A 487,587-nucleotide genomic window follows, 5' to 3' on the forward strand; every position below is an offset into this window, starting at 1 on the left:
GCATCCAATTAGCATGCAATTGATTCTTTTCGCATGCCTCTAAAAATTTACAGCTTAAGCTCCCCATTGGGCCATTAATGCATGTTGTTAGTAATTAGATCTCATTGCATAAAATGGGATGTATGGAAAAATAATGCACGTTAGTACTCAGGGGAAAATTCTGTAAATGGTGTCTAAAAAGATAAGTACTTATAATATAGGCACTTAACTCTTGTCAATCATACTTAGGGCTCCTTTCACTAAGATGCGTTAGCATTTTTTTAGCACACACTGCATTGCTGCACGCGCTAACCCCGCGCTACAGGCCAAGAACTAATACCAGCATAATGCTGGCGTTAGCATCTAGCAAGTGCGCTAAAACTGCTAGCGCAGCTTAGTAAAAGGAGCCCTTAGGCTCCTATTACAGAATTGCGCCTAACTGAAAACTTACTTGGTAATCCAAATTTACTAATATCTTGGGGTTATTACAACTAGTAAATAGCTTCAAATTTTTTAAAAAATTATATTTACAAAAAGAAGCTATTATTACCACTATTCAATTCAATTTCAATAGCAATATATTTATTTAGTATTGATCTATGTGCAAATATACATCATAAATTAATCCATAAATACACACATCCTTAACACAATTGCAGATCAACCCCATAAGCTATAACCCAATGTTCATAATATTAAATGTCCATTTTTCAAATATCACAGATTCATCCAATCGTACAACTGTTTGGATTTAGTAGTCAGTGAATCACATTCTCCAACTCACAAGCAACCTTTTCATAATCAGTGGACCATCATTTCCAGGCTCAAAAATCAGTCTCTTCTAGCTGCTAAGGATGATATGCAGCCTAACTCGACACAAAGCGGTGTTTCGCTATAAAAGTGTCTTCAGGAGCTGAAGCTGAAAGGGGTTTCCCAAATCTTCTAAACACACATAAATAATATATTATAACCTCATATTATTTTCATACATATATATTAAAGACTTTATAAACTCTTAATACATTCATCACCATACCTTGTTATAAATGCTCTTAATTCTTAGACAACACCATGAGGGAACTAAACAGCATTCATAATGCACCAATTCACCGTATGATATGATTCAACAACCTTTTGTTAGTCGGCATTAATGATAGCAGCAGTTCACCACTTCCCCTGATGAAGCCAGTGCAGGGTGAAACAGATTTGGCCTCCATCAGGATCAAAAGATAAGTACCTCGTTCTCTGCTTTTTGTTGAAATTGGCCAGGTGCAGATCCTCCTGGAATTACAAGAGAGTTAATCAACATTTAAAATAAAGAAAGTACAAGAAAAAATAGAAAGTGATTTTGGAAAAACACAATTAAAAATAATATTTATATCCAACAGAGGTTTTTGACCAGTGATAGTACCCTTAATGGTGCTTTTCAATTGACTCAGCACCAGGGCTTCTTTGAGGTCTTTTTTCCTCTGTTGGGATTTAAATTGTACATCATTTGCCACAATTAGTGTTCATCATTTATACATTACCTAGGGATTAACACTTGAACACTAATCAGAGCATCATATTTGATACAAGGTAGTTCACACTATATATTTGAAAAATGGACATTTGATATTATGACCATTGAGTTATAGCTTATGGGGTTGACCTGCAATTCTATTTAAGATGTGTGTATGAATGGCTTAATTTATGATGAATATTTGCACCTAGATCAATAATACATAAATATATTGCTACTGGAATTGAGTTGAATAGTGGTAATATATATATATATATATACTAGTCTTTAAGCCCGTTACATTAATGGGTGCTAGAATATATGTCTGTCTGTCTCTCTTTCTTTCTTTCTGTCTCTCTCTCTCTCTCCTGATGTCTCTCTCTCTCTCTCTCCATGACTCCCTTTTTCTGTCTATCTTTCTGTCACTCTCCCTGCCCCTGTGTCTTTCTTCCTTTCTGTCTGTCTCCCTCCCTCCTGCTGTCTGTCTGTCATTCTTTCCCTCCATTTCCCTGTGCAGTAGTATTTCCACCCCGCTTCCCTGCAACAGCATTTTCCTCCCCCTCCCCCCCCCGACCCTCCCTGTGCAGCAGCAGCGGTATTTGTCTTCCCCTCCAGGTCCCTGTGCAGCAGTTGCAGCATTTCCCCCACCCCTTCCCTTCTCTTACCGCGATCTTGTCTACTCCGTTCGGCCCCTCTCCCGCTTTCTGGCCTGCTGTGATCTGGCTGCTCCGTTCGGCTCCTCGCGGCTGGAGTCCTCTTCTTTGTCGGCCCCCCCTTCCCTTCCCTTCCCGCAGTCTTGAGCTTCGGTCTGGTCTGGCCTGCTCGCCTTACCGTATTTTTTTTTTAGTTGAAAGACGCGGCGGTGGCTCCTCTCATGATCCCCACCTGCGTCGGAAGTCCGACGCAAGCGGGGATCGTGAGAGGAGCCACCGCTGCCTCTTTCAACTAAAAAATGCAATATGGCAGGGAGCAGGCCAGACCGATAAACAGAACCGTAAGCCGCGCATGCGCACTTCCTATGGGTCGCTACAGCTTACGGAAAAGCGGCGCACGCATAGGAAGTGAGCATGCGTGGCTTACCATTTTATTATATTAGATAAGAAGCTATTACCACTATTCAAAAACTTAAAACTCAGGTGCACTTAGGGCTCCTTTTACTAAGCTGCGATAGCGGTTTTAGCATGCGATAAATTGCCAGACACGCTAGACATTAATGCCAGCATTGAGCTGGTGTTAGTTCTAGCCACGTAGCACGGGTTTAGCGCGCGCTAAAATTATTATTATTTTTTTTATTTATTTATTTTCCAATATGAACAGTGCAATACAAAAAAATACATCTGAAAACATATCATACCAAAAGAGAAGCACCTTCAAAATACAGAATTTTAAAGTCATCATTTTCCCCCATCCCTTTACACCTCAGAGATGTAAACATATTCCACTTGCAAGGAAATAACCCCCCCCCCCCTCCCTGGACGTGTATGGGAATCAAACCTATTTTTAAAAAGAGACATAAATTAATACTATAACTAATAAATTAAATAGCTGCAACGAAAGTTGCTAACGGGCCCCACACTAATTTAAATACCTTGTTATTCCCTAATACTTCAGCATTCAATTTTTTCAAATTTGTAACTAGAACACAAGTTTGCCCACCAAAACAGGAAATTAAGTCGATCAGAACTCTTCCAGTTCCTCGTTATCTTTTGAATGGCTATCCCTGTCATTATCATGAAAAGTCGGCCTTTATAGCGATTTAATGGGGGCTTAACATACAATAAGGTACCGCATATGACCATCTCATAAGTCAATGGAAATGTTGAATCAGTTATTTCATTGATCTGTCCCCATATCGATTTCCAGAAGCTGAGTATTAAAAGGCAAAAAAACAGCAAGTGATCCAATGTCTGAATGACAATGCCAGCATCTAGAACTATCTATTTTTTGTAAATGCACAGGGGTCCAGAAACTTCTATGTAACAGAGAAAACCAAGTTTGTCTCATAGATGCTGACATTGTACATTTCATCCTCCAAGTCCAAATCCATGGCCATTGAGCTGCAGAAATATGCTGCTTAATCTCAATGCTCCAAATGTCTTTTAGACTCGTCTTTGGTTTTTTATTCAATAGGTCAGATACTAATTTATACCACCGGGAGGCCTGATGTCCTAGGGAATCTGTCTGAAAGCATAGGATCTGCAAGCTAAAGTAATTTTTGAAATTTCACCATTCAGGGAACCCTTTCTGAATAGCTTGCTTCAACTGCAACCGTTTATAAATTTAAGTCTTAGAGATATCAAAGGACTGTTGCAGTTGTGAAAACTCAAGCAATATTGTTGTCCTTAGCATAAGTTGGTAACTTAATACTCAATACATTACGATTCAGCTAAAATTCTGCGCACGCTAAAAACGCTATCGCAGCTTAGCAAAAGGAGCCCTTAAGGTAGATCAGGATTTTAAAGGTCTACATAGGCGCCTAAGTTATTTAAGTTTCAAGTTTCTTTATTTTTGATATACCGTCTATCAAATCAAATGTCTAGATGGTGTACAATGTAAAAAGATTGTAAGGGACAATTAAAATAGATAAATAAAAACAATGTTTTATCAAATATTAAATACTAGACGAATTTGACATAATGTACATGAAACAGAAGGAGGTTAGGGGAGGGAAAGGTTGTTCAAAATACATCAAAGTAAAAATTAATAAAATTAATAAAAAAGGATGGTAAATGGGGAGTGGTGAAAAAAATTAGGAGGGGAATCATCTTAAAAGAGATTAATATCATATGGTGCCTAACTCCAAAGTAGGCATGTTTAGGGGTGAAGGACTTAGATGCCACAAATCCATTTTTTCAGTCACCACCCCCTCTCTGTGGAATGCCCTTCTTTTAGATGTTCGATTAGAGAATTCCCTGGAAAAATTTAAAGCCAAACTTAAAACTTTCATTTTTAAAGACACCTTTTCTCCCTAATACTATATTCAGCCACTTAACCCCTTGATTCATGTGAAGCTTTACAATATCTAATATGAATCAAGGGGTTAAGTGGCTGAATATAGTATTAGGGAGAAAAGGTGTCTTTAAAAATGAAAGTTTTAAGTTTGGCTTTAAATTTTTCCAGGGAATTCTCTAATCGAACATCTAAAAGAAGGGCATTCCACAGAGAGGGGGTGGTGACTGAAAAAATGGATTTGTGGCATCTAAGTCCTTCACCCCTAAACATGCCTACTTTGGAGTTAGGCACCATATGATAGGCGCCTATATTTTGTAGAATCGAACCTAAAAAAAATAGGCACCTATTATCCAATTAATTGTGTTTTTCAATTATGAGCTTGATAAAGCTCATAATTAAAGCCAGTTTACTAATTAATCCCCCCCTTTTTTTTATGAAGCTGCACTAGAGGTTTTTAGTGTGGGCCAGAGAGGTAAGTGCTCCTACATTCAAACCTGTAGTGCAGCCTGATAAAAAGGGCTTAAGTTAGACACCTAACTTTAGGTGCCTCTTATAAAATTTCCCCCTTAGGCCCCGGTTCTTTGGATGGCGCCTAACTTGTAGGTGCTACTGAGCACAATTGTCCATCATCCTCTAGGCGCCGTTTATAGAATTGTGTCTAGTGGCACCTAAGCGGTCTTAGGTACCTAAGATGTACTTCTATTTATGCCAGGGTTATCTTGCATAAATGAGTGCACCTACCAGCACCTAAGTCAAACCATGCTCTAAATCCACCCCTAACCATGCCTACTTTCAGTAAGTGCCTCAGAGTAAATGTCTACTGAATTAGGTGCCTACTAGCTAATTAATTTTTTTAAATGATTATTACTTTTAATGGTGTTTTTCAATTAATGGTACTGATTAAACTTAATTGAATAATTAAATTAGGTGCCTAAATTGGTAGGGGGTACCAGATTTTATGTATGTAAAATCTGGACCCCATTAGCCCCGCCCTCAGGCCCACCCAGTTCCACCCATCCCTGCCCCATTATACCTATGCCACACCCTGGCCTTGCCCCTAACCACACCCGCTTAACCTTAATGCCTTAAAAGTAGTTCTACTTGTGTGCACAATATCAATTTAACTCATGTTAGCCTATGAATTAAAGCACAGTTAGTCAGCACGCGTTAAAGAAAAATTCTAATGCATGTTAGAAGGTTGCTGTTATTTTGGGTTTTTATTTTTTTTTAATATGTTCAAAATGACCTGAAATAACTTTCAAAAACTGGACAAAAAAAATCTAAAAAAAAAACCCAAATCATTTTTTAGGCTGTGCATTTCCTAATTCAATTCTATTAGAAATAAACAAATCTTTAAATGGGACCATGACAGATAGTCAACCCCAGATCTACGCATTTCTGTATCAAACTTGTCAAGAAATTATTTTAAATTGAAAACATGCTAGAAGAAAGCTGTAAAACATTTTCAGAATTAGTACTACTGCAGAGATGCAGTGCAAACTGAGGGGAAACCTCTTTACCAAGTCCCTGAGGGACTGGCAGCACTCCTGAGAGTTGATGTGTCAGACTGCGGCAGAAAAAGCTATACTGGCACTTCTGGATCTTCTGGAATTCTTCAGGGGATCCCAATTAAGTGCTGCAAAAACTGCAACCTTTCATTAGACTCACCCATACTGTATATCACTTCCTAGTGGGAGTGCTGTCTGGATTCATAGTTGACAGAATACAGGTCTGATTTTTCTTTAATAAGCTTGTTTTTCATGCCCCTCGTGTGTTTTAAAAGCTTCCATGAAGTCCAGATCCTAACAAGTACCAGGTATGCTGTCATGCTATTCTCTCAAGAGTGTATAGTATATTTCTTATATATTAAGGTGTAAATTGCAATGACATACAGAATAGATATAATGCTATGTAAATACAAATGATTACCATTGTACATTTTTTTAATTCTACAAATATTATATTACTTTATTTATAAATATCTAGGCTTTATACTATGAGAGAAGTGTCAGAATACCTGATTTCAGGTAAGGAACCCATCTATTACAGATCCCCAAGCTATGCACAGATTGACTAATCAAACTGATACTGCCTGTAAGACGCAGCTGATAAGCTCATGGAATGCAGATCATATTTATCTATGAGGTAAAATGTCATGCACTTGGCTAAAAATAGGATTAAAGACAGAGGGAGTCTGTCAACAGGAAGGGAATATTAGAAAATATTCACACAAATATGATAATGTCAACTAGTACTGTTAGAAACTTGGGACCTGATTTTGGAAGGATTTATGCTCCTAACATTGGGGTCATTTTACTAACCTGCAGTAAAAATAGGCCTTTGCACATCCTTATGTGGATCTTTCCCACACGTTAAAGTTCACTTATACCTTGGCCATAAAAAAATACCAATTGTCTATTTTTTTGCATTAATGGCCATGAGCTAATGCCCTTAATACCCAAAAATTTGGGAGGGGGGGGGACCACTCTGATTCCAACACAAGACTAATGTTTATTATACATCCACTAAAAGAGATTAGTCACAGAATTGCATTTTGGTGCAAAGTGTCTGCCTCAGGAGTCAGAGTCAATTTTGATAGAACTATTCATAAACGTATACAAGAAAGTATAACAAGCATCACCCACAATATCTTGAAGGGAAGATTATGTACCTGCTTGTTAATCTTTCTAGGAGATAGGAACATTAGTCTTGAACTAATGGGTTTATGCACCTCCACCTGCGGGGGGAGGGGGGAGGGGTGTAGAGAGCCTCATTTGTATTTTACGCTCTGCCTCCCTTCTACCTGGGCTGTCCTGTATGCCTCAGTTCATATCAAAGCAGCTGGTCAGCCTTAGAGAATAAACATAAGAAGGAGGGGAATGGGGACTCTACCTGAGAAACAAATCTGTTCTGCTCATAGCACAACAAATAATAAACAAATGTTGAACATTTTATAACCCTTAACGATGTGGAACACAGGCCACCTACTTGAGTGCAGCCAGCACTAATAGGCATAAGGTTACATAAGGACATAAGAATAGCCTTACTGGATCAGACCAATGATCTATCAAGCCCAGTAGCCCATTCTCACGGAGGCCAATCCAGGCCACTAGTACCTGGCCAAAACTCAAGGAGTAGCAATATTCCATGCTACCGATACAGGGCAAGCAGAGGCTTCCCTCATGTCTTTCTTTAGGATATCCCCTGGTTTCTTGAGATAGGTGAGCTTCTCTTAACACTTGGTAGAGGCCAAGGGAAAAAGCAAACTGTCCAGAGCTACAGACAAGTCCAAGACAAAATGTCAGGCCAAGAATCATCTGACAGGAAAGGCTTCAAAGAAGTCCCTGGAATCTAGGGTGGGACAGATAAGCCTGTGACAACACTGAGGCTCCAAAAGTGGTATCCAATTTTGCTGCTACATACAACCTGCAAAAGTTTGTAAAAGTATGGAGAGAGGACCAAATGGCCACTCTACAAATCTCTTCCATTCACACTGCTTTTGACTCTGTCCAATAGGAAATTATGCTCCTATTGGAGTAGGCCTTCAGGAATGTCAGACGTATCTTACTGCTCCCAATTTAAGCTGCCAAATGGCCTTTTGAATCCAACTGGAAAAGGTCACTTTTGAAGCCAGCTGTCCCACTAATACAAAGAGATGATCCAACAGCCGAAACTCATTATTTACTTCTAGGTAGTGTAACAACACTTTAAGCAAATCTAGCAATTTCATGGCCCTATCCGTGTTTTTAAATCCCAAAGGCATACACACCAGAAACTGGACCTTCTCGTTGACATGGAAGTTAAACACTACTTTCAGCAGTACAATTCCCATCTTCGATATTCTGAGGAAAGTTTCCTTGCAGGATAGAGCCTGCAGTTCTGATACTCATCGTGCAGATATGATAACCACCAAAAATGCTGCTTTCACAGTGACGTCCATTCTTATTGCCTCAACCAATTGCTCATATTTAGCTCTGGCTAGAGCTCACAGAACTAGATTGAATCTTCCATGTTGGAAAAGGGTGCTGTATTGGTGGATACAGATGTAATGGTCCCTTCAAAAATCTGGATACATCTGGATGAGAGGCCAATGTTCTTTTGCTGATCCAAGGCCTGAAGCACAAGAGACCCATGAATTATACTTTGAGAGAGCCCATTGCTGGGCTTTTTCCAAGCCCTTCTTGAAGAAATGCTAGTACTACTGCAATCTGGGGGATCCTCATTCTGTGGTGTTCACCATCTTTGGAAATTCTTCCAGGGCCTTCATGAAGGCTGACAGTGTTGTGTGCTTCTTGGACCTCAGGAAAGTGTCAATGACCACTTCCAAATAGTCTTTGGGCACTAATGCTGCGCACCCCAAAACCATGCCGTTAGGCCAAAGCACTCCGGATGTTCCAGGGTCCTGTGTTAGCAATCCCAGATGACAAGGTAGCCTGAGTCCCTGGTTCTACTTTATACAGACCAGATCTGCATACAACGGCCACCTCAGCAAGTCTGGTGTCATCAGGACTACCAGTCCCTGATAGTCCTTTATTCTTCACAGGACTCTGCCTATCATAGGCCATGGAGGGAAGGCATACAGCAGGCCCCCTCAGGGCCATGGCTGTACTATAGCATCCAAGCCATTACTTCCTGGCTATTATCTTTGGCTAAAGAACTGAATTGCTTTCTTATTGGATGCCAATGCCATGTTGATTGTTAGATGTCCCCAGTGACTTGCAATGATGTTGAATGACTCCTGAAATAGAGCCCATTTTTTGGGACCTAGGGTCTAGCGCTGAGAAAATCCACTTGTACATTGTCTACTCCCACTACATGTGCTGCTGAGATTGCCAACAGATTGCTCTCCAGCCAATGAAACAGCATGTAGGCCAGCCAATGAAACAGCATGTAGGCCTCCAAGCGCAGATGAACATTCTTGGTGCCTTCCTCCAATTGACATACGCTACTGCTATTGCATTGTCCAAGAATACTTGTACTGCTTTGCCCTCTAGGAAGTTCCATAGTGCCTGCAGCACCAGGCAGATAGCTCTCAGTTCCAACCTGTTGATCGACCACTTCATCTGTATGGGGTTCCAATACCCCTGTACCGGGTGCCCCCAGCTCCCCAACTGAAAAGGCTCACCCAGGTGGAAATACAGAGGGGCATTTTTTGGGCCAGAGACTTTAGCTGTAGCCACCAGTTCAAAATGTAATGTGTCTGTGATGTCCAAGGAAGTGCTATCTGCAACACATCCATTTGCGAGAACCAGCAGGATACAGAGCACCTCCTGTTGGGGCTATAAATGTGCCCTGATCCAAGGGGCCACATCTATCACTGCTACCATTGAGCTTTCTCCATTCTTCCTGCATGTGAGTGTACAAACAGGTCTGGGAGAGGATGGAAGAACTTGAGCTTGTACCCCTTCTGAATAATGTCCAGTACCCAGCGGTCTGTGGTAATCTTTGCCCATTCTTCCCAATAAGCTGTTAACTTTCCTCCTATCTCAGAGGTTACAGCTACCATATTGGCATCATAACTGGTTTTTGGGGGCCCCTGTGGCATGGGCTTCAAAAGACTAGGGACTTTAGCTCCCCTAAATATCTGCCTCAGGTTCTAGAAGGATCTCTGGGCCGAAGATCCCGTTGAATACTGACAAAAGTGCCTATAGTCACAAATATTACCTCAACCAGTCCCTCTAAGGGCCTTAGTGTAACCATGGGTTACAAAATAAATATGTTGTAGTTGAACCAGGGCAGGAGAGACCTGACAAAGGTGTGTTTTTTTTCTCTAATATTTTAAAGTTAAGGTTTTTTGTTGTTGTTGTTGTCCAGCAAAGATAATGCTGTGTTTGCATGACTGACTGTTGAAATTCTAGACTGCTGATGTCTGCAACAGTTCTAATGACCTCATGTAGAAGTCAGTAGTGCTGGGGAGGATTCTAAAACTGCCAGGGAGAGCAGTTGGGTGGTTATCAGTCTGGAAAACAGGTTGGTCTTGGTTTCCTGAGAATAGAAAAATATTTTTTAAAAAATTTTATAGTGGATTTTTGGCTAATGTTAATTAAGTTCAAGTCTGTCCTATTTTTGTGGCAAGGGCTGTGTTTGGTTATGTCATACAGTGATTTTCTGTCACTTTTGTGCTGATGTAGAGCTCTTGTATTTAAATGGAACATAGTAGCAGTTAAATTAATTTTGTCCTGGTTAACATTAAAAAAACAGGATAGAAAGTATCTTTTTGACATTGTAAGAAGTAGTGCTGAGGAAACATTTATTAATGAGTACTGGTTATTTATAAAAACCAGTTGTGAATTGGAGTAAATTCTGTCACTAAAATATTATGGTTTAGATAACCATTTGATTTATAACCTTGGAGATAAGCCTATAGATTAAGATACATTGTGGATGGAAAAAAGTTTAGGGAAATTTTAATTATCCATTTTTTTTCTCTGGGTAGCAAGTCAAAAGTAAAGAAACAAATATAAATTTCAGGGTGTCATAGGGTTTTGCTTCCTTTGATTTTTTTTTAGTTAGGGAGTAGGTACTCCATTTATTGAAGCTGAATCTCCAGAGAGGAAGAAGAAGTGCTGGTACCCAACGGCTCTGCAGAAAAAAGAACACCTGGACCCTGTGAGGAAAAAATTATTTCAAAGAATTAAATTCTTTGAGAAATATTTTATATGGAATCTTATTCTAAAGTTATATAGATATATACATTTTGTTAGATTTTTAAAAATAAACTAACAAAAACTTTTAAAACCAGTATTTGTTTAAAAGATTTCATTTATTGTTCACCCAGTATCTTTTATTTAGGGTAAATTTTATATTTTATGCTAACTTTTTCCTTTTTTTGAAACATTCTCACTTTGACTTGTAAGGTAACCTGACTATAGAAGGTGAAGACAGTGAGAATTGATAATTAAAGAGTGGGGGGTTACATTTTGTCTGCTATCTAGAAGAGACTTGAGTTTGTGATCCTGTATGCTAACCATCAGTGTCCAGCCCCTTACCAAAACTGAAAGAATGCACCTGCTCACAAGATTGGCTCCATCTGACTATTTTCTGTTTCCAAACCTTAAAAAGAGTTTGAAAGGGCAACAGTTTTTGAGTGATTTGGAGGTGATTGCAGCAGCAAAGCAGTATTTCAGTGATCAGAGTATTTTTTGAAAAGATTACAGAAACTTCAGACAAGATGTGCCAAGTGTATTGAACATAGGGGTGAATATGTGAAATAACTTGTAAGTTTCATGTCTCCATGTCATTCCGTTCTTGGGCTAATTTTTCATAAACAAGGTTTTAAAATGAGGAAAAAAAGGCTCCCTATAAGCCACAGCACCGTTTAACAGCCCTGTAAGTACTGCACTTCCCTCCTGTAGTCTGCATATGGAAAAGGAGAGCAAAGAGTGAAAAACACAGAGGACTTTAATAGATGGCTCAGAGCCTGGTGTCATCAAGAAGGCTTCAGGTACATAGGAGGATGGGGAAATACATGGAAGGACAAGAAGCTATATTGCACTGATGGGCTACATATTACTACAGCAGGAAAAAGAAACCTTGCAGAGAAATTTAGACAATATTTTTCTAGGTATTTAAACTAGAAGGTGAGGGTGGTGTATGTACGAAGGACAATTATAGAGACCACCCCCGGCAAAAGAAAAGATGTGATAGTAGTAAAGGCTGCAACATAAGCAATATCAGCAACTCATTTCTTAGTATTGCAACGGAAAGTGAAACGACACAAAAATCCATACGAAAAAGGAGATTATCGCTGAAAAATAGCTGGAAAGCGATGACCACAAATGCTCGCAGTCTAAGCAACAAAGTTCACGATCTGCAAGCCCTGATATTAGAGGCAGATCTAGATATTGTTGCTATCACAGAGACATGGTTCAGTGAATCACATGGATGGGATGCAAACATACCGGGATATAATCTTTTTAGGAAGGACAGAGATGGTCATAAAGGTGGAGGAGTAGCTCTCTATGTAAAGATCAATATCCAAGCGACCGAAATGCAAGGGACCTGGGGAGAGGAAGAAGCGATATGGATTGCTCTGAAAAGAGAAGATGGAACTTCTATCTACGTAGGTGTAGTCTACAGACCTCCGACTCAATCGCAGCAAATTGATAAGGATCTGATTGTGGATATCCAAAAGTTTGGAAGGAAAGAGGAGGTTCTGTTGTTGGGAGATTTCAACCTGCCGGATGTGGACTGGAATGTTCCGTCTGCGGAATCGGAAAGAAGTAGGGAGATTGTGGATGCCTTTCAAGAGGCTCTGCTCAGACAAATGGTGACGGAACCCACAAGGGAAAAAGCGATATTGGATCTGGTCCTCACAAATGGAGAGAGTATCTCTAATGTTCGAGTGGGTGCTCACCTGGGTAGTAGCGATCATCAAACGGTTTGGTTTGATATAACGGCTAAAGTGGAGAGCGGCCGCGCGATACTTAAAGTCCTAGATTTCAAACGTACGGACTTTAATGCAATGGGAAAGTACCTGAAGAAAGAGCTGTTAGGATGGGAGGACATAAGAGAAGTGGAAAGACAGTGGTCTAAGCTGAAAGGAGTGATAAAAATGGCTACGGACCTTTATGTGAAGAAAATCAATAAAAACAAGAGAAAAAGGAAGCCGATATGGTTCTCCAACCTAGTAGCTGAGAAAATAAAGGCGAAAGAGTTGGCGTTCATGAAATATAAAAAAACCCAAGAAGAGGAGAGCAGAAAGGACTACAGGGTGAAACTGAAAGAAGCCAAGAGAGAGATACGTTTGGCGAAGGCACAGGCGGAAGAACAAATGGCTAAAAATGTAAAAAAGGGAGATAAAAATTTTTTCAGATATATTAGTGAAAGGAGGAAGATAAAAAATGGAATTGCTAGGCTAAAAGATGCTGGGAACAAATATGTGGAGAGTGATGAGGAGAAAGCAAATGTGCTAAACAAATACTTCTGTTCTGTGTTCACAGAAGAAAATCCTGGAGAAGGACCGAGATTGTCTGGCAAAGTTACACGAGAAAATGGAGTAGATTCTGCGCCGTTCACGGAGGAGGGTGTTTATGAGCAACTTGAAAAACTGAAGGTGGACAAAGCGATGGGACCAGACGGGATCCATCCCAGGATACTAAGGGAGCTCAGAGAGGTTCTGGCGAGTCCTATTAAAGACTTGTTCAACAAATCTCTGGAGACGGGAGTGATTCCTGGGGATTGGAGGAGAGCGGATGTGGTCCCTATTCATAAAGATGGTCACAGGGATGAAGCGGGAAACTACAGGCCGGTGAGCCTCACTTCAGTTGTTGGAAAAATAATGGAAGTGTTGCTGAAAGAAAGGATAGTGTATTTCCTTGAGTCTAGTGGGTTACAGGATCCGAGGCAACATGGCTTTACAAAAGGTAAATCGTGCCAAACGAACCTGATTGAATTTTTTGATTGGGTGACCAGAGAGCTGGATCGAGGACATATGCTAGATGTAGTTTACTTGGATTTCAGCAAAGCCTTTGATACAGTTCCTCATAGGAGGCTGTTGAACAAACTTGAAGGGCTGAAGTTAGGACCCAAAGTGGTGAACTGGGTCAGAAACTGGCTGTCGGACAGACGCCAGAGGGTGGTGGTTAATGGAAGTCACTCGAAGGAAGGAAAGGTGACTAGTGGAGTCCCTCAGGGTTCGGTGCTGGGGCCAATCCTGTTCAATATGTATGTAAGTGATATTGCTGAAGGGTTAGAAGGAAAAGTGTGCCTTTTTGCAGATGATACCAAGATTTGTAACAGAGTAGACACCGAAGAGGGAGTGGAAAATATGAAAAAGGATCTGCAAAAGTTAGAGGAATGGTCTAATGCCTGGCAACTAAAATCCAATGCAAAGAAATGCAGAGTAATGCATTTGGGGATTAATAATAGGAAGGAACCGTATATGCTGGGAGGAGAGAAGCTGATATGCACGGACGGGGAGAGGGACCTTGGGGTGATAGTGTCCGAAGATCTAAAGGCGAAAAAACAGTGTGACAAGGCAGTGGCTGCTGCCAGAAGGATTCTGGGCTGTATAAAGAGAGGCGTAGTCAGTAGAAGGAAGAAGGTGTTGATGCCCCTGTACAAGTCATTGGTGAGGCCCCACTTAGAGTATTGTGTTCAGTTTTGGAGACCGTATCTGACGAAAGACGTAAGAAGACTTGAGGCGGTCCAGAGGAGGGCGACGAAAATGATAGGAGGCTTTCGCCAGAAGACGTATGAGGAGAGACTGGAAGCCCTGAATATGTATACCCTAGAGGAAAGGAGAGACAGGGGAGATATGATTCAGACGTTCAAATACTTAAAGGGTATTAACGTAGAACAAAATCTTTTTCAGAGAAAGGAAAATGGTAAAACCAGAGGACATAATTTGAGGTTGAGGGGTGGTAGATTCAAGGGCAATGTTAGGAAATTCTACTTTACGGAGAGGGTGGTGGATGCCTGGAATGCGCTCCCGAGAGAGGTGGTGGAGAGTAAAACTGTGACTGAGTTCAAAGAAGCATGGGATGAACACAGAAGATTTAGAATCAGAAAATAATATTAAAGATTGAACTAGGCCAGTTACTGGGCAGACTTGTACGGTCTGCGTCTATGTATGGCCGTTTGGAGGAGGATGGGCAGGGGAGGGCTTCAATGGCTGGGAGGGTGTAGATGGGCTGGAGTAAGTCTTAACAGAGATTTCGGCAGTTGGATCCCAAGCACAGTACCGGGTAAAGCTTTGGATTCTCGCCCAGAAATAGCTAAGAAGAAAAAAAAAATTTAAATTGAATCAGGTTGGGCAGACTGGATGGACCATTCGGGTCTTTATCTGCCGTCATCTACTATGTTACTATGTTACTATGTTAGTCAAACTCAGAAGGACCTGTGGTTCGCTGCAGACTAGTTCTCCTGCTACAGTGCCAAAACCAAGACAACAAAAAGCCTAACTCCCTCTCCCCACCTCCCTAACCCCTCCAGCAGCCCCCAAGCTAAGGGAGGCCCATGCCTGGGGTCAATCTGCCCATCTGGTGTCATCAGCGATGTTCTTCATGAATAGGGATGTGTTGGGGGCCCACAGGTACCAGAACATGACCACCGATGACTCCATGGGAGCTGAGGGACAGGCAATTGGCTACCATTGTAGTGAGGAGCAGTGCTTGGGAAACCTTATTTCTTTCCATTTTTGTCATGCCTCCTGAGGTCCTCCGGTAACTGTCAGTGCCCAGTGGTCAGTGTAGATGGGGTGGGAGGATAGAGAGATAGTGAAAGGCAGGCAAAGCAGGTGCAGTAGATGTGTAGACATGCAGTCCTCGAGGCAGGCATGGTGACAACTGGAGTAAAGCCTTCACGAGCCCATCATGGGCAGCATGCTCTGTCCCCTTACTACACTGCCACAAGTACACCACAAAAATATGCAAGGTGAAAGGGAAACTAGACACTCATGCTGCACACACTTGCTGGGATTCAGAGCCTGGAGTGAATCCTCAAAGGTATTTTGTTTTAATTTGATTGGTTAGGTTGGCAGAACTTCTCAGCCTGTCCAATCAATCAAATTAAAACAAAACACCTTTGAGAATTCAGTCATGGCTTTGAATCCCCAATGCTCCTGTGCTGGAGGATGGCAGGATGCTATGGAGAAGCCCTAATACTGTGCTGGCTTTTGATTGGTCAGCCATCAGCCTGAGAGAATTCAGTGTCTAGGAGAGAATCCCCTGATGTCACAACGTCACAGACTGGACTAGAAAAAATCGCCCTGACTGTGCAACACTGGCAAGACGCTCAGGACTGCATTGGCCAACACGGAGGAGAAGCCAGGAGGTAAGAAAAAGCTGTAGCATCTTGGAGCTGGCATTCGCAGTCAGGACCTTTAATGAATCCCCTGAAGACATAAAAACATAATGGCAGATAAAGGCCAAATAGCCCATCCAGTCTGACTATCCGCATTAACCATTATCTCTTCCTCTCTCCAAGAGATCCCACGTGCCTATCCCAAAAAAGTAGATGTCTTTCGGTGCATAACCCATTCCATGCTCAAACTCTGTCGCTAGGACAAAACAAAGAAGAATCCAGTAGAAGTCAAACAGCAAGACCAAAAAAAAGACTACAGAAATGATGTATTAGATTCACGATCTTTATTTAAGACAATAAACCGTTGCTTTCCAAAACATGGTTCAGATTGGTTGGAAACTGGAACCCAACACAGTCTGTTTTTCGAATCACACTTCTTCCTCATGGGTCCAGGATGTTAATTATCCGGTGTACCAAGAACCCTATGGAGTATAGCGGTTACACATAAAATTTGTTATAAACAGGGCGGCGGGATGTTCCTGTCATAAAACACTTCTCAGTTACAAAAGGAAGGACTCCAGCAAAGGAAAAGCCCAAGAGCAGACCTGTGCAGAGCGGAAGTGAGAGCTGAGAAGTGAACTTGAAGGTATGTGCTACTTCTGTCATGAGATTCGAAGGGTGAGGGGGACTGCCTCCACCAATGCTGTTGTCAGACTCGGATTCACGTGGGGGAGGGTTTGCTGAGGCCATTGGACTTGGGGAGGGGGGAGAGCTGGAAGCTAGAAGGAAGACCTGGAAAAGAGAGAGGATGCTGGACCTGCAGGGGGATTTGACTGGCCGAGGCTGGAGTTGGTGGGAAGGGAAGAGAGGATGATGACCACGTGGGGTAAAGGGGCTGGAGGAAACTGAAGAGAGAGAGGGTGCTGGCCACATAGGGTGTAGGGAAGGGAGAGAGACACTGGATAGGGAGCTGGAGGGGAAAGGAAAGAAGGCGCTGGACCCTTGGAGGGGGGGTATTGGACCTTCAGAGAGGAGGAGGGAAAAGTGAAAGGAAGGTACAGAGATGGAAGATGGATGGTTAGCACAGAGAAAGAAGAAAATGTCAAATGGACAGGAGACCCTAGCGAGCCAGTTAACAGAAAACAAGCAGAAACCAGAGCCTGGGACCAATGTGATTTGAATAATAACCAGACAACAAAAGGTAGAAAAAAATATTTTATTTTCTATTTTGTGATTACAATACATCAGAGTTGAAATGTATATTCTGCTAGAGCTGGTATTAGCGAGCGTGAGTTAGGACCTAACAGAGAGAGGAAAAGTATTTGCATTTTGTTTTGTTTACATCTGACAGCATCAGCATGGGGTTGGAAAGGGCAAAAGGGGGTGGGTGAAGAAGCTGCAAAATGAACCCGTAAGGATGGAGAAAGCACACAGCTGACAAGGGATAGCTGGGAGTAGAGGAGGATATGATGTAATTCATATCTATTTTTCTAGCTACTTTTAAAGCTATGTCACAGAAAGCGAATTAAATTATAAAAAATCAAATTGAATCAAATTTTTTTACTGACTCGGACAGCTCTAATACCTAGTAGTGTCTATCTAGGCATTGTCTTTAGAATCAGGCTCATAGACAATAGGCACACAGAGGAAAAATTTGAAAAAATAAGATAGATAAGAACATAAGAAGTTGCCTCCGCTGAGGCAGACCAGAGGTCCATCTCGCCCAGCGGTCCGCTCCCGCGGCAGCCCATCAGGCCCACTGCCTGAACAGTGGTCTCTGACTAATTTTATAAATTACCGCTAATCCTATCCCTATAATCTTACCTCTACTCTTATCTGTACCCCTCAATCCCTTTGTCCTCCAGGTACCTGTCCAGCCCTTCTTTGAAGCCCTGTAGCGTGCTTCTGCTTATCACATCCTCCGGTAGCACGTTCCATGTATCAACCACCCTCTGGGTGAAAAAGAACTTCCTGGTGTTTGTTCTAAACCTTTCCCCTTTCAATTTCTCTGAGTGCCCCCTTGTATTTGTGGTTCCCCATAGTTTGAAAAATCTGTCCCTGTCCACTTTTTCTATGCCCTTCATGATCTTGAAGGTTTCTATCATGTCTCCTCTAAGTCGTCGCTTTTCCAGCGAGAAAAGCCCTAGCTTTTTCAGTCTGTCAGTATATGAGAGGTTCCCCATACCCTTTATTAGCTTAGTTGCTCTTCTCTGGACTCTCTCAAGTACCGCCATGTCCTTCTTGAGGTACGGCGACCAGTACTGGACACAGTACTCCAGGTGCGGGCGCACCTTTGCACGATACAGTGGCAGGATGACTTCCTTCGTCCTGGTCGTGATACCTTTCTTAATGATACCCAACATTTTTTGCAGTTTTGATGTTTTGCAGTTTTGAAAATGGGCATGTTCGCTACTGGATTTTTGTGCGTCTTCTGCAAATCGTCTAAACTCAGATATCAAAAATGCCCCGTCTTAGTGTTCTGTTTAAACATGGGTGCCATTTTAGAATTCTGTGGCTTGACAGAGTAGGGCAGCTTGAAGCTGTGAGTTGTATTCCAGAGAATGAACATTTTTGGTAGAGGACAAGCATGGCATTTCTTGCATTTGGAAGTAAGGTCAGGTACTGATCTTGTATTTCTCTTCTTTATAGAAAGTGGGAATGAGTAAAGACCTGGCAAACCCTGTGAGACACTAATTAAGAGGTTTGCAAGCACTGTTGTACTTAATGGGGGACTGAGCTACAGTGACAAATTTCATACCCCTGATGGAAGCTACTGTATGAAACATGTAGCCTCTGCCAGTTGCAGATAAGTTTATTTTCCTTTATGCTCTGCTTCAATATGATGTAAGACTGTCAGTCTTATTAGTTTGCAAGTGTTAAAAGTACAGGTGCTGATAAAGAAATGGTCACTAAATCATTCTATAGTTTTTAGATTCACAATGCTGAACTAATTTAAAAAAAAGTGGTTAAGGTTAAAATAAAAATAAGGAGGTTTTTGCCCAATGAAAGAGATTTACAGCCATAAAGATGACACAATCTATAAAGTCTTTTACTCCTGCAAAACATTCTTGACTATTTTTGTTGTGTTGCAGGTACCAGCTCAGGAGATGGTATAAATATATTCATGATTAGTACATTACATTACATTAGTATTTGAGGCTCGCTAATATTCCTCATGAGGAGTTCTATGCGATTTATAAGTAATATATAACTCTTTTTTAGGATGACATGAAAATTCCTTTCCCCATGTTTCTACCTGTCATGTTTCTTTCCTTATTCATATTGCAGTTCTTACCCTTTTGCCTCTTGTATCTGTGAGTCTGTTTGACTAAATTGTGGTCTAGAATATATTGTTTTGTAAATACGATACTTATTATTTTTTTAATTGAACTCCTCCTAGAAACCCTGTATAGGCAATTAAACAAATTTTATAAAACTTGAAACGTAAGAAGAAACTGGCCACTTCCAGAAGTTATAGTATTACATTCTGTACATATAAAGGGATTACAATCGTAAGTAGGAATCAAGACATCAAGATATGGGTGAGCGAGATATTTTATATTTATATTAAATGTACATTGGGTGGTATGTCTTTTTTGAGGATGTAGTTGCGTCCTTCACTATTTATTTATTTAATTTGTTTTCTATCCTATCCTTCCCAAAGAGCTCAGGATGGGTTACAGGTTAACATATATAGGGGCTCATAATTGAAACAAAAATGTGGCTAAAATCCCACCCATATCGGCACTTGGATGACCTTAAAGACAGGCCATCCAAGTGCCGATAATCAAAACAGGTTTTAGACGTATCTAAAAACAGCTTAGGCCTTTACAGTGCCGCTGTACGCCCAGCGCTCAAAGGGGCGTTTTAGGAAGAGTAGTGAGGGTGGGATGTGGACTGACCTAGACTTAGTCGTACTGCCCCATCCCACCATCCCCCTTCACCGCCCCGTCACCGCCATCCCCTTCACCGCCGCGTCACCATCACTGTCATCCCCTTCATCGCCCCATCACCATTACTGCCATCCAATTCACCGCCCCATCACTGTCCCCGCAGCATCCATACAAACCTCAGTACTGTAATATTTAGCTTATTCCTTTCTTATAAATCAAAGTTCTGGCTTCTGAACTGGAGAAAGAAATGTTCAGCTGGCAGGGCTTTGTTTATAAATTTTTATCAGCACAACTAATATACTTAGAATTTTTTTTTCTACCTTTGTTGTCTGGTTTCTGCTTTCCTCATCTTCTCATTCAATTCCTTCCATCCACTGTCTCTCTTCTCTCTGCGTCTTCCATTTGCTTTGTTACTGTGCCTCTCCCTTTCTTCCCTCCCTCCTCCAAATTGGTCTGGCACCCCTCTTCTTCCCTCCGATCCCCCCATAGTCTGGCATCTCTGTCTACCCTGCCAGCATCTTCTCCCCACTCTCTCTTCCCCATTTCCCTTCAGCATCTTCTCCCCACTCTGTCTTCCCCATGTCCTTTCAGCGTCTTCTCCCCACTCTGTCTTCCCCATGTCCCTTCAGCGTCTTCTCCCCACACTGTTTTACCCATTTCCCTTTGTCTGTTCCTCTCCACCCCACCTTTCCTCCCTCCCTGCCCCTTACCTTCATGGCGCTTTCACCCCCCCCCCTGCAGCAAGAACACCTTTTAGCCGCTTCTGCCACCACCCCCCCCCCCCCCCAGACAACAAGCCCGGTCCGACAACTGTGCCAAAAAACCTCACTGCCCGGCGATTTCTAAACTGCCTTCTTACAGCAGCCGGAGCATTGAAGTTGCATATGGCTGCTGGAAAAGTTGTCTCTGATTTCTTTTTGCTTATATAATCGGTGGATTTTCTTGTAGTTTTGTTATCTTTGTATGTAACAAATAATTAAATAAATTATTTTTTTTAAAAAAGGTTTGGCGTGGGGGCGGATTAGTTTTTTGTTTCGGATAATTTAATCCAACGGGTTACAAAGGCCAGCATAGATCTAATTCTTTTGTCGGATCATGCTGGAATTTGGATAGAATATCAGTTTACTGAAAAAGATTCTAATAGACCTGTGTAGAGGTTTAATAATTAATTGCATGCAGATTCAAACTTTCTAGAGGAAATTCAATTAAAAATGAATGAATATTTTCAGTTCAACTCCTCAGAGGAAATCTCTATGGAAACTATTTGAGATGATTTTAAAGCTACAACGAGAGGGCAAATAATTTCGTATTCGGCACATATTAGGAAACTGCTAAAATTAGAATTTTCCAAATTAGAACAAAGAGTTTTGACTTTAGAGTCATAACAGTAGCATTCGCATTCCCGTCACCTGCAACTGAAAGCTAATCACCATCAATCAATAATCACACAACTCAGTTTTATTGGAATAAATATTTGGCCGCAGCTTTATTATCTGTCTGAATATTATCTTCACTTACAATACAATCTGTGTCCAAAAACCAACAAACCCCCAATGCATATTTCACACATCCCCAGGGAGCTATTCGGTGTCGAAACTAGCTCCCGTTAAGTCTTTAAATTTATAACATTCCCCCAAATATGGCCCACGGTGACGCAAGGCCATGCTTCCCCTCCCCTCCCCTCCCAAACATGACCCACGGTGACGCAAGGTCATGCTTCCCCTCCCCCCAAACATGACCCACCTTGACGCAAGGTCATGCTTCCCCTCCCCCCAAACATGACCCACAGTGACGCAAGGTCATGCTTCCCCTCCCCCCAAACATGATCCACGGTGACGCAAGGCCATGCTTCCCCTCGCAGCGGTATCGCATACGAGTGTTACATTTATTTATTTATTAACTGCTCATCTCCCAGATCCAACTGGGCCAAACCCCATTTTCTGCCCCACCCAAAGCTGCGACCACCTCCCCCCAACCCCATAAGCTCCACCAAATCCACCCAAGTCGACATATAACATGTACATCCCCCACCCCACCCCACCCCACAACACTAACACAAAACATAACACCAGCACAAATGGGAGGGAGGGAGGGATAATCTTTTCCTGAAGAGACTACCGTATTTTCGCGGATATAACGCGCACCATTGTAAAACGCGCACAGGGGTATAGCGCGCAGAAATCACGATGATATGTACAAAAACTTTTCTATACCGCGCTCAGTCATATAACGCGCATGCTGCCCGACTCTCCTCTGGCCACCCCGACTCTCCTTTCGCTCTCCCCGACTCTCCTCTGGCCACCCCGACTCTCCTTTCGCCCTCCCCGACTCTCCTCTGGTTGCCCCGACTCACCCTGACTTTCGGTGCACTGCCCCGACTCTCCTCTGGTTGCCCCGACTCACCGTTCACCTGCCCTGACTTTCGGTGCACTGCCCCGCCTCTCCGTGCCTGTCCCCCTTGAAGTCCTGTCCCCCCTTGAAGGTCTGCCTGTCCCCCCTTGAAGGTCTGCCTGTCCCCCCTTGAAGTCCTGTCCCCCTTGAAGGTCTGCCTGTCCCCCTTGAAGATCTGCCTGTCCCCCCTTGAAGTCCTGTCCCCATCCTGAAAGCCTGATGCCCCCCCTCGACGTCCGATTCTTCTCCCCCCTCGGCAGGACCACTCGCACCCCCACCCCGAAGGACCGCCGACTCCCCGACAATATTGGGCCAGGAGGGAGCCCAAATCCTCCTGGCCACGGCGACCCCCTAACCCCACCCCGCACTACATTACGGGCAGGAGGGATCCCAGGCCCTCCTGCCCTCGACGCAAACCCCCTCCCCCCAACGACCGCCCCCCCCCCCAAGAACCTCCGCCCGTCCCCCAGCCGACCCGCGACCCCCCTGGCCGACCCCCACCCGCCTTCCCCGTACTTTGTGTAGTTGGGCCAGAAGGGAGCCCAAACCCTCCTGGCCACGGCGACCCCCTAACCCCACCCCGCACTACATTACGGGCAGGAGGGATCCCAGGCCCTCCTGCCCTCGACGCAAACCCCCCTCCCTCCAACGACCGCCCCCCCCCAAGAACCTCCGACCGACCCGCGACCCCCCTGGCCGACCCCCCCACCCCCCTTCCCCGTACCTTTGGAAGTTGGCCGGACAGACGGGAGCCAAACCCGCCTGTCCGGCAGGCAGCCAACGAAGGAATGAGGCCGGATTGGCCCATCCGTCCTAAAGCTCCGCCTACTGGTGGGGCCTAAGGCGCGTGGGCCAATCAGAATAGGCCCTGGAGCCTTAGGTCCCACCTGGGGGCGCGGCCTGAGACACATGGTCGGGTTTGGCCCATGTGCCTCAGGCCGCGCCCCCAGGTGGGACCTAAGGCTCCAGGGCCTATTCTGATTGGCCCACGCGCCTTAGGCCCCACCAGTAGGCGGAGCTTTAGGACGGATGGGCCAATCCGGCCTCATTCCTTCGTTGGCTGCCTGCCGGACAGGCGGGTTTGGCTCCCGTCTGTCCGGCCAACTTCCAAAGGTACGGGGAAGGGGGGTGGGGGGGTCGGCCAGGGGGGTCGCGGGTCGGTCGGAGGTTCTTGGGGGGGGGGCGGTCGTTGGAGGGAGGGGGGTTTGCGTCGAGGGCAGGAGGGCCTGGGATCCCTCCTGCCCGTAATGTAGTGCGGGGTGGGGTTAGGGGGTCGCCGTGGCCAGGAGGGTTTGGGCTCCCTCCTGGCCCGATATTGTTGGGGAGTCGGCGGTCCTTCGGGGTGAGGGTGCGAGTGGTCCTGCCGGGGGGGGGATGTATCGGACGTCGGGGAGTCGGCCGGGCAAGAGGGCTTGGGCTCCCTCTTGCTCCGATCGTGGATGCGGGTGCGGGTGGGAGCGCGTGCGAGCGGTCGTTCGGGGTGGGGGTGCGAGCGGTCCTGCTGGGGGGGTGAATCGGGCGTCGGGCGGGGTGGGAACTATGTTTAAAAACTTTTGTATACCGCGCTCAGGCATATAACGCGCGAGGGGTATGCGCGGTACGTAAAATCACGTATAACGCGCGCGTTATATCCGCGAAAATACGGTACTCTACTGTTCCCCTTGCCTCACAGAGTTTCAAGTTTCAAGTTTATTAGGATTTTATATACCGCCTATCAAGGTTGTCTAAGCGGTTTTTACAATCAGGTACTCAAGCATTTTCCCTCTCTGTCCCGGTGGGCTCACAATCTATCTAACGTACTTTTATGTACTCCCAAAGGAAAAAAGTCACAAACAGTAATATCTGGTGATCTCGGGGGGCCACTTGAGAAACACCTGGTAATTTTGTCGTATTGCATTGTCTGAAGGATGTAACTTCTGTACCAATTGCAGCTTATAAGGGTGAAAGTGCAAGCGATTGTGTAAGATCTTGCTAACCGTGCTTATTGGGACTTGTATTTGCTGTCATCTTATTTATAAACATATTCCAATAAGTTTTGATTTTGTAACCATTTAAAATCAAGGAGTGTTTTTGTTGGCACCCTGTACTTTAAAAATAAGGAAGCCAAATTTTGTAGAGAAAAAGTACTTATATTCCCAGATGTGGCCAAAGCTACACAGTTGAGAAGGAAAGTACTTCTTTCATTAAAGTCTAGAGTAGAGAGTTGCGCGGGGACAGAAATCCCACCCGTCCCCGCCAAAGTCCCACCCGTCCCCACCCGTCCCCGTGAGGACTCCCACCCGTCCCCACCCGTCCCCACCCGTCCCCGCGAGGAATCCCTCCGTCCCCACCCGTCCCCGCGAGGAATCCCCTCCGTCCCCACCCGTCCCCGCGAGGAATCCCCTACGTCCCCGCCTGTCCCTATAAACTACAGAAATAGTTATTTCATTTAATTATGCTACTGAATTAAAGGCTCTGGTAGAAACCCATTTAAAAATAAGCAAAAAGACTTTATTAATTTGGAAATATTAATTGGGAAGAATACATACTTTGTAAACGGGTTTCTACCAGAGCCTCTAATGTTTATAAATTTTTATCAACACAACTAATATACTACTTTATCCTTAAGCAAAAAAAAAAAATAATAATTTTTTTCCTACCTTTATTGCCTGGTTTCTGCTTTCTTCATGTTCTCATTCAATTCCTTCCATCCACTGCCTCTCTTCTCTCTGTGTCTTCCATTTGTTACTGTGCCTCTCCCTTTCTCCCCCCTCCCAAATTGGTCTGGCACCCATCTTTTTCCCTCCGCTCCCCCCATAGTCTGGCACCTCTGTCTTCTTCTCTGCCAGCGTCTTCTTCCCATTCCCTCTTCCCCATTTCCTTTCAGTGTCCTTCTCCCCCACCATCTTTCCCATGTCCTGTCAGGCAGCATCCTTCTCCCCTCTCTGCCTTCCCCATGTCCTTTCAGCGGCCTTCTCCCCCCTCTGTCTTCCCCATGTCCTTTCAGTGGCATTCTCCACCCCTTTGTCTTCCCCAGTGCTTTCAGGGTCCTTCCCCCCCCCCCCTTCCTCTCGTTTACCCCATGTCCTTTCAGCGTTCTTTTCCACCCATTTGTCTTCCCCAGTACTTTCAGCGGCCTTCTCCCCCCTTAAGCGTCTTTTCTTCTCCACTCCACCTTTCCTCCCTCCCTGCCTCCACCTTTGTGGCGCTTTTGCACCCGACCGACAACAGAACAGGCCCGGTCGGACAAATCTCCCTGTCCTGTAGCCGCGAATCTAAATTACCTTCTTACAGCAGCTGGAGTAGTGAAGCTGCTGTAAGAGGTAATTTAGATTCGCGGCTACAGGGCAGGGAGATTTGTCGGCCGGGCCTGTTGTCGGTCGATCGGGGGACCTGACCGGCTGTGCACATTCTCCGGGGCGGACCGCCCCCTCCCCCCTCTTTCGTACGCCATTGCCTTCTTCCTACCTGCCCTGCCGCACACAGCCGACCGGAAGTCTTCCTGATGTCAGCGCTGACGTCGGAGGAAGGGAGGGCTTTGCTTAAGCCCTCCCTCCGACGTCAGCGCTGACATCGGGAAGATTTCTGGTCGGATGTGTGCTGCGACAGGGCAGGTAAGGAGAAGGAGACTACCCTCGCGGCTCGACCAACCCCGCTGCGATCCAACCCCGCAGGAACCCCGCGACCCTCGGAGGCGTCCCCACGGGATCCCCGCGACCCTAGGGGGCGTCCCCACGGGATCCCCGTGACCCAAAGGGGGAACCCGCGGGATCCCCGCGGGTCCCGCGGGATTCCCGTCATCCCCGTTCCCGTGCAGCTCTCTAGTCTAGAGTATTAGCTTTGGAAGTCACTTTTTTAAAATTATTTCCCTGTAAATGTCTGTTGAAATTGCAAGATAAGGAATACATTTTGGGGAATCCTTTACAATTAGAACAATTTCTCAATTTACATGAATCAAAAAGTAATAACTGATAACTGATTTGCTGGGGAGTCTTAGGACCTGTTTTACAAAGCCACCCTAGGGGCTGCAACACGGTAACGGTCCCAAAGCCCATAGAGATTTAAAGGGCTTCGGGGCTTTTCATGATTCACGAGGGTTCCTGAAATGGAACCCCTGTGAATATCGGGGGAGTACTGTACTCAGAAAATGTGAACCTCATGACCTGGACATCTTGTTTTCTCCATGGATTACCTGTGCAAAATTGGGCTTCACATGGAACAGTGCACAATAACTGCATTGGGAATGAGATATTCAGCAAAGTACCAGATGCTGTTCTGACAGAAGAGGTTTTCTATGTTAAACAACTTCTGGAAAAGAAGGAAACCTGACACTGTTGAACTTCAGTGCTCTACAACACATTTAAATATAATTGAAATGACTCACAACAGATTTCCCTAGGCAAGAAATTCAATGCATTGTGCTAATGAAATCTCTAACAAGTAGAAAACAGCAAAGATATTTGTTCTTGGCTGGCAACATTTTCCCAGGAATTTGCAGATCAACTTGGTCTCTGTCTTTAGAGTGTATTCACTAAATGGTATTAACGCTAACGCTAAACATCTGTATTATTATTTAACTTATTCAATATGGCATTAACATTAATGTAGAGTTAGCCTAATAAATATAAATTCATATACAAACAGCTCATTTACGAACTGCAATGCAGTTTGTGTTACGGCATGCATCTACGCAAAAAGTATCGATAAAACTTTTGGATGAATGGCGTTGGCTGCACTGAGCAAGGTGGCTGGAGGAAAGATGCAGGAAAGGCAGTGGTCTATTCTAAACAGGACTGAAGGAAAGCTAATCTGACCTTTGGGAGAAGAACAGCTTAAGTGAGCACCATAACTGGCACCCTTCTTCCCTTCACAATACATCTTTCTCCCACTCTCCTTTCTTTTTTTTTTTTTTTAACTTTATTTAGTTTTTAATGCCAACAAAAAGTGCAATACAATTTACATGCAAATAATAATAATCAAATAAGCACTTATAAACAATCAGAATCTATACAAAAAATAAAATTTCCTCTCCCATCCAACATTACCATCAGGAATAATACCAAAACAAAAGATATACCCCTGGATGTGTGGGTGCAAAACAACGGAAAATAAAGATAAAGATAAAAGGCAACTATAACAAATCTACAAAAGATGTCAATGGACCCCAAACCAATTTGAATATCTTATTATGCCCCAGCAAGTCAGCATTCATTTTCTCATACTTATAATTAAGCATAAGCTCACCCACCAGAAAGGAAAACTAAAATGCTCCCAATTCTTTCAATTGCGAGTAATCATTTGCATGACTATCCCGGTCATAATTAGGAAAAGCCGGCATTTATAGCAGTCCATGGGGGGCTTAATAAGCAATAACATTCTGCACATAACTACCTCATATGTCAATGGAATTGATGCCTCCATTATGGTAATCTGTCCCCATATTGACTTCCAAAAGTTAAGTCTCCTTTCTTCTTTTTGATTAAAAATATTGAAAGCATCAATCAGATATTTTGACCAATACTGGCCTTTAAAATTGCAACATATATTTTTGGGAGCACTTCTCAGATGTGTGCCTATTGTAAATGGATTGAGAGTAAAAGTAGGGAAATATATTTCATAGTCCAAACCCTCTTTTAACCTAGCCAGTGAGCTCCATGCTTTAGGAAAGCAGTAGAGCTAGGACCAGATCCCAGTTAGTGATATTCTTGGTCAAGTGTCAGGAACACCATCCTCTAATCAATGATTTCCTGTCTTTGAGAGCATAGCAGACATACATATTCAAACAATGCCAAAATCAAGATTTGATGGTTTAAACATACTTTTTCTGAGGACAAGCAGGCATAATATTCCCACATGTGAGTGAGGTCATCCACACAACCTGGTATAGACACTGCCAAGTGCACTGTCACTTTAAATTTTTTAGACAGTGTCCATACCACACACATGCTGGTGCCTTCCTGCCCGATATCGGCTCGCAGGACCTTCAGTTCAGTAACAAAGCTAAGAAGCCAACTAGGGGAGGTGAACGGGTTGTGAAGATATACGTATGCCTGCTGTTTACAGAGAACACCTGCTACAGATAAGTATCTTTGCTTTCTCTGAGGACAAGCAAACATAGGGCTCCTTTTACTAAGGTGCGCTAGCGTTTTTAGTGCACGCAGGATATTAACGCTCGCTACACGTGCGCTACACGGCTAGAACTAATGCCAGCTCAATTCTGGCGTTATGGTCTAGCGTGCACGACAATTCAGTGCGCACTATTCAGTACATTAATGCCCTAATGCAGCTTAGTAAAAGGAGCCCATAATATTTTCACATGTGGGACTCCCAAGCTGTTGGGATCATGACTCTGAACAAGGATTATGGAGAGATTTTTTTTCTGAAAAGAATGCAGCAATCTTGTGGACTTATACCTAGCAAGTTTTTTTGACAAATACTTAGGTTGATTCAAAACTAAAGCCTTAAAAACAAGGCAAGCAACTTCAAATCAGTCCATTTGAAAATTGGTAGCCAGTGCAATTGATATACTATAGAAGTAATATGATTGATTTGGGTTTGTTTGTTGTTGGGTTTTTTTGAGGGGGGGGTTCTTTGCTAATAAATCCAACAGTAGTGTTTTGCACAAGCTGCAAATTGGCCTTACTAGATCCTAAAAAGAGAGAGTTACAGTAATCCAATCTACTAGTAATGAAAGCATGAACCAAGTTTGCAAGATTTTCTCTGATAAATATAAAATTCAAGTGTCTTAACATATGCAAATAATAAAACCATGTTTAAACTACACAACTGATCATTTGTAGTGATCATTTGAAGGAGAGACAGCGTTTAACTTAGAATTATGTGATAAGGCACTTTACATGATAAGGCACTTATACAAAGGCACACAGCCAAGTGCTGGGTGGCAAATGCTCCAAAGCAAATTCAATCCCTATGGGTGTTGGATCATCTACTGTGCCAGCCCACGCTGCAGGCTTTAGTAAAAGAGTGGGTTAGATTTACGTGGTAAGGCACTTAGATTTACGTGATACCACATCTACTGGATTTGTTACTAAAGCATGGCTAAGTTGTCTTGATTCCATTCTCTTTCCATATAGAAATTATTTGTGCTTATCCCACGTATTTTTGAATTTCATTACTGTTTTCAGTTAAGGGTTGTAAAGTAAGAAACATCATGGGCATTGACTTTCCTATCAAGCAGCTTATTACGATAAAGATTTCCGTCCATTATTGACTAAATCCGCATCTTATAAGCATTTCAGAAAACTTTTGAAGATTTTTCTTTTCTCCAAATTCTTGGTTAACTAAATTTCTGTGTCTCACATTATTCTTGTAATTTCCCATAGCATAATTTTTTGTTAATCGCATTGAACTAAGGGTTATTCGGTCTAGAAATTCACAATTATGTTATGTTATGTTATCTCTGGCACCACTTGCAGGAGGCATTCCAGGTCCACCATCCTCTCTGTGAAAAAGTGCTTCCTATACTTGTAACAACAGGGAGCGTATTTGCTAGAATTCTGTGGCAGGTGATAAATCCCCATGAGACAAGGGGTCTCAGATTCATAGCAAATCAGGGACCCTGTTTCATTTATCCAAAGGAGGAACACATGTACCCAATCTCTTCTGAGAATGTGTATAGCAACAGCAGGACAAGAAAAACACTAATATTGAATAAATTAAATTAATGGAATTATAATAACATTAGCATTCACATTCCCGTCATCTGCAACTGAAAGCTAATCACCATCAATCAATAATCACACAACTCAGTTTTATTGGAATAAATATTTGGCCGCAGCTTTATTATCTATCTGAATATTATCTTCACTTACAATACAATCTGTGTCCAAAAACCAACAAACCCCCAATGCATATTTCACACATCCCCAGGGAGCTATTCGGTGTTGAAACTAGCTCCCGTTAAGTCTTTAAATTTATAACATTCCCCCAAATATGGCCCACGGTGACGCAAGGCCATGCTTCCCCTCCTCTCCCCCCAAACATGACCCACGGTGACGCCAGGTCATGCTTCCCCTCCCCCCAAACATGACCCACGGTGACGCCAGGTCATGCTTCCCCTCCCCCCAAACATGATCCACGGTGACGCAAGGCCATGCTTCCCCTCGCAGCGGTATCGCATATGAATGTTATATTTATTTATTTATTTATTAACTGCTCATCTCCCAGATCCAACTGGGCCAAACCCCCCATTTTCCGCCCCACCCAAAGCTGCGACCACCTCCCCCCAACCCCATAAGCTCCACCAAATCCACCCAAGTCGACATATAACATGTACATCCCCCACCCCACCCCACAACACTAACACAAAACATAACACCAGCACAAATGGGAGGGAGGGAGGGATAATCTTTTCCTGAAGAGACTACTCTACTGTTCCCCTTTCCTCACAGAGTTCACTCCAGCCTGCCACAACATCCAACCAATCACGTGACTGCTCCACCCCATCACCTTAGCAACCTCCCTAATCATTTTTCTTTCTTACAAGCTCTGTCTATTAACCCTTTCTTACTTCCTCTTATAAAACTGTCAATCCTTATTCTACAGACCCTTGATAATACTTCATATATTCCCCTTACCCTCTGTCCCCCCTCCCCCCATCATTCAATAAATATTACCAGCCGGTGACATCAGCTCAGCTAATGTTATATCACACCAGATGAATCTGGTGTTCTTCTCAATTGGCCTTGAAATGGAAACAAAATACTTTGAATGCTCTGTTGAAAGCTAAATATAAATATAATGAGATTTCCTCACAATTGGCTAGGAAAGATTTGTTTTCTCAGCAGGCTCTGTATTATGGAAACTCAAATAAAGCAGGAAGATTATTGGCTAATTATCTTAAAGCAAAAAAGAGGAAAGTTAACATTGTGGCCATTAAAGATGAAAAAGGTAAAATCCATAATTCTGTTGGAGATGTTTTTAAGATACTTTCTGGATTATTATCAAGCTTTATATTCTTCTGAGCTCTATTCAAATAAAGAAATTGAAGGAAGAGATTTAAGCTTAATTAATGGGCCCAAAATTCCCGAGCATATAAAAAGAAATCTTGAAGCGCCCTTTAGGGAACTCCAGGCAGCATTGAAGTCTCTCAGAGCTGGATCCACTCCAGGTAGTGATGTGTTCACTATGGAGTTTTTCAAAATTTACTATTACCTCATCTTTTAAATTTTTATCAATCACAACTGACTAGGGGTTGTATATCAGGTACTATGGCGGAATCTTTAACCATTGTTTTGCCGAAGCCAAATAGAGTTCCCATGTTGGTTTCGAATTACAGGCCTATTTCTTTAATTAATGTAAATGGAAAACTCCTGGCTAAGTTATTGGCTTTAAGATTAGCCAAGACTCTGCCTTATATGATCGGTATGCAACAAATGGGTTTCGTTGCTCAAAGACATTCTTCAAATAATACCAGATTAGCATTTCATATGTTAAAGTTAACAAAAACAATGGATGATCCGGCCTTCTCTGTTTCTTTGGATGCAGAGAAGGCCTTTGATCATGTAGAATGGACTAAGACTCGAGATATTCAATATGTGGCAAACCAAGAACCAATAGACATTTCAGCAGTATTAGAATCATCAGATAGGGAAATGTCTGTTCCAGCTACTTTATTGTTGACACTTGCACTTATCCCCGATAAGAGTTGGCTCATGAGAATATATAAATATATAAAATCAAAGGTATGTATGTGTGTATGTATGTATGTGCCGCGATCACGCAAAAACGGCTTGACCGATTTGAACGAAACTTGGTATGCTGATCCCTCACTACCTGGGATGATATGTTCTGGGGGTCTCGCGGCCCACCTGCACACGTGGGAGGAGCTACAAACAGAAAATCAGATTTCACCCATTCATGTCAATGGAAAAAATGTAAAAAGCTGCCAACACAAAAACGGCTTGCCCGATTTGAACGAAACTTGGTATGCTGATCCCTCACTACCTGGGATGATATGTTCTGGGGGTCTCGCGGCCCACCTGCACACGTGGGAGGAGCTACAAACAGAAAATCAGATTTCACCCATTCATGTCAATGGAAAAAATGTAAAAAGCTGCCAACACAAAAACGGCTTGCCCGATTTGAACGAAACTTGGTATGCTGATCCCTCACTACCTGGGGTGATATGTTCTGGGGGTCTCGCGGCCCACCTGCACACTTGGGCGGAGCTACAAACTGAAAATCAGATTTCAACCATTCATGTCAATGGCAAAAATGTAAAAAGCTGCCATTCTCACAGTAATTCCAACTATAAAACACTTTCTATGACACTATAACCACTAGGGACATCGTTTCTATTCTACCATGGACACCATACATATAGAGTTTGTATGTTCTAACTGTGTTTGTAACTGTTTCCTTCATGCACCCCAGTTCATAATGTTATTACATTACATGAGTACTCACATATCCTGAACTAGGAACACAGGTTCCATTCTGAACCGGGAACAAACTGCATGGAGTTTCTTTTCAACCTGAGTTTCCACATATTGAGTTGTTTAAATCAATACTGAAACTTTTGGATGCCACTTATTCCAACAGATCTTCCTTTTCAGTTTAAGAGATTTCAAATTCCAGTGAGACTTGCATTCTCTATCACAATCAACAAATCACAGGGACAGACTATTACATACTGTGGAGTGGATTTAAGATCCCCCTGTTTTTCCCATGGACAACTCTATGTTGCTTGATCAAGGGTGGGTTCACCCAAGAATTTATATGTTCTTGCTCCTGGAGGTGAAACTAAAATTGTTGTTTATAATCAAGTTTTGTGTTAGTTGTATTGTATTCATTTTGTCAAATATTTCACATTATAATTTGAATATTGTACTTTTTATAAAGCTGTAAAAACATAATTTCATTCACCACTATAAAGTATCTTTATTTCAATCCATTTACTGTGTTATTGCTATAATTAAATATCCGTGCAACGCCGGAGCATCAGCTAGTGTTTTATAAACATAGGCAAAAAGAATTTCTAGGTTACAAGGTACAAATGTTTCCAGATTTGGCAAGGGAGACCCAAAGGCGTAGAAAATAATTTCTTTTGTTGAAATCTGGTATTTTGGCATTGGGGGCAACTTTTTTTCTTAGACATCCTTGTAAATATGTAATCTATATATATAAAATCGGAGGTATGTATGTGTGTGTATGTATGTGCCGCGATCATGCAAAAACGGCTTGACCGATTTGAACGAAAGTTGGTATGCAGATCCCTCACTACCTGGGGTGATATGTTCTGGGGGGTCTCGCGGCCTACCTGCACACGTGGGCGGAGCTACAAAGAGAACATCAGATTTCACCCATTCATGTCAATGGAAAAAAATGTAAAAAGCTGCCATTCTCACAGTAATTCAAAAACAGCTTGACCGATTTGAACGAAACTTGGTATGCAGATCCCTCACTACCTGGGGTGATATGTTCTGGGGGTCTCGCGGCCCACCTGCACACGTGGGCGGAACTACAAACAGAAACTCTGATTTCTCCCATTCATGTCAATGGAAAAAATGTAAAAAGCTGCCTTTCTCACAGTAATTCCAACTACCTGGGGGTGATATGTTCTGGGGGTCTCGCAGCCCACCTGTACACATGGGCGGAGCTACAAAGAGAACATCAGATTTCACCCATTCATGTCAATGGAAAAAATGTAAAAAGCTGCCATTCTCACAGTAATTCCAACTACCTGGGGTGATATGTTCTGGGGGTCTCGCGGCCCACCTGCACACGTGGGCGGAGCTACAAACATAACATCAGATTTCACCCATTCATATCAATGGAAAAAATGTAAAAAGCTGCCATTCTCTCAGTAATTCAAAAACGGCTTGACCGATTTGAACGCAACTTGGTATGCAGATCCCTCACTACCTGGGGTGATATGTTCTGGGGGTCTCGCTGCCCACCTGCACACGTGGGTGGAGCTGCTAACAGAAAATCAGATTTCATCCATTCATGTCAATGGAAAGGATGTAAAAAGCTGCCATTCTCACCGTAATTCCAACTATAAAACACTTTCTATGACACTATAATCACTAGGGACATCGTTTCTATTCTACCACGGACACCATACATATAGAGTTTGTATGTTCTAACTGTGTTTGTAACTGTTTCCTTCATGCACCCCAGTTCATAATGTTATTACATTACATGAGTACTCACATATGCTGAACTAGGATCACAGGTTCCATTCTGAACCGGGAAACAACTGCATGGAGTTTCTATTCAACCTGAGTTTCCACATATTGAGTTGTTTAAATCAATACTGGAACTTTTGGATGCCACTTATTCCAACAGATCTTCCTTTTCAGTTTAAGAGATTGCAAATTCCACTGAGACTTGCATTCTCTATCACAATCAACAAATCACAGGGACAGACTATTATATACTGTGGAGTGGATTTAAGATCCCCCTGTTTTTCCCATGGACAACTCTATGTTGCTTGCTCAAGGGTGGGTTCACCCAAGAATTTATATGTTCTTGCTCCTGGAGGTGAAACTAAAAATGTTGTTTATAATCAAGTTTTGTGTTAGTTGTATTGTATTCATTTTGTCAAATATTTCACATTATAATTTGAATATTGTACTTTTTATAAAGCTGTAAAAAAATACTTTCATTCACCACTATAAAGTATCTTTATTTGAATCCATTTACAGTGTTATTGCTATAATTAAATACCCGTGCAACGCCGGGGCATCAACTAGTTCACTATAAAACTCAGAGGTATGTTTTCTTTGAACCTCATCAGCTGACGACTTTCCTGTCCCTGTCCCGATTGGAGAAGGAGAGTGCTCAATAGAATAAATGTCCTTACTCTCTGATAGCTTATGATTTCATAAAGAATATTTTTCTTAGTTAACTCGCTTTTGAATTACATTTTGGATCAATTTGAGGACTTGAGAAGATTTATGTTAACATATTAAAGCTTTAGTTTTGGTATTATAGTTAATTTTCTTGTCATGAATCTTCTTTCTGTACATGTTTATCTTGATTGTATAATTGAAAACTTATAAATAAATAAATAAAGTATAAATGATTGTATTATATGTTACACTTATTTTGAGTTTTAAAAATGAATAAAGATTAACAAAAAAAAGAGAGTTCATTAAAATTCATTAATAATTTAACATCTATTCCAATGCAACAATCCACGTGTCAATCCCTATGGTTGAACTCCAAGATTCAAATTGGCGAGTCTAAGGGGTCCTTTTAGGAAGCTGTGGTAGGGGGTTTAACATGCATAATACCGCACGTTAAACCGCCTGCCGTACTAGCCGTCAACGCCTGCAATGAGCAGGTGTTAGTTTTTTAGTTGGCCGTGGAGGTTAGTGCGTGATGAAATGTCCAACGTGCTAACCCCACTAGCGCGGCTTGATAATAGGTCCCCTAAGAGCCTGTGGAAACATTGGCTGCAGGCAGGTATACGTACTTTGGATGATGTGATTTCCAATGGGAAAATGCTAAATTTATTACAACTGCAACAATCATTCGGCATCTCATAATCTCAAGGTTATAAATGGTTGCAGTTGAAACAGGCCATTCAGAAAGGGTTCCTTGACTGGCGAAATTTAAAAAATCAGTATAGTTTGCTGAGCCTGTTTCCAGACAGATTTCCTAGGGCATCAGGCCACCAAGTGGTATAAATTAATATCTGAATATTTTAATAAAAAGCCTAAAACTAGTCTAAAAGACATTTGGAGCATTGAGATAAAGCAGCAAATTTCTGCTACTCAATGGCCATGGATTTGGACTTGGAGGATGAAATGTACAGCGTCAGCGTCTATGAGATAAACTTGTTTTTTTCTGTTGTATAGAATATTTTGGACCCCTGTTCGTTTGCAATAGTTAGATAGTTCAAAGTCTAATAGATGCTGGCACTGTCATCTTGAAGTAGGGACACTGGATCACTTGTTGTTCTATTGTCCCTTGATACTCAATTTCTGGAAGTCTATCTGGGGGAGAATTAATAGGATACCGGTATCTTCTATCCCGTTGTCATATGACACTGTTTTATTCGGAACCTTATTACAAACTAAGGGCTCCTTTTACTAAGCTGCGCTAGCGGTTGTAGCACACGCTAAATGCTAATGCCAGCATTGAGCTGGCGTTAGTTCTTGGCGCATAGCACGGGGTTAGCACATGCAGCAATGCAGCGTGCGTTAAAAATGCTAGCGCACCTTAGTAAAAGGAGCCCTAAGAGTCCAATTAGTGCAAGTCAAAACAGATTACTTCTCATTATGACAGGGATAGCGATGCAATTAATTACAAAAAGCTAGAAAAATTAGGATAGACTGCATTTTACCTTCTGATGGGAAATCTTGTGGCAAGTTTATAGATAGGAACAAATGAACTCAGAACAGCTGGGCCATTACAAAAAATTTAATGAGACTTGGGAGCCATTGGCGACATTTGTAAAAAAACTGATCACTAGTATAAGTTATTGATTTCTAATAAGAGATTCACACATATCCAGGGAAGGCGGAAAGGGGGAAGGGGGGAAAATACTTATATAATTTTTGTTAGATAAAAGTGCTGTTTTATTGTACCGTTTGTTTGTATGTTCTATTGCACTTTGCATTTATTTTAAAAAATTAATAAATAATTGTAAAAAAAAATAAAAAAGGTTTGGCATTTACCATTCAGACAAAAGATTTATATGCCGATGATGTAGTTGTTGGATGGTAGGGCTCATATATGCTCATTCAGGCTTTTTCTTTCGTCTAGAATGGTAACTCAGCAGATCTGTCCATTACGACAGTTTCTCTAGTGGAAAGTTTAGTGATACAGATTGTTATAATCTTGTCACTATGCATACTTCTGGGTGCAGAGTAATTTTATAATTGGTGTTTTTATGCACCTGTACTGTCATGTATAAGTCTTTTATGTACTTAATTTATGAGCAATAAGCCTTTAAGTACACCCTTGTATTGCATTAGTAGAACTGTGTACTCAGTCCTTCTCCCAGTCACATGGAAGGTTTGCCTTTAGGGTCCCTTTTATTAGCCATGGTAGCGATGCTGCCAATAGCAACTGAATGGGCTTTGGTACATTTACCATGGCAGCATCGCTACTGTGGCTTTGTGAAAGGGGCCCATAGATAGCCAGCATTTCGGCTAAGTTTATTGCTATCCCTGCCATTGAGAATATCCAATCCTTGGGCATGCTAATCGATGGGCAGGAAAGAATATTCTGTTTTGTCTTGGTCAGATCTGGCTAGGCTTCAGATTTGTTTGGAATGTATTAAATATCAGCAAGTCTATGGTGATGTTCTCAAAGTGGGATGCAAGGTTCTGTCACAGAAATCGATGCAGGGATCTCAGTTGCCGTGGAAAGATGTTGCTTTCTGTTACTTATTGTTGTAACTATTGTCTGTGTCAAAGATGATTCATGGGCACCTAGAGGGAACCGACTGAGAAAAACAGGAGAAAGTGCTCGTTAACAGGGTGCTGTTCATGTTGCTTAATGTTATAAATGGACATTCGTTTAAAAAACATGAGAAATATCAATGACATTTCTTATGTTGTTTTGTCTCATTTTTAACCTGAAACATTAAGAAAAACAATTACATTTCTGATGTTTTCCTGTGTTATAGATAGGGTTACCAGATGTCCAGAAAAACCCAAACACGTCTTCTTTTTAGAGGACTATTTGGGCTTCCGGATGGACTTTCCAAAATCCAGCAATTTGTTAGGGTTTTGGAAAGCCTCGACAAGCTCTGGCCGCATCTGTAGTGCTGCTGAGCATGCGCAGATGACATCATACACATCCACACGTGTTCCAGGCCCTCCAGATGCAGCCAGAGCTCAATTGGAAAGAGAGGATGCTTTGTGAGGGTAGGGATGAGGTTCAAGAGGGTGCACTATTGCTCAAATAGTGCATCCCTTCTTCTCAAATTCCATATAAGGACAAATGGGAGGATGAGTCCTAGCTGTAGTTCTGTAAGACTACTGCTAGAAGTTGTGGCTGACTTTTGATACCCAGCCAGCTTAGGCAGAAGTGATTGGGGTTTTGTTCTATCTGTCTTATTTCATTAGACTATGGGGGTACTGGGGTGCTTTTCAAGGAAAGAAGGGGAAGGGAGAGGTCTGAAAGTAGAGCTTCTCTTAGAGGTACCAGGAGTGGGCTCCTTACTTTTATTTTTTTTGGGGGGACGAGCAGTTCTCTTGGGAGGAGGGGGTTCTGGGATGGCATCAGGCTTTTCGATCAGGGATCAAGGAGGTTTTATGACCTTGTTGGAGGGGTCATGAAGTGACCATTTCTCTTGGATGGGTTAGAAGGGGGACCAAAGTCAGGAGCAGGGGAACAGACAGATCTCCTTATGCAGGTTTCAGACAGGACCTACACAAGTGTCTTATGCACATTCTGGGTGACTATCAACCAGAACCTGCATAAGTGCCGATGGCCAACACAAGTTTGGTCATATCCAGATATTCAGTACTGGCATCTAGGTATTGAATACCCTGGTCTAAATTAGCCAGGGACAGTGAGCACTTAAGAAAACCTGACCACCACAAGCTGAATATTGACCAGTTTCTGTTTAGCAATTTAAATGGCCTGTTATTGTCCATATAATTTTTAATAATCTTCAAATAAGCAAGGTATTCATTAACTGGTGGCCAGTGAAGGCATAACTCCTTTTGAATACTGGCCTGTTTCATTTTAGGATTCTAGTGAAACTAGGGGTCAAAATTTAGGAACTCAGTCCTAGTGGCTTTTCAATGAAACCAATTTAGACTTGAGTCCCAAAATCAACCCTATACTGTATACTTGTATTTCTCTGCACAGCCAGAAACATGAAAAAGAGCCTTTTAAATAATTCTGAAGAGAGATGTCAGATCTTACTGAAGGATTAGATAATATGGAGATCAGTTTTTTAAGGCAGGAAGATGTAAATGGAAGAAAAAATAGCCGACATGGTAAAACGGGGGAGACAAGACATTTTTTAGATATATTAGTGATAGGAAGATGTTTAAAAGTGGCATTGTGAAACTCAAAAGTGAAGGGGAGAAATATGTAGAAGGCTGAATTGCTTAACAAATATTTCTGTTCTGTGTTCATGGCTGAAGCACCGGGAGCAGGACCACAGGAGACAAACATGAATAGGGATGGAGGAGTGGTAGACCCTGATTGATTTTCAGAAGGTTGTATTCATGAGGAGCTATCTAAAATAAAAGTAGACGAAGTGATGGTGCCAGATGATGTACATCTGAGGATGCTGAAGGAACTAAAGAAGTTCTGGTGGCTCCGCTGACTGGCCTGTTTAATGAGTCTCTAGAGTCAGGAGTGGTACCGGAGGACTGGAGAAGGATGGATGTGGTCCCTCTCCACAAAAGTGGAAGTAAAGAAGCAGTAGGGAATTACAGGCCAATAAGTCTGACTTCTGTGGTAAGCAGATTAATGGAAACGCTTTTAAAACAGAGAATGGTGAAGTTTCTGGAATCCTGTGGATTACAGGACCCGAGGTAACATGGATTCACTAGAGGTAGGTCTTGTCAAACAAATCTGATCAATTTCTTGGCTGGGTGACCAGAGAATTCGATAGAGGGAGTGCACTAGATGTGGTGTATTTAGATTTTAGCAAAGCTTTCAATAATATTCCACAAACATTTAATAAATAAACTGAGTGCCCACAGGATGGGTCCCAAAGTGAAGGGCTGGGCCAAGAACTGGTTGAGTGGAAGGCGACAGAGGGTAGTGATCAATGGAGATTACTCTGAGGAAAGGGATGTTACCAGTGGTGTGCCTCAAAGTTCTGTTCTTGGGCCGAGAGGAAGTGCTTTCCTTTCTGGCACAGAGATGGGGAGCAGCCGCTCTGAAATCTTATATTACCTGGCTGTTTTGTGACTGGAGAGCTCCTACTAACACCGAAGTGCCACAGAACCATCAGGCACTGTGGAGGACCTACTTTGACCATTGGGTCCTCAGCCTGGGAGTGAAGAACGCGCCCAACCCAGCCCATGTGCCTAAGGTCCCGCCCACAGGAGGAGCCTAAGGCTACTGGGCTGATTCCAGTTGGTCCAGGCACCTCAGGCCCCACCTGTGGGTGCGATTTGAGGCACCTGGGCCAATCAGGCCCTAAGGCCAGCCATTCAACAGATGGCAGGCCTGATGGATGGGTTCAGGACCCGTCCATCTGGCCAACTGTTTTTAGGTATAGGGGGGTGTCGAGGATGAGGGTGGTGTTGAGGGGTCAGCCGGGGGGGGGGGGTCACGGGATCAATGGGTGGAAGTGCTTTGAGGGTAGGAGGGCCTGGGATCTCTCCTGCCCATATCTTAGTGGGGGTGGGGGATAGGGGGTTTCACTGGGGCAGGTGGGCTTGGGCTCCCTCCTGCCCCGATTGAGTCAGGGGGGTTGGGTTGTCACCGTGGCAGGAGGACTTGGGCTCCCTTCTGCCCCAATCGTGTCGGGCGGGTGGGGTTTCTGCGGGGCAGGAGGGCTTGGGCTCCCTCCTGCCCAATCCGATTGGGGGGGTGGTGGATCGCAGCAGTAGAGATGGCTCATCTCTCCTGCTGCGAAAGCAATCGAAAGTGCCGCGTTTGGCAACATTTGTTGGTATCACTATTGCAGCAGGGTAGATGAGCCATCTCTCCTGCCACGATTGTTGCTGGTGGGGGAGGGGGTGAATTCTGTGGATTTTTTGACAGACACCGGTTATAGAATCCAGCTTTTAGGTGAAGGACTGGCTTCTCCTTCGCCTAAAAGGTCTGGCTTTGGTCATTTGGGACTTAGGCTTTTTTTTGGTTTATTATAAGTCTTAAGTGTAGACATAGTGGTGGTCTGGGCGTTTAAACAGCTGAACGTAGAGGCAGGCAATTATTTTTGTAAAAAACCTCCTTTTGGACTTTTTTTTTTTTTTTTTTAATGGACATTTTCCCTGCATCTACTTTCAACGTTTAGGGCCTTAGGCCATAAGGGGACTTAGACTTTTTTTAAAATTATTATGATGCCCCTCCACGATTTTTTTCAAATTTGTACTATATTCCCAAAATGAAGAAATCTACCACAGAACAGGGAATGGATCAGCTTGTGAATGTAGATTTAAATTTAACTGATTTCCTGGAAAATTCACAGGACTTGATCCAAACGAGGGCTACATTGTTGGTTACCTGTTTAAATGAAATTGATAAAATTTTGATAATGAAGCTCTACTTTAAAAGTAAAGATTTAAAGTTTTGTGGAGAAAAAATTTTAATTTTTCCTGACGTAGCCAAAGCTACACAGCTCAGGAGAAACGCCTTTTTTGGCTTTAAGATCCAGAGTTGTGCAGTTAGGGGCTACTTTTTTCTTAAAATTCCCATGTAAGTGTCTTGCTCATTTGCATGATAAAGATTATGTTTTTTGGGACCCAATACAGCTAGAGTCATTTCTTCAAGTAAATCAAAAGTAAATGTGCACCCGTATAGATTTTGGGCTCCTTTTATCAAGCCACGCTAGCGGGGTTAGCGCGGACATTTCATCACGCGCTAACCCCCGCAGCCGGCTAAAAAACTAATGTCTGCTCAATGCAGGCGTTAGCGGCTAGCACAGCAGGTGGTTTAACATGCGGTATTCCGTGCATTAAACCCCTACCACAGCTTGATAAAAAGACCCCTTTGTTTCTGAAGGGTGATTTTAGGTAAAATATTGTTAATTTGAGTTATAATAGTAGGGGGGGTTATATGTCTCCTTCCCCCAGAAATTACTTGTAAACATTTCCTGAAAATAAAGCACTTTCTCTCAATATGGTGGCCTAGATGGATTGACCTAAGATATAGGGCTCCTTTTACGAAGGTGCGCAAGGGCTTTAATGCGCGGAATAGCGTGCACTAAATTGCTGTGCATACTAGCCGCTACTGCCTCCTTTTGAGCAGGCGGTAGATTTCCGGCTCCGGTGCGTGCGCTAAAACCACTAGCGCACCTTCATAAAAGGAACCCATAATGCAAGCATATAATTATATTATATGAAAAATTGTTTCCTTGACTTTGTTTAAAAAATTTCAAATTTTTTTTTTTTTTTTTTTAAGTTCTGTTCTTGGGCCTGTTCTTTTTAACATTTTTATAAATGATATTGCTGAAGGGCTGTCAGGTAAGATTTGCTTCTTTTCAGATGATACAAAAATCTGCAATAGAGTAGACATCCAGGATAGTGTGAATAATATGAAGACAGACCTGGTGAAGCTTGAAGAATGATCTGAAATTTTGAAGCTAAAATTTAATGCTAAGAAATGCAAGGTCATGCATTTGGGCTGCAGAAACCCGAGGGTACGGCTAAAAACGCTAACACACCTTAGTAAAAGGAGCCCTAAGTACAGACATTATGAACCACATTATGCTTCAAATACATAATGAGTACTATACTTCATTACTCTCAAGTATATTATAATTAACTCTATAAATAGGAGAAATGCAAATTTTTCTATTTTTTTAATTGAAATTTATAAATGTATCCAAACAAGTATACAGGATTTCAGAATTTATACAAAGAATATAGAAATATCAATATTCCTAATCCAACTTAAATCAGTTGTAGAAAATCAGAAATCCCATCAAGCTCACATCATTGAGGAGAAATAATTGCATTACATAAAAAACTAAAATTTTTGGTAATCAATAAGGGATAACCATACCCTTAATTTTTATAGAGGCATTTAACTATTTAAACTCCTTTTTTTATTGAAATTATCATAACCTAGAAAGGAAAATTCCACCCCAACTTATAAAAAGAAGGTTACTAAGGATGTTCAAGAAAATGCTCTAATTGAATAGGATCAAAAAAATACATAATCCTTATCATGAAAAGTTACCAAGCACTTACATGGAAATTTCAGAAAAAAATGTGGTGCCTGATTCCACTACCTTAGATTTCAAAGCTGAAAAGGCTTTTCGTCTAAATTGGGTTACTCTTGCCACATCTGGAAATATTTGGATTCTAGCCCCAAAAAACATTGCTTTTTTATTTTTAAAATATAGTTTCATTATCAACCTTATCACTCTCATTTATACATGAAACTAAAAGGGTAGACCTGGTTTGTATTGTATCTTGTGGGTCTTCGAGAAATTCCGTCAAATTCATATCAATTGAAGCCAATTGGTCTAGTCCTTGTTCCACAGTAATTTTTTGTTTCTTAGGTATATTTAATAGAGTGTTGAAATAAGTATTGATACAGAATTAGTTAACCCCAATACCTCTCTGAGATACTTACAAAAAAGAATCTCAGGAGAGATCAAACGTGTTTCAGGAAAATTAATCAATCGCAAGTTTCTTGCCCTTGTAGCATTTTCTATTATTTTTAGTTTAACATGTATAAAATGTGAGTAAACTTTTCTATATTTAACAAAATGAACTCTTAACACCCATAAATTACTTCTAACGTTCTTTTCTCCAACGTCTGCAGAACAGTGTGTGACAAATCAGCCTAACAGCACAGAACAGCTTTGCTCCATGGGATATATTTATAGGTGCTATCTGCCAGCATTTAAAAACATTTTAAAACTGTATAACATTCTCGGATTGTTTCAAAAAGTCAAAAACTCAAAAATGTCAGTTCTTAAAAAGTTATTCTAAACCCTTAAATTGTTGTTGGAATGCAAAATGGGAATGGGGACTTATATACTGCCCTTTTGTGGTTTTGGCATTCAAGGCTGATGTTCAGTGTGGTGGGCACTGGAGAATTAAGTGGCTTGTTTAGGGTCACAAGGAGAAGCACTTGGGTTTGATCGCACAACCTCTGGGTCAAGAGGCAACAGCTCTACCAGTGAACCACATCCAATGTGTTCTATAAGAACATAAGAGCATAAGAATAGCCTTAATGGGTCAGACCACTGGCCCATCAAGCCCAGTAGCCTGTTCTCATGGTGGCCAATCCAGGTCACTAGTGCCTGGCCCAAACCCAAAAAGAGTAGCAACATTCCATGCTACCGATCCAGGGTAACGATGTCATCATCTCGTACAAAGTGTTTATAAATTTCAGTCATGCTGATACTTGAAACAAATTAAAAGGACCATCAATAATGAAATTTGTAAACAAAAATCACTAAAATAAAATTCAAAAAGCATATAATACAAATCAAATTAATCCTAAAACATTAAAAATCACCTTTGGAATGCAAAATGCATTTCAATGATGTCATGAGACTGTCAACCCAATTGGAACAATATAAAATTGGCAAGAATTATATCACTGTCATATACAAACATGAAAAATATAACAACTTGATTAAAAAATAAATGCTGGGTTTTACTAAACTGCAGTAGAGGTTTCTGTGATACGAGTGTGAAACGGATGTTATGAAAGAATTATTAATATTGAATGACACTGCCTAGGATCCATGAAAGCTGTCACAAGGATGAGAACGAGCCAGGCCAGAAATTTTTCAGCACCTACTGATAAACTGCCTATTGTCACTGCCAGCACACGAGCAGAGCCAGGAGTTTTCAGCACCTGATGATAGGTGCTTAACAGAAACACACTCTCACCACATGAGATAAGCACGTGCTTGTACATCCAATCTGGCTAAAGGGGGTAGGGGAAAAAGTATCCAATCCATAAAGAGGGGCTGGGTATACAACCCACGAGCTACCCCACAAGCTAAGCCAGATGTTTTCAAGACATACTGATTGGAGATTACATTCTCAACATGAGATAAGCACGCGTTTGTACCTCCAATCTGGCTAAAGGGGGTAGGGGAAAAGTACAATAAAAAGTGCTTGCCAAGAAAGGTAAGCAGGGACATTTTTTCCATTGCTGAAGAGCTATGTGATGACAATCTGAATAAGCCTCCTAATCGTGGTCCCTCCGATGGAGTGATGATAACCGGTAATGTATTGATTCAAACTCTGTACTTAATCAATGATTATGGCTAGAAATATTGTATATATGTAATAAAACTTAATTTGTATACTATTTTAATTTCCTGGCATTCTGTCCAGTGCGGAAAGTGACTGAAGGTCTTAAGTGAAGCCTTTTTAAATAGTAATACAGTTTCTACCGCGGGCCAGTGAGTTAAATGGTCATAGAATTCCTATGAGCGTTTGAGAATTTAACTTGCTGGCCCATGGTACAAACAGATATATAAAGTATGATTCAAAGGTAAAATTAAATATAAATAAATATATACAAATGTTAGCAATCATAATATAACAAAAATATGAACATAAATAATCATACACAGCCTCAATATATAAGGGATTACAAATCTTATATACTTAAACCTTTTTCAATTGCAAAATCTCTCAAGACACATGATCCTCAGCGAGGCCACCTCCCCACTCAATAAATCTTCATAGTAGGTGGCTTTACACCTCCTCTCGTTATCGGATCCTTATATTTCCTTAATTTTCTTAAACTTTTTATACTTTTATTCTTTAATAATTTTGTACTTAAATAATTAAATAGTTCATAAATACTAGCTAAAATAAGTTTACTTAGCTTTAAATCAGCTCAATTTCAGGTCTCAGTTCTTAGAACGGGGGATAACCGACATGTTTCACCCATGTGTTCTGATATGGTTTTTTCAAGGTTATCTCTCCCAATAACTATCGCTCCAATCTGAACAGACCATTTTCCTCTCCTCTCTCTGGAGGTTATCCCCCGTTCTATGAACTGAGACCAGAAATTGAGCTGATTTAAAGCTAAGTAAACTTATTTTAGCTAGTATTTATGAACTATTTAATTATTTAAGTACAAAATTATTAAAGAATAAAAGTATAATAAGTTTAAGAAAATTAAGGAAATATAAGGATCCGATAACGAGAGGAGGTGTAAAGCCACCTACTATGAAGATTTATTGAGTGGGGAGGTGGCCTCACTGAGGATCATGTGTCTTGAGAGATTTTGCAATTGAAAAAGGTTTAAGTATATAAGGTTTGTAATCCCTTATATATTGAGGCTGTGAATTATTATTGCCTTTTTCTCTAAGAAGTTATATGAGTTTGATGCCTCGAGTCTAATTTGCATAAATAATCATATGCATATAGCAAAACATAACTGTAAGTCTTGATAAAACATACACACAAAATATACGCCCCCTTTTACAAACCACGCAAGAGGTTTTTAGTGCCAGCCAGTGTGCTGAATGCTCTGTGCTGTTCCGACACTCATAGGAACTCTCTGACCATTAGAGCAGTGCAGAGCATTCAATGTGCTAGCCGGCGCTAAAAACCTCTTGTGCAGTTTTATAAAAGGGGGGGAGGATAATATTTAACAAAATGTACCAAATCCCATGTGCAATATCATTTGCACACTGTCAATTCTAATTCCCTATTTTAAAAATAATAATATATCAGAATATGTTATGAAAAATTTTCCACACAAAAAGCACAACATATTTATTAAATGGCATATATACAATTAATTCCAATTCTGTATTCAAACCCAAAGGAGAAACCATCTGAAAGTGAAAAATCATCTTTGTTCATTATTATGATAGCATCTTATCTATTTTTAGCATATATATATACACCTCTTATGACATAAGTGGTATACATTAAGGTACTCAAGCATTTTTCCCTATCTCTACTGGCAGGCTCATGCTCTATCTAATGTACCTAGGGCAATGGAGGATTGGGTGACTTGCCTAAGGTCATGGGGATCAGCTTGGAATTTGAACCCACAGCCTCAGGATGCCACTGCCATGCACTCTATGTCTGCCCCTCTCCATGAAATATTAGGCTTACATACATAAAACAAAGGGCTCCTTTTACAAAAAGTGTGCTAACATTTTTAGCTCACGCACTGGATTAGCGCGCGCTAGCTGAAAAACTACCACCTGCTTAAGAGGAGGCGGTAGCGGCTAGCACACGCGGCATTTTAGCGCGTGCTATTCTGCGCATTAAGGCCCTAACGCACCTTGGTAAAAGGAGTCCAAAAACTTGTACTCATCAAATTCATGGCTTGTTTTTTCTTAAAAAAAATTGTTCAATCAGAGGTTTATTTTAAATATTCTAATTAATAGCACTTCAGTGCTCCAAATATCCTTTTATTATGAGTAAAGCTCTCTTTGTTTTTCCAATATACATCAATCCACATAGACACCAACAAGCATATACTACTTTATCTGTTTTACAATTACTAAAATGTCTCAAAAATAATACATTGCCATTCACAAGACTGTTGAAACGTTTGATGGTAATGTTGGCACAACAAACTGAACAATGACTGCAAGGGAAATGTCCAAATGTTTTTCTGAATAAAGTTAGGACTGCCAAATGCCTATGGTTATATGGGTACAAGTCTTAAGATGGGCTATTTGGCCTTTATCTGCCGTCATGTTTCTATGTTTTTCTAAATCCAGATAACTGCCTGCATCCAGTGGATATTCATCATCAGCTAGTGTTCAGATGCTGGCAGCGAATACCTGGATGTAAATTATTGCAACAGCCAGCATTTAATTCAAATGCTGAAGCTGAATATTAGAAGTATTGTGTGTGTGGTAGGTGGGGTGGGGTGTTGTTCTCTCTCTCTCTCCTCCAAGTTATTCTTATAGACTTAAAATACTGGACAGGACACATTCTTCAATGGTATTATTGCTTAAAACGATTTTGCTCATATCATCTAGTTTACAGATGGAGAGATTTATGAAATGTAATTTTAATTTGATGATATAGATATGTTGCTATTGCTTTCCACTGCATACATATGGCCAAAAAGAGATGACAGCAGTGCTTTTTTTTTTTTTTTTTTTTAATCAAAAGCACTGTCAATGTTTCTGAAAGTGGGAGCTAGCAATTTATGCTTTTCTAATAAAAAGGGGCACAGGAAAATGAAATTCAGTAACCGGGCTGTTAAAGCCTCCTTAGTCCTACAAAATTTTACAACACACAGCTGCCTGAGGGACATGTTTTCTCTCTTGGAGAAATTTGGAACGATTCAACATTACAGTTATAAGCGATGGGCTTTCAATGGAACGGATGTGCTTTCTGATAATGTGCCTAAGGGCTACTTTTATCAAGCCAAGCTAGCGGGGTTAGCGCGAGCAACTTTTCATCACGCGCTAACCCCTGCGCTGGCCAAAAACTACCGCCTGCTCAAGAGGCGTTAAACCGCTAGCGCGGCTTGATAAAAGGAGCCCTAAATCTTTTCTTCATGAACTTCTGTTCCACCTCTATTAATATTTTGGTCCTTCACTAAAGATTTTCATTTCTGTAGTTTCTCCGCCATATTTACCTATTCATACACTTTAGGACCTTAGAAAATTCAGATTAAAGATTTTCAACATATTCAAATGCAAAACATAATCTTCTTAGTGTGTTTTATGAAATAAAAGAAGTACTTTGTATTTTGCCTGTGATGGGCACAGGGACTAGAGGTGTTTTGTCTTGTTTTGTTCATTTTTGGAGGGAGGGAAATTTAGCTCTTCTTCGTTTTGTTTAATGATTCTGCTTTGATTTCTAGGGTGGTCTATTGGCTAATATTGCGCAGTATTGAATTCAAGTGGAATGGGAAAACAATCTGAATTGTTCTTTTTGTTTCCAATTGTGGTGAAACAATGCGGTTTTATTACTTGTTTCATTGCATTTGAAAATGACTGCGCATTTCTAAAGTTGAATTAAGAGGAAGGAGGAAAAAGGCACAAACATCTCCAGCAGCCTGAGAATTGAGGCTGACAGAAAGTTCAGGACCGGTCTTGCCCACCTACCAGCCAAGAAACCATCTCTCTTCATGTAGTCCAGACAAAGTTCAGCAGCACTAATTGTTCCCCACACTCCTGTCTCTTAACCTATATAATCTATCTTTTCAAGTCACTAGATTGGCTCCCTATTTGCTTCACACAGGCCATTTTGAGAGCAGCACGTTTGAATCAAGGAGAAGTTTTGTTCCGCACTGTTTGGCATTTCCTCTGACGAAGCTGGTACAGGTGAAATGGTGGCCCCATCGGGTCTCAAGTGCAGTGCCAAATTTCAATAAGATAAGTGCCGATTATTAGTTCATGCACTATTGTTGAATGTTTGATATTTTGATTACCTTATATTTTCAAACATTTTCTATTTAATATTTATTTGAAAAACATATTTTAAAATATTTAAAGCACGTATATGTTTGTGCCACAAGCCAATGATTGAGATTCTGACCTGATTATGCATCTTGCAGCACACTGCTTGAATTCAAGGTCTCTGAGGCTTGTGATCAATTAGCTGTACATTACATCAGTGGCTAGTTCTAGAGGTGATTTTGGCTAAGACACATTTCAGTACACCTCTTTGGTATTTGATTTTTTGATTCTACTTTTCTCCCCAACATTCCTCTGTATCCACGATGGGCTGTTCCTGCTACTCATCATGCAAGGTATACTAAATGAATGATCTTCTCTTCCACTGCGACCTCTCGTCATGGCACATTCCGTCTTGTGGCACCTTATACTTCCAATAGACTGTCTCAATAGGTGCATCATACTCTCTCTCACTGCCCTTACTCAAAACTAGTCTAAAGTCTCAACTTTTTAAGGCTAGTTTTAAATTTTAACCTTTCATTCTTTAATCTACATACTGCTTAGTATAATTATTTTCTTAATAAATGGGATTCCAAAAGTGTTTCTTCATATGTTTGTCTCGAGGTGGGGACAATTTCTCCAAATGGATTAGTATTGCACATAATACTATATACAAACACTACTTATAATTTCATTCTGTACTTAATAACAAAAACAGATGACTGACTTCCCAAAAATGTGGAGAAAAGACCTCAGTGTTGCTAATAAGTAGCATGTCTCTTAAATACATATGAAAGAAATAAGAGGTAAAATACATCCCAGATCATAAAAACTCCACTTTCTTACATAATTTCTAGGCAACCTAAAAATCTAACACAAAAAAACAATGTATATATACGAAACCAAATTCACTTATCTTGAGAGGAAGTCCATCCAACATGTGGTAAAAAGCCAATTGCTCCATAGCTTCTTCTGAGCTGCTACATACTGTAATCTTCACAGCTTACTTAAAAAAAAGCCACTTTTTCTCCAATTCATAAATCTTCAGTCAAATTTAAGTTTTATGCAATAGAAATGATTTACTGAAAGATATTTAGGTTGCCTGAAAAATATATAAGAAATCTAAGAAAGTGGAGTCTTTCTGACCCAGGATGTTTACCTCTTATTTTTTTCCTATGTATTTAAGAGAGATGCTAATTATTAGCAACATTGAGGTCTTTTCCCCACATTTTTTGGAAGTCAGTCATCCATTTTTGTTATTGAATACAGAATGAAATTATGGGTAGTGTTAGCATTGCACGTGCCATGACAGTAAAATTTGCATTGTTCCAAAGAGAACCTCTCTTTGAGGTTCATAAGATGTATAATGTATAAGCAACACATCCAGATGTGACTGAAAATTATTTTATCAAGTCTGTAGCATGCAAAATGATGGGAAATATTTCTGTTTCTTTCTGCCACATTATCTTGATCTTGGACAGCATTTCTTAGTATCTGAGGATCTTGTCTCTCTCCATTAGATTCATATTGTAATCACTCAAGAATGACACATCTATGATCAATGCTATTCCGGTGCTTTTCTCTTTTACCATTACGTCTGATTTTCTCTCATCTAGCTTTTTATGAGTTAAGATGGGGATGTGTAAGGTTATCCTAACCTCATTTTCCACAATTCTCAGGGTCATGATTCTAAAGTTTTTCTGGTGCAGTGATGTTATTATGTTTACAGAGTTTCCGGTGAATGAGATTTGTCACCTTCTTGTGCTTTTCCGTATAAACATTTTCTGCATTCAGCATTTCGCAGCCAGCGAGATAAGTAACCATTTCCAGCTCTTTCTTATAGAATCTACAGATGTCTATTGTACCATTTTTTTCTATGATGTAATCCACTGTCTTGGGTTGTAATTATCAGCCTCTCATCACTTAAGTTTAAGTTCTCCTGTTCACAACAATTCATGTGTCCAGGCCAGTGGTGGATTGACAGTGATATGGGCCCCTGAACAAAAAGGGCTATGGGCCCCTAACCACCTATTAAAAGGGATTAAACTAGATGGAAACTAGGGGAGAATGGGTCCCCTACTGCTGGGGCCCCCCCAAGACACTGTCCTATTGTTTCAATGGTCAGTCTGCCTGTGGTCCAGGCTTGATCTATGTATAGTTCTTCTTCACCCAGAGAGTGGTGGAAAACTGGAACGCTCTTCCGGTGTCTGTCATAGGAGAAAACACCCTCCAAGGATTCAAGACAAAATTATAAAAGTTCCTGCTGAACAAGGACGTACATTGGTAGGGCTAGTCTCAGTTAGGGCGCTGGTCTTTGACCAGAGGGCCGCCGCATGAGCGGACTGCTGGACATGATGGACCACTGGTCTGACCCAGCAGCGGCAATTCTTATATTCACTGTATTTGTGCCTGTCACCACTTGTTTGCTGATCCACTTTTTTAAAAGAGCTTTTTCTTCTGTTTTGAATATTCTGTTGGTTCCATTCCTGCATTTACAGATGGATTCTCATTCATTCCTTCTGTTTGTTGGATTGCCTGTCCAATTAGCGATGGAACTAGATTCTCGCTCTTGTTGTTCACCACTCTTTGTGCATTTGGATCTATCGATGCAATTAAATCAGCCTGGTGGCCTATAAGAGGGGGAGAATGTGGCACAGTGGTTAAAGCTAAAACCTCAGCACCCTGAGGTTGTGGATTCAAACCCACGCTACTCCTTGTGACCTTGGGCAATCTAATCTAATCTAATATTTCCCCCCCACCCCCACCCCCACCCCGCCCATCGCCCCAGGTACATTAGATAGATTGTGAACCCATCAGGACAGATAGGGAAAAATGCTCAAGTACCTGAATAAGTTCATGTAAACCATTCTGAGCTCCTCTGGAAGAACAGTATATAAAACTGAATATATAAATAATGATAGCTGCTTATGTATGGGGGACCACTGGAGATCCTAGACCAGTAATGGCTAATCTTTTTGAGCCCGAGTGCCCAAACTGCCGCACAAAACCAAAGAATTTCCTCAAAGTGCCAGCACGTCAATTAAACCTTAATAACAAGATTTTAGTATCTAAAAACTCTTTATAAAGTTGCCTGAACTATGTAACATCATTTTTAAAGGTTGGAATCTTTGTATTGTCAGAGAATCAATTTGATTCACAATCCTTTGGTTTTCATTTCAATTTATTGGCAATTTATAATGTTTTAGTGATTTCATTCAATTTAATGAATTTAGGAAGAATTTGATTCAGTTACACAATATATTTTAAATGTATTATTCACATAACATGTCAAATGTATCCTGAGTAAAAAAAAAAGATAAACTTCTTAAAACTGTTAACTGTGTCAAGACTCGGTGTGCATTCCCAAAGAGTTTATACATGTTTTCTTTGTAAAATTTACAATCAAATTAGAAAATAGTTAAATCATTACATTTCTAATAATATGATGTAAAGAAAACAAAAGAGCTTTCAATTAAACCAACCGTTTTTATTGGAAATTCAAGATTGGAATACAACAGGGCCATGTAAAGTCTCTTTTTTAAATAACATCTTTAAATAATATTTAAATAACTTAGAAAGTGTCTTAACTGCAAACTGAAAACACTGCTTCATGTAAACAAATGCATTGGGCATGCTCTGAAAAAATTAATGTGATTTTTGTTGTTGCATGTATGCTGATAACTTGTCAATCCTTGGCTCATAGTGCGTTAATTTCAGAGCAACACATGCAGCACTCATGTCATCCGTTAATCTGTTTCTAGCATCAGATTTTATATGATTCAAAGCCGAAAACAGCTGCTCACAAGCATAGGATGACCCAAACAAAGTAAGAAGAGCAATTCCAAGTGCTTTCATGGACTTAAAATTGTCTGGCAGAGAATTCCACGCTTTTAGGATTTAATTTTCAGAACTGCTAGCAGTGATTTCATTTGTCACCCTTTCACACTCAATACGTTCAAGAGCCGCACGCAGGTCATTGAATTTACTTTTCCAGATAGAGCTTTCTTGAAATTCCAGTAGCTCCATTTCCAAATTTTGAATATCCAACCACTGTAAGCAGGAAAGATCAAGATCTTCAAATGTGGACTTTTCTGGGGAAGTTATAAATGAAAGGGTTGTCTCCATCTTATGGAACTGAGAAAATCTTTTACTAAAATTCTCCTTTGCTTCGGCTACAATGGTGGAATATGCTTTGTGGATTTCCTGGTGTTTTTTATGACTGTCCACAAATGTTGTAGAATTATCCAAATGTATTTTTAGGTTGGGAAAATATTTTAGCTGTCCACTCTCAAGGTCTTTTTCAAAAACATGCAATTTTCTCTCAAAAGCTTTGATGTCACTAAACATGCTTTCTGCTGTTTTTCCCATGCCTTGTAATTTTTTGTTTAGTACATTAAAGTGGTTAGTAAAATCTGTAAAGAACATGAGGTTGGTAAGCCAGGCCATGTTGGTGAGTTGAGGATAGTCTTCCCCCTTTTCGTTCATAAATAGCCTAACTTCTTCCAAGCAGGCCACAAATCTCTCTAACACTCGTCCTCTGCTCAGCCACCGGACATTATTGTACATCAGTAAAGTGTTATATTGTGCCTGAACCTCATCAAGAAGGGCTTGAAATTGTCAAAAATTAAGAGCACGCGCCATGATGAAGTTCACCATTTTTGTTACATCTTTAGGACATCATCAAGTTTTTTGCTGCTTTCTTTGGCGCAGAGAGCCTCTTGATGTATTATGCAGTGAAATTGAATCAGTGGATGTTTTGCTTCCTTAGCAAAGAAATGAATGAATCCTGATGTTGTCCCCACCATGCTAGGTGCTCCATCGCTAGTAACTGAAACCACTTTTTCTGAGCCTCCATCACAGCATTGTGGATATCTATCCCTTGTGTTCTTCCAGGCAAAGACAGCAGTTTTACCAGCTCTTCTCTCATGATGTCACCAGTAGCATAATGCAAAATGAGCGCTAGTCTTGCATGGTTAGTAATATCTGTACTTTCATCCAAGCCCATGGAGTATAAGGGTGCTTTTTGTAAGTCGCAAGTAAGCTGTTGACTAACATCAGCAGCCATTCGCAGAACCCTATCTTTTGCAGTATTTCTGCTTAGCGGCATCTCAGAGATGTGCTTCACAATTTTATCCTTGTTTTGGAAATCATGGAAGAGTGAATTACTCCCAGCCAAAATTGCCTTTTTGATAAAATCTCCATCAGAGAGGGGCTTACCATGTTTTGCCATGCCTAGTGAAATTTGAAAGCTGGCAACTGTAAGATGATTAGTTTTTGAAAGATAGTTGCTAAAACTAAGAGACTGGGAGTGATATTTCTTTAATTTTCCTACAAGGAACTCTTTTCTTTGAGCTAAACCAAGTTCAGCAACACTGTTATGGTTGGTCTCAAAGTGATGTTTGACACTTGATGTGCGAGACACAACACTTTCATTACACATAATACACAATGCTTTCCCACTGCGTTCAATCACTCCATATGTCTCTGTCCAGGCCTCTTGGAATGGTCTTCCACTATCTGTTTTTGCTTTTTTTGCTGTACTCATTTTCTTTGTTCAAGACTTCAAGTCTACAAAAAGATTAAATTTGTATAATAAAAAAAATCTAATGAAGTGCTGTATACAAATCTGTCCCCATAAAAAAATATGTGATTGGGGAATTTTACTAATTGTAGACATCCGTTTTGGTCAAAAAATATACTGTCTGGGTGAAAACCGGACTTGTGCAACCCTAACCTGGACACCTAGACAAATAGCCAGATAATTTAATAGGTTTTTAAAAAGGAGCCCAGGTAAGTTTATAATTAACATTAGTATTATTGGTCCAATTAAACTTAGGCAGCACAGGTAGGGCAAAGTAGAAGTTTACCTAATAATAAATGATGTAGAATGCAGATTGCGTCTCCTGTTCTCCTCAAGTCTCCCGCCAGGGTGGGAGGACGTGAAAGAAGAACGCTCGGTGCTGTAGGCGTGTACCTGGGCGGGTTCAGAGGCAGAGGCGGGGAGTGAGACTTTGCTTCTTACAGCCCCGCGGCGGTTCAGGCAGCCGCGAGGAACACATTGCCAGGCAGGGCCGGACTGGGACAAAATATAGGCCCGGGCATTTTAGGTTGAGCAGCCCAATCACATGACCTCACGCAGGCCCCGCCCATTGAAGTCCAGGGGCAGGGCTAAAATGCAGAAGCACAATGTAATTTAAAGGAAGATGCACAGGAAAGATAATCGTGCGATATGTTCAAACTTTAATGTTCTATAAAAGCAATAACAGACTCTCACCTTTGAAACAAAAATGACAAGCGCTTATCAATAAAACCAAACCATGGGGTCCGCGCTTTTTACAATGAAACATCCGGATAACAAGAGGCAGCTCAGCAATGTCCAACCTTAGTGAGCTGGAGGTTTATGTGACAGCAGAGGACTAAGAAGAGATGTTTTATTTGTAGTCTTGATGTATTGGAGAAGTGACTGCGATTCCCCAAATAAAATGACCTGCAAACTGGATTAATCGCATTAATGACTATACAACATTGGATTCATCACAATAACAACTAATTAAGAGGTGACCTGAGTGTATGGGAAAAGGACTTTTATTTTTCATTATTGGAGCCTTTGTTATTTTATTATGATGTTTAAAAAAGCACTGTGAAGGGCCACATATACACTTTACTGTTTTTTGCTATATTGAGTTTTCCATAAGGTACAGCGCAGAGGATTAGTGTGTTGGTTGTTCACAGAGAGCCCAGCCCTCCTTTCAGCTTACTGAACTTCTCTATGCAATCATCATAAGTAGCTTTTTTATTTCCTCGAATTTAGCATGTCCCCCATGGAAGATACAGAGATTTTTACAGAGGAGCACATTATTAGACACATTAACATCCCCCCATATCCTCACCTCTCTAGCATGGGAGCACTAGGAACTGTTCCTGATTACAGATGTCACATGTGGAGTCACACTACAGCCTCACTGAGTTCCTGTGACAGACTCAGTGTGAAGCTTCTCTTCCTCCCCCCACTTCCCCCTCACACACTGCCTGGCTCATAGGATACTAAGGGGAAGACAGGCAGGCTAAACATCCACTCACAGGACTGCAGCCAGCACAGGAGGATGGGCCGCGGCCCACCGGGACAATGCCCGGTCCTCCCAATGGCCAGTCTGGCCCTGTTGCCAGGTGATCTGCAAAGCAGACAACAGCACACTCGCCTCCCGCCGCACCGCATATCTTAATTGCGGACCTTCCCGCGTGCCAGCTGCAAGGTCTTCGCGTGCCACAGCTGGCACGCGTGCCATAGGTTCGCCATCGCTGTCCTAGACCCTCTCAACTGCAAAAAAAGGAACTGACAATTATTGAAATATCCAATCTCTGGCAAAAGTGTATAAGGTAAGCTATTTTTTTCTTAGAAAAAGAAAAAATGATTTCAAAAATGTATTTTAAGAAAGCAACTTCGCAAACCAAAGAACATATGTAAACTGCTGATATGTATGTAATATAATATATTACGCCAATATTCAAAAAGCATTTGGAAATTTGGTACCATATTGATCATCTAACTCCCTCTTTTATGAACACATAGTGCGGGATTTAGCACCAGTAAAGGTGGTAACTGATCTGATGTACATATGAGTGTCGGAGCAGTTACTGCTGCTAAAACCCGCACTAAGAGCTCCTTTTATTAAGATATGCTAGCGTTTTTAGCGCATGCAGCAGATTAGTGCACGCTAACCCTGTTCTACATGGCTAGAACTAATGCCAGCTCAATGCTGGCGTTAGCATCTAGCATGCGCTGCATTGTAATGTGCCCTATTTTGTGTGTTAAAGCCCTAACGCAGCTTAGTAAAAGGAACCCTATGTGTTCGTAAAAGAGGGAGTATGTGCTTTCTGTTTTAAAATGCAACATAATCCCCCCCTCAATCCGGACTGCTTGGAGAGTGGGTCAGTCTAGATTTTCCAAATTCTCAGGCAATACTTTTAAAATTCAATGTTTACTGAAGCTTATGTATCATTATAACATCATTATAGATGCTCATGCAAACTGCTCTGATTTGACTACCCCAGTAGCGTACCAAGGGGGGGGGAGGTCCACCCCGGGTGTAACCCCTAAGGGGGTGCACAGCCGGCCACCCTCCCTATTCTGCCGCTGCTGCCTTTCCTTAACCAGCAGCAACGGCAGTAAACAGGGGTGTCTGCGGGTGCTCACCAGCATTGCTCAGCTTCTGGCCGGCTCCCCTGCTGAAAGCTGCAGGCATCAGCTCTTCGCGCGATCTGCGGCTGCGTCGGAAGCATTCTCTCTGACATCATGAAATCAGAGAGAAGGCTTCCAACGCAGCAATGGATCGGTGAGGTGTAGACGCCCGCGGCTTTCAGCAGGGGAAACGGCCAGACATGCTGGGTAGGGAAGGGGGGAGGGTAGACATGCTGGGCAGGGAAGGCAGGGAGGGTAGAAATGCAGGGCAGGGAAGGCAGGGAGGGTAGAAATACTGCACAGGCAAGGGGGGAGAAATGCTGCAAAGGCAAGGGGGGAGAAATGCTGCACAGGGAAGGGGGGAGAAATGCTGCTGCTGCTGCAACACCCAATTGGGGAGAGAGGGAAGGAGGGAGAAGGAAGACAAGGGAGAGGAACCAGAGATGCCAAGTCCACGGGAGGGAGGGAAAGGAAAAAAGGAAAGGAGATACCAGACCATGGAGGGGGAGGAAGAGATGCCATGGCATGAGGGAAGGGAAGGAGCTAGAGATACTACACCATGGTGTGGAGTGGGAAGGAAGGAAGGAAAGGAGAAGAGAAAGAGAGAAATGCCAAAGCATAGGGGAGGGGGTGGAGACAGAAAAATGGAGAGGGGGTGAAGCTGAAATGAATCATGTGCAAAGGAGAGAAGTGACCCCAGATATACAGTTTACTGAAGGGACATAGAAAGAGGGAAGATGCCATATGGAAAAGAGAGAGGGTGGACAGTAGATGGAAGGGGTAGAGAGAGTGTGGGCAATAGATGGAAGGGGTAGAGAGAGAGGGCAGAAGCTGGGTGGAAGGGGCAAAGAGAGGGCAGATGTTGCATGGAAGGGAGAGAGGACAAATGCTGTATAGAAAGAAGAGAACAAAGAGAAGATGATTAAAGCAGAAACGACGAAAGGTAGAAAGATTTTTTTGTTGCTTTACTTAGAATCAAGTAGTATTGTAACTGTATTGATAAAAGTTTATAAATAGGAAATGGAAATAAGGCAATTTTTGGAACTAAACCCCTTTCCTCAGGACAGGATATCATAACAGCAGTATACTGTACTATTCTGAGGAAAGATTTGGCCTCTGAAAGCTAATTGAAAAATGGATTAGTCCAATAAAATGGTATTTTCTTATTTCTCATTATTTGTTTTATTTTTATTTGTTTTGTAAAGTGATGATTGTTATGTATCAGTTTTTTCAAATTTACATCTACTGTCTTTATATTTTGCACAGCATTAGGAGACATGTCACTGTTTTTGTGGTGTTGCAGTGTTGCATTGTATGCAGAGTCTGGTTTCTTGGAGGTTCAGTTTAACTTTTGTCTACATATTTCTATTTTTAGTTTGTGATTATTCCATATTGAGCGAGGATGTATCTCTGTTCTGTGGGTATGAGAAGGACATAGTTTTCAGTTGGCATTGGCTACAGGCTCAATTGACTGTGTGGGATCTGGTTTGTTTAATTTTACAATGTATGTGTTGGTGTTCTAGTTCTCACTGCAGTATTTAAGATGCTGCCTTTTCCTAGGTACACTCTTGTGCGATATGTGGATTGTTACTAAAAATCATATTTTTGATATAGATGGGGGGTGTCAAAAAATGATGGGCCCCGGGTGTCACATTTGCTACCCAGTCATTAACAATAAAGAAACAATAAAGAAAAGATGAGCAAGCCAATTTTGTTGATTTATTTACTAAAATATGGAATGTTTCATTTATCAAAATCAGTATATTTACAGGAAAACATACAAAGAAACTTAAATATTGTTTCATTGAATTGGACCATATTAGGAGAGTTATAGAAAACATACCCCCTCTTTTACGAATGCAGAGGGTGGGTTTTAGCGCCGGCAGCAGCAGTAACTGCTCTGGCACTCATATAAGCTGCCGGTGCTAAAATCCACGCTATGCATTCATAAAAGAGGGGAAATAGGTATTTAACTGAAAGTTTTGTCTTTGAATGTTCATTTTACCCATATCTAACATTTTCTCTCTCTCCCTTTCCAAGAGTCTGGATTCTCGTGTGGTTCAGGTGGTCTGGATTATAAATTTTCCTTTTATAATTTTCTTTTAGAATTCAATATAATATTCAAGCATATACAGTACTTGAAAAATAAATCAAAAAAGATAAAAATACAGGGAAATCCCTTAATACAGGAAACATACATATAAAAAAAGGAAAAAAGAAAAAAAGTAACTACAAAGCAGATGAATCCGATCCAGTGACAGCTAGGCTGCATGCTAACCAAAGGAAATTACCATGGCAGTTGGGCCTCCCTCCCAAGACAACAAAAATTCCAACAATTACTTGGGTTCAAGAAATAACAAATTGTCACCATTAAATTTTACATGACATATAGCTGGAAAATTTTAATAAATAAGACATCCCCATTGCCAAGACCCTTGGTGGAAACTCCAAAACATCCTTACAGCACCTTGGAGTCATCAAATAAAAATCAGGAAAAAATACAAACATTAGAACCCAGAAATTGTTCGTACATAAACCTGAAGTAATTACATAACCTCAGATTTCAGCCCAGTTCCAGGGCAAAGTAAGTCTAAACTCCCTGACAATACCTTCACAGTTTAATATAGGAACAAGTCCAGTATAACATCTTAATGGCTTCCTATTGTGAACGGGTGCGGCCAAGCTGGACTCAGCAAGTGGCCTTACCCAGTGCATATAAACCTCAGCCGAGCGGTTATGCAAGGTTCTAATGGTAGCTTGATATTTGAATAAAGGAAAAGCAACCAGTTCAGAGTCAGAGGTGCAATTTCTCAAGAATACTTTATTGAACAAAAAACCAAAACAAAACCTTCAATAGGCTCCTTCAGGTTTGTATCATCTGGTATCCTGGCAGCATTTAGAACACAAACAATAGTCAGTTCCCAGCTTACTGTATCCAAAAGAGAAAACCCCCAAAAAAACCTGGTTCTTAATGTAGAGCTTTCTTTAAACACAAAACTTTTCAGCTTTGGCTTAAGGTAGGAATAGAGTACACATTCCACATTTTCTCCCAGTTGCCATAACAGGAAAAGATCAGCTTGTTTCCATACTTTAAATAATGGGCTGCTCTGGTTCCTCTATCTCCATATCATGTGCAAAAGTCTTCATCAGCTAACTCAATGTCCTGCCCAAACACAGTTTCACCACTCTCTGTGACTTCTGTATCACTCACCTCTGGTCTGGTAGCCAAGAAGTAGACTGTGGCTTCTTAATTCCTTGGGCTGGCAATCTGTAACTTGCAACCGGCTTACTGGCTCTAGTTTGCTGGAATGGGAGCTGGTGTGTACTCTGAGGCTGGTGCTCCCACTTTTTCTGGAGCTGGCTCCCCTGCTTTGAGACAGTTACTCCCTTTTCTCTCATTGCAGGAAGCTGATTAAGCCTTCCTCATAGAGCTTCTTACCTGGCATAAACCATTTAGGACTGATTGGAAGTGGCTTGTATTCCAGCCATGCTCTTTCCTGCCCCTGGCTCTAGGCCTGTTGGGAAATGTAGTCTTTCCACTTGTTTCTTTATACCTGGCTTAGTTAAAGCTAAACTTACTCGACTACTGTAACATCATTTACCTGGGGTCTTTAAAAAAAAAAACCATCCAAAAACTCCGAATCATACAAAATTCGGCAATCGACTGATCTTTGGGCTAAAAAAAATGGGAACACATAACTCCCTATTACCAAACACTCTACTGGCTGCCCTTGGAAGCAAGAGTGCAGTTCAAGTTTGCCTGTCTCTGTTTCAAATCTGTTCTTGGCTTGGTCCCCTTATACTTGGTTCTCCATTTTATCTTAGTTTGTTCATCCAGACCCACACGCAGAGTTCATCTGTTTAACCATCCAACACTAAAGGCCTGCCGTTACAAAAGATACCTGAACTGAACACTTGCCTTCCAAGCAGGCCAACTAAATGATTGGCTGGGCAATATTATCTCGCGCTCCTCATCCTACCTAAATTTCAGAAAATTATTAAAAACAAACCTATTTAACCGATTTGTATCCTAAGACCTCTTATACCCAACCTCTTGTATCCCAAGATCTCTTATGCCTTCCTCTGTTATCCTGCTCACCTTTATATATTGTACCTGTATCCTGCTTACCTATATAAATTGTATCTATATTCACTGATTGTCCAGCCCTTCTTTGTTGTAAACCGCCTCGAACTACTACGGCTTTGGCGGTATATAAGAATAAAATTATTATTATTATTATTAAACCACATCTGCCCGCTTTAGGAAGTTTCAGTGTTGAAAGGCTTGGCTTATAAGTGCTCCTATGGGCTGCTTTGGGACTCTCCCTAGCCAGTTTAGGAATACTTGCAAGGGTTTTAATCCTATTTCCCTTCTCTGGCAAGGCTTCCTCACTAGGAACAGAGGCGACCTTGTGACACTATATAGTGTCACAGTCGACTACTGCTAGTTTCTAAACTCTACTAAGGGTGGTGCCATGTTGAATCAACTCGGCAGCGCCAGAAGTTGTTGCAGTATCAAATCTTGATTCCTGCTATCCTCTCCGCTGGCCAACTTGCGGGACAATGGGGAATTCCACACACTGGCTCTCTGCTCAATGAGGCTGACTACTTTTTCTGCCCCTTAGCAGACAGTGCAGAAGGCCAACAAACTGCTTCCTATCTTGGAGGAGCCAGTCTACCTTTAGGGCTCAACGACACCCACTATGCACAAAGGCCCAAATCATTAAATGTTGGGTCCTTTGAAGGCACTGTAGTGGATCCATAGGTCATGATGCTAGCAACCTAGAGGACAGCCTGAATCAGCTCAAGAACAGAACCTTGCACCTGTGGGTAGGTACATACAGTATGTTACCAGCACAAACAGGGAGAAAATGGCTTACAACAGATGCGCTTCTGCTTTAAACACTGTCTTGACTTCCCCAGGGCTGGGGCACTCTTTTTCCAAGAGGATATACATTAGTCCACATTATACAGGTGGGCAGGTCATGGCCAGAGCATAGATGAGACTCCCACTTACTTGCCTATCTTACAATGCCACAGTTAAGCATGTGCCTTTGTGCCTGCTATTGATATTGCATAATATCAACAGCCACATAGCGGGAGGAAGACAGGATTGGCTGGTAACCTGCCTACCAGGAGCCAAGATAGAAGACATAGTGAGCCGCATCAACAGGATCATTGACAGCATGGAAGAGGAAGATACAACGGTGATGATCCATGTGGGGACAAACAACGTGAGCAACAGGAACTACTACAGGGAAGGACAGAAGGACCAGTTCCGGATGCTAGGAAGGAAGCTGAAGACCAAAACCCCGAGGGTAGCATTCTCAGAAATCCTGCCGATAACCAGGGCCGATGAGACGAGACAAATGGAGCTGCAAGCAGTCAACGCGTGGATGAGGCGCTGGTGTGAGGAAGAAGGATTCCACTTGGTGTGCAACTGGACGACGTTCTGGGGAAAGAGCAAGCTATTCAGGAAGAATAGACTCCACCTCAGCGGAGACAGAACGAGGCTACTTGCAAGTAACATCAAGAGAGAAATTGAGAAGTTTTTAAACTAGGAAGAAGGGGAAAGCCGACAGTCGACCAAGAGTTGATGGTTCAGGAACTGGAATACTCAGAGGATACCATGCAGGAAGATAGCGGGGAAGACTCACCAGATCATAGGCAAAACAGAAATCCTGATGGATCAAAAGGGACACAAGAGGGAAGGAAATGCAAGAGAGTAACAGGCCGCAAACTCAAGTGTATGTACACGAACGCAAGGAGCCTAAGGAAAAAGATGGGGGAACTGGAAACTATGGCACAAAAAGATAACCTTGACATCATCGGCATCATGGAAACATGGTGCAACGAGAAAAACATCTGGTACACTGTGCTACCAGGATACAAGCTATTACGCAGAGACAGAATGGGTCAAAAAGGTGGGGGTATAGCCCTATATGTCAAAAAAGGAATTGAGTCTACCAGAGAGAACACGCCAGAAACGAAGGATAAGTTAGAATCCCTATGGGTCAAAATTCTGGGAACAAATGGAACGGAAACAAAGATCGGCATCTACTATCGACCCCCAGGGCAGTCCGAAGAAATTTATGGAGAAATGATGGACGAGATTAAACGCAACTGCAAGGGAGGCAATGCAGTTATCGTGGGTGTCTTCAATTATCTGGAACCTAGGCTGGAACCTAGGCACCTCCGGCTGCATTAAGGAGACCAAGTTCCTGGATGCTGTAGGCGATTGCTTCCTGGAACAACTTGTCAAGGAAAATACGAGCGGAAATGCAATTCTGGACAATTCTAAATGGACTACAAGGACTGGCGCAAGGTGTAGCTGTAGAAGGGATGCTGGGAACCAGTGATCACAATATGATCCGCTTCAACCTGGACACAGGAGCAAAACATTGATCCAAAATGACAGTCATGGCACTGAACTTCTGAAAAGGGAATTACGAAGGGATGAGACTCATGGTGGAAAAGAAGATTAAGAAGAGGATAAGCACTGTAAGAATGTTAGAGCAAGCACGGTCCCTTTTTAAGGACACAGTCACTGAGGTGCAAAATCTATATATACCACGTATCAACAAGGGATCCAAGAGGAAAAAGAACGAGGAACCAGCGTGGCTCACTGTAGCGGTGAAGGAAGCAATCAGAGACATGAAGACTTCGTTTAAGGAATGAAAAGGTCAAAAATGGATGAAAACTGGAAAAAGCACAAACAACATCAAAGCAGGTGCCATAAGGCGGTAAGAGGGGCCAAAAGAGACTATGAGGAAAAAATAGCCAAGGAGGCGAAAAACTTCAAGCCATTCTTTCAATATATTAAGGAAGGGTGGGTCCGTTGGATGACTATGGAATAAAGGGAGTACTAAAGGAGGACAAAGCCATAGCTGACAAACTGAACACATTTTTTGCGTCTGTATTTACCTAAGAGGATATACACAACATACCGGAACCCGACAGGCTATACACAGGAAACAAAGACGGGAAACTGACAGGGTTGACAGTCAGTCTAGAAGAGGTATGGAGGCAGATTGATAGGCTTAAAAATGACAAATCTCCGGGACTGGATGGCATACATCTGAGGGTAATCAAGGAACTGAAAGGGGCTACATAGCTGAACTGCTTCAACTAATAGCCAATCTGTCGATCAAATCGGGAAGGATTCTGGAATACTGGAAGGTGGCGAATGTTACGCCAATCTTCAAGAAAGATTTGAGAGGAGATCTGGGAAACTACAGACCGGTAAGTTTGACCTCAGTACCGGGAAAGATGGTAGAGGTGCTGATAAAGGACTGCATCATTGATCACCTTGACAGACACAATCTGATGAGGACCAGCCAGCACGGCTTCAGCAAAAGAAGATCTTGCTTGACGAACTTGCAGCACTTCTTCGAGGGAGTAAACAGGCAGATAGACAAGGGTGACCCGGTCGACATTGTATATCTGGATTTTCAGAAGGCGTTCAACAAGTTCCGCATGAACAACTACTTCGAAAAATTGCGAGCCCTGTAATCGAGGGTGAAATACTCACGTGGATTAAAAACTGGCTGGCGGATAGGAAACAGAGAGTTGGGATAAATGGACAATACTCAGACTGGAAAAGTGTCATGAGTGGAGTGCCGCAGGGTTCAGTGCTTGGACCCGTGCTCTTCAACATATTTATAAACGATCTGGAAATTGGTACAATGAGTGAGATGATTACATTTGCAGACGACACAAAGTTATTCAGAGTAGTGAAGATGCAGAAGGATTGCAAAGACCTGCAACGTGACATAAACATGCTCGAGAAATGGGCTGCGACATGGCACATGAGGTTTAACGTGGATAAGTTTAAGGTGATGCATGTCGGTAACAAAAATCTTTTACACGAATACAGGATGTCCTGTGCGGTACTTAGAGAGATCCCCCTAGGAAAGAGAGACTTGGGAGTACTGGTCGCCAAGTCGATGAAGCCATCTGCGCAATGTGTGGCGGCGGCGAAAAGGGCAAACAGAATGCTAGGATTGATTAAGAAGGGGATCACGAACTGATCGGAGAAGGTTATCATGCCACTGTGATGAGCTGTGGTATGCCCTCACCTGGAATACTGCATCCTGCACTGGTCATCGTACATGAAGAAGGACACAGTACTACTCGATAGGGTCCAGAGAAGAGCGACAAAAATGGTTAAGGGACTGGAGGAGTTGCCGTATAGTGAGAGGCTAGAGAAACTGGGCCTCTTCTCCCTTGAAAAGAAGAGACTCAGAGGGGACATGATCGAAGCATTCAAGATAATGAAGGGAATAGACTTAGTAGATAAAGACAGGTTGTTCACCCTCTCCAAGGTAGGGAGAACGAGAGGGCACTCTCTAAAGTTAAAAGGGGATAGATTCCGTACAAACATAAGGAAGTTCTTCTTCACCCAGAAAGTGGTAGAAAACTGGAACACTCTTCCGGAGGCTGTTATAGGGGAACACACCCTCCAGGGATTCAAGACAAAGTTAGACAAGTTCATGCTGAGCCAGAACGTACGCAGGTAAGGCTAGACTCAGTTAGGGCACTGGTCTTTGATCTAACAGCCGCCGCGTGAGCGGACTGCTGGGCACGATGGACCACTGGTCTGACCCAGCAGCGGCAATTCTTATGTTGTTATGTTCTTCTTCCTTTCACAAATATACCTGAACAAGTCATGTCATCTCGCTATACAATTTAGCTATCTATTCTTCTACTTGCTGTTTTGCCAATGTGATTTCTTCCCCCCTCCCCCCTTTTCATTTTTACCTAATCCTTTTCTGCAGTTTGAATACTGTCTCTTTTTTTTTTTTTTTCTTTAGTCAGATCTCCCTTCTGAAAAGCATTTTTGCCCATTTGTTTCTTTTTTTAGTATAAAAATGTATTCTTTCTCTAGCTCCTTTTAGCCAGTCCGCTATTCTTTCACTTATATTTTCTCACCCTGCCAATGTCTCATTAACTTGCTCTGCTGGTAAAAGTCTTCCGCTCTTGTACATTTTTCATATTCTGCTATGTAAAAATATAGGTCAGAAAGCCTGCACATAACGGAGGAGAGTGTGGTGTAGTGGTTAGAGCTATAGCCTCAGCCTCCTGAAGTTCTGGGTTCAAACCCTGTGCTGCTTCTCATGAATCAGTTGCATTAGGTAGACAGTGAGTCCACTAGGGCAAATGCTTAGAGTACTTCTTCTTGCATAGCAACTCCATTGATGTTTTTGAATTGTGTTTTGACAGGCGATCTATTGAAGGGTGGAGAGGTTTTCCTTTATGACCAACCTGTATTTTGCACCGCCCATCTTTTTCTGTACAGATGGAATGGTAGAGGTGGAAGCTTTAATGCACAATAAGAACAATGTCCAATGTGGCCATATTTCAGCTATAAGGCTGTGCCAAAGGCAGCTTTTGACCAGATATAAACCACATTAGTAGATCAAAATACAATTAAATAGATAATGCAATTAAAAAAAAAGAGAAATCAATTAAAGTCATATCAAAAACAAGTACAGTAATTGAAATCAAACACTTACAAACATAAATGAGTTCTTAATCAGCAAGATATTCCCAGGAACAAGAAGATATGAAAAAACCACAATAGCAAAAGTAAAAAAGGTGTGTAATGCCTAATAAGATAAAATGATTACAGTTGCTGCGAAGGTCACAGTTCTTGGGTGTCAGAGGATTCTCCTACAGTATTAATGTGAGTGAAGAAACAAGTTAAAAAATGTGACAGGTGAGCTATAATATCCAAACAGCATTACAGTTACTTCAGGTGAGAAAAACAAGTGAAGACTGGCAGGTGCCTGGCTGGGCATAAATGTTTGTGCCTTACGGTGGGGTCCTTTTACTAAGGCGCACTAGCCGTTTTAGCGCGCACTAAGTGCTAACACGTCCATAGAATATAATGGACTCAGTATTTAGCGCATGCTAAAACAACTAGTGCGCCATAGTAAAAGGACCCCCATCTTTTAGAGCTTACAGAACAGAAGAGACCGCAGTTGCGGCTGCGTCACGCGCTGTTTTTTCAGTGCAGGGGACTTTTGAAAGAGCTACATCAACGTGCGCAGGAACCCTGTTTTTCTGACGCAAAGACTTTTTGGGGTTTCCCTGAAGCAGAAAATAAAACATGGTCTAAGTCGGGACCCCACAAATGACAAGTTGCACTTTTGGAGTTTATTTTGACGGTTATGACTGCACATTATGTTTCAACTAAAATTCAAAATATGCAATGACTGGTCGGTGAGGCTTTAAAATGCGAGATAAATCTCCCACACAGTCTCCGGGTCTCTGAGCATATTTTAACACACTGACGCAATAGTTAATTTTTGTAGTTACAACAGTTCATATGCTGTTTTACATTCTTGCACAACAAGGGTATTGATATATTAGATACGCATCCCCTTACCCTGCTATTACTAAAATTTACTTTTTCCCTTCAGTTTTATGACTGTGCCTCTGTAGGTGTGTAACTGCGAGTTTTCTATGACCCATCTGCATAAGTGCTAAGGATATCCCTGACCAATCCTTTACATTTCCACTGGGAGAGTGTGGTGCAGTGGTTAAAGCTATAGCCTCAGCACCCTGAGGCTGTGGGTTCAAACCCATGCTGCTCCTTATGACCCTGGACAAGTCACATAATCCCCCTTTCCCCAGGTACATTAGGTAGATTGTGAGCCTGCTGGGACAGATAGGAGAAAATGTTTGAGAACCTGAATCAATTCATGTAAACTGCTCCTCTGAGAGAAAATAATTTTTTAGAACACCATCTAGAAGTAGTAATATATGTAACCTATAATTAGCACCAAATAACAGCAATTGTAGCCGATTTTTACTTGTGAACATCAATACACAGCTCACTGAAATAAGTTATATGTGTAACTACCTCTATTCTATAATATGAATGTCCAATTTTGTGCACAAAGCATAAATATTAAAATCCCCTTAATGTCTTCAAGTTGTGTGTGCCAAAGGTAATTGTTATATTATGTGATAACCAGAACAGAGCTAGCAAAATGCAATATATGTACTTGTACATTGCCTGTTGGATAGTTCATCCACGCACAGTGCAGCAAGTCAAGTTTTCAAGTTTTATTTTGGTTTGATGAATCGCTTATTTAATTTACTAAGCAAAATATAACTTATGCATAATGCATAATGACTTTGGATACAGGAAAGTCTGCGCACCATGGGTTCCCAAACAGCTTACTGATCTGCACATGCAACAGCGTGTGAAGGTTGCGACCCAGTTCCTGAGATGGTATGAAGAAGATTCGAGTATTCTGGAGAGAATTGTCACTGATGACAAGACATCAGTACATCACTGCGACCAGGAGAGCAAATGACAAAGCATGATGAGTTAAAGGAAGTGGTGCTCATCTAGCTTCGAGAGCAGCCAAAAAAAAAACAACTTCTCTGCAGGAATGCAGAAGCTTCAAGGTTCTATCAGAGGTGCATCAGAGTTTGTATGGTTTTGTTCCTTTGAATTTTCAAACTCAATGGGAGGTATACCAACCGAGGAGATGCTTAAAAGTCTGAAGGCATAGCAATATTAAATTCGAGGAAGGAGAATACTGTCCAGTATGAAAGATCAAGAATAGCACTGATGTCTTTGGCAGGAGTAAAACAATGGAATCTCCTCCCTGGCATCCTGAGGACCTGTTCGGATCGATTACAGTTTAAGCGAATGCTAAAAACTCAATTGTATGTAGATGCCTTCCTCTGATGCTATGTGGAAGGGAGATGTTTAAAAAGGAATCAGAACTATTATAGCCAGATAGTCCTCTTCTGAAATGGGGATTATACATATACTGTTTGGCGATTCCCTAATCTTGCCCAAATCCCACACAAACCCTACATCAAATAAACTAACTGTAACTATTTAGGATGAGGAGAATGGATTTGGGACATTCCATGGTGGAGCTTTACAAATAACTCCTATATAGATAGGTGGCAATTCTATATCAGGACATCTCTATTTAGGTGGCCTAATAACATGGATACTGAGCCTATTCTAGCTGTGCTTATAGAATGCTAGTATAAACCAGGCATAAATATGCTGAAATGTGGGAAAACTTGAGAGACAACAGGAGAAACTGCCTTCACACCAGTGAACAGCAAGCAAAACAGCAAAGGTGACCAATTGATGCTCAATCTCTTTGATTGTTATAGATTCGACATGATCGTGTTTCAGGTCACGAGGGCCTGCCTCAGGAGTCGTGTAGTCAAAACATGATACTAAAAACGTACATAATCCACAAAATCTTTCCAATTATCCTATGAAAGCACTGCTGCTCGAAGAACCAGCCACAAACGCTGGTTCTTCGAGCTGCTCTAGAGGTTATTAGCATGAGTCGGTGTGGTAAATGCTCCGATGCTCATAGAATTCCTATGAGCGTCAGAGCACATACCTCACTGGCCTGCACTAAGAAAACTCTAGCGTAGCTTGATAAAAAGGAGGGATATGTGTACATCCTGGTATTTACACATATATATCTAATTAAAAAACTGCAAAACAATTTTAGAGAGCCAATATTTACATGTTCAAATATGCAAGGGGTAGGGTTTGTTTGCGATTTGGGCAAGATTAGGGAATCGCCAAACACCACATGTATATTCCCCCATTTTAGAAGAGGACTATCTGGTTATAATCTCACATAATGTCAGGATTTATATCTGCTCTCTGGTGCATATAGGTTTTGAAAAAGTGTTGGTTTTGGGCAGCGCTCTACAGAAGACATTAGGGAAGATCACCCCCTAATCTCTCAATGTTCCCCACCCCCCAAAAAAACCCAATTATGCTGAATGGTTACGGGCACTGCATATAATTGGACATATTTAGCTATGTAGGATTCCAAAATCGCACCCCTACATGTCCATATGTCAATACTCCCTCATCTAGATTTTGAAATAATAACTTGCATATGTAAGTGATAACACTTAGGGCTCCTTTTACTAAGCCACGTTAGGGCTTTAATGCGCACTACATTGCCACGCACGCTAGACCTTAACACCAGCATTGAGCTGGCGTTAGTTCTAGTAGCTTAGCGCGCGATAATTTCCTGTATGCGCTAAAATCGCTAGCGCACCTTAGTAAAAGGAACCCTTAGATGAGTATATATATAAGATATAGTGGAATTAGAAAAGGTACAAAGAATGGCAACAAAAATGGAAAAAAGGGATGGGACAACTTCCTTAAGAAGAGAGGCTAAAGCATCTAGGGCTCTTTAGCTTGGAGAAGAGACGGCTCAGGGGTGATATGATAGTGGTCTATAAAATACTGAATAGAGTGGAAAGGGTAGATGTGCATTGCTTGTTTACTCTTTCCAAAAATACTAGGACTAGGGGGCATGCGATGAAGCTACTAAGTAGTAGATTTAAACCAAACCAGAGAAAATATTTCTTCACACAACGTGTAATTAAACTTGAATTTGTTGTCGGAGAATGTAGTGAAATCAGTTAGCTTAGCAGGGTTTTTAAAAAACTTTGGATAATTTCGTAAAAGGGAAGTCCATAGACCATTATTGAGATGGCTTGGGGAAATCCACTGCTTATTCCTAGGATAAGCAGCATAAAATCTGATTTACTACTTGGGATCTAGCTAGGTACTTGGGACCTGCGTTAGCCACTGTTGGAAACAGGATACTGGGTTTGGTCTGTCCCAGTATGGCAATTCTTATGTTCTTATGTTGCCAAGTTGCTCTTGATGTTTTAGATATTGATGCTTGCAAAATGGTTGTTCCTATTTCATGTATCTGGTGCATACATGTGCATTCCTACATGTATTTTAGAAAAGGCTCTGTCAGTTTAGGATTTGGTGTAAATATAGAGAGCTCAACTATTCTCACCCAAACTCATCCCTCAATCATGCCTATACCCCGGAAACATACAAGTATGTCTCCACCTGTCATTATATGTGCTTGCATGTATGGGCTAATTTTACAAGAAAAGTGTTATGCACATATACTGGGATATACATTCAAAAAAAATCCCTTTGTAAAATTCTCTTTTAGTGTAAACATGTAGTGTTACATAGTAGATGATTGAAGAAATGTACCATTTGGCCACCTAGTCTGCTTGGTTATTCTCATACTTGCAGAAAATTTTGTTGATCATGAAGTAGACATTTTCTAAGTAAACCCAAAATGAGAAAGGACCTTTATTTTTATTTCCAACTGGGTAATGACACATACCTCCAAATTCTGTGCATGGCACCTTAAGTTGTGCACACAAATTGATGGGCATAACCGATTTGCACACACAAAATGGCTTAGCAAGCCTAAACAGTGCTGATCATGTTCAATTAACACCTCATAATTGGCACTAATTAGAAGTTATGTGCACGATTTGATAGGCGTGTTCTGTAAAGTACTGTGTGTCAATTCTAGTGTGAAAATCAGAAAAGGGAGCATGGCCAGGGGAGAAGAATTTAGCGGAATGTAGGGGTTCCTAAAAGTTTGGCACATAGAATACACCCGATCTGTGTGCAAGTTAGGCACTGGTATTTAGGCCTGGTTTTCCTTGGCCTAAATGGGTGCACCTAAAAGTTATGAGGCACACTGGTGCTTATCGTGATTCTATTAAAAATGCATACCTTTTACAGAATCAAGTTTCAAGTTTTTTTAAATTTCATATACCGCCCAATCAGCCTACTAGGCGGTGTACACTGTATATATATGAGATAACATATATGAGATATCTCATATATATACAACATATATTGTTGTATATATATGAGATGTATATACAACATATATTGTTGTATATATATGAGATGTATATACAACATATATATATATGAGATATATATACAACATATATTGTTGTATATATATGAGATGTATATACAACATATATATATATGAGATATATATACAACATATATTGTTGTATATATATGAGATGTATATACAACATATATATATATAAGATATATACAACATATATTGTATATATATGAGATGTATATACAACATATATATATATATATATGAGATATATATACAACATATATTGTTGTATATATATGAGATGTATATACAACATATATATATATATATATATATGAGATATATATACAACATATATTGTTGTATATATATGAGATGTATATACAACATATATATATATGAGATATATATACAACATATTGTTGTATATATATATGAGATGCATATACAACATATATATATATGAGATATATATACAACATATATTGTTGTATATATATGAGATGTATATACAACATATATATATATATGAGATATATATACAACATATATTGTTGTATATATATGAGATGTATATACAACATATATATATATGAGATATATATACAACATATATTGTTGTATATATATGAGATGTATATACAACATATATATATATGAGATATATATACAACATATATGAGATAACAATACATCATTTAAAACAATAATAGTTATTAAAAACTATTTAAAAACAAACAGAAACAAAAAGGGAAACAGGGTAGAACTACAATTATCAAGGAAAATGAAAGAACATATAGGGAAAAAACCAAAAGGAGGGGTGTCAAAAGGTAGAATAAAATTATGTAGCCCCAAAAAGTACCGTTCTAGTCAGCGCTGACTTTTTGGGGTGCCATATACTGTATAGAATTAGGCCTATAATGCATAAGAAAAACAAATGCTAAGTTGAATCAATCAAAGCTAAAACCTTAATCAATTTACAAGAACATTACTGGGAAAATATTACGGTTACTACAGATAGACAAATATTCAGAGATGTTCATGGTTTCTGCATGACATGATTTATTCAGTTTGTCTGCAGGAGATAGTTATCAAGCCCTGCATCGTTATTTGGCATCCTACGTGGGTTTTTTTAAAGTGCTCAATTCAGTCATGTTTGTGTTTGAAAAAGTCTGCAGGGAGGTCGTACATGTAAAACAGACATTCATTTTAGGCCTAATCTATTGTACTGTGAGCAAAATATTTTCAGTTTCATTATAATATACATCTAGCTCATTACTCATTTTAATACATGAGTTGCTCTGTTTATCACCAGCAAAATCTGGAATAGAGTTGATTAAATACATAGAAGTAATAATATTCCTTATACAGTTTACAGTTTATTAAGAACTTGATATACTGCCTAGCCTACTAGAATTCAGGCAGTGTACAATAAAACAAGATATAAAATCATATATAAAAAGAAAGGAACAATATAACACCCCAACCCCTTTTACAAAGTCATGTTAGGCTTTTTTTTTTATCACTGGAAAAGGCAGTATTAGATCCGATGCTGATAGGAATTCTATGAGCGTCAGAGCTAATACCACTGCAGCTGGCAATAAAAAAGCCTAACGCAGCTTCGTAAAAAGGGAGGAGGGGAGGAATCAGTTAGGAAAGACCTAAGCCGTCCACTCCTAGAACGTCTGAATACGCCAGTAAATTTTCCATTCCACACTGGATTAGATTCCGTACGAACATAAGGAAGTTCTTCTTCACCCAGAGAGTGGTGGAAAACTGGAACGCTCTTCCGGAGTCTGTCATAGGGGAAAACACCCTCCAGGGATTCAAACCAAAGTCAGACAAGTTCCTGCTGAACTGGAACGTATGCAGGTAGGGCTAGTCTCAGTTAGGACGCTGATCTTTGACCAGAGGGCCGCCACGTGAGCGGACTGCTGAGCATGATGGACCACTAGTCTGACCCAGCAGCAGCAATTCTTACGTTCTTAAAGAAATATGTCTTCAATAAGGGAGTTTAAAGATAAGTGTGCTTCTGTTTACCTTTTGGTTTGCCAATTGGATTTGTTATTTTGTTCTTCTCGCTTGTAGGTTAATTCAATTGTCAGCATTTTTTATACACCACATGTTCATTCAATAGCCTGTTTACATCCACTTCATTTTCAGCGCTGTTACAATCAGTTTTGAATCATATCTTATCCTCCTGCTTTTTAGCGTTGTTGAGACAGAGTTTGACAAATGAGACAATAAATAATTAAAATTATATACAAGAAAAAATAATTTTTTTTTACAAAAAAAGGGAAGTTTAGCACAAGATTAGAAAATTTTAATTGCATGTACTGGTGCTATAATGAGGTTTTTGACCTATGATAATACTCATCAACCCATGTGAATGTCTTCAAAACTTCATTTTTTTTACACAGGGGCATTTGAGTTATTTTTTTCCTCATTATACCACTTGATATCATTCACATAACTGTGTTAACTTTTCAAGTTCACCTGTTGTTTATAATGACATGGGTGTAACAGGAAGAAAAAAAAATAAATTTAAAGCACTTACAGAGAAATTGGTGAGCAAATGCTGAAGGCTTCTCAGAGGATGGCAGAGCAGGAAGCATAGGGGAAGCTGCACAATAGCAGCTGTCTCATTAAGAGCTCCATAAGAACATAAGCAGTGCCTCTGCAAGGTCAGACAAGAGATCCATCATGCCCAGCAGTCCGCTCACACGGCCATCAGGTCCAGACCTGTATGTAACCCTCTATCTATACCGTTCTATCCCCTTTTCCTTCAGAAAGTTGTCCAATCCCTTCTTGAACTCCAATATCGTACCCTGTCCTATCACACCCTCTGGAAGTGCATTCCAGGTGTCCACCACCCATTGGGTGAAGAAGAACTTCCTAGCATTGGTTCTGAATCTGTCCCCTTTCAGCTTTTCCGAATGCCCTCTCGTTCTTGTAGTTTTTGAAAGTTTGAAGAACCTGTCCCTCTCCACTTTCTCTATGCCCTTCATGATCTTATAAGTCTCAATCATATCCCCTCTAAGTCTCCGCTTCTCCATGGAAAAGAGCCCCAGTTTCTCCAGTCTTTCAGCGTATGAAAGGTTTTCCATACCTTTAATCAAACTTGTCGCTCTCTTCTGAACTCTCTCGAGTATCGCCATATCCTTCTTTAGGTACGGCGACCAATATTGGACGCAATACTCCAGATGCGGGCACACCATCACCCGATACAACGACAGGATAATTTCTTTCGTTCTGGTTGTAATACCCTTCTTGATTATACCTAGCATTCTATTTGCTTTCTTAGCAGCCGCTGCGCACTGTGCTGACGGCTTCATTGTCTTGTCCACTAAAAAGTCCCTTTCTTAGGTACTCTCACTCAATAACAGCCCTCCCATCGTGTAGCTGTACCTCAGGTTTCTGTTTCCCACGTGCAAGACCTTACATTTCTGTACATTGAACTTCATCTGCCATCTCGTTGCCCATTCCCCTAGTTTGTTCAGGTCGCTTTGTAAATCTTTGAGTTCCTCTTTAGTCCTAGCCCCATTAAATAGTTTGGTATCATCTGTGAATTTTATTATTTCGCACTTCGTCCCTGTTTCTAGATCATTTATGAATACATTGAATAGCAGCGGTCCAAGCACCGACCCCTGCGGAACACCACTCGTGACCCTCCTCCATTCTGAGTAGTGGCCCTTCACTCCTACCCGCCAACCAATTCCTGATCCATCTGTGTACATTTCCTTCCACCCCATGGTTCTTCGGTTTTCGAAGTAGGCATTCATGGGGTACCTTGTCAAAGGCTTTTTGGAAGTCTAAGTATACGAGAGGAGAGAGTTTAAGGCATACAAGAACAGAGAGTTTAAGGCAACATATAGAATTGGTGAGGAAATGGTGCATTGCTGCTGGGTGAAAATTTATATATCTGCTTTGGAATTTGTATGTGTGTGGAAGGAGTGGATATTTTTGAAATAATATTTCCCGTAAATGTTTGATTTAATGATAAATTGAGCAAATAAACTTATGTGCTGTTGAACAGAGTGTGTACTGAGAAGGCTGTAAAGCAGGATACTGCTGAGGTTGTGTGAGTTGTAAATCAAGAACTTATTTGATACCTGCTGGCTCTCATGATTTATTGAGATTTCTAAATTGATTAGAACTTTTATAGTGTGTTTCAGAATTTAAACTGGATTTTTGTGACTCCTGTTGCTTAAAAGAAGTATTTAGTACTGGGAAATAGAGAGTTTTAATCCCTTCACTATGTAAGACCACTGATTCAACTCAGATTACCTAATATTATTGGTGTTTATAGCAAATGTTTTATATTTAATATACCATGTTTCCCCAAAAATAAACAGGGTCTTATATTAATTTGTGCTCCAAAAAACGCACTAGAGCTTATTTTCGGGTAATGTCTTATTTTGATGTGGCAGAGAGAAAGCCCCAGTGGAGAAGACTGTGAATTAGCCCATTCAGAGCTGCTGCCGCCACCGCTATTTTGGAGGCTTCGTAGATGGAGGTATGTCAGGCTCACAGTGGGAGGTTTGGTGGGGTTCTGCTGCACAGAGGGATGGGAGGGAGGGATAGAAAGATGCTGCAGAGGGAAGGGCTGTTCAAAGTGCTGCCACTCATTTGGAGGCCTCGGAGTTGCTGCAAAAGGGGATGGGTGAGTGGGGAGGAAAGATGCTGCACATGAGGGGGGAGAGAAAGGAAAGAGGAAGAATTGGGGTGGAGGAGAGGAAGGGAGAGATGATTGGCAAATCGAGCAGTGTCGGGGTAGCTTCGAGGGTCACTATTAACTAGGGTTTATTTTTGGGGTAGGGCTTATAATAGAACCATATTTAAAAATCATGCTAGGACTTATTTTGGGGAAACACGGTAGTATTTAGCTGGTTTTCTGCTGGAGTGCATTCCTGCAGTCTTTTTTGATTACTAATCTGCTGAACCCTTAACCAGTATACACCATTGGAGAATCTGAAACTATTTTATGAAAGCTAAATGTTCTTCTGTGAAATGGAAGTCTAAAACTTTAAGAGTGATCTCATGTCTTGGAATTCTGAGAGGATCTGTGGTGAAGAGCTATTTCCAGTTAGTATGCTGGATAAACTGCCAGGTTCTGTGGGACTGTGAAAATAATTACAGAGGAGTTTCTTTATTTCTGAATCAAAAATACTTGGATATGCAGATAAAGCTGAGGTTGTTCATATATTGTGTAAATGTGTGTGTTGAAACTCTATGAGCTGATTTCATTTCAGAAGCTTTTTTTTTTTGGGGGGGGTCAATTTAGGGATAAAATAATTATCTATTCTTTTATATATGTAATTAGAAATACATGGCTTTAGCCTAAGATAACACTGACTTTAGCCTGTATTCATCTAGGGAGGTTAGGGTTTTGCTTCCTTTCATTTGTTTAAAGATACAATAGTAGCAAACATTCAGATCTTCAAAGGAATTGCTGGTTGCAGACAGGTAACACCTCAGTAGTACCCAGCACAAGAAAGCAGTGATACTGGTGAATACAGGATTTTTTAATACTTTATTTTTGTGTACACACAGATATATTTTTTTGTATTTTATTGAACTTTGGAACTGAGGAACACTGGTTTTAAAAGAGTCACCTAGTCAAATGCTTACCTATGGTTCTGGATATCCTGGAACAAAGTTGATATTAAGCTGAAAGGCATGTCATGTTTGTTTGAGGTTTGAATATTATCACTAATCATAATGGTATAATCAAAGTAAATTTGATCACATAGAATACAAAAATGATCCATCAGGTGGTATAAGAAGGGGTACCATGGTATTTGACTCCGATTATAGAAACATACACCCACATGTATTTTACTATCTCAGAGGTGAAATTGTACATGAAAACAGTGGCTGGGTCATGCAACATGAAGATGTGCACATCAGCAATTTCTGTGGCTGGTCCACGTATGTAGAATGCTCTGCCTAGTATCTTGAGGTTATGCAGTAATAAGATGAGTTTTAGGAAGATGCTAAATTTGCATGTGCCCCTAACTGGTGATAGCGATTGGCAAATACTGTCACAAACCCAGCACTGAAGTTAGGTTTGTGCCAGGAAAAAGACAAAAACCCCTAAACTTTAAGAGAGCTGATCAATGTGGCAGCACTTCCAGCAGCAGACAGCAAGACTCTAGCCCTTATGAGAGTGCCCAAGAGCAGGAGCCCTGGGGGGAGGTGAAGCAGGATGAGTTTAGTAACTTCCCTAAGTCTAAAGCAGCCCCTAGCAAAATGCACCCTAGCAGACAGGCTCCTAGTCATGCTGGCACTCAGCTGCTGAGGCTAATTGAGCAGCAACAGAAGGCTCAGCAGAAGCCAGCCCATCCCCCACTCAGGTTAGGGCGTGGCTGTCTCAGATCTGGTAAAAGCCAGCAGAGCAAGCTTGGAAGAGTCAGTCTGGATCCAGCAGTGGAAGAAGACTCTTGGCCAACAAATGAGATTGAGATGGAAGACTTGGAAGCTGTCCCCTTGGTGAACCAGCCGGTCTGCTCTCAGTCTGAGGAAGAGATGGACACTTACCTGGAACCTGAGGAAGCGCCCATGGAACTAAGCTAAGTTTGATTTTGGCTTTTTGGATTACTGACTGTGTTTTGTTTTTGAATGCTGAGACTTGTGCTGGGAGAGTGAGCATTACCAAGCTCACTACTGAGGGACTGTGCAATCTTTCAGAGGAAGTATGTTTTGTTTTTCTTTCCTCTGTTTGGAGAACTGTGCCACTGAATGTTAGTGGGAATTGAGGGGAGAATCCACAGAAGATCCTTGGGCTGGGATTGTGGGGCCAGTATTGGCAGCATTTAATTGTGGATTCAGCAATTCCCCATCTCCACCAGTTAATTGAAGCTGGTTGGAGAGGCCTGATTGAAGCTAGGCAACTACAGTGTGCTTTATTGAAGGCAATGAACTTTTATGATTGACTGTGCTAGTCTATGTGCTCCTGTTTTTGCAGTTGTTCTTTTCTTTTGTGAACAAGCTGATTAAGGACTGTAATACTTACCTGAGGAAAGGTTGAGTGCAGCCTCATATAGGACTAAGTCCTCCTTGTATTTGTTTCTTTTGTTTTTGCCTTTACCTTTGAAGCATTAGCCACCTGGCTGAAGGAAGCTGGGCTAGGCATTAAAGACTTATTATTCTGAGGAGAACCAGGCTGTTCTGAACTTTATTTTTGCTCCTCACATTAGCACCAGCAGGACCTTCAACCCTTGAAGGCACGCCAGGGATTGTGTTTTTGCGCACCACCCGGTAGCCATTCTGACTACCCGGTACCGGGGGTGTGACAATACACAGAATAAATGCACAAATAAGAACCAAATAAACCCAAATTGAAGATTGGCAGGAGGGATGACTATTCCCTCCCGCTGCCAGTCAAGCCCTACCTTCCCCCATTGTAGCAGGAGAGATGCCCAATTCCTCCCATCATTGAAGTCAAGCAACCCCCTTATGGCAGTGGGAGAGATGCCCACTCTTCCCCGTCATTGCCCAACCCCCGTGCCACCAACTCTACACACACACACACGCAGCAGGAGAGATGCCCACTTTCTCCCATCACACAACCCCAACAACAACTTCCCCCGCGCCCCCGACAATCCCCCCGCCCCTCCCTACCTTATTCAGGAAGCCCAGCTGGAGGTACACCTACCCTCCGGCTGGCAGGCCTGCCTCTTACAAAATGGCAGGCCTTCCTCTTCCCAGTGCATCCTGGGATGCAATGGGGAGGGGCTTAAGGCTCTGATTGGCCCCAGGTTGCTTAAGGCCCCTTCCCATATACTAGAAAACTTGGAAAAGACCCCAGTAAGCCATTTTAATAATCTGCTGCTAAAATACATGCACACTAAACTGACTGGAACCAGTTTAGCAAGCATGTTAAAGGTAACCTTAAATTTGGAGATTCTGGACATAAGTGACTTGCCCACGGTCACAAGGAGCAGTGTGGGTTTGAACCTGCAACCATGGGGGGCATCGTTGAGGGCATGGGGGGGCGTTGTTGGGGAGGTTAGGTGACAATAGGCTGTGGGGGGGGTATATGTGTAGAGTCAGGGGCACGGGGTGGGGGCGACCACTGTGTCACACTCTCCCCTTAACCACTGTGCCATACTCTCAATGTTGCTTGCCAGATATAGCCCAACATTGAATTTCTGGGTTCACTGCCAACTGTGGAAGATAGTTGGGTTGCCTCCTGCAGCCTCGGTATAGATGCCTCTAGTGTCTTTAGCTGTTACTATTACTGTTTGCTGTGTTCTGTCTGATGGTGGTGCATTTGCCTGCTGTTTGGCGTGACCAGTTGTCCCGCTGCTCTTTGACCCCCTTTTACTAAGCCGTACAGCTCAGTGCTGTGCATTAAATGCTCCGAAACCCATTCAATTCTTATGGGCGTCAAAACATTTATTGCGCCGCTCTGTGCTGTCGGGCTTGATAAATGGCAGGGCTTGCTTTTATTGAGTTGTTTTGTTCATTATGTCTGGGGTGTTGTTAGCTTGATTATAATGATTGTTCTATTTAATGCTGAAATTCTGAGTTGGGGGAGGGAGGGTCTATAGGCCTGAAACTTAATTGACAGGGCCATAAAACTAAAGATTTGCCAAGGGTAACAAATGCCTTTGCACAAACCCTACTTAAATAGCTAATACAAAAACTTCTTGTCTATCAAATTTGAAAACCAGAACTATTTCCATGCAGTTATTCTAATCTCATTAGCTGCTTAATAGCTTTTCTGTCAAAAAGGAGGCAGCAGTGGTTGCTCAGCTGGTGAAGGACTTCTGCCTCATACCCTGACGATTCTGCCTGCTACTTTTAATACATTCACAACTGAATTATTTAGATAAATTGAGGACAAGGGTAAAGTAATAGGAAATGCAGGTTCATCTGCCCTACACAAGGAAAAACCTACGAGAAGTCATTAATAATAGAAAACCAGAGATTTTGCTGACATTCTGCAAAAATATAAATAACGTGCAAACAGCAAGCATTTTCCTTTGGAACTGAAGATAGAGAAGAGAAGGGTATGCTACGAATCTCAAAGGAGGAGGTAGAAAGGAAGGCTTGTAACCACTTGGAAGAGGTTCACTGTAAAGACAGTAAGGCAAACTGTGAGAAGATAGGAAAGTAATTCATAAGCACAGAAGATCCTACTTGTGAGGAAATGACGTTATATTTAGATATTAAGGATAGTTTATAATATTTCGGTATGAATAAAAGTGGTTCAGCTCTATTGGCCTGACATTCCTTAGCTGATGTCACAATGAGAGGAATTTTGTATCCAGGCATCTACTTAGGAATAATCTTAAAAAGACACTTAGGAGGCCTTTAACACCAGGGCAGGATTAATTCTTCGAGGGCTCCTAGGCACATAAGTATACTGGGCCCCCTAGCCCCTATACTTGGAAGCTGTCCCCTTGGTGAACCAGCCGGTCTGCTCTCAGTCTGAGGAAGAGATGGACACTTACCTGGAACCTGAGGAAGCGCCCATGGAACTAAGCTAAGTTTGATTTTGGCTTTTTGGAATACTGACTGTGTTTTGTTTTTGAATGCTGAGACTTGTGCTGGGAGAGTGAGCATTACCCACCCACAAACTAAACCCCTTTTTTTACAAAAGCACAGAAGAGGTTTTTAGCGCTGGCTGGCGGGCTGAATGTTCTGCGCTGTTCTGACAATCATAAAAATTCTATGACCATCGGAGCAGTGCAGAGCATTCAGCATGTTAGCTTGTGCTACAAACCGAAGGAACTGTATAGTTTAGGGAGTGAAGAAACATTGGTGCATATCCCTCAATACTGAACAAAATATAAAGATAGCAGATGTAAATTTGAAAAAAGAGAAATAACAAATCACTTTACAAATTAACAAATAAAAATAAAACAAAAAAATGGAAAACAAGTGATACCATTTTATTGAACTAATACATTTTTAAAAATTAGCTTTCAGAGGTCAAGACCTCTTTCCTTAGGTCAGTAAAGTATACTGCTGTTACAGTATCCTGTCCTGACTTGAGGAAGAATTTGGTCTCTGAAAGTTAATCAAAAATGTATAAAAATTAGTCCAATAAAAGGATCACTATTTCTATTTCTAAACATATCAACACAGCTACAATACTACTTTATCCTAAAGCAATAAAATAAAAGTTATAATTTTTTTCTACCTTTGTCATGTGGTTTCTGCTTTCATCATCTTCTTGTCATTCACTTCCTTCCATCCATTGTCTGCCCCTTCCAGAAAATGTCTGTCTCCCTCTGCCATCTCTGCTCCTGACCCCTCCCCCCCTTGGGCTGGCATCCATCACCTTTCCTCTTTTCCCCTCATAGTCTGGCATCTCTCTCCTTCCATCCCTTCTTTCCTTCCTCCCCCTGTGTTTTTTAGCATATCTCTCTCTTCTCATTTCCTTCACTCCTTCTCTATTTTCTGCCTCTGTCTAAATTAAATTCTTTCTTACTATTCAGCCCTCAGTTTCCCTCTTTTCACTGTGTCTACTCACAGCTTGCCACCCCTTTCCTTCACCCCTCCACTATTTCACTAATTATCTTCTTCCTCCCCTCCCCCCATCCAGCATGTGGGAAAGCAGCAGCAGTGGTGAGGAGATGAGGGCTGGGCACAAGTTCTCCCCACTTCCATCATCTGCCCTGCCCTGCCTCTTTCTTCCCACATCTATCATCTGCCCTGCTCCCTTCTGTCTCCCTTCTCCCCACTTCCATCATCTGCCCTGCCCTGCCTCTTTCTTTCCACATACATCATCTGCCCTGCCCCCTTCTTTCTCTCCCTCCACCCCAGGCCCATCTCACCACTCACCTTTCACTCCGATTTTTTTTTTTTTTTTTTAGAACGGCGACGCCCCCCTAAGCATCAATCGGCAACGTGGGCTCTCCCCCCCAATGATGGACTGATAGGCGACGGACCTCCACCCCCCCATCGACAGAAAGTATGACAAGCAAGCAACATGGGTAAGAAAGGCAACAGGAACTCTAATTTTGCAAGCGGTGCTGCTTGCCCAAAGCTTCCCTCTGACGCACCCAGGCAGACACAGGAAGCTGCTTCAGAGGGAAGCTTTAGGCAAGCAGCACTGCTTGCTGAATTACAGTTCCCGTTGCCTTTCTTACCCGTGTTGCTTGCTTGTCATATTTTCTGTCGATGGGGGGAGCCGCATTGCCAATGGGGGGGGGGATTCGTATTGCCGACCAATGCTTTAAAAGTTTTGCACATTTCTCTCTGTCTGTTCTAAGTGTTGAAATGAACTGTGTGGTCTTTTAATGATAAGTCCCAACCATGCAATACTCATGAAATGAAAAGGTTTTTAAGAAGTATAGATTCATTAATTTAAATATGAAGGAATTAAGTGAAATGAACATTGAATAAATATTGAACATTTAAAAGAAGATTAGGAAAAGGAGATATAGTTAGAAGATATAATATAATTTTTTATAAAGTAATATTAGAATAATTAATATTAAATTAATGTTTTTAGTTATGGTAGGGAGGAGGGGTTCATGCCAGGGATGTAAACAGGAGTAAGAGAAAATAATTTCTTTCTCTTGGAAGAAATCCCAAAATGGGAAAATTACTCCATAATCTGAGGCTTGTCCCCATTTAATTAACAATTAACAATAAAATTAAAACCACAATCAGAGTCATTTTGACTATTAGGAATGGTTACTTTTTTGTATTTAATTAATAGATAACCATTAAGTCTAGTATACTTTATTTGAGATGTTTTATGTGGCATCCTTTTTGTGACGTTCACAGCAGTGCCCTGTAAGGTGCCCACTACTGTGTTGCCATGCCTGGGTGACCAGTCCATCACTTAGCTGACCCCTCCCATGTCCAAAAGGTCTTGTTCTAGGTGTTTAGGACTTGGATGATTTTTTGGACAAGAATGTAGTATAAAGATAGACGTACTTGCGGTCTGGGTGATCAATCGGCTGGACATAGAAGTAGACAATTTTCGGAAAAAAACATTTTTGGACCTATTTTTTGAGAATTTTGGCTGCTGCCAACTTTGGGCAATTAGCACCCTAGGCCCAAAACAGACTTGGAATCATATCGCCACCATTATATATAAAGCTAGGCCTGATGAAACAATTTGTAGACTTTGAATAAAGACCATTCATGCATTGAATACATAAGAGGGGCATAATCAAAACAAACATCTATCTCATGCTAGCAAAGGTTCATTTATTAAATTTTGTCCTCCAACCACCATATTTTCAACCAATAAAAAGAAATAAACAATTTAAGAGTTTGGCATCAAACGCTTATGACACCTAGTGACACCTAAGAGTGTTGGAGCATTTACCACACCAGCTCGTTTTAAAAACATCTAGCGCAGCTTGATAAAAAAGGGGTATCTCTTCTATACCTGAATATTTCAGAAGTTTAAGGTTGGCTTTTCATGTGGCTTTTTTCTAAGGCTGGATATGTTAGGATTTAGAGGCTGAAAGACTTAAAGTTAATGCCATGAAAAAAAAATCTGTTTATCAGAATAGTTTCAATCATCCTTGACAAAATTGTACTTGGGCTGATAGGAAAAAGAAAGCAGCAAGAATGATCATTGTAATGCAGGCTTGAACTGCAGTGTACAAGTGCGATAGACTCTTTTCGAGTCTGAAATAGTGAACCCTGCAGAGATTGAGTGCTGCATGCATCGTCCTTTCTTCAGGGCACCCTGAATATCATACTAACCAACCTTCAGGTAGTGCACAGAGACATGAAATGTCCTACCGAGCCTCTTAGTAACATTTGGGAAAAACAGAGACATAATCAAAACTTGAGTGCTTCAGGCAGAAAAACATTTCTGTTTATTCAGGAATGGAAAGAGGCAGGCATAATAAAGCCTTATTTAATGTGCTAAAGGAAATACAAGTTTTCTGAGATAAGAAGATGGTCTTGAAGTCCACATCCAAAATCTGCATGAGTAACTTCCAAGGTTGAAAGATAATACATCGTATGTGTGAGGAATTAATTTTTTACAACATCAGGCAAAGGAAAATGCCTTATAAAATTAGATGGCAGAAGTCAGGAAAAAAAAAAAATCCAGGTGATCAACATTTATTAAGCAAAGGTGTCATCTTTTTGCTAAAGTGTGTTATGCATGCAATAAGAAAATTAGCCTTATCTGTTAGAACCAGGCCATATTAACATGCTATGACTTTACACTTATGATGTGCTAATACCGTACTTGGATTCATAGCATAGAGTGGGGTGGGGGATGTGCAGGGAATGGGTCTGGACAGTGCCTTGCAGTTAATGCATTGTAACTTGCAGCAGATTTACTGTCACCAGAGCTGACAATGCGGATCACTTAAAGCGACAACAGTAGGTGGCATTAGGGGCTAATTTTATAAGGAGGGTGCCAATATTTAGGCACCAAGAACGTGCATAAATGACTAGAATACTGACATATGTGCATATCTGTGCACAGTTTAGGGTGGAATTGTCCTAATCGGAGTGATGTCCGCACAAAAGAATGTCCTTTGGCTCATCTGGCGGTCCGAATGACATTATTCATCCAATAACTCAATGACTCAACATGCACATGTTTTGGCCAAACAGGATGGCAGGCCTGCCAGGTGGACGGGCTTGGGACCTGTCCGTCCAGCCAACTTACCGTAAGTCAAGGGGGGGTGTCAGGGGTGGGGGTGGTCGGGAGGTCACGGGGCTTGCACATCGGCAGGAGGTGTTGGGATCCCTCCTGCTAGTATTGTGTTGGGCGGGGTTCGGGGGGCTCACACCTCGGCAGGAGGAGTTGGGCTCAGGACTGGCCCCTCCTTTGCCTAAAAGGTTTTGTTTTGGGCGTTTGGGACTTAGGCTATTTTTGGGTTGATAATGTATTGTAAGTTTAGATGTAGTGGTGGTCTGTTCGTTTAAACTGCTGAACGTAGAGGTAGGCCATTATCCAAAAAAAAAATCTCATTTTGGACAATTTTTTTTTGAGAATGGACATTTTCCCTGCGGCTACTTTCAGTTTTTAGGGCCTTAGGCCAAAAGGGGACTTAGACTTTTTTTTAATTATGTCCCTCCAGGTCATTAATAAGCAATCATAAAATATAAATATAATCAAAAAACAGTTTGTGTCCAAAAGAATTGATGAACTCGGACCTGACATACTCATGCACATCAATTCTCCCTTTCTATTCCCTCCCTTCTGTGTCCCATGTTCATGCCCCTTCCCTTCGTTCTGTGTCATGTCTGTGCCCCCTCCCTCTCCCTGCCTTCCAGCTTTGTCCCAAAATTAAGTTGCACGCCGGGGATCTCTGCCTGCCCCGCTTGCCCGCTCACACCCACCTCCCCCAAAGCCGACCTGTCCACATAAGCCGAAGATGCCGCCAGGGATCCCTGCCTACCCGCCCCCTGCTGAAACCACTGCTGAGGATCCCTCCCTGCCTGCTTGTCTGCCTGCCAGCCACACCATCCCCACCCATGAAGCTCTACTTTGCTAGAGCCGGACTCGCTCTATCCTTCCCCAGCAGCGATTCACATTCACGTGGCTGTTAACAAGCCTTCCCTCTGACATCAATTCCAGGTCATCTATGCAGCATATGAGTCGCTGCCTGCATCCTTGCACAGAGTGCTGTTGGGGGAGGAGGGAGCCAGTCTGGCTCCAACGAAGTAACAGGGTGAGCGAGCGGGTGGGGGTGTTGCAGCGAGCGGGCAGACAGGCAGGCAGGGAGGGATCCCCAGTGGAGGCCAGGCCGCATAACCCCCAACAAGTGGCCCCCATACCCCTAAGGGTATGCGTATCGCATGTTGAAAAACACTGCCCTAGCTGATTCCTCATAAAAGGATGAACAGGGCTGAATTGAGGAAACCCTTTTCCTTCCTACCTGATCTGGCTTCAGTCGCCCTGTACTGTAAACTCAGGGGCTAACTATGGGCTTGGGGTTTTTTTTTTATAAATTTTTATTTTGAAATAGGTATACAAGATAAAAGGTAGAATACTCTGGGAACAAACACAACCATAAACCAAAAAACAAAACACACGATGAAAGAGTCTACTGCGTGATGCCTGTGCGAAGACAAATGGATGGACTTGTTAAGCTTTAGTATTTCCTTAGTGACAAGGGCTGTTTCTCTAGAAACCTGGTCAGAATTAGTGATTTCTCTATCTTCAAGATTTACCCTGTCACAAAACATTTTGTATTTACTGTGGAATAATGATATTAGATACCAGTCATCACTGAACATTGAACAGAGTATGTATCTTAACTTCTTTCCATAATGCTCATAATTCAAGTTTAGATGGAAAACTAATATAAATTCTGCACTTGTATTTTAAGTATTAAATTAAGAATCGTTCAGCGACCACTAAGGGCTCCTTTTAATAAGCCATGTTAGGGCATTAACGCTTGGAATAGCATATGCTAAATTGCTGTGCATGCTAGATGCTAATGTCAGCATTGAGCTGGCATTAGTTCTAGCCGCTTAGCGTAGGTTTAGCGCACGTTAAAATGCTACGTGCGCTAAAAACGCTAACGTGGCTTAGTAAAAGGAGCCCTAAATGTTCACAAAAGGCTTATAATTTAGCACAGCAGTGGCCAGACAGAACAAAAATAGACCTTTGGAGATCATGTCCCAAGAACTTGATTTTTTGGACCACCCTAATGTACACATGCCATCTGCCTTTTTAAAATAACCTCTAAGTATATAATCTGTACACAATAGGATTTAAACTACAGATTTTATTTGATAACATTGTAAGATCCATATTTTAGAGCATGAATAATCCTGATGTATGAAGAACTCTTTCATTTTAAAAGGGATAGTGAAACATCTGTGATCATTAAACAGGATACCTTAAAGAACAGGCGAAAAAAGTCTAGAAAATATTCAAAGGAAAGGTAATCCTTGACTAATTAAACTTCATAATTAAAATACAGCTATTATAATATTTAGATGTCAGCAAGTAGGATGGCCAATATATTTTTCAGAGGGTCAGATTTTATGTAAATGATAGTGGAAGTGAGCATCATTTAGCACAACCACAGAAAGCTGGAAACAATTGTAAAAGTAGTTCTGATTCAAAACTAAAAATGTAAAAAAAAAGGAAGAAAGGTATTTAAACATTAATAACGCAGAAAGGAGTGGAAGTGTACAGAGGCACAAAAACAGTGCAGCAATTTCAGCAGTATTATACAGCCTTATGTACCTCAGAGATAACATGTCTGGAAAATTACATTAAAAGCTTGCGGGAAAATATGCAACATCTTACTGTTTCATTAGAAGATAAGATTTGGTTGGTTGCTGACATTACTGATGCAGAAAAAACAACAACCGTTCCTGCTTTACTACTTCATGTGAGTCACAAGGACAAGAAGCCATTCTCGAGTTTTATGAAACTTTTTTGATTATGGTCTGAATTTAGCTCACACGTTTCTCACAAGTGCAATCTGAGCTCACAAACATGAACAGTGAGATCTGAACCTGTATCCACTGGCTCACAACTCACTGTTTTAACCTTTTGGATTAATAAACTTTACCCAGCCAAATTGCCAGATATAATTTCTCTATCTAGTCAGCAAATCTTGGTGGTAGTGGGGAGAGGGGGAGAGGGAAGGGGGGTTGGAGAGGATTTTCATAAACAAAGATTTGCCAAGGAAACTCTTGAAATTATCGGGACAACTTAAGTCTTAAGAATATCGATGTCTAAAATGGCAGCAGATTTTGAGATGTGTCTATGAGCATGATATTCAAAGGGGGTGGAGGTTATCAAATCGGGTTAGGGCCTTTAAACCTTAATGTGACTTAAAGGGCTTTAATGCAGCTTGTCTTGCCCTACCACAGTGATATTTACGGTTATTATGGGTTACATAGTAATGAGATACCTTATGATTGCAGAATATTGGCATTTATGCACATGTATGTGCTAGGCACATGCTGAGCAATATTCTATACGTGTACAAACTGCACAGCACATAAATGCAAGGGGGCATGAACAGGGGAAGGCACAAGGGTGGGACAAAGGCATGTTAAACAGTTACATGCATACTGTAGAATACTTGCATTTATGCCCTGAAGTGTTACATTTAGGTGCATATATTGATACCTACTTTTGGCATGGATTAAATCTTAGCTTGTATATTACATTAGTGACTTTTATTCCGCCATTACCTTGCGGTTCAATGCAGATTACATAAGAGGTTATCTGGACATTTCCAGAAGTGTTACTTCGGGGGATTGAAATGCTTCCTGCGGTGTTGGTTTGTCTTGATGGATTTCGTCAATAACAGGGTTATTATTACTTTCCTGAAAGTTTTATAGTCTGGTGTCATGATCAGTAGTTGGTGGTCTAGTTTCGCTGCCTGCGTGGCCAGTAGGCCATCGTACATTTTTTTTAATTTGATGCTTCTGACTGGGGAGTGCATGAATGGTGTCTGGGTTCTCCTTTGCCTGGTTGTGATAGTTCAGATAAGGCGGTTGTTCAAGTAGGCTGGGCTGTCTCCATTCATGGCTTTAATTAGTAGACAGTAAAATTTGAATAGTATTCTTGCTTGTATTGGGAGCCAGTGTGAGTTCTGGTATGTGGCGGTGATGTGGTTGTATTTCTTCAGCGATTAGATCAGTCTCAGAACTGTGTTTTGTACTGTTTATAGTTGTTTTATCATTGTAGCATGATCTGCAAATACCACTTTATACTATCTACCACACTCCGTACACAAATTTGTCTCTCTTTATACTATCTACAACACTCCGTACACAAATTGTCTCTCTCCCCCCCCCCCCCTTTTTCTTTCAAGGTTTAATAAGTATTTTATATATAGTATGTGCATCCTTAGTAGACTGTGCTTTTATTTCCAATTATTATATGTAGTGTTGGAGGTAAATCATTTAAGTGCTTGAAATTATGGACTTAAAGTAAAAATGATTTCTAACTGAAACTGAAGGACTAACTGGATTCTGAAAGGACTGAGCCATTTTGCATTCAGACAGTGTTAAGTACAGAAAAAGACAGGCCAGATGCAAGAATACACAAAGCATGGCTGGATATGTCAGCTCCCCTGCCATGCACAGTCTGCAAGAAAATCTAATCATGACATCACCAAGATAAAGACTGTGATGCACTACTGTATGATTGGATGTGAGATAGAGACTGCCCCTGAGTTTTGATGCATCCTGGGAATCCTCCCCACATCTCTAAAGCATAGATACCATGTGGGGTTTGCTTTTTTTCCTCTCGCTTGTCAACTTCCTTTGGACAAGTGCTGGACCAAGTTGCAACCTCTGCAAACATGTGCTTCTAAACATGAGCTTTTTTGGGCCTATCCTGCAGCCTTCTAAGGACTTTTCAACACACATGTGTGAGTAATTTTGAACTTAGAGAAATTTTGTCTGTGTATGTCTATTAATTCTTGCTTAAAGATCCCATCTGTAAACTGTTTTTACCGGCTTAGTTGTAATTTTATACCTGCTCTAAAAAGAATTAAATTTTCAGTTTATTTGTAAATGTTCTGGGTCTTGGTCCTTGATTCATATATATTTAATTACAAAGCTGAGTGTTAATCAAGTGAGCTAACTCCCCTCTCCCCCCCCCCATTAATATTTCTTTATAAAATATATTCTTCTCTATGAGAGTGATATATTTTATTGGTGGAGATAATATAATTTTTCTAACATCATGACTGCGGGGCAGGGAAGATAGAGGAAGTTAGAGTAGTCTAGAAGTCCTAGGACTAGGGATTGGTCCATGAGCTGAATGATGCTAGTATTCCATAATGGAATCTGGTTGCTTATATGCCATTATAGAATTTGCACTCAATCCACTGTATTTTGACACCTATATATTGACACATTTTATAGAATTGACCTCTAGGATCTACTCAGAATGAAGTGTCGGAATGGTTCTCAAAAATTTTAGCTACTTTTTGAAACCTAGATCAAAAGAAGTTTCATCTCATACACAGGATGCTTCTCAGATTTCAAATATTATGAATTCATTTAAATTACCCTCTCATGACATATTGCTGGCATTTATAGATAGTGCTTATTACTGTATATATGCGGATCCCTCAAGCGAAAGCTTCAGACTTAATGTCTTCTCTTTTTCATCGATGGGCTAATCATAGAATTAAGCAGCTAGGACAGAGAGAATCAGCAACAAAGATGAGAAATTGCAAAAACAAGTGCAGTGGTCCCCAGGTGGGAGGAAGGAGATAAGCATTAAGTTGAGGAAGTAGTATCAGTGGCATGGTAAGGGGAGGGGCAGACCACCCCGGGTGCCATCTTCACAGGGGCACCTGCACCTCTTCTCTCCACCCCTTGCATAGCTCTTGAAATGGTCACTGATGCGAGCAGCATCTTCCACCCGCTGCTCGCACTGACCTTGGCTCCCTTTTCACGTCACTTCCTGGTCATAGCACCAGGATGTGATATCTTAAGGGAGCCGAGGCCAGCGCGAACAGCAGGTGGAAGATGCTGCTCACATCAGTGACCGTTTCAAGAGGTGGGCGGGGGCAGCGTGTGGGAGGCGCACATTGTAGAGGAGAAGAGCAGGGGGGATGCACAGTGCAGTGATGCCAGGTGCCAAAACCCCAAGCACCAACTCCCTCACTATGCCACCGAGTAGTATGCATTCAAAGAGTGTTAATCTCCTTCGGCCGAACTGGGGCCCACTGCATTTGCATTTGGTTTTTTTTAAAAATATCTTTATTAACAATTGCAAAGGGAACATACAACCAGTAGGGGGAAGAACTGAGAAAAGCTGAACAGCTAGGGAAATCAACAAAATAAAAGCTGAATTTTTGGAGAAGTTAGCAAAATCTGTTCTTACTGAAAATTACTTTTCATTTGATAACCATTATTATGGTCAGCATTATAGTATTGCTATGGGTGCAATGCTGACACTCTCACTGGCGACACTGTGGCCCTTATTTTAGAAACTGTAGTTGTATTTTGGATGTCTGAAAACCAGCATTTGGGCATCCATATAGATGGACATCCAAATGATTTTATAAAGCTGGGATACAGACAGTGGCATAGTACGGGGGAGGGGAGGGGGGTCTGTCCCGGGCACCGTCTTGGTGGGAGCGCTGGCACCTCTCCAACCCTCTGCTGCATGTGCACCTTTCCTTCCCTCCCTCATACCTGCTTAGGGCCAGATACACAAAGCTCCCACACCATAGTAAAAATATCATAGTGGGAGGGGGATTTCTTTTACCAGTGATGCTTAGCACAATAGCATGCAAATTATATGCATGCTATTCATGTGAAGAATCATGGGTAAAAGGGGGGAGGAACCATGCCTGGTGCTTGCTCCTCCTTCTGCCTGCCCTGTCAAAAAGAGCAGCCCCTGCTCTCCCTGCCTGCTGGTACAGCTGACCGGGACAGGGAAATCTTCCATCATCTGAGCCAGCAGGACTCCCAAAAAGCCGCAGCGACTTCAGGGAAGTCTTGCCAGCTCATTTGATCAGGGATTCCCCTTCTCAGATAAGTTCAACTGGCAGGCAGGGGCTGCACCCATTAAAAAAGTTGCAAGAGCCCAAAACTGGGATCCCCATCCACCCCCCACCAATCCCTCGACACCCCAGACATCAAGCCCCCTTCCCCAGCCTTTTGATCCCCATGCCCTCTCCTACTACTCTAAAACAAAATCCTAGTAGTCTAGTGGGCTGGATCAGGTCAGACTTCCCCCCCCCCACACTAGTATGCAGACCCTCCACCCTTCTCCCCCTATCGTTTGTTGAAAATCAAGCAGGAGGAATGCCCACTCCCTCCTGCCTTGATGGGCGACCTTTTCAAAATGGCAGCCCTTCCCCCCCTTCCAATGCATCTTGGGATGCACTGAGAGGGGTCTAAGGTCCTGATTGGCTCAGGTGCTTAAGCCCCTCCCTTAGAACTGCTCATGATAGAACGCTGAGCAGTAGAGGATTGCGGGGGTTCCAGTTTTAATTCCCGCAATTACTCTGTAATGAATTCCAATAAGGCCACCAGCTTAAAAAGGTGGCACACTGTCAGGACCTTTTCTGGTTCAGGGCTGCCACAGGCTCCTCACTGGTGGCTCCAGTCTGAGACCCTGACTTCTCTAAAACTGAAGATTCACTTTGAGGGAATAAAGGTATTCGCTCTGGCTTCCAGTCATCCCAGTCCTTCTCTGACTAGACCTCTGGTTCATGCAGATGAACCTTCATCAGAGGAACCATGCTCTGTGAGGGTAGTCCCCCCATGCGCAACCTATGACTTGACCCTAGACAGTGCAGACAGATCCCAATAGGCCAGATAGGCTTCAAACATTAAACTCACATAATCAGGAGTAAAGCACTGAACAGGATGCCCAGAGGACCCCTGCAGAAATTCCCCTTGTCTCCTCATGGGCCCAGAGACGTCAGTGTATCTGCATTTCACTGAAGATGTCAAGTCACTATTCAAGGGCTCTAGGAGGGATTTTTGACCCCAAAACATCCACCTGCGACTCCATCACCCTCGAGGGATTAGAGATAGCTAAACCCAGTGTCTTAATGAAAATGTTCCTCGATGCCAGCAATGACAGATGAATCTGTTGCATTAACAGTAAGATGTTTGAGCAGCTATGCACATGATGGAAGGATGTTGCAGATGGTACTGTAGGAGTCTGATCAGCAGACAATATACTGGTTGCCACATCACAGGCAGACAAGACACAAATGATGTCATTTAGCAGTAGTACATTTAAATCCAAAAGCAGCTTCTTCAGGTTTTTTTAAATCATTGAATTCAGTTGCCAGTCGTCTAAGATGTGTTAAGTTTTTACATACTGATACTAGTCTCAGGTTTTTAGAGAATAACATGGGGACAAAGTTTGTCCCTGTCCCTGGGGGATCTGTTCCTGTCCTTGTCCCCACCCCATCCCCGTAGGCTCTGTCCCTATCCCCACCCTGCCATTAACCACAGGTAGCCTTCCTTGCTTTAAATCTCAAAAAAGTATTGGAATTAATGTGGAAGGTATAGCGGGAGATCCTGTTCTTCAAGTTCTCTGGCCCATTTCCTTTAACAGTCTTGAAGATCAGACAGGGAGTTTTAAACTTAGCCCTTTATTGTATTGGTAGCTAGTGAATACTGTATTCGCTGGGGTATAGGATGTACTTTTTTTTAAAAAATTCTTTATTCATTTTTAAAACTGAAAAAAGTGGCAACAATTATACATACATATAATATCATAAAAACACAGCACTTATGTTTGTACATAAATATATTAGAAAATCACTTAATCTCACCCCACCCCTTCCATTTCCCACCCCCCTCCCTGGATGTGTGTAGGAATCAGAAACCTTAAATAAAGAACAATCTATTGTCTAATATAAACCTCTAACGAACTCCAAATGGTTTTAAATCTTTTACTAGTCCCCAATTGCTCTGATAACATCCTTTTATACCTGTAACTTTGACAAAGGGTTTCCCACCAAAACACAAGGTTTAGTCTGTCCCAATTCTTCCAGTTTTTCAATATTAGCTACATGGCCACTCCTGTCATGACAAGAAAAAGTCTATTTTTATTTATATTGATTGGACTTTTAGGTTTAACAATGTCTCTAAAAGGACCACGTCGTATGATAATGGTATGTAAACGCCTAGTACCATAGTAATTTTCCCCCATATAGATTCCAAAAATTGAATGTCCCTATTTCAAGATGACAGTGCCAGCATCTCTTAGACTTTGAACTATCTAACTTTTGCAAACAAACAGGGGTCCAAAAAATTCTATATAACAGTAAAAAACAAGTTTGTCTCATAGATTCTGACGCTGTACATCTCATCCTCCAAGTCCAAATCCGTGGCCATTGAGTAGCAGAAATCTGTTGCTTTGTCTCAATGCTCCAAATGTCCCTTAGGCTTGTTTTTGGTTTCTTATTCAAATATTCCGATATTAATTTGTACCACTAGGATGCACTTTTTTCCCCTCAAAATGCGCTTAAAATATGGGGTGTGTCTTATGCATTGGTAATCAAAATTATGAGTTTAAATTTCAGTCAGTTTAAAACTTCTGGTTTATATTAATATACCACTCAACAGAAAAAAAGGAGTCTTCCTTTGCCCAGCACAGCGAGAAGCAAAACAAAAGAAAGGCAAAGCGATGTCACACTACAACACAAGGGATTTTATTGAAAGATCCTAGGAACAATGACTCAATATGTACATGTTTTGGTTGAAATGTCCTGTGTCAGGAGTCTTTAATATTGTAAATACAATGGCAACTATGGTAACCACACATACTGGGCCACTTAAAGTACTATTATGGTGCTGTAAGCAACTTTAGAGGGAAGTATTTTAAGTGGCCCAGTTGAGTCATTGGACTATTGATTTATTGAGCCATTAAAATGAATAAAATAAATTTGTGAACCATACAAGCTCACCAGTCTTTCTTGGACATCTCCACTGTTTGCATTGCTGTATCTGACTTGTGAAGGTGACTCTCCTGTTTTGCACTCTCATTCATAGAAGTGACATAAAAGAGTTAAAGCTCACAGTAGAAGGGAAGGAAAACAGGAGATTCTGGAAAAGGAGACAGGCAAAGACAAAGCAATTATGGTCATAGCAACTGAAGTGTACAGTTAATCAGAACGCAGATTACAAAGATAAAGCAGGAAGCACACCTATCCTGTCCAGTCTGCTTGAAATATGACAACCTACTGTATATTACATTTTTACATTTCTATATCTTGAAAAAAACTATATGGTTGCCTTGTTAGCATGCTTAAATGAGAACTAATACCAGCTTCACTGCTTCATTTCTATGTAAAATTCTGCTTGCAAGAACTGTGGATGCTGATTCACGAGCAGAGCAGGCCCATTATCTCCTACACTTCATTTCTGAAGTTGAAATAATGCAATTGCTAGCAATTTTGATTGCACAGTGAAGGGAAATAGAGAAGGGTAATGCTGAGAATCCACTTGCCATAACCTCTTGGCCCTGCCTGTGCAGAATACTAGCAAAGGTTTCAAAGAGCTCCAAAGTGAGGTTCCAAAGGGTGTTTCTTACACAGAAGTACCTGCAAGCTTTGTTGCCTGACATTTAAGAATGATGAGTTTTTGTAAATGATTTGAATAGGTAAAAGGTGTATGTAATGACCAATGTTCCCTCTAAGGATTGATGAGGTGTGTGCAAAAAAAAATATGCATGAGCGACAAATTACATACTCCACAAATTTATAAGCAGGCGCAGAGGACGCATTTTTAAACAAATGTAGTTTATCCTTGTACTCCTTATGTATTTTTAATCATCTATGGATATGTTTGTATGTTTATTGTTCAAATGGTTTTATTTATTTCCCCAAATTTATTTTTGTTATACGCATTGAAAATATTTGATATTGCGTTTAAATCAAAATCTCAATAAACTTGAAACGAGTGCCCGTGAGATTGTGGGAGGGTTAAATACTCAAAACTTAGAAGAATAACAATTTACTTAAAGTTTTTGCTACGCCACCATCGGGGGGAAACAGGCCCCAAAGCCACCACCGCGGCTGCCCCAAGCTCTCTCTGCTTCCTCCGACGTCAATTCTGCCGTCGGAGAGGAAATCCTCCCAGCAAGGCAGCGATTGGCTGGCCCGAACTTCCTCTCCGACTGCAGCCTTAGGGGATGTGCACAGCCGGAGCGGACCACCCCCCCCCCCTTGGTAGCCACTGAAGACATGGCAACGGCTCCTCTCACGAAGTCCGATGCAGTCGGGGATCTTGAGAGGAGCCGCCGCTGCATCTTTCAACTTTGGAAAATACAGGCCTCTGCCGCCGCTTCCTCTCACCTCCCTCGAGTGAACGACAGGGGAAAGCGTATGAGCGACGCCACTGAAAATAGTGAGCGATCGCTCATGCGCTCACCTTAGAGGGAACACTGACACTACTTGGGTTTTGTTTTGCTTTTTACTTGAACAATTTGTGTTGGCAAACCCACTGTAATTATGACAGGAATGGGAGGTAGTAAGAATCAGCACTCACAATGTAAATTTTTGATTAACATCAGAATGCAATAAAGAAGTGCAAAGACTAGCAGCCAGCCTGCTCTAAAATGTGAGCTTCCAGTTAAATAAATGGCTGTAGTAATACATCAGAGACTGTGTGTGTAACTTTGTGACAGAGAAAAACTCAAAATCTGCCCTGATCTATTCCCCATCCCCATGTCCTGCCCCTTGCAACACCTACTGTTGCCCCCTTTCTTCACCCCCCACCTCTCTTCAACCAACTTTCTATGGCCTTTGGCAGTCAGTGACTCCACTGTTTGGGAAAGTAGAGCAAGTTAAAATCCTTAGTGGAAGCAATACATAAGGCAGCAGTAAAGGGACAGTATGAACACTTTTGAATACAACAGGGAAGAATCCTTGAATTGTGTCTCAAGTGAAACTTCACTGGCTGCCTCTGATTAGTACTTCTGTTAATGCTGGTATCGTGCACACTGAATACACTCCAGAGAATTATGTGCCCCCCCAAAAAAAAATTAATAATAATACACAGCAAAATAATACAACATATTACTTTTAACAAATGGCTCCCAGTCAACCCTAGCTCCCTAGTCCAGCATCTTCCTGTTAGCCATATGAAAAGCGATGTTCAACAGCGCTATAACAGAAATCTTATGCTTATTGGCAACCATAGAATAATTTGCTTAACACACTTTTTGGTAGGTTGTCAAATGGCCACCAGAGTTCAGATCTGCTGGTCTTTGATTTACGGTATTATTTGTATTAGCTGTACCCAATAGAGAAGTGGGCTGATAACTAGGGAAGCCAGGGTTCAAAATCCACTACCTCTCTGTCCAGATTTCATTCACCCCAGTGCTAACATCGGTTCATTGGCTGCCTATCAAGAAGTGCTGTATCTTTAGAGTCCTAGTCCTGGCATTCAAAACCTTCAATAAAATGGTACCAGGCTATGTGATTCCCAAACTACCAAGCTATTACCCAAGCCAACCATTAAGATCCCAGAAAGAAAGACGGCTGTCCCTACCCCCTGGATGAGCCCTCAAAACAGAATCAGCCAACAGGCATGCCTACTCGCACTTCATTATCCAAATTATGGAACTTAATTCCCCCGTCTATCATAGAACTGGATGACCTATGGAACTTCAGGAAGGCCTTGAAAACCTTCCTCTTCACAAACCCAGCACCATGAAAACACTAAGCTTAAATGAACTCAAATAAGCTCATAAACTAGGCCATACCACTAAGTTCTTCACCAAAGCATGTACAGTTAATTAGGGTATCTAGGATGTTTTATTTCTACTGTAGTGGATTAGTATATCTAGGTGGTTTATATCTACTATAGCTGATTAGTATATCTCAGATGTCTATACCATAGCATGTACTGTATAGTTAAAAATGTATCTTGGATGTCTTCATCTACAATAGCAAGTATAGTTAATTAATGTTTATTGTTTGTTTATAGCATATGTAGTTATAGTTACTTGGTTTTTCTCAGACAATCTCTATTTTATCATAACTCATTCATTGTACCACTCACTTTCTAAATATATCTTGTCCACATTTGTCTCGACTATACTGTGTATGTACCCATGTAACCCATTCTAGGTTCTTTTGGGAGGATGGGCTAAATAAATGAATAAATAAATTTTGGATATGTTATATAACCCTCTATTGCCTCAGATACAATCAGATTGTAAGCCCTCCAGGGACAGGAAAATACCTCCTGTATCTGAATGCAACTTGCCCTGAGCTAACACTGAGAAAGGTATGACCTAAATCCAAATTCAAAATCCAGTTCCAAGAATATTGTAAAGTAATACAAAGCACTACAAATGTTACTCAAGACCTATAAAGCAATTGCACCATTTCATAACAGAAGTAATTCCCATGAGTTACGTAACAAGGACCTACCTAGGAAAATACAGCACTTTAAAGAAGAAGATGTAAGAGATCTATCTGAACTGGAAATGGTTTTCAAGGGTGATGATGCAGAGGAACTAAAAGAAATCTCAGTGAATCTTGAAAATGTACTAAGCCAAATCAACAAGTTAAAAAGTGATAAATCACGTGGACCAGATGGTATACATCCCACAGTACTAAAAGAACTCAAACATGAAATTGATGACTTGCTATTAGTGATCTGTAACCTGTCACTAAAATCATCAGTAGTACCTGAAGATTGGAGGGTGGCCAATGTTACGCCGATTTTTAAAAAGGGTTCCAGGGGAGATCTGGGAAACTATAGATTCCCTCACAGGTTTTCTGCTTCTGATGTACCTAAAAAATTTGCTATGAGTTTTTGCCTCTTTTGCAAGTTTCTCTTCATATTCTGTCTTAGCTGTCTTTATCAGTGCTTTGTATCTAACTTGCCAGTGCTTGTGTTTCTTCTTATTTTCTTCATTCAGATCCTTTTTCCATTCTTTAAAAGATGTTTATTGGCTCTAATAACCTCTTTCATTTCACCTTTTAACCACGCCGGCTCTCCTCTTCTTTCCACCTTTGCAGATACGTAGAATGCATCTGGTCTGGGCTTCCATGACGGTATTTTTAAATAACATCCACACCTGGTTTACAGTCTTAACCTTTGCAACTAATCCTTTTAGTTTCTTTGTAACTATTTTCCTCATTTTATCATAGTCACCTTTATGAAAATTAAACGCCCCTACAGTAGATATCTTTTGCAATGTTACTCCTGGTAGCTCAAATTCAATAACATTATGAACCCTGTTTCCCAGCAGACCCAACACAGTTAATTCCCGTACTATGTCTTGCATTCCACTAAGGACCAAATCTAAAATAGCACCCCCTCTTGTCAGTTCCCAGACCAGTTGCTCCAAGAAGCAGTCATTTATGACATCTAGGAATTTTACCTCCCTAGCACTCCCCGATGTAACATTTAACCAGTCAATGTTGGGGTAATCGAAATCAAACTATCTCAATTTATGCCCTATACAGAACAATCGGGGGTCTTTGAGACACTGCAAGGCCTTCACATCCATCACACACACTACACTCGCTCACAACCAGAGAGAGAAGAGAAAAATGAAAAGAAGTGGAGAAAAAGCCTCAGTTCAGTTACATATGGCAAAAAACACGTCTATTCAAGCAAGCAGATCAACTTCAACTACTTGCACATGTGTGTTAAATCAGCTATGGTGGAAAAAAACAAGGTACTATAGCAGCCCCCCAAAAAAACACCAAACAAGCACGCCACAAAATCACAAATTCAAGGTGTGGATAAATCCGTACATCAGTAAAGCAGTCATCAGTATTGCAACAGGAGCAGAAAAAGCAAAAAGACTTAGCTGCCAGTGAAGTCTCAGCTGTCTCAAAGTGCATTCAAAACCTGCACCACCACCCAGGACTCCTTAGCCAGTCAACCCGACGGGTAAATCTCTGTTTCGCTCTGCTGCATCAGGTGTATACAAGTTCCTGCATCTCAGGTAATGAATCAAGACCCTCTGTACCGAACTCACACACTTCCACACTCAATATGTTACTGGCGCAGAGACACCACAGTTCTCAGCTCTTCAACTCATCCAGATTCCGCCCCTTGAATCAGCAAATCAATACACACACAGCTTCAGCCAAAGAATGCCGCCCATTCAATATGAGCATTCAATCCAATTGGTCTCCTTAACTCAAGAAAGATATAGCAGCACTAGAAAAGGTTCAAAGAAGAGCAACCAAGATGATAAATGGGGTGTAACTCCTCTCATATGAGGAAATACTAAAAGGTTAGGGCTCTTCAGCTTGGAAAATAGACGGTTGAGGGCAGATATGATTGAAGTCTACAAAATCCTGAGTGGAGTAGAACAAGTGGATCAATTATTCATTCTATCAAAAATTACAGAGAGGCACTCGAAGTTAGGAGGAACTATTTTTTCACTCAGAGAATAGTTAAGCTTTAGAACGCATTGTCGGAAGTTGTGGTAAGAGCGAATAGCATAGCTGGTTTTAAGAAGGGTTTGGACAATTTCCTGGAGGAAAAGTCCATCATCTTTTATTGAGAAAGACATGGGGAGAGCTACTATATGTCCTGGATCGGTAGCATGGAATGTTGCTACTCTTTGGGTTTTGGACAGGTACTAATGACCTGGATTGGCCACTGTGAGAATGGGCTACTGGGCTTGATGGACCATTGGTTTGACTTAATAAGGCTATTCTTATGTTCTAATAAACCTATTGGAAATCTAAACAATTGAGAACAGTTCTGACCAATCCTAAAAAAACAAAATCAGTATTAACAAAATACCTAATCTAATAAAACATATAACCAGGACAAATAGGGGTTAGGCAATTTCTCACAGAAGGAATGATAAAACAGAGCTGGGTACTTTACAAGTGAGTAAGAGTTAGGAGTTAAGAGCAGCCTCGAAAGAATGGGCTTTTAGCTTGATGTACTGACTCAGGCAGTCTGTTCTGGGTATACAGTATAGCAAGATAAAAGGGACAGGGTCTGGAATTGACAGTAGAGGAGAAGGATACAGATAAGAGAAACTTTCCCGATTAATGGAGTTCCTGGGTAGGAGTTTAGGGAAAGATAAGAGAGCAGAGATGCTGAGGAGATGCAGAGTAAATACACTTGTAAGTCAATAAGAGGAGTTTGAATTGTGTGCAGAAATGGATATAGGGAGCCAAAGAAGTGATTTAAGGAGAGAGGTAATATGAGCTTAGTAACATTGGCAGAATCTAAGTTGTGCAGCAGAATTTTGAACGGATTGAAATGGAGAGAGATAGTTTTGTGCAGTAGTACCTGCACTGAGAGACTCTGCAGACAGTTGTGTTTTCAAGATATCCCTAATGAATATGCATGAGGCAGAAATAATGCAGAAATAGGGTCAGACTCTATAAACCAGGGATGTCAAATGTCGGTCCTCGAGGGCTGCAATCCAGTTGGGTTTTCAGGATTCCCCCAATGGATATGCAATGGATGTCAGCACAATTAAATCTATAGATATTGAAGTATTTAAAAACAACTCTCTAACTGCCACTTGTTCCAACTTCCTTTTACCATCTTTAAAAGATATTGAACGCATCATTCATTCCATTAATATCAAGGGTTCTAAAGCAGAGCCACTTCCTCCATTCATTCTAAAATGCCACTTCTCTATTTTCAGTCCTTACATTCTTCAAATTATTCGTGCAAGCCTTACTACAGCCAGCTTACTAATAGATTGGAAACACTCTATCCTCTATCCCCTCATCAAAGACCCAAAAAATAAGTCTAAGGATTGCGCAAACTACCGTCCAATTGCTAATCTTCCATTTCTAGCTAAAGTAACTGAAAAACTCGTTTTTCACCAGCTTTCTGATTTTATTGACAAAACTCAAATTCTGCACCCCAATCAAACAGGCTTCCGTAAAAATCATTCAACAGAATACTCTCTTTTAGGACTCACTACAACAGTGTTCTTCAACCGCCGGTCTTGGACCGGTGTTGGTCTGCAGAAAATTCCTGCCGGTCCGCACAGGACCGGTAAGGTTGACACGCTTAAATTTCCTGCCAGGTGTATAACAGTGCAGCACCAGTCTTGGGCCCCCCAACTGCGGTGATATTGGCGGTAGGCTGCTGTTCCACCCAGCCTTGGGCTCCAGGAGGCGCGTGGGGCCGGCGTGTGGATTTGGGCCATCGACAGCATCTGGGCCTTCCCTCCCCAATGGCTCGCTTATGCAGTGAGAGTCCGTCCACATGCGGGATGCATGCATGCAACAGGCAGTTGAGAGGGTGCGTCTGGGTGCAGCGGGTTGAGCCCATGCGGCTGCGGGGTCATGCCATGTTCATTGGCTGCCACCAGGTTGTTGACAGCGTCAACAGGTGAGCAAGTGGTGCAGCGCTGGCCCTGAGTTTTCCTGTCAGCAGGCTGCTCACTCGTGGTGACTCAATGGCAGGGCGGCAGGTAGGGGCCTCCGGTTCATCTTGGGCCTGCAGTGTAATGCTGTTTGTGCCAGCTTTTGGGGGGGGGCGTGAATGTGCAGGGCACATGGGAGTTTGGGAGCAGGGGTGAGCGAGATCATGGGGAGCCTTCGACAGTGGCTGTCTCCCTTCCCAGCAGCTCTCATACTTGCCAGCACAGTGATTCACTTTGGCAACTTCCTCTTTCCTCAGAGGTGGCAAAGGACCCAAGGCTGTCTAAGTGAATTGCTGCTGCAGGCAAATACTGAGAGCTGGAGGGAGGGGAGGGGAGGAAGCCACTGTTGGAGGCTGGGAAGCTGCTGGATAAAGGAAGAGCTGCTACTGGACCTGGAGGTAGGTAGAAGGAGAGATGCTGCTGGGAGGGTAGGAGGGAAAGGGATGGGAAGAGAGTTACTGTTGGATAGAGGGAAGGGAGAAGGAAAAAAAGAAGGAAACAACTGGCAGGGAGATTAGAGGAGGGGAAAGGGGAAGGGGTCAAGGTGGAATGGAGAGATCAGATGAGGGAAAGGGGAGAGACAGAGTAATGAGAAAGTAGAGAGAGATTAATGCTGGAAAGGGGGGTCATCAGAGAAATGAGAGAGGGACAAAGATGCTAGATCTGGTGTAGGAAAGATAAAAACGAAGAGAGCAGTGAATCTGGAATGAATCATGTAAAAAGGAGAGAAGGGGAAAAGGCTGGATGGAAAGGGGAGAGGGACATAGAAAGAAGGCAGATACCATATGGAAGGGGGAGAGGGTAGGCAGTAGATGGAAGGGGCAGATGCTGGATTGAAGAGACAGGGCAGACACTGAAAGGAAGAGAGTGAAAAGAAGATGAAAGTAGAAACCAGAGACAACAAAAGGTAGAAAAAAAATGTTATTTCTATTTTGTCATTAGAATATATCAGATTTGAAATATATATCCTGTTAGACAAATAACTGGGGACTGAAAAGCCCAGGCAATGCTTCTTTAGCTTCCAGCTGGCTTAGGGCCAGATCTCACCAGGGGGCACTCCCCTAACACTATTCCTGTCGTGTGTGACTGCAGTATTCTGTTAGTATGAGATTTATGTGCAGCATTCTGTAATAATTTGTTCAGTTTTCTTGCTAGTAGAGGGGATATTTGTGAAGGGGAGGGGAGACAGGAGTTTTGTTGATCCTTGCTCTGTATATTTGTATTTATAAAATGACAATTGTACAGAATATTGTTTCTTTTTATACTTTAATAAAAACGTTCAATATAAAATCATAACTGAGGCTTGTGCAGATGGGATCAGATGGTTTGCGGGGACTGAGTTCGTTGAGATGGGGCAGAAATTTTTTAAAATTTCAGTCTTAGTAGTTTGCTGGTCCACAAAATAATTATTTTATTTCCGCCGGTCCATAGGTGTAAAAAGGTTGAAGAACACTGCACTACAACTATTCATTACTATGTTGACCAACATAAGTCCGTGCTTCTCATCTCCTTAGACCTTGCTGCAGCATTCGATACTATAGATCACCAGCTCCTATTTCAAAGACTTGCCTCTATTGGAGTCTCAAATCAGGTTCTTGGATGATTTAAATCTTACTTTTCCAACAGGATTTCCACTATTCATTTCAATAATTCAGTCTCTAAGTCTTTTAATACCAACTTTGGTATTCCACAAGGTTCCATATTGTCCCCTCTACTCTTCAATATTTATCTGGCCCCTCTATTAACCCTCGATCAGTTTTTCTGTCTATGCTTATGCCGACGACCTTCAACTTCTTTACCATCGACCCCATTAATTTAAATGATATTGCCACCATTGACCTTAAATTAGCTAAAATTCACAATTGGCTAAATTTAAATATGCTATTTTTAAGCATCTCACAAACAAGTACTGTTCTTTTCCCATGGAAAGAAGGTTTACAGGTAGTCATACCAGTTTCCATTGACAATACCCCTCTCGAATCTACTCCATCGATCAAAATATTAGGTATCATTATTGATAATAAACTTTCTTTTCATCCCCTAATCAGTGCTTTGGTCAAAAACTGTTTCTTCAAACTTAGGACTGGAATTCTCTTAATATCATAATTCATTTCCTTATAATATCCAAAATCAATTATTTCAACTCATTATATAAAGGGTTGTATCAAAAAGATATTAGGGGCCTTCAACTCAAACAAAATACAACCATCAAAATCATCTCAAGTTCTAAAAAATTCGATCATGTCACCCCTTTGTTAAAGAAAGCTCATTGGTTGCCTATTTCACACCGGATTACTTATAAAATTGTTCTTCTAACTTTCAAAATTCTACAGACTAATGCTCCTGCATGTTTAGATAGACTATTGATTCCATATGACCCCCCCAGAACCTTAAGATCAGCCTCACAATACTCTCTAAATATCCCATCCTTAAAAATAATTGGCACCCGTCGTACTCTTATTTTTTCTGTTACTGCCCCCTCAGTTTGTAACTCTCTCCCCTTATACCTCAGAGCTGAACAAAACTTGGATAAATTCAAAAGTAGTTTAAAATGCTTTCGTTTTAAAGATGCCTACAATTGATTTATTTCATAAACATTTACATTATTATTATTCAACCTGTCACATCTTCCCTACTGTACTTCCCTTTCATGTGCTTTTTCTTAATAAATTGTAGTTCCTCCATTTTTTCCTATTTTTCTCATATCACAACCCAATCAAGTATGTCTGTCTTGGAAGGTCTATGTTTATTATTTGTTGTTTGTTCCCTATTTATATTTAAATTTTTAATGTACAACACTTTGTATTCCAGGAGAAGCGTTTTATCAAATTATAATAAACTATGAAACTATGAGATCTCTTAGCATACAATGAAAACAGTGCATGCAAATAGATCTCATGCATATTCATTGGGGAAATCCTGAAAACCCGACTGGATTGCGGCCCTTAAGGACTGACCTTTGACACCCTTGCTATAAATGGTGGCTACATTAGGCATCGCTAGTGATGCTAAATAAAATCCACACGTAACCCAAATTATGTTAATTAGTTTTAAAGGCATGGTAATTGTGCCATTGAAGTTAATTGATATAAAGTTTTAAAAATTAACAAATTAAGAGTTCCACATGGAATTCAGAGCGGCACCTAGCTATATTTAAGTCAATGCACCCTCTGATGCCTAACACCTACCTGAAAAGTAGGCATGGTTAGGGATGTGGAATAAGCATATACTTATATTTTGCTAGGCAACTCATCAGTTTGAATTCCTATGAACACCAGAGCACTTACCTCCCCAGCCCACACTAAAAACCTCTAGCACAGCTTGATAAAATGGGGTAAATAAGTATGTTCAACAATTGTTATTATCAGATGCTGTTTAAACAAGGTAAATTAAATTTAAATATAATTAAATGTGGATATATACTACATACAGGAAACCCATTTGAATGCTATAGAAGCAACAAAGCTAGAGGGTGGATGGGTTAAGCACTGTTTTTTTGCTGCCGCTGTAGGGAAAAAAGCTGGGGTGGCCATCTTAGTTAGTTGAAAATGTTCAGCTACATTCAAATTGATGTCTGCAGATCCCAAAGGGAGATAGCTACTGGTGTATATGAGCTTGGGGAAAGATACTCTGAGGCTTGTTACTGTCTACGCACCTAATTCAAATCAAAATATATTTTTTTTAACTCTTCAACAGTTGATTCTGCCCCTTGCTGCTTCTAATCTAATTGTGGCAAGGGACTTCAATGTAGTTATGGATCCGATATTGGATAAAAAACCTAGTAAAACACTAAAATCATTAGGGCTAGATAACTTGGTACAATCCTGTGGTTTAAAGCAGTGTTCTTCAACCACCGATCCATGGATCGGTGCCGGTCCACAGAAATTTCCTGCCAGTCCACAGGGCTGGCATGTGCATCAGGCCCAAAACTGTGTTCTTCAACTGACAGTCCGTGGTGCGATCAATGCGTTGTTAATAAGATGATATTGTGTGTATATATGAAAAATGAATGGAAAAAATAGTTACAATTAGGACTATGGGGGCAGGGTCTGGGGTAGAGAATGGGTAGAGATGGGCAGGGTCTGGCCAACGACTTAGCCCAGTGTTCTTCAACCGCCGGTCGGCGGACCGATGCCGGTCCACAAAATAATTTTTTTATTTCTGCTGGTCCATAGGTGTAAAAAGGTTGAAAAACACTGGTTTAAAGGATATATGGCAGATTCTTCACTTTAGTGATCGGGAATTTTCTTTCTGCTCCCAGGTACATAAATCATTTTCCAGAATAGACTATATATTTGTATCAGATCATTTAATGCAGCAGGTTACAAAGGCCGCCATAGATCCAATCATTTTGTCAGATCATGGTAGAATTTGGATTGAACTGAAAATGGATGAACAAGATTACAGTCAACCTGTTTGAAGATTCAATGATACATTGCTTGCAGATTCCAACTTTATTGAGGAATTTCAATCAAAAATTACTGAATATTTTCAACTTAATGTCTCAAATGATATCTCTTTAGTAACCTTATGGGATGCTTTTAAAGCTACTATGAGAGGACAAATAATCTCATATTTGGCACACATCAGGAAACAACTCAATAAAGCAAAATATTAAAGACTTGGAATCACAATTGGCCTTGAAATGGGACCAAACTACTATACAGGCCCTCTTAAAAGCTAAATATAAATATAATAAGGTTTCATCTCAAATGGCTAGGAAAGAGTTGTTCTCTCAGCAGGCTCTGTATTATGGAAACTCGAATAAAGCGGGGAAAGTATTAGCTAATTACCTTAAAGCTAAAAAAAGGAAAGTTAAAATTGTGGCTATCACAGATGAGAATGGGGAAACTCAGGGCTCCTTTTACAAAGCTGCACTAGCGGTTTTATCGCACGCACCGGATTAGCACACGCTGTAGCACACGCTAGCCGGAAATCTACCACCTGCTCAAAAGGAGGCGGTAGTGGCTAGCGCACACGGCAATTTAGCGCACGCTATTCTGCATTTTAAGGCCCTAGCATGGCTTTGTAAAAGGAGCCTTCAGTCTCAAATTGGAATTATCTTAAAACAGTTTTTGAAATATTATAAAGCTTTGTATTCTTCCAAGCTTTATTCAAATAAAGAACTTGAGGGTTTAAAGTTTTTGGAGTCAATTAAGGGGCACCTATATCAATGAAAGAATTACAAACAACATTGAAGTCCCTTAGAGTTGGATCCGCTCCAGGTGGTGATGGTTTCACTGTAGAGCAGGGGTGCCCACACTTTTTGGGCTTGCGAGCTACTTTTAAAATGACCAAGTCAAAATGATCTACCAACAATAAAATTTTTAAAAAACACAACGCACACTGTACGCATAGAAAATGTTAATTATCATTCCTATTCCAGGGTTTTTCAAAGAGGTCAAAGCAGATGACTCTATGCACTATCACCTCAGTAACAACCATACAAAAATAGACAAATATACCCCCCTCCCTTTTTACTAAACCACAATAGCAGTTTTTAGAGCGCAGGGAGCTGCGCTGAATGCCCAGCGCTGCTCTCGACGCTCATAGGCTCCCTGCGCTAAAAAACTCTATTGCGGTTTAGTAAAAGGGGACCTTAGTGTAAAATATAGACAGCAGATATATATTCAGACACATTTTGATCACTAAATTTAAAATAAAATTATTTTTCCTACCTTGTCTGGTGATTTCATGAGTCTCTGGTTGCACTTTCTTCTTCTGACTGTGCATGCAATCTTTCTTCCCTTCTTTTAGCCTGTATGCTTCCTCTCCTCCAGACCTCGTTCCCTCCCCCAACTTTTCCTTCCTCTCTCCCTGCCCTTTCTTTCTCTCTGCCTCCCTTTCTTTTTTTTCTGTTTTTCTTCTTTCCTTCTGTCTCCCTGCCTGCTCTTTTCTTTCTTTCTCCCTGCCCTCCCCCAAGCCACTGCCATCAGGGACCAGGACCCAAACCGACACCAATAACAGGCCCGAAAGCCGCCGCCGCCCCAAGCTCTCCCTCATTCGGCCGACCAGCATTCCTCTCCCCGACGTCAATTCTGCCGTCGGGGAGAGGAAGGCTGATTGGCCCAAGATCGCGATCGACCTATTGGGGGAAATGCTGCCAGGTCCTGCCTTCGCGGAAACAGAAAGTAGGCAGGACCCGGCAGCAAGAAGAGCAAATGCTTCACTAACCTGTCTCCCGCCTTAGCCCATAGAGAACACTTGCTTCAGGGCTCTCAACATGTGCGTGCCGGCTTCCCTTCTCCCCCCCCCCCCCCTCAGACATAACTTCCGGTTTCGGAGGGAAGAGAAGGGAAGCCGGCACGCACACATTAGAGCCATGGAGCATAAGTTCGCTATGGGCTGAAATCTCCAAGCCGGTTTTTTTTGTTTTTTTTTTAATGTTCAGCGGCGGCGGCGGCAGCAGCAGATGACAGCTGGGCGGACCGCCCAGCTAAAAGGCCCTAGAGAGAACACTGGAGAGGAAGGCTGATTGGCCCGGTAGATCAGGACGGCAACACGAGTCTATCACGGAGCCTGGGATGGGCTCCGCGATTGACTCGCGTTGCCTTCCTGAGCTACTGATCGATCGCGATCGATGTGTTGGGCACGAGTTTTACAAATCATTTCAAAGTACCTTATTACCTCATCTATTAAATTTATATCAGGTTCAACTGACTAAAGGTTGCGTTACAGGTACTATGGCAGAATCGTTAACTATTGTTTTGCCGAAATCAATAAAAATCCTATGTTGGTTTCAAATTACAGGCCTATTTCTTTGATAAATGTAGATGGCAAACTGTTGGCTAAGTTATTGACTTTGCGCTTGGCCAAGGCTCTCCCTTATATGATTGGTATGCACCAAACAGGGTTTGTTTCTCAAAGACATTCTTCAAATAACACCAGGCTGGCTTTTCACATATTAAATTTATCAAAAGCCATGGATGATCCAGCCTTCTCTGTATCATTGGATGCAGAGAAGGCCTTTGATCAGGTGGACTGGACCTTTATGTATCAAGCAATGGATTGGTTTGGTATTGGTTCAGGATTTATACAAATAATACAAACCTTGTATAGTTACCCTTCTGCCAGATTATATATAAATAATACTTTTTCGGAACGTTTCTATCTGAAGAGGGGAGTTAGACAAGGATGTCCGTTATCTCCTTTGTTGTTTGATATTGTTTTGGAACCCTTGTTATTAGCTATACAACAGGCAAAGGAGATCAAGGGTATTCCTTATGCAGGTCGGGAATACAAGGTCTCTGCTTATGTAGATGACATATCGCTTCATTTGAGGAATCTGAAACAACCATTCCACAGTTACTAGATATGATTGAAAGATTTGGAAAATTTTCAGGATATAAAATAAATTGGAGTAAATCAGAGATTCTTCCGCTTAGTATACATTGTCAAAAAGGATTGTTTGATTCATTCCCCTTTCTTTGGAAGGAAGAGGGTATAAAGTATTTAGGAATTTGGATTTATAAAATGCTGGAAGAAACGATGAAAATAAATGAAAAATCCTTATTGCTAAAGGTCACAGAAATGTGTTAGCAATGGAACCCCTTACATCTGTCTTGGTGGGGGAGAGTTCAGATGGTTAAAATGATGATTTTGCCTGTGGTTTGTTACCAAATGGGTATGTTAACAGTGCTTTTTCAGGGCTCCTTTTACAAAAAATTAAATAGTATTCTTACAAAATTTATTTGGCTGGGGAAAGCAGCAAGAATTGCTTTAGTATCCTTACAAAAGCCAATTGTAGAGGGTGGGGTAAATTTATTAGCCGAGTATATTCCATTTATGAAACGATTGCTAGATCTCAATTATGGAAGGTAATATTTTTTGAAGACATAAACTAAACTAACTAAACTAAACCTTAGGTTTGTATACCGCGTCATCTCCACAAGCGTAGAACTCGGCACGGTTTACAGAGTTAGGAGGAAAGGAACTACAATGAAGGGTTATAGGAGAGGAACTAAGAAGATAGAGAGGGACAAGGGTACCAGAGAGCGGGAGGAGATTAGAATTTTGAAAAGAGCCAAGTTTTCAAGTGTTTATGGAAGAATTGGAGGGAGCTTGAATTTCTGAGCGGGGATGAGAGGTTGTTCCAGAGTTCTGTGGTTCTAAAGGGGAGGGATGTTCCAAGTTTTCCTGCGCGGGAAATATCTTTTATAGGTACCATCAAGCCTATATAATGCGTCAGGATATGTATTGGATCCTCCCTGAGCTCATGAAAAATCTTCCTGTTTGGTTATAGTTGGAATGGCAACTCCTGTCTCCATTGAGATTGTGTCATGTTATGAGTATCAAGATGCCTAGGCTGTATAAGGACAATAGAATTTTAATGGACACTTGGAATACATTAAGATTTATTACTAATTTAACAGATATTCCCATTCATAAATCCACTTGTCAGTCCCTTTGGTTGAACCCCAAGATTCAAATTGGCGGGTTTAAGGTCATCTGGAAGTACTGGATGAAGGCGGGCATACGTACTTTAGACGTAGTATCAGACAGAAAGCTGCTTGAGTTTTCACAACTACAACAAAAATTTGATATTGCTAAAACTCAAAGTTATAGGTGGTTGCAGTTGAAGCAGGCCATTCAGGAGGGGTTCCCTGACTGGAAAAATCTTAAAAATCAGTATAGTTTGCCATTCCTGTGCTTCCAGGCAGATTTCATGGGTCACTAGGCCACTCAGTGGTATAAATTAATATCTGGATTTTTGAATAAGAAACCAAAAATTGGTCTTCATTTGGAGCATTGAGATAAAGCATCAAATTACTGCTTCTCAATGGCCATGAATCTGGACTTGGAGGATGAGATGTACGGTGTCTGCATCTATGAGACAAACGTGGTTTTTCTTGTTACATAGACAATGTTGGACTCCGGTTAGATTATAGAAATTAGATAGTTCCAAGTCTAATAGATGCTGGCACTGCCATCTTGAACCTGGGAAGTCCCTTGATACTTCAATTTTGGAGATCCATTTGGGATCAGGTAAACAAAGTAATGGAAAATCCAGTGGCACTAACATATGACACTGTGCTATTTGGCACTTTGATAAGAGCTAAAAGCCAAATATCATCTCATAATAATAAACTTCTCTTTATTATGACAGGGGTTGCCATACAGCTTATTTTAAAGAACTGGAAAAACTGGGATAGATTGAATTATATCTTTTGGTGGGAGTCTATGTGTCATGTTTTTAAAATGGAACATATTATGGCTATACAACAGGAACATTACAAAAAGTTTCTGAAGATTTGGGAGCCATTGACAAATTTTGCAAAGAGTGATTGTTGATTTTGCCCTTTGGTCATGCACGTCTAGGGTGGGTGGGAGGGAGGGTTGGAAAATATTTTTTAATTCTTTAATTTGAGTGCAATTTTTGAATATGAGTATGGGGGTGATATATCTATTTGTCATAGATTACAATTTGATTGATTTTAAGTGCTTTTATAGTGTAATATGATTGTATAATATGTTGCACTTAAGTATGGCTTAAATATGAATAAAGATATTTTTTTTAAAATTAAATATAATTTAATAGCAAAGCTAATTTACAATTCACATGTGATCAAATTTACATTGATTATACCATTATAGTTAGTGATAGTATTCAAACCTCAAACAAACATATCATGCCTTTCAGCTTAATACCAAGTTTGTTCTATTATATCCAAAACCAAAGGTATTTGACTAGGTGATTCTTAAAACCAGAGAGTATTTCTCAGTCCCAAACTACAATAAATATAAAACGTGTATATCTGTGTGCACACAAAAATTAAGCATTTTTTTAAACTGTTTTCACTGATATCAGCACTTTCTTGCATTGGGTACCACTGAATTGTCTTGCCACCTGTGTCCTGCCACCTGTGAACCAGCAGCTCTTCTGAAGATCTGGATGGTTGCTACTCTCATATCTATAAACTAATGAGAGGAAGCAAAATCTTAACCTCCCTAGATGAATGCAGGCTAAAGTCAGGGGTCCTTTTACTAAGGCACGCTAGTGCATTTTAGCGCATGCTAAATGCTAACATGTGCGAATGCATCCATTATATCCTATGGACATGTTAGCATGCGTTAGTATTTAGCACGTGCTAATTTTTAGCACGCGCTAAGATGCAATAGCGCGCCTTAATAAAAGGACCCCTCAGTGTCTTTTTAGGCTTAGACCATGTATTTCTAACTACATGTGCAAAAGAACAAATAATTATTTTATCCCTAAGCTGACCCTCCCAGGAAATTCCCCCAAAATGCTTCTGATATGAAATCAACTCACAGAGTTTCAACATATACATTCACACAATGTCTGAGCTACCTCTGCTTATTTGAATATATAAGTATCTTTGATTCAGAAATAATGAAATTCTTCAGTAATTACCTCGCAGTCTCACAGCTTCCTCACACAGAGACTGATAATGCTATATATCAGGAATACTGACTTGAAACAACTCTGCACCACAGAATTTCCTAGAATCCCAAGACGATAGATCAATCCCAAGGCTCCAGGCCCTCAGTTCTCAAAAAAACATTCAGCCCCCCACAAATAGTTTCAGATTCTCCAAACTTCACACAGTGGTGTATACTGGCAAAGGTCTCAGCAGACCAGCAATTAGAAAAATGCAAAAATTCACTCCAGCAAAAAACAAAACAAAACACAACCAGCTGAACACTAAATTAAATACAAAACATTTGCCTTAAACACCAACATTAGGCAATTTTGATTCAAATCAGTGGTCTTACACAAGGGATTGAAATAGAGAATGACATGGTGACAAAATTCATCACCGTCCCTGTCCCTGTGGATAACCGCGGGAAATAATCCCATGTCATTTTTTTGTGTCTATTTCAGCCTCAGTCCTTCTACACCAGCATTCTTCAAAGCAAAGCTTGAGGGTCAGTGGTTGTGGCCATTCATACTATGATTCTTCCCTCTCTCCTTAAAGAATGACATGAAGATGGTTTACCGCAGTTATCCGTGGGGACGGGAACGGTGATGAATTTTGTCACCGTGTCATTCTCTAGATTGAAACTCTATTTCCCCAGTTCTTAATACTTCTTTTAGCAACAGGAGGCCCAAAAATCCAGTTTAAATTCTGAAACATACAAAGTTCTTATCAATTTTCCTTTTAAATATAACTCCAAAATTTAATTTAGAAATCACAATAAATCATGAGAACCAGCAGGTATTAGATAGGTTCTTGTCCCACAACTCACACAACCTCAGCTGTATCCTGCTTTACAGTTTTCTCAGTACACATTTCAGCCCATAAGCAAATTTAATTAGCAGCATTTCTCATGACATCAAACTTTTACAGGAAATATTAAATCAAAAATATTCACTCCTTCTATACACACACACACACAAACTCCAGAGCAGACATACACATTTTCACTCAACAGCGAAACATTTCCTCCAAATTCCATCTATTGCCTTAAATTATCTGCTCTCCTCTATCTCACAATAGCAGTCCTGGGACACTTAATAAGATAGCTGCCACTGTGAAACTTACCCCAGGCTTCTTATTCTGTGCATTGGTCCATCCCCTGAGCAGCCCTCAGTGTTTCCTCACCAATTTCTCTTTAAGTGCTTTACATTTGTTATTTTTTTTCTTCATGCTACACATATCTTCACTCAGTTGTTGATGGACTACCTGTTTAATTAACCTGGCCAAGATATGTAATGAGGAGATGGGCCAATAGTTGGTTAATTGCTGTGATCATTGCAGCTTTCTTCAGAAATGGGTGCATGGTGGCCTCTTTTCCTTCTACATTTAATCAATCTAAGAGCAGGGCAATTCAAATGTAATAGTGTATCTGGTTAACTCCTGAAGTTAACTTGATAAATGATTTTGAATAACAAGCCTTTGATTAATATTTTATTAGTCTAACTCTAACTAGACACATGAATCAACTATAGTTTTAGAGAATCAGAAGGCAAAAGTTTGCAGTGAAATCTTTTCTTTGCAATATTCAGATTTTAAGGCTTTATTTTATGTTGTTTCCAAGCAACAGCATGGTTCAATGAAGGATAATTATCTTCCTTCTTAATAGATTGACAAAGAACAAAAACAGAGCATGCAAACAGTGAATGCAAATTGAAAGTACCAGAATTCATGAACTAAATAGCCATCCATGTATTTTAGAGAAATACAGAAGAGACAGGATAGTTTAATAACAGATAATTACTGAGTGTCAGTATTCCAAGGTTTTGATGAAAAATAGCTGCTCTCAATAGCGTTTGCTTTATCAAGCTAGTTGATAGAGTTATCGGTATATACCTTCATTAATTTCCTTATCTCTGAAGTGACTATAGGGCTCATTTTCAAAGCACTTAGACATACAAAGTATCATAGGTTTCTATTGTAATTTGTGAGCCTTAAGTACTTTGCAAATGAGTTCCTAAATTCTCATTCAATTGAGATGGTGGATATACCAAACTCCCTAGAAAGACCTTTAACTTCAATTATTTTTAAGATATGTTCTCTATTCCAGTTTATTTATCCAAGTATTAAAAAGAAGTGTACTCTGATTAAAAACATGCTCCAGGGAATTTAAAATTATACTTGGCCTCCAACTGTGAATATCTACAGAACTATCTGCCTTCTTTCATTAGCATATACACACACCATGAACAACATGACTGTAATTGACGCTCCTATTCTTATACATTGTACATTTTTTCTCCCCAATATTCAGTCCATGGCTGGCAATGGTTTTAAAGCCTCTGACTACTGTGGGCTGAATCTAACCAGATATTCTGGATGCCAGCCACTGATTCAATAGGTTGAGGGAGCCTGCTAATATTCAATGCTGACATCCATATAGCTAAGTGAGCAAAGATAGGACTGAATTTTTTTGTGGTCCTATTTCTGTTTAGCTATGTGGACATGGTCACTGAATATTGCTGCCCAGAGACAGGACATGTCCTAACTACACAGTACCACAGCAATCAGAGGAGACAGTGGCACCATGTGGTTAGGTGCTGAGAAGGTCTTGCAGCCATCTGCAAATTCCTTCTAGCATTCTCTTGGTGACTCACAGGTCCACCCTGGGCCTCTACCTCAGGTGCCCAGGGCTTCCACCACCTGCTTGCAGCCATCTACATATACTTCAAAATGGTAATGCAGTTTACTATTTTTATGCCATAAAATTCACAAAACGCTCAAACACATACTCAAAATATTTCTTAATGTTATTTATGGTGTGTTCAGATACAAATAATATGATGAGGAACCATTACTGCACAGCCCTTGTTCCTTCAATGTTAATAATAACAGTTATTATGTTGTCAATCAATGACCTGCAACAATATTTCAGTTCACAGCTACCGGTATATCAAAAGGTATTTAGAGATAAATGTAAAACTTATCTTTTTTTGTTGAATAGTTCAGAACTCAACAACTGCTGTGAGGTTTCCTCGATAAATAAACGATACAAATAATCATCGAGGAAAGATTTAATTTGTATCCAGATACCTGTGAATATTTGTTTATAACTTTAAGTAGCGGCGGAATAGAGGCAGGAGTGGTGTATATCAACACGTCATCAGCGTATACAGATAGTTTAGTGTTAAAGTCCTTAATGTTAAAACTATGTATATTAGGGTTTAAACGTATAGCTGTTAACAAGAGCTCTAAAGTGATATTGAAAAGTATAGATGACAAAGGGCAGTCCTGTCTCGTGCCTCTAGATGAATGGAAATCTTGAGATAGGTCACCATTAATTAAGATTTTGGTACTAGTATTAGAGTACAGAACTGTTATTAATTTTAAGATATTTTCTGAAAACTCATACCATTTAAGAGTACTAAACATAAATGACCATTCAACATGATCAAATGCTTTTTCAGCATCCAATCCGAGGGCAAGCATTTTTTGAGAGTGATCTCTGTTATTAGCAATGAAGTTAGAAAAGAGTCTGGTGTTATTAGCCGAGTATCTTCCATTTATGAAACGATTGCTAGATCTCAATTATGGAAGGTAATATTTTTTGAAGACATAAACTAAACTAACTAACTAAACTAAACCTTAGGTTTGTATACCGCGCCATCTCCACAAGCGTAGAGCTCGACACGGTTTACAGAGTTAGGAGGAAAGGAACTACAATGAAGGGTTATAGGAGAGGAACTAAGAAGATAGAGAGGGACAAGGGTACCAGAGAGCGGGAGGAGATTAGAATTTTGAAAAGAGCCAAGTTTTCAAGTGTTTACGGAAGAATTGGAGGGAGCTTGAATTTCTGAGCGGGGATGAGAGGTTGTTCCAGAGTTCTGTGGTTCTAAAGGGGAGGGATGTTCCAAGTTTTCCTGCCCGGGAAATACCTTTTATAGAGGGGAATGATAATTTCAGTTTTTGGGAGGGTCTGGTGGAGTGGGGGTTTGAGGAATTCCAAAAGAGTGGGATAACGGGAGGAAGGATGCCATGTTGTATTATCTTGGTGCAGATCTTAACTCTACATTAATCAATGACAAAGGTCTATAATTTTGTATCTTCCAGGGGTCTTTACCAGGTTTAGGTACAACTATTAATGTAGCCTCTGTGAAAGTACCTTTGGCTGATCCTTCACTATCAAAATGTTGGAAATATTTTCCATGTAAGGCACTAAGACCTCTTGAAAAGCTTTATAAAATTCTACTGTAAGACCGTCTGATCCTGGTGATTTATTGGGTGACATGCTTGTGAGTACTTCCAATATTTCCTTCTTTGTAAACTGCTGATTCAGAGTGTTATCTTCATCTTTAATGAGTGGATGTGGGATTGATCTAGGAAATAATTTTTAATGGTTTCATCTTGTATCTCAGCAGTATATAATTTTTGATCAAATGTCAAATTTAGTTAGAATATCTTGTAAATTAGTGTTGTCTGTTCCTTTATCTGTGAGAATGTTAGTGATGTTCTTCTTTACTGCTTTGTGTTTCAGATAAGAGGCCAATAAATGGCCACTTCTATTGTTTTCAGAATAATAAGCTGCTTGGATGAATATCAATTGAGCTGCTGTTGTACTTAATATATTGTTGTATTAGAAGTGCAATTTCTGTAGTTCTTGTAGTATTGTAATGTCAGATAAGTTATTAAGGTTTTCAGATCCTTTCTTTCTTCTTTCTAATTCTATGTATAGCAGCTCGTTTCTGTTTTTCTTATTTTGCATAGGGTTATAGGACATGATAATGCCTCTCACATGCACTTTAACAGTGTCCGATGTAACAGACCAACTAGTATCTTCTGGTTTGTTTATATGGAAATAATCACATATAGCTTTTTAAACTGTGGACTTAAATTCTTCTTCAATTAACAAAGATGCATTAAAGCGCCATTGCTTTGTTTTGCTCATAGTGGGCACAATATTGGCATGGTCAGAGACAGTGATTTCATTTATGCTAGCATCCTGTACAGCTGAGCAAAGTGATCTGCTTCTAAGAAAGAAATCTATGCGGGAATATGAGAGGTGAGGAGGGGGAAAATAAGTGAACTTCTTTTCTGTGGGGTGGAAGAGTCTCCATGGATCAATCAGATCTAGCTCATCTATTATATCTTGAATGGTGACCCATGCTTTGGGTTTTTTATATGGTGCCTTCGAGACTGTCAATAGTGTGGTCCAATATGAGGTTTAAGTCTCCTCCAACTATATATTTAAAGTCTGGGTCAGTGATAAGTTCAGCTACTGCGCTGAAAAATCAGGGTCATCAACATTAGGTGCATATATGTTTGTTGCAGTGATATAGGAGTTATTAATAGTAATCTTAAGTTTGAGCCATCTCCCTTGGCAGTCGAGGGATGAAGAAAGCACTGTAAGGCAGGTCTGTTTTTTTTAACCAAAATCAGCCCCCCATTTTTCTTATCAATTGCTGGTGAAAAATAAGGCGGCAAACACCAATTCAGTTGAAAAGTGCTAGAGGCATCAGAATCAAGATGCGTTTCTCAAATTAGTTTTATGTCAGAATTCAAAGCAGTTAGGTACTGAAGGATTTTAGTTCGTTTAGTTTTGTTATTTAATCCCTTGACATTAAGTGAAGAAATCTTTAATAGTCATTTCAGCAATATATCAAACTGAGATAAAACATTGACATGAAACGAAGAACTACCTATAGTGATGCATATTAGTATAAGTACCATTGTGAAGAGTTTTAATAGTAATTTTATTTTTATATACCACCCTACCACATAGTTCTAGGTGGTTCACATACATTAAAAATTATACAATTTGCTAAAAACCATTAAAATCCAATAAAATGTGCTAACTGTAAAATCAGTGTATATTTACCTATCAAAATTCTAAAACATCAGTTTATAAATTTGTCAAATAAATCAGTTTTTAGTAGTTTCCTAAAAGACATATATGAGTGTGCCTGAAAAATAATAGTACTTAACCATATATTCATTTTACCTGCCTGAAAACCAAGCAATTTATCGAAAAATCTTACATTCCGTGCGCTCCACATCACCTCATGAAGCTGATAAGCAGCATGAGATATCAACATGGGCTAACAAGTAAAAACAGAAATAGCAACCATCAACACCTCTCTCTCATTACCTGACATAGTTAGAGGACACTAAGGGCTCCTTTTACTAAGCTGGCGTTAGTTCTAGCTATGTAGCATGGGTTTAGCGTGCGCGGCAATTCTGTGTGCGCTAAAAACGCTATCGCAGCTTAGTAAAAGGAGCCCTAAGGGCTAGATTTACTAAACCTCCTTTGCTTCCCCGATCCGTGCAGGCCCGACAAATTCAGAAAACAAAGGGCGATCGAAGGAATGCCCCCCTCCAACCGCACCGATCGCTAGTCTTTTGAGCATGGTGTTAAGTGCTGATACGCAGCCTCATTGCCCTGATGCAGCATAGCAAAACGCTGGCAGACTATTGTCGGCTTCTGGCTGATGGGCTTAACAGACCGGCTGTTTTTGAACAGGAGTGTGGAATGCTGATGATACCTTGATCTGCAAGGGATAGAGATAAGTGATGTAGCTTAAGGCTTTTGTGCATATTTTATGCTAGTGGGAAGTGATTTTATGGTCACTCCCGAGTACCTCTGTTAGGCCCCCCTCCATCTTAAGAAAACAAGTCTAGAATGTAATGTTTAGCTCTGAGGAGGTGTTTTTCAATATAGAAACTTATTTAAAAATTATAAAATAATTTATCACTACATTATAAATTAAAAAATTAATTATTTGATTATGAAATAAAAAAATTGATAAACATAGGGAGGAGGAAGTTTTTGAGCCAATGAGGTAGCTCATGAATACAGCCTGCTTGAAAGCTAATGAGCAGTGTCAGGCTGGGAGTCTGAAACTCTTTCCTCCTTTCCTTATGGTATCTTTTGAGCTGAATATATTATGATAGTATAAATTACATTGAGAGGTAATTCCTTTTAATTAGGGAATAAGTGAGTATATCCCCTAGGTGTTTGGAGTATTGAATTGTTGGTTTCCTTGGGGTTGTGTGATTGTGGAGTGTTTCACTTGGTAATTAAGATAGAACCCTACTATTTACCCTTCTCCATTGAGAATATGGACCATTTAAACCTACTCTCTCTTTTCTGTCTTTTAACTAGTTCTTAATCCATAATAGAACATTACCTCCTATCCCATGACCTTCTAATTTCTACAGAAGTCTTTCATGAGATACTTTGTCAAAAGCCTTTTGAAAATCCATAAATATGATATCAACTGGCTCACCTTTATCCACATGTTCATTTACCCCTTCAAAGAAATGCAGTAGATTGGTGAGGCAAGATTTTCCTTGACTAAATCCATGTTGGCTTTCTTTCATTAAATATGAGGCCAAAAAACAAAAACCTAATGTTTGCAAAAAACCATCAAAAGAACAAAACAATTGGCAAAAAACTTGTTTAATTTCTGCCCTCAAGAGCAAGCATCTGTGTTTGTGTTAATATTAATTGATTAATTAAGACCTCAGTACTGGGGGAACTAATGATATTTCACAGTTTTTACCACGGGCTGACGACTCATGGGTGACAAGCACCAGATAACTGCCTAAATGAGTCCACCCTGTACATCATCAAGTCTTATTAGATTTTTTTTTACTTGCTTTTTTGTGTCTGTGAAAAATCTTTTTAACATTATTTTACACACAGTGCTCTTTTGAGTGGAAAGAAATTAAAATTGCTTGTTGCAAATCCACAGACTGCTCAAGTCCTAGCAACTTGATGAATTGCAGATCTATAAAGAAATCAATTTTGTGCTAGTCTGGAAAGGTCCTCCAGCATCATCCCCATGGCTGTTTTCAACGTGTCCAGTCATCTGATTGCAGGTCATCCTCTTCGCCTGGTTCCTTCGATCTTCTCAAACATGATGTCCTTCTCCAGTGATCTCTCTCTTCTGATGGTGTGAACAAAATAAGACCATCATAAAGCATTAAAAAGTTATTTAAAACATACTTTTTTCAACAGGCTTTTGGTATTGATTCCTTTCTGAATGATCACATTCATTAATTTGAGGCAACTGACCTACTATTTAATTTTATTGTGTGGATGGACTTGAATTTATCTTAGATACGAATGATGAGAATAGGTCTTTTCTTTACATTATGGAGTTCTTTTCAGGTTTTATGTAATTTTAATGCAATCCGCTGAGAAGTTTTGTAAGATTTGGAATATCAAATTTTAATAAACATAATCTGAGGGAGTATATTTTCTGGCTTAGATGCTATTTCAGTGTGACAAATAAGCAGTGAGTCATAGGCAATGATGGAATCTCTTTTCTTCCTCTTTAAGTACAATGGACTATTTCCAGGTCAATCTCATGGTGCACTTCACTGAACAAGTTGGCCAGTTACCTTTGCCTGGAAATTCAGCTACATTTTTATCTGTTTAGAATGTGATTGACTACCTGGATAAATCAATGGAGAATAAAAAATAATGTGTTTGCTCAGATTTAGCTCTGCTGTTTGTGCAGACTTACTTGTCTACTACGATTTAACCAAAAAGACCTTAATATCATTCCAGTATTCAGCTAGATTTTTTAGACTGACCTTAACATGCCACTGTTTAATACTGATAAGCTCTTCCAGTCACAAAAGAAATGTTTTTTAAAAGTGGAAGATGACAGAAGATTCTGGAACTTGGCTGCAATGCGAGTGGCTGTGTAACTGCAAAGCTCTCTCCTCAAAGGCCTCTTCAGCTCAACTAAGTACTGTTTTCTTCCTCAAAAATCTCAGAATTTGTTAAATATGGCTACAGGAAGACAAACTTGTTTGGAAAATGCTTTTGCAGCATCTGGTTCAGTTAAGAGGTCAAAACCTGATCTTCCAACACCATCCACAATACCTCTGCCATAGGATTCCACTGAACTTCTAGAGCAACTGATTGGGGAAATGAAAAGCATTAAAGAAATGCTGCAGGACAAATCAATTAAGTTACAAGATAACTCAGTTAAACCTACAACAGTTATGGAAGAGATGGTAAATTTGGCAAAACAGGTATAGGTCTCAAATACTCAGTTGGAAAGCTTAGAGCACAGGGTATCTGAAGTTGAAGGAAGCTTGCTTCAAACTCAGGAAGATCACAAAATTATCAGGCGTCTGACTAAGGACTTCAAGGATCTGAACAAGAGGGACAGAAGAAACAATGCCAGATTGATTAGTCTTCCAGAGGGAGCTGAAGGTGCAGATACCATCAAATTTCTAGAGGTACTCTCTTTAAACTTTAAGCAGACGGAATTTGAGAGAGCACACAGAATACCATCGAGATGAAATACTGGTCAGAGTGGCCTAGGCCACTAATCTTTAAGGTACTGAGATTCCTGGAAGCACTAGAAATTTTAAAGGCTGTCAAAGAAAAAAGAATTAAAAATGGCAAAAGGCACATATTCTGTTCTTGCCTGACTTTGCAAAGGCCACTATAAATACAAGAAAGCAATTTTTGCAGCTTCGCCCACAACTAAGACAGATGGGAGCAGTATACAGATTACTATATCCAGTGGTGATGAGGGTCACACACTTAAACAAGACCATTCATTATGAAGACCCTGTGAAATTACAAGAAAATATTTCTCAATGTCATAAACTTCAGTGATTCTAATTTGAAAACTGTAAGGATTATTTGTTTTATTTCATTTGTTTTTGGTTAAAACAAGGATTGATTTTCTGAGGAATATCAGGTGTTATTTATTTTAGTTGGATATGCTTGGGATTGGAAACAGATGGTTGTGGAAGAGGTACTTGTTTGGGGTTGGAAACCATGGTTGTGGAAGAGGTACATTAAAAAACTGGTATGTTTTTGTTTTTTGTTTTTTTCATGGAAGTAAGGTTAAAACTCTAAAACGTTACAGGTTTAGAATGCTCTGATGTTTTTCAAACCAGGCAGGAACAGATCCTTTTTCAGCCACAGCTCTCCTGATGCCTGAGCATCATCATCCCTTCCAAGCCTCGATTTGGTTAACGGTCCACCCCTTTGAAAGCCTTAATGATGTTGTAGTACAAAGGGGGAAGGTTAGAAAGCTGTGATCTGCGGCGTCTCAATGCCATTATCCCTGGCCCAATGGAAGAGATCCTGGCTGAGCCTAGGAGTTAAGTACACAAAGTAAACCTTCATGTGAAAAATCTTGATGATGGTATAGATGATGAGCACCTGCGAAAAGAGTTTTCACCCTTGGTACAATCACAAGTGCAAAGGTAATGATGGAAGGTGGCAGTAGTAAAGGATTTGGGTTTGTATATTTCTCCTCCCCTGAAGAAGACACCAAAGCTGTCACAGAAATAAATGGTAGAATTGTGGCCACAAAGCCATTGTATGTTGCTCTAGCGCAATGCAAGGAGGAGCGTTAAGCCCATCTGACAAACCAGTAAAGAATGGCAAGTGTGAGAGCTGTACCCAACCCTGTTATCAACTCCTACCAACCAGCACCACCTTCCGGTTACTTCATGGCAGCTATCCCACAGAAAAGAAAACAGAAACGTATTGTATAATAGTTAACCAGAGAGACCCCACTCACACTTAGTCTAAGATCAATAAACACAGAAGTTAAAGTGAGTTGAAAAATGATGGAGAAAAATGGGCCTCATCCACATTTGGCTGGGACTGAACAGTACCCTAAGCCTCATGTTTCAACACTGGTCCGAAAAAAACTCCGTACAAGTCAGTGGCCTCCTTTTCAGCCACCACTACCAGTACGCCTTGAGTAGATCTAGATATCTAGAGAGCTCATCTTAGTATTATGTTGAGTATCCCAGCACAGAAAGAATAGCCTAGTGATTAAATCACAGGAAGCCAGAGTACCAATTATACTGGTTCTTCTTGTGACCATGAGCAAGTTACCTCACCTGACACCTAAGGTATATATTTAAGGACCCTTTTACTAAGCTATGCTAGTAAATTGACTTAGTGCACCCTAACATGGGACTTTCCCATGCACTAAACCCATTGCTCATGCAGCCATAAAACAGGCATTTTTTTTATTTATCGAATTTCTGGCCCTGTGCTAATGTTAGCATTAGAGCTCAGCCATTTTAAAAAGATTAACACAGAAGCACTTACCGCCTCCTATTTAGAAGGCACTAAAAGCTCCCATGTTATGGAAGCACTAAACAGGCCCATATTTTGTAAACAGCGCCTGAAGTTAGGCAGCAGTAGGTTTTGTTCTCATATTTTGTTCTCCAGATTTATTCTTAGGACCCACAACCATCATATTGTGAGCTTGAAGAGCAAAAACATTGTCCACATCACCCCAGAATTCAATCCTCAGCCCTCCTTTTTAAGCTATACAACAATAGTCAGTAGCATCCAACCATGTAAGAGATACATCTGTAGTCCCGCCCCTGAGCTGCAAAGCACAGTCCCATTTGACAGCAACAAAATGGTGGCAGTAAGATTCAGCAAAGCACTTTCCAGTATCTGAAGAGAAGATATACAGTCAAACCTCTGTTTACGAGTGCACCGATTTGCGAGTGTTTTGCAAGACGAGCAAAACATTCGCAAAATCGGTGCCTCGGAAACCGAACTTGACTCGATTTATGAGTGTCCCCCACGATCCGGCATCCCCCCGGCTCGCGTTGCCCCCCCTGCGATCCTACATCCCCGCTGAGCACTCAAATAACATCCCTTACCCCGATTTGGCACCGGTGCCTGAAGATCCTCCCTCTGGGCTGGGCTGGGCTGGACTGACCATCGGACATCCTCCCTCTTGGCTGGGCTGGGCTGGACTGGGCCTTGAACATTTGCGCATTCTCAAGGCCTTCTGGTCTCGCTCTCTCTGAGCAATTTGGTTTACGAGCATACTTCTGGACCGAATTATGCTCGTAAACCGAGGTTCCACTGTATATATATATATTGTATTTAACTCACAAGTAAAAAGAAAGATTATATTAAATAAATATAGTTATTTGAACAGACTTATGAACCATAACAGACTTTGAAGAAAAAATTTCCTTTGAATTTGAATTTTTAAGACATTGGCTCTTGGAATCCGTTAATGAACTCTTAGTTTTACTGGGTCTTGAAAGTGGAAAGTTTTACTGTTCAGAGTAATTTTAATTGTTGCTGGATAATAAAGCCCATACCTGGCTCCCATCAATTTTAATTGAGATCGCATCATCAGGAACTCTCTTCTCCAGAGAAAGGAAAATGGTAAAACCAGAGGACATAATTTGAGGTTGAGGGGTGGTAGATTCAGGGGCAATGTTAGGAAATTCTACTTTACGGAGAGGGTAGTGGATGCCTGGAATGCGCTCCCGAGAGAGGTGGTGGAGAGTAAAACTGTGACTGAGTTCAAAGAAGCGTGGGATGAACACAGAAGATTTAGAATCAGAAAATAATATTAAATATAGACCAGTTACTGGGCAGACTTGCACTGTCTGTGTCTGTGTATGGCCGTTTGGTGGAGGATGGGCAGGGGAGGGCTTCAATGGCTGGGAGGGTGTAGATGGGCTGGAGTAAGTCTTAACAGAGTTTTTGGCAGTTGGAACACAAGCACAGTACCGGGTAAAGCTTTGGATTCTTGCCCAGAAATAGCTAAGAAGAAAAATTTAAAAAAAAATTTAAATTGAATCAGGTTGGGCAGACTGGATGGACCATTCGGGTCTTTATCTGCCGTCATCTACTATGTTACTATGTTACTATGTTTTGGCAGTTGCCTTCACAAAATCAGGTACAATATATATTTTATGCTTCTGCCATTCCAGATTTTTTAACTGTTTAGCCTTGGGGCTCCTTTTATCAAGGCGCGCTACGGGGTTAGCGCGGACATTTCATCGCAGGCTAACCCCTGTGGCAAGCTAAAAAACTAACGCCTCGTCAATGGAGGCATTAGCAACTAGCGCGGCAGGCAGTTTAACGCGCGGTGTTCCGCGCGTTAAACCCCTACCACACCTTGATAAAAGGACCCCTTAGTTAAAATATCAAATGCTTGTTTGAATCTAAGGGGTCCTTTTATAAAGGCGCAGTAGCGGTTTAACGTGCGGAATACCATGCATTAAACCGCCTGCCGCACTAGTACCTAACGCTTCCATTGACGAGGCGTTAGGATTTTAGGCTGCCATGGGGGCTAGCGCGTGATGAAATGTCTGACATGCTAACCCCCATTGCGCGCCTTGATAAAAGGAGCCCTAAATATTTTACATATAAGAGGCCTTGGGTAATTACTTCCAGCACTAGCTCCAGTTGGAACTCTGTGAGCTCTTTCTATTTCAAACAGCTGCTTGAAAGTTAATGACAGGATTTTAGGTAGAAAATCTTCCAAAAAGGCAACTGGATTATCTTTCTCCGCCCCTTCAGGAATTCCTATAATTCTTACATTGCACCGATCCCTGTTCTCCAAATCTTCTAGATCTTGTGAAATCCAGGTGATATCTTTTTGTATGGTTTGAACTGAAATCAGACAGTTTTCAATTTCAGTTACCCTGTGTTCTAAAAGATCCGTTTTCTTTTCACATATCTTTAGTTGTTGAGGACGTGATTGGGCAGAGTACGGTACTGGGGTTCAAGAAAGGATTAGACAAATTCCTACTGGAAAAGAGGATAGAGGGATATAGATAGAAGATTACTGCACAGGTCCTAGACCTGCTGGGCCACCGCGTGAGCGGACTGCTGGGCACGATGGACCTCGGGTCTGACCCAGCAGAGGAATTTCTTATGTTCTTATGTTCCTCTTGTATCTTGTCTAATGTAACCGTGTTATCCTGAAGTATATTTGTAAGACTATTAAGCTTGTCCATTAGTTGATCAAATTCTGATATCTTTTTAGGCAGGGGAATTCTAGATGGAGTGAGTGGATCATGTTTGAGCCGCTTTGGATTTCCTCCTGTAGCTGATGTTGACTCAATCTTTGTCTGTTTCCCAAAAGCCATTCTCTTCTTGATGCTCTTAGGAATAAAATTAACTCATTTAAAATAAAAATTTCTTCCAAATTGCTTCCAATAGTCCTCTAAATGATGTCAATGGAGGAGGTTTGAATTGAATTAAAATTTGAGGAACAAGACTGTAATAGACTGTGTGGAGGTTCAATAATACATTGCTTGCAGATTCCAACTTTATTGAAGAATTTCAATTAAAAATGAATGAATATTTTCAAATCGGTGCCTCAGAGGATATCTCTTTAGAAACACTATGGGATGCTTTCAAAGCTACCATGAGAGGGCAAATTATCTCATATTGACGCATGTTTAGGATCAACTTAAATTGGAATTCTCTAATTTGGGACAAAATATTAAGGACTTAGAGTCACAAATGGCCTTGAAATTGGAACAAAATACTTTGCAGGCCCTCTTAAAAGCTAAATAAAGATATGAGATCTCCTCTCAAATGGCTAGGAAAGAGTTGTTTTCTCAACAGACTCTGTATTATGGAAACTTGAATAAAGTGGGAAGAGTATTAGCTAATTATCTTAAAGTTAAAAAAAGGAAAGTAAAAATTATGGCTATCACAGATGAAAATGGGGACTGGCTTCCGATTCCAGCAAGAATACAATTTAAATTCTACTGCCTACTATTTAAGACTTTATACGGAGACAGTCCAAATTACCTGAATAACCGCCTCATCCACAACATCGCAATCAGACATAGGAAAACTCACACCCCATTCTCATACCCCCCCAATTAAGGAGGTCAAACGGAAAAAACTCTATGATGGCCTCCTGGCCACTCAAGCAGCCAAACTAGACAACCAAATCACCAATCTACTGACGGCATCCCTCGACTACAAGACTTTTAGAAAAGAAATAAAGACCATACTCTTCAAGAAAACTCTGAAAAAAGAAATAATACCGCAAGTCTCAAACTCCACCTCTCACTAAAGCCAACTACCCCAAACAAATAACCTTACCCATCTCTCACTCTTTTTTTTTTTAATGTAAGTTCTTATTGTAATACATCTTGGATAATTCTTTTGTAATCCGCCTTGAACTACAAGGTAATGGCGGAATAGAAATCCCTAATGTAATGTAATGAAATATCTTAAAACAATTTTTGAAATATTATAAAGCTTTATATTCTCCTGAGCTTTATTCAAATAAAGAACTTGAGGGTTTAGAGTTCTTGAAGTTAATTAAGGGGCCTAAAATTCCCGAGCATATAGAAGGAACTCTTGACGCGCCTATATCAATGAAAGAACTGCAAATAGCATTGAAGTCCCTTAGAGTTGGATCCACTCCAGGTGCTGATGGGTTCACTGTAGAGTTTTACAAATCATTTCAAATTACCCTATTACCTCATCTATTAAATTTATATCAGGCTCAACTGAATAAAGGTTGTATTACAGGTACTATGGCAGAATCTTTAACTATAGTTTTGCCGAATAAAGATCCTACGTTGGTTTCAGGCCTATTTCTTTGACTAATGTAGATGAAAAACTTCTGGCTATGTTATTGGCTTTGCGCCTGGCCAAGGCTCTCCCTTATATTATTGGTATGCAGCAAACCGGTTTCGTTGCTCAGAGACATTCATCGAACAAAATCAGACTGGCTTTTCACATGTTAAATCTAACAAAAACTATGGAAGATCCGGCTTTCTCTGTATCCTTGGATGCAGAGAAGGCCTTTGATCATGTGGAATGGACCTTCATGTATCAAGCAATGGATTGGTTTGGTATTGGTTCTAGATTTATACAAATGATTCAAACCTTGTATAGTTCCCCTTATGCAAGATTATACATTAATAATAATTTTTCTGAACGTTTTTGTCTTAGAAGGGGAGTTAGACAAGGGTGTCAGTTATCTCCTTTGCTTTTTGAAATTGTATTGGAACCCTTATTATTGGCTATTCAGCAGGCAGAGGAGATACAGGGTATTCCTTGTGCAGGTCGGGAATACAAGGTCTCTGCTTATGCAGATGACATAGTGCTTCATTTGAGGAATCCTGAAACCACCATTCCGTATTTATTGGATCTGATTGATAGATTTGGAAAATTCTCTGGTTACAAAATAAACTGGAGCAAATCAGAGGTTTTTCCACTAAATGTATATTGTACAAAAGGATTATTTGATACATTCCCTTTTCTTTGGAAGGAAGAGGGTATAAAATATTTAGGTATTTGGATAAAAAATACCCTGGAAGAAACTATGAAAGTAAATGAAAAATCTTTACTGCTGAAGGTCACAGAAATGTGTGAGCATTGGAACCCATTACATCTGTCTTGGTGGGGGAGAGTCCAAACAGTTAACATGATGATTCTGCCTGTGGTTTGCTACCAAATGGGTATGTTACTGTTGTTTTTTCAGGGGTCCTTTTAAAAAAATTAAATAGTATTCTGACAAAATTTATTTGGCTGGGGAAAACAGCAAGAATTGCCTTGGTATCTCTACAAAAACCAATTGCGGAGGATGGGGTAAATTTTTCCAACTTTCATAGGTACCATCAAGCCTATATTATGCGTCAGGGTATGTACTGGATCCTCCCTGAGCTCATGGAAAATCTCCCAGACTGGTTATGGTTGGAATGTCAACTCGTCTCCACTGCGATTAGGTCATGTTCTAAGTATTAAGTTTCCTAGATTGTATAAGGATAATAGAATTTTATTAGACATATGGCAAACTTTAAAATTTATCCATAATTTAACACCTATTCCAATCCATAAATCCACATGTCAGTCCCTCTGGTTGAACTTCAAGATTCAAATTGGCAGGTTTAAGGTCATCTGGAAACACTGGATGAAGGTAGGTATACATACTTTGGATGATGTTGTATCAGAGGGTAAGTTGCTTGACTTTTCACGAGTGCAACACAAATTTGGTCTTAACAAATCACAAAATTATAGATGGTTGTAGTTGAAGCAGGCCATTCAGGAGGGGTTCCCTGAATGAAAAAATCTAACTAATCAGCATAGTTTGCCGGTCTTATGTTTTCAGGTAGACTTCCTGGGACACCAGGCCACTCAGTGGTATAAATTAATATCTGGATTTTTGAATAAGAAACCAAAGACTGGTCTTCATGACATTTGGAGCATTGAGGTAAAGCATCAAATTACTGTATCTCAATGGCAACAAATTTGGGCTTGGAGGATGAGATGTATGGCATCGGCATCTATGAGACAAACTTGGGTTTTTTTTGTAACATAGAGCAATTTGGACCCCAGTTCATTTACAGAAATTAGATAGCTCTAAGTCTAATAGATGCTGGCACTGTCATCTCGAAGTTAGGACATTGGATCATTTACTATTCTATTGTCCATTGATACTTAGTTTTTGAAAATCCATTTGTGGCCAAGTGAATAATCTACTGGAAAATCCGGTGGCATTATCATACGACACTGTGTTATTTGGTACTTCCATGAGAGCCAAGAGTCAAATCTCTTCTAATAATAATTAACTTTTGCTCATCATGACAGGGGTTGCCATACAGAAAATTATGAAAAATTGGGATCGGCTGAATTATAATTTTTGGTGGAATTCGTTATGCCAAATCTTTAAAATGGAACGGGTAATAGCCATACAGCAGGGGCATTTTAAAGAAATTTAGGGATGTTTGGGAGCCATTAACAAAATATTGTACAGAATGAATATTATTTTCTCCCTTTGTTCATACACGTCTAGGGTGGGGAGGGGGGGAGGGAATATTTTATGATTTATTATGCTTAAATACAATTGTTGGATATAAGGGGAGGGGGAGGGATATTTGATGTGAGTTAAACTTTGATGGTATTTTAAGTGATGTTAAAGTATAAAATAATTGTATCTTATGTTACACTTATTGAAAGTTTTAAAAATGAATAAAGACTTTAAAAAAAGTGCAGGCTTTATTTAAAAATATCCAAATTCATAATCTGCATAAAATATATCTAGGACCCAAACCGTAGGGAGATATGGACCGAACACGGTCCATGTTTCGAAAATGTTGTCTTCCTCAAGGGTCCCTAAAAGTCCTGATATAAAACACATGGATTAAAAACTGAAACAACAGTGAATAGATTTTCATCTTTTGTAGTATGGTGGGGCCATCCTATAAAGGCCTGTCGTGTCCAACAAATGCAGCAATTTGAGTTGGTGCTGAACATAACACTCTCATTTTATGCTTTAATCTTGTCATAATCAAAAGCCCCAATTTTTCTATAAGTGTTTAGTCATTTATCTACCAGCAATTATTTTGTACAAAAGATCTTTTCAAAGAACTACAGTATATTCACCCGAAGTGGTTCAAAACACAATATACAAAAATGATAACAAATACCACTTCCAGAGAGTATGTATCCAAAATCTATTCTACAGTAGTTCTGGCTACTCAGGAAAAGGCCTCAGAATAGGAGCCTACGCACAGTCCTATCACAGACTGAAACTTCAGCGGAGCTGCTCCTTGCTCCAATCACTTCTTGGCAGCTCACAGGCAATACATGAATTAACTATGACAACGTTGAGATAGGTATCCAGTTGTCAAACTCTTTCTCAAACTAGTAGAGAGATGTACCCATAGTTTAAAAAAGTATATAAAAAAAGTTTTAAAATTATATTTATTCAAAAATTATTTAAAAAGTACTGAATAAACTCAGGTTTTTTGGCCAGTGATTGGAGCAAGGAGCAGCTACGCTGAAGTTTCGGTCTGTGATAGGACTGTGCGTAGGCTCCTATTCTGAGGCCTTTTCCTGAGTAGCCAGAACTACTGTAGAATAGATTTTGGATACATACTCTCTGGAAGTGGTATTTGTTATCATTTTCATATAAATACAAACAGATTTTTTTAAAAACCCAAAATCTATGATTACATTGTGGTGGATTATAGCAGTGCAATTGAACACACTTGGTCTGCTTCACCCTATGAGGTCTTTCTTTCCTCCTATAAACAAAATAAAATAAATTAAAGTACAGTACAGTAAAACCTTGGATGGCAAGTAACTTGATTTGCAAGTGTTTTGCAAGAAAAGCAAAACATTTTATTAAATTTTAACTTGATATACAAGCAAAGTCTTGCAATACAAGTACATACAGTATACAAACATCACAACTGAGCTGATGGTTCTCTCTCTGACACTGCAAGAGTGTAGTGACTGTTCTAAATGAGCAAGGTCTTGCAATACAAGTACGTATGGAAGGGCCTTAAACGTTGAAATTAGAAGCAGGGAAAATGTCCATTATCATAAAAAACGTCCAAAAAGAGGTGTTTTTTTTTTTTTGGATAATGGCCTGCCTCTACGTTCAGCTGTTTAAACACCCAGACCACCACTACGTCTACATTAATACCATATAATCAATCTAAAAAAAGCCTAACTCCCAAACACCCAAAACAAGAGCTTTTAGGCAAAGGAGGAGCCAGTCCTTCGCCTAAAAGCTGGATTCTGTAACCAGTGTCTATCAAAATCAACACTGATTACAGAATCCCCGCCCTCCCCCCCAACAACGATCCAGGCAGGAGGGAGCCCAAGCCCTTCTGCACTGAAGCATCCCCGAACCCCCCAACACGATCAGGGCAGGAGGGAGCCCAAGCCCTCCTGCCCTGGTGAACCGTGACCTCCCTCCCCCACACTGACATCGGGGCAGGAGGGAGCCCAAGCCTCCTGGCCCGATGGCACCGCAATCCCCCACCCGCCCAACACGATCAGGGCCAGGAGGGAGCCCAAGCCCTTCTGGCCCAGCGGCACCGTGAACCCCACCCACCAGATATGATCAGGGCCAGGAGAAAGCCCAAGCCCTCCTGGCCCAGCGATCCCCACCCCCCTTACCCCTGCCATTTCCAATGGGGCCAGGAGGGAGGGGCAATACCCAACCCCACTCCCCCTCCCCCTCCCCCCATCAATTCTGATGGGGCCAGGAGGGATCCCAAGCCCTCCTGGCCCGGTGACCCCCCTTACCACCCACCCCCACTAAAATACAATACCCCGCCAACCCCATGACCTCCCAACCCCCCCTACCTTTAAATCATTGGTCAGACAGACGGGTGCCAAGCCCGTCTGTCCTACAGGCCAGTCAGTCTTCCGTCTGTGGGCGGGGCCTTAGGCATATGGGCCGGGTTGGGCCCATGAGCCTAAGCCTACTGGGCCTATTCCAGTTGGCCCAGGCATCTCAGATCCCACCTGTTGGAGGGATTTGAGCCACCTGGGCCAATCAGGCCCTAAGGCCAGCCATTCAACGGATGGCTGGCTTGTCGGACGGACGGGCATGGCACCCGTCTGTCCGACCAATGATTTAAAGGTAGAGGGGTTTGGGGGGTCGTGGGGTCAGCGGGGTATTGTATTTTATGTTATGTGCCCTGCCCCGATGCTCACCCCAAAGTGCCGCGGTTCAGAGGGGGGTGAGCGATCATCATCGCGGCAGGAGAGATGAGCTATCTCTCCTGCAGCGATAGGCAGGTTGCTGGTGCCACTGAGCTGCAGCGATCAGCTCAGCGGCCCCTTTTTCGGCACTTATATCTGTTTTGACTTGGTCTAAGTCAAAATGTATAAGTGCCGACTAGGCAACCTGTCATAATCTTTGGTTATACCTGTTGTACGCCACCTCCCGCCCACCCTCTGCCCTTTCCCCGCCTCTAAAAACACCTCTTTTCTCTCTGAGCGTTTAGAGGCAGGGGAAAGGCCTACGCTGGTTTTAGATATGTCTAAAACCAGGTTTGATTATGGGTACTTGGATGATCAGGCTTTTTGATCATCCAAGTACCCATTTAGGCCACTTTTTAGACATTTGGGGTTTTTTAATTATGAGCCCCACAGTATTTTGTATTAAAGTTTTGGAGTTGTGGAACGAATCGTCTGAGTTTCCATTATTTCCTATGGGGAAATTAGTTTTGATAAACGAGTGCTTTGGATTACAAGCATGCCTCTGGAATGAATTATGCTTGCAAACCAAGGTTTTACTGTATATTGCACGATTTAAAATCTAACAATTATTCTGGTTCCACTTTGGTTGGTTATTTTCACAAAATATTTGCAGTATAAGTGAGTGAACTAGATTACTCCTATTTTTTTTTTGTGTATGTGTTTATATAGTTATTCAATGTTGGTGCCAGACATGGCCTAATTTAGCAATCCAATTGCTCCGATTGCTGCCCTGGAGTAATTAGGAAGAATGCAAGTGTAATTTCTCTGAAAGAAAGAAGTTCTTCTAAAAAAGGAATTTTTGTGATGCTTTGGAAATTTTGCAACAGCATACAGCCATGTACTGATGTATAACTTTGTCTTGAAAAGTGATTGCATAAGCTTTACTGTAGAATTGTATGTGATGTGCTATCTATTCAAAGAACAGTGATTGCCAGGCAAGTCCTATTTACAGTATATATTGTTCTTTGAAAAGATCTTTTGTACATAATAATGCTGGTAGATAAATCACTAAAGACTGTTTTAAATATGCACTTATAGAAAAATTGGGGCTTATGATTATGACAGGATTAAAGCTGAAAATGAGAATGTTACGTTCAGCACCAACTCAAATTGCTGCATTTGTTGGACATGATAGGCCTTTATAGGATGGCCCCACCATACTAAAAAAGATGAAAAAATATCCATATGAATTATCATCATTATTAATCTATTTTAAATATTACAAGGGTTTTTTTTTTGGGGGGAGGGGGTATTATTATAGGCTGAAGTATTTTTCATGTTTTTGTTCCTTTATAAAGTAAAATAGACTTTTTTTTTTTTTTTTTTTTTTACTTGGCACATAAGCTTCCTTTTATAAAATTACTCTGATAATTAGCCACACAATTGGCTGGGTAAACATAGTTACCTATGGCCCCATTTTATCAAGCCAAGTTAGGGTTTTTTTTAATTGCCGGCCACTGTTGTAAAAGCTCCGACACTCATAGAATACATATGAGCATCAGAGTTTTTACCACAACAGCTGGTGATAAAAATGGGTCTATATTACCAAACCTTATTCTTGAAGGAAAGATTAGGTTATTACCTTGGTAATCTTCTTTCTAGTAGACAGACACTTTATTCCTGAAACTGTGGGTAGTCAATCTTTTCTCAGGAGAATTCTTGTAGAGAACCTCATTAGCATTCTTTTGCTTTACTTTCCATCCCTCTGGGCTGTCCTCCAATTCCTTAGTTTATACATACCAAAGTAAATGGTCAGCCCTGGAGGGGAAATAGAATAGGGAGGGTTATAGGGAGGCTACCCGAGAAACATGTCTGTTCTGCTCATATCATTAAATATATAACAGATAAAACAAAAATTAACCATTTGCAATACATAACAAGATGAAAAACAAACAAGTCATCAACCTGAGTGCAAAGTGTACTAAGGCCCTGATTCTACAAAGTACGCCTAAAGTTAGATGCCATTTGGACATCCAAGATAGGCGTCTTTTGTTGTATCGTGCTCAGCGATGCTCAGCACTGTCTAGATGTCTAATTTTTGAGACGTCCTTTAAAGAATCAAGTTTTAGGCACGAGTTAGACATCCAACCAATATCCTTTTTTTTTAAAAAAAAAAAATCTTTATTAAATTTTCAAAGCTAACAAGAATGCAAAACAATACAATATACATATTAATACTCATAATGAGCACTTATAATCAATCAATAACAATACAGAAAAAAATAAAAAACCCTCTCCCATCCAATTTTCCACCAGGGAATAAAACCAAACGAAAGAGATACCCCCCTCCCCTGGATGTGTGTGTGCTAAAACAATGAAAAATAAAATATAAGACAACTATAATGAAGCCACAAAAGATGTCAATGGACCCCAAACTAATTTGAATAACTTATTATGCCCCAGCATGTCAGCGTTCATCTTTTCATACTTATAATATAAGCATATATTCGTCCATCAAAAAGTAAAACTAAGGCGATCCCAATTTTTCCAATTGTGATGGCTATCCGGGTCATAATAAGGAAAAGCCGACATTTGTATCGGTCCAATGGGGGTTTAAGATGCAATATCATCCCATATATGACTACATCATATGTTAATGGAATCTATGACTCCAGTATGATACTAATCTGTCCCCATTTTGACCTCCAAAATTTGAGTATTAAAGGACAATAGAACAATAAATGATCCAGTGTCCCTATATCTACATGACAGTGCCAGCATCTAGTAGATTTAGAACTATCTAATTTCTGCAAACGAACAGGGGTCCAGAAACTTCTATGTAACAAAAAAAACCATATTTGTCTCATAGATGCTGACGCTGTACATCTCATCCTAAAAGTCCAAATCTGTGTCCATTGAGAAGCAGAAATCTGCTGCTTAATCTCAATGCTCCAAAAGGCTCTCAGACTAGTTTTTGTTTTTTAGTTCAAATATTCCAATATTAATTTATACCACTTGGCAGCCTGATACCCTATGAAATCTGTCTGGAAGTATAAGCCCAGCAAGCTATACTGATCCTTTAAATTTTGCCAATCAGGGAACCCCTTCTGAATGGCCTGCTTCAATTGCAACCATTTATAAATATGAGACTTTGCTATGCCAAATGATTGTTGCAGTTGTGAAAAATCAAGCATTCTCCCATTTGATATCACATCATCTAAAGTACCTGCCTGCATCCAATGCTTCCAGATGATCTTAAACTCGCCAATTTGAATCTTGGAGTTCAACCATATAGATTGATATGTGGATTGTTGTATTGGTACAGATGTTAGATTGTCAATTAATTTTAATGTTTTCCATGTATCACAAAGAATACTATTGTCCTTATAAATCCTTGGCATCTTGATACTCAAAATATGACATAATCGCAATGGATTGAAAATAAGGCACTCACTTAACTAAAGAAAGAAGCACAAATGTAGCATAAACTCAAATATATATAGTATATAATCTATATATAATCACACCTCATTCAAATCTTCATTTTAAACACATTTTCTACCCGAACCTCAGCAAGGCTACCAGCCCACTCAATGTTCACTCATAGTGGGCGGCTTTATGCCTCAAATCGTCACAGGATCATTCTAATCTTTTTTGGTTTTATGCTTTTTTAAAATTTTTCTTTCCGTTTTCAATTCAGCTTATCTGTTGTATTTCAACGTCTAAATATTAACTCAAAGCAATTTACTTAGCTTTAGTTAATCAGGCTTCTGGTCTCAGTTCACAAAAAGAAGGGGGGAGATAACCGACATGTTTCACCCGTGCGTAACCAACGGTTTCTTCAGGGTTATCACTCCCTTGTCTCATGCCTCTCACTCCATTCTGAACAGACCAATTCACTCTCCAAAATGCAAAAACTTCCTGTGCTCTGGAAAACTGGGAATGTGCAGATAACATAAGAACATAAGCAGTGCCTCTGCTGGGTCAAACCAGAGGTCCATCATGGCCAGCAGTCCACTCACGCGGCGGCCCATCAGGTCCAGGACCTGTATAGTAAACCTCTATCCGGCTTCAGAGGAGAATCGGGCAGGCATCGAGGTAGACGGACCCCTGATGTCATCGGGTCCATCTTCCTGCTCGTGGATTTGCCTTTAAATCTGAAACGCTGTTGCGGCCGCAGCCATGCAGCCACAGGGCGTGGCCAAAGGGGCATGCCCTAAGAGGAAGGTCCTGCCCCTTGGGAGCCCCTTGGAGCAACGAGGAGCCGGGTTCTTAACATTATTCTGTTACCATGGGCAAAAGGAAAATTAAGCCTAAAAGTTCAACACCTGCTGTTTTGGGACTTATGGACAGACATTTGACAACTTTTACAGAAATTACCTCACGACCCCTACCGGACATGAACTCTCCCATTTCAGGAGCATCGATGAGCCCCCTCGAAAGGATCCCCCCTCTTCATCCAATATCCTGTGTTAGCGGGAATATTACGCCCGCTACATCCACTGAATTAGTGGTACCTTCTACTCAGATAAGTAAACTAGATTTTTCTGAAATACCTAAACCACTTGAGTTTTCAGGTGTACTAGAAGATCAACCACTAGCAGTGGAAAAACAAGATATTACCCTTAAGGATTTATGGCTAGGTATTTCTAGAGTTGAAGGGTTTCTCAGAGAGTCAGTGAAACAATCTGTGGGTTATTCACATTCTGTATCTTAAAAGTTTGAGAATGTGGATTCCAACTTAAGTATTTTGGATAAAAGACTAACTGTGGTTGAATCTCAAAGTAATACATTGCAAGCTGTCTCAGTATCTGCGGTTAAGGATTCTACAGTGTTACATTCTAAAATAGAAATGTTGGAAAATATGCATAGAGCGAGGAATCTTCGCTTGGTTAATTTCCCAGTGACTCATTTACTATCTTCTGAAATCTTGTTAAGGAAATATTTCAAAGAAATACTGGGATTACCCAATCCGGAGAATTTCCCAATTAATAACTGTTATTATATTCCGCAAAAGAAAATACAATCCGACCAGGAAGTGAATCACCTGATAGCAAGTGAAATAAACCTGACAGAGTTTTTGGAAGATACCCAGGATGTTATCCAGATAGGTGCACTATGGTATTAACATGCATGAGAGATAGATAAAATGTTAATTATGAAACTTTACTTTAAAAATAGGTTGACAAAATTTTGTGGAGACGTTGTTAGAATTTTTCCTGATGTCTCAAGAGCTAAGCAAATTAAGAAGGAAAGAATTTTTGAAACTAAGAGTAAGAGTCTTAGCTCTTGAAGCATCTTTTTACTTGAAATTCCCATGTAAATGTCTTGTTAAATTACAGGACATTGAATATGTTTTTTGGGATCCAATTCAATTGCAACAATTTTTAATATCTCGAGAACAGAAATGATTTCTTCCTTAATGTTTACAAATGACTGAACACTGAGAATATAGGTGGATTTCAGATTCCCAAATAATGGAATGGCTAAGATTCTTTTGGAATCAAAACCATTTCTTAGTTTTCTTTAATTTTTGTTGGTTAGATAGTGGTATGCCTCTCCATTTATTGTGAGCTTGAAAAGGAATGTTTGTGTTTGTACATGATTGTAAAATTTGATGTAAGTTACCTTTATCCTCGGTATCTTTGATATTGTAAACTTTTAAATTCATAAATAAATAAAAAAAACCTCTATCCCCTTCTATCCCTTTTTCCTTCAGGAAATCATCTAATCCCCTCTTGAACCCCGATACTGTACTCTGGAAGCGCATTCCAGGTGTCCACCACCCTTTGGGTGAAGAAGAACTTACTAGCATTGGTTCTGAATCTGTCCCCTCTTAATTTTTCCAAATGCCCTCTCGTTCTTGTAATTTTCAAAAGTTTGAGGAACCTGTCCCTCTCCACTTTCTCTATGCTCTTCATGATCTTGTAAGTCTCTATCATGTCCCCTCTAAGCCTCAGCTTTTCCAGTGAAAAGAACCCCAGTTTCTCTAATCTTTTAGCATATGAAAGGTTTTCCATACCCTTTATCAATTGCGGCGCTCTTTTCTGTACCCTCTCTGGTATCGCCATATCCTTCTTAAGGTACTGCGACCAATACTGGACGCAGTACTCCAGATGTGGGCGCACCATCGCCTGATACAACGGCAGGCGTACTTCTTTCATTCTAGTTGTAATACCTTTCTTGATAATACCCATCATTCTATTTGCCTTCTTAGAGGCCCCTGCGCATTGTGCCAATGGCTTCATTGTCTTGTCCACTATTACCCCCAAGTCCTTTTCTAGGGTATTTTCACCCATTACCAGCTCTCCCATTGTATAGCTATACTTCAGGTTTCTGTTTCCTGACTTTACATTTCTCTATATTAAACTTCATCTGCCATCTCGTCGCCCACTCTTCTAGTTTGTTCAGGTCCCTTTGTAAATCCTCACAGTCCGCTTTAGTCCCAACTCCACTAAATAGTTTGGTGTCGTCTGCAAATTTTATTACTTCGTACTTCGTCCCTGTTTCTAGATCATTTATAAATACATTGAACAGCAGCGGCCCGAGCACCGACCCCTGCGTGACCATCCTCCAGTCAGAATAGTGGCCCTTCACTCCTACCCTTTGCTTTCTACTTGCCAACCAATTTTTGATCCATCTATGTACGTCTCCTTCCACCCCATGCTTCTTCAGTTTCCGTAGTAGGCGTTCATGGGGTACCTTGTCAAAGGCTTTTTGGAAATCTAAGTATACGATGTCTATGGGGTCCCCTTTGTCCATTCATTTGTTAATTCCTTCGAAGAAGTGCAATAAGTTCATTAGGCATGATCTTCCCTTGCAGAAGCCATGTTGGCTTGTTTTCATCAGTTTATTTTTTTCTAGGTGCTCATCGATGCTGTCTTTTATCAGCGCTTCCGCCATCTTCCCCGGAACCAAAGTCAGACTTACAGGTCTATAGTTCCCCAGATCACCTCTCGATCCTTTTTTAAAGATGGGCGTAACATTAGCTATCTTCCAATCCTCCAGGATCACGCCTATTTTCAGGGATAGGTTACAAACCTGCTGTAGTACTTCCGCTATTTCCTCCTTAAATTCTTTCAATACCCTAGAGTGGATTTCGTCCGGGCCCGGAGATTTGTCAGTTTTTAATCTATTTATCTGCTTATGTACGTCTTTGAGGCTTACCTCCATTGATATTAATTTTTCTGCTTGATCTCCTGTGAAGATTTTTTCAGGTTCCGGCACGTTGGATGTGTCCTCTTTTGTAAATACTGACAAAAAGAACATGTTACCAAATACCCAATACAGCCCGAACTCAAACTCCTAGGAGTAACGATAGACAGATGCTGCACAATGCAGTCCCAAATCAATAAAACATCCCAGAAAGCTTTTTTAATTATGAGAAATCTACGTAAAATAAGAAAATTCTTTGACCCAGCACAATTCAGGCTAATTGTCTAATCCCTAGTCTTAGGTCTACTGGACTATTGCAATTCCCTCTATCTACCTTGTCCTGCCAACATGATAAAACAACTTCAGACTATACAGAACACTGCCCTCAGACTGATCTAATCCCTGAGAAAATATGATCATATTACAACTGCCTTCCTAGACTCTCACCGGCTTCCTATGCAAGCACGAATTCAATTCAAATTCTACTGTCTATTATTCAAAGCATTAAACGGCTCAGCCCCCCCTCTCTAAACAACCGCCTAAACCAGATCCTCACCTCAAGACAAAGAAGAACTCCAAACCCTTTTGCTTTCCCTCCACTGAAGGGCACTCAGCGCAAAAAGATGTTTGATAACCTTCTGGCGACGCAAGCAACAAAACTTAACCACTCCATCTCCAACCTGTTGACGGCAACGGGCGACTTCAAAACTTTTTGACAAGAAATCAAAACCCTACTTTTCAAAAAATTTATCCAGATATCTTAACTCAACCCTTCCCCCTCCTCCTAGATAAATTCTCCCCCAAAACCTCCACTTAAATAATCTCTTCCTCCCCAAAACACCAACCAAGTATTCAGATCCCTGAAATGTAACGTAATCTTATTTGTACTCTAACTGTAATCTATTTGTTATATCACACAGTAGCGTACAGTCAATTTAATATCCAATTTGCAAGTTCTTCCGGAATTAATCCAGGTACCTCTCCTCCCTTGTAACCAAAAAAAAACCCAAACTGTTGTAACTTCACTGGAAATGTTCAGTTAGCTCTTTTGTAATCCGCCTTGAACTGCAAGGTATAGGCGGAATAGAAGTCCCTAATGTAATGTAATGTAATCTCACCACTCCTGTCTAAGCTCCATTGGCTCCCAGTAATCCCCAGGATCCACTTCAAATGTGCGTGTCTGGCCTACAAGATCCTACATGGCATCCTTCCTGCCGTTATCCCTCTATCCTGGAACTCCCCAACCCCTACTTCCTCCAGATCCTTCCAAATTTTTAAACTATCCTTCCCTTCCATAAAAGGTATTTCCCATGTAGGCAAACTTGGGTCATCCCTCCCCTTTAGAATCACTGAGATCTGGAATAACCTCACCTCCCCTCTCCGAACCTCAAGCTCCCTCCAACTCTTCCGCAAACACCTAAAAACCTGGCTATTCTCAAAACTGTAACACTTCCCCCCTCTTAGGCCTCTCACCTTCCCCCTTTACACCTAACTCTTTAATCTCTCCACTGTAGTTCCTCTCTCATCTTTCTTCCTGTAAACCGTGCCGAGCTCCGCATTCGTGGAGATGGTGCGGTATATAAACCCAAGGTTTAGTTTAGTTTAGTTTAGTTTAGTAATGTAATGTTTAGTCTATGCGCCACTTCTTTTTCCTCCTTCACCACTCCTTTCCTATCTCATTCATCCAGCGGTCCCACCTTCTTCCTTGCCGGCTGCTTTCCTTTAACATATCTGAAGAACGGTTTGAAATTTCATGCTTCCCTTGCTATCCTCTCTTCATAGTCTCTTTTTGCTCTTCTAACCACGCAGTGACATTCTTTTTGATACTTCCTGTGCTCTTTCCAGTTCTCCCTGGTTTTGTCCTTTATCCATTTCCGGAATGAATGTTTCTTGTCTCCTATCGCTTTTTTTCACTTCTTTAGTTATCCACGCCGGGTCTTTTGTTCAGTTCTTTTTGCATCCTTTTCTAAATCTGGGGATATACAGATAGGCCTCCATCAAATCCAGGAAGGTGAGAAATTCCCTCGGTGCCACTAAAGCAATCATTGTCTGCACCGTCTATCCAGAAAAGGAGTATACTGATGAACAAATTTACTGTTTTGAGGTCTAGAACTGGCCTCTAATCTTCTGAGCATCTCTTAGGCACTATAAAGTATATCGAATCTCTTCCAGAGCCCAAGTCTTCCTTTTGGCTCTATGACTTCCAGATCCAGCAGCCTTTGCACTGTTGCTCAAACTTTGGTTGCTTTTTCTGGCTTTCCAGCTAGAGAGTCTAGTAAAAAGTTTGGGAGGGGGAGTCTAGTAAAAAGTCCGGGAGTCCTATATAATGTCCAGCACCTAGCGGTCCATAGTGATCTCCGCCCATGCTCTGCCCATGCTACATCATAAACTTGGCATGAATCCAAGGTATCCTGGCCTGAGGAGTCTATCCCACCTGTTTTAAAGCAAAATCAAGGTATTTTGAGGCAGTTAGAGGCTTTTATTTTCAAATTGGGAAATCCAATATGTCCACCCCCAGCAGCGATTTAAGCGCCAAAAACAGTCTAGGGTAGCTACACTGGGGTCCAAAATCTAGTGATTATGAGATTTTAGAGGTGGGAGAATCTAACTCTAAATACACCCCCAAGCCCCCAAACCTTTAGTGCAGGCTGTCCAAGTGAGTGCACTGCAAAACAGTCTGCCCCTTGGAAGCAGACCCTCAAGCTCAGAGTCTGTGCTCTCCTGCAGCCAGAGCTGTCCCAAGAGTGGGATCCTCTGCAGCACTGAAAAACCTCTCAAATGGTTAACAAAACCCCCCAAATTTCATTAAAAAATAGACGAGCAGAAAAGACAGGCTCCTACCATCTCGCTTGTAGAGAGACAACTAGGGAACTGGAGGACAGCCCAGAGGGAAGGGAGGTGGAGCAAAAGAATGCTAATGAGGGTCTCTACAAGAATTCTTGCAAGAAGGGATTGACTAACCACAGGTGCAGTAATAAAGTGTCTGTTGCACTAGAAATGAATATTTTTTTTGTAGCAGGTATAAAACCCAGTGTCTGGCGCAGATTTTCTGATTTTTTTTGTCTTGTAAAAGAAGTTTAAATCCTTACATAATGTTCTACTTTCAATAGCAGGGCCATTGCACCAAAATGTACCATCTGTTTACTGCCAGCTGCCAACTGTCAACTCCCTACCATCAGTTGCAACTGCTGCTTCTTGCTGGATTTCTGCTCAATTAAAATATCAAATTTAAGATTAGTTAAGAAATCTATCAGCAGTCTGGTAACAGCAAGGATTAACATCATGTTTTAATTATGGGTATGAGAAAAGTCATTTCTGAACATTTCTGAGATTATCCTTAACTTATAAGTGACATTATTATCACTGACACTTTTTCTGCCTCTGCCTTGGTTGGAAGTCTCTGAAAGGCACCATCCACATGGAGTGGCATATTCATCATGAGTTTCTTTCTCACAATTCCTTAAAAAATATCTTTGTACCTAGAGATGTATTTATTTGTTAGAGATTTGATATCACCTTTGGCCAGGTGTTACAAACAGTTGTACATGAACAGTTACAAAAGAACACAAAAGACAAAAAGAGTTTAGGTTCTTACCGTGCTAATATCTTTTCTAGTAGATAGGTGTTATGAAGATGATGTCATAAGCGTACGGCAGCAGAATGGAGGGAAAGGTACTCAGCTAAGGTATCTGAGATCACATATGTATATATATATATATATATATATATATATAAAACCTTGGAAAAGAAATATAAATAATAAATAATTCCTTCACATATGCAAATCACCAAGAGCAGCAAATATAGACATGGGGGTCAAAGCTGCCGGGAAGGTCGGGGGGTCTGTGGGAGGGACCGATGGGTACTAGCCAGGGCTACAGTAGAGCGATGAACAGCAAAGTTGACTATATCATGGAATCACAGGAACCAGGCAAGGCAGGCAGCCAATAGCGAAAGAGTCAGTCAGCAGGGAGGCCACCCCAGGTTTGGAGAGGAACATGAGTCAGTCCACATCTTCCTCATGCACGGTACCATCAACATCAAGGACAAGGCAGTAGTTAGAAAGGTGGAACTTGCCACAGATGCAACCTTCCGCAGCCAGCAAGTAATCTAGAGACAGGTGATTCTGGTACATGGCAGTACAAAAGTTCAAGAACAGTCTGCAAGTGAAGTCACCAAAAGCAGTTAGCACTCTCCATCCCATACAGATTGGAAAATGGGGTGACAACTGGCCTGCTGAACAGATCATTGCTGCATATGGACCTGCCATGGATGTGCCATGGATGGACCAGCCATGGATGTGCTGCTTATGGACCTGCTGCTTATGGATGTGCCAAAGATGGCTCCTGGGTTTGTCGGCCCCCAATCATGCAGTTGAGCATGTAGATTGGGGGCCGACAACCCCAGGATTCATCTTTGGCACATCCATAAGCAGCAGGTCCATAAGCAGCACATCCATGGCTGGTCCATCCATGGCAGGTCCATATGCAGCAATGATCTGTTCAGCAGGCCAGTTGTCACCCCATTTTCCAATCTGTATGAGGTGGAGAGTGCTAACTGCTTTTGGCGACTCCTAGTGTCGAACACAGGGGCTCCCAGGCGTCCGCCGTCGGCCAGCAGTAGCAGAAAGGAGCTGAGATGGATCCAAGTACACATGTAACAGTCCGGTGAGCAGTCAGCCAAGGGTAAGCAAACAGGCCACAGAGCCAATATCAACCATCAGGAGCTGGCCATCAGGTGTAGGAAGTTCCATTGGGCAGGTGCTGAAGAGGAGGTCCTGGTAAATTGAAGATGCAATAATGGAAGTACGCAAGGCCCACAGTGGAACTCTTGGGGCTGACGTGGAAAAGAGGTTCTGTGAAGGCAGGTCTAGCATATCCAGCCGTGTTCATAGCTACTGTTCTCCCATACCGGTCCCACCACAGACAAAACAATTGCTGACATTAAGAGTCTGGTCTATAGATTCAGCAAACTGTCCTAGTTGTGACAGGAAAAACAAAATCTACTTTCATATGTGCAGAAAAACAGGGGAAACATAACAGAAAATAGCACACAAGACACATTCTCATAAAGGACAGGCTCCTCTATGAGTGAAGGTATCCTCTTAGGGGCATTGCTTTAAAGGCATTAAGCTATAGAACACATTTAAGATAATAATGCTACCAATCGAGGAACAGTATGAGGGGCAGTACCATGACCATAAGCAACATCAAATACCATGCATGCATCAAAATGCAAAGGCACTGGGCGAGGAGGGTAATGAGGGGGCCCTCAGCACCTGCTAAAGGCACCAGGTGAGGGTTGCGATAAACCACAAGCTGCCAGTTACACTCAAACACTTGTAAACAATTCCTGTCCAAGAAATTAAAAGGTTAGGATGTGGTATTGCAGGGGTATCAGTTTCTTTAAACTGGTAAGGTTCATACTCGGAGATAAAGGTGTCTGCACAGACAGGGAGGGACACACCAGCTTGAAAGGAGTTCAGGTATCATCCAGCAGCTGAAGGCCAGGGAGGTGAGTCAAAGGAGGACATTTACTTGGTATAAGTACGGAAATGAGAGACAATAGGCAGATACACAATGTTCATAAGAGGACAGGGTGATAAGTTGGTGTGGGTTGCGCACAACTAGTAAGGCATTCAAGATAGACCATAAGGATATACTCAATGTAGGGCACAAAAAAACCCCCATTATGCCAGAAATGTGTGAATTGAGCAGATCCAGTGGGCACCATGGAATAAACACAGTATGGAACCTTTGTCTTAATAATATAACCCCTAACTAAGCAGCGCTCAGGCCATGATAACAAGAACTAAAAAAGATATTGTGCAATTTAGATAGGAAACAACAAAAATGCAAAAAATGGGGACAAAAAACTCCAAAAATGGCCAATGGTATGTTTTATGGGGTACCCCACAAACCAAACAGACAGACAACACAGAGATTACATGGCACAAACAAACATAGAGCTCCAGTAGGCCTTAAACTTGCTTTCATCCATCATGGAGTCAGGGCTGAACTTAAATCTGCAAATAAACACAATTATACAAAAGGAAGAAGAAAACAACATCATAGAACATAGCACTAGCAAAGTAAATTTCTATGTAACACATGGCACAATAATCAATAATCAGAAAAGGCATAATCAAAGGGTCTGGAGTCTAAACGTACGCTTGAACTTCTGAAAGAGAAAACAAAAAATGTAGTCAATGGGCTCCATTGCTCTGCCTATTTTATTCATAGGGCATGTCTTCAGTCAAGTCACACAGTCATAAGAGATCATGCAGTCAGGGACACAACTGGCTAGTTTGTGCTTCAATCTACAGAAATATGAAGATCTTACTAGGTAAAGCAAGATACAGGGTCCAGGGTTAGGTACAGAGGAAGTATGAATTATTGCAGTGTTAATGATAAGAGGAAAAAGAAACATTTTAAATCTTAAAGTGCAAGATCATTTCAAGGTTACTTGAAGCACAACTTGTTCTTCCTGTGTATTTTGTTTCAGTTCAGCAAAAGATTCTTTGTGCCAAAACTGATCCAAGATAGCTATGTATGTATTCTAACTGCCTGCCTTCACATCATCATCATAAGGAAACACATACCCACTGTTGAGAAAAAAGAAAAGTGATAGGGGAAACACCCCTTACCAGATACCAGTGGTAAATCAGTCACCAACAAGCTGCATCTCCCAGACCTGTAAAAGAGACTTGTACAGTGTACTTTAAAACAAAACAAACAAAAAAATGAAACACTGGGCTTAACAGATTAAAGTAGTAAATTGCACTTTCCACTAGAACATACGAATTAGTGCCAATTCATAGTTGCTTTATACAGTTCCTACCCCAAAGAGCTTACCTAAACAAAAGTAACTTGGAACTTTACTCACACCTGCCTATTAAAAACTAAAATATCCCTTATAATAAGGACATGATACATGCACATACTTTCAAACACTTGACACATCCCTGTTTATAAACGTACACTATCCTGTCTGCAACATCACCAAATCCACATTAGCCACAAAGCAAACCTGAATCATGTTGCTAACCCAAATTATTTTTTTTTATCTTTTCATTTTCATTTTTGTCTTATTTCCCCAGCGCTTTCTTTGACCAAGTTTCCAAGTTAAAAACACGATTAAATTCCAAATACTAAGCCTTTGACTTTTTTTTTTTTTTCAAATATTCAGGCGATAGTGTCCTGTCACATCAAAATCTAATCTAAATAAAAACATACATTACGGTGCACAGTATTTCTGCCACCTTAAATTGGTGCTAGCAAAAGTCACACACTCACAACTTTATAAAAGAATTCTAATGTCTCCTAAATCCAAAAGATATCCTAAAACTATTAATTCATAACTTGTTTATGTAGATCAGAAAATTAGTTCTTGGCTCCTACAACCACAGGTCTACCTAGCTAAGTTATCACACAATGTTGGGTTCTTTTCTTATTCAAACTCATTTAACATTGATTCTCCATAATTACGCAAATAAAGATTGCATTGTATTGTATTGTCTTCTGCAATCCTGCCATAACTGGCAGGGTTGAGATGTTACATCTCATGAGTAAAAGCAGTATGATGTACACTATGCAAATTGGCATTGTGCCACTGCATCAAAGTAGCGTTTGTTAATAATTCCCAGTTCCTTTTTGCTAGCCACAACACAAACAAACAAAAAAATTAACAATCTCCTTTCAAATATGCAAAAGGGTCCTAAGCACTTGAATTCCAAAGCCAACACTTACTTTCTTGCATTTGGAAATCCGTTTGTTTAGCTCAAATACTAAAGCTCTCTTTCTTCCTGAGCCTTATCTATTTCAGCTTACCACTCCCCCTTCATATTCTGAATGTGAGAAAATTTAATAAGTTTCAACTCTAGTCACGAGGAAATGTTTTCTCTCCCCCTTACTCGTTCAGCTTGTTTCAACTCTATGTAAGGCACCGTCTCAAATTATTTCCTCCTAACATCCCCTCTCCCCCGAGGGGTTTACAGGAAGGAGATAAATAGTTTAGGGGGTCTCATGGGCAGATGTTTTTACCTCTTTGCATTGTAATATACAATGCAATAGAAAGAAAAAGAACATTCAAGAACAGCAGAACAGGCGAGGCTGTACAGATTTGAATTAGTTAGATCAGTCCTTTCCAAAAGAACAGGTAATTTGTGGGGTTGTCAAAACCACCACTTTGGACTTCCCAAAAGCCCAAAATAAACTCACAAAGGGTTTGGAAATGGACCAAAAGTCCTGGTCCAATCCCGGACAAGCCCCCAGCTGAAACAACTAGGTCACAATTTGTATTAGCCTTGTTCTGCTGTCCTGATTTCAGATGCATCCAGGGACAGAAAACACACATACACACACATGCAAATAGCCAAAGAGATGTGTTTTTTATTCAGAACAACTACACATATTTATAGTCCTCCCCTTTGTACATGCGCAGTCACAAGCTAATAATGGGTGTAGCTTATAAGGAAACATAAGTTTCATTTCTCATGAAAACAGGGAGAGGGGTGGGAAATTCCACAGCCAGTAGTCATAGTTACAGATAACAAAAAGAGACAATGTTTTTGTGATTTCTGGATAGCAAAATAAACTTATAAAGAATATACCCTTACACACGGGTGTGACAATATGTATACAGGACCTTTATGGTGGCCACCCCCAGCAAAAGACAAGATGTGATGGTACTAAAGACAGCAATGTATATAACAATATTAGCAATACATTTCTTAGCAAGGCAACAAGAAGAGACTAAACAAAAAACTAGACAAAATATGAAATTGTCACAGAAAAGTAGCTGGAAAGCAGTGACCACAAATGCTTGCAGTCTAGGCAACAAAAATCATGATCTGTAAGCCCTGATGTTAGAGGCAGATTTAGATATTGTAGCGATCACAGAGACATGGTTCAATGATTCCTATGGATGGGATACAAACATACAGGGCTATAATCTTTTTAGGATAGACAGAAATGGTTGAAAGGCTAGAGGAATATCTACCTAAGTAAAGACCAATATCCAAGTGACAGAAATGCAGGGTCCTGTTGGAGAAGAGGAAGTGATATGGATAGCTTTGAAAAGCGAAGATGGAACTTCTATCTAAATGAGTATTGTCTACAGACCTCCAACTCAAGCACAGCAAATTGATAAATATCTTGTTGCAGATATCTAAAAGCTAGGGAAGAAAGGAGAGATACTGTTACTGGATGATGTCAACCTACTAAATGTGGATTGGAAAGTTCCATCTGCAGAATCAGAAAGAAGTAGAGATATAGTGGATGCCCTTCAAGGGGCTGTGCTCAAATAAATGGTGACAGAACCGACGAGGGAAAAGTGATTCTGGATCTGGTGCTCATAAATGGATAAAGTGTCTCTATTGTCTGAGTGGGTGCCTACTTGGGCGGTAGTGATCATCAGATGTTTGGTTTGACACAGCAACTAAAGCAGAGGGCAAGCACACAAGCTCAAAGTTCTGGATTTCAAATATGTGGACTTCAGTAAAATGGAAGAGTATCTGAAGAAAAAGTTAATACACATTGGATGGGAGGACATAAGGAAGTGGAACAACAGTAGTCCAAGTTGAAAGGAGCAATAAAAATGGCTACTGACCTATATGTGAGGAAAAGAAATAAAAACTAGAGAAAAAGAAAACCGATATGGTTATCCAAACTAGTGGTGGAGAAAATAAAGGCAAAATTGTTGGCATTCGTGAAATATAAAAATATTCTAGAAGAGGACAAAACAGAATACCAGATAAAAATGAAAGAAGCACTACACACCTCCTCCCTCTCTGCTCCCCCCTCCCCAGCTCCTCTCCCCGCATCAGCATTGGTGCTCTCTCTGACATCACTTCCATGACCCATGCCTAGGAAGTGAAATCAAATGACAAGCCGACACTGATGTGAGCATGCTGCTCACGCCTGAGAAGTTAAAAAGGTATGGGGAAAGGGAAGGGGGCATACGTGCAGCAGGGGGGCAGGGAGGGGTGCTACCACCCCGGGTGCTTCTCACCATTACTACGCCACTGGCTGTAGCCAGGAGGATGCATGGCTATATAGAGAGATATATAACCAGCAGAAAAAAGGAGGTGATGCCGCTATACAGGTCATTGGTGAGGCCCTATGGAGTATTGTGTTCAGTTTTGGAGGCTGCATCTGGTAAAGGATATAAAAAGACTTGAAGTGGTCCAAAGGAAAGCAACAAAAATGGGAGGGGATTTGTGCCAAAAGAAGAGACTAGAAGACCTCAACATGTATACTCTGGAAGAGAGAAGGAACAGGGGTGATATGATATAGACATTTTAATATTTTAAAGGTATTGATATAGGACCAAATCTTTTCTAGAGAAAGGAAATTGGTAAAACTAGAGGACATAAATTGAGGTTGAGGGGTGGTAGACTTAGGTGTAATGTTAGGAAATTCTTTTTGAAGGAGAGGGTGGTGGATGCCTGGAATTCACTCCCGAGGGAGGTGGTGGAGAAGAAAACTGTGATGGAATTCAAGTGTGGGATGAACACAGAGGATTGCTAATTAGAATCTGAATGGGCTAACTTTCATGGTCTGAATCCCGCAAATGAGATGATTTGGATAGGGTGGAGTGTGTTTCAACGGTAATTCCAGTAGTTGGAAACTAAGGTCACTACCGGGTAGACTTCTAAGGTCTATGGCTCAGAAATAACAAAGAAAAAAGACATTTTAATCTAATCATGAAATTATGATTACAGGGCAGACTGGAAGGACCATTCAGGTCTCTTTGTCTGTCATCATGTACTAATGTTACTATCCCCTCCCCCACCCTTTACAAAACCGTAGTACAGTTTTTAGCGCCCGCTGCGGCAGTAACGGCTCTGACACTCATAGAATCCTGAGTGTCGGAGCTGTTACCACCGCAGCCAGCGCTAAAAACTGTTCTATGCTTTTGTAAAAAGGGGGGGGGGGGTAATGTTACTATGTCATTACAGAAAGAAGTGCTATTTTCCCCTATAAGTATACTGACAATATTTTTCATAATGATAAATCAATTACAATAATTTATTTAAATTCAGAGCTGATTTTGTGGCTTCAATGCCTAAGGCAACACATTTTTTTTAATCAAATAGAAGTTACTGAAGCTACAAGCTTGTGCATTTGTGTTTAGAATGTTAAATATTCTTATTCAGTAGTCAAAGATTTAAGGCTCTTTATAATTAAAATCTTATCAAAGAATAAACATCTTAAAAGAACAATTCTCTTTCCACACAACCAAAAATGCAACAGAGTAGTCGACCCGCAAGATCCAATGTGATTTAAAAAAAAAAAAAGTAGATCAGATGGAAAAGTCCTTTCAACAGATATGTATTAAAAAACTACACTTAAAATAGAGTCACTCTGAATTAGGTTGTGGCTGTGGATCTGAAGTTTGAATCTATCACTTAGGTGACATTGAATTTATATTCCAAGTGGTCCTTATAGCCCCTGACGCAGCCCCTAGAAAGGTAAAACATGGCCATGTTGGGTTACTGTCTATTAAAAGATATGTTCCCTAAGCTGAGCACAAAAGCAATCGCTCATACATTCTACATAGATTTTACATGGTCGCACACAAAAATACTTGCAAATTTTGGAAAATTGTTGGTTTTTAGAACTTGTTGCTCATACAAAAAAAAAATTAAATCTTTAGAACATGTCGCTCACATGAAAAAAAATTGTTACACACCCGGCCAATCCTGAGAGGGAGCATTGATTATAAGTATAGTTTCTTTATATATTTATTTTGAAAGGATTTTTCCATCTGATCTGCTTCTTTTTTTTACCATACAACCAAACAACACAGAGAAGTACAATGAGTCCACATAAAGAATTATATTATATCCATAAAAAAAGGTGCACAGATTTTTAGCACTAATTATACTTTGGAACATAGAAACCAACTCTGTGGGTGCCAGTGGGTGCTCAGCACCCCCATATTGAGCAAAGTCTTTCATTCTGTCCAGGAAGGGGTAATTTGTATTGTGCTTGGCACCTCCAATCATTTTGAAATGTAGACATCTGTGCTTCTCAATATGAGCCTTCCCAAATGACAATCAGTGAAAGAGTTTAGAATAATAAACTTCCTAAATTAATGTTTCCATGCATCAGACATTTTAAAATATATAGAGGCAGTGGCGTAGCGAGGATGGGAGGCACTCATGGCAGTAGCTATTCGAAAGGGTCCAGAGAAGAGTGACTAAAATGGTTAAGGGGCTGGAGGAGTTGCCATACAGTGAGAGATTAGAGAAACTGGGCCTCTTCTCCCTTGAAAAGAGGAAACTGAGAGGGGCATGATCAAAACATTCAAGATAATGAAGGAAATAGACTTAATAGATAAAGACAGGTTGTTTACCCTCTCCAAGGTAGAGAGAACGAGAGGGCACTCTCTAAAGTTAAAAGGGGATAGATTCCGTACAAATGTAAGGAAGTTCTTCTTCACCCGGAGAGTGGTAGAAAACTGGAACGCTCTTCTGGAGGCTGTTATAGGGGAAAACACCCTCCAGGGATTCAAGATAAAGTTAGACAAGTTTCTGTTGAACCAGAATGTATGCAGGTAAGGCTAGTCTCAGTTAGGGCATTGGTCTTTGACCTAAGGGCCACCGCATGAGCGGACTGCTGGACACGATGGTCTGACCCAGCAGCGGTAATTCTTATATTCTTATGTCCCCCCTCGCCTTCTTCTCTGCCCCTTTGCCCCACCACATGTGCGCACTCCCCTTCCCTTGTACCTGTTTAGCCTTCCTGGCATGAGCAGCACCTCTAAATTGTTGCTCACGCCAGCATTGGCTCTCCTGACATCACTGCCTAATTGCGGGACCTAGAAGTGACATCAGAGAGGAGCCCCAAGGTTGGAGCTGATGCTTGCGCCAGCGAAGAGCTAGAAGTACCGTGGAGGTGAATTGAAGGCGCGTGCATGGTGAAGGAGGAGTGGGAAGGAACGGGAAGCAGGGAGGAGGAAAGATGCCGGTGTCCCCACTAAGACAGCGCCCAGGCTGGTCTGCACGCATCCCTCCTTACTACATCACTGTATACGAGGGTTAATTTTCAAAAGCTTGCCTAAAGTTAGATAATGGGATGATGCACACTAAGCACAAATTCTGTAATGGCTGTTCAGCAATTGCCATTATAGAATGTTAGCGTACATTCACACCTAAGAGTAGGTGTGCTCAATAGCTGACGTAAAGGCTTGCACCTAATTATAAGCAGTTAATCGCATAAATGCCAGTAACTGCCTGACATGTCCTGACCCTCCCAAGTTCACACCCACCATGAAGTTGCACATTCTGGAATTTGAGCACACAACTTATAGAATATCAAATAATGGCAGTTATACTCATAACTGCTGATTAGTACCAAATAGCACCAATTATAACCTATTACTGATTGTTAACATCAATTATGAACTGATTAAATTAAGATTTGTGTTAAACTGATCTTGTTCTATAATTTGCATGTGCAAATTTGCATGCTAGTTGCAAATATGGGTATGCAACCTTCTACTGTAGAATTGGAAGTCTGTACAGTACTACGATATTTCAAATGCATATAGAAGTAAATTTTCTTGAGACTTCATCTATTTCCAGGTCAGGTAACCATGGAGGATATATGTAGAAACATATGGGACTCATTTTCAAAAAAATGCAGAAGTCCAGAAAATGTTATAAACTAGCACTTGGATGCCTTAATCACCAAGATAATTTCCTAAAAGATAAGTCCATAGGCCATTATTGACATGGCTTAGGGAAATCCACTGCTTATTCCTAGGATAAACAGCATATAATCTGTTTTACTACTTGGGATATAGCTTGGTGTTGGGACCTGGGTTGGTCACTGTTTGAAACAGGATACTGGGTTTGATGGACCTTCAGTCTGTCCCAGTACAGCAAGTCTTATGTTTTTAAGACATCAAAGGGCCGATTTTAGAAATCAACTTTCTGGACATCTTGCTAGGCTTACTAACTGCTGTGCATCCAAAACTCATGAAGGGCTGGTTGGAGGCATGTTATGGGTGAGCTTTGGGTTGGCGTAGACTTGGATGTCTTGCGGTGATAATTGGACCTTTCCAAGGATGTCCAAGATAGAACTCAGAGATCTGGAGCTAGAGCTGTTTTAAAATTGTCTAAGTGCCAAAAAGGAACCCAAACAGACCAGATTACCTCCACACTCCCCTGGTGGTTACTGTCCTCCTCCCACCCCCCAGAAATCTGAATGAAACAGTATACCTGTCTCTAGAAAAGCGGCCATTCCACTGGAGATTCACCGTCCACCATCCAGGGGGCTCTCCGAAAAAGGTACTGTGGGTGAGGGGGAAGATTTTAAAAGGCAGAGGAGGTACCGGAATATAAGCCGCAGCTAATACCATAGGCTGCCCTTTTCTGCGGCCTATGCAGAGGGGCGGCTTATATGCGGGGAAATACAGTATATCTGTGTGTCAAGTCTAGTCTGTATTTTGTGCATTGTGAACTTGGAGGTTTTTGTGGTCAAAAATGGCCCAAAAAGTTAGTCATCCTAAAGCTGGACGTCCTGGACAGGCTGTAGGAGAGGCAGGGAAGTAGCTAAGATACAGAAGCACTTCCTTTCAGTGGTTCCTGTAGCTCTTCAGAATGGAGTTTTCAGCTTCAGATCTAAAGACTTACAGTGAAAAATATTGGGGGTGCTCAGGCACCCACAGCACCCACAGAACTGGTGCCTTTGCTCTGTATCCTTTTAGGGCCAGATTCTGTAATTGGTGGCTAAAAAAGATAGGCACCTAAAGTTAGGTGCCTATTGTATGTCAATAACATTTATGCGCCTATTACAGGTGCCTATAATGTAGGCAAGGGTTTTAAAGGCCTATATTATAGGCACCTAGGTCCTTTAGAGAATCTCGCCTAGCGGCACCTAAGTCTTTATCCATCCCTAAACATGCCTACTTTGGTGTAGGGCACCTCTAGGCACCTATCTTTTGTAGGATTGCACCTAAGAAGATAGGCCCCTATCTCTCAATTAATTTTTTTTCAGTTATGAGCTTCTTAAGGTTCAGTTCAGTTTATTTAATATGCTGCAAATATAAAAATAAGTTTAAAATCTAAGCGGTTTACAATAAAAGATTAGGGGGAAGGGAACCATAAACAAGTACCAGAACTATCACTGCCTTATTCAACACATTTGATTTTCACTTTTAATTTTCTTCCATGGCCTCAACGATGACACCTGCACTGATATTTCAGTTTTATATCAGCTGGGATTTATTCAACCTATCTTCACCTGCTCTCATAGAATTAACAGTTGGATTCTCACTTCAACCTTCAACAAACTTCAGCATTACTTATTGAAGCTTTATAGAATAAATCACGTATTGCATTTTCATCAATATTTTAAATAAAAAAAACACTTATCTCATTCTCTTCAAAGTATGAATCAATATTGGGTAGGGAGCTCAACGATTGACATGACTCATGATTTGCTATCGCTACATCAAGGTCTTTTCCTCCTCTCAACAGTGTCACTGTCACCTTCAACTCAGTTCTTACTTCTTAGCTCACTCAAAGACAATAATAAACAAGTTATAACTGAAACACAAGGAAAAGCCAAGAAGGACTGGTTACAATAATTTCAAGGTTGTTGGGGAAAGGAAAAAAACAAACAAACATTAGTATTTGGGGGCTACCTATGTAATATTCCGCAAAGATGAATTTAATAATGAAAAGAGAAGGAAAAAGAGGACATGTCCATGTTTTCCTGGACTTACGGTAACCCTAGGCCTGGTGAATGATAAATTTAAAGACAAACTGAAATGTCACTTATTTAAGGATGCTTTTCCATCTTAAGCTCTACTTAGCTTTTAAGACCTTCTCTCTCTCTCTCTTTACCTATTTCTAGCTATTTTCACCTTACATGTCTCTTTTTCTTATAATGATTGTATTTCGTTCCCATTTTCCCTTCATGTTCCAAATTTGAGGTTTATTTATTGTGTACTTGCTGTTTTAATCTGTATTGTTTTTATACCTGTATTTTGTCTAGAAATTTATTGATAGGCGATTACACTTCCCCCTCCCCATTCGCGGTTTCCCTACTCGCGATTTCACATAATCGCGATTTTTTTTTTTGGGGGGGGAGGAGGAAAAAACCCCATATTTTTGTCTTCCCCCTGGCATCCCGGTCTTACCTGGCAGTCTAGCTGGTTTTCGGGGCAGTAGCGATCTTCCTACGCTCCTGCCCCATGCAGATAGCCATTAGGAAATGGCTGTAGGGAGTTCCCGTAGTCTCTCGAGAGACCACGGGAACTCCCCATAGCCATTTCTAATGGCTATCTGCACGGGGCAGGAGCGTAGGAAGATCGCTACTGCCCCGAAAACCAGCTAGACCACCAGGTAAGGCCGGGATGCCAGTGGAAGGCGGAAGGGAGGCAGGGGTGGGTCAGAGCCCGATATTCGCGGTTTTTCACCATTCGCGGTCCGGCTCTGCCCGTATCCCCTGCGAATAAGGAGGGAGAAGTGTATCACATTTTATTAAAACTTGAAACTTGAAAGCACTGTAGCATGCATTCACCTCTAGCTGCTCTAGGTTAAATGACAATTGCAAGGGAACACACAATGATCTTAGCTGTTCTGCCCATTTTTATCTACGCTGTTTAAAAGATATATACACATGCCATCTCAGCAAGACACTTACAAATGTTTTGAACTGCTGAATGCAGTTCCTAAAGAATTAAGGGTTCAAGAACATCTGCTGGGGCTGTTTCACATAATAGTTATATACATCATTCAGCATCAAACATAAGAAAAACTTGAAACGCAATGTAAAATGTTTTTGTCTTTTATAAGATGGAAAACATTTAAAGTGATAGATGTTAGGATTAACCTCCCGTTATGTATCTTATGTCCTAAAATATTATGGGGTCCTTTTATCAAGCTGCGGTAGGGGTTTAATGTGTGTAATTCTGCGCGTTAAACCGCCTGCCGCGCTATCCGCTAACGCCTGCATTGAGCAGGTGTTAGTTTTTTAGCTGGCTGCGGGGGTTAGCGCGTGATGAAATGTCAGACGCGCTAACCCCGCTAGCGCAGCTTGATAAAAGAACTCCTTAGACTATAAGTAATAATAATAATAACTTTATTCTTCTATACCGCCACAATCTTGTGACTTCTAGACGGTTTACAATCAAGGAAGCTGAACATTCAGCGAGTTACAATATGCAGATGATCAGAGGAAATACAGAGTGCAGAAATTTTAAGAAAGCAAAAATATAAATATACAGTTTGCTGAGCGAGAATATAGGTTATACAGTTTGCTAAGAAATTTCTGAGAGGACCCGTTAGGAAAAGGTAAGGCATTTCAAAAAAATACAACGAAAAATTACAATATGATAATAACAGTTAATATAAATCGCTGAACCGTGAAGTTCTATGCGGACTTATGAGGGGAGAGGGAATGGATAAGAGATCGGGAGGTCCTTTATTGTGAAGAGAGAGAAGAGCGGGTCAGTTGTCTTGGTATTTCAGGAACAGGTATGTTTTTAGGCACTTCCTGAATTCCTCATAAGTGGTGGGTGAAAGCAGTTGATCTAGGTCTTTACCCCATATGGCTGCTTGGTGTGAGAGAAGGTATTCATGGTGTTTTTTCAGTTTGCAAACTCTAACTGGAGGGGAAACGAAGTTTGAATGTGTGCTTCTCTTGCGTCAGTTGGTGGAAAAGGAGAAAAGGTCCATTATATATTTGGGGGCTAGTCCATAAAGTACTTTGAAGCAGAGGCAGGCGAATTTAAACTTTAAGCATGCTTCTGTCGGCAGCCAGTGCAACTGCCGGTAATAAGGTGTCACGTGGTCAAATTTCTTCAGCCCGAAGATAAGTCTGACTGCTGCATTTTGCATTGTTTGAAGACGTCACATATTCTTTTGGGAAATTGCTAAATAGGCGATGTTACAGTAGTCAAGTTGACTTAGTACGAGGGATTGCACTAGGATTCTGAATGCTGACTTATCGAAATATGATTTAATGGATCTAAGTTTCCAGAGAGTGAAAAAACCCTTTCTGATTACGGAGTCAACCTGGTCTTTCGTGGTTAAGCAATGATCCAGAGTTACATCCAATATCTTCATGGTGGGCTGAATAGGGTAACTAAGTTCGTTCATGCTTAGCAGGGTTTTGTTGTCAAGCGGGTGTGGAGAGGCAAAGAAAAATTTTGTTTTTTCTGGATTGAGTTTGAGCTTGAAATCTGTCATCCATTGTTCCATCTCATTTATGGCTTCTGATGCCTTGGGAATGGTTTCCGAGATAGAGTTAGCAAATGGAATGATGATCGTGAAATCATCTGCGTAACTGAATAGTTTTATTCCCAGTTGGGTTAATTGCATGCCCAATGAGGACATGTAGACATTGAAAAGCAGTGGGGAGAGTGGGGAACCTTGTAGCACACCGGATGAGTTGCTGATCATGGTTGAAGCGTACCTGGTAGGTACGGGATGTAAGGAAGCCACGAAACCAGTTCAACACCTCATCCCTGATACCAATGGCGTCTAGGCATTGTAGAATTTTCCCATGGTCTACCAGATCAAATGCAGAGCTCATATCGAATTGCATAATCAGGGCATTGAGGCCCTTGCTAAATAATAGGCGCAATTAGTCTAAGATAGCAGCAATTACTGTCTCCGTACTGAATAAAGGTCTAAAACCTGATTGAGTTTCATGTAGGAGCGAGAACCGATTAAGATATTCCATTAATTGGGTGTGAACCAAATCTTCCATTATTTTTAAATAAATGGGATAGATGCTATAGGTCTGTAGTTGGTTATTAGCACTGATGATTCTTTTCTATTTTTTGGGATGGGGGTTATTATTATGTGACCGTTGTTAGTGGGGAAATTCCCATTTTTTAGGTTGTGGGCTAAGTAGTGTAGCAATGATAGTTTAAATTCTAGTGGCACCACTTTCATAATGTTCGGGGGGCACGTGTCTAGAACGCAGTGAGATTTAGAGTATTTGTTGTATAGTTTGGTGTAATTATTCTATTCTAAATCATGAATGGAACTCCAGATCATGTCTATTGGTATTTCATTGTCTTGTGAGTTAGCTATTTGGTGATCACTAGGGATGTTTGTTAAACAGTTATTTCTTAGGTTTTTAATTTTAGATTCAGAGGGTAACTTTGTGCTGTGTATAGGTATAGTGTAGCGAGTGGTGTCAAATAGATTTGTGGTTAGGTTGAACAATTGTTTTGTATTGATTCCTTGTGAACCATTGCAAGATAGGTTGATTTTGGCAGAGTAGAATGTTTTACGTTTGCCTTTTATCAGTTGTTTGTAGATTTTTATGTTGGCTCTCCATTTGTTACGGTCTGCCAATTCTCCTGTTTTTTTCCAAATTCTTTCCAGTCGTCTAGCTAGTTGTTTCGTTTTTAGTAGTTCGGTGTCAAACCATTTGTTATATTTGTTTGCATTTCTTTTGCTTTTATGTATAGGGGCAATTTTATCTAAAATGGATGTGCTGGTTGTTATCCAGTGGTCCCAGAAATCGACTCCTTCCTCTATCTCCATTTGCAGTTCGTATTGTGAGCAGTATTCTTCTGGATTAATATAACCTCTTGTGTGATGTTCTTTTTTTATCATCGGACGTGTTTTAGATTTTCGGTGCGACCAGATTAGCTTGAAATAATAAGTGAAATGGTCAGACCAGATGTCGTGACGCCAGGTGCCTTCAGGCAGAGAGATGACTGGGTCAAGGATTTCCTTTGTGGACATGGCAACCAAATCTAAATGATGGCCTTTTTCTTTTTTTTTTTATAATTCTTTATTCATTTTCACAAATTACATTAAGTGTTAATATTTTCATTCACAGTAACATTAAATACATCACTTATAAACTATCATTGGTATGTTACATATATTCTTATCCCTATCCCTCCCTATCCCTCTCCCATCTCCCCACCCATATACTCCATTATTGTATGTTATATGCAATAATAAAATCCCCCCCTCCCTACCTCACATACTAATAAACAATAAACACAAGGGAAATAATTTTACTTAATCCTGACAGTATTTTGTTTATGGTTTCCATACATCCTGAAATTTCTTAAAATATCCCTTTTGTAACGCAATAAATCTTTCCATTTTATAGATATAAATTGAAACAAATATAATGGAAAAGTCAATTTAAGTGACCAAATAAAGTAATCTAAACAAAGAATGTGTAGGAGCACTTAATTGTATAATGTGTATTTATAAACAAGGGAAAAAGGACCTCAAAATACCCCATTAAATGTGATCAATGAAGCCACAAAGTTTTTGGGGTGGGTATCATCATTGGTCAAAAACCCTTGATTTTTTTATTTTTTAAGAAAGATTTTTTATGTGTGCTTTATAAATTTTACATATATATCCAAAATCTTATTTAGTGACTATTAGAAAAAATTTTTTCTTTTCTTGACTTTTTTGAGCAAAAAGATAACCAGCAATTTCTATAACTGATGTTCAATTGTTTCTTATGTTTTGATGATAAATACTCAAAAAGCACTTATCTTGTAGACCCGACGGAGGCCATGCCCGTTTCGCTCAGTAGGCTTCTTCAAGGGTATATTTTTGATAGTGCCAGTACAATTTTCATTTTACTGCTCAAAATATCATATAACAGCAGTCCTGTTATATGATATTTTGAGCAGTAAAATGAAAATTGTACTGGCACTATCAAAAATATACCCTTGAAGAAGCCTACTGAGCGAAACGGGCATGGCCTCCGTCGGGTCTACAAGATAAGTGCTTTTTGAGTATTTATCATCAAAACATAAGAAACAATTGAACATCAGTTATAGAAATTGCTGGTTATCTTTTTGCTCAAAAAAGTCAAGAAAAGAAAATTTTTTTTCTAATAGTCACTAAATAAGATTTTGGATATATATGTAAAATTTATAAAGCACACATAAAAAATCTTTCTTAAAAAATTAAAAAATCAAGGGTTTTTGACCAATGATGATACCCACCCCAAAAACTTTGTGGCTTCATTGATCACATTTAATGGGGTATTTTGAGGTCCTTTTTCCCTTGTTTATAAATACACATTATACAATTAAGTGCTCCTACACATTCTTTGTTTAGATCATTTTATAGATATGGCATAAAGAATTCCACCAAAAGTTATAATTTAATCTCCTCCAGTCTTTCGTGAGTTTGTGTGGGTACGGGGAGGTTGTAGTTGAGTAGGGATAGAAAGTTTTTAAGCTCTTTTGTGTCTGTATTGTTCTCCTCATCTAGGTGTATGTTTATGTCCCCTGCGATGATATTGTAGTTAGGGCCAATTGAATTGTGTAGGACAAATTCACAGAAGTCTTCTTTGGCTTTGGGCCAGCTTTTTGGTGGGACATAGAATAGTATGCAGAATAAGGATTCTTCTAGTTGGCTGTTACTGATTTTACAGGCTAAGATTTCTAGGTGGTCGGTCATTTTGGAATCCAGTAGTTCGAACTCGAATTATTCTTTAAGAATAATTGCTAGTCCTCCTCCTTTTTTTCCTGTGCAGTTTAACGTAAAGATTTTGAAATTGTCTGGTAGAAGATCAATAATTATTGGATCATCCTCAGACAATAACCAAGTTTCGGTTAGAAAAAGGCAGGCTATTTGCTTGCTGATGATCCAGTCATTAATTAGGAATGCCTTATTTCTGACAGATCTGGTATTAAAATATGCACAGGGAACTCCAGAAGTGGATGTAGTAGTTTCTGTAGAGGTGGTGGTTCTGATGGCTTTTACTTCCCTTGTTCTTTTTTTAAGGGTACGCTGATGTCTTTTTGTATTTTAGATAACCTTAATATGATTTATTGTGTCTTCCTGTGGGTTAGTGATGTGCATGATAGATAGACCAAGGTAGTGGATAGATTGTAATTGAGGGTAGAGAGAGTAAACGTCTTTGAAGCTACCGCTTATCAGGTAGTTCTTCTTTACCGCTTATCAGGTAGTTCTTCTTTACCCAATGTGTGGTGGACACCTGGAATGCGCTTCCAGAGGACGTAATAGGGCAGAGTATGGTACTGAGGTTTAAGAAAGGATTGGACAACTTCCTGCTGGAAAAGGGAATAGAGGGGTATAGATAGAGGATTACTACACAGGTCCTGGACCTGTTGGGCCGCCGCGTGCGCGGACTGCTGGGCACGATGGACCTTGGGTCTGACCCAGCGGAGGCATTGCTTATGTTCTTATCAATAAAATCAGTAGGAGATTCATGATTGTAGGATGGAGTGAATCTTCCTGAAGCAGAGGTTGTATTAGTTTCCCTAGAATTCTTGCTTTATGGTTTGTAAGGTTGTTAGGGTTTTTTTTTGTTTGTTTGTGTTTTATATAGGATGACCCTAGGATTGTGAGTCGTGGCGCATGGCGCGTGGCTCGTCGTGGCCAGCGTGCTGTTTATGGTACGATGCAATGGAGGTCAGAAGCATGATAGTGCAGTATTTTTGTAGCGCCAGTTTTTTCGTATGATTCTGGGTAATTCTAGTTAGACAAACATCTGTGTTAGTTAAGGACCGCGCCCAAATAGAAGCGTACGAAAAATAGGTGAATAAAACATTTAAATATAATGTAGCTAAGGCCAGAAGAAGAAAAAACACACTAAAGATTAATATAAGGGAAAGAATGGTGTTTTCTTGTGTATTTTGCTGTTGAAGCTAAATCATGGTGGAAATCATGATTACATGATTACATGGAGGTTCTTTTGTATGTGCTATAACTGTCCTGTCTTAGGTCACCATCTTGTGCCAGTGAATAGTTTCTGTTCTTTGTTCAGCTTCCCGCCTTTAGCCTCGTGGTTCTAATTGAAAACAGATGTGCTTAGACCAGTTAGGAAAAAAAGCATATTAGATTCCATATTCCAAACTGAGATATAAAATGTATGAAGTATGAATGGCCAAGATATGAATGAAATTATGAATGTTTGGGGCCCATGAATGTGGTGACATGAATGTAAAATATAAATGGTTTATATAAATGGTTTTATAAGCATAAACATTAAGAAAAAAACTCTTGAGCACAACATCTGGAAATAATTAGTCAGTCTCCAGCATAGGAAGGGGGGGCATTGGAAGCCCATGCTTATCACTGTGTGTAACATGAAGCTGTCAGCTTTCCTCTTCCAGACTAAAGTTACTGTCAATTTAGGGAGAGGTTGAGAATTTATCAGCACCATGTTAATAATTATAGATTCTCTTGAATGTTATAATGTTAATTCAGAAATCAAAAGTAATTTTCTGAAAACTTTGTATAACTTTTAAACATGGAGGAATGTTTCTTTGTCTAAACTTTAAGACCACCCAGAGAAATGTTATTGGTCGTCAAACTTGATGATGTCACTAAACCAAAAGTTATATAATAGACTGTAATGAGATAGAAAGACGAGACCATTGTGAGAAGGCCAGTCTTTGGCCACGATGATGATCTCCCATGAGCGCAACGTAAGCAATTATGCTATTCTTTTGATCTAATAATGGGAAAATAGAACCAATAATTCAATAAATCCTGGTTATAATTTTAAAACCTTGCGCTGGTGTCATTTTGCATGTAGAATTATTTTCAAACCTGAAGCTTTCACAAATGGCGTCAATGCCCCATGCTCAATTGGTGGCGAAACCCGGGAACTAACTAATTTGACGCATTGAAAAAGCTTATAGGTTATTCATGGAACCTCTAGGAAATTTAGAGATTTCGCATGGTTGTGTAACAAAAGGTAGTCACAGGTTGACTGGCTGCGCAGGAATATGGCGGAAATTAGAGATAAAACGGGACCGGAAAACTGGAAAATTGTGAGTATTACGCCTGTTTAAAGAAAAAAATTATAAAAAAAAAAAAAAAAAAAAATTAATAAAAAAATTAATAAAAAAATTTAAAATATTACAAAATATTATTTAACAATAATGAGCATGCTGCTTGTATATATCTGTACATAAATTTCTTTCTCTCTGTGACAAAGAAAACTGTCTGTTTTAATCTGACTTTGAAAAGTTTCCCTCACCCGTCTCTTTGTTTGAAAAAACGGGCTGAGGGCACCCCCCCTTCTTTGTCTCCCTCTGTGCATTTTCAGTGCCTATCTGAAGTAACTACTTTGAAAAGAAAAAAGAAATTGTGTTTCTCAGCTTTGTCTTTCTAAACTCCAGTTCTGTCTCTCTCTGCCCTAACTTTTTCTCTTGTCTCTGGAAAAAGAAAAATAAAGTTAATGGCTTCCCGTTCCCTTCAGTTTCCTTTGTTTGAAAGAGCGGGCTGCAAATGGGGGATTTTCACCCCCACCTTTTTCCTCCCTCGCCTTCCACAGAGCTATCACGTGAGGAAAGAGGGGGAGGGAATAGCAGCAATGGAGTCCTTTGTCTCAGGGCTACAGATTTCCAACAGGTATTTGCTTATATTAGTCAGTTAACGAATTTGATTCTTCTTTTTTGAGAAGTCTCGGAGCAAGTCTGTTTGCATATTAAAAGGGTTTATTGAGAACTGGTAGTTTAGCAAGACATGAGAATCCAATGTGGTCTCTCTCCGATAAAACTTTAACAGGGAAATGCATGCAGGTTGGAGTTCCGATCAGCCGGGTAATTGTTTAGTAAGGCACTTGAAGTTAATTCAAAGTTGTTTTTGATGTTCAGGAAAACAAGAAAGTGTATTGGGGGAGCAGAGTTTACATAGCTAAGTGATCCCTGCGGTGTTAGGAACAATGGAGGTACTTTGGGAGAGTTTCAGAAGCTGTTTGTAGCCTAAGGGCTCTGTATAAGAAGCATTCTAGAAAAAAAAAAAAAGACGTTATGTAGCTTGAATTTTTCCCTTGTTTCTTTATATTAAAAAAAAAAGGTTATCAGAATGTTGGAAGAACAGAACTGTAGGATCAGAAGGAATTGGAAAGTGATTTTTAAACAAGAAAGTGAAGTGAAAAGGAAAAGAAAGTTAAATGTCTGGCGATTTCAAAGCAGGGAGATAGTTTGTAGAACGAATGTACAGGAATGTGGAAAGAAAGCTTGTGAAATGTTAATTCCTTGATTGTAAGGGATCTGATATGGAGAAGTTCGATAGGGAAGATGAGAGAAGAGAAAAGAATTCTGCTGGACTTGGGAATGAATGGATAATTTTGTGGAAAAGAAAAAGATTTATTCCAAAAAACAGATACCATGCTTAAAAGCAGGCAAGTGTGCATAAGGGAAAAATAAAATCCCTGCCTTTATATTTTTATCTCAGGGTTCAAATTAATTTTGAATATGAATTTTTGTGCCCCTGCATGGTTTATAAAGTATTTTTAAACTTGTGCATTGTCCAAAATGTATGATTAGGGAGTAATTAAATTTAAATGCATTTTAAAATTAAATTGGGAAGTTTAAAATAAAAAGATTAACAAAAGTAGAGGTTAAGTACCTATATTTTTTTGAAAATCGAAATAAATGTGAAACAAAGGGCTTACTAACCTTGTTAACAGAAAAGAACAATTATAATAAACTTTTATGTAAGTGGATGAATTCGGAATTGAAATTTTGCTTACTTTTTACAAGTAAGCTCTTCAGGATAGGAACCTAATAAAGAATATGGAATTGAGAATAATTCCCTGATGTTAGAAAAAAAAAGTCTAATTTTAACATGTAGAGAATGTGTCTGCATGTTTAAATTTTCGGTACTACAGGACCCTGAAAAAAGTCTATTTAATCTGTATGTTTTGTGTTTCAGTTAAGAACCTTCTTTGAATCCTTTCAACAATTCAACACAGAGAATGTGGCTCTGTAATACAAGAATTAGTACAGTTTGCAGAGGGGATAACGTGATAACGTGCTATGTGTTTTTTCTTTGTTCTTTTGTTAATGAACATGTGCTTTCCTTCCAGGATTTACACTGACCAGCAGTACCACATACCACCACTAGAGCTGTGGAGAACACAGAGAAAAAAAAATTCCGATGCTGAATTTTCGGCGGGAATTTCAGTGTTCCTTTGTCTTCAACTAATGAGCTGTGCTTACCTTTCATTACAGAAAAGCCAAGCTTGAATTATGAAAATGTTGCAGCATGAACTTTTTAAAGCCATGATTTAAATTTCACTGAAATTAATTTAGAGACTCCGACCTTACAAGTTGCTAAAACTATTTGCAAAAGACATTTCTGGACTCATATAAAAAAATTTTGAACGAAAAAAACAGACTTTATCTTAAACCACGTTACTTTAAATCACTTCATTTGAATTAGGCTTCTGAACTTTAATTATGCTTTTGCATAATTTCATAGACTTATTCTGATATTGTATTAATAACTGTATTTTCTTTATCATTGTCTTCATGCATTGCTCTCAGAAAATATTTTGTTTATCCTGTATTTTAAATTTTATTTCATATGACTGTATTTCTATACACAGTGGCAGCTTCTAAGCTGTAACACAGTGCCACAATATTGTTTAATTGGGTTTAACAGCTGATATCATCAGTCCTTTTAATGATTTTAATTTAAATTTGAGAAATGAGTTCCTGCAACACACACAGAAAAAGAAAACTTATATCTGATGTGCATGAATTATCTGCACATGAGTACATTTCCATATTAAGCATATATTTGGGTTTTCTTAACACTGTGCATTATTTTACACTTTATTGATTTAATTCCAAGATTTTATAACATAACACTTTTGAGCATAGGGACTAATTAAATTAGGTAATACTGAGGTTCTCTTTATCTTAGGGAAATCTAGGGTTCTATTTTTCTTTAACTATACTTTCTCTAAATTTTCTGACTTTTAAACTTTAAAAGTACTGGAGTTTCATGAATACCTCTATGAATAAAACAACAGACGTCTCTGCTCTAGGACTGTACTTGCACCTAGAACAGACACTGACTGCCTAACTACCACTGGAATGGTAAGTTTCCTATATGATATGGTTTAGATAGCAACTTACATAAATGTACACTTAGATGGGTTTTATCTAGAATAGTGGATGGGATTTGCTTGCATTCTCACTAGAGAATTCAAGTAAGCTTTGGGTAAGATCTTCTAGGCACCTGCCGTTGCAGGCCTAGGTAGTACATTTTTCTGGCTTTTGCTATCTAATTGGCATTTAAAAGAATATACTTGCACAGACACACACTGATCCATGTGAAGAACCGTACCCAGAGTAAACCCCAGCGCCACAGATAAGACCACGAGCTCAATTATGAATATTACTTCATAAATTCAGTAATATCCAAGAGGGGACTGAGTCGTGGCGCATGGCGCGTGGCTCGTCGTGGCCAGCGTGCTGTTTATGGTACGATGCAATGGAGGTCAGAAGCATGATAGTGCAGTATTTTTGTAGCGCCAGTTTTTTCGTATGATTCTGGGTAATTCTAGTTAGACAAACATCTGTGTTAGTTAAGGACCGCGCCCAAATAGAAGCGTACGAAAAATAGGTGAATAAAACATTTAAATATAATGTAGCTAAGGCCAGAAGAAGAAAAAACACACTAAAGATTAATATAAGGGAAAGAATGGTGTTTTCTTGTGTATTTTGCTGTTGAAGCTAAATCATGGTGGAAATCATGATTACATGATTACATGGAGGTTCTTTTGTATGTGCTATAACTGTCCTGTCTTAGGTCACCATCTTGTGCCAGTGAATAGTTTCTGTTCTTTGTTCAGCTTCCCGCCTTTAGCCTCGTGGTTCTAATTGAAAACAGATGTGCTTAGACCAGTTAGGAAAAAAAGCATATTAGATTCCATATTCCAAACTGAGATATAAAATGTATGAAGTATGAATGGCCAAGATATGAATGAAATTATGAATGTTTGGGGCCCATGAATGTGGTGACATGAATGTAAAATATAAATGGTTTATATAAATGGTTTTATAAGCATAAACATTAAGAAAAAAACTCTTGAGCACAACATCTGGAAATAATTAGTCAGTCTCCAGCATAGGAAGGGGGGGCATTGGAAGCCCATGCTTATCACTGTGTGTAACATGAAGCTGTCAGCTTTCCTCTTCCAGACTAAAGTTACTGTCAATTTAGGGAGAGGTTGAGAATTTATCAGCACCATGTTAATAATTATAGATTCTCTTGAATGTTATAATGTTAATTCAGAAATCAAAAGTAATTTTCTGAAAACTTTGTATAACTTTTAAACATGGAGGAATGTTTCTTTGTCTAAACTTTAAGACCACCCAGAGAAATGTTATTGGTCGTCAAACTTGATGATGTCACTAAACCAAAAGTTATATAATAGACTGTAATGAGATAGAAAGACGAGACCATTGTGAGAAGGCCAGTCTTTGGCCACGATGATGATCTCCCATGAGCGCAACGTAAGCAATTATGCTATTCTTTTGATCTAATAATGGGAAAATAGAACCAATAATTCAATAAATCCTGGTTATAATTTTAAAACCTTGCGCTGGTGTCATTTTGCATGTAGAATTATTTTCAAACCTGAAGCTTTCACAAATGGCGTCAATGCCCCATGCTCAATTGTTGATTTATAGATTGAATTGTTGGAAGGCGGGTTGAAGTGGTTCTTTAAAATGACCCGGGTGGATAAAGTTCTTAAGAAGTTCTAGTAAGATGACCTAGGTGGATGTAGTTCTTAAGAGGTTCTAGTACAAGCATCTAATAATTGCACATGCATCTAACAGTTACACATGCGAATAATTAATGCAACTAACACATGCGACTAACTAATGCAACTAGCACATGTGACTAACTAATTGTACATGCGTCTAATATTTACACATGCGAATAGCTTATGCAACTAACATATGCGACTAACACATGCGACTGACTAATTGCACATGCGTCTAACAGTTACACATGCGAATAACCAATGCAACTAACACATGCGACTAACAATTATACATGCAGTTAACAGTTGTAGTGTACGTATGTCTAACAATTACGCTTGGTTGTTAGGTTGATTGAAATGGTTCTTTAGGAGGACCCTGGTGGATATTGTTGATAAGAAGTCTTAGTATGAGCATCTAATAATTGCGCATTTGTCTAACAATTAATCATGCATCCGAGGTAGGCAGAGATTTTAATGGGTAAGCCTTAGTGTGAGAAACTTAACTGGCAGTTGGTAGTGGAAGTAGTAGGCAGGAGGACTGTAGCAGTTGAAAACGCTTCACCAAGGATCCTCCACAAGGACGCGCCTTTGCCGTGCACCTTAGCCGCACACCGAATGGCTGCACGCCGTTGGCGCTGCAATCTTTTATGTTTAACCCTGCTGGCTCGGGGGAGGGGCAGAGTGGGGCTCGCGTGCCTCTCTGGAGCGGGCTCCCGGCGGAAAGAACTTTGGCCCGCTGCAAGCTGTATCTTTAACCCCGCTGGCTCGGGGGAGGGGCAGAGTGGTATATAAATGGTATATAAATGCTTAAATAAAAATAAATTAAGATATTATTTTGTTTGCAATTACAGTATATTAATCCATCATACATGATATGAACAGGAGCTCTAGTCAGCGCTGATACTTTTTAAAAACTTTTTTTTTTAATCCAACAATCCTATCGTATCGCCCCCTTCACCCCCCACCCCAAAAGTAATACATTTCAAAGAGCCAACAAAAGGAAATATTGCAGCACAAAGGCTTTAGAGATCTGATAGCTCTCTTTTTCAGGCCACTGTTAGACATACTAAAGCCAAGAGAGGCAATTTAGAAGGGAGTTTCACTGCCTGCCAACAAGCAATGCATCTTTCACCTTGGCACAGGGGCAGGGGGCTATTGCTGAACCTGGTGAGAGCCGAAAAAAGGAAACTTCTAGATCTAGAACATGTAGTATGAGCCAATATCCAAAATGAGTTATATGTTTGCTGGCAACCAAAGGGTTCTTTTACCATGCTGCGAGAAAAGTAGGCATTGGCATGCTCTTAATGCAGATTTTTCCCATGTGCTAAGGCCATTTATCCTGCAGCCAATAACTGAACAATTTTCTCTCTTTTTTTTTTAAATTAATGGCCATATACTAATGTTACAATTACTGTGAAACCATTAACAAAAGTTAGTATGTCAGTACTTACCATCAACCATTTACAAAAATCAAAAAGAGATACCGATTCCAAAGCTATTTATTAAAATTTACTAAAAACCTTAAATCTAATTGTTTAAAATATTTAAATTATTGATTAATTAATACAGGGAAATGCCTCAGACTTAGGAGTAAATCTTTCCAGCTGGAACTTATTCAAGAGAAGAATGAATTAATCTCTTGCCTCCTTATAACATCACAGGCTAGTTCCCCACCTCCCTACCAAAGTATTTATTTTATTACTTTAATTAAATAACTTATAACTTTTGATCTAATTTTAATTAATTTAGTAGAGAATCAACATATAACTTATAATCTATTTTAAATTAATTTAATTTAAGAATCAACTTATCATTTTTTGAGATTCGAGACCAACTTCTGTTAGAGTATCAATTTAACTGTCTTCTTGCATTTCAATTTATTTCATTATGTTTCAGGTATATCTTAACTCCTTATTTTAAACTAGCTTTATAGCCTGTTACATTAACGGGTGCTAGAATATATGTGTGTGTGTGTCTGTCTTTATTTCTTTCTCTCTCTGTCTCCTTAGTCTTTCTTTCTTTTGGCTGTCCACCACCACTCCTTGCTTGCTCCCCCTGTCCATTCTCCCTTCCTTTTACCTCCCCTGTGTCCATCACCATCCCTTCACTGCTCCCCTTATCCAGCAGCAGCCCTTCTCCCTTTGTTTTACCTCCCCCTTGTCCATCAGCACCTCTTCCTGCTCCCCCTGTCCAGCAGTAGGCCTCCCTTCCTTTTTTCCCCCCATGTCCATCAGCACCTCTTCCTGCTCCCCCTGTCCAGCAGTAGGCCTCCCTACCTTTTTTTCCCCCCTGTCCATCAGCACCTCTTCCTGCTCCCCCTGTCCAGCAGTAGGCCTCCCTTCCTTTTTTTCCCCCCTGTCCATCAGCACCTCTTCCTGCTCCCCCTGTCCAGCAGTAGGCCTCCCTTCCTTTTTTCCCCCCTGTCCATCAGCACCTCTTCCTGCTCCCCCTGTCCAGCAGTAGGCCTCCCTTCCTTTTTTCCCCCCTGTCCATCAGCACCTCTTCCTGCTCCCCCTGTCCAGCAGTAGGCCTCCCTTCCTTTTTTCCCCCTGTCCATCAGCACCTCTTCCTGCTCCCCCTGTCCAGCAGTAGGCCTCCCTTCCTTTTTTCCCCCCTGTCTATCAGCACCTCTTCCTGCTCCCCCTGTCCAGCAGTAGGCCTCCCTTCCTTTTCCCCCTCCCCCCTGTCTCCCATCAATCCAGCATCTCCACTCTGTCTCCTCCTGTCAGCCGCTGCCGTTTGCCATCTGGTTGAGCCGCTGCCGACAGGCGGGATCCAGCTCCGGCGTGTCACTCGCGCACAGCAGCGGGAGCAGCGCCACCAGCAGCAGCGCCACCATCACCGCTTCCGGACACTGCGGGAGCCCTTCTCGAGGGGGCGGGACATGCTGCTGAGGAGCTTCAGGGGCTACTGCTGTTAGCCCTGGCAGAGACGGAGTGGCCAAGCTGAGCTGGCGGCAGAGCCCTCGTGTGTGTGTTCCCCCCCCCCCCCCATGCCAGCGCTGCTCTCCCTCTCAGCGGGATAAAACAAGAGCTAAAAGTTAAAACCTTAAATTAAATTAAGTCAAACAGTACTAGTCCTAACACAAACCAATCTTTTTACCTTATGTTAACTTTTTCAAAACTCCAAAGCCGTGTTGGCCCCAAGCAAACAAGCAAACACGGCAACACACCCTCTATTTAAGCTGGTGATTCCACAGAGCGTCAGTGCGTGCATGAAGCACATTTGCTTTTAAAGAGGAAGGGCTGAATTATCTGTTCCTGCCTAGTATTCAATATCTAACTACAAATAATCTCAATAGCGCCACCACCTGTTCAAAAAATATATTGCTCAGTTGAACTAATAAAAGTGTTGCCACTCCAGGTTTTTATTAAGCCCATTAAGATAAACTGAATTTAATTTTAAAATCCAGCGTTGTTCTATCTGGGCAAGAACTTTTTTAAAGTCACGTCCCCTTCTCCCTTTCTTTATTACGTCAATTACCAATGCTTTAAAAGAGCTAAAGTCATGTTTATATTCTTGACAGTGTTCAATAGGGGAGCTGTAACGTTCCCTCTTGTGATGTTGCTCTTATGTTCATTTAATCTAATATTGAATGCTCTCGATGTCTGTCCTACATAGATGAGGTTGCATGGGCATCTAAGAATGTAAATAACCCCAGTGGTTTTACAGTTAGAGGAACAATTCAACTTATAAACTTTCTTATCCTTTGGATTAATAAACACACACATACATTCCATGATCTTACACATCTGGCAATAGCCACAAGTATGTCCTGATTCAGTGCCCACAATATTTGTAGATATATATGGAGATATGACAGGGTACCATTCAAATTTTTGTTGTTTTGTGGTTCTAAGTACTTACCAACACACATTATGTAGGCAGTAAGGGACAGATTCTGTAACCAGTGCAGAAGTCGGCGGCTACCTGTCAATCATTTGAAGGTGCCGGTTACAGAATCATGCCTATTCAGTCAAGATAGGTGGCTGAAATGTAGGCCCAGAAAACCAAGGCCTATATTTCAGCTGCTTATCTTTGCCGCTAGACTGCAGCAGTCAAAAGCCGATCGTGGCAGGGGAATTTATCCCTAATCAGCTGAGCCAGCAGAGCTCCCCAAAGCTGAGCAGGGCCTGATTCAATAACCAGTGCCCAAGTCAGATCACCTGTCAACCACTTGAGGGTGCCAGTTACAGAATCGCAGCTTTGGGGAGTCCCTGTCATTCAGATGATGGGGGAAGAGGGTAATTCCCTTTCCATAATTAGCTGAGCTACCTGCCACAGACAGAGACTCCCCCAAACCGGCAGGAGGGATGCCCACTCCCTCCTGCTGCTGATCCCGTCAATCAGTCAAACTCCCGACACCTACCCCCCACATCCAATTGGCAGGAGGAATGCCCACTCCATTCTGCCATTCGATCCCCCAAAAGTCCCTAACATCCATCTGAGACTCCCCAACACCCACCCAACATTCCTCAACATCCCCCCCAATACTCCTCCATACCCCAACATCCCTCCCTGATACCCTCAAACCCCCCATATCTTTAGGTGATGGCTGGCAAGAGGGATGCCCACTCCCTTTTGCTGGCAAGCCCACCTCTTTCAAAATAGTGGGCCTTCCCTTCTTGGTGCATCCTGGGATGCACCAGGGAGGGACCTAGGGTCCTGATCTGCCAGGCGCCTAAGGCCCTTTCCAATGGAGGGGTATGGGGGGTGTCATGGGGGGATGCTGGGGTTTCAGGGAGTGTCGGGAGTGTTGGGGAATGTCAGGTAGCTGGGAGTGCCAGGGAGTGTCTGATGGGTGTTGGGCAGTGTTAGAGAATGTTGGGTGGGTATCGGGGTGTCGGGGTATTGGGGAGTATTAGATGGGTGTTGGAGAATGTCATGGGATCAACACCAATCGGATGTGGGGAGGTGGTGTCAGGAGTGTCAGGGGTTCAGAGGATTGATGGGGGTTAGCGGCAGTGGGCATCTCTCCTGACAGGAAGGATTTTCTGTCCACGGCAGCTGGCTTAGCTGAGCGTGGCAGGAGAATTCCCCCCTCCCCCATCAGTTGAACTGCAGGGACTTACCGAAGCTGAGGCTTCAGGGAGCTCTGCTTACTCAGCTGATTGGGGATAAATTCCCCTGCCATGACTGACTACTGCGGTCTAGCGGCAAAGGTAGGCGGCTGAAATATAGGCCAGGGTATTTTAGCCACCTATCTTGGCGTAAATCGCAGCTGGGTAGCTGCTTTAGTGGTATTTGAAACAATGGTGTGTTTCTTTTGAAGAAATGGTAGCTGGAGGCCCAACCCGGCCCATGTGCTTAAGGCCCCGCCCACAGGAGGAGCCTAAGGCTCCCGGGCCTATTCTGATTGGCCCAGGCACCTCATGACTCACCTGTGGGCGGGGTTTCTGCCGCCTGGGTCAATCCGGCCCCATTCTGAACCCGGCTGGCCTGCCGGACGGGCGGGCTTGGCACCTATCTGTCTGGCCAACGTTGAAGGTACGGGGAAGGGGGGTGGTGGGGGGTGGTGGGGTCGGTCGGGGGGGTCGTGGATCAGCGGGGGGGGGCCGATCAGGGGTCTGGGGGGCGGTCATTGAGGGGAGGGGGGTTGAGTTGAGGGAAGGAGGGCCTGGACTCCCTCCTGCCATATTGTAGTGGGGGTGGGGGGTAGGGGGTCGCCGAGGCCAGGAGGGTTTGGGCTCCCTCCTGGCCATATCGAGTCGGGGGGGTCGCCGGGGCCAGGAGGGCTTGGGCCCCCTCCTGGCCCGATCGTACTCGGCGGGGGGGGGGGGGCATGATCACCGGGGCAAGAGGGCTTGGGCTCCCTCTTGCCCCGATGTCATTGGGGGATGCCGTGGGTACCCGGGGCAGGAGGGCTTGGGCTCTCTCTTGCCCCGATGTTGTGTGTGTGTGTGTGGGGGGGGTGATGTATCGCAGCAGGAGAGATGCCTCATCTCCCCTACCGCGATGCCATCACTCCTCTACCTGAACTGCCGCGGGTGAGCCATCTCTCCTGCCACGATCATTGCGGTAGGTGGGTGGGTAGGTTGCCGGGCCGCTGAACTGATCGTGCCAGCGACCATCAGCTCAGTGGCCCCTTTTTCGGCACTTAGACCTGGTTTGACTTCGTCTAAGTCAAAAACGTATAAGTGCCGACTAGGCAACCTGCCTAAGGTTTTGGTTATATCTGCTGCACACCTAGGTGTAGGTCGGCCCACCACCCGCCCACCGCCCGCCCTTTCCCCTCCTCTAAACACGCCTCTTATCTCTCTGTGCATTTAGAGGCAGGGGAAAGGCCTAAGCTGGTTTTAGATACATCTAAAAAGCAGCTTTGGTTATGGGTACTTGGACAATCAGGCTTTTTGATCGTCCAAGTAGCCATTTAGGATACTTTTTAGACTTTTTTTTTTTATTATGAACCCCATAGGCTCCTAAAGTTAGGTTCCTATTGAATGTCAGTCGCTCTTAGGCGCCAATTAAAGAACTGTGCTTAGCAGCACCTAACATTAAACTTAGGTGCCTGTAATGTAGGCCAGGGTTTTAAAGGCCTACATTATAGGTGTCTAAGTCCTTTAGAAAATCACGCCTAGTGGCGACTATGTCATTCTCCGCCTCTAAACATGCCTAAACTACTGTTAGGCACTGCTATGTGCCATGTGATAGATACCTATCTTTTGTAGAATAGCCCCTAAGAAGATAGGCACCCATTGCCCAATTATAATTGAAAAAAAAAACAAAACTTAAAGCTCATAGTTGAAGTCAATATACTAATTAAGTTAGATGTCTACTTTTAGGTGCCTATTTATTTATGCATCTAACTTTAGGTACCTTGTATAGAATTTGCCCCTTGGTAACTTTTGTCTTCCCACAAGATCAGGATCATATTTTGAAATTATTTTTCAATATTAGGCAGAAGTCATTTATGGGTCAAAAGATTTTGATATTTCCTGATTTAACTAAGAGTATTTTATTTGTTTATTTAAAAAATTTATATACCGTTTAAAACTAAACAGTTTATAAGATTTACATACACAATATTTAAAAATGGACACATAGGGCTCCTTTTACTAAGGTGTGCTAGCGTTTTTAGCGCGCGCTTAGCACGTGCTACAATGCTGCGCATGCTAGACTCTAATGCCTTCATAAGAACATAAGAAATGCCTCCGCTGGGTCAGACCTGAGGTCCATCGTGCCCAGCAGTCCGCTCATGCGGCAGCCCAACAGGTCCAGGACCTGTGCAGTAATCCTCTATCTATACCCCTCTATCCCCTTTTCCAGCAGGAAATTGTCCAATCCTTTCTTAAACCCCAGTACCGTACTCTGCCCTATAACGTCCTCTGGAAGCGCATTCCAGGTGTCCACCACACGTTGGGTAAAGAAGAACTTCCTAGCATTCGTTTTGAATCTGTCCCCTTTCAACTTTTCCGAATGCCCTCTTGTTTTTCTATTTTCTGAAAGTTTGAAGGATCTATCCTTCTCTACTCTCTCTATGCCCTTCATGATCTTGTAAGTCTCTATCATATCCCTTCTAAGTCTCCTCTTCTCCAGGGAAAAGAGACCCAGTTTTTCCAATCTCTCAGCGTATAAAAGGTTTTCCATCCCCTTAATCAGACGTGTCGCTCTCCTCTGAACTCTCTCGAGTAACGCCATATCCTTCTTAAGGTACGGTGACCAGTATTGGACGCAGTACTCTAGATGCGGATGCACCATTGACCGGTACAGCGGCAGGATAACTTATTTTGTTCTGGTTGTGAAACCCTTCTTGATTATACCTAGCATTCTATTCGCTCTCTTAGCGGCCGCTGCGCACTGGCATTGTCATGTCCACCATTACCCCAAGTCCCTTTCCTGGGTACTCTCATTCAATAACATCCCTCCCATCGTATAATTGTACCTCAGGTTTCTGCTTCCCACATGCAATACTTTACACTTCTCAACATTGAACTTCATCTGCCATCTCTCTGCCCATTCCATAAAGCTTACATTAGTATTTTCCGTGTAGCGCAGGGTTTGCATGCGCTAATCTTCAGCGCTCTAAAAATGCTAGCGCACCTTAGTACAAAGAGCCCATAGTAAGACGGACGAATATTTAAACACATATGGTAAAATAAACATAAAAACAATCTTCAAGAGATACCATAATGTGGGTAAAAAGATCATGGTTAGTTCATCAATTTTGTCAGAAATGCCTAAAAAAGGCATCAACAAATAGCTGCGTCTTTAGTAATTTTCTAAAGCTACCCTTTTCACAGCAATTTCGTATCTGCCCCACTATGGAGTTCTATAACTTAACTCCTGCGCAGCAGAAGGTCATTTTGCTAGTCTCAACAAGTATTGGGTTCAAAGATGTCTTCAGTAGTGCTAAGTTCTCAGAACGTAAAGATCTTTTGGTATATATCTGAGTATATTACTTTTAAGCAATTCTGGAATGTTACCATATATAAGTTGATGGCAAATCATCACTTTTTATTGGACTCTGAAGGCGACTGGAAGTCAATGCAATTTTTTCAAATATGGTGAGATATGGTCATATTTGGACAAACCCATTCAAAGTACACAGGAACAAAGAAAAAAATATATTTTATTGAGGCAACAGATGGAATTGCTTGGGGCTAAATTTAGGTTGAGATTTCCATGTAAATGCCTTCTAACTCATAATCAATTGAGATATATTTTCTATGATCCAGAACAGCTGAGAAATTTCTTAGATGCACAGAAGATAGGAGCCTTCATGTCTAGGAGTGAAAAGCATTGAATTAGATAATGAGCTTTTTCTAAACAATTCATAGCTTCAAGGATTTTTTTTTCTTTGAGACTCCCCTCTCTTACTAGTGGTCTATAATGTACTATTATTTCCTAAAATTATTGAAGTATGGAATTACTAAGATGTGTATTTTCTGTTTTCAAGTATTATACTTGTATATTCTTGTTTTGAAAGTTGAAATGCAAATTAAAAAAAAACAAACCCCAAACAGAACAAGTAGGGGGTTAGGGAGTTTCTCAGGTGTGGCTACTTTATAAGCAAGTGGGGATTAAGAAACGTGGGCTTTTAGTCTGGATTTGAATACTGCCAGGGACGGAGCTTGACGTACTGAGGCAGTCTGTTCCAGGCGTATGGTGCAGCAAGACAGAAGGAACTGGAAGTAGACTTTCCCAAAAACAAAAATATATATATATTTTTTTATCTCCCCCATCCTTGTGTTTTTACCTCTTTTGTGTTTTTCTGATTGATAAAATTGTAACTTTTTTCCCTCTTCCCTTTTAAATTATGTTTGTCACTAAGCCACATGTGCTAAGAAAACTTATAAGTATTTTGACTTTTTACTTGTGTCTTAATAACATCCGTTGTCTAAAATTGTTGTTTTAAAATTGTTCTAATATTGTCTGTTACCTCATAAGCTGTTTTTAAATTTGTTCATCGCTTAGAATGTTTTATATAGGCGATTCATCAAATAATAAACTTGAACTTGAACTAATGAACAGAGTTCCCAGGGAAAAGTATAGGGAAAGATAGGGGAGGAGAGATTGAGTAGCTGCAGAGTGAGTGTACTTGCAAGTTAAGAGGAGTTTGAACTGTATAAGGACATGGATAGGGAGCCAATGAAGTGACTTGAGGAGAGGGATGAAGTTGGCATAGCGAATCTGGCGGAATATAAGTCATGCAGCAGAATTTTGAACAGATTGAAGGGGACAGAGATGGTTATGTGGAAGATCTGTGAGAAGCAAGTTGCAGTAGTCAAGGCGAGAGGTGACAAGAGTGTGGATAAAAGTTTTGTTAGTGTGCTCAGAGAGGAAGGGTCAGATTTTGGAGATATTATAGAGAAATAACAAGTTTTGGTGGTCTGTTGGATTTGTGCAGCAATATAGAGAGAGGAGTCAAAGATGAACCCAAGGTTATGAGCTGATGAGCCAGGGAGATAGAGTAGAGGGAGAGGAGAGAAGAGGTAGGTTTAGGTGGAAGGATAAATAGCTTAGTCTTGGTCATGTTCAGTTTTAAGTGGAGGTGGGACATTCAGGCAGTAGTGTCAGACAGTCAGGCTGAGATTCATGCCTGGTTTCCTGTAGCGATTTTAAGTATAGAAAGGTAGATCTGGAAGTCATCAGCAGAGAGGTGATATTGAAAACCATGGGAGGAGATCAGAGCACGAATGGAATGATTATAGATGGAGAAAAGAAGAGGCCCCAGGACAGATCCCTAGGGTATCCCGACTGACAGTGGGGATAGCAGTGGAGGAAGATCCACCGTGGCATACACTAAAAGTGAGATGTGAGAGATAAGAAGAAAACCAAAAAAGAACAGAGCCCTGAAATCCAATTGAGGACAGGATATCAAGGAGAAGGTGGTGGTCTATAGTGTCAACAGCAGCTGATAGATCAAGAAAGATGAGGATAGAATAGAAGAAGCCTTTGGATAAGGCCAGGAACAGGTCATTGGAGACTTTAGCGAGGGCAGTTTCCATAGAATGTAGGAGGCCATCGCTTCCCTCACCGACCTTATAAACTCTGCCCTAACATCGGGCCTTTTCTCCCCTGACATGGGACACATTTCATTGTCCCCTCTACTGAAAAAGGCCGACCTTGATCCCACCATTCCATCTAACTACCGTCCTATAGCAAATATCCCTCTCCTAACCAAGCTATTAGAATCCATCATATCCACCCAACTCTCATCCTACCTAGAACGTTTCTCTATCCTCCTACCCCACCAATTCGGCTTCAGACCCAACTTCAGCACCGAATCCCTCCTGGCCTCACTAATCTCTAAGGTACAACAACTCCATTCTCACAACAAATTTGCTGTTCTTCTTCAATTCGACCTCTCCGCAGCCTTCGACGTCGTTCACCACGACATCTTAATCTTCCAACTCTCCGAAATAGGCATTAGCTCCACAGTCCTTGATTGGTTCTCGAAATTCCTACGCTTCCGCTCCTACACCGTTAACACAAACGGTTCCTCATCCCCCGCCTGGAAGCCGAAATGTGGAGTCCCGCAAGGCTCACCCCTCTCCCCTATCCTTTTCAACATCTACATGTCCTCTCTGAAACTCCTTCATCTATCCCCCCTAGAAACTCTCTACTCCTATGCGGACGACATCCTCATCCTCCTCGAAACTGACGCGAACCTCTCGAACCTCGCCGAGAACATCTCCACATGTATTACGAACCTCCAATCCTGGGCCCAATCTGTACAAATGAAACTGAATGAGTCCAAAACCAAACTACTCTGGCTCGGCCCAATTTCAGATCATTTACCCACCTCCATCCCTCTACCTTCCGGCCCCACTCTTCAGCTTGAGTTTTCAAGCAAAGTCCTAGGCATCATCTTAGACTCCTCTCTCTCCTTCAACGATCACCTCAACTCCCTGGTAAAAAAATGCTTCTTCAGCCTCCATATGTTGAGGAAAGTAAGATCTTGCTTTCATCATTCTCATTTCGCCATCCTCGTTCAATCCACCATCCTCTCTAGACTAGACTACTGCAACTCCATCTATATAAGCCTAACTAAGAAAAACCTCCTTAGACTTCAGCTAATTCAGAACGCCGCGGCCAAGCTTATTTTCGCAAAAGGCAAGTTCGATCACGTTTCCCCACTCCTCTCCAAGCTCCACTGGCTCCCAGTATACTCCAGAGTCCTCTATAATGTGCCTGCTTAGCCTTCAAGATTCTACATGGCGTCCTTCCTCCCGTTATCCCACTCTTCTGGAATTCCTCAAACCCGCTCTCTTCTAGACCCTCCCAAAAACTGAAACTATCTTTCCCATCTATAAAAGGTATATCCCGCGCAGGAAAACTCGGAACATCCCTCCCCTTTAGAACTACGGAACTCTGGAACAACCTCTCATCCCCGCTCAGAAATTCTAGCTCCTTCCAATCCTTCCGTAAACGCTTGAAAACTTGGCTCTTCTCAAAAATCTAATCACCTCCCGTTCTCTAGTTCCCTGCCCCTCTCTATCTTCTCAGTCCCTCTCCTATACCCTTTCTTTGTAGTTCCTTTCCTATCAACCTCTGTAAACCGTGCCGAGCTCTGCGCACGCGGAGATGGTGCGGTATACAAACCTAAGGTTTAGTTTAGTTTAGTTTAGGTGAAAGACTGATTTGAATGGGTCAAGAATAGCTAAGGATGACAGAAAATCAAAGCAGTGGTGGTGAACAGCAAGTAGTCTGGATAAGGAGGGGAGGAGGAAGATGGGGGTGATAGTTGGAAGGGCATGTAGGTAAAATTATGGCATGTTTGAAGACATCAGGAACAGTTGCAGTGGAAAGTGATAGATTGAGGATGTGAGAGATGGAAGGGATGACAGAAGAAGAGAGTGCTGAATAGATGGGTGGGAATCATTTCAGAGGAGCAGGTAGTGAGTTTGGAAGAGGAAAGAAAATGTGCAATTACCTTTTCAGTGATTTCAGAAAAGGTAGTGGGGGTTGATGGAAGATTGACAGAATGGACTGGAAGAAGGAGAGGTGGAGGTGACCTGGTTGAGAACTCAAGGTTAATCTTGTGAACCATGTTGTAGAAGTACTCTGCCATAGTCTAGGGATAAAGTGAAGTGGGGATTGGAGGTGAGGGCACTTTGAGTAGAGAGCTCAGTGTGGCAAAGAGAAGGCAAGGGTTGGCAACAACAGAGTTAGAGAAATGAGTGTAGCAGATTGGAAGGAGGTAAACCGGAATTTGAAATTTATGAAGGCAGCATTACAGGATTTGAGCCAAAGACTTTCAGCAGTCCAGCCACATAAGTAGCAGATTTTAGAGGTCAGCTAAGGCTGGGGTTTGGCATGACTTACAGAATGTGGGTATCTAGAGCAGTAAAGAGAATGATAGACTTGTATAACTTAGTAGTTAAGAGGAGGGATGAAACAGTAGTAGAGAGAGTGCAAGGGTCAATAACCTGAAGATTCCTAAATGTATTGATGAAGATTGGCTGGGTCTCGGGCGGATGGTGATTTCAGGAAAGGATGAAAAGATGTCAGGGGCTGAAGGAGGGTTGACAGAATAGGATGGGTGAGGGAGAGATGGCTTGTTTGAAAACTCAGAGTTAATCTTGTAAATCCTGTCACTGAAGTACTCAAACATCAAAAACAATAAAGCAATCAATATGGAGAGAGTAAGAAATCTCTCACCATATAAAACCCACTACAAGGAGGTTGATACAATGCAATATGGGTATACAGCTCAACTTAAAAGTGTTAGGAAACAGACCTCAGTACTGGGGAACTGAAATTAGTAAAGTTTCTATTAGTATCCCCCAGGCTGACAACTCATATGTGGACAATGCCTATGCCCTGAATGAGTCCGCCCTGTACATCATAATGTCTGTTCCTTTTAGTGATATTTGTAAATGAAAAATCACCATCCCAAAACTAGTGAAACCATATATATATATGGTATCCCCTCCTTGTATGGGTAAAAATGTCTTCAGTTTTCTTTAGTTATAAATAACTGTGTTTTATAAAATCCACGCTATCAGCACAATGAAAAATATCCAAAATATTAGCTTATCTGCTTTGAAAGGAAAGTCCGTTCTTGACCGACAGAGCTCTGTTTCGCTATCTTCCTCAGGAGCCGAACCCACTTGATTACATGTCCTCAAAAATCATGGCTGATTCAAATATGGTAGAAAAACCTATCCAAAAAGCATAGAAGGTGAGTTCCCCAAAAGAACTTGCTCCCTCTAAGAGTTGGCACCGAGTTAGTCAAATGGGTGTCTTGTTTGGCAAATGAAAGAGCAGACTGAAAGGATGTTAAAAAGGAATTTGAAATGTATGAAGTCAGCATGAGTTCGAGATTAGATGCAAAAGATATTCAGCAAACCAGATACAGTAACGGATTTAGTGGATTTTAGAGGTCAGCCAGGGCTGGGAATTAGCGAGCCTTACAGAACATGGAGTGGGAAGAGTGAGGGTATCTAGAGCAGAGGAGAGAATGATATTGCAGAAGAAGATAGCTTCACTGACTTGTGTAGTGTAGTGGTTGAGAGGAAAGATGAAACGGTAGTAGAGAGTGCAATGGTCGATAGTCTGAAGATTCCTAAATGTATTGGAAGAGATTAGCTGGGTCTGGGTGGGAGGGTGATGCATTGTGAAAGTTATCAAATGGTCAGAGAGTGGAAGAAATGAAGTAGAAAAATTTGTGATGGAGAAGTTGGAGAAGACAAGATCAAGGCAGTGGCCATTCTGGTGATGTACCAGAGCTGAACATTGAATGAGGATGCTAAGGCTAAAAGCATAACGGTCAGAGAAGACATCAGTGTGAATGTTAAAATCATCAAGAATGAGAGAAGGAGAAGAATGTTCAAGAAGGAAGGAAAGCCAGGAGTCAAAATCAGTGAGGAAGGAAGAAAGGGACTTATCAAGGGGTTGGTAAATGGCTGCTGCTACTCGGATAAATAGACGGATGGAGTGAACTTTGAAGGAAGAAAAGCAGTGAGACTGAAGTGAAAGAAGGGATTGAAATCTACAAGAGAGTAAGAGTAACAGCCCAATTCCACCTCCGTGACCAACTGGGTGAGGTGTATGGGAGAAAAAGTAACCTCCATTACACAGGGCGGCAGCTGAAACAGAGTCTTCAGGACAGAGCCAAGTCTCAGTTAGTGCAAGCAGGTGAAGCTGAGGAGGATGGATGCGCAGGTAGTCTTCTCCTCGATTCTCCCAGTGAGGGGCAAGGGCAGAGCCAGAGAGGATCGAATACAAAGGGCGAACGACTGGCTGCGAGGATGGTGCAAGGAGATGAACTTCGGGTTTCTGCACCATGGAGAAGCATTGCAAGGACTACAGGGACACGACGGGCTACACCTAACCAGAAGAGGGAAGAATGTCCTTGGACACCGCCTAGCCCGCCTACTCCACAGGGCTTTAAACTAGGTAAGTCGGGGGAGGGTACAGGCACAAACAACATACCAGGCGAACTAAAATGCCAATACATTTATGAGGCTGAGGAAAGTAGACACCGAAATTCTGGGTCAGGGGTAAGTGCACACACTTTTGAGTCGGGAGTAGGGTCACATCATATTTATGGGTCACATTGTAATTCCGGGTCTAGGGGGAGTTCACACTGTAGTTCTGGGAATATGGGGAGTACACATTGTGGTTCTGAGCCTCAGGAAAGCACAAACAATGCTAAAGGTGCTCAAATAGCTCAAACAGGAATATCCCCACTGAGACATAACAAAAATATAACATGGATGGCTATGTACGTCAACGCACACAGTTTAGGAAACAAGATCCTGGAATTGGAAACAGAAATAAGGAATGCCGACCTGGATGTGGTGGCGATATCCGAAACCTGGCTCACAGACTCCCACGGGTGGGACATGGTCATACCGGGTTACAACTTGCTTCGCCGGGACAGAGAGGGTAGGAAGGGAGGGGGTGTAGCATTATATACTAAAGATGACATTAAGGTCACGAGAATCTCAGATGTCCAGTATACTGGGGAATCCCTTTGGGTTAATTTGGCCAGAGGGAAGGACAAATGCTTGTATCTTGGCGTAATTTACAGACCCCCAAGACAACAGGATGACCTGGATATGGAAATAATCGAAGATATAGAAAATATCACCTTGCGTGGGGACACAGTATTGCTAGGTGACTTCAACATGCCTGATGTGGATTGGGTTACACTTACCTCTGCTTCCGGCAGCAGCAGGAGGCTATTAAACTCTATGAAAGGAGCAAGCCTCAGGCAACTGGTGTTGGAACCGACAAGGGATCAGGCAATACTGGACCTGATACTTACCAATGGAGAAAGTGTCACAGAGGTCTCGGTGGGCGACACATTGGCCTCCAGTGACCACAACATGGTATGGTTCAATATCAGGAAAGGTTTCACTAAATCTACTACACTAACCAAAGTCCTCAAATTCAAGGACACAAATTTCAAAGAAATGGGAGACTTCGTTCACCAGGCGCTACAAAGCCAAGAAGAAACCGATAACGTGGAAGACATGTGGTCGACTTTGAAAGCAACCATACAAGAAGCAACAAACCGCTATGTAAAATCAGTAAGTAAACGGCGAAGGAACAATAAGCCACAGTGGTTTACTGTGGAGATCTCAGACCTGATCAAGGAGAAGAAAAAAGCATTCATCTCTTACAAACAATCAGGGAAGCAGGACTCTAGAGCAGACTACCTGGCCAAATCAAAAGCCGTCAAAACAGCAGTCAGGGAGGCTAAATTCCTCATGGAGGAGTCTCTAGCAAAGAACATCCAGAAGGGAGATAAATCCTTCTTCAGGTATATCAGTGATAGAAGAAAAAACTCAGGTGGGATTGTACGTCTTAGGAAACCAGACGGAGACTATGTGGAAAAGGATTCGGAAAAAGCCCAACTATTAAATGAATACTTCTGCTCAGTCTTCACCCGAGAAGCGCCAGGGCTCGGCCCTCAGCTACAGACAAGGGTTGGCTCAGTTGACCCGTTTAGTAACTTTGAGTTTACCCCCAGCAGTGTCTACGGTGAGCTGTCAAAGCTCAAGGTTAACAAAGCAATGGGGCCGGACAACCTGCACCCCAGGGTGCTTAGGGAGCTGAGTGATGTCTTGGCGGAGCCACTGTCCGCGCTCTTCAACCTCTCCCTTAGTACAGGCAGCGTCCCGTTGGACTGGAGGACGGCTAACGTCATTCCACTCCACAAGAAAGGCTCAAAGATGGAGACAGCAAACTACAGACCAGTGAGTCTAACATCGATAGTGAGCAAACTAATGGAAACTCTAATCAAACACCAATTAGATAAGATCCTGGATGAGGAGAATCTATGGGATCCCCGACAACATGGATTTACTAAGGGGAGATCCTGCCAATCCAACCTGATCAGCTTCTTTGACTGGGTAACGGGGAAGCTGGATATAGGGGAGTCCCTGGACATCGTGTACCTGGACTTTAGCAAAGCATTCGATAGCGTACCACACCGCAGGTTACTGAGCAAGATGAGTTCTATAGGATTAGGTAACACATTGACGAAATGGGTTGGGAGCTGGCTTGGAGGTAGGCTCCAAAGGGTGGTGGTGAACGGCACCCCCTCCGAAATGACGGAGGTGATTAGTGGAGTACCACAGGGCTCAGTCTTGGGCCCAATCCTATTCAACATCTTTATAAGAGACTTGGCAGAAGGGCTTCGAGGTAAATAACATTATTCGCCGATGACGCCAAACTGAGTAATGTAGTGGGCAAATGCACAACAGACGAAGATTCAGTGCCCGACAACATGATGCACGACCTACTCCTACTGGAGCGATGGTCTAGGACATGGCAACTCAACTTCAATGCCAAAAAATGCAAAGTTATGCACCTGGGCAGCCAGAATCCATGCAAGTCTTATACACTTAATGGCGAGATCCTAGCAAAAACGGTAGCAGAACGAGACTTGGGGGTAATCGTCAGTGAGGACATGAAATCTGCCAATCAAGTGGAGCAGGCTTCGTCCAAGGCAAGACAAATCATGGGCTGCATACGAAGGGGTTTCGTCAGTCGTAAGGCGGAAGTCATTATGCCATTGTATAGATCCATGGTGAGGCCCCACCTGGAATACTGTGTGCAATTCTGGAGACCGCATTATCGCAAGGATGTGCTGAGACTGGAGTCGGTGCAAAGAATGGCCACCCGGATGGTCTCGGGACTCAAGGATCTACCATACGAAAAACGGCTTGACAAATTACAGCTATACTCGCTCGAGGAGCGCAGAGAGAGGGGGGACATGATCGAGACGTTCAAGTATCTTACGGGCCGCATCGAGGCGGAGGAAAATATCTTCTTTTTCAAGGGTCCCACGACAACAAGAGGGCATCCGTTGAAAATCAGGGGCGGGAAACTACGAGGTGACACCAGGAAATTCTTTTTCACTGAAAGAGTGGTTAATCGCTGGAATAGTCTTCCACTACAGGTGATTGAGGCCAGCAGCGTGCCTGATTTTAAGGCCAAATGGGATCGGCACATGGGATCTCTTCACAGGGCAAAGGTAGGGAAGGGACATTAAGGTGGGCAGACTAGATGGGCCGTGGGCCCTTATCTGCCATCTATTTCTATGTTTCTATGTTTCTATGTGAAGAGTTCGAAAGATAAAGAGGTTGTAAGTGTATACATGCTTGTTGGAAACATAGCAGATATTCCACAGGTCAAATAAGAAAAGCAGAGAAGAGGGGGGAAAGAGAGGAACAGAAATAAGATTGGAGACATTGCGGTGTGATCTGCTTGAGTAGGATGAGAGTTGAGTAGAACATAAGAACATAAGCATTGCCTCTGCTGGGTCAGACTAGGGGTCCATCGTGCCCAGCAGTCCGCTCCCACAGAGGACTCCCAGGTCCATGACCTGTAAGTGATCCTTTACCTAAATCGTGTATTCCCTATTCATTTAGTATCCTGTATAGTTACCCTCTATCTGTATCCTTCAATCCCCTTCTCCTTCAGGAAGTCATCCAATCCCTTTTTGAAACCCAATATTGTACCCTGCCCTATCACCTCTTCTGGGAGCGCATTCCAGGTGTCCACCACCCTCTGAGTGAAGAAGAACTTCCTAGCATTCGTTTTGAATCTGTCTCCTTTCAATTTTTCTGAATGCCCTCTTGTTTTTGTTGTCCCCCCTAGTCTGAAGAATCTGTCCCTCTCCACCTTCTCTATGCCTTTCATGATTTTATAAGTCTCTATCATGTCCCCTCTAAGTCTCTGCTTTTCCAGGGTAAAGAGCCCCAACTTCTCCAGCCTTTCAGCATATGAAAGGTTTTCCATGCCCTTTATCATCCTTGTCGCTCTTCTCTGGACCCTCTCGAGTATCTCCATATCCTTCTTAAGGTACGGCAACCAGTATTGGACACAGTACTCCAGATGCAGGCGCACCATCGCTCAATACAGTGGTAGGATAACTTCCTTCGTTCTGGTAGTGATACCCTTTTTGATAATGCCCAACATTCTGTTCGCTTTCATTGAGGCCATTGCACATTGCGCCGTCGGCTTCATTGTTTTATCCACCAGTACCCCCAAGTCTTTTTCTAAGTTGCCTTCCCCCAGTACCCTCCCTCCCATCATATAGCTGTACATTGGGTTCCCTTTCCCTATATGCAAGACTTTACATTTCTCTACATTGAAGCTCATCTGCCATCTTTTTGCCCACTCAATCAGTTTGTTCAGGTCTCTTTGTAGTTCTTTGTATTCCTCAACAGTTCTGACCCTACTGGAGAGTTTTGTGTCATCCGTGAATTTTATAACTTCGCACTTCGTCCCTGTTTCCATGTCATTAATGAATATATTGAACAGCAGTGGTCCCAACACTGACCCCTGTGGGACACCACTTGTGACCCCTTTCCAGTCAGAGTAGTGTCCCTTTACTCCTACCCTCTGTTTCCTGTCCGCCAGCCAATTTCTGATCCATCTGTGCATGTCCTCTACCACCCTGTGGCTCCACAGTTTTCTTAGTAGGCACTCATGAGGTACCTTGTCGAAGGCTTTTTGGAAATCCAGATATACGATGTCTATGGGGTCACCCTTGTCCAATTGTTCACTTATCCCCTCAAAGAAATGCAGTGGGTTCATTTGGCATGATCTTCCTTTACAGAAACCATGCTGGCTTGTTCCCATCAGATTAATTTTTTCTACATGCTCATTTATACTTTCCTTGATCAATGATTCGGCCATCTTCCCCGGAACTGAGGTTAAGCTCACCGGTCTGTAGTTCCCTGGGTCGCCTCTCAATCCTTTTTTGAAGATAGGTGTAACATTCGCTATCCTCCAGTCCTCCGGGATTACCCCTGTTCTCAAAGATAGAAGGACCAGGATTGGGATTCATATCCCAAGCAGATAACAAAAGTAGGAGCAATAGAATACAGACAAGGGTAGGAGAGGCATAAAAACATAAGAATAGCATTACTGGGTCAGATCAATAGTCCATCAAGCCCAGTAGCCCATTCTCACAGTGGCCAATCCATTTCACTAGTACTTGGCCAAAACCCAAAGAGTAGCAATATTCCATGATACGGATCCAGGGCAAACAGTGGCTTCCCCCATGTCTTTCTCAGTAACAGACTATGGACTTTTCCTCCTGGAAATTGTCCAAACCCTTCTTAAAACCAGCTACTCTATCCGCTCTTACCACAACCTTTGGCAATGCGTTCCAGAGCTTAACTATTCTCTGAGTGAAAAAAAAAAATTCCTCCTATTGGTTTTAAAAGTATTTCCCTGTTACTTCATCGAGTGTCCCCTAGGCATGAGGACTGCACTTAAGATGAGAAGCACACAGAGTGGGGATGGTTGAATGAGAGGAAGAAAATGTTGAAGCATTAGAGCTGAGAAGAGGGTAAAAGACATAAAGGAAGGTGAGGTGATGGATTCAAAAGCTGGGCAATGTAGTCTTGAAGAGTTCAGTGGTTTGAGGTGGAGAAAGAGATTGGGAACAGTCAGTTTCAAGTGGAGGAGGTATATAGGAGCCATGGATGTGGAAGAGGGGGTAGGGGAAAGTAGTGGAGGCCTTGAATGGAACAGGGTGGACTAGGGGATCACCTGGAGAACACTGGGAGGAATATGCAGCTGGCTACAAGATCTCCTCAGCAAGATATCCTCAGTAGTCAATAAGATTTATCCTAGATATGGGAGTGGAACAAGGTGGACTAGGGGAGTCGCCCAGAGATTGCTGAGAGAATTATGCAGTTGGCTGCAACCACCTCAGCAAAACCTCCTCAGTAGTCAGTAAGATTTATCCTAGATATGAGAAAGTTTCCCTAAGCCTAAACTTATGAAAAACTGCTATTCTAGACTGGGATTAAATTTGTGCATATCTCGAAAGGGGGAATGGCCATGGGAGGAATATGATCATGTTAAATTACATTACATTACCTTACATTACAGATTTCTATTCCGCCATTACCTTTCGGTTCAAAGCGGATTACAAAAAGAGTTATGGAAGAAGGGTTACAACGTTAGATCAGAGAAGGTTTCCAAGAGAGAGAAAAGTAGGATCTGGGGTTAGGGAGGGGATGGTAAGAGGGGGGTTAAGCTTTATCATGGTATTAAGCTTTATTAAGGGATTTCTTGAAGAGTATAGTTTTTTAGGGGCGTTACACAAATTTGCATGCATAGTTATAGAATACTTGCCTTACTTGGGTGCCAGTATTTACACCAGGTTTCAGCAGGTGTAAGTCTGCACCCAAAGTTAGGGATCCATACTTGTGAGATCCACATTTAAGGACTATTATTCTATAGATGACATGTATCCTTTGCAGAATAGCACTGCCAGTCTTTTCTGGCACTCAGTTTTGAATATCATTTATAGAATCTGGCCCTTTACCCTTTAATTAGTACAAGGTGTTATGCCAGTGCAGTAACTGTTACCTTAACTGGGTGCCAACAGTTTCTTCAAGCTAATTCACATGGTAACTCCTTTATGAACTTTAGAAAAATGGCCTGAATTTTTGCATTTGTAACTTGATGCCTAAACTTTTATGTGTATGTAATTGAAAAACATTTGTTGGGTTTTTTTTTTGCTTTTCTATATGTCGGTTAGCACTGTTGCACTTTCTTCCAAACCCTTTGCCCTGTCAACATTGAGCTTTACCATGTGATCATGATATAAGAATTCTACCAGGAAGTCTTTTTGATCTGGGCAAGTCACTTAATCCTACTGTGACAGATAGGGATAATACTTGAAGTACCTATTTGTAAACCGCCTTGAATGTGGTTGTAAAATCTACAAAAAAGGTGGTATACAATTCCCAATCCCTTTCCCCTTTATTTTTTTTATTTTCTTAATAACAATACATACAAAACAATAATAATAACACACACTTCCAATATGTACAATAATAATAATAATAATTATACACACATTATTACAACTTAACGAGGACTATGGGCTCCTTTTACTAAGCTGCGTTAGGGCTTTAATGCACGGAATAGCGCATGCTACATTGCCGCACGTGCTAGACCTTAATGCCAGCATTGAGCTGGCATTAGTTCTAGATGGGTAGCACGCGGTAATATCCTATGTTCGCTAAAAACGCTAGCACACCTTAGTAAAAGGAGCCCTATGTCTATTATAAAATAACAATATAAAATAAAACAAAAATTAAACTTAGAATAAAATAAAATACTCATAAGCTGCATATATCCAATTCAGATGGGAAGGAGTTGGGGAAGATTCTCCTTCAAATTTTTACAAAAACCATCCAGGGGGGCCCATTTCTTAGTAAAATTAGCAATATTATTCTGTTTAATGCCTATTATTTCCTCATAATTTTCTAATTATACTCAAATGATTCCACCATTCAGGAAAATTGAGTTTAGAATTATCTTTCAATTAATGACGATATGGTGGATAGCTAATGCAAGCACTGTGCCAAATATTTTGGTATCCGTTTGTGGGATCAAGATATCAGGATTTGAGGAGCATAGAATGATGGATTTGTAAAAAGAGCTGGGAGAATTATTTTCTAAATGTGTTATAGAAAGTATTATGTGCCAAATATCTGTCCAGAATACTTGTACCTTGGAACATTTATAAAGGAGGTGTTTAAGAGTACCGGCCTGCGTATAGCAAGACCAACACAGACCTGAAGAAACTGAATGTTTAAATTTGGCAATTTTATTAGGGGTTCAATAAGCCCTATGCAGAATAAAAAAGGTTGATTGACAAATTGAGGCTGACATGGTGGGACGTGTTGATAAAGACCAGAAAGAGTATTTCCTATCAAAGTAATTGTTATGTCTTCTATGAAACTGAACAATTAGAATTTTTCCTGGAAGGCAAGGCAGCTTCCAGAAAACCGGACAGTGAAGCCAATGTCCAGGAACCTGGCCGAATATAAATTTGATTAAGAGTCTCCGTATTTCCTCTTGCCTGTTCTTAGTTCCAACTTCCCTTGGTTTTGATAGTTTTTTTCTCTCTCCTTTCTTTTTTTGGACTGTATTATTGTAACTAAGATATGGAAATATTTGCTTTCAGGACTTTTATTTTAATTTCTTGTTCAAACTCTTTTTTGCTTTGATGTAAATAAAATATTTTTTTAAAAAAAGACCTGAAAGAGTTCCAATTAGTTTCATCTGGAATTAAGTTCAATTCTTTCCCCCCCCCCCCAAGTTAATCAAAAGAAATTACCTCTTCCTATCCAATTCACGCATCTAGAAGCTCTTTTTTTCTCTATTAAGAGAGACTGTGTGAACTTACAATTTGGTGAGTTAAAAGAAATATATCTACACATCGGTCTTAGGGAGATGAAGAGTTCTAAAATCAATTGCCAATTTTATAATTCAAATTCAGGGAGGTCCAGGATATATTTCAGGTTATTTAACGACATAATTTCACCCTGAAAAGTTACTTGAGATAGAGCCCATATATTCTTTGATAGACAGGTCTCCTTAATTCCAGAGATAATATGAGGTTCAATGGCGCTGTTATACCATAAAGGAATGTGGTCCCAATCTATATTGCTGTCGTTCATGGTCTTATAAAATGTAAATTTGATTGAAGCTGAAGATTTTAGGATTCTTAAAGCATTTAAATAAGGATATTTATCCATAAAAGGAAGTAAATGTATGGGCATAAGAGAAATTAGTAATTTCTCGAGTACCAACCATCTTGGAGTATTCCAATCATCCAGGTTTTGAAACCAGCACAGACTTTGGGTGAGTCTATAAGCTAAGTGGTATCTTTTGAAATGTGGTAAGTTTAAGCCACCTCTTACTTTAGGCAATTTAAATTTATATAGCGCTATCCTGGGAGGTTTAGATTTCTATAGAGATTTGTTAATTAGACTGTCCACCTTCTTATATAAAGACTCTGGGAAAGGAATAGGAATCATATTGAAAATGTAATTTAGTTTGTGTGCTAAAACCATTTTAATAGCTTCAGCTCTATTCCCCTCCCCCCCCCCCCACACACACACACACCTTTCCCAGGAGAGAAAAAGGGGAGACCAGGATTATAAGATGGTTGTGTTAACTCAATGATGAATTTAGAATTGCCAGTGTTTTATTTACAGAGGAACTATACCAAATGCCCAAATATTTAATCTTATCCAGTTCCCATTTAAAAGGATATTTTGAGATGTGATGTTTACGAACATATGGAGTCAATGGGAGAAGTGCTGACTTACACCAATTAATCTTGTATCCAGAGAATTTTGAAAATTCCCCAATACAAATTAAAATGTATGGGATGGAATCTAATGAGGTATAGATGAAAATATCATCTGCATATACAGAGAGCTTAAAAGATGAATCTTTAATAGACACCCCCCTGATAGATTGATTTGCCCTAAATGCTATTGCTAGGGGTTAAAAAGCTAGGTTAAATAGAAGAAGAGAAAGTGGACATCCTTGTTCTGTACCTCTTTTAAGGGGAAAGAGATCAGATAATATACCATTAACCATAATAGAAGCTTGTGGATTGTTATATAAACTTTTTATCAAACCCAAACCAAGATAAGGTGTAGAAAAGGTGGTCCCACTCAATCCTATCAAATGCCTTTTCGACATCTAATGAAAGAATCAAGAAAGGATCCTTAGATTGAGCGGTATGAGCTAAAATAGTCCAAAAGAGGTGTAAATTATAACTTGTGTATCTATTTACTGTAAATCCAGTCTGATCTTTATGCAATAGGGTTGGAAGAACTATGATTTTAGCATAAATCTTGTCTATATTGATTAATGAGATTGGTCTGTAATTTTCCACTTTGGAATGATCTCTATCTGGTTTGGGAATCACTATTATGGTTGATTCTACAAAGGACCCTTTACATGACTTACCCCGATACATGGCACTATAAAGGTATTCATATAATGATTCAAAATATGTGATCATGGCACTGAGGTACCCACCTCTTCAAACCTAGCAAGCACCTAAAAAGAGGGAGAAAAAGTCTCAGACTAATGTAGCAGTATAGAACCAAAAGGTACAAATCAAAACTGCTTTTGATACTGTCACTGGCAAAAAAACTCCCATACAGAACAGCTCAGGTTTTGAAAACAATTCGGACCAGAATTGAAGTCTTTGTTGGAGAGATGGCTTTAAGTGCTCATGTCTGTTTCCTTTGTTCTGGAGCTGGTCTCAGCATGGCTGCACTTTTCAAGGTTGTATTGTTTGTTCCCCTGATGAGCCAAATATTGGTGAAACAAGGTCACTTGGGAAGATTGGAGAAGATGTGACAGCGTAGGAGCTCAAGTCATCTTTTGTCAGCTAAGTCCTTGAACGTACCTCCTGGTGACTTTGCCCTTTTCTAAACCTGAGCAGTTTTGTGAGGGAGTTTTTTTGCCAGTGAAAGTATCAAAAGCAGTTTTGATTTGTAACTTTTAGTTCTATACTGCTGTATTAGTCTGAGGCTTTTTCTCCCTCTTTTTGGGTGCATGCTGGGTTTGAAGAGGTGCCACGATCACACAACATTTTGAATCATTATATGAACATATTATATGTTGTGCATCCTTGTATAATTTGTTAACACACTATAAAGGTATTGCAATTTAGGGATTAGAAGATCAGAAAATGTGTTATAAAATTCTATATTAAAACCATCGTTACCGGGAGCTTTATCCATGGGCAGATCCTTAATAACCTTAAGAATTTATTTATACTGAATATCTTTCCCCCAAAAGGTGTTATGTTCACTTGATACAGTGGGGTGTGTTAAATTATTGGTGAAACTGTGAAACAAGGATTCGGAAAACTGGAAATCTGGTGTAAAGAGTTGTACATAAAATTTTTGAAATTGGCATGCTATACCTGTGTCTGAAAGATAGGAATTGTTTTGGAAGTCCACTATCTTAGAAACCCTATTTCTATCAATTTTAGATTTTAGATATTGTGCCAACGTATGACTAAGAACATAAGCAGTGCCTCTCCTGGGTCAGACCAGGGGTCCATCATGCCCAGCAGTCCGCTCACGCAGCGGCCCATCAGGTCCAGGACCTTTTAGTAAACCTCTATCTATACCCTTCTATCCCCTTTTCCTTCAGGAAATTGTCCAATCCCTTCTTGAACTCCAATACTGTACCCTGTCCTATCATGCCATCTGGAAGCGTTGGGTGAAGAAGAACTTCCTAGCACTGGTTCTGAATCTGTCCCCTTTTAATTTTTCCGAATGCTGTCTCGTTCTTGTAGTTTTCAAAAGCTTGAAGAATCTGTCCCTCTCCACTTTCTGTATGCTCTTCATGATTTTGTAAGTCTCTATCATATCCCCTCTAAGTCTCCGCTTCTCCAGGGAAAAGAGCCCCAGTTTCTCCCAATCTTCCAGCGTATGAAAGGTTTTCCATATCTTTTATCAACCGTGTTGCTCTCTTCTAAACCCTCTCGGTATCGCCATATCCTTCTTCTAGGTACAGCGACCACATATTGGGACACAGTACTCCAGATGCGGGCGCACCATCACCGATACAACTGGAGGATAATCTCTTTCGTTCTGGTTGTAATACCCTTCTTGATTATAACTAGCATTCTATTTGCTTTCATAGTGGCCGCTGCGCACTGTGCCAACCAGCTTCATGGTCCTCTGTCCACTATTACCCCAAGTCCCTTTCATGGATACTCCTCACTCAGTAACAGCCCTCTCATCGTATAGCTGTACTCGAGTTTCTGTTCCCTACGTACAAGACTTTACATTTCTCTACATTAAACTTCATCTGCCATTCTGTCGCCCCCTCACCCTAGCTTGTTCAGGTCCCTTTGTAAATCTTTGCAGTCCTCTTTAGTCCTAACCCCATTAAATAGTTTGTGTCGTCTGCAAATTTTATTACTTCACACTTCATCCCTGTTTCCAGATCATTTATAAATTGAACAGCAGCGGTCCAAGCACCGACCCCTGCAGAGCATTACTCGCAACCCTCCTCCAGTCATGAGTAGTGGCCCTTCACTCTTACCCTCTGCTTCCTACCACCAAACCAATTTCTGATCCATCTGTGTACGTCTCCTTCCATCCCCATGGTACTTCAGTTTCTGAAGTAGGCGTTCATGGAGTTACCTTGTCAAAGGCTTTTTGGAAGTCTAAATATACGATGTCTATGGGTTCCCATTTGTCCATCCATTTGTTAATTTCTTCGAAGAAGTGTAATAAGTTTGTCAGGCATGATCTTCCCTTGCAGAAGCCCATGTTGGCTTGTTATCATATAGTTTATTCCTTTCTAGATGCTCCTCGATGCTTTCTTTTATCAGCGCTTCAGCCATTTTTCCCTGGAACCGAGGTCAAGACTTACGGTCTGTGTAGTTCCCTGGGTCACCTCTTGATCCCTTTTTAAAGTTGGGCATAACATTGGCTATCTTCCAATCCTACGGGATCACGCCTGTTTTTAGGGATAGATTACAGACTTGCTGTAGTAGTGCCACTATCTCCTCCTTCAGTTCTTTCAGTACCCTAGGGTGGATTCCATCTGGGCCCGGTGATTTGTCAGGTTTTAGTTTTTCTATCTGCCAGTGAACGTCTTCGAGGCTTACTTCCATGGATGTTCATTTTTCTGCTTGGTCTCCTTTGAAGATTTGTTCAGGTTCCGGTACGTTGGATGTGTCCTCTTTTGTAAATATTGACGAAAAGAACATTTTTAGTCTCTCCGCCACTTCTCTTTTCCTCCTTCACCACTCCCTTCGTATCTCCGTTATCCAGCGGTCCAACCTCCTTCCTGGCAGGCTGCTTCCCTTTAACATATCTGAAGAACGGTTTGAAATTTCGTGCTTCCCTGGCTAGCCTCTCTTCATATTCTCTTTTTGCTTTTCTAACCACAAGTTGACATTCTTTTTAATACTTCCTGTGTTCTTTCCAGTTCTTCCTCAGTTTTGGCCCTTTTTCCATTTCTTGAAAGAATTCTTCTTATCACCTATCGCTTTCTTCACTTCTTTAGTTATCCACGCCGGATCCTTTGTTCTGTTCTTTTTGCACCCCTTTTCTGAATCTGAGGATTTACAGATTTTGCGCCTCGCTCACTGTGTCCTTGATATAAAGACAGGCTTGCTCTACAGTCTGCCATTTCTTTGAGCTGCTCCTAAGTTTTCTTCCTTACCATTACCCTCATTCGCTTCGTAGTTTCCTTTCTTGAAGTTTAAAAAGTTGTCGCAGTGGTTCTATTTCCTTTCGGTATTCCTACTTCAACTTTGAACTTGATCATGTTGTGATTGCTGTTTCCCAACAGTTCCACTACTTCTACTTCCTTTGCAGGTCCTCTTAGCCCATTTAGGATTAGATCCAGGGTGGCATTCCCTCTCGTCGGTTCTCTTACAAGCTGATCCATGAAGCAGTCCCTGTATAGCCTTCAGGAATCTGGATTCCCTAGTGCATTTTGCAATATAGGTCCTGGTACTTTATTTGTCTTCGTTTCCTTTCCCTGTGCTTCGATCTTTATTTTCTTCTGTGTTCTACAATCCTCCTCTTATCCTCATCTTCTGGATCAGTCAATTCCTGTGTTTTGCCTGATGTTTCTTCCCTGCATTTTTTCCAATTCAGTATCCTTTATGGGATACCTTCTTCTGAATCGTCGGACACTTGGTTGACTGTCAGCTTTTCCCCTTCTTCTTAGTTTAAAGCCCTGTTCTATTTCTCTCCTGATGTTTTTTATTCTGAGCGTTAAAATCTAAAATTCTGCATATTCATGAGTTGGAGCACCTCAGAGGTCAGGGTCGAATTAAGTTAATATTTTAAAGCTTGAAGTTTGGTATATAATTGAGGAGAGGATGATATTATGTATTTGTCTTCTAATTTTTTAATGTCCAATTCTACCTCAGAGCGAGCTTTCCTACGTTCCCTATTTTTACCTATTGAGTAACTAATTTTATATCCTCTTATGGTTGCTTTAAAGCATCCCACCAAATATCAAGTTTATAGTCAGCTTCATTATTAATAGAAAGGTATTCTGAAATTTTACCCCTAAGAAAAGAGATAAATTCATCATCCTTTAAAAGCAAAGAGTTAAGGGGTTAATAATTTTAAAAAAACCCGTCTAAAAAGTGTCCTAAATGGCTACTTGGACGATCAAAAAGCCTGATCGTCCAAGTACCCATAACCAAACCTGGTTTTTAGACGTATCTAAAAACAACTTAGGCCTTTCCCCTGCCACTAAACGCACAGAGAGAAAAGAGGTGTGTTTAGAGGAGGGGAAAGGGCGGGCAGTGGGTAGGAGGTGGGCCGACCTACACCTAGGCATACAACCAAAACATTAACAGGTTGCCTAGTCGGCACTTAGACCTTTTTAACTTAGACAAAGTCAAACCAGGTCTAAGTGCCGAAAAAGGGGCTGCTGGCGCCATTAGTTCAGCGGCCCGGCCACCTACCCACCGCAAGCATCGTGGCAGGAGAGATGCCTCATCTTCCCTACCGCGATGCCATCACTCCTCTACCCGAACTGCCGCGATCCGCGGCAGGAGAGATGCCCTATCTCTCCTGCCGCGGGTTGCAGCAGCTGCGATGCATCACCCCCCCCACACACACACATACAACATCGGGGCAAGAGGGAGCCCAAGCCCTCTTGCCCCGTCCAACCGTGACCCCCCCCCCCCCGACAACATTGTGGCAAGAGGGAGTCCAAGCCCTCTTGCCCCACGGCACCCCCGACGATATCGGGGCAAGAGGGAGCCCATGCCCTCTTGCCCCGGCGATCGTACCCCCCCGACTCGATCTGGCCAGGAGGGAGCCCAAGCCCTCCTGGCCCCAGCGATCCCCCTCCGATTTAACGGGCCAGGAGAGAGCCCAAGCTCTCCTGGCCCCGGCGACCCCCCTCCGATTTAACGGGCCAGGAGAGAGCCCAAGCTCTCCTGACCCCTGCGATCACCCCTACTGGATTGGGTCAGGAGGGATCCCAAGCCCCCCTGGCCCCGGCAACCCCCTACCCTTCACCCCCCACTACAATAAGGGCAGAAGGGATCCCAGGCCCTCCTGCCCTGACACAACCCTCCTCCCCCCAACGACTGCCCTCCCAGAACCTCCGATCGTAGCCCCCCACCGAACTGGGTTGGGCCCATGTGCCTAAGGCCCCACCCACAGGAGGGGCCTAAGGCTCCCGGGCCTATTCTGATTGGTCCAGGCACCTCAGACCCCACCCTTAATGGCGAGATCCTAACAAGAACTGAAGCAGAACGAGACTTAGGGGTGATCGTCAGTGAGAACATGAAGACTTCCAATCAAGTGGAGCAAGCTTCATCCAAGGCAAGGCAAATCATAGGTTGCATACACAGGAGTTTCGCCAGCTGTAAGCCTGAAGTCATTATGCCATTGTATAGATCCATGGTGAGGCCCCACCTGGAATACTGTGTGCAATTCTGGAGGCCGCATTACCGTAAGGATGTGCTGAGACTGGAGTCAGTCCAGAGAATGGCCACCCGGATGATCTCGGGACTCAAGGATCTCCCGTACGAGGAACGGCTGGATAAGTTGCAGCTGTACTCGCTCGAGGAACGCAGAGAGAGGGGTGACATGTTTGAGACATTCAAGTATCTCACGGGCCGCATCGAGGTAGAAGAAGATATCTTCTTTTTCAAGTGTCCTGCGGCAACAAGGGGGCATCTGTGGAAAATCAGGGGCGGGAAACTGCACGGGGACACCAGGAAATTCTTTTTCACTGAAAGGGTGGTTGATCGCTGGAATAGTCTTCCACTTCACGTTATTGAGGCCAGCAGCGTGCCTGATTTTAAGGCCAAATGGGATAGACACGTGGGATCTATTCACAGAGAAAGGTAGGGGAGGGTCATTGGGGTGGGCAGACTAGATGGGCCGTGGCCCTTATCTGCCGTCTATTTCTATGTTTCTATGATTTCTGCCTCCTGGGCTAATCCGACCCCATTTCTGACCCGGCGGCCTGCCGGTAGACGGGCGGGCTTGGCACCTGTCCGTCTGGCCAACGTAAAAGGTACAGGGAAGGGGGTGGGGGGTCAGGGGGTCGGCCCGGGGGGGTTGAGGGTCGGCGGGGGGGGCTATCGGAGGTTCTGAGGTGGGCAGTCGTTGGGGGAGGGGGTTATGTCGAGGGCAGGAGGGCCTGGGATCCCTCCTGCCCGTATTGTAGGTGGGGGGTAGAGGGTAGGGGGTCGCCTGGGCCAGGAGGGCTTGGGCTCCCTGCTGGCCTGCTCGTACTTGGCAGGGGGGGCATGATCGCCGGGGCAAGAGAGCTTGGGCTCCCTCTTGCCCCGATGTTGTCGGGGGAGGGGTTCGCGGTTCGACATGGCAGGAGGGCTTGGGCACCCTCCTGCCTGGATCGTTGTGGGGGGGGGATTCTGTAACCGGTTTTGTTTATGACAGACACCGGTTACAGAATCCAGCTTGTAGGCGAAAGCCTGACTCCTCCTTCGCCTAAAAGCCCTTCTGTTGTACATTTGGGGCTTAGGCGTTTTTTTGGTTCATTATGGCCAAAAAGTGTAGACGTCGTGGGGGTGTACTTGTAGATGTAGTGGTGATCTGGGCGTTTAGTAGAGGCAGGCCATAATCAAAACAAGGACGTTTGTTTTGGTTATGGACACTTCCCCTGCTTCTTCTTTGAACGTTTAAGGACTTAGGCCAAAAAGGGACTTAGACGGTTTTTTTGATTATGCCCCTCCACGTGCATAATGAAGGTTTAAAATTTTTGGATGGCACCTGACTATATAATGAATAAAGGTGCAGCTCATGAGTAATGAGTATTTAAAGAATGAACAAATACCAAACCAACTCTTAAAAATAAAATAAAAATAATAAAAAATTATTAACAACAAAAATACAATTATAAATAAACATAGATCTAAAAAAAAATTAACATCAAATGTATGATAGTACAATACCATCATAATATGAATAAATGAGAACTGGAGGACCAAGCTAGTGGAGCCCTTCAACATCCTCAAGGAGATATAAATGCAAAGATACCTTTACACTATTAAAAGAGTATAAATTATGCAAACCAAACAATTATTCAGAAAAAAAAAACAGTTCACATCAATGTAGGATATGAGCATAATGAATTCTGACTTATCATTTCTTCCTTTATAAAAGATGCTAGAGTTAGTAAGTAAATTTATGTGAGAAAAAACAGAAGAGCAAAAAAGAAAACATAACTCTCCAGTTAATTCTCTTATGGTAACAACAACCTCCTAAATAAGGAAATGCTCCACAAAGAAGGTATTTAGACTGAAAAGTTTTGCTATAATCATAGCATGGGGGATAATCAACCAAAAGCTTATTACCACAAGAAACAATGAAAGTCAATTATAACAGGGAGTAAAAAGAGAGTTCGTTGATAGAGACATTACTGTCACACATATAAATTTACTGTCCATGAAGGCCCAAAAAATGAGAATTAAAGGGAGGAAAAGAACTGGAAAGGCACTGCAATAGGATAGTTGAACAACTTTTTAGAAGTCATTACAGGCATCTTAATAGAAATAACTTAGAAATGTTTAATTTTTAAGCAGTTATACAAATTTCTCAACCTTTCATTTTTAGTAGTATCCATTCAGGTATTGCAAGTACTAAACATAAACTTATATAGTAGACTATGAAGCGTAATGCAGCAAACACGTAACAGACAACTCACCACTCAAATATCGCACCTGTAAGTTTAGCCATTATAATGATATACGCTAGCTATTAACAAAACAGTGCAACAATTAATAAGTTCTTATGGGTTGCCCCACTGGGTCTCTAAAAGTAAAACAATGTGAAGTTAGATGAGTTAAGGATGTGAGTTAATTAAAAGAGAGTACTTTAGGGAGATTCAGAGTCAAACGAGTCCAAATACAGCTGAAGAGATTTTGGGTCGTCAAAGGATTTTGTTGTGTTGTGCAGGGTTATTCTCATCTGGGCTAGATACATGAGGCTGAATTGTGCCCTGAGTAAGGCTGAACCGTAGCCTTACTAAGTCAGGAAATAACATAATTTTCATGCTGTCATAGATGATAGGTGATTTTAGTTTTGCTTTTTGTAGAATTTGAATTGCCTGCTGATATCTAAGGAGTTTTATAATTACTGTATATACTCAAATATATGACAATATTTTTGGGCCAAAAATATGGCCCAAAAATGGGGGTCTCGTCCTATATTTGGGTCATCCCCCAGTGACCACCTGACACCCTCCCAGACAACCTGCAGGCCTGCCATTATGCCGGGACAGGAGGGATCCCTCCTGTCTCCTGCCCCAGCTAACACTAACAATTACCACCCTCCCTCACGTATCTTTTCCCTGGTACACGAGGGAAGGTGGTAATTGTTAGTGTTGGCCGGGACAGGAAACAGGAAGAATCCCTCATGTCCCTACCTACCACTAGGTAGTTTCAATTAAGGGGAAGGATTAATCTGCTGGATGGGTTGGAGGGCAGAGGGGAGTATGGGACAATCAAGCCATTGTGAAATCACTGATGAGGTTGGCTCTTTTTAGTGGGAAGAGGGCACATGGAAGGAAGGTGGGACAGGGTTCAGAACCTGGCAGGGAGGGGGGACAGTGTTCAGAGCCTGGTAGGGAATGGGACTGAGTGCAGAACCTTGCAGGGCAGGGAGGGAAGGGGGCTGGGTACAAAACTTGGCAGGGAGGGGGGCTGAGTGCAGAACCTGGCAGGGCATGGTTGAATATTAAGCCCCTGTCTTATTTTTGAGTTAACCATTTTTCCTCCTTTTGGGGGGGAAAAATGGGGGTCTAGACTTATATTTGAGTATATACGGTATTGGCCTGGGAAATTTTGAGAATACAATTTTTGCTGCAGGTGTACGATGTGCTCCTTCTATTTCAAGCAGGGGCTCAAACTTAGGATCCAGAATTTTATGCAGTAAGTTAACTGGAAACCCCACCAGATTCAATCCTTCCAAACCTTTCTTAATACCCAGAATCCTGGTATTATTTCTTCTTGCCCTGATGTTTAGATTTTCAATTTATTTCTTCAGAGAGTCTATTTCTTTAAGATTTTTTCTGCAGAGTTCTGATATTTTCTGAGTTTGTTAAGCATTTGTTTTCAATAATATCAGTTCTAGATTTTAAGTCATCTAGCTGGATTTTAATTTCATTGACATCCTCACAGAGAGTGTTTAAGGAGGATTGGTTTTCTTGAAGTATCTCCTTCATTGACTGGATCTCTGTCATAAAGGTTTGTAAAGAATAAGTTCACTGTTGTCTTCAACAGCCATTCTGTGTGAAATATGGGCCTCCTGTTTATTGCGCTTAGAAGCCAGCATTAGAGAAAATGGATGAAAATTATTTTCCCCCCAAGTAGTAGGAAGCTGGAACTTGAAATATAAAGTAGAAGAAACCCAAAAACTGAGGTAAATTGCTTAAGTCTGAGAAGGTAACTCCAGAGCTGAAAGGTTAAGCAGCCATAGTGCTTGGAGATTCCAGAACCACTTTTCCTTTATAATCAAACTGCCAGTGTCTTTCCACGCTGTAGTAGGGCATGCCATGGGCACTTACCTGTGGTAAATCATCTTTCCAAGTTTCTAAATTTGGACTTTTAAACTTTCACTCATTAGATTCTAAGACAGATATACTCTATGATCTTTTCATCTTTTATCAACTAGACATTCTTTGTTTCATGGAAACATGGTTACGTGATGAAGAGGAGTCATCTTTATTAGTGCCTACCACTTTCTTACACAGCATTCCACGTAGCAAGGACTTCAAAGAAGGGTGGGAGTGTGACTATGGGGCTCATAATCGAAAGAAAAATATGTTTAAAAACCCACCCAAATCAGCACTTGGACAACCTAAAAGACAGGTCATCCAAGTGCCAATAATCAAAACGGGGTTTTAGATGTATCCAGAGATTTTTTTTTTAGTCTTCTGAATCCCGCTGTGCGCCCAGAGCTAAAAAGGGTATTTTTGAAGGAGTGGTTAGGGCGGGATGTGGGCCAACCTAGACTTAGTTGTACTGCAGGGATAATCAAAAGTTTTATGAGACTGTCTAGACGGAACTTATACATTATGACTTAGGCAATCTAAAAACAGGTCTAAGTGCCCAGAAGTTATCCAAAGTGACCAGATAACCACAAAGTACATACCCCCACACACTACCCCAGTGATCACTGACCCCAAAATCCATCATAAAAATTGGAATAAAAATGTAAATATCTGCCTCTAAGAACATCAGCACCTGGCATAAGAAAGCCTAGTAGAGCTGAATAAAGGTGGGTTAAGTAGTCTGGGAGGTGGGCTAGTGAACTATAGAAAGGAGGACCAAGGCCCATAAGCCACTCTAACTACTGCATTCATCATGAAAACTGTGAGTCCACCCAAAAAACCCAAACCCCTACTCTACTGCCATATAGGTGACACCTGCAGCCATAAGGATTATTGGGGTTTTAGACAGATGGGTATAGTAGGTTTTGGGGGGTTCACCATGACCTGTAAGGGAATTGTGGTGAGATGTTTATGTGGTACCCTTTTTGTGAAGTTCACAGTAGTGCCCTGTAAGGTGCCACATTGTTGTGTTGCCATGTCTGGGTGGCCAGTCCATCACTTTGCTGGCCCCTCCCATGTCCAAAAGATCTTGTTCTAGATGTTTGGAACTTTTTTATTTTGGGGACAAGAATGTAGTATAAATATAGACAACTTAATGGTATGGACGATCAAACGGCTGGATGTAGAAGTAGGCGATTTTTGGACGTATTTTTCGAGAATAGACTTTGGACAACTAGCACCCTAGACCCAAAACGGACTTAGACTTTTGTTTTGATTATGCCCCTCCACATGTTTATCTTCTTCTTAAACTGCAACTGAAATCTCACCAGTAGAGTTCTCATATTCTAAAATCAATGCACCATATTCCTTTACATTAGTAGTATGTTACCTCCCAACATCACTCTGGACAATTCTGGGATAGCTTCTTGAAAACTGTAGTTGATATTTCCATCCTGTTCCCCAATATTGTTGTAGGTGACTTCAGAATTCATGATATTCACACATCTACAGCATCAACTCCTTTCTCTAAAGAATGATCTTCAGCTTACCTAATAGATCAATATCCATGACATACTTTAGATCTTATCTTTTCTGGGCTAATACCTTCACAGTTCACTTTTTCTAATTTAATGACTTTTGTTTTCCATGGATGGATCACAAATTAGTTACCACTACTATGACATTATCATTTCCCTCCCAGCTTTAATATGGAGTTGTTCATCCTTGTAAGCAAACTCCCTGATTTCTTTACTAGGATCCTGCTACCATTGCACCTGCATTTACTTTCTTTCCTAACAACTTCTTAGATTTGTTGCTAACATTCTTCTTTAGCATATTATTTAAATTACACAAACCAAATGCTTCACTATCTCAGACAGCTAACATTAATGTGTTAAATTCCTCACAACGATCAAGGAAAATATCATGGTTTCATGACAGTCTTTGTACATTTATTTTATTTATTAAAAAATTTATTTACTCTATATATTTACGCTTATACTCTACGTGGTTTCCAAAAATAACATTCATAAGGACATTTTAATGCCTAACAATCTCAATTGCATAGGGTAGAGCGCTTTGGAAAAATAATAAAAATCTATTCACTTATCAGCAATATAGGTCTCTACTGAATTACTAGAACTATGAACTAAAAAAGCTAAGAAGAATTTCTATTCTAAGATCATTAATGATTCATCTAATCCCTCCAAGAAACTGTTCCAGTTGTTTTCTGACTGGACTAAACAATCTAAAGCAGATATTCTCCCTTCTGCCCAGTCTCTGGCCTTGTATTTCCAAGATAAGATCTCTGACTTATTGCATTCATTATTCCCTGCACCAGAAGTTGCTTCATATGAGCATAGAATGACTGTGACACGCCGAATGGTCATTTCCCATCACATTGCCAGGACCTGTAGTTCTCCAGGCCAGGTTTTTCTAACAACCCTTTCTGTATTCACACATATATACACTTGTAGACACTCTTGAAGGTATAATGAACACTTTTATTGGTGTACAGGACCTATATTGCTGATATGTGAATAGATTTTTATTCTTTTTCCAAAGCGCTCTACCCTATGCAATTGAGATTGTTAGGCATTAAAATGTACTTATGAATGTTATTTTTGGAAACCATCTGCCCCATCGTACTCTTCCTTCAGGAAATCTCTCAAATCTTACCTCTATGATAAATTTCTTGAACCCCTCCCCTCCAAATAACCAAACTCTACCACCTCTCCTTCCCCCGACCTCTCCTTGCATAGTAATCCACTTCAACCGCATTATACAATCTCTTGCATCGTATCTTGTTCTTAAGTCGCTCGCACTGTATTTTCACTGTATAAATATCTCCACTGTAAATGTACAGGCTCTTGCATTGTAAATCTGCATTGTATCTTCGCTGTATAAACACCCATGCTGAATATGTACAGTCCCCTGCATTGTAAGCTGCGCTCAACTGCATAGTACATTCACTTGCATTGTATCTTCGCTGTGTATGTACAGTCTCTTGCATTGTAAACCGCTCTGAACTGTTTGTGGTATTGAGGTATACAAAAATAAAGTTATTATTATTATTATAAGTCTGTTCCTTCACAAGCTCAGAGAAACCAAAACTCTATACTTTAAGTTCAGTCTCTTAGTCCAGTGTAACAGTTTATTCTATAGACGGTATCTATTCCCATTCAGTGTTTAGTCAGGTAATCAGCTCAACAATTTCAAAACCTGCGTGGCTTACCTCAGCCACACCAGATATTAGCTGTTCCTTTCAAAGTAGTGTTAGGCTCTTCAGCACACAGTCTCAATCAAATAATTGGTTTACCTTAGCCAGCACCTTTACTGTCCAAGCTTTCAATACATTCAGCAGACTTCTCATTCAGCCAAGCACAACACCACTCACCATACCAGCTCTTCCAAGTAATCTTTCCCAGTCTTCTTAGCTTCCTCGGGGTTCTCCTTAACCCACTGCTTCTGAGCCTTCTCTGCTCAGGGAAGTCTCTTTGTGGAGGCTCTCACCTTCCCCCAGGTACCCTCTCCTAGGGACCTCTCACGGGGACCTCTCAGAATGAACCCCATACTGGTCATATGAAGCTCTTCCTGCCTGGGTTCCACTCTATGACTCAGCAGAGTAGCCTGTCCATGCAGTTCAGTACCACCAGTTGGATGAGGATTGAACTCTGAACTATAAAGCTCAGTGCATTCTGGACCCTGTAGTTTACCCACTAATTGGCCAGCGCTCTCTACTGCTCAGCGATATAACAATATCACTCGTGAGAGAGAATGCCCAACTCCCTCACAATGACATTACCAAGCCCAACATCGAATAAACACCTATCCCGATGAAATACATTTTGTATCCTGCCTCTTATTGGAATAGAAACAACTATTTGAAATATTCACAACATATGCTTTAGATTCTGTGTCCTCCAGTTGGTTATTTATCCATCATCACAGCCTACTTCTCCTCCTTTTTCATTTGGTATCCCTTAGGGCTCCTTTTACTAAAGTGCGCTAGCGTTTTTAGCACACACATGAAATTACCGCACGCTATACCGCACAGTACGCTTCTAGAATAACGCTAGCTTAATGCTGGCATTAGGGTCTAGCGCATGTGGCAATTTAGCGCGCGCTATTCCAAGCAGGGCCGCCATCAGAAATTTCTGGGCCCCTTACTGAGCAATCCTATTGGGCCCCCCACGCACTCCTTCCCCCCCCCCGACCCCCTCCCTTCTTCCATGGGCCGAATACACACATACTTTTCTGCTAATGCTCCACCTAAGCCAGTCTCTTAAAATCTTCTCACGTCCATTGGGTGATTTGGCATAGAGGAGATATTCATAAAAAGAACGTCTGTCAAGATCTTTACTCATAGACTGTGCCATTTGCTTTAAATCATCTTCCATCATTAATCCAAATTGCACAATTCATTCTCTGTCTTTGTCCTGAATGACATCTGACCACATTGCTGGATCCTTCCAGTCAACAAATTTATGAGCAGGCGCGGAGAACGCATTTTTAAACAAATGTAGTTTATCCTTGTACTCCTTATGTAATTTTAATCATCTATGGATATGTTTGTATGTTTATTGTTCAAACGGTTTTATTTATTTCCCCAAATTTATTTTTGTTATACGCATTGAAAATATTTGATATTGCGTTTAAATCAAAATCTCAATAAACTTGAAACGAGTGCCCGTGAGATTGTGGGAGGGTTAAATACTCAAAACTTAGAAGAATAACAATTTACTTAAAGTTTTTGCTACACCAGCTTTCTGGCATCTTTACATACAGTGGCGTACGTAGCATATGTAACACCCGGGGCCCATCATTTTTTGGCACCCCCCCCCCCCCATCTGTAAGAAAAACATGATTTTTAGTAACAAACCACACGTCACACATGAGTACCTAGGAAAAGGCAGCATCTTACATATTGCAGTGAGCAGTACATCACTACACCCATTGTAAAACTAAACAAGCCAGACCAGCACAGATCAATCCTACACCGTCAATCCTAACAGAAAACCATGTCTTTTAAACAAACAGAACACAGAAAACACCTTCGCCTAGTATGGAATATGTCATCACAAACTAACCCCTCACCCTTTTACAAAACTGTAGTGTGGATTTTAGCCAAGGTGGTAACAGCTCTGACACTCATAGAATTCTGAGCATCAGAGCTGCTACCACCACGGCTGGCGCTAAAAAACGCTCCACAGTTTTGTAAAAGGGGGGATAAAATAGAAATACACAGTTTCAACACTCTAGCTCAGAGGTGCTCAACTTTTTGAGCTTGTGAGCTACTTTAAAATGACCAAGTCAAAATGATCTACCAACAATAAAATTAAAAAACACCAAGCACACTATACGCTGAGAAAATGTTAATTATCATTCCCTATTCTGGGTTTTTTTTCAAAGAGGTCAAGGGAGATGACTCTATGCATTGTCACCTCAGTAACAACCATACATAAAATAGACAAATATACCCCCCCATCCTTTTTACTAAACCACAATAGCAGTTTTTAGCGCAGGGAGCTGCGCTGAATGCCCAGCGCTGCTCTTAACGCTCATAGGCTCCCTGCGATAAAAACCACTATTGCGGTTTAGTAAAAGGGGACCATATTGTAAAATATAGACAGCAGATATAAATTTCAGAACTGTGCATAGTTAGTGATGGGATAGTTTTCATCTCTGGGAATTTACCCAGTTAACTATTAAGTTATTTGGGCAAATTCCTTTGAAAACTGTGATAATACTGCCTCCACTTTGCTAAATTTTAAAATAAAATCATTTTTTCCTATCTTTGGTGATTTTCATGAGTCTCTGTTGCACTTTCTTTCTTCTGACTGTGCATCCAATCTTTCTTCCCTTCTTTCAGCCTGTATGCTTCCTCTCCTCCACACCTCATTCCCTCCCCCCACCTTTTTCTTCCTCTCTTCATGCCCCCTTTCTTTTTTTTCTGTTTCTCTTCTTTTCCTTCTGTCTCCCTGCCTGCCCCCTTTCTTTCTTTCTACCTGCCGTTCCCCAAGCCACTGCCACTGCCGCTGCCATCGAGGAACAGGACCTACCAATGGATAACAGGCCACAAAGCCGACACCGACGCATGCTCTCCATGCTTCGGGCCGACCAGCATTCCTCTCTCCCCGACGTCAATTCTGCCATCGGAGAGGAAGTTCTCCGCCCAACCAGGCAGCGATTGGCTGGCCACGAACTTCCTCTCCGACTGCAGAATTGACGTCAGGGAGAGGAAGACTGATCGGCCCGATAGATCCCAAGGCAAAGTGAGTCCTGGGTGATCGACTCACTTTGCCTTGGCGAGCTACTGGCGCCCCTGCCTTAGAACACTGCCTAGGACCCTGGGGGAGCCCAGGACCCCTGTCAGCTCCGGGCCCCTGAATGCAGGACCGGTAGTACTGCCCTGATGGCGGCCCTGATTCCAAGCATTAAGACCCTAACGCACCTAGTAAAAGGAGCCCTCTAGTCTTATGTCATGAGTCGTTCCTCAGCCCTGGAAGTGAGCCATAGTCAAACCAATTATTAAGAATCCTTCTTTAGATCCATTGGACCCTGTGTATACTAGTATACACATGGAACAAACTTCTTATTGTTAAGATGGACTAAGCCATTATTAAGATGGACTTGGAAAAATCCACTGTTTATTTCTAGGATAATCAGCATAAAATCTGTTTTACTCTTCTGAGATCTTGCCAGGTACTTGTGTTCTGGATTGGCTATTGTTGGAAACAGGATATTGGACTTGATGGGCCTTCAGTCTGTTCCAGTATGGCAATGCTTATGTGCTTTTGTTCTTATGTTTGCAATTCTTAGGTGAAGTACACATGATGACAAGAGCTTGAACACTTTCATGTAAAGTGGGAGTAGATGAGTTTGGTGGGCAGAGTTTGAGTAGAGAATGTGCAAATTTACATACACGGAGTCCAATATTCATCCAGCGGCAGCCAGAAATTTGCTGAGCACCAGCAGCTTTATCCCTAAATATTTAATGTCAGGTCATGTCCTGGCATTGGCATTGAATATCTGGGTGACCTAGCATAATTGGTAGTGCATAAATGTAGGTGCACCAATGGAGACTTACTATAGTATTCTATGATGGCAAAAAATACACTAAAAGCAAATTATATAGGGGCAGCAAATCTCAAATAATCATCACAATGCCCAGCTATTCAAATCTTAAATTTAATATAAGAAAAATGTATAGGACCATCAAAAGATACTTTTTTGAATCAAACAGGACAATAATCCAATAATGATTATAATATTACTTGATCATCAATCCATTTTTATAAATTTTTTAACCTGTAAATTAATTGAATCCATCCAGTTTCATCATAAGTTATGCAAATATATTTTTATTTTATCATGAGCCAACTACCAACATGAATTCATATTTCATTTTCACTGTTGGGGTAACGAGTCTCCTAAGCCATACCTTCAAATTTACAACTTAAAAGTTGTTTGCTACCATCATATGCATGATGCTAATCTATTTTTACCCTACTCACGGTAAAGCCTGACTCTGAAGCAAATCCATTTTTACAGCATAAGGGTATGTAATTTAATCTATTTTTCCCCCAAATAACATTTATGTTATAATTTTTGTAGTATGTCACTGTCTACATCTCAGGGTTTTTTAAAATTATTTATTTATATTTGAACAAATTATCAAGAATAAACTTCTTGTACAAAATATTGATTAAGACATACAATAATAAAACAGTTAAGAAAAAGAAATATTAAAAGTAATTATTTACTTAATCAATGCTAAAGTCCTAAATATAGGATCCAAGATTCTAAATGAGTGTTGAAAAGAAAATAAAGTAAGGAACAAATGTCTAATTACAAGAAAAAAGGCAGTTAGCAGTTAGTGGTTACAAGAGCATTCTACTTATTAGTTATTGTTGTTATTGTCTCCCATTCAAGACGTTTCATGAAAGAAATCCGTTAACTGTGAAGGTTCGAAGAATATATAATTACAGGACTTATATTTAACAATACATTTGCACGGGTACGTAGCAAAAGATAGCACCCATTGCTGTTACTCCGGCTTAAGAAGCAAGAAATGTTTTCTACATTTCTGGGTTTCTTTTGTCACATCTGGAAACATCTGAACTTTCTGACTAAGAAATTCCTTGTGCCTGTTCTTAAAATATAATTTTAATATCCAATTCTTATCAGGTGACAGAACCACCGTAACGAGCAGGGTAGCTGATCAACATAAATCTTTATTGAAATTTCAACATGGTATAAGTCATCTGCACGCCCTGTTCTTGTTGTTGCAAAGGTTGTTGTTCCTCTTGCATTTTTGTTGGAAGATAATATATTTTTGAAAAAGGTTATTTTATTTGTATATCAGGTGGGAGGGTGGGGATAATATAATTGTACATTGAAGTCTGTAGGTTCCACTGTGCTTGTTTTTAAGTATCCATATTTGTGAATCATTTGTTGCACAATTGTAGTTGAAAAACTTAATAAAGAATTTGTAAAAAAAAAAAAAAAAGGAGGAAAAGTATCTTCAGGAATATTAAATACTTCAAGCTGAAAATGATGGTATTTTAGGAAAGTTCAGTAATCTAAGATTGTTTAAGCGATTATTGTTCTCCAAAATTTCCACCTTTCTTCTTAAATTCAAACTATCTCTAATTAACGTAGTTTGTACCTGGTTTACTTCTAAAACCTCTTTTTTCATTTTTATCCACTTTTATTTTTACAGCAATATTATCTTGTTTAAGTCCTTTTAGTTCCTCCTTTTGTTCATGGAATTTCTTCTCTAATTCGAGGTGACATTGTCTGTCCTAGAGTGATTACTAGATTCCATATAGAGTCAAGGGTAACATTATTGGGTTTGGTAATAGTAAATATACTTGCAGGCATTGAAAGGGGATAGATTCCGTACGAATGTAAGGAAGTTCTTCTTCACCCAGAGAATGATAGAAAACTGGAACGTTCTTCCGGAGTCTGTTGTAGGGGAAAACACCTTCCTGGGTTTCAAGACTAAGCTGGACAAGTTCCTGCTAAACTGGGACATAAACAAGTGAGGCTTGACTTATTGTAGAGCACTGGTCTTTGACCTGGGGGCCGCCACGTGAGCGGACTGCTGGGCAAGTTGGACCACTGGTCTGACCCAGCAGCGGAAATTCTTATGTTCATTCAAGTCAAGTCTCAAGTTTATTAGGTTTTTATATACCGCTTATGCAAATTATCTAAGCGGTTTCACAATCAGGTACTCAAGTATTTTCCCTATCTGTCCCGGTGGGCTCACAATCTATCTAACGTACCTGGGGCTACGGAGGACTGAGTGACTTGCCCTGGGTCACTAGGAGCCACATGGGGTTTGAACCCACAACCCCAGGGTGCTGAGGCTGTAGATCCAACCACTGCGCCACACACTCCTCCTCATTGAATCAGCTCCAACAGTCTTCGGGGTTCCTTCCTGGATATCTTGTTCCTCTGCTTACCCCACTGCTGCTTCCACCACAGGGACGATCTCCTCAAGCTCTTCGCCCAATTCAGCCTCCCAGGAGATAGAGTCTGCCTCTTCAGACTGACTGCCTTCCCGTGGCGAGCTAGCATGCTGCAGTTGTGAGGGTGGGGTCCTGGTGTCAGGGTTCAGCGTCGATTCCAGCCCAAGGAAACTTGCGACGGCATCACTCACTGCCTGCGATTCCAGCGGGCAATTCCCCGGCATTAATGGCTCTTGCCATAGGTACCTCAAGAAATCATCAATAGTAGCCTGAGGGGTGTCTCCAAGCGCCTCGAGGCTCCAGCAGTGCTTTTCTCTCTCCACTTCAGCATTAGGAAAGAATTCAGGTAAATACCAGCCAAATTTCTGAGAGCGTCTGCCTCACGCTCAGCGACATGCAGCCATCTTGGATCCGCCCTCAGTTTGTTTTATGACCTATTTTATATATTATTTACAATATATTTTATTTTTTATTGTTTTATGTGTTTAAATGTGATATCATTTTAATGTTTTTAATATGAAATTATTTTGTTTTTGTAATTATGATTTTGAAGTTATTATGTACTAACAACATTATGGTATCCTTTTACTAAGCTGTGGTAAGCATTATGAGGGGGTGCTGAAAAGATCTCAGCCCAACCAACCAACTTCCAAAATTCTGAGCATTATTTTGCCACGGTAGCTGAAAAGAGTGTTATCTTATTTCGTTAAGTGCCAATTTGCAAAAGCAAAATTCTATGTTTTGTGATTGTTTTAGATCGCTTGAACCATATCCATGTCATTCTCTTCTTGGTTGGGCTGGGAACTTTTCATCACCCCCTCGAAATGCATGCTTACCAATGGTTAAAAAGCTCTATTGCGGGGCATGCTCAGGCGCCCTGCGGCAGTTTTGTGATCAGCACTCATCCCATGCGCTAAAAATATTCTCTATTTTTATTTAGTACTGGGGCAGGTCAGGGCAGAGAGTAAGCATATTCTGTGCTAATTGGTTAGTGCAACTACATTGCCATGTTGCAGCCGCATAGTGCGTATTTGCGCAGGAGCCCTTAGCACCTACATAATAAGTGGCAATAGGGGTTCACATGTTATTGGGGAAATTAGCACACGGCCAGTAATAAAAAGAATTAGGCCACGTTACCTCGGTGCTAAAAGTGGCCTCAGTGCATGGGAAAGATCCGCGCCGAGCATAGCGGTGGCCACTTTTTAAAGCTGTTTAGTAAAAGGGTCCCTTTATTTGTTCTTACAGTTAGGTTTTTGCCTCTATACAGCCCATGGAGGGGCAAAACAAGGTGGTGCTGGGGAGCATTTTTAATTAGTGTTCTAATAAATGCTTGTTCTATCCACCGTGCCTGCTTCCATACTTTCTCTCCATTTGAAGCTAGCGGATTGCTTGCCTGTTCTTCTGTGATAAGTGCTACTATTATATCAATTTTAGAGTGATAATTTGTAGGTGTGGAATCTGTCTTTCTACAGCTACAGCAATCCTGAGGTTGAGGAATATTTTAAACTTCCTCAGCTTGTGAATTCTGAATGGCAATCCTTTTGACTTTTGTATTGCTCTTTGACTAATGCTGATTCTTTTCGATTCATCTTACACGGTCCACTGCCTGAGCTTATGGCAATCGCAACTGTATATTTTCCTCAGTGAAGGTAGTCGAGTGGATGGTTGCTAAGAATTTTTGCACATATGCCAGAACTGTCAGCATGAGCATATTACTATAGTAGCCAGTGTGATGCAGTCAGCCTCTCAAACGGTGGGCGACCAGATGAACTATAATTCTGCCTCTGCAAACTGCTATATGCTGTTCTACCTCTGTGGACAGCCAGAATTGTTCCAGCAGTGTGCAGCATGAACTCCAGTTTTGTTTTGATCGGGGAGCTCTGCTGAAGCCTGACACCTCTATTAGCCATTAGCAGAGCAGGAAAACTATATTCGCTGTGCTGTTCTATGGAAGAAAGACAGTCCCTGTTAACTCTTTATCACAGCAAAGGTTCTGGGAAGTTAGAAAGGAATCGAGAAATGCAAGTCGGTTTTATGGAAGCCAGCAATGGTTTGAATGGAATCACAGAAAGACCATATTTTATACCTGCAACTTGCACAGACACAGTCTCTGTCACAGAAGTGGAAAAGGAAGAAGACGAGGAATCCTTTTATTATTCGTTTAAGGTACTGTTGTGGTACAGTTTTCTAGTGCTTGAATCTTTCAGCTTTTTTTTTTTTTTAATACCGGGGAGGTTATAGAATGATAAACAAATAAATGCTGTCAGATCCTGCTTGACACTTTCCTAGCAGTTGTTTATAAATTATCACATGTAATTATGCAAATGCACAGTAGTTTTTACAGTGGACAAACACTCATTCAGTCCTGTATAGAGCATGCTCATTTTGCTCATTAGGACTTTTTAAAAATTACCTTTATTTCTTTACCTTTGCCCTTCTGTTTATTCTTTTGTTTTTTTTTGCTATGATTTCATATTTGAAAAATCCCCTTTTATTGAGGCTTCTTGAATGAATACTAAAGAGTGACTTAAATAATTATTTTGTTTGAAAGTGTTATAAGGATTTGTTCATTTTTAAATGTATATGCCGTCTATATCTAGACAGTTTCCATATAAAACATACCATAACAAAATCAAATATGACAAAAAGTGAGTCTTCATGACATTTTCTTGCCTACTTCATATGTTAGCAATGTGTATGTATTTTTGCACCGCTTAGGTTTAAAGCGGATATTAAGCGTTCTAAATAAATAAAAGTATTTTATTATAATTCAGTCACTGCCACGGGAACATAATACCAAGCTGTAAAATGAAATAAAACTCAATGGAACCAACATGGACAAATCTTGGCTTCGTTGAGAAAAAAAGCTTTGTTTTAAAAGAAATATTTTAAAAAACATTTGGCCATATTTTACCTTTTTTTTTCAGGTCAAATTAGACATATTTAAAAGTTTATCGAGAACTTTATCCCAATTTTAAAGAAGTCATGCTTTGTTTCTCAAGCGATGTCTACAATCTAACGTGCTGCCTCTATGCAACACTTTCCTTATACAGAAAGCACTGATGAAAAGTGGACGTATATTTTAGAAGGTCGAGCTGCCCAGTGGGAATCATATTGTCAGAAGGTTTCACTGCTGATCAGTGTAAGAGTTGTGATTATAGATACTGAGTGTTAGCCACATGCTGAAACAAAGACCCTTACAATTACTCAGATCCTAAAGTATGGCATGATGTCGAATCCTACTTATTTGGGGCTATGAGCTCCAGAAATCAATGTAAAGAGTTCTGGTTTAGTGAATCTAAAAATAATATTGATAAACAGCAGGATGAACACTTCTTGAAAAGAAGACGCTTTGCTGAATGTACTCGCAGTACTTAAAAAAAAAAAATCAATTTGTTACAATTAAACCCATGTTACTGCAAACATATTCTTGATGTTTGAATGTCATTAAATATACCATGCTCCAGACATGTAAATAGTGATTTTAGAATGCTTCTACCTACTAGGGATTGGCAAGTTAGAAACTTTTTTTCATGTCATTCCCCCATGTATGTTTTGAAAATTTTTATTTTGGGTTTTCTTGGCCATTTTTGTCATTATAGGAGCAATGTCATTAATGCGTCCTATTTCCAAATAGTGCACATTCTTTGCAAAGAGTGTGCACTGTTATTGACTAATGGAAAAACAAAAAGACTAACGGAAAAACAAAAAGAACCCCACAAAATGTGTGTGTGTATGCGGGGGGGGGGGGGGGGGGGGTTCTGTTTGTTTCTTAATGACATGCAACAACATGAGATGTGGCATTGAGATTTCCCATGTTGTTGCCAACAGCTAATCCCTATTACTTGCATAGATAGATCCAGGCACAGTTTTGAAGGGGCATTATATGGGCAAGGTTTGAGCAGGTCTGAGAATGCATTCCTGATTTTTCAACAGTGATACATGATTGTTTTACAACATCTAGACCAGTGATTCTTAGCCTTTTTTGAGTCACGGCCCCCTTTAAGAATCTGATGAAAGCTATGGACCCACTTCCCCACAAATACTCACATAAACACAACTTTGCATGCAATGAATATAATGTACTTTATTTATCAAGATTTGATTGTCTCATACATATATGACATACACAAGTATTATTAAAGTTAAAGTAAACAATAAAAAATGCCCCACTCCTTTTTTATGCAAAAAGCAATGGCCATTCATTATAATTATGAAATGCAATCCTCTTGTGTCAAATTAAAACCGCTTCTACTAACTACTACTACGTTACTCTCTCGTTATCTGTGAGAAAAATCAACAGTACCGGGCTGTATAGTGAATATAAATGTTTAATTTTTATCTGACCCTCATGAAAACCCTCATAGAAATCCCCCCTGAAACCCATCCATGGACCCCCTAGGAGTCCACGGACCCCAGGTTAAGACCCCTGATCTAGACATTGTTTGTTTACACCTGCTTGCAAGGTCACACACACATGTGAGCTAATCCTCCACTTGGGTCTATAGTTTGCAGGACTGATTTCAAAGTGTAATTGTGCATACTGCTCAGGTTTTTAATTTAATTTCAATAATTTTTATTGGGTATTTTAAAGAATAAATCATACATATGCAAATACAATATAATATAATATAGATTCACTAGCATTTAAGCCCGTTACATTAACGGCTGCTAATAATAGATGTGTAGACTTTTAGCACAATGGAGCGTCTGAGGTGTTTTTCTTTCATTCTTTTTTTTCTTTCTCTCTCCCTGCCCCTGTCTGTCTGTATTTCTTTCTGTCTCTCTCCCTGTCCCCTGTCTGTCTGCCTTTCTGTCTTTCTTTTTTCTGTCTCTCTCCCTGCTCCCTGTCTGTCTCTCTCCCTGACCCCTGTCTGTCTGTACTTTCTTTCTTCTGTCTCCTCTCCCTGCCCCCTGTCTGTCCTATCCTTCAGCCCCTTTCTATCACATGCCCCCTTTTAGCCCCCAGCTTCAGTCCCAGTCTGTTCTCTCACATGTCCCCTTTTGTAGCCCCCTTCTCCCACCTCCTCCATTTTTTCATTTCCAGCTCCCTTCTTTCACATATTCCCTTTTTTATATCCCCCAACCCTAACCCCCTTCTTATAATTGCTTTTTCCTGCCCTCAGTTATAGCCCCAGTCTCCTTATCACACCTGTCTTCCTTTTCAGTCCCCAAATCCAGAGCCAGACCCTTTCTCTCACAACTCACTTTTGTAGTCCCAAGTTCCAGCCCTGTCTCCAAACTGTCGTCTTCTAACAGCACCTACACCAGGTACTCTTTTCCCAAGAAACCTCTCTTTAAAGTACTCTTCATCCCAATGTCCCATTTTTTTCCCTTACCCAGCATCACACCCCATCTTTCTTTTTCTTCCCCCCTTATTCAGAATCACCCAATCTCTCTACTCCCCATTCAACATTACATCTTATCTCCCTTTCTCTTCTTCCCCATCCAGCATTCTGCTCTCTCTCTCTTCCAAACAGTTCAGCATAGCACCATTGCCCCGTCTTTCTCTCTTCCCCATCCAGCATCTCTCCTTCTTCTTCTCTATCTAGCATCAAACTATTTATCTTCCTGCACCATACCCAGCATTGCTCTGTCTCCCTCATTTTCATTCTCCCCAATTTATCTCTCTTCCTCCATCCAGCATCACTCTCTCTCTCTCTCTCTCTTCCTCCCCATTCTGCATCACCCTAATGTCTATCGTCCTGTTCCCCACCCAGCAATGTTCTGTCTCCCTTTTATCCCCCAATCTATCTCTATTCCCTTATCTAACATCACTCCATCTCTCATCTCATCCATCATCATCTGCTATTCCGGTCCAGCATCACTCTAAAATCACTTTTCCCCATCCAGCATCTTTCCATCGTCTTTTCTCTCTCTGCTATCCCATCAAGCATGCTGCTGTCTCTCTTCCCCTCCATCATGAATCACCCCATCTTTCTCTATATATTTCTTCCCTTATCTATCACCAACTCATTTCTCAATCCCTTGTATCCCTTCTTCCTCATCCAACATGGCTCTCCCTAAACTAACTAAACTAAACTAAACCTTAAGTTTATATACCGCATCATCTCCACAAAAGGTGAGCTCGACACGGGTTTACAGGAATTAATATAGAAAGGAACTCCAATGGAAAGGAGAAGGGCTTAGTAAAAGAAAGAAAGAGGGGACTTAGTATAATGGAGAGGGAGGGAGTAGTTACATTTTAGCGAAAAGCCCAGTTTTCAAATGTTTTCGGAAGCGTTGGAGGGAGGTTCGAACTTCCGAAGAAGGGCAGTGAAGCTGTTCCACAGCTCGGTGATCCTGAAGAGGAGGGATGTCCCAAGTTTTCCTGTATGGGAATATTGCCTTTTAAAGAGGGAAGGATAATTTGAATTTTTGAGTGGATCTGGTGGAGGTAGGGTTTGAGGAGAGCCAAGATAGAGGAAAGAGGGGAGGAAGGATGCCGAGTAGAGATTTGAAGGCTAGACAGGCACATTTGTGTGTAACCCTGAGGATAACTGGGAGCCAGTGAAGCTTAGACAAAAGCGGGGAGACATGGTCGAATTTGCTCTTAGCGAAGATTAGTTTAGCCGCGGTGTTCTGAATCCGCTGAAGTCTGTGAAGACTTTTCTTTGTTAGGCTTAAGTAGATGGAGTTGCAGTAATCCAGTCTGGATAGAATAATAGATTGAACAAGGACAGCAACGTGTTGTTGGTGGAAGCAGGATCTTACTTCCTTAACATGTGAAGATTGAAAAAGCATTTTTGTACTAAGGAGTTTAGGTGATCATTGAAGGACAGTGTAGAGTCAATGATGATTCCCAGAACTTTGCTTGAGTGCTCAAGCTGCAGTTTGGTGCTAGAGGATAGTGGGATGAGGGTGGGTAGCTGATCTAATTTTGGGCCGAGCCAGAGTAGTTTTGTTTTGGTCTCGTATAGTTTCATTTGAACGGTGAGCGCCCAGGATTGGAGATTCGTTATACAAGAAGAGATGTTATCAGAGAGTTTCGTGAGGTTAGAATCGGTCTCGAGGAGGACAAGGATGTCGTCTGCGTAGGTGTAAAGTGTCTCCAAGGGGGATAGTTGGAGGAGTTTCAGGGAGGACATATAAACATTGAAAAGAATCGGGGATAGAGGTGGAGGATGAGGTGCTTTGGTGCATTTACCACAGAAGAATCGCTACCACAGCATTGTAAAAGAGGCCTTCAATGGCCAGACAAGAAAGGTAGAAAAAATAATTTTTACGTTTAGGGTAAAATAATGCAGAAGCCATGCTAGTCTACATTAAAGTTAATAAATAGAAATAAAATTGGGCTTCTAGAAGTGCTCCTGATTGGCCATCAAGCTCCAGCTCTTTCTCCCAGATTGGTAGATGTGCAGAGCTCTCCCAGTAGCGAGCCTTGGCGTGAGACCTCCCCTCAAGAATCTCATTGGCTCAAGCCTGCCACCACTCACTATGGCTGTGCAGAGGAGGGTAGGAGAGATTGGGTAGTATAACTGTGCAGCTCTGGATCCAGACTACCCTGCATTAAACTGCTTCAGTCCAGCAGGTACCAACATTACATAAGTAATGGAGGAGAAGAGAATTGCTACACTGGGCATATTCTTTCTGTTCATCAAATTCTGCTTTAAATCTACTTCTTTGAGATAACATTTTGTTGATATTCTAACCCCACCCAACTGGGGAGAGGGAGGGAGAAGGGGTATTGGTTTTATGCCTGTTCTGGCAGACGTCTGACTGTTTTTAATTTTCTGTAAAACTCAATTAAAACTAAAATCAAAACTGTCAGAAGTAATTGCAAAGGGTGTTCCACATGGGGATGGAGAGGATTCCTCACAGGGACAGGTGGGGATGGAGGCGATTCTGGCAAGGACGGGCAGGATTCTGGTGGGAATGGGTGGGAATGGATGGAATTTCTGTCCCCGCACAACTCTCTAATTTGAACCCTGGTTTCGCTGGCTCTCAGCCCACTGCTCTAACCATTATGTACAACTAATACAGATAAGTATTCCAAACATGTTTGGTAACTCAACAATTAACTAAAGAGCAACTCGGTGGCCGTTTGTAACCTACTAAAAACATTGATAGGAAAATCATTTTATGGTTGCCAGCAGTGGGTGCACGCCCTATGGGTGTGCACAGCCGGCAGGGTCTGGAACCTCCTGGGACCTGCACTTCAGCGCGGCTGCCAGTTCACCCCCGTGGCCAAGATAAAGGCTAAGAAGCCAGCAGGGGCGGTGAAAGCGTCCTTTAAAAAACACCATCCCGATCTGGCTCTATCCCACCCCCTTTGTGACATCACCGGACAGCATTCTCAGCCATTGGTCAACCTTGTCTGGGCGCTGCCACCCCAGGAGCCAGAACGCTAATCGCTTTGGGCTGTGAAGAGAACAAAAGCGATCAGCGTTCTGGTGCCTGGGGTGGCAGCGCCCAGGCAAGGTCGACCAATGGCTGAGAACACTGCCCGGTGGCGTCACAAAGGGGACGGGATAAAGCCAGACCGGGAGGGTGTTCCTTAAAGGGTGCTTTCCCGCTCCCGCTGGCTTCTTAGCCTTTTTCTAGCTCCGGATTTTCTGCTGTGTTTTATAGAAGCTTATATTGAAGAGAAGAACTGTAGCAGTGGTGTACCAAAGGCAGAGCGGGGGTGGGGGAGGGGGGGGTCAAAAAAAATGATGGGCCGGGGAGGCGTCAAAATGATGGGCCCCGGGTGTCACATACCCTAGGTACGCCACTGGTTGCCAGTAACCACAGGATTTCTGTTACAATGCTGCTGATCACATGTCTAACTGGAAGATGCTGTACTGGGATGCTATGTGTTAAAAGTACCTACATATATTTTCAGAATGCTGCAAATATTGTTTTGTTTATCATGCTCTATTAATTTTGGTACTTTATTTAGATTTTTTTTTTTTTAGCACATAATTCCCCAGAATGTGTTCAAGGTGTATAATACCATCAGTAACAGAGAAGGGCGTTTTTGATATGACGTCCAAATTTGAGTTTGGACATTTTACGGAAGACCTATAAAAATCCAGTAGTGAGTATGACCAATTTTGAAGAAGAAAATATCTACCTTTTTGTTTCGAAAATGGTCATTTCTCAGATGTGCTTACTTTGGTGCTTCTATCTATTTGAACCATTTTCAAAATATAAACACGAAGAAAAGAAAAAATGCCATCGGGATGTATGAGGGGGCCAGCATTTTTAGTAGACTGGCCAAACCAACATCTCAGGAGACTTTAGGGGGCACCTCAGTGAACTTCACAATAAAATGGTCAAGGGTACACATCTACCATAACCCCTTTACAGTATATTGTGAGCCCTCCAAAACCTACTGAACCCAGCTGTACACCACAGTACCTTATGCCTGCAGGTACTGTGGGATTAGGGTGGGCTTTGGAAGGCTCACATATTTCATCATAAGTAATAGTTAGAGTGGGATATGGGCCTGAGTCTCCATCTCAGTGGTTGACTACACTGCCCAGTAGGCAACTCCAGGAACCTACTACTTCTACTTATCATTTCTATAACGCTACCAGGCATACACAGCGCTTTACTGCTGCTGTACTAGGACTGGCCATAACATCTGAAGCTATCATACAGGCAAGTACATACTGTTTCATTCACATCTTTGGGGGGTAAGGGGAGGTCAGTGACCACTAGGTGAGTGAGGAGATCATGTCTTAATCCCTCCATTGGCCATATGGTCAGTTTGTGCACCCTTTTGGCATTTATTTATTGTTAAAACCGGTCTAGCCCCAGTCGTCCAAACTGTGCCCTGGACATTTTCTAAAATGTTCGGTTATTGCCGAAAAACATCTAAAACATAAGCCTACCCTGGTCTTGCCCAAACCAGACCTCCAACACACCCCTTGAGATTCCGACACAATGCGGACAACCCACCATAGAAATCCATCTACAAAATGGGTTTTGAAAATAGCGAATTTGAAGGGTTTTGGCAAGAAAAATGACCATCTGCCCTTTTATGCCACATTTTGGATGTTTTTCTTTTTGGAAAATAAGCCCCAGAGCTACTAGGTAGGGGAGAAGTAGTTGTGTTCAAGAGTGCCCTCACTCTTTACTGCTACCACAGGGCTAAATAAATCACCACCCCAGGATTTTAAATTGGCCCACCAGCCCTCTCTTACTCCACCCTAGTCCTGCCCCCATTTTAGCTTCCCCAAACATCTGAGTCACCAACCACCTATGAAGAGTAGAACATAATTTTTCTTTTTGTTGACAATTCTAGTACCAGTACAATACTTATAGCGCTCATATATCTTATTAAGTTCAATGCAGATAACAATTCTAAGATAACTTAGGTCCTCTTTCACTAAGGTGCGCTAACCGATTAGCGCACGCTAAATCCTAACATGTGCATGTTAGTCTAAGGACGCGTTAGCGTTTAACATGCGCTAATCGGTTAGTGCACCTTAGTAAAAGAGGGGGTAAGTCACATGTAGGGAAAATATACAATGTAACTTTGGGTCGTTCAGACCACCCCAGAACCAACAGCTGGGTCCCGATGTGTTCTGAAGTTCTGCACACTGATCTTAAAAACTAGACAATCCATAAGACACATACAAACCATTGGTGCACAGAAACAAATCTCTTTTTCTCACCCTTTATTATTATTCTCATACACACATAACATAGCATCATATTTCTATACCGCATTGTCAATAAGTTCAATGCAGTTTACAAAAATTACATAATCTACAAAAAAAAAAGGGCCATAGATGACTACTCAGACAAGTACTTAGGGAAAAGATAGGACTTCAATTGTTTCCTAAAGTGTTCATAAGATTGCAGAGAACCGACTTTTGATCCGTACTGCTTTGGGAGATGCCATTGAGGTTACCCTTGATGAAGAACACGAAACGGGGCACTGTAGGGCAATCAGCTGGCACCCCGCATGATATAACAAACAGCAGTTTGCAGATAAGTTCCTGTTTTTCAATCATTTTATTAAGAGTTTAAAATTTACCAGGCTTTATATTTCTCAGGAGCTTTTTCACCAACGTCATTTAAAAGCATTGTTGAATTATTGATTTATTTATTTCAATCCTATTTAAATTTAATTCCCCACACTATACAGACTCCAGGGTTTTGGGCAATTGATAACAATTTCTGCATTCACATATAGTCTAAAGAGAAAAAGAAAAAAAGTAGTTAAAAAAAAACGAAAAAACTTTTGCACTATGAATTACAGATTTTTAGATTAGTCCATAGAGTGTTTTAAAATGATGTGAGTGGATAATATCTGCAAAGCACGTTGGTGCATTTGGTGGTGGTGAACCCTGGTGAACTCAGATAAAACCTTCCACACGAGTTCCCACTTACTGATGTAACACTCTGTTTATAATTTCTAACCAAACATTTGGTATAAGGGGCTCAGTTAGCCTGAAACCCTTCAGGTGCCTGAAGAATAGAGAGCAGGTCTGTTTTTTGGAGTTTCAAGTCATTTTGACCCCTCTCATTTAGAGTAAGGCTCTTATTTCTTATGACATCACTTCCTGGACCCATGCATGTAGGAGTTGGGGGAGGAGAAGAGGTTGGGGGAGGGTTGCCACCACCCCAGGCACCTCTCACTCTCGCTACGCCACTGCCCCTAATAATCTCATGTCAGGTAATAAAGCACAGTTACTTACCGTAACAGGTGTTATCCAGGGACAGCAGGCAGATATTCTTAACGTATGGGTGACGTCACCGACGGAGCCCCGGTACGGACCTTTTTAACTAGAAAGTTCTAGTTGGCCGCACCGCGCATGCGCGAGTGCCTTCCCGCCCGACGGAGGAGTGCGTGGTCTCCAGTTAGGATAAGCCAGCTAAGAAGCCAACCCGGGGAGGTGGGTGGGTCGTAAGAATATCTGCCTGCTGTCCCTGGATAACACCTGTTACGGTAAGTAACTGTGCTTTATCCCAGGACAAGCAGGCAGCATATTCTTAACGTATGGGTGACCTCTAAGCTAACAGAGAGGGAGGAGGGATGGTTGGCCATTAGGAAAATAAATTTTGTAACACAGATTGACCAAAGTGCCCATCCCGTCTGGAGAAGGCATCCAGACAGTAGTGAGTAGTGAACGTGTGAACTGAAGACCAAGTGGCCGCCTTGCAGATTTCCTCAATAGGCGTGGAACGGAGGAAAGCCACAGAAGCAGCCATAGCCCTGACTTTATGGGCCGTGACAGCACCTTCCAGCGACAGGCCGGCCCGAGCATAACAGAACGCAATACAGGCAGCAAGCCAATTGGACAGCGTTCGTTTAGATACAGGGTGACCCAGACGGTTAGGATCGAAGGTCAGAAAAAGTTGAGGAGAGGAGCGGTGAGCCCTGGTACGGTCAAGGTAGTACGCCAGGGCACGCTTACAATCCAGCGTGTGAAGAGCCTGTTCCCCAGGATGAGAATGGGGTTTTGGGAAGAAGATCGGTAGCACGATGGACTGGTTGAGGTGAAAGGCTGAAACCACCTTAGGAAGGAATTTAGGATGGGTACGCAGAACCACCTTGTCATGGTGAAAAACAGTGAACGGTGGATCGGCGACCAGTGCATGTAGCTCACTAACCCTCCTGGCAGAGGTGATGGCAATGAGGAAAAGCACCTTCCATGTGAGAAGTTTGAGCGAGGTAGTAGCAAGAAGCACCTTCCATGTGAGAAGTTTGAGCGAGGTAGTAGCAAGAGGCTCAAAGGGGGGTTTCATGAGGGCTGACAAAACCACATTGAGGTCCCAGACGACCGGGGGAGGCTGAAGAGGTGGTTTGATATTGAAGAGGCCTCTCATGAACCGGGAAACCAGAGGATGAGCCGTGAGGGGTTTTCCAAGAATAGGCTCGTGAAAAGCAGTGATGGCACTGAGATGGACTCTGATCGAGGTAGACTTGAGGCCAGCGTTAGACAGAGAGAGCAAATAGTCCAGTACAGTTTCCACCGCCAATGAGGTGGGATTGTGATGATGCAGGAGGCACCAAGAGGAGAACCGGGTCCATTTCTGATGGTAACATTGGAGTGTGGAGGGTTTCCTGGAGGCATCCAAAATGCGACGGACAGGCTGAGACAGGTTTTCTGGAGAGGTCAGCCGAGAGAAACCAAGCTGTCAGGTGGAGGGAAGACAGATTGGGATGTAGGCAGAGACTGATGTTGCTGCGTAAGCAGAGAAGGAAATACAGGAAGAGGAATGGGCTCCCTGGAGCTGAGTTGAAGTAGGAGGAGAACCAGTGTTGCCTGGGCCACCGAGGGGCGATGAGAATCATGGTGGCTCTGTCCTTGCGGAGTTTGAACAGGGTCCGCAACATCAGAGGAAGTGGAGGGAAGGCATAGAGGAACCGATCCGTCCATGTCGAGAAGGAATGCATCCGGGGCCAGACGATGTGGAGAGAAGAGTCTGGAGCAGAACTGGGGCAGCTGATGGTTGTGAGGAGCTGCAAAGAGGTCCACCTGCGGAGTGCCCCAACGAGTTAAGATGGGTTGGAGAGTGGGAGGATCCAGGGTCCACTCGTGAGGTTGAAGGATTGCGGCTGTAGCTGGTCGGCCAGGGAGTTCTGTTCGCCCTGGATATAGACCGCTTTGAGATAAAGGTTGTGGGCTGTGGCCCAGGACCAAATTCGGAGGGCCTCCTGACAAGGAGACGAGATCCCGTGCCGCCTTGCTTGTTGATGTAGTACATGGCGACCTGATTGTCCGTGCACAGGAGAAGAACCTGAGGATAGAGAAGGTGCTGGAAGGCCTTGAGAGCATAAAACATGGCTCTGTAGTTCCAGGAAATTGATGTGATGTTGACGCTCCTGAGGGGTCCAGAGTCCCCTGGGTGCGTAAATCCCCTATGTGAGCTCACCATGCATAGGGGGAGGCATCTGTGGTGATGATCATGGAATGAGGGGGCGGATGAAAAAGGAGGCCCCTGGAAAGATTTGAGGAGTTCAACCACCCATTGAAGAGATCGCTGAAGAGACGATGTCACTGAGATGGATGAGAAATGAGGATCCCTGTCTGTGACCATTGGTGGCGAGGGGGTCCATTGTGGTATCCTCAGATGGAGTCGCGCCAGAGGAACTACAGGACTGTCGAGGCCATGTGACCAGAAGAGATCATCATCTGGCGCAGCAGGGATGGATTGGTTGGAGAGGCACCTGTCGACGAGGTTAAAGCAGTTGTCGGTGCGGTCGGCCGGAAGGAACGCTCTCATGAGGTTGGTATCGAGGAGTGCTCCGATGAACTGATGGCGCTGCGTGGGAAGCAGATGCGACCTTGGGATATAATTGATCTCGAACCCCAAGAGATGGAGGAAAGAGATGGTGTGGTGCGTTGATTGCAGCACAAGTGGAGAGGTGTTTGCTTTCACCAACCAATCGTCCAAGTAGGGGAACACTGTAGGTTGATGGACCTGAGACAGGCCGCTACCACATCAGGCACTAGTGTGAACACCCTGGGTGATGATGCGAGACCAAAGGGTAGCACTTTGTACTGATAGTGGTGATTCAGTATCTGGAATCGGAGGTAGCGACGTGAAGCCTGATGGATTGGGATGTGAGTGTAGGCCTCCTTGAGGTCCAGGGAACATAGCCGTCGTGTTGAGACAGAAGAGGATAAAGTGTGGTAAGGGAGAGCATCCTGAACTTTTCCTTGACCAAACACTTGTTGAGGTTCCTGAGGTCGAGGATAGGACGAAGATCCCCTGTTTTCTTGGGTACCAAGAAGTAGCGGAGTAAAACCCTGACCTCTTTGTCTGGTGGAACTTCTTCGATGGCATTGAGAAGGAGGAGGATTGGACCTCCCTGAGAGAGGAGTGGGAGTTTGGGAGGAGTGAGAAGCAGACTCTACGGGAGGATGGTCTGCAGGAAGAGTCTGGAACCTTAGTGAGTATCCGTGACGGATGATGTTTAGAACCCACAGGTCTGATGTGATGGCCTCCCAGCGTCGTTAGAAAGATGGTGAGGCGGCCCCCGATAGGTTGAGGCAGAGGCAGCGAGGGTTGGAGACTGGCTATGCCCTGGAGAAAGGAGTCAAAAGGGCTGAGGAGGCTTTAGTTTGAGGGAGAGGCTTGGCTGTCTGGTGAGATTGCGAGCGAGCCTGAGTGTGTTGTTGTTGTTGTTGGCAGAGGCCGACGAGACTGCTGTTGAGGAGGATTAAGTGGCCTAGCAGAAAAACGACGTTGGTAAGAGGACTGAGGTCTGTATGGTCGTGTTGGCGGAGTCTTCTTTTTAGGCTTAATGAGGGTGTCCCATCTCGTCTCATGAGCCGAAAGTTTTTGTGTCGTGGTATCCAGAGACTCCCCAAAAAGTTCATCACCAAGACAGGGCGCGTTGGCAAGGCGGGTCCTGGTGGTTCACATCAAGGTCAGATTACCCTCAGCCAGGCAAGGCGTCGCATGGCCACTGCCAGAGCAGAGGCTCGGGAGGAGAGCTCGAAGGAGTCATAGATCGAGCGTACCATGAATTTCCTAAGCTGAAGAAGGGTGGAAATTTGTTGCTGAAATAATGGAACCTTGCGTTCAGGGATATACTTTTGCAGAGCAGAAAGTTGTTGTACCAGATATTTCATGTAAAAAGAAAAATGAAATGAGTAATTGTTGGCTCTGCTAGCCAGCATGGCATTCTGGTACAGGCGCTTTCCAAATTTGTCCATTGTTTTACCCTCTCTGCCAGGAGGGGTGGAGGCATAGACACTGGAACCATGAGATTTTTTGAGAGTGGATTCTACCAGGAGGCTCTCATGTGGCAACTGGGGTTTATCAAATCCTGGGATAGGGATGACCCGGTATAAACTGTCCAGTTTCTTAGGGGCACCTGGAACAGTAAGGGGATTCTCCAAATTTTTATAAAACGTCTCCCGTTAGAATATCATGGACGGGGAGTTTGAGAAATTCCTTGGGGGGTTGATCGAAGTCCAAGGCTTCTAGAAAGGCCTGGGACTTCTTGGAGTCGGACCTCAAGTGGGATGGAGAGAGCCCCAGACATCTCCCGAAGGAATTTCGTAAATGAGGACTGCTCAGGTTTGAGGTGGATTCAGCCATGGAGGGTTCCTCATCAGTGGAAAGAGGCATCCTCCTCGGTACCGAGTGGGGATTGCTCCCATAAGCCAGGGTCCCTGATGGCCGGCTCTAGCATGGCGGGTTTTTAGAAAGGGACTTGCCAGATCTCATGGATACGGTGCCGGGAGATGAAGGACCGGTGCCGATCTCTGTCCCGGGAGGAGTGGTGCCGATCCCGGTCCCGAGACGATTTGATGTCGATCCGGGGGCCGGGAGGGGTCCTCCGCCGCCGCAGGTCTGGAGTGTAGGCTGTGCCGATAAGACCGGCATCGAAGTGTTCATCGGTACCGAGGGGGTGGCCACTGGCGTAGTGGTGCGATGCTCGGGCCGGACCGGTACCGGAAGGAGTGGTGCCAGCAGGGTTGGAAGCAGTTCCTGAAGCTGGTGCTGTAGGTGTTCCTGCAGTTTGGTCTGGAGGATGGCCGAGATACGGTCCTCCAATGGGGGCACCGGTACCGTTTTACTTTTCTTCGGTACCATAGGTGCCGCTCTACGCTCCGGTGATGAGGAGGCCGATGAAGAGGCACTCACCGTTATCGGAGCGGAGCGCTTACGGGACTTGCGGGACGTCGGAAGGACCGGTGTCACCGCCGTGGCAGGAGGGCGCTCGAGGGAAGTGGAAGGCTTCTTAGCCGGCTTACCTGGCGCTATCGACCCCGCAGAAGGATCAGGTGGTGTCGATGTTGACGGTGCCGATTTCGGCGGTGCCGTCGACGTCGGGGTCGGATCCATAGCAGAACCGGTGCCGAAGAGGAGATTCTGCTGGATTTGTCTATTTTTAAGTGTGCGGTTTTTGGAGAGTCGCGCAGCGGGTGCAGGTGTCAGCCCGATGTTCCGGACCCAAGCACTGTAGGCACCAGTTGTGTGGGTCCGAAAGGGAAATCGGGCGTGCACACCGCTGGCACTTCTTTAAAACCCGGCTGGGGGGGCATGAAGGGGAATACGGCCTCCGCGAAATCAAAGCCGGAGGCTTGTATGATGGCAACAGGCCCCGCCGGGGGCCGGTTGAAAAATAAAGGAAAAAAGAAAGTTTTTTTTTTTTTTTTTTTACCAATTGGAAAGAAAAGAGAAAACCCGAAGGAAAAAAAGTAGAAAAAATCAGAAATAACGCGAGCGGGAAGGCAAAAAAGGAGTGTTCAACAGCCGTTGAAACCACATGCGTCTTCTTCGCTCCGCGGAAACGAAGAAACTGGAGACCACGCACTCCTCCGTCGGGCGGGAAGGCACTCGCGCATGCGCGGTGCGGCCAACTAGAACTTTCTAGTTAAAAAGGTCCGTACCGGGGCTCCGTCGGTGACGTCACCCATACGTTAAGAATATGCTGCCTGCTTGTCCTGGGATAAACTTTATGCTGCATGTGTTCATCTTTTTTATCTCTTTCATGTATCCTGACCATTTGGGATATTTGGTTTTCCCTCATGTCCCTAACAATCCTAACTTGTCATCTTAATTGGTGGTATAATAAATTTTGGGCAGAGGAATAACTCCTAAGTTGCCATAGCATCTCCTATATTTCCCAGGTGCCTTAACTGCCCTTCTCTTGACCCTGCTATGTGGGATCCCTTATCGGCTCAGAAACTAGAATTCTCACAGAAAGAAAATCAAGTTCATTTTGAAGGCAGAAGAAAAACAAGAGGTCTAAATCAGTGGTTCCCAACCCTGTCCTGGAGGACCACCAGGCCAATCTGGTTTTCAGGCTAGCCCTAAAGAATATGCATGGAGCAGATTTGCATGCCTGCCACTTCCATTATATGCAAATCTTTCTCATGCATATTCATTAGGGCTAGCCTGAAAACCAGATTGGCCTGGTGGTCCTCCAGGACAGGGTTGGGAACCACTGGTCTAAATAATTAGGAAAGAGCTGTGAATTCTAAGGGGCCTACCAGGATGTCAATTTAGATTTGTTGTAGCTTTTTATCTTTAGAGAAACAAAAGTAAGAGCCATGTATGAGAGGCAAAAGTGTAATTGATTTTTGGCTAGTGCATCTTTTTATGATCCTGGTGTCCCCTGGAAGAACTTCTTAACAAAGAAGATAAACCAGAAGTACAGAATCAAAGAGACAGAATGATTTGAACCCATAAACAATAGCATCTAGGCCCAAACAAGAGGACTCATGCAATTATTTATTATCAGCAGAGAAAGAGAGGGTTCACAAGAAAAGAATGCAGGGCCAATGGCAAATGCCAGATTTACAGAGTGGACAACATAAAAAGGAAAAAAATAGAAGTCAAAAATACATATGAATCTTATAGAGTGCTTGCATTGGCCCATATAAATCTAAGATATTCTATGTTACACATAAAACAGTGTCAGATTATAAAAAACAGAAAAATCATAGACCCAAGATTAGAAAAGAGAAAGAATTGCTATGTACCAGGCAGAAGTAAGAATAGTAGTCTGAAGTAATTGCTCATTATTAGTAAAGTCTGAGAATCACAGAAAATAAAAGGTGGGAATGCAGCTTGTTAGCATTCCTGGATAAATTCAGTTTCTGTCTTCTGTTCAGCACTGTGGGCTCCTTTTACTAAGGTACGCTAGCGTTTTTAGAACACACACAAGATTAGTGTGCGCTATAGTGCACGCTAGCCGAAAAATTATCACCTGCTTAAAAGGAGGCGGTAACGGCTAGCACACGCCCTAAGGCACCTTTTCAAAAGGAGCCCTGGGTGCAGATGTTTCAAAACAATCCTTGTTATGAAGGTGACAAGAATAGGTGTACAATAAAGCTCTAGCAATTTTTTGTTTGATCTTTGGTGTTTTTTGTAACCAACATGGTTTCCATATCAAGGGTATTTATTTAACATATTGGGCTACTGTTCTTTACCCCCACAAAAAATAGATTTGTCTTTATTTCTAATGGTTTACGCACTACACTCTTTACTTAATTTTTTTGAAGAATGCTTTTATTTCCTTATTATCATTGTGTTTTATCCATGGGTGTGTAATCCAGTGATGTTTTGATTCATTTTTTATTATCTATTATTTGATCTTAAAGTTTGCATCATTGATGTCTGATGTATATATAAATTGTCACATATTTGTACTCTTTTTATCTTTGTCCTTTTTTAGGCTATTTCCACTGATAATATTATTATTAACTTACGGCCTCTTTTACAAAGCCGCGCTAGCGGCTGCGCTGTGCTAACGGCCCCGAAGCCGATAGAGATTTAAAGGGCTTCGGGGCCGATATTGTTAGAGCATTCCATGAGTCATCAAATATACTAGTTTAAAGGAGTATATGTTGGCAATTTGATTAAGTTCACATATATTTTATTGGATCCCTATGCAGGAAAATTGTTTTCGTTGTCATTTTTATTGTTTTTAATCGTCTTTCCTTAAAGGAAAGAATGCTTCAAGAGCAATCTACATCAATTGAAGTCCATTTTGCTTCTATCTGATCACCCTTGTTCCTTTCATAATCTTCACTTCTCATTCATTTTATGTTTTCTTATCAATTTTTGAGTATGCAAGTATAGGAGTTATCTACAATGTTATTTTGTTAAAATATTTATTCGTTGAAATGTTTATATGCTATTTTTTTAGTTCATAATTGTCCCCTGAAGAAGGCGATGGAGTCGCTGAAAGTTGGATCCTTGTATTTTGGGACTTTGCTTGCTTCAGCATTTTTTAAAGATTCATTATTAAACTTTGGTACAAACTGTAAATAAAGGTTGAATTTGGCATCTCCAGTGCCTCTTTATGTTTGTTCTTCTGTTCAACACTGTCATCCTGCTTCTCAGAACAAGCTAAAATCCCAAACCCCTGAACTTAACCCAGCTCAGAGGCTAAATACTGTCTTGACTAATATTTGACCTGTTCTGTGTGCATTAAAGAGGTTAAAAGCAGAGATGTATGCATATAAGAAACAATTAAAGTGGTCAAGCTATTATATTCGCATTACATCTCCATTCTTCAGCATAATCATTAATATATTTAAAATTCACATCATTATAAATACTGTTAACATTGCCAAGTATTAAGACATTTCTAAAAGTGTAAGTAGCCCGCAGATAACATCCATTGGTAGATCATTTCACATCTTTGCAGCAATAAAAGGAATACTGGTCCCAAAAACTTGTTTATGTTTAGCCCCTTTTCCAACCAGAAAGTATAGTATCATTTGCTCCCTCCATTCCCTAACAAAATATTCAGTACAATAAATTGCAAAGAAAGTATTCCAATGCATCATCATTATCATTGCCGCCTCTCCCCCTTGCAATCTGTGCAATATTCTACTGCACGACTCATCTTCTAACAACCTCACTACACTCATGTCAGTACTCTCCTTACATCATTTTACTGGCTCCCTATCCGCCTTCACATACAATTCAAGCTCCTATTGCTGACCTAAAAGTGTGCTCATTCTGCAGCCCCTCAATATCTCTTCTCTTTCTTTATATACCTCTCAGAGAACTCCATTCCTCAGATAAGCTGCTCCTAGCTGTACCCTTCTCCTCCACTGCCAATTCCAGACTGCGTTCCTTTCATCTAGCTGTCCCCTATTTCTGGAGTAAATTACCTGAGTTTGTCTGACAGGCCCCCTTCCCTTTTTTAAAAACAGACTGAAAACCCACCTTTTTGTATAGCCTTCAATCTATAACCCTGCTGCCCACCAACCCAGCCAGCAGATTAACCGTTCTCCTTAACTGTATCCATGACATCCTGTTTGTTTGTCTTCTCTATTTACCGTATTTTTCGCTCCCCTTCAATACCTTGAATGTTTCGATCATGTCCCCTCTCAATCTCCTCTATTCGAGGGAGAATAGGCCCAGTTTCTCTAATCTTTCGCTGTACGGCAGCTCCTCCAACCCCTTAACCATCTTAGTCGCTCTTCTCTGGACCCTCTCGAGTAGTACCGTGTCTTTCTTCATGTACGGCGACCAGTGCTGTACGCAGTACTCCAAGTGAGGGCGCACCATGGCCCGGTACAGCAGCATGATAACCTTCTCCGATCTGTTCGTGATCCCCTTCTTTATCATTCCTAGCATTCTGTTCGCCTTTTTCGCCGCCGCCGCACATTGTGTAGATGGCTTCATCGACTTGTCAATCAGAACTCCCAAGGCCCTTTCCTGGGAGGTCTCTCCAAGTACCGCCCCGGACATCCTGTACTCATGCTTGAGATTTTTGATACCAACATGCATCACTTTATACTTATCCACGTTGAACCTCATCTGCCATGTCGATGCCCATTCCTCGAGCCTGATTATGTCACGATGTAGATCTTCGCAATCCCCCTGCGTCTTCACTACTCTGAATAACTTCGTGTCGTCCACAAATTTAATCACCTCACTCATCGTACCTATTTCCAGATCATTTATAAAGATGTTGAAGAGTACAGGTCCAAGCACTGAGCCCTGCGGCACCCCACTGGTGACGCTCTTCCAGTCTGAGTATTGCCCAGTGGCAGCAGCGGAAGGTAATTGAATTCGGCGGGCGGGCTTGGGGGGGCAGAAGAGGACAAAGGCTAGAAGGCAGTGAGGGAAACATAGGAGGGAGGAAGGGATACCAGTAATTGTTGGGCCTGAGAGGGGGGGAGAGGACAAAGGCTGGAAGGCAGTGAGGGGAACATAGAAGGGAGAGAGGAAGGAACAATTGTTGGGGCTGGGGAAGGAAAGAAAGAAAGAAATCACCAGACAATGGGGGGGGGGGGGGGAGGAAGAGGACAAAGGCTGGAAGGCAGTGAGGGGAACATAGGAGGAAGGAAGGAAGGGACAATTGTTGCGCCTGAGGAAGGAAATAAAGAAATCAGCAGACAACCAAAGGTAGGAGAAATGATTTTATTTTCAGTTTAGTGATCAAAATATGTCAGTTTTGAGAATTTATATCTGTTGTCTATATTTTGCACTATATTTGTCTATTTTTCTATAGTTGTTACTGAGATGACATTGCATATTTTAAAAAGTCATCTACCTTGACATCTGTGCCCTGTTCCTGCCTACCACTAGACCACCAGAGGGGGGGGGGGACAGGGTACAAAGCCTGGCAGGGAGGGGGAACAGGGTGCAGAGCCTGGCAAGGAGTGTGGGGTTGGGTGCAGAGCCTGTCAGGGAGAATTTGGTTCAGAATGTTTTTTTTTCTTGTTTTCCTCCTCTAAATTTAGGGTGTGTCTTATGGTCAGGTGTGTCTTATGGAGCGAAAAATACGTTAGATTGTAAGCTCTTTCAAGCAGGAACTGGCTTCTTCTTTGTGACTCTGTACAATGCTGCATACATCTGGTAGTGCTAAAGAAATAATTCATAGTAGTAGCACTATCAAAACTTCAATCTCTATTTCAATCAGGAGCTGCTTTCTGAGACTTGCAGTTAGCAACATGATGAATGATTTGTAAGTAAGAAGACACAAAGCAGTTTCTGCACTAAAAACTGTACAGCGATGTGACACTCTCCTTTAAATAGTTCAGCTTTTCCACCCCACAGAGTCAACATAGGGATATGTTATTCCACAATAAAATATGGTCTACAATGCCTTTGGAGATGGCTTGTATCATCAGTGAATGAGATTTACTTGTGGCACTAACTGTCCTAATCTTGACATGTTTGAGTATTTTCTGTATAATCAAATATAAAGGAAAGAGTACTGAATTAGGAACAAATCATTGTCAAAAATACCATGAGAGAAGCATCATGGCTCTAAATTAAAAGACACAGACATTTGAGGGGACCCAATATGTTACCTCAGTGCCTGTCATAGCGAGAATGAACAGTACATAAGGGATACACAAATTATATGAGGAGGTTAAGGCCTAAAGGTACCAGATTGCCATGACTGGGGGTTTGAGGTTATGGGAAAAAAACATTTACTCTAGCTGACCCTGGTGAGCAATGCAATAGACAATGCCAGATTAGCCAAATTAGTTAGGTGTCAGAGATAGATATTGGAAAATCATATCTATCTTAACATGTTGATGGTATTTTGTAGGACATTTTGCAGCCTAGGAAAATCATAACAATACACCTCTGAGGAGGTGACTTATGTGCCTGAGCCAATCAGAGCCTTAGGCTCCTCCAAGTGCATCCCAGGATGCACTGAGAAGGGAAAGGCCCACCATTTTGAAGAGGTGAGCCTGCCGGCAAGAGGAAGTGGGCATCCTTCCTGCCAGTCTTCATTTTAAAGGTACAGGGAGGGTTGGGGGGCCAGGTCAAAACGGCCAGGTGGGGGGAGGCCCACTGGACCACCAGGTAGCCCTTTGTCAGGGTGGGAGGTTGCCAGAGGGGCAGCAGCAGTAGGGAGTGGGTACCCTTCTGCCAATTAAAAAAAAGTATAGGGGGGTGGAAGGTTGGTCCTGGCATGACTCAGCTGCTTGGGGCAGGGAGAGCAGCTAGCCTGATAGGAAAGAGGAGCTGTGTTTAGCGATTGCTTTTCTAAGCAAGCGCCAGACAAAGTTTCTTCCCCCTTTTACTGGCGATTCTCCGCACGAATAGCATGCAAATAATTTGCATGCATTTGCACACATATAAGTTGCATGCTATTATGCTGAGCATCGCTAATAAAAGAAAATTCGCTCTCTCCATAGTATTTTCTGACTGTGATGGCAGAGAAATTTCCTAACCTCCATTGGTCTTGTTTGTCTGTTTTAATTAGATTGTAAGCTCTGTTTTCTTTTGTATGCTCTTTTTCTGTTACACTCTGTTGCTATGTCAAGTTGTATTTGATTATTTATACTGAATGCAATAAAGAAGATAAATAATCATATAACTTATCCAGTTAGCTTTAGGCCAGGAATTTTCCTGATCAGGCAAGGAGCCCCATCTGCAATATTCCTTTCAATGTTGGCTCCAATTTCAGAATGGCTGCCAGGACATCCAGCAGCAGTCTCACAAGACTGCCACAGGAAGTCCTGGCAGCCATTTATCAGTGGAGCCAGCATGGGTAGCAGTAACTTGAAATCACTCCAGCCCAGACTGATGTGGTATCCCTAGAGAGTTCATAGAATCCTAGGGTTCCATGGAGCCTAGTTTGGGAATCACTGTTCTAAGTTAATTGTCTTAAGTGCTTATCTCTAATAGGATAATGATAATTTTCACATAATCTGTTTTAAAGTATAACCATCCTCCCAGCCTATGTCTCACATCCTCTTTTCTAACTGGATAGTTTTTATCTAGATGTGTTGACTGGACAAAATTGAATTAGTCAATCAAAACTTATTTCTTTCATAAATTCCTCTGACTCCATTTCTGACAGTACTTCTAAAACTTTTCCAGGAAAAATTTGATTAATCTTACCATGCTAATGTAATTTTGAAAGTTTCTTGTAATATCACTTCTGTATACAGTCTCTTTGAACTGTTTGTGGTATTGCGGTATATAAAAATAAAGTTATTATTATTATTAGTGTAAGGGCGAGGGGCAGAAAGGGTGGTATTTTAAAAGTCATAGGGCTCCTTTTACTATGCTGCGATAGTGTTTTTAGCGCACGCAGAATTTTAGCACACGCTAAACCTGCACTACGCGGCTAGAACTAAAGCCAGCTCAATGCTGGTATTAGCGTCTAGCGCGCATGGCAATTCAGTGCGCGCTAAAACCGCTATCGCACCTTAGTAAAAGGAGCCCATAATTTATCTTGGTAACTCTTGAAGTTATCTGAACAAATTATTTGAACACCTGCCATGATGATGATGATGACAACAACGGCGATGAAAACAATAATAGCAAACACCTGGGCCCTTTCAGCAGGCAGATACACAGCTGGAAATGTAGACTGAGCCCAACCGGAACTGGTTGCCACTGTGATGATGAATTTGTGGAATGAACTCCTGGTGGAGGTAATGGAAATGAAGACTATATCTGAATTAAAGAATTCTTGGGACAAGTACATATGATTTCTAAGAGAGAGAAAGGGATAGTAGATGGTATGATTGGGCATGATTTGGCAGACTGATTAGGCAAGGGTCAGCAATTTGTGGCATGCAAAGGTTTTTTGTGTGGAACACAAAAAGCTGTATATACAACCTTCAAGATATTCAATAATTATACATATTGCATGTGGCTGTGCCATCTCTAACTAAACTGGTATTAATTGCCCTATGTCCTATGCTCCTAATTATCTGATTGTCATTGGCCACAGTAGATAGATCACATGGAACTGTCTTGTCTCACGATTAAATTGGGTTTGCCTCCCAGTGGTCTTTACTGGCAAAACTCACAAACAAGAGGGAAGGGGTAAAACGCGGACCTCACGGACCTCGTGGATCTAAACCCGTACGGCCTTAAAAATCTGAGGTCCGTGTCGGTCCATGTCCGTGGCACTTGTAGTTGCTGTTGCTAAAAATCTGGGGTTCGTGTCGGTCCGTGTTCGTGGCACTTGTAGTTGCTGTTGCAATCTTGATGAGATTTTTGCACTGACGGATCCGTCTCAGCATAGGGAGGGAAAAGTGTTAGGATCCGTCAGTGCTAAAATCTCTTCCAGGTCTGTCAGAGCCAGAAACTAGTGCTGGAGTTTGGAGACTTCTTTTCCATAACGCACGTCCAAAACCTATGTCCCCACTTTCTTGGCTTCTGCTCTGCTGCTCCAGCACTAGTCTCTGGCTCTGACAGACCTCAAAGAGATTTTTAGCGCTGACGGATCCTAACACTGTTCCCTCCCTATGCTGAGACGGATCCGTCAGTGCAAAACTACAAGTGCCTCTATTTTTCATAAAGAAAATGACCGTAACACAGCAACAGAAACTACAAGTGCCACGGACACGGACCGACACAGACCTCAGATTTTTAGCAACAGCAACTACAAGCGCCACGGGCACGGACCTCAGATTTTTAAGGCCGCACGGGTTTAGATCCGCGAGGTCCGTCAGGTCCGTGTTTTACCCCTTCCCCAAACAAGACTGGTATATGGAGAAAAAAAAAGAACTTTCAAGCAGGAAAAAGTTGAATGATAAGAGTTCAAAATAGCCTTTCCCAGCATGGCACAATGCATAAAGGCATGACTGTGTCAAGAAAAATTGAGAGGGAGGTATATTTTTGTTCCTTAAGGAGAGAAGATTGTTTGCCCTTTGTGCAGTGAAATCAATGTAGCATGCACATCAAACAAAGCATGAATCATCTGTGTTACATACGGATGCTGCTGGCTGAGTATGCTAAAAAAAAAAAAAAAAAAAAAGTGTGGCATCATACAGAAAACAAAAAGGCGCTCTATGGAAACCTACAAAAGAGACATGAAAATTCTACCAAAATACGTTCTACCAATACAAGCTGTACTCAGTATGGCACGAAAGGGGAAACTTCTCACTGGTGGTGAATTTTTAAAAGAGAGCTGCTCACAATGTGCTGAATATCTGTTTGAAGGTTTGGCAAACAAAAATGGCATTTTGTCTAGAATTTGCAAAGAACTTCTCTCAGCTAGAACTCTTCAGCGATGCGCATGTGACATAGTTGACAATATCATCAGGCAGTTGAAAATTGATTTCACATACTGTGATGCTTTACGTTGAACTTTAGATGGGATTGCTGACATAAATAAAATCTCGCATTTAACGCTAATTTTACAGTTCTGTCCCTGAACGTGCAGCACAGTTACGGAGGAGGTGTGTGCTGTGTAACTCATGACTGCAACTACAACAGGCCAAGATATGCTAAAGGTCATAGCCCAGGTTATCAGTCTGGAAAATGATGAAAAAGGTATTGATATTAAAAACAATGGTAGGTAATAAGGTTGGATTTGTTCTTTTAGCAAAAACAGGCAGGTTTTTATTAGTTTTCCGTGCATTATTCTCCAGGAGAACGTATGTGTGAAAATATCATCAAACGCTTTCAGCAACGTTATGTTTGATGTGACACAAAATGTAACTGCAATCATAGCCTGCTCAAAATCGACCCACAGGAGTTTAAAACTTTGATAGAAGAAATTGAAGCCACTTATTGTGATCTTGTTTTGCACTGCAGTGTTTGGTGGCTGAGCAGGGCAAAGGTTCTTACTAAATCTGTTGCATGTCTTGATGCTGTCAAAATATTTGTCCAGGAGCCTGGTCATGATTTTCCACAGCTGGAGGACAAGACATGACTTATTAATCTCATTTTCTTATCTGACATCAACACACTTTTAAATAAATTAAGGCCCGGATTCTATTGTCAGCGGCTGCTTTAAAAATGGCCAATGATCATTAGTTTTTTAGATATTCAGATCACGTATGTTGGAGAGACATTTTCACCTCTATTTTTCATAAAGAAAATGACCGTAACACTATCTTACATTATAGTAGTTATCATCCAAAGAGCCGGTCAGTCAATTTCTCAGGTTGAAGCAATTATGCATTACCCAGGAAAATTTGTATCGGTATTTTCATCATAAGAATTTTAGGTTTATGCAATGGGTTACCTGAGAAGGATTATTAAGAAAGTATGTAAAACAATTAATAACATCAATAAGAAATGGTTATTTTTGCAGCAAGCAAATAAACAAGCCAAATCAGGCATGGTTTGTGTTTTACCATACTCAAAGCAGGCATTTGAAATTCACCAGGTGATCCGGCGTTATTGGAACGTTCTAAATTTATACCACGTTGCATGATCTATCGTGGTTTGCATACCCATGAAGTAAAAATTTATCTGATATCTTATCGGGGTATAAATATCAACACATCTACACGTAATGGACACTTTTGGTGTCCTCGTTGTGTATACTGTAAATATGCTATGGAGAATGATGTGGTAAATCCAAAAACAGGCAAAGCATTTTATATAAGATCTTTTTCACACAAGTCAAATGATATATGGGATTCAGTGTCTATGTAATATGTGGTATATAGGGCAGACTAAAAGGAAAATTAAATTACGTATTGCAGAACAATCAAGCAACTTTGTGAATTGGTAGAGAAGAAGCTCCTTTGGTATCCCATTGGCAAGAGAAGAATCATTTAATTGATCAAAATTGGCACTCGGCACGTGTTGCCTCCCACCCAACTACCTTGCAAGTACTACACAGACACACTGTTCTTCGATAATATGTGAATTTATTAATGGCCGCAGCCGTAAATGTCCTACTACAAGATCATCTACAAACAGCAAATACCAACATACCAAAACTTTAACCATTCATAATTTAGATGCCAATGTATATCATCATATCCATTTGCCTGAACATTTTATATATATACCATAGGCACAGCATCATATTGCTGCATCTTACACCCATCAACTGATCCGTGTCCTGCCCAGCATCTCTGGCTGGGCCACCGTTGTTCTCGTAGGAGAGCCGTTCAAGCTGCCCCACCTTCTCCCCATCCTGTTCAAGGAGGGGCCATCCACCTGTCAGTTGTAGAAGTCATGTCACACGGCCTCCCCGCCGTCCAAGCCGGGAGACAAGCAAGCCTCTGAGTGCTTACTTCACTTGTTTCTACAAGGCTATATGTCGCCACATCTCTTGCTATCAACAACTGTAATGCAGTGTTCTTTCTTATCTGTATGCTGTGCCTATGACCCCCCCTATGATTATTTCTGCCACAACCCGAGATAGCGAATCCTCGCTTATCTCAGCTGCAACGCTCCCATGGCGAGGGCCGAACTGCAGCTTTCGCTTCAGTTCGGGTTGCCTCACCCTCGTTCCCCCGCCCCTCGTGCCTACATCCCTGCCCCTCATTGGCCCCCCTCCTGATCCTATTTCTCTCCACCCCAGGTTTTCCCTCCCCATTCCTACCTTCCTTTCCGTTCACCCCCCACCCACCCCCAGGCAACAGCCTCATCCCTTTTGTTGTTGCTGCCTCCTATATGGTGGGGCGCTTGTCCTGATTTAAAGTTTATAGTTTTGATGAGAATTGTTTTAGTGCAGGGTAGGGATGTATCAGCTATTTTACTGAATAAAGAAAAATGACTGATTTTTCAATGGATTAATACAACAAACAACCACAATATCAATGGTGATCTATTAGCAAAATAATATAATGGAGACCATTTGCAAAAACTCAAAAATGGACATACTATTCTAAATTTCTTCATATAGATTTAAATTAAATAAGAAATACTTAATTTAAATTTAGAACACTTGATTTAAGTTTATTAGGGGACAAGCCTCAGACTTAGGAGTGCATTTTCCCATACTGGGACTTCTTCAAGAGAAAAAGAAATAACTTATTCTCCTGCCTCCTTATAACATCACCGGCTTGTTTCCCACTTCTCTACCAATTAAATTAATTTTTAATAAACTGACACTTTCAAAACTACCTTCATCTTATTATATAAATACTTATAAACTTCATTAATTTATTAATTACTTTATCAAATTGCATTACTTTAATAAAAAAACTATTTAAATTCTTCACTACGTAATACTGTCAGCATATGAAAACTTTTGCTTATGATGTGAAAATTAGCATGCCATTTTCGAAACTCAAAACCAACCAGTCCTAACCCGTCCTTGTAAATCTCAATTCATCTAATCATTCTCATTATACTTATTCAAAAACTGTCTTTCCCTTATATTTCATTTGATTTCATTTCATTGATTCAACTTCTTTTCTTCAATTGTCATGTAGTTACAAAAATTTCATCATCTGTTAAACGGACTTCAACTGAAATGAACTATGAATTGGACTGTATAAGTTTTGCAGCATTGAAGTTTTTCTGCATTATGCACTTTAAGCACTTTCAACAGTTGAAGTCCGTTTAACAGATGATGAAATTTTTGTAACTACATGACAATTGAAGAAAAGAAGTTGAATCAATGTAATGAAATCAAATGAAATATCAGGGAAAGACAGTTTTTGAATAAGTATAATGAGAATGATTAGACGAATTGAGAATTACAAGGACGGGTTAGGACTGGTTGGTTTTGAGTTTCGAAAATGGCATTCACATCATAAGCAAAAGTTTTCATATGCTGACAGTATTACGTAGTGAAGAATTTAAATAGTTTTTTTTTAAAGTAATGCAATTTGATAAAGTAATTAATAAATTAATGAAGTTTATAAGTAATTATATAATAAGCTGAAGTTAGTTTTGAAAGTGTCAGTTTATTAAAAATTAATTTAATTGGTAGGGAAGTGGGAAACAAGCCGGTGATGTTATAAGGAGGCAGGAGAATAAGTCATTGAAGTATTTTAAATACCCCTCTCCTCATGTGCCCTCCTTAAATGTTTTCTTTACTTTCAAAGAATTTGTAGTTCTTTTCCCTTCCTTCCTTGTGTTTTTAGTTTTGTCATGTCTGTCAATAGTCCTGCAGGACTCAGCTTCTGTTATGCATTGTATTGTTCCCCAAATTTTGTAATTTTACTGTTGCATACATCGCTTAGAATTTATGATTAAGCGATTAATCAAAACCTCATTAAACTTTAAACTTATTTCTTTTTCTCTTGAAGAAGTCCCAGTATGGGAAAATGCACTCCTAAGTCTGAGGCTTGTCCCCTAATAAATTTAAATCAAGTGTTCTAAATTTAAATTAAGTATTTCCTATTTGATTTTTCAATGGGACATAGTGGAGCCAAGAGGTTTAAATAAAGAAATTGAATGGGGTTCACTTTAAAAGTTGGTTATCCAATGAATTGGATATACATGCCTGACTCAGTACGCAAGTGCTAGCGTCTTTAGTATTTTTTTTTTTTTTAAGTTCAATCAGTATTTAATTGCAAGAGGGAATTAACTGGGTATGGAACCTCTTGATATTTTGTATCCCATCTTTGTTGGTTGTACAATTGGAAATAGTGGTTGAAGGTAAGAACTTTTATGATTTATATAGTAAGTTTATATGATTGTATTGTTAAGATTATTTTGAAAATGACGATAAAATAAATTGAAATAAAAACATTTTTCTGGGATGATGGTGCAAGTCCTGAGGAGAACCATATTTAGGGCCTCTTCTATTAAACTGTGCTAGCAGTTTGTAACATGGTAAGCCGCGCTGAATAGCCCAAGCTGCTCCCGATGCTCATAGAGTTCCTATGAGCGTCGGGAGCAGCGCGGGCCATTCAGCACAGCCCTCTGCGCTAAAAACTGCTAGCGCAGTTTAATAGAAGAGGGGGTTAGTCATAGCTCCTGAAGATGCTTTTAGCAAAACACCGACTTGTGTTGAGCAAGACTTCTCTTAAAAATAGACAAGAAAGACTTTTCTTAAAATTGAATGGATGACAAGTTTATAAGGAACCTTTTGATAACATCGAGCATTATGAGGATTTGAAGCAAGGTCATTTAATCATCTCTTCGTGATTGTGAACAAAGAGCGGATTCTACAGTAGTGAACACCTGCGTATTTTTACTTTTTAAATGGGACTGTAAGGATGGTGTTTTTCTCAGGGTTACTGTCTATATAATTCTATTGTTATGAAATGTTTAAAATTAGAATGTGGAATGAAATGTGAAGTTTTTTGAATGGTGATTTAATATAATACATAAATATTGTCTTTAATGAATTGATTAAATATCTTCTTTCTAATTTACACTCCCACACCCACACACTTTTACTAAACTCCAATAGCGGTTATTAGCGCAGGGAGCCACACTGAATGCTCTGCGCTGCTCCCGACGCTCATCGAAACTCTGAGCGTTGGGAGCAGCAAGGGGCATACAGCGCAGCTCCCTGCGCTAATAACCCCTATTGTGGTTTAGTAAAAAGAGGGGGGGAGTTAGTAGGGAGGTTAATATTGGAAGCTTAATATTCATTAATTTAATCCCATGACTGCATATTATTAAAATATTATGTAATCAATTTCATTATTCAAACCTGCAGAATATACCATATCCAAATTTAAAAATGAGGCATTGCTCCTTACCTATTAGCATCTGGTGTACATTTCTCCCTTTCCAAGGTTTTATCTGTACAAAAAAACAGAGAACTTCAAATCCTCGAATGATTCAACTCTATCCAATGTTGAACTAATGGAGCCTGCAAATTCTTTCATCTAATATTGCTTCTATGTTCTAACATTCTGATTTTTAACCTTTTAGTTGTTTTCCTATATATATGAGCTCACAGGGACAAATTATAATTTATTACGTTTTCCGTTTCACAGTTTGAGAAGTATTTCAGTGTGTATTTATATGTTGTATAAGGGTGTATAGATTCCTTTATACTTAGCCCCTCTTTCACTAAGGCACACGAGCTGATTTAGCGTGCGCTAAATGCTAACGCGTACGTAGAATATAATGGATGTATTAGCATTGAGCGGGTGCTAAATTGACTAGCATGCCTTAGTAAAAGGACCACATAATGAGGCTATATCAGGTGTCATTGTTGCACCCATTGATGTGCCTTTAGTTTGTTTGTAATATGTTCCCTGAAATCAAAAGAAGTTATTTTGGGGGGCTCTTATCACTAGTTCAATTAGGAAACTGGTGGATGTATGTAAAGAACCTGTTCTTCGATTAAGTATCTGCCGTAATATCAAGTGTGGGATGTTGGTATATAATGCTTCCATATTGAGTGCCTCCAACAGCAAATCAGATAATAATAATAATAATAATTTTATTTTTATATACCGCCAAAGCCATAGTAGTTCGAGGCGGTTTACAACAAGAAGAGCTGGACAGTCAGCGAAGGAAAATAACAATGGAGATTTTGAATACAGCGAAGAAGAAAAAAATAACAGTGAGGATTTTGGAAGTCACAATGTGGGGAAACAAGAAGATGAGAAAAGGAGTGCAGTAGAGGGTTTAAGGGTTCTTGGTTAAAAATCGGTTGAACAGGTTTGTTTTAATTAGTTTTCTGAAGTTAAGGTAGGATGAGGAGAGTTTGATGAAGTTGCCTAGCCAGTTGTTTTGTTGACTTGCTTGGAAGGCTAGCATTCTGTTTAGGAATCTTTTGTATTGGCAGGTTTTTATTGAAGGGTGGCTGAACAAACGTATTCTACGTGTGGGTCTGGTGGAACAATCGAATTTAAAGTGGGAGGCAAGGTATAACAGGGCCATGCCAAGGACAGATTTGAAACAAAGGCAGGCAAATTTGAATAGCACTCTTGCTTCTAGTGGTAGCCAGTGGAGTTTTTGGTAGTAGGGGGTTATGTGGTCCCATTTTTTTATACTGAAGATCAGTCGCACTGCAGAATTTTGTATGATTTGGAGTCTATGTAAGGTTTTCTTGAGGGACCCCAGATAGATGATATTACAGTAGTCGAGTAGGCTCAAGATGGAGGATTGTATCAGTAGGCGAAAGGATGCTGCATCGAAATACTTTCTTATAGTTCTGAGTTTCCATAGTGTCAAGAATCCTTTTTTGATCAGAGAATCTGTGTGAATATCTAGAGTGAGGTAGCGGTCTAGCGTCACAGCCAGGATTTTTATGGAATCGACAATGGGGAAGGTTTGTCCGTTCAGGGAAATTGAAGTGTCTTTAATTTTGTCATTTGGGCTCGCCAGGAAGAATTTGGTTTTTTCAGAGTTGAGTTTCAGTCTGAACTCAGTCATCCATGATTCAATATGATCCAATGTTGATGATAGTTGGTTCTTCAATTCTGGAGTCAGGTTTGTTAGAGGATGGATTATGGTGATGTCATCAGCATAGATGTAAAATTTGATTTTTAATTTTTGTAGTAGGGCCGCCAATGAGGCAAGGTAAATTTTGAAAAGGGTGGCGGATAGGGGGGAGCCCTGAGGGACTCCGCATGGGTTTGCCCAGCAGGGGGATAGATTGTTATCGATATGGACTTGGTAGGACCGTTTAGTCGGGAAACCTTGGAACCATTTCAGTACATTGCCGGAGAGTCCAATTGATTCTAAGCAGTCAGTTAGGATGGCATGATCGACTAAGTCGAAGGCACTACTCAAATCTAGCTGAAGGATCAGTGCACTGGAGCCTTGGCTGAATAGGTTCAGGAGGGAGTCCAGCAGTGAAGCAATAACTGTTTCCGTGCTGAACCTGGAACGAAAACCAGATTGGTTGTCATGAAGTATGCTGAATTTGTCGAGGTACGATACTAAATCCTGGTTTACCAGGCCTTCCATCAGCTTTACAAAAAGGGGGATGTTAGCAATGGGCCTGTAGTTAGAGGTCGACTTAATGTGTTCCTTGGGATTTTTTATAATCGGTGTGATTAGTATCTTACCTAACTCCTTGGGGAATGTGCCAGACTGCAAAAGGGAGGAGAACCAATCGTGTAGCTTGGCTTTGAAGGCGACTGGAGCGGCTTTCATGACGTTAGGTGGGCAGTTGTCTAATCTGCAGTACGAATCTGCATATTTCGAGTAGAGTTTGCAGAATTGGTTCCAGGTGGGGATAGAGAAGTCGTTCCAGATCATGTCTACCCTGGGTTCGTCGGTGTGTTGGGCGACAGGGTAGTTCAAGTGGTTGGTTGAGGAGGTTGGTAAGTTGGATCTTAGGTTGTTGATTTTATAGTTGAAGAATTTAGCCAAAGCATTAGCTGATGGCGGGGAGTCTGTCATGATGCGGGAAAAGGCCTGAATATCATAAAGGTTGTTAACTAGATTAAATAGAGACTTGGTGTTGGTGTTGGGAAAGTTTATTTTTTGTGCGTAAAAATTTGTGTGTTTTGTAGTTATAAGTTTTTTGTATTCTTTTAATTGTAGTCTCCAAATTGTTCTTCTTTTGTTGTCTCCTGATTTTAGCCATTGTCTTTCCAGTTTTCGTAGTTCTCGTTTCGCAGTTTCTAGCTCAGCGTCAAACCAGCCATCTAGGTTTTTATTTTTCATTTTTCTTAATTTGATGGGAGCCATTTTATCTAGAATTTGTGTGCTTGTGTTGGTCCAGGAGTCTATAGAGAGAGAGAGTCTGAGTCTGTCGAGATCTCGTAGTGTGACCAGAATTCAGTTGGGTTAACCAGGCCTCTGGAAGTTATCATTTTCCTGGTTCTTTTTGCCCCTTTGGGCTTGGTAGGAGTACGTTTGGCTTGCCAGTTGAGTTGGAAATTACATAGGTGGTGGTCAGACCATAGGGAGTCGGTCCAGGTGGTTTGGTGCCAGAGCATTTTAGGGTGGGCTAGGTCTTTGGAGGAAAAGATAACTAGGTCTAGTTGATGTCCTTTTTGGTGGGTTTTTCTGGGGGTGGTACAAAGAAGTCTAGGGAAGCGATAAAGGATAGTAATTCTTTAGTGTCGCCTTGTTCACCCTACTTTAGGTGAATGTTCAGATCACCAGTCAGTAGGTTGTAGGGGCCAGCTGTAGAGTTCGTGAGGAGGTATTCGAAGAATGTATCCTTAACTGAGGGCCATTTCTTGGGAGGGATGTAAAATAGTGTGATGATTAAGCCTTCTTCTAATTGGTCTGACCTGAGCTTACAAGAAATGATTTCGAGTTCTACTGAGGACTTCGAAGATAGGACGGAGGATTCAAATGAGTCTTTTATAATTATGGCTAAGCCACCCCCTCTTCCCTTGTTTCTGGGCTGGGAAATGATGGTGAACCCAGGTGGGAGGCACTCTCGCATGATGATGTCGCTATCGGAGACCAGCTATGTCTCGGTCAGCAGGACGAAGTCAGGATTGGCCTCTTTGAGCCAATCTTTCACCAATTGTGCCTTGTTCCTTAAAGATCTAATATTTAGGTAGAAACCTTGGATCGTTTGAAAATGTGGGGAGTCAGTAGTTACTGTGTAGGGTATTTTCCTTCATCCAAGGCATCTACAAAATTAATGATGCAATTTGAATCTCAAATACGATGACAACATTGTACACACACATCTGTGTAAGGTTTCATAACCTTGGTATACCAGTGTCTGAAACGCGTCGGTGAGGAGTGGTACAGTAACAACAAAGCTAAGTGAAAATTTTACACATTATAAAATTCTGAGCAGTTTACCATAATACATAACCATTTAATAAAATTAGGTGGTCATAAACATCATGAGGGGGTGCTGAAAAGTTCTCAGCCCAGTCGAGAAGAGAATGATATGGATAGGGTTCAATCAACGATCTGAAACAATGTCACAACATAGAATTTCTTTTCTGCAAATTGGCACTTAACGAAATAAGATAGCACTCTTTTCAGCTACATTGCCAAAACAATGCTCAGAATTTAGGACATTGGTTGGTTGGGCTGAGAACTTTTCAGCATCCTCTCATACATATTTCGACCATATACATGATCACAAAATTATTCCAATAGGAAATATGGATTATTTCTGGGGGTAATTTACTATCAAAATACTTTTGGACTCGAAGGAATGAAATGGTTAGCCACAAGTCCCTTTTCCCCCAAAACCCAGCCTATCGACTATGGCTTGTTCAACAAAATCTCAGTCCTCTAAACAGCATAGCATAAATGAATAACTGGGGATAACACTGTCACAATCCTACCACTATACGATTCTGTGTCCATCACTGTTCCCTTTAAGTAGAGCGAGTGACCTCCATCTAGTCTTGCCAGTGGGGGATGCTGCTTCACCATCACATTTTCAGTGATGAGGGAAAGCTTTCCATAGCGACTGAAATCACAGAATTGAAGCACCACCTCCCACTGGCAGCAATACAGTTAGAGGACTCCCACACAGCTTAGAGCAGGGGTGTCAAAGTCCCTCATCAAGGGCTGCAATCCAGTCGGGTTTTCAGGATTTCCCCAATGAATATGCATGAGATCTATTAGCATACAATGAAAGCAGTGCATGCAAATAGATCTCATGCATATTCATTGGGGAAATCCTGAAAACCCGACTGGATTGAGGCCCTCGAGGAGGGACTTTGGCACCCCTGGCTTGGGAACAATGGTGTCTATTGTCAAAATGGGAAGTTTATAATATACAGTCAAACCTCGGTTTATGAGTAACCCGGTATACGAGTGTTTTGCAAGACGAGCACAACACTCAGCAAACTTTTAACTCGCAAACCGATCATTGACTCGATTTGCGAGCCCCCACATGACCCGACCGCGGGAACTAACAGTATTGCTCCCCCCGAGGCCACCGGCGCTGCCCCCTCCCTTCACGATCGTCTCCTCCCCATCTACCGACCGGCCCTGTCCTTACCCGTCTGCCACCGGAGATAGAAAGGGCCTGCCGCCAGTCTGCTGCTGAGCCTTGAGCATCTGGAATGCTCAAGGCCTTCTGGATCTCATCCTCACCGAAATTCTCATGAGACTAGAGATTCTCATGAGACTCTCATGAGATTCTCATGAGACTCGAGATCTCATGAGAATCTCGGTGAGGGTGAGATCCAGAAGACCTGAGCATGCGCAGGTGCTCAAGGCTCAGCAGCAGACCGGCAGCAGGCACTTTCTATCACCGGCGGTGCAGGGGTAAGGACAGGGCCAGTCGGGGAGGGGGGGTAGGAAAGAGGCGATAGCAGCACCGGTGGCCTCGGGTGGAACATGGGAGTCGGGGTTCGACGGGCAGGAATGAGCCAGCACCTGAGAGTCCCAGCAGAGGGGGTAGTGGCAAATGGGGGGTGGGGGGCAGCATCCGGTAGCGGCAGAGCCAACAGTGTCCAGTCGGGCTCTGTGGCGGCAGCAGCGGCGGTTTGCTTACAGCCAGCACCACCCGCAGTGAGAGGCAGCGAACAGCAGCAGAGGAGGAGAATTGGAGGAGCCGCGTGGATAGGTCTGTGGCAGAGGCAGCGGTGGAGGCGTCCCTAATGGTAATTAAGTTACGGGGGATGTGGAACAAATTGTTCAAGTTTACACTAACTCTTATGGGAAAAGTTGCTTTGATATACGAGTGTTTTGGTTTAAGAGCATGCTTCTGGAACGAATTATGCTCGTAAATCAAGGTACCACTGTATTTAACTAATCCAACTTAATATTCCTCCCTAAGTGTACTTGTATGTAAGCTTTTTCATTCCTTAAAAGTGGCTTTTGCAGATGTCGGATGTTTGGATTGGATAATGAACTGGATTGTGTTTCTTTCTGTTGTCATTTGTCTTGTTTTGCTTCATTAGAAAAATCTTTGATGTGCTTATGGATGTTGTACAATGCTTTTAAGGACTGATTAAACTATTAGCTTGTATAGAAATTAAAATGAGGAGCTATCATTTTCATACATACCACATGAAAATTAACTTAATGGAAAAATTAACTTAATGGAAGAGATTTAACTGCCTCTTTCTAATTAAACTCAATATACATTTACCAGTCCCCTTTAACCAAATTGCAGTCTGTTCAGTTATGCAATTCAATGATAAATGTAAAATATTATCCAAAGTAGCACACAATAATGCTATAAAACCATATGATACAGATATTAATAAACAAGTTTTGTTGTGCCACCACCACTAGAGGGCACTTTGTCATAACACTGTCATTCGATTTCACACATCTCTGCTAATGTTTCCCTCAACAATAATAATAACACCAGTCAATTTGGGCCGCAGCTTTAGTAACTCCCAAAAGTACAATAAATCCATCTGTGATAACAATACATCAAAAACAGTGTAGCATAACAATCACAACCTTTGGAGCTATTCAGTGATGAACGAGCTACACACACAAAAATGTCCCCACAATCCCAATATCCCATCCCAGCAGGGCTCGCGGTGCCACAGAGTCCTGTCGCCACCCATGGTGGTATCACACCTGAGCAGCTCCAGAAAACAAATCCCCGATTATTTTCATAGCTACACTGGTTCATATTTTTCCCCAAAACATCAATTTTTACGCCATAAACCTGCGATCAACCTAACCACCCACTCCGCTATGAACCAACAACCCCCCAGCCCAAAACCCGTAATGACAACAAAAAGGGAGGGGGGGATGGGCGGGAAACTTTTCCCCTACAAAACCCTCACCTTACTGACCTCCCTCCCAGCCAAAAATACCACGAACCCGCCAAAACTTTCTTTATAAATCCCCACTCCTCACACAACCTCCCACCAATCACACCTCACCTGTCCACAATTCCCTCTCACCTCTTTCCACACCCACCAATCCCGCTAAATCCTCAACCGTGAATACCTATCCCACTACCTCCCTATTCAACCCCTCCCACCTCCAACAGCCCACTAAACTTTAATCCTTAACTACCCCTTCCTTAACCAACTGGCTCAGCCAGTATTATGTGCTCACAGTCAAAACTGTGAGCTTACTCATCCATCCCTTTGCAGTTTACTAAGTAGGAGTAATTGAATCATTTGCAGAATTTATTTTAAAAAAATTTATTGTAGGGGTTGTGCATATTTTTCAGTTATGAAAAGTAATATAAATTTGGTGCTATTACTATACCCCCTTTACAAACCTGCGCTAGGCTATTTTTATTGCCAGCCACAGAAGTATTAGCTCCAACGCTCATAGAATTCCTATGAGTATCGGAACTAATACCGCCATTGCCGGCGATAAGCCTAACATGGCTTTGTAAAAGGGGGGATAGTTAACTAAGGATTCTGATAAGGTTTTGTTTAAAAAAAGAAATAGGAGCTTCTTTAATAAGACATTCCTGACCAGAGTGGGAAATCACACCTGATATCATGAAAAAATGATTTGAAGTTACATCGTCCCTAGTTTGGAAAATCTGCCGACACATCCTGCTATCCAACTCGCTCCCCTTGCAACAGTTCCTCACCCCTTCCCTTGGGCCTTCTCCCTAGCCTCACTGGTCACCCTTCCCTGCTCCCTCCCCCATTTGCTCCAGCTCCTTGCTAGGGGATCGACCTATTTGTGGTTTACTTCCTCCTAACTGGGTGGAGATCTTGTCATTATTTGGATTTTCAAAGGGCATCTGACAAAGCACCTCATGAAATACTTCTGAGGAAATTAGAGAGTTATGAGATAAGAGGAAATGTCCTATTATGGAATAAGAACTGGTTGAAAGAGAAAACAGAGAGTAGGTAGAAATGGTTAATACTCTCAATGGAGAACAGTAAATAGTGGGGTTCCCCAGAGGTCTGTGCTGGGATCGCTGCTTTCTAACACATTTATCACTAAATTTAGAGATAGGAATAACTAGTAAAATAATTAAATTTTCTGATGACACAAAGTTGTTCAAAGTTGTTAAATAGCAAGAGGATATTGCTAGGGAGAGGAGAATGGCGTGAAGGATGAAGGGGATGTGTAGTTATGATTTGGATTATTCTTCCTGATGTGCATCACTTTGCATTTGTCCACATTATTTTTTATCTGCCATTTGAATGGCGTCTCCCAATTTCCTAAGGTCTTCTGCAATTTTTCACTGTCATCATGTGTTTTGACAACTTTGAATAGTTTTGTGTCATCTACAAACTTAATCATATGGTGTACATCATATTTATTGGGTCAGTGTTTCCAAGTTTGTAGTGGAAGTGTTGTATCCAAGTTGGCTCATTTAGGGAAAGGTGTTCCTCAGGACTCTGCCCTATTGGCTTTGTAGTTTAATATATACAAGGCATCAATTGGTATCTTATTTGAGACTTTGGGTGTTTCTCACCAGATATACAGTATGCTGATGATATTTTTTTTTCCAGTAGCTGTTCAGAATCAAAAATGGATATATCAACTGAACGGGTGCATGCAGAATGTAAGTGATTGGATAATAGATCAGGGGTTGAAATTGAATGTGAGTAAGACAGAACTGATATTGGTTGTGAGAAATTGTGATGCATCTTGGCCGCGGAGTGTGTGGGGGATATTTGTGTATGGGTTATGAAGATGAACCATTGTGTTTTAAAGAACTATTGAAGATCTACTGTCCTAGTAAAACATTAAGATCAGAGCATGCTATGTTGTTATCTCAGGAGAAAATGATGAAAACCCGTTATGCAAGTACACGGGCATCTGCAATCGCTTTAGCGGGAATGCAGTTAAGGAATCAATTATATGGTTTAATATATCAATGTAGTGTTAGATGGAAGTTGAAGAGAATGTTGAAAACTCAACTCCTTGCAAGGGCATTTATTTTGCCTGCTTAGCACATTAGAAGATTTGAGGCAGGACTTCAGGGAACTGCAGTGACAAGTACTTTAACTGTTGTGTTTTGTCAGGTTGATTGTTTTTATATGTTCATTTTATCATGTATGGTGCCTTGTGAACCGCCTCGGTATTTAGACGGTGTATAAAGTTTTAAAATAAATAAATAAATTTTTACTTGTCATTTTAATTTCCAGATCGTTTATAAGTATGTTAAATAGCACCAGTTCCAGTACAGCTTCCTGTGGCACTCCACTATTTACCCTTACCTTCCTCCATTGAGAAAAATGGACCTTTAACCCTATCCTCTGTTTTCTGTCCAATAACCATTTCCTAATTTACAGGTGAACATTGCCTCTCATTTGATGACTCTTTAATTTTCTCAGGAGTCTTTCATGAGGAACTTTATCAAAAGCTTTCTTAAAATCCACATGCTCTAGTTTTGCAATTAGATTTAAGTAGTGCCTTTGATCTAGTTGATCATATTATTCTGCTTGACTGCTTGGAGTCAATTGGAATTTCCGGTAATGTGTTGAAATGGTTTCAGGGATTTTTGGGTAAACGATCATATCATATCAAGTCTCTAGAGAAGAACACCAGATTCATCTGGTGTGATATAACATTAGCTGAGCTGATGTCACCGGCTGGTAATATTTATTGAATGATGGTTTGGGTAAAATGGGAGGGGGGGGCAGAGGGTGAGGGGAATATATGAGGTGTTGTCAAGGGTCTGTAGAATAAGGATTGACAAGTTTATAAGAGGAGGTAAGAAAGGGTTAATAGAGCTTGTAAGAAAGAAAAATGATTAGGGAGGTTTCTAAGGTGATGGGGTGGAGCAGTCACGTGATTGGTTGGATGTTGTGGCAGTCTGGAGTGAATTCTGTGAGGAAAGGGGAACAGTAGAGTAGTCTCTTCAGGAAAAGATTATCCCTCCCTCCCTCCCATTTGTGCTGGAGTTAGGTTTTGTGTCAGAGTTGTGGGTGGGGTGGGGGGTGTACATGTTATATATCGACTTGGGTGGGTTTGGTGGAGCTTATGGGGTTGGGGGGAGGTGGTGAGGCAGAAAGTGGGGTTTGGCCCAGTTGTATCTGGGAGACGAGCAGTTAATAAATAAATTTAACACTCATAGGCGATACCGCTGCAAGGGGAAGCATGGCCTTGCGTCACCGTGGGTCATGTTTGGGGGAATTTAAAGACTTAACGGGAGCTAGTTTCGACACCGAATAGCTCCCTGGGTGGGTGTGAAATATGCATTGGGGGTTTGTTGGTTTTTGAACACAGATTGTATTGTAAGTGGAGATAATATTCAAACACATAATAAAGCTGCGGCCAATAAAACGGAATACCATGCGTTAAACTGCCTGCTGTGCTAGCCGCTAACGCCTCGTCAATGGAGGCGTCAGTATTTTGGCTTGCCGCAGGGGTTAGCGCGTGTTGAAATGTCCGACGCGCTAACCCCCATAGCACACCTTGATAAAAGGAGCCCTAAATGAATGATTGGGTAATATCATTATGCATTCTTCATCCTACTTCAGTTTTAGAAAATTAGTAAAAACAAAATTATTTAATCGATTTGTAAGTTAAGGATTTACTTTATTATTTTTAAACTGTATGTACGTACTGATGGTTTTATATTGTATTTTATTATCTGATTGTCCAGCACTTCTTGTTGTAAACTGCCTCGAACTATTATGGCTTTGGCGGTATATAAGAATAAAATTATTATTATTATCTTCAAAGAAGTCAAACAAACTGATGAGGCAAAACCTCCCTTGGCTGAACCCATGCTGACTATCTCATTAAATCATGTATGTCTACGTATTCCATAATTTTACTTTTTATAATTGTGTCCTGTATTCTGCCCAGCACTGAAGTGAGGCCTACTGGTCTGTAATTTCTTGAATCTCCCCTGAAATTCTTTTGAAAAATCGGTGAAATATTGGCCACCCTCACAGATCACTAACAGCAGATCAGCAGTTTCATGTTTGAGTTATTTTAGTACCCTGATGTATGTCATCTGGTCTGGGTGATTTATCACTCTTTTTAACTTGTTAATTTGACTTAGTGCGTCTTCCAGGTTCCCAGAGATTGCTTTCATTTCCTCTGCATCATCACCTTGAAAAACATTTCCAATTTAAGTAGATCTCCTACATCTTCTTCCATAAAGACCAATGTAAAGAATTCATTCAGTCTCTCTGTTATGGTCTTATCCTCCCTGACCGCCCCTTTTGCTCCTTGATTATCCACAGGTTTTCTGATTCTGATGTACATGAAAAGGTTGTTACTATGTTTTTGCCTCTTTGGCAAGTTGTTCTTCATATTCTTGTTTAGCTTTCTTTATCACTGCTTTGCATCTAACTTGCCAGTGCTTATGTCTCTTCTTATTTTCTTCATTGGGATCTTTTTTCCATTCTCTAAAGTAGGTATGTTTTTTTGGGTTTCACAACTGACAATATTTCCGTTCATTTGCCTCATTAATTACACCATCACCATACACTTCAGTTAGTTGTTGATGAATTTCAGCTGGGCAAATGTTCTAAGCATTTAAAAAATGAATCACTGATCGCACCTCACAATTGGAGGGATTGATGATAGACATGGTTAATGAAATAATTCTATGAAATTACGCCTGATGCACTGATAGGCATGGTTACAGACATATCTAGATGTGTTTCCAACAATGTTCCAGTTCAAAGCGCCTACTTAGGTTGTTAATATATGCAAACGATTCTTACTTTAAAAACGGCCCTCGTATATACTTTACAAACACCAGTGGCGTACCTAGGGTATGTGGCACCCGGGGCCCATCATTTTTTGACACCCCCCCCCCCCCATGGAAAAAAAATATTTTTTGTAATGACCATGAAACGTAATAAATGGTCAGAATAGAACAGGCAGTGAAAATTTTCTTATATTCCAAACATAACATAACATAAATTATGTCTGAATTGTCATGACATCAGAAGTACATCTGGAGTAGTTTCAGGTGATGTTTGGGACAGTTCTGATTGTGTTAGTTCGGTTTTATGTGTTTTTTGAATAGAAAGGTTTTTATTTTTTTTTGAAGGTTTTGCAGTCTATGGTCGATGTCAATTGGTTGTAGAGTTGGGGGTCGAGTGTTGCAGCTTGAATAGCTAGGAGGTTGTCGAACAGTTTTTTTCTTTCGACGTTTTTGGTTGGAGGGTGTGTGAATGGTGCGTGAGTTCTCCTATGTCTGTTTGAGGTGGATTGAATTATTTAGCTGAAGAAATTAGTTACCCCCTCATCCCACACACATTAATTCTCTTCCATTATAAAAAAACATTGATAAGTTCCCAGAAAAAAAATACATTAAAATAAAAAGTGAAAACAAAGGCCCCTACAGATGAGAACATAACATAAGAATAGCCTAACTGGGTCAGACCAATGGTCCATCATGCCCAGTAGCCCATTCTCATGGTAGCCAATCCAGGACACTAATACCTGGTCAAAACCCAAAGAGCAGCAACATTCCATGCTACCGATCCAGGGCAAGCAGACACTTCCCCCATGTCTTAATAACAGATTATGGACTTTTCCTCCAGAAATTTGTCCAAATCTTTCTTAAAACCAGCTACACTATCTGCTTTTACCATAACTTCTGGCCACTTCATTTTTTAAGTTTAGATCTTTCCTTTCAAACAGAGACCTTGCTAGATGTCAAATACAGCACAAGGTAACTTCACATGGACTTAGCTGTGCAGGAAATGTGAATCTCCTCATACACCCAACATATAGTGCAAAAATGTGCAAAGGTCTGTTTATTTCTTTCGATCACTACATAGCCTAATGCCACACAAGCAGTGCTGTACAAACATATTCTGTAGGTCAATGCTAAGGATAACAAAGTTTCCTTCCTTGGACCAGAAGGAGATACTGATAAACCACTGGAAGAGATTCCAAAATAACACCCAAAGACCCACTCAGTGTGTGAACCAGTTGAGTGGAGTGGACTAACTGGGGGGTGGAAATGGGCCCGGAGTTTGCTCAGCAGAATTTCCCAGACCACCTCTTCCACTCAACACATTGACACGCTGCCACCACCACCACTAGGAACACCTCACTGGGTAGGCCAGCTATGCTATAAACTTTATAAAACACATTATTATATTTTCTTATAAAGCACATATTTTAACTGAACTCTCTGACATCCTCAGCCTTTCCATTCACAAAAATAGAAGGAAGAAAAGTTCCCATTTCCTGCTGTCTCATGTCCCCGGCCTATACAATATTTTTTTTCTGCAGACCCTTCAAAAGTCTGACCAAATCCTCATTTCACTTGCATTATAAAGTACTGAGGATGCCATCTCTCCCCAATCCCAGGTCCTAAAGTCTAAGACAGTAGCGCAAACTAATGCTGCCAGATTCAGGAAAAAAAAAATTTCGATTCGATTCAGCCTATTGAATTGGTTTTTCAATTCGATTTTCCTGCCCAGTTGGGTGATTTTTTTCAAAACTCCTGGTGGGTTTTATAGCTTTTTCCACCCCTTTGGCTTCTCCTAACCACACTGGCGCTATGGTGTAAATAAAATAAAGAAACAAAAAGGACTTTTCCTCTCTCTGTTAAATCCTAGCTCACGTTTGCAGTCCAACACCAGCTCTGGCAGGATACACATTTCAAATCTGACAAATTATAATCACAAAACAGAAAATAAAATTAATTTTTCTACCTTTTGTTGTCTGGTTATATTTCAAATCTTGTTGGTCCAAGGCTCTGGTTTTCTTCCGATAACTTGCTTGCCAGGGTCTCCTTCTTTCTTCTTTCTGCATGCTAACCATCCATCTGCAAACTCTGTCCTCCCTTTCCATTTCCCTTCCCTCCCCAGGAAGTCTGGTATCTTTCCTTTTTTTCATCTCCCTCCACAGATCCACCTTTTCTTAACTACCCTTTCATCCGGCATCTCTCCCTCTTTCCCCACCACCCCAGAGTCCACCATCTCTCCCTTTCTTTTCCCAATTACCCTTCTATCCAGTATCTCTATCCCTCCTCCACACCATCCCTTTGTCCAATTTCTCTCCCTTTCTGTTCCTTCCCTCCCTAAATCCCATGGTCCATCATCTCTCTCCCTCTCCTCTATTTTCAGACCCATTATTTCTTTCCCCTCCCCCAAAGTTTGGCATATGCACGTCTCTTTGAACACCCCCTTCCCTCTGTGTACTTCTAAACCAGGGTCCCCCCCAAAGGCCTGTCCCCCCTTAAAGGTCTGCCTGTCCCCCCTTGAAGGCTTTCACCCCCCTTGAAGGCCTGTCCCACCCCCTTGTAGGCCTGCCCCCCCTTGAAGGTCTGCACCCCCCCGAAGGCCTGCATCCCCGAAGGCCTGCCCCCCCTTGAAGGCCTGCCTGCCTGTCCCCCCTTGAAGGTCTGCACCCCCCCGAAGGCCTGCATCCCCGAAGGCCTGTCCCCCCCCTTGAAGGCCTGCCTGCCTGTCCCCCCTTGAAGGCCTGTCCCCCCCCCTTGAAGGCCTGCACCCCCTTGAAGGTTGGCACCCCCCCAAAGGCCTGCACCCCCCTGAAGGCCTGTCCCCCCTTTGAAGGCCTGTCCCACCCCTTTGAAGGCCTGTCCCACCCCTTTGAAGGCCTGTCCCACCCCCTTGTAGGCCTGTCCCCCCCTTGAAGGCCTGCCTGCCTGTCCCCCACTTGAAGGCCTGCCTGCCTGTCCCCCCCTTGAAGGCCTGTCCCCTCCCTTGAAGGCCTGCACCCCCTTGAAGGTCTGCACCCCCCCCGAAGGCCTGCACCCCCCCGAAGGCCTGTCCCCCCACTTGAAGGCCTGCCTGCCTGCCCCCCCCTTGAAGGCCTGTCCCTCCTTGAAGGCCTGCACCCCCAAGAAGGTCGGCACCCCCCCGAAGGCCTGCACCCCCCCTGAAGGCCTGTCCCCCCCCCTTGAAGGCTTGTCCCACCCCCTTGTAGGCCTTTCCCCCCACCTTGTAGGCCTGTCCCCCCCTTGAAGGCCTGCCTGCCTGTCCCCCCCTTGAAGGCCTGTCCCCCCCTTGAAGGCCTGCACCCCCCCGAAGGCCTGCACCCCCCCTTGAAGGCCTGCCTGTCACCCCCCTCCCCCTTGAAAGCCTGCCTGCTTGCCTGCCCGCCCGCCCCACCCTGAAGCCTGATGCCCCGACCCACCCCTAAGGACCGTTCGCCCCCCTGGCCTCCCCGCACTACCTATGAAGCAGCCGCAGCAGGATCGCGACGTCAGCTATCCCTGCGCTGCTTAGGAACTGCTTCCTGCGCCGCGGTCCCGCCCCCTCCTCTGATGTCAGAGGAGGGGCGGGACCGCGGCGCAGGAAGCAGCGCCCAAGCAGCTCAGGGATTGCTGACGTCGCGATCCTGCTGCGGGCTGCTTCATAGGTGTGCTGGAAGGTCAGTGGGGTGAGCGGTCCTTCGGGCGTTGGGGGGGACTGAGCGGCAAGGCCAGGAACACCCCCTCAGGGCTGGCACCCGGGGCGGACCGCCCCCCCACCCCCCCCTTGGTACGCCACTGACAAACACCACACATATTTTACAAACCACTTCTTAAACCATATATTGTTAACATTGCATTTTGTCTATTATTTTGGAAGGTACACAATTGGGACCTTTTCATCTTGTCCTGGTTTGTATTTTGAGCGGTTTTCCCTTACCGCATTGCAATACTATTTATACCAAATATATTTGTAACAAGTTTCAAGTTTCAAGTTTATTAGAAATTTGATAAATCGCTTATTCATAATTTACTAAGCGAATTACAATAAAATCCAAAGTAAACATACAACATACAATTTAAAAATTTAGTTAAAAAGGGTTGGACGAACAGACCAACCGACAGAACTGAATACGAAGGGAGTAAGGGGGTAAAGTTACAAATTTAATAATTTTGGAGAAAGAAAAGAGAAATAGAGGGAAAAAACATAACATTGTATTCAGTCTATTATTTTGGAAGGTGCACATCTAGCACAATTGGGACCTTTCATCTTGTCCCGGTTTTTCAAGCAATTAGTTTCTCCTGACTATGTTATAACACTTTCTTTCACATCAGGATCTCTTTTCATGTGCAAATTTCTTTTTTGCTTTGCTTCTGAGTTATTTATGCCTTTTATTTGTTTCAGAGTCATTTATGAGTCATTTTATTAAGCTGCAGCAAAAATAGGATTTATGTGAGAAGAGTGTGGTGTAGTGTAGTGGTTAGAGCTACAGCCTCAGCATCCTGAGGTGGTGGGTTCAAATCCTGTGCTTTCCCTGTGACCCTGGGCAAGTCACTTAATCCATCACTGTCCCATTAGATAGACTGTGAGCCCACCGGGACTGATAGGGAAAATGCTTGAAGTACCTGTAATCATTTGAGTGTGGTTGTATAACTTCAAAAAAAGGGCAGTATACAAGTCCCAATCCCTTTTCCTTATGCAGGTCTTTCCTGCACGCTAAGGCTATTTTTACTGTGGCTGTAAAATTCCAGATTTTTTTTTGTGTGTGTGTATTAATGGTCCTGTGCTTAAGTTGCCATAAGCACTTGGCCTTTTTAAAAAATTATCACAGGAACACTTACCAACACCTATTTTGTAGGTGATAAGGGCTCTTTTTAAAAAATATTGATTTTCTAGTCAAAAATAGTGCATTAAATGTACATATACATATTAAATAACTTTAAAATTGCATTTGAATCAATCATCAAAATACTTCAAGACATTTCCCTCCCTCCCACCCCAATACCAAAACAAAAAAACAAATGCATTATTTTAGACAAGTAATAAAAATCATATTGAACATATTGATCAAAATCTGCTATCCCTCCACCCTCCCACCCACCCACCCTGGATATGAAAATAAAAAAATCAAGGGAATAATCCATCGTTAACAAAATTTGTCAATGGACTCCTAGTTAATTTGAATAACTTATCATTATACAACATTTCTGAATTCATTTTCTCGTATTTGAAATATAAACATACAGAATCCCACCAAAAGGAGAAATTAAGCCGATCCCAATTTTTCCAATTTTTGGTCACCAGTTGCATGGCTACTTTTATATGTATCCAAAAGAGGTTTTGATGACAACAATGTACCACAAATAACAACCTCATAAGATAGCGGAACTGAAGATTCCAAAATCAAATTGATTTGTCCCCATATAGATCTCCAAAAGTTGAGTTTCAAAGGACAATGAAACAACAAATGATCCAGTGTCCCTACAACAAGATGACAGTGCCATCATCTATTAGACTTTGAACTATCTAATTTTTGCAATCTAACAGGGGTCCAAAAAACTCTATGTAACAAAAAAAACAAAAAAACATGTTTGTCTCATAGATGCTGATGCTGTACATCTCATCTTCCAAGTCCAAATCCGTGGCCATTGAGTTACAGAAATCTACTGTTTTATCTCAATGCTCCAAATATCTTTCAAGCTAGTTTTTGTTTTTTTATTCAAATAGTCAGATATTAATTTATACCACTTGGCGGCCTGATGCCCTGACAAATCTGTCTGGAAGCATAGGCTTGACAAGCTATACTGATTATTTAAATTTCGCCAATCAGAGAGCACCTTCTGAATGGCCTGTTTCAACTGCAACCATTTATATACTTGAGACTTTGGGCTCCTTTTATGAAGCCACATTAGCGGCTTTATCGCATGTGACTTTTTATCACGCGCTAACCCCCGTGCTAGCCAAAAAACTACCGCCTGCTCATGAGGAAGCGGTAGCAGCTAGCACGGCTGGCAGTTTAGCGCACGCTATTACATGCATTAAACTGCTAACGCGGCTTCGTAAAAGGAGCCCTTTGTAATACCGAATGAATGTTGCAGTTGTGAAAAATCATGCTTTTTCCCATTTGTTAACACATCATCCAAAGTATGTATACCTGCCTGCAGTCAATGCTTCCAGAGGATCTTAGACTCGCCAATTTGAATCTTGGAGTTCAACCATAAGGATTGACATGTGGACTGTTGTACTGGTATAGATATTAAATTATCAATACATTTTAAGGTTTTATAGATAGCAAAAAGAATACTATTGTCTGTAAATACGGGGTAATTTGATACTCAAAATATGGCTTAACTGTAATGGGACAAAAATTAAAAAATATCACTCAAAACAAAAGCCCCACACAAGCCAAGAAAGCTAGCTTATTACTTAAGCGAAAGAAAAGGCTCAGACAAATGGAGAGGTGTACCCACACTCTTCTACCAAAGCATCATAGGCAAAAGCTTTCGCACAAGTTTAAAGTTAGCAGGTAGGAGCAAAAAACAGCCAAGAATGATTAATGGTAAAAACCACTGAACACAAACAGGACAGGCAGACGATCGTTTCGTGGCCGGTAACCACTTCTTCAGGGCCTTAGCGTCAAATCCAGGCTATCAGTACGCAGATCCTAACTAGCCTGTCCTGTTTGTGTTCAGTGGTTTTTACCATTAATCATTCTTGGCTGTTTTTTGCTCCTACCTGCTAACTTTAAACTTGTGCGAAAATTTTTTGCCTATGATGCTTTGGTGGAAGAATGTGGGTACACCTCTCCGTTTGTCTGAGCCTTTTCTTTCGCTTAAGTAATAAGCTAGCTTTCTTGGCTTGTGTGGGGCTTTTGTTTTGGAGTGATATTTTTGAATTTTTGTACTATACTTCCCTCCATTCCTCCCTGTTTTTTGTGGTTGTTAACCATAATTGGGACATAAGTTGCCATTCTAAAATCAGCCAGTCTGGAAGATGCTCCAAGACTTCAGGAAGGATCCAATACACACCCTGCCGCATTATGAAAGCTTGATGGTATCTATAAAAATTTGGAAAATTTACCCCACCCGCCGATTGTGGTTTATGCAGAGATACTAAGACAAGTCTAGCAGATTTACCCAGCCAAGTAAATTTTGTAAGAATCCCATTCAACTTTTTATAAAAGGTCCCTTGGAAATAAACTGGCAACATACTCATTTGGTAGCAAACTACAGGCAAAATCACCATTTTGATAGTTTGTACTCTCTCCCACCAAGAAAGATGTAATGGGTTCCAATGCTCACACATATCTTTGACTTTCAACAATAAAGATTTTTCGTTTACTGTCATTGTGTCTTCCAATGTTTTTTGAATCATGATACCTAAATATTTTATACCATCTTCCTTCTAAAGGAATGGGAATGGATCAAATAATCCTTTTACGCAATGCACATTTAACAGAAGAACCTCCGATTTGCTCCAATTTATTTTGTACCCAGAAAATCTGCCAAATTGATCAATCAGTTCTAGTAAACGTGGAATAGTAGATTCAGGATTCTTCAAATGAAGCAAGATATCATCTGTATAAGCAGAGATCTTATATTCCCGACCTGCATATGGAATTCCCTGTATCGCCTTTGCTTGCTGAATAGCCAACAAAGGTTCCAGAACAATGTCAAAAAGCAAAGGAGATAAAGGACACCCTTGCCTAACTCCCCTCTTCAGACATAAACGCTCTGAAAAAGTATTATTAATATATAGTCTGGCTGAGGGGGAACTATACAAGATTTGAATCATTTGAATAAATCCGGATCCTATACCAAAACAATCCATAGCTTGATACATGAAAGTCCATTCTACATGATCAAAGGCCTTCTCCGCATCCAAAGAAACAGAGAAGGCCGGATCATCCATTGTTTTTGCTAAATTTAGCATATGTAATGCCAATCTGGTATTATTTGAAGGTGATAAGGGCTCTTGCGTATCTGTGCACTAGCCAGATAGTACATGGCAATGCAGGTAACACTAACTGGTTAGCAAGGAATGCTCACTCTCTGCCTCTGGCATGCCCCCTCAAAAATAAAATGTATTAAAAAATGATTTAGCATGCACATATTCTCAAATTACCACATGGCGCTATGACAGGTCCCAGTGCTCCATTTTTTTCTGGGATGGGCACGTATTAGTGGCTAACACAGTTTAGTAAAAGGGCCCCTTAATACCAAGGTGGGGCACTGCCTACTGCAAGTGATTCACACGATTTGCTTAAGTCTGATTGTTCCTTTGGTTCTGGGGAGTGTAACTCCTGAAAATGCACTCTTAGGGGCTAGAGATTTACCTGTATGGATCCAGTATTTTATGAACAACTTCAGTAGGTCTAATAATTGCAACCTCTGCTCGTTTGTTCCACATGCAAAGTTCCTCATAGAGAAAGCAAGCAGAATCTGTGGGTAATTTTTCATTAGGCAAATAGTCAGTGTGTTTTCATTATCAGTATTAATTCTGGCAGTAAGAATACCCATGGAGTTTGCACCAATTTTAACACTTTTGATTAGTGTCCCTTTAAAAGCTTTTGTTGCAGTTCTCTGGTTTTTGTGATAGATTCTGAGCCCACTGGAAAGACAGGGAAAAATGCTCGGATCCTGAATAAATTCATGTAAACCGTTATGAGCTCCCCTGGGAGAATGGTATAGAAAAATGAATAAATAAATAAAATTGACATGGATTTAGTCATGCAAATGAATTGCAGTCTTTTAGTATTTTTTTTTTTAACTCTTGAGATGTGTATTATCTTGTCTATAAACTTCCTCCTTTCAAAACAGTCTCATCAAATACAACTGTGGCAATCTTTTGATATGCAAAAAATGTAATATAATACAGCATACACAGAGATTGACATGTTAGAAGCTGACAGTATTGTTGCTATGAGAAACACTTTGATAAACTTTAATAGACTCAGCATGCCTACCCATCGAAACATGCAAACGTTCCATTCGAGATCAAATACAAATTGATATAATCAGACTTTTTGCATACTATAACTGTAAGCATGTTCTCCCATACACTTCTTGGGTGTTAGAATTAAAAACTAGTGCACTCTGACATTCCTTGTTATGGGTTGCCAGGGCTGATCTGGCTCTGCTATTGTGCATGGAGTCAGTGGCGTAGTAAGGTGGGGTAGATTGCCCCAGGCGCCGTCTTGGTGAGAACGCCGGCACCTCTACACCCCTAGCGCAAGCAACTCCAGCCTGTTGCTCACATTGGTCTGGCTCCCCTCTGAAATCACTTTCATGCCAGGAAGTGACATCAGAGGGAAAGCTACTGCCGGCACGAGCAGCAGGCCAGAGAAGCTGCCAAAGCGGGCGAATATATAGAGGTATGGGGGGAAGGGAGGGTGTGACTCCTTTCCTCTTTGACATGCTTTAGAAAAACTTTGAAGACGTATCTGTAATAGATGAATTTCCTGTCCAATTATTGTTCTCCTATGTTCTTTTGAGTTAACTTTTGTTAACCGGTTCGAGTCCCTTTGGGGAATGGCCCAGTATATAAGACTAAGGATTAGATTGGATTGGCATGGGAGGCTTGGAAGGAGTGGGGTGGAGAGGAGGGCATGGGAGGGCGCCATCACTCCAGGCATCTCCTACCCTTGTTACGCCACTGGGTGGAGCTAGAATAAATTGCTATGGCTGTCAGCAGATTATTTGTCAGCTGACTATAGCTTTAATCTGACCATGAATGTGCTGCTCAGCATGATGATAACCTGAATGTCTAGGTATGAACTGGAGATTTCAGGAGTTCATCATGAAACACCTTTGCTGCTTTAACCACCATAGAAATCTAAAATCAAGGAAATACTTCTTCACCGAAAGGGTGGTTGATCGTTGGAATAGTCTTCCACTACAGGTAATTGAGGCCAGCAGCGTGCCTGATTTTAAGACATTACATTACATTACATTACATTACAGATTTCTATTCCGCTTGTGCCTTGCGGTTCTAAGCGGATTACAATTTAAGAGACTGGACAAATTCAGGAATATTACAGTACATAGAATCAGGAATGTATCAAGTTACAATTGTTAGTCTGGAAGTTTCCAGGAGAAATTTGGAGCACGTAGTAGATAAATCGTAGGTTGATGAAGTGAGTTGTACAATGTTTAGGTATATTTATGGAGGGGTGTTCGTGTGTGTAATTTCTAGTGCTATGTTGAGGTTAAGATGAAGGAAAGTGTTTTTTGAAGAGATGAGTTTTGATTTCTTTTCGGAATTCTTTTATGTCTATTGATTTGATCAGTAGATTGGAAATGGTAGTGTCAATTCTTGCTGCCTGAGTGGCTAAAAGGCTGTCGTATAGTTAAGACAACATGGAATCGTCACGTGGGATCTCTTCACAGAGAAAGGTAGGGGAGGGTTACTGGGGTGGGCAGACTAGATGAGCCGTGGCCCTTATTTGCCTCTGTTTCTATGTTTCTAAGGGCTTATTTCCCTAAAAAAAAGAATTCACTTTTTTGTGGTCCGGTATTGATGATATTTCCTTATGTCTTTAGGCCTACGCAGATGCGCAGAAAAGCCTTCTTACTGTTTAAGTGCCCCTTTTAAAACGCTACGGTAGAGCATTTAAGCGCGGGCCAGTGATCTACTCCGACACTTATTCATTTCCTTTGAGCGTCAGAGCATTTACCTTGCCGGCCCGCACTAAAACGTTCTACTGTGGCTTTGTAAAAGAGGGCCTAAATTTAAAGATATTAGTGATATGTGCTTCTTTTTTTTCTAAAAATTTCCCTGCAGGTGCCTAGTAGATTTCGAGAACAATTATGATTTTTTTTTTTAATTCTACTCAAATGGAGACTCTCATAGTACATAAACCCCTTCAAGATAATCCCCTTTCTTTACAAAGCTGCGCTAGCGTTTTTAGTGCCGGCTGTGGCGGTAACAGCTCCGATGATCATAGAATTCCTATGAGGGTCTGAGCTGTTACCACCGCGGCCAGCATTAAAAAACAGTAGCGCGGCTTTGTTAAGGAGGGGGGAATGTAAGAAATGCAATTGTTACTCCCTGTTTGTTATGTATGAATGTGGATTAGGAATAATAGTTCTAATATTGATGAACCTCTATCTGTATGATAAATACTTAAAATAAATCTCTTAAATTTGTCGAGTATTCTCCTTAATGTGGGCTTTAAGTATGTTTATGTTCTAGTGATATGGCTGAAATTGGCTTTTTCTTTATATCGTATATATTTGCAAGAATATGATATACCATAATTTCAATACAAAAAGAAATATAAAAATATATGAAACTAAGAGCTCCTTTTATCAAGGTGCGCTACGGGGGTTAGCGCGTCAGGCATTTCATCACGCGCTAACCCCCGCGGCAAGCCTAAAAACTAATGCCTCATCAATGGAGGCGTTAGCAACTAGCGCGGCAGGCAGTTGAAAGCGCGGTATTCCGTGCATTAACCGCCTACTGCACCTTGATAAAAGGAGCCCTAAGGGGCCCTTTTACTAAGCTGCGTTAGGCGCTAACGCTTGCCTACAGCAGCTTAAAATGGTATACCATGGGCCATGCTCAGACATCCTGCAGTAATTGCCAATTTAGCACATGCTAACCATGCTCTAAAAAAATTTTAAAATTTTTTAGTGCAACTGCATTCCCAAGTGCTACCGTGCAAGCCCTTACCATCTACAAAATGGGCAGCAGCAAGCACTTATGTGGTAGTATAAATTTATAATTACACTCCTCATAAGACCCACATATAATAACAGTAAGGGCTCCTTTTATGTAATGTAATGTAATTTATTTCTTATATACCGCTACATCCGTTAGGTTCTAAGCGGTTTTATCAAGGTGCGCTACGGGGGTTAGCACGTCAGGCATTTCATCACGCGCTAACCCCTGCGGCAAGCCTAAAAACTAACACCTCGTCAATGGAGGCGTTAGCGACTAGCGCGGCAGGCGGTTGAACGCGCGTTAACCGCCTACCGCATCTTGATAAAAGGAGCCCTAAGTGTCTTTAAAGAGAGGGAAAGGGTCTTAGAAATCTGCTCAGAGCCATCACTCAAATTCTAAACTTACAATTGCACAAATAACATATTATGCAGATGTCAGCACCAAATTTATGGTCGTTACGTTCTTGATCAGTTTAAGAATCATGATCAGAATCACATCTGCATAATGTGTTATTTGAGCAATTGTAAGTTTAGAATTTGAGTGATGAATGAGGGGCTTTTCAGGGTCAGGGATTGAAATCTGGAACCGATAAGTCTCAGTTCTTTTGAACATTGATAGTTCTTAGCAGATTTCTGAGACCCTTTTCTTCTTGTTGGGAGTGCATTTGTGAATTTAAGGATACACCAGTTCCATCTTTGTTTAGTAATATCAATGGCAACATTAGTGCATGGTTATTAATACAAAAAAAAATACAAAAAGGCCATTTTTACAGCTGCGGTAATGACTTTAGCGCGTGGGGAAAGAACTGCATAAGTTCTCACTAAGGCCTCTTTTTGCCACAGCATAGTTAGCATAGATCCTTTTTCTGGGTAGTGACGCCTAATATGGAACTTAGAATAACGTATTAAAATTAGATTTTACATTATTTTCCACTTTGCGGCATTATTTATTTATTTATTTTGTTTTCTCCAAAGAGCACAAAACGGGTTATAGATTAAACATATATAATATACAGTTAACAAGATATAATTTGCACTGAATTAATTCTAATTTGACACATACCAGGGATCTAATACCAATATAAATAATATGCGGTTTACAGGATAAATTTGACATAGTTACAGTGCATTAGGGGTATGCAGACAAAAAATTCATTTTTTTTTCTTTTTTCTCGTGCTGTTTAAGGGTTGTTTTTTTTTTCATTTTGGGGCCCTTTTATAAAGCCACGGTAAATGTCCGCAAAGATTTGAAGAGGTGAGGTGAAGTGAAGTGCTGGGTGGTGGTGGGGTACACGGCAATCCGTTATGGTGCTGGGGCCCCCTCCCCAGGTGCAAACTTCCCTCGCTACGGCACTGACCCTGACAGTATTACTTTCTACCTTCTCAACACTAGCATGCTAATAATAAGAGGGACAATAGTCAGTATTTTGTTGATCACCACCGGTGTTAAACCTGAAAATTCAATGCAAGGCCATTTTCTGAGTTTGCAGAGCCAGCTAACACCTACCTGATTAAGTATGATATTCAGCACTTAAGTTGCTATGACACACCACATAAAGATAAGACAGACTTTTATGCAGGCCTTTGCAGTTACCCTGGCCACCAGTTAAGTACTAAATATTGACATTTAACTGGCCTAATGCCAACTCCACACCTAGAATGCCGCTCTGTTATTGTATAAAGGGGGGGGGGGGCGGTATATTAAATAAAACAAACCATAAACCCCCCAGAATAGCTGGTTTTCAGTTCAAGCATTAACCAGATATTTTCAGCGGTGGTAACCAGTTAAGTGCCACTGAAAATTAGCAGTTAGCCCGATTAGGTAATTTACAGTAGGTAATTTAATTAGCCAGGATCCATTTCTGGTTTGAATATCAACCCAAAGATCTTCAAGTCCCTTTTCTGCTACAAAAGTATTGATATCTGATTGTTCTGCTAGAACAGGGGTCTGCAACCTTTAAGACATAAAGAGCCACTTGGACCCGTTTTCGAAAAGAAAAAAAACTTGGAGCCGCAAAACCATTATAAAACAAATCTAACACTGCATATATTGTTTCTTATCTTAATGCTATATACAGGATCATGCAGTTAGCTGTCAATCTGAAGAAAAAAAGGACTTTTTCACTTAACAATGTAAAATATATTTTTGCACATTAATAGCTAAAAATCACAGATCACCACCATTACTGGGCCAATAAGCCCCCCATATAATGTGCCAGTAGCCACAGGCCCCCCTATAATATGCCAGTAGCCAATAGGAGCCCCCACAATATGCTAGTAGCCATAGCTCCCCCCTACATTGTGCTAGGAGTCATAGTCCCCCCTATAATGTGCCAGAGTCCAGGCCCCACATATAATTAGCCACAATAGTAGGTTTTAGCACAGGGAGTTACGCTGAATGCCTCGCGCTGCTCTCAATGCTCATAGACTCCCTGCGCTAAAAAACGATATTGCGGTTTAGTAAAAGGGAGCCATAGTGCAAAATATAGATAGCAGATATAAATTCTCAAAACAGACACATTTTGATCACTAAATTGAAAATAAAATCATTTTCCCTACCTTTGCTGTTTGGTGATTTCATGAGTCTCTGGTTGCACTTTCTTCTTCTGACTGTGCATCCAGTCTTTCTTCCTTTCTTTCAGCCTCCTGTATGTTTCCTCTCCTCCAGACCTCATTCTCTCCCCCAACTTTTTCTTTCTGTCTCCCTGTTCCCCCTTCTTTCTGTCTCTGTCTGCCCCCTTTCTTTCTTTCTCCATGCCCTCCCCCAAGCCACTCGGTTTGCTGCCACCGCCATCGGGGAATAGCCCCCAAGCCACCGCCATCATAAGCTTTCCCTGCAGAAGCGTCGCGCTGACCAGCATTCCGCTCCCTGACGTCAATTCTGACAAAGGAGGGGAAGTTCCGGGCCAACAAGGCATTTCTCCTCATTCCATCCAGCCTGAGCCCCATCTCTCCTTGATCCAGCATTTCCCTTCTGTGTTTGTCAGAATTACCATTCCACCTATTTTCCAGCATCACCCTTCTTTGTGTCCATCTCACTATATCCCTATCTCACCACTTTTTCAGAATCTTCATTTGTCTCTGTCCTTGTCTTTACCCCATGTTCACCATTTGCCCTTTCAATGTCTTTATCTCCCCCCCACACACACTTTTTCAGCATTACTTCTATGTCTCTATTTCACCTCCTCTTCATGTCCCCTCTGTATCTCTATCCTTATTCAGTAGGTCCTGCTTACCCTTTCTCTTCTTTGTGTCACTATCTCCATTTTCAGCTTTCCCCCCCCCTTTTCCTTTGTTACTGCACCCTGTAGCTAGAATCTTTCCACCCTCCCTCCACTCCGGCCCAGCCCAGTATGAAATATTTCCTTTTGTTTCCCTCCCCTCTCTCTTTCTCTCTCTCTTCTCCTCCCTCACCCACGAGTCCTGCATCTGGCCCTCTCCCTTCTACCTGCACCTGGCAACATCCCCCTGCTCCGCGGCTCTCTTCAGCAACGCGTCAGCAGCGGTGATCAAGACAAGCTGCCGACATCGAGGCCTTCCCTCTGCGAGTCTCGCCTTTGTGGAAAAAGAAGTTGAAACAAGCGGGACTCGCAGAGGGTAGGCCCCGATGTCAGAAGCTTGTGTCGATCGCTGCTGCTGCACGAGAGAGACTCCCACGGGGATGAAAACAGCCTACCTAAATTCTGGCGATGCAGGCATGCAGCTTACAAGTCCGGCGTCGCGGCGGGAAATATCCATGCTGAGCAGTGAGCTCAGCACATACACAGATGAAAGCCTTGCTTGCTGATTAGTCCGGCGGCACGTCATCCTCCGCGCCTCCCATTCTTCAGGAGCGCGCCGCAGCCACTGAAAGACTCCGGCCCGCGTGACACACTACCGGAGCCGCGGCAAAGGTGAAAAAGAGCCGCATGCGGCTCTGGAGCCGCGGGTTGCCGACCCCCGTGCTAGAAATTCCTCCCATGAGGATTCCTTATAATGTGCATTTGCCAAAACCAGCCCTATATCCTTTTCAGCCTGGGACAAGGTACATCTGCTAATGGTCTCCTGTCTCCTACCATGCACTGGCACTTTCTTTTGTTCCTTTGTGGAGATGGCAGCAGACTTTTTCTTTTTACAGCTGTACTGGAAACTGAAGCTCTCTGTACTTTCCCCTTAAAGAAATGCCTCTATAGCTTGATTAATGGATTACAAGGGGGTTTTGATGAATGGTATCCTGTCTCTACCTATGTGTCCTCTTAGTCGGCATTCTCATTGGGTTCTTTTTCTGTGTAGCCAAAGGGTGAGTTTTTACAAGTCTCATCTTTCTGCTTTTGATAAAGATACACAGTCTTTTCTCTTCTATTACTCTCAGTTCCTGACTTACTTCTAATGATTAGGCAGACAAAGTAGCCCTACAGCCTTCCAGTCACAGGTATAACGAATGAAAAAGTTTTAAAGCTCACTTTTTTGTTGCTTATGAAACAGATATGTCAGAATAACAGATCTCTGTCCCCTGCTATTTTTATTCTCGGTCTCTGATTAACTACTAGTGACTTACAGATAGATGTAAGAAGAAGATGGAAAGACAAAAGAAAACCTGCCAAAGATCTTTCTGTGATTAAGGAACATTATCAAACCTATAACCTGGCACACAAAATGCTAAGGAATCCGATTTTATTCATTCATTCTCATGAGTGGTAGCCTGTAAAATGATTTGAAGTTGCGACTAGATTTCCTTCTCCTAATCTTAAACCTCATGATCCTTCATGGCCTGCTCCTGTAGTTCAATAATGTGCTTTACTGTCTCCCAGTCTAGCAGCACACTTTATTTGTCTCTGGAGGGGTTTCCCAGAGTTGTCTGTATAATCCAGTGTATCGCAAACTGTGTGCCGCAGCGCACTAGGATGCTTCCTGAGATTTCAGGCGTTCCACAAGATGCTGGGGAGGAGAAGAGGTGCCAGTGCCAGCTGACTTCCTACAGGACATGCCTCTCGCAGCAAGAGGCACTTCCTGTAAGCAATTAGTTGGTAGCAGCACCTCTCCTTCTCTCTGCGTGCCTTCCAAGCCGGCACCTTCCACTGGCAGCTCAGGGCCCGTCTGGAGGGCCTTCACGCATGCACCCACTTCCAACATGATGACGTCATGCATGCACATGATGTCATAACATCGACATCCGCGTGCTTCCAGATGCCTCGAGCCGCGGCCACTACGTTTAGAGTGTCACGGCTCAACAATGTTTGCGAGACACTGGTATAATCTCTAGCAATCACTCAAGATCAACCTGCAACTAACCAAAATTCAATCTCAAGGTTCCAAGTTGAACTTGGTCTATCTCAGTCAGTTCACTCATAGTTGGTGGGGAAAAATATACCGTATTTTTCGCTCCATAAGATGCACTTTTTCCACCCCAAAAAGTGGGTGGAAAAAAGGGTGCGTCCTATGGAGTGAATACCCAAACCACCACCACCACCCCCCGGTTACTTTATTTTAATTTTGGTGCCCTCCCTCGCTGGACGCAGCTACCTCTCTAGTGGCAGAGTGGCACAAAAGGCTGCCTGCCTGGTCAGCTGATGTGGCTGCCTCCTCTTCCCTTCTGTAGCGGCAGAGTGGCGCACAAGCTTGCCCGCCTAGACCTACGTTGCTTCCCTTCTCAAGGGAAATGGCGCAGAACCAGGCAGGTAGCCTTGTGCACCGCTCTGCTGCTACAGAAGGGAAGAGGAGGCAGCCACGTCAGCCGACCAGGCAGGCAGCCTTGCATGCCGCTCTGCCGCAGAAGACAGCAAGTCCTTCTTCCCACACAAGCAGCAGCCATCGGAACTGGACTCCACTGGGAGTCAGCATGGCGGCGCGGCCCTGACAAGAGCGAGCGGCTACGGCAACAACAACAGTGGCGGCTGGTTCTGGCCTCCCACTCTCCTCCCTCCCTTCCCCCATGGCAGTGCTGGACGGCACATCTGGGCCTCAGCTGCCTCCAATGCCGTTCCTCTGACTCCCTTCGCGTTCGGGCAGGACATGGAGGAATGGGCCCATCAAGCTGTGCTGGAGGAACTATAAGGTACGGGGAAGAGGTTAGAGTGGGACACTATGGTGGGTGGGTGGAATGCTCTGCCTGCCTCGGGGTGGGGGTGAGGAGTACAGGAGGAAGGAAATGAAGCTTAACATGGGGAGGGAAAGAGACAGAGCAAAGAAATGCTGAAGGAGGAGGGAGCATAGGGACAGGGACATGGAATTATGCTGGAAATGGGAGGAATAAAGATACAGAGATGTGATACTTAATGGAAGGGGAGAAAATGGTACACATGGATAGTGAAGAAGAGAAGAAAGATTATACACTTTGGGGGGGCCTGCCTGCCTGCCTCCTTGCTTGCCTCAGAGTGGGGGCCCTGCCTGTCAGTAGGCCACTAGGCCTGCCTGCCCTGTCCCTGCCTACCACTAGACCACCAGAAGGGGGACAGGGTACAGAGCCTGGCAGGGAGGGGGGCAGGGTGCAGACCCTGGCAGGGAGAATTTGATTCAGAATGATTTTTTTCTTGTTTTCCTCCTGTACATCTAGGGTGCATTTTATGGAGCGAAAAATGTGGTAGTTTTCATCTTACACTCAGCCCTTGGTTCTCTCATACCTTGTTTTCCCAAAAATAAGACCTATCCCGAAAATAAGCCCTAGCTTGATTTTTAAAGATGCTCCTAATATAAGTCCTACCCCAAAAATAAGCCCTAGTTAAGATCGATCCCCGAAGTCCCCCCAAATGTACCCGACACTCCCTGACTCCATCCCTGACACTAATGCAGCCCGATTTGCTGAAAAAAATCAGACTTGTTGATTCAGCAACCTCCACCACTACTGCTTTAGGAAGCCTCAGAGCGGAGGTATGTCGGACTCAGGGTGGGAGGGTTGGTGGGGTTTTGCTGCACAAGGGGATGGGTGAGAGGGGGGAAATGATGCTTCACCTGGGGGGGTTGGAGAAAGAAAAGAGGAAGAATTGGGGTACAGGAGAGGAAGGAAGAGATGATTGTTGTACATGAAAAAAAATAAGACATCCCCGAAAATAAACCCTAGTGCGTTTTTTGGACCCAAAATTAATATCAATTGAGTTCCTTATATTCAACTTGATGTATTTTATCTGTTCTATGTATTACTTCTTTCCCTGCCATGCCGGTACTTCTTGCATTATATTGTAAACTAGTCTTTAAGCCCATTACATTAACGGGAGCTAGAATAGATGTGTGTGTCTGTCTTTCTTTCTTTCTCTCTCTCCCCTTGGCCACTGTCTGTCTGTCTGTTTATTTGTTTTTCTCTCCTTGGACACTGGCTGTCTCTCCTTGGACGCTGCCTGAATGTCTTCCTTTCTGTCTGTCTCAATGGCCCCCTGTGTGTCATTCTTTGTGTCTGTGTCCTTGTGTCATTCCCCCGCCCCCCCCCAGAGCTAAGCTGTCTGCTTCCAGCATACCCCTTTCCCTCTCCCTGACCCCCTTGTGTCTTCCCCCTCCCCCCCGAGCAAAGCTGTCTACCCCCCAGCACACCTCTCCAACAAAAGCATCCCCCTGTACCTGCAGCACTGGCACGACACTCTTCAGCCAATCGTGAGTGCTCAGAGCGCGACAGGGAGCGGGGCCTGCAGCTTCTTTGGCGTCGGTGAGGAAGAGAGGTTGGCCCAACTCTCCGCTATCTGCAGTCAGCACAACCCTCCCACAGAACAGCCGCCTTTCCTGCCTGCTCCATGGCCCTTCTTTTTCCTCTTCCCCTCCCTCCAGTCACCGCTGCCATTCCTATTTAAAACGGCCTGCTGAGGTTCGCGGCCGGCTGTAGCGAACCTCGCAGGCCGCTGTTCACCTCAGTAGCATGTTCCCTCTGACGCGATCGCGTCAGAGGGAACGTGCTACCACGTGGAGAGCGGCCTGTGAGGTTCGCTACAGCCGGCCGCGAACCTCAGCAGGCTGTTTTAAATAGGAATGGCAGCGGTGACTGGAGGGAGGGGAAGAACAGGAGCGGTAGCGGTTGTCGCCGGAGGGGGTGAGTCGGAATGGCAGCGGTGACTGGAGGGAGGGGAAGAACAGGAGTGGTAGCGGTTGTCGCGGGAGGGGGTGAGTCGGAATGGCAGCGGTGACTGGAGGGAGGGGAAGAACAGAAGCGGTAGCGGTTGTTGCGGGAGGGGGTGAGTCGGCGACGTGCAGACCGCTGTGAACAGGAGCGGCAGCGGCGGCAGGACCATGAGCCCTCCTCCTGTCATCCGCTGCCAGAGCCGCTCCTGTCTCCTGATGCAGCTCTCAAGCTGCGGCCAAGGCTGGGGACTCGTGCATGCGCACTCCTGCGGCCACAGACCTACACCGCACAGAACACGCAAATAGGAGTGCGCATGTGCGGCTAGCTCTTTATTATATTAGATGCTTTCTGTCTTTATCTGTTTTTACGTCCATTATTCTAATTTGTATTTTATTTGTATACCATGTATTAGCTCACCTTGTTGTGAACCGCCTAGAACTTTTTCGGTATAGCGGTATATAAGAATAAAATTAGTAGTAGTAGTAGTAGACATGTTGAATGATACAGTTAAAATTTCACAAATGGACCATACTTGACCTAGATCTAACCTTTACTCTATTTTTTGTTCTCTTTCAGGCAGAGCAGCTAATTACCCTTTGGATTCTATTTATTGTCACAATTGTTGGTAATTCTATTGTGCTGTTCTTAACCTGGAAAGAAAGAAAGAGGAAGTCCCGCATGACCTTCTTTGTTACCCAGTTGGCAATCACAGGTAATGGAGGTAGAATTTTGTTTGACTATATATACTCTTTTTTGGGGGGTCTTTGGAGGATAAAAACTGTAAATATTCAGATAAAGAGTGCAGCAAAATCAGAGATTTGGGAGGTATTTGGACAAAAAAAGACAGCCATCATGATTTGAAACTATATGAGGTCAGTTATAAGATTGCAACTATATGTTCTCGACTCTTTCATACTCTTATGAGAGCAAATAGGAAGCTGTAAAAGTACTGGAGAGGAGTGTGGGGGGGGGGATTGGCACCCCTGACCTTCAGAGGATGGAAGAAGTGCCTTTAACTGTTGAGCCACAGTTGCATCTTTTTAGTCGGGGGTTCCTACCATGAGAGCTTAGGAGATCCTAGCCATGTGAAGATCTAAATAAGTTTGCCTTGAAATGGCAGAGTGTTGATGAAAATGCCAAAGCCTACCATCCAATACTCTCTTATGAGAGCAAATAGGAAACTGTAAAAGTACTGGAGATGAAGGGTGATTTGAACCCCTGACTTTTGGACAATGAAAATAGTGCTTTAAACCACTGAACTAGAGCTGCTTTCTTTCAGGTGCCTCTGATATTATACCTAAGGGGATGATACCTTAGCAGATTCCTAAGGTATCATATCATAGGGCAGTCTGTGGCTCAATGGGTAAAAACCCAATTCCCATCTTCCAAAGATTTGAATCCCAACCAGCTCTCCCAGCACATGTTCTTATTTTAATTGTATATTCATATCCAAACAGTATCATATAGATCTTTAATTCATTTAAGCAAGGTCCTCAATAGTGCCAGTATTAGCCAATGTTTTCAATGGCTATAATACTTTCGGCACTGGCCTCCTCATTAGACCCACAGTTGATTGTTTTTTAATTATTTTAATTATTATTTTTTCTCTGTTTCTTTACAAAAGTGCTTCATTTGTTAAAGTGCTTTCTTTGTATTAAAGTGCTGTGCTCAATAATTTATTCTCATAATATGAAGCTAAAAGAGCTAAAAGCTTATCTTTTTGCTTCGTTATTCATATCAGGAAGGGATCTGTCATTCGACATGTTTCGCCAAAAGGCTGTATCAAGAAAAGTCTCCTGCAATATAAATAAACTAAAATGAATTTCTATTCATACATAGAAAACTTATTTTAGGGATATATCATCAAAATTCTATTACTAAAATAAATAATTACCCCTTATCATATTGTTCTGGACCATCCTGATCTGCTAGTTTCATTAGAACAAAGATGGCCGCGGCGTTCTTTAGTGCTGTATTTAACTCTCCCACTCTACTGATGTCAGAGATACAGAATAGCGAATCAGAACTCAAACTAGGGACATCCACTCTATTTCCTGGTTTAACCCAAAAGGTTCTACTGTATTTAAAACAAAGATTCATCGTTGTTCACTGTAATTTAATCTACGTTCATAATAGTCTCCCTCCCACCCTTCTTTTATATGGTCTATTATGCACCATTGAATGTCCTCAACTTTATGAGCACACCGCTGCCAGTGTTGGGCCAGTGGTGCCTCCAGCACTTCATTCAGAATTCTAGATTTGCGTTTGTTGAGCCTGATGTTCAATGGACGGCTCATTTTCCCCACATAAATCAATCTACATGGACATATAGTATACACTACATTATAAGATTTACATGTTGTGTGTATTCTAGACTTTATAACAATATCCCGATCAGGGGTTGCCACTCATTACCCTCAATGGTTTTATCACACCACTGGCAGTTACCACATTTCACATGATTTCTATTATTCTCATTCTCCATTACCCCTTCATTATATCTATATTTAGCCAGGCATTATCCCAGATTCTTCAACCTGTTAAGGGCTATCATAGGGAATTCCTCGAATAAGTCAACTCGTATGTAATACATGCCAGTGTTTTTTCATACTGTTCACCAGATTGTTAGATCCATCATAAAACGGCATCACACATACCATTTTATCCTGTTCTTGTTGTATCTGTTCAGCATGAGTTTGTGTCAGCAATAACTCTCGATTGGCATATTTAGCTCTAAGAAAAGCTTTTCGAATAGATTTTTTAGGATACCCTCTCTGCCTAATATGTGATTCTAAATTCTTAGCCTGAGCTAAAAAATCTTCCTCTTCCGTACATATTCTAAGTAATCTGAGAAATTGTCTGACAGGTAGATTAAATTTTAACCTTTAGGGGTGATGGCTATGAAATTGTAATAATGTATTTTTTTCAACTGGCTTGCAGAATAATGTTGTTTTAAGGCTATCTTGATCCCAAAAGATGGTAAGGTCCAAGAAATCTATTTTATAGTTGTCATATGTTAGAGTAAATTTTATTTGAGGATCCAACAAATTTAATCATTGAACAAATTATTTCATTGATTCCTGATAAGTTTTTATAGCTTCATATTATGAGAATAAATTATTGAACACAGCACTTTAATACAAAGAAAGCACTTTAACAAACGAAGCGCTTTTGTAAAGAAACAGAGAAAAAAATCATAATTTAAATAATTTAAAAACAATCAACTGCGGGTCTAATGAAGAGGCCAGTGCTGAAAGTATTATAGTCATTGAAAGCATCTGGCTAATACTGGCACTTCTGAGGACCTTGCTTAAATGAATTAAAGATTTATATGATACTGTTTGTATTTGAATATATGATTTGAATATATTATCAATACATTTGGAGTATGCATTACAGCTTATTTTAATTGTGGCATTGTATCCTCCAGGTGCACCTTGATGATCTCACAATGAGGTCACCATTGTGCAGCTGCATACCTCCATTTGCAATGAACTAGAAGCCATGCTAAGGTCTGTGTATCTGTTTTTACTGTTTTTAACCTTTTGCAAATGAAGTTATCTATGCAATATATACATTTTTTGTCATGTGCTTTGTATGCTGAATGCATCTCTTTCAAGAATGTGCTCATTGAAGTACTCTTTCGCCAGCAAAAAAGGGTAGCTGTATTTTTCATGTGCTATAATTAGCAAAAAACATTGCTGTTTGACCAGAAAACTAGTAGGTTTTACCTGCAATATCTTTGTATTAATGTGCCCTGTTCATGTGGTGCATTATTAAATGTGTTCTAAGCTTATGAAAGCAAAAATAAACCCCAGAAACATATTTAGCAGTTTCCAATGAAAATGTCCAAAGCCCACCTATGTCCCATCCACAGAACTCACGTCTATCTAAAGCCCAAACCATGCTGAAAAGTAGACCTGATTTTCATTCGCCTACAATGTAGGCATTAGATGGATGCACTAGGGCACTCAGTGATATGTAAATTAGTCAACAGATGTCCATATCGAAGCCTCTCCCATGCCACATCTACGCCATGCCCATGCCTATATAGTTAGGTGTAGCTTTTCCCAAAACATGTCCACAGAATTGTAGACGCACCTCAGAACTCGCATCCACATTCTTTGGATGTCCAACTGCCAATTATCGCTTGTTAAGACCCTTAAATTGTGGATGGGTGGAACTGGATGGGCCTGGGGGCAGGTCTAGGGGTACAAATTTTACTATAGTAAAATCTGGCAATCCTACATATTGTCATCAGCACTCACTGGGCAAAGGGTCCAGGAATACTGAGACAAGATTTGTAAACTTGCGAGCCGCGAGAGGCTGCACAAGAAAAAGAAGCACTGGCTTAGAATGAGGATTTTGCCACAAGTTAGGTAAGTTTTATAGAAAATCCGGACTGGATTTTATTGGTTGCATGGTATTAAACACAAAAACAAAAATAACCTTCTTGTCAGGATACCAATTTCAAATGCAATCTTCAAATCAAACTTAGTTTCAGTAACATATACTTTAAAGTCCAAAAGTCTCTCAGAAAAATAAAGGAGGGCTCTGTAATGCTGAGCCACAGTATTAAGTTCCTTTCAGGAGAAATGCAAACTAGCAGACAAACAGTGTCATTTCCTCCTTATAGGAGCCTATCCCAAGAGTCAATAGCACTACACTGTTCTTCTTCAGCAGGATGGAAAACTGCTGACCAGGTGGTGTGCTCCACGTGCTGAAATTTGCTACACAATGAGCCCACAATCCCACCTCAAAACGTGGGGCTAAATCCCCCACCACTCTGGTAAAAGACAAAACAAAACAGTCCAGTGTTCCCAAAGACAAAACAAATTGAAGTACCTTTTCCTTAGGCAGCCTTGGTATTTGTCTGGGAGACACATACCTCCATCGGTTGAACTTCAGAGCCAGGTTCACTTTCACATTCCATGGCTTGTGGAATTTCAATCAGTGCAGGAGATAAACCTGAATCAGCTTCCTCAATTTCCATTCCTTCAGGGCTTGGAAGTTCCTGCAGAGCTCCTAGTCCTGAGCTAGACTGCAAGAGCTGTTCTGGTGACCGGTCTCCTGCTCTCCAGTTTCCCCTCTGACTTCCCAACTGTTCAGTCCTACAGTTTAAGAGCTTCCAGCCCCGCCCAACCTTCCCAGGTGTAAAACATTTCAGAAGACTAGCCTTGGGAAGGTGTGGGTGAGGGGAACCCTGTAACTCTGCTCCTAAGCTCCCTCTGCTGGATTTAGAAGGAAAGTCGGGTAAGCAGGGAAAATGTTCTTTACTTTGAACATAATGAGAGTTACTTGCTCTAGGCATGGGCATTGAAGTAGGGCCAAACCTAGCAGGCTTCTCTCGCATACCACAATATGCGGTAAAAAGAATCAAGAGCAATTATATGTATTTTATACCACATTCACATCGTCTGAGTTTCTGGGAGAGGGGGAGGGAAAAACATCTTATACTAAAACTTAGCAAATAAAATGAATAATTACTGGTTTGTTGCCTTGAGAATGAATGTGACTGTTGGTCAGACTGGATGGATCACACAGGTCTTTATCTGCCGTCATTTACTATATAATAAAAGAGGAAGAGGCAAAAATCAGGACTGATGCTTTCCTCCTCAATTAATTTTCAGGCCATGAGCTCCTCTTCCTTCTAGATCTTGATCATTACACCCCCCCTCCCCCTTGTACTAAGCCGCAGTAGAGGTTTCTAGTGTGGCCAAGAGTGCTAAATGCTCCAACACTACTCAAATTCATAGAATTCCTATGAGCATCGGAGCATTAAAGCCTGGATTCTTTATAGGACGCCTATCCCAGGCATCCTATACAGAATCAGGCATACACCCGCCCAAACTAAACCCGATTCTGTAACTGATGTCCATGTTACAGACGCTGGTTACAGAACCAGGTTACTTTAGATGCAGCTGCTATACTTAAACACGGCAAGGGATCTCCCTGCTGCAATTAATATAGCAGCCGTGGATATGGCCGCCATTCTACCCTCTCCCCCACCCCCACCCTGACGATCGTGGCAGGAGAGTGTCCAACCCCTCTTGCTGAAAGACCCCCCACGATTGCTGGCAGGAAGGTGGCCCAGGCACCTAAGGCCCTAGGATCCTGTGGGCTGGGCTGGGCTGGGCTGGGGAGGGGCAGGCCCGCTGAGCGGATGGTGCGAGGACCCGTCCGGCCAACTTGCAGGTAAGCCCGAGAAGGGGTTCCGGGGTAGGGGGTTTCATTGGGAGGGGGTCTAGAAGGAGGGGTTGGGCACCCTCCTGCCAGCGATCTTCGTGGGCCCTTTGGGGGGGTCCAGCAGGAGGGGTTGGGCACTCTCCTGCTGGCAATCTTCGGGGGGGCCGTTGGGGGGGTCCGGCCTGCCTGCCATGATTGTCGGAGGGGTGGGGGGGATTGGTGACTGGCGGCCATATCCGTGACCGCTATACTAATCACGGCAGGGAGATCCCTTGCCGCGATTAAGTATAGAGGCCGTGTCTACTTACCATGTAGGCCAGCATTTTGCTGGCCTACATGGTAGCATCTCCCACTCTACTAGGGAGATGCATAGGGCCGCCTAGGTTCGCCTAAGGCTACTGCCTAGCCTTAGGTGAGCTTAGGAGGGCTTGAGGGCCTCCCTAGGCTTCCGGAGGCATCTTCAATGTAGGCGGCCTGCCTGGGGAGCATTTTTTTAGAAAACATGCCTCACAATTGGCTGATTAGACAGCTGTAGGACGACTACAGCTGCCTCCAATCGGGACACACTTTGCAGAATCCTGGCCCCAGTAGAAACCTCTACTACTACTTAGTATATGAGAGCCTAAGTGCAATAGTCTTTATCACCCCATCACCACTTCTCCCAGAGTAATCTGAGTAAATGAACTATTTGTCCATCCTCCACATAGGTAATCGTATCTCCTTTTGTTTCTTTAAAATAGTAACAATCTGAACCTATTGTTTTGCTTTGTCTGAAGCAGCTCCTTTGTACTCCCAGAAGCTGCTGTCCTAGAAAATCTTCTTCATGGTAAAGTTAGTTTTGGCAAAATTATAAAAGAACCGTGTGAGCGCTGCAGTGATCCAGTCTGACTTACACTGAGAAAAGTGAGACTGGTCTTTTAAAAGTGGCTGTTGCACTGAGAATTATAGCCAATGTTTAAGTCTGGAAGGAACTGTTAAGTTTGTCTAGACACGTTTGATAACAGAGAGATTGAAAATGGTGTACTGGAGCTAGCTTTCCTGTTTTTTCTCAAATTTAAATATGATTTTAAAGCTTCAAAATTGCTCTGAAAGGAAATAATGAAAGCAGTGCAGCAAATGTTGCAATTGTTCTTTGACCTACACTTAGGCTACTCTTCCGATTGTGAAAATAAAATATAGTTGAGTTTGCCTAATAAGAATAGGAGGCATTTATTGTATATACCTGGGCTTATGAGTATTGTATGCAGGTCTATAAGAACAGCAAAGTTTGTTACTAGAGTACATATCATAGGTAGCGGAACGCTTTTTTGTTTGGGGGGCCCAAATATTCCACCCCCAGACCCTGCCCAAGCTCTACCCCTGGCCACGCCCCTATAATAATAGTACTAATTGTAATGCCATTTTTTTCCATTCATTTTTCATAGATACACAGGCAATATAATCTTATTAAAAATACATAACGGTTAACCACAAAATTAAATTACACAATGCGCACTGTATGCTTCTCAACATTCATTTCTACCAGAACACACGATCTTGGTCACACATGAAGAACACAGATAAATGTTATGGAAATACAGGACCACAAACTAAAAGTTCATAGAATCTAAATTAATCAACATTCTTATTCATTCCCTAGTAATATCCAAGATCGATTACTGCAATGCCTTATTCAAAGGAATTATACAAAAAGAGATATATCACTTGCAGATCATTCAAAATGAATCCATTAAACTTATAATGAAAGCCAAGAAATTTGATTACGTCTCGCCTCTCTTAAAGAAAGCCCACTGGCTTCTAGTTGCTCATTGAATAACTTATAAAATATGCTTGTTAATATTCAAAACACTTCTTTCAAAGGCCCCAGTTTTCATCGACAAACTCCTTATCCCATATACCATCGCAAGATCACTTAGAACCATTGATCAGCATTTATTGACTGTCCCCTCCCTTAAAATCATCAATACCCGCAAGCAATACATCTTTTCTGTCACGGCTCCATAAACCTGGAGCTCTCTGCCCAGTCATTTAAGAGAAGAGTGCTTCCTGGATAGATTCAAAAGTAACCTAAAATGCTTTCTTTTTAAGGATGCTTTTAAGTCAAGATCTCAGTTGCTAATTTGAGTTTTCGCTTCTCCGCTAACCACACGCTAAACGAAAAATACTAATGCAAGCTCTATGGAGGCATTAGCGTTTAGCGCATACAGTATTGTAGCATGCACTAAGCGCATGCTAAAACCGCTAGCACACCTTTTATCTTTTTTCTTTTATCGCAATATCCTTTATCCCTCTTTTATTTCCCGTTATCTCCCTTTGGATTTTGCTTTTCCCTACTCACCCATCCTGATGTTTTTCCCTTCATTGTTTCTCTTTCCTATTTATTATTGTATTATCTACCCTCATCCCTCTTTATAGGTCCAGTAAGTCTTGTACGTCATTTGTAGATCTGTCATTTTGTTCCCCTTGATTGTTGTAAATCTTTTAAAAAAATGTCAATCGCTTAGAATTTGGATTAAGCGATCAATCAAATTTTAAATAAACATGAAACTTGTAATATTGTAACTGGGCGTGGCAGGGACCACATTCAGGACACACAAACTTCAGCTGAGTGAAGACGAGGTATTTGGTAGCTTGGTGTAACTATAAGAAAAAGTTCAAAAATAGTCCAAAACTCAAATAAGCAATAAATGTAGCATTTATTCAGTTCATCATATAGTCATCTTAAATGAAGAAATAGTTTTTTTTCTGCTGAGTTTTGTGTCAAAACTATCCTCTTTTTGTTTAAGGATCCTTTGTGTTTATCCCATGCATTTCTGAACTCCATCACTGTTTTTGCCTCCATCACTTCCACAGGTAGATGGTGCTTGACACTTTACTAAATTATTTGAACAGTTTCTTGAGCAGGGGTAGTAGTAAGTTGGTACTCCAGTTTGATTTGAGTAGTGCCTTCGATCTAGTAGACTATTTTAAATTGTTGGAATCCTTGGATGCTCTAGGAATCCACGGTAAAGTTCTCTCATGGTTCAAAGGATTTCTTGAATCTATACTATATCAGGTTAGATTTAATGATACATCTTTTGTTACTTGGAAAAACCCCTATGGAGGCCCATAGGGCTCACCATTCTCTCCTACACTTTTTAATGTGTATCTCTCCTCACATACTCGAGTAACTTGGGTTTAAAGCTGTTCAGCTATGCTGATGATATTATGATAGTCATTCTATGTTGTACAGCATTATCCAAAAGTGCTCAACTTATCGAGTCCGTGTTGAATCTGATGTATTCTTGGATGCAGGAATTTAAACTGAAATTGAACGAAGACAAAACTAAATTTTTTTTTGTCTCCTCACAAAAGATCCTATATGAACCAACAATTAAGATCAAATTCAATGTTATATACACTAAGTCCAACAATTAAAATATTGGGAGTTGTGCTTGATCAGTACCTGACCATGAAGAACCAGATTGATGCAATGGTCCAAAAGGGATATTACACTTTATGGAAATTGTGCACTATTAGATCCTATTTCGAAGCTGCTGCTTTCAAAATTCTAGTCCAGTCATTATTTTTGAGTCTACTGGATTACTGCAACATTGTTTATTTGATGAGTACTAAGAAAAATATGGCCAGATTGACGTTGGTTCAGAACACAGCAGTGAGATTGATTTATGGTCTGAAGAAATATGACCACGTGACACCCTATTACCATGAGTTGCATTGGCTTCCTGTTGAGACCCGGGTGATCATTAAGTTGGGATGCTTATATTATAAAGCTGAAACAAAAAATTAGAAGTGGCACTATTCAGATTAGCAGAGGTGATTCAAAACACAATTAATGCACATATTAACTTAAGTGCTCAGAGAATTGGTTGTCAGACTGCAGGACGAACCCGCATGGTGGAGCATTTGAAGTAGTGATCTCCAATCATAGCACATTGATACATGATGTATATATATTAAAAAAAAAAAAAAACCATGCAAATCAAAAAAGTAATATAAACTTATCTGAGGAGTGAGCTGTAAGGGGTTCAGAAACACGATTTAGGTTATGACACATTTTGTCAAGGCTGTATCAAAGAACCCATACTGCAGTGCTCAGATGTAATTCTGCTGCGCACAGCCACACATTTCTTCATATACTGTATTTTTCTCTCCATAAGACACACCCGAGCATAAGACACACCCTAGATTTAGAGGAGGAAAAGAAGAAAAAAAAAACATTCTGAACAAAATTCTCCCTGCCAGGCTCTGCACCCTGTCCCCCCTTCCTGCCAAGCTCTGTACCCTGCCCCCCTCTGGTTAGTCCCAGCTGACTAACAATTTTTTATACACAACCTCGTACCTTTAATTTGTATTTATACCTGCCTATTAAAACATTTCTAGGCAGTTGACAAAACACTGAACTTCACTAGTACCGCCCAACATACAATTTACTTGAAAGAGAGCCCTAGTTCACCCCTCCCCCCACAAAAAATTCACACATTAATATTTAACAAAATACATGCTCAGTAAATGGTACTGAACTCACTGGTAACTTTCTGTCATCTGCTGTGGTAGTAGCACCATAGACTGCTTCTTTGGTGGTTTTTGACTCCTTATCTGGTGAAGCCAGGACACTGCTTGCCTTCTCCTATACATTGCCCTTGCTTAGCCTCAGGACTCTTCTTGTCTAAGAACACAGTGGGCAACGCTAGCTCCTCCTCCATGCTTCTAAAGATAGTGGGGGTCTCCACCTCTGACCCCTCCTCCCGGAAATCCATAATCCCCTGCCACAGTGACCCGAGCTCAGCCTCCATGCTTTGCGTCAGTCTGCAGCCCCGCCCTTCCCCCGGTACTTTTTTTCAAATTCCGGTGGCAGTGGTCCAGCGCAGTCTCGACAAGAGCTTTCCGCGCTCCTGCCTCGCTAGACAGCTGCTTCTCTTTTTGCCCTCCCTCATTAGACGGCTCCTTCTCTTTCTGCAAAGCGGCACTTAAAGCATGAGCACGAGCTTTTCATGCTCGTTCCTGGTCCCGTGCCGCTCATTGAATGGCTGTCATCGGTTCTTACGATTTGACAGCAGCCACTCAGTGAGTGGCATGGGACTAGGTTCGCGTGCAAAAAGCTCGTGCTCCTGCTTTATGTGCTGCTCTGTAGAAAGAGAAGCAGCCGTCCAGCGAGGGAGGGACAGGAGTGTGGAAAGCTCCTGCTGAGATTGCGCTGGACCACTGCCACCGGAATTTTTAAAAAGGTACTGGGGGGGGGGGTAAACTTGTATTCACTCCATAAGACACACCACGATTTCCACCCACATTTTGGGGGGAAAAAGTGTGTCTTATGGAGGAAAAATACAGCATTTGAGAGTTTCTCACTCCATTTGTGGGTTGTTCCTTAAAGGAATTTTCTTTCCTTGCAGTGTTCTAGGAGGTGCCCTGGGTCTAATAGTTGTAGGAACCTGGGCCAACTCACTGTGTTTGGCTTCTGTCTCCTGATACTGTGGGTGTTCCTTTAACCTCACAGGGTCTTCCCTGTTACAATATACACAAATGAAACCCTAAGATGCCAGATTCTGCATGCACTATACTACCAGAGAAATAGAAACAAATGCATTTCTTCCTGAACAGTGCAAAATATAGACAGCAGATATAAATTCTCATAACTGACAAATTTCAAACACTAATTTGTCCTTCCCAGTATCATCTCACAAGAACAAAATGGATTTATGACAGGTCGACTAGCATCTGATAATACTAGACTATTTACCCATATCATTGACCATGCCAACCACACTGATACGGCCCTATCCTTAGTTAAAATTCTTTACTCCAATCCGACTACAAGAATCCTCATTAATGGTCACTATTCAACTTCCTTTAAATCCACCAGAGGAACAAGACAAGGCTGTCCGTTGTCGCCATTATTATTTAATATCGCCTTAGAACCATTACTGATTGCGATAAGATCACATCCAAACATTCACGGTATTCATTGCGGAGGAGCAGAAATCAAGCTATCTGCCCACGCGGACGACGTCTTAATGTATGTTACGCCAGACTCACTCACGCAGATACTAAGTGTTATATCCTCATACTCCAACATCTCTGGATATAAATTGAACTTGACGAAGACTGAAATTCTTGCACTTAATTACCCAGATGCTCATGATGAGATTGTAAATCTTGGTCTTCAGTGGTCATCTACAAAGCTCAAATATCTTGGCATATATTTTGGTACAACTATAGAGGAGACGATTGTCTTCAATGCAACCTTCATCATGGAATCTATCCAATCTCTCACTTCTAGATGGTCGCTGATGCGCTTATCTTGGTGGGGGAGATTGAACACCATTAAAATAATGGTGACTCCTGTTGTGAACCATGTTCTGAGCATGTTACCTGTCTATTTGCCTCACCATGTTTATACAAAAATTGAATCTCACTTAACTAAATTTCTGTGGAATAACTCCCCGCCTAGAATTAGCTTAAAGAAACTGAAGGGTACAGTTTCTGAGGATGGAGTCAAATTCCCTGGCTATCTGATCTACAAATACCTGCATTATCTCTCTGGTCTCCTTTAGAACTGAAGGTCCTTGAGATAAGAGATATGCGTTCAGCCATATTTACCCATGATAGCAAACCTAACAAACGCAGAGAACCCACTTATTCCACTAAACTTGCTTTCCATGAGACAGACAAATTGGCTACAATCCGGTGGAAGGAAATTTCTCATATCTGCCTGTGGAATAATGCCAGCATTCTGATTCAAGGGAAACCTATTAATTGGCCACTTTGGCAGTCTATGGGTATTTGGTCCCTTAGTCAATTATACTGCGCTAATACATGGTTGCCTTTTACGATGATACAAGAGCGATTTCAACTGCCAGGCTCACAATATTTCCGTTGGCTGCAGCTCTGTCACGCCATAAAGGCCTCTCTCGACGTCTCTATACTCCAAGAAACCCAACCAACTTTAGCCTCCCTCAACTGCATAATTGGAGTCAAGCAACGTGGAAGAGCCGCTTACTGGTACCGCTACATAATCGACACCAAGTATCAAAGTTCTTCAGCCTTGCAAGAAATTTGGATGAAAGACACTGGCAGAGATATAGGTATACGTGAGTGGAAATTGCTCTGGCATGAGATGACTCATACTCTTCGTTCTAATAGTTTCTCTCAATCGGCATATTATCTTTTAAACCGGGCTTTCTGGACGCCTTATAAACTCAGTAAACTGCCCAATTCGACCACCAACTGCTGCTGGTCCTGCCTTACGGATGTGGGTACTCTTGACCACATGATCTTTGCATGTCCACCTATTAACCTTTACTGGCGTACGGTTTGGGGCACGATTAGCAAGGTCACACAGATAGATGAGGAAATTACTCTGGCTATTGTCATTTATGGGCAATATGGTTTACATGCGCCAGTTAACAAATGGGTTGCAAAACTGTTGAGATGTCTCCTACTTATTACGCTTAAAACCACTGTGAATTTATTTTTCTAATCATCTTTTCCCAGTCTCTGGTTGCACTTCCTTCTGTCTCTGTTTTCGGGAGCCTTCTTATCCATTTTCTGTTTTTCTCTCATTGTTCACTTTCTGCCCTACATCCATCTCTGTTTATCAGAAATACTGACTTCAATGAAAAACTGTCTCAAGAGTATGATCAGTTCATATGTAATGCACTCAGAGATATGAAACTCCAAAAGGGGGCTGGAAGCCACCCTTGCAGAAAGAATTCACCTTCCAGTCATTGCGACCTCATATATGTATCTGATCACTCTCTGAGACTGGATGGAAATATATGTGCAGCCCCCCTTTTGGAGTTTCATATTAACTGATCACTCTGTGGAGACAGTTTTTCACTGAAGACAGTCTTTCTGATAAACATTTTGGACTCTTTTCTGACTTTCATCTTTAAATTTATGATCCCTGTTTTTTTCTAAGGGAACTACATCCATCTTTGGCATTAACTTTTAATATTCAATTTTCTTCCATTTTTCTACTTTCTTCTCAAAATCTATCTACTTTTCCATGTCTTACCTTCCTTTCCCATCTATCCATGTGTACCATCTCCTCCCTCTTTCTTTTCCCCTATTCTCATCTATCCATAAGAAGCATTTCTTCTATCTTTCTTCCCTTCCACACCCATCACTGTTGTACCATCTCCTCCCTCAATCTCCCCTTCCCCTCCATCCCTATGCACCATCTCTTCCCTCCTATCTCTCCTGTGGTCTGACATCTCTGTCTTTCACCTTCCCCCCTCCTATGATCTGGCATCTTTCTCCTTTCTTTTTCACTGCCTGGAATTTCTCTCCTCTCCCATAGTCTGGCATCTCAATATCCTGCCCTCCCCTTTCCCATGGTCCAACATTGTTCTCTTTCCCATCCCCTCTTCTTGCAGTCTGGTATCTCTCTCCTCTCCTTCCTGCAGTCCGGCATATCTCTCTCCCTTACTTTCCTTCCATTCCCTGGTCTGGCATCTCTTTCCTCTTCCAGTGGTATGAGATTTCTCTCTCCCTCCTTCCATCATCCTTCTCCGGAATCTGACCTCTCCCTTCCTTGAGTTATCTCTCCTCCCTCCCAGTGTAACATTTCTCCCTCCCTTCATCCTTTCTGACCCCTGAAGTCCAACATTTCCCCTCCCTTCCTCCTTTCTGGCCCCCCCTCCCAATTCAACTTTACTTCCTCCTTTCCCTCCACCAGTCCAATATTTCTTTCTCTCTGTCTCCTGCATGCTTCCTCTCCTCTGGTCCTCATTCCCTCCTCCAACCAACATCTCTCCCTCTCCCTCCATGAGTCTATCTTTCCACTCTCTGCCTTCTCCCATTCTCCTGTGACATTTCTCCTTCCTTCCTTTCTGCCCTCCCCATCCCCTGCTTTCTCTCCATGCCTCCTGCACACCTTCTCTCTCCTCGCCCCTTCCCTTGAGTGTGACTTTTCTTCATCCTTCCCACCCTCCAGTCCATCTCTCCCTCTCTATTTCCTTGTGCGCTTTCTCTGCCCTCAGTCTTTTCTACCCCACTCCATGATCTACATTCATTTGTGGCCCAAAGGACGTCACTGGTGGCAGCCAATCACATATGCTACCCTGCCACTTGCACTGGCATATCTTCTCTACTGCAGGCCTGCCTCTGATGAAATGGAAGTTACGTCAGAGAAGGCAGGCCACACTAGTGAGAAGACGCCGGTGCCAGCAGCAGGGCAGCATATGCAATTGGCTGCCATCAGCGAAGTCCTGCAATGAACTTCAATGGGTTGCAAATTAAGTTAGGAACGCCCTGCTCCAGGTAATGAGCATGCCAATTTTGAGGGGGACATATCCCCGTACCACTCCCCCCCAACCCCCACCCCATTTTGTGGCGCAGTGGTTAAAGCTACAGACTCAGCATCCTGGGGTTGTGGGTTCAAACCCACGCTGCTCCTTGTGACCCTGGGCAAGTCACTTAATCCCCCATTGCCCCAGGTACATTAGATAGATTGTGAACCCACTGGGACAGACAGGGAAAAATGCTTGAGTACCTGAATAAACCCATGTAAACCGTTCTGAGCTCTCCTGGGAAAAAGGTATAGAAATAAATAAATAAATAAAATAAAATATGATAGTACCACAACTGTGATTCTTTAAATATCATTTTCCAGGCTGTGAGAAATATTTTTTTAACTGAATATCTTTCTAATATCTATATCTACCACAGATGCTATCCTGCAAAACCCAAATGATTTCTGTTCTTCAATCTCTAAAGGCCACAAGGTCTTTAGATGAATCACTTCTCATTTTTTTCCCTTTCAGTTTACAATTCAAATTTATCTTGAGAGATTAGTTGTATTCTGATTGACAACAGTTTGTGTGAATAATTTCACTGGTAGAGTGACACAGGTTAATTGGCAATTTAGAAAAACACAATATGCTATGCAGTATTCTGCTCTATTACATTGTAAGTGAAATAGGAGAATGCTATTGTTCTCATGGATTGTTCTTCTGTTTGTGCTAAATAGCATTAGACTCTACAACACAACCATAACTTCCAACCAGAGCCAGATTAAGGCATAGGTTCAAGTTTCAAGTTTATTAGAGGTTTGATATGCCATTCTTAAAACAGCTGTCTGAGCAGTTTACAACAGCAAAAACATAAATAGAAGAATAAGAAAGAAAGGAACTGCAATATTGATAGAAAAATAATGGCATAAGTTAATGACGCAGTCCCTAGGAACTGACCTGGAGACAATGGCCAGCAGGCCAAAATCACAGCGTGTCATGGGTCATTTGCTTCATGGTTTTGAGGTCCTTCTTGATTTTTGTGAATGAACTTTCCATTCCAAGAGGCAAGAGCGGTGTATTCCAAAAAATTGGGACCAAGAACAGATAAAATCATGATGGACATGTTCTTATGATGAAGGGAGGGGGACAGTAAATAGATTCTGAGAAGAATTTTCTATATGATATCCTAATCCAAGTTTGGACATTTTGTGGAACACGCACAATAATCCTATAGCGCACATGACCATTTTCAAAACAGAAAAATGTCTTTTGGTTTCAAAAATGGTCATTTCTCAGATGTGTTTATCCTCAGTGCACCTATCTTTTTGAACCTTTTTCTTAAAGACACACCCAAAGAAAAATGCACAAAACAAGCCATTGGTTTGTAAGAAAGCCAGCATTTTTAGTACACTAGCCACACCGCCATCCCAACAGAGCAGTGGGGCACTCTTGGGACCACTGCAGTGAACTTCACATAAAAAGGCCCAGGTACACTTCTCACCCTAAACCCCTTATATTGTATGATGAGCCCTCTATAACCCACTCAATACCTACTGGATCCAACCGTACACTACGCCAATAGCTATTATGCCAGTAGGTGTCATTTATAAATAGATACAGTGAGATTTGGGTGGATTTTGGAATGTTCACATAGTCCACTATAAATGAAGTAGAGTGGGATTTGGGAATGAGTCACTATCTATCTTGTTGATTACACTGCCCACTAGGCTATTCCAGGAACCTGCTTGCTGATCTAATTAAGACTGGTCATAAGATTTGAAGCTATTATACAGGAAGTTTTGTACTGTTTTATTCACATCTTTGGGGTGGAGGGTGGGAGGGCGGCCAGTGACCACTAGGGAAGTGTGGAGGGTCACGTCTTCATCCTTTCAGTGGTTATCTGGTCAGTTTTGGTGTCTTTTATTTATTTTTAAAACTGGTCTAGCCCCAAACGTCCAAATTGTGCCCTGGGCATTTTCTTAAAATGTTCAATTATTGCTGAAAAACATCCAAATCTTAAGCCCGCCCAAATCACACCTCCAACATGCCTCCTTCAGATTTAGATGCACTGCAGACGACAACCACAGAAATCCGTCTAGAAAATGGGTTTCAAAAATAGTGAATTGGAAGGACTTGGCAAGAAAATCATCCATCTGCTCCTTTATGCCACTTTTAGGATGTTTTCCTTTTTCGAAAATGAGCCCCTCTGTGTACTAACAGTAGGTGTTTCTATTTTTTTCTATAAGAGACTGACAGCAAGTGTGCAGACTTAAGAAATGGGGACACAACATCAGAATTCTTTGAACCTGTAATTAGTCTTTTGGCCACATTTTGTAAGAGCTGGAGGCAACAAATATCCTGCTTCTGAATCCTATAAAGCAATGTATTACAATAATCTATACGGCTAATGACAATAATCTATAAAGCTAATGAGTGGACAAGTACCCACAGAGAAACCTGATCTAGTAAATTACAGACAAAGTAAATCTGTTTAAGTTTGAATAAACAACACCTTGCCATATTTGATACCTGATATTTGAAAGTGAGAGTTTCAATTGCTGTTGGCCAGGAATAGGCGATTGAATTGCTATCTTTAGTGAATCTGGGCCAAAGCACCTTAACTTTTTGAACAACAAAAGAGATAGTCATACATGTCAATATAATTGGAGATAACAGGGTGCAACCTTCCTAACAGCTGATAAAAAGACCTTTTGTTTTTTCTGGATTAAATCTGAGTTATAAGAATGAAACCAAGTAGCAATTTTGTCAGGACTATGGGTTAGATTCACTAATCCTCCGATCCATGTCTGATCCATGGGCGACTGGAGGCAGGCCGATCAATTCGCCAACCATCTGCATGCAAATGGGGGCTATTGGAGGCACGCCCCCAACCGATTGCACGGATTGGATTGAGCTCTGACAGTAGTGATAGGAGAAGCAGCTCTGCCGGCTTTTTTTTTTTTTTTGCTTTTTTTAATAGGCCGCAAAATATTAGGCCTATTAAAAAAAAAAAGAAAAAAGCCTTCACTGTGCCGAACCCCCCCCCCCCCATGTGCGCCTGAACCTGCACACACACCTCCCCGACTGGCACGGCCCACCCCCTCCCTATACCTTTAAAACTGTTAGGAGCAGGAGAGGTGCTCAACCCCTCCTGCTCCAGGTCTCCTCCGAGGCCGGCCCCCACTTAAAATTATGGCAGGAGGGTTCCCACTCCCTCCTGCCATCAGTTCCACCCACCCAAAAACTAACAGCAGGAGGAATGCCAACTTCCTCCTGCCACCTCCCCAGACACCCTCTCCCCATTCCCGGTCTCCTCCCCACCACCCCTCCCTGTACCTTTAACGGAGCAGGAGGGGTGCTCAATCCCTCCTGCTCCAATACCTCCTGCGATGAGTCTGAGGTCTTAGGCCATGCCTCGGTGCATTGTGTGATGCATGGGGTGGGGCCTAAGGCCCTGATTGGCTGAGGCACCTTGGGAGGGGCCTGGGGTGCCTCAGCCAATCAGAGACTTCCTTAGAGAGGAGTCTAAGGAAGTCCCTGATTGGCCTCAGGTCTCAGACTCATCGCAGGAGGCATTGGAGCAGGAGGGATTGAGCACCGCTCCTGCTCCGTTAAAGGAATGGGGAGGGGGCATCCGGGGGAGTGTTAGGAGGGAGTTAGCATCCTTCCTGCCATTACGTTAGTTTGTAGGTGGGATCGATGGCAGGAGGGAGTGGGAACCCTCCTGCCATAATTTTTTACAAGCGGCTGCGGGGCAAATTTTTTGGGGGGTTCGAGGAGGGAAGGGGGTTAGGGGCACTTGTTGGGAGAGGGGTTAGTAGTAGTAGATATGGCAGGAGGGAGTGGGAACCCTCCTGCCATAATTTTAAGAGCCCAGAGTAAGGTACGGGGAAGGGTGGCCGGGCCTGGCCCAGCTGATAGTGGTTTTGCGATGGCAGAAGGGGTTGGCATCCCTCCTGCCATATTTGAGGGACTGGGTGGGCAGTGTTGGGCCCAATGGCAGCGGATTTGGGGTTAAAACCAAGGGCCTGTTCTGCTAAAAAGCACTGCAAGCCCATGGTTTTAAAGGGCAGAAGAGGGCAGGAGAGTCAGCCAGGATAAAAGCGACTGGTCTTCAGCAGTCGCTTCTTTTCTGATTGGCAAGCCCAAACGGTGTTAGCTAAAGTGTTTAGTGAATTGCTGCCCTCCCAAATTTGCATGCCATTTCCCTCATTTGCATGCACGGATCGGGATGGGATCGCTAAACACTTTAGTGGATCGGGTCGGAGGGAAATCGGGTTGCAAAGGGCTCGCAAACCGATCGGTACATGATCGGTTTGCTTTGTGAATCTAGCCCTATGATTTAGTTATGGGATCTCTGCCTTGTCCTGGCAATTTATATTATCTAAAATCTGAATATTATCAGCATAGACAAAGGGCGTTAGGCCGAGCGATTGGACAACGGTTAGTACTGGTACTAAAAATATATTGGAACGGGTAGGAACCAAAATGGACTCCTAGGAAACATCACTAGGGATGGTGTAGGAGCATGAGGTAGAAGATAGCCAATTGGCGATGTTACACCTAACTGGAAAGAATTATTTAAACCAAGTCTAAACAGTGCCAGCCATTTTAACAGAAGCCTATGATCCACTATGTCAAATGCCACAGAGAGATCTAAGGAGAGCAGAATGAGGATCTTACCATGATCCGGGCCTGATATACAGAGGATAGCAAGCCTAAAAATGCTATTTTGCTGCTGTGGGTTTTATCAAATCCTGTTTGATTGGGGTGCAGAGTGTCAGTGTGCTCTGAAAGATCTTCTAATTGGTTCAGAGCAATCCATTCTGCAATCATGGAAACATAAGGGAGTTGTGCAATGAATCTGAAATTAGTCTGAAAGGAGGCAGCAAGCTTAGTATCTTTTAGCATAGGGCGAATATGTATAAGCTTCCATTGTGTAGGAATTATTCCTGATTCCAAACTGTAAGAGATCATAGAACATAAGTGGAAAATGAGACAGACTTGAAATCTACTTACTAAACAGGATATTATAGGGTCATGAGAGGCTGTAGTGGCTTTAACTGTACTTAAGTTTTTCCAAGTTTTTATTAGAATTTGATATACCACTAGCCATCAAAGTGGTTTACAATATAATAAAATACCCAAATTAGTTAGTTACGTTCCATAAGAGAAAGGTAATTAAAGAGGAGAAGAGAAAATCCAAGTCAGGAGAATTCAATTAATTGTAGGAAAGTGTACTGTAGATATTGGGGAAGGATATTCCCTTGTGCTGATGTATTGCAATGCAGGCCTTCTTTTTTATTATTACTTCTTTATTGAATTTTAAACATAGTTTCACAACAGATCTCTTGTTCAGGTAATACAGAAAAAAAAAAAACCACCAAAGGAAACTTACTTTTATCGATTAAAGCAAACAAACGTAATTCTTTCTTAGACCACAATAAAAGAGAGGAGAGTATGTATAAGTGAGGAGCAACTCAAATAAGGAAAAGATTTTTTAAAAAATATAAGAAAAGGCTTAACAGTAATTTATGGTCCCTTCTTTTCTTTATCTTAAGATCTTACTAAACTTTCCCAGTTGCCATTTTCTTCATATCCAGGAATGCTCGAAGTTGTTCTGGCATGAAAAAGGCGTATTTCACTCCAAGAAATTTATTAGACATTTACAAGGAAATGCCAAAAGAAACGTTGCTCCAAGGGTTAATACCTCAGATCTCATTGCCAGGAATAACTTCCTCCTCTCCTATGTGTTCCTGGTAACGTCAGGGAAAATCCACCCTTTTTTTCCCCCAAAAAACAACATTTGAGAGTTACAGAAATATAATCTTAGAATAGCATTAAGGGCTTGTTCAAAAACTAAGGAAACTAATAATGTACCGCTCTCTGTTTCTAAAGACAATGAAGATTCCAATATTTCAGTGGCATTTAGGGGTTATGCTGTACTGAGAACTTCTTCGCTTCTAGTGACACCTGACTGTTTCTTAATAGGCAAATAATATACTCGGTTCAAAGGTGGTATAAGTATTTTTTAAACATTTCAAGAGGCGTCACTTCAAAAGATTTAGGGAAATTCAATAGACATAAATGTAACCTCTTATTGTAATTTTCTAGTTGCTCAATCTTTCTGTTTAGAAGCATTTTTTTTTTCAGTATCCCATTAGTCACCTCTTGTAATTTCACCACTTTTTCATTAACCTTTTTAAATTCTGAAGTAAATTCTTCCTTAGTAGAAGATAAAGATTTCCCCAAAACGTCCACTGTACTCACAAGATTAGCTAACTCCTGGGAAGATCCAGCAGCTGTTGAATTCAATTTCTCAAGAGGGCCCCATATGCTCTCAAGAATCACCACTGCAGGTTTCTTCTTTCCTGGTCTAGCCAGAACATCAGCTTCCAGGACTCTGTGCTCTCCTTGTAATTTCAGGAACTCAGCCCCTTCCAAAGGGGTTTCCCCTGGTGTTGCTTCCTTATAGGAATTACCCAACTGAGTCACAAATGGAGCAGGGCACATAAATGGAGTCATCCCTGGAGGGGAGAGGGAAACCTCCAAACTGAAACACCAGCTCCTCCCGCCAGCAAGAGCTCAGTGAACCCTCCGGATAAACTAGGACTAACAGTAGTGGCGGCGAACTCCAAGATACTTCACTGGGTCAGGGTAGAAGTCCTTGCTGTGGAGGGGTCCGGACGGATTGCTCCTTTCCTCTTCAAATGAGTCATTACACTGCAGTTTAAGGTAACTTTTCCATAATGAGAGCTCGCAGTGTAAACGCCGCTACCATTATCACCGCCATCTTAACTCTCCCCTCAATGCAGGCCTTCTTACAGATGGGCTGATGGAAGTTAAGGGATGAGTTAGGCTGGCTAGGATAAGCATCATGAAAGAAGTTTAGAGAGGAATGAGTTAGAGTTAGTCAGGGTAAGCTTCACGCAACAGAAAAGATTTAAGAAAACTGCAGAATTCTGAATAGGAGTCAATGGATTTGATATCTAAGGGTAGGACATTCCACAGAATGGGAACTATGATGCTAAATATTTTCATTGCTTCCGTAATGGTTGAGACAGTGACAGCGGTAAAGGTTCCCATACAGTTGCCAGCTGTAGAATTAGGGGCATTCATAGTCTCAGGACCATCTGGAAAATCTGAGGCTAAGAAATAGCGCCAGGTTACATGACAACCAAGCTTCTTCTGTACATGAAATACACCTCCAAATGCCCCCTGGACATGCCCTTCAACTGCAAACAACTTTCCTACTCCCATTTCATACCAAGCCCCTGGAATCAACTGTCCCCACAGATCAGATCCCTTGAAGAACTCCTCAACTTTAAGAAAGCAATAAAAACATACCTCTTCGCCTAACTCCCCTGTCTACCGCCAATAGATTACAAAGAAATTTAAATGTATATTGGTACCAGATCTTCGGTATGTGTCACATTAGAATAAAAACTTAATATTGATAAATCTTGTTAGGGTTGCCAGGCATCTAGATTTCCCTGGTCATGTCCTCTTTTCAAGGACATGTCCGTGGTCTGGATGGCTTTTGAAAACCCGGCACTTTGTCCGGGTTTTGAAAAGTTTCCAGCTAGCAGTGGCACCGGGACGGCATCTGCGCATGCACGGATGCAACATGGTGACATCACACGCATGTGTGTGACATCATTGCATCACACCAGTGCATGCGCAGATGCCCTTACGACAAACGAACAAGATGTGACAAGGGTGGAAGGACCAGTCGAAACTGGGCGGGCCTGGGGGCAGGGCTATGGGTCCGGATTTTTATTCCGGAAAATCTGGTAACCCTAAATGTTGCATTGAAACTATGTCACATTTAACCTGTACACTGTATATTATGTGTATTGGTATTAGATCCCTAGTATGTGTCAAGATAGGATAAAAACTTGTATCAAAAGAATACTTGCACTTTAACTATGGCAAATTGTAATCTGTTAACTGTATATTATGTATGTTAACCTGCAACCCATTCTGAGCTCTTTGGGGAAAATGGGATAGAAAGCAAATTAAATAAATAAATAGATTTTTTTCCTTTAAAGAAAACTTCCAGTTCATCTGTTGAAAGCATTTGATTGTGCAGAATGAAGGTATCAGGCAGCTGAGTGAGCTATTTTAAAATCTGGTAGACTTTCCCAGTATGAGGAGCTGTGCTTCAGGCCCAAAAGTTAGTGGGGGGGAGGGCGAGTGGCTGTTAGATATACTCAGGACTCAGAAATCTTGGATAGCCAACAATCCATTGGTAGGATCCAGCCAATGGGGAGGCTTCTAGTCAAACGAAGGAGGGGCTAAGCTTCAAGGGCTAGATAATGATTGGAGGTTGAGTCCTGTATGAAGTTCTGGAGAGAGCTGTGAAGCAGGTGAGTATTCTGGGGGAATGGGATTGTTGAAAGGGAAAAGGAATTTAAGAAGAATGGGGGGAAATGTGAAGGGTCTGCTAAGACTGAAGGAAAGAACTGACAGCAAATGCAAGAAGTTTGTACGATGATGTGGAGGTGGGAACACTGCCTCCGAGTGTTCATGCACTTGTATGCATTTCTGTGTCATATAAACAGAGCCTCCCTTTGAAAGTTTACTGCTATGAATGTATCTGTGTACATACTAAAGGGGGAATTCATGAACAGATGCTATGGTGTTAGTAAATGCTAAACGTTAAAGACACCTATAAGAATATAATGGGCATCTTAGCGGTTAGCGCCCATTGATGAATTCCCCCTTTAATGAAGAGAAGTTTTCAGCTTGGGGATTTGACCCAGCTAGCTAATAGGTTTCCTAGTCAAATTCCTTTCAGCACTGGCCTACTTCCTTCTCTCTGTCTATGGGCTAGATTTATTAAGCAAACCGATCGTGTACCGATTGGTTTGCGACCCCTTTGCGACCCGATTGTTCCCTGACCCAATTCACTAACCTTCCTCCCGACCCAATCAGCACCCGATCCGATCTGCGAATGCAAATGAGGGAAATGGCATGCATATTTTGGAAGGCAGCAATTCACTAAACAATTTCTCCAACACCGCTGGGGCTTGCCGATCAGAAGAGAAGCGACTGATGAAGACCAGTTGCTTCAATCCTTGCTGACTCTCCTGCCCTTTAAAACCACAGGCTCGCAATGCTTTTAGCAGAATATATAAAAAAGGAATTTTTCCTTTTTTTATATATTCTGCAAAACGCATTGTAAGCCCATGGTTTTAACTCGACAGTGCCCCCCTCCCCGAACCAAAAAAAAATCCCCCCTAGCACGGATGCCCACCGCCGCAGTCACCACTGCCTACCCACTCGTGAATGAATATGGCAGGATGGATGCCAATTCCCTCCTGCCATCGCACACCTGGCCTGGCCAGGCCAGGCCTGGCCTACCTCCCTCCCTATACATTTAACTAGGCCAGCCAGCCGGGCCGGGCCCACCTCCTCCCTGTACCTTTAAAAACTTTGTGAGCAGGAGGGGTGCTCAGTCCCTCCTGAAGGCCGCCGATGATGAACTGCGGCCTTAGGCCACGTCCCGGTGCATCATGTGATACACAGGGAGGGGCCTAAGGCCCTGATTGACTGAGGCGAAAATATCTGCCCGATTTTTAAAAAAAAAATTTTTTAAGCCGGCAGAAGCCCTATCAGCAGTGAAAGGAGACTCTTTCTCCTGTCACTACTGTCAAGGTCTGCCCCGACTCAATCGCTTTTGAGTCAGAGTTTGTATGCAAATGATTTGCATGCAAACTTGATAGCGAATCAATCGCTGTTTTAAAATCAGTCAATAGCAATTGACTCACTAGCCCTAAATCCTTTTATAAACACCAAAGAAAGTGAAACTTTATTTTGCTGCTTCCATTTGTGAAGCTTTTCTCACACGTAAGACTTTGTAAATATATACTTCAATTACATTGTCCCTTGGCACCTCTAGTTTTAATCAGAGGCAATGGAGGGTGAAAATGACTTGCACAGCTTCTTTGATCCTTGGTTCACTGCTGCATAGCTTCCAAATTAGCGGACTCCGGGCGGAGCGAGACTTTTTGGCCAGTCCGGAGATTGATTTTACATCCCAGTTCATTGCTATTTGCAGTCCCTGATATTACCAAGTGAAATCAGTGTTTCACGTCCCATAATGTCCCAAGTTTCCAAGTTTATTTGACAATTGATATACTGCAATGGAAGAACATCTATGCGGTTTACACTTAAAAACTAATAGTTAAAATAATGTAAGTAAAAGTAAAACTACAATATCAACAGTAAAGGCAAGAAAATTAAAAATTAAAAAGTTAAAAACTGATTTTGTGCTCTTTGTTTCAGACTGGTCTCCGTTAGGCTCCTCATCTCACTTTGCAGATCATTGGTCAGATGCATCTATAAACAGGAAAGTTTTTAATAAGTTTTAAAGCGTTTAAGATTATGTTCTGTTCAAATGTAATTTGGGAGAGCATTCCAGAGTTGAGGACCAATGACTGCGAAAGAAAAATATCTAACGAATTTGCCTAATTGATGGAATCACTAAGAGGTTTTGCTGTAAAGAGCGAAGTGTACGTATTGATGAATAAGGTATTAGATAGTTATGCAAATATTGTGGTGACCGGTTGTAACGTGTTTTGAAAACCAGGAGTAAAAATTTATGTCAGACGATGTTTTATCGGTAGCCAGTGTGCCGATTTTAACTGACATGGTCCAGGATGGGATTGCAGAAATCCAGGACTACGGTAGTTCATCTCCCTCCTAGAACTGGGTTAACTTGGATGCTCTCCAGCTCTAACTATTAAACCTCTCCATTTGAGGCATGTACTTGCAGGGTCTTCCTGTTCACCCACAAAGTATTACTGACATCATGCTCACAGATAGGCTCTGTAGTTACCTCGCTACTTCTGGAGAAGTGAAATATTGGGAGGGAGAGGGAGAGGTTGAATAAAAAAATTAAATCAGGGAGAGGGGGAAGGGGAAGTCCTGGTAGGGGGCCCCACAAATTTATGTTTGCCTAGGATCCAATATAGTGTTAATCCGTCCCTGCCGCCAATTATAATGTGCATCTACCGTACTGCATTTTTGTTATTTAATCCTCTGTACACTGTGTAGGCCCCCAGATTTGAGGGGAAAGGGTAGATGGCAGCCAAACTGATGGGTGGATATGTACTTATTGCTGGATATCTACTTATTGCTGTCTGGGGTGGGGGTTGATGCTTATATAAAAGAGAGTATGATAGATTGTGTGTGAGTTGAGGCAAAGGGATCACTTTGACAGGGTTTTGGAGGGGAGAAAATAACTTGGTACTAAATAGGCCAAAGGGAAAAGACGAGAAAGCATTTTTGTACTGCTAGTAATAAGGAATTTATTTTTCTATCAATGTCCATATTGGTAATGAGACAGTGATATTGAGGATGGGTTTTTAATTTGGTCTCAGAAAAAAATGTTTTCCATAGCATATTAAATCCAATATAAATTTTTTGATCAAGATAATTTTTTTTTATCCATTTTTCTTGTATAGTCCTCATTATGAGGCTTTTACTAAGCCTAGATCTCATGTATGTTTATTAGGGAAATCCTGAAAAACCCATCTGGATTGCGCTCCTCGAGGACCAACATTAAGCACCCATGTGCTATGGAATTATCTGCCTTCTTTCCACCCTCCCATAGAGGCCAGGCATGTTCTCTCCCATAGGGGCAGGGGTTCTTAAACTAGTCATTCGACTACACCTAGTTAGTCTAAGTTTAAGAGATTTACAGTGAATATGCATGAGAGACATTTGCACTACCTCTATTCTATGCAGATCTATCTCTTGCATACTTCTGGTGGGTACCCTGAAAACCTGAATGGCTGAGTATGCCAAGGACTGGGTTGAGAACCCCTGTTTTAAAGTAATGGTGACCTTCCTCAGTAGATTCTTGCTGACTTTGATGGATCTGACAATGTCCCAAGGGATATTCAACTACACTGACTATCAGGCTATATGCTGGAAACGAAGATGGAAAGCTGACAGAATTGACGGTCAGTAGGTGTGTAGGCAGATTGGTAGGCTTAAGAGTGATAAATCCCCGGGCCTGGATGGCATCCATCCGAGGGTCATCAAGGAACTGAAAGGGACCATAGCTGAACTGCTTCGACTAATAGCTAATCTGTCAATCAAATCGGGAAAGATTCCGGAAGACTGGAAGGTGGCGAATGTTATGCCGATCTTCAAGAAAGGTTCGAGGGGAGATCCAGGAAACTATAGACCTGTGACTCTGACCTCGGTACCGGGAAAGATGGTAGAGTCGCTGATTAAGGGCTGCATCATTGATCACCTTGGCGGACAAGGGCTGATGAGGACCAGTCAGCACGGTTTTAGCAAAGGCAGATTGTGTTTGACGAACTTGCTGCACTTCTTTGAGGGAGTAAACAGACAGATAGACAAGGGCGAACCAGTCGACATTGTATATCTGGATTTTCAGAAGGCGTTTGACATGAACGACTACTTTGGAAAATTGAAAGCCATGAAATTGAGGGTGAAATACTCACGTGGATTAAAAACTGGCTGGAGCATAGGAAATAGAGAGTGGGGGTAAATGGACAATTCTCGGACTGGAAGAGCGCCACCAGTGGGGTGCCGCAGGGCTCGCTGCTTGGACCCGTGCTCTTCAACATCTTTATAAATGATCTGGACATTGGTACGACGAGTTATTCAGAGTAGTGAAAATACAGGAGGATTGCGAAGATCTGCAATGTGACATAATCAAGCTTGAGGATTGGGCATCAACAAGGCAGATGAGGTTCAACATGGATAAGCGTAAAGTGATGCATGTAGGTAACAAAAAATCTCATGCATGAATACAGGATGTCCGGGGCAGTACTTGAAGAGGCCTCCCAGGAAAGAGACTTGGGAGTTATGATCGACAAGTCGATGAAGCCGTCAACGCAATGTACGGCGGTGGTGAAAAGGGCGAACAGAATGCTAGGAATAATAAAGAAGGGGATCACAAACTGATCAGAGAAGGTTATCATGCCGCTGTACTGGGCCATGGTGCGCCTTCACCTGGAGTACTGCGTCCAACACTGGTCGCCGTACATGAAGAAGGACACGGTACTACTCGAAAGGGTCAAGAAAAGAGCGACTAAGATGGTTAAGGAGCTGAAGGAGCTGCCGTACAGCGAAAGATTAGAGAAACTGGCCCTCTTCTCCCTCGAACAGAGGAGATTGAGAGGGATATGATCGAAACATTCAAGGTACTGAAGGGAATAAACTTAGTAGATAAGGACAGGTTGTTCATCCTCTCCAAGGTAGGAAGAATGAGAGGACACTCTCTAAAATTAAAAGGGGATAGATTCCGTACGAACATAAGGGAGTTCTTCTTCACCCAGAGAGTGATAGAAAACTGGAACTCTCTCCGGAGTCTGTCATAGGAGAAAACACCCTCCAGGGATTCAAGACAAAGTTAGACAAGTTCCTGCTGAACCAGAAGGCCACCACGTGAGCGGACTGCTGGGCACAATGGACCACTGGTCTGACCCAGCAGCGGTAATTCTTATGTTCTTATGTTTACTTCAGGTAATGTAGCACCTTTCTTAATAAATCTACCATCTAGAAAATCTCTCAAATATTTATTTATATAAAAAAAATTGTATTCCGCTTATACCTAAGTTGATTACAGATAAAACAAATATATCAAATACTTCACACTTTTTAAACAGACTGTTAGCTATAGTTTATCTTACCTTAACAAGATACATAACTCATCATACCCATCATAAACTGATAACTGCTGCAAAACCTCAATTCATACATTAAAAAAAAACATTTCTCTAAAAGGGACTAATAAAAGGCTTTCACTAATAAATTTGTCTTCAGAGAACCTGGTAGAGCATTCCATTTCTGTGGACTGGCTATAGAAATAGCTGCAGACATGTTTTCACGTAGCATACTTCACTTACTAATTTCATGGCTAATATCATTGCTGTCTGTGACTGCAAGGTTCAGGCTGGAATATATTTCTTCAGAATTTGTGCCAAATACCATGGTGCTTCCCCATAGATCGCTTAGGGCTCCTTTTACAAAGGTGCGCTAGCGGTTTTAGCGCACGCTAGCCGCTACCGCCTCCTTTTAAGCAGGCAGTAGTTTTTTGGCTAATCTTGTGCATGCGCTAAAAACGCTAGCGCACCTTTGTAAAAGGAGCCCATAGTGAATAATAGTCAAAATTTTATATTCAATACATTGCAATACTGGTAACCAATGTAACTGCTTTAACACAAGAAAAATTCATTTATACTATGATACCCCTGTAATCAGTCTCTCAGCTGTATTTTGAATTATTTATAAAGCTCGTACCTTAAATTTAGCAATACCTAGCAACATTGCATTGTAAAAATCTGGCTTAGAAATCAACAGGTTCTGCACTACATTAAAAAAATCAGAGCCAGACAGCATGTTTGTTTAAAAAAAGTACGTAGATTGCAAATTCTTCAAAATACTGCAATAAAAATAATTACAAAAAGAAAAAAATTTGATCATTTAACTCCACTTTTAAAGGAAAAGCATTGGTTACCTGTAAATCACAAAATTACATATAAAATAGCATTACTCACACATAAAATATTAGTAAACAAAGATCCTGCATTCTTAGAAAGATTTCTAATACCATATATTCCCACAAAATCCTTAAGATCTGAAGAAAAATCTTTGCTAGTAGTCCCCTCGTTAAAATTCATTTATTCAAGGAGGGATGTGATTTTCTGTGCTACAGCTCCTCAAATTTGGAATTCGCTCCCGATCAACATAAGAGAAGAAAAATTACTCAGCAAGTTTAAAAGTCTCCTAAAAAGTTGGCTTTTTAAGTACGCTTTTAACTGATTCATTTAAATTTTATGATTTTACATTGGACTAGGAACACTGCCAAGTAAAAATTAAGTGGGTAACGTTCCACAACCTCTTGTTTCATTACCTATTCCTTTTTATTTGTTTTTGGATTGTATTTAAGCCATTTTTTTCGCCTCCCTTTCTCAATATACTAATTGTCCTTTTTTTATTATTCTTATTTTAACCTAATTTTTAACTAAATGTAAATCGCATTGGATTTGGATTTTGCGATTAAATCAAATATTTTAAATAAACTTGAAACTTGATATCTCATGTTTGGCATTTTAATCATAAGTTTAGCCAGATATTTTAAGAAAAAATTTCCCTACCTAAAAATAAGATGACTCGTACAATTTTCAAAGACAAAAAACACAAATAATATAGCAAATGGAGCTCCTTTATCTTTAAAATGCTCTGTAGGCTGTGCCTAGATAGCAAATAATTGAGTATGACTACAATCTGTTGCAGTATATCCCACAGCTGATGCTGTAAAACAGCATGGAATTTTGCCTTTTTATTTTCAGCTAGCAGTATGGGCAAGGTTTGTATTAAGTGCTGTATAGCCAAAGATATATTCCATCAGTGATGAACTTTCACTTAAATGTGCTCATTAGCTGGAATTGGACTATTGAGCCATTGAACAACTTGTGCCCTGTACTCTAGTACAGATGTCAGCATGACCTCATCACAGTGGAGACGGAGTTCAGTGACTTTCCTGAATTCTAAGAACTTTAATTCTCAGGACTTGATGTCCTTGAAGATAGAGGTTCAGAGGAACTTAACAAGGCCTCCACTGAACCTATAAAAGGAAGAACTGGAAACCAAGATGTCAGCTGGTGTTCCATCTGACCTGAAAACATCACTTCAGGTTTCTACCAGCCACCTTTGCTGCACCTGCCCTGTTGAATTTGTTGGATACCCCAGAGTTCTTACCTGCATGACACTTTTTGTTCCATCACTACAGGGGAGACCTCATTATAAGGTTGTATGTCGTCTCTATTATTGCTGGGATATAATAATAGCAGCCCTTATGTTCTGGGCTATGCTAGGGTTTTTATGTGTATTTTCTCTAGCTGATAAGCATATGTGTCTTATGATGTATTGGTATATAATCCTAAATCAATCGGGTTTTCCCTTTAGTTGTTGCACTTGCCTATAAATAAAGAGCCTTTGTTTTTATAATAACAGGCTAGTCTCATTGCTTGTCGATATTGTGCGGGGGCTAAGAATTCAGATCCAATCACAGAGCAGTGTATATAACTCAGAGTCCTAAATAAAATTCCATTAAACACATTTACATTCTCCTCGCTGTATCCTCTTGGCAGCTCCTGTACAACTAATAACATCCGATTTATGCCCATAGCTCCAGGAGATCAGATATGCCCAAGGTACCTAGAGATATTTCTGCAGCTACAATTACTCACTTTCCATGCTTTTTAGATGTCAAAGGCTGTCATCTACTAATCTGTCATATTGTTCCTGAGGCGTCTTGTAACCAAACTTTGCAGGAGTTTGCAGAATGCAATATCTGAAAATGTCATATTCCCTGTCACAGCAGTGCACAAATATTTTTAACAAATCCCAATTTCATATGATTGTGGTGCATCTTAAATGAGGAATGGAGGCCCCAAGGCTAATCCTTGAGGCACTCCACTGCTTACCTTTGATGGTTTTTTTTGGAGCACTTCAGAAATTGGTCCTGAGGCTGATACTTGTCAATATCATTGTAAGAGATATTGCCAAAGGGTTAGAAAGAAAAGTTCACTATTTTGCAGTCTTAAACATTGTCTACACAAAGAAACCTGTTTGTACACAGACTCTAGTTAATACCTCTAAAAATTTCATACAGACATAAAAACAACAAAGGGGAGAAGACTCCTGCACCTTCAAACCTGGAAAAAGATAAAGTTCACACAGGTCCAAATCCAGGCCGAATGGCAACAAATCCAATTGGAGGAAACTGCACAAAGAATACAAACTAGCTATACTTGAAGCAAAAAAGGTCTACTACTCCCAATAACTACTAAAAACCTCCATAAGATGAAAGCTATTCTCAGCACCACAACACCTGAACACCTGCCTCGACTGTGAACACTCTCTCACTACTTCACTGTAAAAATAGACAATATATGTTCCCACTTGGACACTCACACATTCGTCACCGGTACCCTTCTGCCCAGAGAGAACCCGCAACCCAATTCAATAATGTCTCACTTGATGACGTTACCGAGATTGATGACTCCCTTCAGCCATCCGGTTCCACTCGTAGATCCCTGCCTGCCACACCTCCTAGTTGAGGTAAAAGACACTTTTGTATGCTCAGTCCTCTCTCTTATCAATGCCTCACTATACACAGGCTCTGTACCTACAAGCTGGAAATCAGCAATCAGACCGCTCTTGAAGAAACCCACACTTGACCCGGACACACCCAGCAACTTTAGGCCTGTATCCAACCTACCTTTCATTTCAAAGATCCTAGAAAAAACAGTACACAACCAACTTCTTTATTGACAACAAAAAAAACCTTTACACTTTCTAGTCAGGTTTCCAGAAATATCATAGCACTGAAAATTTCCTCCTTGATATCATCAACAATTGCTGGCAACTCATGGACAAGGGAAACAATATCCTACTAATAGACCTTAGCACGGCATTCAACACCATTGACCATGATCTCCTCCTCACCCAATTCACTGAGCTTGGCATCCAAGATACGGTGCTACTCTGGTTCAAGTCCTTCCTAAGCAACAGATCCCAATGTGTGCTACTCGATACTACCCTATCAAAGCAAAAGCCACTCAAGTATGGGGTACCACAAGAAATGCTACTATCCCCTCTGCTGTTTAATCTCTACATTACACATGTCCTAGATATAGCCCACAAACACAAAATCAAGATTCACTCCTTTGCTGATGACATCCACATATTCCTACCCCTAGGAGAGAAATGTGTCTCCCAGATTGTAAAACTTCAAAACTGTCTCTCAGAAATCAAAACCTGGATGTTCACAAACAAGCTCCAACTAAACGCCTCAAAAACCGAACTCTTTTGGATCCGCAAAGAATATCGTGCCTACAATCACCCCTATCTCCTCTGGGAATCAACTACCATAACCGCCAAAGACCAAGTTTGCAGCCTTGGTGTACTTCTCGACTCTAATTTATCTCTTTCTTTTCAATTATCACCTACTTATGGCTTTGTATCTTCCATTTTTATCTTCTTCCCAGCTCCTATTTATCTTCCTCCAAGTCTTAGGGCTAGATTCACTAACAATAGCGACTCAATCGCTGTTGGCCGATTCTCTGGCCGATTTCCCAACAGCGATTGATTCACTGTTAAGTTTGCATGCAAATGATTTGCAAGAAGATGAGCGATTGAGACATGCGTAGAGCCCTAATAGTAGTGACAGGAGAAGCAACCGGGTTGTTTTTTTTATTTTTTTCATGGCACAGATATTTTGTGTATATTATACACGCAAAATATCTGTCCCATAGAAAAAAAAAAATTTAAATCCCCCACCACTGGCCCTCTCCCAATGACCTCCAACAAACACCCCCCCAAAACAAATGTGCCCCCCTACATGCAGTGGCCCACAAATGGCAGGAAGGATGCCCACTCCCTCCTGCCATCAGGCCCCCTCCCGCCGTCGCCATCTGTATCTTTAAGTCGGGAGCAGGAGGGGTGCTCAGTGAGACCCTCCTGCTCCTCCGGCCGCTGTCTGCGCAATGTGGGCCTTACGCCCCTCCCTGGTATATCATGTGATGCACGGGGAAGGGCCTAAGGCCATGATTGGCTCAGACGTGCCTCGGCTTCCTCCCTTGGGAAGCATCTGAGCCAACCAGGGACTTCCTTAGGGAGGAGTCTAAGGAAGTCCCTGATTGGCCAAAATACAAGCAAAATATCAGTGCCATTTAAAAAAATGGAAAAAAACGGCAGACCTGTCAGTAGCACAGTCAGGTTTTTAAGATCATAAAACCCAATGGAAAATAGCCAAGCAATGTAAGTGAATCAATCATTTGGCTATTTTGCATGGGGTTTTACTAATTTGCATGGACCTATCAGAAAATGGGCTATTGAGGGGGAAAACACACAGTGGCCGTTTTGTGAATTGGGTCAGTTTAGCGACGATCGCTGAGTTTAGTGAATCGGGGCCTTATTTCCATACCAACCCTTCTGGCATCTTCTTTCTCTTAATTCCTACCCAATTTTCTACTTCTCCGTGTCACTTTCTTCACAGATTCATCTCTTTTATCTGTCCTTTATGACTGCCTCTCAATTCTTTTCAAGCCCTATCAGATCTTTCATATCATCTTTCCAGCCCTCCCTCCCAATAATTTCTTCGGTTTTTACTCAATCTCCTATCCTCTTCTCTTCTCTTCTCTAGATCATAGGTTCTCAATCTAGTCCTCAGCCATACACAGCCAGTCAGGTGTTCAGGATATCCGCAGTGAATATGAATGAGACAAATTGCAGGCATTATGGCCCCATTTTATCCAGCTGCTGTAGAGCGCTGTAGCACCGGTCGGTGAGGTAAATGCTCCTACACTCTTAGGAATTGAATGAGCGGTGCATTTACCTCGCCAGCTAGTGCTAAAAAGCTCTACTGCAGCTTTATTAAAAGGGGGGGGGCCTATATTCAAATATATGCAAATCAATCTTATGCATATTCATTGTGGCTATCTTCAAAACCTAAATACCTAGATATGTCCCAATGACGGGGGGGGGGGGGGGATATCTCCAGACATTCATCTTTTTTTTCACAACTGCCCTCCTTCCTACATCCCCTTCTTACTCCTCCCTCATTCCAGTCTTCCCCCCTTATTATCTTGCTCCAGACACTGACCCCTTCTCACGCTTTTTCTTTGTCTGCTCTGGCCCCTTTACAGTACTACCCTCCCTCTCTCCTTCTAATCTGACCAATTCTCATCCTCTCCCTCAACTCTTCCCTTTTCTTATTATAGGTATACACTGTACAGCCCACAAATTTTTATTTCATATTGTTTCCCAGCTATATATGGGAATTTTTATTATGCTTTGGGTTTTCTTCCTATTTTTTCACTATGAGAGTTCCCACAGAGTGACATTAAGATGCCAAATTCTGCAGTACAGAGCTGGAAGGGCATGGCTTGGTCACATCAAGGAAGACATAGTCAGACACCAGTAGAAAGAGTGCACATAACTTACTGTATTCTGTTGTTAGGTGTCATCAACGGGTGTTCGAGTCCTAGCAACATGATGAACATCATTTTTTTAAAAAAATGTATATTTAGTATTTATATACCACTTATAACCTAAGTGGTTTACATTCAGGTACTCAGAATGCAGAGGTAGAAGTAGATTGCCAATAGAAGTAGATTGCCGGGCTTTTCTTCTGCACAATATAAATGTGATGCTGCCACCATTGTTGCATCAAACACAATACTCTGCCTCCAAGGCTGCCCATCTCCTACATCGTTAGTCTGCCATCTCCGCTGAAACCTGTCCGCCTTGAGAGGCTCTGCTGGTAGTGAAACCACCAACGGCAAAGCTTTCAGTTTCTCAGATGCGTGCAATCCTCAATGACACAACAAGCCTATGTACCATTAAGCCCCTTTCCATGCTTCTCTTGTGCTCCACCCATGTGAATGCCCCCCTCCTTGAATTTAAGTTGTTATGCTATTTATACAAGGGTAAATCAAAAAGTATAGGCAAAATATATTTAACAACTTTAATAGAAGTAACTGTGAGCAATTGAACATGTCACTTTTTAACATAGACTCCATGCATGATGACACATTTGTTGTATCATTCAACTAGCTTCTGCATTCCTGCAGAGAAGTTTTTGTGCTACTCCCAATGCCAGGTGAGCACCTCTTCCTTTACTTCATCATGCTTTATCGTTTGCTCTCCGGATCACAGTGATGCACTTATGTCTTGTCACCGGTCACAGTTCTCTTCAGAATACTCACATCTTCTTCATACCGTCTCAGGAACTGTGTTGCAACCTCCACATGCTTGTGCAGATCAGTAAGCTCTTTGGGAACCCATCATGTGCAGACTTTCTTGTGTCCCAAGTCATCATGCATTATGGTGAATGCAGAGCCATAGCTGGTATCCAAATTTGCAGCTAAGTGAGACATCGTTATCCAGCGATTTTCTCTAATCAAGGCATCTGCCCTGTCAATGTACTCTTATATGTGCGATATTACATAGAAACATAGAAGATGACGGCAGAAAAGGGCCACAGCCCATCAAGTCTGCCCACTCCAACAACCCTACCCCCTTGAATTTACCCCCCTAGAGATCCCACATGTGTATCCCATTTCCTTTTAAAATCCTTCACGCTGCTGGCCTGAATCACCTGAGGTGGAAGTTCATTCCAACGATCGACCACCCTTTCGGTGAAGAAGAACTTCCTGGTGTCGCCATGAAATTTCCCACCCCTGATTTTCAGCGAATGGCCTCTTGTGGCAGAGGGGCCTTTAAAAAAGAAGATATCATCCTCCACCTCAATACGGCCGGTGATATATTTAAACGTCTCTATCATGTCTCCTCTCTCTCTACGTTCTTCAAGTGAATATAGCTGCAATTTATTCAGCCTTTCTTCATACGGGAGGTCTTTGAGTCCCGAGACCATTTTGGTGGCCATTCTTTGAACCGACTCAACTCTCAGCACATCCTTTTGGTAATGTGGCCTCCAGAATTGTACACAATACTCCAGATGAGGCCTCACCATGGATCTGTACAATGGCATTATAACTTCGGGCTTCCGGCTGATAAAACTTCTTCGGATGCATCCCATCATTTGTCTTGCCTTTGATGAAGCCTTCTCCACTTGATTGGCAGTCTTCATGTCTTCGCTAATGATCACCCCCAAATCACGTTCCGCCTTGGTCCTAACTAAGGTTTCACCATTTAGTGTGTAAGTTTTGCATGGATTCCTGCTGCCGAGGTGCATGACCTTACATTTTTTAGCATTGAAGTTTAGCTGCCAAGTCGAGGACCAATGTTCCAATAGAAGTAGGTCCTGCGTCATACTGTCTGGTAAAGTGTTCTCACTTACTATGTTGCATAGTTTGGCGTCATCGGCGAATAATGTGATTTTACCCTGAAGCCCCTGAGTCAGATCTCCCACAAATATGTTGAAGAGGATCGGGCCCAAGACCGAGCCCTGAGGCACTCCACTGATCACCTCCGACGTTTTTGAAGGGGCACCATTTACCACCACTCTCTGAAGTCTACTGTTTAGCCAATCACCGACCCATGTAGTTAACGTCTCTCCCAGTCCCATTGATTTCATCTTGTTCAATAGTCTGCGGTGCGGAACGCTATCAAAAGCTTTACTAAAGTCCAAGTAAACGACGTCCAGGGACTCACCCACATCCAGTTTCCTTGTTATCCAGTCAAAGAAACTAACCAGATTGGATTGGCAGGACCTGCCTCTGGTAAATCCATGTTGGCGGGGATCCCGTAGATTCTTCTCGTCTAGGATTGTATCTAATTTATGCTTAATTAGTGTTTCCATGAGTTTACTCACTATGGATGTGAGACTCACCGGTCTGTAATTCTCAGCCTCTGTCCTGCAGCCCTTTTTGTGGAGTGGGATTACATTGGCTGTTTTCCAGTCCAAGGGGACTTTTCCCGCCTTCAAGGAAAGATTGAAGATCACAGACAATGGCTCTGCCAGGACATCACACAGCTCTCTAAGCACCCTGGGGTGTAGATTGTCCGGTCCCATGGCTTTGTTCACTTTGAGTCTTGATAGTTCGCAGTAGACGCTGCTGGGTGTAAACTCGAAATTCCAGAACGGGTCATCTGAGCTATGCCTTGCTTGCAACTGTGGACCGGACCCTGGCGCCTCGCAGGTAAAGACTGAGCAGAAGTATTCGTTTAGTAGTTCGGCTTTATCGGAATCTGATTCTGCATAAGTCCCGTCTGCTTTCCTAAGGCGTACTATCCCATTTGTGTTTCTTTTCCTATCATTGATGTACCTGAAAAAGGATTTATCCCTTTTCTTAATGTCCTTTGCTAGATTCTCTTCTATCTGAAGCTTGGCCTCTCTGACTGCCGTTTTGACAGCTTTGGACTTGGCCAGATAGTCTTCTTTTGCTGCTCCTCTTCCTGAATGTTTGTAGGAAACAAATGCTTTTTTCTTTTTCTTAACGAGGTCCGAGATTTCTGTAGTGAACCACTGGGGTCTGTTATTCCTCCGTCGTTTGCTTGTTGTTTTTATATAGCGATTTATTGCTTCATGTAGGGTAGATTTCAGGTTTGCCCACATGGCCTCTACATTATTGGTTTCGGCATGGTCTTGCAGTGCCCGATGGACGAAGTCTCCCATGCGTTTGAAGTCAGTGCCACGAAAATTTAGGACCTTTGTTGTTGTGGTCGATCTGGAGAAACCCTTCCGAAGGTTGAACCAAACCATGTTATGGTCGCTGGAGGCCAGCGTATCACCTACCGAAACTTCTGATACGCTGTCTCCGTTGGTGAGTACCAGGTCTAGTAACGCCTGGTCCCTAGTGGGCTCCAATACCAATTGTTTGAGCTGTGCACCCTTTATGGAGGTTAACAACCTTCTACTGCCGCTAGTTTGTGCGGTAAGTGCATTCCAATCTGTATCGGGCATATTAAAATCCCCTAACAGTACTGTGTCCCCACGCAAGGTGATGTTTTCAATGTCCTCGATTAATTCCATATCCTTTTCTACCTGTTGTCTCGGAGGTCTGTAAATCACACCAAGATACAGGCATTTTTCATTTCCTCTAGCCAGGTTCACCCAGAGGGATTCCCCGGTATACTTAACATCTGTGATTATGGTAGTTTTGATGTCTTCTCTAGTGTATAGAGCTACCCCTCCTCCTAACTTGCCCTCCCTGTCTCGACGGAGTAAGTTGTAACCCGGTATAACCATATCCCACCCGTGTGAGTCCGTGAACCAAGTTTCGGATATCGCCACTACGTCTAGGTCGGCGTTCATTATTTCCGTCTCTAAATCTAGAATTTTATTGCCCAAACTGTGTGCATTGACGTACATAGCTCTCCATACCTTATGTTTGCTAAGTCCCTGTATAGAGTTTCCCGCCTGAGTTAGTGTGACCCCCGATGAATTGTTTACAGTGTGTGCACTTACCTCAGACTCAGAGTGGCGACTCACCTCCTCAGGATAGTTACTTACTGCTCCAGAGAATGAACGGATACCCTCCCCCAACTTACCTAGTTTAAAGCCCTTCGAAGTAGGCGGGCTAGTCGACGTCCGAAGACGTTCTTACCTCTTCTGGTCAGGTGGAGTCCGTCTGGTCCCTGAAGTCCCTGCAGTGCCTCTCCATGGTCCAGAAATCCAAAGTTCATCTCCCTGCACCATCCATGTAGCCACTCGTTAGTCCTCTGGATACGCTCCTCCCGGGCTCTACCCTTACCTCTTACCGGGAGGATTGATGAGAAGACCACCTGCGCTCCCAACTGCCTCAGCTTCTCACCCAGGGCTCCAAAGTCTTTGGGTATGGTCTCCGGGGTGTTCCTGGCAGTGTCATTCGTCCCAACGTGGATGAGAAGCATGGGGAAGTGGTCCTGTGGTTTGAGAAGTCTATCTAGACAGGTGGTGACATCTCGGATTCTGGCCCCAGGCAGACAGCAAACCTCCCTTGATTGTATATCCGGTCTGCAAATTGGTCCCTCGGTGCCCCTTAACATGGAATCCCCAATGACCACCACCCTGCGTTTCTTTGAGGGGAGCTGTTCAGTCGTCCCTGGGACTGTGGTCATGTGTTGGACGTCTTCCTGTTCCTCAACTGCAATCCCTTCCTGTAGGATCTGGAATCTGTTTCTCAGGGCGATTTGTGGGGTCGATGTAAAACTGCCCTGTTTGAGAGAAAAGGAAGAAGATGAAGAAGAAACTGAGAAAGGGGGGGGTCTCCTGTGCTTGCCTGTGGAGGAGGTTACCAGCTGCCAGGAGTCGGCGTCCCCAGCCATTTCCTGTACCCCAGTCGTTGGTCTCAAGGCTGAGGGTTTGGGTGTCACGAGGATGGATTTGTCCAGTGCCTGCTCGGAGATTTGGGACAGCTCCTGGACTACGCCGTCGATGAAGGCCTCATCCTCTCTGATGCTCCTCAATCGCCTCACCTCCTCCCTTAGGCTATTGATGGGTGACTAGAAAGACCTTCGTCAATTACACCTGTTCTTCCCACTTTAAACCTTTTTTTACCCACTCATAAACCTTTCATTGATTCACTCCCTATTTCCAAAGAAAGCACACTACTCCACAATGTTCTTCAATGGTGCAATCTTGCAATGGAGTGTCTGTGTTTCTGACCTCGTGGCTAAAGCAAAAGAAACTGTGGAATCTGATGTTACTGATGCAGACTTTATTAACACGAGAAGATAATTCACAATCTGTATGAAAATAAAGTTCATCCACAGCTTGTATCAATGAAGAGGACCCAACACCCAAGCTGTGGATGAACTTTAATTGTGTTAGGAAGCTCAGTTTTATTTTAGTTCAGGCAAAGTTTGTTGTTTTAAGTCCATCTTTGCTATCAGACAGTAGTAAGTTTATGCAGGGTTGGCTGATTCAATGGATATGAGAAGCTACATGTCATCCAGTACAAAAGGGTGCTGAAATCTCAGCCCAACGAAGAAGAGAATGATGTGGATATGGTTCAATCAATGATCTGAAACATAGAATGTCAAAACATAGAATTTCGTTTCTGCAAATTGGCACTTAACGGAATAACACTCTTTTCATATACAGTGGCAAAATAATGCTCAGAATTTTGGAAGTTAGTTGGTTGGGCTGAGAACTCTTTAGCACCCCCCTGTAGATGTAGAACTGAATATCTATTGACCAAATCAGCTCAGCTGGTGGCTTGAGGTAGATATTAAAATATGTGAAAGTATTGGCCTTATGGTACCCCACAGGTTAGTACCCAAGGGGGTGATGAGAAGCTGCCAAACAGTATGGTAGATAGGAACTGAACCAGGCACATACTGTTCCACTAATATCTGTGTTTAACATGATATTGTGGTGTACAGTAGAATAAAGAAGCCGAGAAATCCAGCAGTACTAAGACCAAGGTGAATCCTCTATATCAGTTTCAGTGAAGATCATCTAATAGGGATATGAGGACCATGTTTGGCCCATAATTACATCTGAATCCAGATCGACACAGTTCTAGCTTGATTCTCTCTTCTAGCCAGTCAATGAGTTGAACACAAAAAGGGTCATTTTTGAAAAAGATGTCTAAGTCCAATTTGGACATTTCCTGCTATATGTCCAAAGTTGGAAGCACAGAAATGTCCATTTTAGAAGGATGAACATCTAGACATCCTCCAATTTTTGGGGGGGATGGCTAGATCGACAGGAAATCCAGTCCAGTCCTTAGAATGCCTTACACCCCATTTTCAACCAAAGAAATGTCTAAGTTTAAAATGTCCAAATCCAGACCATTTGGAGGTGGGCATGGCCATCATTGTGATAGACTGGCCAAACAAACATGCCAACAGCAGTGGAAACCATCTGAATCTGTATTTAAAAACCATTACAGATATTCTTGAAAACCGCTCATAATTGACTCCCTAGTCATTAGTAGCAGAATAGATTTCAATAAAGATAAAGATAAATACGGCACTGCTGTGAACTTGACTTAAAGAGTGCCAGAAGTACATCCCACCATATACCCCTTCTAATTTATGCAGAGCCCTCCAAAGCTCCATCAAAATCTACTAGAACCACCTGCCTACCACCCTAGTAGCCCTCATGGCAACAAGTGACATCTACAATGGGCTGCTTAAAAGTTCTCAGTCCAACCAACAAAATTGGGGCAGTCTACATCAAAGGCTATACACTTAGAAGCAAATTCTATAAACAGCATCCTGATTGTAGTCAGCGGTAGACATCTTACCGCTGTCTAACCAGCCAATTGGAACGGACCTTTTCTTAGAAAAACAACCCCCCGAGGCAGGCCTACACTATAGGCATCTGTCATGGGTATAGGGAAGTACCTAGGGACACTTAAGCTCACCCAAGGCTGAGCGTGGTTTTACCTGGGAAGTGACCTTGGGTGAACTTAAGCGGCCCTAGTCATCTTCCTATGGCCACGATAGGTGCATAAAATGTAGGCCAACCAAAAGCTTGTCTACATTTCAAATAGACGCGACCACTATGTTGATCGCAGCAAAGAAATCTCACTGTCGCGATCAGCTGACTGGCTGTAGTAGGGAACTCACCCCGCATACTCCCCATCACTTACCTGACATTCTCCATTTTCCAACACCCACCTGACACTCCCCAACACTCTCCTGACACTCCCATGGATGGGCTCTGATTCTTTGGCATCTGAACAATCTTAGGCCACTCCTGGTACATCCCAGAATGCACTGGGAAAGAGGTCTAAGACTCCGGTTGTCCCAGGTGCCTAAGGCCCCTCCAATAGGCACCTGGGCCAATTGTAGCCTTAGGCCTCTCCCAAGTGCATCCCAGAATACACTGGGAAGGGGAAGGCCCACTATTTTGGAAGAGGCGGGCCTTCAAGCCAGGGGGAGTGGGCATCCCTCTTGCCAGCCATCTCCTAAAGTACAGGAGGGGATTTGAGATGTGTTAGGGGGATGTTGGGTTGTGAGGGAGTGTTGGGTTGTATTGGGGAATGTTGGGTGAGTGTCGGGTGGGTATTGGGAAGTGTCATGGAGTATCAGGTGGGTTTTGGGGAATGTTGGGTGAGTGTCGGGGTGTGTTGGTGCATGTTGGGGAATGTCATGGGAGTGTCGAATGAGTGTTAGGGATAGTTGGGGTGTGTCGGGTGGGTGTTGGGGAGTGTTGTGGGTTTGGGGGGTTGATGAGGCCGGAGGCAGGAGGGAGTGGGCATCCCTCCAGCCAGGGGACTTCGAGGGTAGATTTGGGGGTGGTGGTGGGAGGAATTGGGCACCCCTCCTGCTGTCCGAGTTTGTGGGAGAGGGTTTCAGGGGTTCCCTGCCGCAGCCACTCAACTGATCCCAGCAGGGGGATTCCCTTGCCCTGATCAGCTGATGAGAAGGAATCAGGCATGATTCTCTAACTGACACCTGTTACATGGGTGCTAGTTAGAGAATTGGGTAAGGTTGGGCATCTGTCCCTTAGGGCAGATGTGATTCTTTATAGGATGCTGGTGTGCAATTCTCAGCCGCTTTAAGTGGCTGCAGAAACAGGTGTCCTATACAGAATTTTCCCCTTAGTCCACTGATTTTCCACCTTTTTCATTCTGCATTTTTCTGACGGAATGAAAACAGTGGAAAATCACTGGATTAAGTGTACTGTATAGGCCTTAATGGAGACTGCCCCAACTTTATTGTTTGGGCTGAGAATTTTTCAGTGGCCCCTCATATATGGCAGTATAGTAGGATTTTGGTGAGTTTTGAAGGGCTCACAGTTTCCACCATAAATGTAGTGGTTAAAATGGCTTATGGGCCTAGGTCCTCCTCTCTATGGTTCATTTCATCCACCAGGTTACTTAAGACACCTGTGTGATGCTCTACTAGGCTTTCCCATACAAAGTGCTGCTATTCTAGAGACAGGAGTGTACTCTTTCATTCGGATTTTTGGGGGTTTGAAGGATTAGTGAGCGAGGGGGGGGGGTGCATTGGAGGTCTTAATGTATCCAGTGGTCATCTGGTCAGTTTGGATCCCTTTTTGGCACTTAGACACTTCTAAAACAGGTCTAGCTCCGAACGTCTAAGTTCTGTCCAGGACATCTTAGAAAAGGTTTGATTATTGCTGCAAGATGTCCAAGTTAAACCCACCCAAAACATGTCCATGACATGCCTCCCAGCATGCCCCCTGGTACTCTGGATGCATGGCAGGAGAAACATCTCGCTAGACATGCAGGACAAGGGTCTTGATTATCGGCACTTGGACATCCTGGTGATTAGGACGTCTAAGTGCCGACTTAGGCGGGTTTTTTGGATGTTTTAATTTTTTTTTTTTTTCTTATTATAATCCCCTGATTGTTCTATAAGTTTTTCTAGAAATAGAATGTTATATACTGGCCAATAACTTTTGAGCTTTCTCTGATCAAAGTTGTTCTTCTGTAGCAGAGGAAGCACCACTGCTCTTTTTAATGCTGTTGGCAGCTGGCCATTAGAAAGAGAGGTGCACGATTTGTGTAACCTTTTCTTTGAATCCCCTGGTTGCCCACAGGAGTATCTTGGATGGGCAGGAGTTGAGGGATCAGGTGGTTGTTCAGAGGCCTCTCAGGATTTTGTCAGGACCTTTCTCTGTTATTGGATTCAAAGAAGCCCATATGTTTGTGTAAGAATAAGGCAAGTGTATGTGCTCTTGATTAAAGGAAAGGAACATCCAACAGATGTTCATTTAAAAGAAATAATACATTTTCATCTAAGGAATAATTCAAAATTATGGGCACCATATGTGCACTGTATCTGCTAAGGAAAAAAGAAACACTTCCAGCTTTTAACCCTTCCAAACAGACAGTGCTCTTAGTACCATCTTGAGCATGCCACAATAGAGCAGATCAATGCAGCAGGCTCAAGTGGAGCAGCTATATATTTTAAAATTACTGTAAGATTGTGAGCAGAGAAGAGAAATGCTACATCAGAGAAACAAGCCAACAATTGAAAACACATATAATTTTTTATGGATATTAATCCCCAAATTCTATTAATGGATCTTTGAGTTGCGCATGCAAATTTGGGATATAGTAATTGGCTTCTTAACAAGCAATTATTAGCAATTGGTTTTAATTTAAATGTATGCATGGCTTGGGGAAATCCACTGCTTGGTCCTAGGATAAGCAGCACTAAATCTATTTTTTATTTTCTCCTTGGGAATTTGCCAGGTATTCGTGACCTGGATTGGCTACTGTTGAATACAGGATCATGCAGTGGCATAGCGAGGGTGAGAGGCACCAGGGGCAGTGACTCCCCTCCCCCACCCTCATCTCTACCCCCCGCTCCTTCCCCGATCCAGCCTGCCATGTGCCCCCACTCCTTCCCTGATCCTGCCTGCCGTGCATGCCCCCTTCTCATGTACCTCTAGTTGAAGTTGTTGCTCGCGGTGGTCAGCAACATGCTCCTTACGATCCCGTCGGCTCTCCCTCTGACGTCACTTCCTATGCGCAGCACCCAGAAGTGACATCAGCAGGAGAACCATCGGGGTCGCAAGGAACATGTTATTGACCGTCGTGAACAACAACTTCAACTAGAGGTATGGGGGAAGGGAAGGCAGAGCGCATGCGTGGAGGGGAGGAATGGGAAGAGGCAGTGATGGAGAGGAGGAGGGGTGCCAGTGCCCCCACCAACATGGCACCCAAGGTGGGCTGCCGCTCCCCCCTTATTATACCACTGGGATCATGGGCTTTGATTGGCCTATCAGTTTGTCCCAGTATGGCAACCCTTATGTTCTTAAATTTACACAGGGTGCCAAAAATGGAGGCACAGAAATGGGCGGGTCATGGGTAGATCAAGGGTATTCCTTAAAATTCTACATTTAATTATAGACTAAGGGGCATCTGCACCTAACTTTAGGCAAGAATTTGTACCATGTTTCCGCTGGGGCAAATGGTCATGCCTAAGTTATTCCGAAGTTTCCAAGTTTATTTTAATCTTGATTTACTGCTCATCAAAAGACTGAGTGGTTTACATAAAAATGAATATAATTTAAAAAGTCGAATCAAGGGATTACAAAATAGACAAACTGCGAGATACATATGGAACATGCGTAAGAAATATAATATGTTGACAGAAAAGAGAACAAAGGTAAATTACAAAAGGAAGAGGGTATTAATTTAAAATAGTTCAATCCTTGTCTAAGTTTAAGTTAAAAAGATCCCATCCTTATTTAGGTAAAAAAATAAAAAAAGTGCCTTAATATAAAATAGTGAGAAATCACTGGTTTTACCTCATTTATCCTTTGCATCAGGTCCTGTATTCAAGTTATAAAGCAGCCACTTCCCTTTTTATCAGTTCTAGGACCAGCGGTTTCAAGAACAGATATTAATTGCATCTAAGGGCTTTACCAGCCTAGCATGTCTTGATGAGATATTCTCCCAACTAATACTGAAGTAATTAGAATCGTCCATAATTATTCTGTTGCTAATTGTAATAGCATGTTTGACCTCTGTTAGCACTTCATAGTCTTGTTTCTTCATGCTGAGCAGATGGGCAGCAGGTACACCCTACTGCTGTCTCACTGATATCTCAGATGGAATTTCTATCCTAAAGATTCCAGAGTGTTTTACATTGCATTTCTCTTACCCTTCTTTGTGATAATTCCACTCCTCTTCCAAAGTGGTCTTTCTTATTATGTTCAAACTGAAAACTTCTCTAATTCAAAAAGATATGAAATAATGGCTGCCCTCTCCTGCATGGTCATTCGCAGTCGGAAAATTTGACCATGTAACACCATTATTAAAGAACACACATTGGCTTCCTATCAACCACTGAATAACCTATAACCAGGCGCTCATTACATTTAAAGTTCTACAAGTCAACACACCGTTATTCTTAGATTGAGTTATCATTCCGTATTCTCCTTTCCACTACTTACGATCTGAGGATAAAAGCCTACTTACTGTTCCATCCCTACGAACCATAAATAATAGACGTACCACACTCTTCTCTGTCACCGCTCCCACACGTGGAACTTATTACCCGCTCAGATAAGAGAAGAAAAGAACCTTGGAAAATTAAAAGTTTCCTACATAGAGGCGCTTTTAACTGATTAGTGAGTCCCTTAAACTGAGTTGACATTCCCAATTGAAGTAGGCAAGCACTGATCTAATATAATATAACCCTTATTGTTCTATCCTTATTTGTTCTCTTTCCTATATCAAATTGTAGTTCTTCCCTGATTTCCCCATGAAGTGCACGTCTGTCTATCCCTATATTGTATGTCCCTCTTATTTGAAAATTATTTTTTGTACATCGCTTTGTAATCTTTGAAAAAAAGCGATTTTTATCACATATGAAATAAACTTGAAACTTTAACGTTTATAGTCTAATACCGGTTGTGTTCATCCAAAACAAATAAAATGCTCCTAAATGTACCCAAATTTGATTAAAAAAAAAAACAAAAAACCATAGCTGGTGAAAATGTCCATTTAATATTTCATTGTCTCAATAATTAACACTTCATTTCAGCTTTCAATTCATCCAGAGCTAGATGCACTAAACAGGATCGGTAAGACTGTGTGGGTCCGCTCTGCACCAATTTTTGGCCGATTCTAAAAGTGCTGTTGATGCACTAAAAATTTTACATGCAAATGATTCACGCAGAGGTTCATCATAAATCCCGTCTCTCCCATCCGATTGATCGCTGTGAGAGGGAATCTCACACATGCGCAGGGTTGGCACGGGAAGCCCAAACAGGTAAGAGGGAAGGGAAGCCCTGAAGCAGCCTCCTGCCACTCAACTGTTCGGGGCAGGAAAGTTTTTTTTTCCTCTTTTTTTTTTTTTTAATGGGCACAGAAGCTTTGTGTGTGTTACACATGTACAATATCTGGTCCATAAAAAAAAAAGAAAGAAAAAAGCACTCCCTCTGCGAATGACAGTCCTCCCGACGTCTCACTGATGGACCAGAACTGGGGACCAACCCCCCCTCCTCCCCCAGTGCCAGTGAAAATTGGCAGAAGAAATACTCCCTCCCTCCTGCCTTTCTGACTTCCCTGAGTGAGAAAAAATTGGCAGGAGGAATGCCCACTCCCTCCTACCAACGAAGGCTACCACCATGAAAGGCGCCATCCCCACCCCCCTGAACCATCCTATACCCTCCCTCCTTCCACCCCTCAAAAAGGTATAAGAGATGCCCATTCCCTCCTGCCACCAGATAATCAAATTAATATGATTAAAAATTAACATTTAAAGTCTTATTGCAACTTTTTTCTCTCTTGCTGATGATGCAGATTGTTGTGTGCATTTTCTTAAGAAATTTCTGCTCATTATATTCCTTGAAAAATTGAAGACCAGACAAAACCCTTCACTTCACACTTCCCTCCATCTCTCGACTGACTAGTGATAGCTCATAATTTCTTTTCCATGCCCACTCATTCCAGCTGTGTAAAAAGGATCTTGATTGAACCAAAAATCAGGCATGTTTGCAATACATTGACTACCCAGCATTCTCCCAACTTTATTTTGTTATATATTTCCACAAACTTGTGCTAAGTGTGTTATTGCATAATAATACAACTCGCCCTACTGCTCATTTAAGGGTTGGTGCCTAGAAGACCAAGTGGGCTGAGCAATTATGATGGGGTTGTTATTCAGATTCTCTTGTGTAGCTGTTCGACTGCGGTGTTGAAGTCTTCATTGTTGTTGGGGTAACTGGAACTGGTTTGTTTTTGAACCGTGCCCTCCTAAATCTTGATTTTTTTTTTTCTTCCTAGTCTCACCCCTCCTGCATGATATGTCCTTGATACTGTTACTCTTTCCTCACCATATTATTCTTTTATCACATTAATTTTTCATCCTAATAAAAATGTACAGTTAATAGAAAGCCACAAATTTTCATTTCAAAGTCTCTCTCATTATTCATGTGCCTGTCTACATTTCCAACATATTTTAACATTAAACAGAGGTTGAAACTTATTTTAAGCTATTAGGAATAGCAGGTCAAAAATGTGACTCAGTGAGTTTTGTAGCCAAAAAATTGCTCTTTCAAATGATGCAAGAAAGAAAGAGATTGGAGGATATACAGTTGTGATATATGAATTAAATATAGGTAAAATTTTGCATACATTTTTTTCAACAATCTTACCCCCCCTCCCCCTTATACAAAAGTGCAAAAATGATTTTTAGCGCAGGGCAGTGCACTGAATGCTCTGCGCTGCTCCAGACACTCATAGAGGTCCTAAGAGAATTGGGAGCAGTGCAGAGCATTTAGCACACCGGTCTGTGCTACAAACCGCTTCCGTGGTTTTGTAAAAGGGAGGGGGGAGAGGTTAATAAAGATTTATCTCATAAAAGAAAAGTGCCTAAATGTTTATGGGACAGTAACTGGCTGTTCTAGTTCATAAAATCTGAGCCCTATTATGCTTTCTGTTCAGCAGTTATTTTGTGTCAAATATTTGCCTGTGCTTCCATGACATACATTTTCATCAACTTTGTGGTCCTCAGTGATACACCAAAGCATGCACCAATGATCTGAATGGTATATTTAGATTCAGCACAAAAAGATGTACTGGAAATATGACTTTTAGCTTGGGCAAGCAACTATCTGAACCAAAAGTTGACTTTTTTTCCACTATCTTTCATGAACAAAAAAAGTGGTCCCAATAATGAGGCCCCTAAATTTGGAAGAAGTTGAGATCCTGCTCTAAGACTTTGCACATATTCATTGCATGTTCTATTGTAGCTCCAGTAAAAAAAATTCAACATCTGAGATGGAGGCCTAGACCACTTGATATGGAATGGCCCTATTCTGTTAAAATCTGGTCACCTTATCTCAAAAAAAGATATAGGGGAATTAGAGAAGGTTCAAAGATGAGTGACCAAGATGATAAAGGTATGAAATACCTTTTGTATGAGGAAAGATTAATGAGATTAAGGCTCGTCAGCTTGGAAAAGAGACGGCTGAAGGGAGATATGATTGAAATCTACAAAATCCTGAGTAGTGTATAAGTGGATGGACTTTTTACTCTGTCACAAATGACAAAGTTGAAATTACAGGGAAATACTTTAAAAACCAATAGGCGGAAATATTTGTTCACTTAAAGAATTGTTAAGCTCTGTAACACGTTGTCAGAGGTTGTGGTAAGAATGGTTAATGTAGTTGGTTTTAAGAAAGATTTGGACAATTTCTTGGAGGAAAAGTTCAGAGTCTGTTATTGAGAAAGACATGGGGGGAAGCCACTGCTTGCCCTGGATCGGTAGCATGGAATGTTGCTACTATTTGGGTTTTTTGTCAGGTACTAGGGACCTGGATTGGCCACAGTGAAGATGGGCTAGATGGACCATTGGTCTGACCCAGTAAGGGTATTCTTTTGTCTTAAGTATTAAAACTTGATTAAAAGGCATGCAGATACAAGATTGAAGAACACAGCAGAAGCCATACCAGTGTGCCCAACATAGACAAACCAAACACACACTTCCAGACAAGCACACCCCAGCACCATGATAGAAAACAAGAGTATACAGGGAAATACCCACAAGCTGGAGCACCTCCACTACTTAGAATTAAAGCTCTGATTCCTGACCTGCCTAAGAGACCTTGCTTAATTTTGGAACAGCCTTACCCCCAGAACTTCTACTTCAAGGATCACAGGTGTTCATTTGCCTGCAGTTAGTTTACTATAATATAAAGATATGAACATAAGAAGTGGGGCTTAACTGCATATGAAGCATTGATTTAAATTAACCACCATTTTAATATATATTACACGGCATTCTGTCCTAAATTGTGTTAAACTGAAGTGAAAAGTAATAAATTCTCAGAAAAAGCAATTAATTTTAACTGCTGTAAATTGCACTACACTGTAACGACCTTGACATGCATTATTATATTAGTTAAAAGGGCTTCACACATTAATTTAACCCCAGTCAAAACATCTTGCAAATCAAGACAGCTGTATGTCTTTTACATATGGATGAGACCTGGGCAGTTCAGGTACATTTATTTTTATGAAGGGTGAGAAACAGGCCCTTGTTGCACTGACTCCAGTTAGCTATTATTTTGCATAATTATAACATAGGGTTGTAAAGGCAGTACAAATTCTAATTTACTGCATATGTAACTTGCCACTCGCAAACAACATTCTCTCTAATTTAGGATCAGTTTCAGACACTTTTAAATAGCAGAAATGGTTGTAGGTTTGAGACACTGTTCTCTCTAAGATGAGTGCAGTGGTGATGCAAGGGTGAGAGGTGCCTGGAGAAGTTGTGTCTCTCCCCTGCCCTCTTCTCTGCCCCCCCATCCACTCCTTCCCCCCCCCCCTCCTGCCAGACGCATGCGCACGCCCCTACCTCTTTAAAGTTCCTGGTGCGAACAGCAAGCCCACCTGCTGTTGGTGCCAGCATCGGCGTAGGTCCAGGAAGTGACATCAGAGGAAGAGCTGATACTGGTGCGAACAGCAGGTTGGGATTGCTGCTCGCTCTGTAAACATTAAAGAGGTATGAGGGAAGGGAAGTGTTGGGGGGGGAGGGAAGGAGTGGAGAGGCAGAGAGGAGGATGGGTGCTGGTTGAGAGGGTGTCCACCAACTGTATTGCTACCAGCAAGAGGTGATGCTTCAATATTGTATTTTCAGTCACTAGGGACAGGCAAGGTCCCTGGAGTTCTGCAGAGTGTGCCTATCCCTCATTTTTGAAAATGTGATAGTGAAATAGCTGTGCTCACTAGCAGGACTGTAGGGGAGGACTCCCACTCAAGTTAGAGCAGTGTATCTCAAACTGTGTGCCAAGGCACACTAGAGTGCCTCCTGAGATTCCAAGTGTGCCCCAGCACACTGAGGAGGAAGAGAGGTGCCTGCTAGTTGACTTCCCTTCGTGGTACAGCGCCAGCGCTGCCTGATTCACCGAAGGCCTGCATGTTTCCCCCTTCTCTCTAGCATCCTCCGGCTTCCCCCCATGGCCTCCTGATCTCACCTTTAAAGCTAATTACAGCAGCCTGCAGAGGATCGCTGGTAGGTAAAATGATTTTATGTTCAATGTAATGATTGAGAATTTATATCTGCTGTGAATATTGTGTGAATATGAAAAATGAATGGAAAAAATTGCATTACAATTAGTAAAGGGGATGGGATTTAGGGCAGAACTTGGGTAGGCCTAGGGAGGTCTGTGGTTGGGATATTTGTTAGACTTAGGGGGTACTTAGCTTGAAGTAATTGAGAAACACTGCTTTAGGCAATCAGCTGGCACCAATGCCTTTCCTTCTCTCCGGCCCTCTTCCTTGCTGGCACCCCCTACTGGCATCTCAGGACCCACCTGGAGGGCCTCTGTACATGCACGGACATTGACGTGATGATGTCACGCATATGCATGATGTCATCACAGCAACGTCCGCACACTTCTGGGTGCTTCAAGCCGTATCCATTACCTTTAGTGTGCCCCGGCTCGAGAAAGTTTGAGAGACACTGGGTTAGAGGGACCAGTGGTTTGAGGCTTAGAGATTAACTTGTGAATTGCCCTTCTTTTCTAAGACCTAAGGTGATTTGCAGCCACATCGAATACATGCATAAAATATCAGAATCCTAAAACAAATTTTCCACAATTGCATTCACACCAGTGGCAAGCAATACAATGAATATTAACAATCTTTAAAACCCACCCAATAAAAAGTTTATCAGTGTGACTATCTAAATGAAACCATAAAAAATATAGGGTTCCTTTTACTAAAGCCATGGCAAAAGTGGCCTTAGTATACCCCTCATGCAGATCTTTCCAAAGCTAAGGCCACTTATGCTAAGGCCAGAAAATGGTGGATTTTCTCATTTTCCAAATTAATGGCCACACTCTAATTTTGCCATTAGCATGCAGCAATTAAAAAAAAACTTACCACTTGAGCCCCTACTTCCACCCATTTTGTAGGTGGTAAGTGCCCCCCCCCCATTCTAACCCAGCACAGAACTCAAGGTGAGACGAGTTAGGAGTCAAAAGCACTCTCAAACAGACACCAGCAAACATCCTGCGGTTTGCCTTTTTAATGTGAAGTGTGGTCTATTAGTGCTTATTGCAATGTAGTTAAAGGACCTCATAGAGGGGCATTTACAAAAAAAAACCTGTCAAATGTCCAAAATAAAAGTTGCCTAGCTCATGACATCCAAAAAAACCCCATCCATCTCACAGTCATAAATGGGAAAAGCGCCCTAGATGACCTTGAGATGGGCATGTTTGCACTGAAAACATCCAAAATGAAGTAGCCATTTTCCAAAGTGAAACATCCAACTTTTGAACACGGGGACGTGAGCGTAGGATTATCTGGCATCATTTTCAAAATTATATAGAACAGAGGAGTAGCCTAGTGGTTAGCTCAGTGGACTGAAAACTATGGGGCACAGCTTCAAGCCCCACTATATCTTATACAGTAAATTTAGGTGCAGTAGATATTTTTCTGTTTCTGAGAGGTTCAGATTTTTTTTTTTTTTTTAAAGAGCTCAAGTGAGACTTGAAGCTGGTTTCCTCCCCAGCTTCCATGAAGCAACTATGATGCCTAATGACATTGAAGCTCAGAAGGGAATATGTTTAGGGGCAGCACCAGACATCAGTTTTACTAGGCACCGCCATAAGTGTGGGCATGTAAAACCCTGCCGTGCATTTACAATTCCTCGGGTCCTTACTAGCCACAACTCTGTAAGCAGCACATGTCCACAATTGACACATAGCAGACACCAGTTTTCCAGGTACCCAGAGAATCAGGCACCACTTACAGAATCCATCACAACATATTTATTTGTATTGTCTACTTTTATTATAGCTATAGAGAGAGACAGAGAGGGAGTAAGAGCAAGCAGGTGAGGAATGGCTTAGCGATGGAGCTGATACCTCAACACCCTGAGGTTCTGAGATCAAATCCTAGTACTGCTCCTTGAGCAATTGTTAATCCTACATTACAGCACCATAAAATAAACCCTTAAAACTGTCATAATGTCTGTATCAGAGAAAGACATCTGGTAGGATGGAGTCTGAGGCTTTTCTTCCTCCTCTGAAAGTTATCAGTCAGATGTCCTCTGATACAGTTTTAAGGGTTTTTTTAGTGTTGTGATTATTTTACACCCTTTTTCCTGCAGTTTTTTGTTGTTAATCCTGCATTACCCTAGTTATTATCTCTAAACCACTTTATACATGTAACAACAAGAAGGTGTTTTATATACAGTAGTACCTCGGTTTACGAGTGCACCGGTTTGCGAGTGTTATGCAAGACGAGCAAAACATTCGCAAACTTGGTGCCTCGTAAACCGAGCTTGCCCCCGCAAACCGGCACCTTCCCCCCCCCCCCCCCCGTGAACCGGCCCCCCCCCCCCCCGCCGCCATCGGGCACCCCCCCCCCGCCGCAACCTGAGATCCCCCAACCCACCCGAACCCTCTTCTTACTTCCAGTATAGCCTCCGCATCGGCACCGGCACCAACATGTCCTGTGCGTTGGTGCCGGTGCCCGAAAATCTGCTTCCTGTGCCGGGCCTTGAGCATGTGCGCATGCTCAAGGCACGGCACAGGAAGCAGATTTTCGGGCACCGGCACCAACGCACAGGACATGCTGGTGCTGGTGCCGATGCCAATGTGGAGGCTACACTGGAAGTAAGAAGAGGGTTCGGGTGGGTTGGGGGATCTCAGGTCGCGGCGGGGGGGGGTGCCCGATGGCGGCGGGGAGTGCCGGATCGCAGGGGGAGGGTGCCGGTTCGCCGGGGGGGGCCTTCGGGGGAGCAATGCCAGTTCTCGTGGGGGGGAGCAGCGCTGCTGGCCTCGGGGGGGGGGAAGGTGGGGGGTGGGAACATATCAAAGCAAGTTTCCCTTACTTCCTATGGGGAAACTTGCTTTGATATACGAGCATTTTGGATTACGAGCATGCTCCTGGAACGGATTATGCTCGTAATCCAAGGTACCACTGTATTATTTTTTGTACTATCATAGCTACACTGATACCAGTAACATAACTTACAGCATGAGGGAAGGAGGCGTGTCTATTGAACCTCCTTGAAAATCTCTCCCAGGCCTTCCTGTATTGCAAGTAGGTTCTCCTGTGGCCTGGGAAGACAAAATAATGGTTCTCTTTGAGACGGAAGAACCTGACTAGCATCCTGGAGTCTTCTGACCTAAAATTGGGTTGTCTCCTTGCAGCCATTATTGCAGAGCATGATATCCGCATACTAATGATGGCACAGTGCCAAAACGCACTTACATCATAGAACATCGTAACCATGCCTATAGGACTCCATATGGTGATTCTATAAATGATGCCTAAATAAAAGTTGTTAGACACACAAAAAAAGAGTGATTCTGTAATTAACATCTAAAAATATAGACACACTTTAATTCTTAAGGCACTGCTCAGCTCAACTCTAGAACGTTCATCTACGTTTTCGTGAATCACGCTGGATACTGTTGCTATGGATGCTTAATAAATGTCTATATTTTAGGTATCATTTATAGAATCAGGCCCTTTAATCCTATAATCTCTTTGAGTCAAAAACTCTTTTATCCAATTCAATACCTTTCCCATAATACCCAAGGAACTTAATTTATACAGTATAACAGAATGTCTTATCTATGGTGTCAAAAGCAGCTGTATGATCAAGCTGCAAAAGGATCTGTGCCTTGTCATATGCTAAAAATGTCAACTATAGAGGTAATAGCTAACAAAACCAATTCAGTAGAATTAAAAGACCTAAAACCAGACTGCAGAGGGTGTAGACAACTGAAATTGGTTTCAAAAAATATTTTAATTCTGCAACTTACTTAGGGCCCCTTTTACAAAGCCATAGTAGCAATGTTGCCACGGTAAATGCACTGAAGCCCATAGGAATTGAATGGGCATATACCTTTGTGAAAGGAGCCCTTAACAAGTAGAGGAATACTTGCCACCGGTCTATAGCTGGCCAGTTGACTGGCATCCAAAATTGTATTTTTGAGAAGTGGTATTAAAATAATCCCACATAACTTAGATGGAAAATGGCCAGCCTGCAAAAAATCATTATAAAAAGAAGTAATCACCAGGGACAGAAATGTGGAGCCAGCCTGCTGTGTGCTACCTTTTGGGCTTGGGGTCTGTCCCCCTGGCAGCTAGCTTGCATTCTGACCTTGTCAGAGGCTTGAGCACAGAATATTTGCATCCTGAGTAACAACCCTTTGGGTATCAGGGCACAGGCTGCGTTTTACCGCCTCTGGTCATGTGGAGAGGTTCCAAGGGGGCAGAGGTTTCAGTCGGGGTCTATCCGACTGGCAGCCTGAAGATCTTGAAGATTGGACTATCTGGAGCACATCTGAGGCAGAAATTCCTTTCCCTTCACTTCAAATTAAGTGTAAAGAGTTGACAGGCATGCCACTTCAGAGACTATGGGCTCCTTTTACGAAGCTACGCTAGCAATTTTTAGCGTGCACTACAATGCCACGCGCGCTAACCTCATGCTACGCAGAAAATACTAACGCCAGCTCTATTGAGACATTAGCGTCTAGCGCGTGCAAAACCACTAGCGCACCTTCGTAAAAGGAGCCCTATGATTACACCTCATTATATCCTATTGGAGAATCGGGGGTGGTCTTAAAAGAGTATTTCTGACAGTTTCTGGGGGTAGAGTTCAGGTCTCCTACTTCCAAACCCCCTATTTTGGTGTTTTTTTACATTTTCAAATTGCTTTTACAGGCCTTTTTTGGTGCAAATTTACTGGTGGTGGCCATCTTGGACTTTATCAAATTTTTTTCCAAAGTTTATTTTCTGCCTTAAACCCCTCAATTTTGCATAAAATCAGTAGAGAGGGACTCCTCAGCCACTATTCTGTCAAATTCATGTATGGACCATTTTTCCAGTGTATTGATCTCTGCTTATTTTCTAATAATTTATTTCTGACAAAGGCAGTATTAATCACACTGACAATAACCAGAATAAGATTAGATCACAACAGCAAAGAGGAACGTTTTAAAAAGAAATTTTCCTTCATGTTCATGAAAGAAGACTCGCCTAATAACAACTCCAAAAGGAAAAGGTATTAATCATCCTGACAGTAAATGATTTGATGAATGCCACTGAGCTTGAAGCTAATTTTAGTTTTTGACATTAGTTCTTAGAAATTGACACTTGTTTCTGTTTGCCCAAAGACAGTACAATGTGTGCTCTGCTTGTTGTCCCAGTGAGACAAAAAAAAATTATTGAAGTATGTTTGGGATGCATATTAATGCTCTCTTAATTCTTATGTGATATATTTTTTGTGATAGATACCACTAACCATTGAAGAGCTTTGCATTCCCATGTCCATCTGCACCTTTGAGCCATTTTATTGGTTTACCTACAGTTTGCCCACAGCTGCTCAACATTAGACAGCAAGCACAAGTTGGTGTACAAATCTTAAATTACAAAATTATAGATAAAAGCAAGAAAGGAATTCCATTCAGATAGTAAAGAAATCAGTCATACCAAGATATACATTCATCCCCAAATTTTGTATAAGGCGCCATAAGTTCTGCATACAAATCAGTGTGCGCTGCTAATTTGCTCATGCAACATAATTGTTTAACAAGCCAATCGATGCCTATAATTGACAATTAACACCTAATGATTGACATTAATTGCCACTAATTAGAAGTTAAAGGCACAACTTGGTCGGCATATTCTATAAAGCAGCGCACGTCGGTTCCAGTGTGCTAATCTCAAAAGGGGATATGGCCTTGGGAAGAGTTTTGGTGAATCATGGGCATTCCTAAAAGTTTGGTGCGCTGTTACAGAATGCGCCTGATCCACGAACAACTTAGGCACAGGCTTTAGGCCTGGCTTTCTGTGGTCTAAATGGGTGTACCTAAATGTTATGTTGTGTATGGCCGCTATGTGCAATTAAATAGTGGGATCCTTTGGAAAACCCACGATAGAATAAATTATACTTTTGGGTGGGTGAATGTGTGCACTATGTACAGATATGAACTAATTAACGCAGAGTGTAAGGGATTTAGTGAGGTTTTTAATAAAGTTTGGAGCCCATTGACTAAACTTTGGGTTTGGATTTTGTGTTATAGGATAGCCTAGATTTGGCGCTAAGGCCCTGAAGCAGTGGTTACCGGCCACAAAACGATCGTTGGCCTGGCCTGTTTGTGTTAATCATTCTCGGCTATTTTTTGCTCCCACCTGCTAACTTTAAACTTGTGTGAAAGTTTTTTTGCCTATGATGCTTTGGTGGAAGAGTGTGGGTACACCTCTCTGTTTCTCTGAGGCTTTTCTTTCGCTTCAGTAATAAGCTAGCTTTCTTGGCTTGTGTGGTGCTTTTGTTTTGGGGTGATATTTTTGAATTTTTGTACTATACTTCCCTCCATTCCTCCCTGTTTTTTGTGATTGTATGTATGTTCCAGCATAACTGAAATATATGGACAGATTTCAACCAAACTTGGTATACATATGACTTACTATCTGGGAAAAAATGCTGGGGGGAGGGGAAGGGGGTGACGTAAAAATTATCAAAAACAACAGATATTAGGGTCTAACCCATAGTTTTCATCCTCGCTGAGCTGAATACTGACACTCCCCAATGCCGTTTAAGTCCAAGTTCAGCCCCATAGAGAGGGACATTCTTGTGGTAAGGGGGTGACGTAAAAATAATAAAAAATGTCAGATATTAGTGTATAATCCATAGTTTTTGGGCTCACTGAGCTGAATACTGGCACTCCCAATGGCGTTTAAGTCCAAGTTCAGCCCCATAGAGAGGGACATTCTTGTGGTAAGGGGATGACGTAAAAATAATAAAAAATGTCAGATATTAGTGTATAATCCATAGTTTTTGGGCTCACTGAGCTGAATACTGACACTCCCAATGGTGTTTAAGTCCAAGTTCAGCTCCATACAGAGGGCCGTTCTTGCTGCTAAAAATGAAGATGTCCACAAAACAAGCAATCAAATACTACCCGTTTTACCAGGCATAATCACTGAATACAAGTCTGTCGAAACCAGAAGATTGGGATAAATAAATTTCCAGGCAACACTGGATAATTAGCTAGTTCAGAATAAAAGTAGATTCGCTACTCATGTGCCATAAAAGAGGTACAGGTGAATGTCACCTAAATAGGAGGAGTATTGAAACCTAATTGGAAAAATGTTGTTTTAAACAAATTAAAGAGAGCTCTGACCTAATATTAGGAAGTAGATTGTTCCAAAAATTAGATGCCAAGAAATAGTCATTTCATAGTGGGCTAGATTAGGGGAGGGTAAAACCATGCAATAAGAGTCAAGGGAACAAAGCATACGGGATGGGGTATAGGGAATAATCAAAAATGAAACATAAGAAAGTTTATCTATGTGTAATATCTTGAGTGTAAGAAGGATTTTGAATTGTGAACTAAATTGTATAGGGAGCCAGTGAAGCTGCTTAAGTCACTGTTCCTTCTAAGCTGAGCAGGAGTCCTCCAGCTGCGTTGCTGCCAGTAGATGGTGATGTTTTAATACTGTGTTGTCAGTTGATAGGGAGAGATGTGTTTCCTGGAGTCCTGCAAATCTTGCCTCTCCCGCACTATTGAAAATGTGAGCAGCACCCTCCACTGGCAGGCCTGTAGGTGGAACTGTAGAGGAAACGGTGGATGTGGTCTGATTTTTTTTTTTTTTTGCATTAAAGTGAATGCATGTACATTTGCAGTTGCTCACGAGTAGATATCAATATGCACTGGTTTATTTTACTACTGTTTTATACAGGGTTTATGCTGATATTTTATAAACATATATAAGCATCTATGCATACTTATAACATAGACACCTATTTGGCCTCCCCACCTAAGCAAGCTGCTTTAAAGTTGCACTCATAAGACATAGAGGAGCTTTTTCAATATGAGTCTAAATTCGAGTTTAGACACTGTGCAGAAACACAAAAAAAAATCTAGTGCTAAATATGCCCATTTTCAAAACTGCAAAACATCTATTGTGTTTTTTTCAAAAATGGCCATTTTTCAGATCTGCATCTATCTTTTTGAACCATTAAAAAAAAAAATATGTCCAAACGAAAAATGCAGGAAATAAGCCATTAGAATATAGGAGGGACCAGCATTTGTAGTAAACTGGCCACACAGACAACTCAGCAGAGCAGTGAAGCATATCAGGGGGCACTGCTATGAACACATAAAAGATCCCAGGTACACATGTCACTTAAATGCCTTATATTGTGTGGTGAGCCCTCAAAAACCCACCCAAAACCTACTGGACACAACAGTACACCTCAACAATATGTAGCCTTATGCCTGTAGGTGGCACCTATATGATGGTCCAATAGAGTTTTGGTGGGCTCACACACTCCAATACAAGTGTACTAGTTAGAATGGGATATGGACCTGGGTCTCCTTCTCTGCAGTCCATTGCACTGACCATCAGAGACCTGCTTGCTTCTCCACTGAGACTGCCCAGAACATCTGAAGTTGTAATACGGGCAGGTATGTATTGTTTCATTTACATCTTTCGGGGGTGGGGGGGAGGGGTCAGTGACCACTAGGGGAGTGTGGAGGGGTCATGTGGTCAGTTGGTGCATCTTTTTGACATTTATTCTTAGATAAACAGGTCTAGTCCCAAATGTCCAAGTTGTGCCCTGGACGTATGCTAAAATGCTTGATTATGACAAAAAAATATCCAGGTCATAAGCCTGCCCTCATTTCACCCATACCACACCTATAACATGTCCTTTTGAGATTGGGGGGGGGGGGGAATTTATCAATGGGCACTAATCACGTTAGTGTGCACTAAATTCTAATACACCCCTTATATTCCTTATATTCATCTACAGCAGTGGTCTCAAACTCGTGGCCCGGGGGCCACATGCGGCCCGCCAGGTCCTATTTTGAGGCCCTCGGTATGTTTATCATAATCACAAAAGTAAAATAAAACAGTTTCTTGATCATATAAATTACAATATTATTGTTAGCCAAAAGGAAAGATTTATAAACTATAAAGAGTTTTACCTCATGCAAAATTGTCATTTCCTTAATAAGACATTAACTATTTTTTCTACGGCCCTCCAAGTACCTACAAATCCAAAATGTGGCCCTGCAAAGGGTTTGAGTTTGAGACCACTGATCTACAGGGATGTCAAACTCAATCACATTAAAGGGCCGAAATCCAAAACATAGGCATAGTTGCGGGCCAGACTCCGCCCATCTCCAGCCCATACCCCGCCCCCATAATAGTACTAATTGTAACACTATTTTTTCCATTCATTTTTCATATAAACATAAAATATAATCTTATTAACAACACATAATGGATAACCACAAAATTAAACTACACAAAGCACACTGTATGCTTCTAAACATTCATTCCAAATAGAACACAGATAACCCCTATGCAAATATGGGACCAAAACTAAAAGTACTAATATATACACATGAAACCCTAAGATTCAAGACTTTGCTGTACAACCTCAGAGAAAAAGAAACAAATGCATTTCTTCCTGAACAGTGTAAAATATAGGCATCAGATGTAAAAACTGACACAATTCAATCACTAATTTGAAAATAAAATCATTCTCCCTACCTTTGTTGTCTCCCTCCTTCCATGCTGTGACTCAATTAGGTGCCTCCCTCAGGCGGGTGTCTTACCTTCTGGCCTGCTCCTGCCTGGCCGTTTTATGCTGTCCGCGTTGCGATCGATGCAACGTTTTCATTGCCGCCCCTGGTATTTTCTGGCCGGCTCCCTCTTCCTCACTGCTGCAATGTGCACAAAGACGTGTGTGGTGGCTCCTCGCGTGTTCCACACCTCATCCAAATGCCTTCCCTCTGATTTTGCAATGTCATAAGGCTTCCAGTTCAAGCACAGGACGCACGTAGGAGCCGCCTCCCACAACTTTGTGAACTGCGGCAGTGAAGAGGAGGGAGTCGGCCAGAAGATAACACCGGGGGCGGCAATGAAAACGCTGCATCATTCGCACCGCAGGCTGCATCAAACAGCCAGGCTGGCCGGATACGGCCCGCGGGCCTTGAGCTTGACACCTGTGATCTAGAATATAGATTTCAAAAATAGCAAATTGGAAGGACTTGGCGAGAAAAATGTTCAGCTGCCCCTTTATGCCACTTTGTGGATATTTTTCTTTTTTTGAAAATGAGCCCTTTAATGTAACATGATTTGAGCACACTGATTGGAAAAGCTCAGAATAAACGATGATGATGCCATACCCCTGGATTCTATATATGGTGCAGAGATTAGCAATCAATTATTGCAGTTTCTTGGCAATAATTGTAGCTTACACATGCATCTCCCCGACACTATTCTAATAACCTGCCACATAATGTTTAACACATTCTCCTTGGTTTGAAACACAATGTGCAATGAATGAACCTCAAAAATAAAGAATGAATACATTAAACCAGGGTTGTCAAACTCAAATCACATAAGGGGCCGAAATCTAAAGCACAGGCTAAGTTGCGGGCCACATTTTTTTTATTAAGTTACTTAGTCAGTCTTAGTAGAAGTATAGGTCCTTCCTCACCCTGAGACACCATATCACACGCCATTAGATGGTATCATACTTAAGCCCAACTCTATTCAAATAGTCATTCTTTATTTAACTGTATATTTTAACTCCAGCTTATCCTACCTACTATTGATACTGCTGTTAACCATTGTGAACCATTCTCTCTCACCGTACTTAAACAAAGGGCTTCGGGTGGAACTGAGCTGAGAAGAGCTCCTTCATTGGATAATTAGTAGCGTGCCACATTGCTCAAGAACCACAGCCTGTAGTCAGGGCCCGGAGAAAGCAGCAACTCCAGCTTCTAAGCTGCATCCTTTCAGGCTGGCTGACTTCTCCTACAGACCACATGGTGTGCTCCAGTGCTGTACTGGACACAGCAACAGGACAGAAAGGCCGTTTAGTTTGGAGAACAAGTTTTGTAGAAACTTACGTACAGATTCCCTTTAAAAAAAAAAAAAATGCCCCTCAGTTTAACCCCCCTCCCCCTCCATCATTACACTAAGCCACATGGTAGCTGGAGCAGAGGGAGGAGAGAGACCCTTATATCTACTCGAGGAAATATCTTTTTTACTTTAAACCAGAAGTGATGCTACACTACCACTTCCCCTCTCAGAGTACCTCCAACTCTAAGGTATTCAGCATCTCCCGCTTCTCCTTGTCTCCGGGCCCAATATGCCTTTCAGAAAAATCATCGTGCCGGGGCAAGAGTCGTTCGATGTGCATTGTCAGGCGCACAGTCACCTCGGGCTGCATAAAATGGCCAGGCGGGCCGGATTCAGCCCGCGGGCCTTGTGTTTGACACCTGTGTGTTAAACAATAAGTGGAGAAAAAAAAAGACCTCAGTAATCCACGATCAGCACTCTGAACCAAGCTAGATCCACTCTGTTCTCTTTCTTCAGTCATCACAAAAAAACTCCATTCAATATTCTTGGCAAAATCATTCATACACACCCAGTTTCAATCCAAATAGTGGCGTAGCGGCACCAGGGATGGTGGCACCCCTCCTCCGCCCTCTTCCCCAACCCCTTCCCCATACCTTTTTAACTTTGGCGCGAGCAGCCACCAACTTTCTGCCTGTGTCGGCTTCAGCGCTCTTTCTGATGTCGCTTCCTAGACGTTTGTCCTGGAAGTGATGTCAGAGAGAGTGCCAAAGCCGAGGCGGGCAGCAGGTTGGTGGCTGCTCGCGCCGAAGTTAAAAATGTAGGGAGGGGGAAGGGAAGGGGCACGTACATAGCAAGGGGAGGAGTTGGAAGGGGGGCGGAGAGGAGGAGGAGGGATGCCGGTGCACTGAGCAAGATGGTGCCCGAGGCAGAGAGCCCCCTCCCCCGTACTACACCACTGACAAATATTTAAATGCAGAACAGCCTAGCATATGCAAAGATGCGCAAACAGAACCATCAGGCCAATCGGGTTTTCGGGATAGCCCTAATGAATATGCATAGAGCAGATTTGCATGCCTGTCACTTCTATTATATGCAAATCTCTCTCATACATATTCATTTGGGCTAGCCTGAAAATCCGATTGGCCTGGTGGTCCTCCAGGACAGAGTTGGGAACCACTGTTCTATCTCAATTTACAATGAATCTTCATTAAATTAAAACATCTTCTCTCCCTCCTATAGGATGCCTGTTTTAAATAACATTACTGATGCTTCAGGGAACTGAGAGAGACAAAATAAAAACGCTGTCAGGGACAAACCATCACCGGCTCTGAAACAGACGGTGTTGCAGCCCCATTTCGTTGTCAAATTGCCTGGGGTTGGGTTCTGTCATTTACACCAGGTTTCAGCTGGCATAGAGACTGACATCCAACTTTTCGCGCAGAAATGGTCTCTAAGCACTGTCCTATAAAGAGGACTCAACCCAGAGTGCTATTTATAGAATAGCAGTCTGCGCTGATTTTCTCTGCCACCGAAATCTCAGTGCCATTTATAGAATGCCCCCCATAATGAGCATGTTAGGAACTTTAAATTGACCACAGTGGCCTTAACTTCTGTAATTTGCTTATTTTATTTCTTATATGCTATCTGCAAGCCTGAGAGCTATTGAAGCAGAGTACCTTCAGGTGCAGTAGGCACCATATTTTTCTTTCCCCAGAGGGCTCAAAGCCTGAGTTTATATGTGAGGCAAAGGAGGGTAAAGTGATTTGCCCAGGATTGCAAGGACCTGGAGTGAAATTTGAACTTGGGTACTTTGGTTCTTAAGCCGCTGCCCTAACCATTAAGCTACTCCTGCACTTGTAGAATAAATCTAATTTAATCACCCTCTGCAAGTTAATTAAAGCATGTGCTCAGCCTCCTTCCCCTTCATTAAAAAAAAAAGCTGGATTACAATTTATTCCCAGCATGTTTAATCTCTCTATGCATACCACATATTGCAATTTGACCTGGTTATATCTATTTTAAGTGTCTCTCTTTCAGAGCAGAACCATCTCATAAAATATCCATCAGGAATCAGTCATAATCAAAATGGGTTTCACATATTAAACAAAACTGAAATTTTCTTAAAGACTCAAATGTGGCTTTCACAGCAAATGTAACAGCAAAACTCTTCACTGGGGCTGAGTCAGCATTCCAGGTGAGTGAGGAGAGGCAAAACATATAACACCAAATTGCTGCAGATCTATAAAGTCTGCTTATGTTCCTTAAATAGACACAAATAGCCTCATTCTGCAGCTGCTGGCACAAACAGATAGTGTGTGCACAGAATATATAGGTTGCAATTGCTGTAGTATGTACAATAATGGTAAACTAGGAATTATTTAGTTTATATAAGATATTTTTAACGCCTACATAAGATGAACATGGAAGCATAAAAATGACCTTATTCAAAATAATTTGCTAAGGTCACAGTAATGGAAAATGCATCTGTCTATAAAATATATCTAATATAATAAAACCCTAAGCCGCGCATGCGCACTCCTACCTGCGTGCTCCCGTTTTCCGTGCGCTGTAGGGCACCGCAGGTAGGAGTGTGCATGTGCGCGAATCTCTCTCTCTCTCTCTTCCCCGGAGGCGGATGTCGGTCGCCGCGGCTGTTGGCAGCTGCAGACCGCGGCAGCTGTCAGCCACGGTGGCTGTCTGCGGCTACAGGCCATGGCGGCTGTCAGCTGCCGGCGGCTGCAGGCCGCAGTGGGTGAGCACAGAGCCACCAGCAGCGGGTGGCGGTCAGCCCGAGAAACCCCTGAACTACAGGCCGGGCTTAAGTTTACAGTACTGAGTGTAGGAGGGGCAGGAGAAGCTAGACTGAGGGAAAAAATGATGATGCAAAGGAAATGGAGAGAGAGGGAATGCTGCGGCTATTGCACAAGAAAGTAGGGAAGGAGATAGGAAGAAAGACACAGGGGCAGGGAGAGAGACAGAAAGACAGACAGACAGACAAAGGGGGCCAGGGAGGGAGAGAGACAGAAAGAAAAAGACAGGGGTAGGGAGAGAAACAGAAAGAAAGACAGACATATATTCTAGCACCAGCGGGAGGAAGGGAGACAGAAAGAAAAGAAGAAAGACACAGGGACAGGGAGAGACACAGAAAGACAGACAGACAAAGGGGGCCAGGGAGAGAGACAGACAGAAACAAAGACAGTGGGACAGAGAGAGAGAGACAGAAATAAAGACAGATAGACATATATTCTAGCACCCGTTAATGTAACGGGCTAAAATACTAGTCTGTGTATAAAAGCCTTTGCCTGTTCCGGGCTGTTTTAGTACTTTACAATAGAGAAGATTGAGTCATTGGCCAACAATAAACAATGTGGTTTCCCCAAAATACTGCTCATTTTCCAGTGAAAATCTGGTCATGTTCAATGGTATTGGCATTAATTGCCGCAAAAAGCTGCCAGTGTAGGCAGTGTGTGCAATTAAAAAAGAAAACAAATAAATGTGTTGGATATGGGATTACAGCGAGTATTAACATTATTGGTTTGGTGATAAGTTTAAAAATCAGGGTGCCTGAGAGTAGGTTTTTAAGGACACAGTCACCGAGGCGCAAAACCTATATATACCACATATCAACAAGGGAGCCAAGAGAAAAAAGAACAAAGAACCGGTGTGGCTCACTGTAGCGGTGAAGGAAGCAATCAGAGACAAGAAGACTTCATTTAAGGAATGGAAAAGGTCAAAAACGGATGAAAACTGGAAAAAGCACAAACAGCAACAACGCAAGTGCCATAAAGCGGTAAAAGGGGCCAAAAGAGATTACGAGGGAAAAATAGCCAAGCCATTCTTTTGATACATTATGGGGAAACGACCCGCAAAGGAAGCGGTGGGACCATTGGATGATAATGGAATAAAGTGAGTGCTAAAGGAGGACAAAGCCATCGCTAATAAACTGAACACATTTTTTGCATCTGTATTTACCAAAGAGGACATACAAACATACCAGAACCCGACAGGCTATACGCTGGAGGTAAAGACAGGAAACTGACAAGGTTGACAGTCAGTCTAGATGAAGTATGCAGGCAGATTGATAGGCTTAAAAGCGACAAATCCCCGGGACCAGATGGCATCCATCCGAGGGTCATTAAGGAACTGAAATGGACTATAGCTGAATTGCTTCAACTAATAGCCAATCTGGCGATCAGATCGGGAAGGATTCCGGAAGACTGGAAGGTGGTGAATGTTATGCCGATCTTCAAAAAAGGTTTGAGGGGAGATCCGGGAAACTACAGACCGGTGAGTCTGACTTCGGTACCAGGAAAGATGATAGAGGCACTGATAAAGGACCACATCATTGATCACCCTGACGGACAAAATCTGATGAGGACCAGTCAGCATGGGTTCAGCAAAGGACGAGCTTGCTTGACGAACTTGCTGCACTTGTTCGAGGGGGTAAACAGGTAGATAGGCAAGGGTGACCTGGTCGACATTGTATATCTGGATTTTCAGAAGGCGTTTGACAAGGTTCAGCATGAACGACTACTTTGAAAAATTGAGAGCCATGGAATAGAGGGTGAAATACTCATGTGGATTAAAAACTGGCTAGCGGATAGGAAACAGAGAGTGGGGGTAAATGGACAATACTCGACTGGAAGATCGTCACCAGTGGGGTGCCGCAGGGCTCAGTATTTGGACCCGTGCTCTTCAACATATTCATCAGCGATCTGGAAATGGGTACAACGAGTGATGTGATCAAATTTGCAGACGATACGAAGTTATTCAGAGTAGTGAAGATGCAGGGGGATTATGAAGAGCTGCAACGAGACATAACCACGCTCGAGAGATGGGTAGTGACATGGCAAATGAGGTTCAACGTGGATAAGTGTAAGGTAATGCATGTCGGTATCAAAAATCCTATACACAAATACAAGATGTCTGGGGTGGTACTTGGAGAGCCCACCCAGGAAAGAGACCTGGGAGTACTGGTCAACAAGTCAATGAAGCCATTTGCGCAATGCGCAGCAGCAGCAAAAAGGGCAAACAGAATGCTAGGAATGATTAAAAAGGGGATCACAAACAGATCAGAGAAGGTTATCATGCCGCTGTACTGGGCCATGGTGCACTCCCACCTGGAATACTGCATCCAACACTGGTCGCCATACATGAAAAAGGACATAGTATTACTCGAAAGGGTCCAGAGAAGAACGACAAAAATGGTTAAGGGACCGGAGGAGTTGCCATATAGTGAGAGGCTAGAGAAACTGGGCTTCTTCTCCCTTGAAAAGAGGAGACTGAGAGGGGACATGATCAAAACATTCAAGATAATGAAGGGAACAGACTTAGTAGATAAAGACAGGTTGTTCACCCTCTCCAAGGTAGAGAGAACGAGAGGACACTCTCTGAAGTTAAAAGGGGATAGATTCCATACAAACGTACGGAAGTTCTTCTTCATCCAGAGAGTGGTGGAGAACGGGAATGCTCTTCCGGAGTCTGTTATAAGGGAAAACACGCTCTGGGGATTCAAGACAAGGTTGGACAAGTTCCTGCTGAACCGGAACAAACGCAGGTAGGGCCGGTCTCGGTTAAGGCACAGGTCTTTGACCTGGGGGTCGCTGCGTGAGCGGACTGCTGGGTGCGATGGACTACTGGTCTGACCCAGCAGCGGCAATTCTTTTTTTTTTTTTTAAATTTATAAGATTTAATAATCATATTACAAGAATCCTCTTGTTACAGAAATTCAGAGATAAAGTTAAACAATAAATCCAAAATATTATAGATATTGCCTATTATAATAGGAATAACAAAGAATGATAATAAACATAGAAAAGAAAATTTGATATGCAATAGTCTCAATAGTCAATTATATACGCTTCCTTAGACCACTAAACTCTCTATGAAGACAAGATGATAAAAGAGATAAAGAGATCTCACAACTATGTAGACTACTTTTTAGGTAAAAGGCTTAACATGGTTTGGCAATTCTTATGTTCTTAAATAAAAGGAGCTTGGAGAAATTCCCTGTGTGACTCCTAAAACAACTCTGAGGCTTTTCCTACCCTCGGACCTGATGAGAACTGGAAGTGAGATAAGTAAGAAATTGTAATGATTTAAGAACTACATAAGATTTGAAGGCATTATATATACATGTATAGAAAACAGATTCTGAAGGACTATTATCTTAGTAGGTGTGTTGCCATGTGCAGTGTACGTATATGATTCAAAATATCTATTCTGACTCATCACAGGGGCAGATGGAAGGACAGATACTTCTTTTGCCGCTCACCATGGATGCCATTTTAGATGTAGAGAAGGGAATAGAAGAGAGGAAATTTATTCTTCTTAAGGTGTATGGCTAGGGCAGGGGTCTCAAAGTCCCTCCTTGAGGGCCGCAATCCAGTTGGATTTTCAGGATTTCCCCAATGAATATGCCTGAGATCTATGTGCATGCACTGCTTTCAATGCATATTCATTGGGGAAATCTTGAAAATCCAACTGGATTGCGGCCCTCAAGGAGGGACTTTGAGATCCCTGGGCTAGGGGGAATTATTGTTTTAGGAAAGAGGAACCAGAAGGGAGAGAATCATAAGAGGGGGTGCAAGGTGGTACTGAAAAGTTCTCAGCCCAACCAAGAAGAGAATGAAATGGATATAGTTCAATCAATGATCAAAAACAATGTCAAAACATAGAATTTTGTTTCTGCAAATTGGAACTTAACAAAACAAGATAACACTCTTTTCAGCTATAGTGGCAAAATAATGTTCAGAATTTAGGAAATTGGTTGCTTGGGCTGAAAACCTTTCAGCACCCCCTCATATACTAGTGTACATGTTGAGCTTAGTATGGCATTGTTCTGTGTTCTACAAAACCCAGCACTAATGTGATGACAATCTATCATTGAGTATTGAGTAATTGTACATGACAGATTGACTTCACAATAGTGTTGGGTTTTGTAGGCCACATTGGGGCTCTGTATAGGACGCTGGTATTGGCGGCCGCCTAAGAAGCGGCTGAAAATAGGACACCGGCGTTCTGTACAGAATCATATCAGTCTTAAAGTACAGATGCCTCACCCCCATCCCAACCCGATTCTCTAACTGGCACATATGCCACTGACACCAGTTAGAGAATCACGCCTACCTGATCGCAAAGATAGGCGTCTCAGGCTGGGGATCCCTTGCCATCAGCCTACACTCCCCAACACCCGAACATGTGAGTAGCCTATGGTATCTGGACCAATTAGAGTCATAGGCCACTCCCATGGCATCCTAGGATGTACCGGGAAGGCCCACCATTTTGGAAGAGGCGGGCCTGCTGGCAGGAGAAAGTGGGCATCCCTCTTGCTGGCCAACTCCTAAAGGTTCAGGGAGATTGTGGGGTATGCAGGGTGTTGGAGGTGTTATGGAGTGTCAAATGAGTGTTGGGGAGTGTCATGGAGTGTCATGTTGGCATTGAGGAGTTTCAGGGAGTGTCGTGTGAGTGTTGGGGAGTGTCAGAGTGTCAGGTGATTTTGGGGAGTGTTGGAGGTTTAGCGGATCAATAGAGCCAGCAGCAGGAGGGAGTGGGCATCCTCCCTGATGACTGGATGTGGGAAGGTGTTAGGGGTGTTAGGCAGAAGAGAGTGGGTATCCCTCCTGCCGCGTCGATGTGTGGGGGGTGAGAGCAATGGAGGTGTTAGGCAGGAGGGAGTGGGCATTCCTCCTGCCATGGAAATGTGGGGGTTAGGGGTCCTCTGCCACTGTCGGCTCAGCTGATCATGGCAGGGGTATTTTCCCCTTAATCTGCTGAGAAGGCACGATTCCCCAAAACTGCAGCTTACTGGAGATTCCCTTGCCACGATCAGCTGAGCCGGCAGCGGCATCTACTTTTAGGAGTGAAATGTAGGCCAACATTTTTCAGGCCTACATTTCAGGTGGCACTAGGGAAACACATAGGGACACTTAAACTCGCCCAAGGCCACTTCCATCTGAGACCATGCCCATGCCCAGCCTTGGGTGAGCTTAAGTGTCTATGCATCTCCCTAGATCAGTGACAAACACCTACAGTGTAGGCATCCTGCCTCAGGGAGTTGGTTTTTTTTTTAAAACATGCATCCCAATTGGCTGCAAGACAGCGGAAAGATACCTACCACCACCACCTATAGTTGAGATGCCTATTTGCAAAATCAGCTCCATTGTTTTTATATGGAGCATAATTTTTCTTTTCTGTGTATATTGATTATTCTGTGCTAACATACATTTTTTAGGAGACATGTACTGTATATACCAGTACATTGGTACGTAGGTAGTAATTTTATTTTTTAAACATATGTGTTAATACAAATGCTCTGCTGACAAGACAGAGATATTGATCAAACTGGAAATCCTACGAACCACATAAATGCCGAAGACCAGCTTCATACAAAACTACCGTAATCCCCTTTTTTACAAAGCCGCACTAGCAGCTGCCGCATGGCAAAAGCCCCAAGTCCTTTAAATCCCTATGGGCTTTGGGGCAGCAGCCACTAGCGCAGCTTTGTAAAAGGGGGAGGGGTAAATTTGCTATCCAAATGCAGATATGGCAAGTCACTTAATCCTCCATTGCCCCAGGTACAAAATAAGTTCCTGAATATAAGTAAACCGCTTTGAATGCGTAAGTGCAAAAAGGTGTTATACTGTATAAGTCCCATTCCCTTTCCCCCTATCCCAATAAGTATTTGTCTCTAAAAATAGGAGAAAAGACTTCAGACACCCTACTTTCAATACAATCTTGTGTTTTCAGCATGGGTTGTATATTATATCAGTCAAAAAAAACCCACCTTCTAAATCAATTTGTTAATGTGAATATTCAATGAAAACGAAACCATAAAAAGATGGAGTTGGTCCAGAGGAAGGCTACTAAAATGGTATGTGGTCTTCATCATATGGCGTATGGGGATAGATTTAAAGATCTCAATCTGTATACTTTGAAGGAAAGGCGGGAGAGGGGAGATATGATAGAGACGGAGTTCAAAGAAGTGTGGGATGAACACAGAGGATCTAGAATCAGAAAATAATAGTAAATATTGAACTAAGGCCAGTACTGGGCATGCTTGCATGGTCTGTGTCTGTATATGGCTGTTTAGGGGAGGATGGGCTGGAGAGGGCTTCAATGGCTGGGAGAGTGTAGATGGGCTGGCGTGAGTTTTGACAGAGATTTAGTCAGTTGGAATCCAAGCACAGTACCGGGTAGAGATTTGGATTCTTGCCCAGAAATAGCTAAGAAGAAAAAATTTAAATCAGGAAGGGCAGACTGGATGGACCATTCGGGTCTTTATCTGCCGTCATCTACTGTGTAAATACCTATGTAATATAAATGCGCATGAGCTGAGTCTCTTTAATTTGAAAGGAAACTGTAATGAGAGGGCACAGGATGAAGATAAGAGGTGATAGGCTCCGGAGTAATCTAAGGAAATACTTTTTTACAGAAAGGGTGGTAGATGCATGGAACAGTCTCCCAGAAGAGGTGGTGGAGACAGAGACTGTCTCTGAATTCAAAAGGGCCTGTGATAGGCACGTGGGATCTCTCGGAGAGAGTAAGAGATAATGGTTACAGCGGATGGACAGGCTAGATGGGCCATTTGGCCTTTATCTGTCATTATGTTTCTATGTTTCATAAGTAAAAAAAAATATTTTCGCTTACGCAAAAACCCAGCAGGACTGCCACTTCACAAAGGTCAGGGGTTGTATTGTGTTCACCGCTGCCTTGTTTATGTTGCCACAGCGTGCATGACTTTCACCGTGAATGTCATCCTATAAAAAGAATAAGGCAGAATAAGACTCATTCAGACTCTTAAAACAGAAGCAGATAAAATTGTTTTGCTTACTATTCTCCAAGACTGCTGCCAAATTGCATCAGCATTGCAAAACCAAAATGGTGTGTGCATTTAAATAAGATGCCAATACTGTCAATTTAAGTTGAAAGATTCCCATGCTTGTGGATGTCACACTATGGAGCAAAAACCTAATCTGGAAAAAAAAATGTGTATACATGCAACAAACAAAATTTTTTTAAAAAATAAATTCCGTTCAGCTTCTATATCAGAATTCAGGATGAACTCTAGTGAAAATTGTCCTTGGTCTTTCCTGGGCAAGGCTAGTACAGTTACTTTCCCTAGGACAGCCTGTGATTTTTTAACCCAGACCAGTTTTCCAGTGCACAGCAATTTCAGTTTAGAGGAAAATCAACATAAAGGCAAAACCAATGCTGGTTCAAAATAAACTAACATTCAAACAACTTGCTTTAAAAGACACTGTTCTCTGTACCATGCTAGTGCAGAACAGATCTCTCAGTACAGATGATTCAGGCTGTCAGTGTCTGCAATTAGTTCAGTCCACACTACAAACACATCTTATAGAATTTCAGGCAAGGCAGGATTAATTCTTCGAGGGCCCCTATGCACCCAAGTACACTGGGACCCCTGGCCCTGCCCCGCCCATACCCCGCCCTCACCCCACCATGCCCTGCCCCATTTATCTATTTTCTTATCTACTTCTTTAATTCCACCTGTATTTCTTTCTTTTTTTTAAATTCAAAACAAAGATTAGCATACCAGTGCACAGTTTTTCTTCTATGCCACCCCCAAACATCTCTGAACAAATTCCCCTTCCTTCCCTTCCCACCTACTTACCTAGGACAATAACTCTGAACCCTTTCAATACGTATATAAAAGTGTTCAAATATATTGTAAAGCAGTAATACTATCCGAAATATAAGTCTATATTAAAAACCAGGTTTACAACGCCTCTCAACTGCCTCACTCTACGTCAACCAACTATAACCTATATGTATAAATAACCAAATCTGTAACTCTTCTCTTACGTTCCACTCCATGTAATGAAACAACAAGGCAAGCAGTCCACCAAAGAATCCAACATGAAAAAAAAAAAAGATTGGCAGAAAATAAGGAGATTCAAATCAGGTTAATTCAAGGTGCTCCCAAGAACCATGCCTCATACATTTTGTCAAACAAGGCTAGTCAACTAACAGAAAACCATGTCTTTCATACACACGGAACACAGATACACCCTCACCCAATATGGAGGGAGCCCTATCTTCATGCGAAGTAGTATCAGGCCAGCAGCACTCTAAACAGGCTGCTTGGCCTTGTCCGTCGGGAATTTCACTCTACCGCATTACTGAGGTAGGGCTCGTTCGTGGTCAGTGGGGAGGGAAGGATGGAGGGTCAGTGGGGGTTTGGCTGCGCAGTGGGGGTCGGAGGGTGCTCAAGGGTTCTGCTGCACAAGGGATGGGAGAGAGGGAAGGATAGAAGCTGGGCAAGGTTGCACGAGGGATGGGAGGGAGGGGAGGAAAGATACTGCACATGTGGGGGGAGAAAAGAAAGAAGAAGAATTGGGGTGAAGGAGAGGAAGGGAGAGATAGTCATGTGCATACCCCGAAAATAAGACCTAGTGACGTTTTTGGGCCCCAAGTAAATATAAGACACTGTCTTATTTTCGGGGCAACATGGTAAATAAAACACATTAAATAGAAAACATACATATCAATATAACTAATAAAAGTAGGGGGGCAAAAACAAACCAGAGCCACATACAACCAGGGAAATGCTGTTAAAGTTGTTTTGTTGTTATTCAAGCTAGTTTTTCTAATTTTTTTACATAAGGATAATCAAACTATAAATGAACCAAAACTGTTCAGAAAGGAAATACTTGATAGAAACAATCAAGTTACCTCAAGTGCAGGCAGCCTTGAGGACCAGGGTACAGGCAGCCAGAAGGACGAGGCAGACCCAAGCCGCGACAGCAGTCAGGAGGGTGCAGGCGACCACGAGTGGCGAAGGCAGAGAAAGGCGGGAGCACAGCATCTTAAAGCATGGCGGCCGCATGACTTGAGGCACGTGAATCAGCTGATGCAGCGGAAGTAGACAGTGTAGTCGTAGCGGCCGCGAGACTTGAGGGTAGCGTATTCCGGGAGGTTCGTTTTCAGAAGGGTCCGACATAGCAGCATTTCTCACAAGCTTCCGGCGGCTGCTCCGAAGTTTTCTCTCTGCCGCAACTTCCTGTTTCCGACAGGGCAGATCGCTGCAGAGAGGGAAAGCTTCGGGGCAGCTGCTGGCAGCTTGTGAGAATGGCTGCCATGTCGGGCCCTTCTGAAAAGGAAAATATAGCTTTTTAACAGAGCACTTCGGATCGTGGGGCCTGCTGGATCTGTGGGGCCCAGGGCAGCTGCTCTGTTTGCTCCCTATAACGCCAGCCCTGAGGTTCCCCTGACAATGTTGGGCCCTAGGCACGTGCCTCGTAGGCCTATTGGTTAATCCGGCCCTGATTTCAGGTACGTTATTATTCAGGTCTGATACAGACCATTTAACTTTTTTCAGGAAAGCTATCTTCATGGCTCAGTCAGCACTATGGCTTTTCTAACTGATTCTCTGAAGAAGTACTAACGAAACGGATCCGTCAGAGTCAGTTTTTGTGCCACCAAGAAAAGTGGTTTCTATGTTTCATGAATTTTCTGATAGTACAGAGTCAGTTTCAATGATAAATTTTGAAATCTTTATCTGTTTATGAATAAACTGCTATTTTTGCACAGAATTGCCATTTTCCACAAAATTGCCATTTTGCACAGAACTTTTCATATGACCTCATACAATGTTATTAACTTTAACAATCACAATAACTTTATTTATACAAAATTATAAAATCTACTGAAAAAATTTTTTAAACATCAATTATAGCATTTAATGAATTATTACATTCGTATAAAAAGGATGGAGGCGGACCAATGATTGAAACCTTTGGCTGTTATGAGACGCAGTAAAACGGTCTGAGGTTTTGCCTTCTTCCATTTATGATCTATCAGTGCAATTGAATTGACAAAGTTAATTTTTGTTACATTCTACTTTTTTTGTGTATATTTGGTCTAAGTCAAAACATGTGGAGGGGCAAAATCGAAAGAAACGTCTAAGTCACAAGTCGTCCAAAGTAAAAAACAGCCTAGGACACATTTTCGAAAAATATGTCCAAAATTTTTTTTATTTCAAAAATCATCTAACTATATGTCCTGCCGATCTGAATGTCCAAGCCGCTAAATTGTCCATCTTTATACCACATTTATGTCGAACTTTTCGTCCAAGTCAAAAACACCTAGAACAAGCCCTGTTGGACGTGGGAGGGGTCTGCAAAGTGATGGACTGAATACCCAGACATGGCACCTAAATAGTGGGGTACCTTACAGGACACTGCTGTGAACTTCACAAAAAGGGTGCCATGTCTTCTCCTCACTACAGCTCCCTTATAGGTCACGGTGAGCCCCCAAAACCACCTCCAGAATCCCCTAGACCCACTTATCTACCACCCTAATAGCCCTTATGGCTGCAGGAGCCACTTATATGCCAGTAAAAAATGGTTTGGGGGTATATAGGGGAGTGCACATGTTTAAGTATCAACGCAGTGATTACAGGGGCTTATGGGCATGAGTCCTCCTCTCCATGAGTCCCTAACCAACCCCCAAGATGGCTTAAGCCGCCTCTGTGCTGGACGACTACACTTTCCTATGCCAGGCTGCCAGGTGATGATGGTCTGGAGGATGAATTTTAAAGGTGTGATTACGATTTTTATGGGGTTGGGGGGGTCGGTGATCACTGAGGTAGTGTGTGGGGGGTCTATATTATGTGTTTGCAGTGCTTATCTGGTGACTTTAGGTTGGTTTTTGTGACTTAGACCATGTTTTAAATGGTCTAAGTCACAACTTCCAAGTTCCGTCGATCCTGGGCTGTATAACTTTTGGTTATACATGCTGTATGACTAAGTCTAAGACAGCCTACGTCCCGCCCAACTCCCGCCCTCGACACTCCTCCTGAAACGCCCCATTTAGCTTTGGTTGTTCAGCGACACTATGAAGGCCTAGGTCATTTAGAAATACATCCAAAACCCGATTTGATTATCGGCACTTGGACTTATTTTGACAATGTTCGTCCAAGTGCCGACTTAGGCCGGTTTTTGGACGTTTTTCTTTTTCGATTATGAGCCTAATAAGTTCCATATAGCAACCTGTCAAACATTTTTGGTTATGGCTGCAGGACGACTAAGTCTAGGTCGGCCCACATCCCGCCTACCTCCCACCCTATCCACTTCTCCAAAAACATCCCTTTTCGCTCTATGCGTAAGAGGCAGGGTAAAGCTGGTCTTAGATACGTCTAAAACCAGTTTTGATTATTGGTAATTGGACAACCTGTCTTTTTGATCGTCCAGGTACTGACAGGCCAGTTTTTAAACATTATTTTTTGTATGTGCTATGCTTAAGAAATTGGAAGTTAGATGCCAAAAGGCTGGACACGTTTCACAAAATTTCCTGGTATGGGTGTGGTATGGGCATGGCTTCAAAATAGACATCCATTTACAGAGCCATATGCCGCTCAGCGTGTTAACGCATCTACCTAATGCCTAAAATGTAGGTGTTGCAAAGAAGGTCTACTTTTGAGCATGAGTTGGGCACGAATTAGGTGGATAAGACTTAGGTGTCACTTAGGCGTACCGGAGGGATCCGCATATAGGTGAATGGAGCTTTATTTTTGGGAGTATAGAGGACTCCAGTTTGATATTAAGGTCAAAATTGTTTAATAATGCATTAGTGCTTGTTAGTCATTAATTGGGCTTATTATCCACTTTATTTGGATGCCTAAGTCAATGGACATCCACATTGTGGATGCCTAAAGTTAGACATCCTTTACAGAATCTGTCTCTTTGAACACAAGTTATGACTTCAATAAGAAAAAAATAATACTAATATATTTTCAAAAGTCATACTAAGGGGCCTTTTATACTTAAAAGCACTAAAACGTTCATTTTTTTTTTTTTTTAACTAATAAAATGGTTTGTTCTGGCTCCTATCTAGAACATACTCGTGGTTCAAGGATCATATAGGAGGACCATAGTCAATCCTTCATATACGGAAATAAATCTATATGACATTTTTCAGAATAAGATGTCTATTTGTTGTGTTCCTCTGTGGAATGAAGGTCTTTCCAAGGTTTGTTTATTGTTGAAGCTTTCATAACATTGAACTGATAAGTTTTTTTTCTGAGTTTCATCAAAGCTCTGTACTCTTCAATGAAAGCTTGTAAAAGTTTTCTCTTTGTCTCTGGCTATTGTACTCTGAACTGTAATATGCTTCCTACATGAAAGCAAAGCTAACCGTGCCTTTTATTTGTCCTGGCTGGGCTCTCTATCCTTGTATACACATCAAGTCAACAACAGCCAAAGCCAATGTTGGAATAATGAATGAGAGTATCTGAAGAAAGAGAAATGTAAACTTCATTGATCCATGTGTTGGGAAATGTGTTATATCAAGCACCAATAAACCATGAACCATTTTTTCTTATCTTTCTTTAGGTAAATAAGCTGTCTTTCACGTAGAGAATACCCAAGACCCTTGCTTACTTTAGATTTCTTAACCATGCGGATGTATTTTTGTATGATTTTGCGGTATATTAAAATGAAATTGACACTTGATATATGATTGAAAAGCAAAACACCCATTAACACATGTTAATGTCTTTTTAAACTTGCAATAAACTGTAAAATGGGTCCTAATGTATTTTAAATGCATGGGCTGTCCCCAACTCATTTTAGTAAAAGGGTCCTAAAGTCACATGGTAGATGCAAAAAATAGCAATTGGTTCATGGAGAATCCATTTGAAAAGTTCCTACTCTAGGTTTTCCAAATACCCATAACTATATAACCTATATAACAGTACGCAGCATTGTCCTTAAAATGAGACAGTCATTTTATCAGGATGCATGGCCATAGCATACAAACACAGATCAGTTAATATATTAACTCAACATATCCATTCTCTATAGTTGCCACAGTCCTAACTCAAAAAGCACTTTACACGCAGTTTGCACACTGAATGCAAAAATATAAAGTCCCTTAATGAGGGGAAGGGTTACTCAGAGAACCATGCAATATTATTGAAAAGTTGAGTTACACAATATAAATGCAATTTTACTAACTTAGATTTTTTTTAAATACAGATGCTCTCACCGGACTCATAAACATCATGACAGATATTATTTGGCGCTTCACCGGAGATTTCATGGCTCCAGACCTCGTTTGTAGAATTGTACGATACTTACAAGTAAGTGATAAACATGTTGGGCCCAATATTCATAGAAACAAAGAAACATGATGGCAGATAAGGCCAAATGGTCCATCCAGTCTGCTCATCTGCAGTGACCATTATCTCTTTCTCTCTCTAAGAGATCCCACGTGCCTGCCCTGTACTTTCTTGAATTCAGACACAGTCTTTGTCTCCATCACTTCCACCTGGAAACTATTCTACGCATCTTCCACCCTTTCAATAAAAAAGTATTTCCTTAGATTACTCCTGAGCCTAACTCCTCTTAACTTCTCCTATGCCCTCTCATTCTGGAGCTTCTTTTAAAATGAAAGAGATTTGCCTCATGCATATTTATGCCACGTAGATATTTAAATGTCTCTATCATATTTCCCCCTCCTGACTTTCCTCCAAAGTATACATATTGAGATCTTTAAGTCTGTCCCCCTATGCTTTATGATGAAGACTACCAACCATTATAGTAGCCTTCCCCTGGACTGACCCCATCCTGTTTATATCTTTTTAGAGGTGCAGTGGCAATCAGTATTTTGCTGACCACTGCTGGAATTAAACCCAAAATTCAATGTCAGGCCACATCTGGACACCAGCATTGAATTTCTGGATTTGCAGAGCCAGGGAAAACAGCCAGTTAAGTGCAATATTCAGCACTTAACTGTCTATGGGTTACAGCACAAAGATAGGACTGACTTTTAAGCGGTCCTATTTATGTAGCTAACCTGGCCAGTTAAGTGCTGTATATTGGCATTTAACTGGCCGTGTGCCAACTTCACCCTGGAACACCCCACAAATAGCCAGTTTCATTTTGGTGCTAACTGGTTATATTCAGCTGCACTAACTGGCTGAGTGCCACTGAAAATTAGCAGTTAGCCCCAAACAGGTGATTTAACCAGCCAGAAGCTGATTTTGGCCAGTTTAGTCATGTCAAATACTGACCTAACTTTGTTTTGCATAAAGCATTCACTTTAAATATGTTATTTATAGATTTATGAGATGTGTTAACAGTGAGGGGCTCATTTTCAATAAAAACATCCAAAAGAAAGCATAAACTGGCACATGGACGTCCAAGTCAAAACGTCCAAGTGGGCATTTTCAAAACTGACTTTATGGTTGCTTTGTCTCCAGTGTGACTAAATCTTAAGGGAGCGTGTTTGAGGCGTGTTTTGGGTGGGAGTAGGGCAGGCATATGACTTGGACATTCTGCAAGGATAATCAAATCCTCCAAAACCCACCCAAAATCTATATAAAGATGACACCTGCAGGCATAAGGACTATTGTGTACAGGTGGGTACAGTAAGCTTTGGGTAGGTTTTGAGAGCTCATCATACAATATAAGCAGGTTATAGTGGCATGTGTATCTGGGACTTTTAAAAGACATTCACTGCAGTACCCCCTAGAGTGCCCCCCTCTGCTCTGCTTAGATGTCTGTGTGGCCAGTTTGCTAAGAATGCTGGCTGCTTGGATTTCCCAATAGCTTGTGTTTCTGCGTTTTTTATTTGGGCATCTTTGTATTCGAAAATGGCCAAAAAAGATAGGCTTACTGAGGTCCAAAACGTCTAGATAGGTTATTGCTGTTTTGAAAATGGGCATTTTCTCTACTGGATTTCTGTATGTCTTTCCAAACTCGAACTTAGACGTCCTATCGAAAATGCCCCTCCACATGATCAAAATTGGTTTTGCCTCATTGCATCTTTAAAATTGTAGTTTCAATGTCTCTAGAAACTGCAAGACTACAAGAAATCAATATTCAAATGTACTTTGGTGCTCGGCAGTGGTACCAGCTGTATAAATGTTAAAAAACAAACAAAAAAAAAAAACCAAGCCACTTGAATGGATAATAATTTTGGACACATGAATTGTTGAACGGCTAAAATTATCAATCTCAAGCAATCCTTGAAAGACATCATTTAGATTTATGGAGAGTAATTTTATTGCTGGTTAATTAGATTGATAGGGCCTATTTGCTGCCTACTTTATAAAAATTTGGGTAGGCCTGTTTTAGATGAAATGTAGGTTGAGACGTGTGCAATTCCAGTAGAGCCTTTTTCTAAAATTCAAGCAGGAATGCAAGTGTATATACTGGCTATGTATGGTGTGTCCTACTATTTTTGAAACACACATGAAATACAGAGGCCTCAGTCTTTGTCAGTTCTAAAGGGGAAAAACAATTGGAGACCTCCCTTAAATCACTCCTTCAAAGGGTTGCCCAAAACATGCACTTTAAGAAACCTATACATGCACATGAGCAGCTCTAAATCCTAAAGTTGATCTATTTAGGCATAAATGCCCATTCCCCTCCAGAAATTGGGGATATACATGTAGATTTTGGTACTGTCCAGACCACACAAACCCTTGCCATAAGCAGCCACATAACCCTCCATTGTCCTATGTAGAAAAATTATCAGTCCACTAGGCTAAGAGAAGGTACATACAGAAAGGCAGTATATCAAATGCATGACTCCTCCCCCTTACCCTTATACAGTACAGATTTCCATGTGTGGAATCCAGTGTTTTAAAACTGGGTTTTCCATGTGTATCCAATTCATATATGTAAATGCTAGGATTTACACATGTGAATATGGAATAGGGTTTCTAAAGTAACCACAATAGGAATCTATGGGGTGTAGTTATCAATATGGGTTACTGCAGGGGTGACCACAATTTTTTGGCTTGCAAGCTACTTTTAAAATGACCAAGTCAAAATGATCTACCAACAATAAAATTTAAAAAAACACAAAGCACACTGTACACAGAGAAAATGTGAATTATCATTTATATTCGGATTTTTTTTTTTTTAAAGAGGTCAAGGCAGATGACTTTAAAATATGCAATATCACCTCAGTAACAACTATACAAAAATAGACAAATATACCCCCCTCCCCTTTTACTAAACCATGATAGGGAACTGCGCTGAATGCTCTACGCTGCTCTCAATGCTCATAGGATCCCTGCGCTAAAAACTACAATCGCGGTTTAGGAAAAGGGGGCCATAGTGCAAAATATAGACATTAAATTGAAAATAAAATCATTTTTCCTACCTTTGTTGTCTAGTGATTTCATGAGTCTCTGGTTGCACTTCCTTCTGACAGTGCATCCAATATTTCTTCCCTATCTGCCTCCTGCATTCTTCCTGTCCTCCAGACCTCATTCCATTCCCCAACCAACATCTCTCTCTGTCTTTCCATGAGTCCAACTTTTTCTTCCTCTCTCCCTGCCCCCTCCCCTTTCTTTCTTTCTGTCTCTCTCTCCCTGCCCTCTTTCTTTCTGTCTGTCCATCTTTCTTTCTCTCTCCCTGCCCCCCCCTTTCTTTCTGTCCCCTCTTTCTTTCTCCCACTGCCACCAATTTCTCCCTGCTTCCCCGACACCAGGCCAGATGCGTATAAGCGCTTGGCCCACAAGACTCCCCTCCCCCATCTCGACATCAATTCTGGCTGGCTTGGAACTTCCTCTCCAACGTCAGAATTGACATTGGGGGGCGGAAAGCTGTGGACCCAGCACTTCTATGCGCCTGGCCTGGCCTGATAATTACATCTCATGCATTAAAAAAAAAAGGTTAGCACAAATTCTGCAGAAATCGCAAGTAAAAGGAACCCACACATATTTTGACTGGCTCCAAAACAGATGTGAATGTGCACACAGTGTGCACTGTCGTGCATACTGTATTTTATAAACTACAGATGTAAATTGCAAATCCACCTGTTCTCCACTATTCTTCCCCAAAATATGTTTACATCAAACACCCCTTCAAGTACATTTATTTATTTAGTACTTAGTTTTATCACCCGTCCTCCCCAGGAGCCCACAACGGGTTACATGAATACATACCCAAGAGTATGGAGACATTTCACAACAAGGTAAACATTGGACAGGGAGTCAGTAGGCGGCAGGTGCACAATGGATCACAGGCAGCCTTGCCAACAAAGGCCAAGAAGGCCCTCAAGCAGCAATTCTGCCTTTGCACATACTTTTACATACAGGCTCCTGGATTCCATATATGGCAAGTTGAGTGCAGAAGTGCACATTGCCAATTTGCATGCACAATTTAATTGGTTAACAAGCTAATCGGTGCTGAAAATTGACCCTTAACATGCAATTATTGGCACCAATTAGAATTTACACACACAACTTGCTACGCATATTCTATAAAGCTGTGATGTAAATTCTACCGTGTGGATCTCAAAAGGGGGTGTGGCCATGAGAGGGTCAAGGGCGTTCCTATAAGGTACACACACTGTTATAGAATATGCCAAATCTGATTAGGTTGAATGGCTTTATAAGAGGCCTTATGTGCACACTTAGCCCTGAACTGTATTTAGGCCACCCACACTTAAACACCAGAATTTGCACATGGTTCTAAGATCCTCACGAAACTTCATGAAGCAATGGGCACAATTTGCCACTTAATTGGTGCTTCATTGAAGTTGTGTGCAGATCTCCTCTTCATGCAATTCTATCACTTGGCCCCTAACTTCTCCCACACGTAACCTAAAAGGAGACATGGGCATGGGTGGGACATTGGCATTCCCCAAAGTTAGGTGCCCAGTCACAGAATGATGTTGATCCATGCCTAATCTTGGATGCCAGATGGACTCGTTTTCTATCAAATGTAAGTTTGGTGCCCAAAATTAGATGCAACCTGCATGCTATGCCGGTATTCTATAAAGGTTGGCTGCCCTTTATATAATAGGGGCTCAGCGCTGATCTTTTTCACATCTAACTTTCAGCGCTATATACAGAATTCCCCCCTTATGCCCTAATCCTATAAACTTTTGTGCCATTTTACTTTTAGTGCAGAACGTTCTGTACAGAAGTTTTAAAATGATTTCAGGCACATAATTTAATAGAATCATTAGCTGCTAATTGGGATTAACAACCAATCATTGGCTATAATTGGAATTAATTGGAGCGAACTTACACTAATTAGCAAGCATGAGTGTAACTGCCCTCAACTGATATTCTATGAACTGTACTCGGCAAAATCCATAGCGTGTAACTGCAAGGGAGCGTAGATCTGGAAGGGGCATGGGCGAGACAGGGCATGCTGAGCATAGGACCAGCTCCGTGGGTGTTGGAGCACCCTCAGAATTGAGCAAACGCCATTGACTGTGTCCAGGGAGAGGTAATTTCCACTTGTTTTAGCAACCCCCCCCCCCAATTATTTTGAAAAGCTGACTCCTGTGATGCATAGCACCTATGCACAAAGGTTATAGAATACGAGCATAACTGCCAGCAGTTAAGTACTAGCATTACACTAGCCATTGAGCTAGCTTAAGTGCTTGTACCTACATTTGGACATACAACTGTGGACTTTTGCTAGTGTTCTATAACAGCAAAAGTCCACTATAGATTCACACTTAGACACCAGGATGCTGCATTCTAACTTTAGGCAACTTGTAGAGTTGCCAAATGAGGGGCTGCTGAAAAGTTCTCAGCCCGAACAACCAAGTTGGGGCAGCCTCCACTGAGGGCTATACACTTAGTCTAATGAATTTAGAACATCAGAACATAAGAATTGCCGCTGCTGGGTCAGACCAGTGGTCCATCGTGCCCAGCAGTGCGCTCCCGCGGTGGCCCTTAGGTCGAAGACCAGTGCCCTAACTGAGTCTAGCCTCACCTGCGTACGTTCTGGTTCAGCAGGAACTTGTCTAACTTTGTCTTGAATCCCTGGAGGGTGTTTTCCCCTTTAACAGCTTCTGGAAGAGCGTTTCAGTTTTTTACCACTCTCTAGGTGAAGAAGAACTTCCTTACGTTTGTACGGAATTTGTCCCCTTTTTAACATTAGAGAGTGCCCTCTCATTCTCTCTACCTTGGAGAGGGTGAACAACCTGTCTTTATCTACTAAGTCTATTCTCTTCGTTATCTTGAATGTTTCGATCATGTCCCCTCTGTCTCCTCTTTTCAAGGGAGAAGCGGCCCAGTTTCTCTAATCTCTCACTGTACGCCAACTCCTCCAGCCCCTTAACAATTTTGGTCACTCTTCTCTGGACCCTTTCGAGTAGTACTGTGTCCTTCTTCAAATATGGCAACCAGTGCTGGACACAGTATTCTAGGTGGGGGGTGTACCATGGGCTGGTACAGCGGCATGATAACCTTCTCCGATCTGTTTGTGATCCCCTTCTTAATCATTCCTAGCATTCTTTTCACCATGCGCATTGCGTGGACGGCTTCATCAACTTGTCGACCAGTACTCCTATTTCTGATTTTTTCGTTCTGTCAGAAAAATGTGTAATGGGAGCATCAGATTAGGACAGGCACTCTTAATCTATGGCTTACTTTATAATATCATAAAAATGTTGTCCAAAAGGAATGTAAATTGTGTTTGGTTTATTATTCATATGGCATGACTCATCCACTAGAAACTGTGAAAACATGAACACAGTGGTACAACATAAATACTAGGCTCATGACCCTGAGAAAATTGTAGAAAATTTTGTGATCATTAAAGCAATACTAATAAAGGAGAAAAAGGCAAGAACCAAATTGCTGTAAGAAATACCCATGTGAAATGACTCTTTTATATTTCATAAGGAAATAGAGAATCAAGTGTCAAGAAATGTAATCAAAGAACAGGAAAATGTGAACAAAAAAGAAATGTCACTACTGATTTAGTTATCACAGATCTGATGAAGAACTCCAAATGCACCATGGTTTATTGATTGCACATACTACACCTCACTAGCTCCACAGGGAAGCTTTCAGGAAAAATACAAATATTCAGAGCACTAACAGTACATTTTGAGAGACTGTGCAACATATCCCGGTTTAAGAGATAATGCCCTATTTGAGAGAGGTGTCCCATTTTACATAGAGCATAGAGATCAGAACAGAGACTTTCATGTTGTGATGTTCTTAATTCCACTGGTATGTTAGAACAGAGGTTCTCAACATGCAATACGCATACCTAGGGGTACGCAAACTCCTGGTGGGGGCAGGGCAGGATTAATTCTTCGAGGGCCCCTAGGCACACAAGTACACTGGGCTCCCCTAGCCCTGCCCCTACCCCGTCCATGTCCCGCCCCCATTTATCTGTTTTCTTCTTTACTTTTTATTTCCACTTGTATTTCTTTTTTTTTTAAATTCAAAACAAAGAAAGATTAGTATACCAGTGCACAGTTTTTCTTCTATGCATTATGCAACCCCCAAACATCTCTGAACACATCCTCCTTCCTTCCCTTCCCACCTACTTACCCAGGAATTTAGCTCTGAACCCTTTCCATGCATATATAAAAGTGTTCAAATATTTGTAAAGCAGTAATACTATCCGAAATATAAGTCTATATTAATAACCAAGTTTACAATGCCTCTCAACTGCCTCACTCTACATCAGCCAACTGTGTAACCCATATGTATGTATAAACAACCAAATCTGTAACTCCTCTAGTATGTTCCATTCCATGTATGTTAATTTTCAACGAAACAACAAGGCAAGCAGTCCACCAAAGAATCCAATGTGAAACAAAAGAAGATTGGCAGAAAATAAGGAAATTCAAATCAGGTTAATTCAAGGTGCTCCCAAGAACCATGTCTGATGCATTTCGCCAAACAAGGCTAGTCAATGCTAACAAAAAACCATGTCTTTCATACAAACAGAACACAGAAAATACTTTCGCCTAGTATGGAATAAGTAATCACAAATTAACCTCTCCCCCCTTTTACAAAACTGTAGTATGGATTTTAGCCACAGACAGCACTAAAAAATGCTCTACAGTTTTGTAAAAGGAGGGATAAAATAGAAATACATAGACAAAGGTTAAATAAAACCACCAAGACGCTGGATTCTGCATACAATGCAACACCACAGAAATAGCAATGTATGTCCCCTAAAGCAAAAAAAGAAATAAATAGAAAAATTTTTTCTACCTTTGTCTTGTCTGGTTTCAGCTCTCCTCATCTTCTTACTCTCTTCCTTTCATCTTCTGTCCTTCTGTGCCACTTCCAGAAACTGTATGCCTCCCCCTTCCATCTTTTCCTTCACTCCCATTGGTCTGGAATCCATCTTCTTCCATTTCCTCCTCCAATGATCTGGCATCTCTCTCCTCTCCTCTTCTTCCCTTCCCTTCCCTCTTCCACACCCACACCCCCATGGTCTGGAATTTCACTCTCTCCTCTCCCTTCCCCCCATTTCCATCAGCATCTGCCCCCTTTCTTTCCCTCCAACCCAATTCCATCCAGTATCCTTCCCCCTTATGTTTTTCCCCTTTCTCTGCACAACAATTCCATCAGCATCTGCCCCCTTTCTTTCCCTTCAACCCAATTCCATCCAGTATCCTTCCTCTTATATCTCTCCCCTTCCCCTGCACACCAATTCCATCAGCATCTGCCATTTTCTCTCCTTCCACCACCCTTCCATCCCACCCTGCCTCCTTTCTCTCCCTCCACCACCCTTCTAGGTCAGAGGGGGCCCGCTGAAGAAACAGAGCACTCAGTGGGTTTTTTTCCTTGGCAACGCAGGCCCCCCCAAGAAAGATCGGCATCGCTGGGCCTCCCCCTGAGAAAGATTGGCAGCGCTGCCCCCCCCCCATGAGATCGACAACACCGCCCTCCCCCAGCATCGCCATCAATCAACCTGAATAAATGACGTTGGAGGGGGTGGACCAGCAGATGCAAAGAGTTGCTGCAAGGTCCCGCGATGATTGCATCTGCCGGTCCAACCCTTCCGACATCACTTATCTCTTTCCTGAGCAGAGCCAGCAGACACAATCATCGTGAGACCTTGCAGCAACTCTTTGCATCTGCCGGTCCACCAGGTGATGGCGACGCCGGGGGAGGGCGGTGTTGTTGATCTCCCGGGGGGGCCCCAGCACTGCCGATCTTTCCCGGGGGAGGGCCCAATGATGCCGATCTTTCCCAGGGGGCCACGTTGCCAAGGGAAAAAAACAACAAATCAAGTCCTCTGTTTCAGCAGGCCCCCCTGACAACTTCAGGCCCTATGCACGTGCCTACGTGGCCTATTGGTTAATCCGGCCCTGAGTAAGGGGTTATGCAGCATTGTGTGGGTCTCCAACCCTCCTTCCTCCTCAACCTGCTGGTGGATCCACTGGTGTCATTGACGCCACCACCCCAGCAATTAATTTTGCAGTCTTGGTCCCTGCTAGAGAGATGAAGGAGGGTATTTTTTTATTCAAACGATGATGGGTCTCCACCTCCCAGCATTGAACAGCAACGCAAGCCCCCCCCCCCCCCCATCAACGGACTGATCAGCCATGGACCTCCCTCCCCCATTGACGAAAAGTAAGATAAACAAGGAACGCAGGTAAGAAAGGCAATAGCAACTGTAATTTTCCAAGCGTTGCTGCTTGCTCAAAGTTTCCCTCTGACACAGCTTCCTGTTTCCGCCTGGGCGCATAAGAGGGAAACTTTGGGCAAGCAGCACCACTTGGAAAATTACAGTTGCTGTTGCCTTTCTTACCCGCATTCCTTGTTTATTTTACTTTCCGTCGATGGGGGGAGTCCGTTGCTGATTGGCCCGTCGATGGGGAAGGGGGCCCGTGTTGCCTATTGATGTGGGGGGGATATCACCGTTTGAAAAAAAAAAATTCCCTCCTTCATCGGGCCCCCCTGACCATTTCAGGCCCTAGGCACATGCCTACTGGGCCTATTCGTTAATCCGGCCCTGTTTAGCCGTCTAACTTTTTGGCATCCTGTTTAGAGAATAAGGTTTTAGGTGAGATTTAGATGTCCAAACAATGTCCTTAATGTTTAATATTTCATTATTATGTTATTAGAATGGCGATTTTATGTTGTTTTTCATTAAAATTGTAATACTGGGAGTTGGATCTGTTTAATGTTTTTATTTAGTTCTCTTCCATCAGACAGAGTGCCTGGGATTTGAACCAGCAACATTAGGGTACAAAGCTATAAGTTTAAGCAGTGTGTTACAGAGTGAGCTAGCAAGCTGCATAGCAATTGTAAAACTAGGAGCCTGTTTTACAAAGCCATGCGTGCGGCAACAGTCTGGAAGCCCTTTAAATCTATGGGCTTCGGGGCCGTTACCGCTCTGCAGCCGCTAATGCGGCTTTGTAAAACAGGCCTTAGGTCTTATGGACATTATAAGAAAGTCTACTTTTGAGCATAGTTTAGTCAGAAAAAAAGGGTAGCTTTTTAGCAAGAAAACTAAAGCTATGTTTTTCATTTGCTGTGCTTCAGTTAATAGATTTTTTTCCTCTAATTAGCAAATAGCATTGCTGTTTGTCCCCAAAAATAAGTTTTGCATGCAATATATCTGTTTTGATTTGCCCTATTTATGTGGTGTCTTATTAAATGTATTTTGAGCTTAATAAAGCAAAAATAAAACCCAGCGAGCTATTTAGCAGATCGCATTAAGGACGTTCAAAGAGTGCCTCAGTTCTGTCCATAGAACTCAGATCTATTTGAAGCCCAAACTAAGCTCAAAAGTAGACCTGATTTTTATTTGCCTACAATAAAAGCATCATATGGACGCCCTAGGTCACTCAGTGTTATGTAAATGAATCAAAGGATGCCTAAATTGAGTCATTGCCCACACCACGCCCATTCTACGCCCATGCCTATTGAGTTTGGCGCAAGTTTTAAACATGGGCATCCATGAAATTGTGGCTGCATCTACAAAGTGGCATTTATGTCCTTTGGATATCTAAGTACCAATTATTGCTTGTTAAGACCCTTAATTGGCTCATTAACTACTTAGATGGGATGCCTAAAGCATGCCTACCTTTAGGCATGACTTAGGCACCCTTTATCTTATTAATTCATAATGGTAACCATAAAATTTTAATAAAACACAAAGCACACTATAAGCAGAGAAAATGTTAATTATCATTTATATTTGGGGGGGTTTCAAAGATGTCAAGGCAGATGACTTTAAAATATGCAATGTCTTCTGAGCTTTGCTTAGCCTGCAACTGTGGACCAGACCCCGGAGCCTCACAAGTGAAAACTGAGCAGAAGTATTCATTTAATAGTTCGGCTTTATCTGAATCTGATTCTTTGTAATTTCCGTCTGGTTTTTTGAGGCGTTCTATCCCATTCGTGTTTCTCTTTCTGTCGCTAATATACCTAAAGAAGGATTTGTCCCCTTTCTTAATGTTCTTTGCTAGGTTTTCTTCAACTCGAAGCTTGGCTTCTCTGACTGCCGCTTTGACAGCTGTACACCTGGCCATATATTCTATTTTGTCCTCCCTTTTCTGCGAGTGTTTGTAGGAAATAAATGCTCGTTTCTTTTCTTTAACGAGCTCTGAGATCTCTGCGGTGAACCATTGGGGTTTATTGTTTCTTCGCCGTTTACTTACTGATTTTATGTAGCAGTTTGTTGCTACGTTTAGAGTAGATTTCAAGGTAGACCACATAGCTTCCACATTATCGGTCACAGCTTGGTTTTGTAGTGCCCGATGGACGAAATCTCCCATGCGATTGAAGTCAGTGCCTCGAAAATTGAGTACTTTTGTTGTCGTGCTTGATTTAGTGAACCCTCTCCTGAGGTTGAACCATACCATGTTGTGATCACTGGAGGCTAGCTTATCTCCTACCGATACCTCCGAGACGCTTTCTCCGTTAGTGAGTACAAGGTCTAGTATCGCATGGGCCCTAGTGGACTCCAATACCAATTGTTTGAGTCATGCTCCCTTCATGGAGGATAATGGCCTTCTGCTGCCGCTAGTTGTTGCTGAAAGTGAGTTCCAATCTGCATCCGGCATATTGAAGTCCCCTAGCAGTACAGTGTCCCCCCGTAAAGTGATATTCTCAATGTCTTTGATTAATTCTGTCTCTTTGTCTTCCAGTTGTCTTGGAGGTCTGTATATTACACCAAGATACAGACATTTTTCGTTGCCTCTGGCCAGGTTTACCCAGAGGGATTCCGCGGTGTACTTGACATCTGTGATTCTCGTAGTTTTGATGTCATCTTTGGTGTATAGTGCTACCCCTCCCCCTAACTTGCCCTTTCTGTCTTGACGAAGTAAGTTGTAACCCGGTATAGCCATATCCTACCCATGAGAACCAAGTCTCGGAAATCGCCACCACATCTAGGGCATCATTCATTATTTCGGTCTCCAATTCCAGAATTTTGTTGCCTAAGCTCTGTGCATTGACATAAATAGCCCTCCATACCTTGTGATTACTAGGTCCCTTTGGGGAGTTTCCCATCTGAGTCAGTGTGGCTCCTAAAGAATTATTAGCAATATGAGTACTTACCTCAGATTCAGAAGCGGAGCTGCTACTCCTCTCCTCAGAATAGTTACTTACTGCACTGGTACCCTCCCCCAACTTACCTAGTTTAAAGCCCTGTGAAGTAGGCGGGCTAGTCAGGCTATTCCTAACCAATGACAACATAAACATGAAACCCCCGATATTCAAAACTGTTTAACCAGACAAGAGCCATTCCTGACTGGTTAAATAGTATAGAGGTGCATAACTGTGGCAGTTAGCAGCTATATCACACAACATAACCAGCTAGATGCAGATATTCAGCATCAAACTGGCTATGTTTAGCAGATTAAATAGACCACATGAATAACAGGCCTATCTTTAGCTGCTAAATAATTAACTGGTTAGCGTTGAATATCGACATAACCAGTTAAGTTACTGCAGCCAAAAATGAAACCAGATATTCAATGCCAGTTGCTGGAAATGGTCCGGCACTGACTATCCAAGCTCAACACCGGTGCCAGACAGCAAAAGTGCTGCCCATTTGCAGCTGAATATTGGGCCCGAAATATCTTAGCTTCTGGATGCCTCTAAAACTCTAATCGTACATTTACATAATATGTCAACATGTGTTTTCTAAGGCAGAGCTAAATATTTGTAAGTGGAGCCCAAGTGAGATCATATGCTTTAATTTTCTCCGCTGTGACCTTCTTATATTTTGCTATGACAATTAGAGTTCCAACACACATTATAGTCCAGCCTAGATAGATCCTTCCAATTTTGTAGTATTAATCCAATTGCTATAGATATTAATTATATTTAAAAACTTTCTTTGGTAGGAATTAAGTTCTATATAGCCCTAGTGATCTCAAGATTATTATGCTATATTTTAGTGCAGAGCTTCTTAAACCTGTACTAGGGAACTCCCATCTTGTCGGATTTTCGAGACATCCCTAATGAATAGGCATGAGGCATATTTGCATATAGGTGGCAGACATGCAAATCTGCCTCATGCACATTCATTAAAGATATCTTGGAAACCCGGCTGGCTGGGGGTCCCCCAGGACAGGTTTAAGAACTAATGTTATAGTGGATGGAAATGGAAACACTTGAAGAGGTTACATAGTACCTTGACAGTAAGACCAATTAAATCTATTTTTAGGATTGGAGGAAATAAAGTATACTAATTGCTATCAATGTAGCTTTGGGAGCTCAGTTTTGAAACTTAACTGACATATAATGGTTTTCCATAAACACTTGTATACATCATTAATGCCCTCATTAAGAGTAGATGAATTATAAGTGAAATCCATGACTTGTGTCTCTGACAACTCTCTAATATGTCAAATAAAGAGCTTCAAAACCATTTGAACATAAGAAAATTAAAATTAGGTCAGTGCTACAGAAATCCTTCAGAACATGGCTATGGTACTTATCTAAAAAAATAATGGGGGTCAGGATGGTCAAACAGAGCATTCTGTTTCAAAACCGTTCCACTGATATCATTCAAGATGAAGTGCCAAAACAACTCCTACCTTTTTTATTTAACCTTTTATTTGACATTGTTACTCAGAAGTAGCATGTGTTTCTATAGTCGGAAACAGGAAGCTGCGTCAGAGGGAAGCTTTGGTCAAGCAGCACTGCTTGCACAATTACAGTTCCCGTTGCCTTTCTTACCCGCGTTTCTTGCTTGTCTTACTTTCCATCGATGGGGGACCATGTTTGAAAAAAACAATGTTGATGCCCTCCTTCATCGGGCACTCCTGACCATTTCGGGCCCTAAGCATGTGCCTATTTGGCCTATTGGTTAATCCTGCCCTGGGTCTGGGATAAAACAAAGCTCAGTCCAACTAACATGCTAGAGTAATAAAAATCATTGAAAAGCTATGGAAGCTATGGATAATTAATATCTATAGCATGCTTCCATAGCTTTTCAGTGATTTTGGTTACTCTGGCATGTTAGTTGGACCAAGCTTTGTTTTATTCCAGACCTGTCATCTGCAAACATAAATGCCACAGTGACCCCTGATGCAGGCGTTCCTCAGATGCCGAAACACAGTGCTATGTCGGGTCCACAGCTTCTGCTTGTGTCCTTTTCTGAAATAAACAAGTTGGTTTTACACCAGTGAACTTCAGTGGAGTGCTCATTGTCCGTTCCCACTTCCTTTTGTACTGTTTTATACGTGTGGGTTCTCTGTCCTGTTGGACTTTTTGGTGTTTATTTTTCTTATGGGAGATCTACATCTCCAAATGCCTGTTACCTTGGCACTGTTGCTCTCATTCAACATCAGGTTGCGTAAAGCAGCCTTTTCACCATCTGCCAATTAAAAGGTTAATAATTTTTAAGGATTGGAATGTGTCCACTTTGAGGGAAATGTATATCTCTTTTACCAGTATTTTCACTTCTTAGAGAGTTTAGCTTTCTTGGGGGATCTCTCAGTTTTTATCTCACATACTTTTTGTGGGCTTCTATTTTGTATAACATGGGGGACTGTCCATGTTCTGCATGCAGAAACATAGAAACATGATGGAAGATAAAGGCCAAATGGCCCATCTAGTCTGCCCTTCCACAGTAACCATTATCTCTTTTTCTCTCTCTGAGAGATTCCACATGTGTGACTGAAGTGAAGGATTCTGCTAGCATATTTAGAATTTGGGAATCTGTAAAAGTCCAGCTTGTTCTAGGTTCCCGTTAGTAGATATATATTACAGTACTGTGTTTAGGTGGGTTAGGGTTATTATGGTTTGAAAAGTTTTTCCTATATAGATTTTCAATCTTTTTTTGCAGTTTTATGTTATTTTGCAAAGTGGCTGGCCTGTTTGAAAGCAAGCTCTAGGCGGGCATGGTCAACCAAAATAGAAACTTCGTAGAGTCACCACACAAAGAAACAAGGAGTGTGTGCTCTTCAAGAGAGGAAAATCACAATTTGAATATTTTTCATATGTCGAGTTGTAAGGGGGATGGCTCCATTGTTGGGGTTTGTAAAGTTTGTGATACAGAACTGGAGCTTCAGGGTTTATATTGAGATTTTGACCAATTCCATAGAGCATTGATCTCCAACATGTGACCCCAGGTCCACAGGTAGCCCCACTAAGATCTCCATTGTGGCCCTCAAACAGTTGGTTGAAATGCTCTTCAAATCCTATAAATGCCTTAACTTCAATCTTTCCCACTTCATATAGTAACTGCAAACAATCTATTAAGTAAGACTCGGGGTCTTATTTATGGAATTTGCTTACTACTGACAATATAAAATAAAGTGAGTTTTAAAAAATTTTCCTTGAAGTGGTCTAGAATCAATATTAGTATTAATTTTTAATGTTTAATACCCATTCTTAACAAGCAGATCAAGGCAGTTTACATAATTAGTAGTAGGTATAAGCTTGGAATCTTTTGGTGGCTCTCAGAGCTCTCTCGTATTCATACTCTAGCCCTTTACATGAAAAAGGTTGGAGACCACTGCTGTAGCGAATCCATACCACTTCCATACACAAGGATTTGTTGAATGTTGCCATCAAATATAATGCTGATTTAAAAGTGGAGGGGAAAAAAAGGTATGTTGTGAGGAAATGTCACTTTGACAGAGCTAAACCTGTTTTAGAAGTATCAACAACAGTGCAACAGAAGTACCCAAACTGACCAGATGTCTGTTGGATACCAGAAGATATGACCCCCAACTGGTCATTGACCACCCTCCCAGCCCTCAAAACTTTGAATGAAAGAGTACATACCTGTCTCTTGAACAGCATCACTTGGTATGGGAAAGCCTACTAGAGCATCACACAGGTATCTTAAGTAACCTGGTGAGTGGGCTAGTGAACCATAGAGAGGAGGACCCAGGCTCACAAGCCACTCTAAGCACTACATTTATGGTGGAAAGTATGAGTCCACCAAAACCCTACACTACTGCCACATAAGTACCACCTGCAGCCATAAGGGCTATTGGGGTGGTAGACAGGTGGGTCTAGTACAAACATGGGCAACTCCGGTCCTCGAGGGCCGGAATCCAATCGGGTTTTCAGGATTTCCCTAATCAATATGGACTGAAAGCAATGCATGCCAATAGATTCATGCATATTCATTGGGGAAATCCTGAAGAGAGAGGACCTTGAGTGCATGGAAACTGATACACATAATTTCAGCCCCAGTGATACTGTGGGGAAGGGGGTCTGCAGTGCACTCCTGAGCCAGGCTTCTGTATGCAAGAAGAGTGTATGTAAGAGTAATATGAAAATTTATGGTTTGCTAAATTTTGGGTTTAGGTTTTGATCCTGAGTTACAAGTTTGAAAGTAAATGTGTGTGTGACAGCTGTGCGGGGAAGGCAAAAGTGGTGTTGAGAGGGGATAGGGAGAAGTATGTATGTATTTTAACCTTCCCCAATGAACTAAAGATTTGTCCCAAGGGACACGGCACTAAGGGCTACTTTTACAAAGCGACGCTAGCGGTTTTAATGCACGCACCAGATTAGCGTGCGCTAGCCGGAAATCTACCACCTGCTCAAAAGGAGGCAGTAGCGGCTAGCGCATGCGGCAATATAGCGTGCGCTATTCCACGCGTTAAGGCCCTAGCGCGGCTTTGTAAAAGGACCCCCTAAGAGTCCTGAGGATGGCTTTTCCCAGTCACAGATAAACTGGACACTGGAAACATACGGGTGGGCAGGGTCAACTATATTTGGGAGGCTTGTTTCCACACAGGCTGCATCTAATAGTGTTTTAAAGCAGTCCTGTGAGTGTCCTAATAGGTAAATAAAGTTTGTCAGAAATAAAGTTTGGGGCGGAAAAGTTTTCATGTTTACCTGGAGAGATGTAAGAACCCAGCTGGCAGGAACTGTGGTCTGAACCAGCCAGCAGGCCAAGGGGCCTGGGGGGGCTAGAAGCCTCAGTGAAAAGGCACAGTCGCATGCTGAAGTTTTGGTTTGCCCTATTTTTTGAACTGTGATATATTGATGGTGAGGTGCCTATGAATTGTTTAAATACGATGGCACCTTGAACTATGATGTAGGATAAAAAAATGATGCCTTAAAATGATGGCTGAACGGAAAAGGTGAACTGCACTTAATTTTGGAGTTGATTTAATAAATCAGGTGACTCTTTTGGAACATATTCCAGTATCCTGGTTTTCCTTCCAACCAGCCATAAAAAAAAGGCTCAAAATCCTGCTTGCAGTCCAGGCAAGGCTTTCTTCAGCTGGTGGGGCCTCGCCCATCCACAGTGCATATGACAAAATCACAGTGACAGCTGCACATGTGCAAAGGCTTCCAGATGCGGCCTCCAAACTCAGGACTTCCAAAACCCGGACAAATTGTCTGGTTTTGGCAGTCTCTCTGGGTGCCTGGACGGTCCTCTAAAAAGAGGACATGTCCGGGTTTTCCCAGACGTCTGGTAACCCTAATAAAAGGGGTGGCAATTTTCAGCCAACTTAGGCAAGGAAATAGTGGTAGAAAATTGTTCATTAAGTAGATTTTTTTTCCTACAGCTTTTAATTCATTTAAGCAAGGATTCTTGTGGTTTCAGGGTTAGTGCGTCAAAACAGTTGTGCATTGCAATATGGCATTGCCTTTGATACAAACAGTAAATATTGTGATATTTAGGATGGAATATTTATAACAATAACATTCCCTTAACCATGAACAGTTACAGCATTATTACTCATTCTGGGGTTTTTTTTTCTCAACAGTTGAACAGTTTAGATAAACCTTGAACAATTCAGCACATTTATTAAGGGCAATAAAAAGACTAATATTTTATTTTCTGGTAACATAAATAAGAATGGGCTCTGGAGCCAAAATAAATTAGTCGCACAGCAGTCAAGGACGACAAAATAATAATACTTTATTAAAGATATGCATGAACTAGTCTTCACTAATAACCTTCACTAGTTGGCCCCTAGCTGGATCAAACATATAGTGCCTGTTTTACAAAGTCGCGCTAGCGACTGCAGCGTGGTAACGGCCCCGAAGCCCATAGAGATTTAAAGGGCTTCGGGGCCATTGCTGCGCGGCTTTATAAAACAGGCCCATCGTTTTTCAAAGTCCCCAGTGACACTGGGCCTCCTTGACTGTAACACCTGCAGTTCACACATAGATAGTGAAGATAAATGCAATTGGGCATCGCTGCCCTGAGCTTTTATAATTCCCAGTTCCTGCTCTCCTGGCTCCACCCCTTCCATGTCACTTCCCCCTTGTGTGGGCCTATGGATTTTAAGGTGGTTCTGACGCTGTGAAGGAATATTCTTAAGACGAAGTAGCAGCGTCTTATAGACTGCCTCACATAACCTCCCTCTCAGCTCAACCATGCCCAGTTTAGCAACTGCCATGTCGGGATCCACCACCTGTGACAAAAAATCTGCACTGGCATGATCTTGACCTGCCCAATGGCAAACCTCAAAACTAAAGGGCTGGAGGCTGAGGAACTGTATGCCCAGTTTAGCACCTGCCATGTCAGGGTCCATCTCATATGACAAAAAAAAATCAGCATTCCAATTCTAAAAAGCAATATATTTATAATGCTTAATTGAATATAAAGCAAATTAATAGAACCATTCATACACAATACTCAATACTTGGTATTTACATTTTCTTGGAACACAGCGAAGTGTCTCTGTAGCAATTAAGATTTCATTCCCGCTATGGCGTTTTTACATCAAATCGTCACTGATCCATTTAAATTTTCTTTGAATTGTCTTCTGCTTATAAGATATAGTTCTTAAATCTCACAAATATTTCCCTCATTTATAAATATTATTTAGTGATAAAGTGCATAAGTGCAATAACAGCTTATTTGTTCCAGATCAGTCATTTTTCTTTTGCTGTGTCAAGGGAGGATACCCCCTATAAAAATAGATTAGCACTAAGGGCTCCTTTTACGAAGGTGTGTTAGTGGTTTAACACGCGTAATAGCGTGTGCTAAACTGCCGGCCGTGCTAGCCGCTACCGCCTCCTCTTGAGCAGGCGGTAGTTTTCCGGCTAGCACGCAGCTTCGTAAAAGGAGCCCTAAATATCAATGAACAAGTTAGTCAATTCAATCCATATTGAAGAATTTTCATTTAAATACCTTTTTCATGGTGCCACTGCCACTCTCTTACTCTATTTCAGTGTTTGAAAATGGCAGCGGCGTTTGACTACAAACTTACCCGCTCTTTTATGAATGTATAGCGCAGGTTTTAGCGCTGGCAAACTGCTCCGATGCTCGGAGGCATTCTAGCGGCACTAGAAAAGGTTAAAAAAAGAGCAACCAAGATTAGGGTTACCAGATTTTCCATCTGGTAAAAGAGGATGCATGACCCTGCCCTGTTTTACCCTGGGCCCATCCTGCCGCCCAAACTCAGCCCCACACAAACCTTGTCTCTTTGGGCCGGGGCTGGAGTGCTTCTGCGCATGCACAGATTCACTCCAGCCCCGATATCACCATCTTTTCAAAAGCCGGACAAGTGCTGGGTTTTAAAAAGCCGTCCGGACATCCGGATATGTCCTCTAAAAGTGAAGACAAAAGAGGCCATGTCCATGGAAATCTGGACGTCTGGTAATCCAATCCTAACCAAGATAATAAAGGGGTTGGAATTTCTCTTGTAGGAGGAAAGACTAAAAAGTTTAGAGCTCTTCAGCTTGGAACAGAGATAGCTGAGGGGAGATATGATTGAAGTCTACAAAATCCTGAGTGGACTAGAATGGGTACAAGTGGATTGATTTTTCACTCCATCAAAAAGTACAAAGACTAGGGGACGCTCAATGAAGTTACAGAGAAATACTTTTAAAACCAATAGGAGGAAATTCTTTTTCACTCAGAGACTAGTTAAGCTCTAGAACGCATTGCCAGAGGTTGTGATAAGAGCGGATAGTATAGCTGGTTTTAAGAAAGGTTTGGACAATTTCCTGGAGGTAAAGTCCAAAATCTGTTATTGAGACAGACATGGGGGAAGCCACTGCTTGCCCTGAATCGGTAGCATGGGAATGTTGCTACTCTTTGGGTTTTTGCCAGATACTGGTGACCTGGATTGGCCACCGTGAGGACAGGCTACTGGGTTGATGGACCATTGGTCTGACCCAGTAAGGCTATTCTTATATTCTTATGAAAATAAAGGGATGCTTTTACCAAACTGAGGCAAAAAGTGGCCCTTACACAGATCTTTCCTGTGTAGAGAATGAAACGGGGGAAAAATCTGTCCCCATCTCCACCCCATTGCTGCGAGCTCGGTCCCTGCCGTGTCCCCGCAAACTATCTGATCCCTTCCACAAAAGCCTCATATAGTTATGATTATATATTGAACTTATTTTATCACAATATAAAAAAATAGTATTCTGTACAATTGTCATTTTATAAACACAAATAATAGAGAGAAATGATCAACAAAACCCCTGTCTCCTCTCCCCTTCACAAATATCCCCTCCACTATCGAGAGAACTGAATAAGCCAAATTATTACAGAATGCTACATAGAAAAATCATGTTAACAGAATACTTCAGTCACACATGACAGGAATAGTGTTAGGTGAGTGCAACTAGGGCAACTGCCCCCTGGGCAGCTGGAAGCTAAAGAAGCACGGACTGGGCTTTGCAGTCCCCAGTTATGTATAACACCAGCTCTAGCAGGATATATATTTCAAATCTGATATATTCTAATCACAAAACATAAAATAAAATTATTTTTTTTTCTACCTTTTGTTGTCTCATCATTTATTCTTCAAATCATGTTGGTCTCAGGCACTGGTCTCTTTTTTCTTTTGTCTTCTCTTAACTCCCTTGCCAGAGTCTCTTGACCATTTGACAATTCTTCTTTATCCATGCTCACCATCCATCTTCTATCTCTGTGTATGTTTTGTTCCCCATGTTCATCTCCCTTCTCTATGTCTCCTATACGTCCCTTTCTAGTATTTCCCCTGTGCCCATCTCCCTGCCTTCATCTCACCATTCTATGATCCCCTCCCCTTGTGTACAGGGAATGGGGAAAGAAAGAGATAGAGATCCGGGGTGCATTTCTCCTACTCTCTCTACTGCCACATCTAACATTTCTCCCTTTCTCATCTCCTGGATAATGTGCAGCATTTTTCACCACTGCCCACCAGCCCCATGTCCAACATTTCTCTTTCTATCACCCCTCTCCAGCACCATACCATACCTCTCCCTCCATCACTAAGTCCAACATTCTTCTCCCTTGCATCTTCTTCAATCTGTCCCTCTGTTCCCTCTCCACCAACATATCCAACATTTCTCCCTCTCATCCTTCTCTTCCCCATGCATCTCTACCTCACTCCTCTCTTTCTCTCTGTGCCCAACAATTTTCCTTTCTTCCTTTTTCCATATGCAGCATCTCTTTCCCTCTCACACACACATTCATGCCCAGAAATTCTCCCTTTCTAATTCCCTTCCTTCCTTGTGTCCCAAGTTCATGTCCCCTCCCTTCCTTCTGTGTCCCGAGTTTGTGTCCCCTACCTGGCTTCCAGCCTTTGTACCAAATGTATGCCCCTCCCATGTCCTAATGTGCTCCTTCCCCCTCCCCCCCTTTCTCCCTTTGTCCCATGTTGATATCATATCCCCTCTCTCCCTTACTTTTTCCCTTCAGGCCGCACTTGATCCCTTCAGGGCTATCCAGCTGGGCCACCCTTCCCACGGTACTTGTTTGCAGGGACATGTGCAGTACCTCAGCGGTACTTATTTGCAGGGACATGTGCAGCAGTTCATGCACGTGACAGCTGATCCGGTAGCCATCTCTCCGACGTCAGGAGAGATGGCTTTCGGGTCAGCCACATATAGCACATAAGAGCCACTGCCACGTGACCCAGCAAAGAACAAGTTCGGCTGAAGGCAGGAAAGAGCAGCCCACCTGGAAGGAGGACTGTTGAGGTAACTGGGATCCCTAACTAACCAGGAAGGCTTCTCTCTGACATCAGCTGTGACATCAGAGGGAAGCCTTCTGGGTTGGCTTTGGCAGAGGGGGGCATGCAGCTGGAGGGCAGGAAGGAGGACCATTTATAAATGTGATCCCCGGCGGTGGTAGCGAATGACAGCGACTCCACATTGGGTACGATTATGAGGGACTGTTGGACCCGTGATAGGGAGAGGGGACTTCCGGACTCACAATAGCGAAGGAGGGGGGCTGCTGCTGCTGCACCCACAATCACAAGGGGGGCTGCTGGATGCGTGATCGCGAGGCGGGCTGCTGCTGACCAGGAGGGGTGAGAATGGAGGCAACTCATGGCAGATCCTTTACTTTGGGGACAAGGCCATCCACGGGGCAGTGAATGATCTTTTCCACATACCCTTGGTAACCTGTTGATTCCCCCCCCCACCCCCATTCCTGTGGGTTACCTGCGGCGACCCATGGTAATAATCACCATGTCATTCTCTATTCTCGTGCACTATGGTCATTTTTTTACCACAATAATAAAATGACTAAATTTTAACATTTTTGATATTAATGGCCATTTTCAAATTTTTCCATTAGCGCGTGTCATTAAAACGACTGGCATGTCAGCTCTTACCACTACTTATTTTGTTTTCTCATATGCTAACCACACACTAATCAATGCACAACAATATAGTTGTGCTTATTGATTAACACATACATGCCCACTCTCTGACCCAGATATGCCCCTCCACAAAAATATTCCACATTCAAAAATTATCACAGGTCACCTCAGCACAACCCATGATACACTATTTTAAGCTATGGGGGGGGGGTTGAAAAGTTCTCAGCCAACCAATCAACCAACTTCCTAAATTCTGAGCATTATTTTGCCACTGTAGCTGAAAAGAGCATTATTTTATTTCATTAAGTGCCAATTTGCAGAAATGAAATTCTATGTTTTCACGTTGTTTCAGATCATTGATTGAACCATATCCACGTCATTCTCTTCTTGGTTGGGCTGAGAACTCGTATGCCCCCTCGTATGTAAAAGGACTCTAAAATGACTAAAGGAAAGACATTACAAATGAAATAAAAGTCCATGATAAAGTCCCACTGCCAGCCACTAAATATAAAATAAATATTGAATGCTTTGAATTATAATGATTTTATATTATTGGCTGTTTTTATCATGCAGGTATCTCATTCAGTAGAACCTACTCTTGCTTACACAATCCATTTTTCTTTCTTTCTAGGTTGTGCTTTTGTATGCATCTACATATGTGTTAGTATCTCTAAGCATAGACAGATATCATGCAATAGTTCACCCAATGAAATTTCTTCAAGGAGGTAGGATAAGTTTTTTACTACTGGCATGTTTTTTTCTAAAGATTGTTGATGATAATGTTGTATATAGATAAATATAGACATAAACAGATAATCAAAGCTTAAAAAGCCATCAGTCTTTTGGCTAGTTGTATCTGCCATTAATTCTAGTCCTAACAGGGACCTAAGAATTGTAGAATACATGTAAGTCTGAATATGGCTAATTTTTAACTGGTATGGTGGTAGTCAATGGTGTAACCGGCAACCGGGGCAATGGTGCCTCCCCCCCACGCCCACTTCTCTGCCCCCCACCCTGCTCCTTCCACGCTCCCCCATGCCACACTTGTAACCTCTCTTCCCCTGAACCTCTTTAAATCTTCGCCAGTGCGAGCAACTTTTACAACCTGTTGTTTGCACTGGTGTTGGCTTTTCCTCTGATGTCACTTCCTGGCCCCGTGACCCGGAATTGATTTCAGAAGGGAGTCAGGCTGACATGAGCTGCAGGCTGGAGAAATTGTTTACGCTGACGAAGTTTTAAAGCAGTATGGGGTGGGGGGAGGGGGGGAGGTCATGAGCGTGGCAATGCCGGCACCCTCACCAATATGGAGCCCAGGGTGGTACACCCCCCTGCTCCCCCTTACTATGCCACTGGTGATAATCCATCCTAGTAAAGCAGTTCTAAGGTCTTTGTAAAACTCTATGATTATGGCTCTCAAAGCCCCAATTATTATTCTTTTTCCAAATTCAGTTTCATTTTGTAAATCCTGGTATTTGATCTTTTTCAATTCTTTTTCTCCAACTTATTGCCTTGTATTGACACATCAACAAACCATTTGCATTTTAATTCTATCATGGTAATATCCAGCATATTATTATCTATCGGTTTGGATTCTAAAATCTCACAAATATTTTTGCATTTTCTATGATATTATCCTGAATTTCATTTTCCCAATAATTCTTAAGAAACAAAAAGGCAATTGATTCACAAACTCCAGAGCAACAACCAGGTGAAAAAACTGGAATGTATAGTAGACCAGGAAAGTCCAAGTAGAGTTAATTAGTCAAACAACAGAACTGGAGGGGTAAACATATGCCCAATTCAGCAAGTTTTGTCCTCTAATGAGCTGCCTCGGGGGCTCAAAAATACCAACACGGTGTGGGGAACTGCAAACACTAGACCGAATAAAAGCATTTCTTTCTCCCTCTTCTTAGCACAAATTCTGCTCTTGTAAGCACAACAGCTGAATTTGTGCTAAGGAGGGAGAGAGAACATAAGAATAACCTTACTGGGTCAAACTAATGGTCCATCTAGCACAGTAGCCCATCCTCATGGTGGCCAATTCAGGATACTAGTACCTGGCAAAAAAAAAAAAGTAGAAACATTCTATGCTACTGACCTCAGGAGTTGAAGTCAGAGAGGAATGAAGAGAGGGACTTGTCAGGGGGTCACTACCTCTCATGGCACCAACACTGAGAAAAATTCCATGCTACCGACCTCAGTAACCTGTCCTCACGGTGGCCAATCCAGGTCACTAGTACCTGTCAAAAACCCAAATAGAAGCAACATTCCATGCTACAGATCCAGCGCAAGCAGTGGTTTCCCCCATGTCTTTCTCAATAACAGATTAGGAACTTTTCCTCCAGGAAACTGTCCAAACTTTTCTATGACATTCGGTTTGCTTCTGCAGTGCTCAGGTTTTGTGCCTCTGCAGTGGTTTTCAGTTTGGTTTGTCAAGACATTTATTTTATCCCACATTTGCAAAAGGTTGTGTATTCATTTTCTCGGATCCCTGAGGAGGGTGTGTTTTGCCAAAACATGGCCCATGTTGGGTCCTCCATGACAATGTGGATATTGTATTTTAAAGGATTAACTGAGTAATAAAAGAAGCGTCAAGAACATTGGATTTCCACAGTTTCGTTTGTTTGGGCTATCCTTTTCTCCTGTGGAAATTTGGGTCTTCTCTTCTTGTCGTGACTCAAACCTTTCATAAAACCAGCTATGTTAACCACTCTTACCACAACCTCTGGCAGTGCGTTCCAGAACTTAACTATTCTCTGAGTGAAAAAATATTTTCTCCTATTGGTTTTAAAAGCATTACTCTGTAACTTCATCCAGTGCCCCCTAGTCTTTGTAAATATTGAGGCAGTAAAAAATTGATCCACTTGTACCTGTTCTACACCACTCACGATTTTATAGACTTCAATCATCTCCCCTCAGCCCTCTCTTTTCCAAGCTTTCCAGCCTGGTGTTTGTAGGTCTCACACTGGTTTAGTATTTTTCAGCCCCTGAGGCAGTCCATTATAGGGCGAATCTTGGCCAAGTGCAGCATATGTTTATCCCTCCAACTCTGTTGTTTGACTAAAACTCCGATTTTTCTTGTCTACTTTTATTTTTACCCAATAATTCTTAATCACACAGAATGCATATTTTTTACATAACTGTAACTGAATTAATCTAGCAACTGTCATGCTATTTCCAATATTCAGTTTGGTCAATTTTGTAGCAGCTATTGATGATCTAATCTCTCTCTCTTTCTTTCTCTCTCTCTCTCTCTTTCTCTTTCTCTCTCTCTTTCTTTCTCTTTCTCTCTCTCTCTCTCTCTCTTTCTCTCTCTCTTTACATTATCTACATTTACTGTCGTCAGTAATTTTGTTTTTATGTTTGTCTTCATGACATTTGTTTGAATTGTTTGTTCTTGAGCAGCAAAAATGATTGCTTGTTTCTATTTTTAAACTTCCATTTTGTATTATTTTTTTTTTATGCTGGGATTTACTAAATAGCGCTATAGGTTTTTAGCGCAGGCCAGTGAGGTAAATCCTCCAATGCTCATAGGAATTCTATGAGCGTCGGAGCATTTACCTCGCCAGCCTGTGCTAAAAACCTATACACTTCTCCCTCGTTATTCACAGGGGATAGGGGCAGAGCCGGACCGCGAATGGCGAAAAACTGTGAATATCCGGCTCTGACCCACCCCTGCCTCCCTTCCGCCTTCCCCTGGCATCCCAGCCTTACCTGGTGGTCTAGCTGGTTTGTGGGGCAGGAGCGATCTTCCTACGCTCCTGCCCTGTGCAGATAGCTATTAAGAAATGGCTGTGGGGAGTTCCCGTAGTCCCTCCTGCCAGTGATCTTCGGGGGGGGGGTTCCGGGCAGGAGGGATTAAGCATCCCTCCTGTCACGTTCATTCGAGAGGGGGGGTGGGACTGGCGGCCACAGTTGCAGCCGCTAAACTTATCGCAGCAGGGAGATCCCTTACCAAGATAAGCTTAGCGGCCGTGTCAACTTATGCCTACTTACGGCCACCTAGGTTCGCCTAAGGCTAGTTACGGAGCAAACAATGCCCATGCCTAGCCTTAGGTGAGCTTAGGTGGGCATGCGGGCCTCTCTAGGCTCCCGGAGGCACCGCCAATGTAGGTGGCCTTCTTTGGGAGGTTTTTTTGTTTGTTTGTTTTTTAAAGAAAAGTGCATCCCGATTGGCATCGGGATGCCGTTTGCAGAATCGGCAACTATTGTGCAATGTAGCTGATTAAGCCTCACTAAGCGCTAATATTCAGTATAGATAACTGGCTATCTCCCTCTAAATAGTAGCACTTAGTGGCCAAATGCTGTTTAAATGGCCAGGAGCCATTCCTGGCTGGTTAAATAGTGCTGCATATCAGGCAGTAACTGTATAAATGAGTCTTAAATGGCATGCATGATCTCTCTTGCTTTCTATTTCCTCTATCCTGTCAAATTGATTTTGTTCTTTTTTTTTATTTCTCCTGGCTTTTAATGTATATACCACTTTTTTTTTTTTTTTTTACTTCTTTATTCATTTTTACATCAGTCAACAAGTTTACAATTTTATATAATATATTATACACAATCACTTGTACATTCTTAACCATACATTGGATTTTTTTTTTTTTTTCTGGAAGAGCGGTATGTCAACTATAATAAAACAAAACAATAATGTCACTTCTAGTAGTACCGTATTTTCGCGGATATAACGCGCACCTGTGTAAAACGCGCACAGGGGTATAGCGCGCAGAAATCACGATGATATGTACCAAAACTTTTCTATACCGCGCTCAGGCATATAACGCGCATGATGCCCGACGCTCCTTTCGCCCGCCCTGACTTTCCGTGCGCTGTCCCGACTCTCCGTTCACCCCCCTGACTTCCGTGCACTGTCCCCCCTTGAAGTCCTGTCCCCCCTTGAAGGTCTGTCCCCATCCTGAAAGCCTGATGCCCCCCCCGACGTCCGATACATCCCCCCCCCCCCGGCAGCACCACTCGCACCCTCACCCCAAAGGACCGCCGACTCCCCAACAATATCGGGCCAGGAGGGAGCCCAAACCCTCCTGGCCACGGCGACCCCCTAACCCCCCCCCGCACTACATTACGGGCAGGAGGGATCCCAGGCCCTCCTGCCCTCGACGCAAACCCCCTCCCCCCAACGACCGCCCCCCCCCAAGAACCTCCGCCCGTCCCCCAGCCGACCCGCGACCCCCCTGGCCGACCCCCACGACACCCCCACCCGCCTTTCCCGTACCTTTGTGTATTTGGGCCAGAAGGGAGCCCAAACCCTCCTGGCCACGGCGACCCCCTAACCCCACCCCGCACTACATTACGGGCAGGAGGGATCCCAGGCCCTCCTGCCCTCGACGCAAACCCCCCCCCCCCCCAACGACCGCCCCCCCCCAAGAACCTCCACTCGTCCCCCAGCCGACCCGCGACCCCCCTGGCCGACCCCCACGACCCCCCCACCCCCCTTCCCCGTACCTTTGGAAGTTGGCCGGACAGACGGGAGCCAAACCCGCCTGTCCGGCAGGCAGCCAACGAAGGAATGAGGCCGGATTGGCCCATCCGTCCTAAAGCTCCGCCTACTGGTGGGGCCTAAGGCGCGTGGGCCAATCAGAATAGGCCCTGGAACCTTAGTTCCCACCTGGGGGCGCGGCCTGAGACACATGGTCGGGTTTGGCCCATGTGCCTCAGGCCGCGCCCCCAGGTGGGACCTAAGGCTCCAGGGCCTATTCTGATTGGCCCACGCGCCTTAGGCCCCACCAGTAGGCGGAGCTTTAGGACGGATGGGCCAATCCGGCCTCATTCCTTCGTTGGCTGCCTGCCGGACAGGCGGGTTTGGCTCCCGTCTGTCCGGCCAACTTCCAAAGGTACGGGGAAGGGGGGTGGGGGGGTCGTGGGGGTCGGCCAGGGGGGTCGCGGGTCGGCTGGGGGGGCGGTCGGAGGTTCTTGGGGGGGGGCGGTCGTTGGAGGGAGGGGGGTTTGCGTCGAGGGCAAACCCCCCTCCCCCCCCAACGACCGCCCCCCCCCAAGAACCTCCACCCGTCCCCCAGCCGACCCGCGACCCCCCTGGCCGACCCCCACGACCCCCCCACCCCCCTTCCCCGTACCTTTGGAAGTTGGCCGGACAGACGGGAGCCAAACCCGCCTGTCCGGCAGGCAGCCAACGAAGGAATGAGGCCGGATTGGCCCATCCGTCCTAAAGCTCCGCCTACTGGTGGGGCCTAAGGCGCGTGGGCCAATCAGAATAGGCCCTGGAGCCTTAGGTCCCACCTGGGGGCGCGGCCTGAGGCACATGGGCCAAACCCGACCATGTGTCTCAGGCCGCGCCCCCAGGTGGGAACTAAGGTTCCAGGGCCTATTCTGATTGGCCCACGCGCCTTAGGCCCCACCAGTAGGCGGAGCTTTAGGACGGATGGGCCAATCCGGCCTCATTCCTTCGTTGGCTGCCTGCCGGACAGGCGGGTTTGGCTCCCGTCTGTCCGGCCAACTTCCAAAGGTACGGGGAAGGGGGGTGGGGGGGTCGTGGGGGTCGGCCAGGGGGGTCGCGGGTCGGCTGGGGGGGCGGTCGGAGGTTCTTGGGGGGGGGCGGTCGTTGGAGGGAGGGGGGTTTGCGTCGAGGGCAGGAGGGCCTGGGATCCCTCCTGCCCGTAATGTAGTGCGGGGTGGGGTTAGGGGGTCGCCGTGGCCAGGAGGGTTTGGGCTCCCTTCTGGCCCAACTACACAAAGGTACGGGGAAGGCGGGTGGGGGTGTCGTGGGGGTCGGCCAGGGGGGTCGCGGGTCGGCTGGGGGACGGGCGGAGGTTCTTGGGGGGGGGCAGTCGTTGGGGGGAGGGGGTTTGCGTCGAGGGCAGGAGGGCCTGGGATCCCTCCTGCCCGTAATGTAGTGCGGGGTGGGGGTAGGGGGTCGCCGTGGCCAGGAGGGTTTGGGCTCCCTCCTGGCCCGATATTGTCGGGAAGTCGGCGGTCCTTCGGGGGGGGGGGGGATGTATCGGACGTCGGGGAGTCGGCCGGGCAAGAGGGCTTGGGCTCCCTCTTGCTCCGATCGTGGATGCGGGTGCGGGTGGGAGCGCGTGCAAGCAGTCGTTCGGGGTGGGGGTGCGAGCGGTCCTGCTGGGGGGGTGAATCGGGCGTCGGGCGGGGTGGGAACTATGTTTAAAAACTTTTCTATACCGCGCTCAGGCATATAACGCGCGAGGGGTATGCGCGGTAGGTAAAATCGCGTATAACGCGCGCGTTATATCCGCGAAAATACGGTAGTACTATGAAACTACCACTAGGGTCAACTGGCACCATTTTCAAACCAGACTCTTGACTGGAGACAGTGCTGCCAAGTCCTCAGTTTTCTCACCTAGTTGGGCTGCTTTCGAAAGTTGGTTGTGGGAAATTTTGAGCAGTTGTGGGTTTTGGGGCTGGTTTCTGTTTTTGTTTACAATGTCAGTAAGTTCTCTGTAGAGAGGAAACAGCTATTTTGCAAGGGGTCCTTTACTCACTAGAAACTGTAGGTAAGAAGCAGATGAGAGATCTGTGGTACTTTGAGCTCTGTCAGAGATCTGAACCTTTTAGGGCCCCAAAATGATTGCAGGAACCTCATGGGTATCTACCTGCAGTCAGTCATTATAGACTTATTTACTCTTGGGAATATGAAGAAATAAATTGGGCTGCTTTTTCAAAATAAACAGGTGGGATTTTAGAAAAGCATCTGGCAACCTTGACTAGAGATCACTCTTGCCCAACCGGGAGAATAGAGGGTTCAGCCTGCATGGAGTTTGGGGAGCTATTGGGGTAGGAAGGCTTCCCCTTATGGGTTTCTGGGTGGGGGTTAGTCTGTTGTGGTGGTGGTGGGGGAGGTTAGTCTGGAGAGAGTATTGGGGTGTCAGTAGGTTAGGGGATCCCCTTCATTGGATGTCTGGATTGTGAGGGGTGAGTGTGGAGCTTTGTTTTCTTTTATGGCAACAGCCCCTTTAAGATTCTCCATGATTATCAGGCCTCGCATTATTGGCCTAATGATCCTATGGATGAAAGGTAACACAGCTCCAACTGACATCATCTTCCTCTCAATAAAGCAGCTGTGAGCTGAAACGTAAGCTATGCTGCTCAATATACATAATAATGAGGCAGTTTGCATTTTATTATTATGTATCGACAGCTGCACTAAACTAATGTAAGTAATCACAAACGTGATTCCCTAAGTGATACTATACTGCAATGCACTATAATATATTGTAAATTATAGTATATAAAGGGGGATGCTCTCATCACTAATGTTTCAATCATTTATGCTGCCAAAATATCTGCTTATATTTGCTTTAGACTCAGATGATTTATAATCATAGAGCTAACCCCCCTCAAATATCAACCACACAGCGAAAGTGCTCTAAGTGGTGAAATGTGCAAGTTAAATGGAATTGCTAATTAAAATTAAAAAGTGCTTATCTGTGTACTCGGCTTCTCTCTGATAAGATTCAGTTCTGTTGCGAGACGATAAATCCCCTGAGCCCAGGGGGCAGTAAACTATGTGCATTATGGTACATGATTATAAGAGAAGTGGCTGATGGCAGAACTGGTTCCCATGACTGACAATGAGGCCCGCTGAAGAAAGCAGCTTCATTTAAAAACTTGTCCTGTTACTGGCGCTATTAATTATATTGGTGGATATTTCATGCTCGATTTGTGTTAAGATTAACACACATTCTTACAAGCTTGAGACCTTAGAATTTGTAAAGATTCAGTGCATTTCCATTATCTCATGACTTATCTCATTTCTTTTCATTTTCATGAGCTAGAAAACATATTTAGTTGAACAGTCCTCCAATCATGCACAGATGTTATGTTCAATCAAAACAAAATACTTATGAGTATAGATATCATAAGTAAATATTCTACAGAGAAATGCCGTGTTTATACAGGGTTCTCAGACTGCCGTTGGTGTAACCTAACACCAACGCAACGCTTAACACCGGCTGCAATCCTCATTAGTCCCACAGCACAACTGGCAATTAACTATAACCTCCTTATGTATTACTTCTCATGATAATTAAAGTGATTCAATTTTTAAAGAACATCAATTCTTAAGTTTTTCATAAATATTTATACGAATTTTAAACTGAGCTTGCACTGCAAAATTTGACACGTCCCCCCTCACTCCACGTTTCGAGTTCTTCCTCAGGGTCGGGGTAGGCTCTGAAAATACAATAAATCACTGTCCACATCAAACATCTAAATCAATTATAAACTAGAGTCATAACACTCACATTTTTGCAGAGAGCAACAAGCCTTGTTGCTAGCCATTCCTCACTGTTACAAAAATGGTTGCGGCGTCTTACTACCCTCTAAAGTGGTTGGTAGAGTGTTTGTTTCTTAAAGTTTCCTGTAAGTTACATTCTTTGCAGGTTCCCGATTGGTTACTAGTGAGTGACTTCAGCAGGGTTCCCCTTTACTTTAGAGCGTAGTAAGACGCCGCAGCCATTTTTGGCTTTGCGGCAACAGTGAGGAATAGCTAACAATGCTTGTAGCTCTCAGCAAAGATTGTGTGTTATGACTCTAGTTTATAATTGATTTAGATGTTTGATGTGGACAGTGATGTATTGTATTTTCAGAGTCTACCCCGACCCTGAGGAAGAACTCAAAACGCATCGGACTGAGGGGGGGGCGTGTCAGATTTTGCAGTGCAAGAAAAGTTTGTATAAATTTGTATAAATATTTATGAAAAACTTAAGAATTAATGTTTTTAAAAATTGAATCACTTTAATTATTATGAGAAGTAATGCATAAGGAGGATATAGTTAATTGCTAGTTGTGATGTGGAACTAATGAGGATTGCAGCCGTAAGGTGTAAATCTACACCAATGGCAGTCTTTGGACCCTGCATAAACACGGCATTTCTCTGTAGAATATTTACTTCTGATATCTACGCTCATAAGAAGTATTTTGTTTTGATTACGTATTTAGGGCCAGATTCACTAAATGGTACCCCAAATTAGGCATAGAGAATGATACAGGAACAGGTACCTATGGTTAACCACAGGCAGAGATGGGGATAGAGCCTACGGGGTGGGAATTGAGACAGAACGTATTGGGATGGGGCAGGGATGGGGACAGAGCACACAGAAGCTGGAACTAACTCTATCCCCATGTCATTCTCTAAACCGGAGACAAGCATCAATATGTAAAAACTTAACCCATCTTAGACAATTGGCAGCTGAATTCAATGATTAAACAAACTGCAAAAGCTGCTTTTGGATTTAAATGTACTACTGTTATATTTGTGACTTGTCTGCCTTTGATGTGGCAATAAGAGTCTTATCTGCTGATCTTACCAGCTATAATGTCCTTCCCATCATATGCCCAGTTGCTCAAGCGTTTTACTGTTAATGCAACAGATTCATCCATCGTTGCTGGCATCAAGGAACATTTCAACATTTAATAGATATGTATTTTCCTGTTCATCCACTACACCGTTTAGGTTCTCTTCTACACCCATATCTGAAAACCAATTACCTTCCCAGCTGATGTAAAAACATAGGCAATTGAATTTTGGGGAAGGTAGTACCAAAACCAGATCAAAATGGAAGGCTCTATATGTGATTTGTAAACAGTTATACAGAATATTGTCCCTTTTTATACTTTAATAGAAAAGTTTAAAACATCATTGGCCTGAACTTTTCTTGCAGTGAGAATTGTGCTTTCTATCTTCCCGGTGTCATGGCTTGGCTCCACTGACATCATTGGCATCTGCAGCATTTGAAATGCACGCCAGTCTAGAGACACACTGCTGAAGGGGCATGCTTAAGGGGCGTGTTGTACTCCTTAGTGTGCCCTTTGCGGGCCACTGAGTGGGTTATTATATAGGATTATATTGATTTTCATTAATTTTAATATATTTAATTAGATTTTTAAATTATGGGGCACATACCGGTAATTCTGGGGAGAGTTAGGTATGTAGACTTAGTAGGGGTTTCTGGCTGTAAATGTTTTATTTCTGGAAGAACTAATACCTTAAGAGATAGAGAATTGTGTGGTGAGAAAGTAGTACAAGAGACACTATTAAAGATAGGAGTGATTAATGTGAGATCCATAAAAAATAAAGTACATGAATGATAATTTATAATATGCTGAATATGAGGAATTTTGATGTTTTATGCATTATGGAGTCTTGGCTCTCAAAGTCTGATTGCACAGCAATGTTGCCCTTTGGGTTTGTTTGGGAATGGTTTTGTAGAGCAGATAAGAGGGGTAGAGGAATTATCATGTTTTTAAAAAGTGTCTTGGGTTTAAAAATTATCTGCTAGAATGAGCTCATTGATGGAGTATATATTGATCTCCAATAAAGATAAACAGTGCTCCCCCGTGAATTCACGGTCGGCGGTTCACGGTCCCAGTCATTCGCGGTATTTTCCGACCATGAATGACTAGGCAAAGAGGGCAGGAGAGGGCAGCCAGAGCACCGGCGAGTGAAGGAAATCACTCGCTGTATGCTCCGACCGCCTCTTTCTATACTAAAATCGGGCTTTACCAATCAGGAACTGCGTGTTAAAGCAATTCCTGGATTGGTGAGGCCTGACTTTAATACAGGAAGAGGTGGTCGGAGCATATAGCAAGTGATGATTTCCTTCACTCACTGGCGCTCCGGCTGCCCTCTCCTGCTTCTCCAGGTGCCCTCTCCTGTCTCCCCTGCCTAAAAACCATATTTGCGGTTTTTCAAAATTCATAGGGGGTTCCTGGAACAGAAACCCCCGCAAATTTCTGGGGAGTACTGTATTATTTTGTATTACATATTGTCCTCCAGGGAAGTTAGAGAGGGATTGTTTAGTTTTATTTGAAGTATTAGTGGATTTGCAAGTCGATATGGGAACATTATGTGTGCTGGGAGATTTTAATATCCCTTTAGATCTGGGGTTGGATGAGTTACGAAAATGGGATCATGAGATATTTCAAATATTTGAAGCTCATTTAATCAGATTGTAAGGACAGAGACACATTGTGCCGGTCATATCTTGAATCTCGTGTTTCTGCCCGTAGAAATGGAGACAAATTGTGCTAAGTGCCTGTGATACAACCTGTGGATCGGTCTGATCATTTTTTTTTGTGAGTTTTACTATGCAGTTAAGTATGGGGATAGAAAAATTTTGGAAGTTGATTCTGCTCTGACAGTTTGTTCTAAGTTTCATATACACACATGGCTTCTTTACAACAATTCCTTAAACCTTCCTTAACAACAATTGAATGAGAGTGATAATGCGTCCAGTTTAGTGAGCAAATGGTATACATCACCAGAAAGATCTTTGGATATTGTTACTCCAATGAAAATAGTTAAATCAAATAAAAAATAGTGTCATTGGAAAACAGAGCCCCTCTTAAATTTGAGGAGAGAATTGAGAAAGTATGAATACATTTAAAGGTAAACAATGGATGTTGATGATTATGATAATTATCATTTCCAATTAAATAATAATAATAACTGTTAATAGGCCTAAGGAATTACTTGAGACTGTAAAATATTTGATTTAAGGTCCTGTTAGTAAAACAGGTAACATGGAGCTGAATGATGAAGAAATTCTGCAGTATTTAATTGATGACAGATATGTTACAACAGAATTTCTCTAGTGAAGAAATATCTAAGTGTGTTTCTTTGAATGAGAGGTCTATGAAATGATTTGAGGTTGACAAAGTAACAGAAGAAAGTGTGTTATGCATACAGACTTTGTCCTATAAGATCATTAGTTGATTCCTTGCTCTTCAACTATTGTGAAACAGTTAAGTAAGGAAGCTGTTCCATCTTTTACTATGATTGTGAATAGATCATTAGAAACTAGTATCATGCCAAAGTTGTTGAAAATAACGAGAGTTAAGCCGCTATTGAAGAAGGAAAATCGTGATGATACAGTTTTGGGAAAATATAGACCAATTGCGATATTACCATTTGTGGGAAAGATTATTGAAAGAGTAGTTTTGAAACAACTAGAGGAATTTGTAGAAAGAGAAGATTTGTTGGATTGCCATCAATATGGATTTCAAAAAGGGCACAGAGTTGAATCACTGATGGTTTTTATGGTTGATAAGTTACAGAGAGGAATAGATAAAAATAGATCTTTTTCTGTAATAGCATTGGATGTTTCATCAGCCCTTGATAAGGCTGATAATGAGATTCTATAGTATTAGAGATTTTGTTAGCAATGGGGATAGGAAGATCGGCAAATAATTGATTTGCTTCTTATTTTCAGGACAGATCAATACAGATGAACAGTAGAGATAGTATTTCTAATGATGCTTATAGGTAAAGGGGTTAGAACATAAGAACATAAGAATATAAGCAGTGCCTCCGCCGGGTCAGACCATAGGTCCATCCTGCCCGGCAGTCCGCTCCCGCGGCGGCCCAAACAGGTCACGACCTGTCTGTATCACCAGAAGGGGCTCCCTTGCCACCTTGGTTTCACATTGAAGTCCTATCTTCCCATCGAAGTCCTAATCCTCTGGTCTTGCACATGCACGACCTGGTTGGGTTTCTATACTTATTACCTGGTTAGCTTTCTATACTTGTGTTACATCCCAGCTCCTCCCTCAGTATCCCACGATCCCTTTATCCCTCAGGAATCTGTCCAATCCCTGTTTGAATCCCTGTACCGTACTCTGCCTAATCACTTCCTACGGTAGCGCATTCCAAGTGTCCACGACCCTTTGTGTGAAAAAAAACTTCCTTGCATTTGTTCTGAACCTATCTCCCTTCAGTTTCTCCGAATGCCCCCTCGTACCTGTTGTCCCCTTCAGCCTGAAGAATCTGTCCCTATCCACCCTCTCTATGCCCCTCATGATCTTGAAGGTCTCTATCATATCTCCCCTGAGCCTCCTTTTTTCCAGAGAGAAGAGCCCCAGCCTATCCAACCTCTCAGCGTATGGGCAGTGTTCCAGCCCTCTTACCAGTTTCGTTGCTCTCCTTTGGACTCTCTCAAGTACCGCCATGTCCTTCCTGAGGCACGGCGACCAATATTGAACGCAGTATTCCAGATGTGGACGCACCATCGCTCGATACAATGGCATGATGACTTCCCGCGTCCTGGTTGTTATGCCCCTCTCTATGATGCCCAGCATCCTGTTGGCTTTTTTCGAGGCTGCTGCGCACTGTGCGGATGGCTTCAGCGATGCATCCACCATCACACCCAAGTCTCTCTCAAGACTGCTGTCTCCCAACAATGCCCCCCCCAATTTGTAGTTGAACAACGGGTTCTTTTTCCCTATATGCATGACCTTGCATTTTTCCACGTTAAAGCGCATTTGCCATTTGTTTGCCCAGTCTTCCAGTTTGTCCAGGTCCCTTTGTAGGTCCTCACACTCCTCCCTGGACCTAACTCTGCCGCACAGTTTGGTATCGTCTGCAAATTTTATAACCTCGCACTTTGCCTCCTTTTCCAGGTCATTGATAAATATGTTGAAGAGTAACGGCCCCAGCACCGATCCCTGTGGTACACCGCTCGTGACTCCCCGCCAGTCAGAATATTGTCCCTTTACTCCGACCCTCTGCAGTCTACCCGACAACCAGTGCTCGATCCATCTGTGCACATCCCCTCCCACCCCGTGGTTCCACAGCTTCCCAAGCAGCCTTTCATGTGGCACCTTGTCGAAAGCCTTTTGAAAATCGAGGTAAATGATGTCTATAGGTTCCCCATTGTCCACTCGACTGCTTATTCCCTCAAAGAAGTACAGAAGGTTCGTTAAGCATGACCTTCCCTTACAGAATCCGTGCTGGCTTGTTCTCAGTAGGCCATTCCTCTCGATGTGCTCGCAAATACTGTCCTTGATCATAGCTTCCACCATCTTCCCTATAATTGAGGTCAGGCTCACCGGCCTGTAGTTCCCGGGGTCGCCCCTCGATCCCTTCTTGAAGATAGGTGTGACATTCGCCAATTTCCAGTCCTCTGGTACCTCTCCAGTTTTCAAGGATAGGTTGCAAACATGCTGGATTGTGCCCGCTATTTCTTGTCTTAGTTCCTTTAGAACCCTTGGGTAGATCCCGTCTGGGCCCGGCGATTTGCCACATTTTAACCTGTCTATCTGTTTGAGGACATCCTCCTTACTTACCTCTATGTGTTCCAATTTTTCAGCCTGTTCCCCACTCATGAGCTCCTCTGAGTCCGGTATATTAGATGTGTCTTCTCTCGTGAAAACCGACGAGAAGAACGTGTTCAATCTCTCAGCTACCTCTTTATCCTCCTTAATCACTCCCTTCCTATCCCCATCGTCCAACGGCCCCACCTTCTCTCTCGCTGGTCGCTTCCCCTCTACGTAACTGAAGAATGCCTTGAAGTTTTTCGCCTCCCTGGCCAGCCCCTCTTCGTATTTCCCTTTTGCTTTTCTAACCTCTCGGTGGCATTCCTTTTGGCATTTCCTGTGCGCCTGGTGATTTTCCTACTTTGGGTCCTTTTTCCATCTCCGGAAGGATACTTTTTTGTCATTTATTGCCCTCTTTACTTCTGTTGAGATCCAAACCGGGTCCTTTGACTGCTTGTTCTTGCCGCCTTTCCTGAAACTGGGGACGTACATTCTTTGTGCTTCCTGCAGGGTGTCCCTGAATAGGGTCCAGGCGCTTCCTACAGTCTCCATCCTAAGGATGTTTCTGAGTTTCCTCCCCACCATTTCCCTCATAGCAACATAATTCCCTTTCCTGAAGTTGAGCGCAGTTGTTGCGGTCCTCCTTACTGTGGGTGTCCCCCTTTCTAATGTGAATCTGATCGCGTTGTGGTCACTGTTGCCTAGTGGTCCTCCCACTTCCACCCCTCTTGCAGGCCCCCCTAATCCGTTTAGGATGAGGTCAAGAGTAGCACTCCCTCGCGTCGGTTCCCTGACTAGTTGCTCCATGAAGCAGTCCCTCACAGCTTCTACAAATCCTGTTTCCCTAGTGCAGTTGGAGTGACCCATACTCCAGTCAATCCCAGGGTAGTTGAAGTCCCCCATCACTGTTACACTTCCAGTCCTGCATTCTTGTCTCAGTTCAGCTTCCAAGTCTTGTCCGACTCCTTCCGGCGTACCAGGCGGGTTCCAGAAGGATCTGCCATATCAGATATGATTTAATTTATATTTGGCATCATTGAGTAAAGTTTTTTTTGTGAATTGTGTCAGCTTTCATTTATATGCAGACGATGTACAATTCTTTTCTCCGATCTCTGATTGGCAAAGTAATTGAAAGATAAATTAACTGTGTGTTTACATGCTGTGAATGCATAGATGATGCAACAAAAATTAGTTTTGAATCTTACTAAAGTGGAGTTATTATTGGTGGGAAGGTGTGATGATACATTGTGGCCAGAAGCAGTTGACGTAGACAGTGTCGTGCTTCCAGTTCGGAGAAATATGAAGATTATGGGAGTCTGGTTGGACTCAATTTTTATCTATGAGGGAACAGGTGATGCCTGTGGTTAAATCTGCTTTTTTTCATATGTGGGTTCTAAGTTGAGACCAATATTATTATGGTTATGGTTAGTAGTCCAAAGTATAGTGTTGCAGAGATTGGATTACTGTAGTGCTCTATATCGGGGATGACATCATACATATTTGGTAGAATGTATCTCTCCATATATTTTTCTTTCAAAGTTACGCTCATCTGTCACCCTCCCAGCCTACCGCCAGGTAGCAAGGGTGCTGGGCAGGGTGACAAGGCCGATTGCCGCACGCCACTCTAACAGGTGAATGGCCCCTCAGGCAAAGTAATGGCAAGACCAAGTAAGTAAGGTGAGTTGTAAAGTCAAATAGCACCAAAACCACTTTCAAACAGCTCAGGATTTTTTCCCAAAGAAATTAGTTCTGTTTTTTTATATCCAGCCCATAGAATATTATACCAAACAACAAAACAAAACGGTCTTGGCTTATAATTCCTTTAGTCAGGCTTTTACAAGAATTATGAGTTCAGTTCTTACTGGACTGCCTTGCTCCCAGGTAGACCCAGCAAACAATCAACAGAAAAGCAAACAGTTCTTCAAAGAAAAAAAAAACATTAAGTCCAAACTCCAACTCAGTGCTTTGGGCTGGCAAGAGGGCCGCAGCCTTGCCAGAAACCTGGACTACCATGGATTAGACAGAGTTCTCTTCACCAGGTGCTTGAGGTAATTGCAAACAAAATTCAATCTCAAATAAAGTAAAACAATCACTGTTCACAATGCCTGCCTTCTACCACTATGGGCAGGTGTGACTGCTCCTTAGAGCTAATCTGGGGTACAGGCTGCTGTGTAGCTTCAATCACCTCTTCTCCATGCAAACATAAGGGAAGAGGAGTCCCTCAAAATATCCCACCTGGATGACACAGCATACACTACCCCTCAGTCTTATGCACTCCCCAATAATTCTTATCACAGTAGGGCTGGTAGTCAAGAACACAAACCGCAAAGAAAAAAAAAAAACTGTCCAAAAGTAGAAGTCCCTTGCTAGTAGCAAAAAAAAGGTAGCACTGCTAGCAACATACAAGTCTTTCTCATAAAGTTCCATAAAAGGTTCTGGTAAGCTCCACCATAAAACAAAAACAACAACAAAAAAAACCTGACTTTTTTTTTTCTCTTTCCCAAGCAAAAAGGAAAACACATGCCACAAAATGGCTACTTGCCCACTTTACACCAATTGATTTCCATAGCTTCTGCTTGCTCAGGAACTGTCTCTGGTTCAGAAAAGTCCATGCTTTCCCCTGCTTGATCTGGGTCTGGAGTCTGAGAATCCTCAGCATTCAACCACTCCATGGGGTCTCCTTCCTGGGCCTGCAGCTTTGACTGGAGAGCTCTCCTGCGGCACTGCTCCTCAACTGCCCTAGCTAGCTTCTGTAAACTAGGCTTTTGTCTATTGGGACCACACCCAAACCTAGCTGAGGTGGCAGTAGGCTTTCTCTCTCTTTCTGGCTCCCCTGGTGGTCGAGGAGATTTTCCTCCTGCCTACTAAAAAGGGACTGCCTAGGCTGAGCTAGAGGATAGACAGCTTTGGAAGGTTTGAAGTGTCTTTTCCTATAGGTCTGCTTTACTCGGTGGCATGGCAGTATAGATTCTTGCCTCCCCTGTGTGTCAGGGCTGACTGGTGGGTCGGAACTGTCACAATACCAACAAGAAAAGAGCTTACTGTTAGAGCAGGGTTTTTCTCCTGCTCAGCACCAGAGGAGTGGAATAGGTTTCTATCTTATATTAAACAGAGGAGTTTAACGTGTTTTTAAAAAAGTTATTAAAACGTCATTTGTTCTGCCTTTATGAAGTATGTCAATTGAAATTGCAGCAATGACGGAGCTACACTGTTGTTCAATTTATGATATAATGCTATTGAAAAGAAAGATTGACTGTATAACAATTTTTGGTTTTTATGATATTGATTTTACAATTGTATGACTTTTTTTCATTTTTATGATAGTATTTTATGTAGTAAGTCAATTTTATTGTGTGTTTTGCTGTACTCTGCTTTGGTAAAAGTGGATTATAAATAAAATAAGCAAAAAAAATGTACAAAATGCTGCAGGACATTTAATTTGCAGTGAAAGTAAGTTTGAACATGACATTCTGTTGTTGCAGTAATTGCACTGTCTATCCTTCAGATACAGAATTACTTTTAAAGTATTGGTGCTGGTTTTTCAGACTATTGATCATAGAATACCATGGTATCTACTGAATGTTGTGTGATATCACAAAGCAAGAAGTGGAGATATCCAATAAAGACTGGTGGGACTATATAAATTTCTTTTATTCTTTCAAAAACGCCAACTGACTCGACATGTACATGTTCAGGCTCAAATGGCCTGCTTCAGGAGTCTTATGTGGCTTTGAAGAAATGTCAATGGATAATCCACAAATTCTAAAAAAGTATCCAAAACGTCTGATCTTCCAGGTAAATCACTGCTGGAATCAGGACAAGAAAAGTTTTAGCATGCAAAGGCCTTCATACTTTTGTATTTTTCAATGATTTTTAAATATTTAATTTTATAGAAAAAGGCAACTTAGCTTTTAACATTGCTGCACCAGCCCCCACCGACACGGTTCATTCTTCATCAGGGTCGGGGAAACTGAAAGTGCAGATCAATAAGCATACTCCCTTAGCCTGTTAAAATTCAGCCGCCGAGGCCGATGTTTAAGCTATAGGTATGAGAAAACGAATGCTGACATACTAGGATATAAGATATTTAACTTAGTTTGGGGTCCATTGATGTCTTTTGTACAATTGTTTTAGTTCTTTTATCCTTTTTTTTGCTGGTATAATTCAAACACATCCAGGGGGGGAGGGATATATCTTTAGTGTGATTCCTTGATATAATTGTGGGGTGGGGAAGGGCTTATATTGTTGCAATGCTATTGATCAAATTTAAGTGCTTGGTTGTTATTGTTACCGATATGAATAGTGTGTTGCACTTTTTGTTAGTAATGGATAATCAATAAAGACTTATACAAAAAAAAAAAGAAAAATCATTGAAAGTATAAAGATATATTTTGAAAATAGTTGAGAAATTTAGGGCTCCTTTTACAAAGGTGCGCTAGCGTTTTTAGCTTACACACAAGATTAGCGCATGCTATAGCGTGCGCTAGCTGAAAAATTAACGCCTGCTTAAAAGGAGGTGGTAGCGGCTGGTGCACGCTAAAACCGCTAGTGCACCTTTGTAAAAGGAGTCCTTAGTAGTGATAATCTCACGCATAGGTTGGTTGAATCAGTGAAGAGTGCTGCCACGCTGGTTATATTTATCAGGGTGGCGTTCTGAGAATCCCCGAGTGTATAGACCAGGGGTAGGGAACTCTGGTCCTCGAGAGCCGTATTCCAGTCGGGTTTTCAGGATTTCCCCATGAATATGCATTGAAAGCAGTGCATGCAAATAGATCTCATGCATATTCATTGGGGAAATCCTGAAAACCCGACTGGAATACGGGTCTCGAGGACCGGAGTTCCCTACCCAAGACCAAGACTGTTCGGCATGACTATATAATAAAAGTAACTGGTAGTAACAAAATGAATAGGTACGATAAGGTGGTGAAATGGTATTTTTATTGTAGATACATGGTGTATGAAAACCTGAAGCGGCTTCAGCTCCTAAGGACGCCTATATGGTGAAATGCAAGATTGTGTTGGGCTGGCTGAATATTATTTTGTCATCAAAGATGAATTCAAAGTGACATGATTTTATGATCATCACAGGAGTTAAGTCCATGTAGCATGAGATTAACAGCAATATTTCTAAAGACTGGACTTGGAAAGATTGGATATTGAGGGACCGATGATCCAGTTTTTCTAAGCAGAAATTCGATGTTGTATAATGAAATGTTGTATGTTTTATGTTTTGTAAGAGTGGGGAATAAGCATATTTATAAAACATAAAAATATATTTATGGTAACAGTGGGAAAGATTTAATAAATAGATTTGATAAATTAATTAATTGTAGGAGTTAGCTTCTTCTGTTTCTATGGTAAGAGTTACAACTTTGGTATTGTGGAAGCTTTTTATATATAATGTCCTAAGTGGATATAATATGTTAGGGTGATAATCGCTAGTGCCAAGTTTATGTATATTGGCTAACACATATAAATGCTAGTGCTTAGGTGATAAAATTTCCCCCCATAGTGCCAGGGCAAGATTAAGGCAGAGCGTACAGTTTAAACTTTACAGTTTACTTCCAATTTGTTATACAGTGATACCTTGGCATCTGAACGCCCCCAGCACTTGAACAACTTGGAATCTGAATTAAAAATTCAAGCAAATTTTGCCCCTGAATCCGAACTCTGCTTTGGAATCCGAATGCCTTGCACATTGTGTGTGTGTGTTTGTGCCCCAGAATCTGAATGCTGCTTTGGAATCTGAACGCCCTGCACGTTATTCGTGTGTATGTTTCCCCAGCACTCGGGCCACCCATACATCGTTCAGTTCATTGTCGGAAGAGTGAAAGCTTCTCGGGTGATTTTCGCCTTTGTGTAGTGTAGTGAGGAAAATACTGTACTGTGTTATTTGTTAATATTTTACCTTAAAATCCAGAGTATTTACTGTTAAAATTTAAGTTTGTGGGACCCAGGAATGTATTAATCCAGTTTCTATTATTTTCAGTGGGAAAAATTGTCTTGGAACTCGAACGGGGTTCTGGAATGGATTAAGTTCGGATTCCAAGGTATCATTGTACTGCTATTAGGCATGTCTGACATAACAATTCACATAAATACTAGTAAAACAGATGCAGAAAAATAAAAAAAGAAAGGTCTTATTTATAGCAGAAATCAAAGTAGAGCCAAAATTGTTCAATTCAGGCCAGAACCAATTGTCATTCTCTATCCTATTCACTCTGTATAATCTAGATTTAGGTTAAAAGCACGCTTTAATAGTAGGTCTTCAGTTCAGTTATAAACACTAATAACTTAATTCACATCGGGTGTGTATGGCAGTAATATTAAGCCATAAGCCATATCTGTTAAAGATCATATTATAGCCACATAATTGCAGGATCTACAGGGTATGGAAAGGCACTGTGAATCAATCTGGATAGAGGGAATGGAAAATGTATTTACATTGGTGTAATATACAGATCTCCTTCACAGACAGAAGAGGTGGATAGAGATTTAATAGTAGACATTCAGAATATACAGTAGCAGTAAAAGGGGAAGTATTACTAATAGGTGATTTTAGCATGCCAGATGTTGATTGGGGTATGCTTATAGCAGGGTCTTCTAGAAGTAGAGAGATCCCGGATTCTCTACAAGGAGAACTGTTCCAGCAGTTAGTAATGGAACCCATATGAGATAGGGTCATACTAGACTTTAGGCCTAGCTTCTCAAAAATTTATTTACCTCCTGTTTCACTTCTGAAGGTTTAAGTGCCTGCAGCTTCCCTGGAGTAGCTCCTCCCCCCTCTGGGTTGCTGCTCTGTTTCACAGCTTGGTTTTGCAGGGAAACCTCTGCTCTTGGGAAAGGAATAAGGACAGACTGTGGTTTGGGAGCTCTCCCTGCTGGATTTTCAGGTGGGTGGCTCTCTTGTCTTAACCCTGCTTGTTTTACTCTGGCTAAAACCCTATTTTCCAGCTGCTGAATTGGCTTAGATTTAGGGATTGTGGGTTTTAAAGCAGGGTTTTTCCTCATAACGGGTGCCTCCCTGTCACAGCTGGCTGCTGCAACATTTTCTTGCAATGAATGTGAGAGTTGATGTACATGTTGACATGCTGTTACAATGGGGATTTTAGGGGGTTACAATATTTGTAACATTGTTTTGCACATCAATGTGTGTGTCTCCACTTTGTAACAAATGTCTGGACATCCTGAGATGCAAGTCTGATGGATGGCCTCTGGCCCCCACTCAGGAAGGTTCACGCTTCTGTCTCCAACTCTGTCACTACTTCCCCAACCTGCCTCACAGGAATAGGAGAAGGGTATATAGGTGAACTGACCTGGACCTGGGACTACAGAGCAAGTCACTGAAACAGCAAGATCCTGGGGGTCCACACTCAGGCCACAAGGCGGTGCCCACGCAGGCAGCAGATTTTGAGGGAAAAGTGAGGGTGATGGGGCTGCATGGTATGAGACAGTAGCTGTCCCACATTACTGATCTGATGCTCCCCAAGGCAAAACCACGGTGGGAATGCAGCCATGGTCTAAACATGGGTATTCTTGATCTTCATGGGTATAGAAGTATGATGGCTTTCTGTTCCCAACTAGGGGCCAAAAGCCAAAGGAAAACCCAACAATTCCATGCTGGGGGCCCACATCTCCCAATGTGGACCATATAGCCATTAGATGGGTTTCCCTGCCTGACTCTCACAAATGGCATCAAGAGAGTGCGTCCAGCTCATTACCTCCTCCCCCTGCTACATACCCTACAACCTCACCCTCTAGCCATACACTCCATAGAGAGATACATAATCAAGATAAAGGTCTGTTGTCTCACACCTGCAACCTGTGAGGTATAGAATTTGCAGATACTACAAGGCAGTGCCTAGAGTAGAGTTTACTCTCTGTTCAGTATGCACTCTCAGCCCTAACATACATGGATGAGGCCCTTGGGAGATGTACAAACAGCTGCTTCCAAGAGACATTTTACAATTAAGAACATGAGCTTTCCAGTGTTCTGCACAGACTGTCGTATGTATGACTACCTCCCCTTGGGGAGACGGTCATATGTATGCGGTCGGTGTCAGGAGCTGAAAAGCTTGAAGAAGGAAGTTAAGCGACTAGAGGACAAGATAAAGGAGCTAGAAGGACTTTACACTACGGAGGACCCAATCAGCACAGCTGGAGACTTCATGAATGAGAGACACATTGAGGAGGAAGTCAGGGAACTCGAGAAATTCATTGAGGAAGCATACAGGAGGAGGGTGGAAGAGAACGAACTCCAGATGGAAGATGAAATTACACCAACACCAACATGGAAGGGAGAACAAGAAGCAGATGACCTCAAAGAAGACGCCCACAGAGGAACACCGCACGAAGGGGAGAAAATGGCATGTCGATGCCAAGAAGAAGAAACAGCGAAGCATACCGAGGACATAGAAGAAGAAGCAGCAAAGCACTCCAAGGACATTGACTTAAGACCGAAGCGAAAAGTAAAGAAAGGAAAGTCAGCAATCATAGTGGGAGACTCAATCCTGAGGCACGTGGAAAGCCACATAGCAGGAGGGAGAGAGGATCGACTAGTGACCTGCCTCCCAGGAGCAAGAACCAAGGACATCATGGACAAAATTGGAAAGATCCTGGAAGGAGCGGAGACGGAGGAGACTACAGTAATGATCCACTTTGGGACGAATGATGTCAGCAGGAGAGACTACAGAAGAAGCACGCTGATAGAACAGTTCAAGATTCTGGGAAGGAAGCTGAAGATGAGGACTCGGAAGATAGCGTTCTCAGAGACCAAGTACCAAGTACCAAGGGCAGATGTGAAAAGACAGGAGGAACTACAATCAATAAATGCGTGGATGAGGAGATGGTGCGAGGAAGAAGGATTCCACTTCGTGAGGAACTGGACAACGTTCTGGGGCAAGAGCAAGCTCTACAGGAGAGATGGACTGCACCTGAGCGTGGCGGGAACTAGTCTTCTAGCAAACAACATCAGGAGAGGAATAGAACAGGCTTCAAACTAAGAAGAAGGGGAAAGCTGACATTCGACTAAGCATCGACGATTCGGAAGAAGGTATCCCGTGAAGATACTAAGGGGAAAAAAGGCTGGGAAGAAACAATGGGCAAATTACAGGAGTTGACTAACCCAGAAGCGGAGGTTAGAAGGATTGTAGCACAAGAGAAGAAGCTAAAGACCGAAGTGCAGGGAAAGGTAATGAAGACAAGAAAACACCAGGATCTAAATTGCATATATACTAATGCAAGGAGCCTAAGAAACAAAATGGGGGAATTAGAAGCCATGGCCAATGCAGAGAACATAGACATCATTGGAGTCTCTGAAACATGATGGAATGAAGACAACAAATGGGATACAGCACTGCTGGGGTACAAGCTCTATCGCCAGGACAGGTCAGGACAGAAAGGAGGTGGAATAGCCCTATACATAAAAGAAAGCTTACAATCGACAAGAATGGACACAGCAGAGATGACCAACAAGCTGGAATCGCTATGGGTTAAAATACCAGGAAGAAAAGGGCCTGAAATAAAGATGGGCCTATACTATCGTCCACCCGGGCAAACCGGGGATATCGATGAAGAAATGGAAGCCAAGATGAAGCAAGAATGCAAAAGCTGTAACACGGTTATTATGGGAGACTTCAACTATCCCGGGATAGACTGGAGTCTTGGAAGCTCAAAATGCTCTAGGGAGATAGAATTCCTGGAGGCTACACAGGATTGCTTTATGGAGCAGCTTGTTAGAGAACCAACGAGAGGAAATGCCATTCTGGATCTAATCCTTAATGGGTTAAGGGGACCTGCAAAGGAAGTGGAAGTAGTGGGACCGTTGGGAAACAGCGATCATAATATGATCAAGTTCAAGGTTGAAGTAGGAATACCGAAAGGAAAGAGAACCATAGTGACAACTTTCAACTTCAGGAAAGAAAACTACGAAGCAATGAGGGAAATGATAAGGAAGAAACTTCCAAAAAATGGCAAACAGTAGAACATGCCTGGTCTTTTTTTCAAGGACACGGTGAGCGAGGCGCAAAATCTGTATATCCCCAGATTCAGAAAGGGGTGCAAAAAGAGTCGAACAAAAGACCTGGCATGAATAACTAAAATAGTGAAGGAAGCGATAGGAAATAAGAAAAATTCATTCAAGAAATGGAAAAAGGACAAAACTGAGGGGAACTGGAAAGAGCACAGGAAGTATCAAAAAGAATGTCACCGTGTGGTTCGAAAAGCCAAAGGAGAGTATGAAGAGAGGCTAGCCAGGGAAGCATGAAATTTCAAACCGTTCTTTAGATATGTTAAAGGGAAGCAGCCGGCTAGGGAAGAGGTGGGACCGCTGGATGATGGAGACAGGAAGAGAGTGGTAAAGGAGGAGAAAGAAGTAGCAGAAAGACTTAACGTGTTCTTTTCGTCTGTATTTACAAATGAAGACATATCCAACATACCGGAACCCGAGCAAATCTTCAATGGGGATCAAGCAGAAAAATTAATATCCATGGAAGTGAGCCTTGAAGACGTATGCAGGCAGCTAGAAAAATTAAAAACTGACAAATCCCCGGGGCCGGACGGAACTAAAGGAGGAGATAGCGGAACTACTGCAGCAAATTTGCAATCTATCACTGAAAACAGGTGTGATCCCGGAGGATTGGAAGATAGCCAACGTTACACCCATCTTTAAAAAGGGATCAAGAGGTGACCCGGGAAACTACAGACCAGTGAGTCTGACCTCCGTTCCGGGGAAAATGGTGGAAGCATTGATAAAAGACAACATTGATGAACATTTTGAAAGAAACAAACTTCTGATAGCCAGCCAACATGGTTTCTGCAAGGGGAGATCGTGCCTAACAAACTTATTGCACTTCTGTGAAGGAATTAACAAACGGATGGACATAGGAGACCCCATAAGACATCATATATCTAGATTTCCAAAAAGCCTTTGACAAGGTGCCCCATGAATGCCTACTCCGGAAACTGAAGAATCATGGGGTGGAAGGAGACGTACATAGATGGATCGGAAACTGGTTGGCGGGTAGGAAACAGAGGGTAGGAGTGAAGGGCCACTACTTGGACTGGAGGAGGGTCACGAGTGGTGTCCCGCAGGGCTCGGTGCTTGGGCCGCTGCTAATTAATATATTTATAAATGATCTAGAAACAGGGACGAAGTGTGAGATAATAAAATTTGCGGATGACACCAAACTATTTAGAGGAGCTCGGACTAAAGAGGACTGTGAAGAATTGCAAAGGGACTTGAACAAACTAGGGGAATGGGCGACGAGATGGCAGATGAAGTTCAACGTTGAGAAATGTAAAGTACTACATGTGGGAAGCAGAAACCCGAGGTACAGCTATATTATGGGAGGGATGTTATTGAAGGAGAGTACCCAAGAAAGGGACTTGGGGGTAATGGTGGGCATGACAATGAAGCCGATGGCACAGTGCGCAGCGGCTGCAAAGAGAGCGAATAGAATGCTAGGTATAATCAAGAAGGGTGTCACTACCAGAATGAAAGAAGTTATCCTGCCGTTGTATCGGGCAATGGTGCATCCGTATCTGGAGTACTGCATCCAATATTGGTCGCCATATCTTAAGAAGGATATGGTGTTACTTGAGAGGATTCAGAGGAGAGTGACACGTCTGATAAAAGGTATGGAAAACCTTTCATATGCTGAGATTGGAGAAACTGGGACTCTTTTCCCTGGAGAAGAGGAGACTTAGAGGGATATGATAGCGATAGCTTACAAGATCATGAAGGGCATAGAGAGAGTAGAGAGGGACAGATTCTTCAAACTTTCGAAAAATAAGAGAACAAGAGGGCATTCGGAAAAGTTGAAAGGAGACAGATTCAAAACAAATGCTAGAAAGTTTTTCTTTACCCAACGTGTGGTGGACACCTGGAATGCGCTTCCAGAGGGCGTAATAGGGCAGAGTACGGTACTGGGGTTCAAGAAAGGATTGGATTTTCCTGCTGAAAAAAGGGATAGAGGGGTATAGATCGAGGATTACTGCACAGGTCCTGGACCTGTTGGGCCGCCGCGTGAGCGGGCTGCTGGGCAAAATGGACCTCAGGTCTGACCCAGTGGAGGCATTGCTTATGTTCTTATGACATGTGGAATAATGTTTTGTAATGTTGAAAAGTTCATGGTGAGAGACTCAGTTCATAAATTATACCAAGGTAACAAATTGTGACATCAGATTTAAAAGGTCATGGTGAGAGATATAGCTTTGTCATCATAAACATGGGTAAATGAAGTGTGTGTGAGGGGGGGGGGGGTCATCCCCTTCCTTTCTCTGTAATGACCCCCCCCCACACACACACACACACACACATACATATATATGAGGAAGACAGGGAGCATCTGTACACATCTCTGTTGTCTCACTATAGCATCCCAACAGGCACGAACCAGCAGATGTGCTCAGCCATTGGAGAGCTTAGAAACTTTACTCTGGGTTCAGGGAGCTGGTTCACAGGGAATAGAGTGGACAGCAGACAAGAGGACCCTGCGGCACTCCACTCGTGATGTTTTTCCAGTCCGAGTATTGTCCATTCACCCCCCACTCTCTGTTTCCTATCTGCCAACCAGTTTTTAAACCATGTGAGTATATCGCCCTTTTCTTGCTGAACCTTGTCTAACACCTTCTGAAAATCTAGATATACGATGTTGACCGGGTCACCCTTGTCTATCTGCCCATTTACTCCTTCGAAGAAGTGCAGTAAGTTTGTCGAGCAAGATCTTCCTTTGCTGAAGCCGTGCTGGCTGGTCCTCATCAGTTTGTGTCCGTCAAGGTGATCGATGATGTGGTCCTTTATGAGCGCCTCTACCATCTTTCCCAGTACCAAAGTCAGACTTATTGGTCTGTAGTTTCCCAGATCTCCCTTCAAACCTTTCTTGAAGATCGGCGTAACATTCACCACTTTCCAGTCTTCCAGAATCTTTCCTTATGTGATCAACAGATTGGCTATTAGTTGGAGCAGTTCAGCTATAACCCCTTTCAGTTCCTTGATTACTCCCAGGTGGATGTCGTCCGGTCCTGGGGATTTATCGTTTGTAAGCCTATCAATTTGTCTGCTTATATCTTCTAGACTGACCGTCGTCCGTGTCAATTTCTCGTCTTCTTCTGGTATACAGTGTTCCTCCGGTCATTTGCGGTCGGCAGTTCGCGGTCCCATTCATCCACGGTATTTTCTGACCGTGACAGCTGACCAGAAGAGGACAGCTGGAGAGGCAGGAGAGAGCAGCCGGAGTACCAGTGAGTGAAGGAAATCACTCGCTGTAAGCTCCGACCGCCTCTTCCTGCATTAAAGTTGGGCCTTAACAATCAGGAGCTGCATGTCAAAGCATCTCCTGATTGGTAAGGCCCGACTTTAGTGGAGGAAGAGGCAATCGGAGCATACAGCGAGTGATTTCCTTCACTCGCCGGTGCTCCGGCTGCTCTCTCCTGCCTCTCCTGCTGCCCTCTCCAATATCCCCCACAAAAACCGTATTCGTGGTTTTTCAAAATTTGCGGGAGTTCCTGGAATGGAACCCCTGTGAATTTCGGGGGAGTACTGTATTGGATATATCTTCTTTGGTAAATACAGACCCAATATTTCTCAACTCAGTCCTGGAGTACCACTGTGCCAGTCAGGTTTTCAGGATATCCACAATGAATATGCATGAAATAAATTTGCATATAATGGAGGCAGTGTATGCAAATCAAGTGTATGCATATTCATTGTGGATATCCTGAAAACCTGACTGGCAAGGGGGTACTCCAGGACCGAGTTGAAAAACATTGCTGTAGAGGAGTCAGGTATGTTTGGGGGATAGAAGCTGTGCTATGTGTTTCCTCTATGATGCACCCTCTTCTCCAGCTAGGGCAAGGGGGGCTTGCTCCCAGGGCAGCCATGTGAGGGGCAAGTCCCTAGATGGGGAGCAGGAGGGCAGGCCAGTGCACATCCTGAGTGGCGGTGGTGTGGCAAGGCTCATGGCTCAGGTATGCAAAAGGGAGTGGTTGTCTGTGGCAGTTGAGTGGCCCCATGGCTAGGTAACTAAAGGACCCTTGGACCTGACCTTAGCCAATGCTGTTGCCCCCTTTTCCTATCCCCAAACAGTGTGCACATGTTCCACCCACACCTCCGTGTTCCCCGTACGCCGACCATAGTCTTACTGTTTATTCTCACCTTTTTGCGTTGCTGTCAGACACCTTGACATCTGAAGGACACAGTGTACGTTCACACTTCGCTCTGGCAGGCACGCCTGCCAGAGCCAAATGTGAATGTGCCAGAGCTGGAGGCGGGACCCAGTAGCCAGCAGCCTGCAGAGCCACAGGCCCAACCAGAGCTAGGGGACCAGTGGGCAGACAATCCCCCAGCAATGGGAGGTGAGGAGTTGACTGAGGCAGGCCACGAGCTCAGCAGGGAATAAGCAAAAGAAGAGCCTCCAAGTCACATATAGGAGCCAGCCCACCACAAATACCAATTTCTTCCCCTCGTCCCACTACTAGAATTCTCAAATCCTGGCCATGACCCAGATGAGAGCAGTGAGGGTGTCCAGCCTGCCTAGAGAGGACCCCAGAACATAAGAAGCACCATCTCTGGAACAGACCCTAGGTCCATCAAGTCCGGCGATCCAAACACGCATTGGCCCCGCCAGGTGTACCCTGGCATAGTTTTAGTCCCCATATCACTCTAAGCTTCTCGTAAAGAGAAGTACATCTAGCTTACCTTTACCCATGTCACTTCATGCCACTCATAAGGAGATGCATACAATGCACAACTATTTTATATAATTTTAAGGTGATTATTCAATCAATATCGACTTTAAACTTGATAGTATTTTTAACTACCAGTTTTATACCACCTTTTCACTATAGAGTTTTTTTTTAGGAACCTCAGCGCCACCACTCAGAGCTCAAACTCGTTCATTGCTCTAAGCTTTATGTGTTAGCTCCTCATCGAATCCTTTTTTATTTTAAACTCTTTTTAGCTTTTGTGATGTGTATTATACCATTTAATCCTTAAATTTGAAATATTAAGTTTTACTTAGCTTTATTTCTTGTGGTCTTTGGCTAGGGGAAACATCTTGCCTTATCTTGCCTTATCTTGCCTTATCATAAACATCATGACTTATTATTCATTAGGCAAGATGTTTCCCCTAGCCAAAGACCACAAGAAATAAAGCTAAGTAAAACTTAATATTTCAAATTTAAGGATTAAATGGTATAATACACATCACAAAAGCTAAAAAGAGTTTAAAATAAAAAAGGATTCGATGAGGAGCTAACACATAAAGCTTAGAGCAATGAACGAGTTTGAGCTCTGAGTGGTGGCGCTGAGGTTCCTAAAAAAAAACTCTATAGTGAAAAGGTGGTATAAAACTGGTAGTTAAAAATACTATCAAGTTTATAGTCGATACTCATAAGGAGATGTATATCTAACTTACCCTTAAATCCTAGAACAGTGGATTCCGCAATTACCTCTTCTGGGAGAGAATTCCAGGTGTCTACCACTCGTTGCGCAAAGCAGAACTTCCTGCTATTTGCCTTGAACTTGTCCCCCCTTAGCTTCAGCCCATGTCCTCTTGTCTGTGCCACATTGGACATTGTAAATAACGTTTTTTCCTGCTCTATTTTGTCGATTCCTTTCAGTATTTTATATAACTGACCTTTTCATCTTCTTAGCCAACAGACACAAGAGAAGCTCACATTCCAACTTCGTTTCCCCCCCAGTGAGAGGTTGTAAACAGTGAGAGGTTGAAAAAACACCATGAACATCTTCTCTCGCACCAAGCAGCATCATGGGGTAAAGACCTAGAACAATTGCTTTCGCCCACTACTTATGAGGAATTTAGGAAACGTCTGAAAACACACCTGTTCCTAAAGTATCTAGACAACTGATCCTCTCTTCTCTCTCCCCTCTATAGCGATTAACTTGTTCTATTGATCACTCTCTCCTCAAAAATGGGTTTCCTGTCCTATTAACCCTCTTTCTTCCTCCCCTCTTAAAGTCAATCAATTTGTACCTTTGCTTAATCTTTGTAAACCACATAGAACTTCACGGTATTGCGGTATATAAGCTGTTATTATTATTATTATTATTTTGAAAGTCTTGGTCATATCCCCTCGCAGTCTCCTTTTCTCAAGGGAGAACAACCCCAGTCTTTTAAGTCTTTCCTCGTAATCCAGGCTCTCCATACCTTTCACCAGCTTTGTTGCTCGTCACCTTTCACAGAGGCTCCTGGACCACAATGTGAACGTGTATAGGCAGCATAGAGTTTCCAGATTTTCCATCTGGAAAATCCAGACCCAGGCCCGCCCAGTCCCACCCATCCCCGCCTTGTCACGACCCAGTTCTGCCCTGTCACGTCTCCCCCCCCCCCCCCCACACACACACACTGCCTTCTCTTGTCGGGCAGGACATCCGCACATGTGCAGATGCGATGTAATGACATCACACGCACGTGCACGTAACAGCATGCGTGGATGCCCTCCTACACGAAGGAAAGCTTTTCAAAACCCGGACAAAGTGCCAGGTTTTGAAAAGCCATCAGGACCCCCGGACATGTCCTCTTTTCCAGACATCTGGTAACCCTAAGATGTATATATATTTTTTTTAAGTTTTAATATGTTTCAAAATAATACAGTTGCTGCCACTGCTGAATATTGACTCAAGTGTTTAAGCAACGATAAATGGTTTTATTTTTTTATATAACTTTGCTCTGTTGAAATACAATGGTTGCTAAGGCACAGCTGGGTAAAATCTTTACACAGCACCAGAAGAATTATTACAACTCTTACAATTCATTATTGCATCTGTGCCTCCTTCCTGTGTAGCATCTAAAAATACATTTCAATACACTCATACTACAGATAGTGGCAGTCTGATAAATATTGTTGTTGACATTTAAATTGCTGACAGAGGGGCTTCTTGGGGTCTGAGTTTGTATATTTGTGTATTATGTTTGTATGCGTGTGTCCTTGGTAAGGCTGGTTCTATCCTTTCAAGAATTGTAGTTCCTTTCCATTATTTTTAGTTGTAGATTGGGCACCGTCTTGATTTACTACCATAACTAAAGGCGGTATTGTAAGTTTGAGATAAATAAGTAATTAAGTTCAATGAATTAGGAATGTTTTGAATTTTCATTCAGAAAGGGGGTCAGTATTAAGGTTTGACTACATAGTGAAAGATCTTACTTTAATTCACTTGTTATGCATGCTGAGTGTAATTTAAAACAGGACACTTATATAACACGGAAAGGTGTACTATTATTATTATTTAATGTGAGTACTATTGTATGGGGCAAATGTTGGGCCCTATATTATGTAATTTGCTATGTTTTGTTTATGTTCATAAATATATAATTTAAAAAACTTATTGAACTTAAAAAAAACCTCCAGGACACTTAAGGGCCCTTTTACTAAGCTGTGTTATTTATTTATTCAATTTTCTATACTATTCTCCCAAGAGAGCTCAGAATGGTTTACATAGTCAGGTTCTCAAGCATTTTTCCCTGTCTGTCCCGGCAGGCTCACAACCTGTCTAATGTAACTGGGAGTCACAAGGAGCAGTGTGGGTTTGAACCCACAACCTCGGAGTGATGGGGCTGTAGCTTTAACCACTGTGCCACACACCAAAAGCAGCTTAAAATGGCATAGCACAGAGTGCAGAGAAAAGTAGAATTTGCATGTGTAAGTGTCCTAAATGCTATTCAATTAGGATGCACATTAACCCCCAAATTCTATAAAAGTTGTGTGTGCACATTTGAGCACCCGCAACTTAACTGAATAACAAGCCAATGAGCCCTGATAGCCGGCTTCAAAACAATCAATTATTAGTGTTAATTGGTTTTAATTTAAATGTAGGTGTGCGATCGGTGCCTAAAATGTACATGCATTGTCCAAAAGGGAGCACAGAAATGGGAGGGTCATAGGCATTCCTCAAAGTTATGTGCATAATTCTAAAATAAGAGACACCCACGCCTAACTTTAGAGACATAAGGTGGACTCAGGGCTGCCTATTAAAGTCTGTGCTCCTGAATTTGTTAATTTGATGTTGAGAGCTGCATGGTGTGGATAGCCGGTCTGGCAACAAGGGAGCTTGGGTTCTCAGGGTGCATCAGGGTCATTGGCAGAGACTGACCAGGATCTTGTGGACCTTACTGACAGGGACTCGGGGGGCAAGGGATCGGTTTGTATGTCTTTGCTGTTACAGAGCAAGTCTTCCCTGCTAGGCAATATGAAGTCTCAAACAGGGGCAAGTATGCAAGAAGCAGTAGTGGCCCTCAACCAGAGGAGGATCCCACAGTGCACTGGCTGTTCAAGCCTTTGGCATTACTAGAGCTCATTACTGACTCCCTGCAGGAGTTACAGTTAGACTCTCAGTAGGCCCCTTCCACTCAATGTTCTATCCTGAGAGCATAGCCCATGTCTTTTCCCTGGCATCATGATATGATTGTTTTAGTCACGGACACTGGGATGTTCTTGAGGGCTCTTTAAAGGTAAGAACATAAGAATAGCCTTACGGGGTCAGACCAATGGACCATCTAGCCTAGTATCCCGTCTTCGCGGAGGCCAATCCAAGTCACAAGTACTTGGCAAAAACCCAAATACCGTATTTTCACGCATATAACGCGCGCGTTATACGCGTTTTTACCTACCGCGCATACCCCTCGCGCGTTATACGCGTGAGCGCGGTATACAAAAGTTTTTCTACATAGTTCCCACCCCGCCCGACGCCCGATTCACCCCCCCCCAGCAGGACCGCTCGCACCCCCACCCCGAACGACCGCTCGCACGCGCTCCCACCCGCATCCACGATCGGAGCAAGAGGGAGCCCAAGCCCTCTTGCCCGGCCGACTCCCCGACAATATCGGGCCAGGAGGGAGCCCAAACCCTCCTGGCCACGGCGACCCCCTACTCCCACCCCGCACTACATTACGGGCAGGAGGGATCCCAGGCCCTCCTGCCCTCGACGCAAACCCCCCTCCCTCCAACGACCGCCCCCCCAAGAACCTCCGACCGCCCCCCCAGCCAACCCGCGACCCCCCTGGCCGACCCCCACGACACCCCCACCCCCCTTCCCCGTACCTTTGTGTAGTTGGGACAGACGGGAGCCAAAACCGCCTGTCCGGCAGGCAGCCAATGACGGAATGAGGCCGGATTGGCCCATCCGTCCCAAAGCTCCGCCTACTGGTGGGGCCTAAGGCGCGTGGGCCAATCAGAATAGGCCCTGGAGCCTTAGGTCCCACCTGGGGGCGCGGCCTGAGGCACATGGTCGGGTTGGGCCCATGTGCCTCAGGCCGCGCCCCCAGGTGGGACCTAAGGCTCCAGGGCCTATTCTGATTGGCCCACGCGCCTTAGGCCCCACCAGTAGGCGGAGCTTTGGGACGGATGGGCCAATCCGGCCTCATTCCGTCGTTGGCTGCCTGCCGGACAGGCGGTTTTGGCTCCCGTCTGTCCCAACTACACAAAGGTACGGGGAAGGGGTGTGGGGGTGTCGTGGGGGTCGGCCAGGGGGGTCACGGGTCGGCTGGGGGGGCGGTCGGAGGTTCTTGGGGGGGGCGGTCGTTGGAGGGAGGGGGGTTTGCGTCGAGGGCAGGAGGGCCTGGGATCCCTCCTGCCCGTAATGTAGTGCGGGGTGGGGGTAGGGGGTCACCGTGGCCAGGAGGGTTTGGGCTCCCTCCTGGCCCGATATTGTCGGGGAGTCGGCCGGGCAAGAGGGCTTGGGCTCCCTCTTGCTCCGATCGTGGATGCGGGTGCGGGTGGGAGCGCGTGCGAGCGGTCGTTCGGGGTGGGGGTGCGAGAGGTCCTGCCGGGGGGGGGGGCAGGGCAGGGCAGGGCGGGTAAACGGAGAGTCGGGACAGCGCACGGAGAGTCGGGGAGGGCGAAAGGATAGTCGGGGTGGCCAGAGGAGAGTCGGGGCGGGCGAAAGGACAGTCGGGCAGCATGCGCGTTATACCCGTGAGCGCGGTATACAAAAGTTTTTATACATAAAATCGTGGTTTCTGCGCGCTATACCCGTGTGCGCGTTATACACGGGTGCGCGTTATCTGCGTGAAAATATGGTAGTAGCAGCATTCCCAACAGCAGATTATGAACTTTTCCTCCAGGAATTTTTCCAAACCTGTTTTTTTAAACCTTCTACATTAACTGCTCTTACCACAACCTATGGCAATGTGTTCCAGAGTTTAACTATTCTCTGTGAAAAAAATATTCCCTCCTATTGGTTTTTTAAATATTACTCTGTAACTTCATTGAATGTCCCCTAGTCTTTGTAAATCTTGATGCGGTAAAAAAATCGGTCCACTTGTACCCGTTCTACACCACTCGGGATTTTGTAGACTTCAATCATATCTCTCCTTAGCCATCTCTTTTCCAAGCTGAAGAGCCCTAACCTTTTTAGTCTTTCCTCATACGAGAAGAGTTCCATCCCCTTTATCATGTTGGTTACTCTTATTTGAACTTTTTCTAGAGCCGCTGTATCTTTTTTTTGAGATAAGGAGACTAGAACTGAACGCAATACTCCAGATGAGGTCGCACCATTGAGCAATACAGAGGCCTTAATACATTCTTAGGCTTGTTAACCATCCCTTTTCTAATAATTCCTAGAATTCTTGTCCACCGCCACACATTGGACGGAAGGCTTCAGTGTATTGTCTACGATGACACCCAGATCCTTTTCTAGAGCGCTGACCCCCAAAGTGGTCCCTAGTATCCAATAAATATGATTTTGATTATTCTTCCCAATGTGCATCACTTTGCATTTGTCCACATTGAATTTCATCTGCTATTTGGACACCAAGCCAAAATAATGTCTAGGCTGTATCCTAGACATTATTATGGCTTGGTGTCCAAATAGCAGATGAAATTCAATGTGGACAAATGCAAAGTGATGCACATTGGGAAGAATAATCCAAATCATAGTTATTGGATACTAGGGACCACTTTGGGGGTCAGCGCTCTAGAAAAGGATCTGGGTGTCATCATAGACAATTCACTGAAGCCTTCCGTCCAATGTGTGGCGGTGGACAAGAATTCTAGGAATTATTAGAAAAGGGATGGTTAACAAGCCTAAGAATGTATTAAGGCCTCTGTATTTCTCAATGGTGCGACCTCATCTAGAGTATTGCGTTCAGTTCTGGTCTCCTTATCTCAAAAAAAAGATACAGCGGCTCTAGAAAAAGTTCAAATAAGAGTAACTAACATGATAAAGGGGATGGAACTCTTCTCGAATGAGGAAAGACTAAAAAGGTTAGGGCTCTTCAGCTTGGAAAAGAGATGGCTAAGGAGAGATATGATTGAAGTCTACAAAATCCCGAGTGTCAACAGATGTTCACTCAATCTAAAGTGGATTCTTTGGTTGCTCAGGTAACCAAATGCACATCCTGCCAATGAGGGAGAAGCAGTGAAAAGATGCACAGGATTTCAGAGTGAATGTGGTCCTGAAAAGGCAGTTCAGAGCTTTGGCCTTAGGGATCAAAGCAGCTGCAACAGCCTCTTTTGTGACATATGCTTGTCATACCAAGATGCATTGGCTCACCCTGGCAGAGGACGAGCCTTTGCCCCAGCTTATGCTAGCAGGGATGTATTATGTGCCTGAAGCTCTCTACAACATCATCAGAGTCATGAGCAAGGTTTCGGCTTATTTGATTTTAACCCACAGAATGCTCTGGATCAGGCAATGGGCGGGAGATTCCACCTCCAAGGCTACTCTCAGTAGACTCCCTTTTAAAGGACTGATGTTGATTGGATAAGGTGTGGATGATCTGATGGCCAGTGTGGCAGATTGCAGGCCAAAATCTCTAACTGATCACAAACCTCTAGAGGTTTAAGGCAGTTTAAATTTCATAATTCCAGGCGATTGTGACCATACTCGGGAGGAGTCTCATCGCAGAGATCCTATCAGGAATCAAGCCAGAGATTCTCAGGACCTAGGCAAATCCAAGCCTCCAGTTCTTATCCCACATCAACCTCCAAGAAGGTACAATGATGCTAGGGTCAAAGTCTTCCCCTTGAGAATAGGAGGAAGGCTCTGGGCGTATGCTGAGGTCTGGGAGTAGATCTTGTCAGATTGTTGGGTGCTGGAGATCATTTGTGGAGGATACAAGCTTAACAGACTGGTTTGAGGACTCCCCAGTGGGGTGCCCAGAAAAGTCCTTTAGAGTCTTGGCAATGGTATAGAAATTTGTAGAAATTCAGGCCACAGAGCCAGTGCTACCCAAAGACTCGGGCTCGGACAGATACTCCATATACTTTGTAGTGTCCAAGAAAGGCTCCAAAGATTGGAGACCCATTCTGGATCTGACTCTCATCAACAAGCCTTGAAATTGTGTGCTCAATCATCACAATGGTTGCTCCGGGTGAATTTCTAGCTTCCCTAGACTTGAAGGGAAGTCTATCTGTACAGAACACAGGAGACTCCTGAGACTCCATGTTCTGGAGAGACATCAGTTCTCGTTGCTCCTCTTTGGGTTGGCAACTGCACTCCATACATTCACCAAGGTAATAGTAGTGGTGGTAGTGCATCTCCATAGGGCGGGATTGCAGGTGCATCAATATCTGGATGACTGACTGATCAGAGGCCCATTGTTATCAGAAGGGGAACAACCAGTGACCCCAGTGGTCCAGGTTTTGCAGAACCTGAGCTGGACAGTGGATTTTTGAGAGTCAACTGGTTCTATCTCAATCTCTGGAATACCTAGGAGTACTATTCAACACAGCAGAGGGCTGAGGCTATCTTCCAGAGACATGCAGACAGAAGGTTTGCTCTCAGATAATGAACATGATGGCCAAGCCTGCTCCATCTATGTGGCACTACCACCAAGTACTAGGCTCCATGGTAACCACTATAGAGGTGGTCCCTTGGGTGAAAGCTCACATGCATCCTTTACAGAATGCACTACTGTCTTGTTGGAAAAGCCCTGTTGGGGCTGGCCAGATGCTGCCTGTTTTACTAGTGCTTCCTTTGCTTGCTGGCAGCTGCTACATTGTAAGGTGAGGGAGGGAAGGGGGTTATCAGAACCGGCTCTGCTGCTTCAGGAACGGATGGAGGGAGGAGGTTATCAGGACTAGTTCTGCTTTGTGAATGGAGGGAGGGAGGGAGATTGATAACTGCCACAATGCTCTGGGAGCTGGAGGGAGGGAGATTTGTGGCTGCTGCTGATGCCTCTGGGGATGGAGGGAGGGAGGGGAAGTTAATGAGTCAGGAGCACCACTTTGGATGTTGTCTTAGAAGGGTGGGAGATTTTTTGGGGGGCAGGTTGGTTGATAGTGCCAGTAAATTGAATGCCGGTTAGCTGAGATTCTACTGTAATAATTTTTTTAGTAATAGTATGTTTGCTTTTGGATTATTTGGAAAAATGTTAAGCCCCATGTTTTTTCAAACACTGTGAGCTCCTTTTACTAAGGTGCATTAGGGCCTTAACACATGAAATAGTGTATGCTAAATTGCAACGCACGCTAGACCTTAACGGCGTTATTCTAGAAGCATACCACACTGTGTAGCACATGGTAATTTTGTGTGTGCGCTAAAAACGTTAGCGCACCTTAGTAAAAAGAGCCCCGTGTGTAATTTGCAAGTGCCCTCACTAATATCTATGGTGGGTTTTTATATTAGCTCTAGGGCTGTAAAAGTGATCACACCTTTAATTAAGGCACTTTTTTCTGACAATTGTACTAGTATTTTATCAAGAAAAATAGGCACCCACTTTTCTTTGTGAAACAAACTTAATATAAGCAACTTAAATTGCCATGCGAAATCAGGAACATTAAATAGTATCTTTCTTTCAGAAAGGCAGTTAAAAGCAATCTTTTTTCATTACATCTATTATAAGCAGCTGTATTCATCCTGACTGCATTATTTATTTTGTGTTGACCTATGAAAAATACATTTTGTATTTGAATCGTACTTATTGCAATTCACCTTGAGCAGATTGGTTAAGCAGAATAGAAATGTTCTGATTAGATTTGATTAAAAATTTAGGGTTCCTTTTTATAAAAATGCAATTTGTTATTTTCCTGTTCTTTAACAGCACTATAACATAACATAACAAATAACTTCTATACTGCATAACCTTGTAAGTTCTATGTGGTGTATAAAATTTAAAAAAAACATAATCATTAAGGGTAATCATTATTTAGGAAACAAATATGTCTTCAGTTGTTTTCAAAAATGGTGGTAGGATTCAGAACTCAATAATAAAGACTTCAAGTCCTTATCCCAAAGTGCTGCCTGAAAAGAAAGAAGACGTTGATAAAACTTTTTATAATGACAACCCTTCATCTAAGGGAAGTTAAAAAGAGCATGAGATTTTCGCATACTAGTTAAATGAGCAATAGAAAATGAAGTAGCTAGGAGATAGACCAAACAAAACTTTATAACAGAGACAACCAAACTTAAATTTAACACAGGCATCAACAGGTAACCAATGAAGTTCCCGATAGTAAGGGGACACATGGTCGAATTTCTTCATTCCAAAGATGAGACGAACCGCAGCATTTTGTACTGTTCGCATTCTTTGAAGATTCTTTTGTGTACCCGACAAATATACAACATTACAGTAATCCAGCTGGCTCAATACCAAAATACTGGACTAGCACTTTAAATAGAGCAACATCAAAATATGATTTTATACTACGCAATTTCCACGAAGTGTAAAAAACCTTCCGTACTAATACATCCACTTGGTTTTGCATAGTCAGGCTCTGATCAAAAATTACATCCAAAATTGTGATAGTCAATTGGATTAGATACATTATATTATTTAGTTCCACAGATGTTTCAATAAAAGTATGTCCTGGAGAAGCAATAAATAACTTAATGTGTGTTAATGCAGTACTTTCACGTGCACTAAGCCCAGATTCAACACAGCAGTATATATGGCTTCTTTTGTTTTGCAGGTCCCGTAATTTTCCCACTAACCTGTTGAACTTGCAAAATTAACGGAACATTTATCTCCTCTTATTTTGGAAGTGATAAATGCTCCCAAGTTAACTCAATATTAGCCAGTTTGGTCCATATTCTATAAATGGTGCCTTAAGTTAGGCACCTAACAAGTGCAAAATGCCATTTATTAAAAAAAAAAAAAAAAAAAGTGATTAAGAAAAAAATGTAGGCACCTGCTGTCACTTAAAAAAAGGCACCACATTGCAGCTACAGAGACACTTTACAGCACTTAATACTACTGTAGGCATGGCTAATGCTAGAAATGGCGTTAGGCGTTGTAAAGCACCTCATAGCCGTGATTCATGTGAAAGGTGGGCACTGGAAATGTAGGCCTTGAAAACCCTGGTGCCTACCTTTCACGATGCCACGATTCTACAAACGGTGCCAATGTGTGATTGGTTGCCATTTTTTAAGCAGTCGCTGATACCGGCGTCATTTGTAGAATCCGGCCCGTAGTGTACACTAATGTGAATGCACTAGCTGGTTAACACTTCCATGCCCATTCTCTGCCTACCTCTCACTTATGGATACATTAAAGAAAAGCTTGGATGGACAATGTTCTTATTGTTTGATCTCCCTTGTTGTATCTGGAGCTTTAGATACCATTAATCTTGCAGTAATGCTTGCTAAATTGAAGAACTTAGGCATACAAGGAATAGTATTGGATTGGTTTACGTCTTATTTGACTAGTAGGTTTCGTGTGAAGGGGGGGATAGAAGGTCTTGGTGAAGAAAACAATTCGTAGAGGTGTGCCTTAGGAGTTGGCCCTGTCAGCGCTATTGTTTAATATCTACATGGCATCTCTTGGTCAGGTTATCCGGGATCTGGGAGTTCATTACACTATTTATGCAGATATCCTCTTTTTCTTTCCTACTGATGGTGATCTTGAGAAAAAATTGAATGAATGTTTGACTCAGGTATATGAATGGATGTCCCAACATGGTTTGAAGTTGAATGTGAACAAAACAGAACTTATGATAGTAGAGAGGAAGGATGAAGCTAATGGGAGCGAGAGTGTTCATATTATGGGTGAAGAGATAAAGGTAAAAGATCATATTAGTGTTGGATGTCTGCTTAGACTCAGCTTTATCTATGGGAAAACAAATTGGGTGCATTATTCAGAAAGGTTATGCCCAACTTCGTATGTTGTATAAGCTAAAACCATTTTTGAATACATTTGATTTTCGAACTGTGGCCCAATCTCTGCTTTTGACAAGATTAGACTACTGTAATTCCTTGTTTCTGGGCTTGCCTAAAATGAAATTGAAGATGCTTATGAATTCTATAGCTAGGGTGATTAGTGGGGTAATAAGGGCAGCCCATATAACCCCCACATTGAAAAGCTTGCACTGGCTGCCAATTGAGCAAAGAATTCAGTTTAAAGTGCTGTCCATGGTACATCAAATAGTATATGAAACTGTGCCACTCTGGTTTCAGTCTCTATGGGAGATTTATAAATCTCCAAGAGCACTACAATCTGAGGGGAAAATGAAATTGGTAGCATTGACACCTGATATAATATAAGATATGTGGCAACTCAACTCCAAATGTTTTCTATTGCCAGAATATAATATTGGAACAATCTTACTGGGCAATTAAGATTATGCGCAGATCATTACAGCTTTAAGAAGATGTTGAAAACCAAACTATTTGGAGATGTCTTTCCTACAGTTGTTGGCCATTTCTTCTATTCTTTTAATGTTATTAAAGGATTTACAAATTTGATTTTTATATATGTTGATGATGTTTTCAAGAATGTTTTCGTACTTGTTTTGGTTTTCTTGCTTTGTGTATGTTTAATTTGAAACCACTGTGACTCCAGGCGGCATATTAAGTTTTTAAATATATAAATAAATTTATAAAAAATATTTAGCATGTGCTTAGTATGAGCTAACAGGTGAAATACAGTAAAATGGTTTAACACACTTTGTGGTAACCTGTTTTTCAAGCACTAAGGGCCGGGTTCTATAAATGGCACCTATATTGTAGACGTCGCTTGGGCAGTTGTCAATCAACCGCTAGGTACTATTTATGGAATTCTGCCTAGCAACACCTAGGCATGCTTAGGCATTGCTAAGCATCCTAGAGGTAAGCAACAGTATATTAGGTCATGTTTTACTGGGTCTAATTTACTGGCACCTAACTCGGACACCTAGTGATGCCTAAATCAACAACACCTATTCTCCACCCCTAACCATGCCTGTGTTTCATATTCTCTGCCCCTAACCATACCTACTTTTCAGGTAGGTGGCGTTAGACATCAGAAGGGCCTCTACTTAGATATCACCAAGCATTGCAAGGAATTCCATGCTTAACTTTTTTAATTTTAATTTTTTAAATTATTCATTTAATTTCAATGGTGCAATTTAAGCTAATTGAAGTAATTTAGGTTAGGTGTGGATTTTAGTTAGGTGTTGCTAGGCAGCCTCGATTAGGGCGCCTAGCAGTGCCTAACTAGGATGCCATTTATAGAACTTGGCCTAAAAGTCTGATTTTATAAACGATGCCTAACTTCTAGGCACGATTAGATGTGGTTGTCAATCATCCACTAGGCGCTGTTTATAGAATTCTGCCTATCAGTGCCTGAGCATTCTTAGGCACTGTTAGGCGTTAAAATCTTAGGCACATTGCTTTTTATGTCAATGTTTTCTTGGCCTAAATGAGTGCAGCTAAGGTAGGCGTCTACTGGTGCCTAAGTGAAGCCACACCCAAATTCCACCCTGATTCCGCCCCTAAACGTGTCTACTTGCCAGTAGGCACATCAGTGAAGCGCCTACCTCAAAGTGGTATGCACTACCGAATTATTCTTTATTCAAAGTATTTGATTAAACGCTTATCCAGCAGTACAAAGAGTTGAACAAAATTTAAAAATTACAGAAAGGCAGACGTGTCTGCAATATAAAACATATATATATTAAATTATTGAACAAACCAGGACTAAACAGACAAACTCAAATCTTTGAAACAATAGGAAAAGGGGCGGAAATACAATTTTTATAGAAAGAATATATAAAAGGAAAATACAATAGGAGAAGGGAAATAAAATCAAAAAATGATTAAGAAATTAGTTGCATGGGAATAAAAACCATTTGAATTTGTTAAGGTAGGTACAGTTCATCATACTATTCCTATCTAATGGAAAATATTAGTAATTATATGCATCCTTAAAGAGAAAATACTTTAAACTGCTCTTAAATTTCTGTAAGTTACATTCTGCTCTTAAATATAAAGGAAGAGAGTTCCAGGTCAAAGGGGCGGTTACTGAAAAAATAAGGGTGCAACGAATGCCAATTATTTTCAGAGATGGGACATTGAGGGGATGCTGGGATGCTGGTCTTAAGGCTCTAGGGGGATCATAAGGGATCAAAAGTCTGTCCATAAATGCCGGGAAGTTGTTTATAGAGTTTTAAAAGTCAAGAGGGTGATTTTATATGTTATTCTGTGTAAAACGGGCAACCAATGTGCTTTTTGTAATAATGGAGTGACGTGATAAAATTTATTTGAACCCGAAATAATTTTTATAGCTGTATTTTGAATGAGTTGGAGACGTTTTATATCTTTTAGACATATACTTTTTAATAGTGAATTACAATAATCTATTTTGGATATTACGAGCGAGTGAATTAACACATTAAGGGATTTAGCGTCAAGGAGAGGAGCTAAAGATCTAATCATCCTTAGTTTATGAAAACAGTTTTTAACCAGTGCACTAATTTGGGGACGGAATAAAAGTTTATATCAATTAAAATACCTAGTACAGTGGTACCTTGGATTACGAGCATAATCCGTTCCAGGAGCATGCTCGTAATCCAAAATGCTCGTTTATCAAAGCGAGTTTCCCCATAGGAAATAATGGAAACTCGCTTTGATACGTTCCCACCCCCCACCGAGGCCAGCATCGCTACTCCCCCCGAAGGCCCCACGATCCGACACCCTCCGCCCCGTGAACTCAAGGCCTGCGAGTTCACATTCTCTACGAGATTCTCAGAGAGAACGTGAACTCGCAGGCACAGAAGAGGCACAGAAGAGGAGGCTGACATGCCGGTGCTACATTAAAGTAAGAAGAGGGCTCTGGGGGACTTCAGGTTGCGGCGGGGGGGCCCGATGGCGGCGGGAGGAGGGTGCTGGTTCACGGGGGGGCGCTCACAAATCGAGGCGTGCTCGGTTTCTGAGGTGCCGATTTTGTGAATGTTTTGCTCGTCTTGCAAAACACTCGCAAACCGGTGCACTCGTAAACCGAGGTACCACTGTATTTTTATTGTAGTAGTTTGTTTAAGAGGAACAGTATCAATAGAAATTGGGGCTATTAACTGAATTTAGCACCTACCGGCAAATTACTTTTTTATAATTGTTTTTAAAATTGATTTGTAATGGCGTTTTCAATTATTAGCGCTGATTAAGCCAATTAAAAATTAAGTTAGGTGCCTAGATCAGCTAGGCTCACTGATCTGAGCTCCTTGCTGTAGGCATCTGTTCTTGAATTAGGGCCTAAATGCATGTTAGGACTGTTAAGTGCAAAGACTTTACATTAATTGTTGGGAACATATTCAGCATGTTCTCTGCTTTTCCACATATTAAGATTCTTGCAATCAGAGTGGATGCATGTGCCTCTGTATTCTATATAGATTGCCCAGATTTGGATAAAACAGGGAAAATGTGCATGCAATCTAGTTAACAAACTGTTAACAATTAATTATTAGTGTTAAATGGCACAACTTTGATCTTGTGCACATATCCACCTATGTGCTATTCCATTGCAATAGGAATGGTATGCTGAACGGTAGGGTTGTCCATGTCTGCTTGTGAGTATTCTGCAGAAGATGTCAATCACTTTTTTTCAGCTCCGCCTCCTCCTCTGCTGCCCTCTTCAGTTCTTCCTTCTGCAAGCCAGCATGAAGATGTTGTTCTGATCTTTTTCCTTTATTTCTTTAATTTTGTGGTCTTTTTTGGTTGTTCACAGGTTTTACGTAGCTCCAGGACCAGCTGTGCCTCCTTGGAAAGGAGCAGACTCTCTCTGCAGCTGGCAGGTGCATCCTTTGGGAACCTGTTCAGCCAGCCTGCTGAATATTTGTGGAGCTTAAGGTTCCAGATCCTCAGCATTTGCTCATTTTTTTTAACTCAGTCAGGAGCTTTAGCACATGCTGTTAGGCATCAATAGCGTCCTCGGAACTCGGAAGCGCTCACAGTGATGGCTGCACTTCCCCCCATCCTTCTTTTTTCAGATTTGGTACAAAATGAAGAGGGCAGCATAAACCAGGGAGAAGGAGGGGGAGCTAGAAAGCTGTGATTGACATCTTCTGAAGAATGCTCACAAGCAGACATGGTCAACCCTACAGTTCATCATACTATTCCTATCTAATGGAAAATATATTATTGAGGTAAGAACCTAATCTCTTTTTCTATAACTCTGCATGTGCAAATTGTTTCATGCGTGACCCAAAAGGGGCGTAGCCATGGGAGGAGCATGGGCAGGTCAAGGACATTCTAAAAATATAAGTTTCAGTGTTATAGAATTTGTGAATTGCATACCTAATTTGCATTCCAAGATTTACTCCTGGTTAGGCAGGTGTAAGTCTGGCACTTAAAGTTTGGGCATGACGTGCATCCTCTGTAGAATCATGCTTAGCACCACTCTATTCCAGCACCAATTTTTAAGTGCCATTTACAGAATTCAGCCCTAAATGACTTTGAGTACTTTGTAGAATAGCACCTACACTTGCATGCTCATTCTGTAAGTTGATGCTTAAAGTGAAGCTCCAAATACACTGTTATAACAGTGGTATAGCTGGGACTTAATGGACCAAGATGTGACCCTTTGGGTCCGCGTCCTCCCCTCCTCCCCTCTCCCACACACACTCTCAGCTACTTACCTGTCTACTACTACTATTATTTATTATTTCTATAGCAGTACCAGATGCTGTACATTAAACACTTAAGAGACAGTCCCTGCTCAGAAGAGCTTATAACCTAATTAAGACAAACACACAGGAAAAAAGGGTGAATCTGTCAGTACTGCTCAGGTAGGGGAAGGGTAGGGGATGATAGAGGGGATGACAACAGATATTGGTGCTTTACAAGTTGGTAGAGCTAGGGCTTAAATGCAGCTTCAACCTGAATTTGAATACCGCCAGAGAGGATCTGCCACTTCCCTCCTACAGGCAGTTGCATCAGAACAGCATGACGTGGCAGACAAAAGGTCCTAAATATATCAATACAAACTGAATATCTTAAATACGGAAAGGTCCTGCCAGCCAGAGAAACAGTCTTTAGTTCTGTTTCTACCATTTTAGTGTGTGGAGGACCAGTGGGTGGGTAAGTAGCTGAGTTTGGGGGAGGAGGGCTAACAGATATAGGGAGGCCCTGTCTCTGTCCTCCCAGTTATGCCACTGTTATAACATAGTGTACTTGGAGCCTCACTTTAAGTGCCAAGTTATAGAATAGGGAATTAATGTACTGTACATGTAATTGATTGATTTTGCTGGCATTACATTTTTTGAGTCACTCTTAACAGATGAATGTGCACTAATGAATGTGCATCCTTATCTAAGCAGGTTGAGATCCACTGGATATTAAGTCGCTGCATGTCTTAATTTTTACCTTCAGAAACATTTTGAACATTGAGAATATGTGATGGTGTGTCTTTTGTTTTGCAGAAAAACAAGCAAAAGTTCTCATTGCAGCTGCCTGGAGCCTGTCATTCTTGTTTTCAATTCCAACTCTGATTATATATGGCAAACGGCAGCTATCCAGTGGAGAAGTACAGTGCTGGGCGCTCTGGCCTGATGATTCCTACTGGATACCTTACATGACTATTGTTGCTTTCCTGGTGTATTTCATTCCTTTGATTATTATCAGGTAAGACCCTTCTATGAAGCAATTTATGCTTTTTAACTTTTATATTATAATGACTTGAACTAAAGCTGTGATGTCATGGCATGGATTTTCATATGCATTTACTCAAGGATTTTCCCAGAGACGTGTTTACAATAGAGAAGGAAAAGAGGATGTATACTTAACATTTCCATAAAGTGTATATCACTTTCTTTCCTTTGGCTCCTTGTATTATAATTTCAGGCTTTTAGAGGATAATTCTATAAAGTAGTGCCTACATTTCGGGGTCTTTTAACTAAGCTTGGTAAGAAGAGGGGTTAGTACATCCTTGCTCAGGTTTTTCCCACTAAGGCCATTTTTTACCACAGCAGTAAAATGGCTGATTTTCTGTTTTTTTGTAATGGCCATTTTATAGTTGGAGGGGGCTCACACAGTAATCCTGGGCTGATCACCACACGGTAATGGAGCTGCACTAACTGACTGGCATAGGAATGCCCACGCTCTACCCCCTTCCCCATCAGGACAGGCCCCCTCCAAGAAAAATGTAAAAAATATTTTTTAGTAAATAGCACACTCCGATTTGAAAATTACCACTGGAAGTCTGAACATATTCCACAGTAGGCCATTTTAAGCTAAGGTAAGTGTGCAGTATCGCTCACTGCAGCTTAGTGAAAGAGCTCTTTAGACATCTACAGTGCACTTACTTGGAGTTTGCTCTGTTTATAAACATATACAAACAACATAGGCGTCGGAACGGGGAGGGGGGCACAGGGGCCATGGCCTTCCCCAAAATTGGCACTGCCCCATCCCCCTTCCCTCCCTCCCCTGTCAGGCTCTTCACTCTTAGGATCGGCTTTCATCTGCCACTCAGTGGCAACGAGCACTGTCCCAGCCCCCTTCCCTCCTATCCCAACCCCTGTCAGGCTCTTCACTTGCGGGTTCGGCTTTCTTCTGCTGCTCAATGGCAAGGAGCAGGAGCGCGCTTTGATGCTCCTGCTCAGCGCTGAGTGGCTCCCGCGAATTATCGCAATTTGCAGAGCCTGACAGGGAGAGGCTGGATGCAGGGGGTAGGGAGTTGGAAGTTTGGAGGACAGATCCTCAGGTGGTTGGGAAGACAGATACTGCACATACTTGGAGAGAGTTGGGAAGGACAAATTCAGGGGCGGGGGGTAGGAAAGGAGGAAAAGAGAGATGCTGCAGAGGTGGAGTAGTGGGAAGGAAGAGAAAGAAATGCTGCCAGAGGGGGAGGGAAAAGGAACGGAGAATTGTTGGACATAGTTGTGTGGTGTGAGACGGAAAGAGAGATGATGTATATGGGGAAAGGAAAAAAGAGGGAGAATTGTTGGACATGATAGTGGTGGAGAGGAGGGAGGGAGAAATGTTACACTGGGAGGAGGAGAGATGACCGAAAGAAGGGAGAGATGCCAGACCACTGGAATGGGAAGGAGAGAGAGAGAGAGATGCCAGACCACAGAATGGAAGGGAATGGAAGGAGGGGAGAGAGAGATGCCATACCACAGAAAGGAGAGGAGAGAGATGTTATACTGTGCAGTTGAAAAGGTAGAATGGGTGGGTCACATACTAGTATATAATTTTTTTTATTATTATTTCTTTATTTATTAATTTCAACATTTTTTTGCAAGAAAAAATCTTGTTTACAGAAAAACAATAAGTATAATGTTATTTCACATCATAATATTAATATTAGGAATAATATTTAAACATTCCTTAGACCATCATTTTGTTAGGGGGAGATTAGCAGAAAAGCTGAGAAGATACCATGAGAAAAAAGGAAATAATAATATAGGAAATAGGCTTAACACTCGGCTCTGCATTTTTTTCTGTTAATCACTCGGTCCTTATGGGGCAATTCTTTCTAGCTCCAGGAAAGCCTTCAGCTGCTCTGGAATGAAAAACACATATATCACTTGAAGGTATTTCACAACACATTTGCAAGGATATGCTAACAAAATGAAGCCCCCTAGGGATTTGGTCTCCTGCCGTAGGTGAAGAAATTGTTTTCTCCTATCTTGTGTGGTCTTCATGGTAGACCCAGATCCTCTTACTGTGGAATAAATTTCTTGAGGAATGAAAATATTGTTTCATAAAATGCCTCTAAGGGCTCCTTTTACAAAGATGCGCTAGCATTTTTAATGCACGCACCAGATTAGCGCACGCTAGCCAAAAATCTACCGCCTGTTCAAAAGGATGCAGTAGCGGCTAGTGCGTGCTATTTCCGCATTAAGGCCCTAGCGCGCCCTTTGTAAAAGGAGCCCCAAATCTTGCTGGAAGATAAATGATACCAAGAGTGTTGTTCTAATAGAGGTATCCAAAATGGATTCTTCCGGGATAGCTGAAATGTTTTGTAAGTCAATTTGAGAAGATTGAGCATTCTGCCTTTCCCATTAAATCTTGGGAAGATTAACTTGGCAAGTAGTATATCTTATTAAGCGGAGGTATACAGTCTGAAGCCACCAAGTAAGCTTTAAACATATCATAAGACAGCATCCCAGAGGACTTAGGAAAATTAAGGATTCTGACATTTAGCCTTCTATTAAAGTTCTCCATGTTCTCAATTTTTCTATGAATAGCCACGTTATCTTTTACAGCAACAGTCCTTTTTTTTTTTTTTTTTTTTTTAGTTCAATAGTTTTTATTGAATATTATAAGAAATTTACAGAAAGCAGTTCAAACACACAAAATCTGAATAAGACACAATGGTATAGAAAAAGTCCATATCTATAATCATTTACTTACAACCAGATTAATAAAAAGAATCTAAGGTATGTGTAACTGCTAATAGAAGATATATGAAAGGCAGAAAAGCAGGGAGAGTGAAATAAGAGAGAGGGAAAGAAAGAGGGAGAAAAAGAAAAAGAGAGAGATAGATAGATAGAGAGGCAGAAGTGTCTACTGGTTAGAATGAACATATGAGTCTAAGAATGACCAAGGTGATTTATTTTGCACCATGTTTGTGGAGAGTCGAGAAATCATGTTTTTCTCATATGCATAAGATTCAAATTTATGATACATGCTCAGAGAGTTCCACCAAAAGGTCCTAAACCCTGAAGGGATTGCATATCAGTTTGTACTAGTATAGAATTTGGGGGTTCTGCACCTAGTTTATGTATGAGGATTTACACCATGTTTCAGTTGGTATATATCCTCGTGCCTAAAAGTTGGGCACAAATACCAGTGCTACAAACAGGCGTCTCTCAAACTTCTTTAAGTTCCAGCACACTAAGGGGACAGATTCAGAACGAATGCTAGGAAGTTTTTCTTTACCCAGCGTGTGGTGGACACCTGGAACGCGCTTCCAGAGGGCGTAATTGGGCAGAGTACGGTACTGGGGTTCAAGAAAGGATTGGACAATTTCCTGCTGGAAAAAGGGATAGAGGGGTATAGATAGAGGGCTACTGCACAGGTCCTGGACCTGTTGGGCCACCGCGTGAGCGGACTGCTGGGCACGATGGACTCAGGTCTGACCCAGTGGAGGCATTGCTTGTGTTCTTATGTTCTTAAGTGGAGCAAATGTTTTTCAGGGTACATTATAATTGAAATTATAAAATTGCAAAACCAACAAAAAAATTAAGGGGTCTTTTCACTAAGGCGCAGTAGCTGATTTAATACGCGCTAAATATTAGCGTGAGCTAAATGCTAATGCGTCCATTATATTCTATAGATGCGTTAGCGTTTAGCGCATGCTAAATCATGAAGGGCGCCTTAGTAAAAGAGGGGGTAAATTTGAGAGTTATTTATTTAAAGTTCTTTAAGCTATGGATGGGTAATTGTAACAACGGTGAAACTAACCCTCCTATTACTAAGCCACGGTAGAGGTTTCTACTGCAGTCCAGGGTGCTAAATGCTCAGACGCTGCTCTGACGCTCATAGGAATTCCTACGAGTGTCGGAGCATTTAGCGCCACGGGCCATGGTAGAAACCTCTACCGAGACTTGGGGCTCCTTTAACGAAGGTGCGCTAGGATCTTAGGTCCTTCCCAGCGCATCCCAAGATGCAAGTTACAGGGGGATGTGGAGGGGTAGGTTGGGATGTCAGGGAGGGGGGTGTCAGGCTTGACAGGAGAGAACTCTTTTTAGAGTGGGGCTGTCGGGGGGGGGTTGTTTATATTAAAATTAGCTAATTAGGAATTCTGTCTCATTCACAGAAAACTGGCTCACAACCTCACCCCCCCCCCCCCCCCGTCCTAATGACTAAAACTTACTGATAGTTCTGGAGCTGTTAGTAAGTTTTAGCTGTTAGGGCAGGGTGACTTTTGCAGCTGGGCTTCTACACAAAAGCCTCTTAGCACAGGACAGGAAGAAGCATGGCATTACAGCATACCTCCCTGCACCATTTTCTGCTGCATGAATGTGCTGCACTCATCCTGGACTGTTCGCCCATCCCCCTACCCCCATTCATTGGGCATGTACACAAGAGCTGTGTCTACCGCATAGCTCTAGTAGTAGGCATGCGCCAGGACCATTCTGAGCCCCTAGCGACCAATGCTCAACACCAATAGCATGCATTTAGTTTGCATGCTGAAAGTGTTGAGTATTTGTCACAAAAAAAAAAATCAGTGCTCCACATAGTGTTTTCTGACATTGTAGAGAACAACGCTGAAAATCTGTGCATCTCCCCCACAGTTAGGACATCAAAAGGCTCTCCTAAATAGTGTTGGCTAAGCTGTATCTGGATATTCAGTGCCAGCCAGTATCCAGATACCGACACTGAATATCTGAGTATGGAAGCACGCGTAAAGTTCAAATTCGCCTGCTTCTGCTTCAAAGTACTATTCGGACTAGCCCCTAATTACATAACTGACCTTTTCTCCTTCTCAGCAAACAAACACAAAAGAAGCTCACATTCGAACTTCGTTTCCCCCCCCCCCCAGTCAGAGATTGTAAACAGAAAAAACACCATGAACACCTTCTCTCACATCAAGCAGCATTATGGGGTAATGAACTAGATCAATTGCTTTCGCCCACTACTTATGAGGAATTCAGGAAGCACCTACAAACATACCTGTTCCTGAAGTATCTAGACAACTGACCCATATTTCCCTTTCTCCTCAACAACGGTTTTCCTGACCTATTAATCTCTCTCTTACACCTCTCTTAAGTTCAATCAATTTGTACCTTCTTTTAATATTTTGTAAACCGCATAGAACTTCACGATACTGCGGTATATAAACTGCTATTATTATTAAAGCCCACAGTAGCTGGCTTTTGAAAAATGCTGACTGCCATGGGCAGAATATTAGAAGTTAGTCTTTTAAGAATACTAATATAAAGAAATAAACAAAAACCAAAAGGAAAAAAGGTGATACCTTTTTATTGGGCTAACTCAATGCACTTTATGACGAGCTTACGAAAAGCTTCGAAAGTTCATCGTAAAATGCATTTGGTTAGTCCAATAAAAAAGGTATCACCTTACTACGTTTGCTCTTTGTTTTATTTCTTTATATTACCTTGGAAAGTGGACTAACATGGCCACCACACCATTTCGCTCAAGAATACTAATGAACTGATGGCTGCACATCCTACTTTTGGGTCCAGTCTGCACCTAAGATGAATTCTGCCTCGGGAGAGTTCAGCAGTATGGTCCCGAGCCTAAAAAGTCATAGCTTCCCTTATAGTGCTATTTTTTTGTGATGTCTTATCTCTCCTTCTTTTTCTTGGCGCCTACTCTCTGCCCTAGTTTTTGTCTGCCTAATTCACTCTCTCTTCTTTTGTAACCACAAAATATAGACAGACTCCAAAAAGAATGATAGGAAAAGTACCTTGTCAAGTATAATTTTATTTTTTTTAGACACAAAACAATCTGCATTTAACACCACTTTCCACATGCTGAGTTTAAAAAAAAAAATAACACCTGTTATTACAAATGACTAATCAAAATATTATCCTCTGTTTGCATTCCATTGCCTTAATTATGCAAATAACTATGATAAATGTTATTCCAACTGTGACTCATGAATCACTTTTTATTAGACAAATATTTCTGAACTCGTATGAAGAAAGTTTGGATTGGAGAATGGGGAAGCAATAAGGATATATTTTATTTCAAATTATTATTGGTTAGGATAGGATGGTTGGATAGGCTGGAGTAAGCTTCAAAGGCAACTCCTGAAGTTACAACCTGAGGACAGTACCGAGCGGGCTTCTAAGGTTTGTGGTCCAGAAGAAACAAAGAAAAAAAAAAGACAATTCAGTCATGAAATTGTAATGCATGTGATTATAGGTCAAACTAAATAGACGGTTCCAATCTTTATCTGTCATCATGTACTGTGTTACTATCCTGATCCATGCAGCATCCCTATAGTATGTAGAAATATGTTATTAGAGGAGGGAATGAAGTATATGGAGGTCAGAATGAAATTTATTAACCCCATGATATTGTTTGTTAATCTTTATTCATTTTTAAAACTCACAATAAATGTAACATATAATACAATCATTTATACTTTAACATTACTTAATATATCATCAAATTCTAACTCGCATCAAATATCCCCCTCCCTTATACCCAACAGTTATTCATAAGCAAAAGAAATCATAAAATATTCCCACCCCACCCTGGACGTGTATGATATTGTTTGGATTGATGGTCCAGGAAAAGTATTTAAAAAGAACCTGTAGCATGCAGCTATATCACATACTTGGGGAAGGCTGCTGCAAAGTGGTTCTATGTTAGTTGCAACAGAGCGAGTATCAAAATAGCTGCTTTATCATTTTTGACATCTATAAAGAATCTGATGTCTGATATGAAGCTGATGTGTGTTTGGCCCAGACTTAAAATCTCTTCAATTAAATCCAGACATTTTCTGGGTCTGTCAATATATCATTGGTCTGTTGGGATCTAGTTTGCTTGTCTTAGGTACCAAGAGAAAAACTGATTGGTATCAATTTCTCCAATGCATTCTAAACTATTTTGGAACTGTGTTAAGACTTTTCATCTCTTTTGTATGCTCCCTTGGAACTTCTTTCTTCGATTTCATGTATCAAAAAAAAGTCTTCTAAGACTCCAGCTAATCCAGAATACTGCAGCCAAACTGATCTTCTCAAAACACAAATCTGACCATGCCTCCCCACTCCTTACCAAACTTCACTGGCTCCCAATAATCCCCAGAATCCATTTCAGATGTTCCTGCCTGGCTTTTAAGATCATTCATGGCATCCTCCCTCCTCTTATCCCACTGTCTTTCAACTCCTCCAGTCCTGACTCCTCCAGAACTGCCCAAAGGTATAAACTAGCCTTCCCCTCCCTACGCAGCATCCACTATGCAGGCAAACTGGGAAAATCCCTTCTCTTCAAAATCACAGGTCTTTGGAACGACCTCACCTCCCCGTTGCGGAACCTGAGCTCCCTTCAGTTATTCCGCAAACAACTGAAAACCTGGCTTTTCAGCAAATTGTAACTCTATCCTTCACCCCCTTTTCCCCCCCTTCTTCCTATAAATTCATGTAATCCTTTTTTTTCTTCCTCTCTACCTACTACTTTAAGTTCTTGTAAACCGTGTCGAGCTCCATACTCATGGAGATGATGCGGTATATAAACTTAAGGTTTAGATTAGATTAGATTAGATTAGATTGAGCGTTATCTGAAGTGGCCACATTTGAGAAATCTCCGTTCCATGCACAGAATAGGGGATTCTTGCGCCAGTGAAGGCTTTCTTTTTTGTGGTTTTGTTCAAAGATAAATTCCTAAAAGGAAAGTCCATAGGCCTGTGTATTGCAGTGTGACACATCGAGATTCTGGGTGTGCCGCAAGATGCCGGCAAGGAGAGGCGAGGGCCTGCCTACAGGACATGCCTTTCACAGCAAGATATCCTTATTAGCTTGCTCTCCAGTTACACCTTTGTGTAGGTTTAGCTGTAGAGCAAGCTAAGTATATGCTCTATAAATATTAAATGTAATGAACAGTTTAATTTATGAAAAATATATAAAATATACAAAAGAAAGTATGTAAGAAGAAGAAAATTTTAACATCTAATATAATAAAATGCTAGGCTGCGCATGCGCACTCCCATCTGCGTGCGCCGGTTTTCTGTGAGCTGTAGGGCACCGCAGATAGGAGTGCGCATGCGCGCAAAGCTCTCTCTCTCCCTCCCCCCGAGGTGGATGTCGGCCGCGGCGGCTGTCGGCGGCCCGAGACGGATGTCAGCCGCGGCGGCTGCTGGCCGCCCGAAGCTCTCTCTCTCTCTTCCTCCCCCCCCCCCCGAGGCGGATGTTGACCGCGGCGGCCCGAGTCGGATGTCGGCCACGGCAGCTGCTGGCCGCGGTGGCTGTTGGTGGCTGCAGGCCGCGGCAGCCAAACCCAGAAAGCATTTTAACATAAGTAGGGCATGGAGTTCAGGAGGAAGGTATGGGTGGGAGGAAAATACTGCACAGGGAAGTGGGGTGGGAGGGAAATGCTACAACACACGGAAATGGAGGAGCAGAAAAGGGGTTGATGGACAGGGGAAGAGGTGCTGATGAACAGGGAGGGGGGCAGAAAAATGAAGACAGGCCTACTGCTGGACAGGGGGAGCAGGAAGGAGGTGATGATGGACAGGGGGAGGTAAAACAAAGGGAGAAGGGCTTCTGCTGGATAAGGTGAGCAGTGATGGGGTGGTGGAGGACACAGGGGAGGTAAAAGGAAGGGAGAATGGACAGGGGGAGCAGGCAAGGGGTGGTAGTGGACAGCCAAGGGGAAAAAAAAAAAAAAAGACAGACAGAAATACAGAAAGTGGCTAAGGAGAGAGAAAAAAAAATAAAGACAGACACACACACATATATTCTAGCACCAGTTAATGTAACGGGCTATAAGACTAGTTAAGTTATAAGAAATTAAGAAGAAACCAAAAACAATACACAAAATAAAAAAAGTGGCGATGACCTCACGTAGCACTCCGATCAGCTTTATTTGCTGTTTCACATTAATGGTTTATATACATTTTATTTTAAGTTTTTCCTTACACATTCGGGGTGGGGGGTTGGGGGAGGGAGAGGTAATTGAGAAATTGATATTAATTCTTCATACCAATGTAATAAATAAAGATGTCTTATATTATTAATAATTGAGAGAAAGGTGGGTGAGTAAAGTTATGGTAATATAATTATAAAAATGGTGTAATTTCTGTAATAGTTTTCTGTCTTCAATTAAATGTACTACACTGTTGTAGTTTATAAAACAATAAAATTTTTACAAAAAAAAAATACATAAAATAATTTCCAATAGAAGAAATACCAACGGGATTAATGAGGAGTCCAGCCAGCCAGTCTTATGACCCAGCTGGTATTCTGAAGCTCCCGTGTTACTAACTAAGCTAGTTTGTGATCAGTTCTCACTAAGTACTTTGGTGTTGATTTATAATTATTTCACAGCAAGAGGCACGTCCTATAAGCAGTCAGCTGGCATCCGCACCTCTTCTCCTTGCCGGTGCCTCTCCTCTTCTCCGTGCATCTCCTACCCCACTGGCGGCTCAGGGCCCTGTCTGGAGGACCTTCGCGCATGCACTGACATCAACATGATGACATCATGCATACATATGACATCATCACATTGACATCTGCACATTTCCAGGTGCCCTCCAGCCACATCCCGGAGTTTACTGTGCCACCGAACCGTGCCACCGAGTTAAAAGGGTTGCGGGATACTGCCATAGAACATTATTGAGATGGCTTGGGGAAATCCACTGCTTATTCCTAGCATAAGCAGCATAAAATCTTACTTCTTGGGAGATAGATAGGTGCTTGGGATCTGGGTTGGCCACTGTTGGAAACAGGATACTGGGCTCCGAAATAAGAATGTCCCAGTATGGCAATTCTTATGTTCTCAGTCAATCACTCATAGTCCTCAGCAACACCACCAGAGACTCAGAAAACTGAGTCTATTACTATTGATGTGATCGATTTCTCTGAAGTTAATTTCACAGTGAGTACCTTGAATACCTAATTACTTATAATTGATGAAGCATCATGTGATGTCTTTAACAGTCTCCCCCTCCCCCCAATATCTTACTCTCTTACCCTTTCCCGCCCAGCGAGCCCATGGTTTTAACCAGCGGGTTAAAACCACAAGCTCCATTTATCTTTTTTGTGAGGGCAGCATCTGGCAAAAACGGGACCAGCTTTTAGGAGTCACGTAGCTGCATGTCCAAAAAAAAAGCAAGAATCTTTATTCTTTTCATTCCCCCCTCCCCCCAATGGTAGGTTTGATGAAGAAATCAGCTGGGGAGTTGTTGAGAGAGGAAATACTGAAGGAGAGTGATAAGAGGATGGAAAGTATTGGGGGATGAGTGGATCTACAGACAGATAGCAACAAGGTAGGGTAAGTGTAGCTGGAGTGCCCTGCTGGAGAAGGGAAACTGAGAAAGGAGACGGAGAAGATAATATGGGAAGGGAGTGAAAAGAGACGTTGCATTTCACTGAAAGCGGAAAAGGTAGGGAAAAAAATACCAAGAGTGTAAGAGAAAGTTATGGAGAAAAACAAGAAGGTGAAGATTACAAGAAACACATGAAAGATGGACAAAATAGGATAAGTAAAAATACAGACAGCAGAAAGATACTGTAGAGATAAAGACAAGCAAACTGAGTAGTGAAATGAATGAATATTGGCAAGCAAGGTGGTAAGGGGGAGAGAGAGAGATGGAGAAAACTGGAGAAGCATTAAGGAAAGGAAAAGGATGGGAAAAATAGCTAAACCTTATGATGAGAACCCACTACTCCGTCCCCCCAGACAACAAAAGAAGAGAAACAGTTTTGTATTTGGATTGTGCATCTGGTTTTGCAGAACAGGGTAGTATCATGAGCTTGTGTTGGAAAACTTTCGCTGAGGACCAAGTGATCATTGTTCTGTCACTGTTCAAAAGGAAGTGCTTATAAAGAAAAGGAAATATTGAAAAGAAAAAAAACAACAACTAAATAGCGCTAACCAATGGGTCTAATAAAGAGACCAGCTGGCTTGGGTCTGGTGACTCAGCCGACATGCTGAAGACCCCGAGGTTATAGAATAAATAACTCTATATTCAATCTCTGGCAGAATAAAGTTCCATTTTGGTATATTTATATAGATTTGGGTTTAGTTTTTAAGGCATTGGGAGGATGTTTGTCTGAGAGTTTATGTTTTTCTGTATGATTATTAGAATTTAATAATTTATCTAAGGGCTCCTTTTACAAAGGTGCACTAGCAGTTTAACGCGCGTAATAGCAGGCGGTAGTTTTTGGCCAGCGTGGGAGTTAGCGCGTGATGAAAAGTCACGCGCATTAACCCCGCTAGCAAGCCTTTGTAAAAGGAGCCCTAAGTCTTAAGCCTCTACTTTTGTATTACTTTTGTAAAAGATTTCATGCTTTCTATGAGTTTTCATTTTCTCTATCCATAAAAATATAGAATTTGTTGCCAACTGAAATCCATTTTACTGCTTATTTGTCCTTTTTAGCAATAACTACAGGCATAGTTGTTTGTTGTTTTTTTAAGAACATTTTTACTGTATGAAGATCATTTGTAATCTGTTATAGGCTTTTATAAGTATGAAGTTTTGTCGTAGTTCTTGCATTTAAGGACAAGAATGGGAACAATGTAGAAGAACTAGTGCCAAAAGCTCTGTCGGGGTGAAAAAAATACACTGAACAGAAACCTGAAGCCTTGCCATCCAGTGCATTTAGAATCAGTCTCCTGAAATGTTACCCCATTCTGAATCCCTTGGGAGAAAGTGAAGTTATACAAGCCTACTACCCCCCCCCCATCCCCATTTTATCCAGCTGCGCTTGGACGGCTTGACATTTAGCTTGCGCTGCTTGGCAGCACTGCGTGATGAAAAGAGGGGAAGCAAGCTCTGGCAGTCAGCATTTAACCAACTAAATCTAGCTATTTATTTATTCACTAGTCTTTAAGCCCGTTACATTAACGGGTGCTAGAATAGATGTGTCTGTCTGTCTTTCTTTCTGTCTCCTTAGCCGCTGTCTGTCTGTCTGTCTGTCTTTCTTTCTGTCTGTCTCTCTGTCTGCTTGGCTGCTGTCTCTCTCTCTTTGGCCCCTGGCTGTCTGTCTGTCTTTTTTTCTGTCTCTCTGGCCCCCTGTCTGTCTGTAATTCTTTCTGTCTGCGTCTCGCCCTGGTCCCTTGTCTGTACTGGCAGGCTCACAATGTACCCGGGGCAATGGAGGAATTAAGGGCAAATTCTATAAGAAGAGCCCAAAAGGTAGGTGCCGAATTAGGCACCATTCAGCACGATTCATATCAAATTGGGTGCTATTTCAAGAATCACACTGAGCGGTACCTATTTTGGAGGTGCCCAAGAAATAGGCCAGCTCTAGGCACAGCTAAAAGTTAGGCGCCCATGCGAGCACTTAAGCACTTAAGAGCAGCGATTCTGTAACAAGGCGCCTAACATGAAGCCACGCCCACGCCTAACATGCATAGCGCCTATTTTTTTGAGGGCCGCCTAAATTTTTAGAGGCGCCTTGTTACAGAATCGCTCTTTCTTGATAGGCACCTAAGTTTCAATTAGTGCTGATTAAAAAGCTTAATTGGGCTTGTTATTCAATTTAGATAGGCGCCTATCTAGTTGGGTGCCCCCAAAATAGGTGTCTAACATTAGGCTTTGGTTACAGAATTTGGGCCTAAGTGACTTACCCAGGGTCACAAGGATCAGCATGGGTTTGAACCCATAACCTCATGGTGCTGAGGCTGTAGTTTTAACCACTGCGCCACACTCTCCCCAGACATGGTATCCACATATGGCCTGGTTCTGAATATCTGGGACTAATTTTGCCCACAGCTGTCAGTATTTATTAAGACACCAACTACTGCCAGCTGAGTATATACCCCATTGAAGCTTTGATAAAATGTTGACATTATAAACATTGATGCAAACAAACCAGTCAAAAATGATAAATTAATGTTATGCTCATGCAAATAAGGAAAACGAGCTGAATCTTATAGCAGCATTAGGATGCCCTGGGTAAACCAATTCTCAAGTCTGGTGTCTAATCATTGCATAGTGTAGAATGGATAAAAGTGAATCGGGTTTTTTTGTTTTGTTTTGTTTTGGGTTTTTTTTTTACTGCATTAAGATTTACAAAGACTAGGGGCTCATTTTACAAAGGTGCACTAGTGGTTTTAGCGCACGCTAAAATACAGGGTACAAAGCAGGCAGTAATTTTTCAGCTAGCATGCTAATCTTGTGCGTGCGCTAAAAACGCTAGCGCACCTTAGTAAAAGGGGCCCTAGGGGACACTCAATGAAGTTACAGAATAATACTTTTTAAACCAATAAGAGGAAATATTTTTTCACTCGGAGAATAGTTAAGCTCTGGAATGTGTTGCCAGAGGATGTGGTAAGAATGGTTAATGTAGCTGATTTTAAAAAAAAAAAAAGTTTGTACAAGTTCCTGGAGGAAAAGTCCATAGTCTGCTGTTGAGAAAGACAGAGAGGAAGCCATGGACCATTGGTCTGACCCAGTAGGGCTATTCTTATGTTCAATAAGGGATCGCGAGGCGACCCAGGGAACTACAGACTGGTGAGCTTAACCTCAGTTCCGGGGAAGATGGCCGAATCATTGATCAAGGAAAGTATTTAGAAAAAAATAATTTAGAAAAAAATAATCTGATGAGAACAAGCCAGCATGGATTCTGTAAAGGAAGATCATGCCAAACAAACCTACTGCATTTCTTTGAGGGGATAAGCGAACAATTGGACAAGGGTGACCCCATAGACATCATATCTGGATTTCCAAAAAGCCTTTGACAAGGTACCTCATGAGCGCCTACTAAGAAAGCTGTGGAGCCACGGGGTGGTAGGGGATGTGCACAATTGGCTGGTGGACAGGAAACAGAGGGTAGGAGTAAAGGGACACTACTCTGACTGGAAAGGGGTCACGAGTGGTGTCCCACAGGGGTCAGTATTAGGACCACTGCTGTTCAATATATTCATTAATGACCTAGAAACAGGGACGAAGTGCGAAGTTATAAAATTCGTGGACGACACAAAACTCTCCAGTAGAGTCAGAACTGTTGAGGAATACAAAGAACTACAGAGACCTGAACAAACTGAGTGAGTGGGCAAAAAGATGGCAGATGAGCTTCAATGTAGAGAAATGTAGTCTTGCACATAGGGAAAGGGAACCCAATGTACAACTATATGATGGGAGGGAGGGTACTGGGGGAAGGCAACCTAGAAAAAGACTTGGGGTATTGGTGGATAAAACAATGAAGCCGGCGGCGCAATGTGCAGTGGCCTCAAAGAAAGCGAACAGAATGTTGGGCATTATCAAAAAGGGTTTCACTATCAGAATGAAAGAAGTTATTCTACCACTGTATCAAGCGATGGTGCACCCTCATCTGGAGTATTGCGTCCAATACTGGTCGCCGTACCTTAAGAAGGATATGGTGACATTCGAGAGGGTCCAGAGAAGAGCGAAAAGGATGATAAAGGGCATGGAAAACCTTTCATATGCTGAAAGGCTGGAGAAGCTGGGGCTCTTTACCCTGGAGAAGTGGAGAATTAGAGGCGACATGATAGAAACTTATAAAATCATGAAAGGCATAGAGAAGTGGAGAGGGACAGATTCTTCAGACTAGCGGGGGGGACAAAAACAAGAGGGCATTCAGAAAAATTGAAAGGAGACAGATTCAGAATGAATGCTAGGAAGTTCTTCTTCACTCAGAGGGTGGTGGATACCTGGAATGCGCTCCCAGAAGAGGTGATAGGACAGAGTACAATATTGGGTTTCAAAAAGGGATTGGATGACTTCCTGAAGGAGAAGGGGATTGAAGGGTACAGATAGAGGGTAACTATACAGGATAGTAAATGAAAAGGGAATAAACGATTTAGGTGAAGGATCACTTGCAGGTCATAGACATGGGGGGCCGCCGCGGGAGCGGACTGCTGGGCACGATGGACCCCTCTGGTCTGACCCAGCAGAGGCAATTCTTATGTTCTTATAGTATACTCAAAGCTGCAATGCTTTAAATCAGGGGTGTCCAACCTTTTGGCTTCCCTGGGCCGCATTGGCTGAAAAAAATGTTTCTGGGGCCGCGCAAACGCTGCAGCAAGACAGAGGAGGGATCCGGCAAGATGGTAAACACCCAGGGGGCAGCAGAGGAAAACATTGCATCGCCCTCGACCAGGCCCCACAAAATACTTCACTGGGCCACCTGCGGCCTTTAGGCCACAGGTTGGACACCCTTGCTTTAAATCAAAGCAATTGCTAGGACCTCAATACATTAGTGTTTTAGAACGTCTATGAGAGAGTCATAGCTACTATCCAATTTAAAAGACAAGTTGTTCCATTTGCCATTAACTGTATTGCTTATTTGTTATGTGTGTATGTAAAATGAAACAACTCTGAAGGTGCTTGGCATTTCTTTTGATCCTATGTTGAATATTAAGTGTCATGTTGCTCAATTGACTAAGCAAATTTTATGGAAACTGAGGCAATTGCACAGAATACGAAAATATTTCTCTTTTACTCAGCTGAGTTTAATAGTCCATGCCCTTATATATTAGCAAATTGGATTATTATACTCGATGTAGGTTTCTGGGTCTTGTTGCATCTTGTCTAGTAGAAACCGACGTTTCAACCACCATGCTGTGGCTTTCTTCAGGGTATGTTCTGAAGTCTGCAGTTTGACTTTGTAAATAGTGGGTTCACTGACCTGACTGGGAACAGGGCATTCCACCAATTTGAATTTTGGCGGGAAAGTCAGTTGGTCAGCAATTTGAGTTTTGCTGTGAAGGTCCATGGATTATTATAATTTACCTTATGCTGGTTGCTCAAGGATATTAAGCAGGAGGCTACAGACACTGCAGAATATTGTAACTAGATTGATCTGCCAAGCAAACAAATGGGAAAGAGGAACCCCATTTTTGAGACAACTGCATTGGCTTCCTACAAAGCACGAACCCTATTTAAATTCTATGTTAATATTCAGTATTATTCATGGTTCTGCATCTTTGCCAATCACGGATTCTCTCATTTTCTTCCTCTGAGAAAAGTCTTCATACAAATGGTCAGTTAAAGCTAAATTACCCATCTGTTGATGATATTAGATACAAATATGTTCACTCTCTTAAGATCTCTTAACAATCTGTAAAGATTTGGAATGTTTTGCCAACAGAAAATAGGCTGGAAACAAACAGTGAAATATGAGTATTTAAAAAATGCTTAAATACTTTTTCTATTTAAGTGGTATTTAAATGATTAAATCTTTCACTGTAAGTGGTTACGTATACTTCTGGCTTTGTATGTTCTCAGTACCTGATTTGAGCTGGAATATCTTATTGTGACACGCATTGAACCTTTTAGGTTATTGTGGAATATAAATGAAGCTGTAATGTAATATAATTTATATTCTGCTTTTCCCAAAGTACTTAAAATATTCATAATAAAACTTTTAGACCTTTTTTACTAAGTCGCAGTGAAGGTTTCTACCACAGCCCAGGTGCTAAATGCATAGAATTCTATGAGCATCGGAACATTTAGCGCTCCAGGGTCATAGTAGAAACCTCTACCACAGCTTAGTAAAAGAGGGCGCTAAACATAACCTAGACACACAATTAAATAAAATCAATAGAAACACATCCACACATTCTAATATACATTAAATTAACAGAGTAACATACTACACCATCCTAATTTATCATTTTTAGTCAGAAACAATCTCATCTCCTAATAAAACTTCACAAAACAAATGCTTTTATTTGTTTCCTAAAAATAATCCCCTACCTCTTTTTACAAAACCGGGCAAGAGGTTTTTGGCGCTGGCTGGCATGCTGAATGCTCTGCGCTGCTCTGACGGTCATAGAGTTCCTATATATGTTAATATTCAGTATTATTCATGGTTCTGCACCTTCGCCAGTCACAGGAGGCTGGGGCGGGGGACAGTCTGCCCTGGGTGCCGTCTTAGCTGGACGCTGGCACCCATCCTCTTTTCCACCCCCCGCTCCTTTCCCGCACCCTCCCCACTACTGCGCGTACACACACCCCTTCCCTTCCCTCGTACCTCTTTAATATTTTCGCCAGCATCGACTCATCATCTGATGTCACTTCCTGGACCTGTGCCTAGGAAGTGACCTCAGAGGAAGAGCCTATGCTGGTGCAAGCAGCAAGTTGAGGTTGCTGTTTATACCAGGAACATTAAAGAAGTACAAGAAAGGGAAGGGACGTGCGCACAGCAAAAGGGGGTGGGGCAGAGAAGAGTACAGGGGCGGGGTACCATTGCCTCGGACGTCTCTCAATATTGTTATACCACTAGGCTGAACCACCCCCCTTTTTCTGCTCTTGTGTATATGTGAAGAAAGCAGTCTCCATGATAGATAGCACGTGGTTGTAGAAAGAGCATAGAAAAAGTATTAACCAATCTGTTTTCATCTGTGAATTTGCTAACTTAATAGAGGTTGTGAAAGAAGAATATTTCCCCCATAGAGTATATGGAATACACTCCTGGCATTTCTGCCTCAGGAATGTGCTGGTGGTAGTGTGGATTCTATAAAAGAATAACTGGCCTGAGAACAATCGAACTTTGTAATCCTTAAACAAGCTTTCTTTAATAAACTTAAAATAAAGAAATAAATAAACTCAGAGTCCAGTTTGATAATATTGGCTGCTAGTTCAATGGGTTTAGCTGCCTCATAATTCTCTGAGTTAAAATAAAGCTCAGGACACTCCCAAAATATCTGGAAAGGTGCCTCGATTTAAAAGTTTGTTTTGAAAGGATGTAAGCCATTCCAAAACTTCTGAAGGTGGAAAAGATCATAAATATGAGTGACAACTGTCAATCAAACAAGCCTTAGCATATAATTTATTTAGTAAATGGAGGAGTGGACGAGGGGCCTAGTAGTTAGGGTTGCAGCCTCAGCACCTTGAGGTTGCAGGTTCAAGCCCAGCACTGTTCCTTGTGACCCTGGGCAAGTCAGTTAACACTCCATTGTCTAAACTAAACTAAACCTTAAGTTTGTATACTGCATCATCTCCGTAAAGATAGAGCTTACAGGTAAATTCAATAAATGAGGGAAGGACATAAGGTTATGAAGAGGATAGCTAGCTTTACATAGCTTTACGTTTTGGAGAAAAGCCAGGTTTTCAGATGCTTTCGGAATAATTGGAATGAGCCTAGGTTCAGCAGCGGGGCAGGGAGGTTATTCCAAATCTCAGTGAATTTGAAGTAAAGGGATTTCCCTAATTTACCTGCATACATGACGCCTTTTAACGAGGGGAAAGATAGTTTGAGTGGGCGAATCTGGTAGTGTCAGGTCTCAAAGAATTTCAAGATAGCGGAATTAGGAGAGGAAGAATGCCATGTAGGATCTTGAATTTAGGCAGGTACATTTAAAGCGAATCCTAGAAATCACCGGAAGCCAGTGAAGTTTTGACAGAAGCGGGGAAACATAGTCAAATTTGCTTTTTGCGAAGATCAACCTTGTCTCAGGTATGTTAGTCAGATTGTAAGCCCACCAGGACAGGTAGGAAAAAATACTTGAGTACCTGAATGTAAACCACTTAGGCTATAAGTGGTCAAAAAATACTAAAATAAATAAATATTTTCTTAGAATCAGAACCTATCCATAGGAATAACTGAAACATAAGTCCAACTGAGGAAGGTTATTCAATACTGAATCTAAATTTGAAATTACTAAATTTATCATTTTTGTTATCTAATCAGAGAAGTATTGAGTTAAACATCCAGCTGAGGGAAACAGATTAGAATTCAACAGTTTGAAACTTAGAAATAAGACTACTAGCTAGATCAAAAAAAAAATCTTCAGGTCTGTTGTACTTGGATTGAATTGTCAGTTGTATTATAATATATTAATTGAAGACTTGGATATAGCTACAATCAAAATTGGGGTTTTTTCCCACAGATATTACTTTGATATGAAGAGTGAATGAAATTTTGAATGTTAAGGTGACGTATGAATGCTAATGTTATGATACCCCTAATATATTACCATACACAACACTAGTGGAAATTGTCTTGATATACGGAGGAAAAAGAAAATTAATATTGGGACAAGCCGCAATATTAATAATTTGGCAGTATTAACAGCTCATATCCAATTTCAATTGTAGGTCATAAAAAACCTCAGATACACTTTAATGTAATGTTAACTGCACAATAAAAAAGCACATTACATTAAAGTTTATTGGAGGTTTTTATGACCTATGATTGAAATTGGATATGGGCTATTAATATTATGGTTTGTCCCTTTAACTGAGGTAATTTTCCTCCGTATAACAAGACAATTGGGGGTCCACTAGTGGTGTGTATAGTAATATATTAGTTGTAGATTTTGCCCTCTTTTTTTGAGTATATAACCCCTAATATATAGGCATCCACATCATACCAGCCATAAAGCCACAAAGTCTGTAAGTTACACATGCAAGTGGAATCGCTGCTTGTGTCCCACCTTTGCTCCACCCATGTGTATGCCCCCTTGAAAATAAGCACTATGAGGCTCTTTTACTAAGCTGCGGTAAGCAATAAAGCATGCTTACTGCAGGTCATAAAGGCACTACCATGGGGCACACTTAGGCGTCCCACAAGGTTCATAGACAAAATTGCACGAGACAACGGCGCGCCGACAACTGAGAGCAGACAACTGAGCGCAAGGTTGACGGCGCACCAAAGAAAAGCACTATTTCAAAGAGCTCCGACGGGGGGTGTTGGTGGGGAACCCCCTATTTTACTTAACAGACATCGCGCTGGCATTGTCGGGGGTTTGGGGGGTTGTAACCCCCCTCATTATACTTGAAACCAAACTTTTTGCCTGTTTTTTAGGGAAAAAGTTCAGTTTTAAGTATAATGTGGGGGGTTACAACCCCCCAAACCCCTCACAACGCCAGCGCAATGTCTGTTAAGTAAAGTGGGGGGGTTCCCCCACACACACACCCCGTCGGAGCCCTTTAAAATAGTGCTTTTCTTCGGCGCGCCATCAACCTTGCGCTCAGTTGTCGGCGCGCCGTTGTCTCACGCGATTTAGTCCCGTCACTGTCCCACAATAGTTTTGGAATTGGTGCACACTGCCCATATGCTAAAAAAAATGAAATTAATTTGTTTACCACTGGGGGCATGTTTGGGAGCAGAGGGTAAGCGTATTTTTCAGTAATCAGTTAAACGGAGATGAGTATTTGCAGAACAGTACTTAGCAGAATATTTGCCATTTACATGCACATATATTTCATTATTTTATATATTTGTGGATGTCCCATTCATATAAATGTGAGCATCTAATTTATAGAATTGCATTTATCGTGTTCACATGAATAATAAGCACAGGAAGGCCCTCCTTTACAAAGCTGATTACCATAGCGGGTTGAAGCCCATTGGGAATTAATGGGCTTCAGTGCCATTGCCATGAAGCAGCTACTAACGCAGCTTTGTAAAAAAAAAAAAAAGGGGGGGAGGGGGAGTAGCACTTAAATAAGTAGGGTTATTTACACAGCTGAATATTGGCCCACAGGAGCTTTACACCATTTTTTTGCCTAATTCTTAGACCTCCTCTTAAGATAATGTTTCTCTTCCAAGAAAAATAAACTAGATTGTTCTATTCGCCAAATTGGTTTAGTTTATTTCAGTAATACTTCAGATACATCATTAATGGGGTTGGGGGGGGATTCTATCTAAAACTAAGATCTTGTTTCATATGTTTTAATAGTTGTAGCTTACTTACATAGCAACAAAGCCTGAGGTTGTGGGTTCAAACCCACACTGCTCCTTGTGACCCTGGATAAGTCACTTAGGGCTCCTTTTACAAAGGTGTGCTAGGGCCTTAACGCGCGGAATAGCGCACGCTAGCCGCTACTGCCTCCTTTTAAGCAGGCGGTAGTTTTTCGGCTAGCGCACACTAATCCATTGTGTGCGCTAAAACCGCTAGTGTACCTTAGTAAAAGGATCCCCCATTGCCCCAGGTACATTAGATGGATTCTGAGCCTACCGGGAAAAATGCTTGAGTACCTGAATAAATTCATGTAAACCATTCTGAGCTCCCTTAAGAGAAGAGTATAGAAAATTAAATGAATAGATAGATAGATAGATAGATAGATAAATAGATAGATAGATAGACATTACTATCCTGGATATTATTTATTTAGGGAAAATGTGTATTAGAGCATGCTAACCGCTAAAGACACCCATTATATTTCTGGGGGTGTCTTTAACATTTAGCATACGCTAACACGCTTAACGCCCTTTGATGAATCCCCTTCTTATTTTTTTACAATTACATTAATTAACAACCGAGCATCAAACTTGTACAGAAAAGTCATAGTTCAAATAGAAAAAAAACAAACAAACAGATAATAATGTCTAATGAATACAATACTGAAGGCCTCAATTTAGGGTGGATCCAAGTTTGATTAATACAAGAAAAACACAAACATATCCAAAAAGAAAAAGCAGCTGACAGTAAGCTTTCAAAGGGAGAATATTACTTCACAGAGGTTCTGCAGTTGTCAGTATTGGAGAGGAAGTCCTATCACCTCCATCCATAATCCTCCTGGATTTTAAGGAGTAAACAAAAAAAGCAATTTGCCCCAAGCAGTATAGAATCTGAGGATGGTGACTCAGATTAATGGGATGTTCTTTTCATTATCATAGCTATGAGACTGACAAGAAGATTTTAACTAACACAGTATTTATTTATTTAAAACATTTATAACCCTCGTATCCAGCATCTATGAGGTAACAACGATAAATACATAATTAAAACAAAACTCAACAAAACACATAAAATACAGCTTACAACTTACAACATGAAACCAGTGCCCTAGAAATAAGGCCAAATAACTGCCAAATTACACATTGTCCAGTCTTCAAAAGACCAATCGGTAAAAATAAACTTTCAGCCACACAGTTATACAGTTAATTCATAGGACATCATGAAGTGAGAGCCACCCTTTATTAAGGGAACTATATTGGTTCTCTATTTCAGACATATCAAACATTTAAGCTATTGATCTTGATGTGGGGAGGGCAGTTTTCAAAGGAACTATGAGGGGCCACTAAAATGTTCTCAGCCCAACCAAAAAGAGAATGATGTGGAGCTGTGAAACGTACAAGTTATTCCACTCTTCTTTTTGACACTTTTCATTTCAATGAGGAAAATGCATCTAACAAATGGGCACAAATATAAGGCACCAAGCCATTGTGACATCACCAATAAGGTTGGCTGTTAGTCATTGGTGGAAGGAGGCATTATGGCGTCTTAATGCGAGGGGTCGCTGAAATGTACTCAGCCCAACCAAGAAGAGAATGATTTGGAGCCATGAAACTTGCATGTTATTCCACACTTTTCATTTCAATGATTTGAAATCAAATGAAAAGTGTCAAGAAAAGTTTCATGGCTCCACATTGTTCTCTTCTTGGTTGGGCTGAGAACCTTACAGCAGCTTCTCGTATTTATCACTGTTTACCTGGGATCTCGGGTGCCAGCATTTAAAAAATGTTGGAAATACCAAAGAAAATACAGATTGCCTCTCCCTGGACACAATCGAAGAGCATGCTCACTACTGGGGATGCTCAACAACACTTCTTGCACTTACAGAGCTGGCTCCTACATATGCCTGAAGGAAAAGCACCACTGAAAACTGTCCCCTCTTTGTAGGTAAAAGTAGCTACCAGTATTTACTCAAAATAAATTCTGTGGTTACATTTGAATGTGCTGTCCCATTACTGGTTGGCTTTTTAAGTAGAAATTCAAGGAACAACATGTACTGGGGCCTTTATAGAAATTGCTTTATTATAGCATTAAATTGTCCTATTTCACTGAGAGGTCCTCAAGGTTCGAACTGGTACATCAGCTGAGTTCCATTTAATCTAAATCTATCCATTCTAAATATTTCCTCTTAATTCTCTTAAATATGCCATAAGCCTTTGCTTTTTTACTTTACTGGCACCCTTTGGTAATCTATTAGATATGTTTGCACTTACGTTTTGACTATTGCATATATTATCCAGTTGTGATTTATGTTATATTGATCTGTGTTTATGTATGTGCACTAACTTGGTATCACTTGTAGTCTGGGAAGGTGGCCAACAAACCTTTAAATTAAAATGAAATTACTTTTTTCTAAATTCTCAATAATGCTAAACAATATTATTTGTCAGTACCTTATTATTAGAGAGCAGGGCTTGTGTTATCAACTGAATAACATTTTACAGTAAATGGCTGTATTATTTTGTTCACTTTTTTTCTAATGGCAGTGTAATTTACTTCATTGTGATACGAACTATATGGATGAAAAGTAAAGCACATGCTGTCATTGTTTCCAACTGCACTGGTAAGTGATCCTCACTTATGATTGTTGTATATGCTTGTTTGATAAGCATGCTTGTTTACATAATCTTTTAAATGCAGATGAGTTACCTTAGGGATCCTTTTACTACACTAGTAATTATTTCTATAGCACTGCCAGACACATGCAAGGCTGTATAATACATTATTCATTTAAGAGACAGAGTTTACAATCTAGACAGGCAGACAAACAGCACAACAGAGGGTGTGACAAATAGACATGGGATGGAGTTATGAGCCTCAAAAAAGTTTCAAGTTTTATTATGGCTTGATATACTGCTTTAAATTCCAAAGCAGTTTACATCATAAAAAAGAAGGGGGTAGTGACATACATGGTAAAAATTTCTATTGACTAAACATGAGACAAAAGGCAAATGGGTACGGTTACATTACTAAGAAAAAAATGAAAGGGTAGAGGGAAAAATATTAGGGAAAGCAGGGTAGTCTGGGATGTGCCCTTTGTCTAGATCTCATAGGCGTCTTTGAAGGATTTTAGCCTGGACTGGAACACTGCCAGAGATGGAGCTTGACGTACTGATTCAGGTAGTCTGTTCCAGGCATACGTGCAGCAAGATAGCATGGATGGAGCCTGGAGTTGGCACTAGAGAATGACATGGGGACAAATTTGTCCCCCGTCCCTGTAGAAACATAGAAACATAGAAATATAGAAAGATGACGGCAGAAAAGGGCCACAGCCCATCAAGTCTGCCCACTCTATTGACCCACCCCATTGAGTGCTAGTGACCCAGTTCCTTAACTTGACCCTCGTAGGGATCCCACGTGTATGTCCCATTTATTCTTAAAATCAAGCACGCTGGTGGCCTTGATCACCTGCACCGGAAGTTTGTTCCAGTGATCTACCACCCTTTCCGTGAAGAAATACTTCCTTGTGTCACCACTAAATTTCCCCCCTCTGAGTTTGAGGGGGTGCCCCCTTGTGACCGAGGGTCCCTTGGGAAAGAATATATCGTTTTCCATCTCGACGCGACCAGTGATGTACTTAAATGTCTCAATCATGTCGCCCCGTTCTCTGCGCTCCTCCAGGGTATAGAGCTGCAGTTTGCCGTTTGCCTCCAGGGTATAGAGCTCAATTTCCCCATCTCGTCCCCACAAGTTTTGTCGCTGTCCCTGTCTGTACCCCATTCCTGTAAGCTCTGCCTTAACTGCACAAGCCTCGAACGCATATGATTTTAAAGTGTTTGAGGCTTGGGCAGATGAGAACAGAGCTTGCAGGAATGGGACAGGGACCAGAAAAGAACTTGCGGGGACAGGAAAATGAGTTCCTATGGGGATGGGGGAAAATGTGTCCCCGTGTCATTCTCTAATTGGCACTAGAGGAGTAAAGTACAGTTAAAGGAGACTTACCAAATGAAAGGAATTCCTGGGGAGGAGTATAGGGAGAGATAACAGAGGAGAGATACTGTGGAGCTGTAGAGTGAATGCACTCGTAGGTTAATAAGAAGAGTTTCAACAGTATGTAGAAGGAGATAGGGAGCCAATGGAATGTCTTGAGGAGAGGGATGATGTGAGCATAGTGGCAGAATATAAGATGTAGAGCAGAGTTTTAAACAGATTGAAGGGGAGAGAGAAAATTTAGTTTAGCAGAAGACCTCTGAGAAGCAGGTTGCAGTAGTCTAGGTGAGAGGTGATGAAAGTGTGGTTTTTGGTAGTGTGATCAGATGGGAAAGGTCAGATTTTGTTATAGAGAAAGAATCAACAGACTTTCTATTTGTTGGATTTGTGCAGAGGAGAGTCAAAGATGACTCTTAGGCTGTGAACTGATGAGACAAGGAGGATAAGAGTGTTATCCACAGGAATTGAGAATGGGGGAAGAGGAGAGACAGGTTTAGGAGGAAAGATAAAAAGCTCAGTCATGGCCATGTTTAGATTTAAAAGACAGCAAGACATCCAGGCAGCAATGTCGGACAGGCAGGCTATGACTCGGGCCTGAATTTTTGTAGAAATGTCAGGTATAGAGATGTTAATCTGTGAGTCATCAGCATAGAGGTGATACTTAAAACCACGGGATGAGATCAGAGCACCAAGGGAATAAGTGTAGATGGAAAAAAGCAGAAGTTATGTGACAAGAGTCCTGGGTTACACCGAACCATAGCGGGCTAGTAGTGGTGGAGGATCTACCAGGCCATACACTAAAAGTGCGATGGGAAAGATAAAAAGAAAACCAAGAAATAACAGAGCCCTGAAACTCAAGTGAGGACAGCATATTGATGAGTAGGTGGTGATCAACAATGCCAAAAGCAGCAAAGAGATCAAGAAGGATGAGGATAGGACAGAGGCTTTTGGATCTGGCCAGGAACAGATCATTGGGGACTTTAGCAAGGGCGGCTTCCGTAGAATGAAGAGGTGAAAGCCCAATTGAAGCGGGTCAAGAATAGCTTGAGATGAAAGAAAGCCAAAACAACGACGGTGAACAAGCAAGTTCAAGTACCTTGGATAAGAAAGGGAAACTTGGGAGATGGGCCGATAGTTGGAATGGCAGGTAGGGTCCAGTGAAGACTTTTTAAGGAGTGATGTCACTACGGCATATCTGAAGGCATCAGGAACAGTTGCAATGGAAAGTGAAAGATAGCTGGGCAAGTAGATGGGTAGGAATAGGGTCAGAGAAACAAGTAGTGAGTTTGGAGGTGGAAAGAAAATGTGCAGTTTTACTAATGCAGCAAAAAATAAAAAGAGTACCATGCACTCTTATTGCACTCATGATTTGGGTCCTAGGCATTTCATATGTGGATTATTGGACTGTACTTTTAATAAAGCTTGCATCTTGAACATCATCTTCTCCACAGCGTTTTTGTTTTCGTTAGATTTGCATTTCTGTGGATATCAAGGGTCAACCTTTTGTTTTTGCTTCTGTGTATCAGTGAAATCTGCACGTGCTAAAAAATTTTTCTAATTTTTTTTTTAAGGGATATCATAGATAAACATAGAAACATAGAAATAGACGGCAGATAAGGGCCCACGGCCCATCTAGTCTGCCCACCTTAATGTCCCTCCCCTACCTTTGCCCTGTGAAGAGATCCCATGTGCCGATATAGAAACATAGAAATAGACGGCAGATAAGGACCCACGGCCCATCTAGTCTGCCCACTGATAGTGCATGAACATTCTTGTGCTAACCAGTTAGTGCATCAGCATTACTGCATGCTAACTGGTTCACACATGAATAAGGCAGGAGTTCTTACCACCTACAAAATGCTAAAAATAGAAAAAAAGGTCATTTTTACACCCATGCTAAAAATGTATTTATTAGCATTTATACACTGCTTATAGCCTAAGCGGTTTACATTTAGGTACTGAAGTATTTCTCCTTATCTGTCCTTCTGGAATTACAATCTGACTAATGTACCTGGGGCAAGGGAGTGTTAAATGACTTACCCAAGGTCACTGTGCTGTGCTTGAACCTGCAACCTCAAAGTGCTGCTGCTACAGCACAAACCACTAGGCCACTCCTTGGCCACCGCATAAGGGCATGCTAAGGTCATCTTTTACCACAGCTTAATAAAAGGACTCCTTGGTTTCCTCGCAACAGATAAGTTATATGTGTTCCTCTAGCAGAAATTCAACATAGGCAGAACTGTTTTTATATTAATTTATCATCTCAATGGGCATTTCAATTATATATGTTGCATTGTTAAAATAAAATTGACTGCAGTTAAGTGCAAGGTCAAAGAGGCTGGTAACAAATCATGGTACTGTTGGTAACAAATCATGGTACTGTATTCAGTTTCCTGATACCATTCTTAAATCAATGAGTTGAAACATCTGGAGGGTGTTCTCTGTTCTTTATACTACTGCATTCCATTGTAATACTACCAGTAACGAATTTCATCACTGTTATTCCAGTGTTCACACTTTATTTTCAAGAAGTGCGGGATTGTTCCTTCGTTCAGGAATTACAGTGCAATGTGTTTATAAAATGTAACTATTGCAGTTTATTGGGCAAGTCACTTAGGGCTCCTTTTACGAAGGCGCGGTAGCGGTTTAACACACATAATAGCGCGCGCTAGCCGCTACCACCTCCTCTTGAGCAGGCGGTAGTTTTCCAGCTAGCGCGGGGGTTAGAGGGTGATGAAAAGTCACGTGCGTTAAAGACGCTACCACGGCTTCGTAAAAGGAGCCCTTAATCCCCCCCCCCATTGCTCCAGGTACATTAGATAGATTGTGAGCCCACTGGGACAGACAAGGAAAAATGCTTGAGTAATTGAATAAATTCATTTAAAACTGTTCTGAGCTCCTTGGGAGAATGTTATAGAAAATTGAATAAATAAATATTTTCATGGTCTGTACGTTTCCCCCCTTGTTTTTTTTTTATAAGGTTAACTCATATAATGTGGTCCTCATTTTCAAAGCAGATGGATGTCTTAAAATGCCTTAAAAAAATGTCCAGATCCTGAGTTTGAAAACTCAGAATTTGGACATTTCACACTGTAGTTTATCCAAACAGTAAGGGTGGGGGGTGTTGTGGGTGGGACTAGAGGGGACAGAAGCTTCTGAGCGGGCACTGTCGGCATCTTGTCTTGCAGTTCAATTTGTTGAGACATAGAAAGGCTTTGTTGCACATTTTGGCTCCCTTTTACGAAGCCGCAGAGCCAAATGCTACATGGCTATATGCTCCGAAGGCATTTACTGTGCTGGCCTTTGCTGTCTGCTTTAGTAAAAGAGGGGGTTTGTCAAGTTATCTATGCAGTGGGATATATCGGAAATAGTTGGACTCCTGATGCAGGCTTTATAGCCTCCTTTACTAACGCGTAGAATTCCTATGAGCATCGGAGCAGTTATTGCCGCTGCCGGCACTAAAACCCACACTACGCATTAGTAAAGGAGAGGGACAGTCTTGTCAGGTCTGTTTTTACTCAACATTGCATATGTATATGTTAGTTAGCTGTATATTGCCTATCAATGGAACATAAGAACTGCCGCTGCTGGGTCAGACCAGTGGTCCATCGTGCCCAGCAATCCGCTCACGCGGCGTCCCCCAGGTCAAAGACCAGTGCTCTAAATGAGTCCAGCCTCACCTGCGTACGTTCCAGTTTAGCAGGAACTTGTCCAACTTTGGCTTGAATCCCTGGAGGGTGTTTTCCCCTATAACAGACTCCGGAAGAGCGTTCCAATTTTCTACCACTCTCTGGGTGAAGAACTTGGTTGTTTAAGTGGTTTACATCTAGATATTCAAACACTTTTCCCTATCTGAGCAGGCTCATAATCTATCTAATGTACCTGGGGCAATGGAGGATTTAGTAACTTGCCTAGGGTCACAAGGAGCAGCATGGGGCTGGAACCTACAACCTTGGGGCTCTGACCAGTAGGCCACTCCTCCTTTTGGCTTGGTTTTCTCTGCAGTTTTGTGCTTGGTTTCTTATGCAGTTTTTTTTTCTCTGTTTTTTTTTTTTGTCATTCATTTTCTTACTGGAGGGGAGTATGTGGCGCAGTGGTTAAAGCTACAGTCTCAGCACCCTGGGGTTGTGGGTTCAAACCCACGCTGCTCCTTGTGACCCTGGGCAAATCACTTAATCCCCCCATTGCCCCAGGTACATTAGATAGATTGTGAGCCCACCGGGACAGACAGGGAGAAATGCTTGAGTACCTGAATAAATTCATGTAAACCGTTCTGAACTCCCCTGGGAGAATGGTATAGAAAAATTGAATAAATAAAAATAAAATAAAATAAGGCATGACCTCTCTTTAATCCCACAGTGGTTGCTGTCCCCCCCACTCTCCCCTGAAAGTGAAACTGGAAAGAAAAATAATCAGATCCAATGTCAGCCGCAGGTACCATATTTCCCTGAAAATAAGACCTACCCCCAAAATAAGCCCTAGTTAAGATCCATGACACTAGTGCTGCCAATCATCTTTCCCTTCCTCTCCTCCACCCCACCTCCAAAAACAGTGGCAGGGGCCCGACTACCTACGCAGACAGCTGGAAGGCACAGCTCGGGCGAGCATGAGTGCTGTGGAGAGACTGGTTGCAGACAAGGCCAAGTACATGAAGAGCCAGAGGCTGATAGTGACTGCCGCCAACCCCAGCTCGATGTCAGAAAGCGGCGGCGGCAGTAGCAGCAGTGAGGGCTATTCCGGCAGTGACAAAAAGAATCACGGTAGCCCCTGACTCACTGGCCATGTACTGGCAGAGACCATAAAACAAGAACACCGACAGTGGGTAGCGGAGACCCCTCTGTGGACTGTGGGCTCCGGCGATCCAAGGCCTGGAACCTGAGAACATTGCTGCCGTGGCCGAGCATGTGGCCCTGCATGGGCGCAACGTTGGCTCGGCCACGTCTAAGGGCGGCTTAGGCCGGCGCAGCTGTGACGAGAACGGCCTGCATGAGGAAGTACTCAGCGAGCAGCTGCACATCGGTAGTCGAGCATAAGGCTTCGGAGGTATGTCATGCTCACAGAGGGAGGGTCAGTGAGGTTCCGCTGCAACTACTACCCGTGTTTCCCCGAAAATAAGACATTCCGAGAAAATAAGCCTTAGTGTGTTTTTTGGAGCACAAATTAATATAAGACCCTGTCTTATTTTCGGGGAAACGCAGTATTATGAACATTCTGAACAACACAGCTAATGAGTCAGAGGAGTAGCCTAGTGATTAGGGTCGTGAGCTTTAAACTAGGGTTACCAGAAGTCCGGATTTCCCTGGACATGCCCTACTTTTGAGGACATGTCCGGGGGGTCCGAACGTCTTTTCAAACCCGGCACTTTGTCCAGGATTTGAAAAGCTGTGTCGGGCAGGGAGGAAGTCCGCTTGTTTGCGTAACGTCTTCAAGTGATGGCCGCGTATGCGTGGACTTCCTCCCTGTCCAACAAGAGAGCAGGCAGTGGGGGGGGGGGGGGGCTAGGGGGTAGAATTAGGGCAGGGTGGGCGTAACTAGGTAGGTCTTGAGGCAGGGCTAGGGAGTTTGGATTTTCCAAAAGGAAAATCTGGCAACCCTACTTTAAACCAAGTCCCCCTTCAAGACTTTTAAAAAAATAATTTTCAGTCATCCAGAAAGTGAAAAATACCTACATTTTTAAAATGAGATTTTAATTGGTCGATTAATGTGCCAATTAAGACAATTAAATCAGTTAGGCACCTACCGCCCCCTAACTCACAGCGCCATTTGCAGAATCTGGCCCTTAATGCCAATATTCAGCACTTAACTGCCTCAGTTTAGTGGTTAGATAGGACTGCATAAAAGTCAGTCCTATCTTTATGCAGTGTTGCTTAGGTATATAAGTGCTGAATATCACACATAACTGCATAAGAGACAGCCAACCGCATAAACCTGGATATTCAATGCTGGAGCTCAGACATGGTCCAGCATTCAATAACAGGGAATAACACCACCCGCAACTAAAATACCCACAGTTGCTGGCTGAATATCGATCCCATTATAGCTAGAGAGAGGAGTAAAAGGGAAATATATCGATAGTCAAAGAAAGAGAAGAGTTCATAATTCCAAAGGAGAATAATAGGCTATATGTTCCAGATTCAGCTCCCTCTCATCTTTCTGTAGCAGCAAAGAGAAAGAAAGCTATACTGCATCTAAAGATTTTTTTCAAGAAATATCAGGCCATTCTTAAATTAATGAAATGAAGTTTAAAGTCTTAGCTATGAAGAAAGATTCCTTAAAGAAGGGCTAATGATGCTGAAACTGAGTTCCTTATACAGGAGTTATTCTAGTGTGCCAATTAGACACCTAACATTTGGTGCTCAAACTATGGGGTGGGAGGGGGGCAAACAGCAGTTAAATGCCTCAGCGCACTTAGGCACTATTAAATAACTGGCTTCCTAAGTATTCTAGCACTTAACTGCAAAGAGAGCTTTCAGATGGGAGGGGAATGAGTGGGTTATGTATGTTTTGACTATTTCAGTATTCACTTTATTCACTCCTGTATTTAGGCACTTACATTTACAGCTGCCATAGAGCTGCCCTGGTGATCTAGTGATGAGCTGGGGCAGGAACCATCCTTCTATGCTCCCATCTGTGCAGTCTCCATAGTAAAATATGGCTGCTGCGAGTTCCCATGGCAACCTCACAAAACTCAACAGGCTCGTGAAATTGTCATGGGAACTTGCGGCAGCCATTTTTAACTATGGAGACTGTATGGGCGGGAGTGTAGAAGGATCGTTCCTGCCCCGGTTTACTACTGGACCACCATGGACATAAGGTAGGCCTGTGGGGGACCGGGAGGGGAAGGGGATGGGCTGGTTGCAGAGCTGGCACAAAGGTTACCAGGGGGAAGGGAGGGAAGGAGGGATTGGTTACTCCAGCTCCCCTCACCACTGAACCATCAGGTCAATATTGTGGGTCTGGGAAGGGGATGCGGCTGAATGGGATTTGAATATAAACCAAGACCCACATTTTTGGGCCATTTTGTGGCCCCAAAATCTTGGTTTATATTCAATTATCTACAATATTTTTCTTGTAATTGCTGTGTACAGTTTGAATAAGTTCAATAAAATGTTGAATTTAAAAATAATAATAATAAAAAAGAATAGCATCTAATAGCAATTACTTCCATATATGCATGTAAGTGACAAGTGGTGAGAGAGGATTTTTTAATACTCCCTCAAAAACAGCATTTTGTTAACTTCTTTTCTCCTTACATCTATAGCAGGCTTGCCTGGTTTTGTTCATTATTGATTACATTCAGTTGATTGTGCCCATATGTGAACTTTGGCTCTCTTTTGTTGATTGCCATTATTTCAACCAGTCTAATCAAAATCTTTACAAGTAGTTTTATGAACACAGCATGCTGTACAGACTGAGAAAATGACAGCAAGCACCTAGGAGAAGCAATTGTCAAATTGAAGGCAAAAATGGAATCTGTCAGTTTTTACTATGTTAAGGTGCAAATGATGGCTAACACTAGCAAAGTATCGGCATAAGGAGTAAATAATATGTATTTTCACTTGTGCTTCTACAGATGGCAAATTCTGTGTGAACTATACCTATCGAGGGCTCATATCAAAGGCTAAAGTGAAAGCTATCAAGTATAGCATTGTAGTAATTCTTGGTAAGTTGCAATCTTTTATTATAGCTAACTAAAACTAAAAGTTTATATATATAAAAGCATGAAATCCAATACATTTACTTTCTCCTATCATACATGTTCATACCAGTGGATCTGTTATGCTAAAACCTTTTCTCAAACCTTGGTACAGATCAAGCTTGCAACACTACGTTTTGCTAATCATCTCCTACCAACTGTTCAAGTGTATCAAATTATCAGAGCATTTTGAATGGGATTCAGTTGGAGACTCTATTACGTTTAGAGCAGTGGTCTCAAACTCACGGTCTGGGGGCCACATGCGGCCCGCCAGGTACTATTTTGAGGCCCTCGGTATGTTTATCATAATCACAAAAGCAAAATAAAACAGTTTCTTGATCATATGTCTCTTTAGCTACAAATTACAATATTATTATTAAGACTTAGCCAAAAGGAAAGATTTATAAACTATAAAGAGTTTAACCTCATGCAAAATTGTCACTTCCTTAATAAGACATTAACTATATTTTTCTGAGGCCCTCCAAGTACCTACAAATCCAAAATGTGGCCCTGCAAAGGGTTTGAGTTTGAGACCACTGGTTTAGAGGGTCATTTTATAATTGTGTGTACACATAATATATTTGAAAACAAAGTGACACTATGTATTTCAATTAACGTATCTCATAACCTCACTCCCAACAGTTCACATGAAGGTTATTCAAAATACAGACTCTCAGATGTCTACAGGGTCCTCAGACCACTGTTTGAGTAATCTAACTCGCAGCAGTCTATATCTTCATTGGCCCCAGCGACATCTGTCTACGTTATTTTATTTATTTTTTTATTACTTTTAATTACTTCATTAGTGTGCATCTATTTAATTTTAATAAAAACTTTTTGCTTAGCTTAACTTCATTCTGTTTTATTCCCCTCATCGACGCGTTTTGGGTTCTTTTTTAAGGACTATTCATAGACAGCTGCTATTTCAGACTGTTGTTTATTTAGCTTAGCTTAACTTCATTCTGTTGTAATCCCCTCACCGAAGCGTTTTGGGCTCTTTTTCAAAGACTATTTGTAAACAGCCGCTATAGCAGACTGTTTTTTCTAAGATTATCCCATCCTTGAAAAAGAACCTGAAACGCGTTGGTGAGGGAATTCAAACAGAATGAGGGTAAGCTAAGCTTAGTAAAAAGTTTTTATTAAAATTAAATGGATGCATATTACTAAAGTATCTCCTCATAGTTCCTTTGGTTGTAGTCTGTGGTCCAATACAATCTTGTTCCCAGTTTCAAAAAGAATTAAAAAATAAAAACTTCTGGGAAAATTTCCTCAAATAGTCCAAACACTTTTAAGCAGTCATTATCACCACGGCCATATGGTTTCCTGCACAGTTCCTTAGCCAGCCTTGGATTCAAAAGGAGAAGCCAAAAAACAGAATTTCAAAAACAAACTTAAACCTAGCACCTGTGGCCTTTCCTTGCTAGTTCACAGATAACTCTTTTGTCTTAGCCTCTGTAAACAGTTAAGTCTTTTCTAGCACACATCAAAATTTCAGGACCCCCCTCCCCTGAAATAGCCTTTGTTTCATCAGAAGGTATCCTTATGCTCTACTGGCTCACATAACATAACATAACTTTATTTTTCTATACCACCTTAATCAAAAGAATTCTAGGCGGTTTCCACAAAAGAGAAAAACTGGACAATCAGTGAAATACAAAATAGTAAAAAATAACTACAGCTTCTGAAGCCTCCATACACTCCACTGAGCTGGGGAGTTCTGCCTCTGGATCCTGTGTAACTTCTTTCAGCTCTAGCATCTCAAAGGCCTCCTTTAGCTCTGGCTGGACTCTGCTCTAGTACAGATCCTCCTGCTTGGCTGGGTCTCTCTCAAGTGACTGGTCTTCCTGCCTTCTCCCCCTCTATTCATTGAGGAGCTCCTTTGTACTTAGTAAAACCCCACCCAAACATACATAGCTTAGTCATGGGCCAAGGCTTTCTATGGCTCCCCTTCTGGCCAGCCTGAAAACTGCTGTTCTGTTTAAAAGTGTCATAAACAATCATTCCCACAATTTCTTCGTGATAACAGAGTATCAAACAAAATTATTTTTAAAATGTCTCTAGGGATTCTCAGACCTCCGTGTAAGTAATATAACTACCAATGGTCTTAATTCTCATTAGTCCCAATGACATTAATATTTAATTTTTCTTATATAGTTTTACTTATTCATTCATTTCATACTATACATGTGCTACTTAGCTTTTTCTTAGTTTTCTTTAGATAACTCGCTTTGCCGACGCATTTCGAGATTCTTTATCAAGGATGGGAGTACTAAAAAGGAGATATACTCAAGTTAAAGAGCGCCTCCACACACATCGTACATTTTAAAACATTAAATCCAAAATTATTTTATTAAATACTCTTCTTACCAGACTCAAAAAGATCATCGATCAACGTGTTCCAGAGGCCTCCCATTAATTTAAAAACAAAACAAAACAAAAAAACAGTACTGACAGCATTAAACATTCCGTGAACTAGTTATTATTCTGCCTACACTGTTAGGTGACATGTAATTTAACTCAAACATCTATATAAAAGAATTAAGATGGATGTTTGAGTTAAATTCCATGTCACCTAATGGGTTAAATGAAACTACGGATTGGATGGTGCAGGCAGAATAATAACTAGTTCGCGGAATGTTTAATGCTGTCAGTACTGGGTTTAAAAAAAAAAAAAAAATTAATGGGAGGTCCTCTGGAACATGTGCGTCGATGATGCTGTAGGGGTTCCCTATTTCTGCATGAAAATTGAACGCCGCGGCCATTTTGGCTCTATGGTGGCTGTTATCAGATAGTCCAGTAAATCTTTTTGAGTCTGGTAAGAAGAGTGTTTAATAAAATAATTTTGGATTTAATGTTTTGAAATGTACGATGTGTGTGGAGGCGCTCTTTAACTTGAGTTTATCTCCTTTTTAGTACTCCCATCCTTGATAAAGAATCTCGAAACGCGTCAGCAAAGGGAGTTATCTAAAGAAAATAAAGAAAACTAAGAAAAAGCTAAGTAGCATATGTTTAGTATGAAATGAATAAATGAGTAAAAGTATAAATAGGAAAAATTAAATATTAATGTCAATGGGACTAATGAGGATTAAGACCGTTGCTAGTTATATTAGTTGCACGGAGGTCTGAGAATCCCTAGAGCCATTTTTTAAAAAAATTTTGTTTATGTTCAAATCTATTTTATTAAGCAACAGTAAATACAACAGCAATAACTACCATGGTATGCATTTTCATCAAACACCCGCGGAGGACTGGACTCTTATGTCCTCCCCGGACCCACCATACCCCCCCCCCAACAAAGAAGCCCCTACCCCCCCACCCACCCCTCCCCATCCCCCCACAGATACAGAAAACTCGTAAGCAGGGAACAGCAGAGACACCCATAAGCACAGTTTCAGAGGTGGAGTCTATTCAAGACCCGGCTACGACTCTCAGGAGTCAAAATGTTCAAATATGGAGTCCAAGTGTAAACAAAGTCTCTGCTCCGGCGTCGAGAAGAACGAGCCAATCGGGCCTCCCAACCCATAAGTTCATGGAGGCGATTCCTCCAGTACCAGAATGAAGGTGGTTCAGAAGACAGCCAGCAACACAAGATACATTTCTTCCCTAAAATAAAACATTTACTAAGAAATAATTTTTCATTAGAATTGTACATATGCAAGAATGAAAAATGGGCAAACAGCATAGACTGCACGGATACTGGCACAGGGGTCCGCAACAAACCCTGTAAAAAGGAGGCCATCTCCGTCCAGAAGGTCTGAATCCCCTCACAACTCCAAAGACCATGAAAGTAAGAATTTACCTCCACCGAACAGCGGATACATAACTGAGTATCAATACAACCCACATGGTAAGCCTGACTCTGGGAAGCGTAGGCCCGCAGGACAGTTCGAAAGTGACATTCACGTAGCTCAGCACTATGTACCAAGCCCGCAGTTCGATTCAGGGTTTTTAACAAGAAATTGTCCCCCAAGTCCCTACCCAAGTCCCGCTGCCATGCAAAGAAATTGTGGAAATCATTGTTACATGATTGCTTGATTGTTGCAAACTGAGAATTATCAAGTGGATAACAGCTGTTTAATGGGGAACAAACCTGTTCTTTCCCTGGCACTCTGAAAAGCTTTATGTGCTGTTTATTCCTAGCCTGTTATGTAGAACTAAAGGGCCTACCTTGCCAATAGTTACCTTGCCGGATCCTGGCATGCCTGGATCCGGATAGGCAGACTTACCCATCCGTGAACCAGGGTCAAAAACTGTAATTTTCTTTGGCGCACACCTCCGTCTTGCGCTCAGTTGTCGGCGCGCGCCTTTGTCTTTCGCCGACTTGTTTATGAACCCAGCAGCAGCAGCACTGGGATTGCCGTTCTGTGGACTCCCTTTCCTCCTTGTTTAATCTCTGAGTGGTGAAACTTTGGATCAACAGGGATGAGTTTCGACCAGTATGAATTGGATTGATTTTCTGGAATCCTTTTGGGAAATAATGACTTCAGTGGCGTAGTAAGGGGGAGTTGAGGGGGAGGTCCGCTCCGGGTGCCATGCTGGTGGGGGCGCTGGCACCCCGCCCCCCTCTGCTTCTTCCTACTCCTCCCCTCACCATGCACACACACCCTTCCCTCGCCGTACCTCTAGCTGTTCACTGCCACGAGCAATAACTTCAATGTTTTCCTTGCGACCGCATCAGCTGTCCCGCCGACATCATTTCCTGATGCCATGCATAGGAAGTAATGTTAAAGGGAGAACCGCTGGGGTTGCGAGGATCACATTGACATTGTTACTCACAGTGGTGAACAACTAGAGGTATGGAGGAAGGGAAGGGGATGTGTACATGATAGGGGGAATCAGGGAAGGAGACAAGGGCGGGGAGGGGCACCTCCACTGAGGGGGCCTCTCACCCTCACCACGCCACTGAGTGACTCAGCTAATGATGTTATGTTTGCACAAGTGATGCCCAGTTATAGAATTGCCTTTTAAATTTCTCTACATCTTTGTAGGTATGAATTTGAGATAGTTTCAAATACCACAATTCCTGCTACAAAAGACTTCTAACCAATTGACATTTCCAGCATTCATTGGATAGGCATGTTACAAGTGGTGTGCTATAAATTAACAAAAAGACTGCTCCTCAGACAGGAAACAGAACAGAATAAGGGAAAGAACACGAAGGGATAATTATAGTCTAGGCTCTGGATTATTTAAGCAAGACATATCAGGATACATCAGGATAGACAAAAATACTACAGCACCTGTAAGCCAGCTCCATAGGCTCTCGGAAAAATGATGAGCACCGTAGCCAGGTCTTAGTCCTAGATATAAACAGTGTAGGGATTTCAGCTCATAATTCATTTGATAGAGATTTCCAAAGTAAGAGGGCCAGATAGTAACAAGCAATGTGATATGTGCTCCTGAGTGACCCTAAATGGGGCTGAAATCACCTGCAAATCCACCTGTGATAACCTCAACGAGCAACAAGCAGAGTAAGGAGTTAGTATTTATTTCTTTGAAAGATTTCTCAACCGCCTATCCCTAGGCGGCTTTACAAATAGCAACACACATAAAATAAAAACAAACCAAATGTATACAAACAACAAACATTTCAGATCATTCAATGAAAACAATTAATTCACAGCGCTCCATTATATATTAATCCAAAAACCGGAATAAACCAGAATCATCATTCATTGGAATGCTTCTATATAAACTGTAGTCTTGAGCATTTTCTTGAACTTCTGAATATCAGAAAAAGCTCTTTGCGGTCCAGTTAATTTGTTCCACAGAGTTTACTCCTATGATGGAAATAGCAGAAGTAACTTCTCAAGATAGAGAGGAAGGCCTGTAAATATGACAGGATGCACTAGGATCAATATTTTGAATGTGATTCTCGGGTGCAATAGCTGCAAATGGGTTACTCTTGTGCATACTGTGAAACTAATGAGCCTCACTGCTAAGCCAAGGTATGTGGAGTATGATCGTAAGTCTCTGAAATTTACTAATAATGCTCACCACAGTATTTTCATTTTGACAAAGAGAGTTTTCAAGTTCACTTATCAAGGTGTACTTAGAAATTGCTTTTAATCAAGCCGGCAGCACTTAGCACAATTAGAAATATTTTAGTATCTTTCTGGCAAATGTTCCCAATTTCTGATTTCATGTCTTCTTGTTTGTGGATCTGTTCTGTGTTCACAAAAACAAACAGAGAAACAGAGAAAATGAAAAACCATATGACCCAGTCAATTTCTTTGACTGAGTGACAACAGAATTGGATAGAGGATATGCGCTAGATGCGGTGTATTTAGAATTTAGCAAAGCCTTTGAGAGTGCTCCACATAGACGTCTAATAAATAAACTGAGTGCCCTTGGGATGGGTCCCAAAGTGACGGGCTGGATCAGGAACTGGTTGAGTGGAAGGCGACAGAGGGTAGTGATCAATGGAGATTGCTCTGAGGAAAGGGATGTTACCAGTTGTGTGCTTCAAGGTTCTGATCTTGGGCCTGTACTTCTTAACATTTTTATAAATGATATTGCTGAATGGTTGTCAGGTAAGATTTGCCTCTTTGAGGATGATACCAAAATATGCAATAGAGTACACATGCCGGATGGTGTGAATAACATGAAGAAAGATCTAGTGAAGCTTGAAGAATAGTCTGAAATTTGGCAGCTAAAATTTAATACTAAGAAATGCAAGGTCATACATTTGGGCTGCAAAAACCCGAGGGAACGTTACGGTTTAGGGGGTTAAGAACTTATATGCATGATGGAAAAGTGGGACTTGGGTGTGATTGTATGTGATGATCTTAAAGTGGCCAACAGGTTGAAAAAGTGATAGCACAATCTAGAAGGATGCTAGGTTGCATAGGGAGAGGTAGGAAAAAGGAGATATTGATGCCTCTGTATAAGACTCTGGTGAGACCTCATTTAGAATATTGTGTATAATTCTGGAGGCCGCACCTTCAAAAAGATATAAAAAGGATGGAGTCGGGACAGAGGTAGGCTACTAAAATGGTCTGTGGTCTTCGTGACAAGGCGTATGGGGACAGACTTAAGATCTCAATCTGTATACTTTGGAGGAGAGGCGGGAGAGAGGAGATATAATAGAGTTGTTTAAATCCCAAAAATCAAACTACAAAAATATTACTTGCCAGAGATGGGCTACCCCCCACCCCCCCGATAAACATTTCACAACAAAGTGGAGAAAAAGCCTCAAAATTTCCAATGCAGCATTAAACAACTCTCAATACTGTTTTAAGATTCCAAGCTGCTTAATTTACCATCACTGGCAAAAAAACTCCACCACCACTGAAATGTAATTATCAAAAGGGTCATATACCCATCATTGTGCACAGGAAAAGCAAAATCAAAAAGTTTTACTTAGCTTGGGAACATGGTCTGAAACGCCATGCTGTGTTGATAGAAGATGTCTGGCCAGACTATCAATGGAAACACCAAGGTTTCAGTCAGATGCACAGTCCAGAATTCATGCCCAATCTATGCCAAGGTTGTTTACATACCTATGTAATATAAATAGGCACGTGGGATTTCTCAGAGAGAGAAAGAAATAATGGTTACTGTGGATGGGCAGATTAGATGGGCCATTTGGCTTTAATCTGCCGTCATGTTTCTATGACCCATCCAGTCTACCCATCCATACCATCTACTATTCTTTCCTCTCCCTTAGAAATCCTATGTACTTGTTCCAAGCTTTCTTGAATTCAGATAGTCTTCATCGCCATCACCTCCATCAAGAGCTGTTCCATGAATTTGTCACTCTTTCCATGAACAGTCACTTGGCACTGACATTTTTATTAGATCTGTCATTCTCATGTTTTTCATAGTTCTGGTTTTCTTGTTTCAATGGGAATGTCTCAAGTGATCATTGCTTCTTTATTCTTCATTATTCTCTTAGGGTAATGATCCCAGTACTTGCCAGTATAGGAACATTGTAGAATATAGAAAATTGCAAATGGATGAGATGTGCCACCATATTTGTCTTTCCATATAAAAGTTTGTACGATCAGAACCTTGTAGCTAGTTCTGAGATGGGTCGTCTTTTCAGGTTTGTCTTCATAATCTATACATATCTATTTTACAGTTTATTCTGCATTTACAGTGAACCATTTCATTTGTAGTGTGTTGTTCTGAGCTGCAACTATCATTTTCTCATGCTCAGTTCACCCCTCATTAACCATTCATATGTCCCGCTTTGGTCAACATATAATTCTTGGTATAACACTTTGGATTTCCCACCAAATTTATATCTGCTACTTGTTTTATCTTGTTTGGGCTAATTTTTGGTTTTTGGTTTTCCTGTTTTGCAAATTCTGTTGCTTCCTTCTCTGCCTGTTCATATAGATTCTCACTCATTCCTTCTTTTCATCAAAATACTTGTCAAAATTTAAAGATGGAAACTAATTTAGGATACCTTTGGGTCTGTTGTTGCTGTTAGTTAGCTCTGTATAAAAAATATATTTCTTTAAGTTCCATTGCTCATTTGGATTTAGGGATGTACAGTACAGTCTCAAAATATACTAATTCTTACAGATTGGCTTGTGGGCATGGAAGAGTTTTCTTATGTTTACTTTCAATTTTTCAAGATCTTTATGAGGGGAGTCTATATTTCCAAAAGTATAGGAGCGTATAGAAATTTATAGCTCCCAGCTAGCTAAGTACCACTTAGTTGGCTATCCACTGATGACCAACTATATAGCGGTTAGAATGATCTATGGTCTTAAAAAATATGATCATTTGACTCCATTATATTGTGAATTGCATTGGCTGCCAATGGAGCAGGAGTCTCAAAGTCCCTCCTTGAGGGCCGCTATCCAGTCGGGTTTTCAAGATTTCCCCAATGAATATTCGTGAGATCTATGTGCATGCACTGCTTTCAATGCATTTTCATTGGGGAAATCCTGAAAACCCGACTGGATTGTGGCCCTCAAGGAGGGACTTTGAGATCCCTGCAATGGAGGCTTGTGTTATGTTTAAGTTGGGTTGCTTTTGCTATAAGGTTATGTACGGTACCGCTCCATCTTACATGGTTAATAGATTCTCTCTAGCATTGTATAAAAATAGTAGAAAGTCCCATGCCCTATTCACAGGACTGTAAAAGTAAGAAATTTCTGGACCATACTTTAGCATTCCAAGCAGCTTCACATGACAGAATTTTGATTGTTATTGCTTGGAGCTTGCTCTTATAAATATTTCAGAACTCAACTGAAAACTTATCTCTTTTCAAAATACTTGGTCAAATAATTTTTTTTTGTCATTCTTAAATTGTTTTAGTTTATAATCTTTTGTAAACTGCGTAGAACTCATGGTTACGCGGTTAAGAAGTATGATGTTTTGTTATGTTTTGTATGCAGTGCAACATTAGTCAGTCACCGCCAATATTCAGCAGCTGGCCAGCTAAGACTAGCAACTAGATAGACCCATCTAAAAAGCAGATATTATCTTTTACCGTTTTGCATTATCTATCCAGCTGCTGAATATAGGCTCAGCTGGCTAAGTTCAAGGTGGCAAACTGTGACCCGGATATTCAATGCTGGTAGCTGGAATACAGCCTCCGGCATTGAATATCCAGGGTTGCTGCAGATTGCAAGAGGTAGCTGGGCTGCCTCCCATGGTCTTTTTATTGGGGCCAATGTGTTTAAATTGGAATATCTAGATTTTTGGGGAAGTTGATTAGCTTTAACCCATAGGTGCAGTATTGAGGGTATACAAATTCAAATCAAAAAGTCAGAAACTTGAACGTGCTTTTTCTTTGAAAACAAGAAATTCATTCCATCTTCTAATTGCCTTGGATATTCAGAATGCCTAGTTTACATTCTGCTTGGCGAAGCAACTAAAAAAATACCTGAATGAAAGAGCCTGCCACTCACTCACGCAAACTCTAGTAATTAGGATCCTTGATTATTGCAGTAGTCTTTATATAAGATTAAATGGAACATTGCTAAGCAAACTGCAAATTATTGAAGATACAGTAGCTAGTACAATATTAAGTACAAAAAAAGAAGAAAGAGTAATTGGCCAACCCTAATTAAATTTCACTGGCTCCCAGTACAAGAACAAACTAAATTCAGGCTGATGGTCTAAGCTGATGTCTCCCAGATCTACCTCTCCGTACCAGATAGCTCTCCTGAAACCCAGACCAGAGTCTCAGCTTGCCTATCTGACATTGCTGCCTGGATGTCTCACTGCCATCTAAAAGTGAATATAGCTGAAACGGAGCTGCTCATATTCCTGCCTAAACCCATCACTTTCCCTGTTCTCTGTCTCCATGGACAACACTCTCATTCTCCCTGTTTTTTCTGCTTGCCATCTCGGGGTCATCTTTTACTCATCTCTCTCCTTCACTGCCCAGATACAACATATTGCTAAAACCTGCTGCTGTTTCCTCTATAATATTACCAAAATCCAACCCTTCCTTTCTGAACACATTATCAAAATCCTTATCCATGCCCTCATCGCCTTGCACTTAGACTACTGCAACTCGTTACTCTCAGGCCTTCCACTCAGACATCTCACTCCCCTCCAATCCATCCAGAATTCAGCTGCATGACTCATATTCAATGAGAGCCAGTATATTAACATTACCTCTCTCCTAAAGTCACTTCATTGGTTTCCCATCCATTTCCGAATACAATTCAAACTCCTCTTACTGACCTACAAATGCACTCACTCAGCTGCCCCTCACTATATTCGATCTGAAAAAATGGGACCACATCACCCCCTTCTACCACAAACTTCACTGGCTCCCACTAGAATCCAGAATCATATTCAAATTCGCCTGTTTTTGCTACAAAACAATATTTGGTCTATTCCCAAGCTACATCACCCCTCACTTTACCCTAAACCACAACTATAAGACCTCCCGCAAAATCCAACTCTTCGCCTACCCCTCCCTAAAACTATGCCACTCAAAAAAATTCCTTGACAAAACCTATGCCTTCCAAGCCGCCAAACTAAACCCTTGGCTGGCCCAAATGGTCCTCAAAGCCCACAACTACCTCGACTTCAGAAAAACACTTAAACCCACCTATTCCGAGAGCAAGACCCTTAAAGCCCCTAATGCCCCTTCCTTCAATCCTCCTCCTCCCTCCTACCGAAACTTCTCCCCCCCCGTCTCCCTCCTCTCCCCCCTTCTTCCTCCTTGTAGTTCGTAATTCTATGATCAATTTGGAATGTAACCACTTGTAACTACTTTCTCCTTGCTATTCGCAACTCTATGATCAATTTGGTATTTACCCATTTGTAACTTCTTTCTCCTTGCTGTTCGCAACTCTATGATCAATTTGGCATGTAACCTCTTGTAATTTATTCTAACCAATGTGAACCGCCTAGAACTCTTCTGGGTATGGCGGTATACAAAAATAAAGTTATTATTATTATTATTATCTCTCTTCACTTATCTCCCCCTATTTCTTCTGTCTGTCCCCCCACCCCCACCCATGAGCTCTGCTCAGCTGGTAAGTCATTCCTATCTGTGCCCTTCTCTTCCTCTGCCAACTCCAGACTCCATCCTTTCTACCTTGAGCTGTATGCTTGGAATAAGCTGCCTGAATCCCTTTCGCAGGCTCCATCTCTGGCAGTGTTCAAAGCCCAGTTAAAAGCCAACCTCCTTGAGAATGCTTTCGACTCCTAACTCCTCTCACCTTGGGTTCTGCATCTCCAACCCTATATGTCGTGTCTGTCTATCCAAATAAGATTGTAAGCTCTTCTGAGCAGAGACCATCTATTAAATGTCAAAATATACAGCATTGCATATACCTCTCAGCGCTATATAAGTGATAGATAGTTGTAGTACTGACCTTTAAAGTGCCTCACCTGTAGTAGCCTAAATATTTAACTGACTATTTGTGTTAGTATGTGACATTGATAAATTTGCATTCTTCTCAAGTTTCCAGGTCATGGCCATTATTTTAGAAATATATATAAGTATAAATAGTGGCATTTGCGTGTGTATATCACATACAATGTAAATACCACTTTAGAAAGCCACTATTTACACATGGAGATGCAAATTATACAGGGGGTGTGGTTTGGGATTGGCTTGAGTGGGATTAAAATTCATATCTCTATTGCCCATTTTACAAAGGGAATATATGACAATACAGAAACAACCATTATAGTTTATGTATATAGATGATATAAATAGGTAAGATTCACATATAGCTCATGTATTGTAACACCATTACTGAAGCTCATATAGGGCTCTTTTTACGAAGGTGCGCTAGCGTTTTTAACACACACTGAAAAACTACCGCCTGCTCAAGAGGAGGCGGTAGCGGCTAGTGCATGCTATTCCGCGCCTTTGTAAAAGGAGCCCATATTGTAACACCACTACTTAAGCTCATGTAATGTAACACTTTTACTGAAGCTCATGCAAACCACTCAGAATTGACTCCCCAGTCATTAGTAATGGTATAGAAGCTAACAATAAACATGTATAGGGCAAAATTTCAATGTTGGATTTAACACTAGTTCCAAAGGCACGCACATAGGTTTTAAAAAAAATGCTTATTGTGGTCAGGATTTTACACATGGGAGTCAGTCTCATTAATGTCATAGTTTATTTTCTCCTCCAAAATAAAACTAAGTTACAATTTTGTCCTTATTACCTAATTAGTGGCACTTACACGAATAGGTTTGTAAAATGAGGCAGCTATATGCAGAAGTGGCGCTACTTACACACAGAAGTTGTGAAAACTGACACATTGTAAATGTTAATGCCATTCATTTTTTCAACGTGAATCTTTGTAAAATGGCTGCACCTATGCGTCAACTGTGACTCATATGATCATACTTCCACCCACACTACTTTGCTCTGATCATTCAGATATGGTCCTACCTCAACTGGACTATTGCAACTCCGCCTACCTTGGCATCAGTACTACTCTTATCCACAAACTGCAACTCATCCAGAACACAGCCGTTAGAATAATCTACAAATCAAAGAAATTAGATTCAATCACAACCTTCATCAGGCAACTATATTGGCTCCCAATATCATCCCGAATAATTTTCAAATCGTCATGTATCCTACACCAGATTCTATACGGAAACTCAGCAGCCCCTCTCATCCAATTATTCTCTACTGTTTGGTCGACATCAAAAAGAATCCTTAACAGAATCCAACTAAACCTGCCATCCACAAAATACCTCCACTACAAGCGAATCTTCCACTCTATGCTAACTTATCTGGGTGTAAAAACCTGGAATGACCTACCAGAAGGTATCAGGAAAGAGACAAACTACACCATATTCAGAAAAAACCTGAAGACTCTCACCTCTTTGACAATTAACTGTTTTAGTTTCTATATAGCACCCCCTACTTATAAGTCCCTCCTCTTGCTTCTCCATGCCCCCTTCCCCTACTACTTTCCCTTTCCTCTTTGATCTGTCACCTTGAGCCTGTATAGGTATGTGCGACTCACAAATGGAATATTAGATTAGAATCTACGTGGGGACTAGAGCTAAGTTTAAGCATATATTATTTCTTTATATAAATAATTTTTATATTATTATTTTATGCTTACAGCTTTCTGTACAAGTTTATGCTTGATTGTTTAAATATGAAAATGATAGATTTAAAAAAAAATTTTTTTTTTAAATGTATGTGTATTCCTGCAGGTATTTTAGAATGGCTTTGTATCAGTAGATCCTTTTCTATAATAATAATGTAACTGAGCATGTCTCATCTTGGATATCTTAATTCTTATTTCTATATTTCATGTAAAATGTAGCTCTGAATGTTTTTTTCTGCAAAGGTGATGAGGAAGAACTGTTGGAGAAGTAGGGAATTTTGATAGTAGCTCCAGGCTTCTGGAAAATCTTCCTCTAAAGATATGATCTGAACGAGATTTATTAAAATTTAGAAAGAAATTGAAAATGTACTTATTCTCATTTTGTTAATGGAAGAACTGGCATTTTATTATACATGGGGTGGTGATTCTTCTTCTAAACTAGAGAAGAAAAGAAGTCTTGCTTCAATATATGTCAAACAATCAAAGAAAAAGGATGTCGTAGAACAACCAAAGGGTACATTTATAACATTGGGACTCGTAATTCAGCCATTCTCTGACATACTTCTCTTAATACTATTAAATAATTCCATAACACCATTTTAAATGGGCCATAATCTTACATATTAACTTTATGATTGAGGCCAGTAGCGTGCCTGATTTTAAGGCCAAAAGGGATCGACACATGGGATCTATTCACAGGGCAAAGGTAGGGGAGGGACAGTAGGGTGGGCAGACTTGATGGGCCGTGGCCCTTAACTGCCGTCTGTTTCTATGTTTCTATAACTTTCATGAACATACAATAAAGATCTAAAATTTTGAACCATTTTAGTGGATATATCTCCAGGAGCTATCCAGTATCAAAACTAGCTCCATTATCCCCCAACCCTTTTCTCTCATAACCTCCGGTGACTTATGATGTTGTCAAACCACCTCAACTCATGGCGGTGTCACCCATGAGGATCTCTTTAAAAAATTCCCCCTCATATCTTAAACTTCAATCCACTTTTTGATCAAATGCTCTTCTCATGGCCATAAGCAGTGAGAAAAATCTTTTTTGTCACTGCTACTCCACATCTTCTGCGGCCAGTTAGCCCACCAAACAATTCTGTAATCCGTCCTGAATGCCACTCAGGAAAATATTTACCCCAATCTCCAATAAATGAACCCCATCTGGGCGAAATAAACCCAATCTACAGAAATCAACCAATCAGCACCAAACCACCCATAACAGATATAACTTTTGAAATGTTCGCATTAACTCTCCTGCATAGCCTCTACTGTATAGCTGCAGGCTTGTACGCTCCGTTCCAGCATTACCGCAGAAAAATATGAGACCAAACAATCCAGGCGGCTGGAAAGGAGCAAGCAACAGATAATAAATCTTGTTTAATTTGGTGTATTAAATCAACACCTTTTTAACCGTATATAAGTCATTGCCCCCAAATGCACCAATATGAGCACGAGAGAAGAAAAATGACTGGCTTGATGCAGGGTAGGAAACAGCTGTTCCCAAAACATTCCACTAATGGCCAACCATCAAATTTGAATGCCATACTGCACCAGTCTCAGATTGTGCCCCCACTGAGATTCTCGGGCATATTTCTGGGCCCAGAAGATGTGAGAATGTCCACAAAGCCAGACGCATACATCGGGAGGCAAGGGAACAGCAACTCTAGGACCTGCAAAAGAAACTGATAAACAGAAGCATTCAACAATCATGTTATCAATTGCCTCGTACATACCCCTTATATTGTTGAGAGCGCCATCTTCCCACCCTTTGAATTAAGGTTGGGGAGGCCTCAGCTGCAGCTGCTGAAGTCGCTGCCCCAATTTGAAAGGAATTCATTTCATACTCAAAAGGACTGCACCCCAAAGCAACTACTGTCGTTTTCAAGATTGCTGCAAATTGGTAGCGCATCAACTGTGCTCCATTCCCATGCACTAACCAATAAGTTCCAAAATGCGGTCAGCTACCACCATAAAGATGTGCAAACTGCACTGGACAAAATTACACACTGTCTGTCCAACAAAGCATACACCACACATCTTTACTCTCCTGATCTGTTTTAGATCGCCGGAAATGGAGCCTTAAACACTGCTCCTCAAAAATTACATCAGACAGGCGCAAACCAAACTCCCCTTTTGCCTACCTGGATTGCGCCACCAACTCCCCCACTCTACACAGAGCAAAGAAAGCCACCACAAATGCTAATTGAAATAAGAGGACTTCAAATGCTGAAGAACAAATATCAGGTAGCTAATCACATAGGCTGAGCACATGATCACACAGAATATGTAGACGCCTTAAACGAGGTCAGTATACAACACCAGCCCTAGTGTAAACCTTCAACAACTGCTTAACTAAAAATGTTCCCGTGACATTCTTCCAATTAAAAAGGCGAGAGATAAAGGCTAAACTAGCCACAGCTAGTGTGCAGTGAGTTTCTGTAGTTTTGCATTTTTGATTTTCCGTTTCAATTTGGATTACCAGTTACTCAATTTTATGACTTTTTGAGACTGTGAATCAAAAAAGGCTCCTGAAGCAGGCCGTATTGGCCGAAACACGTGCGTGTTGAGCCACCGCACAAGACTATGATTTGTTGAATAAAATTGCACACCATGAGAACGGGCTACTGGGCTTGATGGATCACTGGTCTGACCCAGTAAGGCTATTCTTATGTTCTTATTGTTCTCGAACCTCCACTCTTGTCTGTTGGTCTAAAAAAATATCAGCAGGCGCCTGCAACTAGCAGCATAAGATTTCCATGTGTTAAACGCTAAGGAGCGCTGCAACAACCACTGACCGTCCTCTGAAAGATATCCCACAGCCACTCCTGCATCAGGGTAGGAAAGCTGTCCGCTTCTTGAGCCAGTGCCCGGAAACGAGCCCACTGCAAACGAGAAAGGGCATCAGCTATTTCGTTCAATACCCCCGGCACATGTCTGTCTGGCAGGCAGATAAACATTCAAGTGCAAACAAGACAACACAATCAATCTTTACACTTCCACTAACTTGGGGCATCTAGCTGACTGGTGAATAAGAGCATGAACCTTCTGCATTATCAGAAATATGATAAGACTAGTCTTTAAGCCCGTTACATTAACGGGTGCTAGAATATGTGTCTGTCTGTCTTTTTTTCTTTCTGTCTCTCTCTCTCTCTCCCGCTGTGTCTCTCTCTCTCTCCTTGGCTCCCTTTTTATGTCTGTCTTTCTGTCCCTCTCCTGCCCCTGTGTCTTTCTTCCTTTCTATCTCCCTCCTGCTGTCTGTCAGTCATTCTTTGCCTCCATTTCCCTGTGCATCAGCATTTCCATTCCACTTCCCTGTGGAGCAGCAATAGCAACAGCATTTCCCTCCCCCCCCTCCCCCACGACTTCCCTATGCAGCAGCAGCGGTATTTGGCTTCCCCTCCAGGTCCCTGTGCAGCAGTTGCAGCATTTCCCCCACCCCTTCCCTTCTCTTACCGCGATCTGGCCTGCTCCGTTAGGCCCCTCCCCCACGTTGTGGCCTGCTGCGATCTGGTTGCTCCGTTCGGCTCCTCTCACTTGCCTTCCTGTGGTCTAGCCTGCTCCATGGCCCCCCCTTCCCTTATAGCATTCCCCACAGGCAGGCAGGTCCAGCTTCTTCCTTGCGGTTCGAGTCCTCTTCTTTGTCGGCCCCCCCTTCCCTTCATGTCTATCTGTCTGAGTATTTTTTTTATTTGTCTCTCTCTCCTTGCATGCTGCCTGTCTGTCATTTTTTCTGTCTGTGAATGTCCCTGTGCCTCCTTCCTATGTCCTTAGTGCCCCTTCCTATGTCCATAGTGCCCCTTTCTATGTCCTTAGTGCCCCCAGTGCCTCCTTCCTCCACCCCTCCGATGCCAGCCTGCCTTCCATTGAAAGCCCCACCCCTTCCGTTGCCTCCCATCCCCCTTCCTGCGTGCCTGCCTTCCTTTGAAACCCCCACCCCCCTCCAATGCCAGCCTGCCTGCCTCCCATCCCACTTCCAGCGTAAACCCCCCCCATGCCAGTCTGCCTGCCTGCCTCCCATCCCCCTGAGCAGCATGTTTTCATGGAACCCACCCCATGCCATCTTGCCTGTCTGCCTTCCATTGAATCCCCCCACCCCTCCTCCGATGCCAGCCTGCCTGCCTCCCATTCCCCTTCCATTGAACCTCCCCCCCTCCGATGCCTGCCTGACTCCTCCCACCCGACTCCTCCCCCCCCCCGCCGACCCTACCCGGCACAACTGAAACCCCCGTTGACCCTTCCACCGCTACAGGGCTGACAAACCCGGCAGGAGCAGCAGCGTCCCAGGTACACTAAACGCTGCTTCGGGTCTTCTACTGGCCTAATTTCCTCTGCCGCTTCCCTGATGACGTCATCAGGGACACGGCAGAGGAAATTAGGCCAGTAGAAGACCCGAAGCATCGTTTAGTGTACCTGGGACGCTGCTGCTCCTGCCGGTTTGTCAGCCCTGTAGCAGTGGGAGGGTCAACGGGGGTTTCAGTTGTGTCGGGTAGGGTCGGCGGGGGGGGGGTGAGTCGCGGCGTTGAAAGACGGTTCAGTTGAAAGACGGCGTTGAAAGATGGTTCAGTTTTTCGGTCTGGCATGCTCCCTGCTGCTCCTTGCCATATTGTATTTTTTAATTGAAAGACGCGGCGTTGGCTCCTCTCATGATCCCCACCTGCGTTGGAAGTCCAACGCAGGCAGGGATGGTGAGAGGAGCCACCGCTGCGTCTTTCAACTAAAAAATACAATACGGCAAGGAGCAGCAGGGAGCAGGGCAGACCGAAAAACTGAACCGTAAGCCGCGCATGCGCAATCCTACCTGCGGGTCGCTACAGCTCATGGAAAACCGGCGCACGCATAGGAAGTGCGCATGCACGGCTTACCATTTTATTATATTAGATAAGAGCATATTATTTGTACCATTGATAATTATTAAGTGTTATATTTATTGTTAATTTGTTTGGATATATTGTTATGCTTATTGTAAATTTGAAAATGAATAAAGAATTAAAAAAAAAAAAAAAAAGAAATATGACCACTCTCTTATTTGCCAATCGGGGGCCCCAAATTTCCAGTTCTACTGATACCGTAAACAATTCTTGCAAAGCAATATTGTCACCCAGGCCAAATGTCCACCACCACTCTGGCCATGGTTGAGCACACCAAGCCCCCCCCCCCAAAGTACACCCCAAACCCAATGCCCCCTCCTGCAGCATCAGTAAACAAGTGCATATCTACATTAGAAGCCAAGGGTTGTTGCCAGATATTCACTCCAATAAAAGAAAGTTAAAAAAATGCCACAATTGCAAATCTGCCCGCACCGCCCATACCAGTTGGACTTTATAATGCTACTTCCGTAAGCGCACGAACAACAAAGCTAACCTCCGGGAAAACCCTCACCATGGGAATCACTCATACTGCAAAATTAAAATGTCCTACTAAGGACTGAATTTCCTTTAATGTCAACTTGCGCTTCATATATGCTATCCCAATAGCCTCAACTAAAGCCTGCACTTTTTCCATGGGAAGGCGAGATTCCATCCAAATGGAGTCCAATTCAATGCCTAAGAAAATCAAGGATGTCTGTGATCCCTCACATTTTTTTTCTAACACTAATGGGATCCCTAATTCTGTAGTCACTGCCTGAAAGGCCGCTCTCAAATCAGCCCATTGAGCCGTAGCAGCTGCCCCTACAAACAAAAAAATCATCCAAATATTGAACCATAGATGGCATTCAACTGACTTGTACTACCACCCAGTAGACAAAAGTAGAAAAGGCTTCAAAATGAGTACAAAAAATTGAACACCCCACGGGCATACACTTGTCAAAATAAAATTGGTCCTCAAATTGAAAACCGAAAAGGTGAAAAGCCTTTGGATGCACCGGTAGCAAGTGAAAGGCCAATTGAATATCAGCCTTAGCTATCAAGGCTCCTGGACCGAAGGCACGCACCCAATTAACTGCCTCACCCAATGAAGCATACTGCACTTTACAGAACTGGTGGTCGATGAAATCATTGACACTGCCTTTCTTCAAATAAATTTTTCTCCCTGCCAATTCTCCTCAGTTTTCCTCGCTCCTTACTCTCCACCCACTCCCTTCTTTCCAACCAATCCTCACTTGATCCCACCCCTATCCTTCACAGTCTCCTTGTTGCCATCTAACCATCTTAGTCTGCTTCTTCCTCCCCAGCTCCCCTCCCACCCACTTCTTCTATCGCTTGGCCTCTACCTCGCCCAATGTTACTAGCCACCCAGTAAAAACTGAGTTGCCCTTTTTATCATAAAGAAGTCCTAGTACATTTACTTGGTGAAACCACAAAGTTAAAACCCCAACTAGGATCCCAGTTTCAGCTATCTGGAATGCCTTCTTTAGGGGACTAAACAAGTAAACTGATCCCGGAGCTTCAGAAACAACATGGTGCCCCTGACGAGTGCCCCCTCAGAGCCGGCACCGCCACTGCCGTCCGACCTGTCTGCCTTAGCCGAGTCTCTTTGTCAGGAGAGCTGGGAAGCTATGGCCGTTCCTGACAGAAGCCTGTGGTGTGCTGACAGGAAATGGCGGTGGAGAGGTAGAAGGAGAAGGGGAGGTCTCAGCTTTCTTTTGGACTTCATAAGATGTAACGCATATACACAACCCATTAAGGTTTCCTTTAAAATTTCTGTTAATCAAGCCTGTGGCTCCCATTCAGTGAGAAATATTAATGTGTTCTGCAATGTATTCTTGGCCTCCATCTGCATTTCTTATTAAGGATATTTTGTTTATCCACATCGTTCACTTGGGACTGACCTTTATTTTCAATGCCATTGTGGTGTTTTTCTGTATCTAGTTTCCTTTTGTTCAGTGTTTTATTGATCTGAATGGGAATAATCCAGCTGATCACTACCTCTTCATTCTCCATAATTATCTTAGGGCTGCAATCCCAGTACTTTTGTACATCAAGGCCATAATGTTTACGTTTCCAATGGATAAGATATGCCTTATTGTGCTTTTCTATATAGAAATATTCTACAGTCAGAACTTTGCAATCAGGTATGAAAACAGTAACAATTGTTAGCGCTTTCTTGCAGAATCTACAGATAACTATTGAACTAGATGTCTGGTTTTGCTCTTTCAGTAGAGGCCAGTGGGTGGCTACTGTTCCTTCTAAGCTAAGCAGGAGTCCTCCGACTGCTTTGCTGCCAGTAGGGAGTGGTGCTTTAATTTTGTGCTTTCAAGTGCTAGGAACAAGCAGATTCCTGGAGTCCTGCAGGCTTGCCTGTCCTTTACCATTGAAAATGTAATGAAACAGCGCCCCCCACTGGCAGGAATGAAAGTGGAGGTCTCCTGCTCAGATTATAGGGGAACAGTGGGAATGACATGGTCATATTCTGTAGCTTGACATAGAAGCATCATTGCCGAATTCTGTTTGAAGTGGAGCCATTTAATGTTTGACTGTCACCTTTAGAAAAAGGGAACTGGCTATATTCTAGTTGATTTATGAGTATATACACTATCGTCAGGGTTTGCAATGATTTTGAGTCCAAAAAATGTACTTCAAGTAGCAAATTTTTGTAAATGAAGAAATGGATTTCTTGATCATGGCCGAAATTTGAAAGTATATTTATGAGTGCAGTGCATTTTTCTTTTTGGAAATCACATCCCCTACTGTGATGGACTCCAGTAATAATAATAAAATTTTTTCTGAAAACAAGATATCCTCAGACCTCTGTTCAGTCAGTCTCAATTTATATATCCTAAGCCAATAACCCACCATGTCAGAGGGTAATGAAACACCTTTTTGGATACTAGATCCCAAGCTAGCTAGTCAATTTCCAGTTTAACATTTATAATTAGACATTCTGACATACCTTTTTTATTAATGTTATATGCTGTGTAATTTATTAATTCCCAGATCAGCCCATAAAAATTCCCCAGCAATAGATACCTAGTAGAAGCAGAATATTTCACTTTACAATTCAACATACAATTTTTTTTTCCAAATTTTGGTATCACATCAATAGCAGCCCAAAACAAAGAAAACTGCAGACAGATGCAGGCTAAATTTATTAAACCAAAAGCATGAATGCGGTTAATGTTACCACCTTGAACCAAACCAAAGGATACGACATGGTCCATGTTTCGGTGAAGATGCCTTCATCAGGGGTCCCAGGTGGATAAGGTATCAATTCAAACTGCAAACAAAAACTTAGCCTTTCTAAAAACGCGAGCAGCAGTGAGACAATCACTTTGAAAAGCTCCGCCGTGATGAAAAAGCAATAGTAGCAACACAAACTCACTCTACTGTCAGATACCCTGTGAACTAACACAAAATCCTGCAAATGGACATTCAGAAACAAAGAAACATAGACAAATGAAGGCAGATAAAGACCATATGGCCTATCTACTGTAGTCTGCCCAACCATGCCATCCACTATCCCCTCTGTCTCCTTGTGTTTCACTGTCCTAGTAGCATTTTATAAGGATTTAGATTTGTTAGGAACTGGACAACATTCTGGAGAAGGGTGAGCATAGCTTGACAAGATGGACTCCACTTAACCAGGATGGATCAGGCTGCTAGCATTAATTTTCAAAGGGAGATAGGGCAGCTTATAAACTAGAATTCAGGGGAAAGGCAACAGTCACTCAAAAGCATATGGTTTAGACGCAGGGAGCTCAAAGTCCCTCCTTGAGGGCCGCAATCCAGTCAGGTTTTCAGGATTTCCCCAATGAATATGCATTGAAAGTAGTGCATGCACATAGATCTCATGCATATTCATTGAGGAAATCCTGAAAATCCGACTGGATTACGGCCATCAAGGAGGGACTTTGAGACCCCTGGTTTAAAGTGAGGTATCTCTATAGGGTGCTATCAAAGCATCCCAATAGAGAGGTTGCAACAAAGGCAAAAGTGAGTCAGGAGCCTTTAAAGAGAGATTAGAATACAGATTGCAGATTATCCTTGTCAACTGCAAAGCAGTTTATGGATACAAACGAAAAGCAAACTTTGAAATGTCTACACAAGCAGTCCCCAAGTTAAGAATGAGTTACGTTTTGAAAGCTGTTCTTAAGTCAGGTTTGTATGTAACTCAGAACTTGTAGATTTTAAGCTTCTTGCTGCTTACTTCTGCTCCCAGCTGACAAAAGGGTTAACTGTCCCTACCAGTGTTCCCTCTAAGGTACAGTATGCATAACTCACACTGTTCTTAATGTGGCCATAGGAATCTATGTCACTGGAAATACTGCTTAGTGAAATCAAATGAAGCTGCGACTGTGTTCTTAAGTACAAGTCGTACTTAAGTCGGGCGTCTAACTCGGAGACTGCCTGTACATATCCTCTAGTTCTTCTAAGGCTTCTAGTATTTTATAGAATATGGCACTAAATGAAAAAGTAGATAAAACAGGCATCTCAGAAACCTGGAAGAAGAAGGAAAATCAGTGGGACTCTGTAAAATCAGGATTTGGATATTTCAAGCATATTGGCATCCATTTTGGCCTTTTGAGATGTTTATGTGCTTTGAAAATGAGCACCACAAAGGCAGAATAGGGACAGTACATCCAAACAGCAAGGGTGTATGTTTTGGGTGGGACTGGGAAGGGCCTGAAATCTGAAGTGGAAGACATGACCATGTAAAAAAAGAAGTATGTCTTTATTTATACCTGTTTCAGGAATGTCCAGGTTGCAAAAGGTTGATTGAGCAGATGTTTACTGGCGGGATTAAGGCATGACTCCTTCTTAATTCCCCAATAGTTGCTGCCCCACTTCCTCTCCCCTGAATGTGAAACCAGTAGGGGATTCCAGGCTTTCTGACAGTTTCAGATATTATGGGCATTCTTAACAGAGTAGGAAGCAGATCTGAGAAGTTTAAACGTTAGTGCAGTAGACTGTACATCAAAGGACCCAAGTTCAAATCCCATTTCAGCTCTTTTTTCTTTTTAATTGTGAGCCCTCATAATATACACTTTTAACAATACAGTACTAGACAAATTGAAATTTTGATGGTTTTCCTGTTGTTTCAATTTTAACACAAGATGAAACAACAGGGGAGAGGAAGGGAGACAGCAACCACTGGGGATTGAGGAGGTGTTGTACCTTAATTCCTTCAGTGGGTAGCTGCTCAATCAGAGCACCTTTCTGTAACCTGGCCAAGACAAGTACCAGGTCTAAATACAGATGTCCATCTTTATAGATTTTGATGTCCATATTTTGAGCCATCCCTCACTATGTTCAAAACAGTGTGACAGGGTCCTGCAACAGGCAAAGAAAGTGCCGGCACAGGGTCACAAGGCAAGAATGTTAAATTGGCCTTTCATTTTTAAATCTTTTATTGAGATTTGTATAATTACAAAGAAAAGTACATTATATTTTAATTATTGTACAATCAGAAACATAAGTGCAACCAGGGAGCAACAAGCACCCATGTACAATGAGTGAACTAGAACAATTATATGAAGCCATAAGAATAAACTATTAAGTTCAATAGGAGACACATTAGAATGATATATAATGTAGTCAACATGAGATGCTACATAAAGAGAGGAGTAAAGTATATGGGTGATATTAATGGATCATATCTTTAAGGCAGAGAAGACATGTTTAATAAGGGGGACCACATTTTTACAGATTTAATTCGTAAGAGAGTTAGCTTTACACTCAAAGTTATGTATCACCATTACAATGCCCACCAAAAAGTAGTATTTAACAAATGAGCAGATTTTCCAATGTGACAAAATCATCTGTAAGGAAATAGCTCTAAGAGCATATAGCAATTTGGATTGCCAAACATTCAGGGCACCAGGCAGGGCAAGTGATCTAAAAAGAATTACTTCAAAGAACAGTGGAGTCGAGATGGGTAGAATAATGCAAATAATTTTCAAAATAGAGGGCCAAAACATTTGAATTAGTGGACAATCATAGATCATATGTTTAAGATCACCTGGCTATTGCAGTGTCAACATTTATTGGAGTAGGACAAATGGGCCCAATGTAACTTACTTGGGGGGTCCAGTAAACTTTATAAAAAATGAAAATATAAGGATTGCATGAGACTAGTGGACATGGTGGGATGCAGAGAATATCTGAAAAAGTATAAGCATTGGTCATCAGAACCCATCCAATTAGATTCAGAAAAAGAAAGCAGGCAGCATAAGTTTCAATCCCTGGGTTTTAGGTCACAAATACACAGCTAGCTTTTAGTCCCCATTCAGATAATAAAGAGGGAAAAAGAAAAAAAAAATCCAGCAAGTTAGCTTCAGTCTCTAGCACTTACCCACAAGCAGTCACTTTTATCAGGAGGTGAAAAAAAATCCACAAACACATGTCACAGCTACACACAGCTTCCTGTTGCCACAGGGGGGCAGAGAGCAGGAGGGAGCCCCGAGGAAGACTGTGCCCAGGGTGTACCGCCTCCCCCCTCCCTCCTCCCCTCCACACTTCCCTTACTACGGCCACTGACCACAGGGCATTGTTCACAGTCAATGATTTCTTCTGAATTCTCCATCATGTCTGAGCCCCGCTGCCATTCCACACCTTCTTCTTTTTGGTTCCAATTATCCCCTGGACTTTCTACTTCATGCATTTCAACATCAGAAAGTTCTATCTGCTCATTTTATCTTGCAAGCAGTTTCCTCAGCAGCTCAGCAGTTCCCTTTCTAGACTGCACCAGGTGCTGCGTCTGTCTAAAGGTCCAGGCTGCCGAACTCCATTCCCTCTCTCTGGCTGGAACAGGTAGAAATTGAAAGGGACCTGCACTCTTAAACTGGGACATAGATTTTGTGGGCTTTAAAGGGACAGCTTTGTGACTGGGACTTTTAATTTGGCTTTTCCTTTCTCTTAGGGGTTCTAAACCCTTCCTCTCTGGGCTACAGGTAGGACTAGGCTCATATTCCTGGGGCTCAAGCTCTGGGGTTGCAGGGACCCTGTCACAACGCGCCTACAGTGGTCAGCACCTATAAATTTTCTAACCACTGTGAACTAAATATGAGGGTATGTATATTATTTGTTTACTCAAAATGTGGTTGCTCTTTCAGCATTTGGACACTATTCAAATAAATGCAATGTCAAACTTGGCAGTGGATACCTTTATGTTCAGAGAAATGTCATAGGCTAGTCATTTCCATGCTAGAAATTTTTCTTTCTTTCTCTGAGAGCACACTCATACTTATCTCTCTCACTTACAGTAGCACAATAATTGATGACAGATAAAAGACCTGAATGGTTCATCTAATCTTCCCAACAAGATGGCAAGAGCCGTGCCCGCCACTCTATGCAGGCCCAGTCACCCATGCTTAAACTCTGGTTGTCAAGTCTCTACCATGCCAGCTATATAGGCAGCCAAACATGATGGAGTCTTGGTTATAAGCACATATCATCTCCAAATATTGCTGACAGCATTCAACCTGCCAATCAAGATGTCTTCCTCTCACTCGCAGCACATGATAAAGCGATCTACAACAATTTCTCTTTCTGAGATAGACACATTCTCTCCCCTCCTCCCTTCCCCCGTGCATATGTGTCACAGAAACATGCATATTCACTCTTTGTTTGACTGTCCATCAATAAAGCTTAAGACAGTCACTTAAGGTAACGGGTATTAACTTATTAGCCAATTTTATGTAGAGTGCTTAAGAGCTGAAATTGAAAAACAATGTGTGTTTTCCTCTAACTAGTATAAAAGAGCTGAATATCCCAATGCTTTGCTATACAAATCTGATCTCAACTATATTTTACAAAGTTGATTTTAATTGGATTTCCAAGCAACCTTGAGTAGTTCAGCTTTTATTTGTTAAAAGAAAAAGGTAACTTCCATTTCCAACACAATCTTACTATGGGGACCTTTTATTAAGGTGCGCTAACAGATTTAGCATGTGCTAAATGCTAAGATGTCCATAGGATTTAATGGATGCCTTAGCATTTAGCGCGTGCTAATGTTAAGCGCACCTTAATAAAAGGACCCCTATATTCCAAACACCTTTTTCTGGCATTTTATCAAGTTGTTTTTAATATATTCATTTAATATTTTCTTTAATTCTATAATAATATTGCTTTTTTTTTAGCCTTTGTGCTTTGCTGGAGTCCTTACTTTCTGTTTGACATGCTGGACAACTTCAATGTACTGCCAGATACCAAAGAACGTGTCTATGCATCAGTTATTATTCAGAATTTACCAGCTTTAAATAGTGCCATGAATCCAATCATATACTGCTTCTTCAGCAACAAGCACTGCCGAATATTCAGGTACTGCTTCTTTTTAAAAAAATTATTTTTCATTTATAAATACATACATTGTATACAAGTTGTATATTAGAACTGTGAAAATAAATTTCACAGCAAACCTGTTATGTGTGAAACTCTGACTTTATATCTGTGAGAATTGTTTTGATCAAATAAGTTTTTAGTATATGCAGCTTGTTTTGCAAAAACAAACCTGTTTAGCTCAGTTAACGTTCGCCAAAACAAAAACCAGTTAAAATGATTTTTGATCAAAAAGTGATTTTTTTTTCCACACATTTTCAGCCTTCCCCCCCCCCCTCCCTTTTACTAGGCCGTGCTAGCGTTTTGTAGTGCCGGGAGCTGCACTGAATGCTGCACGCGGCTCCTGCTGCTCATAGGAACTTTATGAGCATCGGGAGCAATGCAGAGCATTCAGCATGGTTCCCAGCACTAAAAACTGCTAGCGCAGTTTAGTAAAAGGGGGGAAGTTAACAAATTCATCTTCCATTTCCAAATAACCAAAAGCTAGTTTTTTGTTGCAATATATCAGAGTTGATTCATAAGTCAAAGCAGCAATTTTTTTTTTCTCTCGAAAGTGTGCCAGCACTGGAAATCTAATACAGCAGACCCTCAATATTCGTGAGGGTTGGGGGCAGAGCAGGCCCGCAAATATTGAAATATCATGGATAACTTTCAGGACCGGCTATGACCCACCCCTGCCTCCCTCCTATATCCCAGACCTTCCATAGACCTTACCTGGTAGTCTAGCGGTGATGCGGGGCAGGATCGATCGTCCTATGCTCCTGCCTCATGCAGAGCCCTCATCAAAATGGCTGCCATGAGTGACTACAATGGGAATTCACAGCAGCCATTTTGATGACAGCTCTGCAAGAGGCAGGAGCGTAGGACGATCGATCCTCCCCCGCGTCGCCGCTAGACCATCAGGTAAGGTCTGGGGAAGGTCCAGGATGCAGCATTTCTTTACAAAATAAAAATCGCAAATAACCGAATCCACAGGTCTGAAACCGCGGATTCGGAGGGAGTATTGTATATACATTTGAAAGTATTTGTCCAGGCAGTAGCTTAGCAGCAGGAGAATATGAAAGAAAAATAAATTAAGTCATGTTGGCCCACCCATCTGTCCTTTCTTTCACTCTAGTGTTAGTTGTTATTTGAATTAAAAAAAAATTTGGCTGAGTATTGACATTTGTTCCATCTTTGGGTCTTAGGGTTATGTCTGTGTTCTTTGGTGTTTCTTCATTTCAATGGTTCCAACATTCCTTTCAGTTGCAATAACAATGTTGGGAATAAGGAGGCAAAATTTACCCCATTAATTGATACAGCATGTATGACACCACCATGTGGTTGTAATGAGTTTTGAGGGTTGGGGGGAATTTGGGCATAGGGAGTTTTTCAGACTGCAGACAGGGATGTGATGCTGTTATGTCAGCATAACAAAGACCTGCCTTCAAAGACTCCAACTGATACAAAATACCTCTGCGAAATTAATTTTTGGAAAAAGTAAATTTGACCATGTGTCTCCTTTGCTTTCAAACCTTCATTGGCTTCCGGTCTATCTCAGGATTCACTTTAAATGTACATGTATTACTTTTAAAATTTTATATGGTATCTTCATCCCTCTTGTCCCTTTATTATGGAATGCTTAAAGATCCTCCTATGAAAGAGGCACCCAGCAATTCAAACTCTCCCTTCCTTCAGTGAAAGGAATCAAAGGAGTCAAGAATTTCAGTCAATCCTTGGTTTTTAAATTTTCTCAACTATGGAACAAACTTCTTCTTATTTTAAGGGGTCCTGGTCCCTTTCAAACTAGTCATATTAATATTTTCTGATTGTTACTTTTTAAAGTATTTTTTTTTGTTTGTTACTGTTAATCGAATCGAGCTCCATTCTGGCTGAAGACCCGGTATATAAAGCTAAGTTTTAGTTTAGTTTAGATAGCACCATCTAGATCAGTGGTCTCAAACTCAAACCCTTTGCATGGCCACATTTTGGATTTGTAGGTACTTGGAGGGCCTCAGAAAAAATAGTTAATGTCTTATTAAAGAAATGACAATTTTGCTTGAGGTAAAACTCTTTATAGTTTATAAATCTTTCATTTTAGCTAAGTCTTCATAATAATATTGTCATTTATAGCTAAAGAGACATATGATCAAGAAACTGTTTTATTTTACTTTTGTGATTATGATAAACATACTGAGGGCCTTAAAATAGTACCTGGTGGGCCGCATGTGATCCCCGAGCCGCGAGTTTGAGACCACTGATCTAGACACTTTGAGGGGTCCTTTTACTAAGGCGTGCTAACCGATTTAGTGTACGCTAAATGCTAAGGCGCTCATTATATTCTATGGGCGCCTTAGCATTTAGTGTGTGCTAAATCGGTTAGCAGGCCTTATTAAAAGTATCCCTGAGTTAGGCCATTTGAGTTGAAATGTTTTCTTAATGTTTATGTGGCTGTGGCTATATTTTGCATTACCTTTTGGTTCAGTGTGTATTTATTCTTTTACGATTCTTATTGCAGATGGTGCAAATATCTAACTCACACAGCAACTCTTGCTGTGCTTTAGTAACAAGGCTCCTAAATTTGATTATCAAATTGTAACCACATAAATGACTATTTAACCACACTGACTTTGTATAGTTAGATTTAGCTGGAAATTCATGTACAGCTTTAGCCAGCTGCACTTGAATACCCAGAGCAATCACCCTCCCACTTTTTATAAAACCGTAGGTCGATTTTTAGTGATGGCCGTGCTCTGACGCTCATAGAATTCCTATGAACATCAGAGCTGTTACCACTGCAGCGGTCTCTAAAAACCGTGGTATGGTTTTGTGAAAAGGGAGCAAGTTAGCCCATTTTTGCTATTCAGTGGCTTTTGAAAACCGACCATGATTATATTTGTTCTTGTTCTCTTTAGGGAAAGAAGATCAGGAAGATTGGGAGGAACACTCAGAGACAAAACTGAAGGGCTAGAAATGCAAGTTCTGTCGAAACCTGAATACATCTAGAACATATCAACAGTCTCTATAGCAGAATGTGTTAAGTACATCTTAATTAAATATTCAGTGCAATTCACTGGCATTGAATATTTCTGAATAAAAAATCAGCTGTATTCCTGATATAAATAGATTTTCCTATCAGAATTTTCTTAAATATTTTTAAAGTGACTATAGGTTTTAAACAAAGGCTATCAAACAAACATAAAATGCATTTTCAATGAGTGCAGTCAAGGGGAGGTGAGGCTTATTTTAATTTTTTATGGATTATTTTAGGTTAATTTTCTCCCCAACCTGTGGCCTCAGAGGTGATAAGATGATACTTGATTTTAAACTATTGTTTTTAACAGTGGTGATTCTGCAAGCATTAGAAAGCAGGATAGTTGGCAAAATGTTAAAAATAATTATTTTGATAAAACTGCATGCCTTACAGAGAATCAAATTTATAAAGTATTTTTCTGTACTGAAACCTTTAAACATGTATAAACTTTAATCTTCTATCCTCCTCAAAACACAGTGAAACTATGATACCAATATCTAAATGTGATATTTACATTTTGTAAATTATCTATAATAAATTCTGGATTCCTATCAATTAAATTGTTATAAAATTTACTTTCTGTGGATTGGGTACATTCATATTGCAAATATATATCTATATCTATCTAACTATCTATTTTTTTTTTTTTTTTTTACAATGATAATTGTCTGCAAGAGAAAATTGTATAAAATTTATTTATTTATTCAGTTTTCTATACTGTTCTCCCAGGGGAGCTCAGAATAGTTTACATGAATTTATTCAGGTACTCAAGCATTTTTCCCTGTCTGTGCTGGTTGGCTCACAATCTATCTAATGTACCTGGGACAATGGGGAGATTAAGTACTTGCCCAGGGTCACAAGAAGCAGCGTGTGTTTGAACCCACAACTTCAGGGTGCTGAGGCTGTAGCTTTTAACCACTGCGCCACACTCTCACCCAAAATGGGAGGGTTTATAACACAATTAAGACACTACCTACTGCTCATAGAGTAAATAGAAAATCAATGGTGAGAGTCAGAAGAAAATGAGAACAAGATTCAATAAATGACGCCTAGCAGTGCCTAATGTAAGCACAGTTTATAGAATATGTCCCTGTAACTGGCGCTCAGGTTGGTGGCTGCTAATCGTGTGTCAATCACTTGAGGGCGCCAGTTACAGAATTGCACCTGATTCAGCCAAAATAGGCGGCTGAAATGTAGGCCCGGAAATCCCTGGTCTACAATTCAGCCAGACCGCAGCAACCATAAATTTATCGCAGCAGGGGAATGCCCTGCCCCCCAATCAGCTGAGCCAGCAGGGCATGGCTTCGGGGAGTCCTGCTGGCTCAACTGATTGGGAA

General features: G+C 42.0%; 1 protein-coding gene across 1 annotated transcript; it reads left to right on the plus strand.

Moving 5' to 3' along the window:
• The first annotated feature begins 215,025 nt into the window (after positions 1–215,025).
• NPSR1 (neuropeptide S receptor 1) lies at positions 215,026–486,805 on the plus strand. Its single transcript, XM_033932853.1, has 9 exons — positions 215,026–215,172; positions 276,642–276,777; positions 354,720–354,823; positions 378,038–378,131; positions 424,003–424,204; positions 447,361–447,437; positions 456,378–456,467; positions 483,039–483,219; positions 486,132–486,805. Exons 1-9 carry the CDS (start codon positions 215,026–215,028, stop codon positions 486,220–486,222), a joined length of 1,122 nt encoding a protein of 373 aa, XP_033788744.1. The 3' UTR covers positions 486,223–486,805.
• Positions 486,806–487,587: the final 782 nt, after the last annotated feature.

Source organism: Geotrypetes seraphini, chromosome 2, assembly GCF_902459505.1.
Source record: "Geotrypetes seraphini chromosome 2, aGeoSer1.1, whole genome shotgun sequence".
NCBI classification, from domain to species: Eukaryota; Metazoa; Chordata; class Amphibia; order Gymnophiona; family Dermophiidae; genus Geotrypetes; species Geotrypetes seraphini.

Bases quoted from the DNA above. Each gene is read 5' to 3' on its own strand.
- NPSR1 (XM_033932853.1), top strand. From the start codon at position 215,026: ATGCAAGTCGGTTTTATGGAAGCCAGCAATGGTTTGAATGGAATCACA. The intron at 215,173-276,641 runs GTACTGTTGTGG...GTTCTCTTTCAG, and splicing joins CCTTTTATTATTCGTTTAAG to GCAGAGCAGCTAATTACCCT. The intron at 354,824-378,037 runs GTAAGTGATAAA...CTTTCTTTCTAG, and splicing joins GAATTGTACGATACTTACAA to GTTGTGCTTTTGTATGCATC.